We start from the raw sequence: 576,716 nt of genomic DNA, 5'->3' as shown, positions 1-576,716 counted from the left end.
GAGAATCACTTGATCCCAGGAGGTGGAGGTTGCAGTGGGCCAAGATCACGCCATTGCACTCCAGCCTGGGCAACAGACAGAGACTGTCTCCAGAAAAAAAAAAAAAAAGCTATTACTTTGCCATTTCATACAGTCTGGTAGAGTGTACACATGCTGCAGGGTGTTGATAAGACAACACAAATAAAATTATATGCTGATATGGCTCTTGTTAAATCCTTGCCAAAGAAAGAAACCTTTCAGGAAAGTCCAGGAAAAATCAACTTTAATGAAAAACCTGCAGCCACTGAAAGAAATCAGGATAAAACACATTAAATTAGTGCCTTGAATGAAGTAGATACTAAACAAACGTTGTTCAGCTGAATTGGGATAACTTTAAAGAATGTTTATTACTCCCCCCCGCCCCCGCCTTCTCCACCCAGGTGAACCTTAAAATGTCATTCATTCACTAGACAAGCATTAGCTGAGTTCTGCCACTAGACGTCACCCGGGGCACGGTGACAGACACCATGATGAAGCAAGGGCCAATCTGACAATTGAGAACATTACAATGTATTGAAGAAATCTGTATACTTTTAAAAGACAAACACATGGGTGTTGGTTTTCTGTTGCTGTGCAACAAGTTACCACAAACTTATTATCTCACAGTTCTGTAGGCCAGAAGTCCAGGCACAGAACAAGGTCGTCTGTTCACCTCTTATCTGGGGCTCAGAGTCCTTGCCTAAGCTCACTGGTTATTGGCAGAATTTATTTTCTTGTAAGACTGGGGTCCAGCTCTCAGCTCCCAGAGAGCTACCCACATCCATTGCCATGTGGCCTCTACCTTCAAATAAGCAATTCCATGCCAAATTCTTCTTTTGTTTCAAATCTCTGACTTTGTTTTTTGGAGCGAGCCAGAGAAAACTCTCTGCTTTTAGAGGGCTCATCAGATTAGGTCAAGTCCACCAGGATACTCTCCCTTTTACCATCGCATAGAATACAATCATAATATCATCATACTCACAGGTGCTTCCCACACTCAGGAAGAGCAGACTGCATACTGGGGTGGGTCATTGGGGGTCATCTGAGAATTCTGCCTGCCACAGCATGTAAACATTTATGGGAAAATAGTGTCTTCTCAACCATTGTTGTCAGCGGCCCCTAAGGGGCCATTGAGACATGAGGAAAACAAGGATACCTGACATCCTATAGTGGTCAAGGAAGAACCATCCTGGACAAATTATAGGGTCACAGGATGCTGAGAAACAGCAATTAAATGAAACAGAAAGAATCTTAATATTTAATAGAATGCCCAGAGCCCTTCTTTGAGTAACAAAAGATCCACTAAAGACTGGTGTAGCTCCTCTTTTATACTGGGAGATCCTTCCCCTACCCACAACCAGACCCAAGATAGAAATTAAATGGATAGGAACCAAATGCGAAGCCACATGATACAGGAAGCCCAGTAACTCCCTGAAACTGGACTAGATTCCTTGCTAAAGGAGGAACTGTTTCTTTTCTTAATGTAATTTCAGATTTAATTATTCACCAACCTCATCTCCAACTAGCATCTGTCCTTGGAAGATGCCTAAATTGAACAGGTCAACCAATGCAGGGATCAGACAGATTACTGTTCCCATTGGTGGCTCTACTAAGGGAAAACTTGACCTTGGGTTTTTCCTCTCGGATTTAGCACACTGTCATAAGGACTGGGGGATGGGGAGGCTGTCTTGAGGATGAGTTTTTCCTATGGAGGAAGAGAGATTTTGGTAAAGAGGGAGCAGAGAGCAGCAGCACAAGGTCCTTCCCACCTGGAGGCTTTTGAGCAATTGAGCAGGGTCTGGAAGGATGGGATGTTCCAGATAACACAGGGAGAAGACTAGCAATGAAGGGAAGGGGAGTAGCTTGAAAGGGCAGCAACAGTGGAGCAGGTGACTTCCTTAAAATGTGAAAGCTGGCCAGATGCAGTGGCTCACACCTGTAATCTCAGCACTTTGGGAGGCTGAGGCAGGAGGATCACTTGAGCCCAGAAGTTTGAGACCAGCCTGGGCAACACAAGGAGACCCTGTCTCTACAGAAAGTAAAAATAAATTACCCAGGCATGGTGGCACAGGCCTGTGGTCCTAGCTACTCCGGAGGCTGAGGTGGGAGAATCACTTGAGCCTGGGAGGTCAAAGCTACAGTGACCTGTGATCATGCCACTGCCCTCCAGCCTGGGTGACAAAGACAGACCTTGCCTCGAAAAAAATATTAAAAAATATAAAAGTTGGAAGCTGGAACTTGTGTGTAAGATGAGGACTCAGTGGAGAAGGAAAGAATGAAAACACCAGACTAAAGATACAGAGAAAAGGGACTCTGCAAGGTCCAAAAGAGGCGTGGTGGGAGGTGACAGAAGATACAGAGGAAAATATTAACTATGTAAAGAAGACGGACACTTCTACTCCTCAGATATGAGGAGGGGAGAGGAAATGGGTAAAAACAGAGATTTTCAGGTGGGTAGAAAGAAGGCCATCAGGTTAGGTGGCCTCACTCTTGGTAACTGGAAGACAAGGTCCGCTGACAGTGAAGGTTTGAAGATGTAAAGTAGATCTTACTCATTTAGAAAATACCCAATAGTTTTTCTTTTTTTTTTTTTTTTTTTTTTGAGACTGAGTCTTTCTCTGTCACCCAGGCTAGACTGCAATGGTGCGGTCTCAGCTCACTGCAATCTCCGCCTCCCGACTTCAAGCAATTCTCCTGCCACAGCCTCCCAAGTAGCTGGGACTACAGGCACCTACCACCATGCCCGGCTAATTTTTTTGTATTTTTAGTAGAGACGAGGTTTCACTATGTTGGCCAGGCTGGTCTCGAACTGCTGACCTCATGATCCGCCCACCTCGGCCTTCCAACGTGCTGGGATTACAGGCGTGAGCCACCGTGCCCGGCCCCAATATTTTTTCTAAATAAAGTTATTCCTGCTGTGGTGGTGGGCTGAGGTGGGGAAAATCTTTGGGAAATAAGATTAGAAATTAAAAGGAGCAAAAGCATCCATAACTAAGGAAAAGAACTAATGTTTGCTGAGTCATTAGCATTAAAACCATGGCATTCCTCCAAAAGGAACCAGAAATGGAACAGAAACGTTTCTTAAGGGCGCAGGTAAGAGAGGCACGAGGTAGCCAATGGTTCCAAGGTCCAGGATACTCACTCCTCTACCCCCAAGAACTTTCTGGGAGGAAACTGTGTCTTCTCAGTCGAAGTGGTGAGGGTAGCCCCCACCAGAACTTGACGGAAAGCTGGTTGTGTTTACCCAATTTTTCTTCCTGTGTGTCTGTAACCAGCCAGGTGTTTCTAGGAAGAGATCACAGTCTTTGGCCCATATTACCAGTACACTAGCTCAGCAAATTGCAGGGAGGGGCTGGTTGTCTTGCATTCACCTTTTGAAGGAAATGTTACAAGTTTTAGAGAAAAAACAGCCATTTAGTCTCTGGTAAATGCAAACATTTCCTAACATACCAAGGCTATCTGAAGAAAGTACAGAGCCTGGGGAAATTCTGCCTAATGAAATCAGTTTTTCCCAAGTGAGTAGCTATAGCAAAAGGAGGGCAAATATTTAGCCCCATTCTGGTCAATTATGATGTCCAGTGTCTTTTTTTTCTTTTCTTTTTTTTTTTTTCTTTCAGAGACAGGGTCTCGCCCTGTCGCCCAGGCTGGAGTGCAGTGGCATGATCATAATTCACTGCAACCTCAAACTCCTGGACTCAAGCAATCCTCCCGCCTCAACCTCCCAAGTAGCTAGGACTACAGGTGCCCACCACCATGTCTGGCTAATTATTAAATTTTTTACAGAGACAGGGTCTCACTATGTTGCCTAAGCTAGTCTCAAACTCCTGGCCTCAAGCAATCCTCTCACCTTGGCCTCACATAATGTTGGGGTTACAGGTGTGAGCCACTGTGCCCTGGCTAATTTCTGTTTTTGTAAAGAGAACATACAATCCTATCATCCCTAACACAACCCTTGGCCTTGAATCTTTAGTTCTGTCTGACAAACTAGGTCTTACTGCAGCTTTGAAATGGAGCTTTGGTTCTTATGCTTTTTTAACAGATCAAAGACACTTTCATTTAAATAATTTGGGTCAGCTGTGTATCATTCGGTGGGAATTGATGGGTAAAGATGGCATTTTTGCAAATGAATGGATAAACTTTTGATGCACTAAATTTATTTATTTTTTATTTTTCCACAGGTTATTGGGGGTACAGGTGGTATTTGGTTACTTAAGTTCTTTTTTTCTTTTTTCTTTTTTTTTTTTTTTTGAGACAGAGTCTCGCTCTGTTGCCCAGGCTGGAGTGCAGTGGCACGCTCTTGGCTCACTGCAATCTCTGCCTTCCGGGTTCAAATGATCCACCTGCCTCAGCCTCCCAAATAGCTGGAACCACAGGCAAGCACCACCCAGCCAATTATTGTATTTTTAGTAGAGACAGGGTTTTGCCATGTTGGCCAGGCTGATCTCGAACTCCTGACTTCAAGTGATCCACCCGCCTTGGCCTCCCAAAGTTCTGGGATTACAGGCATGAGCCACCGCGCACGGCCTGGATACACGAGTAAGTTCTTTAGTGGTGATTTGTGAGATTTTGGTGCACCCATCACCCAAGCAGTATACACTGCACCATATTGGTAGTCTTTTATCCCTCGCCCCCCTCCCATGCTTCCCAAGTCCCCAAAGTCCACTGTATCCTTCTTATGCCTTTGCGTCCTCATAGCTTAGCTCCCACATATCAGTGAGAACATAAGATGTTTGGTTTTCCATTCCTGAGTTACTTCACTTAGAATAATAGTCTCCAATCTCATCCAGATCACTGCAAATGCCATTAATTCATTCCTTTTTATGTTGATGCACTAAATTTAAAAAATGAGCTACATATGTGCAATGGTGTTATATATAACCAATAATGTTTGATATATTGTATGTATTATATAACCAATATTCTATATAACCAGTAATATTTGATATATTGTATGTATTTCAAATGAAAGTTGGTTATATCTGTCAAACCATGTAAAAAGGGTGATGTGCAACTTGAAGCAAGTGCCAAGATTTAGCAGACTACAACAAGATCAAACAGCAATTTAGAAAGAGAGAGATAGGAAGAAATATATTTTTGATGGATTCCATTTCTAAAGCCATCTAAGCAAAATCCAGGTCAACTTTTCACAAAACCGCACAGAAGGTAAGTCACATTGAGAGGCTGGCTGGCAGGCCTCTAACATACAGACATATATTATGGTTCAGGAATATTAAAGAAATGTACTACTCAGCAAGAATACCCATAACTCTCCTATAGATTAGAACATCAAACATATTTAAGGCCATTTGGACAGCTCAGAGCAAAATAAAAGAGAAATCCTGGTACCATCGGGCTTAGAGCTATCTTCCTTCTTCCAAACAAAAAGCATGGAAAAAGGAAAACTATTTCTCCTTTGTACTTTAGCCCTGGAGAAGACACTGATGTGGTTTGCTTCCCCCTTCCCTCCCCACATTGGGTTAGGTGGTTATGAAAAGCAGAGCTCACCTGGAAAGGTTGGCACTGCTTTGGCTCAGAGCCTGAGTGGAGGGCATGAGATGAGAGTGCCCACCAGAGCAGGAACAGGTGACCAGCCATTCCATTTGCTCAGGACTGGGGGGTTTCCTGGGACATGGAACTTAGTACTAGAACAAAGAGATGAGTTTAACTTCTTTGAGCCTTGGGTTTCTCATATGTTAAATGGGATAATAGTGGTGCCTACATTTTAAATGATACAATACATATAAAGCACTAAGTAGGAGCTTATTAATTGCTTATTAATTCTATGGCTTAGGCTGGAGGGCAGTGGCGTGACATCTCAGCTCACTACAACCTCCGCCTCTCAGGTTCAAGCAATACTCGTGCCGCAGCCTCCCAAGTAGCTGGGATTACAGTCGTGCGCCACCACACCCGACTAATTTCTATATTTTTAGTAGAGACAGGGTTTCACCATGTTGGCCAGGCTGGTCTCAAACTCCTGACCTCAAGTGATCCACCTGCCTCAGCCTCCCAAAGTGCTGGAATTGCAAGCGTGAGCCACCGCGCCTGGCCACTAGGAGCTTAAAAAGCATTAGCTACTATATTGCTATTAATCTTTAATTTTTGCCCACATTCCAAATTATTTCTTAAGATAAATACCCAGAAGTTCAATTTTGAGTCTAATGGCATGCACATTTTTGAGACTTCTAATTACCAAACTACCCCATATACACAAAAGTATACATTGAGAGTATTATACAGTGTCTACTCTAAAAGATGCCTCTATCCATTTTCTCAAACCCTTAGTCATGTTGCATTTTTGCATCTGAAATTATTGTATTTTTGATACACAGAGCAGAATAAGCTGTAAATTTGAAAATTAAGCATATTTCTCCAAGCAGTGTTTGTAAAATGTAATCAAATTTGTAATTTATTTATGATTTATATACTAACTGAAAAAAAATGAGGTAGTGCAGAATAAAAGCATGACAGACAGTTAAATGTATAAGAAAAAAAGATCTTAATATTTGAGAAGAGAGTGTTAGCTATACTGGGAAGATATAAGGTGGTCATTAATTTCAGCTCTGAGTTTCCTAGCAACAAAAGTAAAAATAGAAGCATATTTCCCATTCTAAAACAAAAGGGAAGCACATAAGTCTATCTAGAAATAAATACCTTCCTGTTGCTAAATTCTAAGAAGAATTGCCATGCATTTCCTTACATAAGAGGCACCAAGTAACATAACAAAGAGTATGCTTTGGGCCAAACTTGCTGAAGATATAAAACTTTTCATATGACCATTTATCTTAAAGGCCCTTGAGAAAAGGCAAAGACATTAGATCTAGTATTTCAATGAAGACAAATCTTTTGATTCTAACATAAACCAGATACATTGTTTTTAGGTGATTCCAATTTTGATGTTTCCAAAACATGAGCTAAATCATGGCAGTCACTAGTGCTATTTACCAAATATTTCTAGTTTCTCCATTTCCAGAAACATGTCAAGATTTGTGCTTCTCTGCCCTTTTAGGTGAAACCATGTGGCATTCTGTGGCCAACAGAAGGCGATCATCAGTAATACGTGGAGCTACCAGGTGGAAGCTTCAAAGCCAGTGTACATTTTGCCATAACATTTATCAAAGATGCTTAACAAGTTTCTTAGCTATGACACCTAAAACATAAGCAACCAAATTAAAAATACATTGGACTTCATAAAAATTAAAAACTTCTGTGCATCAAAGGACACTATCAACAAAGTGAAAAGACAGCCTACAGAAAGAATTTTCAAATCATGTCTGATAAGGATCTACCATCCAGAACATATATATATATTTTTTTAAATCTCACAAGTTAACCCAATTAAAAAATAAACAAGAGGATCTGAATGGTGATTTATCCCAAGAAAATATATAAATGGCCAATAAGCACATGAAAAGTTGTTTAACATCATTAGTCATTAGGGAAATGCAAATCAAAACCACACTTACTAAGATGGCTATAATCAAAAAGGACAACAACAGCTATCGGAGAGGATGTAGGGAAATTAGAGACTTTATGCATTGCTGATGTAAAATGGTGCAGCCACGTAGAAAACAGTTTGGCAGTTCCTCAAAAGTAGAATTATCTTATGACTCAGCAATTTCACCCCAGGTATATACCCAAGAGAATTAAGAACATAAGTTTGCATAAAATGTACACATGAATTTTCATAGCAGCATTATTCACAATAGCCAAAAGGTGGAAACAACCCAAATGTCCATCAATTGATAAATGAGGATAAACAAAATGTGGTGCATCAATAAGATGAAATATTATTTAGCAATAAAAAGGGAATGAAGTCCTCATCCATGCTATAACATAGATGAGCCTTAGGCTGGGTGCAGTGGCTCATGCCTGTGATCCCAGCACTCTGGGAGGCCAAGGCAGGTGGATCACCTGAGCTCAGTTCGAGACCACCGTGGCCAACATGGTGAAACTTCGACTTTACTGAAAATACGAAAATTAAGCTGGGCATGGTGGCGCATGCCTGTAATCCCAGCTACTGGGGAGGCTGAGGCAGAAGAATCGCTTGAACCTGGGAGGCAAATGTTGCTGTGAGCTGAGATCGCTCCACTGTACTCCAGCTTGGGTGACAGACCAAGACTCTGTCTCAAAAAACAAAACAACACATAGATGAGCCTTGAAACCATTATTCTAGGTGGAAGAAGCCAGACATAAGAGGCCATGTGTTGTATGGTTTCATTTATGTGAAATATCCAGAATAGGTAAATCCACAGAGACAGAAAGCAAATTAGTGGTTGCTAGGGGTTAGGGAATAGGGAAAATGTAACTGCTAGTAGCCACAGGGCTTCTTTTCAGGATGACAAAAATGTTCTCAAATTAGACAGTGGTGAGAGATTAGATTGTATAACCTATGTGAATATACTAAGCAACACCAAATTATACCCTTTATAGTGGCATATTGTGACTATATGTGGATTATATTTGAATGCAATATTTTTTAAAAGAATGTTCAAGTCAAAATGAAGCCTCAGTCAGCCTGGGTCACTGAGTGACCTCAATTAGCAAAATTCCCTCAACTGCTATTGAGTTAAGTAACTGAAATTTGTTTGTATATTGCTATATAAGTTATCCTATCCTTACTGATATCAGAAGAGATTCCTTTAAAAAGAAACAAAAACAAATTTATATAGACCCCAAAGTTAATTTAAATTATTTTCATTATATATTACTTAAATATATGCACATAGAAATTTCAGTGTAAGGTCTTTAGGCTTAGATATACAAGTAATAATAAAGTCAAAATAACCTTACAAATTAAACATATTCAAAACTGCAAAATCAATGAAATCAAGCTACAAACATTAAATTGGTATGGGAAATGATGCTATTTGCTGAAACCAAATCACACTTGCAAAAACATTGATAGCTATGGCACAGGTCATTCATGTTTGACGTGCATATAGTGTCAAACTAGGTGATGCCCCAATTTTCCATCACTTTTGTAGGTTCAAACACCTGCAACAATATTATTCACCCAGTCTTCACTTAGCACAAATGAGGCTCATTAACCTATGGCAAAGTAATTCTACTCTATACCAGCACAAAAAGAAGTACACACACAAACTATGGAAAAGGAAAAATAAGGCAGTAGTTGTTCATTAACTGGTCGTTTTAGGTTACCTAGAATATATTTATATTCACTTTTGGGGATTTTTGCCAAAAATAAAACATTTCATTTTCAGCCAGGTGTGCTGGCACATGCCTGCAGTCCCAGCTACTTGGGAGGCTGAGGTAGGAGGATCACCTGAACCCCGAAATTCAAGTCCAACCTGGGAACTATACCCAGACACTATCTTTAAAAAACAAAAAAAAATTTAACATTTCATTTTTTATTCTGTTAGCAAAATTTCATTTCCCCAAAAAATGCATTTGCTGACCTTCTGGTTTGAGAAACACTGCCATAGCCTGGACCACTGGGTTTTTAATTTGCACATGCATCAGAATCAACTGGGAGGGTTTGTTAAGACACAGAGTGCTGGGCCCAACTTACAGGATTTCTGATTCAGTAGGTCTGGGTTAAGTCCCAAGAATGTGCATTTCTAACAATTCTTAAACTGATGCTCTGGGGACCTCTCCTTGAGAACAACTGCCCTCTCTCTTTCAAATATCAAGTGACTCTCTGATACCCATCAATTCAAGACAGAGCTCAAGGAAGGAGCCAGGCAGCAATTAACTCAAGTATATGCTCTCCTCTGAAGCCTGAAGACCAGAGTTCTGTAGGGTTGATTGCAGAGAGAATCATCAGCTTTTGTTACAAAACTACTTGGCTGAAAAGTTAGCCTTCTGTAATGAAAACTGTGATGATTAATGGTGTCAACTTGCCTGGCCTCAGGGTGCCCATACATTTGGTCAAGTCTTATTCTGGTTCTGTCTGTGAAGGTGTTTCCAGAAGAGATTAACGTTGAAATGGGTAGACTGAGTAAAGTGGGTTGCCCTTCCCAACATGGGTGGGCCTCATCCTATCACTTGAAACAGAGCAAACAGGCTGACCAAACAGAGAATAAAAAGGAACTCCTCCTTCCTAAATGCCTTGAGCTGGGACATCAGTTCTTTCCTGCCTTCAGACTCAAACTAAACATCAGCTCTTTCTGGGTCTCAAGCCTGCCGGCATTCTGTCTGGAACTACACCATCAGTTCACCTGGGTCTCCAGCTTGCCAAATGCACATGTTATGACTTGTCAGCCTCGATAATCACATGAGCCAATTCCTTTAAATACACACACACACGCACACATATGCACACACACATGCACCCGTGCACACATACACACACAATTGGTTCTGTCTCTCTGGAGGACCCTAATACAAAAACTAATGAGCCTTTCTGGGAATCTCATACAGACTGAGCCCAGGGGTAAAGCGGGGAAATTCTCATTAATAAACCTTCGTGATCCCTCACCTCCAGTCAAAGGTTTCTATAGCAACCTGAGTTCCAAAGCAAGGTTCAGGCCACATTTTCACAAACTGCAACTAGATGAGTGGAAATAAGTAACCCTTTGTGATCAACTGAGAAAATGAGGAATAATAAAAGACTAGCACCAATGCCTGAGCTGAATTAATTCCTCAAGATTTAGGACCCTGGAACACCGGGCACAGACACATACACCCACCTTAGCACAGAGATTACCTAATTTCTTGAGGTCAAAGCAACGTTTTCACACCACTGTTTTTATTACCACTGTTTTATACATAAAGATATTTCTTGTCTTCCTTTTTCTGAATTCCCTCAAACTCACTGTGAGAGGCCACAGAGTATTGTGTTGAGAGTATGAGCTCTGCAGTCTTATGTTTTGATGCTGATTTCATCATTTGCTAGTTGTGATGACCTTGGACAAGTTACTTAACCTACATAATCCTCTGTTTCCTCATAAATTCACTGAAAATAATCATTCTAACCTGTATCAGTCAGGATCTAACCAATAAAACAGTAACTATTTTAAGTATTTACAATAGAAAGAGCTTAATGCCGGGAATTATTTCTACAGATGAAGAGGGAACTGAGCTCAGGAAAAAGCTGCTACCAACCATGGGGTGGAAGACAAAAAGAGGAGCTGGAATTGTGGAAGTCCAGGGCAGCCTGAGGAGGCTGAGTCTCTGAGGTCTCGTCCAGTACCTGCTGGAGCGGCCACCTGGGGAGGGGAAGTGGGATTCCCTGGCCCCTCCTTTCCCCCAACCTTTCAATCCCACCACTGGACATGCCATGCAGAGGCAGCCTGGGAAATGCGCCCTGCGGGTTGACTCTCTGTGGCACAGAGCAGGGGCTGCACCTGAGGGCCAGCAGGCCCAGAGCCAGTAAGGATTGTTAGGAGTTGGTTCACTGCCGGTGGCAGAGTCTTTTAAGTTGTGTATTTTAAGTTGGGGCTCTCTTGCCTTTTCCTCACCCTCTTCAACACATTTTCCACTCCTCAGGCTTTCTCTGTCCTCCTACTCTCTCATCACCCAGTGCTTTCCTCCCACTTCCAAGCCCACACTCAATAGCAGACAGCAAGTTGGCTGGCCTCCCGATGAGACTACAGACTCAGAGAAGCCCGAGGGATGGTGTTTCATATTTTAGCTGCCAGATCCAATGATGTTCTCTTCTCAAAACCTGAATGCCCTGCCTCCACACACCAGGTTGCACAGGCATGGCCACGTGTCGAATGTGGCGCCAGCACGAGCAGGGCAGCAGGACGGGCTGGCCCTTTATACCGCAGTTCTCCCTCTGCCCAGACCCATCACCAGTGAGCCATGTGAGAACCGTGCAGTTTGCCACAAAGACACCTCCTTCAAACACTCCGGGCTGGGTCTACCTATCTGTGGAAGGAGCAGATTGAAAGAGATGGCCTCTAGTCTTCTTCCAGTCCCATCATGCTATGATACTACAGTGTGCATTGTGGAAGGCCAAATTCTGGGCATATTCTCTGCCTGCCTTTGTTACAATTTAGCCAGAGATACAAATCTCCAAATTCCTGAGACCTGGTGCAGAGTAGTATTCTGTTAACTGAAGAGGCATTTTAGGTACAAAAAACCCCAAGGCTTATCCTAGGAACAGCACAGAGTAAATACATTCTCAAATCTAACCCTCCTTATAAATAAGTTATTTGTAGATTCAAATAATTCACAATTATGAAGGGAAAATTAGAAGAAGAAAACGTTTCTATTGCACAAGGCTTATATGAAATTATTGTGCCGATTTATATCTTTACCATTCTCAAAGCCCCCAATATATATTTTTACATATTTATAAATATACCCCAAAATATATATTTTTACATATTTATAAATATATATTTATAGATTTTATAAAAATATAGAAATACATATAAAATATATTTTTCCTTATATCTCTTTCCCAGGGTATGTAAAAGAATCTTTTCTCTGACATTGTTCGTAGCAATTGGAATTCAAATGTAAACTGAGTCTATCAGCTTGACCAACACATGCCAGTCTTCTTAAGTCCAACTAGCAAGCAGTCGGCCAAAAACTCCACTTTTTACTTTATAGCAGATTTCATACAAGTCAGGGCAGGATTTCAGATGTTTTAACTAGCCCTGCCCTGCCAATGTTTTTCAAATGTTTCCCAAGTCAGTAACAGCAGCCTCACCTGAGAACTTGTTAGAAAAGCAAATTACCAGGCCCTACCTCAGCCCTACTGAAACAAACAGTGGCAGGAGGGTCTCAGTAACCTGTGGGTTAGCAAGCCCTCCAGGTGTTTCTGATGCACACCAAAGTTTGAGAGCTACTGATCTGTGAAGTAGACACTAACATTCTCCTTCCATTTGTGTTTTAATAAGACCCCCAAGTGATTCTGGCGTATGTAAGGTTTGAGAACCACTGTGCTAAAAAAGAAAAAACCGAGACTGATCCATGTGAAACATATTATTGGTCTTTTCTGTAATGACCTAAATTTTAATTTTAATCCCGGACCTCCCCACAGTCTGAAAGCTACAGTCCTTCTAATGCCAATGATTTCATTACTCATTAAATCGGGCAGGCTTTTCTTATTAAGGGAAGGTAATTTAAATCAAGAATACAATGGAAATTAGAACACTGCGGCTATTGTCCTGTTAAAAAGAACAAATTCCCCTCTACCAAACTGTCCATTTTATGTTTGGCGGGAAAGGAAGGGGGTATGCCTCTTCCGAGCATGCCACACTTCTGCTGGTAAATGCTCCTTTCCTATAATTGACTGAATGCACACAAGTGCCCTTCCGCACCCACCAAGAAATAGCAGGTCCTGACATGGGAATGGAACCATATTTCCTTGCTCTTTTATCAACATCGTAAAAGCTCTTCATCCTTTCCAAGTAGAGGGAGTTTTGGCAAAGAGGGGAGTTTTTTCTCCAGGGTGACAAAAAGCACTTTCTCTCTACTCTTTTGTTGTGCCGTTGGATTCGAAACCCTTTTGCCCCGAGAACAATACACTGCAGAGTTACTTTATGTTGCCGCTTTCTGCTGTGCTTTCTCCGACCCTTGGAATAATAGGCCGCCATTTTAAAGGCAGAAAACATGTAGCTGCAGTGAATCTAAGTTGAATGCAAGTCAGGCCCGTAAGTACTGCTACTCCAACTCTTAGCTGGACTGCTCTAAGAGGTTTGATTTAAAGAAAGCAATGTGGCACTCCAGTTAGAAGGCCCAGCAAGCAGGAAATGGACTCCCACATCAATAGAATGCTAACCACCCCGGTGGGCACACAACCCAGAAGGTAATTTGGGAAATGTAAGAAGTCAGAGAAGATGAATAAATAAGAGAGGAAGCAACCAATTTCCTTTTTCTTTTTTACGAAGACTGTGATTGTAGGCTGTAATCTTCCTCTCATCACTAATGAAATGAGGGGAAAGGAAAGTTTAGAATATATGGTGGTGTTAAATAATCCATAACTAAATGCACGGGCAACATCAAGAGCATATATTCTGTGATGGAAATAAAATGAGGGCCTAGAAATTTGCTGTAGTATTCTCTCTAAACTGAACTTGCTAAGGAAAACTCCATTAAAAACAAAACAAAACAAAACAAAACTCTTCTAGCACTAAACCAGAAATACACTGTATGTTTCTAAACATTGATCTCAGTGATACAAAACCAACTATAACTCTCTGTAGCCTCAAGTGAAATGAAAAGTTGCTGCTTTGCTTGATAATCAGATCATTCTAGACAGCCAGTCTGGGCAAATCATGTCCTAAAGCTAATGTTCCCCCTTGTAATTATCTGGTGTCTGTCTACAACCACCGAATTAACCAAATAATTTCTGAGTTGCCAACCTAATGTGCAGACAAGCTGCAGAGCAGCTACTGGGGGCTTCTCCTCCTTTTACTCCTCCTTTCCCCATACCTTGCTATTTACTCCTTTGTCCTTTTCCCTTCAAAAATTACTCGGGCTAGTAAGAGGAGATAGGCCATCTGGGCCTATGATTTATAAAAACGATTTACCTACAATGATCCAAAGCTGGCTTTTGTTTTAATGGGTGTTCACTTTTAATGGTTTCAAGCATTCATCAAAAATGTTCCTCTTTGAAAAAGTGAAGAGGACACAAAGTGGCTGAGATGCAGACCTAGTGCTTCCCAGTTTTCAAAGTGCCTTATTTATTTCATCCCACAGCCCTGGGGAGATAGAGATTATTTTACATGTATGAAAACTGTATCTTCAAGTGACTTTCCCAAATTCAAGGGGCTGAAAAGTCAGATTCCCTAGAACTCAAGTCCCCTGCTCCTACATGCTCTGAGATTGAACTAGAATGTATTTACAGGAGGGAAGCTTTCAAGGAGGTGCAGTTCTGACTCCCTTAACATGAAGGTGGAATACAGAAGAAGCCCTGCGGCAGGATGGAGATGGACAGATGTGTCAGGACTTGGCATCTGAATTTGTGAGGTTTCTGTCTCTAAACGAGAGCTTCCTAACCATGGCACTGACCCCCGCCCCTTCCTTCACAGTGCAGGGAGAATGAGAGAATGAGGGTTTCTAGCGCTCCAGGTATGACTACAAAGGATGGCAATTGCAGAACGTCTCAGAGGCCCAAGACAATATTTTTTCTAGCCTAGTAACTGTTTTGGACATGAGATTTGTTATATTTCATAAGACCCACACATCTTTTAATTTACTATGTTGCAGAATTGAGAAAATTCCGATACCTCCTAATATAGTTTGGATATCTGTCCTCTACAAATCTCATGTTGAAATGTGATCCGTCATGTTGGAGGTGGGCCTAGTGGGAAGTGTTTGGGTCATGAGGTTGGACCTGTGATGAATGTGTTAGTGCTGTCCTTGTGGTAATGAGTGAGTTCTTGCTCTATTAGGTCACGTGAGAGCTGGTTGTTTAGAAAAGCATGCCACCTCTCTTGCTCCCTCTCTCATCACGTGACAGCCTGCTCCTCCTTCACCTTCTGCCATGATTGTAAGTTTCCTGGGGCCTCACCAGAAGCAGATGCTCATGCCATGCTTGTTGTACAGCCTGCAGAACCTTGCGCCAAATAAACCTCTTTTGTTTATAGATTACCCAGTCTCAGGCATTCCTTTATAGCAATGCAAAACAAACTAATACACCTCCTTAAAAATCCCTGGAGATGGGGAGTCCAGGAAGTTCAGGAGAGAGCTCAGCATCTAGGTGTCACTGGATGCCTATCTTGGTAAGTTATCAGAGAGGGATTCAGAGACAGATCCCAGGGTTGCAAGTTCACAGCCTTAAAAATCAGCTTAACCACAATTAATTAGACCCAAGGGATCATCATCCAAACTTCTTATATCCAAATTCTGTCAACATTGATTTTTAACTAAGATCTAATTTATTGGCTTAAATTGGGTAAAAATTTTCCTATGATTAGACACTTGTATTTTCAAACCAGGACATCCTTCCTCTATATGGAGGGTTTTGTTTGTTTGTTTGTTTGTTTTTTAGTGAGAGTGGCATTATTGAGAAAAAGTAGACATTTGAGAATAAGTATTATATGTGAAATGAAGGGTGAGATGACTTTAATGCATAAAGCAAATAAAAAGGAAGTAGTTCTAAAATGTTGTGTTGATAGTTGACAATTCAAGGAGAGAAACTTCTTGAACCTTGCACAGAACAAGGTTTCAGAGGGATAAGTACTTTTATCTGGAGCAAAATAAATGGAGTATTTTAGGGCAGCTGAAAATCAGCCACATAAAACATCCCTTAAAGATACAGCAATAAGGAAGCCAGTCCAGAGACATTTCCTTATCACACAGTTAAGAGGTGAGAAATGGAACTTGGGTTTATAACTAGTACCACTTTGTATCATTTAGAATGCATGTAGTTGCAAGAAACAGAAAAATAAACCCAAACTGGCTGGAAACAATAAAACTGATCCACTGGCTCCTGTAACTGGAAGTCAGGGTCAGATTTTATTTAGTGACTTGAGTATATAATCAAGGATCCAGTTTCTGTCCTTCACTCTGCTCTGGGATGGCGGAGGAGCTCAGATGAAGCTGTTAACCGGAGCATAAACACATGTCCTCTCCATATGTCTTGGGCTTCTCCCAGGGTGGCTGGGTTCCAAGAGGGAGCATCCCCAGATTGAGCATTCAGAGGGACCTAGGAGGGAGCAGCAAGGGTTCTTATGACCTAGTCTTAGAAGTCCTAGAATATAGGCCAGGTGTGGTGGCTCATGCCTGTAATCCCAGCACTTTGGGAGGCTGAGGTAGGCGGATCACTTGAAGCCAGGAGTTTGAGACCAGCCTGGCCAACATGGCAAAATGCCGTCTCTACTAAAAATGCAAAAATTAGCCCGGCATGGTGGCACAAGCCTGTAATCCCAGCTACTTGGGAGGCTGAGCAATGAAAATTGCTTGAGCCCACGAGGCAGAAGTTGCAGTGAGCCAAGATTGCACCACTGCACTCCAGCCTGGGTGACAGAGCAAAACTCCCATCTCAAAAAAAAAAAAAAAGAAGTTCTAGAATGTCATTTCTGCAACAGTAAAGAAAGTCACAAAGGCCAACCCAGATGAGAAGGGAAATAGACTCCACCTCTTGAGGAAAAAGACAACCAGGGTATCTAGGGAAGGAAGGAACTTCAGAGACTATCTACCTCAACATGAAATGTCTGAGCACCGTGGAGGCAATCCCCTATTCAGAAACCTCTCATTAGCTTTCCCTACCTGTGTGCTAAAGACCAAACTCTTGGCCTTTGAGACCGTCTACCTGGTCCAATTTACTATTCCAGCCTCATCCTCCACTGTTCTTTGCCATTCATTACTGCCTAAGTCAACCCTTTGCTTTCCCACCTCTGTGCTTTCACTTAAAACATCCCCATTTCTTCAAAGGCCTTCCTTGTTCACTTCCTCTGGACCAGAGACGCCCTATTAAAGCCCAGCTCAAATCCCTCCTGCCCAGACCTGACTACCCCAGGCTCAGATGATTTCAAACCTCCCTGAGCTCTTTCCACGCCACTGATGAGGTGGCCTTTCCCATACAGCAGTTCATCTCAATGTGTAATATACCATCCAACAGCATGGCGCAGACAGAGAATGGCCAGGAAGCACACGGGCTTCTGCTCATTGTTCTCCTGGGTTTTTCACAACATTTCATTTTAGAGTGTAAAAACAAATTTAAAACTTTGAAGCAAGAGCTAATAAAAATTCATCAGAAAGATAAGGGCTGGAATAATCTCAAAGTTTCATAAAGAAAAATAGTTTACTCAGGCAGTACAGAAAAATCCTCTCGTTTGGCTCTGGCTCTATCCACTGCTCAGCAGTGCTTGCCTCCCTCTAGCCTACGATTTTCATATCCTGTGCTTTCTCTGGGACTGTTTAGCAAGAGTGAGGAATGGAATTCAGCGGGTCAGGAACCTTTGAAAGCTGCACCAAGCATGTCCTGCAACCTGTACAAAATATTTGACAATTGTGTCATCAAGGCAAAAGCCATCCTTTGCTCTGACCCTAGGCTCATCATCTTTTATAAGCACGGAAAGAGGGTTTAGATATGAATCAAACTGAGGCCACTTCCTTCTTTAGGCTGTTTCACAATTTACAGCCTTGAAAACTGCTATTCCAGAGGAGAAAATCTGCTTCTGCCCTGATTGTGTTTTTCACAACATACGTGCCATAAATAGATTCTTCTGCTACCTCAGCCTTTGCTGAACGTTGGCTCCCTTAAGTCAAAAACAAAAACAAAAATAGCCACAGGGGAGCAGTGTCCCCAAAGAGGTCCTTCAAGCCTTCTTCCAGCTCTCAGAGGGGAGTATGCATTCCTATCTAATAATAAGCTATTTTATTTGTCAAGGTCTAAAGAAAAAGAAGCCCACAGCCTCCTCAGGACTAACAACTCTGACTGATAATGCAGCCCTCCTTTTAACCAAAATCCCTCCTGGTGGATCTAGAATTCATCTGTCAGCCCCTTCATGAGCTCCACTGAAGGACAGCACTGGGATCACCTGCATTGCTTCTCCCATGTACCTGGTGAAGAAAACAGATGGCAGAGGAGCCCATCCTCACTGCTGTGACGTGGAGTGGGGAATAACTAACTGGAGATGCCATTGACAGTGTCAGTGAGGGAGGTGGGTATTGCCCCTGGAAAGAAAATTACATAAAGACGTATAGCTATATCTTAAGGAGGCCATTGCTACAGTGCATATACTGTGAAAGATATATACTTCTCCCTCCTATACTAATTTGTCCTCATACAAGATGTCACCTGTGACACTAACCTACCAAGATAAACCCCCAGGAAATTCCCAATTAGGGAACAGGAGAGGGATAGGAGTGGAGAAGGATATCTGGCTCTAAGTCAAGAGTCCCCACCTGTCTTCAGCAATCGGAGTCCTTCCTGCTAGTGTGGAACTGGAGAGCTACGGAACTTTCCAGGGTAGAAATACATTGCTGTAAAAATGGATCAAAGCTCACTTTCAGGGCACAAGGCCACACACCCGTCAGCCATTAACCTACCAAGATAGGAAGCTCAGCAAGGGGGCTGTAATGATGACCCATTAATGATGTAATGATGACCCGTGTAAGCAGCTGCCAGCTGAGTACACGGCTGTTATATGTTTGTCTCAACTTTCACCCCTTGAGTTATGATGAAATGGATGGAACTCACAGAATTCCCCCACCAACAAGTCCCTCTCAGAGAACTCTATTTGTAAAAATACTCTGTTTACCAAAAAAGGTGTATTAATGGCGACTAGCAGAGCCCCAAGTCACTATAGCTCCTGACAACTGCAGGCTTTCTAATAACCCCATTTAACCCAGGCCTCATTGAAAACATGACTTCTGAGCCAAAGCTTGAAAGAGGTTGGGGAATGAGGCAGGGTGCAGTGGCTCACGCCTGTAATCCCAGCACTTTGGGAGGCCAAGGTGAGTGGATCACTTGAGGCTAGGAGTTCGAGACCAGCCTGGCCAATAGTTTCTACTAAAAATACACAAATTAGCCAGGTGTGGTGGTGCACACTGTAATCCCAGCTACTCGGGAGGCTGAGGCAGGAGAATTGCTTGAACCTGGGAGGCAAAGGTTGCAGTGAGCCGAGATCATGCCACTGCATTCCATCCTGGGTGACAGAGCAAGACTCCGTCTCAAAAATAAATAAGAAGAAGAAGAAGCTGGGGAATGAGCTACAGAAATATTTGAGTGAGGAGCTTTCCAGACAGAGGGGCTAGGCAAGCTAAGAGGTCACCAGTGGACTTCCCTCTCCCACATTCTGGAACCTCACTTTCCCCCATGCCCACAAGCAAGATCTTAGTCAGGCAGTGTCAGAAGCCAGGATGAAGCAGAGTCAGGGAGGCCAGAGCAAGCCAACATTTGTGAAGGAGGCCCAGGTTACCCTGTTATGCCTTAGGAATGATGGACAGGAAGAGACTCAGTAGTCCCAGAGTCTTTCTCCATCAGTGAGCCCACCTACTCCTCCACCCCAGACTCCCCCTTTGAGGAAGGACCCTACTCCCCCAAGGAAGCGGGGTCCCCCTCAAAGACCCCACTTCCTGCTGGATATTTCAAGATGGATATTGCTACAGTCTGAATGTTTATATCCCCCCAAAAAAGTCATATGTTAAAATTCTAACCCCTAATGTGATATTATTAAAAGATGGGGTCTTTGGGAAGTGAATGGGATTCATGTCATTATAAAAGGGACCCCAGGCCAGGTGTGGTGGCACATGCCTGTTATCCCAGCACTTTGGGAGGCCGAGGCCGGTGGAGCACCTGAGGTCAGGAGTTCTCAACCAGCCTAACTAACATGGTGAAACCCCGTCTCTACTAAATACAAAAAAAATTAGCCAGGCATGGGTGGCGTATGCCTTTAATCCGAGCTACTTGGGAGGCTGAGATAGAAGAATCACCTGTATCTGGGAGGTGGAGGTTGCAGTGAGCCGAGATTGCACCACTGCACTCCAGCCTGGGCAGGAGAAGCAAAACTCCATCTCAAAAAAAAAAAAAAAGGGGGGGGGGACCCCAGAGAACTAACTCACTCTCTCGCCATGTACAGACACAGCTAGAAGGTGCCATCTGTGAACTAGAATGTACGCCCTCAGCAGACCCCAAATCTGCCTTGATTTTGAACTTCCCAGCCTTCAGAACTATGAGAAATCGATTTCTGTTAGTGACAAGGCATTCTGCTTATGGCCTTTTGTTAGAGCAGCCCAAACAGACTAAGACAGATGCCCCATTACTTGTTGTTGTTGGCTTTTTTGTTTGTTTGTTTTGTTTTTTTGACATAGTCTCCCTCTGTCACCTAGGCTGGAGTGCAGTGGAGTGATCTAGGCTCACTCCAACCTCCACCTCCTGGGTTCAAGCGATTCTCCTGCCTCAGCCTCCCAAGTAGCTGGGATTACAGGCACATGCCACCATGCCCCGGCTAATTTTTGTATTTTTAGTAGGGACGGGGTTTCACCATGTTGGCCAGGCTGGTCTCAAACTCCTGACCTCAGGTCATCCTCTTGCCTCGGCCTCCCAAAGTGTTGAGATTACAGGTGTGAGCCAATGTGCCTGGCCACTCATTGCATTTTGAAGTCCACATGTTACAAACTGACCTCAGCATCTTTCCATGAAGCCCCTTCCTTCTCCTCTTAATTCAGAAATCTATTCTGTTACCCAAGCCAGAAACCTGGGGGTCATACTTGACTCTTCTTTCCCTCATGGCCTATATTGGACAGACAGGGTACACTGTCCTATCAATTCTACCTGCATAATATCTCCAGAATCCCTCCACTTCTCTGTTTCCCCTGCTATTGTCTTAATTCAGACATTGATCACATCCTAACCAAATCTAGCTTGTCCAAAATGATCTTTCTAAAACCAAATCTGACCGTGTCCCTCCCTTGCCTACAATTCTGCAGTGGCTTTCCATAATACCAGTTCCTGGCTCCTTAGAAAGACAAACAAGGCCCCCCAGGACATGGCCTGCCCCCCTCTCAGCCTCAGGTCTGACCACCCTCTCGTTCCACCCTGCGCCAGCCATCTGCCTGGGCTGCTTGTGGTCCCACCCCCTTGCTGGCATCTCCTGTCTTTGCATATGCAGCTCGCTTTATCTGAGATGCCTTTCCCGTCCTTCTTTGTCTGACTTGTTCTCATTTGTGCTCCAAGACCCTGCTGAGACATCACATCCCTGGGAGACCCTGCTGGCCTCCCCAGGATCTGTTAGTGCCAGCCCTTGCTGTGTCCCATCACACACTGCAATCAATTTTCCTCATGCTACAGTGCACTCATGTCTCTGAATTATAATGGTTTCTTTCTCCCTCACTAATTGGAACTTATTTAAGGCAATAGCTGTTTATCTCTCCTTGTCAAACAAATAGGAACCATCCCAAAGCCTCATAAAAAAAGAACGGTGTCCCAGGACTCCCCAGTTCAAGCCCTGCCCAAGCACAGCACAAGCTCCAGGTGACAGATGAGGGCAGATCACATGAGCTGGAGGGACAACTCTGTGGAGTCTCCTAAACCAGGGCACAGGCCATGAATATCAAGCCACTTCAAGCCATGGTTTCTCTAGGGTGAGCATCACTCAGGAAGGACATGAGATAATTTGAAGAACTTCTTTTGACTGTGCACCTACCGAGACTGCAAAACTGCCAAGTAAGCAGTTTCCCCTTCATGTCCTTGGGTTTCCATGTCTTCATAGTTCCCCTTCAGGGGCATCCCCTTCATTCATTCATTCACTTTGCTGCTCAGTACTGACTGAGTGCTTACTAGGTGGCAGGCACCATTCCTGGAGCTTGGACTGCATCAGCGACTGCAAGAGACAAGGGCTCATGTCCTTGGGGAGCTTGCTGTGTGTGAGAAAGAGCAGGCAGCAAACAATGAGCACAGAAATTCAGCAATTATATCGTGGTTTGGGGGGCACAAGTGCTGTGGAAGGCAGAGCAGGGTGAGGGAGACTGGGAGTGCTTGAGGGAAAGTGGCTGCAATTTAAAATAGGCCTCATTGAAAGCCTGACCGATGAGCAAAAGCTTGAAGGAAGTGAGGGAGTTAGCTACAGGGATATCGGAGCAAAGAGATTTCCCGGCAAAGCGAATGACCAGTGCAAAAACCCTGAACAGAAGGATGATATATCAGAAGAGTGACGCAATCCGATGTGTGTTTTTAAAAGCTCACTCTGAATTCTGTTAAGAATGCAGTCGGAGGCCAGATGCAGGGAGGCCAGTAAGCTAGGCTGGAGGCAATAAAGGCTGGGGCCAGGGTGGCTGCAGTGGAGAAGTGACCAGTGGTCAGACTATACATAAACTTGGAAGGAAGGGCCAACAGGCTTTCTGGATGGGTTAGATGTGGGATACAAGGAAGGAAAGGGGTTTCCAAATGCAACCAAAAAGACAATTTCTAGCAACTGACATGGGGAAGACTGTGGGTGGAATAAGATTTTATACCGACATGTGAAGTTTAAGGCCAGCATCCAGATAGAAATGTTGGATAAGGGGCCGGGCGAGCGCAGTGGCTCACGCCTGTAATCCCAACACTTTGGGAGGACGAGGTGGACGGATCACTTGAGGTTAGGAGTTTGAGACCAGCCTGGCCAACATAGTGAAACCCCAACTCTACTAAAAATACAAAAAAATTAGCCAGGCATGGTGGTGCCATCTGTAATCCCAGCTACACGGGAGGCTGAGGCAGGAGAATTGCTTGAATCCGGGAGGCAGACCCAGATTGCAGTGAGCCAAGATTGTGCTACTGTACTCCAGCTTGGGCGACAGAGTGAGACTCTGTCTCAAAAAAAAAAAAAGAAAAGAAAAGAAATGTTATAGGGCAGTTGGGTAGAGGAGCCTGGAGTTGGTGAGAGAGGCCTGTGTTAGAAATATGAATTTGAAAGTCATCAGGAGATAGTAGTTAATGCCAAGAGACTTTAAATACAATGAAGGAGGGAGTATTCTCTTGCTTTTAAAACAGCTCTCTTCACTCAAAACAAATAAATACAGGAAATAATCTGATATCATTACATGTAATTGGAAATAATCACAAAAATGTATTATATCTCTCCAGGTAATGGTATTTTTCCAATGCTGATAGCTATTATTATTCTATCATTATGAAACACTTGAGCATAACTCTGTGCTGAGTATACCAGGTCCAGCTATGCTGCCACAAAAACATTATTTCATTCTATTTTTTTGGCTGAATAGTATTCCATTATGTATATATACCACATTTTCTTTATATCAAATCATCTGTTGATGGACACTGAAGTTGATTTTTTTTTTTTTTTTTTTTGAGATGGAGTCTCGCTCTGTTGCCCATACTGGAGTGCAGCGGCGCAATCTCGGCTCACTGCAAGCTCTGCCTCCCAGGTTCACACCATTCTCCTGCCTCAGCCTTCTGAGTAGCTGGGACTACAGGTGCCCGCCACCATGCCCAGCTAATTTTTTGTATTTTTAGTAGAGATGGGGTTTCACCGTGTTAGCCAGGATGGTCTCAATCTCCTGACCTTGTGATCTGCCCACCTCGGCCTCCCAAAGTGCTGGGTTTACAGGCGTGAGCCACTGCACCCGGCTGATTTTTTTTTTTTTTTTTAAAGAAAAGGTCTCACTCTGTTGCCCAGGCTGGAATGCAGTGCCCTGAATATAGCTCACTATAACCTTGAACTCCCAAGCTCAAGCAATCCTTCTGCTTCAGCTTCCCATGCAGCTAGGACTACAGGTATGAGCCACCACACCCAGCTAATCTTTTATTTTTTGTAGAGATGAAGTCTTGTTCAGTTGCCCAGACTGGTCTTGAACTCCTGGCTTCAAGGGATCCTTCCACTTTGGTCTCCCAAAGTGCTGAGATTACAGGCATGAGCCACTACGCGCAGCCTGATTCCATAGTTTTGCTATTGTGAATAGTGCTGCAATGAACACACAAGTGCATGTATCTTTTTTACATAATGGTTTATTTTCCTTTGGTAGATACTCAGCAGCAGGATTGCTGGATCCAATGGTAGATCTATTTTCAGTTCTTTGAGAAATCTCCATACTGTTTTCCATAAAGGTTGGACTCATTTATATTCCTACCAACAGAGTATAAGCATTCCCTTTTGTTCACATCCTCCCCAACATCTGTTGCTTTTTGACTTTTTAGTAATAAACATAATGACTGGTGTGAGATGATATCTCATTGTCATTTTAATTTGCATTTCTCTAATGATTAGTAATGTTGAGATTTTTTCATATATCAAAAGAAAAAACTTTCAGACAACATTTTCCCCTTGCAACAAGGCAAATATACTTCCATATGCTAATAGATTTTAATCAAGATTTCTTTGGGGACTCTTTTATTATAGGAATAGATGTAAGCATTCATTGTAAGGAATAAAAATGTAATCTTAATCTAATTAATAAATATTCTAGTTGGCCCTTCCAGCACAGCTATTGGTTGATTTTCTGTCTTCAAAATAAAGAATATCTTCCACACTGATGCCCACATAGATGGGAACCTGATGAGGATAGGAGCACCCACACTGTTCCTCACTTTTTCTAGTACTGATGATGGATTTGTCGTAAGCCATTGCACTCTACTGCTGCTGTTCTTGGGATCAGATGGGCTTTGAGGTTCAATTTTGTGACCTTGAAACAGAAGCTTTTCCTGTGTGTACTAACCAGATGATGTGGGAATTAAATCCATAAGTTTCAATTCATGTGTACTAGAAAATCAATCCTATATTTAAGAGCATACTGTGGATTACACCAGCCTAGATAGTACAAGTATTCTTTAATTAATTAACCCACAACTGTTCATTACTGAGCAGCTACCATGTTCCAGGCACTGCACTAGGTTCTTCACTTCATAGTGATGTCTACAATATCAAACCTATGAGACCAATTAAAATGTACATTGATTTTTATGTACATGTCAGATATTTTGAAGAATCCCTTTAAAATTCAGTTTAGGTTTTTATCCTCCTAAAGATCATCTCTGACCCTCCCAGGCTGGGGGAGGCACCCTTCTTCTGAATTGTCCTAATACCATGTACATATTTCTATCCTTGAGTTGACCCCACTATTTTGTAGTTCTCTTTGTGTGTCTGTTCCTAAACTCAAACATGAAATCCACAAAGGCAAGAGACTCTGCTGACAAATCTTCCCAGCTGTACTTGGCACAGTGCTGCTGTCTGGTAAGTAATCAGTGTATTTTGGTTGAAGATATGAAAAAAATAGCAAACGAATAAATGAATGGAAAGAAATCACACCCATAAACTGGGACCTGAGTCAAAGCTCAAGGTTAAGGACTTTTCAGACTGGCAATGATTCTCACATGGGACCAGACAGTACCGCACCTACAACCTGCAATGCTCATTCCTTCCTTCCCCCATTTATTTAACAGCTAACTGTGTACCTACTATGTATTGAGAACTACGCAGAGTATGCACTGATAAACAGGAGATGGAATACTCGCCTTTGGAGAACTTATGTTTTCACAGTGCTCTTCAAATAACACCAACCTATGCCTGGTCTTCGGGAAATGCCATGTTTCACTGATCTAATTCCATCATGTTCCAGGAAATACTTCTAGCAGAAAATAATATTTTATGTAGAAGCAATATAATGTTATAATTCTGAAAGCACATCATAAAAGAATTAGCTGTACTGTGTTTTTCCATTGTTTAATTTACTAGATGCTCTTATTTATTGTCAGATAAATAGCAATAGGTACCAAAGAATTAACATAAATTTATGGACAGCAAGCTTTCACTTAAGAGAACTGAATCCACTTTCTGTAACCTAAGAATTGACCATCTGAATCCATTTTCTGTAACCTAAGAATTGATCATCACAGTTTGATTTCAGTGGAAAAAATAGCCGATTACTTTTGAGGAGTTAAGAGGTTAAGGTACATGCTCATGTCAAAGAGTGGCACCTACTGGCAGAATCTCATACTGCAGCATAGTTCTATTAGGCATTAACTATTAATAATACAGCAACGGAATCACTACAGAAACAATAGGATTAGTTTGGGAGATTTCTGTTCCCCAACAACCACACCATCTTCCTATTTGGGTAGAATCCCTCACTGTAAGATACCCCAACTTCTACTACAGAATTTAACATGGAGAGAACTGCATCTCTCTAACCTTGGGACTCAGCAAGTTGGGATTACCATTGATTTTGAATCTTAAGTAAGGGACCCCATGAAGAAGGGATGGGTAAATTAGGGTTGCAGCAATGGCAGAATCCAGCAGTGGTATGTGGGTCTAGCAGCAGCAACAGAATGCCCTCATCAGATTATTTCTGCTGCCTGGCCTCTCTTAGTACTTTCCTATTTTCAGCATCTGCTTTTCCAAACTTCCTGCCAATTCTGTGAACTAACATCCATCCAATAATTTCCTTTTCCACTTAAGGAAACCAGAGTAAGTTTCTGTTGCTTACAACCAAGAATCCTGGCTGATACACTACCTAACATTTATTGTCTTCTATCTGTCTGGGATTGTTCTTCACCCCACATACACATTATCTCATTTAGTCCTTCCCCAACAAAACCCTATGAGGTAAGATCAGAGCCCAAAATAGAGGCAAAAAGACTAAATAATTTTCCCAACTCATACAAGTAGTTTGGCAGAGCCAGGATATAAAATCAGCCAGTTCGATGCTATAACTAATTCTCTTAAGTATTTCGCTATCTCACAAAAGAAAAAATACTAGGGCTTTTGGAATTATGAAATTGAAAGACAGCTGGGCGTGGTGGCTCACGCTTGTAATCCCAGCCGTCTGGGAGGCTGAGGCGGGCGGATCATGAGGTCAGGAGATCAAGACCACAGTGAAACCCCATCTCTACTAAAAATACAAAAAAATTAGCCGGGCGTGGTGGCAGGTGCCTGTAGTCCTAGCTAATCGGAGAGGCTGAGGCAGGAGAATGGTGTGAACCCAGGAGGCGGAGGTTGCAGTAAGCCGAGATTGCGCCACTGCACTCCAGCCTGGGCGACAGAGCAAGACTCTGTCTCAAAAAAAGGAAATTGAAAGACAAGACTTGAGACATACTCCTAAGGCCTCTGGGCAGATGGAGCTGTGAATTGCAGAAAGAAATCCTGCAATGCTATAAGGAAAATAAAATATTAAAGTGAGATCAGAGACAATTTTGCCATAAGGGTAATGTAGCTTAAGTGCCCTTCATTTGCAAGGGGCCCCTTCCAAAGCCCTAAATTTAATTTTGTATTTATAAATTTGTATTATTTTTCTTAAGGAAATCCTCCAAAATGAGATAGGCTTCACATTCCAGAAAACCTGGATCCATCCCCTGGATGATACCATAAATTTATGAACTAGAGACTTATTTTCTAGCTCCAGGTTTGGATACCAAGAAGGGATTCTTTATAGAGAGACAGAGGCCTACAGAATACAAATAGAAGCACAGACAACCTTGGAGACCACACCTACTCTCCCGTGCCCTGGGGAGAAAAAAGGAGAGTAAGGAATTGTTTCTTACTACCCAGTCAGGGCTCAGTGCACATTTGTGGTATTTCAGGAACCCACAGGTCTCCAGAAAGCTGGCTGCCTTATCTTTCAACAAGAAGAAAGACAGGACATCTGTGCACCCACAGGCACAACAGCAGCAGCAAGGACTGGGGGTGAGTCCTCCTGTTTCAGGCCCAGACAGCCATCAGGCCCTTCTTACAGAACCAGCTAAATGTGGCCCTGACTCTGAGGAGGAGAGGACAGATACCACACCTTCTTGGGGAGACTAGAAGGATCCTGCCTTTATTTAATATGTTGATATTCTGTTCATCATCAATATTTTTTTTTTACCAATTTTGATTGCCCTACAATAGTATTTATCTCATTTATTGAGTTTTTTTGGTATCCCCCTTAAATTTTGTGCCTAAAGTGAGTGTTTCACTTGCCTTACCCTCGTCCTGGCCCTGACTAGGCAGATAATCACCAGGCACGTGAGGAGGGGCGTTTCCCCAGAAAAAATTACAATAACTCATCCAGTCATTTGCTTATATTTTCACCATAGAACTGTAGGCCAGATGCATCAGCCATCTTCATATCTAAGTCTTAGGAGCCTTAATTACTCTAAGGGATACTCAGAAAACCCAAATTGCGTTACTAAGTAGTATTTGTCTGGAAGGTTCTTGGCCTTAGGGCAGGATTGTCTTACTGAGGCAAACAAGGTTTTAGGCCAGTGGTTATTCCTCCCCAGGCTGCACTTAGGAAACTTTTGAAAAAGTTGCCAAGGTTCTACCTCTAGAGATTCTGACTTAATTACTCTGAAGTGACACCTAGGCCGGCTTTTTTAAGAGTTTTATTAAGATATAATTTGCATACCATAAAATTCACCCTTGTAAGTGTAATGATTTTTTATTAAGATATATAGTTGTATAATCAGCAGCACAATCTAGAATATGTAGAACCTTCCCTTCTCCCCAACAAGTCTCCTAGTGCCAATGTGTAGTTAGCCCCCATCCTCACCCCAGCCCCAGGCAGCACTGGTCTGCTCCTAGTCTTTAAAGATTGCAAGCACCAGTATTTTTCAGAAAGTTTTCCAAGTGATTCTAGTGCGCAGACATGGCTAAGAACTACCATTCTAGGCCTGGTCCCATGGCTCACACCTGTAATCCTAGCACTTTGGGAGGCCGAGGTGGGCAGATCACTTGAGGTCAGGAGTTCAAGACCAGCCTGACCAACATGGTGAAACCCCATCTCTATTAAAGATACAAAAGTGGCCGGGCATGGTGGTGGGTGCCTGTAATCCCAGCTACGTGGGAGGCTGAGGCAGGAGAATCACTTGAATCTAGGAGACAGAGGTTGCAGTAAGCTGAAATCACGCCACTGCACTCCAGCCTGGGCAACAAGAGCGAAACGCCATCTCAAAATAAAAATAAAAATAAAAACAAAAACAAGAACTACCATTTTAGACACCATAGAGCTAAACTCTCTCCTTAGTCCTGCCTCACAAAATCTGGATATTTTCTGTTAGAAGTTTTTCTTCTGGAAAAATATATCTTTAATTTCATATAAAAAAGTATTGCAGGAAATAGAATAAGTTTTATGACAAATAGCCTGTAGTCAACTTTGCCAAAATATCATTAAGTGAAAGATGTCTGTACACATATCCACACGCCTATAAGTATGATATGCCTCATTTCTACACAGGCTCAGGATACAGAGTTCTTCTGTTTTACGGTAAAATTAAAAGCTCAGGGTGCTATCATCAAAGTCATAGTCATTTCCTTAAAAATTAACAAAGAAACATTTACCTCAGACTGGAAAATTACAAGGATTACAAAACTATCGTCTTTAGATGTTCAAAAGTTCCTCAGGGGAAAGTTCCAGAGAAGTACAACGTATCTTTATGATTACGTTGCACAAACATGGAGATGATAATGCAGTAGTGCTGGAAAAGCCTAGAACAAACAATCACTGACAAGTTATCAGGTGGAGTTGAGGTCCTTCTGCCATTTTAGGCATGCAGGGCAAGCAAGCACTTGCACAGAGGTGAGCCCGAGGAACAGGAATGAACTTGAAATAATTCACAAAAAATGCCAGCCCCAGAGGTCTAGAAACACGTGTGAGCAAACCACAGCCAGAGGCTGCGGGGTGAGTCAGGGCTTTCTCAACACAAGCAATGCTTCTGCCTTCACGGGCCGAAACAGAGAACCGCAGACACCAACAGCCATCAACGCAGCCAGTGCGTGGGAAATGTTTCGGGGTGCAGTTACAAGACTCCACCCAGACCGCTCCCTAAAATTGCAAAGCTTTAAAACAGTGGCCCTCAGCCAAGAAGGGGCCGTCTTAGGTTAGGCCACTGAAGTTCTCCAGCAACGAGGTAGTCGGCAGTCAAGAGAGAAGCTTCCGAGGGAAAGTAGCCCTTAACTATGGATAAGGAACGTTTGCATTTTAGTGAAGTGGATGGCCCAAAGCCATGCTTTCTCTGCCTTCAGGTTTGAAATTCTCAACATTTACAAAGATATTGGGGGCAAAAGTTATCTCCTCCTCTGATTATCAATGAGTAGTTTCTCTGAATTCATAGTCCACAGGAAAATCTCAAATGACTTTGACAAAATCACCTGAGAAGGGTGAATAAAGAAGGGTGACTGAAGACACGCCACAGCCCACACTCCCCCACACCAAGTCACTAGAAATGACAGAAAATAATTTTAAATAAGTGAATTGGAAACAGTGAAGGTAAATAAAGAAAGGCAGCATCTAGCCAGAAATAATGAGCCATTCCTGAAAGACAGAAGACAGATCAAATCAGAGTAATGAATACAAATCACATCCAGGAGAGGCAGTTGCATGGAGTGGGGATGACTCCTTAAATCAGATGAAGAGGATATTGGGAGCTTGTGCAGACCAGGGTGGTTCTGGGCCACGATCAGAGCTGGTGGGACATCACAGTAGGACCGTCAGGCAGGTGCTCTCATTCACACGCACACAAACACACATGCACACAAACACAAACACATGCACACACACACACATGCACATGCATGCCAAACAGTAGGCACAGCAAGCCCCAGAGGCGTCCATACCCAGTGTTTGCACAGAGAAAGAGAGCAATGTTTCTGGTGGTTGGCCTCACCCAGAAGGAGGGGAAGCATCTTGTCCAGAAGACTCCACTGACTCACCTGCCCGGCCCCATGTCCTGCCCTACTGCCAGACGCAGTGCATTCTCAGACACACCTTCTGGGCCTCTCAAATCAGAAAGGAATACACAATCATAAACCAGGAAAGATTTGAAGAAAACCCTTACTGTGACAGAGAGGATGAATTACAACTAAGAAAAGAACTAACCTTCAAAAATGAAAGTCATCAAAACCCAGCAGGTGGGCTGACCAGCAGATAGACACAGCATAAGATAGACTTAGCAAAGAGGTAGAGTAGAGAAACTCCTCCAGAAAAAATAACAGGATAAAGAGATTAAACGTATGACAAAAACATGGAGGGTACATCCAGAAGAAAGAGAATCTAAGAGAGGAACTCACTAAAGAAATGATAGAAGAAAATTTCCTATAGCTGAGGAAATGCACGTGTCCTTGAATGAAAGGACCAACCTGGACATATTATGGTAAAAGTTCATAATGCCTAAAAACAAAGTACCTAAAATTAACAAGAATCAAATTACTATCTGACTTCCTGTCAACAAACAAATTTCAAGAAGCAATGGAGGCAGTAACATCAGCAGAAATGACAGAGCAAGGACCTCTGGAAATCTTCCCCTCTATATAAATACCATAAGAACACCAAAAATTGTCAAAACCAACTTTTTCAGAACCTGGTAATTAACCAAAGGCTTGCAATAATCTGGGGAGTATTTATTTAAGAAAATGATTAAGGCCAGGCGTGGTGGCTCACACCTGTAATCCCAGCACTTTGGGAAGCTGAGGCGGGTGGATCATGAGGTCAGGAGTTCAAGACCAGCCTGGCCAATATGGTGAAACCCCATCTCTACTAAAAATACAAAAATTAGCCGGGTGTGGTGGCATGCACCTGTAGTCCCAGCTACTTGGGAGGCTGAGGGAGAAGAATTGTATGAACCCAGGAGGCAGAGGTTGCAGTGAGCCGAGATCGCACCACTGTATTCCAGCCTGAGCGACAGAGTGAGACTCCATCTCATAAAAAAAAAAAGGAAAAGAAAAGAAAGAAAATGGTTAAACCTCAGTAACAACAGCAAGCTTTGTGGCATTTTGACTTGCCTTAGTCTCATTCCTCTATCCCCATACTCGTGGTTGCTCTGAAAACCAATAGCCACACAATTATTGTGAAAAACAGTAGCCTAGCAGCCTCTAAAGGGCACAGAAAAAGGTTGGAGCTTCTCCAAATCTTAATTCACATAAACTGTCATTATTTTACCTCCCTGGAAGTTATCTGGAAAAACCCACTCACAGTTTTTATCTTTGACCAGTCTCAGATCTCAGTGCAAATAGCCTTTTCCCTGGGACATTTGTCAAAAGTAGTAGCAATTGTTTAAGATCACAGCTGTCTGAGGCAGTGATAACAGTTGGGGCAAACAAACAAATAATACATGAGCCAAAAAAATTAAAAGGAAAAGCTGGCAAATGAGACACCCATTGGTGGTTTGAAAAGCTCCAAATATTCTCGGGAAACTAGAAGATTACATGAATGCATAGGGATGTGCGCATACCCAGTACCATGTAAATGCCCAGGAAAGACCCCAAAAGACCTTAAGTTCTTACCTCTGTCTGACCTTGGAAGGAAGTTGATACATTAGATTTACTATTAATAGAAAAAGACATTACATCAACTATTTTAAATGTATGCAAGGAACTACAGGAAACCATGTCTAAAGAAAAATATAAGAATGATCAATAAAGAGCTAGAAATCAGGCAGGAAAATTGCTTGAACCTGAAAGGTGGAGGTTGCAGTGTGTGGCTATTAGTTTTCAGAGCAACCATGAGTATGGGGATAGAGGAATGAGACTAAGGCAAGTTAAAATGCCACAAAGCTTGCTGTTGTTACTGAGGTTTAACCATTTTCTTTCTTTTCTTTTCTTTTCCATTTTTTTTTGAGATGGAGTCTCACTCTGTCACTCAGGCTGGAGTGAACTCGGCCAAGATTGCACCACTGCACTCCAGCCTGGGTGACAGAGTGACACTCCATCCAAAAAATAAAAATAAAAAAAGAGAGAGAGCGAGCTAGAAATAGTAAAAACAAACAAACAAAAAAACTAGAAATTCTAGAGTTAAAAAGTACAATAACTGAAATAAAAAATTCATTAGAGGGACTTAACATCAGATTTGGTCAGGCAGAAGAAAGAATAGTAAACTTGAAGATAAGTCAATTAAGATTATACAATTTGAGGAACAGAAAGAACAACAAAAATGAACAGAACTTCAGGGACATGTGGAGCACCATCAAGTATACCAATATGCACCCACTGGAAGTCTCAGAAGAGGGAAGAAAGAGATGGAAAGAATATTTGATAAAATAATAGCTAAAATGTCTAAATTTTATGAAAAACATTAACCTACGCATTCAAGAAGCTTCACAAAATTCAAGTAGAATAAATTCAAAGAGACCTGCACCTAGACACATTATCACCAAATTTTCAAAAGACAAAGAGAATTCTGAAAGGAGGAAAAGCCACACATCATCTACAATGGATCTGCAATAAGATTAACAGCTGATTTCTCATCAGAAATCATGGAGGCCAGAAGGCAGTGGGATGACATATTTAAAGTGACAAAAGAGTTAGGCAGCCAAGATGGCCGAATAGGAATAGCTCCGGTCTACAGCTCCCAGTGTGAGCGACACAGAAGATGGGTGATTTCTGCATTTCCATCTGAGGTACCGGGTTCATCTCACTAGGGAGTGCCAGACAGTGGGCGCAGGACAGTGGGTGCAGCGCACTGTGTGCAAGCCAAAGCAGGGCGAGGCATTGCCTCACTCGGGAAGCACAAGGGGTCAGGGAGTTCCCTTTCCTAGTCAAAGAAAGCAGTGACACATGGCACCTGGAAAGTCGGGTCATTCCCACCCTAATACTGCGCTTTTCCGACGGGCTTAAAAAACGGCGCACCAGGAGATTATATCCTGCACATGGCTCGGAGGGTCCTACGCCCACGGAGTCTCGCTATTGCTAGCACAGCAGACTGAGATCAAACTGCAAGGCGGCAGCGAGGCTGGGGGAGGAGCGCCCGCCATTGCCCAGGCTTGCTTAGGTAAACAAAGCAGCTGGGAAGCTCAAACTGGGTGGAGCCCACCACAGCTCAAGGAGGCCTGCCTGCCTCTGTAGGCTCCACCTCTGGGGGCAGGGCACAGACAAACAAAAAGACAGCAGTAACCCTGCAGACTTAAATGTCCCTGTCTGACAGCTTTGAAGAGAGCAGTGGTTCTCCCAGCATGTAGCTGGAGATCTGAGAACGGGCAGACTGCCTCCTCAAGTGGGTCCCTGACCCCTAACCCCCAAGCAGCCTAACTGGGAGGCACCCCCCAGTAGGGGCAGACTGACACCTCACACGGCCGGGTACTCCTCTGAGACAAAACTTCCAGAGGAATGATCAGACAGCAGCATTCACGGTTCACGAAAATCCACTGTTCTGCAGCCACCGCTGCTGATATCCAGGCAAACAGGGTCTGGAGTGGACCTCTAGCAAACTCCAACAGACCTGCAGCTGAGGGTCGTGTCTGTTAGAAGGAAAACTAACAAACAGAAAGGACATCCACACCAAAAACCCATCTTTACATCACCATCATGAAAGACCAAAAGTAGATAAAACCACAAAGATGAGGAAAAAACAGAGCGGAAAGACTGGAAACTCTAAAAAGCAGAGCGCCTCTCCTCCTCCAAAGGAACACAGTTCCTCACCAGCAACGGAACAAAGCTGGACGGAAAATGACTTTGATGAGTTGAGAGAAGAAGGCTTCAGACGATCAAACTACTCCGAGCTACAGGAGGAAATTCAAACCAAAGGCAAAGCAGTTAAAAACTTTGAAAAAAATTTAGACGAATGTATAACTAGAATAACCAATACAGAGAAGTGCTTAAAGGAGCTGATGGAGCTGAAAGCCAAGGCTCGAGAACTACGTGAAGAATGCAGAAGCCTCAGGAGCCAATGCGATCAACTGGAAGAAAGGGTATCAGTGATGGAAGATGAAATGAATGAAATGAAGCAAGAAGGGAAGTTTAGAGAAAAAAGAATAAAAAGAAATGAACAAAGCCTCCAAGAAATATGGGACTATGTGAAAAGACCAAATCTACGTCTGATTGGTGTACCTGAAAGTGACGGGGAGAATGGAACCAAGTTGGAAAACACTCTGCAGGATATTATCCAGGAGAACTTCCCCAGTCTAGCAAGGCAGGCCAACATTCACATTCAGGAAATACAGAGAACGCCACAAAGATACTCCTCAAGAAGAGCAACTCCAAGACACATAATTGTCAGATTCACCAAAGTTGAAATGAAGGAAAAAATGTTAAGGGCAGCCAGAGAGAAAGGTCGGGTTACCCATAAAGGGAAGCCCATCAGACTAACAGCTGATCTCTCGGCAGAAACTCTACAAGCCAGAAGAAAGTGGGGGCCAATATTCAACATTCTTAAAGAAAAGAATTTTCAACCCAGAATTTCATATCCAGCCAAACTAAGCTTCATAAGTAAAGGAGAAATAAAATCCTTCACAGACAAGCAAATGCTGAGAGATTTTGTCACCACCAGGCCTGCCCTACAAAAGCTCCTGAAGGAAACACTAAACATGGAAAGGAACAGCCAGTATCAGCCACAGCAAAAACATGCCAAATTGTAAAGACCATCAAGGCTAGGAAGAAACTGCATCAACTAACGAGCAAAATAACCAGCTAACATCATAATAACAGGATCAAATTCACACATAACAATATGAACCTTAAATGTAAATGGACTAAATGCTCCAATTAAAAGACACAGACTGGCAAATTGGATAAAGAGTCAAGACCCATCAGTGTGCTGCATCAGGAAACCGATCTCAGATGCAGAGACACATATAGGCTCAAAATAAAGGGATGGAGGAAGATCTACCAAGCAAATGGAAAACAAAAAAAGGCAGGGGTTGCAATCCTAGTCTCAGATAAAACAGACTTTAAACCAACAAAGATCAAAAGAGACAAAGAAGGCCATTACATAATGGTAAAGGGATCAATTCAACAAGAAGAGCTAACTATCCTAAATATATATGCACCCAATACAGGAGCACCCAGATTCATAAAGCAAGTCCTGAGTGACCTGCAAAGAGACTTAGACTCCCACACAATAATAACGGGAGACTTTAACACCCCACTGTCAACATTAGACAGATCAACAAGACAGAAGGTTAACAAGGATACCCAGGAATTGAACTCAGCTCTGCACCAAGCGGACCTAATAGACATCTGCAGAACTCTCCACCCCAAATCAACAGAATATACATTTTTTTCAGCACCACACCACACCTATTCCAAAATTGACCACATAGTTGGAAGTAAAGCTCTCCTCAGCAAAGGTAAAACAACAGAAATTATAACAAACTGTCTCTCAGACCACAGTGCAATCAAACTAGAACTCAGGATTAAGAATCTCACTCAAAACCGCTCAACTACATGGAAACTGAACAACCTGCTCCTGAATGACTACTGGGTACATAACGAAATGAAGGCAGAAATAAAGATGTTCTTTGAAACCAACGAGAACAAAGACACAACATACCAGAATCTCTGGGACACATTCAAAGCAGTGTGTAGAGGGAAATTTATAGCACTAAATGCCCACAAGAGAAAGCAGGAAAGATCTAAAATTGACACCCTAACATCACAATTAAAAGAACTAGAAAAGCAAGAGCAAACACATTCAAAAGCTAGCAGAAGGCAAGAAATAACTAAAATCAGAGCAGAACTGAAGGAAAGAGAGACACAAAAAACCCTTCAAAAGCTTAATGAATTCAGGAGCTGGTTTTTTGAAAGGATCAACAAAATTGATAGACCGCTAGCAAGACTAATAAAGAAGAAAAGAGAGAAGAATCAAATAGACACAATAAAAAATGATAAAGGGGATATCACCACCGATCCCACAGAAATACAAACTACCATCAGAGAATACTGCAAACACCTCCATGCAAATAAACTAGAAAATCTAGAAGAAATGGATAAATTCCTCGACACATACACCCTCCCAAGACTAAACCAGGAAGAAGTTGAATCTCTGAATAGACCAATAACAGGAGCTGAAATTGTGGCAATAATCAATAGCTTACCAACCAAAAAGAGTCCAGGACCAGATGGATTCACAGCCGAATTCTACCAGAGGTACAAGGAGGAGCTGGTACCATTCCTTCTGAAACTATTCCAATCAATAGAAAAAGAGGGAATCCTCCCTAACTCATTTTATGAGGCCAGCATCATCCTGATACCAAAGCCTGGCAGAGACACAACAAAAAAAGAGAATTTTAGACCAATATCCTTGATGAACATTGATGCAAAAATCCTCAATAAAATACTGGCAAACCGAATCCAGCAGCACATCAAAAAGCTTATCCACCATGATCAAGTGGGCTTCATCCCCGGGATGCAAGGCTGGTTCAATATACGCAAATCAATAAATGTAATCCAGCATATAAACAGAAGCAAAGACAAAAACCACATGATTATCTCAATAGATGCAGAAAAGGCCTTTGACAAAATTCAGCAACCCTTCATGCTAAAAACTCTCAATAAATTAGGTATTGATGGGACGTATCTCAAAATAATAAGAGCCATCTATGACAAACCCACAGCCAATATCATACTGAATGGGCAAAAACTGGAAGCATTCCCTTTGAAACTGGCACAAGACAGGGATGCCCTCTCTCACCACTCCTATTCAACATAGTGTTGGAAGTTCTGGCCAGGGCAATTAGGCAGGAGAAGGAAATAAAGGGTATTCAATTAGGAAAAGAGGAAGCCAAATTGTCCCTGTTTGCAGACGACATGATTGTATATCTAGAAAACCCCATTGTCTCAGCCCAAAATCTCCTTAAGCTGATAAGCAACTTCAGCAAAGTCTCAGGATACAAAATCAATGTGCAAAAATCACAAGCATTCTTATACACCAATAACAGACAAACAGAGAGCCAAATCATGAGTGAAATCACATTCACAATTGCTTCAAAGAGAATAAAATACCTAGGAATCCAACTTACAAGGGATGTGAAGGACCTCTTCAAGGAGAACTACAAACCACTGCTCCATGAAATAAAAGAGGATACAAACAAATGGAAGAACATTCCATGCTCATGGGTAGGAAGAATCAATATCATGAAAATGGCCATACTTCCCAAGGTAATTTATAGATTCAATGCCATCCCCATCCAGCTACCAATGACTTTCTTCACAGAATTGGAAAAAACTACTTTAAAGTTCATATGGAACCAAAAAAGAGCCCGCATCACCAAGTCAATCCTAAGCCAAAAGAACAAAGCTGGAGGCATCATGCTACCTGACTTCAAACTATACTACAAAGCTACAGTAACCAAAACAGCATGGTACTGGTACCAAAACAGAGATATAGGTCAATGGAACAGAACAGAGCCCTCAGAAATAACGCCACATATCTACAACTATCTGATCTTTGACAAACCTGAGAAAAACGAGAAATGGGGAAAGGATTCCCTATTTAATAAATGGTGCTGGGAAAACTGGCTAGCCATATGTAGAAAGCTGAAACTGGATCCCTTCCTTACACCTTATACAAAAATTAATTCAAGATGGATTAAAGACTTACATGTTAAACCTAAAACCATAAAAACCCTAGAAGAAAATCTAGGCATTACCATTCAGGACATAGGCATGGGCAAGGTCTTCATGTCTAAAACACCAAAAGCAATGGCAACAAAAGCCAAAATTGACAAATGAGATCTAATTAAACTAAAGAGCTTTTGCACAGCAAAAGAAACTACCATCAGAGTGAACAGGCAACCTACAAAATGGGAGAAAATTTTCACAACCTACTCATCTGACAAAGGGCTAATATCCAGAATCTGCAATGAACTCAAACAAATTTACAAGAAAAAAACAAATAACCCCATCAAAAAGTGGGCGAAGGACATGAACAGACACTTCTCAAAAGAAGATATTTATGCAGCCAAAAAACACATGAAAAAATGCTCACCATCACTGGCCATCAGAGAAATGCAAATCAGAACCACCATGAGATACCATCTCACGCCAGTTAGAATGGCAATCATTAAAAAGTCAGGAAACAACAGGTGCTGGAGAGGATGTGGAGAAATAGGAACACTTTTACACTGTTGGTGGGACTGTAAACTAGTTCAACCATTGTGGAAGTCAGTGTGGCGATTCCTCAGGGATCTAGAACTAGAATTACCATTTGACCCAGCCATCCCATTACTGGGTATATACCCAAAGGACTATAAATCATGCTGCTATAAAGACACATGCACACGTATGTTTATTGTGGCACTATTCACAATAGCAAAGACTTGGGACCAACCCAAATGTCCAACAATGATAGACTGGATTAAGAAAATGTGGCACATATACACCATGGAATACTATGCAGCCATAAAAAACGATGAGTTCATGTCCTTTGTAGGGACATGGATGAAATTGGAAATCATCATTCTCAGTAAACTATCGCAAGGATAAAAAACCAAACACCACATGTTCTCACTCATAGGTGGGAATTGAACAATGAGAACACATGGACACAGGAAGGGGAACATCACACTCTGGGGACTGTTGTGGGGTGGGGGGAGGGGGGAGGGATAGCATTAGGAGATATACCTAATGCTAAATGACGAGTTAATGGGTGCAGCACACCAGCATGGCACATGTATACATATGTAACTAACCTGCACATTGTGCACATGTACCCTAAAACTTAAAGTATCATAATAATAAAATAAAATAAAAATAAAATAAAGTGACAGTAGAAAAAGACCATCAACCAAGAATTTTATATCTACAAAATTATCCTTCAAAAATGAAGGAGGAAGAAAAGTCCTAAAATTCATATGAAATATCAACGGATCCTAAATAGCCAAAACAATCTTGAAAAAGAAGAACAAAGTTAAAGGACCCATACTTCCTGATTTCAAAACACACTAGAAAGCAACAGTAATGAAAACAGTATGGTTTTGACATAAGGACAGACATAAAGATCAATGAAAAATAATTGATATCCCAGAAATAATCCCTTTAATAAATAATCAAATAATTTTTTGACAAGGGTGCCAAGACTATTTAATGGGGAAACAACAGTCTTTTCAACAAATGGTGCTGGGAAAACTAAATATCCACATACAAAAGAATGAAGTTGGATCCTTACCTTATACCATATACAAAAATTAACCAAAAATGGATCAAACACCAAAACATAAGAATTTAAACTATAAAACTCTAGAAGAAAATAGGGGAAACATTTTCATGACATTAGATTTGGCAGTGACTTCTTGGATATGACATGAAAAGCACAGACAACACAAGAAAAAAAAAACAGATATATTGGACTTCATCAAAATTAAATATTTTGTTTGTAATAAACAAAAGGACACTATCAACAGAGTGAAAATGTAACCTGCAATATGGAGAAAATATTTGCAAATCATATACCTGACAAGGAGATAATATCCAGAATATATAAGGAATTACAATTTAACAACAACAGCAACAACGACAACAACAAACTCAATTCAAAAATGGGCAAATAAGCAAAAAGAATAAAGCCAGAGGTATCAAATTACACAACTTCAAACTACACTACAAGGCTACAATAACCAAAACAACATGGTACTGGCACAAAAACAGACACATAGACCAATGGAACAGGACAGACAACCCAGAAATAAAGCCACACACCTGTAACCATCTGATCTTAACGAAGTCAACAAAAATAAGCAATACAGAAATAACTTCATATTCAATAAATGGTGCTGGGCTAACTGGCTGGCCATATACAAAAGAATGAAACTGGACTCCTACCTTTTGCCATATACAAAAATCAACTCAAGATGGATTAAAGACTTAACCGTAACACCTAAAAATATAAAAATCTTAGAAGAAAACCTAGGAAGTTCCATTCTGGACATAGGCCTTGGTGAAGATTTTATGATGAAGTTTTGAAAAGCAATTGCAACAAAACCAAGAACAGACAAGTGGGACCTAATTAAACTCAAGAGCTTCTTCATGGCAAAAACAAAACAAAACAAAAAAAAAACTATCAACAGAGTAAACAGACAACCTAGAGAATGAGAGAAAATATTCACAAACTATGCATCAGAACAAAGGTCTAATATCCAGAATCTATAAAAAACTTAATTCAAAAAGCAAAAAACAAATAAACTCATTAAAAAGTGGGCGAAGGACATGAACAGACACTTCTCAAAAGAAGACATACAAGCGGCCAACAAACATGAAAAAATGCTCCACATCATTAATCATTAGAGAGATGCAAATCAAAACCACAATGAGATACCATCTCACACTAATCGGAATGACTATTACTAAAAAGTCAAAAAATAACAGATGTTGGTGAGGTTGCAGAGAAAGGGGAATGCTTGTGCACTGTTGGTGGGAATGTAAATTAGTACAACCTCTATGGAAAGCAGTTTGGAGATTTCTCAAAGAACTGAAAACAGAACTACCATTTGACCCAGCAGTCCCATTACTGGGTGTATACCCAAAAGAAAATAAATCATTCAACCAAAAGACACATGCACTTGTGTGTTCGTCACCGCCCTACTCATAATAGCAAAGACATGGAATCAATCTAGATGCCCATTAGTAGTAGATTGGACAAAGGAAACATGGCACATATACACCATAGAATATTATGCAGCCATAAAAAAGAATGAAATCATGTCCTTTGCAGCAACATGGAATCAGATGGAGGCCATTATCCTAAGTGAATTAAGACAGGAACAGAAAACCAAATACTGCATGTTCTCACTTACAAGTGGGAACTAAATATTGAGTACACATATGGAAACAATGGACACTGGCAACTACTACAGAGGGAGGGAGGGGAGAGAGACTTGGAAAAACTACCTATTGGGTACTATGCTCACTATCTGGGTAGCACGATCATTTCTACCCCAAACCTCAGCATTATACAACATATCCATGTAACAAACCTGCATGTGTACCTCTGAACCCAAAATAAAATTGAATTTTTTTAAAAAAGAAGTAATTAGATGAATTAAAGTCTTTTCACTCCAGTCACAAGACTTCCTCTTAAGTACTTCCATGACTTTGTAAAATATTCTTTGCTTTAATTTTCACATTAACCCAATAGTTATTTAAGTTGATCTTAAATAAAACTTGCATGTGGCTAGATATTACTTGTTGATTTCATTTCACTGACATTTCTACTGTCATTTCACAGAGTTTAGAAAATATGGTCTGTTAGATTTCTACTTTCATGAAGTTACTGACATTTTTAGGCCTAAAATTTTTCTTTTAAATGCTTTTGTCTGGAATTTAAAAATAACATGTACACTATGTTTACCTGTCGTAAATTCTGTTCGTTTACCTGATTCTCATCAAACTTTCTAATAAAGGTATTTAACACTCTCTATATTCATTATTTGTTGTATACCAGAAGTTTGATGTTATAATAGTTTAATGCTATCTAATATGCTTTTTAATATGTCCATTTCTCATTTATATGAATGTTTGTGTTATACATTTTAATCTCTTAAATATTAAATTTATACATGCAAATGTCTTGGTGAAAAAATGGGCAAAAAACTTAGGCCAGGCTCAGTGGCTCCCACCTATAATCCCAGCATTTTGGGAGGCCAAGGCAAGGGAATCACTCGAGCCCGGGAGTTCAAGACCAGCCTGGACAATACAGCAAGACCCAGTCTCTACACAAAATAAAAAATTTAGCCAGGTGTGGTGGTGCATGCCTGTGTCCCAACTACTTGGGAGGCTGAGAAGGGAAGATCACTTGGGCCCAGGAGGTCAAGGCTGCAGTGAACCATGATGGCACTCCTGTACTTTAGCCTGGGTGACAGAGCAAGACCATGTCTCAAAAAAAAAAAATTGAATAAACATTTCTTCAAAGAAGATATACAGATGTCAATAAGCACATGAAAAGATGCTCGATATCATTAATTATTAGGGAAACGCTAATCAAAACCACAATGAGATATCACTTCACACCTATTAGAAAGGCTACTACCAAAAAAATATAAAACACACACAAAATAACAAGTATTGGCAAGCATATGGAGCAATTGGAACCCTCATACAACGCTGGAGAGAATGGGAAATGGTGCAGCCACTGTGGAAAACAGTGTGGAGGTTCATGGATAAATTAAATATAGAATTACCATCTGTTCCAGCAACTCTACTTTTGGGTATACACTTTTTACTTAAGAGGAAGTGTTGTGACTTTTGGGTGAATGAATTGAAAGTAAGGGCCTGGATATTTGTACACTAATGTTCATAGCAGCATTATTCACAATAGCCAACAGGTGAAAACAATCTAAATATCCATTCATGGTACATACATACAATGGAATATCATTCATCCTAAAAAGGAGTGAAATTCTGACACATTCTACAACATGGATGAACCTTGAAGACATTATGCTAAGTGAAATAAGCCAGTTACAAAAGCACAAACATTGTGTGATTCCACTTATGTGAAGTAGTCAAATTCACAGAGACAAAAAGTAGAATGGTGCTTGCCAGGGGCTGGGGAAAGAAGGAAATGGGGAGTTATTGTTTAATTGGTATAGTGTTTCAGTTTGAGAAGATGGAAAAAGTTATGGGGATAGATGATGGTAATGATTGTTGAATAATATGAATATACTTAATGCCACTGAACAGTACACTTAAAAATGGCTAAAATAGCAAGTTTTATGTTATGTATATTTTATCGCAATATAAAAAGACTGCTATTCTCTCTTACCTAGTAATCCAATTTTGAGACTGAATCTTAAGGAAAGAGAAAAAGCAAAGATTTAGTTGCAAGCATGAAAACTATCTAAATGTCTAGCAAAAGGGGAAAGTTTAAAGTAAGCCATACAACTTCTCATGGATTGAACACTCTGCAACATCTAAAGTGTTAATAAAGTATCTTATTGAGGTGGAAAACACTCTTGACCAGGCACAGTGGCTCACACCTACCACTTTGGGAGGCCGAGGCTAGTGGATTGCTTGAGACCAGGAGTTGAAGACCAGCCTGGGCAACAAGATGAGACCCCCGTCTCCACAAAAAATACAAAAATTAGCCAGGTGTGATGGCACACACCTGTAGTCCCAGCTACTTGGGGAGGCTGAGGTGAGAGGATCGTATGAGCCCAGGAGGTCAAGGCTGCAGTGATGCAATCAAGGCTGCAGTGAGCCATGATTGCATCACTGCACTCCAGCCTAGGCAACAGAGTGAGAGCCCGGTCTCAAAAAGAAAAAAAGAAAATGCTCTCAAATGTCAAGCTGAGTACAGAAGAAAGCAAGATACAAACCAGTGTGAAAATAATAATTAAGTAATAATATTCAAAAATAAATACCCCAAAATATTTTTAAAGTGTTTTAAAATTATGACTGGTTTTATTTTCATTAAACTTATTTGTTTTTCCTAATTTTCTTTAATGAGCATGTACTTTTTTCTAGAGGGGAAAAAAAGTTTAGTTACGTATAAGGTCTTAAAAGAATAAATAAAGGGAAAAGGCCCTAAACCACATGATGGGTTTCATAAAGAAAGTGAAGATGCGAAGGTCAATTAGAACTTCCCTAAGGGGAGAGCTATCATAAACAGAAATTGGTCTCCAAATAGAAGTCACAGAAATTTTGCGAGAGGTCTGTGGAAATAAGAGAAATCAAGATCCTTTCCACTTGTAAGAATAGAAAACAGATTTTCCTGTCGCTTTCTAGACTTACCATTCTAACTATTATCAGAGCCAGAGTTGGGTTGGTGGGGGAGGTCTCAAAAATCCACATAAAGGGGTTGGAGTGTTTTCAGAAGACAATCAAAAGCCAAAGACTGTTTCTGTGGCATGTTTCAGGCATCATACAGAGAGCAGAAGGAGGCAGTGTCCCAGAGAACCCCAGGAGTAAATGTCTGCTTTAACAAAGGCCTCAAGGGCTTCCATTTGCATCTGTATCAAGAAAGAAAACAAACAGAACCTTTTTTATGGTGCACATTCCAGTACACAGCCCACGCCCACGTGCATTGCTCCGCCTGCCCCTCAGCCTCCCTGAGATCTCTGTGCTCAGCCTAGGGAGATAAAGTAGTGCCATTGTAGTCATAATTGCAGCTTCTTCCTTATGCTGGAGAGACACTCAGGAGGGCTTCCAGGACCCAAAAGTATATCACAGTAAGATGGGGATTGGCCCAACCCCTCACAGGGCAAGATGCTATTTCCTGAGGTCTTTTTACATTTTTTTTTTCCTCTGACTTTAGAATTTATAAACCATTTTAGACTTACATACAACCTGTTGCTGCAGTTACATCCCCTAAGATCTGATGGTTTTAAGATCTACTAGGGGATTGGGGGAAGGGTGTTTTGTTATGTTTTGTTTTGTTTTGTTTTGTTTTGTTTTGTTTTAGAGAAGGGGTCTCACTATTTTGGACTCAAATTCCTGGGCTCAAGTAATCCTCCAGCCTCAGCTTCCCCAGTAGCTGGGACTACAGGCACAAGCTGCCATGTCTGGCTCTATTTGAAAAGACAATTTTTTTTTAATGTGAAAGCATCCCCAGAAGTCAAACAGCAACACAGGAAATAAATGAATGACTTTTTTAAAAAGTTAGCAATTTAATTGTGAAACTAAGTCCAAGTCTCCACAGCAGATATTGAACCAGACAGGTTCACTGTTTCAACAAACATATTGAGTACCTGCTATGGGCCAAGAATACAGCACCTGCTGAGCCTCGCTTGGGGGAGGTAGGATGGTCCAGTATGGAAGAGACAAAGCTTATCTATCCCAGCACCTCCAAGAGCATCCAGGGCTCCAGTGAGGGAACAATGGTTAGTGACGCATGCAGCAAAAATGAAGGACCCCCTTTTCACTTAGATGACCAGAGATACCATCATGGGGGTATCAGAGCTGTGTTTAGAAGGACAAGAATTTTGGCCAGGCGTTGTGGCTCACACCTATAATCCCAGCACTTTGGGAGGGCAAGGCAGGCGAATCACCTGACATCAGGAGTTCAAGACCAGCCTGGCCAACATGGTGAAACCCCATCTCTACAAAAATAACCAAAAAAAAAATTAGCCAGGCGTGATGGTGGGTGCCTGTAATCCCAGCTACTGGGGAGACTGAGGCAGCAGAATCGCTTGAACCCAGGATGCGGAGGTTGTAGTGAGCTGAGATCGTGCCACTGCACTCCAGCCTGGGCGACAGAGTAAGACTCTGGCTCAAAAAAAAAAAAAAAAAAAAAAGAAGGACAAGAATTTCAATAAGCAAAGCCATGAGGAGAAAGCAACGCAGAGAGAGGAATCTGAGGAAAACCAAGAGAAATGAGACAGTTTCTGGTGTTTTTACCTAGGTCATCTCAACTCTAGATGACATCCGGCCACTAGACTCCAGGAGCTGGGGCATCTTTCCTTTGGCCTGAAAGCTGAAGGGAGTGAAGCAAGGACAGGCATGGGAGGGACTATTCGGAGGCAGAGGTCAGAGAGAAGGAAGAATTGTGGATGCCTTCTTGACACATTGGCCTTAGGGCTGCCCTGTCAGCCCATCCCAGTCACTGTCTCTCTAACCTGCTGGCTTTTTCAGACAGTCTTGGGGATTATTAGGTGACAAGAAGCAGGTACTTGGGGGAATTACATCGGATATGAGCATTTTCAAACTAAATGTCAGTTAGTTCCCCTGTCATCACCATAGTCCAGAAATCTGTGCTGATATTTGCAAACAGATAAAGGACACCAGGGGCCAGGCACAGTGGCCCACACCTGTAATCCCAGCACTTTGGGAGGCCAAGGCATGAGGATAACTTGAGGCCAAGAGTTCAAGACCAGCCTGGCCAACATGGTGAAACTATTTCTCTAAATAATCCATCCTACTCCCTTCCCTGCTTCACTCCCTTCAGCTTTCAGGCCAAAGGAAAGATGCCCCAGCTCCTGGAGTCTCCTGGCTGGATGTCAGCTAGAGTTGAGATGACCTAGGTAAAAAGACCAGAAAGCTGTCTCATTTCTCTTGGTTTTCCTCAGATTCCTCTCTCTGCATTGCTCTCTCCTTACGGTTTTGCTTATTGAAATAAAGACTTGAAATAAGACTGTCTGGAAAGGCAGCCTCTACAAAAATTACAAAAAGCTGGGCACGGTGGCACATGCCTGTAACCCCAGCTACTCAGGAGGCTGAGGCACAAGAATCACTTGAACCCAGGAGGCAGAAGTTGCACATTCAGCAGAGATCATACCACTGCACCACTGCACCACTGCACTCCAGCCTGGGCGAAACAGTGAGACTCTGTCTCAGATAAATAAATTAATAAAATAAAATAAAATAAAAAGTAACACCAGGGAGCCAACTCGCAGAGCTGAAGAACAGAAGCTGCCGCTGTCATCTTGTAAAATTAGCATAGGTACCCTCGTGTGTGGCCACAAGCTAGAGAGGAGGTCATTACACCTTGCAATTTTCTCAGACACTTGCCAAACCACCCAACAATGAGCCACCTTCCTGGTTAACCACAGGGAGGGCTGAGGGTGGGGCAGTCACAGGATCAGACTCTGGCTCTAACTCAGCCTTGGGGAAATGTTGCTCCTTCTGGGAAATCCCTCATGGCTGCATCTGCTGCATCTACCATCAATGGGCAATGCCTGGCCCAACTCAGAGCCACAGGTCCTCTGGTCATGCCAGGTTTGCTGCAGAGAGGAGAGAAGAAAAAGGAGGAATGCATTGTAAAGTGCCTTAAAGTTCTCTGATGAGGAGTGATTTACATAAATCTGGTCACATCCACACTATAGAACATTGTGTGCTAAAAAAAATGAAGGCACTCTACTGTGCTGACAAGGGAGGTCACCTCCATAATATGGTACTAGGTGAAAAAGGCAAAGTGCACAGCAGACATAAGAGAATGAGCCCATAGGTTTATGTAAAGTATACATATATTCTTGCAAATACATAGGACGTTTCTGGAATGCTATATTAAATAGAAGTAACTGTCTTATTCCTGGGGATGGGGGGGATAGAGGGAGTTTCATTTTCACTTTTTGCCCTTTTGTACTACTTGCATAATTTTTAAAAATAGTTAAGACCTTTTCTAAATTATATGATGAATGAGGCCAAGAAAAACTATTATAAATATGTCTCTATGCTAACAGAAGCTAAAAATAAAAATCATCTTCTTACTTCTATCTCTCTAGCCTAATACACATTTCTATATTAATACCACATCTTGGCAGGCATATTAGGTGCTGCTTCTACACAATAGGGATTAAGCTTTATGGTGAAAAAAAAATTAAAGGTGAGCAGATGTACAAGTTTGATTTATGGAGGCAGACAAAAACGTGTATAAACATTGAATAAATAGAGAGCTGATACACTATATTCCACCCAAAAGCCTTTATAGTGGACCTTTATTGGTCTGGCCTGGTCAGCATCCCTTCCCTCTTTGTCTAGAAACAACAGAAGTACCCTCATCTGACTCCATAGGATCCTGGAGGGGTTGTCTATCATGGTACCCCAAATCTGCCTCTGTCAAAGAGATGGGCCCACACACTGGCTGGCCCACTAGAGCACCCCGTTCTCCAAGCCACGGTTATTCATTGAGGAATAGGCAAGTGTCCTAAGCTGGACCAATCCAAATCTTCCCTAAGATCTGACACATGGGCACTAAAAGGGAAATGTTGCCTCTCTTCCTCTAGGATGTTGAGCTATACAGATCATGAAGGCTTGAATAAAGCCAGGCAGAGGTAAACAGAGTTGAAAAATGGAGGGCGAGGGATAGAGCTGATAACATCACCTGAATTCCTGACTCAGCCATGTTTGAAGCCATAATCACCCACTTGGATTTCTCATTTGTATGAGTCAATAAATTCCCCTTTGTGGCTTAAACTGGATTTTGCTGGTTTTCTTTCCCTTGCAACCTAAAGGGTCCTAGCTAATTAGTATCACCATTTTCTCACTGGAGGCTTAAAAACCCATTCCATGATTGTGAATATCAGCCTCATTTAAGATCCAAAATTAAAGTTTATATTTTAATATTCCAAATATTAGTTTAAAGTAGGATATCCTATTTGTTCTTCAGGAAAAGGAGGCACAAGGAATTTGTTATATGGAATTTCCCCCAAGGTCATACAATTCATCCGAAGCCAAGTCCAGAATAAAAATAATTTCCTAAACCTTTTCTTCTAAAAAAGAAATGCTTTATTCTATGTCAAAGTAAAGTCAAGAGTTATCTGCAAAATCTGCTAGGGGAAGTAAAAGGGAGATGAACTTGTGCTGATGATGTCAGTCCAAGAGAGAACAACAATCAAAACAAATCAACTTCAAATTCCTCAAATTTCCAACCAGCTGAGCTTTATCAAACTAACCTTGCTGAGTTCTTGTCCAAAAAAAACACGAAAATTAGCCACCATGGTGGCTTGCGCCTGTAGCCCCAGCTACTTGGGAGGCTGAGGGGAGAGGATCATTAGAGCCCAGGAGGTCGAGGCTGCAGTGAGCCATGACTATGCCACTACACTCCAACCTGGGTGACAGAATGAGACCCTATAGAAAAAAAAAGATTCTTGCAACTGTGTGTCTATTCTATATAACGTCTAGAATCCAAGTGTTTTTAACTATACTTATCTTCTAGACAATTAGATAAATGACTCTAAAGCTCTCATAATGTTTGTCTGAAGCATTATTTTATACTGTAAGTGAAAGGCCTCATAAAGGGAATTCACAGTCTTACAACTCAATAGCAGAAAAACAAATAACCTAATTTAAAAATGGGCAAAGGACCTGAACAGACATTTCTCCAAAGAAGACATAAAAATGGCCAACAGATATATGGGAAGGTGATCAACATCACCAGTCATCAGGGAAATGCAAGTTAAAACCACTATGAGATATTGTCTCACTTCTGTTAGAATGGCTATTATCAAAAAGTCAAGGCCAAGTGAGGTGGCTAATGCCTATAATCCCAGCACTTTGGGAGGCTGAGACACGGTGGATCACTTGAGGCCAGGAGTTCAAGGCCAGCCTGTCCTATATGGCAAAATCTCGTCTCTACCAAAAATATAAAAATTAGCCAGCTGTGGTAGCCCATGCCTGTAATCCCAGCTACTCAGGAGGCTGAAGCAGGAGAATTGCTTGAACCTGTGAGGCGGAGGTTGGAGTGAGCCGAGATTGTGCCACTGCACTCCAGCCTGGGTGACAGAGTAAGGCCCTGTCTCAAAAAAAAAAAAAGGGCAAGAGATAAAAAATTCTGGCAAGGGTGTGGAGAAAAGGGAACCTTAGTACACTGATGGTGGAGATATAGATTGGTACAGTCATTATGGAAAACAGTATGGAGATTCCTAAAAAAAATTAGAAATAGAACTATCATATGACCCTGTAATCCCTCTTTTGGATATATACCCAAAGGAGATGAAATCACCACCACATAAATATATTTGCACTCCTACATTCATTGCAGCATCATTCACAATAGCCAAAATATGGAAACAACCTTAGCATCCACTGACTGATGAATGGATAAAGAAAATGTGGTATGTATACATAATGGAATATTATTCAGCCTTAAAAAAGGAGATCCTGCCATTTGTCACAATATGGATGGACCTGGAGGACCTTATGCTAAGTAAAATAAGCCAGACACAGAAAGAAAAATATTGCATGCTCTCACTTATATGTAGAATCTAGGAAAAAAAAAAAAAGGTCAACTATACAGAGATAGAGAATAAAACAGTGGCTACCATGCATGTTGGGTGGGATGGGGTGAAATGGGGTAGGTCAAAGGATAAAAAGTAGCAGATATGCTCACAGCCTGTAATCTCAGCATTTTGGGAGGCCAAGGTGGGAGGACCACTTAAGCCCAGTAGTTCAAGACATAGCGAGACCCAATCTCTACAAAAAATATAAAAATTAGCCATGTGTGGCAGCACACACCTGTAGTCTCAGCTACTCAGGAGGCTAAGGTGGGAGGATTGCTTGAGCACAGAAGTCAAGGCTACAGTGAGCCATATTAACACTACTGCACTGCACCCTGAGCTACAGAGCAAGGCCCTCTCTCAAAAAAAAAAAAAAGTAGCAGATTTAGTGAATGAACAAGTCTAGAAATCTAAAATACAACATGAGGATTATAGGTATTAAAATTGTATTGTATTAGAAATTTTTGTCAAATAAGTAAATTTTAGCTATTGTCACCAAAAAAGTAACTATGTGAAGTAATAGATACATTAATCTGCTTCACTATAGTAACTGTTTTACTATCTACAGGTATCCCATAACATCATGTGGTAAACCTCAAATACACACAATACTGTTTATTGAAAAAATAAAAATAAAATTTTAAAGAGTTAAAAAGAAAAACATCGAGTTAACAAAAAGTTCTGTTTTCTCAATGACAAATAGAATAAAAGTCTGATGAGTATCTAAGGCAAAAACTCAGTGTAAAATTAAACTCCTTGTAGCAGAATGGTAGACAAGAAACGAAATTCTTAAAGGAATTTTTTCAGTGCAAATGGTAGAACTAGAAAGGGAAGAACTCTGTATGTGGAGTTGAGATTTCCTCTGCAGCTGGGTATGTGGCACAGCCAGCTTTCTAAGAAGTGTGTCCCTATTCAGAAATTCTACAATCACAGCTAGTAATGGCCAATTCACCTTAAAAGTTGGCAGTAAAGAAAAAATGTGCAATTAGATAATGGGTAACAAAAAAAAATCCAATATGGGCCAAGTGTGGCGGCTCACACCTGTAATCCCAGCACTTTGGGAGGCAGAGGCAGGAGGATTGCTGGAGCCCAGGAGTTTGAGACCAGCTTGGGCAACATGGTGAGACCCCGTCTCTACAAAAAATTTTAAAAATTAGCCAGGCATGGTGGCACACGCCTGTGGTCCCAGCTACTCAAGAGGCTGAAGCAGGAGGATTGTTTGAGCCCAGAAGTTCGAGGCTACAGTGAGTTGTGTTCAGGCCACTGCACTCGAGTCTGGGCATCAGAGCAAGACTGTCTCAAACAAACAAAAAAATAAAATGTAAATCTTGTGCCACCTCATGTAGCTGAGCCATGATCCTGGGTGGGGCTCCTAACATCTCTGAGCCTCAGCTTCCTCACTTGTAAATGAAGGGATTGGTAGATGGTCTCTGAGGTCCTTTATAAATGCACAAGCAATACAGCTTGTAGTTTCTCACCCTGAGCCTAAGAGATTTACACTTTTTTTTTTTTTTTTTTTGAGACAGAGTCTCGCTCTGTCACCCAGGCGGGAGTGCAGTGGTGCGATCTCGGCTCACTGCAACCTCCACCACCAGGTTCAAGTGATTCTCCTGCCTCAGCCTCCTGAGTAGCTGGGATTACAGGCACCTGTCACCACGCCCGGCTAATTTTTGTATTTTTAGTACAGACAGGGTTTCACCATGTTGGCCAAGCTGGTCTCAAACTCCTGACCTCAGGTGATCCACCTGCCTCGGCCTCCCAAAGTGTGGGGATTACAGGCGTCAGCCATCATGCCCGGCCGAGATTTACACATTTTAAAAGGTAGGGCAAAGAAGCCGGGCATAATGGCTCATGCCTGTAATCCCAACACTTTGGGAAGCTGAGACGGGTAGATCACTTGAGGTCAGGAATTCAAGACCAGCCTGGCGACCATGGCAAAACCCCGTCTCTAATAAAAATACAAAAATTAGCTAGTCGCAGTGGCACACACCTGTAGCCCCAGCAACTCAGGAGGCTGAGGCAGGAGAATCGCTTGAACCTGGGAGGCAGAGGTTGCAGTGAGCCGAGATCACGTCACTGCACTCCAGCCCAGGCGACAGAGCGAGACTCCGTCTCAAAAAAAAAAAAAAAGAAAAAAAAAAATCAGGTAGGGTAGAGGCCAGCATTAGAAGATGAAAACTGTAAGGAACTAAGGAACTAGAATTTTGACTTGCTTCTTTTACGTGCAAAAAGTATGAATTCTTTCAGAAATGGGGTCCTGGCATATTATAACCAGAGATTAACTGGTCATGTGCAAGAAGGATAAAAATCATTTGCAATCCAATAATCCAATAGAAATAGGAAAACGATGTGAACCATCTGCTCATAGAATTCAAGTAGCTCTTTTTTCATGTGGAAAAGAATAAATTGTACTCACAATTTAAAAGATGAAAACTAGAATGAAATTCTACTTTTAAAGCCTATTTGCTCACCTTGGCAAATATTTTAAAAGTGCGATAAACCTAGTGTGAACAACGAGGGAAATGGGGAGCAGTCACTGATGAGCGTATCAATAGGTACCACCTTTGGTGGTCAATTGGCAAAATCTATAAAATTTTAAATGCAAATATTTTTCAAGGAGACAATTCCACTTCTAGGAATGTATTCTATAGACATGGTTGCACACGTACTCAAAGATATACACACAGATGTTCACTGCAGAATTGTTTGTCATAGCAAAAGACTGGAAACAACCGCCATATCCTTCCATCGTGGCCGATAGAATAATTACGGGGTGCTGGTATAACATACAGAACACCAGGCAGCCATCTAAAAGAATGCCGTACACCCACACATGCTGATGTGAGGTCATCTCCAAGATACATGATAAAGGGGGAGCTGAGGCGGCAGGGCAGATGACCCAGTTTGGGGATGGGGACGCATTTGAAAGGAGATAGCCATATACTTGTGTTCTGGAAGGAATCAAAAGAAAATATTAGCAGTGGCTGCCTGCTCTGAAAGGGGAAGAGGCTTCTGTACTGTTTGAATTTTCTACCATGTGCACTTACTATTTTTTCCATTTTTAGTTAACTAAAAAAAAAAAAGAAAGAAATAGCCATTTAAAGCAAGGTAGAGGGGAGGGAGATTCATGGTACTCTGAGCTCTGCTGTCACAAGGAAAGAGAGTCCACATCCCACCCAAGCACTGAGCAACAATGGAAAGTCAAACGCTGGAGGAGGAAGCAAGGCCAAAAAAATATTTTTTTAATAAAATAAAAAAATTTATGTAGATATAAAGAAAATGATAGCAACGCAACGATAAAGGCATTGGAGTAGCACTTTCCACCAGCATATTGCTAGTCAGAATGAGTGCAGCCCGGCGCGAGGACCACCCGTTTCCGTGACCACGACTGGACCCCTCCCCAGCCCACTATCCTTGGGGTCCGCTCGTTCGTGCCGTCCGAGCCGTCTGTGGGGGCGACCCAGGCCCGGGCGCCTAACTCCCGGCAGCGGGGCGGCAGTTCGCGCTTCCCCAAGGGTGGTGCAGGTCAGCCCCGCAGGCGGGCAAGATCCTAGCCCCGGGACGTGCTGTCGTGTGTGCAAACTTCGCTGCGGTCTGAAAGAGCTGTCGGTCGGTCGGGGCCCCGGAGGCCCCCGGCACGGCTGCAGTTGCGCCCGGGGCTGAACGCGGCGTTGGCTGCAGCGCGCTCCCAAGCCGCCCCGCCCCGGCCCACATTCCTAAGGCCACAGTGCGACCCAGCGGGCCGCGGGGAAACTGCGCCGGACCACGGCCCGCCACCGCCCGAGCCCTCACCTGCAGCCTTCCAGGAAATGTGGCCGCGGGAGCAGCTTCCCTCCTCCTTCCTAAATGGAGAGGGCTGATCTGTTTGCCAAGACAATGTCTAAACCTGACCCTTCCCTCACGCTGTAGAAGAAAATCGAAGTGCTGGAAAGTTCCGGTGGAGGGACTTGGAGGGATAAAATTCAGAATTCCAGACATCTTGTAATTTATGAAGTCAAGGAAGGTCCGTTTCTACCTGAAGAATGACTCTAATGATTTAATAAAATCTATAGACACTAGGCTTATAAGCAGGCTCGACCAAAATGCCACCTGCTTTGTGACGTTGGCCTCTGGCTAAGTGGAAATGTCCCCTGGCTCGCTGGCTTTCGCGGCCATTGTAACAGTCTCTCAGCTCTTACCACGTTCCCTGTGAATTGAATCTGCATGTCATTCCCTTTAGCAGAACCTACAAGCTCCATGAAGCAGAGATCCTATCTTCCTCATCTGTCTTAGGAATAGGCACCAAGACAGAAAGAAACCCTGCAGCAGTTAAGAACAGGAAAGAAAAAAGCAGCAAAGTCACAACAGCAACACTCACTCGCCAATTTTATTTGTCACTTAACAAGTTTATTGGGCTGGGCGCGGTGACTCACATCTAAAATCCCAGCACTTTGGGAGGCTGAGGCCGGTGGATCACCTGAAATCAGGCGTTCGAGAGCAGCCTGGCCAACATAGTGAAACCCTGTCTCTACTAAAAATACAAAAATTAGCCGGGTGTGGTGGTGCGCGCCTGTAATTCCAGCTACTCGCGAGGCTGAGGCACAGGAATCATTTGAACCCGGGAGGCGGAGGTTGCAGTGAGTCAAGATGGCACCACTGCACTCCAGCCTGGGTGACAAAGTAAGAATCTGTCTTAAAAAAAAAAAAAAGTTTATTGAACACCAAATAACCATATATTATGGTGAACCTTGATCCAGTAGACCAGCATTTTTCAATGGATGCCCTCTGCACTTCAGTTTCAGGCCATATTAATACCATATAACTTGAACATCAGGGCACCCTGAACATATGGTGAGCCCACGTGTTGCAAGAGAAAAGTTCCTCAAAAAAAAAAGTTGCGGTTTTAGGAATTCTTTTAGCCAACTTGAAAACATAAATGTTTAGGATATATATGAGTTAAATGTCAGTGTATAGGATTGGATTTATTCATTTGGTTACACATAAAAGCTTAAATCACACATGTGAAATAACACATTGATTTTGAAATAATGCTTTTTTTCTACTCTGACATGTTATGAAGCAATTTTATTTAAACTCTTACCTGAGTTTTTCAATATCTTAGTCAGAAGAAGAGACGTATCTTAGGGCATCTAACACAGTCATTTTTATTTACAAACAATATTTTTTGAACCCATGTGTGAGCTACCACCGGACATTTAATACTAAGCCATAATTTGATAAATTCAGAGTTTTAAAAAATGTATCCTATAGGTATAGATTTGTGATCTCTTCAACATATTCACTAACTGTATTGCTTTTTTGTCATTGCTGATTTACACCAGCACCCAGTCAATAGTCACATGGGGAGGTCAGGCCCTGCATCAATCAGTAAGGGTCTAGCTACAGAGAATAAGGGTCTAGCTCCTGGCTAGTTTGAGCAAGAGATTTGTAACAGGGTGTCATATAACTTCCAGAATCACCGAACTGGAGGTAGTAGGGGAGAGTTTGGCAAGAAACAGACTCTAGACTGAGCTTCTAGTAATAATTCCAAAGTCACATCAGATAATTGGCCAGAGAACAAAAAGCCCCAAGCCAAATCTGGCTCTGCTGCTATGGCGGCCCCGTGTGAAATGATGCCACCTCTGCTACAATCAAGAAGCTGCCGGCCAAGCTTGCTGCTGCTGCATATCATATCTGCTACCAATCACAAACAAAAATGAATGCCACCTTCCAAAGCCAAGATTTATATAAGCAAGTGCATCTGAATGTCAGAACCTAAAGTACATCCAAAATTCTTACTGCAAGAAGGTCTAGAAAAGATTGTTTTTAGCTTTCCGGATTCTTCAGTATAAGAAGACAGATTCTTTTTTATGTATATAAAAAAGTAGACACTGGATCTCACTATGTTGTCCAGGATGGTCTCAAACTCCTGGCCTCAAGCAATCCTCCCACCTTGGCCTCACAAAGTGCTGGGATAACAGGCATGAGCCACAGCACCTGGCCTAAGACAATAGAAGAAAGTTAGAATACATGGTGAGTAAGGTAGTCCACAGCAACTGCCTCATACTCCCAATAATAGTTACTAATTTTGTGCTAAATGTATTTTTCCCCCTCTTTTTTTTTAACCAATTCCATCAGATAACCTTTATCATCAACTAAAACTAGTATTGATTGGTTTCAGTATTGTGCTTTTTCCATACAATACCTTAGTCATTTAAAAGTAAGTAATCCAGAAAATGCTCTGAAATATGAGACCTCGGAAGCCCTTGAATATTAGGATACTCCATCTTTTCTGAGAGATAATTTGGAAGAAAAAAACCCTTGCCTCATATTTGAGCATACACAGTAGTTTTTCCTTGAAAAGTTGTTGTTGTTTTTTTTTAATATCTTTATGGGCAAGGGTATCCATTGTATAGGGCTGCCTAACAAATTGCCTTAAAATGGATGGTTTAAAACAACAGAAATGTATTCCCTCAAAGTTCTGGAGGCCAGAAGTCTGAAATCAAGGTATCAGTAGGGCTCATTTCCTTCTAGGGGCCTGGCCTTCCAGCTTCTGGTGGCTAATATTTTATGGCTTCCTTGGCTTGTGGCCACACCATTCCAACCTCAGCCTCTGCCTTACTGTCTCTCTCTTCTGTGTCTGTCTTCTCCTCTTCTGTCTCAAATCTACCCCTGCCTTTCTCTTATATGAACACTTATCACTGGACTTAAAGCCCACTTGAATAATACAGGATGATCTCAAGATCCTTAACTTAATTACATATGCAAAGAATCTTTTACCAAATAAGGTAACAGCCACAGGTTCCAGGGATTTGACATGGGTGTTCTGAGGGGACCACCATTCAACCCACTACAGCAAGGAAGTTTAGGAAATGCTGGACTAAACAAATTAAATTGGTTTCTTTTCTACAGGATTTTGCAAAGCCTGTAACGTCCTAAATGTGCATTGTGAATCTCCAAGAGTGAGATACACTATACAGTGATTTTCAAAATTATTCAACCATGAAATCCTATTTGCAGAAGCAATATTCCACAGAACACACTCTGGCACAAACTTATAATTTACCTGCTGGGCAAGTCCTCAGAAAGAATGTCAATAAGTATCAGAGAAGCCAAAAATAAGTGACTAAACAGTTGAAGGTTCTCAAGGATTTGGCAAGAGTAACTATTCTAAGCCACAACCATGCAACACTGCTAAAGATAATCACAGCCATAAAGTCATAACATGAAGTAAAATATTTATGTCCAGTTACTACACTGCTTCCTGTATTTGTCCATTTTCAAGCTGCTGATAAAGACATACCCGAGACTGGGAAGAAAAGGAGGTTTAATAGGACTTACAGTTCCACATGACTGAGGAGGCCTCAGAATCATGGTGGGAGGTGAAACGCACTTCTTGCATGGCAGCGGCAAGACAAAAATGAGGAAGAAGCAAAAGCAGAAATCCCTGATATACCCAGCAGATTTCATGAGACTTATTCACTATCATGAGAATAGCATGGGGAAGACTGGCCCCCATGATTCAATTACCTCCCCCTGGGTCCCTCCCACAACATATGGGAATTCTGGGAGATACAATTCAAGTTGAGATTTGGGTGGGGACACAGCCAAACCATATCATTCCACCCCTGGCCCCTCTAAATCTCATATCCTCACATTTTAAAACCAATCATGTCTTCCCAACAGTCTCCCAAAGTCTTAATTCATTTCAGCATTAACCCAAAAGTCCACAGTCCAAAGTCTCATCTGAGACAAGGCAAGTCCCTTGCGCCTATGAGCCTGTAAAATCAAAAGCAAGCTAGTTACTTCCTAGATACAATGGGGGTACAGGTATTGGGTAAATACAGCCATTCCAAAATAGAAATTGGCCAAAACAAAGGTGTTACAGGGCCTATGCAAGTCTGAAATCCAGTGGGGTAGTCAAATTTTAAAGCTCCAAAATGATCTCCTTTGACTCCAGGTCTCACATCCAGGTCACGCTGATGCAAGAGGTGGGTTCCCATGGTCTTGGGCACCTCTGTCCCTGTGGCATTGCAGGATACAGCCTCTCTCCCAACTGCTTTCACGGGCTAGCATTGAGTGTCTGCAGCTTTTTCAGGTGCACGGTGCAAGCTGTCTGTGGATCTACCATTCTGGGTTCTGGAGGATGGTGGACCTCTTCAGCTCCAATAGGCAGTGCCCCAGTAGGGACTCTGTGTGGAGGTTCCAACCCCACATTTCCCTTCCACACTGCCCTAGCAGAGGTTCTCCATGAGGGCCTCACCCCTGCAGCAAACTTTTGCCTGGACAGCCAGGCATTTCCATACATCTTCTGAAATCTAGGTGGAGGTTCCCAAACCTCAATTCTTGACTTCTGTGTACCCACAGACTCAACACCACATGGAAGCTGCCAAGGCTTGGGGCTTCCACCCTCTGAAGCCACAGCATGAGCTCTACATTGGCCCCTTTCAGCCATGGCTGGAGCAGCTGGGACACAGGGCACCAAGTCTATAGGCTGCACACAGCACAGGGACCCTGGGCCCGGCCTATGAAACCATTTTTTTTTTACCTCCTGGGCCTCCAGACCTGTGATGGGAGGGACTGCCGTGAAGGTCTCAGCCTGGAGACATTTTCCCCGTGGTCTTGGGGATTAACATCAGGCTCCCTGCTACTTGTGCAAATTTCTGCCACAGGCTTGAATTTCTCCCCAGAAAATGGGTTTTTCTTTTCTATCACATAGTCAGGCTGCAAATTTTCCAAACTTTTATGCTCTGCTTCCCTTATAAAACTGAATGTCTTTAACAGTACCCAACTCACCTCTTGAATGCTTTGCTGCTTAGAAATGGCTTCTGCCAGATACCCTAAATCATCTTTCTCAAGTTCAAAGTTCCACAAATCTCTAGGGCGGGGCAAATGCTGCCAGTCTCTTTGCTAAAACATAACAAGAGTCACCTTTACTCCAGCTCCCAACAAGTTCCTCATCTCCATCTGAGAACACCTCATCCTGGACCTTATTGTCCATATCGCTATCAGCATTTTGGGCAAAGACATTCATTCAGCAAGTCTCTAGGAAGTTCCAAACTTTCCAACATTTTCCTGTCTTTTTCTGAGTCCTCAAAACTGTTCCAACCTTTGCCTGTTACCCAGTTCCAAAGTCACTTCCACATTTTCAGGTATCTTTTCAGCAACACCCCACTCTACCGGTACTAATTTACTGTATTATTCCACTTTCACATTACTGATAAAGACATATCTGGGACTGGGAAGAAAAAGAGGTTGAATTGGACTTACAGTTCCACATGACTGGGGAAGCCTCAGAATCATGGCGGGAGGCGAAAGGCACTTCTTTTTTTTTTTTTTTTTTTTTTTTTCATTTAATTAGTTTTAAAATTTATTCTCTACTCACAAAGAAGCATAAATAAAGATTTCACTCTTATATAAAGACCTGACAATACATACAATGGTCCTCTGCTGATTTGGAAGCAAGGACAGTTTTCTATGAGTCTGTTCTTTATAACGTATAACTGTTGTGGGAAAAAAGAAAATCCACTTCTTATTGTAATTATTTTTCTTGTTTGAGGTTTCTTTTCCACGATGACCCAACCACAAGTTTGGGAACATTGCTTCTGAGGCCCATTCTCTGATGAGAAAGTTCAGTCCCAACTGGGGAAAGTAACTGAGTCCCAGCCTTTTCAGCCTAACATTATACCTAATATCTAGAGTAAGAAATCAGGCTGAGCATGGTGGTACACGCCTGCAATCCCAGCTACTCGGGAGGCTGAGGCAGGAGAATCACTTGAACCCGGGTGGGAGAGACTGCAGTGAGCAGAGATCATGCCAGTCACTCTAGCCTGGGCAACAGAGCGAGACTCTGCCCCAAAAAATAAATAAATAAAATAAAAAAATAAAAATCAAACATCCAAGTATCCACCTTGGGTTGCAGGAAGAGTTAATCTTAATGCGTTTACAAAAATGTAACTATATAATGTTAAAAACCATAAAGTCAGATGGCACTGCTTGAGGCATTTTTGCTTCTTTTTCTTAAGGAAAAGGAGTTATATGGAAAATTCTCTCATCCTCCCCTCTCTGCCCCTGACTCCTCTATGTCCAAAGTTTTTTTTTTTTTTTTTTTTTTTTTCTGAGACGGAGTCTCACTCTGTCACCCAGCCTGGAGTGCAGTGGTGCAATCTCAGTTCACTGCAACCTCCGCCCCCCGGGTTCAAGAAACTCTCCTGCCTCAGCCTCCCGAGCAGCCGGGGCCACAGGCATGCACCACCACGCCCGGCTAATTTTCTATTTTTAGTAGAGATGGGGTTTCTCCATGTCGGTCAGGCTGGTCTCAAACTCCCAACCTCAGGTGACTCACCTCCCTCAGCCTCCCAAAGTGTTGGGACTACAGGCGTGAGCCACCGCACCCGGCCTAGGTTTTTGTTTAAAATTGGGCCTTTGTTCCTATTCAGTAAATCTGTGTCACAGGATGAGCCAGGATTTAAATATACAAATATAAATGTTTAGTATCTTTCACGTCAAATTAGAAACATATATTTGGAATTTACTGCTGCAGTCTCAACTGTGCTTATCGTGGTAGTGGCTGAAACTGGAAGACATTTTTTTTAAACCCTGAAGTCATCCATACTTGCTACTTCTTTAGTCTTCTTGCTTGGAATGAAAAGTATTCACAAATACCACCACCTAAGCACCTGTTTCAAATGAAACTCAGCCTTCAGCTTGCAAAATGATGTCTTTATAATTAAGTAAACAACAGAAGACCCATGCAAGTTGCTTCTTTCTTCCTGGAGATGTTAGGAGGATAACTGGAATCCTAGGAGCTCCTCTGTGTTGAATTTGAGAGGCAGAACAAAAAGGAAAGTGGCCTTTCCATTCCAAATCATGGAGGTAACGTGTAGAGAAGTGATAGCCACATTTCAAGAATAGGGAAGGTAACTGGGTAAAAGAAGCAGGACTACCCACTCTAGGAGACAGCATAGAGACACTTGCCAAGTCCTGAGTTCAGAATTTTGCTTTTGAGATGAATATAAAAGCACCTAAAGGTCAAGGAAAATTTTCTTCCTGTGATAAGGAACACAAAGCCTGTTTGGTGGTCTCTTCATACGGACACACATGACACTTTGCTTTAGCGTAGATGAGTACTGCCCACTGTAAGGTAGGGACGAAGACTGTTCGGTTAGTTCCTTTCCTCTGGCCGATCCCTGTTTTTTCTTCTCCTCGCACAGTCCAACAGATGCACTCGGCCTCCCGGGGGCTGCCCACCCCCAGCCCAGAGGCCAGTTTACAGCAGCACACCTTACTCCGCCATCTTCGCAGCTTCTCAAGAAAGGCACTTCTTACATGGTGGTGGCAAGAGAAGCAAAAGCAGAAACCCCTGATATGCCCATCAGATCTCATAAGACTTATTCACTGTCATGAGAATAGCATGGGAAAGATCGGGCTTCATGATTAAATTACCTTCCCTTGGGTCCCTCCCACAACACATGGGAATTCTGGGAGATACAATTCAAGTTGAGATTGGGGTGGGGACACAACCAAACCATATTACCTCCCATCAGGTTCTATTCTGGTTCAGGATAATGTACAAACTCCCAATCCTTTACAATCTTTTACCTCAATCTTCTCACCCATTCCTATCCTACGTTTATCCTTGCTCCAGCCAAACTCACATACACATTGAATTTCCTACTGCCATTCCATGAAAAATGCCTTCTCCCTACAGCTCCCCTATTAATAGCTGAGGTTCATTTCAGTGGATACCTCCTAAATAAAACCTGCTTTGTCACCCCAGCCAGAAAGGCCCTTTCCCTTTGCATTCGGCAGAGGACGCTTGTGAAGTATCTTATTTTAGAGTTCTTTGCATATAGATACTATTTTTATTACTGGCCAGCAAGCACCAGCAAATAAGGATCATGACTTAGATCTCTTTATATCCTCCAAGTGATCTAGGACACTGATTTTCATAGAATAAATGCTCAAAAGAAATGTGTTAATTGACTAAACAAGAAAATTAATCTTGGACACCAAGCGCAGTGGCTTACGGCTATAATCCCAGCACTTTGGGAGGCTGAGGCGGGCAGATCACCTGAGGCCAGGAGTTCCAGACCAGCCTGGCCAACGTGGCAAAACCCTGTCTCTACTAAAAAATTAATACAAAAATTAGCCTGGCATAGTGATACGCACCTGTAATCCCAGCTACCCGGGAGGTTGAGGCAGGAGAATCACTTGAACCCAGGGGGCGGAGGCTGCAGTGAGCCAAGATCACACCATTGCACTCCAGCCTGGGCAACAAGAGCAAAACTCCGTCTCAAAAAAGAAAAGAAAATCTTGGGAACTATGTATGCAGATGTAAAAGTGCCATCTAAGGCTCCTCCCCTTCCCATTTCCCAAATGAGAGTAGACTGGGCTATTCAAGGTTGGAGATGTATCCAATTAGCAGTGACGAATGGCAAACTCAGAACGGTGACAGCATTGAGGACCTTGGGTAGCCAGAGTCAGAGTCATGTGTTCTCTATCTTAATGATTTAAAACAACATCCCCAAAAGAATTGAAAACAGGTTGAATCAGCCTTCTATATGCATATATACAGAACCCTTGGATACAGAGGGCCAACCACACTATGCCATTTTATTTAAAAGACTTGAACATATGTAGATTTGGTATCTGCAGGGAGTATGGAATCTGGTATCTGTGGGGGTTCTAGAACCAATCTCCCACAGATACTAAGTGCTCAAATACACATATACATGTACATGCATGTTAATAGCAGCACTATTCACCCATAGCCAAAAAATGAAAACAACCCAAATGTCCATCAACAGATGAATGGATAAACAAATTGTGACATATACATAAAATAGAGTATTACGTAGCCATAAAAAGGAGTGAAGTACCAATCATGCTACAAAGTGGATGAACTTCAAAAATACTACACTAAATGAAAGAAGCCAGACACAAAAAGTCACATATTTTATGATTTCATTTATATGAAATATCTAGAATAAGTAAATCTAGAACACAGATTGATGGTTGCTGCTGATGGCAGTGGCGGGCCATCTGGAGTGGCCCCTGCCATCACGCTGGCTGTGGCAGAGGGGTCGGGCTTAGGTGGTAGCAGCGGGAGCAGCAGTGGCAGTGGTGGGACCCCCTGTGCCCCGCATCCCCTGTGTCCCACATCCCCAAAGCAGCCAACTACACCACCTCCACTCTCACATGGCCAGGCCAGACGTGTTCCCAGGCCCAGACCCTCCACTGCTCCAGAACCTGGCCCTGCATCACTGCTGCAGGGAGGGTGTGGGGAGGAGGCAGACAGTACCCAGAGCCTGCCCCTGGGGCCCCCCAGGAGACCGCCACCCTGGGAGCCACTGCGATGGGGCCAGGCTGAGTTGCCTACCAGCAGGGGAGCAGCACAGTCTGGCACAGAGAGGCGGGCAGAGAGGGGCCCCAAGGCAGACCTGGACCCAGGGCGGTGCTGCACCCCATGGAGCAGGCAGGAGCAGGCAGGAGTCTCACACTCCTAGGCATGGCTGTGGCCACCCAGGTTGTGACTGTGGACCCAGGCATCTGTGCACTCTCAGGGGGGCCCAGGAAGGCCTCCCTTTCCCCCACAGGCTCAGAGGTGTCTACTCCCACTGCCTGGCCTCTCTCCACTGTGGGCACTGACCCTGATCACAGAGTGGAGTACAGGCCAAGCTAGGCACTATTACAGCCTGGCCAGGTGTGCATACGCTCAGGGCAGTGCTGACACGCCAGCCCCCTGCCACCTCAGCCCCCTCCGGACTTTGGGCACTGACAAGCACAGGAGGGAGGCCAAAGGGGAGCTGAGGACAGCCCAGCACCGGACTGCAGGTGCTCCTTGACATGAACAGCCTGTGCTCCATGAATAGCGGCAGGAGGCAGGCAGGCTCCTGGGAGGAAAGGGGCTGGTCCCCAGTAAAGCCCCACCTTCAGATCAGGGAGGACCTGAAGCCTGGGGGCTGTCAGCCAGCCCCATGGACCAGAGGGGGATCTCGTGGTGTTTTTCCCTGGGCCTGCCCATGGCTGCTCATGGACCAATCAGCATGCATTTCCTCCCCTCTGAGGCCCATAAAAACCCCCAGACTCAGAGCGACTCAAGCAGAAGATGGAGACAGGAGGGAGAGAGGATGGAGAGATGACAGGGAGACAACAGAAAGCAATGGAACAACCAGCTGCGGAGAGAAACTATCCTTTCTGCTGAGACTGAAGAGAGGACAGGACACCCTGGCTACGGAGAGGAGCTGCCCAGGAGAGGAGCTGCCCACTGCGAGTCTCCTCTGAGCTGTTCTATTCTCAATAAAGCTCCTCTTTGCCTTGCTCACCCTCCACTTGTCTGCATACCTCATTCTTACTGGACACAGGACAAAAACCCAGGATCCGCTGAATGGCGAGGCTAAAAGAGCTGTAATACAAACAGGGCTAAAACACACCCATTGCTCACCACGTTGTGGGGAGCAAGGAGGAAAGAAGAGAGAAGGAGAGAAGCACTGCAGCCCTCAGTGGGGTGGGACAGACCTGGGAGCTCCCCAAGCCAGGGCTGTGACTCCCCTTTTGGGGCCCTGCAGTTCCTGGAGTCTCCAAGCTTCAAGGCACCACTGTGTTCCTCAGTGCCAGCTATGAAAGCTGCTTGTGGTGCCCTTAGTCCAGCTGCAGCCTCACAGTGAGCTGGCACCTGTGCCGGCACCTGGAGCTGCCTGTCCCACTGCAGCAGCCAGCCTGCCTGACTGTGCATAGTGGCCAAACCCCATGCTTGCTCACTCACACCTTTCGCTGCTCCACTCCAGTCTCTTTGGAGGCATGGGATCCAGGCCAGTAATGCAAGCTGAGCACAGCCTGCTGAACGCAGCCTTCCAGGACAAGTGAGCTTATTAGGCCCAAGCAAAACTCAGGCAAAGGTGCCACTGGCCACAGAGGTTTCCAGCCAGAAAAGCAACACCCCCCCACGCCACACACACCAAGGATCCCACAACACTGGGAGGAGGGGGACATGGGAAGCAACTGCTTAATGAGTATGAGGTTTCCTTTTGGAGTGATGAAAATATTTTGGAATTAGATAGAGTTGGTGGTTGCACATTTTGCTAAATGTCACTGAATTGTTCAATTTAAAGTTGTTAATTTTGTTGTGTGAAGTTCACTTCAGTCTTTAAAAAACAGTACAGCAATATGAGGAAACCTGGTATTAAAGTATAAGTGATATCCAGAAAACTTGTTACAGAATAATTTTAAAAATATATCACTCATTGTATAGCCATATCAATCCTGAGAAAGAAGAACAAAGCTGAAGGCATCATGCTTCCTGATTTCAAAATACGTTATGAAGCTACAGTAATCAAAACAGTATGGTACTGGCATGAAGACAGACATATACTCAATGGCACAAAAAAGAGAGCCCAGAAATAAATCCACATATATCAGTCAGTTGATCTTCAATAAGGGTGCCAAGAATACACAATGGGGAAAGGATAATCTCTTCAATAAATGGTGTGGGGAAAATTGGATATCCACAGACAAAAAAATGAAATTGGATCCTTATATCATACACAAAAATCAACTCAAAATGACTTAAAGACTTAAATTTAAGACCTGAAACTATAAAACTCCCAGAAGAAAACATGGGGAAAAACTTCATGACATTGGTGTTAGCAAAGATTTTATTTATATATATTCATATAATATATTCATAAAATCATAAAATATTTATATTCATATTTATATTAGGAATATAAAATATTTTATGAATATACCCCAAAAGCACAGGTAACAAAACCAAAAATAAACAAGTGGGATTACACTGCCTAAAAAGCTTCTGCACTGCAAAGAAAAAAAATCATTGGAATGAAAAGACAACCTATGCAATGGTAAATAACATTTGCAAGCAATATTACTGATAAGGGGTTAATCTTCAAAATATATAAGGAACCCCTACAACTCAATAACACAAAAAGTAATTATGCAATTTAAAAATAGGCTAAGAACTTGAATAGACAGTTCTCCAAAGAAGATATACAAATGACCAACAGGCATATGAAAAAATGCTCATTGTCACTGAGGGCTGGGGTGCATGAGTAAGACCATGAGTAGAGTAATGGGGGCCAGATTTGAGCTGGGGTGAGGCCAGTGTCTAGGTCACAAAATAATCAAGGAAATGCCAATCAAAACCACAATGAGGTATCACATCACACCTATCAGAATGGCCATTATTAAAAAAAAAAAAAAGACAACTGTTGGCAAGGGTGTGGAGAAATTGGAATCCTTGAACACTGTTCATGAAAATGAAAAATGATGTAGCCACTGCTGAGGTGGTAGGATCCCTTGAGCCCAGGAGTTCGAGGCTAGCCTGGGCAATATAGCAAGAACTCATCTCTAAATAAATAAATAAAATGGTGCAGCCACTATGGAAAACAGTATGGAGGTTTCTCAAAAATCTAGAAATAGAATTACCAGATGATCCAGCAATCCATTTCTGGGTATATATCTGAAAAAAATGAGATCAGAATCTCAAAGACATATTAGCACTCTTATGTTCATTACAGCACTAGTCACAACAGCCAACAACCAAACCACCTTAATGTTCATCAACAGATGAGTGGATAAAGAAAATGTGGTATATATGAGCAATGTGATACTATTCAGCTTCAAAAAAGAGAAGAATCCCGCAATGTGTGACAACCGGATGAACTTTGTCATTATGCTAAGTGAAATAAGCCAGACACAGAAAGAAAAATATTGCAGGATCCCACTTAGATGAGATAATCTAAAATAGTCAAATTTGTTAGATAAAAGACTAGAATGGTAGTTACCAGGGGCTGTAGGGAAGGGAAAATGGGGATGTATTAATCAATAGGCAAAAAGTTCAGTTAAGTAAGATGAATAAGCTCTGGAGATCTGCTATACTACATTGTACCTATAACCAACAATAATGCGTTACACATTTCTTAAACATGTGTTAAGAGGATAGATCTCACGTTAAAAGTTCTTACCAAAATAAAATTATATATATATGTTATTATAACTATTATTTTATCTATGGTAATATGTCATAAAAGCTAAGAACTGTATCTGAGACTAGTCTGCAGCTATTATTTTAAGCATTATCTATCAAAAACTTTCACCTAAAAAAACTTTTACAAAAGCAACAACAAAACTAAATGCACTCTTGTAAACTGACCTCAATGTGCCAGTGTGGGCCTCCACTTCAGGCTTCAAAAGCAAAGTATACTAGGATGTCAGCTCCATGAGAACACAGCCCTTGTCTGTCTTGTTCCCCATATATCTTCAGTGCCCCCAAACAGTGCCTGGTGCACAGTAATAATTGTTTATTGAGTTTCCCTGAGAGATCTGGATGCTGTAACCCAGGAAACAAGCAGTTACCCCAGTCAGAGTGAGGCTCTTGGGTTCAGGCACATGGGCTGGGATGAAAGAGACAGGGGAGGCAGTGGCCTACACTAGCTAAGACTTTCACACTAGCACATCCAAGAGGCACCACTCCATCAGCTTCAGGGCTTGGCAGATGAGAGGTCCCAAAGGAAGACACACAGTTGAGCCTTCCCCATGTCTGTCTGTCCTGGGCATACCCCTTTCCTGACCACAGGGAGCTACACACCTGCCCATCCTCTTGCCATACTGTTATTTATGGGCTATTTATCCATCTCTGGCTACAAGCTCTGCTTCCCCCATAATCACCAAATTTGGCAACTGGCCTTTGGACTGGTGCCTCAAGCCACTCCCACCTCCGGTTTCAGGAGAACCCCTTTGACTTAATGACCTAGACAGTGGCCTCACCCAGCTCAAATCTGTCCCCATTACTCCATTCCTGTCTTACTCACAGACCCTCAGCCCTCAGATACCCCTCGCCTGGAGTAATCACACCAAAAGGTATGCACATCACTCAGTCCCCATCCATTTGTGCCACAGAGCAAAACAAAATAATATTCAGCCTTATTATCAAAGAGGTACAAGTCAAAAATGTAGTATTAGGTAAAGAGCCAGAATGGAGCGTGAGGTCATACAGTTTGAATCTAGCTGAATGGGTGACAGATAATGATCTTTCTGTTCTTCAGACAGGCATCCTGCTCCCCGTTTTCTTCTTCTAAATTCCCCTCTATTCCCTCTCTCAGTCATCCCTAAATCTCTTATCTCCTGCTGTCCTTTCAATATGTCTCCCAGTGTCTTCCATACCTCTTCTATTTCTCTTTTATCCTTATCTAACCAGTATAGAAAACTGATTACAATAAGTAGTGTAAATATTTCTTATGTATGACACTTTTTTTCATCCAATTTGGAATTATAAGGAGAGCATTTGTCAGGATTTAAAGGACAGACTTTCTACAAAATTCATGTTTCCATACTCCAGTTAAACTCTTCTCGAATGTCTAACTCCTGAATTATGGTGTCTATTATGGGTTGGATTTTATCCCCTAAAGAAATATGTTGAAATCCTGACCCCAGTACCTGTGAAAGTGACATTATTGGAAATACGGTCTGTGCAGGTGTAATCATGCTTTACAATGAGTTCATAATGGAATAGGCTGAGTCCTTAATATAATATGACTGGTATCCTCATAAGAGAGGAGAAGCACAGGGACACAGACACACAGGAAGAAGACAGCCATGTGACAATGGCAGCAGAGATTAGAGTGATGCATTTCCAAGTCAGAGAATGCCAAGCATTGCCAGCAAACACCAGAAACTAGAAGGGGCTAGGAAGGATTCTCCACTGCAGGTTTTAGAGGGTGCTAACACCTTGATTTTGGACTCTAGCCTCCAGAACTGTGAGATAATAAAATTCTGTTATTTTAAGCCACCCAATTTGTGGCTTTTTGTTACAGCAGCCCTAAGAAAGTGTCCCTCAGACACTTCTTTTATTTTTTATTTTTTATTTTTTTTGAGATGAAGTCTTGCTCTTGCCACCCAGGCTGGAGGGCAATGGCACAATCTCGGCTCACTGCAACCTCCGCCTCCCAGGTTCAAGCAATTCTCCTGCCTCAGCCTCCTGAGTAGCTGGGATTACAGGCATCTGCCACCATGCCCGGCTAATTTTTGTATTTTTAGTAGAAATGGGGTTTTGTATTTTTAGTAGAAATGGGGTTCCGCCATGTTGGCCGGGCTGGTCTCCAGCTCCTGATTTTGTGATCTGCCCACCTCAGCCCCCCAGAGTGCTAGGATTACAGGTGTAAGCCACCATGCCCGGCCCCTCAGACACTTCTTTAAAAAAAAAATTCTTGGGGCTTCTTTGAGAATTCTTATTATTGACCTTGGTTATTCATTCCTGATTTATCTAATTCTGAGATCAGAGAAGTTGATTATTTATATATCTCAGAAAAAACATGTAACTACAATTTATCGTTAAGTTGATTTTATTTTAACGTGAATGTCCCCCAGTAGCAATGCACTAGCACCTGAGCCATGGTTTATAAATGTCAGTCCCCCTAAGAATCCTTTGATGAAATCCTCATTCCAGGTCTGGAATGGAGAAAAAGTGAGCCTGGGACATTTTGTTGGACCAGAAAGCAATGAAGTGCTCAAAGACCAACCAAGACATGTCAAAAAATTACAGGAACCAGCTTGAAAGAGCTCCTGCTACCCTAACTTGGAAGAACTGGAGCAGCAAATAGAATAAAAGAACAATGATAGTAATGGATGATAACACAATGAATTGCCTAAAAAAATCCACAGTCCATGGTGATACTCAAAAGAAAGAGGGAAAAAGAGAGATCTGATAGAAATGTCAACTAATAAATGTGAAAGGAATGATAATATTAGAAAATGATCATTTTGAGATCACATTTCACATCACATCAAAGCTGTGGAATTTCCTCTCTTCTAGGGGGAGCCTTGTGAAGATAAATTTGGTTTAAGCTGGTGGAAGCCATGGATGTGGAACCCACAGAGATGGAGGGCCGACTGTATAAACAATTATTTTACCGAGTTTCCTATGAAGATGAACAAGGGAACTGACTTGTCAAAGCGCACACCAATGAGTAGAGGCAGAACTGGAATCAGAATCCGAGACCTCTCTTGCACCACCCAGCACATGAGGGCTCTCTCCATGGGCATAATCCTCCCTACCTCCTACTTACCTGCCCTGTGCTGTGGGTAATAGATGAATCGCAGTGGTCCCTAACTTTTTTGGCACCAGGGACCAGTTTCATGGAAGACTATTTTTTCACGGATCAAGGGAGAACAGAGAGGGGCGGGGATGGTTTCAGGATGATTTCAGCACACTACATTTATCATTAGATTCTCCTAAGGACTGTGCAACCTGAGCATGATGATTGGGTATTCACGTGCATGTGTGAGATCTGCCACCCTTGAACCTTGTTATGACGTTAGCACATTACCCATCTGACACGAAAAAAAGAAGAAGAAAGAAAAAAAAAGAGGAGTGCGCAACCTAGATCCCTCGCATGCGCAGTTCACAATAAGGTTTGCGCTGTATGAGAATCTAATGCCACTGCTGATCTAACAGGAGGCGGAGCTCAGGCGGTAATGCTTGCTTGCCCGCCACTCAACTCCTGCTGTGCAGCCCGGTTCCTAACAGGCCACAGACCAGTACCGTGGGGACCCCAGGTCTAGTGGACTCCAAGAAAGACATTGGAAGAAGGAAATGGAGAAATGAGCAGACTTCAGAATAGTATCAACAAGCCATGCAGTTAGATAATGTGAAAGTCTACTGGTGAGTCTAAGGGATCTCCCTAGATGTATTTAAGAGTAACCGAATCATTATAAGGAAAGCTGTAAACTGGCAAATTGGACTGAGAAAAATCTGCCAAAATGCAGAAAGAGGATAGTATAAATCCAAGTGCAAACAGAAGGGCACAGATCATTCTGGAATGTAGGTTCCTGGTTGCAAGTATTCCATCAAGCTTTGTTTCCTGATTTGGAGTTTGGAAACATAGTCCCTCTAAGCTTAGATGGAGTTGAATGCAGCATGAGGACTGGACAGTGAGTTTCCAAAAGGGAGAGAGCACAAAAAAAAGAGGCACAAACAAGTTGATCCCGTGACGGAGCCAAATACCAGATTTTGCCTTGACCTCCAGGAAACTTGTGAAACCACTACCTTCTCTTTCCTCTAATTCCATTCATTTCACAACATCCTCTGGGCTTTTGTGTGAAACACTGTGCTTGGTGTTACAGGGATGGAGGGTAACACGGTGTTGGGGGTGGTAACGAGGTGTTGGGGTGATATACAGAATAAATAAACTGAAGGAGGTTCTGCCCTCAAATTTTAGTCTTATAGTAAGAAGCGATTCACACACTGGGCTGTGATTTCATGCCCACTGCTCAGTCTCCTGATTGCTCATCCTGCTTCTCAGCTTAGTCCTGGACAGATGGAGTGTATAATATGGGGTAGTCTGTGTCCATAGTCACTCAAAGATAACTCCTGACTGTGGATTCAAAAATATGCATTATAAACTTTTTTTAATGACCATTTTGGAACCTATGATATTATCAATTCAGGCAGTGGATGCTAAAACTGTAGAGGACCCATATATTCACATGGACTCAAAGTATCACTGCACAAAGGACTTGATAATTGTAAAGGGAGGAGTGGCGAGATATGGCAAACACCTCAACTGAGTGATCACACTCAGTAACATGCTACGTGCCTTCTGGTGTAACAGAAAAAGAGACACAATTTCATAAGTACTGTTTGCGCCAAAAAAGTTTCCCCAAAGGTAATCATGAGAAACCAATCAGACAAATACAGAATATGGTACATTCCACAAGACAACTAGCTTGATCTCTTCAAACAAGTCAATGTCATAAAAGAAAAAAAAAGGTAGGACAACTATTCTATATTAAATGAGACCAAAGACATAACAACCAAATATAATGCATGAATTTGATCGGATCTCAGATTGAGGGAAAAAAAGTTATAAAAAAGGCATTTGAAAGGAAATTTAATACACATTATACATCAGAATCATTGCTAATTTTCTTAGGTGTGATCATGCTGTCGTGGTTAGGGGAACGACATTACTCTCAAGAGATGCACGCTAAATTGAAACGTCACAATGTTTGCAATTTTCAAATGTCAACAATTGGTAAATCTAGATGAAGGATGTACAGGTGCTAATTGTATTATCCTTTCAATTTCCCTGCAGGTTTGAAATTTTTCAGGTAAAACAGAGAGTGGAGACTTGAATGTGGCCTCAACGTTGCTTTTTTTTTTTCCTTCATGATGCTGGGTGTTAAAGCATTATCCTTGTCTTCTTAGACTCTCTTTTCTTTCAAATAAAAAAAACCCACACACCTGGTCTAAGCCAAAGTATTGTTTCCACTGCCTGCAAGTATGCAGGGTTTTCCTTGTAGCAGCTGTCTCACTGGGAGCATTTTCTGTTTCAGCAACTCACATGTTTGACATTATCTCATGGATATATGAAGCTTTAGGAATATGTCACTGTCTCTTTGAAACTTAAAGATGAATCATTCTCTCAATCTCTAGGGGAAAAGATAATGCCATGGATTCCCTCATTGCTGTATAAGAAGGGGCCATGCCCAGCAGATTCCAGTAATGGCCTCTGAAGTTTACAACAGATGCCAAAGTGTGTTGGGAATACCACTGGGCTAAAAATTGGGAATCTCCTGGGGAAAGTTATTTCACCTTTCAAGGCTTCATTTACTTCATCTGTGAAAGAGAATGATTGCAATGAATGCTTTTAAAGTTCCCTTCAAGCACTAATAGTTTATCACTGGAGTTTCTGCTTTCCCAGACATAGCATCATGGCCCAAAAGAGAAAGCAAAGGGTCAGTTCTTCTCCTTGAGCACAGTCTTCAAATTCCTGGATGCTCCAGCGGGGAAGCAGCACCCTCAGCGCTTCCTCTTGTGGCAAAATAAAAACATTTTTAAGCCTAATCCACCACTGCACCTGGCCTACACTTACCTTTTTTCTAGAAACAAATGTGTCAGTTGGCAATTAGTGAAGCCTCAGAAGCAAAATTAATTCCACATGTCCTTAGCACACTATATAAAGAGAGGATCAAAGGACGACAGTCGGTGCAGAATGTGGTTAGCTGCTTCCTGTATTCTCTCCAGCTGAGCATTGTCTGTTGGCTGCAGGACCCCTTGGAAAACTCTGATAGGGCAAAAGGAAAGGAGTTGATGGAAGATTTGGGCAGACATTGCAGAGGAAATGGGCAAACTTTCATTCAGGGTGTGGCCAGAATGGAAAAAGATGAAAAGTTTAAGATGCTGGTAAAAAATGGAGAAGAAAAAACAGGCTAGAAAATAACATTCTGGAGGTAGATTTGTTTCCACATTAAGTTCAACACCCTTACGCTATAATGGTATTTTTCTATCTCTAGAAAAGTCATTTCTATGACTTTTATAACAAATAATGATGCAAAAATATTTAAACTACATTCTTCCCTGGCTAACCATTCAAGCCAAGCAGAGGTCCACAAATTGTGATAGTCTCCAGCATCAAGAAGAACTAACTGCATTCTTTTTTTATTTATTTTACTTTAAGTTCTGGGATACATGTGCAGAACATACAGATTTGTTACATAGGTATAGATGTGCCATGGTGGTTTGCTGTACCCATCAACCCATCATCTAGGTTTTAAGCCCTACATGCATTAGGTATTTGTCCTAATGCTCTCCCTCCCCTTGCCCCCCACCCCCGTACAGGCCCTAGTGTGTGATGTTCCCCTCCCTGTGCCCATGTGTTCTCATTGAAGAACTAACTGCATTCTTTGTGTATGTGTGTGTGTGTGACGGAGTCTCACTTTGTCACCCAGGCTGGAGTGCAGTGGTGCGATCTCGGCTCACTGCAACCTCCACCTCCCAGGTTCAGGTGATTCTCCTACCTCAGCCTCCTGAGTAGCTCGACTACAGGCGTGCGCCACCACGCCCAGCTAATTTTTTGCATTTTTAGTAGAGACAGGGTTTCACCCTGTTAGTCAGGATGGTCTCAATCTCCTGACCTCATGATCCGCCCGCCTTGGCCTCCCAAAGTGCTGGGATTACAGGCGTGAACCACCGTGCCCGGCCGAACTAACTGCATTCTCATGATTTGCTAGTCAAGTTCAGATTTGGCCAGCATGATGACATCCAGAGGTAGGCCTGGTCTACTTCTGAGGACACAGGCCAAATCAAGCCCTCCTGTCTTTCCCATGACTTACACAAGAACACATTTAAACAAAGGAAAAAGAAGAAACATTTCCACTTAAAGAACCCATTAGAATCAATATTGTGAAAATGACCATACTGCCAAAAGCAATCTATAAACTCAATGCAATTCCCATCAAAATATCACCATCATTCTTCACAGAACTAGAAAAAACAATCCTAAAATTCATATGGAACCAAAAAAGAGCTCACTTAGCCAAAGCAAGACTAAGCAAAAAGAACAAATCTGTAGGCATCACATTACCTGACTTCAAACTATATTATAAGGCCATAGTCACCAAAACAGCATGGTACTAGCATAAAAATAGGCACACAGACCAATGAAACAGAATAGAGAACCCAGAAATAAAGCCAAATACTTACAGCCAACTGATCTTTGACAAAGCAAACAAAAACACAAAGTGGGGAAAGGAAACCCTATTCAACAAATGATGCTGGGATAATTGGCTAGCCACATGTAGAAAAATGAAACTGGATCCTCATCTCTCACCTTATACAAAAACCAACTCAAGATGGATCAAGGACTTAAATCTAAGACCTGAAACCATAAAAACTCTAGAAGATTACATTGGAAAACCCCTTCTAGACATTGGCTTAGGGAAAGACTTCATGACCAAGAACCCAAAAGCAAATGCAACAAAAACAAAGATAAATAGATAGGACTTAATTAAACTAAAAAGCTTCTGCACAGCAAAAGAAACAATCATCAGAGTAAACAGACAACCCACAGAGTGGGAGAAAACCTTTGCAATCTAAACATCTGACAAAGGACTAATATCCAGAATCTACAAGGAACTCAAACAAACCAGCCAGAGAAAAACAATCCCGTCAAAAAGTGGGCTAAGGACATGAATAGACAATTCTCAAAAGAAGATATAGAAATGGCCAACAAGCATATGAAAAAATGTTCAACATCACTAATGATCAGGGAAATGCAAATCAAAACCACAATGCGATACCATGTTACTCCCACAAGAACAGTCATAATAAAAAAATCAAAAAATAATAGACTTTGGCGTGGATGTGATGAAAAGAGAACACTTCCACACTGCTGGTAGGAATGTAAACTAGTACAACCACTATGGAAAACAGTGTGGAGATTCCTTAAAGAACTAAAAGTAGAACTACCATTTGATCCAGCAACCCCACTACTGGGTATCTACCCAGAGGAAAAAAAGTCATTATTACAAAAAAGACACTTGCACATGCATGTTTATAGCAACACAATTCGCAATTGCAAAAATACGGAACCAGCCCAAATGCCCATCACAACAAATGGATAAAGAAATTGTGGTGTGTATATATATATACCATGGAATACTACTCAGCCATAAAAAGGAACAAAATAATGGCATTCGCAGAAACCTGGATGGAATTGGAGAGCATTATTCTAAGTGAAGTAACTCAGGAATGGAAAACCAAACATTGTGTGTTCTCACTTATAAGTGGGAGCTAAGCAACGAGGACACAAAGGCATAAGAATGATACAATGGACTTTGGGGACTCAAGGGAAAGGGTGTGGGGGTGAGGGATACAAGACTACATGCTGGATACAGTATACACTACACTGCTCAGGTGACAGGTGCACCAAAATCTCAGAAATCACCACTAAATAACTTACTCATGGAACCAGATACTACCTGTTCCTTGAAAACCTGCTGAAAGAAAAATAAATACATGAATAATAAAGAAAAGAACCCAGTACTCAGGGAGTTCTGACCTTCGTAAGTGAGAGCTGAGGTGATTTACAGTGCCCCTGTTAGGATATTTTCTTACCAGTTAAATTAGATTGATCATGCACAACTCACCCTGCAAATTTACTATTGGCAGTGTATTTGTGGTTTAAAAAAAAAACTTTGGGCACTTTAGATAGCTAAATAATAGGGGGCGATCAGAGAGATCTATCACAGGAGAAGTCAAAGGGAAAGGCTATTTCCCTTGGATACTTACTGTTAGCTGTATTTATTTAAATAACTTGTTTATGCTTTGATTGCCCACCTCTTCCATTAAAATGTAAATTCCATAAAGATGGGAACAGTATCTGTGTTTTTCACCATTGAATCCCCACCCCCTAGCACATAGCACAAATGGAATAAGTAGTTAATGAAGGAGGACATGAAATTTTTAGACATACACAATCAGAAAAAATAAAAGTATGGTATGGTTCTTCATTCTTATGTTTTTATTCACATCTTTCTTTATAATGCTGAGCAACTTTTTTTAGTTTTCTTTACATAGAGCCTACAGCACATTTCTTATTAAAATTATTCCTATTTTATCAGTTTAAAGAATGTAATCTCTCCATCCCTCTCTTTCTCCTCTCTCTTTCTCATTATATTTTAAAGTTTATCAATGCTGGCATATGGAAAATATTTTTATTTGAATATATCCTGCTTGCAGCCAACACACTCAACTCTCATTAAATGCAATAGTTGGGGCCAGGCACTGTGGCTCACACCTGTAATCCCAGAAATTTGAGAGGCAGAGGAGGAAGGATCGCTTGAGCCTGGGAGGCTGAAGTAAGCTATGGTCATGCCACTGCACTCCAGCCTGGGCAACAGAGTAGGATCCTGTTTCTTTTTAAAAAATCCAATAGTTGGGCCGGGTACGGTGGCTCATGCCTGTAATCCCAGCACTTTGGGAGGCCAAGGCGGGTGGATCACGAGGTCAGGAGATCAAGACTATCCTGGCTAACACGGTGAAACCCCGTCTCTACCAAAAATACAAAAAAAAAAAAAAATTAGCCGAGCATGGTGGCGGGAGCCTGTAGTCCCAGCTACTCGGGAGGCTGAGGCAGGAAAATGGCGTGAAACTGGGAGGCGGAGCTTGCAGTGAGCCGAGATCGCGCCACTGCACTCCAGCCTGGGCGACAGAGTGAGACTCCCCCTTAAAAAAAAAAAAATCCAATAGTTGGAGTTTCATTTTGCTTGATTTTTTTTTTTTTTTTTTTTTTTTTGAGAGGGAGTCTTGCTCTGTCGCCCAGGCTGGAGTGCAGAGGTGCGATCTCGGCTCACTGCAACCTCCGCTTCTTGGGTTCAAGCGATTCTCCTGCCTCAGCCTCCTGAGTAGCTGGGACTACAGGCTTCCGCTACCACGCCCAGCTAATTTTTTGTGTTTTTAGTAGAGACGGGGTTTCACCATATTGGCCAGGCTGGTCTCGAACTCCTGATCTTGTGATCTGCCCGCCTCGGCTTCCCAAAGTGCTGGGATTACCGGCGTGAGCCACTGCGCCCAGCCTTGAATTTCTTTTAGTAGGCTAGATATAAAATCGTATCATCTGCAAAAATAAAATTTTGTCTTTTCCTTTCCAAAGTTCTAAATCTCATTTCTGTTTCATCTTTAATTGCTGTCACTAGCTGCAAACTGGGAAAAACATCAAACGATAATGGTGATGGTGGGTGTTCCATAATCTATTCATGATTCTAAGAAACAGACCTCTGGTGTTTCTCATTCTGATTTTCACAACTAGAGCCCAGAAAGATTCTCATCTGCTCATTTCCTTTCACTTTACCTTATTACAGACCACTTAAAATAATCCTAATGTAATAATGTAAGTTTTAACAACACCAAGATGGTTAGTCCTCAAAGAAGTTTCCTTTTCGTCCCTAAACCACAATGCAAGAGCATTCCTTTGCCTCTATTAAATGCACACAAACACACACACACACAGCCGATGCAGCCTGTCCAACCCCTGCTTTCTTCTGATTCATGGGCTCTGGGGGGCATGAAGCAATGCTGATGCCTCAAGGGCCCCGGCACATCCGCAGTCCTCTGGCTAGGGCAGTGCCCGCAGCTCTGAGAACATCAAGAGCACCCGGGCATAAACATGTGCATTCCCATGGCAGCGCTGGCAGTCCTGGCAGTACTACACGAATAAATAGACAGCAACTGTGGGCTTGTCCTAATCAGCATAAGAAGTGAACAGGATATTGAAATGAAATGAAAATAATTACTTCTTCTCCTGCCCCTGAGACCAGGTCTGCTGAATTCTGGCTCTTTCGTTTTGTCCACCCACCCATCCATGCTAGAGGAAATTAATTTGTCTGTTCCCGCTATTTGATTCAAAGCAGGCTGAGACTGCCTTTCTAGAGTCTCAGACCTCCGCCTGCTACACACTTCTCCTTCTTTACAGAGCCAAGCTCTCCACTAGCTGCCTGCAGGTTATGCAAACCATGATCACAAACACTGGGAACCACTCACCAGGCACAATGGTACCAGGACCTGAGTGTGTGAACCTGATGCACCACCTGGGCAGAGGCCCTCCCTAGACAGCCATGTCCTCCCCAGCCCACTGTCCAAGCTTTGGAGCTGTCGGAGCTGTCAGAGCTGCCTGGAGGAAGATTGGTATTGAAGGAAATAAAAATATTGGACCCCAAAACAGACTTCTTTGGCATACTTTGAGATGGCTGTTCAGAGGGCCTGCAAACATAAGTAGCCCTGCAAAGCTGTCTTTTGCAGGTGGGGGGAGATTTGCATCTGCAGAGAATCTGCATTGATGCAGCCAGGCTTTCTCCTAAGGCCTTCCTTTGTCCAGATCTAGGAGAGATTAACTGAGAGTCTGACACATTTAAAGATCTGAAAGAACATTCACCCATCTCTCCACTCTGAGGGCTGCTACCTGTGAGGTTTCACCTGCATAACACAACCATCTTTGCTAGCCAGGGCTTCTCTTCTCCCCCTCCCATAACCTGTTTTGCCAGGATACAAGCCCCCATTCTTTCTATACCTTCAAGAGGGTATATAAACTTCTGAACCCCATTGGGATTTGGGGTAATCACTCTGTGGTTCTTCCCCATGTGCATGTTAATAAATTTGTATGTCATTTCTCTTATTAATCTCCTTCTGTGAGTCGATTTTTCAGCAAAACTTCAGAGGGTAAAGGGGAAGTTTTCCCTTGGCCTCTACAGCATCATCTTCACTGTCCTGGGGATCTAAGACTACTCTCAAGATTTTTCTTGGGTTTTCCCAACTATGGGGATAAGAGAGCCTTTAGGGATAGGAGACCTGGGAGGCAGATGACAACAGCAGTGATTCTTACCTGTCAGCCAGCCTCTGGCACTGGCTCTACAGCCACCACCAATCCCAACCCATGATGGAATAGCTCAGAGCCCTCCCTCCCGCTTCTTAGCCCTCTCCATGACTACAGAGACCCTGGTCTGGCTGGCAAGAGCGGGGAGTGGAGGGGAAGGACAGGAGTCTGCACATGTGTCCATATTGGTGTTCAAGGTTTGGGGGCAAAACAGAAGCTGCCTTTGCTTCCACCAGGTTCCCTCCCTGCTCTTCTAACCCCTCAATGAAAATCTGGGCCAAGCTGTACTCCAGCACCAACCCCAACCTCATCCATCCTAATACTTTTTCCCAAATCTGTTTAATTCCCTGGTTAACTTCATTCTGGCCCCCAGCCCTGCCTGAACAGTGCCTGCCCCTAATGCCCAGCTCAGCAATGCATGCCCTGGCCTTATGCTAATCATTACTAATTGCAGCTAACACTTATAAATGTCCTTATTCACTTATTTATTTAATCTTTACAGCAATCCTCTGAGGTAGATACTATTATTATTCCCATTTTACAGATGAGAAAACTGAGTCTCCAGGAGATTAAGTGACTTGCCCAAGGTCACATAGCTTGCAAACAACAGAATAGATTTGAGCCCAGGGTCTGCACTCCTAACCTCTAGCCTGTACCAACACTAAAAGTTTTAGTCCCTGCCCTCAAGCCAGTGTCAATCCAACCCCCAGACCCTGCAGCTCTGATGGGAGCCTGAGCTCCTTAAATCCAGCTGAGCCCCACCACTCTGCCACCCAAAGTCAGAAGGTAGCATCTGCCCACCTTGCCCCATCAGGGCTCTCCCAACATACTTTTTACCCTCCACCAACAACAGAACCTGAGTCGACGAGAGGTCAACACTATGCAGGATGAGGTGGTCAGCTCATGGAAGCCCGAGGGAGCCCAGGCAGAAAGCATCCCAGCCACGGACAAAAATGAGCTCCAGACACCCAGGCCTGGGCCATGGCACCCAGGCGCACCTTCCAGGGCTATGGAGGAGGCTGCCCCATCAAAAGCATTTCCATGTCTGGAAACACCTGTGAAATCTAAGGCGTGGGCAGTGGAAGAGGGCAGCTGTGAGCAGCAGGCACAGAAGACCTGAAGGTGAGACTCCATGGGAAAGAGGCCTGGCAGAGGCTTTCCCTCCCTCTGCAGGAAGCAGCACTATACCATTCATTCTCCTTCTGGCGGAACTCCTGACATTGACTTCTGTGAGCTCTGTGCCAGCAATTTCAGGCTACTGTTTCTCAGTTTTCTGGGCCAAATTATCTCTCCCACTTCATGTGGCTTTCCCAGGAAACAGGCCTAATTTTATTTTCAAATGGACTCAATATCCCTCAAGTCTATCCTGTCTCCCTCCCAGCCTCCACCCCCATGCTTGCAGATCCCCCTCGAAGCACTTCCAAAGGCATTCATCAATGAAAATTATTATCAGTAATCAAATGTACAATTTGTTAAGAACTTACAGGAACCAAGCTAACTCATTTTGTTCTTACATTCATAAATTCATTGAGTTATTTGAGGTAGGTAGTGTGCCCCCTTTATAGATGAGCAAGTGAAATTCTAAACTCAATTGCCTTGGGCAGGTGATTGGCATAAATGTTTTCAGAGGATCAGCATAAGACAATAGTTGACCTCTTTTATTGAGATCAAGGTAACTTAACTTTTGGAAAGGCTGGGCAGGCAAAAAAAACTTACCCTCTGGCTTCTCCAGCCTTTGAGCCACCAATTTAAGATCACTAAATTTAGAAACTCCCCTCAGCCTGGCTATGGGGTCCATTCTCTTAACTCCTAGGCTATCCCACTTCACTATCAGTCCCTTTGTTCCTAGTCAGCCCACCAGATGTAAATTGAGTTGTGTGGGAAAGAAGTAAAGAGCCAATACTGAAGAACTCTCAGTATAACTCAAAGGAGAATTCCCACCAAATAACTCAGAAGACAGAACCTTGTAATTTTAAAGTTATAGGGTTGGTGGAGGATGGGGGGCTGGGAGGTAGGGGAAAGAACACTACCTAATTCTTTAAATCCCAAGGAGAAGCAAAGCTTGCTTTAAAAATTAAAAAAAAAAAAAAAAAAAAAGCCAAGGAGGCCATCAGAATCATTCATGTCTATTTGATTATCTCATTAAGACAATGCTTTCCAACCAGTCAGTGGACAAGTAGGTAGAAGAAAAAATACCAAGAACAAACATGAAATATGCTCTAGGGAAATGAGTTCTAACCTGGGGCCATGGAATCTTCAGTGGGTTTCACAGGGTCCATGCGTATCTTGGAAACATTCTAATTTTATGTGCACGTGCATTTTTCTGGAAAGACTTTTCCATAGCTGTCATCAAAAGGCCCACCACCTGAGAAAAGAAAAAATAAAACACTAAAACCACTAAATAAATAAATAAATAAATATCTCCTAACAAATATTATTAGGAGAAATAAATATCTCCTAAATCCACAGGATTTTCTTAAACCCAGCTGCTCCTCCTTCCTGAAAATAGTGGCCTGTCCCCCACTGGCTCATGGAGGAGCTGAGGGAGTGAGCAATACCAGGCTTGGCAGATCACCTGGAAGTTCCTACCCTACCTGTGTCCACCGGGTGATGCTGGGCCTCTCTGAAGTTATGAAGGCCAAGTCGGATCCTGCAGCACCCTAGTTAAGCCAAACGGAATATTCAAAAGAGATGAAAGGAATAGCACATGAAATTTCAGCATTTTGATCCTCAAGAGAACCCAGCTGAAGTAGCCTGAGAAATTGCTCAGGGAAGGCTGGAATCGCTCAGGGAAGCAGATGGAGTTTCTGAAGGTTAGGGAGGAAGAGCATATTACGTGGACTGGGCTTGCAGGTGTAACAAGCACAGATCAGAGGCGCAACTGATTAAGGCTACAGAGATGCTGGAAAGGAACAGAGGGACTGGTCCAAAGCCAGGGAGGAAATGAAAGGCAAGACAAAGCCCTATCATGGACCAGCATTGAGAGATGAGGCTTTGGCATTTGTATAGAAGATGCCAGAGGGTTGGGCAGATGCCAGTGGAGAAAGAGACCACATGACTAGACTCTTTAAGAGAAGACTGAGAAGTGGGGCTTACATGAATAGAAAATGGAAGAAAGATGTGATTACTGAGAAGAGAAATTGGCTAGCATATGAAGTGTCAGGTATTAATACTGAAGGCACACAGTAGATAAATGAACCAGTCAGCAAAAGGCATATAAGACCAGATGCAGGTTTGCAGAAATGAAGTGACCTGGGTCACAGGAAGCAGAGGTATCCTCCCCACCACATGCCAACATACTGCCTGAGCAGAGGTCTGCTCTCAACTCTAGTAATTATTAATGTAGAATTATTACAAGTACATGTGATGATCCCAACATCCACCTCTGCCCATACCTCATCTGAGCAGCCCTTTTTCAACTGAGTAGCCAAGAACTGAAAAAATATATAAATTACAGCACAGGGAAGTCAGAAAATGACCAATAGCTTCCAGTCAGTTCTGGAACAAGTTTTGTATCTTGAATTGGGACTGCATTATTTTTCTTGATTTGTTGTAGGAAATTGTAAAATTTTCAACATCCTAATGACCATCAGTAAATGACTGATTTAAAAGAGTTTGGTTGGCTGGGTGTAGTGGCTCATGTCTGTAATCCCAGCACTCTGGGAGGCCAAGGCAGGTGGATCACAAGATCAGGAGATTGAGACCATCCTGGCTAACACCGTGAAACCCCTTCTCTACTAAAAATACAAAAAAAAATTAGTCGGGTGTGGTGGCAGGCGCCTGTAATCCCAGCTACTTGGGAGGCTGAGGCAGGAGAATGGCATGAACCCAGGAGGCAGAGCTTGCATTAAGCTGAGTTCAAGCCACTGCACTCCAGCCTGGGCAACAGAGCGAGACTTCGTCTCAAAAAACAAAAAAAAACAAAAAAAAAACCACACGCACAAAGAGTTTTGTTTAGCTATATTCTGGAATACTATGCAACTACTTAAAAGAATGAATGGCATCCATATGTGCTCACATGGGAAAATGTCCAGGATTTCTTGCTAGGTGAAGGAAAGCAAGTTGGAGATTCTATGTATAATATAATCCCACTTGTTAAAAAAAAAAAAAAAAAGCTTACCGGCCTGGGCAACATGGCAAAACCCCATCTCCACCAAAAATACAAAAAATTAGCCAGGTGTGGTGGTGCATGTCTGTAATCCCAGCTACTAGGGAGGCTAAGGCGGGAGAATCACTGGAACCCAGCAGATGGAGGCTGGAGTGAGCCAAGATCACACTACTGCATTCCAGCCTGAGTGACAGTGGGACCCTGTCTCAACTTAAAAAAAAAAAAAAAAAAAAAAGATTGGGCTGGGCGCAGTGACTCACGCCTGTAATCCCAGTACTTTGGGAGGCCGAGGTGGGTGAACTCCTGAGGTCAGTTCAAGACCAGCCTGGCCAACATGGTGAAACCCCATCTCTACTAAAAATACAAAAATTAGCCAGGCATGGTGGCATGTGCCTGTAATCCCAGCTACTCAGGAGGCTGAGGCAGGGGAATTGCTTGAACCCAGGAGGTGGAGGTTGCAGTGAGCCGAGATCGCACCATTGCAATCCAGCCTGGGTGACAGAGCGAGACGACGTATCCAAAAGAAAAAAGATTATACAAATAAATATGTACTATATAATTGTACATGTGCTTGATATTTATTCATTCATTCATTCAAGATGTATTTATAGAGTATCTTTTGTATATCAGACACTGGCACAAAAATCTCTGCCTATATTTGGTTTGGGAAGACAGAAAATAAATAAGAGAAATAAGCAAAAGGTATATTTACTATGTACAAACTGCTAACAATGAAAATAAATCAGGGAAGGGGATAGGAAATGTGTGGTACATAGCCAACATCCTGTCTGGGAGACCTCTCTGAGGTATATTTGAGTAAAGAACTGAGAAGTGAAGGAGTGGGGAGGCCGCTCTCTGGAGGAAGAGCATGGCAATACTGCAAGCAAAGGTTCTGAGGCAGCAGCGCACCGGGAGGGTTCTGGATCATGCAGAGGGGTGTGCAAAACTGCACATTTGAAGCTGCTCTACTGATTTAGGTAAGAGACTTTGCCCTAGTTAAAAAAAAAAAACAAAAAACAAAAAAAAACAGGCACACAGCCCATCCTCCTCCCTCTGCTCTCAACAATTGCTGCAGGTAGAAAGGCTTTGGAAATGGAAAGCAGAGAGTGCAGCTGGTTTTGAATTTGAGGAATTCTGTAAGGGAAGCCAGGATAGGGGTGTGTCACAGAAGAGCACCTCTACAGCCTTCACACTTTTATACAACAGGGATCCAGAAGCCTAATTAAAGTTGTCAGGGGCCAGGCGCGGTGGCTTACGCCTGTAATCCCAGCACTTTAGGAGGCTGAGGCAGGCAGATCACTTGAAGTCAGGAGCTCAAGACCAGGCTGGCCAACATGGTGAAACCCTATCTCTACTAAAAATACAAAAGTTGGCTGGGGCATGGTGGTGGGCACATGTAATCTCAGCTACTCGGGAGGCTGAGGCAAGAGAATCGCTTGAACCCAGGAGATTGCAGTGAGCCAAGATTGTGCCACTGTACTCCAGCTTGGGCGACAAGAATGAAACTCCGTCTCAAAAAAAAAAAAAAAAAAGGAGCAACTCCTCATCCAGTCAAGTTTGATCATGAAATTGCAGGAATTGAGTCACATCTACAGGCTCTACTTCTAATTCTAGTTCTCTTGCTATTTCCACCACAGCTGCAGTGAAGCCTTGAACGTCTCAAAAGTCATCAATAAGCACTGGAATCAACTTCTCCCAAACCCCTGTTAATGTTGATGTTTTGACCTCCTCCTATGAATCACAAATGTTCTTAATGGCATCTAGAATGGTAAATCCTTTCCAGAAAGTTTTCAATTTACTTTGCCCAGATACATCAAAGGAATCACTATCTATGGCAGCTATAGTCTTATGATAGGTATTTCTTTTGTTGTAAATTTTTGTTTTTAGGGACTGGGTCTTGCTATGTTACCCAGGCTGGTCTTACACTCCTGGCCTCAAGCAATCCTCCCACTTCAGCCTCCTGAGTCTCTGGGATTATAGGCACAAGCCACCAAGCCTGGCTGCAAATATATTTTTTAAATAAGGGTTGCCAAGGGTGGTGCCTTATACCTGTAATCCCAGCACTTCGGGAGGCTAAGGCAGGGAGATTGTTTAAGGCCAGGAGTTCTAGACCAGACCAGCCAACACAGTGAAATTTGTCTCTACAAAAAATAGAAAAACTTACTCAAGAGTGGTGGTACATGCCTGTAGTCCCAGCTACTCAGGAGGCTGAGGCAGGGGGATCACTTGAGCCCAGAGTTTGAGGCCATAGTAAGCCATAATTGTGCCACTGCTCTCCAGCCTGGGCAGCAGAGACCTCAACTCAAAAAAAAAAAAAAAAAAAAAATTAGCTAGGTGTGGTAGAATATGCCTATAGTCTCAGCTACTTGGGAGGCTGGAGCAGGAGGATCACTGGATCCCAGAGTTCAAGGCTGCAGTAAGCTGTGATTGCCAGTGCACTCCAGCCTGGGTGACAGAATGAGACTACCTCTCTAAACAAATGAATAAATAGATAATAAGACTTGAAAGTCAAAATTACTCCTTGATCCATGGGCTGCAGAATGGATGTTGTGTTAGCAGGCAAGAAAACATTAATTTCCTTGTACCTCTCCATCAGAGAGCTGTTTGGTGACCAGGTACATTGTCAATGAGCAATAGTATTTTGAAAGGAATCTTTTTTTCTAAACAGTAGGTCTCAACATTGAGCTTAAAGTATTCAGTAAACCATATTCTAGACAGATGTGCTGTCATCCAGGCTTTGTTGTTCCATTTATAGAGCATGGGTAGAGCAGATTTACCATAATTCTTAAGGGCCCTAGGATTTTCAGAATGGTCAATGAACATTAGCTTCAACTTAGAGTCACCAGCTGCATTAGCCCCTAACAAGAGAGCCTGTCCTTTGAAGCTTTGGAGCCAGGCATTCTCTTCTCTTCTTTAGCTGTGAAAGTCCTAGATGGCATCTTCTTCCAAGGCTGTTTCATCTACATGGAAAAGCTTTTGTTTCATGCAGTCACCTTCATCGATGGTCTTAGCTAGATCTTCTGAATAACTTGCTGTAGCTTCTACATCAGCACTTGCCACTTCACCTTGCACTTTTATGTTATGGAGACAGCTTCTTTCCTTAAAGCTCATGAACCAACCTCTGCTGGCTTCCAACATTTCTTCTGCAGCTTCCTCATCTCTCTCAGCCTTCATAGACTTGAAGAGAGTTCAGAGTCTGAACTCTCTGGATTAGGCTTTGGCTTAAGGGAAGGTTGTGGCTGGTTTGATCTTCTACCCAGATCATTCAAACCTCCTCCATGTCAACAAAAAGTGAAATGTGTTCACTAGAGTAGCACGTTTAATTTCCTTCAAGAACTTTTCCTTTGCATTCACAACTTGGCTAAGAGTTTTGTGCAAGAGGCCTAGCTTTTAGCCTGTCTTGACTTTCAACGTGCTTTCCTCACTAAGCTTAAACATTTCTAGCTTTTGATTTAAGATGAGAGATATGATCAAGCGTGGTGGCTCATAGCGGTAATCCCAACACTTTGGGACACTGAAGTAGGAGAATCACTTGAGCCCAGGAGTTCCAGACCAGCCTGGGAAACGTGGCCAAACCCCATCTCTACAAAAAAAAATTTTTTTAATTAGCTAGGCATGGTGGTGCATGCCTGTAGTTCCAGCTACTTGGAAGGCTGAGGTAGGAGGATTGTTTGAGCCAGGGAGGTCGAGGCTGCAGTGAGGTGTGATCATGCCACTGCACTCCAGCCTGGGCAACGGAGCAAAACTCTGTCTCAAATAAGTAAAATGAGAGATGTGACTCTTCCTTCACTGGAACACTTAGAGGCCATTGTAGGGGCATTAATTGGCCTAACTTTTTTTAACTTCCATTTTTAACTTCCATTTTAGATTTGGGGGTACATGTGAAGGTTTGCTACACAGTTAAACATGTGTCGTGGGGGTTTGTTGTACATATTATTACATCATCCAGGTATTAAGCCCAGTACCAAAGAGTTCTCTTCTCTTCTCCCTCCTCCCACCCTCCCCCATCAGGTAGACTCCAGTGTCTATTTTTTTCTTTTCTTGTGTTCATATATTCTTATCCTTTAGCTCCCACTTATAGGTGAGAACATGTAGTATTTGCTTTTCTGTCCTTAGTTGGTTTGCTAAGGATAATGGCCTCCAGCTCCATCCATGTTCCTTCAAAGGACATGATCTCATTTTTTATGGCTGCATAGTATTTCATGGTATATGTGTACCACATTTTCTTTAGTCTACCATTGATGGGCATTTAGGTTGACTCCATGTCTTTGCTATTGTGAATAGTGCTGCAGTGAGCATTCATGTGCATGTGTCTTTATGGTAGAATGATTTATATTCTCCTGGGTATATACCTAATAATGACATTGCTGGGTCGAATGGTAGTTCTGCTTTTAGCTCTTTGAGGAATCACCATACTGCTTTCCACAATGGTTGAACCGATTTACACTCCCACCAATGTGTATAAGTGTTCCCATTTCTCCGCGATCTTGTCAGCATCTGTTATTTTTTGAATTGTTAATCATAGAATTGACCTAATTTTAATATTCTTGTGTTTCAGGGAATACAGGCCTGAGGAGAGGAATAGTGATGGGGAATGGTCAGTGGAGCAGTCTGAATACACACATTTACCAATTAAGTTCAATGTTTATATGGGCATGGTTCTTGGTGCCCCAACCAATTACAATAGTCACATCAAAGATCATTGATAATAGATCATCATAACAGACACAATAATAATGAAAAAGTTTGGAATGTTATAAGAATTATCAAAATGTGACACGAAGACATGAAGTGAGCACGTGCTGTTGGAGAAATGGTACCAACAGACTTGCTTGATGCCAGGTTGCCACAAATCTTCAATTTCTAAAAACCACAATATTTGCAAAGCACAATAAAGTGAAGCACAATAAAACAAGGTGTGCCTGTATTTGTTGGCTGTAGATAGCCCTTAAAAGAGCACCCATAAAATGCAAATTATAAGTTTGCATTAGGGCTGGGGTTTGCAAACTTGTTCTGTAAAGGGCCAGATAATATATATTAGCAAGCCATACTACTCAACTCTGCCATGGCAGCCCAAAAGCAGATGCTGCATAAATGGATGAATGTGTCTGTGTTCCAATAAAACTTTACTAATAGACACTGAAGTTTTATTTTTATATAATTTTTATGTGTCACAAAATATTATTCTTCTTTTGGTTTTTTTTTCAACCATTTGAAAATGTAAACATTATTCTTAGTGCCCAGGCCATAGCTTGCTGACCACAGCCTTAGGGAATGGAGTTTAGAAGGTTATAAAGATCTTAGGAGAGGCCGGGAGCTGTGACTCATGCCTATAATCCCAGCGCGTTGGGAGGCCAAGGCAGGTGGATCACTTGAAGCCAGGAGTTCGAGACTAGCCTAGCCAACATGGTGAAACCCCATCTCTATAAATACAAAAATTAGCCAAGTGTGGTGGCCCATGTCGGTAATCCCAGCTACTCAGAAGGCTGAGGCAGAAGAATTGCTTGAGCCCGGGATGTGGAGGTTGCAGTGAGCCAAGATTGTGCGACTGCACTCCAGCCTGGCCAACGGAGTGAGATTCCATCTCAAAAAAACAAAAACAAACTTAGGAGAAAAAAAAAATGTCAGGCTTCTTGTTCTTAGGCTACCTGTTGATGTGGGTGGGACGTCTTGCAAAACTCCTTGAGGAGGTGTGTCTACATCTCATCATCCTGGTCCTGGTCAGCCAAAGCATATTCAACCCTTTTTTCTCTCTGACTCATCAAAAAGAGTCCTAACTCCCTTTCGTGGGGTTACCATGGACTCCTACTGTGTCATGGGGTTTGTTGTACATATTATTACATCATCCAGGTATTAAGCCCAGTACCAAATAGTTATCTTTTCTTCTCTTCTCCCTCCTCCCACCCTTCATTAGATGTTAGGCTAATGTTACATCCCTGAGCTAGAGGAAATATCAGAATGGGCTTATTAATGAGCAGTAAGAAGATGTCTTAGATCTGGGATCAGGAAAAAGCCTTAAAATCACCTGACCCATTTTCTATACTTTACAGCTAAAGAAATAGAAGGACAGAGAGAGTAAATGACTTGCCCAAGGCCACTCAGTTTGTTAGAAGCCGACCTGGGACTAGAGTCCACATTTCAGACTTCTAGTTGGGGGCTGCTTCCACTCTATTACCTACATTTGTACTCGTAGGAGAAAGTTAAGGAGCCGGGGATGGGGAGCTATTATAAACTAAAGACTTTTTTTAAAAACATAGAATATGATTAAAATGCCATTTTTGGCTGGATGCAGTGGCTCATGCCTATAATTGCAACACTTGGGAACCTGAGGCAGGAGAATTGCTTGAGCTCAGGAGTTTGAGACCAGCCTGGGCAACACAGTGAAGCTCTGTCTCTACAAAATAAAATTTTTTTTAAATGCCATTTTTGCATCCACAGAATGTTTTTGTATTGCCAGTCCCAAACTTGGAGTAAAAAGAAAAGAATATTGGGATGCAGAGAGAGAGGATGAGCTGAGAAGTATTTGCAAGGGACCCTCAAATATACCTGTTCACTAAGCGTTATTTACATACTACTACTACTACTAATATCTTCCACAGAGAAATGTTCTACAGCAGTAGTTCTCAAACTGTGGCCCAGGAACCCACAGGGGTGCTAAGACCCTTTCAGAGGCATAATGAGGTCAAAACTATTCTCATACTACTACTATGATGTTTGCTTTTTTCACTCCCAATCTGTCAAAAACATAGCAGAGTTTTCCAGAGATGACACGGTGTGCGCTATGATAACAGAGTATATGTAGAAGTAGATCTAAGAATCCAGCTGTCTTCTATCCAGCAAAACACTGAAGAGATTTGCAAAGATGTAAAACAATGTCACGCTTCTCACTAATTTTTTTTTTGTAAAATATTCGTTTTCTAACACATGTTATTTATATTAATATCTAATGGATTAATTGTTCTAATTTTTAAATGAATTAACAAATATTTTTCAGTTTTAATTTCTAATACAGTAAATATCACTAAATAAACAAATGGCTTTTATGTTTTGTGGCTCCTCACTAATTTTAAGAGTGTAAAGGGGTCCTGACCAAAAAGTTTGAAAACCCACTAATCTACCATTTTTCAGCTGTTTTGCTCACATGAAATACAAATTAAATTGAAACTGTTACTGAATTTATAGTAGTTTGTTGTCATTCTGTATTTTCTTAATCAAAGTATACCAAAAGAAATCACATAGCTTAAATTGACCTTTATCACCAATGGAAATAAAATTCACATCGCCACAAGGATAAAACAAAATAAAATATCTAAAATAGAAAAACTCTACTGGACAAATGGCAAGAAAAGAAAGGAGGCTAGTAAAATACAGAAGAGACTTAAAAGATGAATAAGCCAAATGCAATGCAACTACTCCATTGAGACCCTGATTCTAACAAACCAACCATGACAAAGCTCTTATGAGACAACTGGGGAAACGTGGATACCGAGAAGATATTTCATCATATTAAAGAGTTATTGTTGGCCAGGTGCAGTGGCTCATGCCTATAATCCCAGCACTTTAGGAGACTGAGGCGGGAAGATCTCTTGAGCCCAGGAGTTCAAGACCAGCATAATATAGCAAGACTTCATCTCTATTTTTAATAAAATAATAATAAATTTGTAATGAGTTGCCTACTGTTAAGTTTATTTAGGTGTGATAATGGTATGATGACTGCGTTTTTAAAAAGAACACTTGCTGAAGTATTATGGATGAAATCATTTAACATTTGGTTTTTCCTGCAAAACAATCAGGTGGAAAGGAGAGTGAGAGAGGTGTAAACAAGATTGGCCATGAAGTGGCTGGGTGCTGTGGCTCATGCCTGTAATCCTACCACTTTGGGAGGCTGAGGGGAGAGGACTGCTTGAACCCAGGAGTTTGAGACCAGCCTGGGCAACACAGTGAGACCCCGTCTCTACAAAAAATTCAAAAATTAGTTGAGCGTGGTGGCACGCACCTGTAGTCCCAGCTACTTGAGAGGCTGAGGTGAAAGGATCACTTGAGCCTGGGAGGGCAAGGCTGTAGTGAGCCATGATAGCACCACTGCACTCTAGCCTGAATGATAAGAAACAGACCCTGTCTTAGAAAAAAAAAAAAAAAAAAGATTGCCCATGGATGGATAGCTGTCAGATCTCAGAAATGGCTCCATTGGGATTCATTATACCATTCTTTTGTATATATTTAAATAAGTCCATCATTTAAAAAAATTTAATAGGTCATCATGCTAAAAAAAAAAAAAAAAAAAGGAGGAAACCACCTGCCTAACTTATTGTTGATTTAGCCATTTACAAATCAATATGCCATATAATTTGGGGGCAGGAAATTTAAATGAGGCACTCATTTAAACTGTAAATGTAACTAAAGCATCACACTGGAAGAGAAGAACACACACTGAGCAAGAATTATACCCCAGAAGATTACAGCTCCATAAAAGGCAGGAACAAAAAAAGTCATCCTCCAAGGGGCCTCTTTGGGTGGAACACCAGGTCTGTGAAAAGAGCCTGGAGACCTTGCCCTACCTGCCCCAAGACACCCACCTGGATATCTACTGGTATCTTACCAAGTACACTAGTACTTACTTACCAAGCGTGCTGTACTTCCCCTGGGGAGCCACCAGGTTATCATAGTTAACCAGAATTGTGTGGAGCAGGAACAATAAAGAAGATGGACCACTTTACTTGAGCCCAACATCCATCTCTTAGGGCACAGTTCTCAATGATTAAAACTAACAGCTGCAAACCGAAGAATGACTTATTTTACCTTTACTTTTCTATAGTGACCACGTTTTTTTAATCTGTTGAGCAAATACACATTACAATCATTTTGGAAAAGTTTAGAATTAGTTACCAAAATGTAAGATACACAAACTCTATAATCCAGCAATTCCATTCCTAGGTAGACACTGAACAGAAATGCATATGGATGTGCATCAGGAGACATGCACAAGAATGTTCTTCGCAGCACTGAAAATGATCCAATGTCCATCAATAATAGAACGGATAAATAAATTGTGATATATTACAATCATATATTGTGAACACGAGCAAACTACAACTACTCATCAACATGGATGAATTTTATAAACACCAACTTGAGGCCGGACATGGTGGCTCATGCCTGTAGTCCCAGCACTTTGGGAGGCCGAGGCAGGTGGATCACCTGAGGTCAGGAGTTCAAGACCAGCCTGGCCAATATAGTGAAACTCTACCTCTACTAAAAATACAAAAATTAGCCAGGCATGGTGGTGTGTGCCTGCAGTCCCAGCTACTCAGGAGGCTAAGGCAGGAAAATCACTTGAAACTGGGAGACAGAGGTTGCAGTGAGCCGAGATCGCGCCACTGCACTCCAGCCTGGGGGACAGAGGGAGACTCCATCTCAAAAAAAAGAAACAGAAGAGCAAGGAAATGGTTACCATAAAAATCAGGATAATAGTTACCTGGGACGAGGGGGAGGTTGAGAAGGAGGTGATCAGGATGAGACACACGGAAAAAGATTCTGGGAAAGACAGCAATATTCTGTTTCTTAACCTGTGCAGTGTTTTCATGGTTTTTTGTAATTATATTTCTTCTATAATTATTCGTCATGCTTTAAATGTGTGTTTCATGCGCATTTGTCTGTGTGCTATCTTTTACGATTAATAAAGGTTTAAAATAAACAAATCAGCTTCAGCTTTATGTGACTATAGAAGTCCTGAAATTGCTGGACTTATGATAAGTGTATTAATACAGCTTGATTTTTGCATGAATGTATTAGTAGAAAGTTTGATTTTTGCATGAATGTATTAGTAGAAAGTCATCTATTCCTGATTTGACAAATTCTCATATGTTATTTTAAGGTTCTTCTGCCAGTTGATTTAAATACAGATTAGCTGTTGAACAAATATGTTTACTATTCCAAAATGGTGACATTTGGGTTCCAAAGTTTCACAAGACCATTCTGAGAATGACTTGAGGAGCACTGTATCATAACGAAGGTTTGATTTAGGTTGTCCCCATTTTGCTAAGCCTTATTATACCAAGTAAGCTCATTTCCAGGCCATGAAAAGCAATTCAAAAGAATTTCATATCCTCAGGATACTAGAAACCAGTACTCTGAAGATCATACTCTAAAAGTTGGCTCAGGCAAATTTCAATATGCAAATTTGTGCTTTTAAATTACACTTCATTAAAATACACTTACCAGTTTAAGTGGAGGCTGATTTTGTAACTGCATTTGGAATTTAGATTCTTACTACTTTCAAACAAATGCTATGTAAACATGAAAATTAAGTAATCAAATGATTCTTTGCCCTCCTTCTACGACACTTTTCACTTGAAAATACAAATCCTGAAAACATCCCACTAAGGAAATGAAGTCCCTCGGCTTTGGAAATATACTTTAACCAAGTGGAGAGCAGACTGCCCTGACCTCATGAAGATCACAGGCACAGGGAAACTTCACAAAGGCCCTGGGCAACTCAGCCCAGAAACTCTGCCCAGGCCCAAACAAGCCCTTTGCATTCTCCTGCTTTTACCAACCAACCCCAGGAGCCTGGCCTGTATTCTCAAGGTTGGCCTCCACTCCTCCTAGCCCTTAAGGTCCTCCCCGCAAGTCTGGCTGTAACAGGGCCTATGGTGTCCCCCAACACTCCTTTCATTACTGCTCTAGTTTGAGAAAAGGGCAGAGTGTGATAAAAGTGCAGAATGCAAGGACCAATAGCACTCACCCAACATGTGCAACAGCCCAAACTCCTCACAAGCCCGAGCCAGTAGAGTCATTAGACCCTCATTTTACAGAGAAGAGAATCAAAGCCCAGAGAACTTGTAAAATCTGCCTGAGGTGACACAGCTGACAGAGTGGAGCCCAGTCAAGCCATTGCTGGTGCCAGTGATTTCCCTGCCTCACTGCAGACTTGGCGTCTTAGACTCAGCTCCATTCAGTGGTTCAGAATTAGGGCTTTAGAGGTAGATAATCCTAGTTAGAGTCTCAGACCAATTACCTCCAAGCTATGTGACCTCAAGTAGATTATTTAACCTCTCTGGCTTCAGTTATCCAAGTCAAAGCTCAATGAATAGTAGCCATTATTATCACTTCTTTCTCAGATGCTAATCTGTAGTGTAAGCCTCTGTTCTCAAACTTTCCTTTGCATAAGGACCACCTAGGGGAACTTTTTAAATGCAGATTACTCCTGCTCTGCTCTTGGGACCTCTGAGCCTGGTCCAGGAGGAACTATTTGAATGTTTGTTTTGTTTTGTTTTGTTTTGTTTTGTTTGAGAGAGTCTCACTCTGTCACGTAGGCTGGAGTGTGATCTCAGCTCACTGCAGCCTCAGCCTCCTGGACTCAAGGGTTCTTCCCACCTCTCAGCCTCCCGAGTAGCTGGGACTACAGGCGCCTGCCACCACACCCAGCTAATTTCTGTATTTTTTGTAGAGACAGGCTTTTGCCATATTACCCAGGCTGGTCATAAATGCCCCTGCTCAAGCCATCTGCCTGCCTTGTCCTCCCAAAGTGTTGAGATTACAGGCATGTGCCACCGTGCCCAGCCTTAAATATTTTAATAAAATTCCTGGATGTTCTTATGCAGAGAGCCAAGCATTGACAAATGGCAAGCAAGTGCTTCTATCCTGTGCTTTTACTCCTTTGAAATGAAAGTGTCCACTAGACCATAAACACATTTGTTTCCCTTAGGAAAACTCTAGCTCTAAGAATTTGAAGTATTTCTTCTAAAACAGATTCCACTCCACATTTGTCTTCTACTGGTGGCTTTCAAATTTTTTTTACCATAACCACAATAAGAAATACACTTTACACAGTGACAAAGAATATGCATGTTTATATATACATACATAAATAAATTTTCCATAAAATAACATCTTCACTTTTCACACTTCTATTTTTCATCCATTTTCTCTTGTAATGCTGACCACAACCCTTTAATTTTATTTCACAACCCAGTAGTGAGTTGCAATCAAGAAAGACTAACAGTAAGATGACCCAGATGTTGGAATTAGCAGACAAGGATTTTAAAGAAATTATTATAACTAATATTAAAAGATATAAAGGAAAATATGCATGTAATAAGCAGATTAAAAATTTAAGGTTGGGAGTGGTGGCTGACACGTGTAATCCCAGCACTTTAGGAGGCCAAAGAAGGAGGATCACCTGAGGCCAGGAGTTCAAGATCAGCCTGGCAACATAGTGAGACCCTGTATCTACAAAAAAAATTTTAATTAGCCAGGCATGGTGGCATAAGCCTGTAGTCTCAGCTACTTGGAAGGCTGAGGCAGGAGAATTGCTTGAGCCGAGGAATCTGAGGCTACGGTGAGCTGTGAATATAGCACTGCATTCCAGCTTGGGTGACAGAGCAAGATACCCTCTCTAAAAAAAAAAAAAAAAAGAAAAGAAGAAGAAGAAAAGAAAGAAAGAAAGGAAGAAAAGCTAAGCAAAGAAATGGAAGGAATCACATGGAAATCCTAGAACTTAAAATTACAGGCCAAGCATGGTGCCTCATGCCTATAATTCCAGCACTTTGAGAGGCCAAGGTAGGAGGATTGCTGGAGGCCAGGCGTTCAAAGCCAGCTTGGTCAACATAGTGAGACCTCATCTCTACAAAAATTAGCTGGGCATGGTAGCACATGCCGGTAGTTCCAGCTACTAGGGAGGCTGAGGTGGGTGGATCAGTTGAGCCCCAGAGATCGAGGCTGCAATCAGCTGTGATCACGCCATTGCCTTCCAGCATGGGTGACAGAGTGAGATCCCGTCAAAAAAAAAAAGGGGGGCCAGGCACAGTGGCTCATACCTGTAATCCCAGCACTTTGGGAGGCTGAGGCAAGTGGGTCACCTGAGGTCAGGGGTTCAAGATCAGCCTGACCAACATGGAGAAACTCCATCTCTACTAAAAATACAAATATTAGCAGGGCATGGTGGTGCATGCCTATAATCCCAGCTACTCAGGAGGCTGAGGCAGGAGAACTGCTTGAACTCAGGAGGCAGAGGCTGTGGTGAGCTGAGATCATGCCATTGCACTCCAGCCTGAGCAACAAGAGTGAAACTCCATCTCAAAAAAAAGAAAAAAGAAAAGAAAATATAAATAAAAAGTACACATACGAAATAAAAACCCCACTGAATGGGCAGACTGAGATGGCAGAAGAAAGAGTCAGTAAACTAGAAATTACCTAGTTTGAAAAACAGGGAGACAAAAAGATTGAAAACAAAAGGCTCAGAGACCTATAGGACAATATCAAGCAATCTACCCTACATATAATTGGAACCCCAGAATGACCAAAAAGAGAAAAGAGAGCTAAAAAAAAAACTGTCCAGGAATGATGGCCAAAAACTTCCCTAATCTAGTGAACAACATAAATTTACAGTTTCAAGAAGCTCAGCAAATTCAAGCAGGAGAAATAAAAACCACATCTAGGTATATCACTGCTGAAAACCAAAGATAAAGAGAAGAATCTTTAAAGCAACCAAGGAAAAATGACTCATTACTACAGGAGAACAATGATAGTTTTAATAGACAACTTCTCATCTAAAACAATGGAAGCCAGAGACAGTGGTGTAATATTTAAATCTTTTTTTAAAAAAAACTGTCAACCCAAAATTCTATATTGAGTAAAAATATATTTTAAGAATGAAAGCAAAATAAAGCCATTTTCAGATAAATGACAACTAAAAGAATGCATCACAGCAGACCTATGCTACAATAAATGCTAAAGGAAAAAGCTTAGGCTGGAAGAAAATGAAACCAGATGGAAACTCAGCTCTTCAGGGAGAAATAAAGACTACCAGATGGCCAGGTATGGTTGCTAACACCTGTAATCCCAGCACTTTGGGAAGCCAGGGCAGGAGGATCGCTTGAGCCTAGGAGTTCAAGACCAGACTGGGCAACAAAGCAACAACATATCCTACAAAAAATTTTTTTAATTAGCTGGACATGGTGGTGCATGCCTGTGGTACCCACCACTTGGGAGGCTGAGTTTGGAGGATCACTTGTGCCCAGGAGTTCAAGGCTGCAGTGAGCTATGATCACACCACCACACTTCATTCAACCTGGATGACAGAATGAGAGTCCATCTCAAAAAAAAAAAAAAAAAAAAGACCACCAGAAATAATAAATATGTAGGCAAATATAAAAGATTATCTTTTCTTTTCTTTCTCTTTATTTAAATACATATGACTATTTAAGGCAAAATTGTAACGAAGTATTGTGGTAGCTACAGCATTCTCATACATAATACATGTGACAACTATAGCATAAAGCAGGAGTCAACAAACTTTTTCTGTAAATAGTAAGACAGGAAATATTTTAGGCTCTGTAAACCATGTGGTCTCTGTTACAACTATTCAACTATACCATCACATGGCATGAAAGTAGCCATAAACAATACATAAGTGAATGTGTGTAGTTATGTTGCAATAAAATAAAAGCAGATACAGCCAAGATTTGACTCACCAGTAAGAGTTTGCCAACCCCTGGCATAAAGGATTGGGGGTAAATAAAACTGTATGGTTGCAAAATTTTTATATGTAATATGAACTGGTATCATAATTCCAGGTAGACTATAAAAAGTTAAGGACATATATTATAATCCCTAGAGCAACTATTCAAAATAAAAATGCAAAGAATAGGGCCGGGCACAGTGGCTCAAGCCTGTAATCCCAGCACTTTGGGAGGCCGAGGCAGGTGGATCACAAGGTCAGGAGATCGAGACCATCCTGGCTAACACAGTGAAACCCCGTCTCTACTAAAAATACAAAAAAATTAGCCAGGAGTGGTGGCGGGTGCCTGTAGTCCCAGCTACTCGGGAGGCTGAGGCAGAAGAATGGCGTGAATCCAGGAGGCAGAGCTTGCAGTAAGCCGAGATTGCGCCACTGCACTCCAGCCTGGGCGACAGAGCGAGAGTCCGTCTCCAAAAAAAAAAAGGTGCAAAGAATAACAGAAAAGCCAATATCGAAAAATAAAATGGGACCAGGCACAGTGGCTCACAGCTGCAATTCTAACACACTGAAAAGCCAAGGTGAGAGGATTTCTTGGGTCCAGGAGTTCATACCAGCTAGGGCAACATAGCAAGACCTCCATCTCTACAAAAAAAAAAAAAAAAAAAAAAAAAAAAAAAAAAACCAGCCAGGCATGGTGGCATGCACCTATAGTCCTAGCTACTCAGAAGGCTGAGACAAGAGGATTCCTTGAGCCCAGGAGTTTGAAGATGCAGTGAGCTATTATCACACCAAGGTACTCCAGCCTGAGTGATAGAGTGAGACAATGTCTCCAAAAATAAGTAAATAAATTTTAAAAATGTAATTTTAAGAAAATACCCAACTGACTCTAGAGAAAACAGCAAAGGAAAAACAGAGGAACAAAAACAAACCAATGAAACAAACAGAAAACAAATAGACATAAGTCCAAATCTATTGATATTTATATTAAATCTAAATGGACAAAATTTGGCAGAGGTTATCAAACTAAATGAAAAAAACAAGACCCAACTATATGCTTTCTACAAGAGACATACTTGTGCCAGTTACCAATTTATTGCCTCTCAGCCCCAAATTCACCTTTCATTGCAGGTCCTGTAAAAATGGAGCTAGGTTCTTTAGATATTTTCCCTTTGCCATCTAGCAAAATACCAAGTTTTGTCAGTAGAGGGCACTAGAGAAACACTGCAGGAAGAAAGGATTTTCTTTCCTGGTTTTGTAGTGCTCTCTCAGCAGATAACCTGAGGCACTTTCAGCTTCTATAGTGCCCAGCTCCTGAAGTTCACAGTAGTCAGAAGTAAACAGAAGGCAGCAACTTCTGCATACCCTCTCAGGCAGTTTCATAGCAGAAAAAACCTCTAGCAAAACTCACTCCGCATTAACGACTTTCATTGGTACCCTAGAAAATAAGTGTCTGGATGGGCCGGGCGCGGTGGCTCACACCTGTAATCCCCAGCACTTTGGGAGGCCGAGGCGGGCGGATTAGACCATCCTGGCTAACATGGTGAAACCCCGTCTCTACTAAAAATACAAAAAATTAGCCGGCCGTGGTGGCGGGCGCCTGTAGTCCCAGCTACTCAGGAAGCTGAGACAGGAGAATGGCGTGAACCTGGGAGGCAGAGCTTGGAGTGAGCCGAGATCGAGCCACGGCACTCCAGCCTGGGCGACAGAGCGAGAGTCCGTCTGAAAAAAAAAAAAAAAAAAGGAAAAGAAAGTAAGTATCTGGCAAGTTTTGGAGGGTGGATTTCCAGCAAGTTCTGGGGTTTTTCTTATTGTTCATTTATTTATTTATTTATTCTTTAGAAACAGAGTCTCGCTCTGTCGCCCGGGATGGAGTGCAGTGGCGTGATCTTGGCTCACTGCAACATCTGCCTCCCAGGTTCAAACGATTCTGCTGCCTTAACCTCCCAAGTAGCTGGATTACAGGTGCCCACCATCATGCCCAGCTGACTTTTCTATGTTTAGTAGAGATGGGTTTTCACCATGTTGGCCAGGCTGGTCTCGAACTCCTGCTCAGGTGATCCACCCACCTTGGCTTCCCAAAGTGTTGGGATTACAGGCATGAGCTACCATGCCTGGCCACATTAAGTTCTGTTAATGTGGCATCACATTGGCTTCTCTGCCATTCAATGAGCCACCCTCTTCAACAAGGTCTAGCTCTCAGCTTGGCAAGAAGGGCATGCGAGGTAGTAGTAGAGAGGAAGGGCATTCTTCTCTGGGCAACCTATCTCAGCCTTAAGGACAGTGGCTGCTCCTTATATCTGCTATTTCTATATTCTTTAGAGTTTTCTTTACTACTAGCCAATCTCTCATTATTTCAATCGCGTTTTATTTAATAATTCTTTATATTAAGCATTCCCACTTCAAATTGCTGTATCATTTTTGTCTGTTGATTAGACCCTCACTAATTTGACCTTTCAATATAAAGACAGATAGATCAAAAGAAAAAGATGTAAAAAGATATACCCTGCAAACAATAAGCATGAAAAAGCTGGACTGGCTATCTTATGATCATATAGTCTTCAAGACAGAGTATGCCAGAGATACAGTGGGACATTACACAGTGATTAAAGATTTAATTCATCAGGAAGACGTGTATGTACTTAAAAACAGAACTCCAAGATACATAAAGAAAAACCGATAGAATTAAATGAAAAAACTAACAAATCTATAAACATCATTGAAGATTTTAATATCTTTTTCTCAGTAATTGATAGAACAATCCAAAAAAATAGCAAAGACATAGAAATTTTCTTTTCTTTTCTTTTTTTTTTTTTTGAGATGGAGTTTCACTCTTATTGCCCAGGCTGGAATGCAATGGTGCCATCTCAGCTCACTGCAACCTTCGCCTCCTGGGTTCAAGCAATTCTCCTGCCTCAGCTTCCCAAGTAGCTGGGATTACAGGCACCTGCTACCACGCGCAGCTAATTTTTATATTTTTAGTAGAGACAGAGTTTCATTATGTTGTCCAGGCTGGTCTCGAACTCCCGACCTCAGGTGATCCACCTGCCTCGGCCTCCCAAAGTGCTGGGATTACAGGTGTGAGCCACCGTACCTGGCCAATAACATACTTCTAAATAACAATAGGTCAAAGAATAAATCACAAGGAAAATTTTAAACATTTCAAAGTGAACGATAATTAAAATACAACATATCGAATATATGGAATACAGATAAGCAGTGATTAGGCCAGAGGTTCCCCAAATTTCTTGGTTCACAATGCCTTCCTTCATTGTCTCAGTAAGTTTTTACAGTTCCCCTGGCCCAAAAAAAGACCACATAAGAGTTACATTTATTAAGTACAGTCATATGTTGCTTAATGAAGAGAATACATTCTGAGAAAGGCATCATTAGGCGATTTCATCATTGTGCAAACATGATAGAGTGTACTTACACAAACCTAGGTGGTATAGTCTGCTACACACCTAGGCTATATAATAGGGCCTATTGCTTCTGGGCTACAAACCTGTATAGCATGTTACTGTACTGAATACTATAGGCAATGAGAACACAATGGTATGTATTTGCGTATCCAAATATATCTAAATATAGAGGCCGGGTGCGGTGGCTCATGCCTGTAATCCCAGCACTTTGGGAGGCCAAGTCAGGCAGATCACCTGAGGTCAGGAGTTTGAGACCAGCCTGGCCAACATGGTGAAACCCCGTCTCTACTAAAAATACAAAAATTAGCTGACCATGGTGGCAGGCGCCTGTAATCCCAGCTACTCAGGAGGCTAAGGCAGGAGAATCACTTGAACCCAGGAGGCAGAGGTTGCAGTGAGCCAAGATCGCACCAGCGCACTCCAGCCTGGGGGACAAGAGTGAGACTTCATCTCAAAAACAAACAAAAAAACAAAACAACAACAACAACAACAAAACCATAGAAAAGATACAGTAAAAAATAGACAAACGGGATCTAATTAAACTAAAGAGCTTCTGCACAGCAAAAGAAACTACCATCAGAGTGAACAGGCAACCTGCAGAATGGGAGAAAATTTTTGCAATCTACCCATCTGACAAAGGGCTAATATCCAGAATCTACAAAGAACTTAAACAAATTTACAAGAAAAAAACAACCCCATCAAAAAGTGGGCAAAGGATATGAACAGACAATTCTCAAAAGTAGACATCTATGCAGCCAACAGACACATGAAAAAATGCTCATCATCCCTGATCATCAGAGAAATGCAAATCAAAACCACAATGAGATAGCATCTCATGCCAGTTAGAATGGCAATCATTAAAAAGTCAAGAAACAACAGATGCTGGAGAGGATGTGAAGAAATAGGAATGCTTTTACACTGTTGGTGGGAGTGTAAATTAGTTCAACCATTGTGGAAGACAGTGTGGCGATTCCTCAAGGATCTAGAACTAGATTACCCAGCAATCCCATTACTGGGTATATACCCGCAGGATTATAAATCATGCTACTATAAAGACATATGAACACGTATGTTTATTGTGGCACTATTCACAATAGCAGACTTGGAACCAACCCAAATGTCCATCAGTGATAGACTGGATTAAGCAAATGTGGCACATATACACCACGGAATACTATGCAGTCATAAAAAAGATGAGTTCATGTCCTTTGCAAGGACATGGATGAAGCTGGAAACCATCATCCTCAGCAAATTATCACAAGGACAGAAAACCAAACACCACATGTTCTCACTCATAGGTGGGAATTGAACAATGAGATCACTTGGACACAAGGTGGGGAACATCACACACCGGGGCCTGCTGGGGAGGGGGGCCGGGGGAGGGATAGCATTAGGAGAAATACCTAAGATAAGTGATGAGTTAATGGGTGCAGCAAACCAACATGGCACATATATACCTATGTATCAAACCTGCACATTGTGCCCATGTACCCTAGAACTTAAAGTATAATGAAAAAAAGAAAAGACATGGTAAAAATATGGCATATAAAATTTAAAATGGTATACCTGTATAGACCACTTACCATGAATGAAGCTTGCAGGACTTGAAAGTTGCTCAGGGTGTCAGTCAGTGAATGTGAAGGCCTAGGACATTACTGTACACTATGGTAGACACTTCGGCTACACTAAATATATTTAAAATTTTTTCTTCAATAATAAATTAACCTTCGCTTACTGTTGCGTTTTTCTTTCTTTTTTTTTTTTTTTTTTTTTTGAGACAGAGTCTCACTCTGTCACCCAGGCTGGAGTGCAGTGGTACAATCTCAGCTTACTGCAACCTCCACCTCCCAGGTTCAAGCAATTCTAATTCCTCAGCCCCCTGAGTAGGTGAGACTACAGGCACCTGCCACCATATCCTGCTAATTTTTGTATTTTTAGTAGAGATAGGGTTTTGCCATGTTGGCCAGACTGGTCTCGAGCTCCTGGCCTCAAGTGATCTACCCGCCTTGGCCTCCCAAAGTGCTGGGATTACAGGCATGAGCCACTGCACCCACCCTACTACTACTTTTTTACTTTATAAACTTTTAAAGTTTTCTTTAACTTTTTGACTCTTTTGTGATAATACTTATCTTAAAACATACATTGTATAGCTGTACAAAAATATTTTCTTTATATCCTTATTCTATAAGGTGTTTTTTTTTTTTTTTTTTTTGAGATGGAGTCTCGCTCTCAACCCAGGCTGGAGTGGAGTACAATGGCATGATCTCGGCTCACTGTAGCCTTTCGCTCCTGGGTTCAAGCGATTTCCAGTGCTAATTCTTGTATTTCTAGTAGAGACAGGGTTTCACCATGTTGGCAAGGCTGGTCTTGAACTCCTGACTTCAAGTCATCTGCCCACCTCGGCCACCCAAATTGCTGGGATTACAGGCATGAGCCATGGCACCCGGCCTGCTTTTTTCTATTTTTAAAATTTTTTACTATTTTTTTTACTTTTAAAACTTTTGTTACAAACTAAGATAAAAACACACATATCAGTCTAGCCCTATAGAGGGTCAGGATCATTAATATCACTGTCTTCCACCTCTACATCTTGTCCCACTGGAAGGTCTTCAGGATCAATTACATGCACTGATCTGTCATTTCCTATGATAACAATGCCTTCTTCTGAAATGCTTCCTGAAGGACCTGCCTGAGGCTCTTAATGGGGTGGTGTCACTCTTTTTAGAAATATGTTCAAGGTGGTTTGCTTGATTTCTTTCTTTTTTTATTTTTTAATTGTAGATTTGCTTGTAACCAGGTAATGCGCCATGGACATTCCTCTCTCTTAATGAAAACCTTTCCCTGTTAGGGTCTATGTTTTCAAACTTTTTTTTTTTTTTTTTTTTGAGATGGAGTCTCACTCTTGTCCCCCAGGCTGGAGTGCAGTGGTGTGATCTGGGCTCACTGCAACCTCCTCCTCCTGGGCTCAAGGGATTCTCCTGCCTCAGCCTCCTGAGTAGCTGAGATTACAGGCACCTGCCACCACTTCCAACTAATTTTTGTATTTTTAGTAGAGATGGGGTTTCACCATGTTGGCCAGGCTGGTCTCAAACTCCTGACCTCAAGTGATCCACCCGCCTCAGCCTCCCAAAGTGCTGGGATTATAGGCGTGAACCACCGCACCCAGCCTGTTTTCAAACTTTTTAAGGAGCTTTTTGAGGTCTGCAAAAGCTTCTGATAAACCCTTCACTGTGAATTTTCTTGGTGGTTCTTGTTTTATATCTCTTACAGTTTCCTTTTCTCTTGCCTCTTCTTCAGCTACACATTCTTATTCCATTTCAAACAACTCTTCATTAGTCAATTCCTCAGGAACCACCTCTAGGAGCTCCTCAATGTTGTCATCCTCATTCACGCCCAGGTTAAAGTTGTTTGCCATCTTAACCACAGCTTTGCTGATTTTGCAGCCTCCCCATCCTTGGCAAATACTTTAAAGTCATGGACAAACCTCTTGAGTCTCTTCTTCCAGATGCCATCCATACACTCCTTGGTGACATCACCCCAAGCCCAAGCAAGATTCTTCTTAATGCAGTCATAGATGTTGTAATCCTCCCAGATTTGCATCAGTGTTTTCTCAGTGTCTTCTTCAGTTGCAGAAATAGCCTGAAAGAAGGTCCTCCTCAGGTAGTGAGTTTTAAAGGCTGCTGTAACTGGCCAGGCACAGTGGCTCACCACTGTAATCCCAGCACTTTGGGAGGCCAAGGTGGGCAGATCACGAGGTCAGGAGTACAAGACCAGCCTGGCCAATATGGTGAAACCCTGTCTCTACTAAAAATACAAAAATTAGCTGGGCGTGGTGGCACACACCTGTAATCCCAGCTACTCAACAGGCTGAGGCAGGAGAATCGCTTGAACCGAGGGGGCGGAGGTTGCAGTGAGTCAAGATTGCGCCACTGCACTCCAGCCTGGGCGACAGAGTGAGACTCCGTCTCAAAAAAAAAAAAAAAAACAAAAAAAACACCTGCTGTAACTCCTTGATCCATTGGATCAAAGAGGTGGTATTTGGAGGGAGAAACACCTTGATGTTGGGATGAAGAGCGCCAATAAAAGGAGAATGTGCAGGAGCATTAACAGCAATAAGCGATAGCTCACACCTGTAATCCTAGCACTTTGGGAGGCTGAGACAGGCAGATCACTTGAGCCCAGGAGTTCAAGACCAGCCCAGCCAACATGGTGAGACTCTGTCTCTACCAAAAAAAAAAAAAAAAAAAAAAAACCACACACACACAAAAATTAGTCGGGTGTGGTGGCTTGCACCTGTTATTCCAGCTACCCAGGAGGCTGGGGTGGGAAAACTGCTTGAGCCCAGGAGGTGGAGGTTGCAGTGAGCCAAGATCACACTGCTGCACTCCAGCATGGGTGACGGAACAAGACCTTGTCTCAAAAAAATAAAAATAAAAAACCATAAGCAGAATCTTGGAAAGTTCATTATCCTCCAAACAGTACTTCTCCATTCTGCTGGCATAGTAATTCCAGAGAGAATCCTGGAAGAGGATTCATGACTATTAAGTAATGCAGTACACTGGCCTGTGTGAGCTTATTTATATTCTTGAAGGTCCTGGGGCTCTCACTGTGCCAGATCATAAAGGGTTTCAATTTGTAGCCTGCAACATTGTCTCCATGCAAGACTGTTATCCTGAGCTCAAAAGCCTTGAAACCTGGCATTACCTTGACCTTCTTCCTTGTGGATGAAAGTCCTTTTAGGCATCCATTTCCAAAAGAGTTCTATCTATAATGAAAGTTTGCCCTGGCAAGTATTTTCCTCCACAGTCAACTTTTCTAAAGTCTCCAAAAATTCTTCAGCTGCCTTCACATCAGCACTCACAGACTCGCCACTCACTTTCACATTATGTAATGGATAACAATTCTGGAATTGTTTAAACCACCCAGAGCAAACAGTAAATTCAACATCGTAGTCAGGTCCAGCCTTTTCTTTTATCATTGCAAACAAACTTTTTGCTTTGGCTGTGTTGGTCATGGTGCTGAGAGGGATGTGCTTCTGTTTGGGGCTTCAATCCAGGTCATTAGAAGTATCTCCATATCTGATAGAGACCCTTCTCAAATTTGTGTTAATCCCATTGCCTTTAAGGAAGCAAATACTTTAACAGCTTCCATCACTTAGTTATTCTTCAAAATCATAGCTATGGTGGAATGGGACATGCCTGCCTGATAAACAAACATTATCACTGACTTTTTACTTTTGTAGTTCTTAATCACTTTTAATATTTTTTTTTTGAGATGGAGTTTTGCTCTGTCACCCAGGCTGGAGTGCAGTGGTGCGATCTCAGCTCACTGCAAGCTTCGCCTCCCGGCTCCCGGGTTCATGCCATTCTCTTGCCTCCGCCTCCCAAGTAGCTGGGACTACAGGCGCCCACCACCACGCCCGGCTAATTTCGTTTTTGTATTTTTAGTAGAAACAGGGTTTCACTGTGTTAGCCAGGATGGTCTCGATCTCCTGACCTTGTGATCTGCCCACCTCGGCCTCCCAAAGTTTTGGGATTACAGGTGTGAGCCACTGCGCCCGGCCCAATCACTTTTAATCTTTTTTTCTGGGTCAATCACTCAATGTGGCTCTTACTAACAACATTAGCCATAATTTTTGAATGCTAAGGGCTGTAATGAACACAACGCAAGATTAATTGTGTATGTTGCCCATTGTTGACCAAAACATTATGTGGCACACGACTGTAGTTATATCCAAACAACTTAATAAGTATTTAAATCCTAGCAACTTACTAGCCATTTGAAAAAAGAATACACAGAGTTGAAAGAATAGATGATATTCATATTTCATCACAGTTAAATAACAGAATTGCATCATTATGGGATTTGTGTACCTGTTGAGCCCTGTACTACTTCTCAAACCTTGGAACCAGATTGGATACCACCACTCTTATTCCCTGTGCCACATTGATTTTCACATGCTTCTTGCCTTTAACATAGTTGTGCTTAATACAATGACATACCAAAAAGATATGTCATCAAAAAGACTGTTTTGCAATCTCCTGTTGAAACTATGAATTACCTCAAGCTACATAGTTTTAGTTTGTATGGTATCATTGTGTTTTCCTTGAATTTTGAAAACTTCCCATGCTACCCATGTGAGTTTGCTGCAGTGCCCCAGATACTTTGGCACAGATTGAGAGGGAAATGTATAGAATTGAATGTATATATTGGAAGAACAGTGTGAGAAGATAATTATAGTCAAATGTAGCAAGTAGGTACAGGCTACCAGGATTTGGAGAAGCATTTAGAAAGTGTCTAAATTGCTTTGAGTAGACTGTAAGTAGAATTCTGGACATTGAAGACACTACCAATGAAAATTCAAATTCAAAAGAAAGTAAGGAAGCTGCTACTGAAAACTTGAGGAAAGATAGTGGCAGAAAGCCAAAGAGAAAGTGTCTGTATCCTGATGACATCATCTCAGTCACTGGACCCAGGTTTGTTTGAATCCAGATGAACCCGTAGACAATAAATTCTATATTCTGCTTAAACAGATTTAAATTGTGTTTTTAATACTAATAACTAATCATTAATGAAATCTAAAATAAATAACCTGCTACTTGGGAGGCTGAGGCAGGAGGATTACTTGAGCCCTAGAGGTGGAGGTTGCAGTGAGCCAAGATTGTGCCACTGCACTCCAGCCTGGGTGGCAGAGTAAGACCCCATCTCAAAAATAAATAAATAAATAAATAAATAAATAAATAAATAAATAAATAAATAACCTATTGTGTTTTTTGGGATTTTTTTGGTTTTTTTTTTTTTTTTTTTTTTTAATTGAGACGGAGTCTCACTCTGTCGCCCAGGCTGGAGTGCAGTGGCACGATCCCAGCTCACTACAACCTCTGCTTCCTGGGTTCAAGCGATTCTCCTGCCTCAGCCTCCTGAGTAGCTGGGATTACAGGCGCACACCACCACACCTGGCTAATTTTTGTATTTTTAGTAGAGACGGGATTTCACCATGTTGGTCAGGCTGGTCTCAAACTCCTGACCTTGTGATCCGCCCAACTCGGCCTCCCAAAGTGCTGGGACTACAGGCGTGAGCCACTGCACCCAGCAAAAATAACCTATTGTTGAGAATGGGAAACAAGTTCTTTATTGAGCATTTGCTACTGCCTTTAATAATAATAAACTGCTGTAAATTATACAAAGACAGAATCCACCGAATGCATCAATGTTCAAAGAGAATATGAGACTACCTCCTATATATAAAGGAGCTATATATAATAAAGATAATTATGGTCAAATGTGGCAAGTAGGTATGGACTATATAAAGGATAAGGAGGTGTATATATATATATATATATACACACACACATATATATGAAGGTAGTCTCATATATCACACACACACATATATATATACTAGAGATAGAATAGTCTCATATCACACACACACATATATATACTAGAGATAGAATAGTCTCATATATCACACACACACACACACACACACACACACACACACATATATATATATATATATATATACTAGAGATAGAATCTTGCTATGTTGCCCAGGCTGGAATGCAGTGGCACAAAGCACAATCATAGCTACTATAGCCTCGAACTCCTGGACTCAAAGGATCCTCCTGCCTCAGTCTCCCAAGTAACTGAAACTATCTTCTGCTTTAACCAACTAGAAGATCGTTTTGAGTTCACTCTGCCTATTGTATCTTATGCTATGCAAAGTTCTCCTCTGAGCGATTTGCCACATCTTTATCTTTTACTGCACACCATAACATCCTGTGGAATTTACTGGCTCAAATTTTATTATTAACACAAATATGAATGCTAAAATCATATGACAGAACTGTTATAGTCATCCAAATGATCCAGGGCATACTTATATTAATTTTTTGTTTTTGAAGCAAAAACCTGGAATATAATTATTGCAAAAACAGTGTGGCCCCAGGTATCTCCAGGCCCCAATTTGAGAAACACTGCTGTAAGTGATAGAAAGCCATTTAACCATTTAAACTGTGGTGACATCCTTTTCATGTCAGGCAGAGCAATGCTGAACACACTCCAATCTTTCCTGAATTAGTCAAGACTCATTATTCTAAATATTAACAATTTTCAGGCTCTATCAGAACCTCATCAAGGTGTGTCAGGATAGTCTCCCTATGCTAATTAGCCCCAAATTGCTGCATTAGCGGGCCATATATCAGCATTTGGTAGTTTCTTTAATCTTTATTTCTAACCATCAATTTCCTTTTATCTTGCTTTCTTTTTATCTTGAGAAACAATATCTTAAACTTCTATAATATATATTTCCTAATAATTTGTGAGAATTAAAACTTAGTGATTTATTACATTAGTATCTGTCATTTAATTGCTCAATAAATATTAGATAATCACTTACATATAAGCCAAATTTATCTCCAGATGGATCTGTCTTCTAAGAGCTAAATGATACTTGATACTTCTGCCTGGAAATCTCATAGGCATTGTAGTGGATTGATTGTAAAAATGTCCCAATTCTTTATCTCTCCCTATAACCATGCCCTTTGCCATGTGACTTTGCTGCTCTTTCCACCAAGAGGTGGCATCTGCTTAGGGTGACTGACCATCCCAGTTTGCCCAGGACTGAGGGGTTTCCTGGCACATAGGACTAGAGTGCTGAAACCAGCAAAATTGTGAGCAAACCAGGATGAGTTGATCACCCCAAGTCCAATTCCCCTTTTGAATCTGGGCTGACCTCATGGCTAGCTTTGGTCAGTAGAATACAGTGGAAGTGACAATGTACAAGTTCCAAGCGTGGATCTCAAAAGGCATCTTACGATTCTTCTCTTGCTCAGGTCCCCGCCACTGCAGGCCACCTGCAGATTAGCCTGCTAGTTGATGAGATGGCCCAGTGACCCTTGTCACCTCAGCTGACAGCCAACCAACTGCCAGCCATGAGAGTGAGGCCATTCCAAACAAGCCAGCGTCCAATTCAGTCAGCCCTCCACAGACACATGAGCGAGCTTAGACATACAAACAATAAGAAATGCTTATTGTTTCAAGCTACTGAGTTTTGGGGTAACTTGTGACACAGAAGTAGCTAACTGATAGAGATACCTCAAACTCAGCATTAAAGCTAAACCTATATCCCAGAGAAATGAAGACTTGTGTTGACACAAAACATATACACAAGTGTTTATAGCAGCTTTATTCAGAACAATCAAAATCTGGAAAAATCTAGATGTCTTTCAATGGGCAAATGGTTAAACAAACTGTGGGATATAATATCATGGAATACTACTCAACAATAAAAAAGAATAAATTATTGTTACATACAACAATCTGGACAAATCTCCAGAAAATCACGTTCTCTGAGAAAAAAAAAGCCAATCTCAAAAGCTTTCATACTATATGATTCCATTGATGTAACATTATTGAAATGATAAATTATAGGAATAGAGAATAGATTAGTCAATATCCTTGTTATAGGCCAAGCACGGTGGCACATTTCTGCAGTCCCAGCTACTGGGGAGGCTGAGTCAAGGGGATCACTTGAGCCCGGGAATTGTGGCCCAACCTGGGCAAGATAGCAAGACTCTATCTCCTTTAAAAAAAAAAACAAAAAGTTGTTGATTTGCTCTATAACTTCACACTATCACTGGGGGAACTGTGGAAAGGGTACAAAGGATCACTCTTTATCATCTCTTACAACTGCATGTGAATCTATGATTATCTCAAAATTAAAAGTTTAATTTTAATTTTTTTTTTTGAGACGGAGTCTCGCTCTGTTGCCCAGGCTAGAGGGCAGTGGCACGATCTCAGCTTACCACAACCTCTGCCTCCCAGGTTCAAGCTATTCTCCTGCCTCAGCCTCCCAAGTAGCTGGGACTACAGGCGTGCCCCACCATGCCCAGCTAATTTTTCTATTTTTAGTAGAGACAGGGTTTTACTATGTTGGCTTGTCTCGAACTCCTGACCTCATGATCCACCCGGCTCCACCTCCCAAAGTGCTGGGATTGCAGGTGTGAGCCACCGCGACTGGCCAAATTTTTCTAAACTTTTGAATTTTCCATTGTTCTTGGGCCAAAAATCTATTAGGTCCTACACGATATATTTCCTGCCTACCTTGCCAGCCCCACCGTACATACTCTCCTCATCCACTGTGGTCTGGCCCAGCTCACCTTCTTCCAGGTTTTCAAATGTCCCTTTCAGACTCAGAACTTTGCACATACTATTTCTTCTTTCTATAATGCCTTTCTCTCAACTATTTACCTAGCTAACTCTCATTTACCCTTTAAGTCTTTTATATGTCATTTTTTCACTTCAGTCACTCACTATGTGATGGGGTTATTTCATACAATAAATACATGGTTCATACCAACAGAGTTTACAGTATTCGGCCATCTGGGTCCAGGTTACTTTTGATGTTTATTTCCCTTTTGTTATCCCAAGACTTAAGTAAAACCTTGTTTAAACATCTCAGGATTCCAGCAGCTATTCTTTGGATTATGACAGAGTATCAAAAGTATAATAGAGATAAGAGTGAAATCCTTTACTGAGTTCAACCAGGGAAGGTAATTGCATAGTAAGAAATGCCCAGCCTGGCACGGTGGCTCACGCCTGTATTCCCAGCACTTTGGGAGGCTGAAGTGGGAGGATCACCTGAGGTCAGGAGTTCTAGACCAGCCTGGCCAACACGGAGAAACCCTGTCTCTACTAAAAATACAAAAACTAGCCAGGCATGGTGGTGCTCTCCTGTAATCCCAGCTACTCAGGGGGCTGAGGCAGGAGAATTGCTTGAAACTGGGAGGCAGAGGTTGCAGTCAGTCATCCAAAATCACACCACCGCACTCTAGCCTGGGCAACAGAGCAAGACCCCATCTCAAAAAAACAAAAAAAAAAGAAAGAAAAGAAAAAAGAAATGTCCAAGGCCAGGTGCGGTGGCTCACGCCTGTAATCCGAGCACTTTGGGAAGCCAAGGTGGGCAGATCACTTGAGATCAGGAGTTCAAGGCCAGCCTGGCCAACATGGCGAAACCCCATCTGTACTAAAAATAAAAAATTTAGCCAGGTGTGGTGGTGCAGGACTATAGTCCCAGCTACTCTACTGGGGAGGCTGAGGTAGGAGAATCACTTGAACCTGGGAGATGGAGTTTGCAATGAGCTGAGATCACGCCACTGCACTCCAGCCTGGGCGACAGAGCAAGACTCTGTCTCAAAAAAAGAAAAAAAAAGGAAAAAAGAAAAAAAGAAATGCCCAAGATGAAACTACAAGGATACAACAGTCAGAGCTGTAAAGTCTAGCTGCCCCTTCCCCCACAGGCTGTCACACACACAGCACTTTTCGTATACTAATATGTGCAATTTGTTAGCTTTACTATGAATTGGGTCGATGTAGATGAAGACCCTAAATGACCACTGGGTGTCATCACTGTCTTACACAAGACTTGGTGTGGCTCCTTAGTATTCAATCTTTTCTGGAATGTGGTGATAAATTGTGCTCAGTTCTAAATGAAACCAAAGCATATCATCAATTCAGAACTTAGCTATGTAGTAACACCAGCAAGGAGTACACAACTGAGGACTGGGAAATAGGCAAAAACAATGTCTTGAAATGGCCCAAAATGACATCCCAAAGTTCATTCACTTAAGTTTGCGTACTTTCCTCAAATGAAAGCCATTTGGGCCCTTTTAGTGGGAAGTTTCCTTTTTTTTTTAATTTTCTTTTTCCTATTTGAAGTTATTTCATTATTAGCACCTCTTCTCTTTGTGCTGCCTTTGCCTTGTTCATTCCATTATCCTAGGCACTGTCGTCCAAAAAAGACTAAAGTAGTAAGTTGGCTTATCACCCCATGACAACTCCTAAGCATAATAAGCATGTGCCCAAGGCAAGAGTGACACTGACATGGAGGGGAGGGTCCCATGTGGCACAGTGACAAAATTTCTGCAATCCATCACCTTTAAAAGGAAACGCATATGATTTGGGCTTAGAAGTGAAAGAACCCCACTAATGATCATTAAAGACTTATGTTCCTAAGGATAACAACCAGCTATGCTAACCTCTTTCTATTCATGGACTGAATGCACCTAGGAATCAAATGGTTTCAGGTCTGTGCTTGGCTTCCCATTCATCTGGTTTTCACAGATAAAGGATGTTCTGGACTTTTTCCTGTAATTTTTTCCTAACAAAGTCATTGCATCCTAACTTCAAGGTCATGGTATTAGCTATAGTAGATAAGCTGCCATATATATATGTTTGTGTATAGATATATATATGTGTGTGTACATATATATATGTGTGTATATATATGTGTGTGTGTATATATATAATCCCAAAAGTCAGTATCTTAAAATGTAAGTTTATTTCTTGGTCAGATAACCTTCCAAACAAGTGATGAAGATTCCCCTAGGCGGTGAGTCCCCTAGGGCCTCTAGGAGACTCTAGGGCCATGTCATCTTCATAGTTGAAGCTGGTTCCAGACAGCGGAAGGAAAAAGAGAGCAGAGAGGAGTCTCAACTCTGCCTAAAAGGTCCTGTCCTGGGAGAGGCACACATGGCTTCCACTTATGTTCCATTCTCTTGGATTGAATGACATGGTTACACATAAGTGCAAAGGGGGCTAGGGAGTAGTTTAGCTGCATTCCCCAAAAATCAGATTTGAGAGACAACACTTGGTCCATTCCACAACTATCCTTCAGTAGTCTAAGTGAAGTTTTGTTCAATTAAACATTAAACAGAGGCACAGAAAAGTTAAATAACTTTCCCTAATTTACACAGTTAGCAAGTAGCCAAGTTAGGATTTAAGCCCAGAGCCCATACTTTTAACCACTGTATATATTAACTCTAAAAGTATTAACATCTAAAAGTATTGGCATCTATAGGCCGGGCGCGGTGGCTCACGCCTGTAATCCCAGCACTTTGGGAGGCCGAGGCGGGCAGATCACGAGGTCAGGAGATTGAGACCATCCTGGCTAACATGGTAAAACCCTGTCTCTACTAAAAATACAAAAAATTAGCCGGGTGTGATGGCGGGCACGTGTAGTCCCAGCTACTTGGGAGGCTGAGGCAGGAGAATGGCATGAACCCAGGAGGCGGAGGTTGCAGTGAACCGAGATCGCGCCACTGCACTCCAGCCTGGGTGACAGAGCGAGACTCCGTCTCAAAAAAAAAAAAAAGTATTGGCATCTATAATCATGACCTGAAGGCCCAGAAGCCATAAAAAAAAAAGAGTCACATATTTGACCATACAAAACTTAAAATCTCTGAACTAGAAAAGAGAATAAACAAAAGTAAAAGAGAAGCAATTAACTTGGAATTAATATTGACTATAAACACAATAATGAGTTAATCTCCAAAATATGTAATAATTTCCTGTAAATCAATTTTTTAAAAACAGAAAAATGGGCAGAGAACAAAAATAGGCAATTCACAGAAGAAAATAAAATGCCTATATAAAAACACAAGCCAAGCATGCGATGGCACATGCCTGTAGTCCCAACTACTCTGGAGGCTGAGGCAGGAGGATCACTTGAGCCCAGGAGTTCAAGATCAGCCTGGACAAAATATAGCAGAGCATCCCTCTCTAAAATAAAATAAAATAAAAAAGACACACACTCTACTAATGTAAAGCCTTTGCAAGTTAAAATATGGCACTATTTTAAGCCTATCATATTCAAAAAACACTGAAGATTCCTAATATTCTTGGTGAGAGTGCTCAGAAATGAGTATAGAGCTTAAATTGCTTGTTTTTTAAGGGGAGCTTAGTGGTAGCTATTAAAATGTTGACATACAATTCAGTTACTAGGATTCTAGTTTACAAATATAATTGAACATGTGGGCAAAGCTCTCCAGAAGACATTCACTCATGTGTTGTTTGTAAATATCGGAAATCATCTAGATGACAAGGCAAAGAAGATAGTCAAATAAATGATGATACCTTCCTCACACATTCACCTTAAGAAGAAAATGATTGCTCTGTAACGACTGACATAGAAAGAAAAGATTTCTTTTTTTTTTTTTTTTGAGACGGAGTCTCGCTGTCGCCCAGGCTGGAGTGCAGTGGCGCAATCTCGGCTCACTGCAGGCTCCGCCCCCTGGGGTTCACGCCATTCTCCTGCCTCAGCCTCCCGAGTAGCTGGGACTACAGGCGCCCGCCACCTCGCCCGGCTAATTTTTTGTATTTTTAGTAGAGACGGGGTTTCACCGTGTTAGCCAGGATGGTCTCGATCTCCTGACCTCGTGATCCGCCCGCCTCGGCCTCCCAAAGTGCTGGGATTACAGGCGTGAGCCACCGCGCCCGGCCAAGATTTCTAAAAAATAAAAATGCTAGCCAGTCGCAGTGGCTCACACCTATAATCCCAGCACTTTGGGAGGCCGAGGCGGGCGGATCACTTGAGGTCAGGAGTTGGAGACCAGCCTGGCCAACGTGGTGAAACCCTATCTCTACTAAAACTACAAAAATTAGCTGGGCATGGTGGCACGCGCCTGCAATTCCAGCTACTCGGGAGGCTGAGGCAGGGGAATCACTTGAACCTGGAAGGCAGAGGTCGCAGTGAGCCAAGATGCACCACTGCACTCCAGCCTGGGCAACAAGAGGGAAACTCCGTCTCAAAAGAAAATAAATAAATAAATAAATAAATAAATAAATAAAAGAAATAGAAATACAAATAAAAATGCTTACGTGTTTACACATTTGAAACATGCACAGGGTTTTATGCATTTGAAAACGCGTGCACAAGTACATGCAAACAATCTGACATGACTGCCTAGGGTCAGTTCCCTGTGAATAACCTGCAAGGTTCTTCCCTCTGCTCCCCTCTCCATTTTCAAAGAAGCGAGCAGAAGCAGCCCAGGTGTAGCACACAGGGAAACTACAGAGAGGCTTGTCAAGGCGGGACTTTGCCCCGCTTACTGAATGGGGCAGTCCTTGCCGCACGGGTTAGGAGCAGTATTTGGCCTTTCCAAACTTCAGTGCTGCAGGCGGGCCCTGCACTTCCCCATCCACAGTGCCTGACGGCTTCACAATGCCCCTGGACCACCCACTGCCGCCTCGGAGGCCCACGCCCAAATCCCCTGGCCTGGCCTGGTCCACTGGATCCCGGAAACAGCGTCTGCCTTCACCTTGGCTGCCGCCAGGACAAGGCCTGCTTAGACACGAGTGAGAAAAGTGGGCCTACACCCTCTCCGCCTGGGCCTCCCTCCGCGGTTTAAAACCCATTCCGCTGAGGCCCGAGAACGCCGAGTGTCGCGGTAAACCTGGCGGCGATGAACCTATAATGGTGTATTTCCAGGCAATAATCCCACAAGGAAGAGCTCAGTATCACCTGCATTCCACAGATGCAAACGACGAAGCACAGAAATATTCAGTCCTTTCCCCAAGGCCACAAAGTCTGGCTCCCGAGCACACGTGTCAGCACATCCTCTTCACATCCAAAGGAGGTGGCACAACCCTTTTGTTCTAAAATGAGAGAGTGGAAAGAAAGACTCTGTGAAAGAGAAGGGAATTTTGTGTCCAAGGGTAGTTTCTAAGTTCCAGAGTTTTCCTTCCTAGTTCTCCCGTTTGTTGGTTGTGGTGATGGTGGTGGCGGTGGTGTGTGTGTGTGTGTGTCTGTGTGTGTGTGTGTGTGTGTGTGTGTTTTGCTTTAACCGCTGAATAGACACTAAAGTGAAAAGGGTCTAAGGCCTGTGAGGCTCTGAAAGTTCCAGAAGCATGCTGCACTGACAACCCAACGATGAGAACACCTAGGGCCGGCACGTCGTGGGCTCACCTCTGCAGCTCTTAGGGGAGGAGTTGTGGTTTCAACCTGACAACTGGAGCCAATCAACACCGGACACGCGGAAGACCCGAGGTCCAAGACCCCCCGGCGACGTTCCCCTCCCTGCTACACTTACCCCCTCGCTTCCAGTCCCCCGCCCCGCCGCCCCCCAAGCACAGCCCCCTCCCGGTCCCCCCGGAACGCCGGGCACAAATGGTCCTCAGTTCAGGGGCGGGAAACCTCGGAAATTTTTTTTTTTTTACTTTTTTTAAAAATTTTAAGTTCCGGGGTACATGTGCAGGATGCGCAAGTTTGTTACATAGGTAAAGGTGTGCCAAGGTGGTTTGCTGCACCTATCAACCTATCACCTAGGTGTTAAGCCCAGCATACATTAGCTGTTTTTCCCTACCCTGCTCCCCACCCCCGCCCCCTGACAGGCCCCAGTGTGTGCCGTTCCCCTCCTTGTGTCCATGTGTTCTCTGAGATTGTTTTCTTTCGTAAGAACAAACCTTGTTGCAGTCTTCTCATATCTCAATGTGAGTGCTGCTGAAAGTGCAGAGTGAACATCTCAGCGGTCTGAGCTTTTGTTCCTGGAGGGGGCAGGGGCGGTGGGGAAAGGAAGAGGGAGTAATTTACTCCATCAGCATTTGCAGCTCTCAGGACCTGGACACTAAAATGTGGCAGCTTTTCACCATCTAAGGGGAATGGGTTTCTCTCGCCCTTGGAAGCTCACCCACCTGTGGCCTGCCTATGGGGCCTGTGCGCTGGGATCCACAGTTAGGCCACCGGATCAGTGTGCCTCAGAGCCTGGGCGACCCCTCGCCCCATACAGGGCGCCCTCCTGGGTCAAGGGCCCCAGCTCTCACTCTCTTTGCTTTAACCATTGAACAGACAATAAAGTGAAATGGACCTGACTAGAGTCTGTTAGATCTGGAAGGCAAAAGGCGAAATTGGGTCTGATAGCACCAGAAGCCCAGCGCCGCGGAAAGGCCACGGCTGGAAGCGTCGAGTAACCGATGATTTCGGTTCAAGCCCCTGGGGTTTACTTACACCCCAGCAGGGAGCAAAGATAACTTGGGGCGGAATCCCAGCGGGAACAAAACATCAGGTCCTCAAGCTTGGCTTCACGTGCCAAGCCAGGGGGCACCCGCATCCCGCCCTCTCCGCAGAGGCTCGAGTCTGTTCAGGAATCTTCCCGGGGCTACCCTCTGCGCAGCCGGGCGGGCCTCCTCCTCTCCCAGGGGAACCCCCCTTCCAGGACTCTCTTTGGGGAGAGAGGGGCGCGGTCGCCCTCAGGACGGCCAATGCCCCTTCCAATCTGTTCCGCGGAGCTGGCAGCACCAGGCCCGGGAGAAGTAAGTGTGGTGCCGCCTTCTCTCGCGTCCCCTGGCCGGAAACAGCCCAGAGCGACAGCGGCCTTGCCTCCATGGCCCAGATCTGAGTTCGAGGTCGGACTCTGCTGCGCGTCGGTAACCATGTGATTGGCTCTAGGCCTTGGTTTCCTCAATGTGGGTGATATTGTACCCACCCTACAGGGCGATTCCCAGGAGTCAGTGAGATGTCTGAGGTAAAGGGCTTGGCAGAACGCTGGGCGCTCAGTAAATACACGCGGGCAATCGTTCTCTGCACTAGACTGCACGCTGCTGGAGGACAGTGCCTGGAGGCAGGTGGAAGAGGAATGGCTGACTGAGACTCTCAAGCTCGGGAGCCAGGAGGGAGTGTGGAGCCAAAGATGCGGGCCGGGAGCGGTGGCTCACGCCTGTAATCCCAGCCCCAGCACTTTTGGAGGCCGAGGTTGCAGGATCGCTTGAGCCCAGGAGTTTGGGACCAGCTTGAGCAACATAGTGAGACCCCATCTCTACAAAATAAAAAAATTATCTGGGCATGGTGGCATATGCTTGTGGTCCCAGCTACTCCGGAGGCTGAGGAAGGAGGATCCCTTGAGCCCAGGAATTCGAGGCTGCAGTGAGTTGTGATCGAGCCAGTGCACTCCAACCTGAGTGAGAGAGTGAAGCTCTGACTCTTAAAAAAATAATAATAGGCCTGGCGCGGTGGCTCAGGCCTGTAATCTCAGCACTTTGGGAGGCCAAGGCGGGAGGATCATCTGAGGTCAGGAGTTCGAGACCAGCCTGACCAATATGAAGAAACCTCATCTCTACTAAAAATACCAAAAAAAAAAAAAAAAAAAAAAAAAAAAAATAGCAGGGCGTGGTGGCACATGCCCGTAATTCCAGCTACTCGGGAGACTGAGGCAGGAGAATCGCCTCAGTTGCGAGGCTGCGGTGAGCTGAGATCGCGCCATTGCACTCCAGCCTGAGCAACAAGAGCAAAACACCGTCTCAAAATAATAATAATAATAATAATAATTTTTAAAATGGTAGAAACCCGAGACAACCTCTGAGCTGGGAAGCCGTGGCAGCAGAGACCAGAGGACCCACCCATTCCCTGCACAGGCCGAGTTTTAGCTCCCCAAGAGTGATCCCATTGTGTCCTCTCGCCAGGTCCATGCAGGAAAAGAAAAAATGTGAAATCCCAGGACGCAGATCCCGAGTCAGGGGTCGCGTCTGCCTGCCGGCCCAAGGGGCTGCGGAGAGCTGATGGCTCCCGGAGTCCCTCGAGGCTGCCTTAGGGGTCGCAGGGAAAATCAGGTTGAGGAGACCAGCAATGCGAAAGGACCCAGCCAGAGTTGTCCCAAGAAGCTGCAATTAGCCAATGAAGTAAGAACAAAAGCACTGCGGGTTTGGTCGCAAAGGCTGAGCTGGGAGGTTCTCATAACCAAATCCCCGCCCTCTTCCAACGTCTTTGAGTTTTAGGACAAACCCCAAAGGGATTCGAAAGCGCAGGTTCCTAGAGCTACTACTTCGGGGACGAAAACACAAAGGTACCGAAACTGGCATTGCCTCTTGGACCAGCGGCCCGGAAACTCCCGTCTCCGGGACCCTCGACGAGACTGTGAGGAGTAGGAGCAGCAGCGCATGCAGCCCTCCCATCCCCCGAGTGAGGAAGGAGAGTGAAAATGGGCCTGGCCCCGCCACGCACTGAGGGCACCCGGGCGCCCACCCTAGCTCCCTGCCGACAGGAGGCATCCTCTCCCCAGTAATACCCAACTGGGCTGGCTTTCTGTGCAGCGGAGGACGCCCAATAGCCCGGCAGAGCAAAGCGCCCGGCTAGGCGAAGGCTGGAATCCTGCCCCAGGCTAGCGGTGGGGCAAGGGTCTGAGAGCAAAGCGCAGACTTGTCCTCTCCAGCTCGCCGTCTTCTGGAGACCTGGAGCTGTTCAACTAAGGCTTACCATAAATACCCTTGTGATTTGTGCTATGGCAACAGAGAAAGGCGGCTGCCTGGCAAGGGGGGAGAGGCACCCAACTCAAAAGAAGTCGTTTCCGTTCTCGAGCCTCAGTGTCCATCTATACAATGAGAATGATGATTCCATCCCTGCCTGGCGCAGGGGTTGGCGTTAGGCTCCTACGAGGGGAGAGGTCGCAGCGCGGCGTCAGCCTGGGACAAGCGATCCAAAGCAGAAGAAAGTCTCAGCGATGGGATTCGAACACGCAAGCACAGAGCAGAAACTTCAGGCTCCCCTTATTTACCCCCACCGTTCTCTATGTTCCTGCGGAGCAAAAGAATGCCGAAGTCAGAGAAATCCGAAAACAGAGAAGGGGAAAGAAAGTGCCCTGGGGCAGAAGAGGTAGCTGGCCGCCCTCAAGCACCAGTGTTCTCCCAAACTCGTTTTAAGCCTCCCCTTCACTCCTCTCAGATCACTAAGGAGACGGGCGTCACTCTGACTGTAGACAAAACTGTCAATTCCCTATGCCACTGCTTCCCTGACTTCAGACCAAAGTAAGCAAATCGTTTGGACATTGTGGTGCAGTAATCAGATAATTTGGCTAAACCCAGACTTGTGTTCAAATTATCAGAACTGATACCTCAAGTCTCTACTTGATTCTCCAAATGCAGTTGTGCGTTCTGTCTCCCTTTCCCCCTCCCTCACACTCTCCCCGCTTGCTCATTGCCTCTGGTCTCTTCTTTGCCCCCTCTTTCCCCCATGTACACAATCCTTTGTTTTACAGATAAAGTGGGGCTCCAGTCATTTCCTTCCAGAAAGAAACCATTTTCCAGATCCCAGCTGATCTAGACTTTGGGCTGCTAATTAATGGAAGTTACTGAATAAATAAAATACAACAAATTTGCCATCATGAAAAAGCCTGGAGAACATATTTAGGGTGGGAACAAAGAACAGAGAGAAGAAGACATGGTGGTTGGATTTTTTTTTTTTTTTTTTTTTTTTGAGTCAGAGTCTCGCTCTGTCACCCAGGCTGCAGTGCAATGGCATGATCTTGTCATGATCTTGGCTCACTGCAACCTCTGCCTCGCCAGCTCAAGTGAATCTCCTGCCTCGGCCTCCCAAGTAGCTTGGATTACGGGCTCCCACCAGCAAACCTGGCTAATTTTTGTATTTTTAATAGAGATGGGGTTTCATTATGTTGGCCAGGCTGGTCTCGAACTCCTGACCTCAGGTGATTTGCCCGCCTTGGCCTCCCAAAGTGCTGGGATTACAGGTGTGAGCCACCGTGCCCAGCAGGCGGTTGGATTTTTAAAATTGTCTTTTTCAGGGAATTTTTTTTCTACATTAGATCAAAGCAGCTACCACTGTGGTGACAGAAAGAGTTGGAATTTGAAGTCAAAACACCAAAAGGCGGGCAGATCACGAGGTCAGGAATTCGAGACCAGCCTGACCAACATGGTGAAACCCCATCTCTACTAAAAATACGAAAATTAGCCGGGAGTGGTGGCGCGCGCCTGTAATCCCAGCTACTTACGAGGCTGAGGCAGGAGAATCGCTTGAACCCAGGAGGTGGAGGTTGCAGTGAGCCAAGATGGCGCCACTGCACTCCAGCCTGGGTGACAGAGTGAGACTCCGTCTCAAAAAAACAAAAACAAACAAAAAAACACCAAAAGGCAATCATGTTTCAATATCAAGAGGTTGGTTTTGCAGCTGAGGCCCACAAAGTAGGCAGAGAACCGCATAAAGCAATGCAGGTGGGTGGAGGTGAGCTCCACCTCCAACGTTTCTCATAAGCTGGCGCTTTCCATCTAGGGGCCTTCCTTAACCAAAAAAAAGCTGGGAACTAAATCCAGGTAGACTTAAAGGCGCATTACCTATCTCATTATTTCTCTGTGTGAATGCTGGAGTTTTAATTACACACTTGCTTTTTATGGGGAAGAAGACCAAAGATCATATTTTTGAAGGTATCAACTTGTTTTCTATCAGACAGTTGTTTTAACAAGTTCTTTCAGCGACATGTTATGTCTTTAGGAAAGGGTGCTTCAGATGGTGCGCACTAGCACAATTTTGTGGCTTTTAATTACTATTTTGTTCTTTTGGGGGGTTTCAGAGGCTGGCGCCTGGGCGTGATTAGACCGTCTACCCCGCCCCCCGCAACCTCGCACACTGCCCACCAGGTGGCGCCACAAAGCAAGCGCTGCCGCAGGAACTTCGGACTTGGGAGTCCAGCAAGTCGTGCAGTCCATCACCGTCGGGCCAAGGTTTCCAACTACAAGGTTATAGAGACAGAGGAAGTCACCATTTCCGATTTTTTAAAAAACAGAGGGAAAAGAAAAAAATTGCAATGATAGGGTAGAACAGGGTCCTAAAATGCAAAACTGTAAAACAGGATTAAATTCAACAAACCAGATAAAACTTTTTATATTTGTTGTAAATTTACAGAGAAGTGATAAATCTAGTATCTACTTGATAAATCTATAATCTCACCTATTATCCTATTTCCTTTTTCGCAAGAGCATCGAATTTTCAAGGACAACTGGTGAACCTTTCCACCCGAAGGAGGAAGTCCTCGGGATGGCTTTCAGGGTGTCATTTACTTATCAAACGTATATAATTACTCAGAGTCTCGCGTGTCGGGAAAGTACCAGGGAAAGTGGTTTCAAATATACTATTAGCAATAATACCTTTAAGTTTATGTAGCTTCTCTTTGAAGCAACAAGGAAAACCCGTTTCAATATTATATGATTAATTGTCCTAATATCCCTGCGGATTGGTTAAGAAGCGAGCATTACACGTGGTTTGTGGATAATTAAATCAATTGATTATGTCAAGTGCCGAGTGGCTAACAAGAATAAATGCCAGACACTTCGAGGAAAAGTGAAGATAGAGCTGGCTGGACTCTGGGCACCGATGTACTTTAATGTGTTTGAAAACTGACCTCGGACATGAAAGTACGAATCACTGGAACTGGCACTTGCTCACAGAATGGGAGAGGGGACCCCACTTCTTCCTCTGAGGCAAAACGCCAGTCTGTCTCCACGCCTTCTGTCTTCCTGCTGCGGGCCACCCTGACTCCTCGCTACCTCGACCCCTCGCCTCGCTGCTCACATTCGGCGGCAGTCTGTTTGCACCTGGGGCCGCTGCAGCCGCAGCCGCAGCCACAGCGCCCACCATGTGACGCCCGCCCCTTGGCCGGGCGTTCCCGGAGCTCCGCGGCCGTTTGCTTCTGATTGGCTGTTGCTAGGTGACGTCGCCAGCGCTCACGTGACGAGTGTTAAATGCCCACACTTCAGGAGCCCGCCTGGCAGACAATCGTAAAGCCGCTCGGGGCCGCTCACCTGCTCCCGCCTCCCAGAGCCCCGACCCGGCCCAGCCACCCCTGCCCCCTCCACTGCCCGCCCCCCGCCAGAGCCCGCGCTCGCGCTGGGCAAGGAGCCGAGCGGGCCCAGAGGCCGAAAGAGGATGCGACCAGAGGCAGCTGTCCCGAGCAGCGCACGGTGATCGCCTCCCCCGGAGGAGGAGGCGCCTAGACGGTTGCCTCCTTTCTTGTTTCCCCACCACCACCCCCGTAATTACATTGGCTGCTGGAGGGGACCGGGAGAGACAGAGGAGGCGCCTGGCTTCCCCCGCACGCCCGCCACCTCTGCTCTTTCCCGTCTCGGGCCAGGATGACTGGAGTCTTTGACAGTCTAGTGGCTGATATGCACTCGACCCAGATCGCCGCCTCCAGCACGTACCACCAGCACCAGCAGCCCCCGAGCGGCGGCGGCGCCGGCCCGGGTGGCAACAGCAGCAGCAGCAGCAGCCTCCACAAGCCCCAGGAGTCGCCCACCCTTCCGGTGTCCACCGCCACCGACAGCAGCTACTACACCAACCAGCAGCACCCGGCGGGCGGCGGCGGCGGCGGGGGCTCGCCCTACGCGCACATGGGTTCCTACCAGTACCAAGCCAGCGGCCTCAACAACGTCCCTTACTCCGCCAAGAGCAGCTATGACCTGGGCTACACCGCCGCCTACACCTCCTACGCTCCCTATGGAACCAGTTCGTCCCCAGCCAACAACGAGCCTGGTATGCATAACGCTGAAGTCAAGAGTGCCGAGTCGGTCTAGTTAATGGGATGGATGGGTAAACGTGTTTGGGGCGGGGGGCCTTCGAAAGCTCTGGATTTTCACGCTGCCTGCTCACCGCCCGCTTGTGCCCTTTACCCTCCCCAGCCTCCAATCTGCCGCAGGTCGCCGGTTACGTCCCTCTCTCCTTTGGTAGGACCTGGTGGCCTCAAGAGCCAAGTGGGCGTGCTCTGCCTGCCTCATAAGGGCATCTCCTTGCCACCAGCTTCTTTCTCTTGGGTGTGCACTTGTCTCCCCCTTCCCTGGAGGGTACAGCTCCCGGGGTCGGTGGCGGCTCCGATCGCACGCTGCGAAGTTGCGCCTGCCCGTGGCGCCACAGTTCAGTGCACCCACCTCTTTGCTCAAGCCAAGTCCCCCCCGCCGGGCCCTCTAGGAGGGCGGGAACTCCAGGACCCCTGGGTTGCGCTGTTCTTACGATTCTTTATCGTTGCAGAGAAGGAGGACCTTGAGCCTGAAATTCGGATAGTGAACGGGAAGCCAAAGAAAGTCCGGAAACCCCGCACCATCTACTCCAGTTTCCAGCTGGCGGCTCTTCAGCGGCGTTTCCAAAAGACTCAATACTTGGCCTTGCCGGAGCGAGCCGAGCTGGCGGCCTCTCTGGGCCTCACCCAGACTCAGGTGGGGCTCGCGCCCTGCAGGGGCGAGGAGAGCGCGGGCCTGAGATGGCTGGGAAGCAGGCGGGTTTAGGACAATGCTTTTTAAAGTTCATTTTAAGTACTTTTAAGGATTTCCAGGCCTGCGCCTCGAGCGGCCCTAAGTAAGCTTCTAGGCCCAAAGCTGGAAACCCCCAAGGGGCCGCCGTGGGAGGGAAGGAAAGGGACCGGGTGGACAGAAATCCCGTACCTCTCGCTACTGATTAAGCGGGTGAAATAACTGGCCCTCCTCACCCTCCCGCTGTCACCATCATCACAGTGCACGTACACCAGCAGTCCTGGCCTTTTGGCAATTACCTCCCCAGGGAGCAGGAACCGGCAGAGCCTCGAAGGCCGCCGCCCGTGATCCTCTTATCTCCCCAGGGCGCTCGCTGCCCACCGCTAGCCAGCGGTTTTTCTCTGCCTTCTTTTTTCTCCTCTTCGAACCCCTACTGCCCCAAGACTAGGTTCCTCCACTAATGCTCAGGTCTTTTTCCTCAAAGGTCAAAATCTGGTTCCAGAACCGCCGGTCCAAGTTCAAGAAGATGTGGAAAAGTGGTGAGATCCCCTCGGAGCAGCACCCTGGGGCCAGCGCTTCTCCACCTTGTGCTTCGCCGCCAGTCTCAGCGCCGGCCTCCTGGGACTTTGGTGTGCCGCAGCGGATGGCGGGCGGCGGTGGTCCGGGCAGTGGCGGCAGCGGCGCCGGCAGCTCGGGCTCCAGCCCGAGCAGCGCGGCCTCGGCTTTTCTGGGCAACTACCCCTGGTACCACCAGACCTCGGGATCCGCCTCACACCTGCAGGCCACGGCGCCGCTGCTGCACCCCACTCAGACCCCGCAGCCGCATCACCACCACCACCATCACGGCGGCGGGGGCGCCCCGGTGAGCGCGGGGACGATTTTCTAACCCCAGGGAGAACTCGCCAGAGACTGAGAGCAGAGACCACTTATCCTCATTGCTTACCCCGAGCCGGGGTTCCCTCCTCCCGGCCCGCTGCCGCCACCCACCTCTCCTGCAGGCTGCGACCTGCAGTGGCCCGTCTCAGGCCCTGCTCACTCCCGGGGCCACCAAACGGGCCCCTCTCTCGGGGGAACCGGACAGCAGCTTGGCAAAGGCCTCCCTAAAAGGCCGCATTTCTGACCTGAGCCCCGGGTCTCGGCTGTTTCGAGCCCCGCCTCGGACTTGCCTTCCCTCCCCTCCGGGTGAGCCTGTCTGGCGCCTTCCTCGCCCCGGGCTGAGAGCTGGGTCCCGGGAGATGGAAGCCTCCCAGGCGCGCGAGGCTTCCCGGGCGCTCTGAGGCTTCTTTCTCCTCGCCCGCTCCCCTGGGCTCAGCTCGGACGCTGCAGTTATTGACCTCCCGGTCCCGCCTGCCCGCCCTCCCCCACGTGGCCCCTTGACCCGGGCGGCCCCGCCGCTTCTTTCCTTCCTGCAGTTCCCAGCCCTCGGAGCCCCCATCCCTTATCTTACCCCCACCGCGCTCCCCCAGGAGCGCTCCCTCAGCTCTCTCCTCATCCATCACCAGTGGAGTTTTTTTATTTGTTATTTTTTTAAAAGTTTAGGTGCCTTTGCGGATGACCTCATTTTGACGTTGAAAAAATGATTTTTTAATATGTGAACACTGCAAAAATGTGTTTAAATTATCTTTTTTAAAACCTATTCAGGATTATTAGCCTGGACTTGGACACAGAGTTTGTAAATAAAGGTGTCTGTGCAGATTTTCCCACTGATTTATTTGTATAAAAATACTCATCTTTTCAGACTTTTTTGTAAACCCCCAGTTGTGAAAACTGCAGTTTAGCAGTGACCTCAGCAACCCCTCCTTTTTATTTTTTCCTTTAAAAACATTTCAGTTAAATTAAGCTACTGATTTGGATTTGTTTTATCGTATCCTAAAGTCTTTGTTGTTGAAATGAAAGGTATTTTGGGGTTATTTATTATGAAAACAACATGCTCTTAATGTTGATTTTACAATATGAAGAGATTATTTAAATAAATTATTGTTTTCATTGGATGTGTGCGCTTTTTTCTTGGTGCCAGGGTCCGGTCAGTCACGTGCTCAGAGCTCAAGCCGCTGCCCAGGCCGGGAAGCCAGCCGGCCGAGAGCTACGTTTACATCTTTCCGAGGCTGCGACACCGCGAGGTGCGGCAAGGAGAGGACAGGCGCGCTGGGCGTGGGGCCGCACCGGGGGTTTCACGCCCCGCCCCCTCCCGAGTCCCCGCGAGGGATTCTCCGGCCGGCGGCGGGGTGACTCACTCAGCGCGGAGCGGCTCCAGCCTCCGCCTGCCCTGCCCCTCCGGCGCCGGCGCCACCGCCCCCGCGCCCGCCTAGATGGCCAGGCTCGGCACCCCAGCCGCCGCGGGGGACCTCCTGTCAGGGACCTGAGCTCTGCAGCAGCCTGAGGGTCGGAACCCTACTTTGAACCTTCCCCTCCGTTTGTCCCACCGCCCTTCGGGACTGAACTGAGAGCTCTGTGAGTCACCCTCGGGAGGCATGGCTGGCTGCTCTGGAATGCAAGCCGACCCCAACGACACGGGGCCGTGCTCGAGCGCGCGCAAACACACAATCACACACTGAGCACACTGTCACAGGCCCATCTATACTAGCACACACTCACCCATACTGATACACACTCTCACAGTCACACTCATGCTCAAATATTCTCAGGCGCACACACAATGACACACACTCGAACACCGTCACATCACACACTCATACTCCATCACACTCTTACAACACTGACACACGAAGTCATGCACACTCGCATTCATACCCTTACACACTGATAGACAAACTCACATATGCACACTCATGTATACTTACTCACAGACTTATATACACTGGTATGAGAGTGGCATCTTTCCACTTCATACTCTTGGTGGGGGGGATGTCCACACACCACTGGGCTCTGCTTTCTACCTTGGGCCCCACACAACCAGCTTACAACTTTGGAGGTGACCCTGCTTTCTGGCATTCCCTACAAAGGCCAGGGGTTGGTGGTTAATGAAGGTCCCTGAAAGTGCTAGGGCCTTTCCCTGAAAGTGCTAGGGCCCGCAGTTGGAAGCTTCCTGGCTTCAATCACTGACTGTGTGACCTTGGGGAACCCATTTAACCACCCTGTGTTACAGTTTGCAGATCTGTAAGATAGGAGAAATATTAACAGCTATAGCTTGCAGTTGTGAGCATTTAATGAGGCAACAGTGTAACAGTGCCTGGCACATGGTAACAACTCACTAAATTATATCTATTTAATATTTAGTATTACTGTTTTTTCACTACCCCCAGAGAGGGGTATGAAACCCACAGTTACCCAGAGGCTTTCCAACTTCACTTTGTGTGGAAGAGCAACATCCTGGGGCTGGGAAAGCCCCTTCCTACCTGGGGTTTGAACCTCAGCCATGCCCTCTGAAGGGATTCTCCCCTACTGCAGAGGGGCTGGGTGCCAGCCACAGAGCCCCGCCTGCCAGGTCCAGGCTTCGTCTCCTCTAGGATGAGGCCATCTGTGCTGTGTGTCTTCAACTTATCTGCCAAAACCAGACACGGGGCGGAGGTGACTTTCTGGGCTCAGTGGCATCATCCTGAGGAGAATCATGACTTTTCTGAGCAGATTGCTTTGGGGCCTTCTCTGAGTCTGGTTTACAACCATGCGGTCCAGAGAGTTGCGGCTTTGGAAAAAGCAGGGGGGCTACACGATCCAGTGTCCCATTGCATTTTTGCATTGTTTTCCCAGGCTAGGGAGGCCTGGGTTGAAGCCCATTGACCTATGATCCTGGGTTTCCCTAAGCAACCGCTGCCTGGCAGACCCCCATCCCTGTCCACCACCCGCACCCCAGCTCCAAATTCTGTGGGTTTTGTTTCTTTTTTTTTTGTTTTTTTTTTCTTTTTAGTGCCACTAACTGGTGCCAGCCTTCCTCCTGAGGGTGACTGTGCCCTCCCCTCCTTTGCACGCACTCCCCTCCCTCCTCCCGAAACCAGCGGGGAGAGACGGGCAGTAAATTGGCTGGTGTCGAGGATCTGCAGCAGACAAGATGATTAAGAGGCCTACGCTGGAGAGCCCGGGGCAGGGAATGTCAGCCCAAGTTGGAATCACGCAACAGGCCTTGGCATGAGCCAAGCCTGGGAGTCGGGAGGGCGGGAGCTCCCAGCTCCGGGGTGGGCTGAGGCCCCACAGACTCGCCGGAGTCACCTTACCCGGCACCCAGTGACGACAGGGTCGGGCCGGGCCACGGTGTGCCTTTCCCCAGGGAGCCTGCGAAGCCGAGAGCAGGAGGGTGAAGGGGCCAGAGGAAGGGGGTGTTTCCGCAGACCACGAGAAGGGCAAAGAGAAGGGGTTGCAAGGACGCGCCCAGGTCCCAGAAATGAGGGGGCGGAAAGGGGGAGGGGTAGGCAAGGGAGGAAACAAAGCCTGGCTCCTGGAGGCGGGGGCCGGCTCCAGCCCCGCCGGGGGCGACGCGCTGGCAAGCCTTTCTCACAGTCTCCCGGCCCGCCCGGAGACGCGGAGTCCTGTGATCAGCCCGCCGCCGCGCAGACACGCTCCCCCCGTGCTCTACTGAGCTCCCCAAAGCGCGAATGAAAAATGGAAATGGGAAGCAGCGATCTCGGCTCTCTACGCTGGGAAACTAGCAGTGCTCAGAACACACATAAATCTCCATTGTAATCTCCTTCCAATTGCTCGCGTGAAATATCAGGCCAGAGACAGGATATGACAAGCGCTGGGAAGCAGGGGGAGGGAAGCTGAAGAGTGAGGGGTGCACGGCCCTCTCCGCTCCACCCTCTGGCAGGGCTCTCCCAACTCAGGCAGAACGCGGGCACTGAGCTCCAGGGCCAACTGCCTGCCGCCCAGGTACTCCCGCGCCCCCCGCCCCTTCAATCCCCTTCTCCCCCCAACCCCGGTGCACGCTCTGCCCACAGCCACCTCGCCCCAGCACGGCGCTCCGCTGGGCGCAGACCCCCCTCCGGCTGCGCGGAATTCCCGCCGCCGGCCCCGAGACTCCGGGATGGGAAGGGCAGAAAAGAGAGAGAATGGATCCCAGGCCTCACCAGCCCTGCTGCAATGTGGGACCGTTTAGGAGGCTTCCCCTAGGCCTTCTTTCAGGATCACTTGTGAAAATTGTGAATATCCGCCCTGTGTAACGATCCCAGACTGATGGAGCGAATTTGGGAGAAATACCGGTTTGGTGGAGGCGGAGAGAGCGGGGGAAGACTGGAACTTTGTTTACAAACAGTTCAGTGGTAGAAGACGAGGGGCAGAAGAGGCGGGTGCAAAGAGAAGCTCTGAAGTGGTCCCCTCCGCCCAAGAGAACAATGTCCGGGAGCAAGAAGCCCCGTCCCCTCTCAAAAAGTCGTTCTTACGGGCAGTAAAACTCGAGTGCAACTCCCCCACTCCTGGCGTCCCCCGAACTCGCTCAAAAGTCAAAAGCCCGCTCCTTTCCCTCCATGGAACAGCGACCACCAGTGGCTTTAACCTGTTTAGGGTCGGAGACTCCTTTGAGAATTAAGCTACAGATCCTCTCCTCCTCCAAAAATACAGATAGGTCCTTTCCCTTCGAATTCAACTTTGGGGTCCAGGAATCCTAGAAGCTGTAGGATGGGGCGCTATCCTGGGGGCCGCGTTACTTCCAGCCTTGGCGCTAGGGCACTAGGTCCTGCGGGGACTGGCGGCCTCTAGCAGGATCCTAACACCCAAAGCAGCCCCAGGGAAGCCTCCCCCGGCCGACCTTTCCCTTCCCTCCCCACCCAGGATCTGCCAGGCACGCCGCCGCCAGCCCACACCACCCCCGCCCCCACACACACCAGTGAAGGCGGATGCTGAGGCCCCACATCCCTTCGATCTCCCTTCCCCCCCCGCGGGAGTTCCCCTCGCGGGGACGGGTTTGGCAGTGATTGCCGCATTACAAGATGTTACATTCCGCCCTGCGGCCTGATGCTGGGCGGGGCGGGGAGACTGTGTTTCAGGAAAAGAAAGTGCAGGCAGGTCTTGGAGGAGCAGCTCGGCGCCTCCACGCCAAGAACGCAGACAGCCTCCAGACAGACCTTTCTTCCCTCGGCCTCTCCGGCTCCCCCACTAGTCCTCCCGGGCCAGAGCGCACAAGCTGCAGTGTCCCGGCAGTTTGCGGGCTGCGTGGCAGCGCTCCGAAAGAGGCCCTTTTGGGGAGGGTCCCCAGTCGAGTCGGGTCCCGGGCTAGGAGATGGGGGCCGAGGGTCGGGTGCCGAGTGGGAGAAGGTGCAGAACCGGCCCACGAGGCGGGTCGGGGGTGCTGGGCAGAGGATTACAACTTCGGGGCAGGAGAAGCGAGGGCGAAAGGACTGGACTTGGAGCACGCTCGGGTGACCCCGGGGGACAGACTGGGGCCCGCACGGAGCAAACGTGGCAGGCTGCCCACGCTGCCGCTTCTCCGTCCCGATTGTGGTCCAGGAGTCTCGGACACCCGGGAGGTGAAATCATCGCACCCGGAACAATGGGGACTTCTGGCCGGAGAACCGGACTGAGGCACTGCAGCTCCGAGCGGTGGCCGCGCTCCAGTCGGCTTCTCCCGCCGGGCGCCACCGCGCTCCCCGCTCGGGGGGCAGCCCCCGCCCCGCCCCCTCCCTCCGCGGGTCTGGCCTCGGCTTCTTAAAGTCGCAGGGTGTCTCGGTTCCCGAGAGAAGCGCCGCCCAAGTGGGAAGTGAATGTTTGGGAGGTGGGGGGACGCTATCTCCAGGCGGTAGAGACAAAAGAAGAGCCTAGGCGGTCGCGGGGCGGGACAGTCCGACCCTCCGCTCCTACCTTCCACGTCCCACCTTCCCAAAACTGCCCTGGGCATCTCCCGAGATGCTCCCCGCCTGGCACCGACAGCACAGTCAGCCAGCTCCCCCATCATCCCGCCCCCCCGCCCCCTGGGCCCGGTCTGCCCATCCCGGGGCCCGGCCCGGCTGCACTGTGGAGGGGTTTGCCAGAATCCGGGAATGGGGCCGAAGGAAGGAGGAGGGGGGAACAGGAAAGAAAAAGAAAGGAGGAGGTGGCAGGAGGGGGTATCCGGTTCAGTCACTTTCTCAGTTGCTGCTTTTAGGGTGGGGAGCCCCTCGGGGCCTCCCGGGCATTCAACTGGGGAGAGCAGGTACGCGGGGAAAAGGATTCTCTCCTCGGCACGTTCACGGGAGGACAGTGAAAATTTGCCTTGGGTGGCCAATTTCCTCATTCGCCCCTATTAAAAGAAAAAGCCCAAGAAATTCAATTAAAGCCACCCTGGCCAATGCTCTATTTGAGGCATGAATGTCTCCCCTAAAGCTGCAGCAATCATGTGGCATTAGACACTTCCGGAATCCTATAGCCAACCTGAAAAATCCCAGACCCCCTTTTTCCCTAATTTTTGCTCTGATCTGTAATTTTATCCACATTTGCACTAGTTTGAGCATTCTGGCTCTCCCATCTGAAAGCCTGCAATTACTATATAATTCTTCGCAATTTCAGATGTCCTAATATGGACTGTAATTTTTGCGCAAGACAATTTCCTGCTATTTCAAGCATCAACATTGTCAAAGTTGTATGTACATAATAAATGGGAATATCAATGCATAGTTTTTAGCATAACATCTTGACTCCTCGATAATTATATCCGTTCGGAGCCTACGCAGAATTAGCCTGAATTGCATGGTAACTGCTGCTGCTTTAAAATTTTTAAAAATTACTCATAATTTTCCCAAAGATTACCAAGATCTCGAGTGCACAATGTCATCAGCGTAATGAAGAGTAAACATTTATGCTAATAATCTGCAATTTTTTTCATCAGCTATAAAGACAGAGGCTATATAGCCGAAAATTTCAGTCCTATTCTGCAAGCGCAGCGCTGCAAAAAGCCTGCGGCGCTCTGAGGCGCCTGGTCCTGGGGACCTCTTTCCACTCTTTACTCTCAAGATAGGAGGATGGGTCTGGGGGATTGTTTTTGGTTTTCTGGTTTTGTTTTACTCTGGTTTGGTCGGTTTTGTATTTTTCTATTTTTCCTTTTTTTCCCTTTTTTCTTTTTTGATTTTTCTTTCCCGTTATTCTCCCAGCCAAAAGCTACCTTCGACCCTTTTGATTTGATGTAGCAAAGAGTGTGTGTCCAGATTATCTGAAATTGACACTGAAGAAGGTAAGGGTGGAAACCGGTTTCATTTTTCAGAGGGTTGGAAGGCTGCGCTGCGCCCGCCGCCGTGGCTCCCGCTCCGGGAGTAGGAGGGTGGGGGAGTGATTATGTATGCACCAGCTAATTCTTCCATCAAAACTTCTTGTCAGCGATGTCAGGATTATTTTTTTCCTTTTTATAAAAACACTTGATGTTTCAGGAAGTGTTAATCCTCGAAGATTGGGGGATGAGGGAGGGGGTAGGAAAGCGGTGGGTGGGGGTGACATGTTTCTTGAGCCTGGGGAAGGCACTTTTTACAGCCGTTTGTCTGTCTACGCTGGAGCTAGGGGTTTGTTGTGGAGCTGGGGACCGGAGGAGGATTTCTTTGAGGCATGGGAGGGAAGGACCCTCGCCTTCTGTACTGCATTTGATGGAGGTTCCTATGGCCATGCGGGATGAAGAGCAGAAAAGTTTGCGTTAGCCTATAATTTCAAGGGTGTTTAATCCAGGCGGTGGGATGACAAAAACCAGGTAATTCTGAAATCAGTTTATAAAAGATACAGAAAGGAAGAGATGGATACCAGGATAAAGATTTAAAGCCAGGAAGCCTGGGTTGCTTCTTTGCTCCCAATTTTTCTTGATCTAGTATCTCGGGTTCCACATCCAGCGCACAGACCTACCTTTCCTGGGGTGACAGAAATTGACAATTTCTTCAAGGTGAAAGATTCAGTTAGTTTCTACATCAGATGACTCTCTATGAATAAATTCACACTTCTGTGCATATAGGTGGGGGGAATCTTAAAACTTCTTGTGGCTCTAAAAACTCGTACAGAATCAAGAAGGCTGAAGAGCTATTATATCTAACCCAGCCCAGGTGCAGATTTCCAGAAGAAAGAAATAAAAATAAAACATAATGATCAGAGAGGAAAAGCTGTGAACTATAAACGTTTCCAGTTTTATATTTTTAAATAGTGCCTCGATTTAAGATATGAGTTCTCCCACAATTAGATTACCACTCACAAGGCTACCCAGCCCCTCCAGGCTCCTGAAAGCCAAGACCAGTGAGGAGGGGGCTGGGGACTGTTGCTTCTCTCCCTACCCCTACCCCTTTTTAGAGCTAGTGTGGGTGAGAGAAGATATTAAAGGGATATCTGTTGTTTGGCAATTTTGCTAAGTCTGTCTTCATTACTTTGCTGCTGTGCATTTGCTAATTTGGAGGCCTGGCCATTGACAAGCTTGCTCCATACACCTGCAAGCAATTTGCCGGCTCCGGTACCAGAGAATTGCAGAGATGGCAGCTCGCACCTATTTGATTTTTTTTTTTCCTTTTCTCAATGCACAGCAAATTTGGCTTTCAGTGCGTTATCTCTTTTGTTAATGCAAAAAGATTCCCTGGGCGAAAAAATTGCTCATAATTACCAGAGAGATGGGGAAACTGCATTAGAATAAATAAACCTGAAATTACTGTAATTATGTTGTGTTTGATGGGCCCGGCTTGTAATCAAGAAGAGAATACAGTGAAATGATGCTGACCCTCTTGGGTTTGCAGCTGTACGCGCACTTTGGGGTCTTTTTTTGCAGAAAAGAGTCATTTTGATAATCATTAAGCTGTGTGTAACCTATTTCAGAAGTGTTTTAAAATGAGTTTCACATTTTTTGAACAAGGGAAAAAAATCCCAAAATTGCATTTTGCCATTACAGACTCATACATAAGGAAAGGTTGTGTTTTCTAAGTGACAATTGTTAAGACATAATATTCGAAATCAGTATTTAATCATTATAATGAGGTATTGTTTAAATATAACCACCTTTAGATTATTCATAGTTTAATTAATATACTCATTATGAAAATCTTTGAATCAGATATTTGATGAACTACTTGTCAGTAACAAGGCAGCATTAATTAGGCCTATATTGAGATTAACATTTTTAAAAAGTACAACCGCTTATAATTATAATAAAGCCTAACTAAAGACCGTTTTCGTTGAGCTAAAACTAATAATTTCTCTATTTGAACTGTTAGCAAGAGATTATTAAATTAGTATAAGCTAATATCTCAAAGTATTACAATCCGCTTGACCAAACAGATTTTGCCTGTAGCTTGAGGCATTGGGCCCTAGCTGCCGTCTGGGGGACCTGAGTCAGATGCCGGACAGAAATCTTCGCACTAGCAAAGTCACATCTCCTAGGGGAAATTGAACCTAGGAAGACCCCCTACCCCGCGCGGGAGCTGGGAAATTCATTCTTTCCTCAGCTTTGAGGCCCATCTGACTGCCCACATCCTGGTTTCTGAGGTCTGATCTCTCCCATCAGCGCTGGTTCTTCTAGGTGCTGCGGAGAAGTCCCAATCTCAGGCCTGGAAGGGGCTTGGAGGTCCCCGGCATCATTCCCCCACCCCCGACTACTTTCCCTGCTTCCATCACACCGCCTCCCCCCACCCCCAGCAGCCCCACCACTTCCTCCTCCCCTTCCCAAAGGGCGTCGGAAGAGCCTGGCGCATCTGATCTTTCACCAGCACCAATTGAAAAATGGGTGCTTGTCACAACACAGATCACTGCCTTCCGGGCTCTGCTCCCCACCGCGCGCCTGAAAAGACCCCCCAAAGGTGGAGGGCCAGCTCCCGCGGGCAGCAGCGCTGGAAGGCGAGTGCGGGAGAAGTAGGAACAGCGCTTGGCAGCCTGTCTGGGCCCGCAGCTCTCCGGGACTGCCTCGGCTCGGCTGCGAGATCTGGGGTGGGGGTTGGGGCTGGGCTGGGACGCAGGGCCACGAGAAGGGAACCAATCTGGTTCTAGTCCCTTGAAGCCCGTGTTCCTCTGGAGGAAACTAATCTGAGCAAGCGCTTCACTAGAGGTGCTCCCATAAGGGCCTGGCCTTGGGACTTTCGGACTGGGATGAGGTGGGAGTGGTGTGCTTGACTTTGGTCAGATTTTGGGGTTCCAAAGTGTCAGCCACCCTTTCCTTAGCACCTCCATTTCTGTGAGGTGCAGAGAAAGGCCCCGGATCATTAGGCAGGAACCTGCCTTTCTCACTGTGGAGCTCCCAGGGTGGCTGCCTGGGACTGTGCCCTGTCCCCTGGAGCGCACTGATTGATAGAGGGGCAGTCTGACAGACGTGTCTTTCCGGGCCCCTGCTTGGCGTCTGGCTGCGTCTTTTCCGCGACGGAATCCAGCGCCTCCGGGCATGCAAAAGCAGGGAGGCCTGATCCGGAGGAAGGCTAGAGGCAAAGCAGTGTCTCTGCTTTCAGGCCTCTCAGCCTCCCAACCTCCCGGCCTCTCAAGAGCTGGCTGGGTGTGGGAAAAACTGAAATCGTCCTGGCCGGCTGACTTTGAACTCTGACTTCATCTCCTCTCAGCCGGTCTTCAACATCCTTTTGGTTCCTGAGCGTCAGCCCTGCCCTGATGCACCTGTTCCTGAGCCCCCTTCCTGGGGAACCCTCGCCAGGCATTCTCTCCTTACCCTTCCAATTCAGGTAGGAATCAGACACCTTGGGGGTCAATGGAGCAAGGCAGGAAGAAAAAGCCCAATGGGGCACCTCACAGGCCTCTGACGATACCCTGGTGTTTCTGGGGTACAGGGTCTCCATTCTATCACCGATAAGTTGATAAGTCGCTGACCCTGTATGAACTGTCTCCAGAGGCGGGAACCTGGCCTGGCCCCCTGGCACAGCCTCACACAGCACAAGAGAGCAGTTCTTTCAAGAAATCATAATTTTACTGTCTCAAAGAAACTTTATAACTTATTTACAAAGTTTTTTTCCCAAGATACAAAGCAATAAGTTAACATTCTCAATATAAAACTAAACTTTGACATAGAGAACACAAAACACAGTTGATTTCAATTGATCACATTTTCCAAATTTCACAAGAAAAATGTCAAGATTCTCATTTCACAAAGCATGGGGTTTTACAGCCACACACAACAGAACGCAAAAAGGCTAAGCTTGTGCAACATGTTTACAGAACAACAATAATAACAATAATAATAATAACAATAATATGTACAGTCATTAGATCCTGCACTGGAGATTGTGCGTTCAGGGTGGTGACTGGCATTATTCTGTGGTCGAGCCTCTAGGGATTGTTGTAAAGCTGATTTTGTCTTATTTTAAAGCCCACTGGAATTAGAGTGCTTGTTCTCGCCTGTTTTCTCTCTACTCCCCATTTGCCCTCGCTCCCTCTTTCTACCCAAGGAGGAAATCAGCATTTTCCTTCTTGTCCAGGCGAAGCAACAGAGTTCCTCCCGAAATGAGAAAATCATGTTGGCTTCATTTATCGTTCTTTTCTTTTAAAAATTATTTATTAAATAATGTCGGACATGTAAAAAATGCAAATCATTCGGCTCCAAACTCTCCATACCAGAGAAGTACAAAAGTTACTGTATAAATTAAAAATCACCACGTCCTCCTTATTCGTTTCTCCCCGTGCGCTTAAAGTAAACAGTGCGTTTGAACAGTGCGTTCCTTGCGCCCAGCAGAACCCTGAATTGGCAAACAGCCTCAGGCGAAGTCCATTTCTCAATAAATAAAACCCCCTCCCTCCAATGCCCCCAGATTCCCACACCAGCTACACAGATGGTCAGGCAGAGTGTCCCAGGATCCGGAGATGGTCAGCCCGGCAGGACCCGGGCCGCTCAGACCTTGTGGCTTTTTGCTGAGGCCGCAGAATGAGGACAGCGGACGGATGAGGACCTGGACTTTACCAGCGCACAGACAGAGCAAAAGGAGACAGGAGACTGACAGGACAGAAAAGAGCTTTTGCTTTTTCTACATTTTGTTTTTGTTTTGTTTTTTCCTGATAGTCCCACAAAGCTGAAGGTCGGCGGGTCGGGTGGAGCGGGTTTATCTTGCTGCTTGGGCTGTCTCAGGTGGCAGTGGCTTCCCTCCGAGGCCACTCTCTGCTGCCACTGCTCGGCCCAGGCCAGGGTTCAGGCTAGAGCGCGGATGCCGGGAAGTTGCTGGGCCGGACCTCGCGGGGCTCCGAGGAGATGGAGGGCGTCCCGCCTCCACTGTTCCTTCTTCCCTCTGGGTCCTTCTTTTCCGGACGGGATGGATGGACCTGGAGGCGGGAGGGACCTGGGCCGGGGAGACAAGAAGGAGACGGGCGGGCAACCTCACATAAGTTGGGGTTGCTGCATAGCTTCTTGGTGCGCTGAAGGGTACCACGATGTGTAGCTGGGGATATAGGAGCCCGCGTTTCCTCCTGAGCCCTTCCCGGATGAAGAGTTAGGGTTCCAGCCGGGCGGCACGGGTGGGGAGCCAGCAGACAGGGCCCGACCGTTGGCCAACGCACTACCCTCCAGAGCCGCCCCACCCTGCTTCATCAGCTTCTTGAACTTGGATCGCTTGTTTTGGAACCAGATCTTGACCTGCAAGAGCGGACAACAACGTGACTCAGGCTGGGACCACTGAGCCTACCTAGGTCACAGGGAGGAAAAAAGGGACCGCAGAACAGCAGAGATAGGACCTCCCAACCCTGCGCCAGCTGGCAGCTCCCTGCCAGAGAAGCAGAGACATCCCTCCTTCCTCCCTTCCCCCATAAGAGCCAAAGGCTCGAAGGCCGAACCTCCCGCCGCCGTCAGCCCACGGGGGCAGCTCTCAGAGAGCCAGGGAGGAGTTGTGATGAGGGGAGAACCGGGATCCAGGCCTTAGCCTGCCAGGGGCTCAGTCCGACCGTGGCTACCGCCTGCGGAAGATACAGCGCCTGCATAACACCGAGCCAGCAATTCCAATATCAACATCAATAAAAAGAATCGAAAACCTAGGAAGGAGTGGAGGAAATTTATTTGCAACGCGACCCAACTTTTCTATGCGCCATCTTTTCTGCCCTTGAGTTGGGACGGACTAAGGAGGCCTCAAGGTTTTGCTGAACTTCTCTTTGGATTCAAAACCATTCTTGCACTAGTGTCTGTTTGCTTTCTCCAGCTCTGCTCCAAATCCCGGACCGGACGTCGGAAACCCGCGCCCGCCGCCGTCAGGAACGCTCACGGGCTCCCCGGAGTCTTACAGAAAGCCGGGAAGGAAGGTCCCGTTTCTTCTCTAAGGTCTGGGACTTGAGAGGTGAGAGGGCGGAGGAAAGGATCTCCCCCCACCCCCAACCGGTAAGAAGGAGGAGGAGGAGGGAGGCTGAGGCGCGGACCCAGGCCCCGAGTGATTAGTCACACAATTTAAAGGCAAAGGAGGGATTAAGCCCGGAGTCTATTGTTCCAGTTGTTTAGGCACGTGTGACCTCTGAGTTCCCAAACAAATCGTCTGGGGAAATCCTTCCTGCGCCCTAATCAGATTGTCCAGGGACAGAGGGCCGGACGGCAGGCAGCTCGGGATACCGAGAGCAGTGACAGAGCTAGGGCAGAGGGAATGAGGGAGGAAGGAGACACGCTGAGAGCCAGGGGTGGACACAAACACATACACACAGTGACACCCCGACCCTGAGTCCCAGCGAGCAACAAATGAAGACCCGGGCGCAGGCCGGCCGCGGAAAGCCTGCGTGGCAGAACGGAGCGGCAGCGGCGAGGTACCTGAGTCTGTGTGAGTCCCAAAGAGGCCGCGAGCTCCGCCCTCTCCGGCAGAGCTAGGTACTGAGTTTGCTGGAACCTCCGGTTCAAAGCCTGCAACTGCAAACTGGAATAAATCGTCCTGGGTTTACGGATCTTTTTTCCCTTGCCATTGAAGCGCACTTCACCGCCTTCCACCACCGTGCTCTTCTCCGAGTCCGCCCCTGGAGGGACAGCAGAAGTAGGGCCCGTTGTTAATACGAGGGGCCGCCTTTAGTGCGAACAGCCGAGAGCGAGTGGCTACCGAAGGGTGGCGGAGGCAGCACCAGGGAGAGAACGTTCAAGAAACTCTGAAAGCCAGGGAAGGGTCCCCCAAAATCCGAGGGCCTGTCCCGGGACGCTGCAGGAGGGATAGAGCCGTTCCCAGGAGCTCAGCTCCTGCCTTTGCAGGGAAAGTTTGCTATTTTTGCAGGCGGTAGTTGAGGTTTAATTACCCTTAATTGCATACATTGTTTATAGCGCTACGCAATAAATAATTACCGAGACTAATACGTGCACATGTGGGTTTCTGTTTTCCAGCGGGGCATTGTGTGCTCTGCACACCGAGCCGCCCAGAGGCCCAGCCAGTGCCAGGAGACGCTCTGGGATTTATCCTTGGCTGGATAGTTGCAAATTGAGGGAATTTTTAAAAAAATTTATTTGCTGTGACAAGGATCTATAGATTGATATTCGAAACCTCCACTGCTCCCGCGCCCTCCCCACCCCCACCCCACCTCGCTCTCCTCTCTTCTCTTTCTCTCTCTCTCCCTCTCCTCTTCTCCCCCGCTCCTTCTTTCCCTCTCTCCCTTGTACCTCCTCCTCTCCCTCTCCCTGGCAAGCGCACGTACCTGGGTCCTCCAGGCGGCTCTGGGCGAGGCTGGCGCTGCCCGGGTAGGACTGCACCGAACTGATGTAGGGGCTGGATGCGTGGCTGCTGACCGAGTTGACGTAGGGGTAGCCCAGCGGTCGGGAGAAGGACGAGGCTGAGCTGTAGGCGCCGTCGGGCTGCGAATGGCCCGCCGAGTGTAAACAGTGCATGGAGTAGTGCCCGTGGGACATGGGAGAAGGAGACATTTGCTGGTTGGGCGGCCCAAACTCCATAAACACCGCCTTGCCCGACACGGGGCTGTTGAGACTTTCTGGCATGGTGGTCATGGTCATCTCTTCTCGCGGGGTCTGGGTGTGGGACTTTCTCTCCTCTGCTTCCCTTTTGGGGGTCTCTATGTTTCTCAGGACAGGAAGGAACCCAATTTAAGCGGAACAGGGGTTTTCACTTTCCATTCATAAGAAAATGGAGTTTGTCTCTTTGAAAAGTCTAAGCATGATGCTGCTGAGCTCCCCAAACTCGGTTCAAAGCTTTGACTCAGCGAAGGTCATAAATATTCATGAGCTGGCGGAGCTGATTGGTCCGCTGTCTTGCATAATCACTGGGGATTGGTCCGAGGCGCTCGGGCTCCGCTGGACTAGAGCGGGCGAGGCGGCCCGGCCTCGGGTAAGACGCATCCACACTTCCCGGCCGGGGCTCCTCTGCAACAGAGCGCGCCGGGCAGGAAGCACAATGGGCTGCGGCGTCTGCGCCGGGGCCCCTGCGGCCCGCGGCTCATCGGCCTCCCGCCTCCCTCGCGCGCTTTCCTCCCCAGGAACCAACCAGCGGCTCCGCGCCGCCGCCCCCCTACCACTGTCCCCACCCTTCAGCGGTCCCTAACACCGGACACCCGGGACCGCTTCTCGTCGCTGCCACTCAGTTCGGCGCAGAGCTAGGGCGGCTCAGGAGGAGACTGACCTCTGCCTCTGGAGCGCGGAGTCGCGCACTGGGGGCGCCCGAGGCGGCCAACAGACAGAGGTTCTCCTAAGAGCCTTGTGCCTAGCGCAGCGCCTATCCGGCCGCGCCTCCCCGGTACGCTCTGCCGCATCCCTGGAGTCGGGGCTTAGGGGCCCTCCCTGCGAACTCACTCACTCGGCCGCTGCGCCAACGCCGCTGTCGCTCCCTGGGGCCCGCTCGCATTGCTCCAGGCCCAGCTGGCCACTCCAGCTCGAGGCTGCACGGGTCTGATTAAAGCAGTGCGCGTGGAGAGCCAGGAACCCGCGCTTCTCCTCCCAGGAAAGGCGGCTGCACCGCCCCCTCCCCCAACACACACATCCTCTTTCCCTCCCAGCCTTCCTCCTCCTCCCCCTCCCTTCTCCACTCCCCATGCGCGGAGAGCCCCGGGCTCACTCGCCCCGAGAGCGCGGCTCAGCGTGGAGCCCAGGGGGCCTAGGGGCTCAGATCTGCTGGAGCCACCGACGCCAGGTGGTCATTTTCCGGCCTCCTGAGGTCTAGCGCGACTTCCAGAGTTTAGGAGTCCCTGGGGGACACCGAAACCCGCAGCAAACCCAGGCCTGTGGTAGGCTCCCTTATCTATGTGTAGACGTCTCTCGTTGCCACCCAGGATCTTCCTCACCTCCAGTGGCCAAAGCGCGCGCCACCAGGCCTAGGGGGCAGGGCTAGTGGAGGCAAGATCTGCCGCTGCTCCTTCTGTCTTCTGGGGTGCTAGGTACAAAAAAGTGCACAAGAGCCCCCACCCCATCGCCACTACTACCAATACAGCCAGTCCCTCGCGGTGTGGCGTACACCACCCTGGCTGTAAGTGGATGTTGGTTCCCCATCCCGCCAGCCCCACGGTGAATCCCAAATTACTTTGTTAGGTAATTAGAAAGTGTTGATAATTATTTCTTTCATAATTTAGCGGTGTGACGGGAACGGGGAAATGATCTTGTGAAAGTTCACACGTGCAGATGTATTAGTTACTGATTCATTTGATTAAATGGTAGTCTCAAGTGCTCAGATCCGCAGCTGAAGGCGCCCCATTAGCATAACACTGATGTTTAATTTTCATACGCATAATTAGCCATATATTTAACACTAATAGCAACATGCAGCCTTTCAGCGTTAAACAGCCCGGGATTTGATCTGGCCTGAGCTGAACCTTCATCGCTGCACCTTCCCCTGTCTGGAGTGTGCAATGATCACAGGACAAACCTCTGTAATCAAGCACATTTTGGCAGAGGGAACACCAATAAAAATGAACATTCAAAACAAATTACATCGGTGCTGTCGTTACAGATATTAGTAGAGGGGGTTTCTCTTTTTTTTTAACTTCTGTACCAGCTGCTGCTGCCCGCAGAATTCCTCTCCTTTGGTTTAAGGGCACAATGCTGGGGGCAGAAATATTTCAGGCAGAGTGGTTGGAGCAAAAAGAAAAGCAAAAGCAAAAAAAACCCAATACGCCAAACCAATAACGGGTTTGCCAACGTTTAAAAGATTTTTTTTTTCTTAATCACCGAACCACACGGTGAGGCTTTGTAGCAACAGCCAGCTAATGATTCCGCCACCAGGCAACTCCGGGAGCCGCTCGGCTCGTCCTGATTTCTGTGTCGCACTTGTGGTTTTAATTGCTCCTTCCTAGTGCCTGTTTTAGGGTATGGAGTGCCACGCCGTGTGCCCAGCACAGTCGCTCGGATACTGCCGGGCCCCAGGTCTCTCGCGCGTGCCCTGAGGGCCTTGCCCAAGTAAGTGATCGCCGCGGCGGGCGCGGGGTCGGGGTTGGGACCGGGGAAAGCGGAATTGGTAATTCCCGGAGCTCAGGGCAAGGCGTGAGGAAACCCGACGGCCGGGCCGCCTAGGGACAGTGTATTCCAGAGACTTGCAAGGTGGGGGAAGGGGAGAGACGGCCGCACATCGCGACAGTCTCTTGGGTGCTCTGTGTCCACAGCTGGAAAAGGATCAAAGACTTTTGCGGTAGCACAGGGGACCTGGTTGCCTTCTTGGAACAAAAGTCCGGCATGAGCCCCTCGGGATACTGTTTCAGAGCCTTGCTTAATTTAGAAGCGGGTTGTGTGTGAGCAAGAGATGGCTACACTCCGGAATTATTTCTTAGCTCAGAAAGGTCTAGGGAGGAGCACTGAGCGCGGGCCCTCTGATGCCGAGCCGCTGGCGGTAGCTGGTTTCTCAATGTGGGATCTTAGCTGCACTCAGTGAACTTGGAGTGGATCCCTCCCACCCCCTACTGCTAAGGTGACACCTGTTCTGAATGCCGGTTTGCTTAAATTGTTGCCTGCCCTCACTCTGAGAGAAAACAAAACTCTCCCATTTGTCCTGAGGGTCCGGGATTCCTCATGGAGCCTACTGGAGTCACCTCAGGACCAGGAGGTCCTGGTGGTGTTAGCCGCAGCCACTCTTGGCTGGAATCCCAGTGGCTCTGGGTGAGGTTTTCGGCCAGTTCAGCTGGAAGAGGGACAGGAAGGCGTGGACGAGGTATTTTTAAATCTACTTCCTAATCTCAACTTCAAAGCATGTTAAAGGGAGTTCTTTAGGGAGCTGCTGAGTGTTGGTACACACATACACACATATATATATACACCCACACACTTTAGGTTAGTCCCTTTAATAAATGGAATTATAAACTTGTCCCATAAATACCTCCACCTCAAAATAATTGCTGCACAAGCAGCGTGTTACCTCAGTGGTTAGTAAAGTCCTGTGGTCCTAATAAAACTATCCTTGGGGAACCTCGGAGTAAACTGATTTGCAGATAAGATACAATGCTAATGGTTGCAATCTGATTGCCTTAGGAGAAAACTGAAGTCATTCTCCAGCAAACATCTCCCAAGGCCAGCTGAACCCTCTTGATCTTTAGGGAATTCAGATCTTTGGGGGGGTGGGGGGCAGTAGCATCAGGCTGTGGGCCTCTGCTTGGCCAACTTCCGACCACACAAAAAGTTTTTCTATGGACCTTGTAAATCATCAACCCCTCCTTGGTCTTTTCCAGTTCTCAGACTCACTAGAATCAGAAACACCTCTATCCAAAAATCTACAACCCTGGACACAAAGAAGCCGAGCTGGAGGGGTTGGGGGACGACGAGAGAACCCTGTGTTAGGTAAAAGCTGGAACTCATCTCTTTTCCGAGCCACCTGGTCCTCAGTTTCCCGTATTATGAATGTTACAAAGATGAGCTGGCTCTTAGTCCTGGCCGAGGACACCACCTGTCCTGGCAACTACAGGTGCCATTTCCTTGCCGCTTCCGAAAGCCCAAGTTATCTTTAAGGGATGTCAGCTTTGCAAAACCCGCTTCAGTAGAAACAAGAGTTAGCACAACCATTAACTGCTTGAACACCCTCGTTGGACTTGTTCCTAAAATCATAACCGAAGGCAGACGGCTTCCTTCGTGGACTGCCAGAGGCCCGGCCTCTCCCTGCCCTTGAGCTCAGGTGAGGAACAGGTACCGGAGAGCAAGCGCAAGGGAAAGGAGGGTGCTCCGGGCAGGAATGGCCCTTGGCAGACAGAGCGTGGGCCCTTGGATTCCTGTTCCTGAAGCGGGATGGAACTGCCGGCCGAACTGGAGCTCAACTCGCAAGCTTCAGTCCCGGCCAAGTAGGCCCTTGCTCTCAAATGCGCCCGTATCTCCTCTCTCTGGGACCCTCTCGGTTTCCAGAACAGCTGACGTTTGCGGCTCCTGCAGCGTGCAAGCGCGGGTCCCGATGCGAGAAGGGCCAGTCTGGGGAGGGGTCATTTTAGAGACTAGACCGCCCACTAATCAGCCACTGTTCACACCTGGGCGAGTGGGGCCCAAGCTCGAATTCCTAGTGCAGCAAACGGTCTAGCGTGCGTGCGTGCGTGTGGGGTGGGTGGGGGGAGGGCCTCAAACTTCACCTCTGGACTGGCCTTGGAGGGCTGGATGTGGGCGGGGGAGGAAGAGCCGCAGGGGTCCAGGAAAGTCGCGTTTCTGGATTGACAGAAACCTGAAGAATGGCCAGGCCCAGAGTCCACTGCCAAGGACATGTTTGTAATCAATGCCTCTGTTCGCGGGCTAATCTTTCATCGCAAAGCCGCGATGGAGGGGAAAGATACGGAAGGGCTGGGGTTGGGGGCTGGCTTCTGCGAGCATCCTTGGGGCCGGCCAATATGGAATACACAAAAGGGAGAAACGGATTCTTAAAAATCCCAGTCAACAGGTTCGGATTTTTCGGCAGACGTGCAAAGTTCAGATACAAAGATCACTGTAACTGTCAGAGAGGTAAGGACCTCTGATACAATGGATTTAAGAGGTTTTTTACTCCAACAGTCAGGGCAAGGGAAAGAGAAAACCGTGCTTCTCTTGGAATCTCTTCCAACAAGGGGGTTTCCTCCAGTCCCCTCCAGATGCGTTGACCGCGCTGGGAAACCGAGTCCAGGGCCAGGATTTGTTTTTCCAAAGCCGCGCGACCCCAGCAGGGCTTCAGATCCGAGTTCCCAGTTGCTCTTCAGTCTCCCCCGCGTTCTTCCAAACGCTATCAGGAGCCACGCAGGTTACCGCACCACCGGTCATTTCCCTGTTTCTTCTAAAAGTTCTCCAGCCAAATTTCAGCAATTTATTTAAAAAGGCACCAGGTCACCGCGACCTTCGGGCGGCTCCTCAGGCCTCATGGGGTAGTTTGGTCAGGATCTGCGCGCCCCTCGACGTGATCAGAACCGTGTGCTCGAACTGCGCCGACCTGTAACACAGCACCCAGCCGTCAGAACGCGCACGCAAGCTCCGGCCGGGCCACAAGCGCGCCGTCGGACCAATCTTCCTTTCCCATACAATTTAAAAGCAACAGAGCAGAAAGCAAACACCTTTGATTGTCTAGGGAGACCACAGTCCATGCATCCTCCAGGACTTTAAATTCAGGGGATCCCTCCGTGATGATTGGCTCTGTAAGAGGAAAAATATTTACTGCAGTGACCTCATCAGATTCTTGTTAAACATTGTTTCCGGCTGATTATTAAAAAAGAGAAGTTTCTCCTCCCTCCCCTCAAGTGCTTCCCCCACAGGCTCATGTTGTCATCTTGCAAGGGTTGATAATTGATGTTGCTTACATAGTATACTACAAACTAAACAGTTGGAAGAGGAAACACTGCGCCATTCAAAATGTATGAAGTTGCCTAGTTCGTAATTTTTTAGAGAAAGAAGGGCATTTTAATCAAGCTTTAATTAGGACCCCGTGGATAATAACCACCCAAACACCAGTCCCTCTTATAAATACCAATTTTTAAAAAAATATTTAAATTTTAAAAACATGCTCGAGATGTTCATTCATCAGCAAATAACAATTTTCTTATTTCACTCTAATTGCTTCTCCATTAAGTCCCACAGTCAGAAACAGGATGTCTTTACGGCCCTAGGTGACTGGAATTTGGTGGTGATACCAATCACAGGATCAGCCAGGAACGGGCCACCAGAGAGCACATGCCACTTGCTGACAGGGAGCAAGGGACATAATCGTGTCTAGTTACTGGGTGTTAATGAAAAAACAAAACAAAACAAAAAACCCAACACCACATTATGCTGGTAACAGAATTAGAGGTTGGATGGCTGCCTTCTCCTAAATGTGTCGGTAAGTATCTGATTTAGGAAGATGGGGCTTGAGGATATTATTTAATCAGATTTCCAGTGCATCCGAATTATTTCATTACACTGATTGGCTTTATTGGTCCTTCACCGGACTGCCGGGCCTAGGCCAGTGGCAAAAGCTTCCACCAGGAGCTACGCACTCACTCGGAAGAGGAGCTCAATTTACCTATAGTGAATGCCATGCCCTCCTCCATGGGTAGATCACTGTCGTTTGCTGCAAAACAAAAAACATGGGGGGTGAGAATAGGAAATGGGGAGGACAGAAAAAAAAAACAGATTACAGGGGTCAGGCCCCTTTAAAAAACTTGGTCGTTTTATTTCTCTTCTTTTAGAGAAGGAAGGGTGGAGATTTCTGGAGTCCTGGATAGTGACCAGGAGTTAAACACGGGGCTACTGGGCCTGAGTCTTTGCATTATCTGTGCTCTGGGTCAAGACTCCCCCAGAAGAGTTTTCCAAGGCCTGGCAGGGGCAGCCTGGTTGTTTCAGACACGTCAGGCTTCCTCGCCCCCTCTCCCTGTCCCCCAGGCTACTAGGTCTCCCAGCCTACTACTGGGTCCTGGGCCTTGCCCACACCCCTCACTCAAAGAAGTCCTGGGGAAGGATGCAAAGGAGGGAAGCCTCCTTTGGTGCAGGTTGTGGGGAGCAGGGGCCTGACTTCAAATAGCTTCACTCCAGACATTGGCACCAGGTAGGGCACAAGGCTGACAAGCCGTTTCTGCACTCTCACCTGAACCTCTTGAGCTGCCTAGGTGGGGGCTCTTTGGTCCAAAGAGGGTTTGGACCTGCTGGGTGTCCAGCGATCCTCGAGGGCATGGGTCCGAAAGAGTAGTCCTTCTATGGACCAATCAAGTCCATAGGGGCACAGGTCAAGGCCCCAGGACCAACTTTCCTTTGATCCCCGTCCAGGTGTGGACCTGCCTTGAGGGTGCTCCACTGAGCTGCCTCCTACCTCAATCCAAATCCTCCCACCCCTCTGGGCCCACCCCTGTCTTCTCACTATAGGGTGCACACCCAGGCAGTGAAAAACAAGAGATTCTGGGGAAGGAAGACAAGGGTGGGCATAATCTAGAAATCACGAAGGAGTACATGCTGCTAAATACATCAGCTGTCAACGCTGTGTAGGATGTAATGAAGTTTAACCACAACAGTCAGCAGCTAGAAAAGGGGGTAGAAAAAGAAAAACAGAAACAGTCATATGTGCATGCTGCTGGGACACTGATGCAGTGGCGTTTTGTTTTCAGTAACTTTTTCTACACAAATATCCCTTGTGCCTTCCAGCCATGCACCCTTCAGGAGAAGACAGAGAGCAAAATAAACCTTATTTTGGGATTGAAACAGCTGGGCTCTAATCCAGTAACACAGTAATGTCCCGGTTAAAATTAAGCAGACCCCCCTCCCCTGCCCCCTGCACATAAACACACACACAAACACAAGGTTGATAATGCAGATTCAAAGTCAGAGGAAGAGCTTCAGGGTCAAAGCTGCCACATCTTGATCTCTGATCAAGAAACAGCCTCCAAATGAACTTTCTTACCATGATGCCAAATTTCTGGATGTCCATGAAAGTAAGATCCTATTCCATGTCCCACAAAATGTGGACAGACTTGAAAACCATTCTGATGAGTTATGTGGCTTTAAAAGTGACCAAAAAATATTTAATTAAATTAGATAAGTTTTTCAGGCATACTAAGATAAAACAAAGTCACTTTAAAATATTCTCTGAAAAAGAAAAAGTCAGTAATATTTAGAGTCAGATAATAACATTCATGTGTTTTCATTATGCTGTAATAATTTTAATTTTTGCTGTTGCCTGCAACCACTGTCTTTGGATATATGAAGAGAGAAGGTACATATCTATCCAACACAGTCGTTTGAGTCATTTACCTTTGTACAGCATTCAAACAAAGCCACTTTTAGACAACAAGTGAGTGTGTATACACACATAGTGATTGCCATACATAACCGGGATATATGTGCATATAATGCAGGTCATAAAAACCTGCCTGGCTTTTTTGAGGTTTCACAAAAAGACTATAAATTACTCCTGATTGGGGAACCAAATATAAAACAAATTACAATATAGAAATATGACTTTCTACTTCTATGGTTCCCTTTTTCTGCTCTATTTCAAAGTGTTACACATTTTACCAACAGGCACACTCACACGAAAAGCTCAATCTACTTTGTCAATATTCTTGAAATACTCCAAAACCGTGAGATCATTTGAGAGTTCCATTCAAGACCTGCACCATTAACAAAATTCATAAAGAATGCTTTTTAATCACTAGGATGCTTAAGATAAGCTAGTATTGTGATTCCCAATTCTTAGTGCTTCATTAGTTACTTCATTACATGTATGTGGAGAAGTACATTGCATGCACTACATTAGTTACATGCAAATGTTTTACATTCCATCTGAAACCAAGCACACAGACTCCAATTCTAAAATCTTCATCTACAAGATTGAAAAGTAGTCCTTGAAATCAGCTAACATGTTTATTTTGGGGAGCATCAGACAAACAAGAACATATATACTATTAAGAATTTATATTTTCATGTGGACAAAGGGCAAAATGCCCCTAACCCTAACACTAGATTGGGATTTACAGGACTACTATTTCAATTATTAACAGAACTAAGTTTCTAGATCTCAAACTAGAGTCTCTAACAGACTCTAAGTTTAGTTTAACATGAACCCACAGGCTTTCAGCCAGCATCTTTATGGCCATTCATGTTTATACATTTTTCTAAATAATTTTAACCATCCCCAGACTTGTAAGACAGCTTCACTTAGACCTGGATGTCACTATAACCAGCAGATGGGCAGCCTCTTATTCAGATTTAATTTTGATGTAACTGTTAGTGCAGAAATAGGTAAGCTATACATATGTTGAGGACAGGAACGGTAAGTCAAGGTTTTTATCTCTTACGTTGTACTTTATGGTTATTTCTGTGGATCTTTGGTGGGCAAGTATTTCTATTTGGTGTTTCCCAAGGTGTTTTTATTTGTGCCACACAGTTTCTGAATAAACACTGAGGATGAAGAGTGAATACAGGGTGGAAGAAAGATAATTAAATAGGACATAATAATCTAGATTTTTTTTTTTTTACAGGAACAGTTTCTCCCTAAACCTATAAATTATGTTAGTTCAATCCCAACAAACCTCAATGATTCTAAGAACACTCAATATAAACTATTCTATTTTCTCTTCTAAAAAAAAAAATCTAGGTTCTTTTTTTTTTGTTTTTAGAGGATCCGGCTGATTGGCAGGCATCACGGCTACATCTTAAATGTGTGTTACAATGGCAATCTTCATTTTAATTTCCGATGAGAGGAGAGGAAGAAAGCCCACTCTGAAAAAACACTTAGGGTCCCTCCCCCCATCATACCTCTCGTTCCTCTGCATAAAAGAAGCTGTGCAATTACTAGGTGGCTAAAGATATCTAAGAGCATTCTCCTACAACAATTTACTCCGTGGGTCCTGCTGGAACTTCTGGCTCCAGGAGTATCATAGAATCTGTGTGTCATGGATGCAAAGGTTAGAGGATTTCACAGCCAGGTGGAAAGAGGAAAAGAACAGGCCAAATTTCCCCCAGTTCCCTGCTTGAGCACATCTTAATGCCTGACTCTCAGGAGCTGAGTATACACTCCTGTTTGCTTTGCAGAGTATTTTCCTTCTGGATTGGTAGGTGGTTTTTAGCACTTACTGGAACTAAGTCAGATAGGATCTCATTAATATTCCTAATTACTGTTTAAAAGCATTCCCTTTCTATTATTTTGGAATAAATGGGGAGCACAAGATTATTTACCTGATTGTAGGGTTTAAGTCCAAATTCACAGAGACAATCCAAGTGACCAGTAGTAGCAAATTTCACTCCTCTAATTTGAAAGAAAGTACTGGTAACCCTAACTGTGGCATGGGGAGTTGGAGTATGTCTGCAGCTCTTGACTGGCATGCTGGGGAAAATGGAAACAGCAGGGCAGGCAGAAGCACCGAAGTGCTCCCAAACACCAGTCACCACAGGCCATAACCCTTTTCTGTGCACAAGAGTTTTCTTGCCCTGGACATTTCACGGATAAAATCTGTCTTCGCTCTGCTGAAACCTACTGAAAAGAATTCTCCTGGTAGTAGATCTTCTGATTTTCTCTAACTAAAAATCCTTTAAGACAGTGTGACATCTGCCCATGAACCCAAGCACACTTGTGATTTGAGGCCTTTTATATGGAATATTTGGAGAGGGAGAGGAGGATACATAAAGGTTGTTTATGAACTTACTTTCCTATTATACTGTCTGATTACAATTCATGTTGTAGTTACAGTTTATACATGAAAAAGATACCTCTTTTAAGGAATTTCATCTTGTGACCATTTTCTTCAGTTTAATTCCTTTTCATGAGGCAGTTATACTCAATTTAAATGTCACCTAGGTAAATTAAATTTCTTAATACTTTTCAACTAGTTTTTTGACTAAAAATACATTCCCCAAGAGGGCAGAGGAGTACTATGTTTACGTACATGCTGTTATAAAGAAATAAAAATGCACATGAAAATAGATTTATTGCCAATTTTACATTAATCCTATAAACAGCACTAATCTCCAAATAGTCACATCTCTAATAAATGATCTCAAATGGCATGTTATTTCATAAGTTATGAAATTTTTCTTTACTCTTTCTAGATATTTATTTTAGGCAGTAGTTATGAATGAAGAAATGCACAAATCCAGGGATTCCTTCTAATGAAAAGGAATGTTTAAGTACAATTAGTAATATTTTTGAAAGCCAACAACTGTTTTCCAAAAAAGTAGTAGATTTTTTTTGTTTCAAACCAGATCACAAATTACTGTATTTTTCTTACAATAGTGCTGAACTTTTATTTGAGGTTTTCTGTTTCTGAAAAGCAGACATGATGGATTGAAATAAAAGATAATTTATTGCAATGCTTACTTTCATGTGCAGAGAGAAGCAGTATAATTGTAATTTACAGTAGCTGTCAAGAAAAATCCATCACAGATGACATTAAAATGACTTATTTTGCCTGAGCCACTTATTGTTTAAATGTGCGTAATCTAATAGAAAGAGATTATTTTTTAAAAATCTGCTTTATATTGTTCCAAATTAATATCAAAACATATAGTTATGAATTAAACATTAAAAACCATTTATTGATACTTTCATCATGACATTTACAAGTTTAAATTATTTTTGATTGAACTGTCACATATTCATGATGCATGAATCTACACATTCACAATATACTCATATGTACAGATTGTATAATCTAGAGATAATTATAAAAATACAGATTTAGAAATATTTTAAAGCAAATGGAGATACAGTGAGTCTAGTAACACTATGACCTAAAGATTACTAGACATTCCTCACAAAAGCAAAAGGGCCCAGAGAGAACTCTTTCCATTAAAACATTTTAGCTGATACTTCCTCAAAGACATTATCTTCTTTAGGTTTCAGAGGAGAATTCCAAAATTTCCTGTAGAGATCTCAAGGTTTTTGATAACATGATACTAATACAAGTTGCTTGTTCTTTTCCTAGTGTATCAGTAGAGAGAGGCTACGCAAAAGATGGTGAATATCTTAAAATAAACAAGACCGAGTTGAAAGATGTTTGTAAACCTTTGGTCTGTAATGATTTCAAGTACTTTTGGCTTAAAGGTAAATATGGTTTGTTTACTTATTCCCCTAAGATTTTGCCAGAATAAGAAAAGGCAAGATAATAGGTGTCCAGAAACACTGCTTTAACACATCAGAACAAATATTTGTTAGAATCGGGGCCAGTTTCCTTTCTAGCGGCAGACATAAACCATCTAAATAATGAAATGTATTAGGGTACAAGTAAAAAGTTCATTGTCTGTTATTTTCCACATAGTTTTTTTAAGTGCAGTTGTTGGGACTGACTGATCTGGTTTTCAAAAAAGCTTGTACATGCAAATTCATACTCTGTGAAAACTGACCTTTGTATCCAGATAGCTAAAATCCAATGTCACTTTCAATTCTACTCTTCTTCTTCTTCTTCTTTTTTTTTTAATGTAGCTAGAATTAATGTAGTGAATATGTAATGAAATGCATTATCCTGCATGGAGATTTATCAAATTTTCCAACTGAATGCTATGCTTTGCTAGTACTAGCTGGAGTTCACCTGCATGTTGGTGTGGCGTGTGGCTCTTTTTTGTAAAGAGTTAAGTCGTACACAAAAAAAGGGAACAAAGGTCAGCACCCAGCCGCCACTTGAATGTGAGATTTTTCTTTTTATTCCCCTTGATGTATACTAGGCTCTGTGTTATTAGTCTTAATGATGGAAAATTGTAGTGTTGATACAAATCTTTTTTTCAAAGTAGTAGGCGGGAGCTCCATTTGTTAGTAAGTTTTTTTTGTGACTAAAAGCCATGGACAGTACATTTATGTAGCAGTAAAAGGCCTAGATGCTCTTTCCATAGCAGAGCTAATTATTCCTACTGTGACCTTACTGATCTAGCCTGTTCCTAGCACATCTCATCTGCACGCCTGTTCCTCTGTGTAGATGGTGTCAGAGAATATGAAAAACCCTATAATGAAACCATTTTCATGATGGAGAAAGGCTACTGGAGTTGCACTTGCTACAAAGAGGCTCAATTATATGAGTAATTGTGATAATTTTCTACATTCATAGCCTTCAATGGGGGAAAAAGAATGAGAGCCACAAAGGAAAATTACTTTAACAAGAAAGTACAGAGAGTAAAAATGGAAGAAGAGACAAAAAGGGGAAAAAATAACCAGAAAAAAAGTTTAAAAAATAGATCTGGAGGGAGGAATAGCGAGACAGGGAGAACAACAGAAATGCTCAAAAGCCCATGTGCAGCTGTGTTGCACAATTAAATTGAATTTTTTTTTCTGCAGTTGATGAATGTGACTACTGCAAATGTGCCTCTGTAGTTAGCTATCATTTGTTGTTCCGTGACAGGAAAAGGATAATTACCTCTCAGAGAGAATCAAAGGCTGACATGCCCTTTAGACACAGCCATGAATGCAGAGCTCGATAGAATGCTTGAATAAGAATCTAGTGTTCTCTGCCCCCTTCTACTGAAGAATAAATTTTGTTAAAATGCAAGAGCACCACCAGTAAATTTGTTGAACCCTAGGTGTTCAAAAATATGAGGTGCATCTATCGACTCATCCCATTTGCAAAAATAAAACTGCATTTTGAATTCATTTCTATTATATTCATGGACAGTAAGATAGTGAGATATGCATTAAATTTCTTTTCCCAGTAGGGGTCTGATTCAACATTTCCTATGAAAGAACAGAGAGACACTATCCTTTTTTCCCAGGCTAGTTAGCCTATAATTTAAAACTGTCAAAAACACAATTTTGTTCAAAGTCTTCAATAAAAGCTTCTCAGATATAACCCAAAGAGATTTTACTAAAGTTTGATTCAGACACTGTTACAATATTTTTAAAGCCATAAATACATTTAACTGATATTTTACTGGCTTTTTTCTTAAAGTATTTGAAGGCTTACGAAGAAAAAAAGGCAGCATCTTTTCAAGGTGACTAAGCCTTCCATCCTTTAGACAAATGGGAAGTATTCAATGGTTCATATTAATGAGAACAGTACTTTAAAGGGCACTGATGTGATCATCTTTAACAGAATGCATTACTTTAAAATGAAAACATATATTCGGCATGTCTACTTCAAAACAGTTATGGGGGAAAAAAGACCTAAAAGTAGGTAACAGATTATAAAGAAAAGTCTTAAATTCAGAAAACACACATACACATACATTCAAAAAGTAAGGATAGAATACTCTGTGAAAAATAAACAACGGTTTACAGGAAAAATGAACCAGACAAAAAAAGAACAGAAGATCACCGTTTCAGGCTATTTGTTAATCTACCAATTTGAAAGGTAAGGCTTGCTTGAACTAACACTTTATTATCTTCATATCACAGAAATACATTTCACTTCATTCCTTTATAAAATTTAGTTTTTCTCCTGTCTTATTAAAAACCCCAGGGTTGAGATGCTCATCCCCTTCTTAGGTACTCCCTTCCATATTTGGTGTGATTTTGAATAAAGGGAAACTATAGACCAGTATGTCAAGCTAAAACAAAAGCAGCCATGTAAATATTGCTTGCTCCTTCTATAAGTTTCTTTGCTGACCCTGGTATAATTCATTTTTATAAAATCTTTTTTTTTTTTCAACTCAGGGAACAATATTGCAGCCTGGCAGTTCACATACTGATATCAGACTGAAATGATGGTTCTGAATCATAAAACATGTCATCAACTTTATACCAAGCCACCAATAACCTTTGTACCATTTGCCAACCCTCCCTTTACTTGTCAATGTAAGGCTTACCTGATTGTGTTTCCAATTACAGAGAAGGGAGCCCCTGCTCTGCAAGCTGCAATTGCTTCATCTCTACACCTCCTGGCAACCTCCACTAACTTTTTACCACATTCGTCCACATTGCCCACCAAAAATGTTTCAGAGGTGTCTCCATGGTAGCCATTGTAATAGACCTAAACATAAGCAGAAATTTAAAAATATGTCCTTGTTTAAAAATCTACTTTCCTAAAGTATACATTGTATTCATTTATGTATTTAGTAGACTCATGTTTTACCCTTCCAGAATTATTCATTTGCCTATCAAAAAAAGAAGAAATAGATATATTGAAACCTTGCAGAAATTTAAAAGATGAAGCCATGCAATGATATTGCAAAATTTAAAAACAACTATGTTAACTAGTATGGTTATTTCAGCATTATGATGAACAATACTACTGTAATATTTTGATTCCTCACTTTATTTCTGAGAAGACAAAATTATATAAGCAAAAATTAGTAGCCAAAGACCTTGATCTACAATTACCACAACAGGTTTAGAGAACCAAAAAGTATTTAACATAGTGAAAAGTTTCTTCAATGTCATGAAGACTTACTTGATTTTGTATTTACCAGTTCTACATTTGAAGTGATATATAATGACAAGAAGAAGTAAGATAGACATGTCTGTATTCTAACAAACAAATAGGAGAATTCAGTTCTAAGAATTGAAGTGGTTCCATATAGGAATGAAATGTGTTACAGAAAAATCCTATGTCTAGAAGTGAAATCTTAATCAAATGTTCCAGACAGCCGAACGTTAACAGAAAGCACTATATATGGATATCTAAAGAATTAGAATATAATAAAACAAGCTTAAAAGCACAATTACAGAAAGTATAATTTTATCAGTCTTCAGTGATTCAGAAGCCAAGTAGGATCTTGAAAGATACCAGATTCATTATAAATCATTGATAACCAAGCACTATAGTAAATATAAAAGGCAGAGGCAACTGTTTGGATACTGATCCTTTGATGTAGCATGGAATTTGCTACTTTGCATAAATTTGTCCTATCTAATTATTTTTCACATTTCTCTTGCTCATAAGGTAGAATGTAGAAACTGTTATAAAAAAGATGTTTATATGAGCTTTCAGTCTGTTGTGATACTGAATTAATGTCTTAAATCTGTATACTACTCTGCATTTCTTAAAAAATGCTCTCATATTCTGTGAAGGAAGCAAGAAAGGTCTTTATTAGATCTTCAGTTTATAATTCAGGAAACTGAGGCACAGATAAGTAACTTGTTTAAGGTTGGTGGCAGAATATAGAGGTAGATTCAGGTTAATATGATGGATTATTGGCTTCTAATCGAGTGTTTTCTCTACTATATCAAATTATCTTAATTACCTTGCAACAGAATAGTGTTTTATACATTTACTCCCACTTACAGTCCTTTGCAATCCAGGAAAGTATGAGTTTTTATTTTATACACTTGGCAGTATTTCACTTTGCTTCATAGGTTTTACAATTTTGAAATAGTTTGAATGTTAATAATGAAACTATTAAAAGTCTTCAGGAAACTTAGAAAAGGAATAGAGTATTCTCTTTGGACACATTGGAAACAGTAGGGAAGACTATGCTGATTTCGTTCAAAAATTCAAATTTTTATATTCTTATATTTCATTCAAAATACAAGAATACTATTTCAAAATACAAAATACGATTTCATTCAAAATACAAGAATATAAAATTTGCTAATATAGGCGTAGTCAAGAAAATGTATAAATGAATGTTTATATAACTGCTTTTTAAGTAAAAATGTACTATTTTAAAAAATCTTTATTCATCTTTTCATATTACTTTTTCCTAGCTTTGAAAATGATTACTTGAGGCTGGGTGCAGTAGCTCACGCCTGCAATCCTTTGGGAGGCTGGGATGAGAGGATTGCGTGAGACCAGGAGTTTAAGACCAGCTTGGGAAACATAGTGAAACCCCATCTCTACAAAATTAAAAAATTAACCAGGTGTGGTGGCACACGCCTGTAGTTCTAGCTACTTGGGAGGCTACGGTAGAAGGATCACTTGAGCCCAGGAGTTCAAGCTTACAGTAAGCCATGATGGCACCACTGCACTGCATCCTGAGTGACAGAGCAAGACCCTATATCTGAAAAAGTAAAAAAAGAAAAGGAAACAAAGAAAAAGAAAAAGAAAGGAAGGGAGGAAGGGAGGGAGGAAGGGAGGAACGAAGGAAGGAAGGAAGGAAGGAAGGAATATCAAAATGACTATTTGAGACTGGTGCAGTGGCTCACACCCATAATTCCAGCACTTTGGGAGGCGGAGGTGGGCGGATCACTTGAGGTCAGGAGTTCAAGACCAGTCTGGCCAACATGGTAAACCCAGCCTCTACTTAAAATACAAAAATTAGCTGGGTGTGGTGGCGTGTGCCTGTAGTCTCAGTTACTGGGGAGGCTGAGGCAGGAGAATCACTTGAACCCTTAAGGCGGAGTTTGCAGTGAGCTGAGATCCTGCCATTGTGCTCCAGCCTGGGCAACAGAGGGAAACTCCGTCTGAAAAAAAAAAAGACTACTTAAAAGATTCACTATATACAGAAATACAATACTTTTGAAAGTCTGTGGCAGTCATCTACAATTTCTATTTATACCCATAAACTAGTACTTGTACTTCATTTATTTATTTATTTATTTTTTGAGACAGAGTCTCGCTCTGTCACCCAGGCTGGAGTGCAGGGGCGCGATCTCAGCTCACTGCAACCTCTGCCTCTCAGGTTCAAGCAATTCTCCCTGCCTCAGCCTCCTAAGTAGCTGGGATTAGAGGCTCCTGCCCCCACACAGGGCTAATTTTTATATTTTTAGTATTTTTAGTAGAGATGGGATTTCACCATGTTGGCCAGGCTGGTCTTGAACTCCTGACCTCAGGTGATCCGCCTGCCTTGGCCTCCCAAAGTGCTGGGATTTCAGGCATGAGCCACTGCGCCTGGCCCTTGTACTTCATTTAACAAATATTTATTGAGCAACTACTATGGACATCGCATTGTCTTTAAGAAAAACATTTTTCAGTTTTAAAGGGGGGAAGGAAATCTAATTTCTTGTGATGTATACTAGACGTCAATAATTCTAAGATGCAATGAGTATTTTCTGATAGAAACATAGGATCTGATAATGGAGTCCTTCACTTAATAAAATATTTTATAAGAAATATAATTTGTTAAGATATGGACCTATATGTTTCCTAGATTCCTTCACATTTCTAGACACTTGGAAATATTTCACTTTGCTTTATAAGTTTTGCAATTGTGAAGTAATTTGAATGTTAAATACAAAACTGTTTATTAAGTATTCAGGAAACTTAGAAAAGGAATAGAGTATTTTCTTTGGACACACTGGAAACAGTAGGGAAGAGTAGTTGATTTCATTCAAAACATTAAAATGGTAACATTTCATGATAGGGTGACTAGATGAGAAAATAGATGTAAAACCGTAAAATCAGGTACAATCCAAAATAAAAGTGTCTCATGAAAAGAACTCTGTTTTAGGTATACTTCATAAAATACCTCCTTCCACATGATTCTGAGTTGGAAAGATACCAACAGGATGTATGTGGTGCAAGTGTTCAAGCATTTTAAGTAGGATAAAATGATACAGGAAATAGCATCAGCAATGAAAGAATCGTTGGCTATCTCCTCATATGATTGATATGAAGAAAAAAGGTTTAGTTAACTTAAACTAAAAGTCAGACTGAATTCCACCATTGGATTCCTATTTTTATCTCATTCCCACTCCTACTTCAGTTTCATGGTCTAGATACTATTCTTAAAAACACTTCCTTATTAATAGAAATTGTATTCCCTGAATATTGTCATTTCAACTAGTTCTCCTAAGATGTTTAAATTTTGTTTATTTATTTAAAATGTATTTGTTAATCATTAGATGTACAGAATTTATTTATAATCTAGGTAATCCAAAGGTATCATTACAAAATTCTTTAATAAACAGAAATGTAAAAGCACATATAATCCAAGTCTGAGAATGGTAAAAGGCTAAGAAAATGAGAAAAAGCTACATCTTGTACAATTTGAAGTCCCTATGATAAATTACTTAGGCTTGTTACTTAAAAGAAAGGCTATTAACCATTTGGTGAAAACTTAAGTTCAGACAAAAAAACCACTCTGCTTACTTTGAGCACAAGGCTCTCTATACCAGAAATGGAACTCAACGTTACCTTCAGGGATTTTAATAAATCTAGGGAACACTGCTAGCAAAAGAGTTGCTGTCCAAATAGACTGACATACACAGGCCAATGTAGCCCCTAATGACAGAGTAAGATAATGACAGGCCCCACTCAAAATCAGCAGGAAGAGGAAGATCAATCTTGGCAGAGTGAAGGAAAAATGCTGGCTTTCTTCGTGTTAGCTCATCTCATACATATCTAGCTTCAGCAGCTGCCCAGTGCTGTGGTGCTCTGCGTTAACTACACAGTGGATCAATAACAATTACACCTTCTCAAAAACATGACACATAGCAGGATTGGGTTGACATTTCACTTAGGCCAACATTGATCTCAGTGCATCTGATTGCAGCCCTAAATTCAAGTCAGGCCTGGGTTTACTTGGAATAAACACAGAGTTAAAGACAAAAAAGGAAACCAGCTGCTTGCGTCTGGGTCTAGAAGTAAACAGCACTTCCACTGGTGCAGTTCACATTTTCAATCCACTCTTCCTGTTGCTACCAGCAATTCTGAAGTTGATCAAAGACAATTTTTTATATGATTTACTCACTGTGACATCAATGTTGATAATATCTCCATCCTGAAGAGGTCGACTAAAACGTAAACAGAAAAAAAAATGGTGATAGACAGATCTCAATAAAAGGAAAATAAAAATAAATACTTAATGACTACTGTCACAAACCCAATGGGATGCAGTGATAATTTGGAGTGAAGGAGGACTACACAGGATAACTAAATCTAATCTTTATTTCAAAAGATGCACTTAATTTATTACCTTAATTTTGCCAAGAACCAAAACAAGAGTTGATAAGAAAAATTTGCCACATTTGAATTTTACCACTTATATGATTAAAATCTAAGAAGTAAAAGACATACGTAATGCACAACCCCCATTTAGATTATGCACTGCTTTAACAAACATTAAATGGTGGTGGTGTATCCATTTAGAAGTAAAATACTTCAAAATTTCTGTTTTATCATAATCAATTTCAGAAGTTTACCGGTGGGTTTCAATTGAATGATAGTGTCTTTCAACATATGTTACAGATCTTAGCTTCATGTTTTAGTTTCCAAAGGAACAATATGTTATTAAGAACTGAATACCTGTCAGGAATACCATGACAGAGCACGTTGTTTACAGAGGTACAAACAGATTTTGGAAAACCTCCATAGCCTAGAGGTGAGGGATAGGCATTATGACTGATGATTTCCCGATGAACAAGAGCATCTATCTCTTCAGTTGTCATGTCAACCTAAAATGTTAAATAAAGAAATTGTGCAGCAACAATTGAAGACATTTCTTGTATTTATCAACTATGCTATAGCAACAGTACTTCCATGTGAGACTGTATAAATTTACTATGATAAAGTTATGGTACAACATTTGAATTAATTATGATTAGTGTTAGAATCCTCAACTGTGCCTTGTGGACAATCATTTGGGCATATGATGGTGTTATGGACCATTAGGAAATAGAAATGTTAAACCCTACGATCCTCTAAATCATTTGTGAGTCATTAAATGACATAACTCCCTTTTGGCCTGAGGATTTCAAAATTATGTTCTTCGGCAATTCCTTACTCTTTCTCAATGATTGGTGCCCTGGGCTACCCAGCGCATGTGAATAAATGCTCAAAAGGTTCATCAGTTGAACCTTGAAAAGCTTGAAAAGTAGGTCAACTCGCATCTTTTTATCTCAGTAAAACATTACAGGGGTTTTGCAGCAATGGCACAGAGATTATGGTTGATATTTAAAAGAGTGAGTCTAATATAGTTTGTAGAGATTTGATTTTAAGTAATCTTCATTTCTTTCATGTCTAAATAAATGTAATTTTTAAAATATTTTTTCCTTACTAAAGGTATTCCAAACTAAATTGCTCCCAAACTAAAAGAAAACTGAAATTGAGTTTTATAAGTATATGAAGACTATTTCCATAAACTCCATAAACATAAATAAAATTCTAAAACAAAAATAAAATCTTTTATTAAAAATTAACCATTTCTTCAATAATTTTCTTCATTTTGTATATATACATTATGTTTAGCCGTGTTGTAAGTTTATTACACAGAAGATACTGTGAGTGATTTTATCTTTGAGTCTCACTTCCTAAATTCTGCCCACCTTTTGGCAGAAAATAGGCTCATATTTTTCTTTTATAATCCTTATACAGAAGGGTGCTTCAGATTATTATGAAAGAACTAAATGAAAGAACTAAATCTTTTTTTTTTTTTTTTTGAGATGGAGTCTCACTCTGTTGCCCAGACTGGAGTACAGTAGCATGATCTTGGCTCACTGCAACCTCCACCTCCTGGGTTCAAGTGATTCTCCTGCCTCAGCCTCCCAAGTAGCTGGGACTACAGGTGCCCGCCACCATGCCTGGCTAATTTTTATATTTTTAGTAGAGGTGGGGTTTCACCATGTTGGCCAGGCTGGTCTCGAACTCCTGACCTCAAATGATCCACAGCCATGAGTCACTGCGCCTGGCCTAAAAGAACTAAATCTTGTAGTAGGAAGTTGTATGTAATTACACTGCTATATTACCTACAGCTTTGTGTATGTGATCTGATCTTTCTTTGCAGGGCAAATGCAAGAAAATAGGAGACAAAGGACAAGGTAGAGCAAATCTTCAAGCACACAGAAATAATGTGGGGAGTAAAAGCTGAAACTACAGGCAGGAGTAGGGGGGCAAAAATCAAAGCTGTCTGCCATTGATCAACTTGGATAGGTTGACTGAGACCAAAGTATCTCTAGAATTCTGCTAGTTAAAATTGAATTTGGATTTTAAATTACTTCTTGAATAAACACATAAAATAATAAAATTCCTTTTCCCCATCCCAAGGCTTTACTTAATTTTTAAAAACAAATTAATTTAAAACAAATAAATTTTTAAAACAAATTAGATGTCAACCTAAAAGAAGAGTTAAGGAGAAGGAAAAAAAGAGGAGTGTTTGTTGCCCCTTATGTAAGTCGTTCTGAGGCTTGGTGAGACGCCACCTTTAAACTCTTCCCAGCCAAGAGGAGGACGTGGCGGGCCAGCTGACAAGCCTGATGAAGCCCTTGAATCTGATCTTCATTCTTAACTTCTATGCTGTCTCCCCAGTCTGGTACAATGCCTGTCGTCACATAGTCTGGCTTCTTTATGTGCTTGAGGAAAAAGGATTGAAAACGAAGATCAGAACCCAGCGCACGACAATGGGATCATTTTTTCAGACACAGCCTCCTGCTTCATGGAGCTCTGCCCTTCCTGCCGGAGCACCGACCTCCGAAGCCAGCACAACAGACCCTCCAGGCTGCCCCCAGTTCCTTCCCCTGCCCTTTTGAACTTAACATTGCCTGTTAGTGCTGCCTCTGGATGGTCTGTTAACCTTACCATGCTTTGAGTCAAACTGGACTGAAGTAGACTTCTGGTCAAAACAAACAGTAGTTTTCTCTTTTTCCTCCTCCCAACCCAGTTAGAAGCATATTCACCATTGATGAAAAATAGCACCAAGCTTCCAATTCACCAAATGGTTAATTAAGAGCACTTTCATCTTCTTAACACAAAAATATAATTTATGCAAAAGATAGCTCCCAACACCCTCTCAAAATGAACATATGTAAAAAGGCTGACTATCAAGTTCCCTAAAGCCTATTACATATACACTTTTCTTACATTTTGCAACCGTACTTACACTGAGACACTAGAATAAAATGAAACAAGTTTTATTCTTCAAATACATAAAAATTACCTAGAACATTTCCATTATTTGTCAAGAGTAAACAAAAAGCCACCCCAAAACTCAAGACGTGCAACCCTGATCACTTTTGCAGACCATTCTCCACCATGGGCAGTATTCAGGAAATAAATACCATCTTACACACAAAGCTTCTTTCAGTCCCAAGGTTTTGCACAGCTCTTTACAAACTATTTATAGTTTATAATGCATTACAAACTATAAGCATTATTGGACAGTCCACAGTTAGGCTCCACAGCAGTTTGGGACAGGAAGCTGAGGGAGATAACACTCTTCAATTGAAACATTGCAGCAGCTCTGGAAGGGCTGAGGTTAGGGCTCTCTTCTTTGTGAAGCCTGTCCTGCAGGAGTTACGGGTCTTCACTTGCTCCCCTGTTCAGATGGGTTTTCTGATACAGGTAACACTACTGCCTGGTTTGCCACAGCTGAGCTCCAGAGGAACATCTACTCTCCCACAGCTACACCACAAATGCCCACAAATGCTCACCAGGTCTCCCCCAAAGAGCCTGTGTTCTTGTCTCCACTCTGCTCTGTGATCTGGCAAGGTTATAACTTGCAGGCAGAAGGGCTGTTGGGCTGTCATGCTGAAATTGACTGAAATGGCTAAAGCAATACAATTCACCTCACCAGAGATTTCTTTTTCTTTTCTTCTAAGGAAAAAAGTGTCAGTTTTGTAACTAATACCAAATTCTCACTCTCACTGTGATGGCCAGGCCAGGGGATACATCCTGGTGGCCCTTCTGTGTCACTGGCCTTTGCCATAAAAGTGGGCCACTCACCTTCAGAAGTATAACATACTAAATATGGGCTCGCTGTAAACAAAGTTCATAAAAGGGAGAAAGCAGATGATTTTTGTGACCAATCTATATTTCTTTAGCTACTCTCCTTCTTCCTAAAGGGCTCACTCGCACACTCCCTTTATATTGCATTTTGAAAAATGGATAGATTGCCTTTCCACAGAATTGCAATCTCTGAAAAAAAAAAGCCAAGACTGCTCTGAGACATATTTTATTTAATTTAGTCTAAAAGACAATTCAAAGACACCAGCATCAATAACAAGGAAAATGTAAGAACAGGCTTAAAAAAATCTAGTATGTTAGTTTTAAGTAATCTCTTTTGAATCATCACAATTTTATAGTCAATTTTTTTTCTCTAAAACAGTTAGAAAACTACATACGTATAGTTTTATCTTCATGTTAGAAATTTAATATAGAAAATTTCATGTTAAAAATTTTAATTCTAAATACTCTAAGCAATTGAAAGCTTAGAGCTTTGTTTTAAAAAATTAATGCTATAGAATTGCAGGATATTAAAACTTCTCAAATCACAGTTTTAGATCACAAACCTAGTTTGAAAATTAAAACCCAAATGGCTCAGAAATCAAAGGTGCAAAAATATTTGATCACTTCTGCAGTCAACTTTTATCTTGGCTGGAAAAAGCAGGAGATAATAGGCAATACAGTACCTTAGGAACCGGATGAGCTGAAGAAACTGCAGCCGGCAAAACTATACTGTGTGAAATATCTCTTTGTCTCCGAAAAAAGAAATTTCTTCTTTGTTGACTGCTTGACTGCTTGTGTAAGTAGATATGATTGAGTGGTGAAGAGAAAATTCTATGAGAACCTGTGAGCAGAAACAGACATATTTTAAGTAAAAAAACAACCTAACACAGTCCTCCACTTTAAGATGTTGTGGTGTTGTCTATTAAATCATTATTCTAATACCTTATTGACTGAAAAAGGAAAAGCCCCAAATAGAAATGAAAACAGTGGTATTCTGAATTCTAGTACAATAGTAACACAGCGTATTTATTAGCTAATACTATGTTTACATAAATGCGTGACAATGGAAAACTCTACTCTAACGGGAAACAAACATATAGAAACATCTGCTAAGCACCAGGTCTGTAAAAAGAACAATTTCTGCTGTAATACCTTATGTGGCAATGTCCAAGACGACCCTAGATTCAGGGCACTGTTTTGATGGCTTTATACTCTGTAAAGCCGTTTCCTTTCAAGAATCACGGACAAATTGCCAGCTGCACTTTTTGCCCTCCATAGGATTACTACTCTGTGTTAAGTTCACGTGCAGTGAGGCATTATACTGAAATTCATTGTGATGAATGTTCAAGTCAGATAAAGACTAAATAGCAAAAATGTAAGTATAACACTGAAAGAAAATGAATATAGGGTTTGAAGTACTCACAACAGGAATTTAGAAATGTCTATCAAAATTTTAAATGCACATATCCTTTGACTCAGCAGTTCATCTCCTAGGACTTTATCCTGCAGACACTATGCACTGATGGATGAATGAAGATGTACCCTCATGGCAGCATTATTTGTGGTAGAAGAAAGTGGGAAACAACTCAAATGTTTCCAAATAGGAAATACCAGTAGGGGACTGATTAAATATATTATGGTATACTTACAGAAAATTCTGGAGCTATTAAAAAGAATAGGCTAAATCATCATCTCTATGTGTTGATATGGAAAGAGGTCACAATACACTGTTAGGAAAAAAGTGAATGCTTAACAAATACATATAAAAAGCCCATTAATGTAAAAGGAGCTTATACATTTATATAAGCTTGCACGTGCTCATAAAATTTCTGGAAATTGATATTTGTAAACAGTGGCTCTTTCTGTGGCTTGTGGTTGGGGCTAGAGGTAGAGAGGAAGACTTTTTTTTTTTTTTTTTTTTTGAGACAGGGTCTTGCTCTGTCGCCCAGGCTAAGGCAACAGTGGTGCGATCATGGTTCACTGCAGCCTTGGATTCCCAGGCTCAAGGAATCCTCCCACTTCAGCCTCTTGAGTAGCTGGAACCACAGGCACATGCTACCATGCCTGGCTAATTTTTGTATTTTTTGTAGAGATGGGGTCCTGCTATGTGGCCCAGGCTGGTTTTAAACTCCTGGGCTCAAGCGATCCTCCCACCTCGGCCTCCCAAAGTGTTGAGGTTACAGGCGTGAGCTACTGCATCCAGCCAGGAAGACATTTTGATTCATTTTATTACTTTCATATTTAGAACAATCTTTTTTTTGTTTTTTGTTTTTTGGTTTCTTTTTTTTGAGACGGAGTCTCACTCAGTCGCCCAGGCTGGAGTACAGTGGCGCGATCTTGGCTCACTGCAACCTCCGCCTCCCAGGTCCAAGCAATTCTCCTGCCTCAGCCTCCAGAGTAGCTGGGACTGCAGGCGCGCACCACCAGGCCCGGCTAATTTTTTTGTATTTTTAGTAGAGACGGGGTTTCACCATGTTGGCCATGCTGGTCTCAATCTCCTGACCTCGTAATCTGCCCGCCTTGGTCTCCCAAAGTGCTGGGATTACGGGCGTAGCCACCGCGCCTGGCCAGAACAATAGTTTTAGAAGTCCCCAACAGGTCACAACTACATGGCAGGGGTCAGAAAACTACAGCTCAAGGGCCAAATCTGGACTGCTGACTGTTTTTATACAGCACAAAACCTAAAAATGGTTTTTACATTTATAAATGGTTGAAAAAAACTTTTTAACCCAATATTTTGTAATACATGAAATTCAAATCTTGGTGCCCATAAATAAAAGGTTCATTGGACCATAGCTACCCTCATTTGCTTACAAATGTCTATGGAGGATTTTGAGCTACAGTGGTAGCTGAGTAGTTGTGAACACATGTTCCACAGAGCCTAAAAAATGTACTCTTTGGCCCTCTACAGGAGACATTTGCTGAATCCTGGTCTAGAGCAGTAGTCCTTAAAATGAGGTTCACAGACCAGCAGTATAATGTCACATAGAAAAAAGATGCAAGGCTGAGTGCGGTGGGTCACGCCTGTAATCCCACACCTTGTCTCTACTAAAAATACAAAAATTAGCCGGGCATGGTGGCGCGCGCCTGTAATCCCAGCTACTCGGGAGGCTAAGGCAGGAGAACTACTCGAACCCGGAAGGCAGAGGGTGCAGTGAGCCAAGATCGCGCCACTGCACTCCAGCCTGGGTGACAGAGCAAGACTCTGTCTCAGAAAAAAAAAAAAAGAAAGAAAGAAAGAAAAAGAAAAAAGATGCAAATTCTTGGGCCCCGTATCGACCTACAAACATAGAAACTGGTGATGGAGGCGGGCAATCTGTGCCTTAACCAGCCCTCAGGTAATCCTGACGCACACGAAGCTTGAGAACTGGCCTAGAGTAACATTTCAGCTGTGAAACATAATGAAAACGTGAATTGCAGGTAAGTACTGGCTTCAAAACTCTGGATCTCTAATTGACTTGGGGAAAGGCACTGATGCAAACAAACCGCAATGATCAGTGATTCAGGGTGATAGGTTTCACTCAATTATGTCCCTCCTTAAAGTGGACTGCAATATTGTTGAATCTAACTTATAGAGGTGTTTTTGGTACTATTTTAAACAATTTCAAGCACTAGACAAAATGTCAGTAATATCATTTCTTTAAAAAGAAGTTACAAAACTCAGGTACAGTGGCACATACATGTAGTCCCAGCTACTTTGGAGGGCAGCTGATGTGGGATTGCTTAAACCCAGGAGTCTGAGACCAGCTTGGGCAACAAAGCAAGACTCCTGTCTCTCTAAAAAAAAAAAAGTTGCTTGATAGAGGCAGGTATGTATTGTGTAAAGCTTTTAAAGTATAATATTTCCCTAATGACAATATCACCAACCCTAGTATTGTCAACTGATATATGAGGGACAGGGTAGTGTCCTAGGAAAAGCAGACAGTTGGAAGGCAGAAGCCTGGACTTTTGTTTCAGCTCTACCACTTATTAGCTGTGTGGCCCTGCACAAGTTTCTTCATTTCAGTCTCAGGTGAGAATTGAAATAAGAAATGTGAAAGTGTCTTGCATTTAGAAGATACCCAATAAATAATAGTTCTTTCAAGAATACATAAAAACCTGTAATCCCAGCGCTTTGGGAGGTCGAGGTGGGAGGATCGTGAGATCCCATCTCTACAAAAAATAAAAGAATTAGCCAGATGTGGTGGCTTGGGCCATCAGCTACTGTAGTCCAGCTACTCAGGAGTTCAGCTACTCAGGAGTCAGTCCAGCTACTCAGGAGTCCAGCTACTCAGGAGGCTGAGGCAGGAGAATCACTTGAGCCCTGGAGCTATGATCACTGAGTTATGCACTGAGCTATGATCACACCACTGCACTCCAGCCTGGGCAACAGAGTAAGATCCTGTCTCAAAAAAAAAAAAAAAGTCTGCACAAAAAATAAAATGGGAAAGAAAACATGACCTCCAGTATAGCTTCTAATACTGAACACTTATTATGCCTCAATTACTGTACTAGGCACTTTACATATGTTAGCTCATTAATCTTCACAGAAACTGTATGAATTGTGAACTGTTATTACTCCATGTCACAGTTGAAGATACTGAGGCACACAAAGGAACATGCAGTAAGTGCCAAAGCTGAGAGGGAAAGCAGGCTAAGTTGCCTCTACAAAATGTATTACTTCTCTCACAGGCATGAGAAAAAACAGGAGCTAAAACACAGGGAAATACCCAGAAAATTGAAAAGGCATCACAAAACTATTGTTACTACTACTATTATTTTTCCAAAAGTGGTGATGGGTTGGCCTAATCCACCCACTACCTTAAGCCAAGCTGCCTTCGCTGACCAAACACACGCTTTGGGGAGGTGGCTGCCAGAACTATTAGTTGGACAGTCTGTGGATATGAAATGGAAAATTTGGAAAGACACAGGTGGACTCAATCTATGATTCCACCTCCCTAATTGCATTGCTAGGCAGGACCACATACAAGACACAAACTCACAAGTGTTTCTCTTCTGAGGAAAGTATTATAATTACTATTAATAATGATAATGCTAATATAAATAGTAATAATAACAGTGGTTAAAATTTAATGGACACTTAGATTAAGCTCAGTGCTAGGTGCTCTACATACATTACCTCTTACCAGCTCTGTCATTAGGCAGGTAGCTGTTAACATCACTGCTTTATAGATGAGGAACTAAGGCTCACAAGTCTGGTAATCAATGACCAGGCCCCAAGCTTAATCCTGTAAATCCAAATCCAGGGCTGTGTCTGCCATTCCAGTTGCCTCTCAGCAGTGTGCAGGGGCTCTATGAGTTCTATTCGCTAGTGTGTTTTGTTACATAATGTATTCTTTCAGGGACTAGATTTCAAGGTCAGTTTTTTTTATCATGAAAAATGTAAATATCATGTAACTAGTTAGCATTTAGAATGAAGACACTTTTCATGAAAATTCTTAGAAATGATCCAGTTGGGAGGCACTATGGTAGTGACAACAGCATGAGCTTGGAGGTCAAACAGGTGTGAGTTACCAAAACTTCTGAGACTCATTTTCTTCACTATTAAATGGGAGTAGTAGTGCTCTCCCTACCACGAGCTGATGTGAGCATTTGCTGAGATAACATAAATAGGTAAACCATCTTTTAAAAAATAGGTGCTCCATAAATGCTCCTTTCTTTTCCTTTTCCTTCTCCATTCTTCAACATGTTTACCTGTGGGGTCTCTAAATGCCTTCATTCATTCAACAACTACTTAATGAACTCATTGCATGTGCCATGCTCTGGATTAGAGAATTCAGTGGTGAATGAGGTGACAAGGTCCCGACTCCCAGGGAGCTTACATCCTTGTAGTGGGAGGCAGACATAGGCAAATCAACAAATGCATTTGATTACATCAGACAGTGCTATGCATGATGAAAAAATAACCAAAGTGGCACAGCATTGGACAGAAAGTTCTACCCCTGGTCCTGCTAAGAGCTATGTGATCTTGAGCAATAACAATAACAGTGGATGCTGACTGACCAAGAGCTTACTGGTGCCAAGCTCGGTGCTGAGTACTTCAAAGACATTACCCTGTGAGATGCAGAAGCTCAGTAAAATGAGAGTTGGGCTTCACAATCTTTGAGGTCCCTTCAGCTCTGAAATGTGTGCCTTCATTCAGCACCATCTGATTGTCATGCTACATCCCAGGAAATGGGAAGATGTAGCCTCTGATCAATTTTAGGACTCATGAAGATTTTTTTCAATGTGGTTGATTACACAAAAGATCATCTTTATCAGTGTTATCAAGTTCAAGTACACAGTCATTATAGGGGGAATCTTTTCTATGTACTTAAACTTGAAGCATGAAGTCATCAGGCCTCCACTAGATATCTGGATGAGGCTTTTGAGACATTCACTTTTAGGATGAACAGTGTTGCCAAGGTACCTGTCCTGCCAAATGACAGCCTCACTGCCGAAAAGATGCAGACACACCCACACATGACTGGATGGTAAAATTCGAAACGTCAGGAACACAGCCTGAACATATCCAATCTGTTGACAATTATGGTTCTACACTGTATTCAGCAATTTCACTTTCATAAGACACTTTTGTATTTGAAACGAATTCTTTTCTTTCAATCTGATGAAAGACACCCTTACAAATGTTGTCACAAGGCAACAGGATAATAAGGTGCCATACTGTGTTTATTCCACTAACTACTCATTACAAATGATTCCATCTTTTTATTAGAAATAAAATCTGGTGTTTTCACAGGGGAAATGAAGAAATGGGCATAAGTCATGGTACCTTTAGAAGATAATGGTCCTCCAACTAGCCTGGCAAAGAAAGAGGGGCGGGCCCTCAACTTTGTTTATCACAATACAAATAAGTAGTAAATTTTCTAAATGCAGAGTGAGCAAAATTAAAATCCCCAGTCTCTATTATATTCAGGGTCACAGAAAGGATACCCGAACTACAGTAACTAATGTAGATCAATGTAGAAATGGTCTCTTGAATTTCCTATATAATTCATTTCTTGACAAAAGCACTGCTGATACCTTATAACTACATCTAATTTCCAAATTGCTACCACCAATGTTACAACAAATTTGATGCATGATGACCATCTTCAGAGACAGAAATAGTCCCTCCGTCTCCCACACACTATCATTCATTCAGGATTCACTGCACACGGTGTTTTGGTAAAGCTATTTGGGGAAACAAGACTCAGGTGTGTACTAATTACTACAAGGGGCAAGTGGACTAATCTGATGTTTTTAGAGACACCAGTGGGAAATCACCAGAAACCTCAGGGGAGTAGGAGAGCCCAGAACAGTGAGGAGTTGCTTTATACTAATTTGATCTTGCAAGAGATGATCGTAGTATTGCTACTGTTGATGACCTAACAGCAACTCTATATAGGGTTTTCTTAGGGAGTAAATCTACATGTTATTTTTTATGAATACTAGAATAGTTACTGTTATCAAAGGTAATAATAAGAATTATTTTTAGTGTTACAAAAATTCTATCAGCACCTAGTCTGAGTTGAACGCTGAAAATTATAGGCAACTTCTTCCTGCACTCCATGGAAGAGCACACTGTGCAGTCTGAACATCTCTTGAAATTGCTCTATGTCCTCTGGATCCTGCAGCACATTTTTTCATATTTAAAATTTGTATTTGGAATGTAAATCTAGGTTATGGTTTTAAATATTTTCATATTCAGTAATAACATCCATTTCTAAAAGCTGCATTTTATTTTCCTTTATAGGTTAAATCTGAAGGTAGGATTATAGAATTCAAGTATGATGGAGGGAGGAATGCATTTTATTTATTTATTTATTTATTTATTTTGAGACAGAGTCTTCTTGCTCTGTCACCAGGCTAGAGTGCAGTAGCACGATCTCGGCTCACTGCAACCTCTGCCTCCCGGGTTCAAGTCATTTTCCTGCCTCAGCCTCCCGAGTAGCTGGGATTACAGGCACCCACCACCACGTCCAGCTAATTTTTGTATTTTTAATAGAGACGGGTTTCACCATGTTGGCCAGGATGGTCTCGATCTCCTGACCTCGTGATCCGCCCACCTCGGCCTCCCAAAGTGCTGGGATTACAGGCATGAGCCACCGTGCCTGGCCAGGAGGAATGCATTTTAAATAACGAATGTTGCTGCACACAACATGCCCTATATTTATTGGCCTCTTACTCAGGGTCCATTTTAATTGTTATCTGCTCATGCATCCTATACCACATAATGAAATGCTTCCATTTCACCCACTGAGCCCTGGGTTTTCATGTGCACCTTTACTAATGACCCTTAATTAAGCTGATTTTATCCCTGAAAATGTGAGTTTTCTTTTGGTCAATAAGTATTTTTAAGGGAGAGGTCTGAATGAACTTTCAAAGAGACATTTAAAATGCTTATTATTTTAAGCAGTTGTAAAACTGAACAAAGTACATTTGTACTCAAGTTTGGACTACCAACACATATATTTTTCATTGTATGTTTCCAGGGAAGCACTTTCACCCTGCAGTGTGCCATCAATCCTCAGTTACGTTACACTGCAGAGGTATCAAATATCTGGGTAGAAAACAACACAATAATGTAGCTTGGCACTACTTTACATTAGCTAACAATGTCAACCAGAGATAATATGTGATTTAAAAGACACCCTGTAAAATGTCTTACTGAATATATTTTTTCATAATGATCAGTAAATGCCAAAGTCTAGTAACAAAACTATTATTTATAGCATGTTAACATCTAATTGATTTTACAAATGGAGGCAATTATTTTGGATGAAGAGAGGAATGCCTGCCAGATTTAAATGATTTATGATTACCAAGAGAGAAAAACAACAATGTTTTGCTAATTCATTTTCAAATATGGTTCTTACATTCATTGATGATTTTAATTTTAAACCAAATGATTTGCTTAATAATATATTAACTTTAACAAGAAAAAAAACCCAACTTACTTTGTGACAGCAATCTGATACATTTTTAACTGTTTAAAAATGTTGCCTCCTACAGTAAGCTCAGAAGGGACTATAGCATAGGAATATATTTTCGGGGTGCTGATTTAGACCCACAGAAAGATCACACTTCATGAACTCCAACCAATTACTCAGAGTAGGAGCACAGGCTCTTACAGCGCTGTGTGCTTCAAGTCCATGAGAACACTGCAAATGCATCCATGCCTTATATTTCTTGACCTAAAACACTGATTGCTTGACATGTTTCATAACTTGTACAAATGTTGCTAAAGAAAAATTAAATAGTCTGCATCACTTGATATAACTCTTTTATTGATTTTTATAATCTAGTACTAAGGTGTACGTTTCAAAATAAATGAGAAAGATTGAAGGTTCCTTCCCATCTCAAGGCAACTATAAAGCAGAAGAGAAGCTCACATTTCATGAGAAATAACCTATGCATTTGCTGAGGGAAAAAAAACCACATGCACTACTAGGGAATGCCCCAGGCTGAAGCAGATACTGATTGGGCAAAGCTAAAGGACAAGAGCCCTTGAAACTAAACAAAAGCAAATTCATCTGTTGACAGATGTTGATTACATCAAAGCAACAAGGAACTCCCCCAATTCCCAATTTTTAAAACAATTAATACAGCTCTATAATCTACACAATAAGGACAAAGTTAAGTTTTTTAACCGATCATAATAAACATTAGTGAACTTGTTTTAAAAGAGTTTCAGTTCAGTTACAGACTATTCTAGTGTGTTTTTAGCTATGGGCTTCTCCAAACAGTGGTTTATTCATTCCCATGGACATGCCTGGGAAGCCAAGCTGGCCATACCATCAGCCCCTTCCTTCCAGGGGTTAACTGCTCTGGCTGCCAAATAAAATACAGAGCGAGCCATGTAATTATGGAGACAGTCAAAGGGCAGGCTCTATTTTGAAATCTATTTGCACAGACAAGGTCTTCCAATTGAACTTACAGGAAACAAGCTGGTAAAGAGCCTCCTTTTCCCCAGATGCTTTCCACACTTTTTCTCCAATGCAGGAAATCGTGGATATGGACACCATACACCACTGCTTCCTGGATTTCAAGCTAAGATGCCATTACAGAGAGAAAAGTGGATCTGTTTCACCAACCTTTAAAAAACATTTTTTTGGCCTAATTAACAGCATTTGGCAACAGCCTCTGGATGATAAAGCCACAGTGTTTATTAAACAACATTTCTAAAGAGGATGCAGGCCCAGTTGGTATGCAGGTGTTGGAAAACAGCTCATTTTCTTTAATGCTGAAAATAAAGCACATAGTTGAATCTAAAATATGTGGGCATAATACTTGTCTGAAATAAATATTCTACTTCACATCCAACCGTGTTGTCCTTGAAGTTATTTTTACTTAAGACCACTAAAACAGTAACAAAGATCCCACAGAAATAAAAAGGAAATGTGTGCAATATTTTAAATGACAAAAAAGTCATAACTCACTTTTATGCTGAAACATAAAAGTTTATCCTAGTTGTTTACTGCTCTAAGTTTGCAATTTTTATGAGGATGCATCATTCTCATATTAAGGTAGGACTGGGTCACTACTACTAATAAAATTCACCTCAAATGAAGTTGAGATGGATACTGGTCTGTAGATGTCAGAATTCATCTACAGCCTGGGAGTCTTGGTTCTAGAAAAGATGAACTGGAAAGTCAGTCACAGAGCGCTTCTGGGGAGAGGAAGGGCAGCAGCCTGAGGGTACCCTCTTCCAATAATAACAACATTTAAGAGTGGTGCCCAGGTCACTGCAAAACGTGACCTTCCCCAAGGCCTAATCAGGAAGTTGGCGCTATACTATATACCTCCTCCTTTAAATAAAATTATCAATAGCAACTGATAGAGTATAACATCAATGACAAGTTCAGAAATGTTTTACGAAAACACTTCATTTTGCTTCTTTACAAAAGCTAAATCTGTTAATATGTGATTATTCACTAATGTACACCACCAGCACACAGGCATCTGTATTTAAAACAAGAAGCATTCCCCTCTTTTTGGGAAACTAAAACACCTCAACCTACTCTAGAAACACAGATCTATAAACATTCCTACTTAATAATATAGGCTCCTGCTTGTGAGTCTAGGAAAAAAAATTCCTTTAGGCTAGCCGAATTATAGCTGGGGGAAGGGTGCCAAAGATTATAGTCAGAACTCAAGTATAAAACTAAAAGCTGATCATTTGGTGGATAAGTAGAAGTTACATAGAAATGTTTAATTTGTACAATAGGGCTATTGCATGGAATTTCTCCATTTGAGACAAAAAAAGTTTACTTCAAAATTTAAATTCATCTTTATAAAGTATTGAGTCACAATGAAATGGTATATACTTGGCAAATCCCATTGTCTCTCAGCTAAAGTTTAGAGAAAAGCAGCTTTTTAGCACTTCAACAATACATATACTCAGGCAACTTCTTGGACAAAGAAATATTGTATCCTTACAGAGGAAATAAAGAAGCTGTTTATTAGGGCCGTGGTTAAAATGTAATAATTCATTCTAGTTGAGCCCTGTGAAAAATGTCATCAAAATATCATTTTCTTTGTCAGATTTTCTGGATGCCTTAATATCATTTAAACACAGAATAAAAGACAAGCTCTCATCAGAGTAGAAGCACAACACTAAAATGAACCAAAACCAAATGCTCTGTCAAAGTTATAGGAAAGAATTTCACACAGTCCTGCTACCCAGGGAATGCACACTTCTAGGTTAGCACAGAACATCTGGCAAATTTCAACCTTCCAAAGTCTCTCAAAAGAAACATTCCTGTTACCTCACACACTTTGGTTAAAGAAGAGGAAAATAGAATGATTTTATATTAAAGCACACAAATCAGAACCAGAAAGAGCAATTTCATAGGAATCACACATGGAACTGAATTTTAGAGAAAGTCTATATAAAAACATCATGAGTTTTTTAAAAAAAAACTGATATAGTAACAAAATCCTTCTTTAATTCTTAAAAAAACCTCCAGACTATTCATAAATACTACTGTCATATACTACTTAAAATATTAGTTATTTTGTATTAAAATGCCCAATAACAGAAGATATGAGGGCTTATAATCTATGATCAAAAGCACAGCTTTAATATATTTTTAAATTACATTAAAGCATTTGAAAAGAGCATGATTTTAGTCTTCATATTACAATAGTGTCAACTGAATTCTAGATACAGCATGCCCTAGGTATATTGCTGGATGTCTTTCTTTCCTTTTTTCTTTTCAATGGGCCATTGAAAGTTATTGCCACACAAGCAAACCATTGGGATGAAATAGCTCAGAGCTTTGACCAAAATTGTAGTATCAATATCAAAAACAAATAAGACAAAAAACAAAAAACCCTACATCTTAAACTTCCTGAGAAGATTTTCACTGTACATCTCTAAGTGAAAGGCATGGGATAGAAAGAAAACATTTGAATATCAATCTTATCGTGGTATTTTGACAACTGTAGGAGTTTTGTCTCTGCCCTGTAACCAGTCAATAGGAGTGGTAAATCGGTAGGTAGATAGGTCAATAATTACTACCTAAAATGAGAAAGCTAATGCTTCAGGAAAACAATATATTTCCAAGCTTCTGCAGTTGAGAGTACACAGATTCAAGACAACAGAAGCCAAGATCACTCATCAAGGAGTTATTTTCAACCAGAAAAATAAAGAGAAAGTATACAGTAACCTCTTTAGTAAAAGCAAAAGCTCCAAATTTTCTGAAGGCAGCTTTTTGGACTGGTATAGTTATGTTGCCCAAATAATTTTACACTCAATTCTACTAGGTATACCTGGTTGACCATATGAATACTCACTCGACAGTTTTTGGTATTAATTCAAAAAGTACAAAGTGTTAAAATGGCACAGGCTTAAAAGGGGAGCTCCATAGATGCCTGCTTACAATTTGGCCCATATATATGTGTATGTGTGTGTATATGTATATAAGTAAACATAAATATAAATATGTATATAAGTAAATATATGTATATAAGTAAACATAAATATAAATAAACATTTATTTAAATATATATACTTATATATTTAAGGATATGAATGTTCAACTATCTGTTACTTTTTGTACTAAAGATTAAAAATTAAGCCAGGCTGACGCCTATAAACCCAGCACTTTGGGAGACTAAGGCCTGTGAATCGCTTGAGTCCAGGAATTTGAGACCAGCCTGGGAAACATGGTGAAACCTTGTTTCTACAAAAAATACAAACATTAGCCAGGCATGGTGGCACACAACTGTAGTCCCAGCTACTTGGGAGGTTGGGGTGGGAAGACCGTTTGAGCCCAGGAGGCAGAGGTTGCAGTGAGCCAAGATTGCGCTGCTGCACTTCAGCCTAGGCAACAGAGCGAAACCCTGCCTTAAAAAAGTTAAAATAAAATAAAAATTTAAAAACGTTAAAAATTAAAACCACCCCAACCACCAAAAAAACATGTACTCTTTATCTGTATATAGCAGGCTGCTTGCTTCTCATATCTGAAAACACATTACTTGAAAACCTTAGCCAACACCAAGATTATTCACACAGTAAAATGACAAATTCATCATCTCATATTTAAAGTTTTTAATATTGCCACAATACCAAAATATTTGATGTGTAAAACATTTGAAACATATTTATTGTCTGAGGGGATGGGACACTTTTTGAAGTATGCTTCTACTGGAGTGTTACAAAGAAACCTCAACTCTTCAATGCCTAATAAGGTATAGTCAATTTGGGGGTAAAAAAGAAGGAAACAGTGTGAAATTTAAAATTTTATATTTTGCTTGTGAATGCACCATGAGAATTTCCTCCAAAAGATATGCCTTCCTATTTATATTCACTTGAGCTCTTGTTTAAATTGGTTTTCCTTCTCTGAGTACTATTGGTTTACTTAAACAAGTTAGTTAAATTCTTTAAGCCTTAGTTTCTTCATTTGTTAATGTGGATAATAATACCTTCCTCACAGGGTTGCTATGATAATTGTATGACATGATATATCGAAAGTGGCATAAGGTAAGCACTCAATAAATGGTAATTACTATCATTGGTTACCTGACTGTGGGAGGAGGTCACTCTAAAATGGACTAATCAGTAGGTAGAAACCAGCCTGAATTTTAAAATGTGCCTTGGATAATCCACAAAGCAAGTAATTCACAAAGTAATCATGAGATCCTAGGTTGGGTCCCAGAGCTGCTACTTAAAAGTGACACCATCCAAAGCACTGGGCCTCTCCTCACTCCATCACAGGGCCAACCTGAACCCCAAATGAGACTGCAGATGTAGAAACACTTTACAAACTGGACAGCATTTCATGATTGTAGTGTATGAGAGAAGGCTCACACTCAGTAGGATGAATTACGGACAGCCTAATTTTGATGTTTTCCTGAGAGTTCCTGCTGGGCCCTTGCTAGTATGCTGATGGTTAATGGTGAGGTCTAAGGAAAATTCCTTCCTACATCCATAAAAGGCCCTGGCTTTTTTCAAGAATCATATCTTTCTAAACATATAAGAATACTTCTTAAATTTGTGCAAAGGGTGGGATGGGAGAAATTATGTTATAGGAAGATTCTACTTTGCATTGAAGACATTCCCTGTAAAGTGTACTATCACAAACAATTTTAAGAGTTAGATCAGAATGCTGCTATTTTGGCTGAGCGCAGTGGCTCACGCCTATAATCTGAGCACTTTGGGAGGCCGAGGTGTGCGGATCCTTTGAGCTCAGGAGTTCAAGGCCAGCCTGGGGCAACATGGTGAAACCGCATCTCTATGAAAAATACAAAAATTAGCCAGGCGTGGTGGCATGCTCCTGTAGTCCCAGCTACTCAGAAGACTGAGGTGGGAGGATGACTTGAGCCCAGGAGGCTGAGGCTGTAGTGAGTGGAGATTGCACCACTGCATTCCAGCCTGGGCAACAAAGTGAGACCCTGTCTCAAAAAAAAAAAAGAATTCAGCCTTTTTTATTCTGTTACTAAATACCATTCAGTCAATGCTGTGCTTAGCCATAAACTTTAACGTTGCCCTTGGTAACCTCAGTTTGTAAGAATTTAAACCTATTTGTCTTGGTGCACAATCTGTTTAGCAGAAATATTTCAGAGCTCAACAAACCTTATTGTTTAAATGTATCAAGAAGTCTTCTTTGCATAAAAATTCCTGTTTATTAAACAGTGATACAGGAAGAACTTATTTACATTTCAAGCACTACCAACATACATCACTTATGACAAAAAAGGCAAGCACTCCATAAGAAATGCTCAATCACTGTCAATCACAAACACTAAAATATACATAAACCAAAGCACGCCGTGTGAACTGTATTAAATTCAGCTAAACACAGAATTACCAACAGAACAAACAAAAAAACAAATAATTACCAGTGACTCACAGACCTATTTACACAATACACAAAATAACTTGGAAAGGTGTAACCATGGAAACCTGATAGCCTAAATTCAGTACCTTTAAATTTTGCATTTATTTAATCACTGTGCAAATGATGTCCTTACAAAATTTAAATATTTTTAAAGCTGTCAAAGCTTATCTTTGTTATTAGATCATTGATTGAAATAGTTTCAGCTATAAATTAGTTATCTTTAAAATTATGCGGAGACCGTTTAATGAAACTATGATAAAAATGTCAAACAAATTTTTCTAATTTTGTCAGAAAACTATTATTTCACAACCACTGATTAACTGAAAAACTCAACTATTTACAGTAAGTCCCATAATAGTCAAGTAATATTAACAGACACTTTCACATAAAGACTTTTCTTAAATTAATACTGTTGCATGCAACCACCTCCACTTCCTCTAATTAACTACTAAAGCAGAAATGCTACTAGTTGTTTTGGTTTAAAAGTTGTTTTTACTGACAATTACCATTTGAAGAGTTTAATATTTAATGCTATAGTTAGTCCTAATATCTTATATTTTATTTCATAATCTAAATGACTAAAACATTATTTTGTAGTTCACTGCCTCCCACACTTAAGCTGTAATGTTCAGTGTGTATTTCATTATGTAGATGAGCAATGGATGTTGTCTGACATGATTTAAATGGGTCAACAGTATTTTCCTAGTCACATTAATCATCCAGACAGCTAAAATGAAAAAAAAAGTCCTTGAAAACTAAAACTAGAGAATCTATTCACACAAATGACACTTTCCATCAGTGGATTATCTAGGATGTGGTTAAGGAGAAGGAAGAGTTACAGACTTTGAACATATGTTTCATCATTTATTCAGAAACCACTTCAAGACCCTAGCTCTATTTTCAGAATCGAAGTAAACACTCACAGAAAGAGATTTCTGAGATACCAAAGTGTAATTAAAAAAAATAAAAAGCATTACATGGCAATCTTTGAAACTTTTTTGATTCCAGAAAAAAAAAATAAAATTTGGGAAGCCCAGCTCTAAATGAGGCTGAGCCCCAAGAGTAGGGTCAGGCTTATCGTATGTATAAAAATACACAGCAGCATAGGTGCACCAAAATCTCACAAATCACCACTAAAGAATTCCGTCATATATATATATATATATATATATATATATATATATATATATATACACACACACACACACACACACATATATACATATACATACACATATATACATATATACACACATATATACATATATACACATATATATACACACACACACACACACACACACACACACACATATATATGAATGATCCTTTTTTTTTTTTTTTTTTTCCTGAGACGGAGTTTCACTCTTGTTGCCCAGGCTGGAGTGCAATGGCACAATCTCGGCTCACCGCAACCTCCACCTCCCAGGCTCAAGTGATTCTCCTGCCTCAGCCTACCGAGTAGCTGGGATTAGAGGCGTGCGCCACCACGCCCGGCTAATTTTATATTTTTTAGTAGAGACGGGGTTTCTCCATGTTGGTCAGGCTGGTCTTGAACTCCCAACCTCAAGTGATCTGCCCGCCTCGGCCTCTCAAAGTGCTGGGATTACAGGGGTGAGCCACCGCGCCCGGCTTATATAGGATCCTTTTTAGTGGTTTTGGAGCATTCCCTTATACGAAGGGATCACATAGTACCTTATTTAAACAATGATGAGCATTTTGGTAGGTCCTTTTTGTTTTGGTTTGATTTTTTTGCTTTATATAATGTGTTTTTTACAAGTACAGTTGCACAAGTGATGACTTCTTTTTAGTTTAAATGTGTAAAAGTAGTATTTGTGGGTTAAGAAATATGCAAACTTTAACATATTTGCAAAACTGTTCACAAACACTGCAACTTGTCTTCCTAATGATGCCTATTTCCTATACCTTTACCAACAGTTTAATGTTAAAATCTGTTAGTCTGATAAATGAAAAACTGTATCTCACTTTTACTTATTTTTCTTCAGATACTCCTGAGGTTAAAGATATTTTCCTTTGTTTATTTCTGTATCCTCTTTTGTGAAGTCTCCTATTAGGTCTCTTGGGTTGTTTTTCACCTGATTTATTTATTTATTTATTTTTTTTGAGATAAAGTCTCGTTCTGTCACCCAGGCTGGAGTGCAGTGGCATGACCTCCATCATCCAGGTTCAAGAATTCTCCTGCCTCAGCTTCCCAAGTAACTGGGATTACAGGCATGTGCCACCACGACCAGCTAATTTTGTATTTTAAGTAGAAATGGGGTTTCGCCATGTTGACCAGGCTGGTCTCGAACTCCTGACTTCAAGTGATCCACCCTCCTCGGCTTCCCAAATTGCTGGGATTATAGGCGTGAGCCACCACGCCCAGCCTCTTCACCTGACTTATTTTATTTTTATTTTTTAGACAGAGTCTCGCTCTATCACCAAGCTGGAGTGCAGTGGCACGATCTCGGCTCACTGCCACCTCTGCCTCCCAGGTTCAAGCGATTCTCCTGCCTCAGCCTCCTAAGTAGCTGGGATTACAGGTGCATGCCACCACGCCCAGCTAGGTTTTTTGTTTGTTTTGGGTTTTTTTTTTTTTTTTTTTTTTGTATTTTTAAGAGAGACAGGGTTTCACCATGTTTGCCAGGATGGTCTTGATCTCATGACCTCGTGATCCACCTGCCTCGGCCTCCCAAAGTGCTGAGATTACAGGTGTGAGCCACCGTGCCCAGCCCACCTGACTTATTTTTAAGAGTATTCTGTGAATTACAAATATTAAATGTGTGTACTACACTGTTTCAACTATCTTTTCAGCTTGCTTTTTGTATTTCCACCATATTTAAAGTGTTTTTGGCCACAAAATTGGGTTTACATTGAATTTATGGATTAATCTAAGGACAATATGACTATAATTTTTTGGGGGGACAGGGTCTTGCTCTGTCACCCAGACGAAGTGCAGTGGTGCAATCATAGCCCACTGCAGTTTTAACTTCCTGGGCTCAAGCAATCCTCCTGCCTCAGCCTCCCAAGTAGCTGGGACTACAGGCACATGCCACCATGCCCAATATTTTTTTTTATTTTGCAGAGACAGGGTCTCACTATGTTGCCCAGGCTAGTCTCAAACTCCTGGATTCAAGTGATCCTCCTGCCTTGGTCTCCCACAGTGCTGGAATTACAGGCGTGAGCCACCATGTCCAGTTGACTCTAAAATATTTAACGTCTTCTTTAAGATAAGAAATGCCTTCACATTTCCTACAGTGTTCTTAAATGTCCATCACTGGAGATCTAATGTTTTCTCCATACAGGCCTTGTACATTTCTTGTTATTTGTCTATCCTTGGTTTTTTTTAACTCCTTGGTTGCTACAATAAATGAAATTTTTATAATGGAATATAATGCTATTAAATATAAATAAAATAATTTTTGTAAAACATTAAACGTACTTTTCTTTAAAAAACTTAAGTTTTAAAAATTGAAGTATAATAGTCTAATGTCATATTTTTATGTTCTTTCATGTATCAAAAATCAAACATACATGCAGACTCACACACTTTCTCCATTGGAGGTTAGTGAGTCGTGACCAAGTGGGGTTGACTTTGCTTTCCATCACTGCCAACTCACCCCTCTCTTACCTTTCCTCTCCCCAAATATTATCCTCCTTCCTTCCAAATATGGAGTGCCTGACTGGATAAACTAACAGGTGTTGGAAGTGCAAACCAAGTGAAGTTCCAATAAAAGAATACTATTTTTTTTGTAAGGATCTGATATTTAAAATATTTCTCATAGCTGGGTGCCTATAATCCCAGCTACTTGGGAGGCTGAGATGGGAAGATTGCTTGAGCTCAGGAGTTTGAGACCAGCCTGGGGAACAAAGTGAGATCCTGTATCCCAAAAAATATATATATATATATATATATGTATGTAAATATATGTACACACACACGTATATATATACACATATATGTGTACACGTGTACACATATACACATATATGTGTACACATACACATATATGTGTACACACGCACACATATGTATGCACATGTACGCATATATATACACAGGTACGCATACGTGTATACACATGTACGCATATATGTATACATATGTACACATACACATATATGTACATATTTACACACATACACATATATGTACATATATACACACACACGTATATGTGTACATATACACACACACGTATATGTGTACATATACACACACACACGTATATGTGTACATATACACACACACGTATATGTGTACATATACACACACACACGTATATGTGTACACATATACACACACACACGTATATGTGTACACATATACACATACACACGTATATGTGTACACATATACACATACACACATATGTATATGTGTACACATACACACATATATGTATATATGTGCACATGTACACATACACACATATATGTATATATGTGCACATGTACACATACACACATATATGTATATATGTACACATGTACACATACATATGTATATATGTATATATGTACACATGTACACACACATATGTATATATGTATATATGTACGCATGTACACATACATATGTATATATGTACACATGTACACATACATATGTATATATGTATATATGTATATATGTACACATGTACACATACATATGTATATATGTATATATGTACACATGTACACATACATATGTATATATGTATATATGTACACATGTACACATACATATGTATATATGTATATATGTATATGTGTACACATGTACACATACATATGTATATGTGTACACATGTACACATACATATGTATATGTGTACACATGTACACATACATATGTATATGTGTACACATGTACACATACATATGTATATATACATATATTTTTTAAAATGAAAAAATATATATTTCTGGCCAGGCACAGTGGCTTATGCCTGTAATCCCAGCACTTTGGAAGGCCGAGGCAGGTAGATCACTTGTGGGCAGGAGTTCAAGACAAGCCTGGCTAACATGGTGAAACCCCATCTCTACTAAAAATACAAAAATTAGCTGGGCATAGTGGTGGGCACCTGTAATCCCAGCTACTGGGGAGGCTGAGGCAGGAGAATTGCTTGAATGTGGGAGGCGGAGGTTGCAGTGAGTTGACATGGCATCACTGCACTCCAGCCTGGGAAACAGAGTAAGACTCCATCTTAAAAAAAAAAAAAACTATATATATATTAGGTCATTTCTTTTGGGGGATGAAATATATATATATATATATATATATATATATATATATATATAAAATAATTAGAGTAAGGAAATTAAAACGTTTTTATATTCTTATTCTGTATTTACTTATTTAAAGCTTAGTTTTGTTTGGTTTTGAATTATGTATCTGGCTTGAGTTGGGGGCAACCAGTCTTCAGTGTTAGGGGTCCTGTCTCTAACAAAACAATATAGATCTACATGATCTTTTTTAGTTGTTTCATGAATTCCTTTACGGACAGGTCACACAACACCTTATTTAACCAATGATGAGCATTTAAGTGGATTCTTTTTTTTTTTTTTTGATACAGAGTCTTGCGCTGTCACCCAGGCTGGAGTGCAGTGGCACGATATCGGCTCACTGAAACCTCCGCCTCCTGGATTCAAGCGATTCTTATGCCTCAGCCTCCCACGTAGCTGGGACTATAGGTGCACACCACCACGCCCAGCTAATTTTTGTATTTTTAGTAGAGACAGGGATTCACCATATTGGCCAGGCTGGTCTTGAACTCCTGACCTCATGGTCCACCCACCTCGTCCTCCCCAAGTGCTGCGATTACAGGAATGAGCCACCGCATCCAGCCTTAAGTGGGTTTTTTGTTTGTTTGTTTTTGCTTTATATAATATGCTTTTGGGGGGCCTCAGACTCCTTCAGTTCTTGTATACTGTGGCTATCAGGTACAAGAGGGCCTGAATGGGCCAGGTGTGGTGGCTCACGCCTGTAATCCCAGCACTTTGGGAGGCCGAGGCGGGCGGATCACAAGGTCAAGAGATTGAGACCATCCTGGCCATCATGGTGAAACTAAAAATACACAAGTTAGCCGGGCGTCTCTACTAAAAATACACAAGTTAGCCGGGCGTGGTGGTGTGCGCCTGTAATCCCAGCTACTCAGGAGGCTGAGGCAGGAAAATTGCTTGAACCCGGGAGGCAGAGGCTGCAGTGAGCCGAGGTTGTGCCACTGCACTCTAACCTGGGAGAGAGAGCGAGACTCCATCTCAAAAAAAAAAAAAAAAAAGAGGGCCTGAATGTATCAAAGCAAATAGCACAATCGATTACGATATTTCCCCTAGTCTTGTAACAGTAAAAGAGATCAAAAACTTTGAACAAAAATAAACTTAAAACAAATCTGCCACTCCGCTGAACAAGGACTCTGTATATCTCTAGTTCCTAAAACGCTGTGTATTTAGTTTGATCTCCCCCTGGGAGTAGCAGTATGTCTTAAAATTTTCGAAGAGAGTGTGGGGAATCCTCTCACTATTGCTCCCTTGGGGCAAATGCTCTCCTGATGTAGTTTCCTCCACATGTTTCAGAATACTACTTCCGACTCCACCTACTAGTCTGGAAGAAAATCACTATGCCATATAGTTGACAGAAAAAAACGGACTTTTTAATATTTTTAAATATAGGTAAAAGTAGAGAAAGGGGTAAAATGAAATCCTTAAAGTTAAGCTATAATCCTGGTTTAACTGAAATCCTTAAAACTTTTCTCACTAATAAAAAGTTTTCGGCCGGGCGCAGTGGCTCACGCCTGTAATCCCAGCACTTTGGGAGGCTGAGGTGGGTGGATCACGAGGTCAGGAGTTCGAGACCAGCCTGGCCAACATGGTGAAACCCCGTCTCTACTGAAAATACAAAAATTAGCCGGGCGTGATGGCGAGCGCCTGTAATCCCAGCTACTCAGGAGGCTGAGGCAGAAGAATCGCTTGAACCCGGCAGGCAGTTGCACTCCAGCCTGGGCGACAGGGCGAGACTCTGTCTCAAAACAAAATAAAACAAAAAAAAGTTTTGGCTGGGTGCAGTGGCTCACGCCTGTAATCCCAGCACTCTGAGAGGCCAAGGTGGGCAGATCACGAGGTCAGGAGTTCGAGACCAGCCTGGCCAACATGGCGAAATCCCGCCTCTACTAAAAATATAAAAATTAGCTGGGACTAATTACTGGTGGTGGGTGCCTGTAATCCCAGCTACTCAGGAGGCTGAGGCAGGAGAATTGCTTTAGAACCCGGGAGGCGGAGGTTGCAGTGAGCTGAGATGGAGCCCCTGCACTCCAGCCTGGGCGATAGAGCGAGAGTTCATCTCAAAAAAAAACAAAAAAAAGTTTTAAAGGTATTTGCTCCATCACCCCCACCCCACAAAAAACTCACCATCAACAATAATACCAAAACTCATCTTTCCTGACGACTTCTAAGAAGTGAAGTGTAGGAAATGAAAGGGTTATTTTAATTCTGGGACTGTTCTTTTGTGAAAATACAAAGAAAGCCGTTATGAACAGCCCCAGGGACTAGTGCTTCTTGATGTTGGAAACTGTACAATTGTACACACATTTTTAATTTGGAGTTCACAGCCACAGTGTTTCCTGGGAGTAACCCTGAGGCCTGGAGTTGTAGCTGCTCATTACCCTATACAAGTCAAACTCCTGAAGTGCACTAGAGCACAAGAGTATGGGTCTGGACACTTAATTATTTCTGAGCACAGTATGACATAAGGTGCTAGCTGGGATCTAAAAGTTTTTGAGACTTGGCCATTGTGATGATGTACAGAGAGGCAGGAGGTCTTCTCAGGAGTTAAACATGAAGAGGGTTGGAGAAACAATGCAGAGCAAAGAAAGTCCCATTCCCACTTTTGTGTTATGAAACCTTAGGTGGCAAGTAGATTTTTGCAGAATGGTATGGGAACCCTCCTTAGGTAGGCATCTCAGGGATAATATATAAAATAGGAAGGCTATAAATCCTGTAAAGGAGGTAGTAGTGGACTAAAATGGACAGAATTTATACTTATAACTAATGTTTCATCACTACCAAATCCACCCTGCTCCCAACTCCATTGGCGTGACTAGATGATGCTGACTTTAATGAGTAATCTGAAACACTGGCAATATTTGGCTTTGGTGATGGCTAACTTCAGACCTCATAAATATTATGTAACCCTAGTCTTTTTGCCTCTGGCCAACCAGACTGACTGCATAAATGGCAAACTGACATTGAGAATTTATGAGCTCTGCTGCATTAGTAATGCACATTTCCTTTTGAATTATTCTAGCCTGTAGCCTGAAGCAGATTATAATTATCATTCCTTTTGCCGCACAAGTCTGAAGATCTACAAGTGGTTCAGGTAGCTACATGAATATATTTCAATGTTTTAGGAGGGTGGGTAAATAAAAACCCATATGTAACAAATGAAAAACAGATGCATTTATATAATGCTACAATTTAAAAAATATCCTAGCTAATTAAAATTTGGTCTCGGTCACAGTAAATCCATAGAAAATGTTTCTCTATCTTACTGAGATGTTTTTCTCTTTACCGTCAAAAAATTGGTGATGGTATTGTTCAGTTTACTTGGAGCAGAGTGTTCAGGTAGTCAATGATCTAAGCTATGGATAGTTAGCTCTACACTAAGATAAATACGTGGTCTTAGCTGTTTGGAATGCATTTTCCGACATAAACAATGTGGCTAAGTTCTCAGCTAGCCCAGTAGCTCATAAGACAAATAAAATGCTACACAATTGCAATGAAAACAAAAAACTAGGAAACAATACAGCTGTAAGCATATATTTTGGCCACATTATAGGTTTTTTGAGCTGGCCTGGGAATGTTGCTGCCATTTACAACATGGTTTCTAAAGGATAACATATTCCACATTTTTGGACAATTAAGGAAATTGAAACGTCCACTTTACTGCTTCCTACCACATATTCTCGGCCATTTCCACTCAAACCCTAAGTGGCAGAAGATGAAGGCTGAGTACCCCCAGGAAAATCTAGAGAGGAGAAGAGAGGGCCAAGTCCTGTCCCTTCCTGTAATAGCTGTACCAGCCCCAGAGCCAGGATTCTCATGCTGCTTCAGCTTCTTTCAACTTCTACAACAAGTGAAAGGAAGTAAGTCTCTGTCTTGAAGTTCAAGCAACCCTGCTTTCCTAACTGTTAGCACCAGAAACAACATGTCAAGCTCAAATACAGCCACCCGGAGACAAAACATGGTGGCTCTGGAGGACTAATGTCACTAACCAGAACTCACCAACGGGGTAGGAGGTCTAGATATTAAGTGTTCAGAACCCAGATGGAACCAGTGAAGCTCAACTGTTGAGCTTCAGCTCTGGCTCTATGATTTACTAGCTTACAATCTTCAGCAAGTTACTTAACCATTTAATGCCTCAGTTTCTTCATCTGTTAAAAAATGGGGAAATAAAAAACTGTTGTAAAGATTAAATGAGTTTACATGTCTTAAGAGTTCATTAGCACAGCGCCTGGCATGTAGCAATTGATAAATTGAGCTATCACTCATAGGTTTAATATCACAAGTGAAAAAGGTACAAAAATGCTCTCTCCTTTTTTAAAGCTTTACTATTTTTTTTTCTGGTCTCTAGCGTAGCAGTTGTTAGGTAGGAAGACGTAATTTAGCAAGTAGATATCGATGACCAGAAAGAGTCTCTGTACCTCTGAAATATTCACACACACACACACACACACACCCCAAGTAAAACCTAGACTTTTTTTTTTTCTTGAGATGGAGTTTCCCTCTTGTTGCCCAGGCTGGAGTGCAACGGCACGATTTTGGCTTACAGCAACCTCCGCCTCCCGGGTTCAAGCGATTCTCCTGTCTCAGCCTCCCAAGCAGCTGGGATTATAGGTATGCACCACCATGCCCAGCTAATGTTTTTGTATTTTTAGTAGAGACAGGGTTTCTCCATGTTGGTCAGGCTGGTCTTGAACTCCCGACCTCAAGTGATCCGCCCACCTTGGCCTACCAAAGTGCTGGAATTACAGGCGTGAGCCACCGCCCGCAGCCATAAAACCTAGACTTTAACATTACAAGTACATGTAAGTAATAGACAACAGTAAACTTATCTATGTTGTTTTACTAATAATATTTTAAAATAAAGCATTTAAAAGTCTGACAATGCCAAGTACAGGTTGAAGATGTGGGAAAACAAGATCTCTCGAATACTGCTGGAGAGTCAACTGGTACAACCACCTTGGAAAACTGCCTGTCAATTATGAAGTCACTAATTCAATCCTAGGTATACACATAAAAGAAATGCATACAGAAGTGCATCCAAAAGACATACTCAGACTGTTTGTAATAGAAAAAGGTGGAAACGGGCCGGGTGCGGTGGCTCACGCCTGTAATCTCGGTACTTTGGGAGGCCGAGACAGGCGGATCACGAGGTCAGGAGATCGAGACCATCCTGGCTAACACTGTGAAACCCCGTCTCTACTAAAAATACAAAAAATTAGCCGGGCGTGGTGGCAGGCGCCTGTAGTCCCTGCTACTTGGGAGGTTGAGGCAGGAGAATGGCGTGAACCCGGAAGGCGGAGCTTGCATTGAGCCAAGATCACGCCACTGCACTTCAGCCTGGGCGACAAAAAAAAAAAGAAAAAGGTGGAAACAACCCAGATGTCCATCAACTACAGAATAAATTACAGTAAATTCTTTTTTTTTTTTTCTTGAGACAGAGTCTCGCTCTGTCGCCCAGGCTGGAGTGCAATGGCGCGATCTCGGCTCTCTGCAAGCTCCGCCTCCCGGGTTCACGCCATTCTCCTGCCTCAGCCTCCCAAGTAGCTGGGACTACAGGCACCCGCCACCACGCCCAGCTAACTTTTTGTATTTTTAGTAGAGACGGGGTTTCACCGTGTTAGCCAGGATGGTCTTGATCTCCTGACCTAGTGATCCGCCCACCTTGGCCTCCCAAAGTGCTGGCATTACAGGCATGAACCATCATGCCCAGCCATAAATTCTTAAAACAGAAGACTATACAGCAAAAAAAATGAATTCACTACAGATACAATATAAATGGATCCTTAAAATATAAAAATCAGTCCCAGTGTGGTCTCTCACACCTGTAATCTTAGCACTTTGGGAGACAGAGGTGGGAGGACTGCTTGAGCCCAAGCATTCGAGATCAGCCTGGGCAACATAGGAAGACTCTGTCTCTAAAAAAAATTAAAAATTAGCCAGGCATGATGGCATGCATCTGTGGTCCCAGCTACTTGGGAGGTGGAGGTGGGAGGATCACTTGAGCCTGGTAGGTTGAGGATGCAGTGAGCTGTGATCATGCCACTGCATTCCAGCCTGGGTGACAAAGAAGACCCTGTCTCAAAACAAACAAACAAACAAAATCACACTGTTTAGGAATCTATACACAAGTGGTAAAACTATAAAGGTAAGCAAGAAAGTGAATACTACTAAAGTCAGGATAGTGGCTACCCAGGGGATGAAAGAGATTTGGACTGGGAAGAAGCATGCAGAGGTTTTCTGAGGTGCTGGTGATATTCTGATTTTTCTTAAAACACAGTACAGTAGGCCGGGGGTGGTGGCTCACACCTGTAATCCCAGCACTTTGGGAGGCGGAGGCGGTAGGATCACGAGGTCAGGAGATGGAGACCATCCTGGCTAATACGGTGAAACCCCATCTCTACTAAAAATACAAAAAGTTAGCCGGGCGTGGTGGCCGGCGCCTGCAGTCCCAGCTACTCGGGAGGCTGAGGCAGGAGAATGGCGTGAACCCGGGAGGCGGAGCTTGCAGTGAGCTGAGATCGGGCCACTGCACTCCAGCCTGGGTGACAGGGCGAGACTCCGTCTCAAAACAAACAAACAAACAAACAAACAAAAAAAAAACACAGTACAGTAGTTACATAGGTATTTGCTTCATAATCATTCATTAAATTGTATATTTCTTTTACACGTTTCTCTCTACATATTTCACAATAAAATGCTGGGAGTTAGGAAGGAAGAAATGAGGCCAGAATTAGAAAATAAAACAACAAAAAAAAAAAAAAGAAAAAAATTCTAACAATCAGGGTTTCTCTATATTTTGAAGGAATAAATTTAAAATCTTTATTGATGTGTTAAATTCAAGCAATTTCTTCCAATCAAGAAAAATAAGAAATCAGAAATAATTCACAATTCTTACTATACAGGGAAAACATTAATAGCACAGTTGTCTACACGACATTTAATTTACTAGGCCATGAGAAATTTATATTTGCAAATTTTTTAAAATGAAGTCTTATAATTACTCTATTACTACAAACTAATTGATAAAACCCTTGTTGGATACATAATTATATTCTTATTCCAGAGCTTTTTAGTTGATATAATCTATGTAGACAGCCATACTGCTTGTTGAAGCAGAAAAAGCTACTAAATTTTCTAAGCAGAAAACCTGGATCCTTTCAGGAACTTCATAATAATAAAACAGTTGATATATTTGTGGCAATTTACAAAGTAACATCATACATATTATTAAGTTTGGCACAACAACCCGGACCAGGTGGTAAACTGGGAAAATAACCTTGTACCTATTTTATAGGCAACGCCCTAACCAGAAATAACACACACACACACACACACACACACAAAAACTGAGACTTATGGAGGCTAATGAATTTGTCCACGATCACAAATTTACAAGTGGCAAATCTGGGATTTACCTAAGCCTATTTTAAAAACTTTTTATTATAGAAAATTTCAAAAACACACAAAAGTAGATTAGTGTAACAAATCCCCATGTATCTATCATTCAGCTTCAACAATGGCCAATAGATGGCCAATCTTGTTTCATCCATAACCATCATCCCTTCCCACTGGATAATTTTGAAGCCTATTCAGATATCATATAATTTCAACTGTAAATATTTCCATGTGTACATCCAAAAGATGAGGACTTTTGTTTTTTTTTTTTTTTTTGAGATGAAGTCTTGCTCTGTTGCCCAGACTGGAGTACAATGGCATGATCTCCACTCGCCGCAACCTCCGCCTCCTGGGTTCAAGTGATTTTCCTACCTCAGCCTCCCGAGTAGCCGGGATTACAGGCACGCACCACCACTGCCAGCTAATGTTTTGTATTTTTAGTTGAGACAGGGTTTCACCATGTTGGCCAGGCTGGTCCCAAATCCCTGACCTCGTGATCCCCCCCGCCTCGGCCTCCCAAAGTGCTGGAGGCCGTGAGCCACCATACCCGGCCTGTGATGAGAACTCTTTTTAATGGTTTAATAATATAATATTATACCTTTAGAAATTAACAATAGTTCCTTAGTACCATCAAATATTTTATCAGCCTTTAGATATTCTCCTTTTGTCATATATTCTTTTTTAAATTAAACAAATGGGCTGGGCCCGGTGGCTCACACCTGTAATCCCTGCACTTTGGGAGGCCGAGACAGGCACATCACTTGAGGTCAGGAATTCGAAACCAGCCTGGCCAACGTAGTGAAACCTTGCCTCTCTAAAAATACAAAAAAATTAGCCCGGGCATGGTGGCAGGCACCTGTAATCCCAGTTACTTGGGAAGCTGAGGCAGGAGAATTGCTTGAACTCGGGAGGCGGAGGTTGCAGTGAGCCAAGATCGCACCACTGCACTCTGGCCTGGGTGACAGAGTGAGATTCCGTCTCAAAAAAAAAAAAAATTAAACAAATGTATTATTAAAATAGGAGCCAAATAAGGTCTATTGTACTTGATTGCTATGTCTCTTATGCCAGTTTTAATGAATTCCTCCCTTTTTTCTTTCTCGTAAATTATTTGTTAAGAAAATGAATTTGTCCCTAGCACTTCTCACATTCTGTAACTTACCAGTTGTATCTTGGTGGTGTCAATTAATATGTTTCTCTGTCCTTTGTATTTCCTGTAGACATATTAAATCTAGGGATTTGTTCTGATTCAAGTTTGATTTTTTTATTTTTATTTATTTATTTATTTATTTATTTAGAGATGGAGTCTTGCTCTGTCGCCCAGGCTGGAGTGCAGTGGTGTGATCTCAGCTCGCTGCAAGCTCCACCTCCCGGGTTCACGCCATTCTCCTGCCTCAGCCTCCCGAGTAGCTGGGACTACAGACGCCCGCCACCAGGCTCAGCTAATTTTTATTTTTAGTAGAGATGGGGTTTCACCGTGTTATCCAGGATGGTCTCCATCGCCTGACCTCGTGATCCACCTGCCTCGGCCTCCCAACGTGTTGGGATTACAGGCGTGAGCCACCACGCCCGGCCTCAAGTTCAATTTTTTTGGCAAGAATATTTAATGGACAGTGGTGTGCTCTGATAGCTGTGGCTCTTTTTGTGATGTTAGCAACCATTGATGACCAGTAGATAGATTCATTATTTCACGAGGGGTTTGCCAAATGGTGATATTCTCTCAGACCTTCTTAATTTGTTGGCAGAAATACTTCTAAAAAGAGAAACTTTCTTTCATCAAATATTTGGTCATCCTGAGGTTCAGTTCCATACAGGATATATCAAGTTAAGGGCTTGATTCTTTCCTTCTACTTAACCAGTTTTCAAGAGTGAGTTAAAAAATATAGGGCTTTCAACAACAAATTCAGTGTTCCTAATCAGAGATTACATAAAGTATCTATCTAGAAGATGATCTATTTCTATCTAAATGATTTCTACAGGGAAGGTTGAGTCAAGTGAAACATAATTTCACTTTGAAATAAGAATACTAATCAGAATCCAGTAAAACAGAAACATTTTACTGATTTTATCATAAAGTAAAACTATTAATCTCTCAGACTTAATAAATCACGTATCTTTTCTATTCTTTTCTTCTCACACTTTTATTTCGGGAGTGGGATGAGGCTGGGAGATTAGAGGTAACAAGATAAGACTGCAATTTAAAGGGGGAAAAACTCAACTCCAAATGGGTTTTTCTTTAAGAAGGAAACCCAAAACCAAAAGAAAACAGGTAAAATTAGCTATTGAAATTATGGCTATGTGAATCAACCCTTGCTCCCTACATCTGGCAGCATTTAGCTCCCCGAGGGCATGCTTGGTGCCCCAGGGCACCGTTACACATGTTTGACCAGCCGGGCAACAAGAAAGGACGCAGAAACTATGAATAGAGGCAGCAGGTAACCATCAGGCCGACCAAATGGCTGAGGCACTTTGACAAAACACACAATGAAGCAACTGGTTATTCCCATGGCTGAAAAGTCAACGACGTAGGGCTTTATTTTGGGATTCGAATTCCACAACACTCCTCTTTAAGTCACTGGGTTACTTCCTTGTTTAAATCAGGTCCTCAAATCCTCCCTTTTCTTTCAGACACTCAGTGAAAAGCATCAGAGATGAGCTGTATAAAGCTACTTTGTATTCTTGCCAAAAACCCATCTGAGAATTCAACTAGACTGTTTTCTGGACTCTACTCCAAGTCTGTGCAGGAAGTGAAGGTGCCAAATTATTCTGGAAACACTTTGGTATTGTGCTCAAAAAGAGAGAGAAAGCATATGTGAATGACTTCCTCCATCTTATTATATAATATCCATTTTACAACTGAGATAAGTCTAGTGCTATAGTTTTAAATATGGCTCCCCTCTAACTAAACATTTTATTATTATAAAGGACAGGCTTTGCCCACCTTTCCTACAACCTAAAGCCCTCTTTTGGAGCCCCTGGTAGGGGAGTGTCTCCCTTCTCTCCCACCAAGATCCCTACCCTCTGCTCTTCCTCTGGGGTCTTCACCAAGACTACTGAAAACATACCCAACTCATTCCTTCTAAAGCAATCTTGGCAAAACCCAGAGTGATAACTCCTATTAAACTAAGCCTTTATGAGGATACTCCATTAACCCAAAGAAAATTCTAATACGTAGTTGGACATTTTATGTTCCAAGAAGGCTGTAGGGGACATATTTTAGGGCCAGTGGACCTTTCCAATTATTTCAAATTATATCATTTGTTAATAATAACCTGTTTTATAAAAATATGACACTCTGGGGGAAAATACTATAAATGTCTTTAGTCTCCCAATAAAATATTTCTGAATTATGAATTTTTAAAAATGATGAGTACTTGAGAAAATTTTCCTAAATTATCATTTCCTAAATTATCATTATCATACCTAAAGTCTTTACTTCTGAAAAGTAATTTCTTAAAACTACACAGCAGGATGACATTTTTAATGTATGAGACATACATACATGTGAGTGAGCTTAACTGTAGAATTAAGACATTCTTTAACAACTGGTTCACATACAACTAAATATTTAGAGAAGCTAAATATATTTCCAATTTTAAGTACAGAAGAAAGTTAAATGAAAGACTTTCTTAAGAAACAGTATATTTCCTGCGAATTGATGTCGCTCCATGGTCTCCAATTTAAGACAAAAGCAGAAACGTAATTGCTGGCTGCATTCCTATTGCTCATGACTTTATTACAAAACCAGAAGCAAATCAAGGATTTGAATTTAGAAAGATGCTTTCCAGTGGTAAAGGCTGAAGATAGGGTTCATGGGGTAAGAATGCAGAGATTTTGTTTAGAATATCCCTCTATAACATGGTAGCAATGTTGTGTCACACACCCTTGGACCTCGACCCTTACTTCATGCCTACTTTAGTTCATTTCCACCTCTGCAATACATTTTTTTAAAAATGTAGGCTTACGCCAGGTGTGGTGGCTCACGCCTGTAATCCCAGTATTTTGGGAGGCCGAGGTGGGCAGATCACCTGAGATCGGGAGTTCGAGACCAGCCTGACCAACATAAAGAAACCCCGTCTCTAATAAAAATAAAAAAAAATTAGCCAGGCATGGTGGCACATGCCTGTAATCCCAGCTACTCAGGAGTCTGAGGCAGGAGAATTGCTTGAACCCAGGAGGTGGAGGTTGTGGTGAGCCGAGATCACACCATTGCACTCTAGCCTGGGCAACAAGAGTGAAACTCTGCCTCAAAAAAAATAAATAAATAAATAAATAAAATAAAATAAAATGTAGGCTTAAAGGCCGGGTGCAGCGGCTCATGTCTGTAATCCCAGCACCTTGGGAGGCCCAGGCGGGTGGATCACTTGAAGTCAGGAGTTTGAGACCAGCCTGGCCAACATAGTGAAACCCCATCTCTACTAAAAATACAAAAATTAGCTGGATGTGGTGGCGCATGCCTGTAAATCCCAGCTACTAGGGAAGCTGAGGCATTAGAATTGCTTGAACCTGGGAGATGGAGGTTGCAGTGAGCTGAGATGGTGCCACTGCACTCTAGCCTGGGCAACAGAGTGAGACTTTGTCTCAAAAAATAAATAAGTAAGTAAGTAGAAATAAAAATAAAATGTAGACTTAAAAATGAGCCTACATTAGGGATCATGAGTTTGAGGCGGTTATTTTTGTGGGCTATAGTTTTTTCATTCACCTGCTTTTCTGGAAAATATTTGCTCACCACAGATGCTCATGTTATGGTAACTCTAAGACCAGAAAACAATCCCTATCTCTGTTTCGCTGTAATATTGACAGTTTCTCTTAGTCAGGCTTTTGTCTATATACTATTTTGTAAATGGGCAAGAACTAAAATGTGCTGGGGATTTTAGGTATATCTTTTCACAAAAGTATATTTTAAAAGCAAATAAATAAGTACTTCTTCTTTGAGACAAGGTTTGGCTCTATCCCTTATGCTGGAGTGCAGTGGTGTGATCTCAGCTTACTGCAAACTCAGCCTCCTGGGTTCAAGCAATTCTCCCACCTCAGCCTTCAAAGTAGCTGGGACCACAGGCGTGCACTACCACAGGCACATGCCACTAGGCCTGGCTAATTTTTCTATTTTTAGTAGAGACAGGTTTTCACCTAGTTGCTCAGGCTGGTCTCAAACTCCAGAGATAAGCAATCCTCCTGCCTCAGCCTCCCAAAGCGCTGGGATTACAGGCGTAAACCACCATGCCCAGCTAATAAGTACATTTATAACTACTGGCAATAGTAAGCAGTACTTTGAAAGGTGACACATTCTCTCTAGAGTCTCAGTATCTTTGGGTTTGTTATGGTTTGACCATGCATGTCTACTGAATTCTTATTCTTCTATTTTCCTACTTTGTTCAGTCTCTGCTATATTTTAGAAGACTAAAAATGGTGTGTAAAGATGCTTTAACAATAAATACATAATTAAAGTAACATACTAATCATGGCAAGTTTATGAGAAAATCAAGAATCAAGTTAGAATACATTTTTAATGTCCTTAAATTATTACAGGGAATTCATAGGTATAACAGACATTAAAAACAAGCACTCTCCTTCCTTTTTTATTCCTAAGAAACTAATTTTCCATCACAGCTTCACATTTTTGCATGTCTAAATTTGTTATATAGTTCGTGGCAAACCTTATTTTTCTTTATAAGTCTTCCTTTCAGAGATGACCAAGATATTATTGGTAAATGAAAAACAAGTTGCATATTATATACACAGCATGTTACCACTAAGAAAACACACACACACACACACACACACACACACACACACACACACACACACACACAGACACACATACAGAAGTCTGCTCATGTGTAGGAAAAAAAGTCTAGGTGAGAATAATTACTAAGTTTTCCTGCTTCAAACTCTTCAATGTTTATCCACTGCTTTTTGAACATAGTTTCAACTTCCCATTATGGCCTTGAGGGCCTGCAATGGTCTGACCCCACCTCCCTCTGGCCTCCTGGCACTCCACCCTCCTGTCACTCACTGCCGCCAGCCACAGGGGCCCCCTTTCTGCTCCTCAGAGACACTAAGCCCTTTCTGGGCTCTGCATTTGCTCTTTCACCAAGTTCTCACATCACTGGCCCATTCATGGCCTTTGAGCCTCAGCTCAAATGTCACTTCATCAGCAGGCCTTCTGGGACCTCTCTCTCTAAAGTGGTCCCCCCTAGTTACTGGCACCCTCTTAGCTTTGTTTATTTCCCTAAACGCACGTTTCTCATTTTGAAGTTATCATGTTTGTTTGTCTAATTGCGTCTATTGTTTCCCCATCAGAATGGCAACTCCGTGAGGTCTGAAACCCCAGCCCCCACTAGTACCAGGGGACCTAGCACATTTAATCCCTCACCAAATCAAGAGACTTGCAGCTGAGGGATCTGGCCCTCCCTTTCTTTAGGTCTCTTCAGTCTGGTGAAATCCTTGTCACTTTGCACCTGAATTTTCTTCTTTCAGAGTTTAACTTTTATAGTTTAGACTTTACTTTCTTACCAAAAGAACTTGTCACATGAGCAGACACAACAGAAGGTAGAGAGTAAATTCCACTGCTACCTGGAAAGTGAGGGATAAGAAAACTTCATGCAAACTTTAGCACAAACGACAACTGAAGACAAATTAAAAATGAAGAAAAAGATTTTCAGAAATTATAATGTTAAGTCAGAAGGGAATATGACATACACACGTGTACACGTACAAAATCATAAATACACATACACACTCATATCCTTACACACACAAATACAGTCATGCATCACTTAACAACAGGGATACATTCTGAGAAATGCATCATTAGGTGATCTGTGATTGTGAGAACATCCTAAAGGGTACTTACACAAACCTAGATGGTATAACCTACTACATCCCTATGCTATATGGGATAGCCTATTGCTCCTAGCCTACAAACCTGTATAGCATGTCAGTGTACTGAATATGGTCAGCAACTGGAACACAATGGTAAGTATTTGTGTATCTAAACATGGAAAAGGTACTGTAAAAACAGCATTATATTCTTATGGGACCTGCCATCATATATGCAGTCCATTGTTGACCAAAATGTCATTGCAGGGCATGTAACTGTGGGTATGTGATTTACCTATAAGCACAAGATGACACCTGATGCCTAACTCTAGACACAGAGGCATATGGTTTTGTGTGTTAGGTTGGGAGTTTTCTAGTATTTATCATCTACCCTAGTGTCTGGCATACAGCCGACAATCAGTGGGTTTGCTGAATAAAGGAATGATTCCATTCATTCTCAGTTCCTGGAGTAATCTTGGCATATCCAACCTCATTCTTCCAGGCCCTCTTCTTCTAGACCCCTTTATGTTGCCCTGAAGGAGGGTACTGGGGTATGGGGAATTGACTTAGTTAATGCTCTAAGTCATAATTGTCTGCTCCTGACCCAGAAACCTTATGTTTGCTGTCAGGACAAAATAAGTAAATATAGATAATAAAAATTTATCCCCTTCCCTCTGGATAGGATGTTGGTACAGAATTGGTGACTGTGTCTTATTTGTACTTGCACCTCGTCAACTTACCTGCAACTGTGATTTCACTCTAGAGCCCTCAACTTTCTGTTCTGTCATCCATTCATCTTAACATGTCTCAGAAATAGAAACAAATTTGGGGGACACTAGGACAAATTTTAAAGATTACTATATTGTGTAAATTAAACTAAGATATGAGAGCAAGAAAGCCTTTCTGGTTTCTACAGCAAACAGAATGTCTAGGTAGGCGCTATGGGCTCACTGTGAAATCTGTGAAAGCTCTAGAAGTCTAACTTAGAAAAGAAAAAACTCCATGATGAAGGGGAGAGATTCATGAGCTACTCACTAAGTTAAAATATGGGGCTCTCCCTAAGGAAATAAAGGATCTCAGCCATGACCATCAATGGTGCTAACATGACAAAAAGTGAGACAACCAAACGTGTGCCTCCTGAAAGATGTACAAGACGCTATCTGTGATGTATTCCTGCCAGAAAACTGAACTTGAATCTGATCATACTTCAGGAGGGAAGTGATGGAACCACCAATTTGCAGGAAACAGGAGGGGAAAAAAAGGTAAATGACATCATGGGGACCCAAAAAGCGAAATCTAGACTGAGAAAATCTATAGAACAAATGACCTGGTTTCATCAACAAATAAACCACAAGGGGAAAAACAGAGAGAGAAGGAACCTATAGAATAAACGATTAGAGACATATCAGCCAAATGCAACATGGGAATATGTTTGGTTCCTAATTCTAACAAAACAACTGAAACAAACAAACAAAAAGATAATCAAGGAAATCTAGACACTGACATATTTGATACTAAGAAATTACTCTCAAATTTGGTAAGGTTTAACCATCATATATCTTTAAAAGAGTACTTATATTTTAATATTTTAGAGATGCCTACTAAAATATTTACTAGATGTAATGATATATCTAACAATTGCTTCTACATATCACCTTGGAGGAGGGATGCAGGAAAGGGTGAATGTCAAAGTGAATCAAGATTATTGAAGTTGTGAAGACAGGCACGCTGAGTCCAGGAGTTTGAGGATGCACTGAGCTGACTGTGTCACTGCACTCCAGCCTGGGCAACGAAGCGACCCAGACTCTTAAAAAAAAATCTGATGGATGTTGGGTGATGCTTCTATCTCTTACATGGAGACTCATACCATTATTCTCTCTAATGCATATTTAAAATTTTCCATAACATGGTGCATACCTGTAATCCCAGCACTTTGGAAGCCCTGGGAGGCTGAGGTGGGCAGAACGCTTGAACCTAGGAGTTCAAAACCAGCCTGGGAAACATGGCGATACCCCATCTCTACAAAAAAATACAAAAATTATCCAGGTATGGTGGCACTTGCCTGTAGTCCCAGCTACTCGGGAGGCTGAGGTGGGTGGATTGATTGAGCCCTGGAGGTTAAGGCTGCAGTGAGCCTTGATCGTGCCACTGCACTAAAGCCTGGGCCACAGAGTGAGATCTTGTCTCAAAATAATAATAATAATAATTTTTTTCCATAACAAAAAGCTAAAAAAATTCTCAGTTAATATAATACCCATCAAAACACATCTACACCATATATCCTGTGGTCCAATAATTGCATCAGTATCACACTAGGTGCTTATTAAAATGTAGATTTCTGGGCTCTGCCCTAGAACAATTGATTGAGAAAACCCAGTTTGAAACCCAGGAATCTCTATTTTAATAAACTAAATTATGTTTACACACACCAAGGTTTCTTAACCAATGATTCCTACATACACAAAAGTTTGAGAACCATGGGCTAGCCATTTTGTGTCAGGCTTTATTCTCACTTTCCAAATGAGAAAATCAAAGTTTGGAGATAAATTAACTGGCCAGAGTTCACTATGAGACCCTGAAGGAATTGAGATCACTGAGCCTCTCAAATCTTGATTTTCTAGTTTACTGCTCAAGCATCAACTGAGCAATATGGCCTAATTAAAAAATATATTATCATTAGCTTTTAAAAGTTTGGCTCAAATTCTACCAGAACCAACTTATCCTTTTGACCCTTCAAGATTAAAACACACACACACACACACACACACACACACACACACACACAATCTATATGTCTTTAAAAAGGAGGCTTTATCAGGATGTAAGAAATAGCTTGGCATTCTGATAAAGTGGAGGTGTTCATGGCCAAATCCTGGGGATTTGGCTGAAAACCAAAAGCCCATTTTCATTCCATAGGGTCTTAGTATAAGGTATATAGCGGGGGGTTACCTGCTTGCCATTGGTGAAGATTACATGTAGGAAGTCATGTCTTTTTTCATGGTTAGGGTTCTGGAGGCCAATTTTTATCTGCCTGGAGAGGTCATTGGTTGGGCTTTGTGGTTTGGGTTTCTCAGAATTATTCTTGTTTGTAAAGACCCCCTGGGCCTCCATGCTTGGTAATGGTCTTTCAGCAGGTAACTAGAGAAAGTATGAGGTGGGTACATTTTTCTGTTTATCTAAATGGCTACTTTCACACCCTTCCCCTTTTTGGTATTAATCCAAGTGGTCTGATTTTGAATTAAGGAGGGGATTTAAAATGGAGGTACACAGATCCTTAAATGAGCAAAAACCAGTACCTTCATTTTTTCCCAACATTTTATGGAACACAACATTTTATGTCAAACACACAAAAAAGCTGAAAGAATTTTACAATGAGGCCAGGCACAGTGGCTCATGCCTGTAATCCCAGCACTTTGGGAGGCCAAGGTGAGCGGATCACGAGGTCAGGAGATCGAGACTATCCTGGCTAACACAGTGAAACCCCATCTCTACTAAAAATACAAAATCAAAAATTAGCCGGGCATGGTGGCGGGCGCCTGTAGTCCCAGCTACTTGGGAGGCTGAGGTGGGGGAATGGCGTGAACCCAGGAGGCAGAGCTTGCAGTGAGCTGAGATCACACCACTGCACTCCAGCCTGGGTGACAGAGCAAGACTCTGTCTCAAAAAAAAAAAAAAAGAATTTTACAGTGAACACTCACACTACCTAGATTTGACAATTAACATTTTACTATACTTACTCTTTACCACATTTCTAAACGTTTCACTATCCATTCACCCATCTTTTTTGGGGGGTGCATTTCAAAGTAAGTTTTAAAGATCAAGATCAGTATTCACTCTCCTATAATACTTCAACATGCTAGATTTTAATATATGTTTATAAGTTCCTTTGTTGGTGTCTTGAGGTAAAATTTACATACCATGATATGCACGAATCTTAAGGTACCATTCGATGAGTCCTGACGAATGCATGTACTGGTGTAACCAACATCTATCAAGATACAAACTATTATCAACCTTCCAGGAGGTTCTCTCCTCCCTTCCAAGCAAATCTTTGCCCTCACCCAGTACTTATAAAAATATGTGGCCTGATGCTTCCACATCATCTGGTGAGGTCAGGGATTGAAATCACTGTAACAATCCTCAAGTGGGGTAACTTAGGCCAGGAAGAAATTATTTTTTTTAGATCACATTAACATGATATGAAAACGAAAGTTCAGTCACTGAACAGTTTAAATGCTTTTCCCACTTGACTGTGTCCCAATTTTTCATTTTAAAATTTCCAAATGAAACTGAAATCAAATTTGTGACTTTAGACTGTTTCCAAGCAAACAAACAATTTTTTTTTGAGATGGAGTTTTGCTTTTGTTGCCCAGGCAGGAGTACAGTGGCATGATCTCGGCTCACTGCAACCTCCGCCTCCTGGGTTCAAGCGATTCTCCTGCCTCAGCCTCCTGAGTAGCTGGAATTACAGGCATGTGCCACCACGCCCAGCTAATTTTTTGTATTTTTAGTAGAGACGAGGTTTCTCCATGTTGGTCAGGCTGATCTCGAACTCCCGACCTCAGGTGATCAGCCCGCCTCGGCCTCCCAAAGTGCTGGGATTACAGATGTTAAGCCACCACACCCGGCTGCAAACAAACAATTGTTTATAATTTTTTGTCAAGACAAACCTATAGGAATAGCTAGTATGGAGAAAAAGAACCATAAATACATTTAAAAAGAGACAAAAACAATTCATATAGAAAATGCAATTAAGTTTAATTGCATTGACTGCTAATACTCACCTTACCATCTTAAAAACAAGTATTTGAAATAAATTCTAATAAAAGGAAAAGCCACGAGTATGTTACATAGCTAAACAGCACATATTTGCTTAATATTTACATTTTTATTATGATTCCAAATCTAATACAACCCAGATTGCAAAAATTAACAATTCCACTTTTTTTACTTATGCAAGCAAAGGCAGTAAGATTACTAAAAATATTCTTAGGATATCTGAAAACTATCAATAAACAGCATCTTTTTTCTTATTTGTTTAATAACTGCTGTCATTCTTTTTGTACGCAGCAATCACAAGATGTCAAACAAATTCTGCCTTGTCTGTGAGTACTGATAGATGTCTCTGCTTGTTTTTATTAAAAACAAAAAAATTTCCCTCCATTAGTTACCAACACTGGAGAAGTCAGGGCACTGCTGGGATGTTCACCAGCCTCTGGGCAAGCAGAGATGCAGCTCAAGAAAACCACAGAGCAAATGTGAATGCCGGAAGACATTTTTCTTTAACTCCCTTGGGGATCCGGCGACTCAACGTCTTAGATTCCCTTAAAGGGAAAAGCAGGAGTCTGCATGGGGGCAGGGTGGGATCATGTTTATCAGTCACAACAGTTCATCTGGGCCTGGATCCAGGTAGTCTGCATGTCTAAATTTGATGAAATATAGGCGCCACCAGGTAACAGTAGTGGTCAGGGAGCTTGCCAGAAACCTGTAACTCAAAACTAAAAAATGAAATTAAAAGACTACTTTAGCTAGGCAATTTCTTTCTTCAGGATGCAAACTGCAAACTACAAAGTTGAAAGAACAGACAATTCTTTGTTTTAAAGTTTCTTCTTCCTAATGTTAACACAACATCTGGGCCAGAAAAATATACACAAACATTTTCATACTTGCAGTTCAATACTGAACCAGCAGAACTTGCTCTCCTCTTCCTCCTTTCCCCTCTCCTCATTCTGCATGGGAGTTTGGCCTATGGCAGGGAGCCAAGGCCAGGGAGGTCTTGGGTGTATCCGGAGGGCAGGTACTCGGGGCAGTGGTGGCTAAGCAGACGCCTGACCCTGTCCTGTCAATAAACCTTAACCCCGACCTGCCAAGCCCCTGAGCCGCTCTTCTCTGTCTAGCCTTTTCTCTAATTGCTCTAAAAATGACTCTTCATTTAAAAGTACCTTTGTGTAAACACCCCACAGGAACTGACAGTCTTCAGAATCACCACACAGTTCTAGTTTTTCAGAAATGCAAGAAAAGTCTTTTACTGTTTGGTGGGACTTTGAAAATCAGTTTCAACTGCTGTGCAAAACAAAGCTCATCACTCGTTTAGCTTACTCTGCAGGTGACATTAATTTTGACTTTTAAGACTCTTTACAATGAAACATTAGACCATTTGATTAAGTAAGTTATTTGAGAGTAAAGATGGAGAAGTGATTTTCCCTGCAGAAACAGACTGCTTCTCTTACTTAGTTCTAAGCACCCCAGAGAGGTTAAGCTCAAATCTCCAGCTTCCTCATTCCATACCAGGAGTCCTGTGCTTCCTCATATAATTCTATCCCCATATATCCTAAAAGGACCAATATCTTTTTACCTAAACGTGAAAATGCAAACAAAAAATTAAAACGAAGAAGTGAGGAGATAATAGAAGAGGTTTTAGAGTATAGGATTTTTTTTAATAATAAAATTAACTCTGCCTTGTAGACAAGTACAAAACAATTTTTTTCTGGTTTGTGGCTTTTTTTAATAGTAGTAAAAAAAATTATATAAACACAATTTACTTTTGACTCCTTGGAAGCAATTCCCTGAGCCACTAAATTATTTCATTCCTATTGACATAATGGGAAAGCCATTTACTGTCAACTTTATAACAGGAAACCAGACCTGAATTTTGCAAATCCCAAGTTCTCTTCTGATTAGATGTAGGTTAAATCCTGCCTTTTAAAGTATGGCTTATTTAAATAGCTCAAATTTTTAAAAATTACTCTCTCTAGTAATTTATTACTAAACACTGACAAATAAAAGAAAGCTCCCCTAAATGTTCTATTTTCTCCACAATACTTATCACCTTCTAAAATACTTTGCTTTACTTATTTTATTTGCTTATTGCCTACCAATGCAAACTCCTATAGGGTAGGGGGTTTTGTCTGTGTTGATGTACTCCCAATGACTAGAACAGTGTCTGGCATATAGTAAGCCCTCAATAGTTTTAGAACTAGTGAATAAAAATTGGACACATTGTGCAAACACTGTTAAATGAAATAAGGGTATTTATCTTATTTCTACTTATCTACCTTACTCTACATTTCAGTATAAGCTCTTATTGTGGGCACGAAAGAAGACGGCCCCTGCTTTTTTTGTTGTTGTTTTTAATCAACTACCCGAAAGCTTTACCTGCCCTCCCCAATACCAGTTAAATTGCAGGGAGGAAAAGCCTTGATATTTCAGAGTTGAAGTAGATTTTAAAAACCACTTAAAACTGAGGTTAGGCCGGGCGCGGTGGCTCACGCCTGTAATCCCAGCACTTTGGGAGGCTGAGGCGGGTGGATCATGAGGTCAGTAAATCAAGACCATCCTGGCCAACATGGTGACACCCCATCTCTACTAAAAACATAAAAATTAGCCGGGCATGATGGCGTGCGCCTGTAGTCCCAGCTACCTGGGAGGCTGAGGCAGGCAAATTGCTTGAACCCGGGAGGTTGCGACAAGCCAAGATTGCGCCACTGCACTCCAGCCTGGAGACAGAGCAAGACTCTTGTCTAAAAAAAAGAAACAAACATACCTGAGATTGGAGCCCTAGAATGCCAGGAGGAATTTGTTGAACATGCAGATTCCCATGTCTCACCTATACCTACTGACTCAAATCCATATGTTCAAGTAACTTATAGTCTAGAAGAGAAAAAATCATGAACTAATTAAGTGATGGTTACAATATAGCACTAGAGGTATGATCAGGAAGCCACTGGAACCAAGAGGTGGCTCGTCTAAATCAAATGGTACTTGAGATGAATTTTAAAGAATGAGCAGAAATGTATTGCTAGATGAAGATTAGTGGCATGCACAATTCACAGAGAGTAGGTTTTATAAAGTTTATAGGTGCTAAGGCTTGACGGAAGAGGCCGCTGCACCTGGCCTCTTGGAGATTATATACATATATATAGTCTCTAGGCCCTTTCCTCCTTGGAAATATATAATATGTATATATTTTATATATATACAATAGACAGAGGGGTCTCTCTATGTTGCCCAGGCTGGTTTTGAACTCCTGAGTTCAAACAATCCTCCCGCCTCCACCTCCCAAAGTACTGGAATTACAGGCATGAGCCACCATGCCCAGCCCCATGAAAGTTTTTAAAAATAGTATTCTATTCTTGTTTTGCGGTTGGAAAATTTTTCTTGAGTATATTATTAATAGTTTTCTAGAAAATTTCTTCTCTGTGTAGTCTCTGAATTCTTTTTCTTTCTTTCTAACCTAGGCTGGAGTACAATGCAGTGGCAGCTCAAGTGATCCTCCTATCTCACACTCTTTCATAGATAGGACTACAGACATCCATCACCACACCCAGCTAATTTTTAAATATTCTGTAGAGATGGGTTCTCACTGTGTTGCCCAAGCTGGTCTTGAACTCCTCGTCTCAAGTGATCCTCCCACCTCAGCCTCCCAGAGTGCTGGGATTACAGGTATGAGCCACTGCGCCTGGCTTCTTTCTTTTGTTTGTTTGGTATTTGTCTTTTATATTAGAGGCGTTCTCAGATATCTGGAAATCCATGGTTGTCTGCTTCTATGTAAGAGTGGGGGATTTAAAACCCTCAGTGGACTCATGAAAGACAAGGAAAGACTGAGGAACTGTCAGAAGATTATAGAAGACTAAGAAGACTTTACAACTAAATTACATTGTGGAATACCGAATTGGATCCTGGAAAACAAAAAGAATTTTAGTGGAGAAATTGGTGAAATTTACCTACATTCTGGAAGATAAATAGGAGGGCAGAAAGGTAATAGCCCGCAGCAGGTGGCGGTGGGGTGAGGGGGGGATGGGGGGTGTCCTAGCATCCAAGTATGCAGTTGTTCACTTAATCTCCCTCATCACTCATCATAGTACCCCACCCTTAACCGGGATACTATGTTGCTAGCCTTCTCCAGTCAGAGACCTCTCTGTTTTATTCTCTCTTGAGAGTGTTTTACTCTCTCCTAAGAATAATTCTGCCAGAATGGTAGAGGGGTAGTCATTACATTTTGTAGAGTATGAGATCTGGAGGTTAGCAGTTCTTCGTTTTAGTTCCACTTCACTCTTGTATCAAGAGATACCTGGTGCCACCAGTTGATTCCTGGGAATTCTTGCTTTCTCTACCACCTGAACAGGATTATGTTTTCTTGGTTCTGCTGCCATTTACTTCCTATTATCTGCTTTTCAGCTTCTGGTCTTTTTTTGCTTGTTTCCTGTTGTCTCCTCTCCTGTTCTCTAATCTTATAGGGTCATGCCCTAATCTACAAGAGAGGCAGCAAGGGTAGATGTGTATTTGAACTTTGGACTTCTGAAATGAATTTTGTTGCATCTTGGCCAGAAATATTGCCCTTATACGTGTCATATTTTGTTTCATTTTACTTCAGTTTTGCAATTTCCTTTTTTTTTTTTTTTTTTTTTGAGACAGAGTCTCACTCTGTCACCCAGGCTGGAGTGCAGTGGTGCGATCTCAGCTCACTACAACCTCCTGCTCCCAGGTTCAAGCGATTCTCCTGCCTCAGCCTCCCAAGTAGCTGGGATTACAGGTGCCTGCCACCACACTCGGCTAATTTTTGTATTTTTAGTAGAGACGGGGTTTCACCATGTTGGTCAGGTTGGTCTCAAACTCCTGATATCGTGATTCACCCGCCTCAGCCTCCCAAAGTGTTGGGATTACAGGTGTAAGCCACCGCGCCCAGCCCAGTTTTAAAATTTCTTTTGTGGGACTAACCCTTATCTAATTTTCAATCCTTTTCCTTTACCTAGTGACAATTACCCAATTTCTCAAACAGTTCACTGGGTCTTATCACCTCTGATATGATGACAGCTTGAAGGGCCTCAAGTTTTTCTGCAAGTCCATTTTTTTTTCTCTATTAAATTCTGGGCAAGACAACACTGTTAATCTTTGAAGACTATCCATGAATCACATTTTTGTCCATATTCCTAATTTTTCCTTTAACTTTTTTTTGCCCTCATACTTCATGTCTGGTAATTTTGTTAGTCAGAAATCTACCACTTACCACTCATGGGATGAAAAAAGCACAGTCCTTACCCTGAGGGAACTTACAGTTTAATACAGGTGAACGTGAGCCACCTTTTATATATATGTATGTATGAAAGGTTTTAGATATATACACATATATACATATATACACATATATACATATATATACACATATATATACATATATACCTATATATACACATATATATACACATATATATGTCTGTCTTGTTCCATGAAAGGTTTTATATATGTGTATATATATAAAATGTGTGTGTGTGTGTGTGTGTGTGTGTGTGTGTGTGTGTAAAACCTTTCATGGAACAAGACAGACTCTTGGAGATTTAAAATATGGCAACAGAAATGAAAACCTCAATTGAAGGGATAGAGAAGAAACTTGAGGAACTCCTCCAGAAAAGAAAGGAAACAGACCAAGTCCAGAGGGGATCTGGGAATTAAAGAACCACACAAATGAACGTGATTTTAAAATGTGATATACGTTACAAAGAAGCATAGACCACAATGACAGAATATATCTGAGGCCCCTCCTTTGGGTAGAGAGGTCAGGAAATCCCTCTCTTAAAGTGACAATGAGATGAAGACCTCAAGAACAAGCAGGAATTAGCCAGATGAAGAGCTGGGGGAAGATGGTTCAAGCACGAGGAATAGCATATGCAAAGATCCCAAGGAGGAAAGGGCCTAGAGAATTACAGCACCTGAGGGGCAGGCCAGTGGACAGGAGTGGAAGGACTGGAGACCAGAGTGAAGGGATGAGGCCAGAGAGCCTTGGAGGTCAGGAACTTACAGTGACTACAATGAGAAGCCAAGAAAAGATTTTAAGGGGGAGTGAAATGATCCAATGTACTTTTAAAATTTATTTTATTTTCATATTTTTCTTTCTTTCTTTCTTTTTTGGGGGGGTGGGGGCAAGGTCTGGCTCTATCGCCCAGGCTGCAGTACAGTGGCGCCATCCTGGCTCACTGCAACCTCCACCTCCCCAGCTCAAGCAATCCTCCCACCTCAGCCTCCCAAGTAGCTGGGATTACAGGTGCACACCACCACGTCCAGCTAATTTTTGTATTTTTTTTTGTAGAGACAGGGTTTTTCCATGTTGCCCAGGCTGGTCTCGAACTTCTGGGCTGAAGCCATCCACCTGCCTTGGCCTTCCAAAGTGGTGGGATTACAAGCATTAGTCACCACGCCTGGACTATTTATATATATATATATATATATATATATATATTTTTTTTTTTTTTTTTTTTTTTTTTGAGACAGGGTCTCACTCTGTCACCCAGGCTGGAGTGCAGTGGCATGATCTCAGCTCACTGCAACCTTGGACTCCTGGGTTCAAGCAATTCTCCTGCCTCAGCCTCTTAAGTAGCTGGGATTACAGGCACATGTGACCGCGCCCAGCTAATTTTTTTTTTCTTTTTTTGTTTTTTTTTTTTTGATAGAGACGGAGTTTCACTATATTAGCCAGGCCGATCTCGAACTCCTGACCTCAAGTGATCTGCCCGCCTCAGCCTCCCAAAGTGTTAAGATTACAGGCATGAGCCACCATGCCCGGCTCTCTATTTTTATAGTTTTAAGACACAAGAGTCCCACTCTGTTGCCCAGGCTGGAGTGCAGTGGCACAATCATAGCTCACTGCAGCCTTAAACTCCTGGGCTAAAGCAATCCTCTACCTCAGCCTCCCGAGTAGCTACATGCACATGCCACCATACCCAGCTAATTTTTAAATGTTTTATAAAGATGGGGGTCTCACTATGTTGCCCAGGCTAGTCTGGAACTCCTGGCCTTAAGCGATCCTCCCATCTTGGCTTTCCAAAGTGCTGGGATTACAAGTGTGAGCCACCATGTCTGGCCACAATGTACTTTTTCAAAGGTCACTTGACTGCAGTGTGGAGAATAAACTGGAGGAAGTATAATAGTTTAATAGGCAGTATTTTAATGACCATACAACAGCCCATCTCAACTTATGAATAAATCATAATTTACTGAATCATTTCTCTATTTTATTGGACATTTAGACTATTTCCAGTTCTTTGCTAATATTAATATAAGCGACACTGTAATAAACATTCTTGAACCTAAATCTTTGGCAGCATCTCTAATTATTTTCTTTCTTTTTTTTGAGACAGAGTCTCACTGTTGCCCAGGCTCGAGTGCAGTGGTGCAATCCCAGCTCACTGCAACCTCCACCTCCTGGGTTCAAGTGATTCTCCTGCTTCAGCCTCCCAAGTAGCTGGGATTACAGGTGGGCGCCACCATGCCTGGCTAATTTTTGTACTTTTAGCAGAGACGAGGTTTCGCCATTTTTGGCCAGGCTGGTCTCAAATTCCTGACCTCTGGGATTACAGGCGTGAGCCACCACGCCCGACTTAATTATTTTCTAAATATAGATTTCTAGAAGTGGAATTAAGTAAATAAGTTAAAGGGTATGAAATTTTGTGGCTATTTTATAAAAATTGTTTTTAAAAGATAAAGATTTTGATCATTAAATATAAAAAATCTACTTTGCAAAATGGATATCTTTTCACCTATCCAGTCAAATTATATCAGCGGAAATGTGCTTTAAAAAGATGAAAAACTAGGCCAGCGCAGTGGCTGACGCCTGTAATCCCAGCACTTAGGGAGGCTGAGGTGGGCGGATTACAAGGTCAGGAGTTCGAGACCATCCTGGCTAACATGGTGAAACCCCATCTCTACTAAAACTAAAAAAAAATAGCCGGGTGTGCTGGCGGGCGCCTGTAGTCCCAGCTACTCGGGAGGCTGAGGCAGGAGAATTTCTTGAACCCGGGAGATGGAGGTTGCAGTGAGCCGAGATTGCACCACTGCACTCCAGCCTGGGCAACAGGGCCAGACTCTGATTCAAAAAAAGAAAAAAAGATGAAAAACTATCTGGATGTAAAAATTACCACATTGTAAAAAATAAGTGGCAAGATAGTCATCAAAACCAATACTGTCCAACTTCTTGGTCAGAACAGGCCACATTTTAAACAACCAACATGTCAGAAGCAGGCTATGCCTCTGAATCAAATGACTACACCTTTGGGACAACCTAAAATAATCCCAATGTAATGTAATATGCTAAGTATATATCTCTTTGTGTTTTTATAATAATAAATTTCTGACCAGGCACGGTGGCTCATGCCTGTAATCCCAGCACTTTGGGAGGCTGAAGCAGGCAAATCACCTGAGGTCAAGAGTGCAAGACCAGCCTGGCCAACATAGTGAAACCCTGTCTCTATTAAAAATACAAAAATTAGCCAGGCATGGTGGCAGGTGCCTGTAATCCCAGCTACTTGGGAAGGCTGAGGCAGGAGAATCGCTTGCACCCAGGAGGTGGAGGTTGCAGTGATCCTGCTACTGCACTCCAGCCTGGGTGACAGAGTGAGATTCCCTCTCAAAAAAAAAAGTAGTCCAGATGCAGTGGCTCACGCCTGTAATCCCAGCACTTTCAGAGGCCGAGGCAGGCAGATCACTTGAGGTCAGGAGTTCGAGATCAGCCTGGCCAATATGGTGAAACCCCGTCTCTACTAAAAAATACAAAAAATTAGCTGGGCATGGTGGTGCGCACCTGCAGTCCCAGCTACTCGGGAAGCTGAGCCAGGAGAATCGCTTGAACCCAGGAGGCGGAGGTTGCCCTGAGCCAAGATCACGCCACTGCACTCCAGCCTGGGTGACAGAGCAAGACTCTGTCTCAAAAAAAAAAAAAAAGAAAAAAAAAGTATAATGTTTCTTTGTTATAAATATATTTACAAATTGGAAAAAATGCTTCATCAGACTGTGTCTCCCAATGCTGTGCATGGTCACGTTCTGCCAAGCAAAGCTGTCATTTTGCTCTCTCTATTCTCTCACATGTGGCCTCTTTCACACGCAAATTTCCCTCCTTTGTTCCTCATTTCAGTGACCAGCATCTGCATACCCAAGCCCCTTTATGTCCTTGCCTACTTCTTCTCCCTGCCATCCTGTCTTTGTATACAGGCCTCACCACCCTAATATTGACATATTTATTTTCTCTCCCATGGATGTGATCCCCCTCTCTCCCACACTACTTCGCTCTCACTTTCATCTTCCCTCAGACTCCTGAGACCTGTCACCTTTCCTCTCCCTTCTCTAATAACTCCTGCCCCCGGTCCTAGTTCAGGGAAGAACTGTTAAGTCAAGAAATCTGCCAAGGTGGCTGAGGGGACAACTGGGGCAGATGCGTAGATGCTGGGCATGAGGACACCAGGTGGCCAGGCTGGGTTTCCCAGGCCTCTGAGGCAGGAGGGGGTGGACCTGAACTAAAAGATGGGGCCAACGAAGCCGGGGACAGAAGCCAAGTCCTGCTGCTCGACAGCCGGAGCGCACACACAAGCCACCCGGAAATGCTCTGTGGCCTGGATGGGCTCTGAGAGTTGCCAGTTGGACATACTGACCTAGACAAGCAATTAGCTGTGTTCAAGGTCTGCTGCACAGATCATATACTCTTGTAAACTAGGCTAAATCCCCTGTTAAGAGTTACTGATTTTTCTTCCCCTAAATTCTCCAGATTTACAGTCACAATAAGAATTGGAAAACAAATCAGACAAGGGAACTGAACATTTGACACATACCGAACATGAGACTTAATGTTCTTTTATGTACTTTTGGAAACAAACCAGGTATTCAGTGAACACTGGGAGATCTAGTAGGTATGTTTAATGAGAATTTGTACCGGGAAGGAATTTGAGATCAAGGTCAGGAATGATTAATATGCATGCAGGAAGTCATCAACATTTAAGCATAAGCAGTATGAATCTCATTAAATCTTCAATAGCTTCCTATTGCCTGAAGGAACTGGTGGCATTCTAATGATTAAAGCAGTAACATTAAGGTAGAAAACAACATTAGAAAATTAATCTGACCCTCATGAAACAAGCTACCCCAAAATACTAAGCCACAAAAACTGGCTTTGCGAGACTGTCTTCCGCAGCTGTGATTTTTCTTTAAAGTGCAGCATCTCCTTCCGTTAAGTTAGAAGGCTTTGGTAAAAGTGACCAGTGACAGAGGTGTTCAAGGGCTCTCTTTTTAAAATCTAGGTAATTGATACTCTCCCCCACGCTTCACCCCATGGTGAAGCCATCACGTTGCTATCTAGCTGTTTGTCCCGTCTCCCACTCACTAGCCCCAGAACAGCCTTCTCCTGCTGTGTCCCTCACTCGCTTTTCTGATTGCAGTGCCCCTGCGCTCGGGCGATGTCCTGAACAGCTGCTATGCACAGAGCATAAAGTAGGGGAGAGAGGACAGAAGACCACAGAGAGGAGTTGTCCTTTGAAATATCAATTCTTAAAGAGGTTGGTATTCAGGAGCATCAGCTAGTTTGAGGAGAATAAGGCCAGGGAGCTCTTTTCTCTCCTGACCTATTTCTATTTGATCTTAATCATAATCTTACTGACAGAGACAGGGTGTGTGGGACCCCACGTCCAGAATGATCACAATGCTGACTCAAAGGAAAAACAAGGTTGTGATAATATAGACTCTAAATGTGAAAGATAAAAGGGATGGCAAGAGTTAACTTTCATAAAGGAATATTTCAGTACTTAATAAACGTTGTCTTGTGGATGTGGTAATTTTACCACATCCTTACCAGTTTCTTTGCTTCCCTCTGCATCTAAACATAGCCTATTTCAAAACCAAAACAAAATATATGTCCGCAGAAAAACACATACACAAATATTCATAGTAGCATTATTCATAAGAACTAAAAAGTAGAAATGACCCAAATGTCCACAAACTGGTGAATGGATAAACAAAATGTGATATATCCATACAGTGGCATATTATACAGCAATAAACTGACACATGCCACAATAGGGATGAACCATGAAAACATCATGCTAAATGAAAGAAGCCAGTCACAAAAGACTGCATGTTGTATGATTCCATTATATGAAATGTCCAGGAGAGGCAAATCTATAGAAACAGAAAGATTAGGCCGGGCGCGGTGGCTCACGCCTGTAATCCCAGCACTTTGGGAGGCCAAGGCAGGAGGATCACGAGGTCAGGAGATCGAGACCAGCCTGGCTAACACAGTGAAACCCTGTCTCTACTAAAAATACAAAAAATTAGCTGGGCGTGGTGGCGGGCGCCTGTAGTCCCAGCTACTCTGGAGGCTGAGGCAGGAGAATGGCATGAACCTGGGATGCGGAGCTTGCAGTGAGCCGAGATCGCGCCACTGCACTCCAGCCTGGGCGACAGAGTGAGACTCCATCGCCAAAAAAAAAAAAAAAAGAAACAGAAAGATTAGTGGTTGCTTAAGGATGAGGGGATGGGCAGATTGGGGAGTGACTGCTAATGGGTAAGAGGTTTCTCTTTGGGGTGATAAAAATGTAAAACTGATTGTGGTGATGCTTGCACAACTCTTTGAATATACTAAAAAATCACTGAATTATACACCTTAAATAGGTGAACTGTATGGACTGTGAATTATATCTCAAAAAAGCTGTTAAGATTGAACAGACAGGCTGGGCGCGGTGGCTCACGCCTGTAATCCCAGCACTATGGGAGACTGAGGCAGGCAGATCACTTGAGGTCAGGAGTTTAAGAGACCAGCCTGGCCAACATGGTGAAACCCCACCTCTACTAAAAATACAAGTTAGCCAGGTGTGGTGGCATGTACCTGTAATCCCAGCCACTCGTGAGGCTGAGGCAGGACAATCGCTTGAACCTGGGAGGCGGAGGTTGCAGTGAGTGGAGATCGAGATCATGCCACTGCACTCCAGCCTGGGTGAAAGATCAGAGACTTCATCTCAAAAAAAAAAAAAAAAACATTGGGCAGGTGAATCACTTGAGGCCAGGAGTTCAAGACCAGCCTGGCCAACATGGCGAAACCCTGTCTCTTACTAAAAATACAAAAACTAGCCAGGCGAGGTGGCACACGCCTACAATCTCAGCCACTCGGGGGGCTGAGGCAGGAGAATCACTTGAACCCGGAGGCACAGGTTGTAGTGAGCTGAGATTGCACCACTGTCCTCTAGCTTGCGTGACAGAGTGAGATTCTGTTAAAAAAAAAAAAAAAAAAAAGAGGAAAGAAGGAAAGAAGGAAAAAAGTTGTTAAAAAAAAAAAAAAAGGGCTGGGTGCAGTGGCTCACATCTATAATCCTAGTACTCTGGGAGGCCAAGGTGGGCTGACCAATCACTTGAGCTCAAGAGTTCAAAGCCAGCCTGGGCAACATGGTGAAACCCCATCTCTACAAAAAATGCAAAAAATTAGCCAGGTGTGGTGGTGTGCACCTGTAGTCCCAGCTACTTGGGGGGCTGAGGTGGAAGGATCGCTTGGGCCTGGGAGGTCAAGGCTGCAGTGAGTTGAGATTGCGCCACTGCACTCCAGCCTGGGTGACAAAGTGAGACCCTGTCTCAAAAAAAAAAAAAAAAGAAGGGACAAAAAACCCCTCCACAATTCTCTACAACCACCACCAACTGTCACTTTTCACAAGCTCCTTCTACTGCTAAATTTTGCTCCAAGCCGCCATCATCACTAGTGGCCAAATTCACTGATACTTAGTCATCCTGCAATTTCATCTTAGAGACTCTTTTCCCTACTAAGTTCTCTGTTCCTGCCAACTCCTCCTTTTCTGCTTTGATGCCCCTTCCCTTCCTCGGGTCTCCTTTCCAGCAAACCACCAGGTCATGATGATTTCTCCTCTGTACCATTTCCTTGGCATCCATCTCTCCCTTTCCATCCCGCAGTCATTACCCTAGTTCAGGTCCTTCTGTTTCTGCCATTATCTTCTAACTGACTGCAATGGCTTTCCCTCTCCAATACATTCAGAACACACAAGCAGCAGATTAAAATGGAGACACCATCTCACTTTCTTGTTAATCCTCTCTTACCCTACAGTCTTCCACTCTAACATTAAGGTATAGTAAGAGTTTCTTAAATTCCATATATTAGAAATGCTACTTCTGTCAATAGCTCTTCTATCTTGAATCTTGCAATCCTGCCTCACAATTTCAATGCTCCATGACGTTTCATATACTTTCAGAAAATTAAAGAAGTAGATACACAATTAAAAATAAACCCATATAAAAAAAATTAACCCATATAATGACCCGAAACAAAAATTCATTGGTCACTTTTGGAGGATAAACCTGTTACGGTAGTCTCCTCTTAGATAAGAGTTTCAGTTATCCAAGGTCAATCAAGGTCTAAAAATATTAAATAGAAAATTCCAGGCCGGGCGCGGTGGCTCACGCCTGTAATCCCAGCACTTTGGGAGGCCGAAGTGGGCGGACCACGAGGTCAGGAAATCGAGACCATCCTGGCTAACACGGTGAAACCCCGTCGCTACTAAAAAATACAAAAAAAATTAGCCTGGCGCGGTGGTGGGCGCCCCTAGTCCCAGCTACTCGGGAGGCTGAGGCAGGAGAATGGCGGGAACCCGGGAGGTGGAGTTTGCAGTGAGCAGAGATCGCGCCACTGCACTCCAGCCTGAGAGACACGGCGAGACTCTGTCTCAAAAAAAAAAAAAGAAAGAAAATTCCAGAAATAAACAATTCACAAACACACCGTTCTGCACAGCGTGATGAAATCTCACACTGGCCCACTCCATTCTGCTCAGGACATGAATCCTCCCTTTTGTCAGCAGGTCCACACCCTGCACACTAGCAACCCATTAGTCATCCACATTCTCTGCTTCTGACATCATGTCATGGCTTAGTGATCCAGGATCACCTGAAGCAGATGATTCTCCTTCAGACATGTAGTCTAAAACTACATCACAATGCTTTCTCATTCACCTCACTTCATCACGTAAGCATTTTATCATCTCACATCATCATAAAAAAAAAGGGGTGAGCACAGTGAAAAAGATATTTTGAGAGAAAGGCCACATTCACCTAACTTTTATTACAGTATATTGTTAAAATTGTTCTATTTTTAGTGATTGTTGTTAATTTCATACTCTGCCTAATTTATAAATTAAACCTTACCACAGAAATGTGTGTATAGGAAAAAGCATAGTACAGCACCGTGCAGGGTTCAGTACCATCTGTGGCTTCAGACATCCACTGAGGGTCTGGGAACATACCCCCATTGGATAAGCGGGGGACTATGGTATTTTAAAAACTGATAAATAAGGAGAACAAACCATTTAACTTTCCTTGCTGGGACAGGGCCTGTCAGGGTAATGAAATACTTGATGAGAAAGTTTCTCTTTGTAGATGTTTTCTAGCTGATAAATAAAGAAGGAGTAATTAAAATATTGTCATTTGTAAACTCCTAATGAGCCAGGTCATGATTGCCAATGGCCACTAATGTCTCCAATGTCTCCAGGCCACAATGTCTCCAGCAACACCACTATGAAGTACTTGTACCAAAAAATGTCTAACTTAAATCAGGCCTTGGATCTAACTACCATTTTATAGAGGAACATCTTCAACAAGCCCTGTGGAATATAATACCATCAGCAAAATCCACAAAATGCAAAGCTCCACAGAACCAATAGGCTAACCAGTTGCTTCAACAAATAATTTTCAAAAAAAAAAAAAAAGGGAAAGTAAACTTATAGATTAAAAAAAATAATAATATCCGGCTAGGCGCGGTGGCTCATGCCTGTAATCCCAGCACTTTGGGAGGCTGAGGTGGATCACTTGAGATCAGGAGTTGGAGACCAGCCTGGCCAACATGGTGAAACCCCGTCTCTACTAAAAATACAAAAATTAGCCGGGTGTCGTGGCATGCGCCTGTAATCTCAGCTACACAGGAGGCTGAGGCAGGAGAACTGCTTGAACCCAGGAGAAGAAGGTTGCAGTGAGCTGAGAATGCGCCACTGCACTCCATCCTGGGCAACAGAGACTCTGTCTCAAAAAAAACAAAATTAATATCCTTTTCCATCCATTCCAGCATAACTGGTACTAGAATTCCCACCTGTCTTAACCAATTAGACAAAATATGTGAAGCAACTATATCTTGGCACTGGATATTAGGCAATGCAGGACCATGAACCTTAAAAGAAAACAATACAACACATGAGCCCACACTGGCCTCAGCCACCCCCTAGAACTAACAGCAAAACACAAATAGATCCATCCTAACAGAGAATAAAAACCAAGCCTGAAAGAATCAAACAGATTTAACATATTGCCTGGCAGTTGTTTAAAACATATGTTAAAGAAAAACAACATAATCTCCACCAAGATATTATCTGTCATGCCACTTATAAAATTAAATATTACATGATTAGCCAGACATGGTGGTGTGCGCCTATAGTCCCAGCTACTTGGAAGGCTGAGGCAGGAGGATTGCTTGAGCCCAGGAGTTTGAGGTTGCAGTGAGCTATGATTGTACCACTGCACTCCAGCCTGGGTGACAGAACAAGGCCCTTCTCTTAAAAAAAAAAAAAAAAAAAAATTACATGACATGGGAAGCAGCAGGAAAACGTAATGTACAATAAAAAAAAAAACAGCAGTCAACAAAACAGAAACAGACTCTGAGGAGACCCAATAATAAAATTAACAGATTTTTAAAAAGCTGTTATAAATATGTATGTTCAAGTACTTAAAGGAAAAGATGAACATAATGAGTGAACAGGTGGGAAATCTCAACAAGAAATGGAAATTATAATGCAAATTCTAGAACTGATATGTACAACGTAAGAAGAAAAAAATGGCTCCCTATCTTTTAGAGATACACGGTAAAAAATCTACAGATGAAATAATATATCTGGAATGTGCTTCAAAATAATCCACCTGTGGGGAGGCAAAGTAACTGGGAGTATAGATGTAACAATAGTGGCCATAGGTTGATGACTATTGTAACTAGATGATGGCTACGTGGGAGTTCATTGTACTATTCTCTCTACTTTTGCATTATGTTTAACTGTCTCCATGTTCAAAAGCTAAAAAAGAAAATTCAGTCTCCGTAAAAACAAGCTGTTTCAGCTTAAAACTAGATGTTGTTCAAATGAAGTTCTGCATACACATAGTACTTCTCCCATCTTTGCCAAGTTCCCTAAGATATATAGCATCCACACTGATTTTTATGGATTTCTAATGCTTGAGGAAAGCGGGTATTTCATAGAAACTATAAATATTGGCCAGGCGCAGTGGCTCACACCTGTAATCCCAGCACTTTGGGAGGCCAAGGCAGGCAGATCACGAGGTCAGGAGATCGAGACCAGCCTGGCTAACACGGTGAAACCCCATCTCTACTAAAAATACAAAAAATTAGCTGGGCGTGGTGGCAGGTGCCTGTAGTCCCAGCTACTTGGGAGGCTGAGGCAGGAGAATGGCATGAACCTGGGAGGCGGAGCTTGCAGTGAGCCGAGATCCCGCCACTGCACTCCAGCCTGGGTGACAGAGCGAGACTTCGTCTCAAAAAAAAAAAAAAACAAAAACTATAAATATCTGCTTGTATGTCATACTCTGTGTGTATACATGTTATATACACTTAGACACATGTATACACATATACAGAAATATTGATATTTTATTTACAAAATGTGAGTAGCTTATATTGTTTTATAACTTGCTTTTCCATAATAATGTATTTTGTGGACATCATTCCATACCAACAAATGCAGGTCAATATATTTTTTTTTAATGACTGCAAAGCATTCATCACTGAGGGTCTATATGCCCTGTAGTATACATTGAAATTTCATAATTTCAATGGGAGACAGAACTATTTGTAGTACAGAAAGCTGTTTCACATCAACCAATGAGTAGATAAATAAAATGTGTTATACATGGTAGCTTATGCCTGTAATCCCAGCACTTTGGGAGGCCGAGGTGGGTGGATCATTTGGGTCAGGAGTTTGAGATCAGCCTGGCCAACATGGTGAAATCCCGCCTCTACAAAAAAATACAAAAATTAGCCGGGCATGGTGGCGGGTGCCTGTAGTCCCAGCTATTCAGGAGGCTAAGGCAAGAGAATTGCTTGAACCCGGGAGGCGGAGGTTGCAGTGAGCCGAGACTGCACCACTGCACTCCAGCCTGGGTGACAGAGAGACTCTCAAAAAAAAAAAAAAAGATATATATATATATATATATATATAAAATACAGACACCATGGAATACTACTCAGACATAAAAAGGAACAAAATAATGTCTTTTGTAGCAACTTGGATGGAACTGGAGGCCATTATTCTAAGTGAAGTAACTCAGGAAAAGAAAACCAAATACTGTATGTTCTCACTTATAAGTGGGAGCTAAGCTATGAGGATGCAAAAACATACAGAGCAATATAATGAACTCTAGGGATGCAGGGGTGAAGGATAAAAGAAAACATACTGGGTACAATGTACACTGCTTGGGTGATGGGTGCACTAAAATCTCAGAATTCACTTCTAAAGTATTCATCCATGTAACGAAAAACTACCTGTACCCCAAAAACTATTGAAATAAAACATAAAATAAATAAATAAGAAAGAAAGAAAACTGTTTCACAGCCTGGGCAGCATGATGATAACCTGTCTTTATGAAAAAAACAAAAAATTAGCTGGGTGTGGTGGTGTGCGCCTAGCCACTCAGGAGGTTGAGGTGGGAGGACTGGTCGAGCCCAGGAAGTTGAGGCTGTAGTGACCTGTGATTGTGCCACTGCACTCCAGCCTTCGTGACAGAGACCCTGAAAAAAGAAAAAAAAAAGGAAGGAAGAAAGGAAGCAAGCTAGCTGTTTCAAATAGAGGAAAACACATACAAGTATGTATGGATTTAGGAGCACTTTAGAGCCAAGGTTTCATAAGTATTTCTTAATCTGTGTAGTAACATGCCATATTATAATAGAATTGGAATGTATTTGTTAAAAGATGTCATACGGCAAAACTCCATTTCCATTCTCTGGATGTCAACAGGAATGTAGTCTAAGTAATAGGAAGCTAAACTTAGGAATGTTAGCATTTTCCAAATCACCCATGAATTGCATCCCAAAAGTTTAATTATAAGTTGGTTTGGCGGCTGGGCGTGGTGGCTCATGCTTATAATCCCAGCACTTTGGGAGGCCGAGGCAGGTGCGTCACCAGAGGTCAGGAGTTCGAGACCAGCCTGGCCAACATGGCGAAACCCCCGTCTCTACTAAAAATACAAAAATTAGCCGGGCATGGCGGCGGATGCTTGTAATTCCCACTACTCAAGAGGCTGAGGCAGGAGAATCACTTGAATTTGGGTGGCAGAGGTTGCAGTGGGCCAAGATCACACCACTGCATTCCAGCCTGGGCAACAGAGCAAGACTCCGTCTCGATTTAAAAAAAAAAAGAAAAGTTGGTTTGGCAAAACTGAGCAGACATTTTCCTGCAGAAGCTATACAAGATAGCAAGGATCTCAGGGCAGTTGGCAAAAGTTTAAAGTACTTAACTCATGATGTATAACAGCCCCTCCCCTGCCTGGCTATTACATTTTTGAAAAACCACTAAGGTAACAAAATTCTCAGTGGAGGAGTCTAGGGCCTTACAGTCACAAGTGAACAAAAGTACTTCTAAGTTTTTTTTATATTTGTTAAAAATAAGTAAATGGCCAGGTGCGGTGGTTCATGCCTGTAATCCCAGCACTGTGGGAGGCTGAGGCAGGCGGATCACTTGAAGTCAGAAGTTCAAGAGAGACCAGCCTGGCCAACATGGCAAAACCCCGTGTCTACTTAAAAATACAAAAATTAGCCAGGCGTGGTGGTGGGCACCTGTGGTCCCAGCTACTCGGGAGGCTGAGGCAGGAGAATCACTTCAACCCGGGAGGCAGAGGTTGCAGTGAGCCAAGATCGCACCACTGCACTTCACCCTGTGCTACAGGGCGAGACTCTGTCTCAAAAAAAAAAGAAAGAAAATATGCCCTCTTACTTGCTGTATTAGTCTGTTCTCACACTGCTATGAAGAAATTCCTGAGACTGGGTAATTTATAAAGAAAAGGGGTTTAATTGACTCACAGTTCTGCATGGCTCGGGAGGCCTCAGGAAATGTATAATCATGGCAGAAGGCACCTCTTCACAGGGTGGCAGGAGAGAGAATGAGTGCAAGCAGGAGAAAATGCCAGACGCTTATAAAACTATCAGATCTCCTGAGACTCACTCATTATCACAAGAACAGAATGGGGGAAACTATCCCCATGATCCAATTACCTCTACCTGGTCCTGCCCTTGACACATGGGGATTATTACAATTCAAGCTGAGATTTCCTTGTTCCTCTTCATATTCACTGGGATCTTGCTTCGTGGCCCGAGCTAGACCTGGGATTCCAGTGAAGCGAGGGCTGGGAGTGAGACTGAGATAGGAGAGAGTTCCTGGGGCCCCAGGGTAGGGATTCTGTACTCTGAGGAAGGGATTTCCTGCCAGCACTAATACTTGGGAGTATTTTAGTCCCTTAAAGGCCCTTGTTACCTTCTCTCTTGGTTCCAAGAGGCTGATCTGTCTTTTCCTCTTTCCAATGTCACTACTCATAGTTTCTACCCAACCCTCCTTAGACCATGATGGAAGAGAACAAATCTTAACAGCCTCTCAATTCTGTATACTTTTAATGAGCTTAACTTTGAGCCAGGTACTGTGCTTATAAAGACAGAAAGATACATAAGACAAAGCTTCTGTTCAACAAGAATTAATAATCTAGTAAGGAGCAGAAATGGTGAGAGGAGCTAGGTAACTACTGTATATAGGGTATACTGTGACCAAAGCCACAATGAGTTGAGGCGTCACAAGAGAAACCTCATGCCTTTTTTAAAAGGTTAAAAAAAAGTCTTCCTCTATTTCAAGAAGAAATGATGCTCATAAATGCTGATAATAAATCCTGGTACATGAAGACTTGTAATGGATTGCTTTACATAAATCTAGATGGGTGAAAGGGAGGAAGAGGGTGGAGAGAGGAGTCTTCGTGAATTTACCCTTCATTTTCAATTCTTGGGGGTGGGGAGCAGGAAAACCTCTCTGCAATTTAAAACTAGCTATGGGTAGTCCAAAAAGGGGCCCTTTCTCCATCATTAAAATAGCTTCCTGATGACACATTTTTCTTCTCTCCTCTAATCAGAGGATCCACTTCTTGGTTGTTGCAACACTTTGGGATACAGTGGGATGGATTATAGGAACCAATAACTTGGCCTGACTTCCATATAATATATTTTCTCAAGACTGTCTAAACCACCATTTGTCAAAATAATAAGTGATCAAAAAGAAAGAAAAGATTAATGCTATTTCTGTTATCTGCAAAGAGATGTTATATATACAGTTGGTGCAAAGTAATCACAGTTTTTGTCATTGATTCTAAAACTGCAATTACTTTTGTACCAACCTAATACATATATACACACATATAAAAATACGTTTATACATGCATAGGTGTATATATATATACATACATACACCTATGTATGTTTTCAGGTTGTTTTTTTTTTGGCTCCTCCTCTACATTGACTATCTCCTCAGATCCTTCTCACCATTACCTGAAGCATACAAAAATGAAGTCTAAAAGCCATGATTTCTTGTGAAAAGAGGAAACAGAAAAGTAATTAGTAAAGAAAGTTTGGACTGGAACCCAGATCTTTTTTTTTTTTTTTTCAGCTCACTACAACCTCCGCCTCCTGGGTTCAGGCGATCCCTCCCACCTCCACCTCCCAAGTAGCTGGGATTACCAGCATGTGCCACCACACCTGGCTAATTTTTGTATTTTTAGTAGAGACAGGTTTCACCATGTTGGCCAGGCTGGTCTTGAACTCCTGGCCTCAAGTGATCTGCCCGCCTTGGCCTCCCAAAGTGCTGGGTAATATTACAGGCATTAGCCACCTTGCCAGGCCTGGCACCCAGATCTTGAGAGATGTAAATTGGCTGTCTTTTCACAAGGCTACACTCTCATGCTGATGTCCATTCCTTCATGCAACCAGTCCAAAATGCTCGCTACATCACCTTCCCCATACACATCTCTCCCCTCAAATCTTCCTGTGGCCCCTTTCTCATCTCCACTAACACTGAAATACTGAAGTCTATTCGATTACCAACCTTCTTCCTCTCTAAAAATATCTTCCTCTTCACTTCTTATTTTTTATTATTTTTATTTATTTTTTTTTTCTGAGACGGAGTCTCGCTCTGTCGCCCAGGCTAGAGTGTAGTGGTATGATCTCAGCTCACTGCAACCTCCACCTCCTGGGTTAAAGCAATTTTCCTACCTCAGTCTCCCGAGTAGCTGGGATTACAGGCATGCGCCACCACGCCCAGCTAATTGTGTATATTAGTAGAGACGGGGTTTCACCATGTTGGCCAGGCTGGTCTTGAACTTCTGACCTCAAGTGAGCCACCTGCCTCGGCCTCCCAAAGTGCTGGGTTTACAGGTGTGAGCCACCGTGCCCAGGCTCTCTTCACTTTTTGTACACACTCATCCTGCACTGTCTCTGCTGAACTTTACACACTGACTTCTATGGAGTGACCACGTCATGCAGTACCGAGAAATGAGTCTTAAAAAAAAAAATTAGAGTCATGTTCAAATGAGCAATCTGCCTCTTACCATTTATGCGACCTTAGTAATGTTACTTAACCTCTCTAGCCTTACTTTTCCCTTCTGCAAAGAGAAAATAATTCCTAACTCACTGGGTTTTTGTTTTTGTTTTTGAGACAGGGTCTGGCTCTATTGCCAAGTCTGGAGTTCAGTGGTACGATCACGGCTCACTGCAGCCTCTTGACCTCCCAGGCTCAAGCGATCCTACCACCTCAACCCCCAGAATAGCTGAGACTACAGGCATGTGTCACCACGCCCGACTAATTTTTAAAATTTTTTGTAGAGACGGGGTCTCATTCATTGAGTTTTAAAAGGAAGCAAGCATATGTAAGGCGCTTAACACAGTATCGTGTACTTAAAAGGCACTTAATAAACAGTAGCTGTTACTATGAAAATAATATTTACCTCACAAAACTGTTCCTACATGCCTGACGCTTAAGTAGCTCCTCAAAATATGATAGTTTTCCTCTTCCCCCGTCCTTGGAAAAACTTTCTAGTTCTTTCCAACAAAGATTCAGCACCTAGTTCAAATCCAACAAAGATTTCCCCAATTCTGCTGCAAAGGCATTTGTATATTTACTAAAATCTCAACACTCACGCAGGATAAAACCTACTTAGAACTACCCAGACATCCTTTCTTATCTTCTTAACTTTAAGTCACTGGAAGAAAACCATCACATTTTGCAAGTCCCCAAAAAGCATGCCTGCATAAAAGCTCTAGGGAAGGGAACCGGGTGTCCAGATGCATTTCAGAATTACCATAGGTTTCCTTGCTCGGCATACAGAATAAATGTTGGTTACACTAATGATACAACCGAAGTTGGGGAAAAAAACTTCAGACAATGGCCCGCAAATCTCAAGGAGTAATTGCGAAAAGATGCCACGTGGTGACGTGTTCTAGGCGGGTGATCAGTGAACAAATTTGTATGTGTGATCCTGTGGTGTGTGAATGTGTCATCGTGTGTGCCTGCGTGTGTTCGTAAACACTGAAAGTACAGTCGTGTGCGCCGAGAAGTCTGAGCGCGGGTGCGCATCCCTTTGGACCCGGGTGCGTACCTAGTGAGCAACCGTGCGAACCCTCACGGGGCTCTCCTCCACGCGCTTACCTCTGCGGACGAGCAGGTGGACGCCACTGGGCGCCGCCATGTTGGCGTCGGTCACGTGGCCGCGAGCACTCGCTCGCCGCCCCGCCCGCTGGAGCCGGCCAGTCGCAGCCCTGCCGAAGCCCTGAGGCGTCGAGGCCGCCCGAGGGGAGCGCGCGTGCGCGCGCGGGGCTGACTGCGGGAGCCCTGGCTGGGAAGCGGCTAGGGCACCCGGGCAAGCAGCAGAACCCGCGGCCGGCTGAGTCCTCTCCAGCCGCGAGAGGCGGGCTCCAGCCGCGGCTCGCGCGCTCGCTCTGAGCCCCCGCGCCCAGGTGGGATGGAAGAAGCCTGTCAGGTAAGCGTGGCATCCAATATTTATAGCATCAACATTTTGGTGCATGGAAACGTGAAGTTGGGCGGAAAAAATAAAGCACAATCTAGTGTTCAACATAGCACTTTGTATCGTCTGCCACTCTGTTGCAAATTATTCCCCTGGATTCAGTTGAAAGGTAAAATTTGGTTCAAAGTCACCAGCTCCCCTTTTGCTGTCCCAGAATCTACATTACTCAGCAGAGACTCCAGACAACACAGGATCTGTGTGTCGCTGCAAAATCTATTCTAGGTACCCCAGTGGGTATGTTCAGGAGACTTCTCTTTCTCCAAGGACGCCTTCTGCTTGGCAGTATTAACTGGAGTCTTAATCCTAAATTTGGAGTTTAAGTATAAAAGGATGACGCCTGCCAATTGCATTGCCAAGAGAAGAAGCCTACAGAAGGCCAATTGTGAATCAGATGAGGGAGCTGATGTATGCCTACTGATGACGGTGCCCATTTTTACCAAATTCACTGTCTCTCTTACCTGTGTTCTGGGGTAGATGCCATCCTGTCATGGACCAGGTGTTATTCATCTTAGTAGCCTCCGTGCCCGGCACAGAACCCGATACCCGAGGAATGTCAGGTGAAGCAATTGAACACTGCATGAAACCAGTCAAACTGAGAATGTAACCGTTTCCAGACTTTAAATGCAGTGAAGATTGATTAGGATTCTCAGTGAATGTGTGTGATGTCTTCTAATTAATTTTTAAGCACTACACACTCAGTGAATAATCTAGACAATTCAGAACAATTCAGAAATAAGGAACAAGTGCAAGCCCCTTCCTCGCCCTCTGTACATACCATAGTCCCACTCCCCAGTTAACCACCGTGTGCTCAATTGAGATCTTTGCCTTTTACACACAGGCAAATGTAAGTATTTTAAATAGAATCATATGACTTGCTTTTTCCATTCCAGTCATCATAGGCATCAAATCTTAGAACACTTAGTTCAGACTTATTCTTTTTAATGACTATATAATCTTGATATTTTTACTTTTAAAGAGAGTGAATGTTGGCATTTCATTAGAGGACACATGCTATAATTCTGGAAAACCTGGTTTTGGATGCTTTTGGGTCACCTTGAAAGATAAAGAGAAGTAATGCTTTCCATCAGGGTAAATAAGATGCACAAGAATGAGAATAAAATGTACTCCTACCTTTTGCAAACTCATTTCAATTCCAGGGAGAGCATTTTTGAATGTGGCAAATCTGTCCTCTGTGTAACTGAGGCCAGCAATCTGAGTGCAGCAAAGGAGCCTGAGAGTTAGCTGGCCACAGAGTCTTAAGCAGTGTACAGAAAAAAGAAATCTAGACATCCCTATTCCTTAAGGCATCAAGCCTAGTTTCAAACCCATCTGAAATAGAACACATGTTCATGTGACTTAACTCAGCCAACCCTTGGAAAATAAATGAATGCTTTATTCCCCTACAACTAAAAGGAAAAGGAAACACTATGAGGACCCAGGTGGCACCAGCAGTAGTGGAATCCAGTGAGGAAATCCTCAATAAGTTCGGCATGGAATGTAGATATCTGGGATGAGCTAGAAATGAAGCAAATATGAACTTGCACAGGTGATAGCTCATCCACTGACCCTGGATCTGGCTTCTCTCATACACATCCTTCTCACCGCAGAAGGGTTAAAAGCTGCCAGCACATGTCCGCCAAAACCATCAACTTATGGGATATAAGCTGGGTGTGGTGGCTCATGCCTGTAATCCCAGCACTTTGGGAGGCGAACGCAGGCAGATCACTTGAGGTCAGGAATTCGAGACCAGCTTGGGCAACATGGTGAAACCTGTCTCTACTAAAAATACAAAAATTAGCCAGGCATGGTGGTGCATGCCTGCAATCCCAGCTACTCAGAGGCTAAGGCGGGAGAATCACTTGAACCTGGGAGGCAGAGTTTACAGTGAGCCGAGATCCTGCCACTGCACTCCAGCCTGTGCCACAGAGGAAGATTCTCTCAAAAAAAAAAAAAAAAGGGATATATACATAGTGACCAACAAGATAAAGGGCTAGATCACTGATATCTAGGATCCCTTGCAATTTTAACATTCTGTGATCTTGAGCATTAGAGTGCTTTTATTTAGATGAGTAACCGCTACTGAGTCACTTCTCTACTCCATTTCTGTCCGTGCTCCTATCTGTGAAATGAAGGTTAATTATATTATGGCACTTCACTGATTTGAATTCTTACCATTAGTCAGATTTTGTACTTAGGATTCTTGAATAAAAAATTGAATAATTCGGCCGGGTGCAGTGGCTCACACCTGTAATTCCAACACTTTGGGAAGCCAAGGCAGGAGGATTGCTTGAGCCCAGGAGTTGGAGACCCAGCTGGGCAACATAGTGAGACCCCGTGTCTACAAAAAATTTACAAACTAGCTAGATGTGGTGGCACATGCATATAGTCCCAGCTACTTGGGAGGCTGAGGCAGGAGGAGCGCTTGAGCCCCGGAGTTTGAGGCTGCAGTGAGCTGTGATTGTGCCACTGCACTGTAGCCTGGGCAACAGAGCAAGACTCTGTCTCAAAAAAAAAAAGTTGAATAACTTTTGAAAACCAGGGTTCAAGAAATAAAGGATAACTTAATACCTTCAGTTTATGTCCAAAAATTCATTCTTGAATGTTAAAATATTTTGATTGTGATTATTATTTTATAGGTCTTTACCTTGATTTTCAAAAGATCATGTCTTATTCACATCTTTTAAAATCTTTTTATTTATAAAAGATATAAATCAAATAAATTCCAATATGCATATTTTTGAAAAACCCATTTTTCCTTCCTCCTTCTTGAACTTAATATTATAGACTTATACCATGAGTGTGTCTAAATTTGTAGTTTGTAATAAAAGTTAAATTATGCAGGTTCTGTAATGTATGTATTGAATTTTTAATTGAATATTTGCATTTTTAAATGCTCTAAGGGATTATGTGACATGAAGTAAATAATTTTTTAAAAATGTTTGTCTTATAGTAAATAACATCATCTTGTAATTTGTCTCACAAGTTTAGATTTATATATATATATATTAGGATTACTATAAGATATTTGAAAACACAGGCTGGGTGTGGTGGCTTATGCCTGTAATCCCAGCATTTTGAGAGGCCGAGGCGGGCAGATCACCTGAGGTCAGGAGTTCAAGATCAGCCTGGCCAACATGGCGAAACCCCATCTCTACTAAAAGATGCAAAAATTAGCCGGGTATGGGGCGGGCACTTGTAATCCTAGCTATTCGGGAGACTGAGGCAAGGAGAATAGCTTAAACCCTGGAGGCGGAGGTTGCAGTGGGCCAGGATGGTGTCACTGCAGTCCATCCTGAGCGACAGAGGGAGACTCTGTCAAAAGAAAGAAAGAAAGAGAGAGAGAGGGAGGGAGGGAGGAAGGAAGGAAGGAAGCAAGGAAGGAAGGAAGGAAAGAAGGAAAGAAGGAAAGAAGGAAGGAAGGGAAGGAAAGAAGGAAGGAAAGAAAGAAGGAAGGAAGGAAAGAAAAGAAAGAGCACAAACCATGAAATAGGGGCCAAGGTGCTTACATATCTCTAATAAAAAGCTGTTTTATGTGAATACGTTGTAAGATTAACTGATATAATGTGGCTGCTGGGGGAAACTGGTACCCCGGGACCACACAGCTTCAGCGCAGTTGTCATCTAGACCCAGGGGCCTCATTCTCCCTTCCTGACCCTGCCTCTTTGTTTTGCCATCTGAATCCGTAAAGTTAGCCTTTTGATTTGATTTCACGATCATTTCTTAGCAACTCTGTGGTTGGAGAAGAATCTCCGATCTTGGCCTCTAGTTTCTCTAATTTTAATATGTTGGTATGCTACTTGTTTACATATTTTAAGTCAAATGAACATTCTTTTCAGGAACTAGGAGTTCTGCATAAACATAAGCCGCATGTACAACAAAGATCTGTCTTAGTAGCTGATTGGGCCCCTCTAAAGTTAGCGTCTATGTTTGAATGATTATAGGTTCAGGCAGACAGTTTCTAGGGCACTCTCAACTAACTTGCTGGCAGAATGTCATGTTTCCTATACCAATCATTTGAGACAATCATGAATATGTTACTGAGTAATCTAAAGGTACTGTTAGAGAAAATGTGTAAATATTCCATGTTTTGCGAGGAAAAGTAATGCCATATGTGAGACAGTTGTGGAAAATCAAGTGGATTTATCTTTGCTGTTTGTGCCCTGTTCCTTGATCTTTAGCAGTGCCAAGAGGGAGCCAGGACAAGAGAAGGAGGATGTTAGTTGCATGTGATCCTCCTGCCACTCTCATTTTTTATTAGTCTAATGACATTTTCCCAGTCATATAATTCCTATGCAAATGATACTTTAAGCCCCACCCCTTCCTAATGGGATTGCCCTACCTGAGCCTCTTCCATACTGAAATTCTGAGGATTTCAGGGATCTAGAGCCATTTATAGGCATAATCCAAATGGGCTCAGCAAATAGCATGCTGCAACCTCCTGAGCAGTCTGTCAAGGGAAGGGGAGTAGAATGGGACCAGACAGGGCTAACTTAACTGTAGGGTAAGACCAAAACATTGCCCCAAGGAAGTTGTTGATATCAGGCCCAGTCTGGCTAGCATTCGTTTCAAGTTTGTCCAACGCTTTGGCTTAAAAGATGTTATAGGAGATGTAAAAACAGCAGTAACACTCCAACATAGTAACATATCCATTGTTGGAGCAGTAGCCCATCTAGAATCGTGGCAGGAGCTGAGGGAGCGAGGGAAGGGAAGGGACGGCTATAGGGAAGAGCATGGAGATGGTCCCAGACCCTTTTCACTGGTGCATTAAAGCTTTCTGATAATACTGCCTGCTTCGGTCAGAGTTGGCTTGGGAACTGTGCAGGCTTGAGGGACAAGGCTTCCCTGACCTGATGTCTTGGGACTGACTCTGAGTGTTGGGTTAAAGCAGAAGTGTGCAATTGCCTCATGGAATCTAAATGAAAGTGTGAACCATAAGAGGCTGCCATCCATTCCCAAACTGCCAATGCCTGGAAAGGTAGTTCCTGCTTATACACTTCCAGAGAATGAAGATTCCATTCAGAATAGGGGGAAAAGGCAACAAATTCCCAAGCGAATCTAGCAATCAACCAATCAATAAATATGTAAGTGCTACTCTAAGCTCCAAGGAGATATGATACTGTCTTTATTCTCAAGAAACAAATTGGAAACGAACTGTGCAGGCTTGAGGGACAAGGCTTCCCTGGCCTTGAATTAGTCTCAGCTTTCCAATTTGTTCTTAAGAAACAAATTGGAAGAGACTAACATGCTCACAAGATTGTCCATAAAACAAGACCAAATTGTACCCTCTTGACTATAAGCCCCATGGAGCAATGCCAGGGGTCACAGATTGTAGCCATCCCTGGCTGCCAGGAACTGAGGAAAATGGTGAACTCTAATTATCTAAGTTCCCAGGAAATTATACCTATTTAATCTCCTTCCTTCAAATATGTGCTCTTTGAAAAACATTCCAAAAAAAAAAAAAAGAGAGAAATGTGTAATATAGAAAATAGAAGTCCCTCACATTCAGGTAATTACTGTTAACAAATTGATGTATATTCATTCATCTGGACTTTTTTTCTATGCCTATACTCATTTGCTGGCCTTTTTTTTTATTTTTTGAGACAGGGTCTTATCTGTCACCCACACTGGAGTGTGGTGGCACAATCATGGCTTACTGCAGTCTCAACCTCCTGGGGTCAAGTGATCCTCCTGCCTCAGCCTTCTGAGTAGCTGGAACTACAGGCACACACCACTACACATGGCTAATTTTTCTATATTTTGTAGAGACTGGGTCTCACTATGTTGCCTAGGCTAGTCTCAAACTCCTGGGCTCAAGTGATCCTGCCACCTTAGCCTTCCAAAGTGCTGGGATTATAGGCATGAGCCACTGTGCCCGGCACTATTTGCTGGACTTTCAAAGGGAAGATACCCATTTTTATCACGACCAGTCACACAGGTATATAGAATAAAAGACAGCAGACTAGGCAAGTCACATGCAAAAGCATGGGAACACACAATATTATTCATGTCTTTATTGCAGTCTACTGTGCATTCTCTCTCTTCCTTTTGCCTTCACTCTGCATCTGTTTCTCTTCTTTCTTTTATTTTTCTCTCTCTTGTAAAATTACTTATTTTCTTGTGGCTTTTTTCCCTTTCCCTCATGAAGTGATGATATTGGTTATCTTCCCATATTTTTCCATCTTTGTTTACTCTTTTGCTATATTTATGGTTCTATGTTTGCTGTTACGTTCTTAGTGGTTTTGGTTTAAAATATTTGGTCCTGTAGGACTGTGTGAGGCCAGTGCCTGTGGAAAGCAGTTTGATCATTAATATCAGAGGTTGAAAATGTTTGTAATTTTGCCACTTCCTGCATATAAGTATGAAATAGTGTTCCTTAGTCAGTTAGCAGTTACACAAAAGAGACTGCAATAAGAATCTCTGAAGTGGAGATCATGAAATAAGAAGAGATTTAATAATAGAAAGAGAAAACTAGCTGTATGTCCCTTTCTCCCCTCCCACTCTCCACCTCCACTCCCCAAAATGGCTGAGAAACTAAGCAGTAGTGCATTTTTTAACTTCTTCTGCTTGCCTCTCACTGAACACATTCTATACTCAAGACTGAAACCGTTGAAACAAACAAGAGGGCAGATGCTGCCACGACCTCTCTTCCCATTGAACTGAGCTCCTCTGTGCTCACCCCATCCACTTTAACCCAGAGAATAACCTGTGTGGAGTGCATTCTCCTCATCTGAAGCACACACAAACATCACTGCATTTTCTTTTGCTTGATAAAGGATAAAGGAAGAAAGCAGCAGCTGCTCTAGGACCAGACAGCAAACAAGCCTCTCTGTGGTAGCACCACGGCCTTCACAAAAGGGGATTCAGAGAGCCGGGCAAACACACACATCCAGCCCAAGACTTCCGCACAGATTCACCTGCCAAAATTATTAATTAAACATGTAACGAGCTGTCCAGGTGAACTGAGAGTCTAAAGCACATTTTCCAACTAGTCTTTTATTAAGATGGAGGAGCGAGAATATGGTTGAAGAACTAGAAATGGCTTCAAGATCACCTAATACAACTCTAACCCTACCCCTTCTAATTTTAACATAAAGACAGTGAGACCCAGGGAGGTTATAGAAGATTTATTCCATTTCAAGCCTGTATATATTTTAACACTGGAGGTTTTTAAAAACATTTTTTTTACATTAGTACAGCACTCCTTGCAGCTTCTTACACACAAGAGCTCAGCAGATATTCATAAATGATGATATTATACTTTTATTGCATTATATTTCTCCACTGGGTTAATGGGATGCCCAAAAAATTATGAAGTATGTTTTTCAGAGCTTTGGTTGTACATCCAGTGTCTACTGACTCATAAAACCAGTGTATCAAAGATGGAGACAATTTGCTTTGATAACAAATTTTTTCCAGATTCGTCTTTTACCAGGTAAGTACATGGTAAATTATGATTCCTTTGATAATCAGTTTCCTAAGAAAAGAATTGAGTATTGCTTTTTTTTTTTTTTTCCAAAGAAAGCTCTTCAGTATCTTTTGGTGAATTCTGCCTGGTCGAAGTCAGGCAGAGCACGATTTCATTTGTTAAGGGTGCCACTTGGTTGCTTTAGGTAAACTTTTATTTAAAAAATTTCCTGGATTTACAGTTTTATTTTATTTGACAGTAATATGGAGCTTCAGTGGCAGAACAATATACCTGTAGTAATATTAAACAGATTTTTATATCAAAGACATATATAGTGAAAAAATAACCATACAATTATAAAAAGGTTTACAATGAAAAGCAATAGGTCGGGTGCAGTGGCTTATGCCTGTAATCCCAGCACTTTGGGAGGCTGAGGCGGGCGGATCACCTGAGGTCAGGAGTTCAAGACCAGCCTGGCCAACATGGCAAAATCCTATCTCCACTGAAAATACAAAAATTAGCCAGGCATGGTGGCGTGCGCTTGTAGTCCCAGCTACTCAGGAGGCTGAGACAGGAGAACCGCTTGTACCCGAGGAGGCGGAGGTTGTAGTGAGCTGAGATTGCGCCACTGTACTCCAGCCTGGGTGACAGAGCAAGACTCCATGTCAAAAACAAACAAACAAACAAAACAATTCAGCATCAGAGCTTTGAAGATATTGTTCCATTATCTTTCAACATGCAGTATGGCTGATAAACTCTAATGCTGAATCCCCCTTCCTCTCCCAGGTTGTCTGTGTTTTCCCCTGTGAAAGCATTCAGGATCTTAATTTTATGCTGTGGATTCTGAACTTAATAATTTGGCCTGTGAGTCGATCTTTTTAGGTAAGTAACTTAATAATTTGGCCTGTGAGTCGATCTTTTTAGGTAAGTGGTAGCGGTACAGTGGTTGAGAATCTAAGTGAGTCATATTGCATGGGCCAAATTTCCAGCTCTGCCACTTACTAGCTGTGTGACCTTGGTGAAGATAACCTTCCTAGGCCTCACTTGAGGATACCAAGTACCTCAGAGGGTTGTTAATGAGAATTGAGATAACTCATGCAAGTGCTTAGCCAACAATAGAAAGTGCTCAGTAAATGTTAGTAACGCTGCTCAAACTTCAGGGAGCTCTTATAGTCTGAAGATTCATTTCTTCAACTTTGAGGCATTATCCTCTTCCTTTGGTTATGTTCTGTTTGCTCTTCCTCTCCGAAACGAAAATTATTGGTTATTGAATTTCCCACACTGATCCTCTGTTTTATCTTTTTTTCTCATATCTTCGGTCTCTCTTTTTGATGTTCTGGGAAATTCCCTCAACTTTATAGCTCAGTCTTTCTGCCGCTTGAGTTAGAGCAATCATTTTTAATTTCTCAGAGCTCTTTCCTACTCGCTGATTTTTTCCTTTTTCATACTGTTCTTTCATATATGATATGTCTTTTCTTACCCAGTTTTTATTTTAAACACTTAAAAAGATAGAGCAGGTCGGGCAGAATGGCTGACACCTGTAATTCCAGTACTTTGGGAGGCCGAGGCAGGCTGATCGCTTGAACCCAGGAGTTCGAGACTAGCCTAGGCAACATGGCGAAACTCCATTTATACCTCTGCCACCCCCCAAAAAATATGTATATATAAAATTAGCTGGGCATTGTAGTGTGCACCTATGGTCCCAGGTATTTGGGAGGCTGAGGTGGGAGGATTGTTTGAGCCCAGGAGGTGGAGGTTGCAGTGAGCCAAGATTGCACCTCTGCAATCCAGCCTGGGTGACAGACCAGGACCTTGCCAGTCAATCAATCAATCAGTCATACAGGCTGAAAGAACCATACTGAGAACACCTGTATTTAATTCCACCTATATTCAACACTTTTACAAACTTTGTCACATTTGCTTTATACACACACACACACACACACACACACACACATACATGCCCCAATACACAAACATATTTTTCTGGACCATTTGAATGTAAGCTACAAATGTCATGACTCTTTGCTCCTAAATGCTAAGGCATGTGACTCTCAGGAATAAAGACATTGTCCTACATAATAACAGTACCATTATCACGACTATGAAAATTAACAAAATTCCTTACCAATTGTGTCCATATTCAAATTTTCCTTCGTTGGCCAGGCACTGTGGCTCACGCCTGTAATCCCAGCACTTTGGGAGGCCAAGGCAGGTGGATCACGAAGTCAGGAGATCGAGACCATCCTGGCTAACATGGTGAAACCCCGTCTCTACTAAAAATACAAAAAATTAGCCGGGCATGGTGGCGGGCACCTGTAGTCCCAGCTACTCGGGAGGCTGAGGCAGGAGAATGGCGTGAACCCAGGAGGCGGAGCTTGCAGTGAGCCGAGATCGTGCAACTGTACTCCAGCCTGGGCGACAGAGCAAGACTCCGTCTCAAAAAAAAAAAAAAAAATTTCCTTCTGTCTCAAATATGTGCAAAATCTACCAAAATGTACAATGTCCATACCTTTTCACTCAGCGATTCAATCACTACTTATCCTACATACACACTCCCAAATATACAAAATGGTGTATACAAAAGGCTATTTGCTGCAGCATTGCTTGTAGTAGAAGATAGGAAGCAACCTAAATGTCCTTTAATACAGTATTGGGTCAAACATTGACATCGAGCTATGGAATATTATACAGTTGTTTAGAATTAAGGTGTTTAGAACTGAAGTAACATGTACTGGTAGAGATATGCATTAACTGGAAAAGATACTCAGAGTACTGCATGTAGTATATCAATATTTGTGTTTGTAATAGAAATGGACATTTGTAGACTGATAAATCTGGGGGATAAAAGAGAAACTGGTAAAAGTAATTGTAAAGAAGTGAATTGGGTGGCGGTGTGGGAGGGCAGTTTATTTCTCATCAAATACTTTCATAGATTTTAAATTTTTAATTTTTACTTAGAAAGCCCATGACTGCATTGATTTTTTTTTTACTAAGTATATGTTACATAATTTTAAAAAAATAGTGCTTAAAGTAGATGGATATTCAATCCCATAGAACAATGATTCTCAATGAAGGATGATTTTGCTCCCCACAGGACATATCTAGAGACATATTTGGTTGTCACAACTAGTGGTGGGGGTGGCACTACTGGCATCTTAGTGGGTAGAAGCCAGGGATGCTGTTAAACATCCCACAATATATAGGTCGGCCCCACACAAGAAAAAATTATCTGGCCCAAAATGTCAGTAGGACTGAAGCTGAGACACCCGGAAATACAGTGATTCTTAAGGATGCAAAGGTTTGAGAAGAGCTAAGCAAGACTAAAGGAATAAACAGAAAGGTGCATATGCCTAACCATTCAAATCATTGTGCATTTAAGATAAGGCCAGGCACAGTGGCTCACGCCTGTAATCCCATTTTGGGAGGCTGAGGTGGGTGGATCGCTTGAGCTCAGGAGTTTGAGACCAGCCTGGGCAACATGGTGAAACCCTGTCTCTACCAACAACAACAAAAATATATAAAAATTAGCCAGGTCTGGTGGCACTTGCCTGTGGTCCCAGCTACTTGGAGGGGCTGAGGATGCAATGAGCCGAGATCATGCCACTGCACTCCAGCCTGGATGACAGAGTGAGACCCTGTCTCTAACAACAAAAAAAAAGGTAATTCAAATTTCTAGCCATGAAAGAGATGGTTGGATAAGTCCAATATGCTCCTGTTTGCATAGAGTTTATTCAAATTGGGACATTATAAAGTTCCCACAACCTTAGTTTATGGTGATAATTTTAACTGTTGTAAAGGTAGTAGAGTCACTGTAAGAGTGAGGTTAGACTAATGTCCATGACTTCTAGGACTTTCATCTATTGGTATACTTGTATATGTATGCATAGCACATATACAATAGGCATTGCAGCATTGTTTGTAAAGGAAAATATTGGAAACAACATAAATATGTTACTGGTAGAGTAATGTATGATATATCCACACAATGGAATACCATGCTGCCATTAAACAAGATAGCTCAAATAATCCCCAAAAGTAAAAAAGCAGTTAGAAAACGTGGTAGGTCATCACATATACATATGGTATATAAAAAATATATATACATACATGCTCCCTTTTGCATGTATCTCTGAAAGATACACAAGATATTGATAACTGGTTGTTTCTGGAGGAATGCAGTGAGGAAATTTTCACTGCATGCCCTGTTGCTTTTTATTTCCGTGTGCATACTTCCTATTGAAATATCACATATACGTAAACACAGCTCTGCCCAACTCAGTGAGTAAACTAAATGCACTGTATAATTCCACCACACCTCATAAAACAAGAATGAAATATTTATAATAGAAATGTAAAGGCATATGGGAACACAGAAAAGTTGAAGATTAAATGTTGAGAGGAAGAGTAACTTCAGGCCATATTTCAAGAGGCATTGATAATTTCAGTCATTGCTATCAAACAGACTCTTAAGGTTTTTTGTGTTTTTTTTACTTTTTTCTTATTTTTAGAGATGGGGGTCTCTCTACGTTGCTTAGGCTAGTCTTGAACTCCTGGGCTCAAGCTATCCTCCTGCCTCAGCCTCCTAAGTAGCTGGGACTACAGGCATGTGACACCAAGTCCAGCTTTTTTTTTTTCTTTTTTTTTTTTTTAGAGGACAGGGTCTGGCTTTGTCACCCAGGCTGGAGTACGGTGGTGTGAACATAGCTAACTGCAACCTTGAACTCCTAAACTCAAGCGATCCTCCCGCCTCAGCCTCCCAAGTAGCCTGGCTTGCACCACCACAGGTGTGCACTACCAAGCCTAATTTTTCTTTTCGTTTTGTTTTGAGATGGAGTCTCACACTGTTCCCTGGGCTGGAGTGCACTGGTGCAATCTCGGCTCACTGCAACCTCTGCCTCCCAGGTTCAAGCGATTCTCCTCCCTCAGCTTCCCAAGTAGTTGGGATTATAGGCGCCTGCCACCATGCCCAGCTAATTATTTTTATTTTTAGTAGAGACGGGGTTTCGCTATGTTGGCCACCAAGCCTAATTTTTAAATTTTTTTGTAGACGGGGGCTTGCCATGTTGCCCAGGCTGGTCTTGAACTACTGGCCTCAAGCAGTCCCCCACCTTGGCCTCCTAAAGTGTTGGGATTACAGGCATTAGCCACCGTGCATGGCCGAGAATACTTTTCTTAATACTTGCTCCTCTAAAAGTCCCTCTTAGAACAGCCTAGTGGGCTGGCATGCTTACTTGGCTGGCCTACTTGATGGAAGATGAGATGGAGTAGAAGTCAGGAGCCTAGTGTATATTCCTGGCTTTGCCAGTTACTTGTAGTGTGGCCTCTGGATTTACTGTCCATTTATAAATTGACAGTGTAGACTGCAAAACATACATTTTTTAAAAAAACAGGTAATTCATATCAAGGAAAAGATTTTACACACGCACACACAATTCAACCTTCCCAGTAAAATAAATGTAAATAAGATATTTTATCTATGGAAACAACATCCCACGTCATTGAAATTCTGTTAAAATTGGTATATACATTCACATCGGGTAGTATTTTAACGATTCTGCAAAATATGGCATGTTTATGTAATAGAGCCATAGACATATTCTTATCCTTTAACTCAGTTAACTACATTTCCCAGGAAATGATTTCACAGATACAAATATATACATGCACAAAGATATACTACTATGTTCCAAGTATATACACAGAGATATACAAATGCAAAAATAATTTTATTTGGAAGTATTGAGTACTTTATTAAATCAGTATTTAATAGTTAAACTGGCTTTTAAATTCTAAGAAAAAGAACTTAAGAATTTAAGGAATTAAATCAGTTGACCTCTCAGGTGTATGATTCTAATCTTGTTATCAAATATGGCCTTAGTAGCTTTGCTGCCAGCTCTTCTCTAGTAGGTAAAGATGGCAGTTAATCAGAAGGTCTGATAGATTTTCAGCCTAGACAAGGCTCTGGTACAACAAACTGGGGCCCCAGCAATTTGGAGACAATCAGGGACACAGTCCTTTTTCCCTCCCTTCTCACACAAACTATGTCACGTATAAACTATGAATATCCTTGTGTGACTTAGAAAAGTGTTTTATTTTAGACATATACCACATCTACACCCACATCTGAGTATAAAAGTATAAGGGTAAGGAGAAAGGATATGAAAACGACAAACACAGAACCTAGAACAGGGAGGGAGTGAGCCTAGAGATCATTCTAGTACAACCTCAGTTTCACAGATGAAAAACCTGATGCTCAGAAGGAAATATATGTAGAGAAAACGCAATTTATAGAGGACAGGGAAAAAGTAAGAGGCCGGGCACAGTGGCTCAACGCCTGTAATCCCAGCACTTTGGGAGGCCGAGGGCAGATCATTTGAGGTCAGAAGTTCAAGACCAGCCTGGCCAACATGGTGAAACTCTGTCTCTACTAAAAATACAAAAATTAGCTGGGCATGGTGGCTCAGGGCTGTAATCCCAGCTACTTGGGAGGCTGAGGCAGGAGAATTACTTGAACTCGGGAGGCAGAGGTTGCAGTGAGCTGCATTCCAACCTAGGCAGCAGAGACTTCGTCTCAAAACAAACAAACAATAGGAAAATCAGCATCACATTTTCTTTCTGGTTTTTATACAAAAAAAAAATCTTGAAAGATAATTGGTTTAGATGGTATTGATGCTTTCTTCAGAGCTCATCTTTAAGTATCAGCTGTGAACTGTCAATAAAAAAATTAAAAATTAGCCAATTTAGATGAAAGACAAATTGCTTTCATATCATTTCAGAAAGGATTTTAACTGAACTAGTTCATTTTATCTGTAGCAAATTATGTACACAGATATAATCTCTCAGAAGTCAACAAGTTTTATCTATATACAGGCTTCTGAGATGAGATGGTTTGAAACTTTTATAGCTCCCTCATTTTAAGGGAACAGTAGTGCTGTTGGTATGCTGCTGGCCACAGCTATTTTGTGTCCAGAGGCTACCAGTTACTTCTCTGACAGATTTTACGGATGGAAATTGATCAAAGGACGAGATAATGCCTGTCCAACTTGGGATTCTGCCCCAAGCATCCATCAAATCAGATTTTTAAAAGTAAATTTCAACTTACATCCTGTTTTTGTTATATAATACCTTGTTTACTAGCATACATTATAAACATCTCAAACTTTTACTTTGAATGATTCTGTTTCCAGCAATCTATTTATACTCTACTTCATTAAAAACAAGACTATATTAAGCAGTTTGTCATTATTTTTTCTTGCTGTATTTCAATACCTTGGTAACCTTACAGCAAATCCGAACAGATGGGCGTCTCACTTTACACAAGATATATTTTAATAATGGTGTGTAAATTGTATTTTATACACTGATTTCTATCTTCTATTTTTATTTATAGAATGTTTATGCTAACTTCTAAGTTATCTTCAAATAATATTTGATGCCAAAATTTTGGCTTTTAGGCTGTATCTAGTTTGATTTCCCTCGTACCTGCCTTCCCAAACAGTTAATAGAGTTAATAGGATTTTATTTAAAACAAAATAAAACCTATACTAAGAACATTTCCTATTATGAAAAATCAGTAAGAACTTAAACTACAAGGAAAAAACCAAACAACCCCATTAAAAAGAGACGTGAACAGACACTTTTCAAAGAAGACATACGTGTAGCCAATAAGCATATGAGTAAAAGCCCAATACCACTGATCATTAGAGAAATGTAAATCAAAACCACAATGAGGTACCATCTTACACCAGTCAGAATGGCTGTTATTAAAGTCAAAAAATAACAGATGCCGGCAAGGTAGTGGAGAAAAGGGAACACTTATAAACCGTTGGTGGAAGTATAAATTAGTCCAACCACTGTGGAAAGCAGTGTGGCAATTCCTCAAAGAGCTAAAAACAGAACTACCATTTGACCCAGCAATTCCATTACTAGGTATATACTCAGAGGAATATCAATCATTCTACCATAAAGACACACGCATGCAAACATTCACTGCAGCACTATTCACAATAGCAAAGACATGGAATCAACCTAAATGTCCATCAGTGACAGACTGGATAAAGAAAATGTGGTATATACACACCACAGAATACTATGCAGTCATAAAAAAGAACAAGATCATGTATTTTGCCAGGACATGGATGGAGCTGGAAGCCATTGTCCTTAGCAAACTAACACAGGCACAGAAAACCAAATACTGTATGTTCTTACTTAACAAGTGGGAGTAAATGATGAGAACACATGGACACAAAGAAGGGAACAACAGATACTGGGGCCTACTTGAAGGTGGAGGTTGGGAGAATAGCAGAAAAATTAACTATTGGATACTAGGCCTAGTATCTGGGTGTTGAAATAATCTGTACAAGAAACCCCCAAGACACTAGTTTACCTATGTAACAAACCTCCACATGTACCCCTGAATCTAAAAGTTAAAAAAGAAAGAAAAATCATATTGAAAAAATAAAATTACCAGGATAACCTTAAAGAAATGTTTTAAAGGTGTCAGATGTAAAATCTTAGAAGCAAAGTGTGGAAGGAATGATAAGTATTTAAGAATGAGGTTTATTGTAAGTATTTAAGAATCATATCATCACACATTAACATATCACAACTAAGCATTTATTATACTGTTTAAGAAGGGAAGCAATTGCAGTAGTATTTCAGAAGCTTTATCTTTCTTTAAATGCAATATATGCTCATAAACTCTAAACAGTATTTTAAAATATACAATCTCTCCAAAAGAAAATATTCAACTAAAGATAGATAACTTTTAGTATAAGCAAAATGTCACAAGATTTTAAAATTAAAGTCATCAGATTTTTCACAGCACATTGTACAGAAAATTTGCAAGCTTCCTGTACAGAGCAGTATAATCTTTACTCTTGAGCAAGTCGTTCAATAACACGCCGGTAATCTTCCACTAGTTCCTGAAAACTCTCTTCCAGCTGTTCATGTTGCATGCTTATTTCTATTTGGTTCATCTGGTTTGTCAGTTCTTCTGGTCTGAGACATTTTCTCATCTTAGCAAGATCTCTCTGCTTTTTCTAAGTGACAAACAATTATTTGTTAGACGAAGAAAGTAAATATATTTCCTTATAGTCTTACAATTTTAAGTCTCCAATGTTAAAAATAAGAATAGTATGAATACGCCCAAACTTGTCCCACAATGTTTTTTTTTTGTTTTGTTTTGTTTTTTAAGGAAGCTTAAACATAATGTTAACCATGAATTGCAAACCCTCTAAAAAGAGTTAACAAGAAGACCTGGTATTTGTGTCCAATGATGGTAAATACAGACATGTGACTAGCAGCCCCCTCCAAAACTTTAAAGAACTCTGGGCAGTATAGACACTCAAATATTTGCTTAATAGATAGAAGACATTAGCTGAAGAAAGACAACTGAGATTAAGTGCTATTATTCTTCATTTTACTATTCAGTCATTAATTAATTACATTTTAAATTCCACCCAGTGAAGTACTTACGGGCCACATGCTAATTTTAACATAAACTGTTAGAAATGTTTCAGAAAGACAAATGGAAAACTGCTATACTTTAAAAATATATTAAATAGCATTTGAGTCTTTATTAAGTTCCAGACATACATTATCATACTAAACCCTCCTGGTTTGACTTAGGATACCGCTATGCTAAGGAGTTTGCAACAGGTAGCTGATAACAACTTTTATGCAGGACACTGTGTCAGAGATGTTTAGGATGGGACTGGAGGACTGGGCAGCTACTGCAGTAGTTCAAGCCAGAGTTGATGAAAGCCTAGATCAAGTCAGCAGCAGCAGAGATGGAGAGGACAGGGCAGATTTAGGGGAGAAAATACTGGGTGATATGAGGAAGGAAGAATGAAGAATAACTCCAGGATTCCTGGTTGGGTGGCATTATTGCAAATATGAAGCTTTCATGTTTCGGATATACTGTTCTAGAACTCCTGGGCCCAAGTGATCCACCCACCTTGGCCTCCCAAACTGCTGGGATTACAGCCATGAGCCACCACACCCGGCCCAGTTCTGGCCTTTTAGACTGGTGAACTGGCTGGACAGGTAAAGGTACTTAATAATAATATAAAAAAGAATTATCATTCTTTAAGAGTAGAAAATACTTGCACTTATGAACTACAGAGGTTCCCATTATTTGGCATTAGCTGTGTGACTACTATTTGTACTCAGAATTTCCATCTTTCATTTGTTATATTTTATATAAAAGTCACATTAATATCTAAAATATATAATTCAATAAATTATTTTACTTTAGTAAAATCTTAATAACTCTTAAATGTTGCCATCTATACTGCTCTCTGTGCCCAAATTTCATCATTAAGACATTTTCTAGCTAACAAATATTACTTAAAGGTCAAAACCTTTGGAAAATACCATTTTTACCCATTTTCTGATGTTTCTGAATTGATAACATCAAATAATAAAATGCTACTTTGGATAACTTTTGAGGAGACCATTATAATTTATTACAAACCTGCTATATGCAGATGATGGTCTGTAAAATAGAAAAACTATTAAACTGCAATGAAATGACACTATGAGGAACTATTCATACATCTGTGTATGAATTCAAGATAAAATGATTTAGTCATAGGCAAATAATAATTTTATATTCAGAATGTGAACAGAATTACAATGACAAATTAGGAAATACAGTTGCACTGCAAAGTAAAAAGATGCTATGAAGGAAAAGTTGGGATTCAGCAAGTAGTGTCAGCCAATGAACCATCAGCATTCAAGACTGGCTCTATAAAGCAGAATCCATGGCAAATAAAACTTAAATTTTCTTTAAATTTACAAAGGAAAACCAAAACTATGTGTACCTGATACAGTTAGTTAATTTACTTTCTCAAATTGTAATGTAGAATCAACTTGGTCACTTATGTTCCCAGCTATTGTGATGTATAACCCTATAGGTATAGTATATATAAATGCAGCAACAACATTTTATCATTGAGCAACTGTACTCAATAATTATATGTTGAATAAATTAAATATTCTGCCAATCATCCCACTACTCAGCTGCAACTAGATGACAAATTTTCTTCTTTTTTGAGATGGAATTTTGCTCGTCACCCAGGCTGGAGTACAATGGCGCAATCTTGGCTCACTGCAACCTCTGCCTCCCAGGTTCAAGCAATTCTCCTGCCTCAGCCTCCGGAGAAGCTGGGATTACAGGCACCTCCCACCATGCCTGGCTAATTTGTGTATTTTTAGTAGACACAGGGTTTCACCATGTTGGCCAGGCTGGTCTCGAACTCCTGACCTCAGATGATCTGCCCGCCTCAGCCTCCCAAATTGCTGGGATTATAGACGTGAACCACCGCACCTGGCCTTTTTTTTTTTTTAAATTTTTTTTTTTTTTTTGAGATGGAGTCTTGCTCCATTGCCCAGCCTGGATTGCAGTGGTATGATCTCAGCTCACTGCAACCTCTGCCTCCCGAGTTCAAGTGATGCCCTTGCCTCAGCCTCCCAAGTAGCTGGGATTACAGGTACCCACCACCACACCCAACTAATTTTTGTATTTTTAGTAGAGGCGAGGTTTTGCCATGTTGGCCAGGCTGGTCTTGAACTCCTGAGCTCTGGTGACCTGCCCACCTCGGCCTCCCAAAGTGCTGGGATTACAGGCATGAGCCACCACGCCTTGCCTAGATAGCAAATTTTCATTCACATAAGGTGGCATAAACAATATCCATCCTGACAATGTCCAAATGATAAGGCCAATTTGATCTAGGAGGGAAAATATGGAAGATGACGACGAAGTGGGAAAAAAGGGCAAGAAGAATGTTTAAAAATATAATAGTACTAACATGGTTTCGGCTATGGTAAAGTACAAAGATTATATTAATAAATAGCAATAAAGGCTATTTTTAGGAAGAAGAAAGCAAAAGCAAAGAGAATATATATGTATAACTTTGCTTTTATCTGGGAAGAGAGAAAAAAGAGAATATATATATATAACAACTGAGAAGACAAGAAACTTGGGAAAAACAACATAATTTGTTAGGGAAGAGACTAGGCATTCAGATTTTTTAAAGATGCATACAAATGAAAGAAAAGCTAACCATGGTAGACTATCCTTGGGATAAGTTTGTTTGTTTGTTCTGAGACACAATTTCATTCTGTCACCCAGGCTGAAGTGCAGTGGCACAATCTCAGCTCACTGCAACCTCCACCTCTTGGGTTCAAGTGATTCTCGTGCCTCAGCCTCTCAAACAGCTGGGATTACAGGCACGTGTTATCATGCCCAGCTAATTTTTGTATTTTTAGTAGAGATGGGGTTTCGCCATGTTGGCCAGGGTGGTCTTGAACTCCTGACCTCAAGTGATCCACCTACCTCGGCCTCCCACAGTGCTGGGATTACAGGCGTGAGCCACTGCACCCGGGTTTTTTTTCTTTTCTTTTCTTTTCTTTTCAGATGGAGTTTTGCTCTTGTCACCCAGGCTGGAGTGCAATGGTGCAATCTTGGCTCACAGCAACCTCCACCTCCTGGATTCAAGCGATTCTCCTGCTTCAGCCTCCCAAGTCACTGTATTACAGGCGCCCACCACCAAGCCTAGCTAATGTTTGTATTTTTAGTAGAGACAGGGTTTCACCACGTTGGCCAGGCTGGTCTTGAACTTCTGACCTGAGGTGATCCACCCGCCTTGGCCTCCCTGAGTGCTGGGATTACAGGTGTGGGCCACCACGCCCGGCCATGAGTGAGAATTTTTATAAATTACTGGAAGAATATTTCTACTTTTGTAAAAGTTAATTTTACAAAATGACTTGGACTCTCTCATATACTGATATTTGGTAGCTTTTCTTCTGTTTTAAACAGTGAAAAGAATACAGTGTTTAAGATTCTTGAAAGTCCTACCTTATATGGGCTAATTAGTCTTCTTTTAATATCCAGTCTGTAGCTTCTGTATTGTTCGGCATCACTCATGTCAGTTACCAGTAGTCGAAGAATTTCATAAACCCTTCTAGCGTGTTGCTAGAATGAAACAAAAGAAAATGCGAACATTTTCAAAGTAAAAATAATGACACTTTCCCAAAAGAACACAGGATATATTTAATATCTGCCATGAGCAAGGAATTGTGCTAGAAACCAGAGGAAAGGCAATAAAAGTAGTTGCCCTCAAGCAGTCTAGTGGGTAACACAAATGATTATGGTATGGATAATTTAATGTGGCACGATCATAGTTCACTGCAGCCTCAACCTCCTAGACTCAAGCCATCCTCCCACCTCAGCCTCCTGAGCAGCTGGGACCATAGGCATATGCACCACACTCGGCTATTTTTTTTTTTTTTTTTTTTTGTAGAAATGGGATCTCACTTTGTTGCCCAGGCTGATCTTCAACTCCCAGCTTCAAGCAATCCTCCTGCCTCAACCTCCCAAAGTATTAGAGTTACTGGCGTAAGCCACTGCCCCAGCCTTCATGACAGATTTTAAATAGGAATGTAAGCAATATGCACAAATTTTGAGTTTTAAATAAGTCACTCTTTCAGCTACAAAGAAATGGTAGCAAAAAGAAGTGCATAGAGACCAATCAAGAAGCTGAGTTATTACATCACATAAAAAACGATGAGGGCATGAACTGGAACAGCACAAGAAGACCAAGGGGTCAAGGACTCTAGAAACATATGAGAGGAAAAACTGAGAGAAGGATGTGAAAATGTGAGTTTTCACAGCCTAGGAGAGATTTGGGAGGCAGCAGAAAATAGAAAATCTGAAGAAAATTCTAGTCTAAGGGCAAGGATTTAAGCAATGTCAGTATATAGGTAAGAGTTAAAACCATAAGGCTGGTTAAGGTCACCTGAGGAAAGCATATACAGTGATAAAAGGAGAAAGGTCAGAAACCTGCTAGTACAGTGACAGTTAAAAAGCAGACAGGGCTGGACATGGTGGCTCATGCCTGTAGTTCCAGCACTTTGGGAGGCCAAGGTGGGCAGATCGCTTGAGCCTAGCAGTTTGAGAACAGCCTGTAGGAACCCTGTCTCTACAAAAATTAGCCAGGTGTGGTGGCGTACCCCTGCAGTCCCAGCTACTTGGGAGGCTGAGGTGGGAGAGTCATTTGAGCCCAGGAGGTTGAGGCTGCAGTGAGCCGTAGCCGTGATTACACCACTGTACTCCACCTCAGGTGACAGAGCAAGAGACCCTGTCTCAAAAAAAAAAAAAAAGGAAAAGGAAAAAAAAAGACAAATGGTATCAAGGAAATATCAGAAGAATCAGGAAGTTTTTGGTAGCACTGAAGCCAAAGGAGAACCACAGTTTTTCTGTTGATGTTGTTTCACTTATGTATTTATTTGGGCAGGGAGTTGGGGTATGGATAGGTTGGGAAGGTAATATTTTCTGACTTCCTGGAAGGGAACCTGAGTTGAACCTGAAAAAATGAGTACTATCTGGCCAGGCAATTAGGAAAAGGGAGTATTTCAGGTAAAGAGAACAGAATATGTAAAGGAATACAGAAGGAAGAAGGATGTGGCAGAGTTGGGAAATGGCTAGAAGATGAGTAAAGCCAGAGCATGTGGCAAAGTAGCCAGAGCATGTGGCAAAGTACTAACAGGCTGAAGCTAGCAAGGTAGGCAGGGTCCAGATTATCATGGGCTCTTTGTGCTCTAGGTAGGGAGTTTGAATTCTTTTTTTAAGAAAGCACCATTAAAAAAAAAAAAAAAAAAAAAATATATATATATATATATATATATATATATATATTCATATGCCTGTTCTTTTAAAAGCTGAGCTATTAAACAAATTTCTTTTCTTTTTTTTTTTTTTAAGATGAAGTCTCTCTCTGTTGCCCAGGCTGGAGTGTAGTGGCATGATCTCGGCTCACTGCAACCTCCGCCTCCCAGGTTTAAGCGATTCTTCTGCCTCAGCCTCCTGAGTAGCTGGGATTACAGGCACGCGCCACCACGCCCAGCTAATTTTCGTATTTGTAGTAGAGACATGGTTTCACCATATTGGACAGGCTGGTCTCGAACTCCTGACCTCGTGATCCACCCAAAGTGCTGGGATTACAGGCGTGAGCCACCTCGCCCGGCCTACACAAATTTCTTTTTTTTTTGAGATGGAGTCTCGCTCGGTCGCCCAGGCTGGAGTGCAGTGGCACCATCTCAGCTCACTGCAACCTCCGCCTCCCCAGGTTCAAGCAATTCTCCTGCCTCAGCCTACCGAGTAGCTGGGACTACAGGCGCATGCCACCATGACCAGCTTTTTTGTATTTTTAGTAGAGGTGGGGTTTCACCATGTTAGCCAGGATGGTGTCAATGTCCTGACCTCATGATCTGTCCGCCTCGGCCTCCCAAAGTGCTGGGATTACAGGCGTGAGCCACCACTCCCAGCCCATCTCACATACTTTCATAATCCAAATCCTACTCATTCTTCAAGGTTTATATCAAATGCCATCCTTTCTATGAAATAACCACTGATTTCCTTGCTTACATAAATGTAATAAACTTTCTTCTCTGAACTTCCATATTTATTTTTTCTGTACCTATCTTAAGACATTTACCACTTTAAAATTTAAATAAATATATAAAAGTATATAAAATGAAATACGTGTTTTACTTCAACCATTCTTCCCACCAATAATGTCTCCAGGGGTACAACTACTTTAAAGAGTAAAAATAAGATCCTATTATCCATCTTTCCTCTGCTTGTTATGCTTAATATAGCAATAACACCTATTATCTTCCCATTTTATTAATGAGGAAACTGAGGCACGAGGTAAATTAAATTGCCATAAATCACAGAGCAAGTGTTGGAGCTAGATTTGAACTCAGGCAATTTGGCTTCAAAGCTGTACTGTTAACCATTGCTAGTTCCCACACATGTATTCTTAATGTCTTTATAATATTTTAGTTAAGGTATACACTTCAAAAATTTGTTTGTAATTTAAATCTGTTTTCCTCCTACAGAATAAAAATACCTTATTTATTTTGAACTTCTGTTGTGCCTCTATCACCATATCTTCATTGAATCCTTGCATTAATTTTTCCCGGGAAAAACAGGGCAAATCTTGACAAAGCTTCACAAGCACAAAGTCTCGTAATTTCACATAGCTTTTGGATGGATCTTCCGCTAAATAAATAAAGCAGAATAATATTAACATTTCCCTGATACTCAATATAATTTCTTCATCTTTTGCAATCTCAACATATATGCTAGGCTGCTCAGGAGGCTGAGGCCTGAGAATCGCTTGAGCCTGGGAGGTGGAGGTTCTACCACTGCACTCCAGCCTGGGTGACAGAGCGAGACTCTGTCTAAAAGAAGAAAAGAAAAAAGACATCAAATCAATATAACCTAAGAGTCACTCTTAACTAGATAAGGAAGGGCAAATTAAACCCAAAGTAATAAGAAGCAATAATAATAATAGAGTAGAAATCAATGAAAAAGAAAACAAAAATAGACAAGTTCACATAAACACAAAGTTGGTTCTTTGAAATGATCGATGAATTGACAAACTTTTAGTTAGAATGACTGAAAAAAAAGAGAGAAAACAACATTTACCAAAATCAGGCATGAAAGAAGGGATATTCCTACCAACTTTACAAAAATCACAAGAATTAAAAGGGAATATGCCATGAACTTTATGCCAACAAATGAGACAATTTAGATGAAACAGACAGCTTTTAGAAAGAAATTACCAAAATGACTCAAAAAGTAAATGACTATGTGAACTGACTATAACAGAGACATTTAATTACCAACTAAAAATCTTCCCACAAAGACAAGTCTACAACCAGATGGCTTTACTGGTAAATTCCATGAAACAACCTGAAGAAGACATAACGATGATCCTTCACAAACTATTCTAGAAAATAGAGGAAACAGGCCAGGCACAGTGGCTCACACCTGTAATCCCAGCACTTTGGAAGGCTGAGGCGGGCGGATCACCTGAGGTCAGGAGTTTGAGACCAGCCTGGCCAACATGGTGAAACTCCATCTCTACTAAAAATATAAAAATTAGCCATGAGTGGTGGCGCAGGCCTGTAGTCCCAGCTACTTGGGAGGCTGAGGCAGAAGAATCGCTTGAACCTGGGAGGCAGAGGTTGCAGTGAGCCAAGGTGGTACCACTGCACTCCTGCCTGGGCAACAGAGTGAGACTCCATCTCCATTAAAAAAAAAAAAAAAAGAAAGAAAATAGAGGAAACACTTTCCAACTCATTCTATGAGGCCAGAGTTATGCTGACACTAAGGATCTAAGACAAAAACTACAAATCAATATCCCTCATGAATGTAGATACAAATGTCCTCAACAAATATTAGCAAACCAAATCTGGCAATATATAAAATGAATTACATACCAGAACTAAATGGGATTTATATCAGAAATGCAAAGTTGGTTTAACATCCAAAAAAAATCAATTAATGTAATATACCATGTTAACAAAATAAATGAGAAAAATTCAATACATGCAGAACAAAGCGTTTGACAAAATCCAACATCAATTCATGATAAAAACGCTCAATAATCAACTATCTAGAAATAGAAGGGAACTGCCTCAATTTCATAATTAACACATATGAAAGCTATAGCTAACATCATCCACAATGGTGAAAGACCAAATGCTTTCCCTCTAAAACTGGGAGCAAGGCATAGATGTCTGCTTTCACCATTGCCAGTCACCATTATATTGGAGTTCTCAGCTAAGCAATCGGGTAAGAAAAAGAAAGAAAATGCATCTGACTGCAAAGGAAGAGGTAAAAATGTCTTTATTTACAGACAATGTGATCCTGTATGTGGAAAATTCTAACCAAAAAACTACTGCAACTAATAAACAAGTTCAGTAAGAGTGCAGGATAGAAGATCAATATATAAAACCCAACTGTATTTCTACATACTAAAACAATCAATGATCCAAAAACAAAATTAAGAAATTAAGAAAATAATCCCATTTCCAACAGCATCAAAAATATTTACAAATGAAGTTAACAAAAGTAGTGCAAAACTTGTATACTGAAAACAACATTGTTGAGAAAAGTTTTAAAAGATCTAACTAAATGGAGATATTTCTTTTTTTTTTTTTCTTTTTCTTTTTTTCTTTTTTTTTTTTTTTTTTTGAGACAGGGTCTCACTCACCCAGGCTGCAGTGCAGTGTACGATCTTGGCTCACGGCAGCCTCAACCTCCTGGGCTCCAGTGATCCTCCCACCTCAGCCTCCTGAGTAGCTGGGCCCACGGGTGCTTGCCACCATGCCTGGCTAAATTTTGTATTTTTGTAGAGATGGGATTTCATCACATTGCCTAGGCTGCTCTCGAACTCCTGGGCTCAAGCGATCCACCTGCTGTGGCCTCCCAATGTGCTGGGATTACAGGTGCAAGCCACCAAGCCTGGCCCAAGACATTTCATATTAATGGATTAGAGCAGTGATCCCCAACCTTTTTGGTACCAGAAGTGCCAAAAATATCTAGCACCAGGGATTTTGTGGGAGGCAATATTTCCCTGGGGATGAGGGGAACAGACAAGGGATGGTTTCCAGATGAAACTGTTCTACCTCAGATCAGTCATCAGGCGTTAGTTAGATTCGACCTACATCCTTCACATGTGCAGTTCACAATAGGGTTTGTGCTCCTATGAGAATCTAATGCCACCACTGATCCGACAGGAGGTAGAGCTCAGGCAGTAATGCTTGTTCACCCATCATTTACCTCCTGCTGTGTGACCCAGTCCTAATAGGCTCTGGACCAGTACCAGTCCGTAGCCCGGGATTTTGAGACTCCTGGATTAGAGGATTCTGAATTGTTAAGATGGGAATTTTCTTCAAATTAATGACAGATTCAATGTAATCCCTCAATCCCTATCAAGACCCAAGAGACTTTTTTTTTTTTTTTTTGCAGAAATTGGTGAGCTTATGCTAAAATTTTTATGGAAATACAAGGGACATTATAAACAAAATAATTTTGAAAAAGAACAAAATTGGAGGACTTTCACTTCTGATTTCAAGACTCATATGTGGTTGAGGTGCTGCTTTGCCAGAGCCTCTGTGCCTAAAGGAAGGAGAAAGGGAGGCCACAAAGGCTAAGCAAGGCAGTACAATATTCCCCAAGCAGATCAACGCACAGCTCCAAGTTGAAAAGCAGAAGGCCAGAGAAGACACAAGAAGAGAGTGGAGAATGGAGGCTGCAAGTGACCCCAAAAAAGAAGAAATCTCTAGCATCAGGCAAGAGATTGCCTGAGAATGAAGATGACTGACTGCCAACAAAAGTACAAAGGCACAGAACAGCTCATTGACATGAAGAACCCCAATTGGATGCCATAGATAACCAGAAAGGTCACACAACTGAATCTGGGCAGGCCAAAGGAGATTTCAAGAAAAGAAGACATTGAGAAGAGAAAGCAAAAGAGCATTACATGAAATTGCATTTAGCTGGGGAGACAGAGCAGGTGATTATCTGGAAATAGCAGGAGAAAGCCAAGAGGAAGAAAGAGAGGAAAGCAAAAGATGATTCATGTTTGTCAGGAAAGTGAATGCAGTCACTCTCCCTGAAGAAGTAAGCATGGACTATATAGGAGCAGATACCAGGAACTGGGCCATGCTGCCAAAACCTCTGCTGTGCCTTGCCCACTCTGTGCTGTCGCCACTGCAGCAGCCCTTTACAGCTAGGAGACCCCACAGCTTGCTGCCTGTGGGGGTTGGGGCAGGGCACCTGCTATAACTTTGTGTGTGCCAGGCCAGGTGCAGCTGCTCACACCTGTGATCCCTTGCTTTGGGAGGCCAAGGCAGGAGGACAGCTGGAGCCCTGGAGTTCAAGACCAGCCTGGGCAACATAGTGAGACCCCATCTCTACAGAAAATACTTTAAAAATTAGCCAAGTATGGTGGCATGTGCCTGTAGTTCCAGCTACTTGGGAGTCTGAGGCAGGAGTTTTGCTTAACCCCAGGAGTTCAAGGCGCAATAAGCTATCACTCCACTGCACTCCAGCCTGGGTGACAGAGCAACACCCTGTCTCAAACACTACCCCTACCTCACCAAAAAACAAAAAAAAAAACAACAAAAACAAACAAACAAAAAAAAAAAACAAAAGAAAAACCCTGGAAAGATGCAGATAGCATTTCATATGTAACCGTTTAAATGTTTTCTTAAAAACTATCTTTAAGAGTTCAGGATTCTGGTCGGGGGCCTGGGAGGAGTGCCTTAGAAAGTAGGGTTTTGTCAGGTACATTACACAGTAGGGGGTGGTTGTGCCAGGGGTTGAGCACTGATGAGTTTGCAACATGCAGCCCCTATGTGTGTTGCTTGGGTGCTCACTCAGAAAGGGGCTGCCCTTTGGGACCCTGTACTCCTGTGTCCTTGAGGGTCATGGCCCAAGCCCAGCCAGTCCACTCTGAAGCCTCCATCTCTACCCTTCTTTGTCCCATTCCCACCTGCCTGGCCAGGGCTAGGACCCATTTTTAACCCTACACCATCGAGCATTTCAAGAAACTTCTGTTTACCTTGCAGCACACAGGCAAAATATGTTCCACAAATTCAACTCGTATATTTGACAGGCTAAACTTGACATTATCGTTTTAAAAATAAATAAATAAATAAAAAATATAAAGCTATATCAACCTAATCATGACGGCTTGGTAGTGGCATAAGGGTAGAAGTATAGATCATTAGAGAGCCCGGTAATAAACCTTCACATTTATGGTCAACTGATTTTCAAGAAAAGTACCAAGGCAATTCAATGAGGAAAGACACTCCGTTCAACAAATGGTGCCAGGACAGCTGGATATCCACATCTAAGAAGATGAACGAGATACTTACCTCACATCATACACAACAATTTATTCAAAATGGACCAAGGACCTCAATGGACGTCGGGTGTAGGGAAGGAAACTGACTACAAATGGACACGAAGGATCTTTTCAGTGATGGAAATGTTCTAAAACAGGCAGGTTTACTAAAAACCACTGAACTGTCCACTTAAAATGGGTGAATTTTATGGTCTGGAAATTATACCTCAATAAAGTTGTTTTAATTAAAAACTCTACTAGAGACAAACGCTTAAGCAAGTATCTCTTGTAAAACATTTTTTTGTTTGTTTGTTTGTGAGACGGAGTCTCGCTCTGTCACCCGGGCTGGAGTACAGTGGCGCGATCTTGGCTCACTCAAGCTCCACCTCTGGGTTTACGCCATTCTCCTGCCTCAGCGTCCCAAGTAGCTGGGACTACAGGGCGCCCACCATCACGCCTGGCTAATTTTTTTATTTTTAGTAGAGACAGGGTTTCACCATGTTAGCCAAGACGGTCTCGATCTTCTGACCTTGTGATCTGCCCGCCTCGGCCTCCCAAAGTGCTGGGATTACAGGCGTGAGCCATGGCACCCGGCCACATTTTTTCAAGTACTAATAGATGAGGTACAAGCTTATCCAATGTCAGTTTTTCCAAGTCTATTTCTTTCTAAATTGGTTGAGAAAAACAACTGCATTGCAGCCAGGGGTGGTGGCTCACGCCTGTAATCCCAGCACTTGGGGAGGCCGAGGCCGGAGGGTCACAAGGTTAGGAGTTCGAGACCAGCCTGGCCAATACGGTGAAACCCCGTCTCTACTAAAAATACAAAAATTAGCCGGGCATGGTGGCACGCACCTGTAGTCCCAGCTACTTGGGAGGCTGAGGCAGGAGAATTGCTTGAACCCGGGAGGTGGAGGTTGCAGTGAACCAAGATCGCACCACTGCACTCCAGCCTGGGGGACAGAGGGAGACTCCGTCTCAAAAAAAAAAAAAAAAAAAAAAAAAAAAAAAAAAAAAAAAAGAAACTGCATTGCTAATACTGATTTAAACTAACATTTAGTGTATGTGTGTATGGCTGTGTGTGTGTATGTGTGTGTGAATCTGTGTGTTTTTTTGAGACAGAGTCTCACTCTGTCACCAGGGTGGGGTGCAGTGGCAGGATCTCGGCTCACAGGTTCAAGTGATTCTCCTGCCTCAGCCTCCCGAGTAGCTGGGACTACAAGTGCATGCCACCACGCCTGGCTAATTTTTTGTATTTTTAGTAGAGACAGGGTTTCACCATGCTAGCCAGGATGGTCTCGATCTCTTGACCTCGTGATCCACCTGCCTCGACCTCCCAAAGTGTGTGTGTATTTTTTAAGACAGGGTCTCGCTCTGTCCCCCTAGCTGGAGTGCAATAGCGCAATCACAGCTCACTGCAGCCTTGACCTCCTGGGCTCTAACGATCCTCTCATCTCAGTCCCCCAAGTAGCTGGCTGGGACCATAGGTGTGTGACACCATATCCAGCTAATTAAAAAAAATTTTTTTATAGAGACGGGAATCTCCCTATGTTGCCCAGGCTGGTCTTGAACCCCTGAGCTCAAGCAACCCTCCAGCTCAGCCTCCCAAACTTCTGGGATTACAGGCATGAGCCACTGTAACCAGCTGAGTGAAATTTTAAGTAACTTCTATACCCTCAGAAAAGTTTAGGAAATAGGTATCATAGGAAAATGAGTTACAGTTGAGAAAAACTACTCAGGCCACATTTTTACCTGAAATTTTCACATAAGTCAAAAAACATGCAAAAAAATTTCCAGTTTTAAATAAGCCATTATGACTGATAATACTTTGTTTGCAGCTTAATATAAGGAACCAAGTCACCACTCAATCTTTAAGCCCTTTGAAAGTGTCAGTCTGAAATGAACTTAAAACGACACCCAATAATGTATGACATCCTTCAATTCCTTTGTTTCTATGCTACAAAGATAAGCAACATATTTAAAGATAAAATTTTCTTGAATTTAAATCTACAATGATATGCAGGATCAAAAACTGAGTTTTTTCTAAATGTAATACATCATCTAGCAATCGTTTTTTTAAAGCTTCTCATATTAACATACATATTAGTGATAAAAAATCATATTCTAAAGAAGGGAAATGAGATAACAGCACAATCACCTAAGTTATAAACAATTCACATAATATTCTAAAAAGCTATATGGCACATCCCAGAACAATAAAGTACATTTAAAGGACAAATATAATTAGCTCTTAATGTACTACTGATAGATAATAATACTGATATGTATTCCAGCCCAGAATCGATTTCTATTGCCAAATGCAACTCCTTTCAGAAGTCCAGAGGAAACAAGATCATTGATTCTATTTATAAAGTTATACAACTGAGATGTATTCAAATGCTGTACATCTTAAGAGAATAGTATCTTCAAAAGGCAGATGGTATACAAGGAATTGTCTGCCAGTATTTTACCTTAAAATTGAGTGCAAAAAAATGAAAATGGGTGGCAATTATACCACAAACACCCATCCATTGGAAGTAAGATATAACTTAGGCCATCTACAGGAAGTTTCAATTATTATTAGATCTGGCTATCTGTCAAGTAAGCAAAAGGCCATCTCAATATAAAGAATATTCTGGATTGCAAATGGAGATCCAGAGCCTGCAAAAGAACCACAAAGCTAAAAAAGCACACACAATAATGGAGAAACAGGCAACTAAATGACAGAAGAGTAGAAAAATCTGCAGTTTTGTTTTTTAAGGACTGGGTATGGAAATCTAGGAGAAATAAATATCTTAATGAGAACAGCTGATAAGGCATTTTTAGTATTTTTAAATGCTGAGAAATGTTAATGCTGAAAATAAAGGCCAATACCCAGTTGTCAAATTCAGAAGTCCTTTAGCATGTTTAGTCTTTTCTTTTTAGAGACTTCAGTTTCTAATGAATAACACCAATGAATAAAGGCTACCATTATTGATGACTCTTCACTGAGATTTAAGAAATAAAATTCTTTATCTGCTAATTGGTGCTAAGTATCAAGGACTTTATTGGTTGGAGTAGACAGAAGAAAGTGGTTAAGAGGCTTCAGAGAAACAACCCCTGCTGGCACATTACCCACTAGAGTAGACAAAGACTACTTATGTGAACTCCACATTAAAATCACCAAAAATGTCCCTTCATGTAGCAGCAAGTCTAAGCTCTATAAGTTAATAGAAGCTAAACAATTTTCTGCTCAACTAAAAGAAGTGACATAGTCTGTATTATGTTTCTACAATTTTATAAGTCACTAAGCTAGTGAAGTTGTCGCTTAAACAATTTATAACTTTTGTTATAAACGAAGTTTAGTAACTACTACTTTATCTCCTGAGTTTCCAACCCATTTAACAGTAGCAGGAAAGTCAGATGAAAAGATAATTCACCTCTATAAATGTGAAACTCCCTTTTAAAGACAACGTGCTTTCCCTCCAGTTTATTATTCTACAGATCAATTCACTGTTCTGAAGCAACTTCAATTTTATTTACCTTGGATTACTAGTCTATATAAAGAAGGATGAAACAATCTGCTTACTAGCCTATTTATGTGGTTGCCAGTCTTACAACCATTTTTTTTTTGGTGGGGGTGGGTGGGTGGGAGGTGGTGTCTTTAAACAAAATTCCCAAATAGCATTTTTTAACATGTTAATGTTTTAGTGCATGTTAAATAGTATAGTTTGTAACAAAGATGTATCCAAATTCAAACTTGTAAGATTAATAAATTTTAATACCAATTTGCATGTAACTATCTGGTAAAGTATTTTTCAATAAAAGAAAAAGGTAACTTTCAGTTTCATCAGCAATTTTATGAACAACAAATTTGAAAGTTAGAAAATAACATAAATATTCCTTGGGCCACTTTGTTTTTTGGTGGATCACACTTTAACATATTATCTGAAACTCCATCTAATAATGCCTTCTCCTTTTGAAGAGTCAAGTCGAGTAAGTCGAGTAAGTCGTCTTTCCTTCTCCTAAGCATTCTATTCATACTACTACTTCTATGGCTAATCCATACTGAAAGACATTTCCAAAACAAATAGGCCTACATTTCACCTTATCTACTACTGTTGTGAAGGCATGCATTTTAGGAATACAAAACACACACTTTAGGAAATGTGTATTCTATTCAAGAAGTATTTACCTTGACTTTTTTTCTCAGTAAAGTTTATAATATTCTGCCCCTACATGTAAATTAAAGTGCAGGCTGCCTCTAAATAATGCAACTGTTTGCCAAATAAAGTGAACAAATAAGTTATACCATACTTTCAACGTATTTACGCCTGACCAAGACTTCCCCATATATATTCAGCTCATTATCTTCAATTTGTTCCATTATGCACTTCACAGTTAGGGATGTAATCCAATCCCCACAAAGGCTTATGCTCTAAAACATAAACTTAAGCCATCTTTAGATGGCTTAAACACCCTAGGAAAATGTTGCTGTTTAAAATAGTTATTTCTGACAAAAATAAAATCAATCAGTAAGAAGACATTTTTAGAAAGGCTCTTTCAGTAACAAATCAAATTTTACATACCTGTAATATCAAGAACTGTAGGAAATTCAGTGTAGTATCTATGAACTGTTTCAAGAAGTTGAGCACCATGGCCTTGACCTTGAAATGGAGTCAAAATCAGCATCTGACTACAGTAAAGAAATTATTTTAAAATTAAAATATCATAACATGACCAGTTTAAAACCTGCAGATCACTATAGTATTACAAACACTTTAAAGTTTGTGTGATCTTTTTTTCAATCCACCTTTGAGATACCCAAAAATTATCAAGATACTCAAAATTAGTTTAATCTTCTACACTGTTTCAAAGGGAACAATGAAATAAATCAGTACATAGCCCATGAATAATAGTGATTTTTTTTTTAAACAAATCAACACTATTATAACAAGTATTGGAAACTTCAGCAGTTCCTTCTTCTGAAATAAAAGACAAGGCACGTGTTATACTGCCAATTACCTTACACGTGGCCGGGTTTTGTCTGGGTACACATAGTAATTATAGACTGTCATGTAGCCTACGGTCGCAAAGAGCGTAGCTCCATCCTTATTATACTTCTCAAATCTGCAGATAAAACAGAAAGCCAAGCAGGTCAATTACAGTCGCGCTCCCATGCAGTGTCCATTTTCTTTTCCATTCTCTGACTGAATTTTCAGTGTCAGCAAGCTACTCTGTGAGGGCCCAATGGGTACACCTGCTATGTTCTGAATGTACAATTCACTTAATTGGTGTGCAGCAACTTGGATAAATCAGACCTCTTTACATCACTTCAGTGCACTTGCCTATTATAAAGATGAATAGGTGGCAAGTAAAAGAAAACACAGGCAAAGCTCATTTTACTGTTTAAGCCTACATTCAGGGCCCTAACGGACAACAGCATTTAATTCAGCTCTATTCTCAAGGTCTCCCAAAGCATAATGAAGGAAAACTCAAGCCTCATAAACAATAGTTTTTCTTTCCTGGGAAAAATATCATTATACTGTCCCAATAATTGGGCTGCCACAATTAAAATGCTGGCTTTGTGGAGGTAATAAGGTCTACTGTTGCTTTAGAACTGTACTTACACTAGAAAGTAGTGCCATCTTTCATCATCCACGTCAATAAAGCTAGCAGTTTCAATAAACCACATCAAAAAGGTCTGAAGCCTTTCATGATATTCTCGAAAGCCTCTACATGTCATGTCAGCCTAGGGAAAAAGCCAGGAAAAGTCAGGTGAAACTCATCACAAAGGTAAGTGAAAGTCCGCAGAACACAAAATTATCCTGTGGGAAAATGTTTAGAAGTCTCAGATTAAGATGTGAACATAGATACAGACATACACACAAAATAGATCTTGGTTTATAATGCTGATTAAAACTTGTTTACTGCAGTTAGAATAAATCACTGACAACAAAACTACATACAGGTTTCAGGCAAATAGAACTTTACTCAATAAATATTTAGATTTATCTTTACCTTATATATCTGAAAGGTAAAGTTTTCTCCTCCTGTTGGACTGAGAACTGAGTAGGTATGAAGTAAGGTTCCGAATGGCTTGAAATCAACTTCCTTTTCCAGTAAAGAAAGGAAATCATTCGTGTTTGTGCAAAATCCAGGTGGAATGATTTGTCTAATTTTGCCCTCAACATCATCTGCCTAAAGAATAAAGGATATAAAAAATTAATAACAAATTCGACTTTAAGTTGAATATGGTTTATTTCTTTAAAACTGACAAAACCAACACAAATTACAAAACTTTGGTTGAAAACTAAAGAAGTAAACACACAGCGAATTGGAAAAGGATGAGCTTCCTGTGCACAAACTGCATCACACAAAACTGAGATGAGCATAATATAAAAGTAAATAAGAGAAGGCAGGTGACCTGATACCAAGTACAATAATAAGGGCAATGCTATGGACATTTCCATTATGCAGAAACAGCTGACTATACCCCTTCATGACAGTCTGAACTGGCCAAGGCAAAAGGTTGCTTATTATTTTATATGTGTCAAAGAAATCATATTATCCAAGACATGAAAAGATCACCAGCAGTGGTGAGATGAGACTAGAGTCTGACCAAATGAATAGCAATCTCACAACTAGATGGGTCACAATTCCCTCATATGCCAAACTCAAACTAAGATGATAACTTAAAAATATACATATTTAGGAAATAACATAAATTATATGAATGGATATATCATTCTTTTATCCTTAGAATGTGACACAATTCTTACAGACCTGGATTTGTGACAGTAAAAAAGAGACAAGACTGGACAACAAAACTAAACTCGGAGATTAAAATTACCCTTGTTAAACAACCTCTATCAATGTTATCAGCTGAGCAGACTTCATAATCCTTTTCAAAATCCCAAAAGACCACTTGATTGAATACATTTACTACTTCTCTTTAACCATGAATATTTGATGAAGTCTTACAATAAAGTATTGCTGCTTCTCACCAGGCAATAAAACTTAATGAATTGGTCTCAACTTAACAAAACCTTATCCCTCAATACAGTCCCTAAAAGCCTGACATTACATTCAACAAAATGAGCTTGTATTCTATTCAAACTTTTTCCTGAACAATGAGGCCAGGTTTTTACTTAATGGAGTTTGCCGTGAGTTCAGCTGTAATGTTTGTATTGTATCTATTTCCACAAGGACTGACACAAGAACACTTTGTGTTAACTTACTAAGCAGCTCTTTCATACCGTTTACATGCATGATGGGTATTAGTTCTAAACCAAGACCCTTGCTACTTAGCATTCAAAACAGGGAAATTAAGATGCTTAGGACAAAATACACTACAAAAGGCTAATACAACATGCTACTAATTCCTATCCTTTCAACCATCTTTTAACTAAGTAGAAGCAATGCACCTGCAGATGAATAGCACTTTATTATGATTCAGTTACATTTCAGGATAGAGAACCAGTGATGACGTTTATCACAAACAAGTTTTATTTTCAATGCTCTGGTACCACCAACATTTATATATAATTTGTTTATAGGTATAAAAAAGACCTATTATTGAAAATATAGCTCTTCAGCATTTTGCCCAACAGTTTATTTCTAATATGTACATCAGTCCTTGCAACTCATTCACACTCTAGATCAAATAAACTGCATTTCATAGGACAGTTTTTGCTTATTTTTAAAGTACTATTTGATAAATATTTTTCCTTGAAATTGCTAACATGAAGAGGCCATCGTAAGCATATTTTATAGTATCAGTACAATTTCAACAGCTATCAAGGAAACTGTCATAATGAGGGATAGCTGTAATAGATGTGTTGTGTAGCAATTAAAATCCAAAGTAGTGATGAGTAAAACAGTATAGTATGTTAGTTAAGGTTTTTAAAAAGCCAAGAAAAACTACTTTTAAAAAGGGATTTATAATCTATCAGTTTAAAAATCACTTTAAGACTTTCATAGCATGTATAATTTTAACTTTTAAAAACTTTCCTTATGTCCTGTCTTCTCAAGAAGGCATTGCAAATCACTTTACATATCTTGTATCAAATCTACTTCAAAGACTTCTCAGAAACTCTAAGTTTCAAGTAGCACTTTTGGTGGCGGGCAGAGCAACCAGAAGGTTTGAGCCCAACAAAGTTGAAAAAGGGCTTTCAGCCTTCAAAGGATGTCTATTTCCTGTAATAAATATCTTCAAATAAAATAGTTTGCTTTGTGTAAGTTTACACATTAAGAATTTTTACGGGGCAAAGGGCAATTTTAAAGCAAGGAATCTTTATATAATTATATAAATATATATTTATAAATAGTTATGTATATAAATATGTATCTGATATACTTACATAAAATATACAACTTAAAACCAAATAGTTCTTCAACCTAGAATTTACAACTTCGCTTCACTAAAGGGAAAATGTCTGCATTTCTCTATTAAATGGATTCTGCTTTAAGAAAAAAAAAAATCCTGACTACCATGTCTTAGAGATCTGTACTCTTTTCTCAAATATATAATTTAGTTTAATTTAAAATATTCGTCTTTCAGATTGGATTACTGATCAGATAATAAAATCAGCACAAGAGCAAGACCTCATTTAATCATTGTTAATTGAATAGAGTTAAAAATGAACAGAAACTTTTTAATTCCAATGTTTGTGGCTAAAAGTTTAGAATCTATTTCTGAAGATCACTGAAAAATTCCCTGTATTCCAGAGCATTATTCTAAACTTCAACTAAAATTATACAGAAATATAGAAAGGGTAAGAAATTCAGCTGACTAGACACACCAGGGAACTAGAATTTCAAAAAAATTTTTAAAAAGACACCAGGCTGGGCATGGTGGCTCACACCTATAATCCCAGCACTTTGGGAGGCCAAAATACGCACATCACCTGAAGTCAGGAGTTTGAGACCAGCCTGGCCAACATGGTGAAACCCTGTCTCTAATAAAAATACAAAAGTAGCTGGGCGTGGTGGTGTGCACCTGTAATCCCAGCTACTTGGGAGGCTGAGGCAGGAGAATCACTTGAACTTGGGAGGCGGAGGTTGCAGTGAGCCAAGACTGCGCCACTGCACTCCAGCCTGGGTGACAGGGTGAGACTCCGTCTCAAAAAAAGAAACCAGAATACAACCTGATATATTTAATTAACAAAGACATCTCTTACAAATGGTTTCCTAACGCTTGGTAATTTATTTTTAAAAAGGAAAGTGCAAAAGTATTCTAGTTAGATATTCTGGTAGGTGGGTCATTATGAAATATTTTTAGATTGTATACTATTTAACTATGGTCATTTCAAGTTCCAGTGTTCTGTACTTTATTACACATGAACATGTTCATATGGAGCAATTTTTGCATTTCCTCATTATTGAATAAAGCGATATGCCTGATAATTAGTAATCTATTTTTTTAATGTTTATATTTGTATTTATACACATTTGAAAACCCAATAACCTCTCTAACATCTTATCTTAAGCAGCACCATTTGTCTAAATTTGTCTAGTTATTTTTGAGATTGAAATTAAAGGCACGTTAAGTAGGTGGTAACATGTTGTTCTTTACTTGGCTAAAGTGGTACATAGACTTAACTATAATTCTAAGACTACCTAAAATATGCTAAAAAAAAAAAAAACAAGCAAAAGAAATTCTGTATCTACTTAATGTTCTCAATCTCATGTTCTCTGATAATATTTAAGCTTTAACTACAGAATGTATTGTTGAGAAATTAAAAGTGTGAACTTTTTCACTAATGGAAAAACAAAGGTCATATTATGTTTATTTACACTGCATTAGTATTTTGCTACTTGAACTAAACAAGATAAACTTGTCAATATATACTTTTAAAGCTCTTTATGATATTTCATAAAAAGTATTACTTATCAAGAACACCATCACAATTTGAAATTTTACTAGTCTACCAAAGATTTTTTCGAAATTTCTGGAAGTATGTAGGATTTTCCTAGAAAGAGGCTAAACACTCCATAAAATTTTTAAAATCTGCTCTCATATCCTCTCAAATTCAATCCAATTAGTGGGACACTAGGATAAAATAACTGAAATTCACAGTTAATACAAACTTTATCCATCTATTTCAACTTCCTGTACCAAACTTTTCCCAGAAATGCTAGCAATTAGCAAGACAACAATCTTAGTTACCCACTACTTCACTAAAAGGCAATGAAATTACCCCCAAGAAAAGGCAGGAGGTTTTTGTTTTTAAGACAAGAGTCTTGCTCTGTCACCTAGGCTGGAATGTAGTAGTGTAACCATAGCTTACTGCAGCCTTGACCTCCTGGGCTCAAGAGATCCTTCTGTCTCAGCCTTCCAAGTAGCTGGGACTACAGGAGCATGCCATCATGCCTAGCTTTTGTTTTCGTTTTTTGAGACAGAGTCTTGCTCTGTCACCCAAGCTGGAGTACAGTGGCGCGAACTCGGCTTCCTGCAACCTCCACTTCCCGAGTTCAAGTGATTCTCCTGCCTCACCCTCCTGAGTAGCTAGGACCACAAGCACGCACCACAACACCTGGCTAATTTTTGCACTTTTGGTAGAGATGAGGTTTCACCATGTTGGCCAGGCTAGTCTCAAACTCCTGACCTCAAGTGACCTGTCCACCTCGGCCTCCCAAAGCGCTGGGATTACAGGTTTGAGCCACCACGTTCAGCATTTTTTTTTTTTAATAGGCAGGGTCTTATTATGTTACCAAGGCTGGTCTCAAATTCCTGGCCTCAAATGATCCTCCTGAGTCAGCCTACAGAGTAGCTGGCATTACAAGCACAGAGCAGGAGGTGTTAATAAAAGCAAAGGTCAAGGACAACCAGATGAAAAAATCATCAGTGTCTGAATAATCAAGTTTATTGTATTGTAAAATTCAGAATTATGTTTCCTTTAAAGATGGTGGCTAGTAGAGATTTTATAGGCATCTTAATTGTGACTGAAGAATTTTAGGTGCAACTAGAGCATTCAGCTTGGAAAAGTAAAAGAATGGATGATTAAAAATTAATGTAATGACATAATCCTAATAAGAAATAACTTCTAAGCAGATGTTATGGCTGCTGACCATCTATGCAGTATGATCTGCAAAGCCCTAATATATTAGACTCAAACCTAACATCCAAAATAAAATTTTTTTATTGTTTCCACTTAAACCTATTTCTTCTATAGTTTTCCCAGTTAACAGTACCATAATTGAACTTGGGCAATGGGGTTCTCGTTTTTTTTCTTCATCTGTCACATCTAATTCAACAGCAGACCTCCAAAATGTTCCTTACTCTGACAACTAAGTCCAGTGTCACCTCTAACACTGCAATGTTCCGGTCTCTTCTTTCACTTTTGCCCTATACAGTGTGTTCTCTGCACAGCAGCCAGAATCATATTTTAAAAATATAAATCACATTGTTTATGACCTCCACCTACTTAAGAATGCCTCTAAAGAATGCCAACTACTCTTATTTCTTGCAAACACCTATCACAGAACACAAGATCCTATATGATGATCTAGCTTTGCATCCCCTTCAACCATCTCCTACCCCTCTCTCCATCACCACAATGATTTAACCCTGGTAATCTTTCTGGACTACAAAAATGCCAAAAATGCTGTATTTTTAGAGCCTTTGTATCTTAGTAAGCTTTACCCTCAGATTATAACATGGCTGGTTCCTCCTTTATCATTCAGAAATGAGCAAAATGTATCTTCATAATACTGCCTGAATTTAATTTGTGTATTTACTATTTTGTTTACTGACTGTTCCTCTTGGCTAGAATGTAAGCTCCATGACTTTGTCTGCCACTGTATCGCTGGCATCAACAACACAGAAGGCACTATGGAATGAACACTCACTGCAAACTGAGATAGAAGAAGCAAGCCCATGACCCACATATCCCCTACCCAATCGTTTTTAATAAGGGGAAAAAAGTCTTTGTTTGAATACGCAATATAAATGATCTTTGACCACAAAGCAAATAAGTAACTCTACAAAGAGACATTATAAAAGATTGATTCCTTATTCCTAACACAGTATTTCTAAATGGAAAAACCTAATTTTCAAGAATGGAACAATTAGATGTCAATGCAAATACACAGCTATTTTCACTGCATGAAATATTTAAAAGATTTATCTATAACTAAATCAATAGTTCCTTTGGAAGAAATCAATTCAGTGCTATCAGCTGCAACTGTAAAAAACAAAAACCCTCCAACAGTGGGTTTACACACAAGGAAAAACATCACCTGCATTTTTAATAAGAATATCTAGCTGGGCTTGGGTCTGGAGAATTTAGCAATCTACATATTTGATTATGAAAAAACTCTATTTTAATAAATGTGTTAAATGCTAGTTTATCTAAGATTACATCTTTTCAAACATCAAACCACTACAGTATTACTCAGAATCACTTTTGTATCTGCACAATTTCAAAAGTTATCCTGGGAAACAAACTATATAAAATAAAACAAATATTAAATGTAGTTACATATTATTTATCTGGCAAGCTCAGTCATCTCAAACATGGCTGGGAAGTGGGGAAAAACACACAAAAAAACCAAATAGAACTCAAAATATTTCTAATACTAAAGTTGAATAATGAATATGAAACTACTTCAGATCTTTTTCATGCTATGCACAATTCATATTATATGAAACTATTTCAGATCTTTTTCATGCTACGCACAATTAGTTTTATAGATGGGGCATAGGGTTGGCAAAAGAGGTAAAGTCAGAAGTTAATGTCAGTTTAAAGTCCTGAAAAAGTTGGTGGCATTGTTAATGTTTTAGGAACTGCTACTTCTGCAAAAGAAAGTTATGACATACAGTATGAAGTAATCAGATTCCATCAAGCTTACCAATATGGTATTTTTAACCATAAGGGGTTTGCTAGTGTGAAGCTCCTTACAATGATAGCAGTAAACTGGGAGCACATGGCATAAAACACAGGAGAAGGCTGGGTACGGTGGCTTGTGCCTGTAATCCCAGCATTTTGGAAGGCCAAGGTGGGAAGATTGCTTGAGGCCAGGAGTTTGAGGCCAGTCTGGGCACTATAGCAAGACCCCGTCTCTACAAAAAATTAAAAATTAAAAAAATATTTTTTTTAATGAGGGGGAAAAACACATGGTCAAAAGGGGAAAGATACCTATGTAACAAACGTGCAAGTTCTGCACATGTATCCCAGAACTTAAAATTAAAAAAAAAAATAACGGGAGAGAGAGAGAAAAAGCAGTAAGCCCAAGAGCCTGGATCCTCTTAGAACAGGTCATAAATATTCCTAACATCTTTTAATCAGGATATTATTATATATTATGCATAATAACACTAAATAATCATCTCCTAGTACAATACTGATTATTTACTAGTTGTATGACTTTGGGCAAAACCTTTAAATATAACAAATCCCTCAAAATTTAAATAATAAAAAAGGGCCAAGTAAGTCAGTTCCAGTAATGAGAGGAGGTTTTAACCAAAAATATAGATGGGGCATAGGGGTGGCAAAAGAGGTAAAGTCAACAGTTAAAATCAGTTTAAAGCCCTGAAAAAGTTGGTTTAATTGTTAATTCTTTAGGAACTGCTACTTCTGCAGAGGAAAGTTATGACATACAGTATGAAGTAATATATTTCATTTTCCATACTTGTGTCTAGCACAGTATTACCAACAGTATATCAGATATAATTTACTAAAACTTGCTGGATTAATAAGTGCAAAGAAAAGAGATTTTGCTATAAGAATTAACTTTCAATTTTATAAATATGATTTAGTGACAAAATGGGATTTAATCTTTAAAAAAATCAATGGTGAAGTTTCAATGCCCTTAAATGAGGAATGCTCGGAAACAGAACAAGCCTAAAATATAATTTTCTTAAGGCCCTCAAAGATTCATGTCCATCCCACATGCAAAATACATTCATTCTATCCAAACATTCCTAAAAGTCTCAACCATTACCATATCAACTCAAGCCCAAAATCTCATCTAGATATAGTCAGTTCAAAAGTCACACCTCTCATCATAGGTAAGACTGTGGGTATGATACATCCTAGGGCAAAATTCCTCTCCATCTATGAACCTGTGAAATTAGAAAACACAGTATCACTTCCAAAAGACAATGGTAGGACAGGCATAGGACAACAGTTATAGAATCTCTCATTCCAGAAAAGGAAATGGAAGGAAGAAAGGAGCCACTGCCACCAAGCAATTTCAAAATTCAGCATGGCAAACTCCATTAGGTTTCAAGGCCTAAGAATAACTGTGGCCTGCAGCTCCACCCTCTGGACCCAAAGCTTTGCCCTCAGAGTCATTCTTCCACTTTCTTTAAAGGTAGCACATGTTGGCAGCTGAGCAGTTTTATTAGCCTGTTTCCTGCCTGTGAAATTTGGAGAGTTCATACAGCCTTCCTTCATTTTGTCCTGTCAATCCAAGCTGCACTATAAAGTTTTAATTCTCAAAACCCTTGAGTCGCCTGTGTACGTCATGAGGGTTCATACCATTAGACAAGAGGGTCCTCCACAAATGTTCCCCAGATCTACATTCCTAGCTTTTTGCTGAGACAACTGAGGAGATCCATGAGTCACGTGCCTAATCCCTTCAGCACTAGCAAAAGGTTATCCTGTCACACTCACGGCTTTCTCTCCAGAACACACTTTCCACCTTCCTGACAATGAATATCCTAACTAGTGTCTTCTACAATCTGGATAGGTTAAGAATTTCCCAAATCATCAAGTCCTGTATCCTTTTTGTTTAACAGTTCTTCCCTCAATTTATCTCTTTCATCACTTTACTATAAGCAGCCAGAAATCAGGCCACACCTCCAATACTTTCCATGAAAACCTCCTCAGCTAAACATCCAAGTTCATTGCTTACAGTAAGTTCTCCTTTCCACAGAACTGCAGGACATAACTCAGCTAGGCTTTCTGCCACTATAGAACAAGGATATCCTTTTCTCCAGTTGCCAAATACATGTTCCTCATTTTATTCTAAGCCCTCACCAACCAGAGGCAGTTCTTTTGTTTGTTTGTTTGTTTTTTGGAGACAAGGTCTGGCTCTGTCACTCAGGCTGGAGTGCAGTGGCACCATCTTGGCTCACTGCAACCTTCACCTCCCGTGCTTAAGCCAGTCTCCCACCTCAGGCTCCAGAGTAGCTGGAACTACAGGCACACACCACCACACCCAGCGTGTGTGTGTCAGCGTGTGTGTGTGTGCATGCGTGCGTGTGTGCGTGTAGAGATGGGTTTTCGCCATACTGCCCAGGCTGGCTTGAACTCCTGAGCCCAAGTGATCTACCTACCTTGGCCTCCCAAAGTGCTAGGATTACAAATGTGAGCCACTAAGCCTGGCCTTTTTTTTTTTTTTTTTTTTTTTAAAGACAGGGTCTCACTGTCACCCAGGCTGGAGTGCAGTGGCATGATCATACTTACCTTACTGTAGCCTCAACCTGCTGGCCTCAAATGATCCTCCTGCCTCATTCTCCTCAGTAGCAGAGGCACTTTTTTTTTGAGACAGAGTCTCGCTCTGTTGCCCAGGCTGGAGTGCAGTGGCGCGATATCGGCTCACCGCAACCTCCGCCTACCGGGTTCCGGTGATTCTCCTGCCTCAGCCTCCCGAGTAGCTGGGATTACAGGCATGCGCCACCATGCCGGGCTAATTTTTGTATTTTTAGTAGAGACGGGGTTTCACTATGTTGGCCAGGCTGGACTCAAACTCCTGACCTCGTGATCCACCTGCCCTGGCCTCCCAAAGTGCTGTGGGATTATAGGCATGAGCCAACGCATCCAGCTCATGTTCGTGTTTCTACCAAAACTAAGTTTATGACTATATATATATTCTCTAAGATGATACAGGTGTTCTCTCCTACACTCCTAGCTTCATTCTGAGCCCTAACCAACAGTCCATTATTTCCTTTATTTATTTATTTATTTATTTTTGAGATGGAGTTTTGCTTTTGTTGCCCCGGCTGGAGTGCAATGAATGGCGCGATCTTGGCTCACTGCAACCTCTGCCTCCCAGGTTCAAGTGATTCTCCTGCCTCAGCCCCCCAAGTTGCTGGGATTACATGTGCCTGCCACCACGCCCGGCTAATTTTTGTATTTTTAGTAGAGATGGGTTTCACCATGTTGGCCAGGCTAGTCTCAAACTCCTGACCTCAGGTGATCCTCCCGCCTTGGCCTTCTAAATTGCTGGGATTACAGGCATGAGCCACTGCGCCCAGCCCATATTTCCTTTAACATCCATATTTCTACCAACAGTCCATTCAAGGTAATCTATGCTTTTTCTATCATGCACCTTCAAAACTCTTCCAGCCTCTACCTATTTCCAAAGACACTTCTACATTTTTAGTTATTGGTTATAGCAGCATCCCACTTCCTGGTATGAAAACCTGTATTCGTTTCCTGTGGCTGCTATAATAAATTACCACAAACTTGGTGGCTTAAAACAATATTTATTCTCTTACGGTCTGGAGGTGTTCTGAAATCAGTATCACTGGGCTGTAACCAAGGTAATACACTCCCTCTGGAAGCTCTAGGAGGGAATCTGTTCCTTTCTTCTTCCAGCTTCTAGTGAGTAAGCATTCTTTGGCTTCTGGCCATATCACATCTGCCTCTGTGGTCACACTGCCTTCTCCTTTTCTGTCATCAAGTTTCCTTCTGTCTCCCTCTCATTAGGATACATGTCATTACATTTAGGTCCACCCAAATATTCCAGGATAATATCAAGATATTTAATTACATCAGCGAAGTGCTTTTTGCAATATGAGGCACCATTCACAGGTTCCAGATATTAGGACATGGATATCTTTTGGGGGGAACCATTATTCAGTCTACCACAGATGCATACTCATCTCTCTCTCTTTTTTTGAGATGGAGTCTTGCTTTGTCACCCAGGCTGGAGTGCAATGGCGCAATCTTGGCTCACTGCAACCTCCACCTCCTGGGTTCAAGCAATTCTCCTGCCTTAGCCTCCCGAGTAGCTGGGATTACAGGCATGCACCACTGCGCCCAGCTAATTTTTGTATTTTTAGTAGAGACGGGGTTTTGCCATGTTGGCCAGGCTGGTCTCAAACTCCTGACCTCAGGTGATCCGCCCACCTCAGCCTCCCAAAGTGATAGGATTACAGGCATGAGCCACTGTGCCCGGCCTCATCTCTCTCTTTACCTTTATCCCCTTTTGATACACTCACTTTAAATAGTTTTATAATGTGATCAGCTTGATCATCCATGTATTCCATCCATAAAGGAATATATTAGCAAAATTTGTGGGATTAGAAATGCAGCAAGAGAAACTTCAATAGATTCCACACTAGGTAAAAGTGGAAAATTTAGCTATTTCCCTCCATCTTCTTTGACTTATAGGAAATAACCACAATAAAAAACAAAAGTTGGCAAAAAAATAAAACTCTGATCACAAAGGCAAAGATTTTTATGAAGAAGGTCCATGCAGGAAACAGAACAGGATCATGATCACAGGATTAACTGTAATGACAGGGAGGCAAATGCCTCCATAACTAAAGACTGAGTATATGATTTTATTTAATTAATTAATTTTTTTTTGAGACAGTTTCACTCTGTCACCCAGGCTGCAGTGCAGTGGCACGATCTCAACTCACTGCAACCTCTGCCTCCCAGGTTCAAGCAATTCTCCTGCCTCAGCCTCCCAAGTAGCTGGGATTACAGGTGTGTACCACCACGCCCAGCTAATTTTTGTATTTTTAGTAGAGACGGGGTTTCACCATGTTGGCCAGACTGGTCTTGAACTCCTGGCCTCAGGTGATCCGCCCACCTTGGCCTCCCAAAGTGCTGGGATTATAGGCGTTAGCCACCACACCCAGCCTGAGAATGTGATTTTAAAACTACCATGTAACAGATTCTCTCTTCCCTCAAACCTTAATTTTTTTTTTTTTTTTTTTTTTTTTTTTTAAGAGACAGGGTCTTGTTCTGTTGCCCGGGCTGGAGTGCAGTGGTGCCATCATGGCTCACTGGCAGCCTCAAGCTCCTGGGCTCAAGTAATCCTCCCACCTCAGCCTCCCAAGTAGCTGAGGGTCTCACTATGTTGTCCAGGCTGGTTTCCAACTCCTGGGCTTGAGATCCTCCCACTTCAGCCTCCAAAAGCACTGGCATTATAGGCACAAGCCACTGCACCCAGCCCAAACCTTTAATTTTTAGAAACTATTTGTTTATTGTTTGTTTGTTTTGTTTTTGAGACAGGGTCTAGCTCTGTCATCCAGGCTGTAGTACAGTGGCATGATCTCAGCTGACTGTAGCCTCTGCCTCCTGGGCTCAAGCCATCCTCTGACCTCAGCCTCCTGAGTAGCTGGAATTACAGACACATGCCACCACGCCCCACTAATTTTTGTGGTTTTTTTGAGAAATGGGCTCTCACTATGTTGGCCAGGCTGGTCTCGAACTCCTAAGATCAAAAGATCTGCCCCCCTTGGTCCCCCAAACTGCTGGGGTTACAGGTGTGAGCCACCGCACCTGGCCTAAAACCTATTTTAAAATAAATTAAATTGGAAAACAGTTTAAAAAGTATTTCTGTTCTTACCTCTACACAGTCAAAGTTCTCATCAACTTTAGATGCATATTCAACACGGAACATTGTTGACAGGCTACCAGCAATATAGTATAACAGGATCTTTAGACCCTTGTAACCAAAAGCAGTTTCACTGAAATGGAAAAAATAGCAATAATGGAATGAATTTTTGCAGTCATTAAAAAGTATTAACCCTACATATAAACAAGTTTAACTTCATGGGTAGTTTCAAGATTTTAAACTATACTTAAAAAAAAAATCTACAATAAAATGTGCTTCAGTTTTCATCTATAAAATAGAATAACTCAGGAATGTTGCCTAAGTCAGGAATGTTGTTTGGGTTAAATAAGTTAATACATGTAAACTACTTATAAAACTGGCACATTGTATAAGTACTCACTAAATGTCAGACATTTAATACTATTGCTACTGTTGCTGCTGCTGCTACCATTACCAGTATTAGAAGGCATTTCAAATGAGAGAAGTAGTGTTAAATTAGGACCTGGCTAGGCAAGCAGCTACCAAGCCTTGGACCAGTCCCTCCAACTTACTGCTTACTGAATCACCAAAATCCAGAGCTGCAGCAATAGCACCTGCCTTACTACATGTAAACTGCTCTATGAACTCAAAAGGCAGATATGGAACTGCTGCTAATTCTTCCACCCCTGCTCCCTGCTATCACATTTATGCCTTAATATTCCTTTTTCCAGCTTAAAAGAGTCTTCTAAAAAGTGAACTCTAAATTATCCAAAATAGGTAAATCTATAGAGACAGAAAGTAAATTAGTGACTGCCTAAGACTAGGGGTCAGGGTAAAGTGACTATTAATGCATTTTAGGGTTTTTGATGGAAGTAATGACAATGTTCCAAAATTGACTGTGTTTGCACAACTCTGAATACATTAAAAACCACTGAATTGTACACTTTAAATAAATGAATTGCACAGTATATATCTCAATAAAGCTGTATTCTGATTTTTTTAGAAAGTGAATTGTGAAAGAAAAGTGTTTGAAAGAAGCAGTGTCATTTCCAAATTTCTGTCTAGGCTACGAAAATACGGAGCACTGTCCATTCCAGCAACTCTGAAAGTTATGTGAAGAAGAAAGGAGTGGCAATGATACTAGGATCAAGACCAATTATCATGCTTGGGTCATACAGTTCAGGGATATCACTATTATGTTACTGTCCCCTACCCATCTTAGAAGAGTGGTATACAAGCACCCCACTTTCAGTGATATTACGCAAAACAGTGTGCAAAATGCCATTAAGAAGCACTAACTGGTCTGGGCACGGTGGCTCACACCAGTAATCCCAGCACTTTGGGATGCTGAGGCGGGGGGGGATCACTGGAAGTCAGGAGTTCAAGACCTGCCTGCCAACATGGTGAAACCACGTTTCTACTAAAACTACAAAAAAAAAAAAAAAAAAATAGGCAGGTGTGGTGGTGGGTGCCTGTAATCCCAGCTACTCAAGAGGCTGAGGCAGGAGAATAGATTGAACCCAGGAGGTGGAGACTGCAGTGAGCTGAGATTGCGCCACTGCACTTCAGCCTGGGCAACAGAGCAAGACTCCGTCTCAAAAAATTAAAAAGAAGCACTATCTGTAAAACTAGATCTTATCTACTAAGATATTACACAGATTTTTTAAAGTAGTAAAAAGTAGAGAATAAAACAATGTCTCTTTAGAGATAGAACTCCAAAGAGAAAATATTCTTATTTTTATAATAAAGTAAAACCTATTTAAAATATGAAAGGCTGAAATTTTGGCATTAATCTATGTATAATAAGATACAATTATTAATATGTGAAAGCACATAAAATGCCTAATCTGATACATCAATAATGAAAAATTCACAGGAAATTCGTTGCAGGAAGAGACATTTGTTGACTTAAAAACACAATAAGGGCCTGGTGCAGTGGCTCACGCCTGTAATCCCAGCACTTCGGGAGGCCGAGGTGGGTGGATCATCTGAGGTTAGGAGTTCGACACCAGCCTGGCCAACACGGCAAAACCCCATCTCTACCAAAAATAACAAAAATTAGCTGGGCATGGTGGCAGGCGCCTGTAACCCCAGCGACTCGGGAGGCTGAGGCAGGAGCATCACTTGAACCCAGGAGGCGCAGCTTGCAGTGAGCCGAGATCGCACCATTCATTGCACTCCAGCCTGGGCAACAAGAGCGAAACTACGTCTCAAAACAAAACACACATTAAGGCTGGGCACAGTGGCTAACGCCTGTAATGCCAGCACTTTGGGAGGCTGAGGCAGGTGGATCACCTGAGGTCAGGAGTTCAAGACCAGCCTGGCCAACAGGGTGAAACCCCGTCTCTACTAAAAATACAAAAATTAGCTGGGTGGGATAGCACGTGTCTATAGTCCCACCTACTCGAGAAGCTGAGGCAGGAGAATCGCTTGAACCTGAGAGGCGGAGGTTGCAGTGAGCCAAGATTGCACCACTGCATTCCAGCCTGGGCAACAGAGTGAGACTCCATCTCAAAAAACAAGCAAACAACAAAAAAAGCCACACATTAAATATGGCTGGGTACAGTGGCTCACGCCTGTAATTCTAGGACTTTGGGAGGCTGAGGCAGGCAGACTGTCTAAGCTCCAGAGTTCGGGACCAGCCTGGCCAATATGCCAAAACCCCGCCTCTACTAAAATTACAAAAAAAAAAAATTAGCTGGGTGTGGTGGCACACACCTGTAGTCCCAGCTACTCGGGAGGCTGAGGCATGAGAATCGCTTGAACTGGGAGGCGGCAGAGGATGCAATGAGCCAAGAAGATCATGCCACTGCATTCCAGCCTGGGCAACAGAGCAAGACTCCGTCTCAAAAAACAAACAAACAAAAAAACCCAAAACCCCCACACATTAAAGAAATATGTCAATGATGTTAAAATAATGCATGGGGGGAAAAAAGACATGAAGGGAAATATTTAAATGTCCACTATGTCTAAATACCCTTTCCTACTACAACAAACCAGGGGTTCCATGGGAGACTGACTGACTCCAGAACTAACAGGGAAAGTACCAGATGAATCTGGAAACATCTTGTTGTGTGAGAAAGTAAAGTATCACCAAAATTATAAGGACATATCAGAAAGACTCAAAAGTGTCTGAAAGGGTGGCCACTTGCCAAATCTGGGATAATTTGAGCATCAAAATTAGTAGCAGTAACAGATTGTACATAGCCCACTGAATTGTAAAAGACTCCTTAGCCAGGTGCGGTGGTTCACGCCTGTAATCCCAGCACTTGGAGGATCACTTGAGCCCAGGAGTTCAAGACCAGCCTGGTCAACATAGGAAGACCCCCATCTCTTAAAAAAAAATTTTTTTTTTTTTTTTGAGACAGAGTCTCACTCTGTTGCCCAGGCTGGAGTGCAGTGGCGCAATCTCAGCTCACTGCAACCTCTGCCTCCCAGGTTCAGGCAATTCTCCTGCCTCAGCTTCCCAAGTAGCTGGGACTACAGGATACGCCAGCAAGCCTGGCTAATTTTGTATTTTAGTAGAGACGTGGTTTCACCATGTTGCCCAGGCTGGTCGCAAACTCCTGGCTCAGGCAAACCTCCCGCCTCGGCCTCCCAAAGTTTTGGGATTACAGGTCTAAACCACTGCACCCGGCCAAAAAATTTTTAAAAATTAGCTGGGTATGGTGGTACACGCCTATAGTCCCAGCTCCTCAGGAGGCTGAGGTGGGAAGATCTGCTTGAGCCTGGGAATTCAAGGCTGCAGTGAGCTGTGATCGCACCACTGCACTTCAGCCTGGGTGACAGAGCAAGACCCTGTCTCAAAAAACAAAAACAAAAAAAAGCATCCCTGAGTTTGATATAAATAAAGAAATAAATAAGAAGAAGAAGAAGAGCTCTTTCTTATAGTAGCATGCCCAACTAATAAATGAAAAAGGTACAAAAGAGTTACAAAATTACCATTTTACAATCATCATAGTAAAATACTGATTCAAGCAAGAATCATTAATGGATGCTTCTGGGTGAAAGCTTGAGGAAAACAGGATATTTTCGGTCTCACAGTATCTCCCTACAAACTACTTATAAATTACAAAGGAAAAAACACTAACTTTATAGTGGAAAAACCTAGCAGCCACCTCTAAACCAAGTGACCCAAGTTAACTTAACCAACAAGGGACAAACTGACATCACGGACTTCCTGATGTGATACACTGAGGACACAATACCATTTCTGTAATGGCACAGCAAAAATATGCATTATCTGAGTTTAATCACAAATAAACCAATCAAATTAATCCAATATAACAGTTCTACAAAATTAGCCTATACCCTACAAAAATGTCTGTTAGGAAAAAACAAATGCTGAGGATCTGTTTCAGATTAAAGAAGAATGAAGAGATATGGCAACGAAATACAATATGATTCTGTATTGGATCCAGGATTGGAGAAAATTGCTATAAAGGAATTACTAGAAATCAACTGACAAAATCTGAAACATGAGCTGTATATCAGAAGATAGTACTGTATCAGGCCGGGCATGGTAGCTCACGCCTGCAATCCCAGCACTTCAGGAGGCCAAGGTGGGTGATCACTTGAGGTCAGGAGATTGAGACCAACCTGACCAAGATGGTGAAACCCCGTCTCTACTAAAAATACAAAAATTAGCTGGGTGTGGTGGCGGGCGCCTGTAATCTCAGCTAGTTGGGAGGCTGAGGCAGAAGAATCATCTGAACCCAGGAAGTGGAGGTTGCAGTGAGTTGAGATAGCACCACTGCATTCCAGCCTGGGCAACAACGCGAGACTCTGTATCAATGTTAAATTTCCTGAATTTTTACAACTCTTCCATGGTTATTAATCTTATTTTTAGGAAATACATAGTGAAAAGAAATGAGGTGTAAAGGATCAGGATAGATCTGCAACCTACTCTCAAATGGTTCAACAACAAGGAGAGAATGATTAAAGCAAATGTAGCTAAATGGCAACTGGTGAATCCAGGTAAAAAAATATACAGAGATCACTGTACTATTCTTGCAACTTTCTGCAAATGTGCAATGTTTTCAAAATCAAAAGTTTTTTTTAAAAAAGTAACTATTTCAATGATGTAATCAAAGTATAGGAAATTAAAGAACAGTGCTAAATATACTGGGACATATCTTTATTTTGTTTTTGTTTTTTTGAGACAGTCTCGCTCTGTCGCACAGGCTGGAGTGCAGTGGCATGATCTCGGCTCACTGCAACCTCTGCCTCCCAGGTTGAAGTGATTCTCCTGCCTCAGCCTCCCGAGTAGCCAGGACTACAGGCGTGTGCCACTACACCTGGCTAATTTTAGTATTTTTAATAGAGACGGGGTTTCACCATATTAGCCAGGCCGGTCTGGAACTCCTGACCTCAGGCAATCTGCCCGCCTCAGCCTCCCAAAGTGTTGGGATTACAGGCATGAGCCACTGCGCCTGGCCTGGGACATATATTTAAAGTTCCTTCTAAAAAATAAACTTCAGGGCAGGTACAGTGGTTCATGCCTGTAGTCCCAGCTCTTTGGGAGGCGCAGGTGGGAGGATCACTTGAGGCCAGGAGTTCAAGGCCAGCCTGGGCAACATAGGGAGACCCAATCTCTACAAAAAATTTTTTAAAAAAAGCCAGGCATGATGGTGTGTGCCTGTAGTCCCAGCTACTCGGAGGCTCAGGTGGGAGGACTGCTTATGCCCAGGAGGTTCAGGCTGCAGTGAGCTTTGATCACACTACTGCACTCCAGCCTGGGTGACACAGCGAGACCCTATCTCAAAAATAAATAAATAAATAATAAATAAATAAACTTCTCTCAACTGCTTATTTGATCATAGAATAACAACTTAAGCTTTCTATTACAGCTTTAGGGGAATACATGCTACTAGAAGTAATTTAGCAAAATGGTAGCAGAAAAAAGTAGTAGTTATGATTATGGGCTCTGGAGTCAGATTGCCTAAAATCTATACTCCAGCCATTTGTATGTTCATGAACAATTATCCAATTCTATCAATGCACAAAGCAGCAAATAATAATACCATCATTAATACTGCTGTGAGAATTAAATAATGCATTTACAGCACTAAATGGTAGGTATTAAAATAACTGGTGTCTCAATGTAAAAAAACACCATTATAACATATATTTTAAGATAAACCACATTAAAAATAAGAAGAAAATAAAATTTGATTTCTAAATCTAAAAGAAAAAGAATGAAAATTTTTTTTTCCATACTAATTTGACAAATATTTTACTAAGTTACTTACTCATCCCCAAAGAGTTGATGGGTATACTCAGGAAAGAAAGTTCTAATGTCATTTTCAAGATCTTCAGGAAAACGAACTGTTTCAAGGGACAAAAAAATAGAGATATTAAAGATAACTAAAGATATTGAAGGTGACAGGTATTCCTATTTCATGAGTTTCAGTATAACTAGGATACAGCCAACATTTTTCTTACTAAAAGTGTCATTTCACCATTATATGATTTATTTACACTGTATTCTCAAGAGACTAGTGAACAAAGAAAATTAAAATATTACTTTGAGTGCTTCAGCGTCAAAACCCTACTTATTCTAAGAATCAGAAGGCTAAGTATGACAGAGGCACCTCATTTAGTTTTTATTTTTCCATGTTTATGCACAATGCAATGAGTAAAGGAAAAACAAAAAGACACTTTGAGGTAAGAAGTTACAGCAAATGAAAACAGAATGCTGTAAGAAACATTCTGATAATAACAATAACCTGAGTTTGATGAAGTCATTCTTTTTGACTGCTAGATGACATTTATGTTGTTCTCATGTTTGTTTTTTGCTATTAAAAATAACACTGCAATGACATCCTTATATACATCCTGCTGTACTTTTATAAGTATACACAGGGGAAATTCCTGGCAGCAGAAAACTAGGGGGAGAGTACTGAAATATTTGTATAAATATTGCTAAAGTGGCCAGGTGCAGTGGCTCATGCCTGTAATCCCAGCACTTTGGGAGGCCAAGGCAGGTGGATCATCTGAGGTCAGGAGTTCACGCCCAGCCTGGCTGACATGGTGAAACCATCTCTACTAAAAATTCAAAAATTAGGCTGGGCACAGTGGCTCATGCCTGTAATCCCAACACTCTGGGAGGCTGAGGTGGGCAGATTACCTGAGGTCAGGAGTTCAAGACCAGCCTGGCCAACATGGTGAAACCCCATCTCTACTAAAAATACAAAAATTAGCCGGGCATGGTGGCACACAACCTGTAATCCCAGCTACTTGGGAGGCTGAGGCAGGAGAACTACTTGAGCCCAGGAGGCGGAGGTTGCAGTGAGCCGAGATCGTGCCACTGCACTGCAGCCTGGCCAAGAGAGCGAGACTCTCTCTCAAAAAAATAAATAAATAAATAAATAATTGGCTAGCCATGGTGGCGCATGCCTGTAGTCCCAGCTACTTAGAGGGCTGAGGCAGGAGAATCGCTTAAATCCAGGAGGTAGAGGTTGCAGTGAGCCAAGATCATGCCACTGCACTCCAGCCTGGGCGACAAAGACTGTCTCAAAAAAAAAAAAAAAAAAATTATAGATAGCTAGCTAGCTAGCTAAAGTGCCCTATAAAAATATTGTAACAGTTTATACACCCACAAGCAGTTTATATACCCATAGCTTGTAGACTCCTTTGCTCCCTACATCCTTGAGAACACTCTGCTGTACTCAAGGATACTCTGTACCCTCGACTTCAATTTCTATCAATCTAAGATGGAATGGGTATCCTTTTATTATTTTTATTTGTATTTGTTGTGAGTACTGAAATACTAGATAGTTCCCTGATAAAATTTATCTTAGGAAGAAAATTTTATTCATTAAAAAATTCTTAAGCAATTGAAGAATGTAAAGAAAAATTGGAGGGCTGGGCGCGGTGGCTCACACCTGTAATCCCAGCACTTTGGGAGGCTGAGGCAGGCAGATCACTTGAAGTCAGGAGTTCAAGACCAGCCTAACCAATATGGTGAAATGCCATCTCTACTAAAATACAAAAATTAGCCAGGCATGGTGGTAGGTCCCTATAATCCCAACTACTCTGGAGGCTGAGGCATGAGAATCGCTTGAACCTGGGAGGAGGAGGTTGCATTGAGCTGAGATTGTGCCACTGCGCTCCAGCCTGGGTGATCGAGCGAGACTCCGTCTCAGGGGGAAAAAAGAAGATAAACTGTAGATGAAAAATTTCTAACACTGTCCTCACAGACCAGGTCACTCCCTGCATGCCAAAGTATCACCAGCATATTACTAATTTACAGAAGAAAAGGTATATTTTCACTGTAGAGATCTGGTAGTCACCTCCTTTCCAAATGATCTAACTTAGCATCATTCATTGTGGGACAGAACAACATTATGTGCCTCCTGATTCAATGCAATATGAAGTACAGTCATCCCTCAGTATACTCAAGAGACTGGCTCTAGGACCCCTGACTGTACCAAAATCCATCATACTCAAGTCCTGTAGTTCTGTCTGGTGTCCCACTGTACTTTCTATCTGCATTTGGTAGGAAAAAAAGTCCATGTGTAAGTGGACCCACACAGTTCAAGTCGTGTTGTTCAAGGACCAACTGTATGCTGCATCACCCATGAAGTTTTCTCACCAAAAATTTTTATCTTAAATCTAATCAAGCTTTTTACCTTCCAATTCACAGGAAATACAGAGGATAGAGGAGGAAGTTAAACTAATATCAAAAGGAAATACACAAATCCAGAATGTACATTTATCTGTGCAATGACTTTACTCTCCCAAATAAATCAATGTCATGTAGGGGAAAAGTTGCATGTGGACGGAAAGGGACTGCTCTGTATTAAAAGAGATTATTTAAGAAACATTACAACTAAATGCAGTGCACAATCCCTTACTGGATCCTTGTTTAAGTATTTTTTTTTTTTTTTGAGACAGGGTTTCATTGTCACCCAGGCTGGAATACAGTGGCACAATCACAGCTCACAGCAACCTTGAAATCCTGGGCTCAAAAGATCTTCCCGCCTCAGCCTTTAAAGTAGCTGAGACTACAAGCGCAAATCACCATGAACAACTAATTTTTTAAATTTTTTGTACAGATGGGGGTCTTTGTTGCCCAGGCTCGTATCCAATTTCTGGGCTCAAGCCATCCTCCACTTCAGCCTCCCAAAGTGCTGGAATTACAGGCATGAGCCACCATGCCTGGACTAATTTTTTTTAAAGCTATTAAAGTGTTTTGATGGCAACTAGGGAAACCAGAAATTACGCAGTATTGAAAAAATTACCATTAATTTTCTTAAGTGTGATAACACTATTATGGATACATATATATATATATATATATATATGAATGTCCATATATTAGGAGATATACTATAGGGAAGTGTCATGATGTTTAGATACCTACTGTCAAATAATTCAGCAAAAATACACACATACTAAAGCAAATATGGCAAAATGTTAACTGTTGAATCTAGGTGTTAAATATACATGAGTATTGTTTTATTCTCTCAATTGTTCTGTGTTTAAAATGTTTCATAACAAAAATTTAAAGAAAAAAAAGAGGCTTAGGCAAATGCAGCCAAATGTTAAGACTTGAAAAAGCAGAGTGATGGGATCAGAGATATTGCTTAGTTTCCTTTTTTTTTTTTTTTTTTTTTTTTTGAGACAGAGTCTCTCTCTGTCGCCCAGGCTGGAGTGCAATTGCATGATCTCGGCTCACTGCAACCTCTGCCTCCCGGGTTCAAGTGATTCTCCTGCCTCAGCCTCCCAAGTAGCTGGGATTACAGGCACCCGCCACCCAAAAATTAGCGCCCAGCTAATTTTTGTATTTTTAGTAGAGACGGGGTTTCACCATGTTGGCCAGGCTGGTTTCAAACTCCTGACCTCAGGTGATCTGCCCGCCTCAGCCTCCCAAAGTGTTGGGATTACAGGCAAAGCCACCGTGCCCAGCCAGCACTGTATTTTTTGTATGCCTGTAATAGTTAAAAAAAAAAAAAAACTCAAATATGTCCAGACTCACTAACCTAAAAATTCACAACTACTACATCTCTAATGTTTGAAAATGTTTGGAAAATCTAGAAATTGTGAAAAATTAATTTTCAAACTAATATGTATATTATATGACATTTTGGTAGTGATGGGTAAAAAGACATAGAGAAAAGAACAAGTAATGAGTAAGAAAAGTTGTCTTAAGCCTAGTTATGATAATAATTTCTAAAATTCAGATTGGCCTTCTTCTGATGCCCCTGTCATCCAAATTAGTGAGGTTTTAATATTTTCCCATAAAATTTGGTCCACAGAAAATAGGAACTAAAAGTTGGTATTTGGCGGATCTAAGGTTCAACCAGTGTGACATATATATGTCACATATATATATGTTACTTGAGAACATGTACAAAATGTGAACTTTCTCCAGGATATCAGAAACATTAAATATTTTCAAGTCTTTATAAGGCAGGTATGGCAGTACAGCAAACAAGCAACCCAAATGTCACAGGTGAATGATTAAATAAATTACAGTAAATACATGAAATGGCTTACATAATTATTAAACATGTTATCATGACAAACATAGGAAAATGTTCACAATGCAGAGTTAAGTGAACAGAACATGATACGGTAACCTCGATTTTATAAAAGGGAAACAATAGAAATGAATACATAATAAAAAAATACTAGAAGAAAACACTCCAAATTATAATACAGAGGTAGGTATTTTGAGTGATGAATTATGGATAATTTTTATTTCATATACTTTTATCTACTTTCCAAATTTTCTGCAAAATATGTATTACCACAATACTCAGAAAAAATATACAGTATAAAAAACTGAAACAATTCAAAATAAGCACTAAAAACCTATGTTGCAGCTGGGCACAGTGGCTCATGCCTGTAATCCCAGCACTTTGGGAGGCCAAGGCAGGTGGATCACCTGAGGTCAGGAGTTCAAGACCAGCCTGGCCAACATGGTGAAGCCCCGTCTCTATTAAAATTACAAAACTTAGCTGGGTGTGGTGGTGTGCACCTGTAATCCCAGCTACTCAGAAGGCTGAACTAGGAGAATTGCTTGAACCCAGGAGGCAGAGGTTGCAGTAAGCCGAGATCGAGCCACTGCACTCCAGCCTGGGTGACAGAACAAGACTCCATCTCAAAAAACAAAAACAAAAAAAATCTATGTCACTCACACTTTTGTAGAAAAATGGAAGCTCAGGGCCTGGAATACTAAATGGCACCTTATTGCTCTATAGGAGGGGCCCCCAAACACCATGTATCGGTTTGTGGCCTGTTAGGAACCAGGCTGCACAGCAGGAGATGAGTAATGGGTAAGCTGGAAAAGCTTCATCTGTATTTACAGTTGTCCCCCACTGCTTGCACTACTGCCTGAGCGCCGCCTTCTGTCAGATCAGTGGTGGCATTAGACTCTCATAGGAGCAAAAACCCTACTGAGAACTGCTCATGCAAGGGATCTAGGTTGACGGCTCCTTATGAGAATCTAATGCCTGATGATCTGAGGTGGAGCTGAGGCAGTGATACTAGCACTGGGGAGCGGATGCAAATACAGATTAACGTTAGCAGAGAGGTTTGACTGCAAAGAGACCATAATAAATCAATTGCTTGCAGACTCATATCAAAACCCTATCAGCCCAGCCTGGCCAACAAGGAGAAACCCCGTCACTACTAAAAATACAAAACTTAGCCAGCTGTGGTGGCACACACCTAAAATCACAGCTACTCCAGAGGCTGAGGCAGGAGAATCACTTGAACCCAGGAGGTGGAGGTTGCAGTGAGCCGAGATCCCGCCACTGCACTCCAGCCTGGACAACAGAGCGAGACTCTGTCTCAAAAAAAACAAAACAACAACAAAAAAAACACCAACCCTATCAGTGAGTAGTGAGTGGCAAGTGACAACTAAGCTGCATCTGGTGGCAGGCTTTATAATGGCAAGTGAGTTCATGTAGTTCCATTGTACAGCTACATCTAGTGGCAGGCTTTAAGTCAGAATCCAACATTTATTTTAGTCCCCATGTTGCCAACCCATTATTTTATTTGCGACTTCCATCTGTGCCTCTTTCTCACACTGTACACTTGTCTCAGTCACAGTTTTGGTAAGTCTTTTTGCTAACCCTAGTCAAAATGAGTGAAAAACAAATATCACTGAAGAGCTTCTTTGAAAAAGGGGAAAGACCCAATGATGAGACAGCAGAAGACTCTAAGACTGCCAACAAAAAGAAAGCTGCATTTAAAATACCAAGAGTCCTACTTAAATTATGGGTTCACTGCAACAGGTGATTCACATTCTCCAAGCCCTCTGTGTATAGTACATGGTGACCAGCTATCCAACAAAGCCACAAAACCTTCAAAACTGCTTAGTTACATCGAGACCAAGCACCCTGCATTAAAAGACAAGCCTTTGGAGTTTTCAAAAGAAAAAAACATGAACATGAAGAACAGAAGCAATTTATTGAAGGCCACCACTTCATCAAATGCGTCTGCACTGAGAGCTCCATTCTTAATGGCTAACCAAATTGCTAAAACTAAGAAGCCCTTTACTACTGGTGAAGAGTTAATCCTGCCTGCTGCTAAGGACATTTGTCGTGAACTTTTAGGAGAGGCTCGAATTCAAAAGGTGGCGCGTGTTCCTCCTTAGGCTCATACCATAACTAGAAGAACTAATGAAATAGCAGGGGATATTGAGGCACAATTGTTAGAGAGGGTTGAGTCACCATGGTGCACAATCCAGGTTGACGAGTCTACCAATGTTGACAACAAGGCAACAACGCTTGTTTTTGTGCAATATATTTTTCAGGAGGATGTGCATGAGAATACGTTATGTGTACTTTTCTTGCCAACCAATACCACACTGCAGAACTATTCAAGTCTTTGAATGATTACATATCAGGGAAACTGAATTGGTCATTTTGTGTTGGTATATGCATGGACGAAGTGGCTGCCATGACTGGACAGCTTTCTGGTTTCATTATTCAGGTCAAAGAGGTCACCTTGGCCAGACGCAGTGGTTCATGCCTGTGATCCCAGCACTTTTGGAGGCTGAGGTGGGAGGATCGCTGAGTCCAGGAGTTTGAGACTAGCCTGAGCAATACAGTGATACCCTTTCTCTACACATAATAAAAAATTAGCTGGGTGTGGTGGCATGTGCCTGTAGTCCCAGGCAGAACTGCTTGAGCTCAGGAAGTTGAGGCTACAATGAGCCATGACTGCGCCACAGCAGTCAGCTTGTGCAATAAAGTGAGACCCTGTCTTAAAAAAAAAAAAAAGAAAAAAAGGAGTTGTTTCCAAATGTGAGTCTACGCACTATTTCATCCATTGAGTAATGCTGGCTAGCTAAAAAATGTCACCTGAACTTGACATTTTGCAGGACGTAATTAAAATTATCAACCACATTAAAGTATATGCCCTTACCTCACACCTGTTCACATTGCTCTGTGAGGAAATGGACACAGATCACACATATCTTCTCTTATACACAGAAGTGAGATAGCTTTCTAAAAGTAGATCACTGGCTAAAGTTTTTGAGTTACAACAGCCGCTCCAGAGATTTCTTTTAGAAAAACAGTCACCACGGGCAGCACATTTCAGTGACACAGAATGGGTCACAAAACTTGCTTATTTTTGTGACATATTCAACCTGTTTAACAAACTTGATCTATCACTTCAAGGGAGAACAACAATTGTGTTCAAGTTGGCAGATAAAGTGGCTGCATTCAAAGCCAAAGCAGAAGTATTAGGGTGACGAGCGAACACTGGGTTTGTTGACATGTTTCAAACATTAGCAGAGATTTTGAAAGGCCCTGGCTCACAGGGTCCTCTTACTTCCAGCTGGTGCACGATCACCTATCTCAGCTTTCAAAAGAGTTTGAGCATTAATTCCCAACCACAAAAGAACCCTGAACTGGGAAGGAATGGATCCGTGACCCATTTTTGAATAAGTCAGGTGAATCGACTTTATCCGTGCTGGAATAGGGTCAACTGCTTAAGACAGCAAATGAAGGTGGCCTTAAAAGTGTGTTTGAAGCCGGGCCTGGTGGCTCACATCTATAATCCCAGCACTTTGGGAGGCCAAGGCAGGCGAATTGCTTGAGTCCAGGGGTTCAAGACCAGCCTGAGCAACATGGCGAAACCCCGTCTCTACTAAAATTACAAAAATTAGTGGGGTTTGGTGGTATACACCCATAGTCCCAGCTACTTGGGAGGCTGAGGCACGAGAATCACTTGAATCCAGGAAGTGGAGGTTGCAGTGAGCTGAGACTGCACCACTGCACTGTAGTGTGGACAATAGAGCAAGACCCTGTCTCAAAAAAAAAAAATATGTTTCAGACAACTTCAAATCTCCTTATGTTCTGGATTAAAATCAAGGCAGAACATCCTGAGATTGCCAGAAAAGTACTGAAAAGCCTGCTTCCATTCTCAACATCTTATCCTTGTGAGGCAGGGTTTTCTGCAATGACAGCAACCAAAACGAGATTACAGAGTAGACTGGACATAAGCAATACACTTCAGGTGTCACTGTATCCATCACCCCCAGATGGAACTGTCTAGTTGCAGGAAAACAAGCTCAGGGTTTCCACTGATTCCACAGTGAGGTGTATAATAATTTCATTATAATTACAATGTAAATAGAAAAAGTGTACAATGAATGTAATGCGCTTGAATCATCCCAAAACCATTCCCCGCAAACCTCCCTCCCTGGTCTGAAGAAAAATTGTCTTCCACTAAACTGGTCCCTGGTGCCAAAAAAGTTGGGGACTGCTGCTATATAGAACATAGGGCCTGCAATGATTCTTCCTTTTGAATATATTTACTGTTGCTTCTTTCTTTCTTTTGTAGAGACAGAGTCTTGCTATGTTGCCCAGACTGGTTTTGAACTCCTCTAGCCTTAAGCAATCCTCCTACCTTGGCCTCCCAAAGTGCTGGGATTATAAGTGTGAGCCACCATGCCTGCCCTGCCCTATTGTTTCTACTCTTACAGTTCATTTAAAGAGAGAGAGAGAGAGAGAGAGAGAGAGAGAGAGAGAGAGAGAGAGAGAGAATCAGTAGACAGACAGATAGATAGATGGGGTCTTGCTCTGTTGCCCAGGCTGCAGTGCAGTGTACAATCCCAGCTAACTGCAGCCTTGATCTCCTGTGCTCAAGCCTCCCAAGTAGCTGAGACTATAAGTGTGTACCACACACTTGGCTAATTGTTTGATTTTTTTTAAGAGACAAGGTCTCGCTATGTTGCTTAGGCTGGCCTCAAACTCCTGGCTTCAAGTGATCCTCCTCCCTCAGCCACCCTTTTTCCTACAGCTCCATTACTATAATTAACCATCATGCTACTTCTATTTCAGAGTTACTGATGACTTTATTGTACAATTAGTGCTGTTCTGCTTTTCTTCACTCTCCTTGAACTCCATAACAGTAGATGTTATTAAACTCTTTTTCTACCCGAAATATTATTCTTCCTTTCTCACTTATATACTATACCTCCTTGTTTTTCTGACTTAACCTGGTTTCTTTTGCTGCCACTCCCTTAGATATAGGCATTTTCCAAGACTTGGTCCTTGGTCTGCCCTTCTTTCACAGTGTGTTCCTTTCAGAGCTCATCTTTTTTCCTGGCTTCAACTATCACCAGCAACAGTACCACCAGAGCCAGCTCTCCCCTCCAATCTTTGTGTCCCTGTCAGTGGCACCACCTTTTTATAGGCACAAACCACCATGTATGGCAATAAGTTCATATACTTCCTAGTTCTTAGAATCACTTCAGTAGTTTTGGAGAGGCAAGATGCATGAAAGAAGATATAGTCTACATGTCTTATTAACCAAAAGTAAAATTAAGAAATCACCAAGGCACATTATTTTAATCAATTTTTAAAGCTTGTTTAATAAATACATAAGAGTTCAAGACCAGCTTGGGCAACACGGCAAAACCCCATCTCTACAAAAAATACAAAAATTCACTGGGCGTGGTGGCACACATCTGTAGTCCCAGCTACTCAGGAGGCTGAGGTGGAAGGATCACTTGAGCCTGGGAGGCAGAGGTTGCAATGAGCCGAGATCACACCACTGCACTCCAGCCTGGGCAACAGAGCCAGACCCTATCTCAAATAAATAAATAAATACTTAAGTATTTAACACATTTAATATATATGATCTATCAACAGGTGCTCATAATGCAGACATAAATGGATTCTGGCCCCCACGGGGTATAGTATCTAATTGTATTCTGGACTACATCTAAGTTTATTCATAATCCTGTGTTCTTTAAATAACTGAAATCTTAGCATATTGCCCGATACATCTTTTCCTACCCATGCTAAATTGAAAAACAAGCTTAATTATATAATTTTAAAACACAAGAGTGGCCCCAGTGTGCTGGCAACATTCCCATCAGCACAAACAATCTGCAAAATGAGGTATCTCAACATTAAATATTCCCTAGAGATGCCATAATTAATCCCATCACACTCTTTATTCCCATTAACAGCAGTCCAATTCTTAAAAATTCCCTTATCACTGGGATTCTCATCCCTGTATTATACAGTAGTATAAAAATACTCATCTAATTTCCCACCCCTTCCCAACTCATTGTGACCACTGTGAAACTTAGAGGTCAGTTACCACCAAAATTCTCCATATCCCCAACCTCTTTATCAAATGCTCTCCTATCTTGCGCTAACAGTTCTTTGGCACACATGGCTCTCCCCTAAGGATGCTCCTGTCTTACAGACCTCTCAGGTAGTGGTTGTTTTCTCTGTCTTCATACTGCTAGAACAAGGTATCCTCCTTGCTCCTCATTGCTGGTTTCAGACTAATGTCTCTCTCCCCACACACTAAGAATAAACCACTTTAAAGTTCATGCTCCACCTCTCTCCCTCATTCTTTGAATAATTTAGCTCCAGGCTCACTGTTGCACTTTCCAACACTACATCTGACTTAAATCTTGGTAACTTCAAAATTAATGAAAATGAATCTTCCAATCCAGCCTTGCAGTTCCTTGATTCCTCCCCAAGAATTTTGTCTTTACTGTACCTTAGCCACTTATTCCCATGATGTGCCCTAGCCTTTATTTATCATTATTGACAATTATACCTCCTTAATCTCTATTTCAAACATTGTACCATCTTACCATCACCACTTATCTTCCTACCTCACTCCCTATACCCCCAATTCTTTTTTGTTTTGTTTTTTGTTTTTTGAGACAGGGTCTGGCTCTGTCACCCAGGCTGGAGTGTTGTGGCACAACCAATCACAGCTCACTGCAACCTCAACCTCCCAGGCTCAGGTGATCCTCCTGCCTCAGCCTCCTGAGTAGCTGGGACCACAAGCACGCACCTCCACACCCAGCTAATATTTTATTTTTTGTAGAAATGGGGTCTCCCTATGTTGCCCAAGCTGGTCTCAAACTCCTGGGCTAAAGTGATCATCCTGCCTGGGCCTCCCAAAGTGCTGGGATTACAAGCATGAACCACCACACCCAACCATACCCCAATTCTAACAATTCTTCAGCCCCCACCAAGACTTAAAATGAATTTTGTCTTTTTTTTTTTTTTTTTTTTTTTGAGATGGAGTTTTGCTCTTGTTGCCCAGGCTGGAGTGCAATGGCACAATCTCAGCTCACAGCAACCTTGGCCTCCAAGGTTCAAACGATTCTCTTGCCTCAGTCTCCCAAGTAGCTGAGATTATAGGCATGTGCCACCATGCCCAGCTAATTTTTGTATTTTTAGTAGAGACGGGGTTTCACCATGTTGGCCAGGCTGGTCTCGAACTCCTGACCTCGGGTGATCCACCCGCCTCTGCCTCCCAAAGTGCTGGGATTACAGGCATGAGCCACCGTGCTTGGCCACAATGAATTGATTTGAACATAATTTCACTGTCCCTCTTCTACTTCATATCCTCGTTTTCCTCCCTTTCCAGTGCAGAATTCCATGGTCCATCAATGTTATTACTCCATCCTAAACATCCTCAACCCCTTGGCCTTAATTTTTTTCATAGCAGCCTCGTAAAAAGAAAACCACTCTAGGCCAGGCGCGGTGGCTCACGCCTGTAATCCCAGCACTTTGGGAGGCCGAGGCAGATGGATCACTTGAGGTCAGGAGTTTGAGACCAGCCTGGCCAACATGGCGAAACCCCGCCTCTACTAAAAATACAAAAATTAACTGGGCGTGGTGGTGGGCGCCTGTAATCCCAACTACTTGGGAGGCTGAGGCAGGAGAAGCACTTGAACTCCAGAGGCGGAGGTTGCAGTGAGCTGAGATCGCGCCATTGCACTCCAGCCCGGATGACAAGACCAAAATTCTGTCTCAAAAAAAAAAAAAAAAAACCCACTCTAGTTAAATTTAACTATATGTCTATTCTTTGTGGCACACTTTCATCTGGACGTGGCTGACCTCACTTTACATTCATGAGAACTAACTTGAAGTGGGCCCTTAGTGCTACCTGACAATGGTAACAGTTCTCAAGTCTACTCACTCCTCCCACTCACCTAGATGACTATTTCCTCAAATCTCCAACGCCTTCTTCTATAAGCACGTTCTCCACAGATGACCTTGCTTACTATCTCACTTAGGAAACAGAAGCATTCAGAAAAGAAACTGCACAAAATGCTTCCTCTACACCTTCTAACTTACTGCAGCAATTCCTGTATACCCTCCTTCATCTTGTTATGGTAGAAATTCTCCATGCTCCTATCTAAGGCTAATCCTTCCACTGATTAATAAAATACTTACCCCTCTTACATTGTCAAGGATATTACTCAACAAATACTCCCCTTCTCTGATACTTCCAGAAATACTCCTGTATTATTTCCCCCTTCTCTGATAGATCATTGGCATCAGCATATAAACATGCTGTTATTTCTTACAGGTTTAAAACATTCTCATTTCTATATTAATAGCTAACAAAGTAGACTTAAATATGAGGCAAGATGGGTTAAAGAGGGGACAGAGATAAAGATGGAACATTTTATAATGAGTAAGGTCAATTCACCAAGAAGACATAGGAAGTCTAAATCTGTATGTACCTAATATCAGAGCTGCAAATACATCAAGCAAAAATTAATGACTGAAGACATAGACAATCCACAATTCCAGCTGGAGATTTTGACAGTTCTCTCAATTGTCCTAATCGCTAGAAAGTCAGTAAAAATATAAAAGACTTTAATACTATTAAGTCAATTTACACTTATAGAACACTACATAAAACTGCAGACTATAAATTATTTTTCAGTGCACCTAGGACACTGACCAAACAGATCCTACATGATAAGCTATAAAACAAGGCTCAATGAATTTAAAAGGACTGAAATAAGACTATATTGTCTGACCTTGACAGAACTAATTCAGAAATCAGTGACAATAAGACAGCTAGAAAAGTCCCAAATATTTGGAAATTAAGTAACCCTCTTCTATATAACTCATGGGTCAAAAAAGAAGTCGCAAGGGAAATTTAAAAATATTTTGAATTGAGCAATAAAAATAGAACATAACAGAATTGGTAGGATGCAACTATATCAATATTTAGAGGTAAATTTTTTTTTCTTTTTTTTTTTGAGACAGAGTCTTGCTCCGTCACCCAGGCTGGAGTGCAGTGATGCGATCTTGGCTCACTGCAACTAGAGGTAAATTTATAACATTAATGCTAGTATTAGAAAAGGAAAGTTTAAAGTTAATTATATACACATCTACTTTAAAAAGAAAGATCTTAAAAAAAGCAAATTAGACCAGGTAAGGTGGCTCATGCCTGCAATCCTAACACTTTGGGAGGCCAAGGCAGGAGGATCACTTGAGCCCAGGAGTTCGAGACCACCCTGAGCAACACAGTGAGACTCCATCTCTACAAAAAAAATACAAAAGTTAGCTAAGTGTGGTGGTGTACACCTGTAGTCCCAGCTACTCAGGAGGCTGAGGTGAGAGGGTCACTTGAGCCAAGAGGTTGAGGCTACAGTGAGCCATGATCACACCACTGCACTCCAGCCTCGGCAACAGAGCAAGACCTTGTCTCAAAAGAAGGAATAAAAAAATTAACCCAAAGTAAGATGAAAGAATTTATAAAGATTAAGAAAACAGATAAATAACAGACAAAGGCAATGCTGAAAAGATCAGTAAGATTGGTAAACTTGTAAGGAGACATTAAAAGACAAAGAGAAAAAGAATTACCAATACCCCCAAGAAGGGATTATAGATTCTAGAGTCACTTATTTTATTTTTTGAGACAGCGTCTGGCTCTGTCACCCAGACTGGAGTGCAGTGAGATGATCGCAGCTCACTGTAACCTCCACCTCTCCGGCTCAAGTGATCCTCCCACCTCAGCCTCCCAAGTAGCTAGGACTATGGGTGCATGCCACCATGCTTGGCTAATTTTTAAATTTTATTTTATTGTTGAGATCTCATTATATTGCCCAGGCTGGCCTTGAACTCTTGGGCTCAAGCGATCCTTCTGCCTTGGCCTCCCAAAGATCTGGGATTACATGTCTGAGCCACTGCACCTCGCTCTACAGTCATTTAAATGGTAACAGGGGAATACTGTAAGCAACTTTCTGCCAAGAAAGTTAGATAAAATAGAGAAATACTTTAAAAGACAAAAATCACCAAAACTGACACAAGAAGAAACAGAAGATCAGAACAGTATTAAATCTATTTATTAGATGTATAGTTAAAAACCTTCCAACAAAGAAAACTCAAGGCACATAAAACTTCACTGGTGAATGCTACTGAACATTTAAAGGAATAATGCAGTCTTATACAAATTCTTCCAGAAGATAGAGAAGAAACAGTTCCCAACTCATTTTATGAGGCCAGGAAACCTTGATACCAAAATCAAGCAAAGACGTATGAAAAAAGAAACCATTACCTGTCATGAACAAAGAGTCTTAACAAAACATTGCCAAGTCAAATCTAGCAAAGCAGAAAAAGGATAATATACTGGCATGCAAGGCTAATTTAACACTTAAAACCTCATCAATGTAATTCACCACATTATCAGAATTAAAGGAGAAAAATCTTATGATTATCTTGATAAAGAAAAAGCATTAGAAGGTAACACTTTCATAATAAAAACTCTCACCAAACTAGGAATAGAAGGAAACTTCCTCAACCTGATAAAGGGCACATATGAAAAACCTACAGCTAACATCATAGTGAATGGTGAAAGGCTCAAAATTTTCCTTCTTCAATTGGGAATAAGGCAAGGATGTCTACTCTATCACTTCCATTTGACATTGTAATAGAGGTTCTGGCCAGTGCAGTAAGGCAAGAAAATGAAACACAAGTGGCTCTCCACATATGCAGGTTCCACATCCACTGATTCAACCAATTACGGATCAACATGAGATTGGCTGAATCCTCAAACACAGAATCTGCAGATACAAAGAGCTGACTGTACTATATGGCTGTTTTTCCCCCCCGAGACACAGTCTTGCTTTGTCGCCCAGGCTGGAGTGCAGTGGCACAATCTCGGCTCACTGCAACCTCCACCTCCTGGGCTCAAGCAATTCTCCTGCCTCAGCCTCCCAAGTAGCTGGGATTACAGGTGTGTGCCATCACGCCCAGCTAATTTTTGTATTTTTAGTAGAGACGGAATTTCACCATGTTGACCAGGCTTGTCTTCTCGAACTCTTGCCTCAGCCTCCCAAAGTGCTGGTATTACAGGCGTGAGCCACCATGCCCGGCTATATGGCTATCTATCTATCAAGACAGGGTCTCACTCTGTCACTCACACTGGAGTGCAGTGGCACAATCACAGCTCACTGCAGCCTAGAACTCTTGGGCTCAGGCAGATCCTCCCACCTCAGCCTCCTGAGTAGCAACTACAGATGCACACCATCATGCCTGGCTAATTCTTGTATTTTTTGTAGAGATGGGGTTCTGCCATGTTGCTCAGGCTGGTCTCAAACTCCTGGGCTCAAGCAATCTGCCTGCCTCAACCTCCCAAAGTGCTAGATTACAGATGTGAGCCACCATGCCCAGCCACACTATGGCATTTTGTATAATGGACCGGATCATCGGCAGATTTTGGTATTCACGGGGGATCGTGGAACCAAATCCCTGAAGATACCAATGGACAACTGTATAAGGCAAAGAAAAACTGTGACTTTCTTCATTAACAGGTAATGTTTGTGTGCAGGAAATCTGAAATAATCTACATCTAAAAAAAAAAATCCTATAGCTGGGTGTGGTGGCTTATGTCTGCAACCCTAGCACTTTGGGAAGCTGAGGCAAGAGGATTGCTTGAGCCCAGGAGTTCAAGACCAGCATGGGCAATATAGTGAGGCCCTGTCCCTAGAAAAAAAAAAAAATTTTGCCAAGCATGGTGGCACGCACCTATAGTCCCAGCTATTCAGGAGGCTGAGGTGGGAGGTTCGCTTGAGCCTGGGAAGTCAAGGCTATAGTGAGCCACAATCACGCCACTCTACTCCAGCCTTGGCAATGGAGTGAGCCACTCTCTCAGAAAAAGCCCAGAATACAAAAAACTACAATAATAAGTGAATTTAGCAAGGTTGCAGAATACAAAACAATTACACAAACTGTGCCATTGTGTGTCCATGCATATGCACATGCACACACATAAAACAAGCAATTGGAAGAGAAAATGTTTAAAGTATATCATTTTTAGGTCAGGCACAGTGGCTCACATCTGTAATAGCACTTTGGGAGGCCTAGGTGGGCAGATCACTCGAACCCAGAAGTTCAAGACCAGTCTGGGTAACAAGGCGAAACCCTGTCTCTACAAAAAATACAAAAATTAGCCAGGCATGGTGGTGTATGCGGAGTCCCAGCTACTCGGGAAGCTGTGGTAAGAGGATCACTTGAGCTCGGAGGCAGAGGTTGCAGTGAGTGGAGATCACGCTACTGCACTCCATCCTCGGTGACAAAGTGAGAACATGTCACACATACAAAAATAAATAAATAAAAAAGTATACCATTTTTAAGAGCATCAAAAATCAAAAGATGTAGATTTACTCAGATAAATTTAACAAAATACATGCAAGACTGAAAACCTGAAACATTTCTAGAATACAGAAATACATCATGTTCATATACTGGAAGGCTCAATGTTATTAAGATAGCAATTCTCCCCACATTCAATTTTAGATTCAATGTAATCTTAAGATTAGTCAGAACTTTTTAAATAGAAATTAACCACCTGATTCCAAAATGTATACAGAAATAAGGTCAAGAATAATCGAAACAATCTTTAAAAAATAAAGATGTGGGACTCACACTACCAGGAATCAATAGAAAGTTACACTAATCCAGACAGTACGATATTGACAGAAAAACAGACAATGAATGAGAAAAGTCCAGATGTAGATCCACACGTGTAAGTTCAATATTTTTTTGTTAAAAACGCACCAAGGCATTCACACAAATTATACTGAAACAAGTGGATATCCACATGGAACAACAAACCTTAATCCCTTTCCTCATATTGGACATGAAAAATAACATGAGATGGATCATGGACATAATTTTAATAAGCTAAAACTAAAAACCTTCCAGAAGAAAACATTAGGAGAGCTTCATGATCTCCTTGGGGTAGACAAAGATATTAGGCATGAACCAGAAAACACTAATAGAAATTTTTAAAATTAATAAACTGGACATGATTAAAACTAAAAACTTCCAGTTATACAAAAAAAGTTGAGAATATGAACAGGCAAACCACAAACTGAGAGAAAAATGTGCACAAAACATGTAATCTGCATAAAGGACTCATCCAGAATATGTAGGTAAATAACACCTACAACTAATAACAAAAAGACAAATAACCTAATTTTAAAATGGGCAAAAGATGTGAATACATGAGTCCAAAAGGAGATAGTCGATAACCACATTAAAAAAACAATCCTTAATAGCATTAGTTATGAGGGAAAAGACAATTAAAACCTATTTAATCTTTACAACCACTATGAAGTACTATTAACAAAGAAATACTACTATAAACCCAGTAGAATGCCTAAAACTTTAAAAACTGACAACATAAAATGTTGGTGAGGATATGGAATAACGAAAATTCTAATACACTGTTGATGTGAGTATAAAAGTACTTTGGAAGTCAGTCTGGCCAAGTATCCCATAAAGTTAAACATACAAATACCCTATTGACCCAGCAAATCCACAGCTAGGAATTTATCCAAAATAAAATCATATGTCCACAAAAAAACTCATACAATAACAGCCAAAAACTAGAAACAACTCAAATATCTATTAACTGGCGAATAATGATGTATCCAACAACAGAACAGTATTCAGCAATAAAAAGGAATGAACTGCCGGGCACGGTGGCTCACGCCTGTAATCCCAGCACTTTGGGAGGCCAAGGCAGGCGATCATGAAGCCAGGAGTTCGAGACCAGCCTGGCCAACATAGTGAAACTCCGTCTCTCCTAAAAATACAAAAGAATTAGCCAGGCGTGGTGGCAGGCGCCTGTAATCCCAGCTACTCCAGAGGCTGAGGCAGGAGAATCGCTTGAACCCAGAAGGTGGAGATCGCATTGAGCCGCAATCATGCCACTGCACTCCAGCCCAAGCAACAGCGTGAGACTCTGTCTCAAACAACAACAACAAAAAAAATGGGGAATGAACTACTGGTACAGACAACATATGATGTACCTCATAAAAATTATGCTTAATGAAACAAGCCAGTCACAAAGCCAGTATATATGGTATAATTCCATTTATATAAAGTGCTAGAACACAGAAAGCTAATTTTGGTCAAAGAAATGAGACTGTAGTCACCTTGCAGGTGGCAGGGACTGAACAGTAAGTAATAAAGTTCTATCTACTAAGCCTGCTCTCATTAATGCTAGAGCAATACTAACAGCAATGTGTTCACCTAGCACCTAGATCTTGGCTTTAGCACCCGAATCTTGGCTTTAAAATATCATTTCCTGTGGCTGGGGGTGGTGGCTCATGCCTGTAATCCCAGCACTTTGGGAGGCCAAGGTGGGCAGATCACCTGAGGTCAGGAGTTCGAGACCAGTCTGGCCAACATGATGAAACCGTCTCTACTAAAAATACAAAAATCAGCTGGGTGTGGTGACGGGTGCCTGTAATCCCAGCTACTTGGGAGGCTGAGGCACCAGAATCACTTAAACCCAGGAGGCAGAGGTTTCAGTGAGCCAAGACCGCGTCATTGCACTCCAGCCTGGGTGACAAGAGTGAGACTCCATCTCAAAATAAAAAACCATTTCCTGGCTGGGTGCAGTAGCTCATGCCTGTAATTCCAGCACTTTGGGAGACCGAGGCAGGTGGATCACTTGGTCAGTTTGAGACAGACTGACCAACATGGCGAAACCCTATCTCTACTAAAAACACAAAAAAATTACCCAGGGCTGGTGGCACATGCCTGTAATCCCAGCTACTACGGAGGCTGAGGCACAAGAATTACTTGAATCTGGGAGGCAGAGGTTGCAGTGAACCAAGATCGCACCACTGCACTCTACCTGGGCGACTGAGTGAGACTCTGTCTCTAAAATAAAATAAAATAACATTTCCTACTAAAAGAAACCAGGGATCCTTGGAGAAATGGCTGATTCCAAGGCTGGGGCAGAGACAACAGATGACAGGATGTTCCAAGGTAATCAAACTATCAAAGAATGAAGTAATTGAAAAATGAGGGGACATGTAAAAAAAATACGCAGATCTCAGCAACCACATCCAGTCACTCCACTCAGCCCTTACCAAGTATTTTCTGCATGTCAAGGAGTTTAAACACTTTACTGATATTTAACTCCATATTTAATCTTTGTAACCACTGTGAAGTACTATTAACAATGAGGAAACTCAGGCATGGAAAGTAATGCAACCAGGAATCATGAGCATATATTATTTTTCACTTGTTCTAAGTGTAAAATTTTAGCAAATTCAGAGCTGTGCCACAATCTAACTTTCAAACATTTCCATAATTCCCAAAAGAAATGTCAGGCCCATTTGTAGTTACTCTGCGCTCCACTGTGCAACCACTACTTTCTGTCTCTATGGATGTGTCTTTTCTGAACATTTCATACAAATGGAATTACACAATATATGGTGTTTTTGTTTAGTTTCTTTCACTTAGCACAATCTTTTTAAGGTTTACTGCAATAGGTATCAGAATTTCATTCCTTCTTATTGTCAAATAGTATTCCGTGGTATAGCTATACTATACTTTATTCATTTACCAGCTGATATATATCTGGGTTTCTTACATTTTTTTGGCTACTGTGAATAACGCAGCTATGAACATTCATGTACAAGTTTTTGCGTGAACATACATTTTCATTTCTCTTGAGTAGACAGATACCTGGCAGTATAACTCCTGGGTCATATAATTCATTTATGTTTAACTTCTTAAGAAACTGTCAAACCAGGAGGGGCGCTGTGGCTCACAGTTATAATCCCAACACTTTGGGAGGCCAAGCCAGGGGACTGCTTGAAGACAAGAGTTCAAGATGAGCCTGGACACATAGACACGTAGGGTCCATCTCTATGAAAAAATTTTTATAAGCCAGGCGTGGTGGCTCATGCCTGTAATCCCAGCACTTTGGGAGGCCAAGGTGGGCAGATCACCAGAGGTTGGGAGTTCAAGACCAGCCTGACCAACATGGAGAAACCGTCTCTACTAAAAATACAAAAAATTAGCCGGGCGTGGTGGCGCATGCCTGTAATCCCAGCTACACGGGAGGCTGAGGCAGGAGAATCACTAGAACCCAGGAGGTGGAGGTTGCAGTGAGCCAGGATCACGCCATTGCACTCCAGCCTGGGCAACAAGAGTGAAACTCCGTCTCAAAAAAAAAATTTTTTATAAAAATTAGCCAGGCTTGGGTGGTGCACACCTGTGGTCTCCTAGCTACCTGGCAGGCTGAGGCAGAAGGACTGCCTGAGCCCAGGGGTTGGAGGCAGCAGTGAGCTATGACCATGCCGTGGCACTACAGCCTGGGTGATAGAGTGAGACCTTCCTTGTCTCTTTAAAAAAGAAAGAAAGAAAAAAAAGGGGTGAGGGGAGGAAATGAAAGAAGAGAAGGAAGGAAAGAAAATAAAAAAGACAGAAAAGAAAATTGCCAAACTGTTTTCCAAAATAGTTATATCACTTTACATTCCCACCAGCAATATACAAGTGTTTTTTTCCACATCCTCACCAATATTTGCTATTGTTTATTATTCTTACAGGCAAAAAAGTAAAAAATATTTTTAAGAGGCTAAAACTATATATACTTATTACTTTTTGCCCCACCGTCTTTCCTTTTTATATAAAATTCTGTCACCTTTCAAACATCTACACCTTCCATGACATAAATCAAAACTGAATAAAATCTGAATATGTTCAATAAATGCAGAAAACCATACATTTGCATAAATAACTGCTCTTACATAAAATTTTACTTCAAATTTAAAATGAAAGATTATATATACACACACAGTATGTACATAACATCACTTAGAAATGGCATACATACCTAATTTTAGTTCAATTGCTGTGTTGGTGTTACATTTGTACTCTGCCAGTTTCTTCTCCACTGCACTCTTATATTCTACCAAAAATTTCTCCATAGCACCAAATCCTAAGAGAAAAGGTTTTTAAAAGGTTTAGTTTGGAAGTGACTTAAATTGTCAAACCTGCAATAGGGTTATTATAAGTGGAATAGGGGTATGATTTAAAACATGCTGATAGATCATAAAAGCACAAGTCATTCTCCACATACTCTTAAATAAATGTATTAAGAATGCCAGCTGGGCACGGTGGCTCACGCCTGTAATCCCAGCACTCTGGGAGGCTGAGGTGGGTGGATCACAAGGTCAGGAGTTCGAGGTCAGCCTCGCCAAGATGGTGAAACCCGTCTCTACTAAAAATACAAAAATTAGCCGGGCACGGTGACGGGCGCCTGTAATCCCAGCTACTTGGGAGGCTGAGGCAGGAGAATCTCTTGAACCCAGGAGGCAGAGGGTGCAGTGAGCCGAGATCATGCCACTGCCCTCTAGCCTGGGCGACAGAGCAAGACTCCATCTCAAAAAAAAAAAAAAAAAAAAAGAATGCCTCATTACAAAACAGAAAAAGAAATCACTTTTGAGATACAGGCTTATAAACTAGGAATACTTAATATAAATGAATAAACCTGAAAATTAACATGATAGATTACTAACATTTCTGAACATGTACTAATACAAATTACCTGCTAGGATTTATACCTAAGTCGTCTTTTTCATTATAAGATGTAAAAAGCAAAATGAGAATGTCCTCTGATAATTATGACAGAATTTCATTTTAAGTATTGGAAAAAGTCTACCAGAGTGCTTCAGATAAGGAAATGATAATGCATGGAATGTCTCAAGAAGAATACACAAATATCTGGTAACCATAGTTACCATGGGTAAAGAAAGAAGGAAGAGGAACAGGGGCACAAAGAAAACATCTTTCCACTGTATTAAATATTTAAAAATCATGTATGCCTAAAGTCATAAACTGTGAGCTACTGGCACAATAGTTTTACTACATAGTGGCTACTCAATAATATACATAATAAATAACATTGGAAGATATCACTATCAAGAGAAACTTTCAAGATAACAAATCTCCTGACAAAATGGGCATATGATTAGTAAAAATGGGCTGGGCGCGGTGGCTCACGCCTGTAATTTCAGCACTTTGGGAGGCCGAGGCAGGGGGATCGCGAGGTCGAGACGGATATCATCCTGGCCAACATGGTGAAACCCCATCTCCACTAAAAATACAAAAATTAGCTGGACGTGGTGGCGCGTGACTGTAGTCCTAGCTACTCCGGAGGCTGAGGCAGAATTGCTTGAATCCAGAAGGCAAAGGTTGCCGAGATCGCGCCACTGCACTCCAGCCTGGTGACAGAGCGAGACTCAGTCTCCAAAAAAAAAAAAAATCAGTAAAAATTCAGACAGAAAAAAGCCATAAGCAAAAAATAAAAAGGGGTACAATGATGTGCTATAAACTTCAAAAAGGGGTTAAAACACACACACAGAAAATGGGAAAGACTTGAAGCAGTACAGATTAATAGTCTGGAGTGAGAATTCCTGGATTCTGACTATTTCACACACTTACTGAGCTAGTAAGCTCAGGGAACTAGAGCACATTACTTAACCCCTCTGACCCTAATCTACAGAACCGAGATTACAGAATTTACTTCGAGGAATGTAAGCAACAAAATTTAACCTGTGAAATCATATATTAGCTCAATCTGCACAATTCTATAAGTAGGTATTACATCAACCCCATTTTACATTCAAAAGTTCAGGCTTAGAAAGAGGTTTAGTTGAAGGGCATCCAACTACTAAATGATGGGCCCAAAATTCGAATTTAGATGTAATTCTTAGAGTACGTCCTCCCTCTTCTGTGGTACTTCAAGATCCTACAATCTCCATCTGGTAGAAAAGTCCTTCTTTAAACATCTGTAGAGCTCACACAACAGCTTGTCTATCCCACATATTCATAAAAATGGAATGGTTAATGTAGAGAGACTATGAGGAATGCCCTGTAAAGAGATGATAAAAGCAACAAAGGCCAGCGAAGTGGCTCAATCCTGTCATTCCAACACTTTGGGAAGCTGAGGCGAGAGGATGGCTTGAGGCCAAGAGTTCCAGACCGGCCTGAGGCAATACAGCCAGACTCTGTCTCTAAAAGGTTAAAAAAAATTGTTTTTTTTTAGCCGAATGTTGTGGCGCATGCCTGTAGTCCTAGCTACTCGGGAGGCTGAGGCAAGAGGATCGCTTGAGCCTACGAGGAGTTGGAAGCTGCCCGGAACTATGATCGCTGCACTCCAGCCTGGGCGACAGAGAGACCCTGTCTCAGGAAAAAGAAACTGTCCATAACTTCAAAAGATAAGTAATCGAAAAAAATAATCACACCAAAACAGCCTTAATACACGTACAAAGTAATAGCAATTATACATTATTAAATGTTGTAACTTGAAGGGTCTCTAGAATGTACACAAGAGAATTGTATTATAGTAGTCCAACCCTAAAAGAGAAGGGAGCAGTTCAGGAACAAAGTCTTTCTCAAAGGGCATCTAAATACGATCCTCGGAATACTAAAGTGTGACAGATTAACGAGACGACTACGAAGTCAGTCGAGATCCAAGTGGGAGCGCCAGAGCAGGGCAAGGCAGCAATGCGCTAGCTCAGAAGTTGACTGTAGTGGAAGGTAGACGGAGACCTGGAAGAGGAGGAGGATCTGAGCATTAAAATCAGCTGGCGGGAACAGGACCAGATGTACAAGAGCTGAAGCAAGCAGCAGTGGACAAAAGGAATGGGAAGAGAAACAGGCCCCAAGGCATGTGGCATTTTACGAGCCCAAATCATGACGCTTTTCCCTGGCGTCTTCGGCCCTCGGTAGGGGCCGGATTGCTGGCAGAAGGCGCAGAACCCCAAGCAGTTGGGGGCGGGGGCGCGGACCGCCGCCAACAAGGAGCTGCTGGGCTGAGAGTTCCGCGCTTCCGGTCCCAAGCAGGCCTTCTGGAACCCAGGCTACAGCCCGAAAGTTCTAGGCGGGCATTGTCACCACCGTCTCGGCGTTCTATCCCCGATCTGGCCGCCTCCTCCCCTTGGTAAACTTTTCCCGGTAACTTACCCGCCATTTCCGAGCTACGATCACCCGCGGCTGAGGAAGGACGAATCAACCCGCGCGCTCCCGGGCCGGAAGTGACCGCACAGTCTGACATATTTTCCCCGCCCACTCCCAGCGTGACGTTAGCCAATTAAAGGAGGCGTGTCCAGGAGCCCGGCGGCGGAAGCGCCTCAAGAGGCGGGGCTAACGCCGAGAAGTCTGCGCGGGCCGTTGCCTAGCCACTGCGAATGCCGTCAGCCGCTTTGCAGGCCTGAAGTGGAGAAGGAGGCCGCAAACGGACTTTCGCGGTTGAGATGCTCTCTGGCCCTAGGAAAGTTTCTCTGGGGTTGATTTGATCAATACAGACACTTTACGCCTGTTTTCCATACCCGTCCCTGAGATGTTTTGGAGACTGGCTGAAAATCTTTCCTCTTGGCCTGGACAGTGCATCCAAACACCTGAGCCCTGTGGGCAATTTTACCATTTTACCTAGGTAAAATGTAGAGGTTGAGTTTCAGTTGCGGGAGAAGCTTTCACTTGTTTTCCTCATTTGTTTCTCATTTTGCTGTAAACTTTAACACCTTTTTTCCTTTCTCCCCTGTTTTTAACGTATACAGTATGATATTTAGGTACTCTGCTTTCACTCTGCAGGTTACTAAGAACCGTTTAGCGCGCAAAAATCGTTACCTAGGCCGGGCGCGGTGGCTCACGCCTATAATCCCAGCACTTTGGGAGGCCGAGGCGGGTAGATTGCCTGAGCTCAGGAGTTCGAGACCAGTGTAGCCAACATAGTGAAACCCCGTCTCTACTAAAAATACAAAAATTAGCCAGGCATGGTGGCAGGCGCCTGTAATCCCAGCTACTCGGGAGGCTGAGGCAGGAGAATCGCTTGAACCCTGGAGGCGAAAGTTGCAGTGAGCCGAGATTGCGCCACTACACTCCAGCCTGGGCAACAGAGTGAGACTCCGTCTCAAAAAAAAAAAAAAATTGTTACCTAATAAATACCTCAAGTAGCCTGATGTAGTCTTGCATGCCACATGTCCTAGTGGTTTGAATTACATCACAAGGTGCTACCTGATTTTAGCCATAGGCCTTGTTAGTATTTAGTAGCTGTAGGAACTGCTTTCCCCAGAGGATAAACCACTATTTAGGTATCCACAAATATTCCCACAATGTTGGCTATACACCAGAATTCCTTATCTCAACAAATATTTGTTAACAGGTTTTACAGTGATGCACGCTAAAGCTAAAATGGACCCTTGGGATGATGGTCTAGAACTAACACGCCCTCTCATTTTAGAGATGAGGAAACCAAAGCCCAGAAAAGATAAACTGCCCAAGTTCATTCTCAGTATGCAACCTATGCAGAGTGCAGTTCATCAGATACTCAGCCCAGTATTTATTTGCTCAACTATATAGAGATGGCTTTCCTGAAGATAAAGATCAGAAAAGGTACTGAGAATGCCCAGATCCTTTTTCTTTCTTTTTTTTTTTTTTTTTTTTAGACGGAGTTTCACTCTTGTTGCCCAGGCTGGAGTGCAATGGCACAATCTCAGCTCACCACAGCCTCCGCCTCCCGGGTTCAAGCGATTCTTCTGCCTCAGCCTCCTGAGTCGCTGGGATTACAGGCATGCGCCACCACACCCAGCAATTTTGTATTTTTGTAGAGACGGGGTTTCTCCATGTTGGTTAGGCTGATCTCGAACTCCCAACCTCAGATGATCTGCCCATCTCGGCCTCCAAAAGTGCTGGGATTACAGTCGTGATCCCAAGAAAAGGTTTCAAGATCCTTTTTCTTGAAACCTAATGATACACAAGAAATTACAGTCATAGGCCGGGCGTGGTGGCTCACGCCTGTAATCCCAGCACTTTGTGATGCCGAGGCGGGCGGATCACGAGATCAGGAGATCCAGACCATCCTGACTAACATGGTGAAACCCTGTCTCTACTAAAAATACAAAAAAAGTAGCCGGGCGTGGTAGCGGGTGCCTGCAGTCCCAGCTACTCAGGAGGCTGAGGCAGGAGAATGGCGTGAACCTGGAAGGCGGAGCTTGCAGTGAGCCGAGATCCCGCCACTGCACTCCAGCCTGGGCAAGAGCGAGACCCCGTCTCAAAAAAAAAAAAAGAAATTACAGTCATAATGTTAAGACAGAAAACTGAAATCAATGAGACTAATGACATTATGGATCAAAAAAGGAAAACAATCTTTTTCTTTAATAATCATTTTTGGCTAGGCACGGTGGCTCACACCTGTAATCCCAGCACTTGGGAGGCCAAGGCAGGCAGATCACCTGAGGTCAGGAGTTTGAGACCAGCCTGGCCAACATGGTAAAACCCTGTCTCTACTAAAAAGTACAATAAATTAACCAGGCGTGGTGACATGAGCCTGTAATCTCAACTACTTGGGAGGCTGAGGCAGTAGAATCGCTTGAACCCAGGAGGCGGAGGTTGCAGTGAGCTGAGATAGTGCCACTGCACTCCAGCCTGCTCAAGAGAGCGAGACTCCATCTCAAAAAAAAAAAAAAACTTTTCTTTTCAAAATGGCAAGACTTATCATTTCTTTCCAAAATCACCTTATCTATGGATCAATTGCTGACCAGCAATTATGATCTTTATAAGTAAGAAATCAAGAAGAATTACGTTTTAACTGTGGTATATCACAGATTATTAGTCCTGTGATATTATGGTTAGTTGTAGGAAAAAAATATGATGAAACTTACTGATATATTGTATGACTAGCATTTAATGTGATTTGCTTGCAGAATTGAGGTTTTATATTGTCCTCGTCTTAGATGTTCACTTTTTTTTTTTTTTTTTTTTTTGAGACAGGGTCTCACTCTCACCCAGGCTGGATTGCAATGATGCAATCATAGCTCACTACAGCCTCCAGCCTCCAACTGCTGGGCTCAAAAGATCCTCCTGCCTCTCAGCCTCCCAAATAGCCAGGACTACAAATGTGTGCCATTGTGCACAGCTAATTTTTTTGTTTTTTGTAGAAATGGAGTCTCAGTATGTTGCCCAGGCTGGTCCCAAACTCCTGGCCTCAAGCAATCCTCTCAGCTTGGCCTCCCGGAATGCTAGGATAATAGGTGTGAGCCACCATGTCCATCCTCACATTTTTTTTTTTTAATGTTACAGAATAGATGTTTTGGTACAGTTTACCTAAAAGATAAAAGAATGACTTATTTTGGAAAGGTAATGTGAAAATTACCCAAAAGGAAAAAAATTCTCTTTTTTTTTGTAGGGATTTCTTTCCTTTTTTAACTTATATTTTACTTTGTTCTAAAGAGAATTTAAGAAAGCAACTATTACAATCATGGAATAAAATTTCTATGAAAGGAATATGCTATCCTCATATATATATGGAAGAGACAACATATCTTGTGGGAAGTTTACTGCCCTACTAGTCCCAGTTCTACTACTTCATGCTTGTTCAACCTTGTTGCATCTATTAAGTGGAGATAATAGTACTGCCCAGTCACCACACTGGGTTGCTGTAAAAACTAAACGGAATAATATTTGTGAACGACCTTTGTAAACTCTAAAACTCTATGCAGGTATGAAGTGGTATTACTATGATAACATTTATTCTAGTAAGGGAGATTTGGAAAAGGCATTTTCTTCAGAGAAAAGGGCCATATTACACTATTAGGTATGAACTGGCAACCATGTGTTGGTACAGGCTCAAGTTCATATGGACTGATAAACTTCACTATCTTGCTTTGAAACCTCCAGAATGGATTAAAATTTGGCACAAAAAAATATGGTCATCGGGCCGGGCGCAGTGGCTCATGCCTGTAATCCCAGCACTTTGGGAGGCCGAGGCAGGCAGATCACGAGGTTAGGAGATCGACAGCATCCTGGCTAACACGGTGAAACCCCGTCTCTACTAAAAACACAAAAAATTAGCCAGGCGTGGTGGCGGGCGCCTGTAGTCCCAGCTACTTGGGAGGCTGAGGCAGGAGAATGGCATGCACCCAGGAGGCGGAGCTTGCAGTGAGCCGAGATCATGCCACTGTACTCCAGCCTGGGAGACAGACTCCGTCTCAAAATATATATATATATATATGGTCATCAGAAAATTGATGCAGGAAATCAATTTTAAGAAAAATGCATGTATGTAATGTGTCTTCATTTCAAAATGCATACCTTTACACAGACAAATAACAGTAGTTAGTTAGCTCATTTTTTTAGCTCGTAGTGCTAATGAGCATAAAGTTATGAGTCTCAGTTCCCAGAGCAATTATCCAGAAACCATTATCCAGCTAGATGACTTCCAAATGGGATACAAGAAAGAAAATAGGCTGGGCGCGGTGGCTCACGTCTGTGATCCCAGCACTTTGGGAGGCCGAGGCAGGCAAATCACATGAAGTCAGGAGTTCGAGACCAGCCTGGCCAACATGGTGAAACTCCATCTCTACTGAAAATACAAAAATTAACCGGGTGTGGTGGCATACACCCGTAATTCCAGCTACTCAGGAGGCTGAGGCAGGAGAATTGCTTGAGCCCGGGAGACGGAGGTTGCAGTGAGCCGAGATCCCGCCATTGCACTCCAGCCTGGGCGACAGAGCGAGTCTGTCTCAAGAAAAAAAAAAAAAGGAAAGAAAGAAAATAAAAATGGACCGGCTCATGTTGAAAACTACTGTAAGAGGACCCCTATCCTAAATACACAAAAATTACCAACAGTCTTTATTTTCCAACTCTAATGTACTACCCATACGTGTATAAATTAGTAACTTTTGAGGGGCAATTTAGAAATTTTAACACATTTTTACAAATGTAACAAAATTTTCAATTTGTGTATCCTTTGAGGCAACAACAGTTCCACTTTTAAGCATTTGTACTGCAAAACTATTTCACAGAAATGCAAAGATACACTAAAACAAAGATGTTCAATGCTGTATTATTTTCACTGGCAAGTTGAAAATAGCCTAAACTACTAGCACAAGGGGCTGGCTAATATGTTCTATCTCCTATACAATAGGCTAAAAAATAAATTACAAAAAATATAATGTTATTTCATTTATATAAAAATATATTTTGATATAAACAGAAAACATCTGAAAGCATACCTCACAAACTTAACTATAGTTGCCTTTAGGGGGAATTTAGAGATGGGGATTAATGAGGTTTTTTGTTTTTGTTTTTGTTTTGGAGACAGAGTCTGCCCAGGCTGGAGTGTAGTGGCATGATCTCGGCTCACTGCAATCTCCACCTCCTAGGTTCAAGCAATTCTCCTGCCTTAGCCTCCCGAGTAGCTGGGGCTACAGTGAGCATCCGCCACCACACCCAGCTAATTTTTGTAATTTTAGGGTTTCACCATGTTGGCCAGGCTGTTCTGGAACTCCTGACCTCAAGTGATCTGCCTCCTTGGCCTCCCAAAGTGCTGGGATTATAGGCGTGAGCCACCGCGCCCAGCCTAATGAGTTTTTTTATTCTTTAATACCATTTGTCTCTTTCAATGATGATGTATTGGTTTCTTTCACAGTTAGAAACTTATCCATCTGGCTGCGCGTGGTGGCTCACACCTATAATCCCAGCACTTTGGGAGGCCAAGGTGGGCAGATCGCCTGAGGTCCGGAGTTGGAGACCAGCTTGACCAACATGGAGAAATCCCGTCTCAAAGAAAAATACAGAATTAGCCGGGTGTGGTGGTGCATGCCTGTAATCCCAGCTACTCGGGAGGCTGAGGCAGGAGAATCACTTGAACCCGGGAGGCAGAGGTTGCGGTGAGCCAAGATCACGCCATTGCACTCCAGCCTGGGTAACTAGAGCAAAATTCCGTCTCAAAAAAAAAAAAAAAAGAGAAACTTATCCATCTTTTTGGAGGTTTTTAGACATGGTTGCTAACTCCCTATCCTCTTCTCTACATTCGACGTATTATGGTACACAGACTCTAAGGGAAGCAATTTAATCAAAACTAGGAACAATTAGTTGAAAACTAATATTTTCCATTTTGCATTTTGTCATTATTTACAAGCAAAGATTGGCCAAAATAACAAGCACTATAATTATTTATACCTGTTTTCAAAATGACTGTCCAGTGATGCCTGCTTTACTTTTGGAAACTAATTTATTAGAATGGCATTAATTATGTATTTGTCTACTTTTGGTAGGTAATACAATAATAACTGTGATATTATACATTCTATCATTAAAATGCTATTTTAAGTATTATTATTATTATTTTTTTTTTTTTTGAGACGGAGTCTCACTCTGTCGCCTCTGTCCCAAAGTGCTGGGATTACAGGTGTGAGCCACCGCACCAGGCCATTGTCTTTCTTTTAATGTAAAAAAACACATAACATATAACTTACCATGTTAACTATTTTTAAGTTTATAGTTCAGTAATATTAAGAATATATTCACCTTGTTGTGAAATCTGTCATTTTAATAGGTTGGTTTTCAGTCAACTCCTTTGTAACCTATTTACCTATATCACTATGTACAGCAGGAGTTTTAACTTCCCATGATGTGGACACACAAAGTAACAAGGTTTATACCAACTGTATAATGGTGCTAGTTCAGTGTTTAGTTCATAAACCTTAAAAGAATAAAAATAAAGTTTAGTTTTATGGTAGTGTTTTCTCTAATTCTTTTTACAAATTGGAGTTTTGAGGGACTATATGAAGTCAACAAGCTAAATCAACCACTGTGCAAGTTAGTGAAAATTAAAGAGATTTTTTTCAAAAATTTTCTAGGGGGATCCAGACTTTAAGGTTAACTTCATTAATCGCATAAACACAGGGCCAGTCCCTTTGCCAGTCAGTTGAATGAATTAAGAGGAAGAAAGTCATACTGACTGGCATCACATGACACAAAGAGAACCTGCTTTATCAGGTAAGAAGGGTGAGTCGGTAGGGGTAGGATGCATTTAAAGAATAAAAGATTTGCTTTTTAAAATCTTTTCAAAATTAAATTTTGTTTTATATGAGGAAGTCAGTGTTAGTATAGATAGGATTTTATTTTTTAATATAGTTTAAGAGAAACTAAGGCAGTTGAATAATACAGAATCAGGAATTTTAGAGCCAAGTGGCTTTAGAAATCAGATAATCTCGTCATTATGATACATTTTTATTTGGCACACATATGTGTAACAACTTTTGGTCATATCTCCTTAAAAATGTATGCTTTTTACTACTGTTAATTCACATATTAAATATTACTATTAATGTTTTATTTTTTAGACAAAAAAGATCATAAATACTCACTTTTAATACTATTTTTTTTTTTTTTTTGAGATGGAGTCTCACTCTGTTGCCCAGGCTGGAGTGTAGAGGCATGATCTTAGCACACTGCAACCTCTGCCTCCCAGGTCCAAGGGATGGGCCCACCTCAGCCTCCCGCCTCCTGAGTAGCTGGGATTATAGGCGCATACTACCACGCCCGGCTTTTTTTCGGGTGTGTGAGACAGAGTCTGGATCTATTGCCCAGGCTGGAGTGCACTGGCACGATCTTGGCTCACTGCAACCTCCACCTCCTGGGCTCAAGCAATCCTCCTGCCTCCCGAGTAGCTGGGACTATAGGCACGTACCTATAGGCCCGGCACCATGCCCAGATAATTTTTTGTACTTTTAGTAGAGATGGGGTTTCACTATGTTGGCCAGGCTGGTCTTGAACTCCTGATCTCAAGTGATCAGCCCAGCTCAGCCTCCCAAAATGCTAGGATTACAAGCATGAACCACCGTGCCTGGCCCCAGCTAATTTTTTTATTTTTAGTAGAGATGGGATTTCACCATGTTGGCCAGGCTGGTCTCAGACTTCTGACCGCAAGTGATTTGCCTGCCTCGGCCTCCCAAAGTGCTGGGATTACAGGCATAAGCCACTGTGCTCAGCTGCATTTTTAATACTTTCTGTCCCAGTAGATCACTTGTGCACCCGTGAAGGTCCCTGCCTTAATTTCACACTCTCGATTATCAGTAAGAAACTGATAAGCTGATATTATGGCCCAAGTCTCTCAAATGGTTCTGTTTTTCTACTTTTTTTCTTCCCCTTTCATGTTGTAGAAAGGGCCAATTTGCTGCCTTTACTTTGCAGAGAAAGTCACTGTGTCTGACATATGGTTGATACCTATTAAATGTTTGTTAAATGACTGCGTAGTAATACCAAGAACATATTTTTCCTCCCAAATAACTAAGCTTTCACTGTTGTTTAAGTATTTCACAGCTCTTGAGATTGAAAACTGCTAAGTTTCTTTGCTTTAAAAAACATCCTTAAGCATGTGATTAGAATCAGGGACTAAAAAGTGTCTCATCCACGTTTAACCCATTACTACCAACACATGTGTAACACAGGCCTTGCCCTCTGAATGTCACCAGGGAATAGCTGTGGCGGAAGGTGAGTAAGCAACACAATTTCCAAGAGGTGATCTTTTGCCACAGTAAATTGTATCCCTGGTACAATAGCTCTAAAGAGACAATTTTCTGGGACATGGGAGTATTCTTGGAGACAAGCCCACCAGTAGCTCTGGATTTCCCTAGACAATTTTAACTCAGATTAGGTTCCAGCTTTCTTACCAAGCTCTAAGAAAGCCTGGCTATTCCCCATCAGGAGCTTACCCTCCTTCTCTCTACCCTTCAATCAATTAAGCACCTGAACATTCAAACACTAAATGTAAACTGTCATCTTCCCAGATCCAGAGACCTGTTCGGAATACATTTATGGAATCAAGGAGAGGTACTGGGCAATTGATACAGTGAATATAATATCCTTCCTCCTCTTCTCCTCGGGTTTCCCACAACAAACAGGAACACGCTGCTGTACCATGCAGCAGTCCCACATTTCACCCTGAGTAAGACTTTTTTTTTTTTTTTTTTTGAGACAGAGTCTTGCCCTCTCACTTCTCTCCAGCAGGCTTCATTGAGGCTTGCTGTTTTGAGGGCCTGCTATGTTCATTCACCAAGGTAGGCCTGCTTATCACAGAAGGACTGCCTCAACTTTCTGATCTGTCCTTCTGGGGATAATGGTGAATCATTACCTTCTCTACTTTTAAGCTTATTTGCTCCTTATTGATAACTTCTCTGTTAGGTTCAGGGTCAGGTTCCAGCCCATGCTGAGGTCCGGAGGGAGCAGGTGGATTGAAACCACCTTTGCAAAATTATGACTGGGACAGTGAAAGAGGTTTAACTTAACTGACTCCATTTTGCTTTTAACCTCCAAGCTGTCCTTGTTCATTCCTGGGCGTAGGCTGAACTAACTTTGGGAGAAACTTTATAGTTTAATCAAAGACAGTAACAGCCCTTTCCCAAAGCAGACCTCCTCCTTGCCTGGGGACTAGATTGCCTTAGTAGGACTAACATTAGCCACAAGATTAGAAATTATGGTTTAGGAGTCATGCAGCTGGAGGCTACAAGATTCTGACCCTCCGTAAACTGCTTTTAAGATCAGTGCTTGAGATATTTTGCAAACCCTGCACTTGATGGATCAGCTGGCCCCACCCAGATCAATAAACTGGCCCATCTGATTTTGTGGCCCCCACCCAGGAACTGACTGAGCGCAACAAGACAGCTCTGACTCCCTATGATTTCATCTCTGATCAATTAGCACTCCTGGCTCACTGGCTTCCCCCCACCCACCAAGGTATCCTTAAAAACTCTGCTCCCGGAATGCTCAGGGAGACTCATTTGAGTAATAATAAAACTCCTGGCCGGGCGCGGTGGCTCACGCCTGTAATCCCAGTACTTTGGGAGGACGAGGCGGGCGGATCACGAGGTGAGGAGATCGAGACCATCCTGGTTAACACGGTGAAACCCCATCTCTACTAAAAACACAAAAAATTAGCTGGGCATGGTGGCGGGTGCCTGTAGTCCCAGCTACTCAGGAGGCTGAGGCAGGAGAATGGTGTGAACCGGAGAGGTGGAGCTTGCAGTGAGCCGAGATTGCGCCACTGCACTCCAGCCTAGGCGACAGAGCGAGACTCCATCTCAAAATAATAACAATAATAATAGTAATAATAATAAAACTCCAGTCTTCCACACAACCGGCCCTGCGTGAATTACTCTTTCTCAATTGCAATTCCCCTGTCTTGATGAATTGGCTCTGTCTAGGCAGCGGGCAAGGTGAACCCCTTGGTCGGTTACAGGATGAGTGGCAAATAGGTGGAAGAACACTCGGGGGGCTGTAGGCAGGTGAAATACGGCTTTATTCAGCAGCTCTCTTACACTGTCTGCTCTGTCCGGGCTGCTTGAGCCTGTGGCTCCCATGCACAGTGGCGCCAGCCGCCTCTCCCTTGCTTTCAGGGTCAGCAGCTTAACTTTTTCTCTCTCTGAGGACAAGCAAGTCTAGCTGTGTCCTGGATCCCTCCTGTCCATCTGTAAGATGGACAGCTTTGGCTCGCTCTCTTTCTCTGGGTGCGAGCATGCCTGTACGGTGTCAGTAGGGCATTTATACCTTTTACAGACAATGTGGTGTAGAACCAAGTGATGGCCTTCCTATGTTATGGCTACATGGCTGTGATAACAGGTGGAGTTATACGCCTGCGCTCTAAACTCTCTGAGTCACTCTGGATAGTTACCTTGGCCCCTCCTTGACCAAAGCACAGCCATTTCCTTATACTCTACAAGGCTGGATCTATGTTATCTTCATCCCTGAGTTCTCACTTGAAGTGAGAGCAATTCTTTTAACTAACATTTACTAAAGACTTTTATTCAGATTAATTGTTGTATTGAATACATTATTTAAGTTTGCCCATATCTTCTCTTCTTAGGCCCCCTCTCAGGTTTCTTTATCCCCTTCCTTCCCTGCCTGATCCTTAAGGACAATCCCTATATAAATGGAATGATCTATTTACCCCGAGATACTGGGTTATATTCTCATTAACTGAATCTTATCTAAAAATATGAATGTGACTTTTTAAAAAACATGTAATATTCTGAATACTTGGAGAAATGAAAATTTTCATTTAAAAAAGTAATAAAATTTCAAAAGGTTTCTAAAATCTTTTAAAATATTAACAGATAATTATAACTTTTTTTTTTTTTTGAGACTGAGTCTCACTCTATTGCCCAGGCTGGAGTGTGATGGCGTGATCTTGGCTCACTGCAACCTCTGCCTCCCAGGTTCAAGTGATTCTTGTGCCTCAGCCTCCTGAGTAGCTGGGATTACAGGTGCCCGCCAACATACCCAGCTAATTTTTGTGTTTTTAGTAGAGACGGGGTTTCACCGTGTTGGCCAGGCTGGTCTCGAACTCCTGACCTCAAGTGATCTGCCCGCCTCAGCCTCCCAAAGTGCTGGGATTACAAGGGTGAGCCACTGCGCCCAGCCTATAACATTTTGTTTTATGCCAGCTTTGTTAAGGAAGGATCGCAAGAAAGACCAGAAATAATTTTTTTTTTCTTTTTTTTTTTGAGACAGAGTCTTGCTCTGTCGCCCAGGCTGGAGTGCAGTGATGCCATCTCAGCTCACTGCAACCTCCACCTCCCGGGTTCAAGCAATTCTCCTTCCTCAGCCTTCCGAGTAGCGAGGATTACAGGCGCCTGCCACCACGCCCAGCTAATTTTTGTATTTTTAGTAGAGATGGGGTTTCACCATCTTGGCCAGGCTGGTCTCGAACTCCTGACCTCGTGATCCACCTGCCTCAACCTCCCAAAGTGCTGGGATTACAGGTGTGAGCCACTGTGCCCAGCCAAGAAATTTTCTTTTTCAAAAATGTGTGGCTGCAAACCTACATTGTCCTTGGATGTGTAGAAGTCCTGCTGAGCTAAATTGTATGTTTCTTTCATTTGGTAAAGATGTTTGCTATTTTTTCCTTTGCATGTGGACTTTGAAGTTATTTTATTCTCATATTTTGAAGTTCGTATTGTACTTTTGAGTAAATATAGGACTGCAGCAGGGAGATGACAAATGTCCAATTCATTCAAATAGTATCAGTATGACTTAATTTCCTTAGGTTTTGCTTTGCTTTTTGTTAAATGAAATAGATTATATGTTTAAATACCAAATGACAATTTTATTTACTACTATAAGGTTTAATTATATATGAGTACATATCTAACCACAAATGAAAATTGTGTTGTATATTTAGTATATTACAACACATCCATTTACTAAAGGTAGAAAGATAATTATCTAAATCATGTGACAGATAAGAACAATAGCTGTGATTTGAAAGGGTCATTCTTTGATAAACCTCATTATTTTTATGCTGTTTAGTTCATATGTATTTTTCACTGGGGTCATACAAGGTTGAGATTTTTAAAAAAAAATGATAACCATGAACATTTAATCTTTTTTTGTGCCAGTCTTGAGGTTAAGGCACTCCTACATATGAGATCAGTGTACCACAAGTAGTTCCAGGAGATTCTTACCTTGCTCCAGTGCCCTAAAATGTTTCAGTGTGGGAGGAAGACTTCATAAATTAGAGTCCTCATACAAATATTACCAATGATGTTATAGAAATTGGAGTGAGATAGAATGGGTTAGGATAGATGATTTCACATCAGGTGGGCCAAAGGAATCTTCACTGGAAGGCTCAAAGACATGTTCTCTGAAATATCTGCAATATTAACAATTATATGTATGGACTCCCTGCAAACTGGAATGATTGCAGATAACGGGAAAAGTCAAGCAAAATACTCAATTTTTAATGGAAAAGGGAGGAACTGAGGGATCATGCTCTGTTTAGTCTGCTTCTTTGCAAGACTATAGTGTTAAATCTTTGAAAAACAATAACCAGCCCCCACAAGAAAACCCCTGCAATTTATAGATCCACAGAAGGTAGCCAAGTATCCATCATCTAACATAGGTTTGTGAAAAGCAATCATGCTAAATAAACCTATTTTACATCTTAAACAAATAAATAACACAAAGAAGTATTATAGTACGTTTGATTAGATATGTGGTCATTGCTGACCCTATGCAAAATTGTGATTTAGGGAAAATTCAAGTATCTGCTCCAGACTTTAATATATTCAGATTATTTATACAATTGTGCTTATCACATACATACAATTTCAAGTTCTGATTCATTCACTTAACTTATGTAATAAACTATTTTCTACTCATACTTTTATGCGACCAGATTACTAAGGAATCTGAACTTGGTGGAGATTCAAAAATAAAATGTTTTCTTTTTCTCAAGTCACTGTTTCCTCAGTACTGTGTTGAATATCCTTTCCCCCCAGGCAGATTCCATAGTTTTCTGGTCTTCTTCTCTTTTTTTTTTTTTTTTTTTGAGATGGAGTCTCACTCTGTCACCCAGGCTGAAATGCAGTGGCACGATCTCAGCTCACTGTAACCTCCACCTCCCACGTTCAAGTGATTCTCCTGCCTCGGCCTTTGGAATAGCTGGGACTACAGGCACGCACCACTACACCTGGCTGACTTTTGTATTTTTAGTAGAGGTGGGGGGTTTCACCATGTTGGCCAGGCTGGTCTCGAACTCCTGACCTCAGATTATCCACCGGCCTCGGCCTCCCAAAGTGCTGGGATTACAGGTATGAGCCACCGTGCCCGACCAGCTTTCTGGTCTTTTAAGTTATTCGAAGTCTAGCATGGACTACTTTAAAACTTCAGAATTTTAAACTTGGACTAGTTTTAAAACTTCCCCATTGCTGGCCAGATTTGTAGCCATAGGGACCTGAGATGTGTAATAGATCCTGGTCAATTTTTTATGCATTCTCCCTCTCTAAGCTCCTTAAGATTGGGTTGGGGGCAGGTGGGGGGTGGTATCTGGTTCTAGGATATTTCTTCGTTTTTTTTTTTTTTCAAGGCTAACTCCTCCAGGTTAGGGGTTAGAAGTAGGAATAGAGAAGAAATGAATCTTGCTACTTAACTATATTCACTTTTGGTCATCTCTACTTCTCCAGCTGACATTGATCATCGATGTTCTTACTGCCTCTTAGATAGCATGCATTCTTAATTACTTCAATGAGCCTACAGGGGCCTCCGCATTATACCAATTTCCTGACAAGGAAACTCTGGCTCCTTGCTGCTGTGGTCTCCTGTCAGTAGGCCTTGTTTTTGGGTGGAATACTGTAAAGGCAATTCAAGCCCCAGTATCTTACAGGTTTCACTTGCCTGTAAGAAATTCACATACCATCTCTTGTGTGGCAATCAGTGTTGCTAACACAGTGACCACACATAGTCCCACACCTATCATATCATCAGAGGATGATGAAATTTGAAATGTTAGCCAATGCCAATGCTCTTCGTATGAGGTACAGGTGGAATAAGGATCAAGAATAATGTAAAATGAAGCTGCTATTGAACTCTACTTCTGTGGGTGATTATGAGGCCTAAGTTGATAATCATAACTTCCTTTTTCCACCCCTCATTCTGTGTCCCCTCATTTCTGTAAGCACCTTGACTATGTTTTATTCTTTAGTACAGTGTCCCAAACCCTAATTTCCAAATGGTCTGAGTGCACTATGGTCTTACTTCTGTTGGATTGGCTGTCTCTACTGAGTTGCCTCAGTTGGGATTCAGACGTAGTCATCCTTGCCTCATTGTATAGTAACAACCCAGTTTCTCCTTGATATTGGGGATTAATCACCACTTGGCTGTGGTGACCCTTTTCTACCTCTAGTTTTGCAGCTGAAGAAGCCCAAAATCTCCAGGAGGCAGTTTCAGTTTCCAATTCATCTGACCCATGATGGTGTTTCTTGGTGGAAGCATTTCTTCCTTGGACACTAGGGCCTCAAAATCTGTGAGCCCAAGGTTGTGGGGAAAAGAGGCAAAAATTTCTCCAGTGGAGGCCAGGCGTGGTGGCTCATGCCTGTAATCCCAGCACTTTCAGAGGCCGAGGCTGGTGGATCATGAGGTCAGGAGTTGAAGACCAGTCTGACCAATATGGTGAAATGCCGTTTCTACTAAAAATACAAAAATTAGCTGGGCATGGTGGCGTGCACTTGTACTCCCATCTACTCGGGAGGCTGAGGAAGGAAAATCTCTTGAACCCGGGAGGCGGAGGTTGCAGTGAGCCAAGATCACACCACTACATTCCAGCCTGGGAGACAGAGCAAGATTCCGTCTCAAAAAAAAATTTCTCCAGTGGATTATTTCGTGAGATAATGAGAGGGGCTGTTTTCACCTCCTCCTGTTTTTTTTTTTTGTTATTGTGTTTTTTTGTTTTTTTTTTCTCTTTTTATCTCCAATGTTCTGATATTTCAAAATGTGCCTTGGTATGGAGCCTTTCTTATTCATTGTTTTGGGTACACAGAGAACACTTTGAATACTCATCTTTTGGATATGAAAAGTTCTCTTGCGTTGTTTATTTGATAATTTCTTTTCTATCATGCTAAATTTCTATTTCCCCCAGACTTCTTAGAATTCAATTATTGGGCCCCCTGGATTAGTTCTTTGTATTTAAATCCTTTCCCTCTCTTTCTTGGTGTATTGCTCTACTTTCTGAGAGATTTTTCACAATGTTTTCATTATTATTCTTTTTATAACTTTATTACCATTTATTAGTTTTATAACCTTGGGAAAGCTGCTTAATCTCCCAGTCTCAGTTTCCTGACCTTTGAAATGGAGATAATGACATGAAATTACCCTACTTCAGAGTTGTTTGAGGATAGATTCATAGAAAGTGATTATAATAGTGCCTGAAACAAAGTAAGTACTCAGTAAATATTAGCTTATATTGGTTATTCATCAGTATCTTGTTAATTTGGTTAGCTTAAGTGATATTTGGGCCATTTACAAGATGATTTATGACATACAGAACTGATGACCATATCCTGGACATTGGTGACTTTACCACTTCAAGCCTTTTTTGGAAGAAGACCTAACAGCTGGCTTTCAGAATCGTGCCTCTCTATCTCACCATCCCCTTCAAATACAACAAGTTTTATTCCTTCTCCAGTTTTGCCTGTCTCTGTATATGTTTTTACATGTCCATGTTTTCATCTTAATATCTTGTAATAAATCTTTATTTATTTATTTATTTATTTATTTATTTTGAGGTGGAGTTTTGCTCTTGTTGCCCAGGTTGGAGTGCAATGGCATGATCTCAGCTCACTGCAACCTCCGCCTCCTGGGTTCAAGCGATTCTCCTGCCTCAGTCTCCCAAGTAGCTGGGATTACAGGCATGTGCCACCACACCCAGCTAATTATTTTTGCTATTTTTAGTAGAGACAGGTTTTCGCCATGTTGGCCAGGCTGGTCTTGAACTCCTGACCTCAGGTGATTCACCCACCTTGGCCTCCAAAAGTGCTGGGATTACAGGAGTGAGCCACCGCGCTCTGCCAAGAAATCTTTATTCTTAAAAAGGGAAGTGATGGGGGGAATATGATTCATGAAGATGATCTATCCCAGAATTTTGTGTTTATTTTGTTCTCAAACATTTTTATTAACCACTGCTTTGTACCTTACCCTGCACTAATTGCTAGGGATACACAGATTTTTGTTTTATCTTTTTCTTCAATTCCTACATTGAGCATCTACCATGCTCTAGAATCTACGTGAGTTCACATTGTATTGCAATATTTTTAAACTGTAAGTTTGGCCCACTAAAGGGTCATGCATGATATCAATTTAGTGTGTTGAAACCAAAATTAGAATAAAGAAATAGAATATAGTGTGGAATAGTAAATAACCAGAGTGTGTTGCATGTAGTAAGGTTCAGTACTGCTCTGTGAAATTTTTATTTTGGTATGTACTGGAGTTGTAAAAAAAAAATGTGTTTTTTTAATATATAGGTGTGGGTTAGTAAAGTAGTTTGAAAGCCACCAGTGGAAATGATAATAAGCAAAGAGGTAATTATAACAGTGTAATTAGGCCAGGTGCGGTGGCTCACGCCTGTAATCCCAGCACTTTGGGAGGCTGAGGCGGGTGGATCACCTGAGGTCAGGAGTGTGAGACCAGCCTGACCAACATGGAGAAACCCTCTCTCTGCTAAAAATACAAAATTACCTGGGTGTGGTGGCGCATGCCTGTAATCTCAGCTACTTGGGAGGCTGAGGCAGGAGAATCACTTGAACCTGGGAGGCAGAGGTTGCGGTGAGCCAAGATGGTGCCATTGCACTCCAGCCTAGGTGACAAAAGCGAAACTCCATCTCAAACAACAACAACAACAACAACAACAAAAGTGTGATAAATACTATGCATAGGATAGAGTTAGTGCTCAAAGGGAGGCTACCCTAAATGGGAAAACGGGGCTAGGGATTGTTTTCTGGAGGAGGAGCTTCTTCTTTTTTTTGAGACGGAGTCTTGCTCTTTCGCCCAGGCTAATTTTTGTATATTTTTTAAGAGACGGGGTTTCACCGTGTTGGCCAGGATGGTCTCAATCTCCTGACCTCATGATCCACCTGCCTCGGCCTCCCAAAGTGCTGGGATTACGGGAGTGAGCCACTGTGCCCGGTCAAGTTTGGATTTTATATTGAAGTCAGTAGAGAGCCAGTGAAGGATGGGCAAGTAACAAAATTCAATTTCTGTTTTAGATCAAACACTTGGTAGCACTGTGGAGAATGGATTTGAGGGTAGTGACAGGAGGCAGAAAGTAGAGAAGTGGAAACTGAGAGAGGAATTAGAAGGCACAATAAAGGCTATTATAATCAAAAGAAGAGCTTTTTTGGTTTGTTTATTTTTTTGAGACAGAGTCTTGCTCTGTCACCCAGGTTGGAGTACAGTGGCATGATCTCGGCTCACTGAAACCTCCGCCTCCCGGGTTCAAGTGATTCTCCTGCCTCAGCCTCCCAAGTAGCTGGGATTACAGGCGCCTGCCACCATACCCAGCTAATTTTTTGTATTTTTAGTAGAGACGGGCTTTCACCATGTTGCCCAGGCTGGTTTCGAATCCTGAGCTCAGGCAATCCACCCGCCTTGGCCTCCCAAAGTGCTGGGATTACATGTGTGAGCCACCATGCCCGGCCAAGAGAAGAGATTTAAAAAGCACTGAAGGGAATGGAAAATGCAGGACTGGGTGGCTATTTGAATGTGAGGAACAAGGGAGAGTCTGATACCTAGCTTTCTGACTCAAGCAACAAGGGCAATAGTAATGGCCTTCACTTAGGAAAGATAAGGGGACTAATTGGCTATCGGTAGAGAAACTGGCTAGGAATGATCAATAAACCATTTAATTAATACCCACATGACTAACAGCAGGCACTGAGATAAGTGTTAGGACTGAGGGTATGGATAAAGAAAGAAGGATACAATAATAAGACCTATTCTGGAAGGAATGCAGAAAAATGCTGAATTAAAGCAGAGGTGAGTTATTGTTTCCATGAAACCTTTTGTTTACCGTCCAGCTTAAACCGATTTTTTGTCTAAACCTCTCTTGCATAAATTTACCACACAATTAAGAATCCTCATATGTGCATTGTTACTTAATCGTTTTAGATGATTATGTTCCCTTCATATTTCCTGCTTACAGATATCAATAATAAGAAGGCACATATAGTATCTTGGAGATAGAGTAGAACTTCATAGCCATATAGAATTCCATATGATGAAGCATCCCACTCTCCCTGCAATGTTCTCTAGCATGTTTAAGTAAAGAAGGATTTGTCTCATCTACTGGGCAGTTGCTTCTCTGTGATCCATGCTCCTCATTACCATTCTGTTAAGTCTTGGCTTACACTCACTTAGCTGCTGTTATCCATGTAGAACCCTGAGCCTACTGTCTTTGATGAGATGATGTTGCTGCTATTGCCACATGGATCTCAGTGAGGGGGTTAGCACTTCACCGAGGAAGGTTATACTTCCTATTACTGTGATTTTTCTTCCATGCCATCAACACAACACTTGTTCGCAGATAGTGTTTTATGGAAGGGTTGGGGATGATTAGAGGAATTATAACTGTTGACTCCCTATTTTATTTCCTATCCTCACCCCAAACCATCCAGGCAAGTCCATCCACTCAGGGTGACAGAAGAGCAGAGTCAGGAGAGTGAGCAACAGCAACTGTTTCTTCTTCTTTTCAAGCAGTGATAGCGAGGCATAGTACAGGCAAGACTTCGTAGATCAGTTACTCCATGATTTATTGTCTATACTGGCTTGACTAGAGTCAAGAATTCCACAATTCTACCCACTTTCTCTCCTCAACTTGTCTCTTTTCACAAGATCTGTCTCTCCTTAAGGTCTAGCTATTTCATACTGTTTCTCCAAAACTTTCTAACTTAAACTTTCCAATTATCCTTCTGATTCGTACAATTTGATACTGATCAATATTACATTACTTCTCTAATGTAATTATTCAGGAGAAGTTTCTTCCTGGGCATATCCCAATTCCTAGCTTACTTGTCTGGTTGTCTGTAGACTTCTCTTCCTAAGTGAGTACAAACCTGTCCTCCCCTTTTTGGAAACCTCCTACTCAAAAGAGTTGGTGTTATCCTATGATTAATTCTCCTTCCCCCAACAGGGCAATCCAAGGACACAATGACCAATTGCAGGATCTTCCTCACCTACGTCTGAGTTTCTCAGTCTAGAATTACATCCTGGGTGCACTTCAGCAGAGGAGTTCCAAGTTAGGCTTTAGATTCCAAGTCTGGTTCTTTCCAAGGTAACTGTCAGTATGTTATGCAAATATACTTTCACATTCTTTTTCTAGTTTTCCTGTGGGTAACTATTAGACCGAACACACACATATACCCAAACATGCATGACCCCAAGGACATATAATTAGTGTCTGAATTTATGTTGAGGAAAACATTTTCTTTCTTGATGTAATATATATATAAACTATATGTATATATATAAACTGTATATATAAACTATATATATAAATAAACTACATATATAAACTATATATAAATTATATATATATAAACTATATATAAATTATATATATATAAACTATATATATATAAACTATATATATAAACTATATATATATATATATTTTGAGACAGAGTCTCATTCTGTCACGCAGGCTGGAGTGCAGTAGTGCAATCTCGGCTCACTGCAACCTTTGCCTTCTGGGTTCAAGCAGTTCTCCTTTCTCAGCCTCCCGAGTAGCTGGGATTATAGGTGGGCACCACCATGCCTGGCTAATTTTTGTATTTTTAGTAGAGATGGGGTTTCACCATGTTGGCCAGGCTGGTCTCGAACTCCTGGATTCAAGTGATCTGCCCACCTTGGCCTCCCAAAGTGCTGGGATTACAGGCATGAGCCACCACACCCAGCCTTCTCAATGCAATATAATTTTCACAGATTCCCCTCCCCATAAAAGAGGTATATTATTTGTCAAGCAGTTTCAGTTCTTTCTCCTCCTCTCCAACAATGCAGAGGCCTATTAGTGGTTAGGAAATAAGTCCCAGTACAATTTCTGACCAAACAACAGAATTACATACATGGATAGCCATTTTTAGAAACACAAAGACCAACACAAATTTTCCCTGACCTTTTATTATGAAAATTTTAGAATATTTAGAAAAGTTGCAACAATAATTTTTTTCAGTGAACTCCTGTATACACTCCCACAGTTAGAAATTACATACCTATTCATCCATTTCTCTATCCATCTGTAAATCTTTCTTATTTCTTTAATGCATTTCAAAGTAAATTTAAAATACTAGTATTCTCTCCCCTAAATATATCATTGGCTAGAGTTCAATATTTGCTCAGGTTGTTCTTCCTTTTGAAGGAAATTTACACACATTTGTAATTAAGTGTACAAAACTTATGTTTACATTCACTAAGTTCTGAAAAATGCATACACCTGTTATCTAAGCCCCTAGGCAAGGCATATACTACTATTATCACTTCACATAGTTCCCTTACTCCTCTTTCTGGTCAAGTCCTCTCTGGCAATCATGGCTCAAATTTTTTTTCACCAGTGATTTATTTTGCTGGTTCTAGAACTTTGTATAAACGGAATCATATGATATATGCTCTTTTGTACTATATGATTTATGCAAGGCTTCTTTCACTTAGCATCATGCTTTTGACACTTGTCCACGTTGTGTGTATCATTAGTTTACTCTATTTTATTTCTCAATAGTATTCCATTCTCCAAATATACCATAGTTTATCTATTCTTCTATTGATGGACACCTGGGTTATTTCCAGTTTTGGGCTTATTTCCAGTTTTGGGCTATTATGAATAAAGTGGCTGTGAACATTCTTGTACAGCTCTTTTAATAGACATATATTTTCATTTCTCTTGGTTAAATATTGGGAGATAGAATTGCTTGGTCATAGGTAGGTGTATGTTTAGTTTTACAAGAACCTGCTAGACTTTTTCTCAAAGTAATTATACCAGTTTACACGCCTACTGTAGTGAATAAGAACTCTGGTTGCTCCATATCCTTGCCAGCATCTGGTGTTTTCAGTCCTTAATTTTAGCTATTCTAGTAGATGTGTAGTGGTACCTTCTCACTGTGATTTAATTTGCATTTCCCTGATGACTAATGATGTTGTACACTTTTTCATGTGTTATTGACCATTTGTATACCTTATTTTGTGAAGTTCTGTTCCAGTCTTTTGCCAATTTTTAGGACTAGGTTGTTTATCATTGATGTCATTGAGATTTAGGATATATCCTGGATATTAGTCCTTTGTTGTGTATATGTTTTGCTAATATTCTCTCCCAGTTAATACCTTGCCTATTCATTTTCTTAATGCTATATTTTGAGGAAAAGACATTTTTATCTTTAGTGAAATCTAATTTATCAATTTCTTTTTCTTTTTTTTTTTTTATTGATCATTCTTGGGTGTTTCTCGCAGAGGGGGATTTGGCAGGGTCATAGGACAATAGTGGAGGGAAGGTCAGCAGATAAACAAGTGAACAAAGGTCTCTGGTTTTCCTGGGCAGAGGACCCTGCGGCCTTCCGCAGTGTTTGTGTCCCTGGGTACTTGAGATGAGGGAGTGGTGATGACTCTTAACGAGCCTGCTGCCTTCAAGCATCTGTTTAACAAAGCACATCTTGCACCGCCCTTAATCCATTTAACCCTGAGTGGACACAGCACATGTTTCAGAGAGCACAGGGTTGGGGGTAAGGTCACAGATCAACAGGATCCCAAGGCAGAAGAATTTTTCTTAGTACAGAACAAAATGAAAAGTCTCCCATGTCTACCTCTTTCTACACAGACACGGCAACCATCCAATTTCTCAATCTTTTCCCCACCTTTCCCCCCTTTCTATTCCACAAAACCGCCATTGTCATCATGGCCCGTTCTCAATGAGCTGTTGGGTACACCTCCCAGACGGGGTGGTGGCCGGGCAGAGGGGCTCCTCACTTCCCAGTAGGGGCGGCCGGGCAGAGGCGCCCCTCACCTCCCGGACGGGGCGGCTGGCCGGGCAGGGGGCTGACCCCCCCCACCTCCCTCCCGGACGGGGCGGCTGGCCGGGCAGAGGGGCTCCTCACTTCCCAGTAGGGGCGGCCGGGAAGAGGCGCCCCTCACCTCCCGGACGGGGCGGCTGGCCGGGCGGGGGGCTGACCCCCCACCTCCCTCCCGGACGGGTCGGCTGGCCGGGCGGGGCGCTGACCCCCCCCACCTCCCTCCCGGACGGGGCGGCTGGCCGGGCAGGGGGCTGACCCCCCACCTCCCTCCCGGACGGGGTGGCGGCCGGGCGGAGACGCTCCTCACTTCCCAGACGGGGCGGCTACCGGGTGGAGGGGCTCCTCACTTCTCAGACAGGGCGGTTGCCAGGCAGAGGGTCTCCTCACTTCTCAGACGGGGCAGCCGGGCAGAGACGCTCCTCACCTCCCAGACGGGGTCGCGGCCGGGCAGAGGCGCTCCTCACATCCCAGACGGGGTGGCGGGGCAGAGGCGCTCCCCACATCTCAGACGACGGGCAGCCGGGCAGAGACGCTCTCCACCTCCCAGATGGGACGGCGGCCGGGAAGAGGCGTTCCCCACCTCCCGGACGGGATGGCGGCCGGGCAGAGACGCCCCTCACCCTCCAGACTGGGCAGCTAGGCAGAGGGGCTCCCCACATCCCAGACGATGGGCAGCCAGGCAGAGACGCTCTCCACCTCCCAGACGGGGTGGCGGCCGGGCAGAGGCTGCAATCTCGGCACTCTGGGAGGCCAAGGCAGGCGGCTGGGAGGTGGAGGTTGTAGCCAGCCAAGATCACGCCACTGCACTCCAGCCTGGGCACCATTGAGCACTGAGTGAACGAGACTCCGTCTGCAATCCCGGCACCTGGGGAGGCCGAGGCTGGCGGATCACTCGCGGCTAGGAACTGGAGACCAGCCCGGCCAACACAGCGAAACCCCGTCTCCACCAAAAAAATACGAAAACCAGTCAGGCGTGGCGGCGCGCACCTGCAATCGCAGGCACTCGGCAGGCTGAGGCAGGAGAATCAGGCAGGGAGGTTGCAGTGAGCCGAGATGGCAGCAGTACAGTCCAGCTTTGGCTCGGCATCAGAGGGAGACCGTGGAAAGAGAGGGAGAGGGAGACTGTGGGGAGAGGAAGAGGGAGAGGCAGAGGGAGAGGCAGAGGCAGAGGCAGAGGCAGAGGCAGAGGCAGAGGAATTTATCAATTTCTTAATGTATTGTTATTGCTTTTTAGGTTTTGATTAAGAAAACTTTACCTACCTCCAAGTTACAAAGATAGATCTATCTATCTATTCTATATATATACATATATGTGTATATATATATGTTTTATATATATGTTATATATATATGTTTTATATATATATATGTTATATATATATATATATATATATATATATATATATATATATATATTAGAGACACAGGGTCTTACTGTGTTGCCAAGGCTGGGGTGCAGTGGCTGTTCACAGCCATGATCATCACTACAGCCTTGAACTCCTGGCCTCAAGTGATCCTCCTGCCTCAGCCTCTTGAGTAGCTAGGACTCCAAGCACATGTCATGGCACCTAGCCACAAAGATACTCTTTTATGTTTTCTACTAAAACCTTTGTTTATAAAGCTGTTGGGGGCAGCTTTATAACTTCAGCTTTTGCATTTAGGTCTATGATTCATCTCAAATCAAATTTAGTATATGGTGTGAGGTAGGGATTTAGGTTCATTAATTTTCCCACACTGATATCTAGTTATTCTAGCATCAATTGTTGAAAAGTTTCCTTGCCCCCACTGAATTGCTTTGGCAACTTTGTTAGAAATCAAATGACTTTGGCCAGGCAAGATAACTCACACCTGTAATCCCAGCACTTTGGGAGGCCAAGGCAGGAGGACTGCTTGAACCCAGGAGTTCAAGAACAGCCTGGTAACATAGAGAGACCCTTTCTCTACAAAAATTAAAAATTTAGCTGGGTATGGTGGTGCATGCCTATAATCCTAGCTACTCAGGAGGCTTCAGTCTGAGGACTGCTTGAACCCAGGAGGTCGGGGCTGCAGTGAGCCATGATCATGCCACTGCACTCCAGCCTGGGTGACAGAGTGAAATCCTGTCTTGAAGAAAAAAAAAAGGGAAAAGAAAGAAAAGAAAAAAACAAAGAAAGAGAGAGAAAGAAGAAGAAAGAAAAAAACAGAAAGAAAGAAAGAAAAAAGGAAGAAAGAAAGAAAAAAGAAAGAAAGAAAGAAAGAGGGAAAGAGCCAATGACTTTATAATTTTGGATCTATTTCTGGGCTCTCTATTCTGTTCCATTGATCTGTTTATCAATTCATATGCCAGCCAGCAGCACTATGCTGTAGCAATTTCTTAAGCTTTATAGTAAGTCTTGGAGCCAGGTAGTCTAAGTCCTCCAACTTTGTTCCTTCTCAAATTTGCTTTGGCTATTTTGGGACCTTTGCTTTTCTCCCACACAATTTTTAAAGTGACACTTTCTTCTTTACTTTGGATCAGGTCCAAAGTATTCTTCCTCATTGACCTCTAAGTAGAAGAGAAACAAAAAGCATCCAAATAAATCGACAGGGGTAGGGTAGGGGTGGGTAGCTGAGGGACCTGGCAGGATGTTTATTCTCCCAGTTATATATTTCTGACTGGAGTGAGAATATGTGGCAAGCCACACAGTCTTTACCCCATCATTACCTAAAGCTGCCTTGGGCACTGGCACAGGACAACAGGTTTCAATATCATTCTTTTCACATTATTCATTAAAAAATGAATAGTAAGCTGGGCGCTGTGGCTCATGCCTGTAATCCCAGCACTTTGGGAGGCCAAGGCAGGCAGATCACCTGAGGTCAGGAGTTTGAGACCAGCCTGACCAACATGGAGAAACCCCATCTCTACTAAAAATACAAAATTAGCCGGGCATTGTGGCAGCATATGCCTGTAATCCCAGCTACTTGGGAGGCTGAGGCAGGAGAATTGCTTGAACCCAGGAGGTGGAGGTTGCGGTGAACCAAGATCATGCCGTTGCACTCCAGCCTAGGCAACAAGAGTGAAACTACGTCTCAAAAAAAAAAAAAAGAAAAAAAAAAGAATGGTAGCACTTGCCTCGGTAAAATATTCTCTATACTTTGGGAACGATGCTATTTCTCTTATGTTTCCTGTAGCTGCAACCCAAGTTTTTTTGGTTTTTTTTGTTTTTTTTGTTTTTTTTTTTTGAGACAGAGTCTTGCTCTGTCGCTCAGGCTGGAGTGCAGTGGTGTGGTCTTGGCTCACTGCAACCTCTGCCTTTTGGGTTCAAGGGATTCTTCTTCTTTTTTTTTTGAGACGGAGTTTTGCCCTTATTGCTCAGGCTGGAGTGCAATGGCATGATCTCGGCTCACCACAACCACCACCTCCCAGGTTCAAGCAATTCTCCTGCCTCAGCCTCCCGAGTAGCTGGGATTACAGGCATGAGCCTGTAATTTTTTTTTTTTTTTTTTTTAGTAGAGATGGAGTCTCTTCCTTGTTAGTCAGGCTGGTCTTGAACTCCCGACCTCAGGTGATCCACCCACCTCTGCCTCCCAAAGTGCTGGAATTACAGGCATAAGCCACTGTGCCCGGGCTTTTTTTTTTTTTTTTTTCCCAGAGACAGAGTCTCGCTCTGTTGCCCAGGCTGGAGTGCAGTGGCACAATCTCAGCTCACTTCAACCTCCACCTCCCGGGTTCTAGCAATTCTCCTGTCTCAGCCTCCCGAGTGGCTGGGACTACAGGTGCACACCACCACACCTGGCTAACTTTTTTGTATTTTAGTAGAGACAGGGTTCACTGTGTTGCCCAGGCTGGTCTTGAACTCCTGAGCTCAGGCAATCCACCCGCCTTGGCCTCCCAAAGCACTAGGATTACACGTGTGAGCCACCGTGCCTGGCCTCAAGAGATTCTTCTGTCTCAGCCTCCTGAGTAGCTGGGACTACAGGTGCACGCCACCACACCCAGCTAATTTTTGTATTTTTGTAGAGAGGGGGTTTCACCATATTGGACAGGCTGGTCTTGAACTCCTGACCTTGTGATCCACCCGCCTTGGCCTCCCAAAGTGCTGGGATTACAGGTGTGAGCCACTGCACCCGGCTGCAACACATGTTTTACACAAACGCAAGGCACTCAATAAATGTTTATTAACTAAAATTTGGCTCCTTTTAAATCATGAAATTAGAGTGTTTGAAGAAGCATTAAAGCTCATCTAGTTCAATCCTCCATCTGATTATATAGTGTCCTACTAAATACCAGGTTATACATAATTAGTATAGTGATAGAGTACTCACAGCCATATATGTCTAGAGCAGCTCATTCCATGAATTCCTTCCAAAATTCACTGAAAAGAAAACTGTTTGTTATTGCTTCACCAAGGGAATAAAGAAGGCTGTGGTCCAAAAATAAGATCACCATCATCTCCACTGCATAATTTATAGGATTTAGAGTCAGGCTGTGAGGAAGACAGTTCAGGAAAAGACATAACTGCAGGAGTACAACTATTTCTTCTGATTTTTGATACCCCTCTCTTCCATTTCCACCAAAACGAGAATTTATTTCAATGACAGCAAATGTTCATATAGGGAGAATAGTTGTACAGTATAGAGAAGCCCTAAAGTGTGTCATTTATCTAGTGTCTAATTATAAGTGGCTTGGGCGAAACCCCATAGCTACTAAAAATACAAAATTAGCCAGGCATGGTGGCGTGCACCTGTAATCCCAGCTACTTGGGAGGCTGAGGCAGGAGAATTGCTTGAACCCAGGAGGCAGAGGTTGCAGTGAGCCAAGATGGCGCCACTGCACTCCAGCCTGGGCGATAGAGCGAGACTCCGTCTCAAAAAATTAAAAATGAAAACATACACAGGGTCGGGCGCGGTGGCTCACGCCTGTAATCCCAGCACTTTGGGAAGCCGAGGTGGGCGGATCACCAGAGGTCAGAAGTTTGAGACAAACCTGGCCAACATAGTGAAACCCTGTCTCTACTAAAAATACAAAAAATTAACTGGGCATTGCGGCGGGTGCCTGTAATCCCAGCTACTCGGGAGGCCAAGGCAAGAGAATCTCTTGAACCTGGGAGGTGGACGTTGCAGTGAGTCAAGATGGTGCCACTGCACTCCAGCCTGGGCGACAGAGCGAGACTCAGTCTCAACACACACACACACAGACACACATACACACAATACACATGTGATTGGGGTTGTGGAGAAGCATTGACCATCTGTAAGCCCCTAGAGGGTGGGGGCTATAGGTTATTTGCGTTTTTTACAAGCAGGACCATGTCAGGCATATAATGGATGCCCATACATGTTTGAATCAATATGTAGCCTAATACAGTGATATTGGCAAGACGGGTTTAGAAACATTGTTTTGGTTCAAGATAGAGTTACTGCTTCTTCTACTTCTTAGGTAGGGCTAGAAATCGAATGGAGAATTACTTTCTGTTCATGTATGGGCAAGCGATTCATTGCCAGCCCTGTCAAAGACACATAGAGTTTTTTTTCTCATTGCACACAGGATTTGGGTGATTAGGAAAGTGGAGCGAGTCTACTAATAAACCGTTGTAATAGCACGCAAAGCAAAAATAAATTCAGCGTATTCGTCCCATGCCAATTTAGGAGCATATTTCTCAAATTATGTTTACGTAGGTTTTCCCTAGAGTGAGTGGTTCCCAATCTTGTTTTGTCGGTATTTGCCATCAGTTGTCATTAATTCATTGTTATTAATGGGAAGTGCTCTTTGATCCGTCGGAACCTTGCTCAGTATAGGCCCCAAATGTTCCTTTAAGCCTCGGGGAAAACGACTTTGGCTGGTCGGTGCCCAAAGCCACACCCACTAAGAGGCCTTAGGAAACCTGGGGCTTTCCTGGCGGCGACCTAGCTGTGGCAACCACGCGGCGCGTCGGGATCCCATGGGTCGCGCTTGTTTTCCCCGTGGGAGGCGCGTCCCCCTCCTCCGCCCGGCCGGCCGGCCCTGGACCAGCTGCCTTTCTGGCCGGGACGCCGGGCCCCTTTCCGCACGCGGCGCGCCCCGAGTTCATTTGCATAGGGACGCGCGCGGCGCCGGCGAGAGGGAGGGCGGGCGCGGCCGGGAAGACGGCGCGCGCGCGCCCTGACAGCTCGGCCCTGCTCGCTCACTCGCTCGTCCCCGGCTTCCGAGCACAGCATGGCGGTCAAGGTGACTCCAACTCTCTGCTGCTGCTTTTATTGCATAAGAGACATTCCGAGCGCCCTGCCTGCAGCCCCCCACTGCTTCCCATTTTATTCATTGTCTAGGTCTTAGATAGCTTGTCCTGGGGCTCCGGCTTGCTGCGGGGAGAGCTGTGCGGGGCTTGGACCGGAGGAGGGGATGCCCGGCTGGGGGAGGGGAAGGAGGAGGGATTGTGAGTTGAAGGGGCTTGTACGGTAACACGGGTCAGTGAAGGAAGAGTAATGTCCTGTCCTAGGTGCATGGGATTGTGAGTCCGGAGTTGGAGGGCATCAGAAAGGGTGTGGGAGGAAGTGGCAAGTAAAGCTGGGGATACCTAGGGTATCAGTGAATTGCGGTGGGGGAGGGAGTAAGTATTGAGTAATTTGGGGCCTCAATAAGGCCGAGGGCAGTGGTTGGCTTTTGCGTTGCAGATTGCAGGGTATGGAAAGTATTTGTATTTGTGGCAGCTCTCATATTTTAGGTTGGATGGGGAGAGGGACGCGGAGATAATTACATGTTGGGTTTGCTTTTTATGGAGAAAGGCTGCTAGGCCAAGTGATTAATTTGGGTGATTTAACTTTCCTGTTGATCTACTCTTGTTAGCTTCTTGATTTGAAGGTGGGTGGTTACTACTGTGTTGCTAGTAGATGTGGAATAAAGTAAAAGATCCTCATTGCCTTCCCTTTCCAGTCCAGAGGAAGCACTGTCCGATAGCTTTGCTGTATCTTAGGCTATTCGCACCTGTTTTTCTGCCCTCTAGTCACAGTTATCCAGTTTGACAGTTCTTATCAGCAATTAGGGCTTTTAGTTTGTTTTAAACTAAATGATAAAAGATAGGAGCATTGATTGTTAGCCATGTGACCTCTAATCTGAAGAGATTGTGTGGTCTCTAGTGAAGCATTAACTGGCTTTTTTTTCTTTTTTGCTTACAGGTGCAGACAACTAAGCGAGGGGATCCTCATGAGTTAAGAAACATATTTCTACAGGTAAATTGGCTTGCATAGTGTGCCTTTCATTGCAAAAACAAAAAACGTACATGTCCTTAGTCCTATTCATGCCTTAACTTTGAGGAATGTTCAGTTTTCATGTATTCTTTCAAACATGACCGGACAATATAGCTTATACTTCTCTTAATAAGGTTTGATTTAAGGCCTTCTTTTAATTAAGGGTCGATAAAAGGTTTTCCTCAAGTTACTGCTTTTTTTTTTACATGACTTAAGATATATATTTTGAAAAAAAATTTCCAGCTTAAGCACAGAGACCAAGATAAAATTTCAAAATGTATTGGCATTCTTGTATAGTTAATAGGTATGATGACTAAAATTCTCTTCCTTGAAAGTTGCATGTTTACAAAGTTTTCCTACTTATGAGCTATCCTCCATGTAATTTGTTACAGAGATAAGAATATTATAGCTATTCTTAATTTGTGTGTCTTACTTACATTGTATCCTTAAGCCTTGGGGATTTTACCCCAAAATGTTACCTCTTAAGATTCTTGCAATGGTCTACCTTAACTTCTAAGCTTTTAGAATCAGTGACTTGGCTGTAGACTTAAAAAGAAAAGAAAAAAGAAAAAAAAAAGGTTGGCTTAGTTTTTTGTTTTGCTTTCTTTTCTTAAATTTCAAAAGTTTCCTATGCAGGAAATTGTACTTAAGAAGTAGATGTAGGCCGGGCGCGGTGGCTCACGCCTGTAATTCCAGTATTTTGGGAGGCCGAGGCGGGTGGACCATGAGGTCAGGAGATCGAGACCATCCTGGCTAACACGGTGAAACCCCGTCTCTACTAAAAATACAAAAAATTAGCCGGGCGTGGTGGTGGGCGCCTGTAGTCCCAGCTACTCGGGAGGCTGAGGCAGGAGAATGGCGTTAACCCGGGAAGCGGAGCTTGCAGTGAGTCGAGATCGTGCCACTGCACTCCAGCCTGGGGACAGAGAGACACTGTCTCAAAAAAAAAAAAAAGTAGATGTAAAGGGAGGCAAGCTAAGGTGTTTCACCAAATATTGCATTTCTCTCTGAAATCTTTTGAGAACTTTCTATTCTGGACCTGGGTTCTTATGAAGACACTTTGACCTTGGGCAGGTCCCTGCTGTGTATTATTTTCCTCTGTGAAATGAGAGGTGATCTCCAAGGTTCCTTCCCATTCCAAAAGTCTATGAGTCTATTTTAGGAACAGATTCTAACATATGCTGATGAGCCTGGAATAGATGACATTTTTATTTGAGATATGTGGTTTGCTTAAGCTATTGTTGGGTAAGACGCTGCGTAGTTGAGCATACATATGTGTAGTTTATGAAAAATAATTTGTGAAAATGGGAATCTTAAAGGTCATAATATCTGATAAGGGAAGTATTTTTTTCCAGAACAGAAGTAATTATAATAACAGAAATGGTCCATTTATGACTTGAAACCTTTATTCCTTGCAGGCATTCTTGAAAATAGCCAAAAATATATCGGTATTCACCATACCATGTGATTATAGTCAATTGTTTTGTGAAGAGTTCATGTGATATAGTTAATTTTATGTTCTAGACTAAGTAGATGCGGAAGAAATGAGTTGAAATGCTGCATGATGTAGTGAAAAGAATACTGCCTAGGTATCTGAGTACTGCCTAGGAATACGGAGTTAATTCCCAGCCCTGCATTTATCTGGTTCTTGTACCCTTAGGCTAATCATCTGGCCTTCCTGAGTTTCAGCTTCTCATGTGGGACTCAGTGGGACATAAAGGAATGGGAATTGAGGTCTTTCTAGCTTTAAAAATTCTATGGGAAAAAAATATACTGTGATTCTGTATGGATTTGTTTTTTGTTTTTGAGTGGGGGTAGAGGTGGGTTGGAGGTATGAGGAGAATGGCGAGGACTGTCCCTAGCTCTTTGACAACTTTTTTTTTTTTTTGAGATGGAGTCTCGCTCTGTCGCCCAGGCTGGAATGCACTGGCGTGATCTTGGCTCACTGCAACTTCTGCCTCCGGGGTTCAAGCAATTCTCTTGCCTCCGAGTAGCTGGGATTACAGGCATGTGCCACCACACCCGGCTAATTTTTTGTATTTTTAGTAGAGACAGGGTTTCACCATGTTAGCCAGGATGGTCTTGATCTCCTGACCTCGTGATCTGTGTGCCTCAGCCTCCCAAAGTGCTGGGATTACAGGCGTGAGCCACCATGCCTGGCCGATTCTTTGACAACTTTTAAATCTTAGCTTTTCATTTACTGTTTTGCATATCGTCATTATCTTTTTACACATTATTTTGATGATGCCTTTATTTTTATGTTGAAAATTTGTGGAATTCATAACTGCTTATTTAGCACTAAGTATGAAACATTGACACAAGCATTATTGATAGATAAGAGAGTGATAGAATGTAAATACTCACCTTCAGAAAGGCCTAACGCAGCAAGAAAGATAACAATATAGGCTGAGTGCAGTAGCTCACACCTGTAATCTCAGCACTTTGGGAGGCTGAGGCTAGAGGATCACTTGAGCCCAGGAGTTCAAGACCAACCTGAGCAATATAGTGAGACCTCGTCTCTGCAAAAAATTTTAAAAATTAGCCACACCTGGTGGCATCCATCTGTGGTCCCAGCTACTCAGGTGGCTGAGGTAGGAGGATTGCTTGATCCTAGGAGGCAGAGGTTGCAGTAAGCCAAGATCATACCACTGCACTCCAGCCTGGCAACAGAGCAAGACCTTGTTACACACACACACACACACACACACAGACACACACGATACAGTATTGCTAGTTGGATCAATTTGAGGATAGTTACCAAGTAAAAGATTTTTATTCCTGGCTTGAATACTTCAAACTATAGTTATTTGAAGCTTTGCAGTACTGTTTAGAAACAGTTTTATGAAACAGTTTTATAGATGCATATAGTTGATTAATATTTTAGCTATAATAGAAGACAAAAATACATGCTAACCGTGTATTTCTTTAGCACTTAACATATTTACCCAACAAATATTTACAAAGGATTATTTGCTGTGTACCATGCACTTTTATTCAATACAATACTGTTCAGTAGCAGACACCAAGTCGAATATCAAGAGAGACAACAGAGCCAAGACCTAAATGCTGATGGACATGTGATTGGACTAGCTGCTCTCTCAGGCCCATGCCATCTCTCATGGTTTGTGGTTGAGGGAATCAAGAATAGTGAAGGCAAATGCATAGCCTGTGGTAGAGCAATCAGATTGGCTTCTTACATCATAGTGGCTGTGTAATAATATTGACAATGGCTAACATTTATTGATCATTTAGAGTGTGCTTGAGATTGGCCTAGTGCTTTAAGGATATTAATGTTAGTTTTCATAACAACTTTATGAAGCAGGTTTAATATCCTTGTTACATAGATGAGGTTAAATTAATGTCAGACTATGTGGTAGAGCCAGATTCAAATCAAATTCCAGAGCCCATACCCTTAACCCTTACATAATACTACTGGTAGGATATTGAAATGGGGTGACTTTTGAAAGACAGAGGTATATCAGGGGATAATGGCAGAGTGTTAAGAAGTTAAAAAAAAATCTGGTTACTTAGGTGATGAAATTTAAAAAGTTTCTTTACACTGTAACTGTCTAGAATAGTTAGCCAAGGAATTTGGATTTGAAACAGTAGGGAGCCACTGTGGGTTTCTGAGTAGGCAAATTGAAGTGGTGAATTCTGGCAGCTTTTTGTGTATGTTGGATAAAGTATGAAGAGATTGGAAGTAGCTTAGGTGATAAGCTGAGAGGCTACTGAAGTAATACTTTTGAGAATTAATGACCTAGAGTGGTTGATGGCTGGGGAAATGAAAAGCAAGGACAATACCAGCGATGTAAGGGAAGAATCTATCGAATTTGGTATTAAATATGGAAGTAAGGGAAGAAGTAGAAGTGAACCTGTCAGTTTTAGGATAGGTGTTAATTGATAAGGCATCTATTTAGATAATATTTTTTGGGGGGATGGGGTTAGTTTGGTTGCTAAACAAATGTATCTCACTAAGTTAAAGTTGGATTTGGACAGATACAAATTTGTGCAGGTGGTAGATGAATTCCTTGTATATAAAGCAAGGCAGAGGATCAGGGGCTGATTTATAAGTGATATCTCCAATTGAAGTAGGAAGGAGGAGGAGGGGAAATAGGGAGAATGGTCCCATGAAAGTTTAAAGTAGGAGTTTCACAAGAAGGATATAATTAAAGGTTAAAATGTAGATTATTCTGTTATTAGTATGATTTAGTTTGGGGAGGATTTTGGGGTCACTTGAGTTTAGAATTATCTGAGCTACTTAAAGACTATAAAGAGATATAATTTTAAATTTTAGAGTACAGTTGAAAACTCTTTGTAAAATGTAGATCTGTGGCATTAACTGTTTAAGTTCACAAATAGTCAATAAAAATTCCTACTTTCAAATAAGAATATTTTGTTAAACTTTTGAGCCATGGGTCAAAAGTCATTTGTAAAACAATAAAATGGCCGGGTGTGGTGGCTCACACCTGTAATCCCAGCAATTTGGGAGGCTGAGGCGGGTGGATCACTTGAGGTCAGGAGTTTGAGACCAGCCTGGGCAACATGGTGAAACCCTGTCTCTATAAAAAATATAAAAAATTAGCCAGATGTGGTAGCGCACGCCTGTAATCTCAGCTACTAGGGAAGCTGAGGCAGGAGAATCGCTTGAACCCGGGAAGCGGGGGTTGCAGTGAGCCGAGATTGTGCCACTGCACTTCAGCCTGGGCGACAGAGCGAGACTCACTGTCTCAAAAAAAATAATAATTAAAAAAATATATATATATTTTTATTTGAAAGTACTGGTATATCAGCTGGGTGCGGCAGCTCATACCTGTAATCCCAGTGCTTTGCGAGGCTGAGGTGGGAGGATCACTTGAGGCCAGGAGTTCAAGACCAGCCTGGGCAACAAAGCGAGATTCCATGGCTACAAATATATGTATATAGATTTAGCTGGGTGCGGTGGTACATGCCTGTGGTCCTAGCTGCTCTGGAAGCTGAGATGGGAGGATCACTTGAGCCCAGAAGTTCGAGGTTACAATGAGTTATCATTATACCACTGCACTCCAGCATGGGTGACAGAACAAGACTTTGTCTCCAAAAAAAAAAAAAAAAAGGAAAAAAGAAAAGAAAGTGGCAACTGACTTATTTATGTATCTATGTTTAGTGAAATTGTATGAGAATTGGTGTGGGAGTTCATAAGAAGGGCTTTATAAGAGTAAAGCATTATTATTTTGAATATAGGGAAATAGGTTCATTTTTCCTGTGGTGTTCATTGCTTCTCAAGTTTTGATGAGCTATGTTTCTATTAGTTAAAAAACATCAACAACAACAGTATGCACTAAGATTCTGCCTTTTTCTGCCCACCTCCACTCTGCCAAGTTCATGAAATTGGAGTACAACAAATGAATTCTTATGTGTTAGGCTGTGCTGTAATTTTACAACTGGTTTAAGCTAAGATTTTACCATTACCACCCTTACAACTGTCATTTCTTGATTTATCCCTTTTTTCTTTTAACCTCTCTCACCCACACACTGTCATTGATTCAATTTAGCTACATCAGCAGTGTACAGTAGCAAAAGGAGACAATAGAAGCAGTGAAGAAGAAGGTGAGGTGGGACAGCAGGAACATAAGTCTGACAAATTTCTAAATGAAGAGTTAATTTTGTCTGTCCCTTGTGGCAAAGTAGATTTATCAAAAACATTTAAATGAATTATTTTTTAATCTCTCTCTCTTTTTAGTTAATAGGCTTCTTTTGTTTGCTGGTGTGTTGTATAGTAAAGGCAATATATGTTAAGACTGCAACTATATTTGCCAGATCAAAAATTTACTGAAATGTAGACCTCAAATATTATTTTAATTTTGTTCTTTTTTCATTATCACCAATGTAACAATGAAGATCGTATCCCATACAAAATTATGAAAATGTGCTTTTTTCCTGTCTTATTTTAGGTTAGAGAATAAAGAGGAGAAGATACTGTTAATGTAAAGCAAAGGGCGATTCCTCCTTAGGGTTTTTACAATAACATTTATTTTTAATAGAAAGATATGTTCTTTTATTCAAATAGTTTATGTATTTTATTTACTTATTTTTGACAGTAGCCTGGAGCTGAGAAGGGAATAAAGCAGGGCTTTTAGCAGGAGACCCTTACTCTTTGTTGAAATATACATTAGGGCTGTGTTTCCAAAAGTGTGGAAGGTATACCACAATATTAGAGTAACAATAAGATTATCAAGTATTAAAGGGTGATACAGTATTTGTGGAAACAAAGACTCTGAAAAGCAAGCTGGCAATGGTTTAAAATAAAAAGAAAATATCATTTGAACAAACAATGGTATTTTCTTTTGGATTATTTATCCCAGAGAAATAAAAATATTTGTAAAAATATAAGAATATAGGGCAAGATGTGGTGGCTCATGCCTGTAATCCCAGCACTTTGGGAGGCCAAGGTGGGCGGATCACAAGGTCAGGAGATTGAGACCATCCTGGCTAACATGGTGAAACCCTGTCTCTACAAAAAATACAAAAAAATTAGCCGGGCATGGTGGCGGGTGCCTGTAGTCCCAGCTACTCGGGAGGCTGAGGCAGGAGAATGGCGTGAACCTGGGAGGCTGAGGTTGCAGTGAGCCGAGATCGCGCCACTGCACTCCAGCCTGGGCGACAGAGCGAAACTCTGTCTCAAAACAAAAAAAAAAGAATATATATGTACAAGGTTAACTGCAGCACTGAATTTTTCCTCAAAAAAGAAAAAAAAAAAAAACAGCCTAGGCAACGTGGCAAAACCCCATCTCTACAAAAAATACAAAAACCTAGCTGGGTGTGGTGGTGGCATGAGCCTATAGTCCCAGTTACTTGGGAGGCTGAGGTGGGAGGATCACCTAAGCCTAGGAGGTTGAGGCTGCAGTGAGCCATGTGCACCACTGCACTCCAGCCTGAGTGACAGAGTGAGACTCTGTCTCAAAAAAAAAAAAAAAAAAGCTATTATATTAAAGAGGAGTGGTAGAAGACTTATGGAATAACTATACTATGAAAGTTATGCAGATACTAAAAAGAATGAGTTAGGCCTAGACCACCAATTTAGAGAAATTTTGCAATGTACTATTAAGTGAGAAAGATGCAAATAAGTATATATAGCATGATTCTGATTTGTAAAACAAAGTCATTTCATGTATGTTTACATATAATATGTTTGTGTATGATTTAATGAGCACTGAGAAAGTTATGAAAGGATAAATACTAGGTTGTTAACTTGAGGGAAGAATAAAGAGGAAAATAAAAATAGTCTCAATGTATATGTATTAAGCTTTGAGCAAGTGAGTAATTTAAAAAGTAAGAATTTAGCAATTCAGAGCCTGAAGCTACAAGAGGATTTCCCAGCATAATTTGGATTGAATAAACCCAGTATGAGACACACAGAAAAGGATCTATAGTTTTATTAACCATGCTATTATAATTGAGGGTTTTCACCAGTTCCTCAGAAATATGGAAATTGAAGATGATAACCTATTTATTTATTTATTTATTTATTTATTTATTGAGACAGAGTTTTACTGTGTTACCCAGACTGGAGTGCAGTGGCATGATCTTGGCTCACTGCAACCTCCGCCTCCCGGGTTCAAGCAATTCTCATGCCTCAGCTTCCTGAGTAGCTGGGATTACAGACACATGCCTAGCTAATTTTTGTGTTTTTAGTAGAGACAGGGTTTCACCATCTTGGTCAGGCTGGTCTCGAACTCCTGACCTCAGGTGATCCACCTGCCTCAGCCTCCCAAAGTGTTGGGATTACAGGCATGAGCCACCATGCCCAGCCTTTTCTAAATACTTTAGAAAGTATTTAACATAAACTATATAGAGTTCTCATTAAAAAAAAAAAGAACAGTATTAGGCATTAAAGGCAGACTAGCAGGATAGTGAGACTTTGTCCTTGAATCAAGCAGAAGGATTGAAAAATAATAAAAAGATAAGAAAATTAGTGTTATTAAATGCCATGTGATGTTCTACTACCAATCAATACACTTTTTTTTTTTTTTTGAGACGGAGTCTCTGGGCTCACTGCAAGCTCCGCCTCCCAGGTTCACGCCATTCTCCTGCCTCAGCCTCCCGAGTAGCTGGGACTACAGGCGCCCGCCACCACGCCCAGCTAATTTTTTGTATTTTTAGTAGAGACAGGGTTTCACCGTGTTAGCCAGGATGGTCTCAGTCTCCTGACTTTGTGATCCACCCTCCTCGGCCTCCCAAAGTGCTGGGATTATAGGCGTGAGCCACCGCACCTGGCCGATCAATACACTTTTAATTGCCTACTATGTACCAGGCTAAGCACTGTACTAGGTTCTACCTTTATAGAGATAAGATAGAGCTGTTTAGTGAGGGTAGGGACAATACAAAGGACCTCAGTGAAGGTAGAACCTCACATTCTTTTTTTTTTTTGGTGGGGGACAGAGTTTTGCTCTTGTTGCCCAGGCTGGAGTGCAATGGCGCAGTCTCAGCTCACTGCAACCACTGCATCCCAGGTTCAAGCAATTCTCCTGCCTCAGCCTCCTGAGTAGCTGGGATTACAGATGTGCACCACCACACCTGGCTAAATTTTTTTTGTATTTTTAGTAGAGATGGGGGTATCATCATGTTGGCCAGGCTGGTCTCGAACTCCTGACCTCAGGTGATGTACCTGCCTCGGCCTCCCAAAGTGCTGGGATTACAGATGAGAGCCACCATCCGTGCCCAGCCTAGAACCTAACATTCTAGGGGCGAGGTGGACAATTAAAAAAGCCCACAGAGCAGACCACGAGGTCAGGAGTTCGAGACCAGCCTGGACAACAAGGTGAAACCCCGTCTCTACTAAAAATACAAAAATTAGCCAGGCGTGGTGGCGGGCGCCTGTAATCCCAGCTACTTGGGAGGCTGAGGTGGGAGAATTGCTTGAACCCAGGAGGCAGAGGTTGCAGTGAGCCGAGATCGTGTCATTGCACTCCAGCCTGGGCGACAGAGGAAGACTCAGTCTCGGGGGGAAAAAAAAAAAAGCCCACAGATTGGCTGGGCACACTGGCTCATTCCTGTAATCCCACCTCTTTGGGAGGCTGAAGCAGGAGGATCACTTGAGGCCACTAGTTTGAGACCAGCCTGGCCAAAAAAGTGAGATTCTGTCTCTACAAAAAAAAAAAAAAAGATAAAAAAGAAAAGAAATTAGCCAGGCATGGTGGCCTGTGCTTGTAGTCCTAGCTACTAGGAAGGCTGAGGAAGGAAGATCATGTGAGCCCAGGAGTCTGAGGTTACAGTGAGCTAGGGTCATGCTACTGCACTCCAGCCTGGGTGATAGAGTAAGACCCTGTCTCTTAAAACAAAACAAAAAACAAAACAAACAAAAAAAAGCTTACTACAGATTGTGACACGTCCAAGGAAGTAAACAGAATAATGAGAAGGGCCATCATTTTTTAAATCATTTTTCAAGAGAGTGGTCAGTGAAGGGCCCTTAGGAGGCAATATTAAGAGCTGAGAACTAAAAGGGAATGAGGGTGAAGTGGTGGAGGGAATTCCAAAGGGCTCACACGTACAAAGCTTAGATATAGAAAAGGGTTTGATGTGTTCAACAAACAGAAAGGCCAGTGTGCCTGAAGCATTGGTAATTAAGTATGGGGGTAAATGGCCTCCCAAAGTACTGGGATTACAGGCGTGAGCCACTACGCCTGGCCGATTCTTTCAATTTAATGTCCTCCTGTCTATAGAGTTCCTAGAACATCTTGAGCTGGATGAAACTCCTTTTCATCCAGAGGGCAGCAGAGTGTACCTGGAGCCTACATGGGATTTGTAGTCTAACCTGGGTTTGAATCCTCATTTGAAACCTTTTGAGCTCAGGTGTTTACTTTTGGAGCCTGTTTTCTCATCTGTCTAAGAAGGGATAATGACACCTAGCACATAGGGATGTTCTAAAGATTAAATAAAATAACATGTAAACTATGCAGAACCAAATAAAGCTTAGTTCCTTGTCTCTTTCCTTCTCTTCTAAGTTGAGATTAGGATGTTTTGTTTGTTTCTTGAATAAGATCTGAGTCCCTTGTCTTCTCCAGATGACTATGCTGGACCTAGTCAAGAGACTAAGATGTTAATATGTATTTATGATTATGTACATATAATCAGTTAATTACTTACATTCTTGAGACATCCATCTGAAGTTATTGACAAATACCGATTTCTCTCAAGTCTATGAGGTTCTAAGATGTTGTATAGTCACAGTCTAAGGCTGGGAGACCCGAGAGACCATGGAAGATGTTTGCAGAGTTTTCTTCTGAAACTTCATTCGCTCAGTCTGGACGTGTAAAAGAATAACGGTCCAGCCATAGGCTCTGAAATCCCAAGACACAGACTTGAAAAAATACATATTTTTTTTTTGTGCGTAACTTTCTTTTTTAAAATCACCACCTCCCTGTTCTGTGCAGATTTCTCTTACTTAGTACTGTGGAAATTTCTGAAAGCATCTTCCACTGAAACCATTGCTATGGCCAGCGTTGGGTTTCTAGAACTGGAAGAAACACACATTTTGAAAATATTAGTCAGTACTATTTCAGTCTTCAGTGACAGGAATTTTGGTTAAACATGCGTAGGCTTAGAATGTACTGGCTCTAGCCATGAGTGGATCAGGAGCTTAACTGCTGTCACCAGGGATCATGCACCTTTCATCTCTTAGTTTTGGTTTCTGTTGTGCTAGCTTCATTCTCAAACAGGCTTTGCCATGTGGAGCATCCCCAGATTAAAATCCTACCCATTCAGCAGAGAAAAGGTACTGTTTCTCCAATTTCTAGGTTAAGTCTAGGAATTATTGTCCTCCCTAATACCCCAAGAAAACCCATGTACTAGAAGGAGGCAGTGTTCTCATTGGCCAGATCTGGTTCACATGCTCACCTCTGGAACTGTTCAGTTGAGTCAGCCCCATTTGAATGACCTGTGTAAATTGAGGGTGAGGGAGGTGTGTATGTTCAAGAAAAATTAGCATGCAGTTACCAGAAGGGGGGAAGGAAAGCTAGGCACATTAAAACCAAGAACTGTTTATGTATAGCATATAAGGGATTGGAAAACCTGGAAGCCTAGGGGTGACTCAGGGAGGCTGGGAGACAGAGATGGCAAGAGATTCTGTGCCTCCAAGTCAACACTGCTGTATTTGGTAGCTTTCTAGAACATTCCAGTGCAGCTGTCATACTATCTGCAAAAATACCTTAAGTGAAATGACAAAAAATAACCAAAATTAGGACCCCTGAAGAAGAAATGTATCCTCACCTCATTTTTTCTTCAGAAAAATTTTTTCTCTCAGTCTTCTTTCTAGTCTTTTTCTTATGGTGGTCTTCCTCTCCCCATCTTCTTTTCTGTCCTTACCCTACCCCTCCCATCCCATGGCTCATTATTTTCAGCAGATCTGTTCAACACAGATTGCTATTGATTGTCCTACAAAGAGCCAGGTACTGTGCAAGGTGCTAGAGGTATGAGGATGAATAAGGTATCCCTGTTTTTAAAGGACTCATAGCCTAGAGCTGCTTAAATTACACATCCCTACATTAATACTTTTTTAAAAAAATAGAACATTCTGTATAAAGCTGAAGGCTTGAAGTCCTTCCTGAGCTCTACCCCAAAAGCCAATACTTCTGAAGGCTTGAAGTCCTTCCTGAGCTCTACCCCAAAAGCCAATAATTCCCTGCCACCTAAGAGGTAACCACTGTTCTTGGTCGTGTTTCTTTCTGATCTTTCCCCATACATTTACACAGAAAATATGGGGTTTTGGCCGGGCGCGATGGCCTGTAATCCTAGCACTTTGGGAGGCCGAGGCGGCTGGATCACCTGAGGTTAGGAGTTCAAGACCAGCCTGGCCCACATGGTGAAACCCCATCTCTACTAAAATACAAAAATTAGCCAGGCATGATGGCGGATGCCTGTAATCTCAACTGCTCGGGAGGCTGAGATGGGAGAATCGCTTGAACCTGGGAGATGGTGGTTGCAGTGAGCTGAGATCACACCACTCCACTCCAGCCTGGGTGGCTGAGTGAGACTCCGTCTCAACAACAACAACAACAACAACAAAAAAAGAAAATATGGGGTTTTGTGGTTTTAAAAAACATAAATAATAATAGCTAATGCTTACTGTGTCACTGTTATGTATCAGGCACTATTTTAAGTATTTTATATAAATCATCATATTTAATCCTCAGAACAACTCTATAAGGTAGGAACGATTAGTATTCCCATTTTACAGATGAGGAAACTAAGCCCCAGAAAGGTTAAGTAGCTTGTTCAAGGATATACAGTAAACGGAGGAGCTTTGCTTTATATATTTTAATACAATTCGCCTTTTTTACTTAATATTATTTGGAGATACAGGTATGTTAGTGTGTAAAGAATTGTTTCATTATTTTTCTGTAGCCCTTTAAATAACTTTGTTATGAAAAATTTCAAACATATACAAATCTAGAGAAAATAGAATAATGATGGATACCATGGATGACTAGAGGGAGAAAGGAAGGAGGGGAACAGGGTGGAAAAACTATTGGGAACTATGCAAACTCTCTGGCTGATGGGATCATTTGTACCCCAAACCTCAGCATCACACAGTATTCCCTTGTAACAAACCCACACATGTACCCTCTTAATCTAAAATATGAATTGAGGCTCATGCCTGTAATCCCAGCACTTTCGAAGGCTGAGGTGGGTGGCTCACTTGAGGTCAGGAGTTCGAGGCCAGCCTGGCCAACATGGTAAAACCCCGCCTCTACTAAAAATACAAAAATTAGCGTGGTGGTGCATGCCTGTAATCCCAGCTACTAGGGAGACTGAGGCAGGAGAATCACTTGAACCTGGGAGGTGGAGGTTGCAGTGAGCCAAGGTCACGCCACTGCACTCCAGCCTGGGTGACAGAGGGAGACTCCATCTCAAAAAAATAAAATATGATTTGAAATTATTTTTTAAAAAGTTTGTTGTAATTCTAACTGAATTAATAAACTTTAAAATTCATACAAAAAAAGAGAAAATGGTATAATGAATCACCATATATCTGTCATTCCAGTGTCACCAATTATCATGGCTAACCTTGCTTCATCTGTATTACAGCCACAGTGGCTTATTTTGAAGCAGTTCTCAGACATCATCTTGCAGTATCCATAAATAGTTCAGTATGTAGCTCCTAAAGATAAACACTCTGAAAAACTAACCAAATCATAACACCATTATCACACCTAAAAAAAGTCTTATCATCAATTTCTTTTGAGTGTCGAAGTTCTCTGATTGTTTCATATATTTTTAAGTAGCTTTGTTAAAAAGCAGGATCCAAGCTAGATTCATACATTGCATTTGGTTGATCTGTTTCTTAGATCTTTTAATACTTTCTGCACCCTGCTATGTTAAAGGTCCTTATTTCTCTTTGGTAAAAATCTTGGTATTTAATCAAGGCTTATCAACATTAAGGCATTCCATCCCCCTAGGAGCAGCACCTTGATTGTCAAAGCGACATGATTTGCCCAAGCTTATACATATATATGCTTCTTGTATGTTCCCATGGTTACTTAGACTAAGAGACTAAAGTATTTATTTAAGGAATGATGCAAATTAATTATTCAACTTAATCTGCCTTGGGAAGCATTCTAGTTCCAGTTATTGGGTTCTTTGGGTCATTATTTTATTTCCAAGGTTTTTGGTTATTTTGAGTGGAAAATTGTTTTGGTAGATCTTCTTTATTATGGTAGCTTCAATTGATTTCATTGATTAATAAGGGTCTTTACCTCCCTGCTGTGTTAGAAATTGCATCATTCAGTAGCTGACAGTAGGGCTTACTATAGTGGACAGTGAAAATATATTAAAACAACAACAAAAATAAGCACATAGTATTCATGGAAGCAATCTGAGTTAGGAAGACAGAGCACTGAATAATATTTTTTTAGCAAAATCAGTAAAAGGTTTTGTTTCTAGTATATCCAAAATATGCAACTGAAAGTGCTAATCAAAATTAGATTTATACAACTGCTTTTCCCTAATGCTCATGTAGTTGATTTGAGTAACATTGGAAAAATTTTACATTACTAATTAAAATCCTTGTTTTTAAAAATTAATATGGCTTAATAAAGTTGTTAAAAAATCAAACTGGCCATATGTATTTAAAATAATTTTTTTCTTATAAAGTATTATTTATGATAGAATGCTCTTTTATTCTAATTGAACTAACATAATAAGGCAAATTACACATTGTACTGTTTAACAGGGTTTGTGTGTCAGATCTGCTGTGGTCTTTGCTCCTTATGTAGAGTGCTTGTGTAGTGAAAGGGCATGCATTCCTGACTAAATTTGGCTTCTGTTGGAAGTAAGAGCCATAATAGTGAAGGACAGTAAGAGAACTAGCTTCATATACTCAGTACTTGCCTTGGTACATATTGTCCTCTTTTATTGTTCAAATAATTCATTTTTCTATGTGGGAAATGCTCTATGAGATATCTGTAGTTACTAAACTTCATGATATTGTCATTTGAATTACTGAAATTGAAAGGATGTTAAGATCTGAAAATGTCAGTTCATCTCAGTTGGAACAAAGTAATGGAGGAACAGTTTGTTTTGACTCATATTACAGCCACATGTTGGTTAGACAGAGATAAAGCTGCCTAGACCAGTCAGGACCGATCTCGTGGTAAGCCCAGGAATACTGGAAGCCAACCCAGGGAAACTCTGGCTTGGAGAGAGATGAAAGGTTAGAACAATAATTTCTTCATGTTTGGGCAAAAGCAGAAGAATTCACTAAGCAAGGAGGGAAATAGAGATCCTATGCTTTTCTGTTTCTAAGCATTTTACAGTAACTATTTCAAGTTATATTTTACAATTTTGAAGTACTTTGGTGTTCAAGGTGTCATTTTTGCCTCACAATAGGACAGCAATTTTTCTGCAAACCCTTGTTAAAGAAGAGACTCCAAGAATCTGCATGTTTTGCCCAAAAATTCTTGAGTTAATGGCACAGGAGTTTAGAACCCAAGTTTTCTGACCCAGTTTTAGTGTCCGTCGTGCCATCATCTCTGAGCTACTTGACAGCAGGCACTATGTCTTGTTGATCTCTGCATCCCCAGTACCAGGCACCAGGCATAGTGCCTGGTACACAGTTTCAAAATGAATGCAAAATAACCTGAAAGATTTGATCTCAGCAGATTTTTGGCTTAAAAAGCAGTGTTTCTAGATATATTGCCTTAGTTTTGATGTGCATACTTCAAAAATCCTTAATCTTGATACACCATATAATTTTTTAAAAGTAACCAGTTTTCTAGTCACAACACATCAGAATTTTTCTTTATAGTCTCTGGAATATCTTTTAGAGATATAAAACATCAAAGGATCTGTTTATGAACTTAAACTATTTAAACAAGTAATTTGTATCATTTAGAGTGTTTGGGCTTTATGCTCATTCAAATCATTGAATTTTAAGTTAACCTTTTTTTCTTAGTGGAAATTTAGGGTTGTGTGTCAGTCTTTGTAATGTGTAGTTAATATAATAATATAGGTTGCATACATCCTTTTTTTTTTTTTTTTTCCTGGGATGGAGTCTTCTTCTGGTCGCCCAGGCTGGAGTGCAGTGAGTGGCACGATCTCGGCTTACTGCAACCTCCGCCTCCTGGGTTCAAGTGATTCTCCTGCCTCCGCCTCTCGAGTAGCTGGGATTGAAGGCACCCACCATCAGGCCTGGCTAATTTTTGTATTTTTAGTAGAGATGGGGTTTCGCTATGTTGGCCAGGCTGGTCTCAAACTCCTGAGCTCGTGATCCACCCGCCTCGGCCTCCCAAAGTGCTGGGATTACAGGTGTGAGCCACCGTGCCCAGCCGGTTGCATACATCCTAAAGGTCACTTAAGGTTAAATTTGGTAAATTGCAAAGGAGTTATTGCTATCCAGTTTATTCCAGTCAGTTGAAGCCTTGGTATGTTGATCTGTTGGCTTGGTAGGCAAAACATTTTTAAATGGCATGATCTTCTCATTTGGAGCTAGAGATAGTTCAGTGTAATTATGATACACATCTGTATGTGAAACCCTGCCATCTTTTATAGACAATAATTTTGATTAAATGTATGAGGATTCTAATCTCATGAGATCTATTTTATTTCTTAAGCTTTAGAATGTTAAGGCTTTCCTGAGCACATGCTAACTATACTCAATGTAAATTTAAATATTTCTGGAAATGTCAAAGCTGTATGTTCTTTTACATTTCAAATACTTGAGTTGGGCTTGGAAAAAGTTTAATCAAGAAAATGGACCAGCTATTTCAGATACATTTCAGATACTGTCAGCTACTTTATGTCAATGTCTTCCATGTGTCCTTGACTTCTTGCCCCAGAGGGATATACAACTGCTTAAGAGATATCTTTGAAATGGCAAATGATAAACTCTAAAGTTACTTGGAGTATAGACATACTTGGGTAATTTCATCTAAAGTCATTTTAGTTCATCCTTTGAAAACACAGGAACAAAATGAAAATTATATTATGAAACTATTAAATTGCTTGCTATACTAAGTGTGTATGTGTGTGTGGGGGGGCAACCTAGTGGGACCCCCATCTTTACAAAAAAATAAAAACTGAAAAACTTAGCTGAGCATGGTGGCACGTACCTGTGGTCCCAGCTACTCAGGAGGCTGAGGTGGGAGGATCACTTGAGTCCCCCCCCCCCCAAAAAAAAAAAACCCAAACCCCTGATTTAAATATATCACCAATTTTTGAGGTACCAGCTTTTCTTTGTTAGCATAATACCTAAAATATTTTAGCATTTTTGACTGACTGTGGGTAGATAGATTCTAGTTTCAGATCTAAACTCCCTCTTTGGTTGTGTTGTTCAGGCAACAGGCTTACAGACATTGCCAAGTAATTGTCTCTAATTTAATGAGTTAATTAGTTAACTGTCTCCTGTAGAAGTCAAGTACTGACTTCTTATGGATGGGAGAAAACTTATGCTTTTTTCCTCTAAGCTATACACTCTATCTTTCAGTTAAAATTAAGTTAAAATAGAGTAGGAGAGCTGGAGAAAACACTGGCAAAATACCTCAGGGTAAGTGGTTCTTTGGCATCATTTATAACCCCAGATACTGGCAAAGCCTGTTTCAGTACATGTCAACTAAAGCATTTGTTTTCTTTGTTAGCCGCTGTGTCCTTTGTGGTTTGTGCTAAGGCTGCTCTATTTCCTGATAGTTTTAAAGTCAAGAATGTTGACATCTTGGCGATTCCATATATACAGTATACTTTAAAAATTTTTAAATGTTAGATTCAAAAGGCCCATGTGCAGGTTTCTTTTTTTTTTTTTTTTTTTTGAGACAGAGTCTTGCGCTCGCCCAGGCTGTGGTGCAGTGGCGCAATCTTGGCTCACTGCAAGCTCCGCCGCCCGGGTTAACACCATTCTCTTGCCTCAGCCTCCCGAGTAGCGGGGACTACAGGCGCCCGCCACCACACCCAGCTAATTTTTTGTATTTTTAGTAGAGACGGGGTTTCACCATGTTAGCCAGGATGGTCTCGATCTCCTGACCTCGTGATCCACCCGTCTCCGCCTCCCAAAGTGCTGAGATTACAGGTGTGAGCCACCGCGCCCGGCCCCCATGTGCAGGTTTCTTACAAAGGTATGTTGTGTGATGCTGAGGTTTGGACTTCTGTTGATCCTGTCATCCAGATAGTGAACATGGTACCAAACAGGAATTTTTTCACCCCTTGCCCTTTCTCTCTCTCCCCGCTCTAATAGTCCCCAGTATCTATTGTTCCTGTCTTTATGTCCATGTGTACCTGTAACAGGTAGAGGGTCTTGACTGCAAGTTGTACAGGTTCTTGGCATTTTGAACAGAGTTGGACAAAACGCCCAGCAAAGCAAGGAAAGAATGAAGCAATGAAAGAACGAAAGCAGGAATTTATTGAAAATGAAAGTACACTCCACAGTGTGGGAGCCAATGAGCAGCGGATTAAGGGCCTGGATACAGAAACTTCTCGCGTCCAAATACTTCCTAGAGGTTCCCCATTGGCCACTTGGTGCTTACCTCATGTAAATGAAGTGGTGGCCCGCAATTGGTCTGATTGGTTGCGGAAAGCAACCTATCAGAGGCTGAAGTGAAGTTATAAAGGTCACACTCCCGTACAAACATCTGATTGGTTGCGGAAAGCAACCAATCAGAGGCTAAGGGAAAGTTACAACGTTGTATTTCTATGCAAAGGAAGAGTCTGCCTGCAGTCGGTCTGATTGCGAACAGCCAATTTCCCATCTGCCGTGGAGAAAAGGGGGTTTGCGAAGGGAGTAGCCTCAGGTCCTTTTGTTACTTAGGTGTGGAAAGTTAGGGTTTTCCTTTCAATTTAGTTCTAGGAAGTTGGTGTGAAATGGCCTCCAGACCCTGTTCTCCTGCCTCATACCCAATATTTAATTCCCACTTTTAAAAGAGAACATGTGATATTTGATTTTCTGTTTCTGCATTAATTCTGCTTAGGATAATGGCCTCCAGCTGCATCCACATTGTTGCAAAGGACATGATTCCAGTCTTTTTTATGGCTGCATAGTATTCTATGAAGTAGATGCCATACAGAACGCTTGTATTGTGTGTTTGTGTTTTTTATTTAGTGGTTGTAGTCCTGGAGGTCAAATTCAGATATTAGAGAATAGACACCTCTGTGGCAAAAAGAACAATTGTTGCCAAATTTTCTTAATACAAAATCTCTGAAATGTTTTCATGTGCTCCCCCCTCTTTTATCATCTGTTAATGAAACAAAGAAGCAACACAAGCAGTTGTGAAGAGCGAGAACAAAGATCACCATAATCCCATTTCTAGTATTTTCTTTTTTCTTTTTTTAAATTTGAGATGGAGTTCTGCTCTTGTCACCCAGGCTGGAGTGCATTGGTGCAATCTCGGCTCACTGCAACCTCTGCCTCCCGGGTTCAAGAGGTTCTCTTGTCTCAGCATCCCGAGTAGCTGGGATTACAGGCACCTGCCACCACGCCCAACTAATTATTATTATTTTTTTGAGACAGAATTTTACTCTTGTTTCCCAGGCTGGAGTGTAATGGTGCGATCTCGGCTCACCGCAACCTCCGCCTCCCGGGTTCAAGCGACTCTCCTGCCTCAGCCTTCCGAGTAGCTGGGATTATAGGCATGCGCCACCACACCCGTCTAATTTTGTATTTTTAGTAGAGATGGGGTTTCTCCATGTTGGTCAGGCTGGTCTCGAACTCCCGGACCTCAGGTGATCCCCCTACCTCAGCCTCCCAAAGTGCTGGGATTACAGGCTTGAGCCACCGCGCCTGGCCAGGATTCGAGCATTTTTATGATTATATATAATGTATACTTGTGTGTATGTACCTATATATTGCTAAATTTCTTTTCAAAAGGACTGAATTCGACAAAAGCAAGATGTATAGGACGGTATAAATAGTATGCTATCATTTATATAAAAAGAAATGGTAAGAATTTCATATATACACACATATATTTGGATGTATATATATTAACATTATATATATAATTTACTTGTTTATGGATAAAACATCTCTAGAAGGATACATAAGAAATCGATTGCCTCTGGGGTGGGTAATTGAGTGATTGGGAACAGAAGTAGGAGGAAGACTTTCCACTGTATATTCTTTGGTACCTTCTGAATTTTGAATGGTATGAATGTAATACTATTAAAATAATAAAAAACCATTAGCAATAGGTAAAAGTACCCACTGTCTTCTTTTTCATGCCCACTGTGTTGGTTCAGGCCTCAAGCTGTTTCACCTGTATCTTTTATTTATTTATTTTTTTGAGATGGAGTCTTGCTCTGTCGCACAGGCTGGAGTGCAGTGGTGCTATCTTGGGTCACTGCAACCTCCGCCTCCCAGGTTCAAGCAATTCTCTTGCCTCAGCCTCACCAGTAGTTGGGTCTACAGGTGCGTGCCACCACACCTAGCTAATTTTTTGTATTTTTAGTAGAGATGGGGTTTCACCGTGTTAGCCAGGATGGCCTCGATCTCCTGACCTCGTGATCTGCCTGCCTCAGCCTCCCAAAGTGCTGGGATTACAGGTGTGAGCCACTGCATCCGGCCCTCCCCTGTATCTTTGTAATAGCCACTTACCAGTCTCCCTGTTCGAAGTTAGTTCTTCTCTCCTTCACTCACCTTTTATGTTGCCATCAAGGATAGCACAGATCAGGTATGTCTCTCCTTTCTTCTTAAACTTTTAGTAGTATCCCACAGCTCGCAGAATAAAGTTCAGACTCTTCTGTTTAGCATTCAAAGTCTTCTACCATTTGGTTTCAAACTGCCTTTTCTACTACATGTATTAGTATACGCTCTCTTTATTACCATTTCTCTCTCCAACTAAGCCTTCTCCCAGAAAAGAAAAAAAAAGGGGGGGTATTTTTTGTTTCAACTTTGTTCACATTAGATTTTTGTGTTTTTGTTTTGTTTTGTTTTTGTTTTTAGCTTGAAATACCCATTCTCTCCACTTGCAATTGAAATTGGATTTAACTTTTAAGGTCCATTCCAAGTGTTGCCTTTCTCCCTCCATTCCCTGGCCCCATCCCACCAGTCCTAAGAATGAATCACTCCTTTTTGGTTCCCATAGTATATTTCTCATACCATTGTTTGCAACCCATATTCTAGTTACTGGTGGATGGAACTGGTAACAGGAACTAGTAATTGACTAGTAACTAACTTGTCAGTCTCCTTACATTCTGTTTTTAGACTTCCTTGTATCCATCCTTCTTTCCAGTTGCAGCGGTCTTCCTCATATTGTGCCTTTCCTCACTCCTGCCTATTCTTAACTCTAGTGGTTTTGTGATCTTGGTGGAACATGTCCAATTATCTCGTACATATTAAGAATAAGGAAGAAAAGCAATTGACAGGAATTGATGGAATCTACTTACTATTAGTGTAAATACCTTACAGTTTGCTTTTTCTTTATCCTATGTTTATATACTTATTGTTTTGAAACTTATTGTTTTCTTTATCCTGTGTTTATATATTTATTGTTTTGAAATTTCAAAGATTATTTTGTCTTCATTGTGTAAGTGTGTGAAATATCTAGAGGCCTGGGAGGACAATAAACTTGTCTAGGGACTCACAAAGGGTTAGTGGTAGAGCCAAGGTTTAAACCCAAAACCCCTTCAAGAATGGCTTTTATAGTCATGTATAGAGAACATGACTTTATTTTGGGGTGATATTTCTTGAATGCTTTTGGTAGCACCAATTAGTTAAAAAAAAAGTCCATATTGGGCTACGTCTTTTTATTTTTGTTCTATAGCACAAGTCATCAAGCAACCCCTGGGCTACTTTTTTTTTTTTTTTTTTTTTGAGACAGGGTCTTGCTCTGTCTCCCAAGCTGGAGTGCAGTGGTGCAATCTTGGCTCATTGCAACCTCCGCCTCCCAGGTTCAAGTGATTCTCCCACCTCTCAAATGCTTTGAATGCTAAACAGAAGAGTCTGAACTTTATTCTGCAAGCCATGGAACAATACTAAAAGTTTTAGAAGAAAGGAGAGACATAATCTGATCTGTGCTATTCCTGATGGCAACATGGAAGGTGAGTGGAGGAGAGAGGAACTAACTTGGGACAGGGAAACTAGGAAGTCGCTATTACAAAGATACAGGTGAGGGCCCGGCACGGTGGCTCACACCTGTAATCCCGGCACTTTGGGAGGCCGAGGCAGGTGGATCACGAGGTCAGGAGATCAAGACCATCCTGGCCTAACACGGTGAAACCCGTCTCTACTAAAAATACAAATTCAAGTGATTCTCCCATTCCTCTCAGTCTCCCAGGTAGATGTGACTAAAGGCGCATGCCACCATGCTTGGATAATTTTTGTATTTTTAGTAGAGATGGCATTTCACCATGTTGTTCAGGCTGGCCTCGAACTCTTGACTTCAAGTGATCTGGCCGCCTTGGCATCCCAAAGTGTTGGGATTACAGGCGTGAGCCACTGCGCCCGGCCACTGGGTTACTTCTTATGCAGGCTGATATAGCACTTGTGGTGGTAGTCTCTGTGGCTTTTTTTGTTTGTTTTTTGTTCTTTTGGACAGGGTCTTGCTCTGTCACTCAGACTGGAGTGTGGTGGCACAATCATGGCTCACTGTAGTCTCGACCTCCCAAGTTCCAGTGATCCTCCCTCCTCAGCATCCTGCATAGCTGGGAGTACAGGTGTGCACCACCATGCCCAGCTACTTTTCTAATTTTTTGTAGAGACCTGGTCTCTCCATGTTGCCCAGGCTGGAACTCCTGAGCTCAAGGGATCCTCCTGCCTTGGCCTCCCAAAGTACTGGGATTACAGGTGTGAGCCACTGTGCCTGGCCTAACTCTTTTCTTATTGAAAGAACAGGTGGCTTTGTTTAGTCAGATCCACAAATGGAGATGTTTGCAACACTTGACTAGAAAGCAAACCAACAATCATTTGCCCTGATTCTTCTTCCCTGTCTTGTTTCCTAGAAGCAACCACTTGTAACTCTTTTAGCTATTTCATTTGGTATTTCCCTTCACATTTCTATATTGATATTTCTAGACATTTTTGACTTTCTGTAATAGTAGCTGAGGTCTTAGCTTCCTTGTACTACTTCCTCTCACATTCCTGTCAGTATATTTATAATTTTATTTTTTTTTGAAACAGGGTCTTGCTCTGTTGCCCAGGCTGGAGTACAGTGGCATGATCACTGCTCACTGCAACCTCCACCTCCTAGGCTCAAGCAATCCTCCCAGCTCAGCCTCCTGAGTAGTTAGGACTATAGGCACGTGACATCATGCCCAGCTAATTTGTGTATTTTTGTAGAGATGGGGTTTTGCCATGTTGCCCAGGCTGGTCTTGAACTCCTGGGCTCAAGCAGTTGCCCGCCTTGGCCTCCCCAAGTGCTGGAATTACAGGTGTGAGCCACTGCACCTGTCCTATTTATAATTTTTATTAAATTAATATTTGATGTCTATATTATTATGACTATAAATACTGTTTATTTTGAGCCAAGTCATGGATTATGATATTTTCTATTTTTGTACAATTAAAGTAATTTCTCATAGTTAAAAATTACCAAACTTTTGATTTGCCTAGTTATTTGTGTACCTATTACCAATTCATTCATTTGCCAAATATTTACTGAGTGCCTACTATAAGCCAGGCATCATTCTTGGTGTTTGGGATATATTAGTAAACAAATTAGACAAAGATTCTTTCCCTTGTGACACATTCTAATTGGGAGATAGACAATAAACATAAGAAGTAGAATATAAAGTATGTTAGAAAGAGGTGCTGAGGGAAAAAAAAGCAGGACTGTTGAGGAGCATGATGCCCTTAATTCATGATTCTTTATATGTGACCTGGTTTTTCTCTCTGAAAACTTGTAGAATTTTCACTTCATTTGGATGTTCTGCAATTTAACGATGATGGGCCAGGCCCTAGTGTAGATGTTCGCTTTAATTTTTCATGCTTGACATTTTGTGAGCCCTTGTATTCTTCAGTTCTGATCTTACTGCTTTGTTGGTTGACTGAAGTAACAATCAATCTGATGCAACTCAAGGAGAAGGGCTTTGGTTGTTCATGTTTGGTCATCCCATAGTATATAAAGCCCTTAAATTAATGAGTTTCTTTGATACAGGTATTATTATTATTTTATTTAAAAAAATTATTGATGTAAAAAATTACTGATGTCAAAGAATATTTTAATTTATTTCCTATTTCTGGCTACTGGAACTTGGAATGATGAGAGGTCTTGTTTGTTATTCTTTTCTCATTCATTTCACTTCTAAGGTTTGGCAGATTACGTGTCTCCCTGGTGCTCTTGTAGACAGGAAGCCTCTGGGAGTCACTTTCAGGTCCTGGCTGCCCTTTCACTTTTCTTAGTCTTTTCATATCTTTTATCTTACCAATATATGTATTTTTAATTGAGATAAAATTCACATAATGTAAAATTCACCATTTTAACGTATACAATTCAGTGTTTTTTAAAAAAGTATATTTACCATGTTGTATGATGTTACCACTATCTAATTCCAGAACATTTTCATCATCCCCAAAGAGAAATCTGATAACCAGTAAGCAGTTAACTCCCATTCCCCCTCTCCTTTCAGCTCCTGGCAACCAATATTCTGCTTTCTGATTCTATGGTCTTGCCTATTGTGGACATGCCACTTAATAGTATCACATAATATATGGCCTTTAGTGTCTGTCTTCTTTCACTTATCATAATGTTTTCAAGGTTCCTACATGTTGTGCATGTATTAGTACTATAAAATGTTTTTAAATCAGGCTCTGAATATTTGATTTTTCGGTATCCAGAGAAAAATTCTGCATTTATTATCTTTATTTTGATTTTAATACTGGCCTTTAATTTACCTTTTCACAAACCATTTATTGGATATAAAATGATATTGGATAATTTTTCAGTATGCATTATTTATTTATTTTTTTAGTATGCCAGTACTGAGGTTGATGGAGAGCGTTATATGACCCCAGAAGACTTTGTTCAGCGCTATCTTGGACTGTATAATGATCCAAATAGTAACCCAAAGATCGTGCAGCTCTTGGCAGGAGTAGCTGATCAAACCAAGGATGGGTAAGTATCTTCATGCATTTTCTGAAAACTAATGTTCTGGAATATATTGTTAAAAATTTAAAAAACCAGCTGGGCACAGTGGCTCATGCCTGTAATCCCAGCGCTTTGGAAGGCTGAGGCGGGCGGATCACCTGAGGTCGGGAGTTTGAGACCAGCCTGACCAACATGGAGAAACCCTGTCTCTACTAAAAATACAAAATTAGCTGGGCATGGTGGCCCATGCCTGTAATCCCCAGCTACTCGGGAGGCTGAGGGAGGAGAATCGCTTGAATCCGGGAGGTGGAGGTTGTGGTGCGCCGAGATCGAGCTGCTGCACTTCAGCCTGGGCAACCAGAGCGAAACTCTGTCTCAAAAAAAAAAAAAAAAAAATTAAAAAACCCACAAACTTACCTACGGGTATCTAGAATTTTAATATTAGTAAACATGTAATTAGTAATTACCAAGTTGCTCATTAGTAATTAGAAAATATGTTTTTAAAATAAATATATTATTATTATATTTTGGGGATACATAAATCATTATGAAAAATGTATTCAGGCTGGGCGCGGTGGCTCACGCCTGTGATCCCAGCACTTTGGGAGGCCAAGTGGGTGGATCACGAGGTCAGGAGATTGAGACCATCCCGGCTAACATGGTGAAACCCCATCTCTACTAAAAAAAATACAAAAATTAGCCAGACACGGTGACGGGCGCCTGTAGTCCCAGCTACTTGGGAGCCTGAGATAGGAGAATGTCATGAACCCAGGAGGCAGAGCTTGCAGTGCGCCGAGATTGCGCCACTGCACTCTAGCCTGGGCAACAGAGCGAGGCTCCATCTCAGAAAAATGTATTTAAAAAAAATTTTGTTGTTTTTAAATCAAGGTGTAGCACTGCTGCATCAATATTAATCCAATGTTAAAAAACAGAGGAGCTGCAAAGAGCTAAGGCAATAAATACTGGCATCCTATATTTAAAGCATCTTGTAGGGTAGCTCTGTGACTTACGGGTTAGTGTAATGGTCTTAAAAAAGAGATTAGGCGCTCTCCCTCTCCCTCTCCCTCTCCCCACGGTCTCCCTCTCCCTCTCTTTCCATGGTCTCCCTCTGATGCCGAGCCGAAGCTGGACTGTACTGCTGCCATCTCGGCTCACTGCAACCTCCCTGCCTGATTCTCCTGCCTCAGCCTGCGATTGCAGGCGCACGCCGCCACACCTGACTGGTTTTCGTATTTTTTTGGTGGAGACGGGGTTTCGCTGTGTTGGCCGGGCTGGTCTCCAGCTCCTAACCGCGAGTGATCCGCCAGCCTTGGCCTCCCGAGGTGCTGGGATTGCAGACCGAGTCTGGTTCACTCAGTGCTCAATGGTGCCCAGGCTGGAGTGCAGTGGTGTGATCTCGGCTCGCTACAACCTCCACCTCCCAGCCGCCTGCCTTGGCCTCCCAAAGTGCCGAGATTGCAGCCTCTGCCCGGCCGCCACCCCGTCTGGGAAGTGAGGAGCGTCTCTGCCTGGCCGCCCATCGTCTGGGACGTGAGGAGCCCCTCTGCCTGGCTGCCCAGTCTGGAAAGTGAGGAGCGTCTCTGCCCGGCCGCCATCCCATCTAGGAAGTGAGGAGCGTCTCTGCCCGGCCGCCCATCGTCTGAGATGTGGGGAGCGCCTCTGCCCCACCGCCCCGTCTGGGATGTGAGGAGCGCCTCTGCCCAGCCGCGACCCCGTCTGGGAGGTGAGGAGCGTCTCTGCCTGGCCGCCCCATCAGAGAAGTGAGGAGACCCTCCGCCTGGCAACTGCCCCGTCTGAGAAGTGAGGAGCCCCTCCGCCCGGCAGCCGCCCCGTCTGGGAAGTGAGGAGCGTCTCCGCCCGGCAGCCACCCCGTCCGGGAGGGAGGTGGGGGTCAGCCCCCGCCAGGCCAGCCGCCCCGTCCGGGAGGGAGGTGGGGGGGGTCAGCCCCCCACCCGGCCAGCCGCCCCATCCGGGAGGTGAGGGGCGCCTCTGCCCGGCTGCCCCTACTGGGAAGTGAGGAGCCCCTCTGCACAGCCAGCCGCCCCGTTCGGGAGGGAGGTGGGGGGGTCAGCCCCCCGCCCGGCCAGCCGCCCCGTCCGGGAGGGAGGTGGGGGGGTCAGCCCCCCGCCCGGCCAGCCGCCCGGTTCGGGAGGTGAGGGGCGCCTCTGCCCGGCCGCCCCTACTGGGAAGTGAGGAGCCCCTCTGCCCGGCCAGCCACCCCGTCCGGGAGGGAGGTGGGGGGTCAGCCCCCTGCCCGGCCAGCCGCCCCGTCCGGGAGGTGAGGGGCGCCTCTGCCCGGCCGCCCCTACTGGGAAGTGAGGAGCCCCTCTGCCCGGCCACCACCCCGTCTGGGAGGTGTACCCAACAGCTCATTGAGAACGGGCCATGATGACAATGGCGGTTTTGTGGAATAGAAAGGGGGGAAAGGTGGGGAAAAGATTGAGAAATCGGATGGTTGCCGTGTCTGTGTAGAAAGAGGTAGACATGGGAGACTTTTCATTTTGTTCTGTACTAAGAAAAATTCTTATCCTGTTGATCTGTGACCTTACCCCCAACCCTGTGCTCTCTGAAACATGTGCTGTGTCCACTCAGGGTTAAATGGATTAAGGGCGGTGCAAGATGTGCTTTGTTAAACAGATGCTTGAAGGCAGCATGCTCGTTAAGAGTCATCACCACTCCCTAATCTCAAGTACCCAGGGACACAAACACTGCGGAAGGCCGCAGGGTCCTCTGCCTAGGAAAACCAGAGACCTTTGTTCACTTGTTTATCTGCTGACCTTCCCTCCACTATTGTCCTATGACCCTGCCAAATCCCCCTCTGCGAGAAACACCCAAGAATGATCAATTAAAAAAAATTTTTTTTTTGGAAAAATAATTGAAGCTTTATGTTGAAAAATATGAGGATGCCAGGCAAGTATTCCACTTTATAGGTCAAATTCTGAGCCAATAATTTTTAAACCACACTAACTGGAGATCCATGTTTTGTTTTGTTTTGGTCTACATTAAAAAAATATTTTATATATATGTATATAATATATATATTTTTTGAGATGGAGCCTTGCTCTGTTGGCCAGGCTGGAGTACAGTGGCATGATCTCAGCTCACTGCAACCTCCACCTCCTGGGTTCAAGTGATTCTCCTGCCTCAGTCTCCCAAGTAGCTGGGATTACAGATATGTGCCACCACACCTGGCTGATTTTTGTATTTTTAGGAGAGACAGGGTTTCACCATGTTGGCCAGGCTGATCTCGAACTCCTGACCTCAAGTGATCTGCCTGCCTCGGCCTCCCAAACTGCTGGGATTAGAGGTGTGAGCTACCATGCCCAGCCTTTAAAAATTGGTATATACTAGTTGTATAATTAAACTATATATTTTATTCAAAGTTTATAAAAATGGTGTTATTTACTGCGATTATCAAGGATACAGGCATTTCTTTTTTTCGAAAAAATATTTCACGGGAAAAGCCTCATTTTATGTTGAATAATCTGAGCAGAACGAGTTCCAAATAACCAAGTATATTTCTTCCATTCATTCAATAGGTATTGAGTGCCTGCTATGCCTCAGGTACTGTTCTTGGTGCTGGAATTATTAATATATCAGTGAAAAAGCCACAAAAAGATAATAAAAAAGTGAATTATGGTATGTTAGAAAGCTGTAAGTACTATGATGAAAAATAAATTAGGGGAGAGTTTAGGGAGTGATATTTATTAATTTATTTCTCTATTTATTTGGCAAACATTAATTGAACAGCCATTGTTTGTCAGGCACTGTTGGGCCTTACAAATACAAACATAAATTAAATGAGGCTTTTGGCCTTCAAAAGAAGGTAATAGCTTAGTGAGAAAGAAAATGACTAAACAAAGGAAAAAAGTAACACTTCTGAAATGAGGTGCTGTCATAGCTATATGAGAGGAATAGAGGGAACCCAAGAAAGCATGGTTAACTGTTTTGGGTGGTCAGGACAGCATCACAGAAGAGGTAATGCTTGAGTGAAATCTGGCAGGATGAGTACAAGCTTGTTAGTAGTTGGATAAGTAGGGACGAGAATTCCAGGAAAGGGAACAGGAACGGCATGAAACATTAAGGGGCGTGTGTGTGCGTGCGCATGTGCTCACATTAGTGAATGGCAATGGAGGAGGGTTGTGTTGCAAGTACTTTGATGTGGCTGTGGCATTGCTTTGTTGCTGGGGGAGATGTAGTTGGAGTGGCTGAAGGCTTTTGACTCTGTCTTGCAGGTATTTTTAGCCTGGTAGTGTATGGGTGTGTGAAAAGACAGAAATAACAAGGGGCATCTTGCTAGAGTGTCAGTTTACTCAACTCAGGGGAGAAAAGCAATCATTATTTGTATTAAAATCATATATGGCTGTATTATGGAGTGAATGTAATAGTTGCATGAATTAGATAAAGACAATTTTGGCTTGTTATGGCAGTTTCAGTCTACATCTCCAAGCCTCCAGGGCCTAGGCTCTTTCTCCTACCTGTTGAGGTGCTTGTGTGACAAACTTTGAGAAACTAGGCAGTAAGTAGTCTAAAAATTATTTCCATTACCACAGATGTAAACAGATTTTAGAAATGGTGGGTTGGAATGGGACAAGACTCGCATGCAATAGAATCAATTTAGGTAGCTATTGTAATAAAGTAGAAAGATTGGTGTCTAAGTTCTTTGAGTCCAGGATTAGTACTGTATTCAGTTTTATTGTCCCATAGAACCTTGCACAGTGTGTGAAATTTACTATGTGTTCAACAAATATTTGTTTTGGAAAGATTTTATATCATTTATAAATGGCAGGTATTGGGAAACTTGTATACCTTTTAGGTCTACTCTCTCAAAATATATCAACTGATAAATCACTGTGGATCATTCACTCATAGGATCTTTCAATAATGATTAGACAATAAAGCAAATGAAAATTAATTATACCTATCATAAGTCCTTCATCAGAATTATTAAAGGTAACATATATATTTAGCTCTTTTAGAAATTATCAGAGTATTTATTGTTAGTAATTTGGTCTAAGACCTGATTTCAGAATATCCATATATTTTCAAATGTTTCCTTTTATGACCATCTGCTCTATTCTATCTCAGTAGTGTATCTTCTTTGAAGCTTCATGTGGTTCTCCTAGGCTGAGTTGCATTGTTAAAGTAGGACATTTTCTTTTCTTTTTTTTTTTTTTTGTCGGAGACGGAGTCTCACTCTGACACCCAGGCTGGAGTGCAGTGGTGTGATCTCAGCTCACTGCAACCACTGCCTTCCGGGTTCAAGTGATTCTCCTGCCTCAGCCTCCCAAGTAGCTAGGATTATAGGTGCATGCCACCATGCTTGGCTAATTTTTGTGTTTTTAGTAGAGATGAGGTTTCACCATTTGGCCAGGCTTGTTGTCTCGAACTCCTGACCTTGTGATCTGCCCGCCTCGGTCTCCCAAAGAGCTGGGATTGCAGGCATAAGCCACCGCACCTGGCCCATTTTTCTTCTTATAATCATCTTTTTAAAAAGATATTCTCTACTGGGCACAGTGGCTCACACCTGTAATCTCAGCACTTTGGGAGGCTGAGGCGGGAGGATCGCTTGAGGCCAGGAGTTTGAGACCAGCTTGGACAACATGGTGAAACCCCATCTCTACACAATTAAAGAAAAAAATTAGCCAGTTGTGATGGTGTGTGCCTATAGCCTTAGCTACTTGGGAGAGTGAGGCAGGAGGATTGTTTGAGCCCAAGTGTTTGTGGCTGCAGTGAGCTATAACTGAGCCACTGCACTCCAGCCTGAGGGGCAAAATGTGAGATTCTGTCTTAACGAAAAAGAAAAAAGATATTCTCTTTTCTCCCTCTTTCTATTTTCTACCCCTTAACCCAGGGCAGTGATGAAATATTAGAATAGCTTACTTGGTACGTTGTTTCCTGCTCCAAAATGTGTTCCTTGGTTCTATCATAGTTTTCTGATGATGAGTCCTATAGATATGTTATGTGAAATAGCAACATATAATATTGCTTATAACCACTCAAGACCAAGTCTGAATGAGTGGAGCTAGTATAGACAAGTTCAAGTGATTTGGTTAAGTGTGTGAGAAAAATTGGTCTAGGAGTGGTTGAAACACGCTCTTTTGTGCTCTGCAATCCTTCCCCCATGTTTTCCGGGATGTTAACTGTTCCTCTCTCTTGTTCCCCATCTCCTTTCCCCCAGTAGATAGTAAAATAAGTAGGAGTGTTTGGATATGGGTGCTTGCTGTAGAAAGCCATGTAACATACAAAACAGCATTATATATTATAAATAGCACAATCAGTTGTCTAAAAGTAAAAGCCATTAGCCAAGTATTATTTGTGGGATTGTGGCTTAAACTTTGAAGTTCTGGTGTATAATGAAAAGCAAAATGATTTTATGCATTTAATGCAGATCTCAGAGACTATAATTGTGTGATCTAATCTAAAATATTTAGACTGTTGCTTACTTGAAATTGTAACTTCTAGAACCATAGTTTCTATATTTAGTCCTAGTCAGAATTTTATCTGGAGGTTCTGTTCTCCTGTGATGTAGAAAACTGGTGTTCTTTTCTTCTACTTTTTCCCCAAGTGTTTTCCTTTATGTTACACAGGCATATAGAGGAACCTTTTATGCAGAAATCTTGATTGTTTTACAAATTATAAAATTAACATTAATATTTTGTCATTTTATTAGTTCCTATTTACTAAATTAAAAAGGGGCTTCGTAGAAAATTTTTAAAAAACACACCAAATTCAGAAAATATATTTTTCAAAGTTATAAAATGAATACATGTTCTTTCTAAAAAGTCAGACAATGGGGTAATACGGTAAAGAGTGAAAGTACCTCCTTATCCCCATTACAAGGAAAACTAATAGAGTGTGAACTAATCAGTAGTTTCTTCACTCAACAGTTAGTAGCTTGTGGTTTGCATATATTCTATTAAAGTCTTGATTGGGCCCTTCTAGCAATAAAGGAATCCATGGCAGGATAAAAGGAAAAGGAGCCTTAAAAATATTCTGGAGCCAGGCATGGTGGTTCACACCTATGATCCCAGCACTTTGGGAGGCCAAGGCAGGAGGATCTCCTGAGGCTAGGAGTTCAAAACCAACCGGGGTAACATAGCAAAACCCCGTCTATACAAAAACATTTAAAAATTAACCGAGCATCCTGGTGCTTGTCTGTAGTCCCAGCTACTCAGGAGGCTGAGACAGGAGGATCACTTGAACCCAGGAGTTCTAGGTTACAGTGAGCTCTGATTGCACCATTGCTCTCCAGCTGGGAGACAGATTGAGACCTTGTTTCTTAAAATAAATAAATAAATAAAATTCTGGAACATGCTTGCTTTATGTTAGCATTGCAGACTATTTCTTGCTTTCAGAAAAATATTGTTGCATTATAATGCAGTAAGTATATAATGACTGTGGGCTTAAAATAGAGGAGAGTATCAGAGAGACTGTCAAGTGGCCTATTTTTCTCTCATTCCTCCCAACATTTTATTATGAAAATTTTCAAACATTCAAGAAAGTTGAAAGAATTTTATAGTGAACACCCATATATCTACCACCTAGACTACCACAGAGATTATATTATTATTATTATTTTATTATTTATTTTTATTTTTATTATTATTATTTTTGAGACAGGGTCCCACTCTGTTGCCCAGGCTGGAATGCAGTGGTGTGATCATGGCTTACTGCAGCCTCGACTTCCTGAGCTCAAATGATCCTCCCTACGTCAGCCTCCCAAATAGTTGGGACCACAGGCGCCTGCCTCATGCACAGCTAATTTTTATTTATTTTGGTATTTTTTGTAGAGATAGGGTCTTTCTATGTTGCTTAGGCTGGTCTTGAACTTTTGGGCTTAAGCAATCCTCCCCCTTTGGCCTTCCCAAGTGCTGGGATTACAGGCGTGAGCCACTGTACCTGGCCAGATTCTACTATTAACATCTGACTATTCTTGCTTTTTCATATATCCATCCATCCCTCTATCCTTCCATCAATCCATCTTTTTTTTAATACATTTCAGAGTAAAGTGCAGCCATTGATATAGTTCTTAAATATTTTAGCATGCACATTATTTACTAGTGTTTTTTGTTTTGAGGGTTTTTTGTTGTTGTTGTTTGTTGTGAGACAGAGTGTGTCTCTGTTACTCAGGCTGGAGTGCAGTGGCCCGATCTCGGCTCACTGCAACCTCTACCTCGCGGGTTCAAGCAATTCTCATACTTCAGCCACCCAAATAGCTGGGATTACAGGCATGTGCCACTATGCCAGGCTAATTTTTTTTGTATTTTTAGTAGAGATGGGGTTTCACCATGTTGGCCAGGCTGGTCTCAAACTCCTGACCTCAAGTGATCCACTGACCTCAAGTGATCCACCCGCCTCAGCCTCCCGAAGTGCTGGGATTACAGGTGTGAGTGACCATGCCCAGCCTTTGAGTGTTTTTCTTTAAATGTAGGACTCGCACATAGTAAGAAAACGTAAATCTCAAAAGTGTATTTGCTGAGCTTTGACAAATGTATGCACCTAGGTAACCTCAAGTGACTTTTTTTATCGTGTTAAAATATACATAATATAACATTTACCATTTTAATCATTTTTAAGTGGACAGTTCAGTGGCTTTAAGTGCATTCACATTGTTAGGCAACCATTATCATATCCAAGGCCAGGCGCAGTGGCTCATGGCTGTAATCCGAGCACTTTGGGAGGCCTAGGTGGGCGGATCACCTGAGGTTAGGAGTTCAAAATCAGCCATGGCTAACATGGTGGAACCCCGTTTTTACTAAAAATACAAAAATTAGCCTGGTGTGGTGGCACGCACCTGTAATCCCAGCTACTCAGGAGGCTGAAGCAGGAGAATTGCTTGAATCCAGGAGGTGGAGGCGGAGGTTGCAGTGGGCCGAGATCATGCCATTGCACTCCAGCTGGGGCAACAAGAGCAAAACTCCGTCTCAAAAAAAAAAAATTGTTGTATCCATTTGCAGAACGTTTTTATCATTCCATACTGAAACCCCATACCAATTACATAATGACTCCCCATTCTCTTTCCTTCCACTCCAACCAGCCCCTGATAACCAGTACTCCACTTATTGCTACTATTTTAGCTATCTCACATAGGTGGAACAATATAATATTTGTCCTTTTGTGTCTGCCTTATTTCATTTAGCATAATGTTTTCAAGGCACATCTATATTACAGCATATGTCAGAATTTCATTCCTTTTTAAGGCTGAATAATGTACTCAGTTGATTTATTTTTTAGAGATAGAGTCTCACTCTGTCACCCAGGCTGAAATGCAGTGGCACAATCACAGCTCATTGCAGCCTCGAACTTGTGGGCTCAAGCGATCCTCTTGCCCTGGCCTCCTGAGTAGCTAGGACTACAGGCATGTGTCACCATAACAGGCTGATTTTTGACTAATTTTTAAGTTGTTGGTGCTTTTGTGTATTTTCATGATACATCTGAATATATATCTCGTGATATATCTGAATATATCTGAAGGTAACTGAGTATTGAGGGATGGCTGAGTATTACCCCAATAGCTTCTTATAATAGTGGTCTACTTACTAATGCCAGATACTCTTTCTGGTTTTCAACTATAGCTTTAAAATTGGGAAAGGGTTAGGAGATATACAGTAATGGAAGAACACCAAATTGAAGGCAGGAGTTAGGAGTCTTTAAGTAGACTCACTGATTTGCTGAATGTCTTTGAGGAAGATCACTTAACGTTTGCCTTTCTAAGGGTCCTTCTGGCTCCAAAGTTGCATGAATATATGATTTGTCTTTTTGAATATGCTGACAGACAAAATGTAGATATTTAGTAAATTCCATAGACTTTCTATTTTAAACAAAGGGCTACTTAATTGGAAACCTATGTGACAAGAGTCTCAAATCCACAAGGACAGTGTGGTCTGTAGATAGATAACTGATGAGCCCTGTTTGGTTGCTTTTCTGAAGGAGAAAGACTGCTTGTCTTCAAGGGGCTGGTGCTACTTGGGACCGGAAACCTAGTGTTGTTCACACTTGCAGTTTATCAAAATAAACCAGAAAAACTGAGTATTTATGGGAAATCTTGTCATTTCTTAATGTCAACTAATGCAACTAAAAAACAGTACTTTGCATGCCAAAGAAAACACATCTTTGGACCAAATTCAGTCTGCCAGCTGATAGTTTGTGACCTTTGCTAGTTAAGGAAGAAGTTTTTGGCCTCTTCTCATAAATATAGAAGGTTTTACTACTGAGCATGAAATTTGTTTTAAAGCTACGTATTCTGTATTTCAGGGTAGGTGTATTTTTTATGTCTTGATGCTGTTTTGTAGAAACCAATATGTTATGCCTTTTTAAAGAAAACCCATAATCAGCCTATTTTTATTTTTAAAATTATTGGTCAGTCTGTTTTTTTCTTCCTCAAACAGAAATTGCATGAAAAATACACTATAGAAAATCCTTGTATCAATTAACACATTTTGAAATATATAGAGTAATTAACATTGGACAATCAAGGAAAGATTAGTTTCCTAGGAAAATACTTCATTGAAGACCAGTCTGCAGATCTGTATGCATATGAGACACATTTTTATAATGCTGTTACTTGGACACTCATTACTAATGAGCAGCAAGATGGTATGGAATCTTTGTAGCAAGCTTGCTATGAAAGATCTAGTATATGCTGGCTTTGTAAGGTCACTGAAGGCAATTTCTGTGTAGTTTTGACCACTGGTTAATTTTATAACCTTGAGTATAATAGGACTCATTAAGTTCTAGAAACCCAACATATGAGTTTCCCCCACTTTTTGTTAAGTTTTGTTTTGTTTTGTTTTGAAATGGGTCTCACTTGGGTCTCACTCTGTTACCCAGGCTGGAGTGCAGTGGCTATTCACAGGCACCAGCATTGCATACTACAGCCTTGAACTCCTGGGCTCAAGTGATCCTCATGCCTCATCCTTTTGAGTAGCTGGGACTACAGGTTCATGACATTGCACCTGGCTCCCACCTTTTTTGTTTTGATTTTTCCTTTTAACATTTTTATTTAAAAAAAATTTTTTTTTAAACAGGGTCTGGCTCTGTTACCCAGGCTGGAGTACAGTGGCACAATCTTGGCTCACTGCAACCTCTGCCTCCTGGGCTTAAACTGTCCTCCCACTTCAGCCTCCCAAGTAGTTGGTACTACAGGTACACACCACCACACCTGGCTAATTTTTGTATTTTTTGTAGAGATGGGGTTTCACCATATTGCCTAAGCTGCTCTTGAACTCCTGAGCTCAAGTGATCTGCCTGCCTCAGCCTCCCAAAGTGCTGGCATTACAGGCGTGAGCTACTGTGCCCTGCCTCTAAAAGTTTTATTTTAATTTAATTATTTATTGAGACAGAGTCTGGTCTGTCGCCCAGGCTGGAGTGCGGTAGCATGATCATGGCTTATTACAGCCTCTACTTCCTGGGCTCAAGCAATCCTCCCACCTCAGCCTCCTGAGTTGTTGGGATTACAGGTGTGTGCCACCATGCCCAGCTAATTTTTTATTTTTACTTTTTGTAGAGGTGGAGTCTCCCTATGTTGCCCAGGTTGGTCTTAAACTCCTGGACTCAAGCAATCCTCCTGCCTCAGCCTCCCAAAGTGCTGGGATTACAGATGTGAGCCACTGTGCCTGGCCAAAATTTTTATTAGTGATGTTTCAAACATGTATAACACAGAGAATAATGTAAATTCTATGAATTCATCACCTACTTTTAATCATTACCAAAATAATTATTTCGTTTATACCTCCATCTCTTCTCCATCCTCTGGATTATTTTGAAGCAAACTCTAGATGATGTATTTCATTTGTAAGTGTCTCACTGTGTATCTCTAAAAGATAATGCTTAACAACAACCAAAAAAACCTCCTAGAAACATTGATTTCTTAATATCATCAAGCATTTGTATTATATTGGTATTTCCATTTCCCGGATTATCTTGTAAATTAAAAAACTTTTTTTTTTTACTTTGTTTAAATTGGAATCCAAATAAGGATGTATATTGTGATTCATTGTTATATCTCTTAGGTCTTTTAAGATTGAGATTCCCTGTGCTTGCCTCAGCAGCACATATAATAAAATTGGAATGATACAGAGATTAGCATGGCCCCTTAAAAAAAAGAAGAATCCTCTTCATAGCTTCATTAAAAATTATTTTTCTGCAGCTATGGAATGTTTCTTCTGTCATTTCCTACAGTCTGCATTTATGTGGTGGTAGTGAACATGTTCCTTTGTTTGTTGTGTTTTCTGTAAATTAGTGAATAGTTCTAGAGCAGTGGTTCTCAATAGGGGTGATTTTGCTCACCAGGGTATATTTGGCAATGTCTGGAGACATTTTTGCTGGTCACAACTTGGGGATGCTATTGGCATCTAGTGGGTAGAGGCCAGGGATGCTGCTAAACATGCTACAAAGCACAGGAAACCCCCACAACAAAGAATTATCCAACTTAAAATGTCACCAGTACTGAGGTTGAGAAACTGATCCAGAGACTTGATCAGATTCAGGTTTAATTATATTTTGCCTGGTTCTCTCTCTTCATGATGTTAGGAGCTATTGATTATTGCCCAGTTTCATTGATTTTCTAGGGGCTTACAAAAGGGTGATATTCTAATTCTCCTTTCCTTCCTTATCTGAAGTACCTCTATAAAAACAAACTACCCTTTATCAATTATTTGGTTACCCTGAGCTACAGTTTATATAGTAAAGGCAGATTAAATGCCTGATGCTTTCCCTTTCTTCACCAGCCAATGACGTTTTATATTTTATTCCAGGTTGATCTCCTATCAAGAGTTTTTGGCATTTGAATCTGTTTTATGTGCTCCAGATTCCATGTTCATAGTGGCTTTCCAGTTGTTTGACAAGAGTGGAAATGGAGAGGTGACATTTGGTAAGGGAAAAAGAAGATTATAAGTGATAAGTTAATGATGCTGGTCCAGTCTTCAATTGCTGAATCTAGTAACTAATATAGATTACTGCTTATTTGGGATCTGACCCATAATTGAATTTCCTAAAAGGATTTATGCAGATAATGATGGCTTTATTTTTTCAAAGCATTAAACTGTTGCCAAAGATGAAGAAGTGTAGTAATGCTGTTGCTTTAGCTCATTGAGTCACTGACACTTTACATTCCTAAAATAAATGGTGTAAGATTTTCTTGTTCTGGGCCAGCCTGGGCAAAATTCCTTACAAGGTCGATTTTGAACAACATGAAACAATTTTCTCATTCTTTAAGTGATTTTTAGATAGGGAGTTCAGAGCTTCTCTTGTAGCATCCTTGGAAAATTGCTACTATGTCATTGTAACACCAAGAATGGAACCGAAGGAGGATATCAAGGCAAAATTAGTGTTCTCTGAACCTGAATTTTAGATTTCAGTTTTAGGAAAGAGGCTAGAATATTAAAATTGCCATCTGACATGAATGTAGAAATTTATTTAAATCCTCTAGTAGACACAAAATCTAACACACTGTTGATGTTTCACAGGTGTATACACTAGGATTTTTATTTGTAACCATATATTAAAGATACTTTTTTACAGAAATTAGTATATGTTTAGTAAAAGTATTGGCTAATTTTTCTTGCAACAATTTTTTCAATAAAAGCCATGTAGTAGTTCAAGGACCTTGAGCACTGCCCCCACCTTTTTAAAGATTGCCACTGTTTTTGTTGTGGCAAAAAACACAAGATAAAATTACTACTATCTTAATGATTTTAAATGTACAGTTTAGTAGTATTAAGTATATCCACAACGTTGTGAAAGACATCTCCAGAAATTTCTCATCTTGCAAAATTAAACTTAAGCCCCCTTTTATAGTGTGAATTGGCATGGATATTTGTAGAAACACCCTTGAAAATCAGGCTTTCCCTGAGCTATGGCATTAAACACTTATTCACTATTGTGTTTGAGTTATAAAATAGATGTCCTTTAGTTAAACTTGAAGGAAAAATTATCACTGCAATGGTCAAAGTGGTGAGAAAGTACAGGTCAGTCAATCAGAAGGATCAGTAGTGCCTTGGCTGTAATTTTGGTGGACACATTTTCTAGCGTGACATTGATTGTTTTCTTCTTCCTTCTGCCCATTGACTCAACTATCTTCTGTATGAGAAGACTTTCCAAAAAAATGCTATGCAGAGTTTTTTGTTTTGTTTTTTTTTGAGACGGAGTCTTGCTCTGTCGCCCAGACTGGATTGTAATGGCGTGATCTTGGCTCACGGCAACCCCTGCCTCCCGGGTTCAAGTGATTCTCCTGCCTCAGCCTCCCGAATAGCTGGGATTACAGGCATGCGCCACCATGCCCAGCTAATTTTTGTATTCTTAGTGGAGATGGGGTTTTACCATGTTGGCCAGGCTGGTCTCGAACAGTTGACCTCATGATCCGTCTGTCTCGGCCTCCCAAAGTGCTGGGATTACAGGCCTGAGCCACCGCGCCTGGCCTGCTATGCAGAGTTATTTAGATTTTTGCATATAAATCTTGGCATCCTCCTCCTTTGGAGCAAGCTTCGACCATCTTGCCTCCTGAAGAATGTTGACTTTCCTCAGAAACACCTAGATTCTGTAGTTTAAGGCACAAACCCTCCATCATCTCATTCAGCATTAACCATGCACTACTAGTAATGCTGCATTTTCTATTTTCAGTAGGTATCACACATGCTCACATATCTCACAAATGTGATGCAGAAATGCTTGGAAAATAACTGGATTCAGATGTCTGAGTTAGTGACAGTGCCCTGTGCTTATATCCTGTGTGCATTAAGAATTAGATCTCACAATCAAATTCTAATTTTTGTCCCTCTACCTTGATATCATGGTTCTTTGTGTCTCCTCCATTTAATTACTTTTCCCAGTTTCGATTATTATAAAATTAGTAACTCAAGCCACTTCATCCAACAGACTGTCAAGACCAACTTAACAATAAGACACATGCCATTGTTGATAAATAGATTAAAATGAGTGTAGGAAGTAGCTAAGTTTATATATGCCTTATTTAATGTAAATGAAAGCTTGTAGTCATTAGATCTCAACTTTAGTTTTTTTTTTTTGGAGGTGGAGCCTCACTCTGTCACCCAGGCTGGAGTGCAGTGGCGTGATCTTGGCTCACTGCAACCTCTGCCTCCTGGGTTCAAGCGATTCTTCTGCTTCAGCTTCCCGAGTACCTGGGATTACAGGCACCTGTCACCACGCCTCGCTAATTTTTGTATTTTTAGTAGAGACGGGGCTTCGCCCATGTTGGTCAGGCTGGCCAGTCTCAAACTCCTGACCTCAGGTAATCTGCCCACCTCGGCCTCCCAAAGTGCTGAGATTACAGGCGTGAGCCACTGCACCCAGCCAACTTTAGCTTTTTATAGGTCTTCTGTTTTTCTTTCAAACTATGATTTATGAATTAGAATTTTTAGAAATATAGTTAGGATTAAACACAAACCAGTTTTAGTTTTTACGGTACCAGGTATAAACTGAAGAACATATGAGCCCTCAAGAATCTTGCTTTCATTCTTTTCCTCCATAATCTAGAGACAGGAATATTATTATGGAATAAGAAAAAGATGAAGCCAGGTGCAGTGGCGCATACCTGTAGTCTCAACTCCCAAAGGAGTGATTTCAGCTCCTCGGGAGGCTGAAATGGGAGGATCTCTTGAGCCCAGAGTTTGAGGCCAGCTTGCACAACATAGTGATACCCAGTCTCTAAAAAATTTAAAACATTTTTTAAAAGCTGTACCCTGTTTCTGTTCTGGATTCCCTGGCTAGCTGGTTGGCTCTTTTGATGGTGCTCACCTATTTCCTAAGGACTTTGACCATTTCACCTTCTGTCCCTGCCTTCCTAGTTTTAAGGATCCACTTTGAGACAAATTTTCTTAAGTAGAATGAGAGAAATGATAAAAGAAAGTTTCCTTTCATATTTTTAAGAGGGAAAATATTGAAACTGTTGTAGCAAATGCCATTTAACAAGATTTCTAGGCACTGCTTATTTCAAGCCATATTCAAGACTACAGAATTTATGCATAAGGAAGTAATTAACTTCGAGTTTATTTTTATAGGATTTTGGATCTGGGGTAAAGGTCAGTTTTCATGTTTGTAACCACTTAATAAAATGAATTGTGCTTATGTATTTATAGGCACATGTTTAGGTAAAAGGAAATTTTAGATCCATTCTAAATAGAGTTAAATCCTTTTCACCAAATGGCCTTCTGTTTTCTAGTTTGGAGCTATTTATAGTTTTCTCTTGTGCACATGAGAGAAAGTTGGAAGACAATATTAGCTGCAATGTGTAAGGAAGTGGAGAAAACCTGTTATGCTATCAGCATCTCTTGTAGACTATGATGATAATGTTATCTGTGTACTTGTATATATTCTCATTTATGCTTTTTTTAGATATGATTTTATACACATCAAATTATATACTTAAACTGTGTGCATCTTTGCAAGTATTTATATAAGTAGTAATATTGAACATTTACTTGAGTGTTTATATAAGGTTTTTTGTTGTTAAAGATACCTCTGCTCTGGGGAGAGGACTTAGATTGAGGCCTTGGAAATCCATTTCAGAACGTGAAAACTCAGGAAAGGGTTCTGGAGTTTTTTTAAGAGTGAATAAAATATTAGTTAATTGTTTCCTCTTTGATGTTTCTTTAATAAAACTTCTAATGCATGCCGTGGATAATTACTTAATGGTTTGTATATCTGTTACTGTCAGGTGGCATGAGCCTTGTAGAGGCTATTGCATGACTGGTGTGTGCTAGCTACAGTGTAAGTTTGCCTTGGTCTCACCATTGTCCACAAGTGTACTGGAGATCCTGTTCAGTACTATTAGATTCAGGTAACCTAGATAAGCAGTTATACTACATTGTGTTGTCAGTAGCTGCCATGCATTTAAAATCCAAATTGAAAAAAAGGCCGGGAGCAGTGACTCATGTCTGTAATCCCAGCAGTTTGGGAGGCTGAGGTGGGCAGACTGCTTGAGCCCAGGAGTTCAAGACCAGCACGGGTGACATGGTGAAACCCCATCTCTACTAAAAACACAAAAATTAGCCGGGTGTGGTGGCACATGCCTGTAGTCCCAGCTACTCGGGAGGCTGAGGTAGGAGGATTACTTGAGCCTGGGAGGTGGAGGTTGCAATGAGTTGAGATTGTGCCATTACACTCTAGCCTGGGTAACCGGAGTGAAACCCTGTCTCAAATGAAAAAAAGGCCTATTGCCTTACTAAAGATTTAATCCTTTTTTTTTTTTTTTTTTAAGGGGCCAGGCGCAGTGGCTCACGCCTGTAATCCCAGCACTTTGGGAGGCCAAGGCAGGAGGATCACAAGGTCAGGAGTTTGAGACCAGCCTGGCCAACAGGGTGAAACCCTGTCTCTACTAAAAATACAAAAATTAGCCGGGCGTGGTGGGCACCTGTAATCCCAGTTACTTGGGAGGCTGAGGCAGGAGAATAGTTTGAAACCAGAAGGTGGAGGTTGCAGTGAGCTGAGATTGCGCCACTGCACTCCAGCCTGGGTGAAAGAGTGCAACTCCGTCTCCAAAAAAAAAAACAAACAAGAAAAAACCACAACAAACTGTTGTCTGTTAACTAACAAAATGAGTATGAAACATGTTATATGTTCTGAGTTCTCTATTAACATCAACATTGTGTTCCAAATTTGGTGTTTGCCTAGGAATGGACACTCTTCAAAGTAAACTTTTCCAAGGACACATCCTCACCCTCTGACTGAAGAAACCTCAAAAAGCAGAGATTCCTTTAAATGTAGTACTATGTTTGACCATTAATACATATAGCAAATAAAAATGTGTTCCATTTGTGCCTCTGAAATAGGCTGTTTTTCCCTGAAGGAGAGAATAAATTGGGATGGGTTAGGCACAACCACTGTTATTATTTTAAAGAGCCAGGAGATGGAAGTGTAGTTATGAAAAATGTACCCTTTCTCACTGGAAACAAAGCTATAGACATGCAATAATATGAAGTTCTATGGTGGCCAGGTGCAGTGGCTCACGCCTGTAATCCCAGCACTTTGGGAGGCCGAGGCGGGAGGATCACCTGAGGTCAGGAGTTCAAGACCAGCCTGGCTGGGCCGGGTGCAGTGGCTCATGCCTGTAATCCCAGCACTTTGGGAGGCCGAGGCGGGTGGATCACAAGATCAGGAGTTTGAGACCAGCCTGGCCAATATGGACCAGCCTGGCCAATATGGTGAAACCCCATCTCTACTAAAAATACAAACAAATTAGCCGGGCATGGTGGTGCATGCCTGTAATCCCAGCTACTTGGGAGGCTGAGGCAGAAGAATTGCTTGAACCCAGGAGGTGGAGGTTGCAGTGAGCCAAGATCAGGCCACTGCACTGCAGCCTGGGCGACAGAGCAAGACTCCATCTCAAAAAAAAAAAAAAAAAAAAAAAAAACAAAGACCAGCCTGGCCAACATGGTGAAACCCTGTCTCTAGCAAAAATACAAAAATTAGCCGGGCGTGGTGGCATGTGCCTGTAATCTCAGCTACTTGGGAGGCTGAGGCAGGAGAATTGCTTGAATCTGGGAGGCAGAGGCTATAGTGAGCCAAGATCATGCCACTGCATTCCAGCCTGGGTGACACAGTAAGACTCCATACCCCCACCCCCAAAAAAAGGGAATTCTATGGCGGCCAGGCATGGTGGCTCTTGCCTATAATCCCAGTACTTTGGGAGGCCGAGGCAGGAGGATCACTTGAGGCCAAGAGTTCAAGACCAGCCTGGGCAACATGGTGAAACCCTGTCTTTACTAAAAATACAAAAAAATTAGCCAGTTATGGTGGTATGCACCTGTAATCCCAGCTACTTGGGAGGCTGAGGTGGGATAATCTCTTGAACCTGGGAGGCAGAGGTTGCAGTGAGCCAAGATCACGCCACTGGGCCGGGCACGGTGGCTCACGCCTGTAATCTCAGCACTTTGGGAGGCCGAGGCGGGTGGATCACGAGGTCAGGAGATCGAGACCATCCTGGCTAATACGGTGAAACCCTGTCTCTACTAAAAATACAAAAAAATTAGCTGGGCATGGTGGCGGATGCCTGTAGTCCCAGCTACTTGGGAGGCTCACGAATGGCGTGAACCCGGGAGGCTGAGGTCAGTGAGCTGAGATTGTGCCACTGCACCACTCCAGCCTGGGCAACAGAGCAAAACTCCGTCTCAAAAAAAAAAAAAAAAAAAAGATCACACCACTGACTTCAGCCTGCGTGACAGACAAAGACTTTCATAAAAAGAAATGAAAATTCTATGATAATAAATATATAGCTTAATTTGGTAAGAAGTAGAGCTTCACCTGAGTATTCAAATTAAATCAGGAAGATTTTTTGATTTTTTTTTTTCTTGGTGTTGCTTTCGGATATTGCAGAGAAGTTTTTTGTTTTTTGCTTTTTTTTTTAGTACTCAAGGCTATTAGAGTAGCTTAAGAGTTCAAGGTGAAAGAAAAGGTGGAGTGTTATTAGTTTTTATGCTGTTTGATGATAGACTGTTGAAGTGTCTAGCTTCAATAATAATAGTATGTATGTATGTATGTATGTATTTATTTATTAATTTTGAGACACGGTCTTGCTGTGTCGCCCAGGGTGGAGTGCAGTGGTGTGATCTCGGCTCACTGCAACCTCCACCTCCTGGGTTCTAGTGATCCTTCTGCCTCAGCTTCCCTAGTAGCTGGACTACAGGCATGTGCCACCACGCCCAACTAATTTTTTCTATTTTTAGTAGAGACAGGGTTTTACCATGTTGGCCAGGCTGGTCTCAAACTTCTAACCTCAGGTGATCCACCTGCCTTGGCCTCCCAAAGTGCTGGGATTATAGGCGTGAGCCACCACGCCCAACCGATAGTCTTTAAATATGAACTCATCTTTCCTGAGAAATGGACCTTTACATATATTTGACAGCAGGACTACTCTATTGACTGTGCAGTAGTCCCTTCTAGAGGTAGGTAAAGGGCTAATAGAAATACTTTCTCTCAGAGAAACAGGAGGTCATTCAGGAAACTAATGACCATCTGAGAGGAGAACCCAGAAGTCTGGGACTGAGTCTACATGCCATGTTGGTTGGGACTTCCTCTACAAGTTCCTGTTGTTGGTCTTTTTGTTGTTGTTGTTTGTTTTCCTTTGTTTTCTTTTTTGGCTTCCCAGTTGTTCCTCCTCTTTCCTCCCAATTTTTCCTTCACTGAAAAACTCTTCACTTCTACAAGTCTCACCATTGTTTTTGTTCAGCTATGTACAAGGATATTCACCATTCATGGTGGGAGTCCTAAAAACCTCTCTGACTTCACTTTAAGAACTGTGCAGGTGAAATTCAGCTACTGAGGAACTTTTCCCCCTGACAATAAGAATGTTTGGTCTCAAGCCTATAAGTTGGTTGTAGTGGCTCCTGCTGGGCTGGAATCCTTGGAATAAGGATGTCGTTGGGCTGATGGTAGGTGGGCTGTGTCACAGGGCTGATGGCTTGTATACCTACAGGAGGAGTTCTCTGGCCACACCGTTGGTACAGCAGCTCCTTCCAGGCTCATTCATGGAACAGGCATGGTGGCAGTCTTGGAGAAGAGTGCCAGCCCCGGTCAGAGGTAATTTTGTACTGCAGAAAGGTGAACAAGACCAGTAGGAAGTGCCCATAAGAACCAGGGGAGGGATGAGGGTGGATGAGATGGGGAGACACAGTATGGGTTTCTGGGGAAATTAAAACCTCTGTTAAGACATATTTACATAATATATATGATTTAATGTGTATTTCATCTAGTCCAATCATCATAAGTGACTGATACAGCTAAACTGACTAATGTTACACATCTGTGAACATTTTTACTTAATCACAGTTGTCACCGTTACCTGCTCTCCTGACAAATCATTGTGCTCCTCTCCTTTGAGCAAAGAGAACATAATGACAGGCTACTTTTGTATTTAGCCCCAGTTCCCTTTTCAATGGAAGTATAAACCATCCCTTTCATAAGCCCATGCTCTGCAGGAAGTGAAAAAGTTGTCTTTTGTTTTCTATATGTCAGAAAACTAATGGATTCCTGGTTCTCTTAGCTATGCCAACCTAGTATAAAATACTATATCGTGATTTTGCTGCCAATAAGATGTGACTGTCATTTCCCTTTCTTCCAGGCCAGAACTATGCTACAGAAATAGCATTCTTAAACATGGCAAAAAAAAGATCCTTGTTTGCCACTGGAAAGATGGGATTCTCTCTGGGGGTGGGTGGAACTTGCTATACAGTTTCAGTTAGATGTATTTGGTATATTTGAGACTATTGGTGTTCCCTTTCATGTCACGCAGGACCTGATAAAGCTGGGTAACATAAAAACACCAGCTGTTTGAGTTATTACCTCATACAAGCATAAGCTCTCCAGTTCTGGAGCTTTTATATAATTTTATTTATCACATTCTGATAAAAGTAAAGTGGCAATTTATGAATTGGACTTGAAAACAATAGTTCTACTAATTATTTCTGTGTATCTGAATCAGTCTCAGGCACTTGGTAGTAGAAACAATGATAACAGAAGAGAAGTAGAATACATCTCCAGAAGTGCCAAAGTAGGTTTGTAATCTTATTAGTTCTAGTAATTATAGTAGTCCATGATGTGTCTTAAAAAAACCCTAAAAGTGTCAGAGTAAATAAACCACAGCATATAATAATGATCATAACAAAACCATATATAAAGCTGTCAAGTGACCACTTTGGGAGAAGTAGAAAATGTCCAAATACTCATGGAAAATGACACTTCTGTATTTGGGGAGATCACTATGACTAATTTAGACCATCATTTTAATTGTTTCAGAGACATTCTAAGATCTTATTTAGAGATGGCTAAGAAGTTTATGAAATAGGATATCTAAAGTTTTTATTACAGAGATATTTTCCAGATGTAAATTATACATTATAAATTTAGTTCATAAATATCCTTTTTGTGATAATAGAAACTTTTTTTTCGAGACAGAGCCTTGCTCTGTCACCCAGGCTGGAGTGCAGTGGCGCAATCTTGGCTCACTGCAACCTCCGCCTCCCGAGTTCAAGCAATTCTCCTGCCTCAGCCTCCTGAGTAGATGGGATTACAGGCATGTGCCACCATGCCTGGCTTATTTTTGTATTTTTAGTAGAGACGGAGTTTCACTATGGGGACCAGGTTGGTCTCTGACTCCTGACCTCGTGATCTGCCTGCCTTGGCCTCCCAAAGTGCTAGGATTACAGGTGTGAGCCACTGTGCCCAGCCAAAAAAATTTTTATAGATAATTGAATTTTCTTAGCTTGAACGCTTTTGCATTTTGGACTTTATTTTACATAGTTTCATATTTGAGATTCTGATATTTTCTTATTATATAAAAGGGATTCAATTTCATTCTACCATTATATAAGAATTATCTAGGTAGTAATATATACATTTATTATCAAATAATTATATTTTAACTCTTGAAATAACCTTTAAAAGGTTACCATGAAATAACTATTCCCTTTAATAATTGTAATGTTACTTAATTAAATATAGTAATTTGTTCTAATTTGCTTTCCATTTTTAATTTTTTTTAACTTGAAGATGAAACACTTCTTTTTGTTAGACCTTAAAAGTAAGAAATTAATTAATTTGGGACTAGAAACAGCTAATTAATTAAGTTAGATCCTAAAAATCTTTAATAATCTGCTACAATATTTGTAGCCCTAAATATTTTCTGCTATCTTTATTATTTTAATTGTTTTGTAAACTTTAACATATTTTACAACTTCGAAGTTTCACATAGATTTAAGGATCATCTTTTGTGTTGGTTAGAAACCAGGATCCCACAAATTGCTATTGGGTTAATTCTTTGCTTTTTAAATTTGTATTTATGTAAGGTGAAAACGCTTGACCTATTGAAAACTTTGAAGTATTTGTCCCTACTTAGGGAAGAAATGAATCCTGCATTCCATTTCAAAGAAAAGATGAGAATCCCATCTCCCCAGTGACATCCAATGCCTTCTTCCAACTTTGCTGATTGCTGCAATCTATTCAGAGCTATTATATTGACTCTAGACTGGTAGAACGTCCAGTTCAGAATTCTTACATTCCCCTATCCCAGTAGTAATGCTTTTATTAAGAAAAAGTGTATGTATATAAAACTAAAGGGAATCCATTAAACCATTTACAATATGAGATCAGTATCTTATTTAAAGAATTTGCAGAAATTAGAGAAAACAGCATAGTTGGAGATTATAAAACTTTAAATGTGTATTTACTAATTCTCTAGTATAACTGATAGCTATCGATGGCAAAACTCTTTCACTAATAAAATTGGCTGAAATTTGAAAATAATTTTGTTCTTAAGACATCAGTTAAACAGGCTTCCTGCTTTCTTAACTTTGTTCATGATTTTTTTTTTTTGGCATGAGCTTCTAAATTAGTTTATCCAGTCTATGCTTGTTAAAGTACCAGTCATTTGTGAATTGACTTTTATAGTAAGTATAGAACTCTGTAAGAATGTAAATAACGTTGTTAGTGCATGAAGACAAGCTGCCAGAGGGTTTTGGTTGTATGTTACACAGTGTGACTAGTTCCTATCTAAAAATTAGTGTACTGTATTTAGCTCTTTATTTAAAAGTGAAACACTAATTTAACTTATCTTAAAATATTTTAATAGTTCAGACTAATAATCATGGATTTTATGGGGATTTTGAAGCTTTGTGTCAAGACCATATTTTTAACAATATCAGAAGCTTTTAATAAGGTGCTTGCTGCTGAGCTAATGATATGCTTTTGATAGTTTTTCTTATACCTATCTTCAATAGACATATTCAGGCTAGTGTGAATGTAATAATCAAGCCTCAATCAAACCATACTTAGTATGACAAATATTGCATTATACTGTAATTTAGGTATTCATGCTTCTGATAAAGGGTTTAATTCGACTCCTTGAGAAACTGGGAAAACACTATTGATTTTATACGGGATGTAAAATAGCAGCCATTTATGATGTAAGATAGAAATCACTTTCTAATTAAAATTAAATAAAGAGAAATTAAGAATCTCATGGCCTTATATGCAATGGTACATATTCTTAAGTGTAAAATTATATTTTTTGTATCAGTTGTGTTCCTGCGCATGGTTTCTGGGCACACAAAAAAATTGCAGTTATTTTAATAGAAGCAGATGATATTGACTTTTAAAACTTCTCTTAATTTTTTTCTGTAGGAACATTGCAGTGGTTTAAACTACTTATTCCAGATATAATTGATTTATTTTTGTTTTCCCTTTTAAGAAAATGTCAAAGAAATTTTTGGACAGACTATTATTCATCATCATATCCCTTTTAACTGGGATTGTGAATTTATCCGACTGCATTTTGGGCATAACCGGAAGAAGCATCTTAACTACACAGAATTCACGCAGTTTCTCCAGGTGAGCTTAGTTTTCATAACAGGTATCAATATATACTATTCTTCTGTGTCCTTCGCTTTGTATTTATTAAGTTTATTACAAAAATAGAAGTTCTCCATGGTATTTCACTCCTATTTTTTAAATTTCCCCCTCGCCAGAGACAACTTCTTTAAACTCTTAATAGCTGTTTCTTTCAGTGTTTACTTCCATTTATTTAAATAGTAAAGCACTTCTACTTTTTTTCTACTTTTAAATACTTTTTAATTGTATCCTAACTATAGAAGATTAGAAGCTAGTTCTTTCACGACTGGGCGCAGTGGCTCACGCCTGTAATCCCAGCACTTTGGGAGGCCGAGGCGGGCAGATCACGAGGTCAGGAGATCCAGACCATCCTGGCTAACATGGTGAAACCCCATCTCTACTAAAATTAGCCGGGTGTGGTGGCGGGCGCCTGTAGTCCTAGCTACTTGGGAGGCTGAGGCAGGAGAATGGTGTGAACCTGGGAGGCGGAGCTTGCAGTGAGCTGGGATCACACCACTGCACTCCAGCCTTGGCGACAGAGTGAGACTCCATCTCAAAAAAAAAAAAAAAAAAGCTAGTTCTTTCACCTCTCTCCTCTCCCTCTTTATCACAGACTTGGACTTCTGTCCCCTTTCCCCCAATATAATTATGTCATGATTCTGCTTAGATCAGTAATCCTATGAGTTATTATAATTTTGTAAATACTATTGGTGGCTGAAGTTATTATATATTTTTTTGAGACAGAGTCTGGCTCTGTTGCTCAGGCTGGAGTGCAGTGGTGTGATCCTGGCTCACTGTAACCTCCACCTCTTGGTTCAAGCAATTCTCATGTCTCAGCCACTCAACTAGCTGGGATTACAGGAGTGTGCCACCACACCTGGCTAATTTTTGTATTCTTAGTAGAGGTGGGGTTTTGCCATGTTGGCCAGGCTGGTCTGAACTCCTGGCCTCAAGTGATCTGCCTGCCTTGACCACCCAAAGTGCTGGGATTACAGGAGTGAACCACTGCACCTGGCCTAAAGTTATTGTTCTTAGAGTTTCTAGTTTTCATTTGTTTAGTTTTCTGTGTACTAATACTAAGTCATTCTCAAACCTTGGCCCAATTATTAAGATCTCTTTTTAATGCGTTTAAAACACATTAGGTATTCTATTAATTTCATCTTCTTGGAGCTCTCCAGGAGCTTTCTTTTTTAAAAAAATTTGAGGTAAAATTTACATAAAATTAATCATTTAAAAGTGCACAATTTAGGCCAGGTGTGGTAGCTCACGCCTGTAATCCCAGCACTTTGGGAGGCTGAGGTGGGCAGATCACTTGAGATCAGGACTTTAAGACCAGCCTGGCCAACATGGCGAAACCTTGTCTCCACTAAAAATACAAAAATTAGCCAGGCGAGGTGGTGAGTGCCATAATCCCAGCTACTGGAGAGGCTGAGGCAGGAGAATCACTTGAACCCAGGAGGTGGAGGTTGCAGTGAGCTGAGATTGCATCGCTGCACTCCAGCCTGGGTGACAGAGCGAGACTCCATCTAAAAAATTAAAAATAAATAAAAGTGCACAATTGAGTGGCATTTAGTACGTTCACAGTGTCTTATATCTAGTTCCAAAACATTTTTATCATCCCAAAAAGAAACCGTGTTCCATTAAGCAGTCACTTTCTATTTCTGCTTTCCCCTGAGCTCTGGCAACTTCCAGCCTACTTTCTGTCTCTATGGATTTACCTATTATGGATATTTAATATAAATGGAATTGTACAATATGAACTTTTCTTTTTTTTGAGACAGAATTTCGCTCTTGTTATCCAGGCTGGTGTGCAATGGCGTGATCTCAGCTCACTGCAACCTCCACCTCCTGGATTCAAGCGATTCTCCTGCCTCAGCCTCCTGAGTAGCTGGGATTACAGGTGTGCGCCACTATGCCTGGCTAATTTTTTGTATTTTTAGTAGAGACAGGGTTTCACCATGTTGGCCAGGCTAGTCTCGAACTCCTGACCTCAGGTGATCCACCCACCTCAGCATCCCAAAGTGCTGGCATTATAGGTGTGAGCCACCACGCCTGGCCAAACAATATGAACTTTTGCATCTGTTTTTTTTTTTTTCCACTTAGCATAATGTTTTTAAGAATTATCCATGTCATAGCATGTATCAGTGCTTTATTCCTTTTTTGTGGCTGAATACTATTCCATTGTATAATATAGTATAAATATGTTATATTTTGTCTATCCATTCATCAGCTGATGGACCTTTGAGTTGTTCCCACCTTATGGTTATTGTGAATAGTGCTGCTATGAACATATGTATACAAATATTTGTTTGAATACCTGTTTTCAGTTCTTTTGGCTATATACATAGGAGTGTAATTTCTGGGTCATATGGTAATTCTGTTTAACTTTTTGAGAAACCACCTGACTGTTTTCCACAGCAGCTGCACCATTTTCCTGTTGTTTCCTCACCTGCTTCAGGGCCAGAAGCCAGACTGTGTAAGCTCACTGCATAGGAGTCATTCTGTGATCACCCTTCACTTTTACCTTGGAGAATCCATTTGCTGTTCTGTTACGTTGAACCTCCTGTTTGCTGCATTTTATCTCTTCTTTTATTGCGGTTTACCTATTTTTGGTAGAATACTTCCTGCAATGGCTTCTTGAGGAAAGTGGAATAAAATTTTTTTGAGACTTTTCATATGTAAAAACCTCTTGTTCCGGCTGAGGGCAGTGGCTCACACCTGTAATCCTAGCACTTTGGGAGGCCAAGGTGGGGAGATCACTTGAGTCCAGGAGTTCGAGACCAGCCTGGGCAACATGGCAAAATGCCATCTTTACAAAAAATACAAAAACTAGCCAGGTGTGGTGGCACACGACTATAGTCCCAGCTACTCAGGAGGTGAGGTGGGAGAATCACTTGAGCCCAGGGAGGTAGAAGCTGCAGTAAACCATGATCCCACCACTGCACTCCAGCGTGGGTGACCGAGTGAGCCCTGTCTCAAAAAACAAACAGTCTGGGTGTTTTGGCTCACGCCTGTAATCCCAGCACTTTGGGGGGCCAAGGCGGGCTGATCACTTGAGGTCAGGAGTTCAAGATCAGCCTGGCCAACATGGTGAAACCCTGTCTCTACTAAAAGTGCAAAAATTAGCCAGGTGTGGTGGCAGGCACCTGTAATCCCAGCTACTTGGGAGGCTGAGGCAGGAGAATCTCTTGAGCCTGGGAGGCAGAAGTTGCAGTAAGCCAAGGACAGGCCACTGCACTCCAGCCTGGGCGACAGAGCGAGACTCCATCTCAAAACAAACTAACAAACAAACAAACAAATCCCTCTTGTTCCACCATTATGCTAAGATAGTTTGGCTGGTTATTGAATTCTAGTAGGAGTTTATTTTCCTTATAATTTTGAAAGCATTGCTCTTTTGTTTTCTAGTTTCCAGTGTTGCCACAGTGCCATTCTCATTCTTAATTTAATCTTGAAACTTTTTCCACTCTGACTCGGGAGTGTTTTAATATTTTTTCTTTTCTTTGGTGTTTATGAAATTTCACGATGGTATTCCTTGGTGTGAGTTTATTTTTATTCATTGGTCTGGGCTCTTCATTCATTGGGCTTTTCTAATCTGGAAACTTACGTCCTTCAATTCTTGAAAATTTTATTACTTTTCTTATTCTATTTTCTTAGTTTCTAGGACTATTAAATGTTACATTTATGACCTTTTAGTCTTCTTTTCTCTCCTATTTTCCTTCTGAGCCTTCTATTTTCTATTTCTGCTGTATTTCTAATTTTCAGGAACTCTTTTTGGTTTTCTGAATATTCCTTTTAAAAAATAGCATACTGTTCTTGTTTCATGGATGCACTCTTTTCTTTCACTTCTTCAAAGATATTGAAGACAGGTTTCTTTGTTGTTTTTTTAAAGTTTTCTTCTTGCATAGTGTCTGCTTTCTCCACATTTATTTATTTATTTTTACTCTTTGTTTGGGTCTCTGTTTTTCTTTTTCTCTTTTTTTTTTGAGTCAGGGTCTTACCTTGTCCCCCAGGCTGGAGTGCAGTGACAGGATCATGGCTCACTGTAGCCTTGACTTCCCCAGGTTCCAGGGATCCTTTCACCTCGGCCTCCTGAATAGCTGGTACTACAGGCGTGTGCCACCATGCCTGCCTAATTTTTTGTATTTTTTGTAGAGATGGGGTTTTGCCATGTTGCCTAGGCTAGGTCTTTTATTTCGGATTAGGGAATCAGGGAAAAATTGTCTAGTCTCCAATCTGGAATATTAGATCTGGCTTTTGATGTTTTGGTTGCTGAGTAATAAGTAGTTGGAGGTCTCAGTGTTCAATTTTGCAGAAGGACTTTCAGTTTACTACCTTTTTTCACTGTAGTATTCTCCCTCTCAACTGTGTGTGGTCTATGCTGGTTCAGAGATCCTCTGTTAAACTCCTCAGACAGTAGACCTCTAGTCTTCTGCCAAGGTTGGGAAAGGGTGGAGGCCTTATTTGGAGTAAGGCAGGGGTAACTAACTGCTTCTTAAACAGATATCCAGCTAAGCCCCTTGTTTTCAGCTCCACCTTCACCATCACTTCCAGAGGTACCAATGCAGCTAATAATTGAATCTTTTGGGGGTCCTGTCATGTACATTGGCTTCCTTTTTGGCTTTTTCTGCTTAGTTTTTTTGAGTCCATTAAGTCAGTTGTCATTTGCTTTTCTGCTTTCTGATCTTAAAAATATAGTTGCCATCTTCTCCTTTTCTGTTGTCTTTGTCCTTGCGTTTCTGTTTTGTTTTGTTTTGTTCTTTTATTGTTATTTTAGTGGAGAGTGGCATTTTGGAAGACGGTGGAGTTAAATGTACAAGTTCACTCTCATCCAGTCACACTGTTTCTGAAGCTCTGCTAATTTTCATCTCATAATTAGATGAAATGCATTTTCAAGGGCATAGGATCTTTCCCTTCAGCATAACTGCCTTTCTTTATCTTTCCTTTAGTTCTCCTATCCACCTACCTACCTACCTACCTTTTTAACCCAAGATTTATTTATTTTACCTTTTATAAGCCCACAGTATTGTTTTTCTTCATTAGGATGAGCACAGATTTGAAACTATGGGCTTTAGGTGTGGGTATTTGGAGGTGCCAGTGTTTGTTCTAACTCTTTTCCCTGTTAGTGCTTATCTAACTCACCTTATAAAATTCTCAAACTTGAAAAGTTGAAAATATATGCATTTGAGAGCTGACTTTTTTAAAAAAGGAAATGTCTGCCTGATTAGTGTTTAAGATTCTTCCAAAGATTACTTTCTCTCTTTCTCTCACTGTTTTCCTTGCATTTACAGAGTCTATTTTACAATATCTATTGTACCCTGATGTTTTAATTATACTGTATAAACTGAGAGCCGCATATATGTAACTTCTTTTTTTCTGTGTTTAACTTCTCATTTTTAAGTCATTAATTTTATTTTTTAAAATCTTTTTTATTTTGGAAGACTTCAAATATACTCAAAAGTAGAGAGAATAGTGTAATGAACCTCCTGGACCTATAACCAGCTTCAATAATTACCACTTCTTGGCCAATCTTTTTTATCTATACCCTCCACCCTGCCTCCTGCAGGATCATTTGGAAGCCAGATGCACATACTCTATGATTTTTTCATCTGTGATCCTTCAAATACGTATCTTTAAAAGACAAATAAGAGTCCTTTAACTGTTGACCTTATAGAAAACAGACAATCTATTCTACTAACACTACTCCTTCAGTGAGCATTCTGCTTCATCTTGAAGGTAAAGGTCCACATCTTCTTTAGTACTGAGTGTTATTAATAAGGCTAAATTGTACCCATGGCTACCATTTGATATTTCTGGGTGATTAAGACATATAGGGAAGACAAAGACATAAGAAAGAGATAGAAAAGAGGTAGAAGGAAAGAAAAAGATATAAGACAGGGAGTGAACCTGTGTCTACTTTTGATGCTATTTAGGAATATCTTTGCCATGGGGACCAATTTCAAATCCATGTAATGATGTAGATGGATTGAAAATTCCCACTTCATTTGAAGGGTGAAGTGGTTGGAGCTGAGGTCATGGGAAAATGGAGTGAGTTATCACAAGTCCATAGGAAAATATAATTAAATAAAAATGATGAGACTTCTATAAAAACTACTTTTAATGTCATGAAAAGTTAAAGCAACATTAATTTGTAGTCTTTGATAAGTAAATGTGAATGAAAATTATGTAATCTTTAAATAATATGTATATACTTAGATATGACTATTATTTACAGAGTTGCAAAGAGTGTGACGGTGGCATCCAATAGCAGCACCATTGTTATGTTTGCTAACAGGTTTTTTGCATTTAGTCATGGATCCCCACAACAGAAATGCTCTGATTTTGACTTTTGTATAGTACACAGGGGATTGCTGGAACATTTTGTTGTTTTTGTGGATATCACTTATTACAAAGTTTGGTTGCCCAATAGTTCAAAAGTTCAGAGATATTCTGGACTGTCTTACAGTTTATGAGTAACGGTGCCCAGAGCCAGTGATAGCTGAACACTACTTTTGCAGTTTGTTATTCCTGACTTTCATTTTAGAATGACTGAATATTGCACTTACCAGTTGGTAGAGTTTCTCACTGAGTTTATTTGAAAAATTTGTTTGAAAAAATGGTCTCTAATTCATTTATAGAATGACAGAGAGAGAGACTTTGATTGCAACATTTAAAATTGAAAAACTGAAAATGAATCTAAACTCTTAATTCATGAAGTACTCTTTGATGACAGGTAAGCCTTCAAGCAGGAGAGATAAATTACTGTATATTTTAAAGGCTGAAATGAAGCACCAAAAACATTATTCTCTGTTTTCAGTAATGAAAACTTGTCAAGTAAAATCTAAGGGTTATTTTTTCCTACCTTTCCTTTATTGATGTGCTCTCATTCATTCTTTTTCCTGAGGAGTAATATGTAGTACATTTTTAAGAAAGCTCATGCTTTTTGAAAGAAATTAAAAGTTTTGTTGCAAATTCAGATCTGTGCATTGTTTGTTTTGTAGTAAGTACATGTGTGGGAAGGATATCTGTCCTTCCTTCCTTTCCAAACCATGTACTTGGAATGTGTTTAACCAGCTTAATGCCCTATTTCTAATTTCCTCACAGGAGCTGCAATTGGAACATGCAAGACAAGCCTTTGCACTCAAAGACAAAAGCAAAAGTGGCATGATTTCTGGTCTGGATTTCAGTGACATCATGGTTACCATTAGATCTCACATGCTTACTCCTTTTGTGGAGGAGAACTTAGTTTCAGTAAGTAAAAAGCAAGTTCTTTAACTTTCTATTTCCTCAAACCTTTTGATCCATTGAGTCCTGGATTGCCTCCAGGGACTCATATGACTCTCAACTATTCAAATTTCATGCTTGGTTGGTAGAAAGTAAACAGGTTTGTGTGTGTGTGTGTGTGTGTGTGCATGTGTGTGTGTGTACGTGAATGTATGTATGTGTGTGTGTAATGGAGGTAGAGGTGATGGTGAGTTATCTTTTCCCGGATCATAGTTTTATTCAGAGCCACCATCTTGCTGTCATCTATTTCCAAATTGTTTATTTCCATTTACAGAGTCCAGTTCAAGGGAAACAAGAGTTTATAGACAAGGGTGAGCAATTACTTTTTCCAGTGGGCAGTAACTCTCCCAGACACTACTGCCTTCATCTTGGCCTCTTTCCACACCACCGGGCTCCCAAGGTCTTGCTATAAAGATGGCTCCTTCCTTTGTTGCCTTCAGGGTGCTGTCTGCCGGAGGGATCATCACTGGCTTCTGCAGTGTTTTAATAACCATGCCCATGGCAGAAGGTATGGAGGAAATATGTGGCCATCAGCCTCTGTGGCTCACTCCTCTCTCTGCCCCTTCACCTGTACATTCAGTCTGTATGCACCAGACATAGTTTTTTGTTCTGTCAAACTGCTAATCTCTATAAAGTAATCATCTGGACCAATAGCAAACTCATGTCATCCACTTCCTCACATAGAGTGGTGAAACTTTCCTCACTTACCCGTTTTCTTGTCTATGCGTTGTACTTATGTATAAGTTTTTGATTACTGCTTGTTTTGAATGGAGGGAAGCCAATGAGTGCCTTTGTTGTTTCAGCTGAAGATCATTATCCCTGATTTAGACTGGGGTAGAAAGATCAACTTCTGTTCTTTTTCTTCAGTGAATCTGAACATGGACCATGTCACTTTCTCCTACACGTTTCACCTCCTTGACACCATCCCCCACTCCCCTGCCCTCACCTCATACCCCAACCAAAAAAATGAAAGAAGGAAGGAAAGAAAGGGATAAAGGGAGAGAGAAAGAGAGAAAGGGAGGGAAGGAGAGAGAAGGGAAGAGAACCCTAGAGGGAGGGGCTCAGTACCTTAGTGGGAAGGGACTCATTTAATCTTTTCCAACTAGGTTAGATAGACCTACTATAATAGCCTCAATTTTTTGAGGCTCAATTTTTTATAGTTTACCAAAAGTCAATTCTAATCCTCAGAGGAGTATATGAAAATTTGAGTCCAGCTTTTTGGGTTGCTGGTATCCAAATTCAGGCTAACACAAATATAAACTGTATTTAGGTTAAGGCATGTGTGTGAGGGGTGGTGGGGTGGGATATATTTGCTCATCATTACCTACACTATTTGTAATAGACCTTTATGATTAAAATTGTTACATTGATATTTACATAAGCATTTCTTTGCATTTTTAAAGGAGAATGTTTTCAATCATATGGGTTCCTCTGACTTCTGGCTTGGAAATGAGGCTTTTGCAAACTATGCAAAATATTCTCTTTTGAGTTTATGTCCAAGTGGTGAGCAGAGAACAAATTACGTCTTCATCCTGCAGAGGTAATGAAGGCCACGTTGCCCGCCATCTCAGGCATGAGGGAGCCTCTTTTGCACTATTCCATTGAAGACATAACTCAATAGTGAATAAATTCTCTCCAGATTTTCTACATTTTTTGGAGTTTTTGATAATTGTACCCTTCATGATCCGAATTTAGAGTTTAGCACAGACTGTTAAGTATTTTAATTATAACAGTGGCCTTAAAAATTAGGAAAAGTTGATGTAATAAAATTGTCTTAAAATTTAAAGTCATCAGTTGGTTTTTGTGTATGTGTGTGAAGGAAAAAAACAAGGTTAAAAAGTGTTCCATAGATTGTACAGTGATTTTGTTTATCCAGGACTAGCAAGAGTTTCACAGTTGAGGGTCTTGAAGATCCTGTTTAAATAACTATTGTTTTGATCTGTGATAATTATATTTGTTGTTTTTGACCTTATAGGTAGATGAACCATGAAGTCCAACTTCCAGATGTTACTTTCTTCCTTAAAACCTAAATTACATAGACTTCCCTGAGGGCATGCAGTGCACTGTTTCAGTGTGATACTTTCCTTGTATTTATGTACTGGTTGTTAACATCATTTTAACAGTGAAGACTCCTTTGGATCCTCTTTGAGAAAAGTACAGTGTCCATAAACGTGTTTTTGTTTTTGTTTGTTTTTTAAACTTTTTGTGTTGTCATTTTCTAGGCAGCTGGAGGAAGTATCTCACACCAGGTTAGCTTCTCCTACTTCAATGCATTTAACTCGTTACTGAATAACATGGAGCTTGTTCGTAAGATATATAGCACTCTAGCTGGCACAAGGAAAGATGTTGAAGTCACAAAGGGTAAGATTTTAAAATATACATAAATAAGAATCTCAGCATTTTCACTTTTCTTCACTGAGGCATGATGTTGATCTAAGCTTACCACTCTAAAGCCAGATCTAGAAAGTATGTTACCATGTGTATGTATGCTTTACTTGGGCTCCAAAAATCCAGGTGGATTTAATGTGATACTGAGGTCAGGAATGGAAAAGTGGCTTTGACAGTTTTGAAAAGAACCTTGACCCAATCTGTCAAACAGGTCAGTGGCAGTGTGGCAGCAGCTTGTTTGTACTAGGAAGGAGTTGCCACAGAAAGATGAGCAAGCCTACTCCTTTTGGTGAGTGGTATTAGGATGTTTTGAATGACTGGAGAACACCCACTTTTTTTGTATTATAACTCTGGAGAACAAAGTGAATAAGCAAGATAAGAGGAGATTCTAAAGAGATTGTTTTATTCTTGAAGTTAATTCATCTGTTTTGCTGTTTTATCATCTTAACATTTTATCTTTTACCAGCCTTCAGAAATGCATATTCTTGTATAGTTGAACTTAAATATTTAAATTCAATTTTAGATTTTAAAAATGATACTAAAATGCCTATAGCTTTCAGGTTATATTATAGTTGGTGAAGGTAGAACTTTGTTATATATTAAGAATCATTCAAGATTTTAACTTTTTTTTTCTCTGTTCCAGAGGAATTTGCCCAGAGTGCCATACGCTATGGACAAGTCACACCACTAGAAATTGATATTCTATATCAGCTTGCAGACTTATATAATGCTTCAGGGTAAGTATTTCAATAATTCTTCATGATATTTATTATAGAGTAGTTCTAAAATGTGAAGCAGTGGTGTCCTTTTAGTTCATTCTAACATGAGTTTTTTCCATGTATTTGAATAGTTTATATTCAGAATATAAATTCCAAGAAAGACAAGCAGATGTAACAAAGGAGAGGAAAGAAACACAGGAAGACAGACAGAGGGAGAAGAAGATGGAGGGAGGGGAAAGGAGAGAACAAGGGAGAGAAGAAAGAAAGGGAAGGAAAGGGGAGGGAAGAGAAGGCGGGAGTGAGGTGAGATAGGAATAAGGGGTTGAGATGCATGAGAGAGTGAAATGGGAGAAGAAAGCAATCTGACAGAGAAGAGAAGGGTTGTGATAGGGTTCATAAAGTGGGAAAGAGGCTGGGCCCAGTGGCTCACGCCTGTAATCCCAGCACTTTGGGAGGCCAAGGTGGGTAGATCATCTGAGGTCAAAAGTTTGAGACCAGCCTGGCCTGTGACCAGTCGGAGACTGAAGTGAAGGCTCCCTGTGTCCAGACCCTGTGTTTCTTTCTTCTCCTCTGTTACATCTGCTTGTCTTTTTCTCTTGGAATTTATATTCTAAACTATTCAAATAGACTGTTCTTCTGCCTCATTTCCCCCTGAGAGACGTGATCTTCATAAATCTTTATGGGAGGCAGAGGGACCAATAGTCTTTCTTCTGTAACTACTTCATGCTGATTGGGGCACAGTCCCTACCTATTGGGGACCATGGAACTCTAGCACTGCTCTGTCTAGTGGAGATAGGGTGACTTCTTGATGGCCAGGGCAGGCATCATCATCTGGAACTGGAAGCCCTGCTGCATGATCATTTGAAGCTTAATCGTCTCTAGGTGAGAAGAAATAATCTGGTAAAAAGATGAACAAACATGGTCCAAAAAGTCAATGCAAGTATAATTATTAACAATGGGCTGGCCAAGGGAAGGAGCCATGAAGCCCAGCTTGGTGCCCTTGACCAGGAGCCCTATGATGTGGACAGCTGTTGTTATATTTTAGAAGTCCTGTCAGCTAATTTTCGAGTGGCATCCCTACTAATCCTGATTGGTTGATATAAAAACAACATTCTTATAGGAAAAGACATAAGCCATCTTTTTGAGCAGTTAGGAGATCCAGTCTCCTTCTATTTTGTACAGTGACTGCTGCCAAGGAGTCTGTTTGATTTTGTAAGGTGACAATACTTTGGGCAGTGTCTTCCAAGCTGTCTGGAAGATCCTTGGATGAGCATTGGTAATAGGATAGGGAAGTTGGAAGCCTGCTAACTCCTATTGCTATTCCTGCAGTTATTCCTAGCCCTACCAAAAGGGGTATGAGTTGGATGGCTCATTTGTGCTTGGTAGTTGCAGTTAGAGGTATAATGAGAGACTGGTTATTGGGAGCTATGTTGATTTTAAGGGGGTAAATATACAAGTGTACAGCTTCCAATCCAGTTGGCTGATAAACATAAGTACAACTAGTTCCACACAGGAGAAAGGATCTTTGTTTTTTAAGACAAAAATTGTTGTCTATGGTGAACATATGGGTTAGTTTGTTGTTTTCATTTTCCCAAGTGATTAAGGTCCCTGCTAAGGTGGCCCTGGTTAAAGGCTGGAAAGGACCTTGGGAAGTATCCTGAGTTGCCCCAGCAGCATTTTTCCAGTGGAGGTAGTTGCACTTAGTGTCCACCAGCAACCACCTAGAGGTATTTTCATACTGGGGAACCAAAAGACAACTAGATGTCTCAGGATTAGTATGGTTTTTCCCAAGGGAAAATATGAACACAGCTACTGGGCCTATCTTGGCAGTACTTAGACTGTGTATCCTTTAAAGTGCCTTGAACTAGGAATGGTTTCCTTGAAACCATACAGGTTTACCAAATGATGCAGTCTGGGCAACTGCATAGCTTACATGATCATGTGAAGGGTTAATCTCTAGGGTGTAGCTCTTAAGCCAATTAATTAGAGCTCCTTTATATAACATCACACACACAACACTTGTAGACAGGGGAAGATCTAGCTGTTGTTACGTTTTTCTTTCCCTTTAATTTTTTTTTTTTTGAGACAGAGTCTTGCTCTGTTGCCCAGGCTGGAGTACAGTGGCATGATCTCAGCCCACTGCAACCTCCGCCTCCTGGGTTCAAGCGATTCTTGTGCCTCAGCCTCCCGAGTAGCTGGGACTACAGGTGCGTACCACTATGCCTGCCTAATTTTTGTATTTTTAGTAGCGACAGCCATGTTGGCCAGGCTGGTCTCAAACTTTTGACCTCAGATGATCTACCCACCTTGGCCTCCCAAAGTGCTGGGATTACAGGCGTGAGCCACTGGGCCCAGCCTCTTTCCCACTTTATGAACCCTATCACAACTTCCACAGACCATCTATGACGTGCTTAGATTTTCTGACTTGTCCTGTATTTCCCTGTTTCCTAAGTAATTAAGCATTCTACTTTAGGACAAGAATTTGCCATACAAGATTCTTTCTCATATAAAATTTCTTTTCTTCATAACCTTCCTTATCATAAATACATCTTCATAGCTATAACTTTCTTTATATCTCTCTTTCCTACTAAAGTAATTTCTGATGCCTCCAAAAGTCAAAAAGGTCAGGTAATGTGATGCAAAACTGAGCAGAGCCTTAGATTTTGAGAGGGACCTGTCTGCCTACAGTTCTTGGGGTTCCATGAGGAAAACAGGGGTTTCTCCTAAAATGGGGTCTGTGGCACCTTCTGTTTTTCCCAAGGAGTCCCAGGCTCCCTTAGGTCCTTTCATGGGCATCAAGAGTGGCAAGAAGATAGACCAGGGAAATAGTCCAGTCAACTGAGAAGAAAAACAAAACTGTTGTAAAGATGGATAAACTGAGGCACAACGCAGTTTAAAAATTCACGTTCACATAGAGCTAGGCTACGCAGCTCGCTGCTCAGTCACTGATGCACTTGTGTGGTAGCTCATGGTGTACTTCACCAACAGGTTTCCTGCCCCCTCAGAGCTTACAACCTGGGTTTCATTTCCTGCTCTACAGCTATATAATTTAACAGTTTTCCTCTCAATGTGTTGGATTCTAACCCTATATATCTCACATTTTATTAATATTACTGAATCTTAAAGGGAGCCATGATGTCTTTAATCCTCAGAAATATTAAACAACCTGGCTGGGTGTGGTGGCTCACACCTGTAATCCCAGCACTTTAGGAGGCCAAGGTGGGCGGATCATGAGGTCAGGAGTTCGAGGCCAGTGTGGCCAACATAGTGAAACCCCGTCTCTACTAAAAATACAAAAAATTAGCCAGGTGTGGTGGTGTGCATCTGTAATCCCAGTTACTCTGGAGGCTGAGGCAGGAGAATAGCTTGAACCCGGGAGGTGGAGGTTGCAGTGAGCTGAGATTGTGCCATTGCATTCCAGCCTGGGCAACATTATGAGATTCCATTTCAAGAAAAAAAAAATATAAAGCAACCTGTAAACAAAGGAGTACATGAGGTTAAACAGTATTCAAATTTCTTTATGCTTTAAAACATTGAGAGAGTATATTGAGAAACACACCTAAGAAACTGCAGTCAATCTACTGTGAACAAAAATTTAGAGAATATCTCTTCAAAATAAGCTATCTAGTGGTATTTATACATATTCTTACATATATCAGCAGTGTTTTACATGCTTGTAACGTTAAACATAATTGAAAAGTGTCAAGATTATAGGGCTTATACATTTCTGTGGGCTTGAAAATGATGCAATATAGATTATTTGTTTCTATAAAGTAGTCAGTAAAATGTACAAACTTCTAAACGGAGTAATAACTAACAAGAGAGTTCATACTGAAGGTAGTAATACTAGGAACAAAAGAGGGCTCAACACTGCCTTCAGGAGAGAAAGGGTCCAGATTGGTATATTTTCTAAAGGCTTCCTCCAGCCTGCCATAAAACACGGCTAGATTTTCCTCCTTGCCCTGTGCAACCTCCCTTACTTTATCATAATTTACTGCCTTAGTTATTCCCTTTTTCATTCCTCCAAGGAGAGCCTTAAGAAATTTGGCCCAGTTGTTCATTCCCATGGGGGTGTTATAGTCCCAGTTAGGATCAGTAGCGGAGACTGTGTCTGGGCCTGGGCAATTACCCTGAGGGTTTTGGGCAAATAAATTGTCTGCTTCTCGGCAAGTGGCCTCAAAGATTCATTCCTTTTCCAACAGGGTGCAACAAGTTGCTGGAATGAATTGAACGTCTCTCTATGAGAGATGAAAGGCTAAGGTCAAAGCTTGGAACCTATCTGCAAATTTTCTGGGGTTCTCTGAATAGCTTCCTAGCTTTTTCTTTACATTGTTGTATGTTATTTATGGAGAAGGGGACCTACACTCAGACCAGCCCCTCGGCTCCTGCTGCTTCCCTAAGGGATAGCAGGGCTATAGAGGTAGTTGAATAGAGTGTTCCCCTCTGAATGTGAGGGGACTTAGCAGGGCCCTTGGTTTTAGCTCTTGGGTTTGAGCCTCAGAAACACTTGGCAAGGGGTTATATGGGGGTGGTTGCCATTGCCCCTGAGAGACAGGTGGCCCTTGCAAAAAGGAGGTCATCCACAATATCCGGTTCTGCCTTAGAACCTGCCCTTTTGGGGGCAGGTTCTGGGAGTTTTGCAGATGGTTGGGTTTTGATATAGGGCCATGAAGGCCTGCACATATGGGATTTCTGACCATTTACACTGCCTTTTGCAAAATAGGTCTAATTGCAGGATGGTGTTGTAATTAAGACTTCCATTGACTCCCCATTATTCCTGGCTGTCTAGCTAATTTTGGGGCCATACAATATTATGGTTAAAAAAAATCAGATGTTTTCTCCTTAGATTGTCAGGGTCAAATTGATTCCAGTGGTTGAGAATGCAGCCAAGTGGGGAATCAGGTGGAATGGATGGAGAGTTGCCCATAGAGGTCTGGAAGAAAGAAGAGAACCTAGCTTATTTGGTGACTCAAATTTTACCTGGGGCATCCCCCTGGAAAAACTCTGGGCCTTGATTGGGGTCCTCAGGGGTGTCCCCCTTTAGGGCCCCATCTTAGTCTGTCAGATGTCTCTGACCTTAGATGGGTGATGGTACCACTTTGGGAAGGTTCTCTCCACCACTGATGACCCACTGTGAGCTTTCCTTTTGTCCCTGGATGAAGGCCTTGTCTTCTAGCATCCATATAATTTGATAAGGCCATGGTTTCCTGTTCCACTGGAGTGATAGCCATGAACTTTAATAATAGGAACTAGAGGTTGGATGGATTTCTTTTGTCATGTGGATTACAGGTAATCTCAAGGGGGGAAAGGTAGATTTTGGGCATGAAAAATGAAATAATAGTGTTGGCTATTCCACTCAGGCCCTCGACAAGAGAGGGAATGTTTAAAAATCCACCACCATGACAGTGGACCCTGTGTAAGGGCAGGCCATTCTATAAAAATAATCTGGTGATGACAAAAGAAACAAGATGTAGAATGTATTCTAAAGATTGTGGGCCCCAAAAGTCCTCAGCAAGTTGAATAGATTGAGTAGGATAAGGGAAGTCAAAACATCTAAGAGATATCCTTTGCCATTACAAGCTAACTCTTTAGGAGAATTTGACATAAGAAAAGAGGGCTTAAGTTGACTGAAACATCTGTGAGTTTGTTCTGGAAGAGCTGCCACTGCCAATTTCGTCACATGTAGGGATTAGGGACTTTAACTAGGAAAGATAGAAAAGAGTACTTCCCCATTCTGGGCAGGGCAGCTATCCCCATTCACTTCTTGGCCTTCAGGTAACACCAGAGAGTGGCTCTGGCTAGTTGCCCTCAATTACCAAGGATCTACTAGGAAACAGCCTCTGAAAGACTGAAAAAAAGAAAAGGACTCAGGTCCCTCACCCAAACCAGGCAATGGTGGTCAGGTGCTTCCACATGGATACCTTTCAGTCTCCCGGGAGAGTGGACCTGGCCAGAGACCTGCAGTTGCCTTCATGCTTAGATGCTGTCTGTGGAGGGTCCCGTGTTGGAAAAGGGAAAGAGAGCAGAAAGGGTTCCCCTCTGTGGAGTGTAGGGAGCTCTGCATGGAGATAGCTCTAGCCTGTGCCCGCAAATGAAGGCTCAATAGAGAGGAAAAGAAAAAGAGCAAAAGCAAAGCAAAGAAAAATAAATCCCCAAATTTGGGCTTACCTCCTGGCTGACTTGCCAAGATATGTTACCAGTGGAGGGTCTTGACTACAAGTTGTCCAGTTTCTTGGCATATTGAACAAAGAATTGGACAAAACGCACAAACAAAGCAATAGAAGACAAAAGCATAGATGTATTGAAGCAAAAGTATACTCCACAGATCAGGAGCAGGCTTGAGCAAGCAGCTCAAGAGCCCTAGTTGCAAATCTTCCGGGGTTTAAGTACCCATTAGAGGTTTCCTATCGGTTACACCCTATATAAATGAAGACTTGGCCCACAACCAATCGGAGGCTGAAGTGAAGGCTCAGCCCGTGATCAATTGGAGGCTGAAGTGAAGGCTCAGCCTACAACCAATCAGAGGCTGAAGTTACATCCTACGCAAATGAAGACTTGGCCCATGACCAATCAGAGGCTGAAGTGAAGGCTGCCTGTCTCCAGACCCTATTCTCCTGCCTAAAAATGGGTCAAAACTCAAAGGGTTGGAAAGAACATATCGTTGGAAAAAAAAAAAAAGTCTCCCTCATACCCTTGTTCCTTTCCTTCGAGGCAACCAGTATTTATCAGATTTATGTGTATCCTTCCCAGATACTTTGCGCCTGTCCTTTAGATAGGTATCCTTGGGGACACATTTAGTGGGTAGGGACAGTCAATCTCTATACTTTTGCTTCTGGCAATAATTATTTGATTTTAATATCTATCACTGGAGTCTTACCAAATTCATGCACTCCACATTATTTCTCTGGAGTCTTTTGCTTTTTGTTGATGAAAACAGAGTTAAAAGGTTTTTATTTCACTAAAATGATCTGTGTAAATAGGGAAGTAATGATTTTAAACTATAGTTCACTGTTTTTTGTTTTTTTTTTTGAGAAAAGATGATTTTGGCGTGAGGAGTTTGTCAGTGTCTAACAATTCTTTCCTATATTTTTCCTGAAGGCGCTTGACTTTGGCAGATATTGAGAGAATAGCCCCATTGGCTGAGGGGGCCTTACCTTACAACCTGGCAGAACTTCAGAGACAGGTATGAGTAATCTCATAAATATGATCACCTTAAAAAAATGCTGAACTAGTAGACTAAATAGGAGCTGACAGCTTCTGAATGCTGTAAAAATTAAAAATTACTTTCCAGAGAAAGACTTTACTTAGCTTAAAGATTACCTTTATAGAACTACTGTTACCCCCACTTTTATAGAATATATATATATTTTTTGAGATGGAGTCTGGCTGTGTTGCCCAGGCTGGAGTGCAATGGCGTGATCTCGGCTTACTGCAACCTCTGCCTTCTGGGTTCAAGAGATTCTCCTGCCTCAGCCTCCCCGAGTAATTGGGATTACAGGCGTGCACCACCACAACTGGCTAATTTTTGTATTTTTAGTAGAGACAAGGTTTTGCCATGTTGGGCAGGCTGGTCTTGAACTCGTGACCTCAGGTGATCCACCTGCCTCGGCCTCCCAAAGTGCTGGGATTACAGGCATGAGCCACCACACCCAGCCTATAGAATATTTTTATGAGATAACTAGATTTATATTTGTGTTTTGTTTTTTGTTTTGTTCAGATAAGGAAAATAAGAGTTCAAACATACATGGGTTTGACCCCGTTCCCCTTAGAATTAGCATTCTTTTCATTTGCCTCGTCACATTTAAAGATTAGTGTTAGGTTTACTTTGTATCATTAAACTGATATTTATAGGGTTTCTAAAATTAAAAAACTTCCCTCAAATTAAATAAATCATTCACTGGGATTGTGCCTTACAGATTACAGCCAGGAAAAAAAAAGTAATTAGTGAAACCAGAAAGAAAACCCTGACTGTTAATTACATTTTTGATAAATATTACTTTTGGTTTTTATAAATGTTAAGAATGATTAAAACAGTAGCTTCTGAGTCCTATAAAATTAATACAATCCCATTTCTGATTTTACAAATACTATCTTGGTAAGAAAAAGAAAATCCATGAAATTACCTTGAAGAGTGGAATGGAACAGTTTTTAATAAATCTCGTTTTAAGTTGAAACTTCCACTTCTATAGCACTTAGGAAGTTTCAGTGGTAGCAGATGATCACATTGCTTTTGTGTGTGGGTAAGGGTTAGGAGGGCCAGTCATTGTCCTCCTGGTACTTTCCTGCTCTAATAGACATGGAACCTGTGTTCCTCATAATTCTCTAGGAGAGTGTGATGCCATACTAGGCAAGGCGACGTGGGGAGGGCATGGATAAAGAAGACAGGATACAGAGAGAGAGAGAGAGAGAGACAGTTACTAAATGTGCATGCTATAGAAAGAGGCTATGTCTGCTCTTTCTTCATTGCTGCCACATTGGTGAGTAGCCAGGGTTGGCTTGCTGTTATTGTTCACCTTCACCAAATGTGTTAATGAAACATCAAGATATGTTTAAGTGTAGTTCGCTTTGGGAAGACTTGGTTAGGAAACCTTTCTTCTACTTGAGCTCCATGGAATGATGATTCTGCCTGTGAAACTAATTAGAATTTACAGTTCTACTTTACATAAGGAACAAGAACATTTTGTAGTCAGGTTGAAGTAAATTGAAAATGGAAAAGAAACCATTATATCTGCATTTTGTATTAATACTTTAACTGTTTGCTTGATGTGTAATAAAGCTTCCTACAGATTAAAATATGTTGTAACTCATTGCAATTTAGCTTCTTTTGTATCAGAAAAACTCTTTTATCTGCTGCCATCAAAGTTTATTTCCAGGCTGGGTACAGTGGCTTATGCCTGTAATGCCAGCAATTTGGGAGCCTGAGGCAGGCAGATTGCTTGAGCCCAGAAGTTCCAGACCAGCCTGGGCAACATGGCAAAACCCCATCTCTACAAAAAAAAAATGCAAAAAATTAGCCAGGCGTGATGGCGTGTGCCTGTAGTCCTAGCTACTTGGGAGGCTGAGGAGGGAGAATCACCTGAGCCCAGGAAGTTGAGGTTGCAGTGAGCGTGACTGTGCTACTACACTCCAGCTTGGGCAACAGAGTGAGACTCTGTCTTAAAAAAAAAAAGAAAAAAGTTTATTTCCATTAGGAGGTCTCAGATCCTTTAAAAATAGATGGATTTATTTCAATTCAGTGATTTTAAAAAAATAAAATTTTATAAAATTATGTTTAATAAAAGGAAAGAATGTGAAAAATTTTTAATAAAATTAAGAGACATTGAAATATTTAAAGAGCTCTTACTGAATTTAATTTTATTTTTTGTAGCCTATACATCTGTGAAAATTTGCTCTTGAATTTTGAAAAATTGCATTTCAAAAGAAGATATTTTGCAGTGTTGCATGTGTCTATTGATATAGCTCTCCCTGGAGGTTTCCTTAATATTTGTAATTGGGGAATATTTCATTTAGCTTATTAAAAACATTGAATTTAAAAGTCTCAACTCATTTCTCCTCCTCAGTTTTTCTGCTGCTTACTTTTCTATTCACCCACCTCTCTTGCCCCTAGCAATTTTCCTAGAGGCCATATCTGAAGCTTGTTTTGCAATCTTTGGCACCCTGAGTCTGCATCCTTCACATTTCTTCATCCTTAGGAAAGTGATGTAATTTTGCTACTGCTGTGAATTCTTTTTAAGACAGATTCAAGATGATTTGCCTGTCTTCAGTGGCAGCGCTGATGCTTTTATGCTGGGATGGGTGGCCTCAAGGGTCTTTTCAGATATTTAGGAAATGGGCAGTGATAAAAACCACCATTTTCTTCTTCCCTGGGTCTCTGATTGGTATCCAGAGTGATGGGGAGTGCTTTCTCTGCCTTTCCTTAACCAGTGAGATAGTACAGGGATCTAGAATTTCTGGAGAGCTGGTAGAAGTCTTAGGTATTCTTACATTGTCCCCAAAGGAAGAACCTCAGAGTCTCAGGACAATTTTTTTTTTTTTTTGTGGAGACAGGGTCTCACTCTGTCAGCCAGGCACAATCACTGTTCACTGCAGTCCTGACCTCCCCGGCTCAGGTGATCCTTCCACCTCAGCCTCCTGAATAGCTGGGACTGTAGGCATACACCACCATGCTCAGCTAATTTGTTTTCAGTAGAGACAGGGTTAAGCCATGTTTCCCAGGCTGGTCTCAAACTCCTAAGCTTACATTAATCCACTGATCTTGGCCTCCCAAAGTGCTGGGATTACAGTGTGTGTGAGCCACTGCACTCAGCTAAAATGTTTGATGTTTCCTCTCACATAGAAGATAGTCTTTCTACTGAGGATTAGGTACAGAGAAATAAAAATTAAGGTCTTAAGTGTATATTTTCCTGTACATTATTATAGGAACAAAATCTGAGAAAATAGAACTCAACAGAAATAATAAATAATTATTAGAATTTTATAGAAACAGATTTGTGAAGGTTAAGGATTCAGATTAATGTCCACTAATGGCCATTGTGAAATCTGATCTTTACTGTCCTTGAGATTTGATACAAGTTTATTTGGGACTCAGTTTTCCCTTTAATAAAGTGAGTATCTTCATGTATTTCTGAGAAGCCTTCAAGCTCCTGCATTCTGTAGAATGGTATGTATCAATGGATTTTATTTTCAGAATTCTAAATTTATCCTCCTTTTTCCTTTGTAACATTTAAAATTTTATAAGGAATACAGGCTGGACTCAAGTAGAATAATATGAAAATATGCTTAAGTTCTTATAGCAACCAAAGTAATGGAATAAACTTTCTTCAATTTTCAGCCTTGAAAAAACATTCCTCAGTTAACATATTTCAGGTTTATGAGGCATTGTAAGGCAGCCATATAGACTACAATCCTAGTGACTCAGTTTTTAACATTCTTTAGTTCACAGAATTTCAGTAATGCTAACCTTAACTATTCCCATGTTACTTCCAGAAGATATCTTGATTTGATTCTCTTGTAATTTTTCCTATATTGCCAAATTAGAAGTACATAATTACTTACATTTATTATGCAGAGTATTCCCTTATATGAATCTATTAGAAACCTAAATATAAAATAGGAAGAAGGATATATGTCTTGTTATCTCACCTTATGAAAGTTGTTATGAAAACACTTGTTTATGATGGAGAATCTGTGAGTCCAGAACTAGAAGTTATGAGGGAGAGAGTAGTTAAGAGCCTGGCCACTGATTATGTAACATCCTCTCATTCTGTTTCCTCATTTATTAAATAGGGACAGTATGCCAGGCACAGTGGCTTGTGCCTGTAATTCCAGCACTTTGAGAGGCCAAGGCGGGCAGGTTGTTTTGAGCCCAGGAGTTTGAGACCAGCCTGGGCAATATGATGAAACCCTGTCTCTAAAAAAACATACAAAAAATTAGCCAGGCATGGTAGTATGCACCTGTAGTCTCAGCTATTTGGGAGACAGAGGTGGGAGGATTGCTTGAGCCCAGGAATTTGAGGCTGCAGTCAGCTGTGATCACACTACTGCACTCCAGCCTGAGTGACAGAGTGAGACCCTGTCTCAAATAAATAAATAAATAGGGATAGCAGTATGCATCTTTATAGGATTGTTATGGGAATTACATGAGTAATAATACACTTACATTAAGCCTGACACCTGCTAAGCATGCAATAAATGTTAACTGCTATTATTGTGCTTATTACTGTTATCAAATATGAGAAGCCCATATAAGCAAACTCCAAGATGGGCTGAAACATATATGTGACACAACTGCTTAATCTACCCTCATCTACTTCCATTAGGTAGAAGGGGATGGGAAGTGAGGAAAAAGTATTAATATATCTTTGTATTTTTTAAGTGCCTGAAATGTTTTATATTTTAATTTTTTGATGCTGGCTGAAATTTTACCAGGCCTGTTTTTAAAAATTTTTAATTAATGATGGATATTCAACAAGGAAAAAAAATCACTACCCCATACCATACACAAAAGTCTTTTCCTGTTCCTAAATGTGAAAGATTAAAGAGGATAACACAAGATATTCTATTTATGATCTGGAGATAGGCAGAGATTTTGTGAATAGTACAGAACACCAGTCATAAAGAAAAAGATTAATAAGTTAAACTTCATTAGATTTAAGAACTTTTATCAAAATATACCACTAAGAGTGTGAAAAGACAAGTTACACAATAGGCAGAGATATTTGCAATAATTTAAATAATAGAGGATCTGTATCCAGAATATATAGTATAATAAACTTGTGCAAATTTATAAGCAAAAGGCAGGCAATGCAATAGAAAAATTGGCTAAATACCTGAACAGAAACCTCACAAAAGAGGATATCCAAATGGTAAGGAAAAATAATAGAAAAGTTTAATATCATTAGTACAAGAAAACACACATTAAAACTGCAATGGGATGCTATTTTATACTATCCAGATTGATCAAAATTATACTCTGACAATGGCAAGTGTTGTTCAAGAGGTGAAGGAATGGAAATTGCTAGCATCACAACTTTGGCAACTATTTGTCAGTACCACTGCAGTTGAAGAAACACATACCCCGTGACCTGTTGGTTCCTCTCCTGGGTGTAGTCCCTAACAAAAATGTTTACACATGTGTGTTAAGAGATATGTACAAGAAAGTTTAGGCCGGGTGTGGTGGCTCACACCTGTAATCCCAGCACTTTGGGAAGCTGAGGTGGGTGGATCACTTGAGGTCAGGAGTCTAACATGATGAATCCCCATCTCTACAAAAAATACAAAAAATTTAGCCAGGCATAGTGGTGCACACCTATAGTCCCAGCTGCTCGGGAGGCTGAGGCACGAGAATTGCTTGAACCCAGGAGGTAGAGGTTGCAGTGAGCCAGGAATGCGCCACTGCACTTTAGCCTGGGCAACAGAGGGAGACGCTGTCTCAAAAAAAAAAAAAAAAAAAAAAAAAAAAAAGAATGTTTATAGCTGCGTTATTTGCAGTTGCAAAAATATTGGAATCTAAATACTCACCAACAGTAGAACGGATAAATATGTTGTGCTATTAAGATGACCTACAGTGAGAGAAATGGAAATTTTGATTTGAGGGAAGTGAGATAAAAGAGGAGGTGGGTTGCAGAAAGAAGAGGATGTATATTTTTGAAGCATGTAACAGTTTGGATATTAAAACCAGGTTATAGACCAATTTTGGTCCTATGTGAAAATGGGAAAACAAACCTTCTCTTTTTCTTTTTTTTTTTTTTTTTGAGACGGAGTCTCGCTCTGTCGCCCAGGCTGGAGTGCAGTGGCGGGATCTCGGCTCACTGCAAGCTCCGCCTCCCGGGTTCACGCCATTCTCCTGCCTCAGCCTCCCAAGCAGCTGGGACTACAGGCGCCCGCCACTGCGCCCGGCTAATTTTTTGTATTTTTAGTAGAGACGGGGTTTCACCGTTTTAGCCGGCATGGTCTCGATCTCCTGACCTCGTGATCCGCCCGCCTCGGCCTCCCAAAGTGTTGGGATTACAGGCGTGAGCCACCGCGCCCGGCCTCTTTTTCTTTACTGTATATTACATAATTACTTTTTTCAACTGTATGGGATAAATGATCTGTGATAGACCTGCTTGGGTATATATGTACTTTCTTTAAAAAAGTTTTGTTTCTATGGGAAATTATATTAAAGCTATAGGCCACTCACTAAAAAAACTATGGAATATAAGCTGGATTGTGTTCTGTCAAAACATCATTAGAATTATTAAGAATTATTATTTTAACTTTTAAGTTTGGGGGTACATGTGAAGGTTTGTTACATAGGTAAACGTGTCATGGGGTTTTTTTGTACATAGTATTCCATCACCCAGGTATTAAGCCCAGTACCCGATAGTTATCTTTTCTGCTCCTCTCCTTTCTCCTCCAGTCCTCCCTCAAGTAGACCCCAGTGTCCGTTGTTTCCTTCTTTGTGTTCATAATAAGCTCTTATCACTTAGCTCCCACTTATAAGTGAGAACATACGGTATTTGGCTTTCTGTTCCTGTGTTAGTTTGCTAAGGATGGTGGCCTCCAGCTCCATCCATGTCCCTGCAAAAGACAGGATCTCATTCTTTTTTATGGCTGCATATTAGAATTACTTTTATCTTTATTTTGTGTATAGCGTTCCTTAGACATAGGACTTTGTTTTCTTTGTGTAATTTGCATTTCTGTGGACCTTCTTTGAATTTTGGATTCATGAGCACATATAGGAAGACATTACTGTCCATTTAGGAATTCCTTTTTTTGGAACATTTTACCTCTTTCACCTGTGATATTTTACCACAAATGGAAGTCTGTTCTCAAAAAGAAAGTTAGGTTTATTTATTAGTCTATTATTAGCTATTATTTATTAGTCATTTAACTCATTTAAATTTAACTCATTTAAATTATTAGATTTGAAGACTTAACTATAGTCTTTAACACAACTTAACTCCCTTTTTGCTGAGAGAAAAATATGTATTGTTTAGCATTCAGGGGAAAATTATATATATATTAATATATATAATATATAATAAGTATTATATATTATATATTATTATGTATATAACATAATTATATACTTATATAATTATATAATATATATTATATATAATATATTATATATAATATAAATACATATATAATAATATATATAATTATATATTATGTATTATATATAATTATAATTCTATATTATGTATTATATATTATGTAAATATATAATGTATACATTATATATATTAGTATATATTATATACATATATAATATGTATTATATATTATATATTAATATATAATACGTATTATACATATATAATACGTATTATATATCATATATTTTATATTTATATATAATATGTATTATATATTATATATATATTTTATGTATATATATATTTTTCCTTCATCTCCTTCTCCTATACTGTCATGGCTTTAGGTTTTAATCTTACTTTTTAAGGCCAAGAATATTGAATTCAAATCCCAGACTATTGAAGTCATAGATGTAGTTTGCAGACAGAAAAATTTTGTTTTGTTTTCTCTAGCCTTATTTTGCCATTCCAGTCATACATTTTTGTTTTTATAGAATCTAGCCTTTTTTCCCCCTTCCAATGCTTGATATAAAAACTTTAGCTATTTCTCCCTTTTATTCTACCCATTAATAGTGTGTCATTTGAAAGAGGTAGTTCTCCCTATTGAGTTGGCAGTGTGGTTTGGGCAGGTTTGACTTGTTAACTGACATAATCTTGCCTTATCTAATGCATCATCACTGCTCACTGCAGCCTCAACCTCCCAGGCTCAAGTGATCCTTCCACTTCAGCCTCTCAAGTAGCTGGGACCACAGGCATGTACTACCATGCCTGGCTAACTTTTGTATTTGTTGTAGAGATGGAGTTTTACCATGTTGCCCAGGCTGGTCTTGAACTCTTGGGCTCAAGTGATCTTGCCTGCCTCAGCCTCCCAAAGTGCTGGGATTACTGCTATGAGCCACATCACTAGACCTAATTCTCACTTACAAAATGAGATACGTATAACAAAAAAATGAAGAGAACATCTCTTTAAATGAGGTCTCAACTTATTTCCTATCATACACATATGCTTAGGGAGTAGGTTAAAAATCATTTAAGATTCTCAACTCTTGTTTTGAAAAACACTTAATTAACCTTGTTAAATATCAAACTTTACGACCATAATCATAACCTTAAGGGAAAGAGCGTCTTTTCCTTTGGCCCATTTGCTCACGGCAGGCAATCTTCTTAGTGCTGAGTGTTTTCCTTCAGCCTAAATGCTAAAAATTCAGGACACAGTCATTAATAGGGATGACAGCGGTAGCATTTCATTTATGAATATTCATGAAGTGAAATCCATAGCATTAATTACATTAATTTACATACCTGAATACAAGTGAGCCATAAGTGATAACTAAGCCTTAAAAAAATGTTGCTAACCATATATTGTATGTTTTCTTTTAAATGTTATTTAATAAGGGTGAAGGTGACATTTCTGTCAAAAGGCATTTGGGTATTTATAGTTAGAAATGTTTTTAGCAAAGAATTAAAGCACAGTATAATCCTTCAGTTTTCATAGGATTTTGTAGGGCTTATAAACATTCTTTAAAGGAAGAAAGTATACAGAAAAATATATGCAGTTGAATACAGGAGAAACCTTTTATATGAATAAGGGTATTAGTGGTTACTTGATGCTTATTTAGGATCATAGGCTTTTTATTCTGTGAGTTTTAATTCAACATATTCTTTTGAAAGGATACATGATTGAAAATAATTCATAATCTATGAGAATGAAATTTATTTTCATCCAGTTTTGTGATTGAGAAACTCTAAGTGGGGGAAATAACATTCTACATACATTTTTTTTTTTTTTTTTTTTTTTGAGGCAGAGTCTTGCTCTGTCACTCAGGCTGGAGTGCAGTGATGTGATCTCAGCTCACAGCAACCTCCACCTCCAGGTCCAAGTGATGCTCCCACTTCAGCCTCCCAAGTAGCTGGGATTATAGGCACCTGCCACTATACCTGACTAATTTTTGTATTTTTAGTAGAGAGAGGGTTTCACCATGTTGGCCAAGCTGGTCTTGAACTCCTGAACTCAAGTGATCCGCCCACCTTGGCCTCCCAAAATGCTCAGATTACAGGTATGAGCCACTGTGCTGGCCCAGTGCATTTTTAAAGAAGTTAAAAACGTATGCCAATGTGTTTAGTAGGTAGCATAATAGCTATATTGATTTTAAAATGTGAGCTAAAATGCCTGTCTTTGTTTGGACTCCTATTACAAATTACCATAGGTGGTTTAGATAGCAAACATTTATTTCTCATAGTTCTAGAGGCTAGAAAGTACAAGATCAAGGTGCTGGCCGATTCAGTTACTGGTGAGGGCCCTATTCCTAGTCTGTAGACAGCAGGCTGCTTGTTATATCCTTGTTATAAGAGGGAGAGATAGAGGGAGGTCGTCTTTCTTGTGTCTTTTCTTATAATGGCACTAATCCTATCATGAGGGCTCCATTTTCATGACCTAATTACCACCCAAAGTTGCCACCTTCACATCACATACAATCACATTGGGCAGTAGGGTCTCAACACATGAATTTTGGGGAGTCACAAGCAGTGAATCTGTAGCAATGCCATAACTTGAATTCCTTCAAAGTATATGAGATTAAATATCATCATTGCCTTGAAAGGACAGATTGTGTATATGTTTTCAACTGTTGTCTTTGAAACAAAGTATCAGAATTAACTGGTTAATCAACATTTTAGAAACTCATTGAAGCATATTCAGTTAATTATACTGAAGCATATTCAATATAGTGGGCCCTCCATCTGCTTGAGTTTCATGTCCTTGGATTCAGCCAACTGTGGATGGAAAATATTTGGGAAAAAACAAACAATAAAAAATAACACTACAACAATAAAAAAATACAAAATTTAAAAATACAGTATAACAACTATTTACATCTTATTTACCTTATATTAGGTATTAGAAGTAATGTAGAGATGATTTAAAGAATACAAGAGGATGTGCATAGGTTATGTGAAAATACTACACTATTTTAGATAAGGGACATGAGCATCCATGGATTTTGGTATTTGAAAGTAGTATCAGGAATATTTTTGTGCCAGGTGAGGTGGCTTATGCCTGTAATCCCAGCACTTTGGGAGGTTGAGGTGGGAGAATAGCTTGAGCTCAAGAGTTTGAGACCAGCCTGGGCAACATAAACAGACCCCATCTCTACAAAAAATTTAAAAATTAGCTGGGCATGGTGGCATGCACCTGTAGTCCTAGCTACTTCGGAGGCTGAGTCGTTGGGATGGCCTGAACCTGGGAATTTGAGGCTGCGGTGAGCCATGTTTGTGCCACTGCATTCCAGCCTAGGCATCAGAGTGAAACCCTGTCTCCAAAAAAAAAAAAAAAAAAAAGGAATATTTTTGCATTAATTAATAAGTGAAATATAAAATTACTTAGAAATATTTATCTCATTCTATAATTTCTATTTTTGTATATACTTTAAAATACATCTTATGTGTAATTTTATAATGTATATTAAGTTTATGTATATATAATTAAGACGTTGGCAAATATGTGAACTTTTTATTTAGTTTATTCTGTCATTTCATACTGTTTACATAGTATAGAAGGTCTTTTCATAGTGAAAATATTAAAGAACAAGACTGACACACTAGTATAGACAAGTTATCTTAGATCCTTTCTTTATGCTGTGGGATACCTGTGAAATAACATCTGGTGGAATTTTTCTCTTTTTTATTATTATAGATTTTTATGTTAGAACTGTGGCAGTAGTCATTAGAGATGGTAGATTATGATCAATATTCTCTGATTTAAGAATCAAGTTAATTTTTATACACTTTAGAAAGCTTTTTAAATTTTAAGTTAGTTAAAGAAGGAAAAAAATTTTATAACTGAAATGCTTGTTTACCTGAAAGATTCACTTCTGTAAACTGATAGTGTATTCCCCCAACAGTAGCAGATAAATGAGGCATTAATAGGCTTGTAAAAATTGGGGTAAGTGGGAAGCTACTGTGTATTTGGCCTAACATGGTTTTTAAATGCTGACAATAGAGTTATCTATTTTTAAATACATTGCTTTCATTTTTGGCTGCATGAATATCCTATTTTCTTCTTTTAGAAAAGATATTACTGCATTAACAATATCACTTTTAGGTTTTGTTTTTTCTTGTCTTAAAATAGTCAAATTGTAGCTTTTTCACTTGCTGTGTGCGCTTTCAAGATTTTTTTTTACCCGTTTTCTTCTCTGCAGCAGTCTCCTGGGTTAGGCAGGCCTATCTGGCTCCAGATTGCCGAGTCTGCTTACAGATTCACTCTGGGCTCAGTTGCTGGAGGTGAGTGACATGTCTGTGTGCTGTTTGAGGCTTGTGTTAATGTAATATTATCTCACCAGACTGAGGCAGATCAGCAAAGGTGCAGTTCATTGTTCCCATGGGTCACGACTTCAGGGCTTTCTGAAGTGTTCTTTATTTTTACCTATGATCAGGAGACTTGTCGTAGCAATGGCTATGACCATCTGGCTCCAGTCTGTCTTCAGGACAGAACCTCTGTAATGATGTGAAAGTCTGGGATGCAGTGCTGCACTCACCTTAATTATACTGGCTAAGGCCAGTATGAAAAAATGGAAAATGAGACTGTGTTTATGGGACAGGTTAAGAAATTGAGATTCGCTATTATCCTTAGCAAACTAACGCAGGAACAGAAAACCAAATACCACATGTTCTCATTTATAAGTGGGAACTAAATAGGAGCTTATTATGAACACAAAGAAGGAAACAACAGACACTGGGGTCTACTTGTGGGGGAGGGTGGCAGGAAGGAGGGGAGCAGAAAAAATGACTGTTGGATGCTGGGATTAATACCTGGGCGATGAAATATGTACAACAAACGCCCGTGACACGTGTTTACCTATGTGACAAACCTTCATATATACCCCACACCTAAAATAAAACTAAAAAAAAAAAGAAAGAAATTGAGATTTGGGATATGAATCCCAGAACCTCGTGAAATAAAAGAGCCTCTCAAAGTGACCCAGTTTTGCTTTTCTGCTTGTATGTTTTCCTTTCCCTTATCGCTTGCTTAACAATATCTGGACTTGATGTTTATTTGCAAAAATGAACCTCCCTTCCCTCCCTGTTCACAGCCAAAATTTGAGAGACTGTTTTTGCTTAAATACTCTACTTAGAAAATGTGTACAATCTGAAGTTGCTTTGTTGAGAAGAAGCTAGCAGGTGTGATTAAAATGCTTACGATTTTTTAAGATAAGCCTGAACTCAAAAGACTTTTTTTTTTCTTTTCACTCTCAGTTTTAGAAGTTGCAAACCAGGTTTTGGCTTTCAGCAGTCAAAATGTGTAATACTCTCGTTCATGTAAATAAATTTTCATTCCCTGAGAAATTCTAAAGCATAGCCATATTTTCTTTTAAACCAAATTCTATACATAGGGATAGGATAATGTTGAAGTGTGTTTCTAATATTATGGTTGTAACTATGATTAATTTACCAAGATGCTTTATTAAACTAAATTTTAAAATCGTAGCCACCTAGTGTACGGATATAGTCATTTTAAGAAGTAACTGGCATAATATTTAAGCATTTAATGGAAAATATAAATAAATGTTATACATAATAGTTTAATGTTGTTACTATAGAAAACTGAGTGTTGATTATCTAATTTGGGAAGTGACTCGATAATCCACTCTGTAGTTTATGAACCTACGATATCAAAGAGCATTCTTGACAGTTGTTTTCTGAAGCAGCTGTATTTATGGATTTCAGTGCTTGCTATAGCCTGCTATCCCTAAGGTGTTTGTGAGGGAAAGAAAAATAATAAACTCTCTTTTGTGAGAATACATGTTGTGTTTTATTTTCTCATCCTTTAAGATAAGATTTGTCATCCTTATGGACTCTCCATTTAATTGTGTTCTTTTTTAAGCCTAAAAATTGTTCTGTTTGTAGCTGTGGGAGCCACTGCAGTGTATCCTATAGATCTGGTGAAGACCCGAATGCAAAACCAGCGTGGCTCTGGCTCTGTTGTTGGGGAGCTAATGTACAAAAACAGCTTTGACTGTTTTAAGAAAGTCTTGCGTTATGAGGGCTTCTTTGGACTCTACAGGGGTGAGTAAGCAAATCCCAGCTGCTGAAGTTAGTGATTTGATCTCACCAGCAGCAGATTTTAACTCACTAATTATGGAAGCCAATATGTAGTATGCCTAGCCAGACTAGGTCTGTTTCTCTCTTTTTATTTTCTCTTTGCTCATTTCCCTTTTTGCATTCTTTCTGGTGATTAGCAATATTAATCTGCAAATAAGGTCTTCATTTCTTCTTCTTGTGGTTTATATTTCTTGGTGTCCAAATTATGTGTTTGTCCCAACATGGGTCTATGTCACCATGCTCCTACAAACCAAGGCACATATCTGCAGGTGGAATACAAGGATGATAGTTAAGAAATATAGAGCTGCTTTTCTCAAAGAATTAAAGAGGAGAAATACATCTCTTTCCTGTGAAAAAGAATCCAGGTTACCACTCAAAGATGAGTTTACCCTCCATATATTTATTTCAACTGAAATAAATATCAAATGTTTTTGTCTCTTTCAGGGACCATTTATAAATTTTTTCCAATGAGCCATCTGAAGGTTTAAAAAAAAAAAAAAAAAGGAAAACCCTTTGGTTCCAAGTCTAATTCTTGCTTCTTTCCCCCACTTAGCTCAGAGGTGTACAGTCAAAACAGAGAGATTTTCTTTCGCAGGGAATGTTAGCAGCCACTCTAGACTGAGCACAGTGCAGTTGGCATCAGAGGCAGCACTGCGCCCCATGCAGAATTTTCCCCACCCCCCGTTGTCTTTGTAGGAACTTGTCTCTTTGGAGAGAGAATGACTTTCATGTATGTGTTTTCACATTAGAATATAGGGTTTCCTTTGGGAGGGAGATTAATTTTTTAATCTCTTTGGGCGCCACTTGGGATTCTATGAAAATACTCTCTACATGCTCAAGTCCATGCCATTTATGTAATTTACTGTACTTGTTTGTTTGCACATACAAGCTCATTAATCCCTAGCCTATTCTGAGCTCTGTTGAACTATTTGGCTTAGAAATCTTCCTAAGAAAGACTGGGCCCGAACAGAGCTTTATGCTCATGGACAGGAGGAAAAAAACACCGCTGGTTAGCATTATATACAGGTATTCAAGCAAAAAATATAACTCCGATAAACTCATAATTGAAGTAGAGGGTCACAAGGATGTTCATTTTTAGCATTATATATAGAATAATAGGAGAGAGTTATTCCGAAATCAAACTAGGCTCAAGTACCCTGCTCTTGAGAATGAATGTGATGAGTTTTCCTCAAATATTCAGAACTGTAGTCTCTTTGAATTCCACCTGTACAGCATGTACCCTGTGGAAAGGCGTACAATATCCAGAATGCAGACCTTTCCATGTGAATGCTTGTTTTAACTGATTAAACCCTGCATATCCAGATTTTATTTAATGGGGAATCAAGGTTGAGTGGCATTAAGGTTGTTTTTTTCCTTGATATCTCCAATATTTCTTTGTTGAATAATGACCTTTCTCCTCTTTGGTATACTTTTAAATTGCAAAGAAAATGTCCCCTATTAAAAGGAACCTAGATATTTACTGCATAGTTTAGCCTTCTCAATGGATAGATGCTTACAGAAGATTTCATTTGAGAGAGATGTCATGTTTATTAAATGGATGCAATATAGCAAGTAGGGGAGGGGATTGTTGGTTTTATTCAGGATGTAAGCTCATAAAAGCAGTTCTTTAAATGAGAGACTTTTGTATTAGGGAGAAGATTGTAGGAGTCCTGTATGTGAGCACTATGATTATTGAGATTGTCATATATTGCTTGCAACTGGTCCATTATTCTGTCAGATGATTGACAAAATTGTTGACAGATTAGCTAAATTTCTTCGCAGGCAACAATGATAAAATGACACAAATCAGTACTTTATTAAATTCCATGAGCCTTATTGAGGCGAGTTGTAAAACAAATATGCATGCTGACATGGTTGTATGGGAGTTAGATTAAAAGTAATAGAGCCTGATAATCACGAGGGTTAGAAAGTTAATACTGCCATCTGCTGATTTGTTCTTTTAAATCAGTCTGCTACGCATGAAAGGTGTGTGAGGCTTTGTGTGTATCATTGATAATTCAGCCTGACTGACAGTAGCCTATATGTATGATTACTTGTGGCTCTCAACTTATGGAACTCAGCAGTATCCTCAAAGCAGGCTTAAGATCAGCAGTCAGCAAGCAGGCAAACACATATATAACTCCCCTTTGGCTGGATGATTTAAAGGATATAAAATGTTTATTGTTAGCATCTTTAAAAAATGTATGCAAAAAAGTATGCTAACAATTTGGATAAGCTGTGTGCTTTAGAAAGCTGAGCCCAACAGATGTTGAATTGTTTATTTTTTTCTTTTCCAGTTTACAACCAGCCTGGGGAATTTAACTTTCTAAGGATTATGATTTCCTTTGTTTTGAGGGGATTCTTTTAAAATGTCTTAAGCTTGACATATATTAGTCAATAAGAATACAACAGGCATATGTTTTTGCTTATAGGAGATACTCGTTAAACAATACTTAAAACTGCATTTTTCTTTGCAGTTTTGGCTTCCTTTTAAATAAATGAATATTGAATGCTGTGTTTCTCTGAAGAGAAGATTATGGGAGTTAGTATTCTATAATAACGAAGCCACTGTATGCCATTATGTAGGTAGCAAAATCTGGGTATGCTTAACAGCATGCTTTTCAGAGCTTTTCCAAGTGTACAGTATCTGTGTATGTTTATATGTTGTTGGTTGTAATAAGGGAGGGAATTTGGTTACATTGTTATTGGCAGTGTTCCCAGAATAGAGAAGACGCATGGCTCCGTTTCTTCTTCATGGACTTTTTGGGAAGTGTTGGATAACTAGGCTTTAAAGTAAGCATGCTTAAGAAGAGGATTTATAGCCTCAAGAAAACGTGACATTATACTGCATTTGTAAATAATTATTACATATGTATACAGAGTTTTAAGGATAATCTTTTTCCCATTTTAATGAAAACTCTGCAATGTTTGATGGGTAAATAATATGGGGGAAACTCTTTGTTGCTGGGCTTGTGTATTCATGTCTGGTACAGCTATATTGCTGATGATTCTGTCCCTTTACCTAGGTCTGATACCACAACTTATAGGGGTTGCTCCAGAAAAGGCCATTAAACTGACTGTAAGTTTATCTCTAACTGAATTTATGTCATTTGTTTAGATTACCATTAAGCCAAAAAGCTAAAATCAAGGCTAGGCGTGGTAGCTCATGCCTATAATCTCAGCATTTTGGGTGGTGGGAGGATCACTTGAGACCAGTTCTAAACCAGCATAAGCATAGTAAGAACTCAGCTCTACCAAAACAACAACAACAACAACAAAATTAAAAATTAGCCAAGTGTGGTGATTTATGCCAGGAGGCTGATGTGGGAGGATTGCTTGAGTCCAGGAATTTGAGGCTGTAGTGAGCTATGATCATGCCACTGCACTCCAGCCTGAGCAACAGAGTGAGACCCTGTCTCAAAAACAAAACTAAAATTGATGCTGCTGACACTGGCACACTGTCGCAGAATTTGTACAACTTTAATTTTACATGTAAGCATTTGATAATTTTAAATTTTATCATAAGACAAATATTTTGCTGACTTGGAAAAGCAACAGTATGCCAGAAGAGAAATGGTTGGGAATTTTGGTTAACTGATGTTGTCTTTCTAATTAGGTTAATGATTTTGTTCGGGACAAATTTACCAGAAGAGATGGCTCTGTTCCACTTCCAGCAGAAGTTCTTGCTGGAGGCTGTGTAAGTATTACTGTTAGGCGCTTCTTGTGACAAATACATTCCGTTGACCTTTTTGCACAGATATAATAGATATCTTAGTGGCATTTCTCTTGAACTCAAGGGATTCTAAGCAGGTTTTCTCAATAATCATATGGAATAAGTTTTAAATTTTATTGTAAAAGCTAACGGGTTTTGAGTGTAGAAAAGAGGTAGCATTTTCCGCCAGTTAGAATGGTGATCATTAAAAAGTCAGGAAACAACAGATGCTGGAGAGGATGTGGAGAAATAGGAACCATTTTACACTGTTGGTGGGAGTGTGAATTAGTTCAACCATTGTGGAAGACAGTGTGGCAATTCCTCAAGGATCTAGAACTAGAAATACCATTTGACCCAGCAATCCCATTACTGAGTATATACCCAAAGGATTATAAATCATTCTACTATAAAGACACATGCACACATATGTTTATTGTGGCACTATTCACAATAGCAAAGACTTGGAACCAACCCAAATGCCCATCAGTGACAGACTGGATTAAGAAAATTTGGCACATATACACCATGGAATAATATGCAGCCATAAAAAAGGATGAGTTCCTGTCCTTTGCAGGGACATGGATGAAGCTGCAAACCATCATTCTCAGCAAACTGTCACAAGGACAGAAAACCAAACACCACATGTTCTCACTCATAGGTGGGAATTGAACAATGAGAACACCTGGACACAGGGCAGGGAGCATCACACACTGGGGCCTGTCATGGGGTTGGGGGTTGGGGGTTGGGGGAGAGATAGCAGTAGGAGAAATACCTAATGTAAATGATGAGTTGATGGGTGCAGCAAACCAACATGGCACATGTATACCTATGTATCAAACCTGCACATTGTGCACATGTACCCTAAAACTTAAAGTATAATAACAAAAAAAGAGGTGGCATTTTCATCAGCTCTATCTCTTTGATGCTCCTAAAGCATTACCTTCCAGACTTTTTTAAAAGTTCTAATTCCTATGCCTTTTAAGAAATAGAGTACAGAAAATATAGTAGTGGATAGAGTTACCATTCATATATGTTAACTGGAACTTTAAAACAAGTGTGAGATGGCTGATTAATTGGGCCCTTATATCTTAGGTATAGGACTGAGTAAGCCATTGTTTAATAATAATTTTTCTTCTTTAGAGGCCAGAGGGTATGGCAAACAATAATAACGGTAACTACATTTCAGCTATTGACAGAAATTCTGAACCAAGAGACTCAGATATTTACTTAGCGCACAAAGGTTTCTGTCTTTAAAGTGTAAGCATGACATGATTATTGGCAAACAATAATAACGGTAACTACATTTCAGCTATTGACAGAAATTCTGAACCAAGAGACTCAGATATTTACTTAGCGCACAAAGGTTTCTGTCTTTAAAGTGTAAGCATGACCAATTCTTAAATCTATTTGCAGCTCAACTAATTTCATTTGTGGTATTTGTTTCATATTTGATAACACATGGTTCGTTTCAGACTTGTTTAGTCCATTTTGTTCTTGGAAACATTAATAACTTCCAGTTGAATTGGCTGACAGTCTTGGCTAAAACTTCCTCAGTTGCTTGTGAAACCTGAAGTGATGAGGTCAGTGACCTTGGCAACATTTAATTCAGAGACACTGCCTCGGGGGTCAGAGAGAGAGAGAGGTTGCTCCAGATTCTCTTTGATATGTGTCAGTGTGGCACATACCTGAGTCCTCTGCAGAGTTGCTTTGGAAGAGGTGGACTGCTGTGTGGGTGTGTGTGTGCCTGTATGCATGCCCCAGCACATTCTCAGGAAGGAAATCTCTTTGGCTACATTTCTTTTTTAATGAAGAGTTAACAGTGGACATAGAATAAAACTTTTGCTTAGGTGGATCACCAAAAATGAAGTTTCTCTTCTTCCTTTATTCCAATTAGATTCTGTAATTGGTTCTTATCTAGAGAGCGAACCTTTGCCAATCATAAATATTCTTTTTCTTGGTCATTTTAAGTTTCTGTTTGGTTAAGAAGCTTTCTAACTCATTTTTATCACAGCACATGCATACCTTTGCCAGAAATATAAGTCATGCTCTTTCTGTTCCATGTAGCTAATTATTTGTTTCCGTTTGCAATATCCAGGTTTTTGGTCATGAAGCTGACCTGTTTCCATGTCTGACATGTGACCTAAGTGGTTAAACCAAAATAAGATGTTTAGTTCCTTTGTTCTTCCTAGCTACCGACCCTGTTTATAGGTTTGAACTTTAGGAATTTCTATTGAAGTCTGGGTTGCCTTGAGGGTTGTGCTGACACTCTAAATCTCTTCCTTAATCATGACTCATTTCTGGAGGCTTTGATGGATTGTCTAGTGGGAAATTGACAGCATGAAAAATAGTCAGGTTGGACTCTAGGCAGAATGATAAGGTTGTCTGCAGTTCTTCACCACAAACGTTTTCTGCTTCCCCCTTGCTCTAAATCTCTTCTTTCAGGGAAGAAGAAAAAAGTGCAATTATTGAGTTTCTACTGACAAATTCAGTTATGCTATGCTATAAATGATTGTTAAAACATAATTCACTGTTTCTCCCCAAAGTCTATAAATTTCAACAGAGAATAAAGTCTTAAAAAGAATGAGTCTCTCTTTATAGAATATCAGGCTGTATGGGACATAGGATACTCCATTTCCTAAATGATACCTGGCAAACAGCCACCAGATTAACACTGTGAAGAGTGGCTGTCTGTGAGCCTGACCCTGAGTCTTCATCATCCTGAGTAGTGGTGGTGATACGATGTACGGTGTCCTTATGGCTTTTGGCTGAGTGCTGTCAGTGCCACTAGTGAGAAGAATGCTGCTGTTCTTCCAAAAATTACCCAATTTTAAAGATGCACCTAATACATTAACCTATTGCAGGTTAATTAGGAAGAAATGGCTCAAATTGAGTTCTAGGCTTTTTTTCCCAGAGGAAGGATTAGCTAGGACCTAGGCCTTGAGTTCCCTATAGATGAGAGGGAAATTTTATTGCCATGGAAATGACAATATTCCCTTTTAGGAAAAATGGTGTGTGTTGACTAGATCATGAAGTGACCTAGAAGTGAAAATCTCTAGTCCTTGGGCATTATATATTTTGTTGTTGTTGTATGTTTTGTTTTATTATCTGGTTTGTTTTTGTTTTCGTTTTTGTTTTGAGATGGAGTTTTGCTCTTGTTATCCAGGCTGGAATGCAATGGCACGATCTCGGCCCACCGCAGCCTCCACCTCCCAGGTTAATGCGATTCTCCTGCCTCAGCCTCCCTAGTAGCTGAGATTACAGGCATGTGCCACTGCACCCGGCTAATTTTGTATTTTTAGTAGAGCTGGGGTTTCTCCATGTTAGGCTGGTCTCAAACTCCCGACCTCAGGTGATCCACCGGCCTCGGCCTCCCAAAGTGCTGGGATTACGGGCGTGAGCCACCACACCCGGTCTTTATGATCTGTTTTTAAAGGCATGTGATTTTTGTTTTTTTGTTTGTTTGTTTTTCTTCTTTTTTGAGACAGGATCTCAGTCTGTTGCCCAGGCTGGAGTGGCGTGGTGCGATCTCAGCTCACTGCAGCCTTGACAACTCCTGGGCTCAAGGGCTCCTCCCATCTCTCAGCCTCCCCAGTAGCTGGGACTACAGGTGCATGCCACCATCCTCTGCTAATTTTTGTATTTTTTGTAGAGATGGGGTTTCATCATGTTGCCCAGGCTGGTCTCGAATTCCTGGGCTCAAGCAACCCACCTGCCTTGGCCTCCTAGTTTTGGGATTACAGGTGTGAGTCACCAGGCTGGCCAAGGCCTGTGATTTTTGATACATGCAAAAGAATACAAACAATATAATTACAGAATAATAAAATGAGCATCCATGCTTCTAGCACCCAACTTAACTAAAACGTTACTACTATTGTTGATGATGATTATTGCTTTTGATGTAGCTTGAATCAGCTAATGAGGAATAGATACCTTTCTTACTGGGCTGAACATTTTATAGGGATTATCTCATTATTGTTCCCAACTAGAGTTGAAAAAACTAAAACCTTAGTGAAATCCAAATTTTGACTTAGTAAATATCAAAATTGTGGTTCAAACCACTTCTATCTCCAAATCCATATTCTTTCACACTTGATATAGGTTTTCATTTGTTCTTTCATATATTCACTTACTCATTGAATACCTGATATCTTTCATGCAAATTTTAAAAATACCACCTTTAGGCCGGGGGCGGTGGCTCACGCCTGTAATCCCAGTACTTTGGGAGGCCGAAGCAAGTGGATCACCTGAGGTCAGGAGTTCGAGACCAGCCTGGCCAACATAGTGAAACCCCGTCTCTACTGAAAATACAAAAAAATTAGCCAGGTGAAGTGGCGCGTTCCTACAGTCCCAGCTACTTGGGAGGCTGAGGTAGGAGAATCGCTTGAACCCAGGAGGTGGAGGTTGCAGTGAGCTGTGATCGTGCCACTGCACTCCAGCTTGGGCAACAGAGTGAGACTCTGTCTCAAAAAAAAAAAACAAAAAACAAAACAAAACAAAAAAACAGAAAAAATAACAGCTTTATTGAGATATACTTAACGTACCATACAACTCCCCCATTTAATGTGTATAATTCAGTGTTTTGTTGTGAAACCATCACCACAATCAATTTTAGAACATTTTTATCAACACAGAAAGAAATGCAGTACCTTTTAGCTATCACTTCTCAATCTTCCCATCCCATCCGTAAGATCTAGGCAACTGTATTGCCCAGGCAGGAGTGCAGTGGTGCGATCAAGGCTCACAGCAACCTTGAACTGCCGGCTCAGGCAATCCTCCCACCTCAGCTTCATGAGTAGCTAGGACTGCAGGTGTGTGCCACCACCCTCAGCTAATTTTTAAGTTTTTCATAGAGACAGGGTCTTACTTGGCCAGGCTGGCCTTGAGCTCCTGGCCTCAAGCAATCCTTCTGCCTCCTCCTCCCAAAGTACTAGAGTTACAGATACGAGCCACTGCACTTGGCCTCTAGGCAACTATTAATATACTTTCTGTTTTTACAAATTCACCAATTCTGAATATTTTATATAAATGGAGGCTGGGCGTGGTGGCTCATGCTTATAATTCCAGCACTTTGGGAGGCTGAGGTGTGTGGATCACTTGAGGTCAGGAGTTTGAGACCAGCCTGGCCAACATGGTGTGAAACCCCATCTTTATAAAAAATGCAAAAATTAGCCAGGCGTGGTGGCAGGTGCTTTTAATCCTGGCTACTTGGGAGGCTGAGGCAGGAGAATCACTTGAGCCTGGGAGGCGGAGGTTGCAATGAGCAGAGATTGTGCCCACTGCACTCCAGCCTGGGCAACAGAGAGAGACTCTGTCTCAAAATAAATAAATAAATAAATAAGGAATCATGATATGTGGCCTTTTGTAAGCATGACATTGTGCCTAACTTTTTTCACTTAGCGTGTTTTCAAGGTTCATCTGTGTTGTAGCATGTATCAGTACTTAATTCATTTTTATTGCTGAATATATGGATATACTACAGTTTGTTCATTCATTAGTTGATAAACATTTGAGTTGTTTCTACCTTTTGACTTATGAATAATGCTGCTATGAATATTGGTATATAAGGTTTTGCATGGACATGTTTTCATTTCTCTTGGGTATATACGTATGAGTGGAATTGGTGTGTCATATGACAACTGTAATTAGCATTTTCAGGACTGCCAGACTGTTTTTCAAAGTGGCTACATCCTTTTGCATCCCTACTAGTAGTGTGAAGCTTCTGATTTCTCTACATCTTTGCTAGTATGTGTGTGCGCGCGTGTGTGTGTGTGTGTGTGTGTATTTTTTTAAATAATGGTAGCGTCTCACTATGTTGCCCAAGCTGAGAGTGCAGTGACTGTTCACAGGTGTGAACATCACATGCTACAGCCTCGAACTCCTGGCCTCAAGTGATCTTCCTGCCCCATCCTCCTGAGTAGCTGGGACTACAGGCATGTGCCATCATGCACAGCTACTTTCCACATCTTTGATAACACTTCTTATTGTCTTTTTACTATAGCCATCTTACTGAGTGAAAAGTGATACCTTATTGTGGCCTAATGACTGACAATGTTGAGCATCTTTTTGTGTGCATATTGACCACTTGTATATCTTCTTTGAAAAAATGTCTATTCAGAATTTTTGCCTATTTTTAAATTGGATTGTTTTTTGGTTACAGAGTTCTTTGTATATTCTAGATATGAGTCCCTTTTCAGATATTTTTTATTTTCTTGATGATGTCTTTTGAAGAATTGGGCTTTAATGAAGTTCGTTTAATCTATTTTTTCTTTTGTTGTTTGTGCTTTTGGTGTTATATCTAAGAAGTCATTAATCCAAGATCATGAAAGATGTATGCCTTTTTTTTCTGGTATATAGAAATTGACTTTATATGTATGCCTCCTTTTTTCTTTTCAGAGTTTTATAGTTTTAGCTTTTACATCTAGGTCTTTTCCGATTTTTAAGCCTAAGTTTTTTAGGTTTTTTTTTTTTGCCTTGAACAGAGAGAGATATTACTAAATGTCAGTTTTGTTTTAGTTTTGATTGCTAATGTTTTGGTGTATTTCCTTCTAATGTTTTCATATACATGTGTACATGCTCTTATGCATAGACATATGTGTGCACATGTGTACACACACACACACACACACTTTTTAAAACCAGATGGAAGTTTTGTTGACTCTGACTTCCTGATTGGAAATGCAAGCAACTCTCACTTACTACAGGAAAGAGGGAGTCACAGTGGAATGTCTTATTTTAGAAGTAGTATATAACCTTTGGGAATAGTAGTATAAACAGATTGTGCATTTTCAGATTTTTATTTTTATTTTTATTTTTTCGAGACAGAGTCTCGCACTGTCGCCCAGGCTGGAGTGCAGTAGCGTGATCTTGGCTCACTGCAAGCTCCGCTTCCCGGGTTCACGCCATTCTCCTGCCTCAGCCTCCCGAGTAGTTGGGACTACAGGCACCCGCCACCAGGCCTGGCTAATTTTTTGTATTTTTAGTAGAGACGGGGTTTCACCGTGTTAGCCAGGATGGTCTCGATCTTCTGACCTCGTGATCCACCCACTTCAGCCTCCCAAAGTGCTGGGATTACAGGTGTGAGCCACAGTGCCTGGCCCATTTTCAGATTTTTAAATCTCATTGTGAACATTAACCAAACTTGTGTTTTGTATCTATATCAAAATCTTCTCAAACAAACTTACTCATTCAGAATTTATGATAACTTGGATGTGCTATCCCAACATGTTTTTTGTTTATTTGTTTGTAGTATCTATAAATTGAACTCTAGGTTAAATTGCCTGACCTTGGCTAGGTGTGGTGGCTCATGACTGTAACCTCCACACTTTGGAAGGCTGAGGTGGGAAGATGGCTTGAGCCTAGGAGTTCAAGGCCAGCTTGTGCAACATAGTGGGACCCCCCATCTCTACAAATAATAATAATTTTTTAAAATTGCTTGACCCTTTTTTAGGTGGAGATGGGGTAAGATTGTATGTGTGTGTATACAGTTGCTCAGTAAATATCTCTTATGAATGTTGAGTGTTGTATGAGTATTAAATATGTAACAGTAGGTTTTAAATAATTTTTCCTGTTATTCTCATAGGTAAACCATTCTTATCAGACCATATGTTTATTTTTCTATTAGAAAATTTCTGTCTTTCTGTACACACACACACACACACACACACACACACACACACACACACAGATCCAGATATTCCTCGACTTCCAATGAGGTTACATTGTAATAAACCTATCATGAGTTGGAAATTTTTAGGTCAACAGTGCACTTAATACACCTAACCTTCTGAATGTCATAGCTTAGCCTATCCTACCTAAAACATGCTCAGAACACTTATGTTAGCCTATAATTGGGCAAAATCATAAAACACAAAGCCTGTTTTATAATACAGTATTGGATATCTCATGTAATTTATTGAATACTGTACTGAAAGTGAAAAACAGGCTGTATGAGTACTTGAAGTATTGTTTCTACTGAATGCATATTGCTTTTGCACCATTGTAAAGTCAAAAAACCATAAGTTGTATCATTGTTAAGTTGGGGACCACCTGTATATATGTGTTTATATATAATATTTATATGTACAAATGTATGTTTATTCGAAGACACAAATATAATTGAATGTTTGATTATGATATCTATTGTGGGCAAAAATAGTACCTTAATGTCAACCTAGAATTTTCAAAGTACATTATTATGCATTATTGTCACCCTCTATAAAATAGGTAGATGAGAAACAGAAGTCCAAAAAGGCTAACTCTCTTACCCCAATTTACACAGCTAATATATGCTGGAGGTTTCATGTGAACCCAAGTATTCTGATTTTTTTAGACCAAGTCCTTTTATTCTATGATGTCCTTTTGGGGGAATCAAATCATTGATTGTGTCAAAATAAATCTAGATGACACTATTCAACTTTATAGTGACTTTCTTGCCTCTTTCCTTCCTTCCTTTAATAAGTGTATGAATATGACATATTTACATATTTGGTTTTTTAGGTATAATTAACATTTTTAAAAGGAACAGATTTTAGATATTCAGCTCAATGAGTTTTGACAGTTGTATACACCCATGTAATCACCACCTAAGATAATGAACATTTCACCCCAGAAAAGTCGTTCATGCGTCTTTCCATTCAGTCCCTTCTCCCTTACCCCATGCAACCACACTTCTGATTTCTGTCTGAAGTTTTGTTGTTCTTGGATTTCATGTAAATGGAGTGCACGAGATGCATTCTTTCATGGCTGGCTTCTTTTGTTTAACATGTTTTCAGAGAGTCATCCTTGTGTGGGTATCAGGTTTGTGTTTGTTTTAAATTTTGCTGAGTAGTATTTCATCGTACGAATTTACCACAATTTGTTTATCCATTTTTCTCTTGATGGATGTTTGGGTTTTTGTCTGTTACAAATAAGGTTGCTGTAAACATTCTTGTACAAATCTTTTTGTCAACCAATATTTTCATTTTTCTTGGGTATCTAAGAATAGAATAGAGTCGATGTATATTCAATTTAAAATAAACTGCCAGTTAGTTCTTAGAAGTGGATGGATCATTTTATAGTCTCCTAAGCAGTGTACAAGTATTCCAGTTGTTCCACATCTTCACTAATGTTTGATATCTGTAGTGTTTTTGATAGTAATCATTGTAGGTATGTGAAATAGTATCTTATTGTGGTTTAAATTTGCATTCTTCTGATTCCTAAAGATGTTGATTATCTTTTCATGTGTTTATTGGCTATTCGTATATGTGTGTGTGTGTGTGTGTGTGTGTGAAGTATCTGTTCAAGTCTTTTGCGTACATTTTATTAGGTTTCATATTTTTTACTAATTGTAAAAGTTGTTTATACATCATGGATACAGCCCTTTGTCAAACAGATGTGTTGTGGATATTTTTTTGCCAGTTTGTGACTTGTTTATTACTTTTATTAATGATGTTTATAGTAGTTTTTAAAGAAAAAGTAATTATGTAGTTTTTTGGATAGATCCAGAAACTTAAGGGAGAATAAATTTAAATATCTTTTCAAATTAACAAAGCAGAATATTAAAAAATCTAAATGGACTAACCTTTAGGTACTTTCTAATGGTCTCTTTGGTAAGTACCTGTTCTTTTTTAATTGTTAAACTCGAATCAGAGATTAGTGATAAACTTACCTAGCTGACTGCATTACCTCTTTCAGAGAGTATATACTCCTGAGTGGATGGAAGTCATGAAACTCAAAACTTATTACTCAGCAAAGTGCTAATGTTGCAGGTGAATTTTCACAACCCTATGCGAACACACTTTCTGGAGAACACGTTCTTTCCCTTTGTGTCTTGCTTTCAGTCTGCATAGTGCTCTCAAATGAGTTAGTAGTGCACAAGACCTCGGTGAGGCAGAGAGCATGGTTGTGGGAATGGAATGGTTATGCCGAATGCAAAATCTATGACGATCTAGGTCAGTAGTCTTCCAAACCTAGAATCTTTCAACTCTCCCATGCTTTTTCTCAGCTTAAGCATGTGTCTACACACACCACATACACACACCCTCCCTTCATATCGGTAAAGCAAAAAGCCCACATGTTAGGCGGAGCATTTACTAATCCTGGGGGCCAAGATCTGTAACTAGCCAGCTCCTTATGATGAAGAATTCTATGTCTTCCTCAGCAAGCCAAGCTTGTATATCTCTAAAGAGTAGTTTGGAAACAGCTCTTCCACCTCTCATCCCCAGGAATTAGTGTAGTCCAACTTTATGCCTACATACTTATGTGAACACATATAGATATGCATACAAGTTGAAAATCCTTATATATTTATGTCAAAAGTGGCTTATGATAGGTACACAGGGATTTTCATTCTTGCTGTCTTAGTTCATTTTGGCTGCTATTAAAAAATACCTTCGATGGAGTAATTTATAAACAACAGAAATTTATTGCTCACAATTCTGGAGGCTGGAAGTTCAAGATCAAGGTACCAGCAGATTCAGTGTCTGGTGAGGGAGGGCTTGCTCTCTGCTTCCAAGATGGCACCTTGCTGCTGTGTGCTTGCATGTACCTTGCTGCTGTGTGCTTGCATGTACCTTGCTGCTGTGTGCTTGCATGGTAGGAGAGACAAGGCAGCTCCCTTCAACCTCATTTATAAGGGCACTAATCCCATTCACTAGGGCAGAACCATCATGACTTAATCACCTCCCAAAAGGCCCTACTTCTTAATACTATAATGTTGGATATTAGTTCCAACATATGCATTGTGGGGAAACACCAATATTCGGATCATAGCACTTCCCTTACCCTAGTTAGGAGTATATGTAGTGTTAATTTGTAACACCCTCGCATATATCATCACTCAGCAATGAGCACATTGCATTTATTTCTTTTAAACTATCACTATCCTATTTTAGAAAGAACCATAGCATTTCCTATTGCTTTACAAAAATATGAACGGTTGGTGGTGTGCAAGGCTGAGTCACTGTCTGTTCCTGTTCCTCTTGAGTCAGTCCTAGTGACAGCTAGTTCTGTGACTTTTACTGTTTATCTGGTTATTTTATACGCACATACTGTGTTCATCTGGAGTTGATGTGACCTTAAATAAATTGAAGTTAGATTTTCATCAGTCTCGATAAGGGAAGACTTTATAATGAGTTGCTTAGATTGGATATTTTGTGGTTGGAGGGAAATCATTTCAATCTATAGGAGACAACAGATCAAAGAAGGAAATAAACAAAGGACTTGGCACAAGCAGGGCCCAGCCTCCAACCTCTTTGTGAACCTTGCCCCAGGGGTAGGATTGAGAGGGCAGAAGGTTGAATAGGCCTAATCCTGTATACAGCCCCTCGGCCTTTGGCACTGTGGAGGCATGGTGACATCTCAAAATTACATCCTTTTCCCCGCTAACTTTTGCTGTCAGCTTTAGTTGATTTTCTCATTAAAAAATTCATATGATATAAGATTAAATGGAAGTTTTTTATTCTTTCCATTTCTGTTATATATGGGTAACCCTCATTCAAAATGAGATTTGTTCTCTTTTATGTATCTTTTAAACTCAGTTCTAGAACAAAGAAATGACAACAGAATACTGAAAAATAGAAAGCATCTAAGTCTGTTTTAGTATTAATGTTTGTATCTCTTTTAAAAAATAGGCGGGAAATTTAAGCAATTAGAGAATTAGAAGCTAATTTTGGTGATTTCATGAGTGAAAAAAATTCAGCAAAGGTATGATATAGAGTGGTATGTTATCTAATGTAAGCATTAGTAACAGAAGCAGCAAGATGCCAAATTTAGCAATGTCCATTTACATTTATATAGCTGTGTATCATTGTGATTTAATTTAAAATTTTATATATCTTAGTGTCGATTATTTCAGGTCACTAGCTATATTTGATTAGGTTTTTTGATGTTCATATATAATAAGCTTTTTAAAAAACCTTGGGTCCACAGTAACTAACGCCAACCAGTTTAAAAAATATATTTGCCAAATTACCAAATTTACCATGAAGAAGAATATGCGAGAGAAGACTTAGTCTATAAAGAAGCCATTGTTTCTAAGACCAGGTCTGTTTCTTGTTGTTGTTGCGTAGTTAATACATTCATATGTTTTGAAATTTAAAAGGTACAATAGAGTATGCTATGAAAATTATTTCTCCCAGCTATTCAGTTTCTCTTTCCAGGAGGCAATCAATGTTTTAATCTTTAAGCCACTTGGGTTTTGAGAAACTTAGGTAAATTTTGACATATTTATGATCAAATGTGTGCCTAATATTTTATGTTCTGTTTTTGTCATTTGGCGTGATTTTATTATCAAATCATATTGCCCAATTAATAGCATAGAATTGTATCTACTTAGCTGTTTTATTGGGAATTTGAATTTCTTCCTGTTCAATTTTGCTGCTATTAAAAATAGCAAACATTAGCATATTTGTAGAAATACAGGTACTATTTTTTATTGAAAAGTTACTGTATTTATGAAATTCTCTATATTAAAGATTATATTTACTGCAAGCAGTGCTTTTCCCCTTTGGAAAGCTGTTATTAATGATATCATTTATAATCAATAGAGTCTTAGAAGAAATATGGTATTTCTCTGTATTTGTTTCGCAGAGAGGAAACACCCAGTTCAAGAGTTTGATAACATCATAGTCCCTCATTCTGAGTTGCTTGATTTATTACCAGTATAATTGAACTAATCTCAGATTTTACTCCCCCTTCCCTATCCCCAGTTTAATATGTAGGATAGAGAGAGTGGTCAACCTCAGAATCCGAAAAAGAACAGTGCATATTTGCCATGTGTGTTTCCCTTTAAGCATTATAAACATCCAGAGTTTTAGACAAATTATTACGTTGGTACAAAAGTAACTGCGGTTTTTGCAGTCTTTATCTTTGCTAAAATTATTCAGCGTTTCTGGAAAGTATTTGCCTTATGTTCCTAGGCCTATCATGAGGTTTTAAAAATGTATACTAATTACTAAAAAAAAAAAAATTTTAAGAGATAGGGGTCTTGCTCCATTGCCCAGGCTGGCCTTGAACTCCTGGGCTCAAGTAATCCTCCTGCCTCAGTCTTGTGAGCAGCTGGGACTACAGGCATGTGTCATTGCACTTGGCTTGTATGTTAATTTTTAAAACATATACAAATCATTAATTGTCAGAAGTTTTCCTCCTTCAAACATAGGCATGAAACAAACTTACAGATGTGTGCCTTGCTATAGTGTCATTGATTATTTGCACTCTTACTTGCTAGATTATATGTGTTTATAAATGCACATCAATTGAGTTTTGTGGTTATGTCCTGTGCGTTGTTGGGATTTGGTATGTGTGCTAGGTAACTAATCTTCAAAGCATACAACAATTAAGGTGTATGTATTTTTAAAATGTAGTCCCAGCTGGGTGCAGTGGCTCACGCCTGTAATCTTAGCATTTTGGAAGGCCAAGGCGAGTGGATCGCTTGAGCCTAGCAGTTCGAGATCAGCCTGGGCAACATGGTAAGACCCCCATCTCTACAAAAAATACAAAAATTAGCTGGGCGTGGTGGTGCACGCTTGTAGTCCCAGCTACTCGGGAAGCTGAGGTGGGAGGATCACCTGAACCTGGGGAGGTTGAGGTTGCAGTGAGCTGTTCCTGCCACTGCACTCCAGCCTGGGTGACAGAGTGAGGCCCTGTCTCAAACAAACAAACACAAACAAAATGTAGTCAGTTATTTCTTTTTATTGTACCATTTTTGTAAAGTTTCAGTAGAAAGCCTATTACTTGTATACTTCAAAAAATTTGAAGCATTGTTAAAGGAGTATAAATCTCAATCAATTATTTCTAAAAGAGAGAAGGAAGAGGAGGAGGCAGCTGTGGGGTGGGGGTGGGGGACACGGATTGGAGTACTCCTGCCCAGCAGGATGTTATAATTTACTAATGATTACAAACATGAAAGACCTTAGTATTTATTTAAACATAATGTCCACATTTAACACTTGGCACCCAGGGACTGACACTGTCTGGTAGTGGCAAATTTGGGGGAATTAGAATAAAAATTTGTGGTTCTATTCATTTTTAAATCTGCTTTAGTTAAAACATAAAGCAGATATGCAACCATTATTTAAGATAGTCTTTGCAACCATTATTTAAACAAGAGATTTCAGGGAAGTAGTAAACTTTTTCAATTGATTTGGTCTTTAATACTAGCTACAGGAGCAATTACTTGGATTATCATTTTAACATAATTTTTCATGCAGCAATCCTTTTGAAAGTATTGTTTGCTTAGATTGAAACATTAAAGTGCTTCCTTCTGCCTGCAGTACAACAGATTCAAAGAGAGAGAAAGGCAGGCAAATCAACATGTAAAATTGGGTCAGTACATCGTTGGGGGACCTGTGTGCCAGTGGTCTGGATTGTGTCGAGTTGAGGAGTTAGAGGAAACCATGAGAGAGAGATAGCAAATTGCTGCACCTCCCTGCTCGAAGGACAAAGAGGGGATTAAGGCCCTGGGGAATCCAGGACAATAAGCTGTCCATGAAGAGGGAAGGAATTTAGTATCAGTGCTGGCAATTTTGAATATTGAAAGGAGTTAAGGAGTCAGGATTGGAATAGGGGTAGTTGGGGGATTTATAGTCCCAAGGCAATTAGGAAAATGGGCTGAGCCATGTTCCTGCCCCTTGGAAGCGGGTCTGGGAGGGCTTTGGGTTTTAGATAAGTGAGCAGGAATGTGGGCAAAGGTTGAGCACTGAAGTGCCATTGAAAGCTGCATGTGAATTTTTAGGTGTTCTATACCTGTGGAATTACAGTGCCCCAGATTTCATATTTCACATGTGATTATATACAATGATTATAATGATATGAATATCATTATGAATATTATATGAGTATGGTTATGATTACATAATATAAACAGCTACAGTTGAAGATGTACAAATGGGATTTTTCATTTCATGAAAGGAGATATATATTTTATTTATTTTTATATATCCATAGTCACACACATTTTTTTCTTTCTTACAGAAACCAAAAAAAAGAAGTTGGTAGAAGTTTTGTTAAACGTTTTTTTTTTTTCTCTACTAGTTAACAGATTTCAGATGCAAATATACTCTCATTATCCAAATTCAAATCTCTGTCACTCACCACAGGAATATAGAATGTGGCTTTGATCTTGAGGGTGTTGTACTCATGGTAACTAGATGTTCCATTTCTCAGCTTTGCCTTGAAGAGTTTTTCTGGTTTTGTCTTGAAATGATACTGAAATTTATCTTTCTAAATTCTTCCCTTTTGTGTGGGTGTAGCCATGTACCTGTATCAGAGTTTTGCTTAGGATAATACATTTTAGAATTGGAACTGGAGGAGACTTTTCCCCTTCTGACTTAAGGCACCAAAGTAGTTTTAATTGCTCTACAATCCAAGGAAGCAGAAGCAAGTGGGTCTGCTGCCAAGAACGCTTACCACAAAGAGGAAAAAAATAATTGTAGCTCTGAATTTTAGCTCTGGCTTGTAAAATATGACAGTCTTTTACTATCTCTTTTTCTTTCATTGAGTACCTTGCTGCCACATCTGGCTCCGCTTTTTTTTCCAAATGGGTTTATTTTGTTATTTTGAATATGGCTGGGGTGATCCTGGAAAGACTGGTCTGAGAAACAATCTTGACATTTCAGCTAGAAACAAACCCAGAGGTAGATTGATCTGAGACAGAGTTTGGGACCATCCCTCTGAACCTCTCCAGGGTTGGCCTAAGTGTCAAACTGTCATTCCCCCCTGAGGAAGGAAGTTTCACCTCCTTCTTTTCAAGATAGCAAGATGTGGAGGCTTTGCTGGATTTTCCTTTTTTACGCTGCCAGTCGGGCTCTGATGTGGAATCTGCCTGTCTCTTCTCCCTTGCCTACAGGCTGGAGGCTCTCAGGTCATTTTTACCAACCCATTGGAGATAGTGAAGATTCGTCTGCAAGTAGCTGGAGAGATCACCACGGGACCCAGAGTCAGCGCCCTGAATGTGCTCCGGGACTTGGGAATTTTTGGTCTGTATAAGGTGGGTAGGTTTAGGTTATAATGTACTCAATAAAATATGAAAGAATGTGGAAACCAGACTTCTTCCCTCCAAGTTGAAAAGCAATCTTGTCCAGCAGGGTAGTCTGTGGAGCAGAAAATCAAACAAAAAGAAAAGAATCAGGACACTTGTATGAGAGGCAGTGGGATACACATGCAGCCTCTCCTGTTGTCATCAGGCTTTTATGAAACTGCCAGCAAGGAGGCCAGCACCGCAGACCTGCTGGCCTCAGGCTCACAGCCTTTCATTTGCTGGGGGGCTTGGGAAAACTTTCCCTGGTGCTCTCTTTGGGTTGGTTTAGGGCTTCAAAATAGTCTTATGTTTATTTTCGGTCTGATTATCTCTATTGTTATCTTCCCAGTGGGAGCTTTTGTCTTAATAATTTGACCACAGTAAAACAGTAGTAGAGTTTGGTAGGATTCAGGTCTTTAAGAAGTTAAGTGGTAGGATTTGTCAATAATGAATTCCATTAAAAAAAAAAAAAACAAACCAACAACAGAGTGTACTGTACTTTAACAAAATGCCAGTCAAAAGATTCCTTCCCTGCGGGTATACTTACTCCCATCATTACAGATCAGATGTAATGGAGCAGAAGCTATTATTTTTCTTAAACAAGGAAGAATATTTCTTTCCATTCCTTTGCCTGGTATAAGGGGAATACGTAAATTTAGCCACCATAGCCAAGTGTGTTTCCACAGCATCTGATATAGATCCATCACTGCAGAAATGTGTAAATTTGTTTCGGTAACTGCAAATTAGAAATTAGAAATTCTCTAGATTGGAATCACACAGCTACAGGGTTCTCTGGAGACCAGCAAACAATGATGCCTGTCTCAAGAGAGTTTCGTACACATTTTTGCTTCCTCCTCCCCACTCCCAATTTCCATCCTTTTTGAATTCCCTTTGAGAGATGAATTTATTAATATTGCTTCTCTCTGTATTATCCTTTAGCGAGTCCTTGGATTTTTTTTTTTTCAATGTTTGAGTTTGTCTTTTTTTAAAAAAGCCAGGGCTGGGAGCACTGGCTCACACTTGTACTCTCAGCACTTTGGGAGGCCAAGGCAGGGGGATTGCTTGAGCCCAGGAGTTCAAGACCAGCCAGGGCAAAATAGCAAGACCTTGTGTCTACCTTAAAAAAAAAAAAGAAAGAAAAAATTAGCCGGCACAGTGGTGCACACCTATCATCCCAGCTACTCAGGAGGCTGAGGTGGGAGGATCACTTGAGCTCAGACGGTCAAGGCTACAGCAAGCTGTGATCCTGCCACTATGCTCCAGCCTGGGCAACATAGTGAGACCCTGTCTCAGAAAAAAAAAAAAATTAAAAAGAATAAAACAGAGTCATTAAAAAAACAAGCGCCAAGGTGGAGTGTTTGCCTAGCTAGGTAGTGGAATGGTGTGGGCTTCTGACAAAGCTGAGGGAGGTGTTCTTTGAGACCTCAGTCATTGGGACAAGCTGCCCCTGGGTAATGATTTTCTACTCCTGTGGAAACCTGCCGCTAAAATATTTTGTCTGCTATTTAGGACATGGGGAATGAGGAGAGAAGATTTGGGTTTCTTTTCCCCCTGCTCTAGAGTAGTTACTTTTCCTTCACCACTGCCTATAGCTTTTTACCTGGCACTGCGGGGACTCTCAGCTGATGTAAAAACTTAAGAGGGTAGATCTTGTGTGTTTTTACCATAGTAAGAGATTAATTAATTTTAAAAACTCTGAATCTATATAAGAAATGCCAGAAAGTTCTTAGTTTTCAGAATACTATCATTACCCAGTTATTAACTCTAGGACTGCAGGATTCACCATGCTTTCACAAGCTTTGAGATATGCAGATTTCCCTATTCCCCACTTATCTCCCGCCTCCCCCATTTCCCTTGCACATCAGTTCTAATGCTGTTTAAGGGACACCTCAGGCTTGTCACTGAGGGACACCTCAAGCTTGTCACTGACAAATGTCACATGGATCCCATTTGGGCATTCACACTCAGTTTCACACTGTTTTGCACTATTTCCTCACTGTGTGACAGGGTGCCAAAGCGTGTTTCCTCCGAGACATTCCCTTCTCTGCAATCTATTTTCCTGTTTATGCTCATTGCAAACTACTTCTGGCTGATGAAAATGGACACGTGGGAGGTTTAAATCTTCTTGCAGCTGGAGCCATGGCAGGTAACTACAAATTTTTTTTTAACTGAAAGAATTCTCCCATTATTTAAAAAGTACAGAATCTCTATGTACTTTCCCCCTTTATTTCTGGAAGTATTATTGTTTGTACCTGACTTAGTTTAAATATCACTTTTTCTCCTTTGTGGGATGTGCTGTAATTCTGATGAGAGTTAATTACATTTGCATAATGTGGATAAACAGCTTAATGCAGCTTAGCAACTCAGAGCCAAATTAGATCTGCCCATCTAAATTGGGCTTTCATCATTAACATGTTTCTTAGTTTCCTGTGCCCCTGAAACCTTGAGTACAGCCAAGCTAAGCATTAAGGTGGGAAAGTTTTTCCTCAAATCAGTTGCTTAGCTGTATCTCATGCTCATGCACAGATCTAGCATGCTCTTACTTTCTCTCTTCTGTATATTGGAATCTACATGATTTGGCCGAAAATTGAGCTTTTGTCGTGAAGCTGTCCCTCTTCTTCCTACCATTGCCCTCATTAGACCAAAGTAAGCAGTACCCCTCAGCAAACCACCTTGAACTCAATTTTTGTATTTTTTCTAATCGTTAACACTTTGTCATTAGCCAGGTGTAGTGGTGCGTGCCTGTAGTCCCAGCCAGCTACCCGGGAGGCTGAGGTGGGAGGATCACCTGAGCCTGGGAGGTCAAGGCTGCGGTGAGCCGAGATGACACCACTGTACTCCAGCCTGGGTGACAGAGTGAGAGCTTGTCTCAAAAAAAAAAAAATTTGTCTTTTATTAATAGTTATTTGCATAATTGTTATCCTCTGTACTAGGCTAATAGCTTCTTGAGGGCAAGAGTTTCATTCTCTTCATCCTTGCCTTTCCTACGTGGCCAGTGTAATAGTAATAGGTGCTCAATAAATGTCAATAACATGAATGAAAACCTTCATGTCGTCTAAGATACCAAATTAGGCACAGAAGAGATTTCATTTGAAAGAGGAGCCTTGTAAGAGCAGGGAGGTACTAAGATGCTTCCTTCTGACCTCATAGGTACAGCCTGACTCTTGAGTTAGGAAGGAGCTGACTTGGAATAGAAGGAGAGAACCAGGTGTCCTTGGCTGCACCAACACTCTGAAAAGACAAAGGAAGGAAGGGGTGCATGTTTGCTCTCTATACAACCAGTAATGAACCATTACAGAGCTCAGTGTGGCTCTGACCAGCCAGGCTTATGTTCACTGTGTTGCTCTTCCTTGCTGGGCTCATTCTCCTCTGGAGGCTCTGGCTAAACATCAGGGCAACCTGAGCAGCTCCCGGAGTGTGCTGTGCTTGTTGTGTGGTAGGAGCCCTTGGGCCTGAGAGTGTTGCGATGGACCACGTTGTTCTTGCTCGTGAAGACAGGGATGACTTTGATCATTAAGAAACGGCCCCAGGGAACTTACCGCCCTTATTTGGGGCCCAGCAAGTCCTTTCTCCTCTAGCAATGGTAATTTTAGTCAGTTTTGTGTTTAAAAGCCAGTAAAGTTACCTGCTCAGTCTTGGCAGTGAGCTGTTTGTAGCAGCCCCTTTCTGGTACTTACCAGTCTCCCACTTTTTTTTTTTTGGTGAGACAGAATCTTGCTCTGTCACCCAGGCTGGAGTGCAGTGGTACAATCTCTGCTCACTGCAACCTCTGCCTCCCGGGTTCAAGCGATTCTCCTGTGTCAGCCTCCCAAGTAGTTGGGACTACAGGCGTGTACCACCATGCCTGGCCAATTTTTGTATTTTTAGTAAAGACAGGGTTTCACCATGTTGGCCAGCACAGCTGGTCAGAGCCACACTGAGCTCTGTAATGGTTCATTACTGGTTGTATAGAGAGCAAACATGCACCCCTTCCTTCCTTTGTCTTTTCGGAGTGTTGGTGCAGCCAAGGACACCTGGTTCTCTCCTCCTTTTCCAAATCAGCTCCTTCCTAACTCAAGAGTCAGGCTGAGGCCGAGCTTGGTGGCTCATTCCTGTAATCCCAGCACTTTGGGAGGCCAAGGCGGGCAGATCACGAGGTCAGGAGATCGAGACCATCCTGGCTAACACGGTGAAACCCCGTCTCTACTAAAAATACAAAAAATTAGCCGGGCGTGGTGGCGGGCTTCTGTAGTCCCAGCTACTGGGGAGGCTGAGGCAGGAGAATGGCATGAACCTGGGAGGCGGAGCTTGCAGTGAGCCGAGATTGTGCCACTGCACTCCAGCCTGGGCGACAGAGTGAGACTGTCTCAAAAAAAAAAGAGAGTCAGGCTGTAAATGTGAGGTCTCAAACTCCTGACCTCAGGTGATCCTCCCATCTTGGCCTTCCAAAGTGCTGGGATTACAAGCGTGAACCACCACACTTGGCCCAGTCTCCTACTTTTAAATGGGGGCAGCATTTGCCTTCCAGGCTTTTCCTTGTGCTTTCCAATCAACAATGAAAAACAGCCAGAGAAGAAGAGTCTAATTGTGGACAGGTGTTTGCAAGTGGTTGAACCAAGTAAATATTTCCATGGAACTGTCAGCACCGACTTCTTCCCCATAGACATTTGATGTCAGTTTTCAGAATGAGATTATTTTTTCTAATTTTTACCAGTCAAGCTTTGCTAGCAGGAACTGAGAACATTCAGAAGTCTGCCTCCAAAGGCAGGAAGTTTACCTAGTTTCATCTGAATAGGGTGCAAGGCCATGCCAAGGGGAAGTATTTGCATTATTCCCTAGCAGAACCTCGTACAAGGCTGCCAACTCCATCCGCCTAGTGAGGATACAGTGATATTCAGGCCAAATTGAATTTCTTCCCCCGGGGAAGATTATTTTGCTCCTTTGCTCTCTGTTTTGTTTTATAAGTAAAAGGTGTGGTTGTGAAATCCATCTTTTGTGTCCTGCTGCTGATCAATCTCAACATGACCCCAGGGAGCTCGGGCACAGGGGCCTTTCCCTGACCAGCTCCCCTGTTGTTTCTTAACTGGCTGCCTGGCCACCTCTTGCTCCAGTTGTAATGACTTTTGTCATGTAAGCATGTCTGAAAGGAGTCACAGTCAACTCTCAAGGTAGCCCTTCAAACAAGCGAGTGATTATAAGTATTGATATTCACTTCCCACACTACGACAAGAATCAGCAAAAACAGTAGTTTGGTGTCAGATACATTTAGTGACTCACTAAGATGACATTATCATTTTTTTATACATAAAAATACTTGTATCTTATTTAAGAAAAAAAGGAGGTAAAATAATTGAAACTGAAAGGGAACGCTTGGGAATTGTCTTATTAATATTGCTACTTTTTTTTTCTCTCTCACAGTTATTTGGGATCATGCAATGTAGAGTGATTTTTTTTTTAATTCAGGAAAAAATAATAATAATTTTCCCCTGATCACACTGCAACAGCTAATAGGCTTCTATGCCCTTTTCCCATTAATGGCCAGACATCTATGTAAAGAGTTTTGAGTTCCGCTCAAGTGGTTGAAGTTGCAGGCTCTATAGTAGATGTTAGCAGTATTCCTATCTTTTATAAGGTACTCTAGATAAATTAAATGTGGTTTTCTCCTGAAAGGTGTCCCAGCTGCATCTCTGGTGACCCCTGCTGATGTCATCAAGACAAGACTGCAGGTGGCTGCCCGCGCTGGCCAGACGACATACAGTGGTGTCATCGACTGTTTCAGGAAGATTCTCCGGGAAGAAGGGCCCTCAGCATTTTGGAAAGGGACTGCAGGTAGGCAGGGGCTGGAGCCATACAGAATGGCTGGCTGGCTCTAGCGTCCTCCCCTGTGACTCAGTGGCTATCTTTACCACATTTGTCCTGGTTTCAAGTCTCCCCTGCCCCTGCTTCTCTTTTTCAGCTCGAGTGTTTCGATCCTCTCCCCAGTTTGGTGTTACCTTGGTCACTTATGAACTTCTCCAGCGGTGGTTTTACATTGATTTTGGAGGCCTGTAAGTCAGCTGCTCAACTCCTTTACAAAGAAATCACTAAGTCCAAAACAAATGTTTGTTCTGTCTACAAAAGCATTGTTGCAACTCTTAGAAAACTGATAAGACAGAACCTTTAAGACCAATGCATTTAAAACAGTGAGCTTAAGAAGCATTTGTGTTAAGCAAGTAAAACTTGACAGAGTGACATCGTACATAATATTAAGCAGCTATTTGGGGGATTTTAGGGAAGCAGCAAATTTTTTTAAAAAAGACAGGATATCCTCTGTTGCCCAGGCTGGAGTGCAGTGGCATGTTCTTGGCTCACCGTAGCCTCAACCTCCCGGGCTCAAGCGATCCTCCCACCTCAGCCTCCTGAGTAGCTGGGACCACAGAGGCATGCCACCACACCCAGCTAATTTTTGTACTTTTTTATAGAGATGGGATCTCACTGTGTTGCCCAGGCTGGTCTCGAACTCCACCAGCCTTGGCCTCCCAAAGTGCTGGGATTACAGACATGAGCTACCGTGCCTAGCCAGGAGGCAGCAGATTAAAATGCTGTGTAAATAATTGTCTTTTTTCACATAAGCAAATACTGAACTTCATGGCGTTCTCATTATGTGGATTTTATTATATGGCCCTTTCACAGAAGTAATGTAAATGTATACCAGTAACACTTTTGTGCATTTTCTTTCAAAGTCCCAAGCCCTTTTGCATCTCTGATATTTCATTATTCACCACAATTTATTATTAGTTAGGTGCAGATGTTCTTGAAGCTAATTTACTGGAAAAACCAATAGGTTTGAAGAGAGATTTTGCCCATGGATATAATCACTAGTGAGCTGTAGGCCAGAAATTGGGCTTCTAAAAGCTTACCACTTGAAGCTTGCACTGAGAAGAAGAATTACAAGTTGAATTTTCTGGGTGGGGAAGTTGTACCCAAAGCAAGCAATTATTAGCTTTTCAGCAGAAGACCAAGTACCATTCCTGAGTCCTCACATCAGAAACCTGTGAACTCCTCTGTGCCCAAAGGCCATATAGGGAATCAGCTGCTGAACCAAGTGGAGGGACCTATGCAAAAAAAGTGAGAACAGCAGTCTTACAGTTGCATTGTAGAAATGTGAGGCTTCAGGCTTTTCCATGCTTCTTTCATCTTCTGTAAAAGAACTAAAGCTATTTCTCTCTCTCTCTTTTTTTTTTTTTTTTTTTTTTAGACGGAGTCTTGCTCTGTCGCCCAGGCTGGAGTGCAGTGGTACGATCTCGGCTCACTGCAACCTCCACCTCCCAGGTTCAAGTGATTCTCCTGCCTCAGCCTCCTGAGAAGCTGGGACTAAGGGCGCCCACCACCGCGCCTGGCTAATTTTTTTTTTTTTTAATATTTTTAGTAGAGACGGGGTCTCACCGTGTTAGCCAGGATAGCCTTGATCTCCTGACCTCATGATCCGCCTGCCTCGGCCTCCCAAAGTTCTGGGATTACAGGCGTGAGCCACCATGCCCGGCCTATCTCTCTTTAAATAATTTAATTGATAATCTTTATGAGTCTACTACATAAAAAGTTAACTTCTAAAGTTATGTCAAAAGAAAAATATATACTTTAAAAATTACTTTCATATGTGCTAAGTGCAGAAAATTTGGAAAACCATAAAGCATAAAAGAAAAAAACCAGCCTGGGTGTGGTGGCTCACACCTCCCAGTGCTCTGGGAGGCCAAGGCAGAAGGATTCCTTAGACCAGAAGTTCGAAACCAGCTTTGGCAACATAGCAAGACCCCATCTTTACAAGAAGAAAAAAGAAAAAAATCATCCATAATCTTACTACCCAGAGAGTCTTCATATTTGAGTGTCTTTTCTTCTGACTTTTTTCCTATGGATTTGTTTATATATGTATGCAAGCATTGGAAATAAGGCCATTTCTCTTGTAAATCAAATATGTAGATAAGTTGCTGTCAAAGCAGCTATAAATCATGACTGTGGTTTCTAGTCATGCAGCACAGATGCCATGGAAATGGTTGAGAGAAACATTCTTCTTTGTGGCACATGGGTCAGACCGAAAATGTCCAGCTGTAAGCTGCGCTCATCCACCTTGAGCATGCTAACCATTGGCTTTTTTTCTGTCAACAGCAAACCCGCTGGTTCAGAACCAACACCTAAGTCACGCATTGCAGACCTTCCTCCTGCCAACCCTGATCACATCGGTGGATACAGACTCGCCACAGCCACGTTTGCAGGCATCGAAAACAAATTTGGCCTTTATCTCCCGAAATTTAAGTCTCCTAGTGTTGCTGTGGTTCAGCCAAAGGCAGCAGTGGCAGCCACTCAGTGATGAGACAACTGTTGAGTGTGGCAAAATGGCGCCTTGAAGAAAGAGGCCTAGGAGAGCAGCCCTGTAATGTATCCAGTCAGCTGCATGGTACTGACTGAGCTGAGGAGTCAAACTCTTCTTTCTGTATGACATATACATATACTTGTTTATAAAATAATCATTTGCCCAGGGAAAAAACCACAACGCTGTTTCAAGCTTTAGTCTTATGTGTTGAAATGTTTTTGTAAGCCTTGGCATGAATTAGTGTTCTAGACTCTGCTTTGCACAGCTTGCACTTACAGTGATTGTACATATTGTACATCTTTGTACAGAGACATCTTGGCACCTCATCCCAACAAATCACATTTGTAGAAATGTAATGCGGTTCTGAGTGGCTTGAAATGTACAGAATGTTTTGAAAGTGTTTTATTAAGAATCACACAAAAATAAATGTATTAAAATTAAATTCATTCTCTTATTGGTGACTTATGGAAATAAAGCATCAATATTGGATGTATTTAATTCCTAGTTTGTTTTCCATTCTGGAATAAAAAGGTATTTGCTGATAAAAGGCATAACGAGACATAGTGCTGCTACCACTGAATAAGTGATACTTTGGAAAGATGCATGCCAGTGGATGCCAGAGGACCAGGCTAATGACTTGTGTGTGCTGATGTGTTTCCATTTGTATTTAATGTGTGTAGACCCTCCTCTGTTCATCAATCAAAAAGCATTTCCTAGGCAGCTCCTCGCCTGTCAGTGTGCATATGGAAACAGGGACATCTCCATCATTACTGGCTTAGTTTTGCTTTCCTTTGACACAGTAAGGCAAAGGCCAAGCTTTCAAAAGAGTAAAGGATACTTTCACAATTTCCCTTCATATGGATATGATTCCAGTCAAAAATAAAATGCACACCAAAATGTATACATGTAGTTGGATTTTTCTTTGTAAATATACTGATAATACTTTTTGTTCTGATTGACTACTGATTGCAAATAACTCATGATCGGGTTCGCCCTTTCTTCCACCTTTATAGAAAACAGAAAAATTAGTTTTAGAAAGGGCTAGCGCAGAGTGAAGGGAGGGAAGAAGAAAGAGAAGAAAAGCTCTATATGGTGATTTAGTGGGGTCTAGGTTCTTACTTTGGAATCCAAATGCAAACTGTTCTAAAAGTCACTCATCAAGGGCGTGATTACTAATTTGGATCTAAACATAGATCTTGACAGCCACATCTACACTTTGATATGGATGTGATTTGATGTGCAGTATCAGAATTTATTTACCTTACCAAAGTGCTCTGGGAAGACATTATTGCTACTGCCAGTAAGCTGGGATATGAGAATGTATGCAAATATTTTCAAGAGGCGAGCCTGGAGACAGACCAAGTTACTTAGTATCCTGCACAGTGCTCCTCGATTGATGGCTGACAGCCCTGTGACTGCAACTGTAGGCTCCCTGGAGGCCCTCCAGGAACAAAAGAATTAGCTTTGAAAGCAAGTTATTTTCAAATGTATTAGATTGGTCTCATGGGAGTGGAACAAATAATAATACAGTTGTTTTGCTACTACCACTTGTTAGAAATATATAAGTAGTCCATGGATATGTGATTACAAAAGAATCCTATGTATGTATCTAGAGTGAGATGGGAAAGTGTCCCGCTTACCCTCCTTCTACCTCCACCACTTCCTGGCCCAGAGGTAATCACTGCTAACAGGTTACAGCATGAATATGTAGTCTGTTTTTCATAACTCTATAGAAATATATGTACATATTTATATTTTAGAAACAGGATTATGTTATGTGTGTGTTATTCTGTGTCTTGCTTTTGTTCACTTAATGTGTTTTGGATATCTTTCCATGTCAGTTTATAAAGTTTTATTTTTAATGGCTGCATAGTATTTCATTGTATGGGTTATAATACTTTTCATAAATCTTCCCTTATTGATATTTATTCATTTTTTTCACTACTGCAAACAATGCTGTAGTGAATGGCAGACATCTTTGTACACATATCTTTAGTGCATGTGAATTTCATTAGGATAGATATTTGGAATTGCAATTGAAAACTTTTAAGACAAGCTTTATGTTTTTATACATATTGCCACATTGTTCTTCAAAAAGAGTTATTAATTTACTTTCCTTTGACAGCATATGAGAATGCCTATTTCTTTGCAACCTCAGCAAAGAGGGATATTATCAGTCTTTTACATTTTCAGCAAATCATGATAGCTGATCATGGTTATTTTATTTTTCTAATTACTAGTGAGATTGAATGTCTTTTCATATTTACTGGTCATTTGTATATTTTCTTATTGTGGAATATGGACAAAGTACATGAAACATATGTATGCATGTCCACAACAGATATGTACACACATACATATATATTTTTTAACATATCATAATGTGCATACCATATGACCACCGGGTCAAGAAATAGAACATCTCCAGTACCTCAAAAGCTCCATATATGTCCCTCCCTAACACAACCCTCTGTCCACTTTAACATCATCCCTACTCTTTGCTTTGCTTTTCTTCATAGTTTTACCACCCATGTATATGTCTCTAAAGACCATATTTAGTTTCTATTTTTGGAATTTATATGAATCAAATTATACTGTACACTTTTGAGACTGGTTTCTTTTGCTAAGCATTATGAGATTCATCCTTATCATTGTATGTAGCCATAGTGTGTTTATTCCATTGTATGAATGTATTACATTACATATACTTTTTTCATTTTACTCTTGATGGACAATTTGGATTTTTTCCACTTTGGGGATATTTCAAACAGTGCTTCTATGGATATTTTGAACATGTCTTCTGGAGTTTGCATCTTTAAAAGGACATATACATAAGAGTGGAACCTAGATCATGCCAACTGTTTCCCGAAGATTCTCATACTGATTTACATTCTTCCCAGGGTGTATTGGCTTTTCCCCAGCCCCCCAGTCTGGTAGATGTATAATGGTATCATATTGTAGTTTAAATGACCATTTTCCTTATATGGAAAAAAAATATGAAAGGTGTTCATGAGGCTGATCACATTTCATATATTTTTTGACCATTTGGATTTCATCTTTGGTGAATGAAGTGTGTTAAAGTTCTCCCATTTTTCTCATGAATTTGCAGGTGGTTCTTTATATATTCTGGCTACTACTCCTTTATGAGTTGTGTTGCAGAATCTTTTCCCACTTTGTGGTTTGTCTTTTCACAATGTTTATAAATATAGTAACATTTTAATTTTAATATCTTCAAATAATAGTTTTCCTTTATGGTTAGCTCGGTTTTTTTTATGGTTATGTTAAAAATATAGTTAATATTCTCTTGTTACATGCTTTGTAGTTTTGCCTCTCACATTTTGGTTTCATCCCACTTGGAACAATCTTCAACATATAGTATGAGGTAATTTTTTTGCTGCTATAGGGCTAGTCTGTTGTGCCAGCACTGTTTATTGAAAAAAAACAAAAACAAAAAACCTTCCTTTTCCTATTGCTTTGAAGTGCCTTTTCTGTTGTATATTGTCAATATATGCAAAGATCTTTTATGGGCTCTTTATTATATTGGTTTTTTTCCTGTGCTAATGTACACTCTCTTCATTACTTCATGATCTTCAAAAAAATTTTTGATATATAATATCAAAGTCCTTTCACATCCTTGTTATTCATCAACAGCTTGTGGCTCTTCTTGGTTCTCTGCTCTTCTTTATATATTTTAGAAATAGCTTATCACGTTTCACTAAAAAAAGCCGAACACATTGAAAATTTGATTGGAGTTGCGATGAATCTATAAGCTATTTTGGGAGAATTTATATCATAGTGGGCCTTTCAATCCATGAACATGATATATTGCTAAGTCCTTTTAATGTCTTAATAAAATTTTATTAATCACCAAGAAGGTCTTGTAAATCTTTTGTTACATATATTCCTAGGTACATCATATATTTGGATGCCATTATAAATATCTTTTTTGGAAATGTCATTTCTGGTATGTGGGAATATAATTCAGTTTTTTCATAACATTGGAAGCCAGTTGTCTTACAGAATGTCTCACATTATTTATCTGATTGCTTCCTCCTGGTATCGTCTGACGTGTTCCAGTACAATAAAGTGGAAGTTAGTCTAGCAGTACAGTTTTCTTTCTGACAGCTTTACTGAAGTATTTACAGAGCTACATAACCATCACCACAATAAAATTTTAGTGTATTGATATCATGCTCCAAAATGTAAAATGTATCACTTTATACTCCCACCAGTAATGGATGAGTGTTACAGTTTCTTCACATCCTTACCAATACTTAATTATTGACTATCTTATTATAGCTATTCAGTGGGTGTGAAGTGATACCACATTGTGGTTTTAATTGCATTTCCCTAATAACTAATGTCGAGCATTTTTTCATGTGCTTATAGACATCTATGTTTCTTCAAATCTTTTATCTATTTTTTAATTGGAGTTTGTCTTTTTATTATTGAGTTGAAGTAGTTATTTATATGTTCTGGATGTGAGTCCTATATCAGATTTGCAAATATTTTCTCCCAGTCTGTTTTCTTATTGGTGTCTTTTGAAGCACAAAAGCTTAACATTTTTATTAAGTTCAATTTCCTGTTTTTGGTGTCATCTAAAAACTGGTTAAACTAAGGTCATGAAGATTTTCTGTTTTCCTTGAAAAGTTTAGTATTTTAGTTATTACATTTAGGTCTATGATTATTTTGAGTTAATTTTTGTATATGGTATGAAGTAAGGATTTAAATTCATATTCTGTATGTGAATATCCGATTGTCTAATTACTATTTTTATTTTATTTTTACTTTTTGTGGAGATGAGGTCTTACTATGTTGCCCAGGCTGGTCTCAAATTCCTGGCCTCAAGCAATCCTCCTGCCTTGGCCTCCCAAGGTGCTGGGATTACAGGTGTGAGCCACTATGTCCAACCTCAGCACCATTCTTGAAAGGCAATCCTTTCCTCAGTGAATTGCCTTGGTGTTCTTTAATCAACAATAAATTGACAATACCTGTAAGAGTTTATTTGTAGACCCTCATTTCTGTTCCATTAATCTATATCACTATACTTATGCCAGTATCACAATCTTGATTATTGTAGCTTCACATTAAGTTTTGAAATAGGGAAGTGTAAATCCTCTAACTTTGTTCTTTTTCAAAACTGTTGTGCTTATGTTGGATCTTTTGTATTTCCATATAAACTTTAGGATTAGCTTGTCAATTTCTTCAAAAAAACCAGCTGTTCTTTTTTTGATAGGGATTTTGCTGAATTTATAGATCAATTTGGGAAGAACTGCCATCTTAACAATCCTTAGTTTTCCAATCCACACACTGGGGATCTCTAATTAGATCTTTAAAATTTCAGCCATGTTTATATTTTTCAGTGTACAGGTCTAATACCTCTGTTAAATTTATTCCTAAATATTTTATTTATTTTTTTGAGACAGTCTTGCTGTGTCACCCAGGCTGGAGTGCAGTGGTGTGATCTCGGCTCACTGCAACCTCCGCCTCCCAGGTTCAAGCAATTCTCCTGCCTCAGCCTCCTGAGTAGCTGGGATTACAGACACACACCACCACGCCCGGCTAATTTTTGTATCTTTAGTAGAGACAGGGTTTCACCATGTTGGCCAGGCTGGTCTCGAACTCCTGACCTTGTGATCTGCCTGCCTCGGCCTCCCAAAGTGCTGGGATTACAGACGTGAGCCACCGTGCCCGGCCCTTAAATATTTATGATGTTTTTATTAATGTAATTTTCTTCATTTTCAGATTATTCATTGTTATACAGAGAAACAGCTGATTTTTGTATGTTGATTTTGTATCTTACAACCTTGCTGAACTCACTGGTTTTGATAATTGGGTTTTATTTTCTATGTCTCTTCTTTTTTTTTCTTGTTCCTTTCTTTCTCCTTTACTGCTTTCTTTTGTGTTAAAAATACATATTTTATAGTGTTCTATTATAAGTTTTTTGTTTTAACTATTTTTTGGAGTTATTTTCTTAGTGATTTATCTAGGGGTTAAAATATATGTCTTAATTTATCACAATGTACTGATTCATATTAATTCTGGAAAATATATTCCAGTAAGTTCCAGTAAAATATAAAAACATAGCTCTAATATAGTTCCATTTCTTTCCCTCCTTTTGCTATTGTCATATATATTACATTTGTATATATTGTAACCACACAGTAAAGTTTTATAGTTACTGTTCCTTGCAGTTGTATTTTAAATCAAGATAAAAAATATATGTGTAGTCTTATATTTACCTATATATTGCCTTTATAGGTGTTTTTCATTCATGTGAATTCGAGTTACCATCTGCTATGGTTTGAATGTATCCAACAAGCTTCATGTGTTGAAAATTTAATCCCAAATGCAACCATGTTAAAAAGTGGGACCTCTAAGAGGTGATTAGGTCATGAGGGCTCTGCCCTCATGAGTGGATTAACATATTTGTCTCAGTAGTTGGTTGGTTATCACAAGAGTGGGTTTGTTATAAAAGTCGGTTTGGCCCTTCTTGCTCTCACCCGTCTTGCCCTCCACCAAGGGATGATGGAGCACAAAGGTCCTTGCCAGATGCCAGCACCATGCTCTTGGACTTCCCTGCCTCCAGAACTGTGAGCCAAATATCTGTTAATTATAAACTACCCAATCTGTGGTATTCTGTTATGGCAGCATAAAATGGTCTAAAACACTACTGCTATTTCTTTTTAGATAATAGGACTTCCTTTAATAATTTCTTGCAAGGTAGGTTGTCTAGCAACAAATACCGTCAGTCATTTGTTTAATAATGTCATTATTTTAGCTTCATTTTTGAAGAATAATTTTGCTGGACATAGAATTCTTGACTGACAGGTTGTTTTTTTTTTTTCCTTTCAGCTTTGAATATGTCATCTTCCTGCCTTACGGCATCCATGGTTTCTGATGAGAAATCAACTGTTGATCATATTGTTGTTCCCTTATATATGGTAAGTCATCTTTCTTTTGCTGCTTTCAAAAATTCCTCTTTTTGAATATTATGTGCCTAAATGTTGATCTCTTTTTATTCCGTTTGCTCACTGTCTTTTTTTGTTTGTTTGTTTGTTTGTTTCCTGAGACAGAGTCTTGCTCTGTCACCCAGGCTGGAGTGCAGTGGCATGATCTTGGCTCACTGCAACCTCCACTTCTTGGGTTCAAGTGATTCTCCCACCTCAATCTCCCAAGTAGCTGGGACTATGGGCGTGTGCCACCATGCCTGGCTAATTTTTGTATTTTTAGTAGAGACAGGGTTTTGCCATGTTAGCCAGGCTGGTCTTGAACTCCTGACCTCAGGTGATCCACCTACCTTGGCCTCTCAAAGTGCTGGGATTACAGATGTGAGCCACCGTGCTTGGCCACTCCCTGTTGTCTTCTGCAGTATAGAGTTCTGAAATTCCAATTATACATACATTGGTATGCTTGATGGTGCTACACAGGTCTCTGAGGCTTTCTTCATTTTGCTTCTTTTTTTCTTTTAGTTCTTCAGATTTTCAGGTTTTAAGAATTCCTTCTGGTCGGGCATGGTGGCTCACGCCTGTAATCCCAGCACTTTGGGAAGCCGAGATCACACCATTGCACTCCAACCTGGGCAACAAGAGCAAAACTCCATCTCAAAAAAAAAAAAAAATCTTCTTGGTTCAGTTTTGTTAAATTTTAAGTTTTCTAGGAATTTTTCAGTTTCATTAATTTTTTTTTTTTTTTTTTTTTTTTGAGACGGAGTCTCGCTCTGTCGCCCAGGCTCAATCTCTGCTCACTACAAGCTCCGCCTCCTGGGTTCATGCCATTCTCCTGCCTCAGCCTCCCGAGTAGCTAGGACTACAGGCACCTGCCACCACGCCCGGCTAATTTTTTGTATTTTTAGTAGAGATGAGGTTTCACCATGTTAGCCAGGATGGTCTTGATCTCCTGACCTCGTGATCCTCCCGCCTCGGCCTCCCAAAGTGCTGGGATTACAGGCGTGAGCTACTGTGCCCAGCCAGTTTTATTTAAATTTTAAAAGTATTTTATTTTTAATGTCTGTAGCATTTTAAATTATATGTAATAAATGAAATAAATGAAATACATTTAATTAAATAATAAATAAATAAATAGAGACAAAGAGAAAGGGTCACTCTGCCAGCCATGCTGAAGTGCAGAGGCACCATTATAGCTCACTGCAGCCTTGACCACCTGGGCTCAAGTGATCCTCCCACCTTGGGCTCCCAAGTGTCTGGAGCTACAGGTGCCTGCCACCAAGCCTGGCTAATATTTTACTTTTTATTTTTTGTAGAGACAGGGTCTCACTATGTTGCCCAAGTTGGTCTTGAACTCAGGCTCAAGTGATCCTTGCCCCTCAGCTTCCTAATGTGCTAGGTTTATGGGCATGAGTCACCACATCTGGCCCTATAGCATTTAATATTTCTTCTTATTCATTTCTGATATTGTTTGTGACTTCTTTCTGTATTTTAATGATTCAGTCCAGAGATTGGTCAATTTTATTAGTTTTTACAGAGAACTGACTTCTGGCTGTGTTGATCCTTTTTTTTTTTTTTTTTTTTTTTGACAGAGTCTCGCTCTGACACCCAGGTTGGAGTGCAGTGGCATGACTTTGGCTCATTGCAACCTCTGCCTCTTGGGTTCAAGTGATTCTCCTGCCTTGGCCTCCCAAGTGGCTGAGATTACAGGTGCATGCCACCATGCTTGGCTAATTTTTATATTTTTAGTAGAGACAGGGTTTCACCATGTTGGCCAGGCTGGTCTCAAACTCCTGGCCTCAAGTGATCCGCCTGCCTCAGCCTCCCAAATTGCTGGGATTACAGGTGTGAGCCATCAGGCCCAGCTATTTCGTTAATTTTTGCTCTTATCTGTTTTTCTTCTATTTTCTTAGGCTATTTTGCCATTCTTTCTTTTCTTTTTTTTTTTGAAACAGAGTCTCATCTGTCATCCAGGCTGGAGTGCAGTGATGCAATCTCGGCTCACTGCAACCTCCGCCTCCTGGGATCAAGTGATTCTCCTGTCTCAGCCTTCTGAGCAGCTGGGATTACAGGCACCCCCACTATGCCTTGCTAATTTTTGTTTTTTGGTAGAGACGGGATTTCACCATGTTGGCCAGGCTGGTCTTGAACTCCTGACTCCAAGTAACCCACCCACCTCAGCCTCCCAAAGTGCTAGGATTACAGGTGTGAGCCACCATGCCCTGCCTACCATTCTCTTTCTAACTTCTTGAGATGTCTCTCTCTCTCTCTCCCTCACCCTCACTCACTCTCTCACTCTCTCTCAGATAGGGTTTTCACTCTGTTGCCCAGGCTGGAGTGCAGTGACATAATCACAGCTCACTGCAGCCTTGACTTCCCAGGCTTAAGTAATCCCCCACCTCAGCCTCCCAAGTAGCTGGGACCACAGGTGTATGACACCAAAGCCAGCTAATTTGTAATTTTTTTTTTTTTTTTTTTTGGTAGAGATAGGATTTCCCTATGTTACCCAGGCTGGTTTCAAACTCCTGGGCTGAAGGAATCCTTCCATCTCAGCCTCTTAAAGTGTTGGGATTACAGGTGTGAGCCATTATGCCCAGCCCCTCATTATTATTATTTAAAGAAAGCTAGGACATTTTCACTATTTTTTTAAGAACTCTTTTCTAATCATCATATGCTAGAAACTGAGAAGGAACTCTTCATTGATTATTATTTCTTCTTGGACTCATGAGTTATTTAGAAGAATGTTTCTTAATTTCAAAATTTGGGAAAATATATATTAGTTTTTTTTGTTTTTGTTTTTGTTTTTATTGATCATTCTTGGGTGTTTCTCCCAGAGGGGGATTTGGCAGGGTCATAGGACAATAGTGGAGGGAAGGTCAGCAGATAAACAAGTGAACAAAGGTCTCTGGTTTTCCTAGGCAGAGGACCCTGCGGCCTTCCGCAGTGTTTGTGTCATTGGGTACTTGAGATTAGGGAGTGGTGATGACTCTTAACGAGTATGCTGCCTTCAAGCATCTGTTTAACAAAGCACATCTTGCACCACCCTTAATCCATTTAACCGAGTGGACACAGCACATGTTTCAGAGAGCACCGGGTTGGGGGTAAGGTCACAGATCAACAGCATCCCAAGGCAGAAGAATTTTTCTTAGTACAGAACAAAATGGAGTCTCCTATGTCTACTTCTTTCTACACAGACACAGCAACAATCTGATTTCTCTATCTTTTCCCCACATTTCCCCCTTTTGTATTCGACAAAACTGCCATCGTCATCATGGCCCGTTCTCAATGAGCTGTTGGGTACACCTCCCAGACGGGGTGGCGGCTGGGCAGAGGGGCTCCTCACTTCCCAGAAAGGGCGGCCGGGCAGAGGCGCCCCCCACCTCCCGGACGGGGCGGCGGCCGGGCAGAGGCTGGCCCCCACCTCCCTCCCGGACGGGGCAGCTGGCCGGGCGGGGGCTGCCCCCCACCTCCCTCCTGGACGGGGCGGCTGCCGGGCGGAGGGGGTCCTCACTTCTCAGACGGGGCGGCTGCCGGGCAGAGGGGCTCCTCACTTCTCAGACGGGGCGGCTGGGCAGAGACGCTCCTCACCTCCCAGATGGGGTCGCGGCCGGGCAGAGGTGCTCCTCACATCCCAGACGGGGCGGTGGGGCAGAGGCGCTCCCCACATCTCAGACGATGGGCATCCGGGCAGAGACGCTCCTCACTTCCTAGACGGGATGGCGGCCGGGAAGAGGCGCTTCTCACTTCCCAGACTGGGCAGCTGGGCAGAGGGGCTTCTCACATCCCAGATGATGGGCGGCCAGGCAGAGACGCTCCTCACTTCCCAGACGGGGTGGCAGCCGGGCAGAGGCTGCAATCTCGGCACTTTGGGAGGCCAAGGCAGGCGGCTGGGAGGTGGAGGTTGTAGCTAGCCGAGATCACGTCATTGCAGTCCAGCCTGGGCAACATTGAGCACTGAGTGAACGAGACTCCGTCTGCAATCCCGGCACCTCGGGAGGCCGAGGCTGGCGGATCACTCGCGGTTAGGAGCTGGAGACCAGCCCGGCCAACACAGCGAAACCCCGTCTCCACCAAAAAAACACGAAAAGCAGTCAGGCATGGCGGCGCGCGCCTGCAATCGCAGGCACTCAGCAGGCTGAGGCAGGAGAATCAGGCAGGGAGGTTGCAGTGAGCCAAGATGGCAGCAGTACAGTCCAGCTTCGGCTCGGCATCAGAGGGAGACCGTGGAAAGAGAGGGAGAGGGAGACCGTGGGGAGACGGAGAGGGAGAGGGAGATATTAGTTTTTATTATTGATTCCTAACATAATTGCATTGTGGTCTAAGGACACACTATCTATGATTACAATCCTTTTGAAATCCTCTTGGCTCCATAGATCGTCATTTTAAAATAAATATTGCATGAACACTTACAAGAATATGTATTCTGCTATTGATGGGTACTCTGTGTGAGGGCATGTGTGTACTCACTACTTTCACACATGGCATTATTTGGTCAAGTACAGCAATTTATTTAAAATGTCTATATCCTACTTTTTGTTTGCTTGTTCTGTCAATTGGTAAAAAAACAAAAAGCATGTTAAACTTTCCTATTATAATTTTGTATTTTCTATTTCTCCTTGTAGTTCTGTCAATGTTTGCTTTTTACATTTTAAGGTTATGTCATTAGGTACATCAAGACAAATTAAGAGCTTCCAGATGAATTGATTCTTTTGTCATTGTCTCTTTTTTTAATCTCTAGTAATGCTTTTTGTCTGAAAATTTATTTTTTGATATTACTGTAACTATATTTTTCTTTTTTAATATTTACAAGGAAAATTTTCTCTGTCCTTTTATTTTCACATTTTCTCTAATTTGAGGTATGTCACTTATAAGCAGCATATATTTGCATTTTTAAAAAAGTGTAGTCTGACTTCACTCTTTCAGTGGAAGCATTTTAGTTCATTTAATGTAATTACAGATATACCTTATTTGTATTTAAGTATAACATTTCATTTTGTGATTCCTTTGACCCATCTCTACTTATTTTTAATATATTCTTGGGTGTTTTAGAGCAATTATTTTTATTTTTCTATTCTTTTCCCACTGTTTGGAGTTTATGTACTTTGTTTATTGTTTTAGTAAATCTATAATATGCATACTTAATTTTCTAAAATTGAAGTTGGATTGATTCACTCTGCTCTTTTTTATATAAGGATGTTAGTACACTTGAAGACTTGGTATTATCCTACAGTGCAAAAGCTGCTTAAATGCTCACCTTACTGCTCTAGGTTCTGGCTTTTCCTTAGATTGCTGACTTATATTCTCAGCTTTTCAGTGCTTTGAAAATTTTAAACAATCTAGCATTTTTAGTTTTTAGTGCTGATACAAATAACATAGCCTGCCATCTTCCTAGGAATGAAGTTCCCTATTTGTGTGCTTTCTGTGAACTGCCTACTTTTAAATTTTAAATAGGGTTTACAATTTTTTTCTTTATTGACTTATAGACATTCTTTGTTATCTGGATATCAACTCTGCAATATTTCTACCAACCCTTTTCTGCGCATATAATTTTTTTTAAAAAAAATTGAACACAGGATGAGGCGGCAAATCTTTTTTTAAAAAATTAATAAACTTTATCTTTTAGAGCAGTTTTAGGTTCATAGCAAAATTGAGTGGAAAACAGAGTTCTTATATACCACTTTCCTTTCCCCACACTTGGACACCCTTCCCCGAATCAATATCCCACACCACAGTGGTGTATGTTTGATGAACCTACATTGACTCATCATTGTCACCCAAAGTCCATAGTTTACATTAGGGTTCACTTTTGGCGGTGTACATTCTATAGGGTTTTTTCTTTTTCTTTTTCTTTTTTTTTCTGCTGTGATCACTTGGTTCTAATTGATAGGTTTTGACGAAGATATAAAGACGTGTGTTTATCATTGTAAAAAATAATTTAATTGCCCTAAAAATACTCTGCTCTGCCTATTCATCGCTCCCTTCCCCCAATTCCTGACATCCCTCCCTTCCCCCAATTCCTGACAACCACTAATCTTTTTACTATCCCCATAGTTTTGCCTTTTCCAGAGTGTCATATACTTTGAGTTACGCAGTATGTATCCTTTTCAGATTGGCTTCTTTCACTTGTTTTTTTGTTTTGTTTTGTTTTGGTAGAGATGAGATCTCACTATATTGCTTCGGCTGATCTTGAACTCCTAGGCTGAAGTGATCCTCCTGCCTCAGCAGGAATATCAATTTAAGTTTTTTGTATGCCTTTTTGTGGCTTCATAGCTCATTTCTTTTTCATGGTGAATAATATTCCAAAGCCTGGATGTACCACAATTTATTTAGACACTCATCTACTAAAGGACATCTTGGTTGCTTCCAAGTTTTGGCAATTATGAATAAAGGTGCTATGGACTTCTCTATGCAGGTATTTGTGTAGACATGTTTTCAGCTCATTTGGGTAAATACCAAGAATTGCAATTGCTGGACTGTATGGATAGAGTATGTTTAGTTTTGTAAGAAACTGCCAAACTGTCTTCCAAAGTGGCTGTACCATTTTGCATTCCCATCAGCAATGAATTAAGAGTTCTTGTTGCTCCATATACTTGTCAGCATTTGTTGTTGTCAGTATTTTGGATTTTGGCCATTCTAATTGGTGTGTAGTAGTATCTCATTGTTGTTTTAATCTGCAGCTTCCTAATGACCTATGATGTGGAGGAGTATCTTTTCATATGCTTACTTGCCATCTGTATGTGTTCTTTGGTGAAGTGTCCCATTCAGGTCTTTTGCTCATTTTTACATTAGGTTGTCTGTTTTTTTTTTTTTTTTATTGTTGAGTTTTTAAAGTTCCTTGTATTTTTTTGGATAACAGCCTTTTATCAGATGTCTTTTGCAAATATTTTCTCCCAGTCTATGGCTTATCTTTTCATTAACTTCACATTGTTTTCCCAGAGGCAGAAGTTTTAAATTTTAATGAAATTGGCTTATCAATTATTTCTTTCATGGATCATATATTTAGTGTTGTATCTAAAATATTATTGTCATACTCCAGGTTATCTCCTTATCAAAGGTTTTTCGCCTTTGTTATCTTCTAGGAGTTTTATAGTTTGTTTGTTTGTTTGTTTTTTTGAGACGGAATCTCGTTCTGTCGCCCAGGCTGGAGTGCAGTGGCGTGATCTTGGCTCACTGCAACCTCCACCTCCTGGGTTCAAGCCATTCTCCTGCCTCAGCCTCCTGAGTAGCTGGGACTACAGGTACACGCCACCATGCCCAGCTAATTTTTGTATTTTTAGTAGAGGTGGGGTTTCACCATGTTGACCAGGATGATCTCGATCTCCTGACCTCGTGATCCACCCACCTCTGTCTCCCAAAGTGCTGGCATCATAGACGTGAGCCACCGTGCTAGGCCAGTTTTGTGTTTCACATTTTGTGGGCATAGAGCTGTTCATAGTATTTCTTTGTTACCATTTTCATGCCCGTGGGATCTATAGTGATGGCCCTTTTTCATTTCTGGTATCAGTAATTTGTATCTTCTTTTTTTCTTGGCCCTGGCTAGAGGCTTATCAATTTTATTGATCTTTTCAAAGAACTAGCTTTTGGTTTTGTTGGTTTTCTCTATTGATTTTCTGTTTTCAATGTCACTGATTTCTGTTCCATTTCTTTTTTCTGCTGCTTATGTTGGATTTATTTATAAGGTGAGAGCTTAGATTACTGATTTTAGATTTTTCTTCTTTTCTTATATATACATTCAATGTAATAAATTTCTCTGCAAGCACTGCTTTCACTGCATCCCATAAATTTTTAATGAGTTGTATTTTCATTTTCATATATATACGTTTTGTTTTTTTGAGACAGAGTCTTGCTCTATCACCCAGGCTGGAGTGCAGTGGCGTAATCTCAGCTCACTGCAACCTCTGCCCCCTGGGCTCAAGCGATTCTCTTGCCTCAGCCCCCTGAGTAGCTGGGATTATAGGCCTGCACCACCAAGCCCATCTCATTTTTTAATTTTTAGTGGAGATGGGGTTTCACCATGTTGGCCAGGCTGGTCTCAAACTCCTGATCTCAAGTGATCTGCCTGCCTCAGCCTCCCAAAGTGTTGGGATTACAGGCATGAGCCACTGCGCCTGCCCTCATTTTCATATATTTCAAAATATTTTAAATTTTCTGTTGAGATTTCTTCTTTGACTCATGTGTTATTTAGAAGTGTGTTGTTCAATCTCCAAGTATTTTAAGGTTTCGAGCTATCTTTATTATTGATTTCTAGTTTAATTCCTTTGAGGCCTGAGAATAGATATTATATGTTTATTCTTTTAAATGTTTTAAAGTGTGTTTTTATGGCCCAGAATGTGGTCTTTGTGAATGTTTCATGTAAGCTTGATAAGAATGTGCATTCTGCTGTTGTTTTAAGTAGTAGTAAATAGACATCCATTACATCCAGTTGATTGATGGTGTTACTGAGTTCAACTATGTCCTTACTGATTGATCTTCTGCCTGCTGGATCTGTCCTTTTCTGATAGAGGGGTGTTGAAGCCTCTAACCATACTAGTGAACTCCTTGTAGTTCAATCAGTTTTTGCCTCACATATTTTGATGCTGTCTTGTTGGGAGCATATGTAAGAATTGTTCTGTCTTCCTGGAGTATTGACCCCTTTATCATTATATAATGCCCCTTTTTATCCCTGATAACTTTCCTTGCTCTGGAGTATTCTCTATTTGAAATCAGTATATCTACTCCTGATTTCCAGGATCCCTCACAGATACCAAAATTCAAGGATGCTCAATTCCCCAAATAAAATGTTTTAGTATTTCCATATAACCTACGCTCATACTCCCATGTACTTTAAATCATCTCTAGATTACTTGTACCTAATACAATGTAAATGCACATAAATAGCTATATTGGGTTTTTATTTGCATTATTTTTATTGGGTATTGTTATTTTTAATAGTTTTTTCCCAATATTTTCAAGTTGGTTAGTTGAATCCGTGGATATAGAACCTGCAAATATGGAGGGAAGGCCAGTTGCAGTATGAAGTAGCATTTGGGAGAGCAAGTTCGCCTTCTGTGTTCATTTTCAAAATTATATTGCTTATTTTTCTATCATTTCTCTTCCATGAGTTATACAATCAACATTTTTTCAAGTTCTAGTTAAAAATTCTGTTGGAATTTTCCTTGGAAATTTATAATTTGCTTTAGGATGTATACTGATATTTGGTAATATGGGATCTTTCCATCTCAGGTCTGTCCATTTTTCAGATTTTTTAATATCCTTCAGCAAAATTTTATATTCTTAAGTATTAGGTTTTACAAACTCCTTTTATTGGTAGTATGCTTAGGTTTAAATATTTTCATTCCTATTATGAACAGAGTTATTGCCCATTACATTTTCTAACTAATGTAACAGGCAATTTGGATATGCTAATCTTATACTCAGTCATCTTAATGAACTCTTGCAATATTTTTCAGTTGGCTGATTATCTTGTCCTCTCATGGTTAAAAATTTTATCTGCAAAGGTGGTTTTGTGTCTTTTCAATATTTACATTTTATTTTCTTATCTTAATGCAGATGCTTGGACATCTACCACCATGTTAAACAGGAGGAGTGTGATAGCAAGCATCCTCGCATTTCTCTAGCATTAGTGAGAATGATTCTAACATCTCACCCTTAAGTGTGATGCTTGCTGTAGGTTTCTGATAGATACGATTTTTTTTTTTTTTTTTTTTTTTGAGACAGAGTTTCGCTCTTGTTGCCTAGGCTGGAGTGCAATGACACGATCTTGGCTCGCCGCAACCTCTGCCTCCCAGGTTCAAGCGATTCTCCTGCCTCAGCCTCCTGAGTAGCTGGGATTACAGGCATGCACCACCACGCCCGGGTAATTTTGTACTTTTAGTAGAGATGGAGTTTCTCCATGTTGGTCAGGCTGGTCTTGAACTCCCGAGCTCAGGTGATCTGCCTATTTCAGCCTCCAAAGGTGCTGGGATTACAGGCATAAGCCACTGCACCGGGCTGATAGATACACTTTATTGACTTAAGAGTTTTCACTATTCCTAATTTATTCTGGTGTTTCTTTTTTCTTTTAAAATCAAGAATAGGTATTAAATTTTATCATATACTTTTTTGCCTCCACTGAGATTTTTCTAATTTTTACATATGATTAGCAATATTAGTACATTTTCTCATAGTGAAACATTTAAAAATTTCTAGGATTAAGCCTACTTGGCTGTGATATCTTAATCCACACGTGTTCAATTTTTGCATTTTTGTTCATTCCTGAGATTGGCTTATTCTTTTGTTTTGACTTTGTACTGTCCATGTCTGGTTTGGTGTCCACTGCATTTTCCATCGTTTTCTAGTTTCTAGAATAGCTGTTACTAAAGCTCTAGAAATTGTGCCTTTAAAGCTTATGTCTTTCAGCCAGGCGTGGTCGCTCGTGCCTGTATTCTCAGCACTTTGGGAGGCCAAGGCAGGCAGATCACTTGAGCCCACCAGTTCGAGACCAGCCTGGGCAACATGGCGAAATCCTGTCTCTACAAAAAAGCACAAGCATTAGCCAGGAGAGGTGGCATGTACCTGTGGTCCCAGCTACTGAGGCTGAGATGGGAGAATCAGTTGAGCCCTAGAGATAGAGGTTGCAGTGAGTTGAAATCGTGACACTGTATTCCAGCCTGGGTGACAGAATGAGACCCTGTCTCAAAAAAAAAAGCTTACGTATTTCAAGGGAGTAATCTTTGGTAACCTTTTCAACTTCTTTTTGGTTTACTGGTCTATTTAAGTTTTTACTTCTTAGATCAACTTCACCAATTTATATTTTCCTTAGTTTTTCTTCTATATTGTCAAGGTTTTCAAATTTATTAACAAAGGTATATGCTGTATTGACTTAACTTTTGGAAAAATTCAAATGTATACAAAGTAAACAGAATACTGTAATATTTACAATTTTTACTCATCACGCAGCTTCAAAAATGATCAACTCATAGCTAATCCTGTTTCAATTATACTTCATCCATGTCTCTTCCACCCTTACTGAATTATTCTGAAACAAACCCCAGATATCAGATCACCCAGAAATATTTCCTTATATACCTCTAAGTGTTAAGGACTTTTGAAAAAAATACATAACACCACCATTTCCCCAACTCTGTCAGTCTCTTTCCTTCTCTCTCTCTCGCGCATGCATGCACACACACACACACACACACAGACATACACATATACATGCACAGTTTGAATCAGTATCCAAGTAAAGTCCATACATGGAATATAGTTGATCTCTCTCTTAAATCTAACACTACCATTTCCCCAACTGTGTCTGTCAGTCTCTCTTTCCTTCTCTCTCTCTCACACACACACTCACACAGTTTGAATCAGTATCCAAGTGAAGTCCATACATGGAATATGATTGATTTCACTCCTAAATCTCTTTTTAGTCTTTGGTTTCCCTCTCCTCCTCTTTTTTACTTGCACATAAGACTTCAGCCTGTTTGTCCTGTAGTTTCCTACATTCTCAATTTTGGTGATTGCATCCTTGTGGTGGTGTTTAGCTGTTTCTATTTCCCTGAATTTTCTATAAATTGGTAGTTATGTTCTAGAGGCTTGACAGCATTTATGATCAATTTTTTTTTTTTTTTTTGGTAAGAATACTTTGTGGAGGCCGGGTGCGGTGGCTCATGCCTGTAATCCCAGCAGTTTGGGAGGCCGAGGCGGGTGGGTCACGAGATCAGGAGATTGAGACCATCCTGGCTAACACGGTGAAACCCTGTCTCTACTAAAAAATACAAAAAATTAGCTGGGTGTGGTGGCGGGCGCCTGTAGTCCTAATACAAAATTAGCCTACCACCATGCCAGGCTAATACAAAAATTAGCCTGGCATGGTGGTAGGTGCCTGTAATCCCAGCTACTGGGGAGGCTGAGGCAGGAGAATGGTGTGAACCTGGGAGGCGGAGCTTGCAGTGAGCCGAGATTGCGCCACTGCACTCCAGCCTGGGCGACAGAGCGAGACTCTGTCTCAAAAAAAAAAAAAGAATACTTTGTGGGTGTGTTACGTGTACATCCAAAAGAAGGCACAGAATAATGTCTCTTTTGGTAACTAGCAGCCTTTGATAATTACCTTCAACCATTATTTCATCAGGAGTTGCAAAATGGTGGTATTCTATTATATCTTACATATTAGCTGAGATACTTTTATAAAGAGAAACGTAACAATTATTTGGTTACACAGAGGGGAAAAACAGGATAAATGCTTGATTTTTTTGTTTTCAAAATATTTCCCCAGCATCTTCCAGAGATGAACAATGAGAATTTCTTTGAGAAGTGTCAAAGAATTAAACATATTTGATATGTTTTAAACCTTTGGATTTTTTTTTTTTTTTTTTTTTTTTTTTGAGATAGAGTCTTGCTCTCTCACCCAGGCTGGAGTGCAGTGGCATGAGCTCAGCTCGCTGCAGCCTCGACCTCCCAGGTTCAAGCGATTCTCGTGCCTCAGTCTCCCAAGTAGCTGGGATTACAGGCACCTACCACCATGCCAGGCTAATTTTTGTATTTTTAGTAGAGACAGGGTTTCACCATGTTGGCCAGGCTGGTCTCCAATTCCCAACCTCAGGTGATCTGCCCGCCTCAGCCTCCCAAAGTGCTGAGATTACAGGTGTGAGCCACCATGGCCGCCTGGTCTTTTTTTTTTTTAATACTCAAGTTGTCTCATCTTCGGCCAGTGGGAGCCTCTTGCAATTAACTTCTAAGTCCTACCGATATTACCTCAGGATTTTTTTTTTTTTTTTTAAGAGATGGGGTCTTGGTATGTTGCTTAGGCTGGTTTCAAACTCCTTGGCTCAAGTGATCCTCCTACCGCGGCCTCATGAGTAGCTAGGACTACGGATACATGCTACTGCACCTGCTGGTTTTTTGTGTTTTTTGTTTTTGTTTTTTTGATTTTTTGTATAGACAGGGGTCTTGCTTTTAGGTTGCAGTTTCCACAGTTACTTTTGCACCAACCTAATATATTGCTCAGGTTGGTTTCAAACTCCTGAGCTCAAGCAGTCCTCCTGCCTTGGCCTCCCAAAGCACAGGGATTAGACATGAGCCACTGTGTTTGGCCCTCAGGAATCTTTGATAGCTTCCTAGCTTTCCAGTATGACAAGATGCTCCAAACTCTTCCTTTTATTTCTTGCCAAGACCAGATATTAGTAATTTCTCCACGGAGCCCTAATTCTGTATTAATTACTAAATTATTTAATTTTTAAATTTCCTTTTGCCCTGAGTTATTTAGAAGGGGATTTGAAAACTTTCTTTTCGGCAAGCCTTGCATTTAAAAATGTACATTTTAGTGCACTATGGTAAAAATACACCTACAATCACTCCTGTTGAGATATTCTGACACTTTTGGTCAATGATTCTTATTTAAAAGGGAAAGATCGTTTTATAGTCCTAAACTTGTGCCTTTTCAAACCAAAGAAAGCTATTCTAGTCTATATTTTTCTCCCTATGTCCCATCTTTTATCTCCTATTTAGATACTGGAATTTTGGGACATATCCCTGTATCATTGAGCTTTCCTTGATACTTTCTCTGTTAGTACTTTTTGGTTGAATGAGAGACACCTTGTGATTATTCTGACAGCTTTACTCTTCAGCTGTATCCCTCTATTTAGCTTTTAAAACAACTTTAACAACCATAATTGCAATATCTAAGATTGGATTGGTTCTTTTATAATAACCTATACTTATTTTATGGCTATGATACCATACTCTATACTCTTGGGATGTTAAATACACTTATTTGATGTCTTCTTTAATATGCTGTTATTTTGACTTTTTAAAACGGTTTGTTCAGGGCCTTTCGTGTTACTGACTTTCTTCAAATATTTTAGTGATTCACAGTTATAATTTTAAGTTATTTAGTTGCTCATTTTTGTATTTGAGAGCCTCTTTTTATGGATGCCGTATCTGTTATCATAGCCTGTGATGAGAGTAGTGGGCTGTGCTATGTTGAGGATATGCCAGTATTTTGGCTCTGGGTACAGTAGTCCTCCTTATCTGCAGGGAGTATATTCCAAGACCCCCAGTGGATACCTGAAACCATGAATAGTACCAAACCCAGTGGCTGTCAGTTGGAACACGTTTCCATTCACGTCTGCCATCCACAAGTTTAATGCTCTTTACACCTTAACTAAGTGCCTACCTGCACTCTGGGGTAACTTCCGAAGTTTAAGGTGCACAGCAAAACTAACACGAATTTATCTTTCCTTCTTCACAATTTCACGGATGGAAGATTTGTTCATACCTTAGATCTAAGCCATATTTTAGATCTTAGCAACCTCAGCATACAATTAAAATAATTATTGTCAAGAACTTTTACATTTTCACTTAAAGGAAGCAATTTACAGTTTTTTGGCACATCGGAATTGCCAGAATCACTACTGGCATTTTGAGGTCATTATTAAGTTAAATAGGAGTTGCTTGAATGCAAACACTGAGATACTGTGACAGTTGATCTGATTAACGAGGACAGCTACTGATTGACTAACAGGCAGGCAGCGTAGACAGTGTGGATACACTGGACAAAGGGATGATTCACATCCTGGGAAGGACAGAGCAGATGGTACAAGATTTCATCCCAGTACTCAGAATCTACCTGCAATGTAAAACTCATGAATTATTTCTGGAACTTTCCATGTAATATATTAAGACTGTGTTGACCATGGGTAACAAACTGTGGAAAGCAAAACCATGGATAAGGGGGAACTAGGGTATGGGCTTCTGTTCTCCTCTTGCGGGTCAGCAAGTGTCTGGGGGCACTGCCCTGCTTTCCCAGCTTCGGTGGCATCACTCAGTTGTTATAGGCTGGCCAGAGACACTGCTTTTGTCCACCACTCAGCTTGTGGTTGGGGAAGGGAACTTGCGTAGCTATTCTGAATCAATCAGCTCCCTAATGAGTCACCCTGTCCAGTACCCCAGGGAACCCTCCTGCTTTTTGCATCTGTTGACTCTGGGTTCCAACCCATGCCTCCTTTTATAGTAGTCTTGCCTGTTTTGAATTATGATTCCCTATCATTTTGTTTGCCTATAACTGATCCTACCTGCTTTTGATGTTTCTGGCATTCTTCCAAATTTCTATTCCATTGCTAGCCCTCTCATCTTTCAGTGCTATAGCAGATTTCTTATTTTTCTTCTGTTTTATTAATTACAGCACTTTATGGAATTTAGAGTTGAGAGGGAGAGCAGATACTTCTGTTTGCCATCTTGATCCAATCTCACTAACAAACAGCACTTAAAGCAAACAGAACAAAAACTCTTTGTCTTTCTCTTGTTGAGACTCCTGGGATGATCCTATAGTTACAAAATGTGCTGTGCAACTAGTAACTCACAGAACATATTTACAAGGTTTTATTAAAATATCAGCCCTTTTCCCTTCTTCCTAACACACAACATTTTGTGATGAATCTGTTAATACTAAACACCAGTTCCTAGCAGTGAATACTCTAGGAGTCATGAAATAGTATTCAGTGATAATTATATTTGCATTGAAAAAATAACATATTAGGGACAACAGAATTATCTTTTAAAAAGTGACCCAGTTGACTTTAGGAGAAAAGACAGGCCCAGCACTGCCCTCGGGTGCCTCATTTTAGAGGCCCTCCTGTAGTTGTGTTCTTTCCCAGGGGGCAAAAAGTCTGCTGGGCCAGTGGGTTATGCCTACCTGGAACTCACTTCATTCTCTTCTCGACCACGTTCAAGGTACCTGAAACCCTGATTTTCCTGCCTAAACTGCTCAGCTTCCAGGGCTTTCACAAGGCCTATCTATCTTTTGCCCAAACCTACCCTGGTTGAAAAGGTGTCCAAGGGGCAGCTATTTGCAAGGCTGTGGAAAAACTTACTTACTTAGGCATGTAGGCTGAAGAATACACAAGTGTTCCTGTGAAGCCCTTCAGAATACTGAAGGAGCGGGTGGAAGAGAAGGAAGGCAATGTGCTGCAGGCTGGTTCTCCCCTGGCTGCCATCTTTGGGCATGGAATTCTGAGAAGTGTGAAAATTCAAGGTGGACTTGCATGTTGTGCATAAAATTTAGTAGCTTTTAAGCTTGATTTATAACACCGAAATATCTTGACCTATCTATTGCTTCAGGGCCTGCAAATTTTAGGGGAGGTCCTAGGAAGGAGAAAGAGTGATTCCTAAGTGGGTCCAGGCAGCATACCTGCAAACGGTGATGTCATAAAGTAGTCCTGCTGAGTTTTAGGTAAGCCACTTATAGCTACTACCATTTTTTTCAGCCAGTGGAAACATATTCCATATCTAACCAGTTTCTTCCAGTAGTTTGAGCTAACGAGAAGAGGAGTAAAAAGTTCTAGAATCAATTGCTGGCAAGATGGCCGAATAGAAACAGCTCCGGTCTACAGCTCCCAGAGAGATGGATGCAGAAGGTGGGTGATTTCTGCATTTCCAACTGAGGTACCTGGTTCATCTCACTGGGACTGGTTGGACAGTGGGTGCAGCCCACAAGGGCGAGCCGAAGCAGGGTGGGGCGTTGCCTTACCCAGGAAGCACAAGGGGTCAGGGAACTCCCTCTCCTAGCCAAGGAAAGCCATTAGGGACTGTACTGTGAGGAACAGTGCACTCCGGCCCAGGTACTGCACTTTTCCCACGGTCTTCACAACCTGCAGACCAGGAGATTCCTTCCGGTGCCTACACCACCAGGGCCCTGGGTTTCAAGCACAAAACTGGGCGGCTGTTTGGGCAGACACCAAGCTAGCTGCAAGAGTTTTTTTTCATACCCCAGTGGTTCCTGGAATGCCAGTAAGACAGAACCATTCACTCCCCTGGAAAGGGGGCTGAAGCCAGGGAGCCAAGTGGTCTGGCTCGGTGGATCCCATCCCCACAGTGCCCAGCAACCTAAGATTCACCAGCTTGAAATTCTTGCTGCCAGCACAGCAGTCTGAACTCAGCCTGGGATGCTCGAGCTTGGTGGGGGAAGAGGTGTCTGCCATTCCTGAGGCTTGAGTAGGCAGTTTTACCCTCAAAGTGTAAACAAAGCCACCTGGAAGATCGAACTGGGCAGAGCATACTGCAGCTCAGCAAGGCCGCTGTGGCCAGACTGCCTCTCTATATTCCTCCTCTCTGGGCAGGGCATCTCTGAAAAAAAAAAAAAAAAAAAAAAAAAAAAGCATCCCCAGTCAGGGGCTTAGAGATAAAACCACCATCTCCCTGGGACAGATGTCACCTTCCCCCAGGTGAAGGGGCAGCTGTGAGCGCAGCTTCAGCAGACTTAAACGTCCCTGCCTGATGGCTCTGAAAAGAGCAGTGGATCTCACAGCACAGCATTCGAGCTCTGCTAAGGGTCAAACTGCCTCCTCAAGTGAGTTCCTGACCCCAGTGTCTCCTGATTGGTAGACACCTCCCAGTAGGAGCTGACAGACACCTCATATGGGAGAGCTCTGGCTGGCATCTGGTGAGTGCCCCTCTGGGACGAAGCTTCCAGAAGAAGGAACAGGCAGGAATCTTTGCTGTCCTGCAGCCTGGGTAATACCCAGGCAAACAGGGTCTGGAGTGGACCTCTAGGAAACTCTAGCAGACCTGCAGCAGAGAGGTCTGTTAGAAGGAAAACTAGCAAACAGAAAGAACTAGCATCAACATCAACAAAAAGGACGTCCACTCAGAGATCCCATCCGGAGGTCACCGACATCAAAGACCAAAGGTAGATAAATCCACAAAGATGGGGAGAAACCAGCGCAAAACAAGTGAAAATTCCAAAAAACAGAATGTCTCTTCTCCTCCAAAGGATCACAACTCCTCGCCAGCAAGGGAACAAAACTGGATGCAGAATGAGTTTGACAAATTGACAGAAGTAGGCTTCAGAAGGTGGGTAATAACAAACTCCTCCAAGCTGAAGAAGCATGTTCTAACCTAATGCAAGGAAGCTAAGAACCTTGAAAAAAGGTTAGACGAATTGCTAACTGGAATAACCAGTATAAAGAAGAACATAAATGATCTGATGGAGCTGAAAAACACAGCACAAGAACTTTGTGAAGCATACACAAGTATCAACAGCTGAATCGATCAAGTGGAATAAAGGATGTCAGCGACTGAAGATCAACTTACTTAATGAAATAAAGCGAGCAGACAAGATTAGTGAAAAAGGAATGAAAAGGAACGAACAAAGCCTCCAAGAAATATGGGACTATGTGAAAAGACAAAATCTACGTTTGATTGATGTACCTGAAAGTGATGAGGAGAACAGAACCAAGTTGGAAAACACTCTTCAGGATATTATCCAGGAGAACTTCCCAACCTGGCAAGACAGGCCAACATTCTAATTCAGGAAATAACAGAAAACACCACAAAGATACTCCTCGAGAAGAGCAACCCCAAGACACATAATTGTCAGATTCACCAAGGTTGAAATGAAGGAAAAAATGTTAAGGGCAGCCAGAGAGAAAGTTCGGGTTACCCACGAAGGGAAGCCCATCAGACTAACAGTGGATCTCTCTGCAGAAACCCTGCAAGCCAGAAGAGAGAGGGGGCCAATATTCAACATTCTTAAAGAAAAGAATTTCCAACCCAGAATTTCATATCCAGCCAAACTAAGCTTCATAAGAGAAGGAGAAATAAAATCCTTTTGCAGACAAGCAAATGCTGAGAGATTTTGTCACCACCAGGCCTGCCTTACAAGAGCTCCTGAAGGAAGCACTAAACATGGAAAGGAACAACCAGTACCAGCCACTGCAGAAACATGCCAAATTGTAAAGACCATCAACACTATGAAGAAACTGCATCAACTAATGGGCAAAATAACCAGCTAGCATCATAATGACAGGATCAAATTCACACACAACAATATTAACCTTAAGTGTAAATGGGCTAAATGCCCCAATTAAAAGACACAGACTGGCCATGCATGGTGGCTCACACCTATAATCCCAGCACTTTGAGAGGCCGAGGAGGGTGGATCACGAGGTCAGGAGTTTGAGACCAGCCTGACCAACATGGTGAAACTCCGTCTCTACTAAAAATACAGTAATTAGCCAGGCATGGTAGTGCAGGCCTGTAATCCCAGCTACTCAGGAGGCTGAGGCAGGAGAATCGCTTGAACCCGGGAGGCGGAGGTTGTGGTGAGCCAAGATCGTGCCACTAGACTCCATCCTGGGCAACAGAGCAAGACTCTGTCTCAAAAAAAAAAAAAAAAAAGACACAGACTGGCAAATTGGATAAAGAGTCAAGACCCATCAGTGTGCTGTATTCAGGAGACCCATCTCAAGTACAAAGACACAGGCTCAAAATAAAGGGATGGAGAAATATTTACCAAGCAAATGGAAAGCAAAAAAAAGCAGGAGTTGCAATCCTAGTCTCTGATAAAACAGACTTTAAACCAACAAAGATCAAAAGAGACAAAGATGGGTATTACATAATGGTAAAGGAATCAATGCAACAAGAAGAGCTAACTATCCTAAATATATATGCACCCAATACAGGAGCACCCAGATTCATAAAGGAAGTTCTTAGAGACTTACAAAGTGACTTAGACTCCCACATAATAATAGTGGGAGACTTTAACACCCCACTGTCAATATTAGATCAACGAGACAAAAAATTAACAAGGATATTCAGTACTTGAACTCAGCTCTGGACCAAACGGACCTAATAACATCTACTGAACTCTCCACCCCAAATTAACAGAATACACATTCTTCTCAGCACATCACACTTATTCTAAAACTGACCACATAATTGGAAGTAAAACACTCCTCAGCAAATGCACAAGAATGGAAATCATAACAAACAGTCTCTCAGACCACCATGCAATCAAATTAGAAATCAGGATTAAGAAACTCACTCAAAACTGCATAACTACATGGAAACTGAACAACCTGCTCCTGAATGACTACTGGGTAACGAAATGAAGGCAGAAATAAGGTCTTTGAAACCAATGAGAACAAAGACACAACGTACCAAAATCTCTGGGACACATTGAAAGCAGTGTGTAGAGGAAAATTTATAGCACTAAATGCCCACAAGAGAAAGCAGGAAAGATCTAAAATCGACACTCTAACATCACAATTAAAAGAACCAGAGAAACAAGAGCAAACAAATTCAAAAGCTAGCAGAAGACAAGAAATAACTAAGATCAGAGCAGAACTGAAGGAGATAGAGACACAAAAAGCCCTTCAAAAAAATCAAGGAATCCAGGAGCTATTTTTTTGGAAAAGATCAACAAAATACATAGACTGCTAGCTAGACTAATAAAGAAAAGAGAGACGAATCAAATAGACGCAATGAGAAATGACAAAGGGGATACTGCCACTGATCCCACAGAAATACAAACTACCATCAGAGAATACTATAAATACCTCTATGCAAATAAACTAGAAAATCTAGAAGAAATGGCTGAATTCCTGGACACATACACCCTCCCAAGTCTAAACCAGGAAGAAGGTGAATCCCTGAATAGACCAATAACAAGTTCTGAAATGAAGGCAGTAATAGTCTACCGACCAAAAAACGTCCAGGATCAGACAGATTCACAGCCGAATTCTACCAGAGGTACAAAGAGGAGCTGATACCATTCCTTCTGAAACTATTCCAAATAATAGAAAAAGAGGGAATCCTCCTTAACTCATTTTATGAGGCCAGCATCATCCTGATACCAAAACCTGGCAGACACACAACAACAAAAAAAGAAAATTTCAGGCCAATATCCCTGATGAACATCGATGTGAAAATCCTCAATAAAATACTGGCAAACTGAATCCAGCAGCACATCAAAAAGCTTATCCACCACAATCAAGTTGGCTTCATCCCTGGGATGCAAGGCTGGTTCAGCATAAGCAAATCAATAAACATAATCCATCACATAAACAGAACCAAAACAAAAACCACATGATTATCTCAATAGATGCAGAAAAGGCCTTTGACAAAATTCAATACCCTTCATGCTAAAAACTCTCAATAAACTAGGTATTGATGAAATGTATCTAAAAATAAGAGCTATTTATGACAAACCCACAGCCAATATCATACTGAATGGGCAAAAACTGGAAGCATTCCCTTTAAAAACCGGCACAAGACAAGGATGCCCTCTCTCGCCACTCCTATTCAACATAGTGTTGGAAGTTGTGGCCAGGGCAATCAGGCAAGAGAAAGAAATAAAGGGTATTCAGACAGGAAAAGAGGAAGAACTGTCTCTGTTTGCAGATGACATGATTGTATATTTAGAAAACCCCATCTCAGCCTAAAATCTCCTTAAGCTGATAAGCAACTCCAGCAAAGTCTCAGGATACAAAATCAATGTGCAAAAATCACAACCATTTGTATACACCAATAACAGAGAGCCAAATCATGAGTGAACTCCCATTCACAACTGCTACAAAGATAATTAAATACCTAGGAATACAACTTACAAGAGATGTGAATGACCTCTTCAAGGAGAACTACAAATCACTGCTCAAGGAAATAAGAAAAGACACAAACAAATGGAAAAACATTCCATGCTCATGGATAGGAAGAATCAGTATCATGAAAATGGCCATACTGCCCAAAGTAATTTATAGATTCAATGCTATCTCCATCAAGCTACCATTGACTTTCTTCACAGAATTAGAAAAAACGACTTTAAATTTTATATGGAACCAAAAAAGAGCCTGCATAGCCAAGACAATCCTAAGCAAAAAGAACAAAGTTGGCGGCATCACACTATCTGACTTCAAACTATACTACAAGGCTGCAGTAACCACATGGCATGGTACTGGTACCAAAAAAGATATATATATATATATATCAATGAACAGATCAGAGCCTTCAGAAATAACACCACACATCTACAATCATCTGATCTTTGACAAACCTGACAGAAACAAGCAACAGGGAAAGGATTCCCTGTTTCATAAATGGTGCTGGGAAAACTGGCTAACCATATGCAGAAAACTGAAACTGGACCCCTTCCTTACACCTTATACAAAAATTAACTCAAGATGGATGAAAGACTTAAACATAAGACCTAAAACCATAAAAACCGTAGAAGAAAACCTAGGCAATACTATTCTAGACAGAGGCATGAGCAAAGACTTCATGACTGAAACACCAAAAGCAATGGCAACAAAAGCCAAAATTGACAAATGGGATCTAATTAAACTACAGAGCTTCTGCAAAGCAAAAGAAACTGTCATGCAAGTGAACAGGCAACCTACAGAATGGGAGAAAATTTTTGCAATCTATCCATCTGACAAGGGGCTAATATCCAGAATCTACGAAGAACTTAAACAAAAAAACAAACCTCATCAAAAAGTGGGCAAATGTTATGAACAGACACTTCTCAAAAGAAGACACTGATGCAGCCAGCAAACATGTGAAAAAAAGCTCATCACTGGTCATTAGAGAAATACAAATCAAAACCACAATGAGATACCATCTCACGCCAATTAGAATGGCGATCATTAAAAAGTCAGTAAACAACAGATGCTGGAGAGGATGTGAAGAAATAGGAATGCTTTTACACTGTTTGTTGGTGGGAGTGTAAATTAGTTCAACCATTGTGGAAGACAGTGTGGCGATTCCTCAAGAATCTAGAACTAAAAATACCATTTGACCCAGCAATCCCATTACTGAGTATATACCCAAAGGATTATAAATCATTCTACTATAAAGACACACGCATGTGTATGTTTATTGTGGCACTATTCACAATAGCAAAGACTTGGAACCAACCCAAATGCCCATCAGTGATAGACTGCATAAAGAAAATGTGGTACATATACACCATGGAATACTATGCAGCCATAAAAAAGGATGAGTTCAGCCAGGTGTGGTGGCTCACGCCTGTAATCCCAGCACTTTGGGAAGCTGAGGCAGGCAGATCACAAGGTCAGGAGATCGAGACCATCCTGGCTACCATGGTGAAACCCCGTCTCTACTAAAAAATACAAAAAAATTAGCTGGGCGTGGTGGCAGGTGCCTGTAGTCCCAGCTACTCAGGAGGCTGAGGCAGGAGAATGGTGTGAACCCAGAAGGCGGAGCTTGCAGTGAGCCAAGATTGTGCCACTGCACTCCAGCCTGGGCAACAGAGCAAGACTCCATCTCTAAATAAATAAATAAGTAAAAAGATGAGTTCATGTCCTTTGCAGGGACATGGGTGAAGTTGGAAACCATCATTCTCAGCAAACTAACACAAGAACAGAAAACCAAACACTGCATGTTCTCACTCCTAAGTGGGAACTGAACAGTGAGAACACATGGACACATCACACACTGGGGCCTGTCGGGGGTGGGGGGTTAGGGGAGGGATAGCATTAGGAGAAATACCTAGATGATGGGTTGATGGATACCACAAACCACCATGGCACGTGTATACCTATGTAACAAACCTGCATGTTCTGCACATGTACCCCAGAACTTAAAAGTTTTTTTTTTTTTAAGTTGTAGAATCACTTTCTAGAAGCCAGAAGAGTAATCCTAGTTCCTCTCTCTCACAAAGAGTTGCTCTGTGGTCTTTTAAATATGTAGTATTATATGTAGGCTTATTTGAGCTGAAAACTATCATAAAAGTAGTGCAGCAACTTGGTTAAGTACACAAGTCTAAAATCAAGACTTTCTGTGTTTAGTTCCTAAACTATGACTCACTTAATGTCCCTAGTCCCAGGGATATGCTGGACCTGGCTTGTACCAGCCCAATGACAGCCCATTATGTGTGTATCTTCCCAATTCCATTTTCATTGATACTACATTTGTTGTTTGCAATTGGCCATGGTGGGAACATTTACATCATGCAAATTGGCTACAAACCAGTTTCCTCTTTTGTAAATTAGCAATATTTCCCACATCTGTGTGTGTATATATATATCATTTAGTAAATGCTCAGTAAATAGTAGCAGTTATTACTACTACATGGTCAGAATGTACACAGGCCAGTTCTTTGTAAGGCAGAGGAAATGGTAACTTTAGAAACAGCTGTACATTTCCACTAAGTATAAAGTAATGGTGAAAGACCTTTGAGTAGGTTCTCATATCACTCCCATCTCTATTTTTTTTTTTTGAAACTTATACTGATTTAGCGCTCTCTTTCAGAAGCAGAATAAAAAAGCTAAGATAAAGATTATAAGTGAATCCTAACCGGTCAGGAAGGCTTTGTGTGGTAAAGCAGCTGTGTCAGCAGAGATATCTGAATTTCTAGGAGCCTGTTTTTAACCTCTAACAGCCAGGAGATAGAGCCTGAAAAGCTTACAGGAGCTACTGAAGATCAGATACTGAACCTGTTGAAGGTTATTTACTTATCACCTTCCATAATACCAATGCTTCATACCTGTATGGTGCTTCATAGATTAGCATGCATTTTCACATATATTCTGGGTTTAATTCTCAAACTTCTCTGAGAAGTGGTAGATGAAGGAATAGGCTTAGAGAGGTGAAAACATTTGCCCAAAGACATGGTTAACTGAGTATCAACACAAGTTGACTCTTAACATTCAAGGCTCTTAGAACTGGAAATATAAATTTCAGGACTACCATGTTTGAAAGGGCTAATCTACCAACTAAATATTAACATTTGGAGTCGATTATTTCCTCTCAGTTGATACAATTCCAATTAAAGCACATCTTCTTGACATTCATTTAGCATTTTGGGGCATGTGATCTACATGAATGTATTATTCCAGTTATTCCCTGGTAACACTGATACTGCAGCACTCATTTTACAGCAAAGAGGGGGAAGGTCTAGAGAGGTGAAGAATTTGTGTAAGATGAGGAGCAGGCAACTCAGGGGCAGTCTTTTTTGTATTACACTGTATTATTCCTTATTGGACTTTTAGCACAAAATAAAAATTTTTTCTTGATACAAATACTACTTAAGTTACTCCTGAGTTTGAGGAAGAGTAAGGCTCATCATTTCTTTTACCTCTAGAAAATGAAGTTTCCTTCAAATCCATCTTAAGAACCCTTAGTGTACTGACAAATCATGACTATATCAAACATTATTAGAAATGAGGCCCATTAATAAGGGCCTAGTCATTTTACCAAGTTTCTTCCTCAGTGGGTATTTATTAAATCAGGTTTTGACTTATTTCTGGAAATCATATTTTGGATATAGTAAGAGAGCAGGGCTCTGCCAAGCCAGATATGAAGCAGATAAGAGCTATTTCTGCAGGACTGATCTCAAGGTGTCCTGTAAGCCTGACAGCCAATACACAGTTCCTTAAGGAACAAAGGTCTTCCTTTTAGTGATCATCTTCTCACATGAGCACACATTATTTCCGAGAGGACTAACCCTAGGGAAGGGAGAAGTACTATGTAAAGAGCATAACAGCTGAATAGCTGTTGTTCCTAGATTTGTATAGAAGTGACTGATTCCGGTTCTGCCACTATGTAACTGTATAGTCTTGAACCAAGTTTGTTCTCTCATTGATTCAAAAAAGGAGTTCCACTTGCACTTTTCAAAGGCTCCAGATACCACAGTCGATGTTCTGTATATAACAGAAGAGGAACAGCTGAGTCTAGGATGGAAATTCAGAGTGGGTCATTTTTTTTTCTACTAAACATAATCTGTAACTTTATCATAGAATGTAATAAAACGTTCCTAGAAAAAGTATCACTGATGAAAAGCAATTGGTATTTTTCTCAGTTCACTGCTACTCCTGAACACTTGAGGATTCTGCTGAGGGTTTAAGTTATGTGATTTCCTAGAATTAAAAAATAATAATTTCTTGAACACCAACCCCCTTTATCCTGAGCTCATTACATTGCACAGAGGCGTACACAGATGGTCTCTCTCCCTTCTTGTATTCTTAACAAGAAAATGAAAAATAAAATCCCTTATTTGTATAGTACTTTGTAATATAATTTACAAAGGTCTTCACATATACATTTTCTCACATAATTGTCACAGAAAGCAAATATTTTCCTCATTTAAAAGATGATAATACTTAACCTTGTCCTAGGTTACACTACTAGAAATGGGGGAAATCAGGAATAGAACTTGGGTCTTTTGTACCCAGTGTTGTTTCCCTCATATACCAAGCCACTCTTAAATATAAGAAATTTTGTTTCAATGCATTTCCATTACCTTGTTCAGGAAAAAAAAAAATCTAGTAAAAAAATTCACAAAAGATAAAATTACTTGCTATCAAAGTCTTACCACTGGTATACCTGATTTCAGGAGTCACAGTGTCAGATCTCTGCATGTTCGGCCCAACGCAGGTGTGTTCTACATCCATACAATCACCGCCCCACAGCTTTCTGACCAAATCAAGTACATTATAAGAGAGGCAAGATAATACATTACCAGAGACCTGAATAAGCGACCTCACAAAGTGAAACAGACCTTTCAGAAAGCTTACCTGAGTGCAAGCTGTTCCATCCTCTGACTGGGAACTGGTAATGGAATATTAAGAAGCCAAAACTGGGATTCCTGCTATGAAACTAACAACACAAAATACCATAATTTTATAAAAGTTTGTAAAAGACTGCTGATTGGCTATGTGGAAACTATCAGTGGCTAAAAGCTACATACTGAAAACTTAAATTCCTGCTATCCATTTGAACTTTTAGAAGTTTGGGAATTGTGAACATGGCAGGCAGAAAGACAATCTAAATACCTAAAGTCCAACAAAAGGAATGAGAGAACTGGCCTATTGTGAAAAGCATTCCAGTGTGATGGATTCCAAGTTTTATAGTTGGTATTCTGGTTATCAGTGTAGGATTTTTCTCTAAGATGGACTCCATAACATGTTTCCTATTTATGAAAAAGGATTTACAAAATATAATACAATACAAGCAAATTACTACCATTTGGGGGCTGTAAAACTTTTGAAAAAACTGGTTAAAAGAAGGTTCCTAATTGTAATCTTCCCCTTCAAAAGAAATACTGAAAATGGCTGTTCTCTTAATACTGCCTTTGGGGCAATTTCTAATTCTCTGACAGCATTAGGAACCCCTAGATTTGTAAGCCAGATCTCTAAGTAAATAATTTCACAGCATCAATAATTTTTAATTAGTAAATGATAAGTTCCTAGTTGGGAGTGACTTTTCCTCAAACCTGTAAGGTCTCTAAGTTGCCTAGCACAGGGGGCCCCAACCCCTGGGCCGCAAACCAGAACCAGTAGTGGTCCATGGCAGGCTGTATAACAGAAGGTGAGCGGCAGGCAGGCGGGCGGGCAGGCGAATGAGCAATACCACCTGAGCTCCCCGTCCTGTCAGATCAGCAAGTGACGGTATTAGATTCTCAGAGGAGCGCAAACCCTAATAATGTGAACTGCACATGTGAGGGATCTAGGTTGTGTGTGCTCCTTCCTTATGAGAATCTAATAATGTCTGATGATGATCTGAGGTGGAACAGTTTGATCCTGAAACCATCTCCCCAACCTCCCTGGTCCGTGGAAAAATTGTCTGCCATGAAACAAACAGATGATGGCTGGTGCCAAAAAGGTTGGGGACTGCTGGGCTAGCAATCAGCAAGATGGTAGCCTAAGGAAAGCAAGATCTCCTTTCTTGTTGCTGTGTAGCTTGGATTAAAAACAAAACTCAATGGGAACCCCATTACTAAGTCATCAAGAAGTAAAGCTGTTGGCTTTTTAACCTTGGCTTATCCTGAAGACTAAGACATGACACCAGCATCCTAGATGATAAGCAGCATCTGGAGCTGCATTTGGAGCTCCATTCTCTTTAGCATACATTTAATTATACAGCTTTCTCATTTAGAAAACTATTAGAATGTCAATGTTGAAATACTGGGGTTGTGGAAAAGACATTTAAAAATACACCGCCCAGTGAGTGGCAGGTGACCACTGAAATTTATGGCAGCGCTTTAGGGAAAAACAAACAAACAAAAAAACCTACTGGCTTTCTGACTTAAAAGTAATGCACTACTCAATATAAAGCAAAGATAGTATGATATGCTTCACAGCAGATTTTCACTCATCCATTCAAGTCTTTCTGTATGGTTCAAGGGGTGGATATTAGTCTATCCACACTAGTACAGAACAGACTAAAACATTTTAACAACACTGAAAGACTAGGACCAATCATTCCTAAAACGACTTTCCTATAGTTCCTCCCACTAAATTTTAAGTCATCCATTCCTTTGAGATGCAGTATTTCAGCATTATTGTAACAACATTTTATACAAAGAGATTTTCTAAACTTTATAGGGAGCTGGATCTGTAAACAGGAAGAAAGCTTCTACCAATGCATATTTGGTTTAAATAATACCAAAAAATGATTATTTCAGAGATTTATTGCAAGTTAATTGTCTGTGAAGCTGGATATTCCTTAACATGAAGGTAATAAACTTTAACGTTCCACTCAAAAAGACAAAAACCAAACAACGAAAAATAAGAAATTAACCAGAAAGCTATAGCTTGTTTTCTTACTCAGAAAAAAAGTATAACTGATAAGGTACAATTTCTGTAACTGGATATTTTTCAAAATTATAAGGCTTTTAGTTCTAAAAGTATAAAGAACTGTGATGCACTTCTAGTCAACCTAATCTTGCTAGAAGCTTTATCAACACTGACAGTCTCAATACTTTCTCTTTTGCTATTATATAGTCAACTTTAAAGGTAATTCCTTAAAGTAAATTTGTGTGTTCCTAAAAATATGGACTAAAGTTGAATGGGCAAAGGTATACATCGCATTTTCTGGGGGAGTAGGGGAGAAGTCATTCCCAAAAAGTGAAATATTTAAACAATTTTATTCTTTCTTTCACAACTAAACACACCTTGAGGCTGAGGAACATGTGATTTGCCATATGATTTCCAACCTTTTCTTATCCATTATGTTTTAACACTTGTTTTCCCTACTTTTAGTCATTTTTACAAACTGAAGGTAAAGATACAGTAACTACATGAGTAGTGAGTACATGAATTTTTCTATATAAAGAAAGTGTGACTCTACTAAAATTGAAGTTTTGACTCACAGACACTGCTACAATGAGATAACTTGAGATATTGTCTTTGGTATATAATGGGCAATTATGGGGTATTAATTTATGAAACTGAATATAGAAAAGTAAAGAATTGCCTACTTTTCTATATTCCATTTCACATACTGATACCCCTTAATTGAGTAGAGCTGAAAGAAAATTCAGAAATCATTAAATCAAAACTTAATTCCTACATATAAAGAATGCGGCACAGACTTGGCTAAAATCACACTTCTCATAGATGCTTCAGCAAGAATCAGAGTTTGGGGCCAATAATTCCAGGTCAATTATTCCTTACACTATACACTACTCATTATTTGGAAATTTCTCTCCCAACAAATCTTTGTTACAATTATTAAAAGAAAAATGTTCACATTCTGTTTTCTAATCTCTCTTCCTAGTTCATGTTCTGTTGAATAAAAGACAGTTACACTTCAGAAGTACAAAAGGTTGGGATCAAATAAATAGACAATTTAAAGTAGATAAAATCAAGATCTGATCATAGTCCTTTCCTCTATTCCTGAAATTCACTGATTTCAATACTGATTCTTAGATATTTGTCACCTACCTTTCGGACTTGTAGACAATGCTGTGGCAACAGATCTCAAGATGTAGATTTTAATGCCAAAGTATGGGTCCATTTGAGCACTTTGCCTTTATGGCTACTGAAATCATGAAATCAATTTCTCTCAAAGATTTTACTCTCAGTGAGGTCACATACATAGTTCTTAATCAGTGAAAATTATAGGCAGCTTTCTATTTATCCTTTAAAGGAAATATGTCTTAGATGGAAAGAATATAAAGTAGTAAAGCAAAAGTTAACCTAGGGGAAATTTTTTCACCAACAGATTATCTAGACATCAATTCATAATGCACTGGGAGATCTATAGTATATACCACATGGTATATTTAGGGTACACAGCTCTATAGGATTTGAGATGGCTGCTCACAGCAGGAGCTTAAAGAAAGATATGGAAAAAATATATTTTATAAAAGATGGAAAAATTCAAGTTGTAAGGAGTAAAAATGAAAATTTGAAAAGTTAACGCATATTTGTTTTTATTTATAGGTAACTACCACATGAATTATAAAGACAACAAAGGATGTCAGAATGAACATGGATAGGTGTATGCATACTACGGCTAAGGAGAAACAATGTTCCTACATATTATGGGTAGTGAGAACATTATCTGTATAACAGGGAACTGTGATTATTTAAAAATATGCAGAACTTATTTCATCTGTGCTTTAGAAATAACTGTATACAGTGTTATAAGTTGAAAAGAACTCAAAATAACTAATACCAAATATACACCTATGTATTAGAATTCAAAAAAGCTGCTTTCTGTGAAGTCAATCAGCTATATTAAAAAATGACACAAATCCAAAACAAGATGCATGTTATATATAAAGGGACATTGTAAGTTTCCTTGCTGCATTAAACCCATGGTTTAATCCATGAAATTTCCTTTTAATTATCATTTAGACAGAAGCATGCAAATAGTCTCAGGATCTACTTAAGAACCTTTCCCAAATCCACTAGTTACACTCCCCTTTTCAGGAACTAAGCAGGTATTCGGGTAGCTGCTTCCTCCTCTGCATCAGCTCGGTTTGCATTAATTTCTGCAAGTGTTCGGCCAAACCGTGCCCATTCATCATTGCGGGGAACAGCAATCTGCTGTTAAAAGAAAGACAATGTTTTATATACAATGAAATAAAAGATCATTTTACCCACTATTATTCAGTTTGTTTTCAAATAATTTTTCTGTTAAAAAGTAATAATTGACCTGAATGGCCTTTCCATAATTACGGGGACTATAACAATGATTTACAACATTTCAAAACAAAAGACGGTGTTTGTGAAGTGTGTTGTGACAGCCTCAGAAATGACTTGGCTATTATCACCACCAATGCAAGAGAGAATAACAATGATGCTTTGTAAATATAACTCCTATGCACCATCTCATGGATTTTGCTGGAGAGGAATTCCTTAAAATTTTTTTTTTACTGTATTCTTGCAAAATTCCTAGTAAGAAACAGTGTTTGAAGCATGGTTCATAAGGGGGCTCGTTTCTTGTAAGTATTTTTCTTTGGAACATAAGGTAATCTTTCTTGATACCTTAACTCCTTCATCAAAAGCTGTGCTACTATTTACCACTTTAGTGCTGCACTGGTGGCAAAAGAGCCTTGTGATGCTTTACTTCAGAGGCAGCCCAATAACATATATATATATATATATATATATAATTTTTTTTTTTTTTTGAGACAGTCCCACTCTGTTGCCCAGGCTGGAGTGCAGTGGCACTATCTTGGCTCACTGTAACCTCTGCCTCCCAGGTTCAAGTGATTCTCCTGCCTCAGCCTCCCCAGTAGCTGGGATTACAGGTATGTGCCACCATGCCTGGCTAATTTTTGTATTTTCAGTAGAGATGGGGTTTTGCCATGTTGGCCAGGCTGGTCTCGAACTCCTGACCTCAGGTGATCCACCCGCCTCATCCTCCCAAAGTGCTGGGATTACAGGTGTGAGCCACTGCGCCCGGCCCCAATAACAAATATTTTTGATAACTGCCATTATAATATCATAGGAGTCTGACACTGTCATGTTAGGGCACAAACCACTCACTGTGGCAAATGGCTGTGCCTGTTTATAAATCTACACTATCCAGTAGGGTAGCTACTGGCCACATGTGACTGTGTATATTAAAATTAATTAAAATTAAAAATTCAGTTACGCAGTTGTAGTAGCAACACTTAGAGTGTTCAATAGCCATATGTGGCTAGAAGCTACCATATTAGTGCAGGTACAGAACATTTCCATTTGTGCAGATAGTTTAATTGGCTGCTGTAAATGATTAAATCTACCTCCCACCAGATCCAATTGCTAGAGGCCATGGGATATCCAGAGAGGAGAGAAATCATGAGGCATAGCAAAGGAAAGTGACTAAGGTCACTTTTTTAACCCCTAGCCAGGGTTAAAAAAGAGGAAATCCATCCTGGGCTTTGTGTTCAGCCAATCAGAGCAGCAAAGATGAGAGAGCTGCAGCTCATCCTATTGGATTCCATTACTGTGGCTTTGCATCAAGGCTTAAGAGTCAAGATGCACATTGCATAAAGTCACAGATGGTTCTCAAAAGATACTACTTTTGGTTTCTACTACCTGGCCCAAATTAATGAATACAGAAAAATAAATCTTATTTCAATATCAATAAAACCCCAAAGTCCACCTATAACTCCAAACTTCTCCCCAAAGAATTTCTAATTTCCAGCAATGCATGCTTCAAGAAACAAGGTATTTTCAATGTATTTATTGTATTACCCTCAAAATCTGTTGCATGGGAAACAGAACATTCGGTTTAGAAAGAAAATGTTTCAAGAGCTGCTTCTGTGGTAGAAAGTAAGTTTTATCTTTACAACCATATAGTTTAAACAACTCATAAACCTCAAAGCCTAGGGTTAGCCACAAAGATGCCTTTACTACAATGCAACTAAATCGATGTGTCAAAATTACAGGCAGGGAGTCCCATACCTCTCCCACATCGTATATAACAATCTGTCCTTCAGAATCACCCACAGCAATCTCTCTGCCAGAATGGGTCCATCTCACACGATTAAGAGCAGGATTACCCTCCACAGAAATGCTGGCAGTTGGTACCTAAAGTCATTTAAAATAAAGGACAGTGTTAAAAGTTTCATCAAGATTTCTATAAACATGTAAAACAGTAATTCTTCTCTCAAGCTGGCTACATTTTTAAAAACAAAGATGAAAACAGGTAAGAATTTCCCCAACTTTCTTCTTCTTCAGTGATATATTATGAATGACATTATAGTCGATCCTTGAAAATGGTTTGGGAAAATAAGTCTTTGTATAAAAAATTCTCAGAAGACTAGACACATTATTTTGAAAGGTCTTCTCTTGAATAAAGAATCCTTTTTTGTTGTTTTAATGTCTTTAAGAAGTCAAGCTGTTTGAAAACACATGGCCAAAACCCATTTAAAAAGAAAACACTTCAAAAGCCCTCATAAGCAGATTATGGTTCAGTTGTAAAGGACAAGAATCACTTGTGCAGCATGTATCTCTATCAGCTGAAACCTGTATTTGACTCAGTGTTCCTAGAAACGGTTCATACTGAAGGTGCAGTATGAGTCTGTCTAAAGCCTCTTGTTCCATGAGCTAGCTGGAGATAGCCAGGATGATGGCACCAACACAATGGCACCAGCTCCCTGGAATCTGACTGTGCCTCTTCTTTGCTAAGGAAGAAGAGTTTTATTTGCTACACATGGAGCAAACATTCAGTGTTTGGATTCAGACTAAAAGTATGATAAAATTTTTAAAAAATTTTGAAATTTGACAAAAAAATCCTTCTAATTTGTACTAGTCATCCCCAAATAATTTAACCCCATACACAGAATACCAAAATTGTTATAAAGAAATATTAAATTTCAATCCACATTTAATTGTAACTTCAAATCTCTAAGACTAAAATCCAAATTAAGAAAACAGAATTGGTACCATTCTAGCTAACTAGGAAGAGATGTGGGAGATCTGAGTTGACTCTCTCAACAATTGTTATTGACAGAAATGCTAATATTAATTATATTACTAATAGCAATATAGAATAGAATTCTAAGAACATTTTTAAGCTTCTCTAAGCTGGTAAAAATACATGTGACTAAAAATAAATAAGAGTTGCAATTAAATTTAATGGCTAATAAGTGATTTTAGTACAGCAATTAGGAAATCTGATAGTTTCTATATTCATTTTATAGTAACACTCTGTTTTCAATCCTTCATAGAAAAAACTCATCAAAAATCAAAATATATTTTTCCTTCCTTCAAACAAATCAGGCTAAGATTAATGTTTATGGATGATATACAATGCTATCAAGGCTAAGAGATAATTTAGAAATTCAGAATTAAGGTTAACATACTTCAACAGTCTGAAACTATCTGCTTTCTAGCTTATGAATGAAAAACATCCCAGTTATCTTATGAATGAGACTTTGCCAGGACATTAGAGACATGATAGTGCTTTTCAGAAGTAAAAGGAAATGCCCCAGTGCTCCTGGCAACATTATTTCTCCCTTTAGTTCTTCGCAGCATGCTGTTTATTATTTAGGGTACAAAGCTTATTTGAGTTCTTTGTGATGAATCTACAATCACAGAACCCTTTTACATTCTTTGGAAAAAAAGGAATTTCACAAATTATTCAATAAATATCCAATTTTCTATTTTTCAATGCAATTTTTGTTATTTTCCTGCTCACCTCTGTGTCATTATTGAGATTCCACAAATCCAATCTCCCCATGCCATCCACACAGGCAAACAGGGCTGGGTGGGTAGGTGACCACATAACATCATAAACATAGTCTGCATTATCTTCAAATGAATACAAAGGCTTGTTATTCTGAAAGAGAAAAGTTGATTCTTAGCACAGTCCATATATGACATACAAATCATTAAACTACTTATCACTGGGAAAAAAATGACATACATTCAACAGGTATGATAACATTTTATGATATTTAACTCAGCCTAGAAAAAGTTCCTACAATTTGTTTCACTACAGAATTACCTGGTATTGTAAACTAAGAATCAACTATTGATTGCATTTTCTTTTTAACTTGTAGATGCCATACTGTTTAAAAAAAGAAATAGAACATGCTTCAAGAACATCTGTCAATGAGAAGATTCTGGGAAGATAACAGCAATAGCAGTGTACTTTTTAAATCTCCTCTAGTTCTCCCCATAAACTCAGATAAAGCAATGAGGGCAGGAAGAGCAAAGATTCACAGACAGCATCTACAGCAGAATCAGGAGACAAACTTCCAAATAAAATCAGGTGGAAACAAACCTCTCACAACTACAAGACTTGCATGGTATCAGTATCTGTGTGGGAAGAAGATGAAGGAAGGCACGAGAACTTCTGACAGGTGGAGAACAGAACCTCACAGTCATAGCAGATGCTCACTGGACAGTGTGGTGGGCTAATCTGAGAACAGCAGCAAAAACTAGGGGGCAGTTTGGCACAATTCCATTTATAAATACATTTGACCCTTGAACCATATAGGTTTGAACTGCAGAGATCCACTTATACTCATATTTTCTTCTGCCTCTGCCACCCCTGGGACAGCACAACCAACCCTTCCTCTTTCTTTTCCTCCTCAGCCTACTCAACTGTGAAGATGATAAGGATGAAGACCTTTATGATGATCCACATCCACTTAATGCATAGTAAATATATTTTCTCTTCTTTATGATTTTCTTAACATCTTCATTTCTTTAGCTTGCCCTTAAGATGACAGTATATAATACATATAACATAAAAAATATGTGTTAATCAACAATTTATGTTGTCAGAAAGGTTTCTGGTCAGTAGTAGGCTATTAGTAGTTAAGTTTTTTGGAAGTCAGAAGTTATATGTGGATTTTGAACTGCTGGGATAGGCGTTGGCACCCCTAAGCCCTGCATTATTCAAGGGTCAACTGTAAATGCAAGCAGACTACAGTGCAGTATAAGTAAGTTCTCATGGTACAGTCTGGGTGCTATAAACTCTCAAAATTAACAAATCAAAGTTCCTTTCCAAGACAAAGTCTCACAGAAGAGAAACTGCTGGGAGTAGAATCCAAGTTGTAGAATGCCAGACAAAAGAGACAAAGCAGTAAGTTCAGACAGAAGTGGTGGAGAGAAGCAGAAAAGGCACATCTCAGAAAGCACAAGGTACATGTATTCTCACTTTGCAAAAGCCAGAGAAGAGACAGCTTTAACCTAGAAAATGAACTAGGAAAGTTATCCTTGCCCATTCCCTCCCTCCTAAAAATACACAAAAATTCATTTCACTAGTAGACAATAGCAAAGAAAAGGATCTCAGTCAGATTCCATAAAAGTTATTGTGGTGTCAAGAAAATTAGATAGGAAAGGAATAGTCTTTTCAAGAAATGGTGCTGGGAAAACTAGATATACATATGCAAAAGAATAAAGCTGGCCCAGGTGCCATGGCTCATGCCTGTAATCCCAGCACTTTGAGAAGCCAAGGTGGGTGGATCACATGAGCTCAGGAGTTTGAGACCAGCTTGGCAACATGGCAAAACCCCATCTCCACAAAAAATACAAAAATTAGCTGAGCATGGTGGCATGCACCTATAGTCTCAGCCACCCTGGGGGCTGAGATGGGTGGATGGTTTGAGCCCAGGATGTCGAGGCTGCAGTGAGCTGAAATCACACCACTGCACTCCAGCCTAGGCGATGGGAGTGAGACCTTGTCTCAAAAAATAAAAAAATAAAAAAAATAAAGTTGGATCCCTCCTTCCTTACATCATATAGAAAAATTAAATGTATCACAGATCTAAATGGAAAGTAAAACTATGAAACTTTTTTTTTTTTTTTTTCTGAGACCGCGTCTCGCTCTGTCGCCCAGGTTGGAGTGCAGTGGCATGATCTCAGCTCACTGGGTTCATGCGATTCTCCTGCCTCAGCCTCCCAAGTAGCTGGGATTACAGGCGTGCACCACCATGCTCAGCTAATTTTTGTATTTTTAGTAGAGAAGGGGTTTCACCATGTTGGCCAGGCTGATCTTGAACTCCTGACCTCAGGTGATCCACCCACCTCGGCCTCCCAAAGTGCTAGGATTACAAGCGTGAGCCACCGTGCCTGGCCAAAACTATGAAACTCTTAAAGGAAGCATACAAGTAAATCTTTGTGACCTTGAACTCAGCAATGATTTCTCAGTTGAGAAGCCAAAAGCACAATGATAAAAGAAAAAGTAGGTAAACTGAGCTACATCAAAATTAAATACTTTTGGGCTTCAAATGATATCAAGAAAGTGAAAAGAGAACCTACACAATGGGAGAAAATATTTGCAAACCATGTATCTGATACATCACTGTGTCCACAGTGCTTACAATAGCCTATAAGTACATGAAAAGATGTTCAACATCATTAGTCGTGAGAGGAATGCAAATCAAAACCACAATGAGGTATCACTTCATACCACTAGGATAGCTAGTATAAAAAAGTAACAAATGTTGGTGAAGATACAGGAAATCAGAACCTTCATACCTTGCTGGGGAATGTAAAATGGTGCTGCCACTTGAAAAACAGTTTGGCAGCTCCTCAAAATGCTAATTAGTTACCATGTGACCCAACAATCCCACTCCTAGGTATATACCCGAGAGAAATAAAAACTTGCACATTCACAGCAGCATGATTCATAATAGCCAAAAAGCAGAAGCAACTGAAGTGTTCATCTGATGAATGTATAAACAAAAAGTGGTATATCTATACAATGGGGTATCATTCAGCTATAAAAGGAACAATACATTGATACAAGAAGTATCAATATGAAGGATGACCCTTGAAAACATTATGCAAAGTGAGAGAAGCCAGTACACAATTGCAAGATTCCATGAAATGTCCATGAACTGTCCATAACAGGCAGACCCAAAGAGATAGAAAGTAGATTGATTAGTGGTTTCCAGGAGCTGTGGGGGTAGGGGAGAATGTGGAGTGACTGCTAATGGGCATAATTTTTCTTTCTAAAATTTGAAAATGTTCTAAAATTAGATACTGGCAATTAGGCGTGCCTCTGTGAATATACTAAGAACCACTGAATTGTATACTTTAAAAGGGTGAATTTCATGGTATAAGGGTTTTGCTCAATAAAACTGTTACTTAAAAAGAAACTTATTTTAAAAGAAGAGATAAGGTGATCTAAAAAAAAAAGTGATAAAGAAGATCAGCAAAAGTACATCTACAATGGCAGGTCCTGAAGAAGAAAACCAAAGCAGTAATACAGAACAAATACCAAAAACAACTCAAAAGAACTCTCCTAAAATGAAAGACAGCTTGAAACTACATATTGAAAGGATATCCTGTGTATCTAGGAACACTGACCCTCTAAAGAAAAGGGAAAAAATCATTTGATCACCCACATTTTTTAAAAAGACCAAATCGCAAGTAGGAAAAAGAAAATCAGATTGTGATCAGATTTTGTGACAGCAATGCTTTTTTCCAGAAGTCCACAGAGTAACTAAGGTATGCAAAGAAAGAAAACGTAAGTCATGGATTTTATAAACAATCAAACTAATCTTCATAATCATGTACTTTTGTGGAATATGGGAATAATGCACCTGTGGGCACCTTCTGCATCACGTACTATAGAATGAGCTTCAGATGACCAAAAAGACTGAAGAGACGTTAACGTAAGGTCTGGTGGATAACCAAATCATTTATGAGGGTAAACGTCTCATTACAGAAACATAAACTATCTGCAACCACACACATTAATATGAATGACACCACAGGAATGCAAAATCGAGACTGAGAAACCCTACAGGACCAACTTGACAGACACCAACCTGGTTTCTTCCTCAAGAATAAAACAGCAAGAAAAAAAAGAGGGATGCAAGCCCTACTTTAAAGAGGAACTTAAAAGGTATGTCAATTGTGGCTGGGCTTGGTGGCTCAAAATCCCAGGACTTTGGAAAGCCGAGGAGGGCTGAGGCAGGCGGATCACTTGAGGCCAGGAGTTTGAGACCAGCCTGGCCAACATGGTGAAACCCTGTCTCTACAAAAAATATAAAAATTAGCCAGGCATGGTGGCGGGCGCCTGTGATCCCAGCTACTCAGGAGGCTGAGGCATAAGAATCACTTGAACCCAGGAGACAGAGGTTGCAGTGAGCCAAGATCGTGCCACTGCACTCCAGCCTGGGCAACAGAGTGAGATTCGGTCTCAAAAAAAAAAAAAAAAAAAAAAAAAAAGAGATATGTCAATCGCAAATGGATGGCCCTCCTTTGGATCCTGCTTCAAATAAATAGTAAAAAGAAAAAAAAAATTGAACACTGATAGGCCATTTGACGAAAATAAGGAGCCAATGTTCATTTTGGGGCATTTAATAATGATATGGTAGTATTTTTTAAAGAGGTTTTATTTTTTAGAAATACATAATGAATATTTATAGTTGAAATGGTATGTATAGGCTTGATTTTAATATTGCAGAGGTTATGTATAGACAAGATTGGTCATGTGTTAACTATGGAAGCTGGGAACAATAATGGCTTCATTATATTATTCCCTCTGCTTTTGTATCTGAGATTTTCCATAATAAAATGTTTTAAAATTGTGAATTAAAAATTTTCAGATATGATAGTAAATGTCAACAGCATGATCATTTTAATAGCCAAAATGTTTGTTTTTAATTTAAAAACCAAAATTTTAATAAAACTTAAAACTAAGGTAAACACAAAAATTAAAAGCCTTTTTCTTTTACAATCACTATCTGTCACTCTCCCTGATAACACCACCAAATGAAGTCTCACTCTGAGAAGGTGGTTTTCTTTTTTTTTTTTTTTTCACTCTTGTTGCCCAGGCTAGAGTGCAATGGTGTGATCTTGGCTCACTGCAACCTCTGCCTCCCGAGGAGCTGGGATTACAGGCATGCACCACCACACATGGCTAATTTTGTATTTTTAGTAGAGATGGGGTTTCACCATGTTGGCCAGGCTGGCCTCGAACTCCTGACCTCCGGTGATCCACCTGCCTTGGCCTCCCAAAGTGCTGGGATTACAGGCGTGAGCCACCATGCCTGGCCGAGAAGGTGGTTTTCAACCTAGGATGTGCACAATCATCTGCAGAGCTTTTGAAAAATACAAATGCAGGGCTCAACTCCAGATGCACTTCATCGGTATCTCTGCTGTTGCTCCACTAGTGATTCTGATGCACACCAATGATTAAGAACCACTGTGCTAAGGCCTCTGACTCCTGAGGTGATAGTGTACTTCTTCAAAAACAGCTTATTTTTAGGCAATGTTATGTCTTCCATCAAAGACCAAGTAATTCCACTCTAGGTATATACCCAAAAGAAATGAGTGCTTATGGCCATCAAAAGACATCTACAATTATGCTCACAACACTATTTGTAATGGCCCTCAACTGGAATTAATGCAAATACCATCAGCAGTAGAATGGATAAATTATGGTATATTTACATAATGGAATAGTATACAGCAGAGAGAATGAATAATCTACAACTACACTAACAAATATGAATCAATCTCACAAACATAATGTTGAGCAAAAGAAGCCAGACACAAATGAGTATCTTTTTTTCTTTTTTTTTTCTTTTGAGCTGGAGTTTCGTTCTTGTCTCCCAGGCTGGAGTGCAATGGTGCGATCTCAGCTCACTGCAACCTCCACCTCTCGGGTTCTGGCAATTCTCCTGCCTCAGCCTCCCGAGTAGCTGGGATTACAGGTGTGTGCCACCATGCCCAGCTAATTTTTGTATTTTTAGTAGAGATGGGGTTTCACCACGTTGGCCAAGCTGGTCTCGAACTCCTGACCTCAGATGATCTGCCTGCCTCGGCCTCCCAAAGTGCTGGAATTACAGTCGTTAGCTACTGCGCCTGGCTGAGTATTTTCTACTCTATGATTCCATTTTTATATGATACAAAATATGAAAAAAGCTACATGCAAACTAGATTAAAACTTACTTGTATTTATAATATAAAAGATTGCTAAATGTATCAGGAAATGGTTACTAGGCTGAGCACCTGGGTGATGGAATAATCTGTACAACAAACCCCCGTGACATGATTTTACCTATATAACAAACCTGCAAACGTACCCCTGAACCTAAAAGTTAAAAAAAAAAAATCATCTACTCAGTGGACGAATATGCAGCCAGAGACAAAAACAGGATGCACTGTAACTGGGTAAAAGATTACAATAAAAAGAAAAACAAGGCTGGGTGTGGTGGCTCACACTATAACCCAACCACTTTGGGAGCCCGAGGCAGGCAGATCACTTGAGGCCAGGAGTTTGAGACCAGCCTGGCCAAGCATGGTGAAACCCTGTCTCTACTAAAAATGCAAAAATTAATTGGGCATGGTGGCACATGCCTATAATCCCAGCTGTTTGGGAGGCTGGGGCATGATAATCGCTTGAACCTGGGAGGTGGAGGTTGCAATGAACCGAGATCACCCCACTGCGCTCCAGCCTGGGCAACAGAGTATGGTCACGAGTCAAGCCATATTTTTCCTAAGCTCTTTAAGGTTGTACGCTGAGTTGAATAGTGTCTTCCCAAAATTCGTGTCTACCTGGTATCTGTAAATGTGACCTTATTTGGAAACAGGGCCTTTGCAGATGTAATCAAGTTAAGATGAGGTCATATTGAATTAGGGTAGGTCCTAAATCTAGCATGATTGGTATCCTTAAAAAAAGAGAAAAATTCGGACACAAACAGGTAGAATGCCATCTGATGACAGAGGCAGAGGCTGGAATGATGGTAGCTGCAAGTCAATGAAACAGCAAGGATTGCTGGCAACCATCAGAAGCCGGGAGAGAGACAAGAAACAGATTCTCCTTCAGAACCTCCAAAAGTAACTAGCCTGTCAACACCTTGATTTTGGACTTCTGGCCTCCAGAAATGTGAAAGAATAAATTTCTGTCATTTTAAGCCACCCAGTTTGTGGTAATTTGTTATGGCAGCTTTGGGAAAAGAATATAGATTATTTTTCAAAGCTGGGGTAAGCGGGGAGTTCTAGATTAATAACAAAGATAGTCCCTACATTAAACACGTGAAGATAATAGTGAGATGCTTCCTAGAGAACTGGGAAATAAATATGTCATCAATTTGGATCAGAAGAGAAATAAATGAATTCTCTTCCAAAGAAATGGATTCCAAGGTCAGAAATATCTTTCTATATAACTTGACTGAATATATTAACTTTTTGAGACCAAATGTGTCTATTAAAATAGAAATACAAAGAAACAGTCTTACAAGGAAAATGAAGACAGTACCCATTCAAGCATCGTCCAGGAGAAAGGGAGTCTCAACCAATGGATTTTGAGAATTACTACCCCATGGCAAGGCTAGAATGAATCAGGCTATCTTAGCTTGGTGCCATTAAACATTCAAATTATAAAACTTCTTTTGTTCCAACTCCTTACTCACCAAGCAATCTTCTGATTATAATTTGGCTTCCCATGTGGATTGTCTACAGGGAAACAATGAGCTGGTCAGGCTCACAGGAGTATCTGGGCCTTCTGGCAGTTATGTTTTTCATTGTAAATTAATAAATTGACATTCTCCAATGTACCAGTGTCTTAGGAGCCTGTTAGTTCCGGTTAGCACTCCCTGTCTAATCAACTCTAGTATACTGATTAAACTGAGTTTCTGAATATGCAAAGGAGAGGCTGGACATTGGCCAGTAGCAAGTTACTGAGGCAAATGCTGCTGCGCAGGCCTCGGTCCAGATGAATAGGCAGCCTTCCCTAAGAACACCCAACTTCAAAGCATTTTTTCATCTTAACTTGTCTAAATATGCATAGTTGTTATTCTAAGGACTAGTATGAACTTTTAACCCTGTTTTAATGCTGGTGCCCTCTGAGAGTTAACTAAGTAAGCTATTAATATAAGGAGGGGTTCTAAGACTTATCAGAAAGTGTGAATAATTTCAAGATGTGTATGGACTACAAAAGTGTGAAAACTCCCCCTTCCAAGAAATTACCACATTAACAATCTTAACTTCGTCATTTTATGGTAAATATGGTTCTGATAAGAATTTGTGCACACATCTCAAAATCCATCTTGTCCCAAGTAAATAATTCTTATGTTTTAACAGTAATCTGTAACAAGTATGGTTAAATGTGGTAGAACATTTAGTGAATCTACCAGGTCTACCCATAATCAAACTCTTCTAGAATCCTTGTTACCCTGCAGAAGCTTTCACTCCTTATTCTCCCAGCCATTTTTCAGACCTGCCAAAGTGCTTCGGTTGTGAATTTAAAATTTGGTATTTTGAGATGGCAACAGAGTCTTTTAAATATATTAGAAGCCCTGTCTTTACTGGTTTAAACTTCCATACACGGAAAATAATCTGTTTGTCTTCTATACAGGTTGAATATCCCTTATCAGAAATGCTTGGAACCAGAAGTGTTTCAGATTTCAAATATTTTTGGATTTTTGAATACCTGCATTATACTTATGGTTGAGCGTTCCTAATATGAAATGTGAAATGCTTCAATGAACATTTCCTTTGAGTGTCACATTAGTGGTCAAAAAGTTTTGAATTCTGGAGCATTTCAGACTTTGAATTTTCAGATTAGGGTGCTCAGCCTGTCTTAAAAATAGTTGAGTTCAATAAAGTAATGAAAACAAGTCAATGAACCAGAACTATGTGACTGAATTATAAATCTCTGGCTAGGCGAAGATTAGTGGCTAGCTGTAGAAGTAGATTGCTTTAAACTAAATTTGAGGCTGTGCCAAATTGAGATTCCCAGGGATTTTTATCATAGAAAGAGAGAAAAGGAAGAAATCTTGTTTTGCTATCAGGGCAGAGCCAGATCTTAAGGACACAAAAGTACAGCAATATCTCACGATTCAGTCTTCCAATTTATGAGGACTCAATTCCTGGAGTCAAAGAGCACTTAAAAAGTAGAGGAAGAGAAGCAAAACATTTAAAGTCTGTTAAATTCATGAGTGTGAAGACTCTGGTTTAAAAGTTTAAAATGAAATTGGAACAAGGTGTTTAAAGAGAGATTATTTAAAAACACTGCCTATTATTCTTTACCATTCATTATTAATTAACATTGCCCATCAGTCATTATTACAGCATAGAGGCTCTATCAGTTTTTCAGCAGGGCAGAAATAAATACCAGCAACACAATTAACCAGGAAGTGTAAATTGACACTGGAGCCACAGTATGGCCAAATATAAAAGTATTCACTTAACAGACTGTTTCTTCTCTACCCTTCACAGAGTAGAACTACTTGTGTGCAGAAAAGTTAGAATGAAGGGTAATTCTTCTGATAAAGTTTCAGAGGGTCCTTAGGCATTTATAAAAACACCATGTTCTATGGTGGCCCATCCTTTGTACAGTAACACTGGAGGGATGTTGGGGGCAGGGTGAGAGGCATGTATCCCAATTGAATGAATAAATGAGTCTTCTATATAAGGCCCAAGGAAGGAAGCAATGCCTAGCCTAATTGGCAAAGAAAGAGATATGCCCACTTGTCATTCTTATTCAGAAGGCACTTCTATGTTGAAACACATTAAAATACAAGAATAAAAATATCAACCGCCCCTCAACTAGCTGTGTAGTACCACAAAAGCAAGTATCAATCAGTCTGCTATCACAAGATAAGTTCTGTCCTTGATTAGTCAAGATGAACTCTTTATTTTCAAATCCTATTATTAACGTATATAAGGATGGAAGCCTCAAATTTAAAGCCAAAGGATGCTGGCAAACTGACACCCTGAGAGAGTAAAAAACAAACTAGAAATAGATAAAAGATTCTTTCACACACAGACTGGGAACAGAATAGGGAACCCAGAAATAAGACCGCACACCTACAATCATCATCTTTGACAAACCTGACAAAAAAACAAGCAATGGGGAATAGATTCCCTGTTTAACAATGGTGCTGGGAGAACTGGCTAGCCATATGTAGAAAACTGAAACTAGACCCCTTCCTTACATCTTATACAAAAATTAACTCAAGATGGATTAAAGACTTAAATGTAAAACCCCAAACTACAAAAAACTTAGAAGAAAACCTAGACAATACCATTCAGTACATAGCCATGGGCAAAAATTTCATGATGAAGAGGCCCAAAGCAATTGCAACAAAAGCAAAATTTGACGAATGGGATCCAATTAAAGAGCTTCTACACAGCAAAAAACAAAAACAAAAAAACCCCTAAAAAACAAAAAAAACTATTGAGTAAACAGACAACTTACAGAAAGGGAGAAAAATTCTACAATCTATGAATCTGACGAAGATCTAATATCCGGCATCTATAAGGAACTTAAATTTACAAGAAAACAACCCCATTAGAAAGAGGGCAAAGGACATGAACAAACATTTCTCAAAAGAAGACATATATCACTGATCATTAGAGAAATGCAAATCAAAACCACAATGAGATACCATCTCACACCAGTCAGAATGACTATTATTAAAAAGCAAAAAAAAAAAAAAAAAAAAAAAAAAAAAAGATGCTGGCAAGGTTGTGGAGAAAAAGGAACGTTTTTACACTGTTGGTGGGAGTATCAACCATTATGGAAGACAGTGTGGTGATTCCTCAAAGACCCAGAGACAGACATACCTTTTGACCAGGCAATCCCATTACTGGGTATATACCCAAAGGAGTATCAATCACTCTATTATAAAGACACTAGCAAAGACATGGAATCAGCCTAAATGCCAATTAATGGTAGATGGGATAAAGAAAATGTGGTACATATACACCACAGAATACTACGAAGCCATAAGAAGGAATGAGATCATGTCCTATGTGGGGACACTGATGAAGCTGGAGGCCATTATCCTTAGCAAACCAATGCAGGAACAGAAAACCAAATACCACATGTTCTCACTTATAAATGGGAGCTAAACAATGAACATACATGTAGACACATAGAGGAGAACAACTCATACTGGGGCCTATCGAAGGGTGAGCGTGGGAGGAGGGAGAGGCTCAGGAAAAATAACTAATGGATAGTAGGCTTAATACCTGGGTGATACAATAATCTGCATAACAAACCCACACATCCTTTACCTGTACCTTCGAATGTAAAATAAAAGTTTTAAAAAAAAGATTACTTTCAATTACCGAAAAGGAAGTTGGCCAACAATCTAACAAAAATGTGTCTCCTGTGACTATACATGGGATTACTAAGATGAAAGCACATCTAAAAATCTAGCAACTTACATGGCTGTATGAAGCCTTTGGAGAAATAGTTGGCTTCATCTCACCAATTCTGCATCTTGCTTTGGTTTTATAGGTTTATCTGAAATACTTGGAACCAGAAGCATTTGAGATTTTGGACTTTTTCAGATTTTAGAATACAGTAAGTCCTCACTTAACATCATTTATAGGTTCTTGGAAACTGTGACGTTAAGCAAAACAACATAAAACAAAACCAGTTTTACCACAGGCTAATTGATACAAACAAGAGTTAAATCCCTGTGGCATTTATCTGGTGATAAAAACATCATCAAATTTCTAAATAATGACCCTAAACACTTCAAATATTAAGCACTGAAATAAAATGTGAGCTATACATACAATTTAGAAAGATTATCATTACTTTTTCAGGTGGAGTTTTGCTCGTCACCCAGGCTGTAGTGCAATGGCACAATCTCGGCTTGCTGCAACCTCCTGCTGGGTTCAAGTGATTCTCCTGCCTCAGCCTCCCGAGTAGCTAGGAATACAGGTGCCCGCTACCATGCCCAGCTCATTTTTGTATTTTCAGTGAGACGGGGTTTCACCATGTTGGCTGGGCTGGTCTCAAACTCCTGACCTCAGGTGATCCACCCGCCTTGGACTCCCAAAGCGCTGAGATTACAGGCGTAAGCCACCCTGCCCGGTCACATTTGAGAAAGAATCATAAAAACAAGATAATTATTAACCCAATTTTTGGTGAAGAGGTGGTGGGTTAAATCAAGGAATAAATGTTTTGCAAAGTGAAAATTGTAAGGAGCACACCCTATCACCAGGCAGTTCTAAAACAATGACAAAGACGGAAGGCTCACTGAGCGGTTTCATACTGCATCCTTTAACTGTCTTGCCTTTGTATGATTACTATGTATCTTACAAATTTTTATTTTACGACAATTTGTATTCATTCATTCATTTTCCAACTTGCTTTTCCCAGTTCAAGGTCACAGCTGGTCAGAGCACAAGACAAGAACCCACCATGGACAGGATGCTATTCTATCGCAGGGCACACTCAGACACACCCACACTCATTCAGACTGGGACAATTTAGACATGCCAGTTGAGCAATCCTCCCACCTCAGCCTCCCAAGTAGCTAGGACCACAGGTGCGCACCACCATGCATGGCTAATTTTTAAATTTTTTGTAAACATGGGGTCTCCTTGTGTTACCCAAACTGGTCTTGAACTCCTGGGCTCAAGTAATCCTTCTGCCTCGGCCTCCTAAAGCACTGGGATTACAGGAGTGAGCCACTGAGCCCGGCCAATGTTTTTTCTTGTCAATTTTATGACAAAACACACTATTTGATGACCTGCTGTATTTGTGTTATACTTATGGTTATACATCTCTAATCCAAAAATCCATGCTCCAATGAATGTTTCCTTTGAGTGTCATGCCTGCGCTCAAAGAGTTTTGAATTCTGGAGCATTACAGATTAGGGATGCTCAGCCTGTGCTAGCTAGATTACGCATTTCTTTGCTTGTGAGCTTTGAGAATCTTCTTCTACCTTTTCCCACTGTATAAATTTCACTAGAAGAATAAAAATTCAAGAACAATCCAAGAAAGGAAAGAGATGACTTATTAAATGTATTCAGGCTCTGTCCGATCCCCATTAAGAGGTAAAAGAGAAACTAAACATTGGTAAGTGCCTATTATTTGCTGGACACTGTGTTAAGCATCTGTTTCCTTTATTAGAGTTCAGGTAAACACTATTTTTATATCTGCTAATGACAAACCTGAAAATGCTCAATTTTAAAAGGCAAGCTTTTAGAGGCAAAGTTTTCTAACCTGTTTCATTATCAGACAGAAAGGAGGCATCAAGAAAGGACAAGAATGAATAATGAGTTCATCCCAGACTTCTAAGGCCAACACTTGATAAATAACTAGGAGTTCACTAAAATAGTGAAGAACATCTCTTACATTAGGTTTTCTTACAGAAACTGAAGAACCAAAGATCTCTAAACTTTGTCTCATGATGAATTATTTAAAAAGTCAATATTTAGGATAAGGCAGATAGAAACAGAAAAAAAAACACCTTAGAATTTAATTTAAATAGAATCAGATGCTGGGTATGCATTTTCTCAGCAATAATGTTAATACCGCAGAAAAACTAGACAGCAAAGTTAAGGCACTTTAATTATAAAATGAGATTAAATGAAATTACAAGTCTATCACAGGAGGTAATGTTGCCTACTTGGATTTGTCTTGAGACTTTCAACAGGTCAAGACAATGTCACATTTATCTGGAATTGCTGGAGGATCAAGAATCATTTTATCACATGAATGGGTTTTTAAAATACTGAAGTTTATTAAAACCAAAATAAATGATTTAAACTGCTTATCATAGAATAACAAAAAATATATGCATCCATGCTTTTACACAATGCTTTCCTAAGGATTCCAGTTTACTACATATAGCCATATTATACAGGACTTATTGTAAATCAGTTTCTCTCTCTCTTTTCCCTATTTCCCATCAACTCTGTGAGCCACTGTAGTTATGAATAACCTGTTAAAAACTCTCCAAAGAGCAAATGCATAGCTTTTGTGCTGAGCTGAATGACAACTGTATGAGGTGCTATGCGAGATACTCAGGGCTTTTTTCCCAGTGCAGTTCAGGGTAAACAGTTACATGCTCGAAAAGACTGAAGTGGTGGGAAGACTGGTCCTTGATTCTGCGTAGGGTTACCATACTTGTTAGCATATTTTTATAAAAATTACAACATCTAGTAGTTCACTCATGCTCTGTGTAACTTCCTAGCAGGCTTCATCTATTAGCAAACAATTATGATTTAAAAGGTTTTCATCATTCCTATGTAGTATTAGATCACCACCTTGTGTCAGAAACCTGAGCAAATAGCAGACATCTATATTTTAGATACCTTAGTTGTCCAAAGCTTTACTGTCCAGTCAAACGATGAAGTGACAAAAAGATGTGAGAAGTCTACTGCTCCAACAGCTGCATGACAATGGATGCCAGTGATTGGTCCTTGATGCCCCTCAAACATCTCACTGATTCCAGCTTTGCTAATTTCATAAAAGTGAAAATGTTAGAGAAGTCTCCTATAAGTAGACCAATTACATACACATTTTATTATAGGTTTATATATCAGGCCTTGACTTCATTTTGACAGACTTAACTCTGTGCTCATAACTTATCAGAATTAACTTTGTTGAGTGTTATTCCATCCACATTTGGTAACTCTACTAAAGCAATAAGTACCTTTGGAACTGTAAACATCATGCTGTTGACAACAGACCTCAAAAGTCCAATATCTGAAGTGGTGTAATAGAAACAAAGATACCCTACATTTAAGAGAGACAATCTGGGCTACTTTTAAAACAAAAGCTTTGAAGTGAAGGTGATCTATATTTGAGATGAAATCTGGACACTCAATTTTTTTTTAAGGAAGCAATAAGGTACAGCTAGACAATTTCAAAACAGACAGAACGGAAGGAGAAATATTACTCAGTTTAAAATATGTATGTGACATTACTGTACAATTATCAGGAGAATGAACTAATGCTTAAAGTCCAAATAAATCAAAAGGGGAAACAGCTGAAAATCTCATTTATAAGTCTATAGGTCAATATTGGCATGTGCATATTGTATTTGTAACTACTGAATGTTCCTGCCTATCACTAACTTACGTGAGTACATGCACACACACAAAACCACAACCCACAAAATCTAAACACATCATGAATCCAAAATTATCTTTTATACAAAAAGGTATTAAGTTTTAATTTTATGTGCCTGAACACAAAAAATCTGTCACAAATAACAAGTAGATCTACGACAGATTTCTACTTAAATAAGACAATTTGTTTCAATGGGATTAAAGGAGGAATTTTAAATTATTGCAAATTCCAGTTTAGGTTTACCTGCCATGGCGGCATGCTGTGTACACAGAACCTTCTTCACTCCCAACAACAAAGTTGTTGACATCTCCAACAGGGAAGGACATAGATGTCACAGCTACTGCTTTTGACTGTTTATGAACCAACTCCATGCTATCCTACATAGAAAAACCTGAGAAAATTAGTTTGTAAACTTGCAATTTTAAATTTCTGTAGAAAAACTTCTAGTCTTTGATTGTAAACAATTCTTTTATTATTTACATAAATCTAAATTAAATGAAGCAGGTTTCAAAGTAAAATATATATATATGAAACAAACTTATATTAAACACGTTTCAGCTTATAAGCTGTTGTAACACTACTATAAAACAGTTTATGAGAAACATAAGTTGAGGTACACATACACTTAAAACATAACATTTGCCTCAAAATTTCAGTTTCCCAAGTTTAACCCACCTGTGGATGGGAAAGCATGTCCAGACTCCATGAACAAATTTTTCCATCAGTAGAGATGCTAATCAGATTGTGAGCATTTTGTGTTCCAACAACATTTACACAATATACAGGGTGCTAGAGATATTAAAAAAAGTTTTCAGGGATTATTGTACCAAAAAGCAAAACAAAATTTTTAGTCTAATTATAAGCATTCTGTTTATTATCGAGTCTCATAACTTGTGGGTATTCTTAATGTGAAGTTTGCTATTAACAAAATGTTGTCGCAGAAGAGAGATGAGTTTCTAATAAATCTCCAAAAAAAAAAATAGCCTTCATTCTTGGTTGCTAAATGGTGAGGAATTCATACACCAAAGGAAGCACATTCTGAGATGACTCTGATGGCCACTACTAAGTATTATAGCTAAGGATGAAGGAGCACAGAAGCCTAATGGAAATAACCTTATTTACTTACTGTGTGTGCAGCTGCTGACAGTGGAGTTCTTTGCACTGGAGTTCTTTTATTGCTACGGTTATCCCAAAGCACAATTTGGCCTGAATATGTACCACCAACAACAAGATTTGGATGAAATTTTGCAAATGTGGCAGACATCACAGCTGACTGCAAATAAGTAAGATTTTTATACTTGAGATTCAAATGGAAAATGCCTGACAAGTTCTAAAAATCAATCTATTATCCGAAACATTTCTTTCTTCATTGTATGGTATTAGAGGTTATAAAAACAACTAAGTAAATTAATTAAAAGTTTTCACTGTTTCAGAAATATAAAAATATATCTTTAAGATATTTTTTGCTTAAAAGTCCAATGCAATGGCTGTTTACTATTAAGTAGGTTTAACTAATTTATCAAAGAAAGCAAAAAGTTATTTCAGTTAACTACAGTATTAAAAAGATAACTAGCCCTGCATTAGACTCTGACAGTAATCTAACAGTAGAGTACACGCTAGTTTAATTCAAGTTAAGTGTTTACTCAAGATTAAGACACTATTAAAAGATTTTAAATTATGCAATCAGAAAAGGCTTGCAAATTCTAACCTTCTACTAAATCTGCTTTAAAAATCTGCATCTGTTTTCTACTTCAACCATATGTTTCTACTTAAAACCATCTAGTTCCAATTCCTCAGGCCATGTATAAGTAATTCAGTGGGCCAACCATCTAATTGTATATTCACAAATAAGTTCCTGGGAAACTCCCTGTAGGAAAGACATTTTATAAAAGATTCCTTTTATACAGTCAATCACCATAACAGAAAATCACAACTGCAAAGGACTTTAGGTGTGATTAAACATTATAAGAGATGTCAGAAAAGCTACAAAAGGCAGATCATGTTGAACTGAGAAGTCTTCAGTTTTCTGTTAACATCTGTTTGCAAATATGGAGTGGTTTAGTAAAATGCCAATCCAATGAAATCATTATGTTGACAAGAAAAGAAAAAAGGCACTTGTCTTAATTCATCAATGAATTCTTAAACTTGAGGCGAAGACTGTTAAAAGACCACCATACCTGGCAGTGAAACACATACTCTGGGGTAGTTTTTTTGTATTTCATATTCCATACAAGGGCCACACCATCAGGCTCATGAGGGGCATCTTCATTGTTGTTATAGGAAGCCACGAGTAACTCCGGATACTGCTCAGAAGAATCAAGAAGAAAAGAAATGCTATGCATAATAAGAACTGTTTTATAATCCTAGTTATTTGTCTTTATCAGATTATTATTCTGCAAATACAAATACCTAACATTTCATCAAGAGAGACATCTCTAGCATTATGCCTACTGGGACATTAGTACAATTTTAAATTAGAACAGTTAATTATTTTAAATGTTTTAATGTTAAAACATTTAATTAAAATATGTGTCCAAATTTTACACAAAGGATTTGGTGAGCAACTGAAATTAGTAAAACTGGCCTGTATCATAAAGTCCTGAATTTTAAATATAAATAATGCTTCTAATCTTTCTTCCAAAGTACATAAGATGAGTATGTTAACATTAGAACCATCATCCATTAATTTTAAATAACACATATTGATTTATTATACAAAATTCCCATAATTAAAATAAAATGACCTGCTAATTATAATTTTAAAAATGAGTTAAGAGCGGCCTATTTTGTTATATTTTACCTGAGATGACCAATCCAAACAACTAACCACCCGATGCTTTGACCAACGTTCGTCAAAAAATTGTCGATTTAATGACAGTTTAGCACCTGCTTGAATCTCTCTACAAAAAAAGACCAAACCCCCCAAAAAGATGGTGTTATAACTTTTATCACTCTTAATCTTAAAGTAATTTAACATTATTGAAGCTAAAAATCTTAGCAACTAAACATTACCCTTCTTTGTCTTCCAAATCTCTCCCACTATAGTCAAAGAAGATGTTAATCTGCTCAGAAAGAGCTCTTTCTACAATTCTTGTAGAATGGTCAAAGAAACTTAAAAATTCCTCAGAGTGCAAGATTTGTTGCTTTTCTTCTTCAGTCAGCTCATGAGGGGGAGCTGGAAAATAAATAATTTTTTGAAGTATGATTTATGTCAGGCAAATCACGTCAACTCACTATCACAGTATGGATCAATGTATGTTATTATTTTTCAATCAGATTCACTTATTTGATTTACAGCATTTCATCCTACTTTAATACATAATAAAAGGAATCTTAACAGAAATCAACAAAATGTTTTAAAGTTTAATTCCTTAAGATACCTTTACTATCATTTTCCTCATCTTTCTTTAAAGTTTTCTCTTCTTCAGGTTCAATAGGTGGTTTAGGAGCCACTACATCATCATCTTCCTCTTCATCTGAAAAAAAAAAAAAAAACAAACAAAAAAACAAAAAAACAGAATGATATAATAAATTATTTTAATGAAAATAGCTGGTAACTTTTGAGACAGTATTTCAGAAGGTATCACAACTCCCAAGATATAAGCAAAAGTAAACCACTGACCGGACAGAACAAGTACAAATAATAGGGATTTTTATCAACATAATCAAATAGTTAAGTGGAACCTCTTGGTTTTTATACATACCTATGTGGTACCTCAGCAACAGCCACCCTAAATTCTGTAGCTACATAAACTGAAATAAGATATATAAGCAACTAGGATGAATTCCTCATTAAGTCTCTAAAAGCTTGCAAGCATTTATCATTCTAGACAGAACAACATGCAACTCCTGCATAGTTTTATATAGCATGCTGACACATTAATGCTGTAGAATGAGGAAAATCAAATGTCTAAAATAGCCTACAGAGCTGGCTGCTTACTTGTGATCTGAAACCATCAGTGTCTAATGGGCCTTCATAAGGCATAAAGATGGCTTACATTAACTCTCAGGTTGCTATTTGAGAGGCAGATTTTGAAGATAATAGCTATAAGACCACATTTTCTATTCTGTCATTTTAAATGCAAGTCTCATTATCTATTGTTACATGATGTGGCAATAAGCACTTAAAATAATGTTTTCTTAATTTGAATAAAAGTATACATTGGGATAATATACAATGTTTACAAGACTTCTAAAAAATTACTAAATCTCTTACATCCCAAACCAGGAAGTAATTTAAAATCATTTATTTTAAAATGTTATAGAACACATAACCCTGCCCACCTTTTCTTTTGCTACACACTGAGATGGGTTTTTATGAAGAAAATGTTTATTTTTATTGCCTAAACACATGCGTTATTTGTCTATAAGGGAAAGGCAGCAGGCATCTGCACCAGAGTGCAGTTCAAGTAATGACAACCTATTCAATAAGGGGACTTTACTTGCTGTAGTCATTTCCCTGACTCATGTTCAAAATTATCTAAAACACACATACATACGACGTACACAAAAGAATGGTCAAGAATGGGAACCAGCTGCCAAGTCATGGTCCCAGCAGCCAGGCCAGCTGACTAGACAGCAACAACCAGATGGCACTGCTGGGATTGTGTCTTTCTGCTACAAGGTGGCAATGGGATGGCATAACATTCTTCCGCTTCACTGCTTCCAATCCTGTGTCTCTCCCCAATGGCAGGCCTGTGCAATTACCAGCACTCCAGGAGGCCTAAAGACAAGCCTTTACCCAGCAAACAAAATGCAGCTTGTAGGCCACACCAGCTGCCAAACCACACACATACTGTTAGGTTTAGAGAGCTATGAAAATCTTTCTAACTCTATAGTATAGGCAATAAAAATATAACTGTACCTGTGGAAAGAAAGCTTTAAATGACACTGTATAATGCACACAATGATACAACCTCCAACTTAATCAAAATGATAATGACGTATGCCAATCCTACATTACTTGAAATTGAGCGATTTTTGTGTTCTGACAAGTTTACAGAACTAGGATAAATGGCACGAGTGATTTCAATATATGCTCATACTTTTGAACCAAATGGTGAAGGTTAAAATTTTTCCTTTCAACGGCCTCAATCAGCCACAAAGGAAAACAGTAATCACTGTCTTTTCAGCCAGCCCAACCACATTTGTCAGCCCTTTCTCCGTCAACGCAGCCAGAGCAATCAACCTGCCAAACATTCAGAATGGAAAAACAATCTGAAAATACAGGGTATAATGCACCTGCCAGTGAAAATGGCCATTTCAAGAAAAGCTAGTGATCTCAGTGACCCTGCTGAGGAGGCGGTGGTGCAAAGGGGAAAGAACACGTAAAAGAATTCTTAGTGATCGCCACTCTCTTGCACATTGACACTTCCTTACAAAGCATGCCAATTATAGCTTTTGTGCTACTTAAAAAAATGAAAGCTTTTTGGGGCAAAATAATCACATAGAGAAACAGAAAGACACTACTCCTTTTTAGATGAATTCTCATATACAACGAATTATTAATCTGAAAATAGTATAATTGGTAGCAATTCTATACTATATTACTCAAGCATTAGAATGAAATTCTTCCATAAAGTCACCTGCAGGTGTAATGTAACAAAATAGTTTAATTACATTTAACTTACAAGCTGTCTTTTAGAATAATAGGACATCTATTTCAACTAAAAATTCACTGTAAGAATATACATATATTTTCCACTTTCTGCTAATGCTACCAGTTATCCTAATCAAGTGTTTACTAGTAGGTTTCACTGTATGTAAATCCTAAAATCAAAGATAGGAATTTTGAATCACCCAGGACAGGTCATTCTTGAGCACTATGAATTATAAATTACAGCCTCCTACCCACATCTTATTCTCCTCCTTCAACTTTGTTGTATTATACGGCCTCTAAGTACCATTTCCAATGACAGGTGTCAAATTCCTGTCATAATGCATATGGTCAGTACTTTAGTGCTAAGTGACCTCATAATTTACATATTTAACAGAAAAGATCTTGTTTATAGACACTCTTTTCCTTTTAAAATTTAAAATGTAGATGAAATATGTCAGACAGTGATCTATATCTGTGTACTATACAGCATTTGCCATGCCTATTTGTCCATATAAATTATTTCAGTTGTAGCTGAATCATGAGTATCAACTATTTAAATACATGCTCTCAGGGTTTTATTTTAGAATTAAAGTACATACCCTCCCTTTCTACATGGATTAAAACCAGACTTTAAAACTATCATTGGTACTTAAGCTTCATAAAAATGATTAAATAAATTTCAAGGAACATAAAAACAAATGATAATGCTGTTCTTAAAAACTGTAAAATGCAATCTTTTTGCTATAAGGTTGATCTTAAATAATTATCAAATTTACCAAATATTTGGCAAAAATGCCTAACATCAATAACATCAGATTAAAAAATGTTCTTCTGAAACAAATATGCTTTTCTTGTTATAAGCTAATATGATAGCTACCAAAGGACTATTAACGTGGCCAAAAATATAAAATTACAGTTCTGAAGATTTTCTAAGCTAGTCCTTATTACATGATAAGCTATATTTAAAACTGGAAAAGACTGTAACAGAGCAGGAAGACTGAAAAATGGGGCTGCCATGTCACATCAATTTATTGATGAATATTCATTACAATATGCTAAAGTGGTTAACTCCACGCTTTCTCTGACAAGGAATCTAAGGTTATAAACTGAGCAGTAAAGAGTGCATAAAAGTAGCAGTTACTTTTAAAATGACAAATCTCTTGTCAATGAATGCTAAAACTAGGTTTAATGAACCACTGAATTTTTACTTTGAGTTAACATCAAAATTGTGATGTATTTTGGTGAGACAGAAAGAAAAGCTGTTTTGTAAATTAAGCTGCACCTACAAGTAACACGAAAGAATGAAATTCCAGTTGTTGGAATAATCTCTTACAATGGAGTAAGTTAATCAAAGTTAAATCATCTGTGAAATGGGTGGCTTTTGTTAAACTGAAGGAAGGAGACTTCAGAGCAAGTTTTCTCATCTGTACCTCACAGTACATTTAAGATACATTTTACATTTAAGATACATTTAAGATAAGCTAAGAGTATGCCACAAAGCATACTCTGAATTATTTTAAAATATTACAAGACATTTAAAAGGTAATATACAGTATCTTAGAAAATCCTTACTGAACAAACATTGCTACTTATGAATCTATCACTTTTAATGATTAAATCTCAATATGAAGTGAAAAACAAATCCCATCATTAGTGCACTGTTGTTTAGGAAATATGTTTGTTGTCTATCAATTTACTATGTAGTTTTATTGTACTGGTGCATCCCATTTTAAGATAACTTAATATCCTATGAAAAATCCCTAACTTACAAGGTAGTCTGGTTATTCCTGGTATAAAGGAAGCTGACACTGAGTTCTAAAAGTCAGGACATTTGCTGCATATAAAAATATGATTTGACTTATAAAAATTCAACTTATGAATAACTTCACAAACAGCTATGAAAATATTAGAGGAAAATGCTTTAATCATTAGTTTAAAAATACAGATTACATAGGAATGATTTTCCTTTAATATTTTCAAAAAATCCCTTCTTTTCTGGGTCAGCTTCATTTTGAATCACTCTATTTCAATCCATTTGTCCATCACTTCATCTTCTTATACCTTACTCTTTAAAATCAGATGCATATTAAAGAGAATCTTCATTGGGACAAAGTTTCATGAATCTATCAATGGAATCCATTCCCTTTCTTTTTTTACACCATCTAGAATAAGATGCAAGGTCACTTGGGTTTCTTTGGCTCTTCAACAAGGGAAAAATACACAGCTGACTTTTTAATCATTAATGATTTCAATACAGATGTAATGCTAACTTGGGGGGAAAATAAGAAAAGACTAATAGTTTAATTATACCACTTCCTTTAACACAAAATTTGTCTCTCTGTAGTTCTTTTTTTTTTTTTTTTTTTTTTTTTTAAGAGATGGGGTCTTGCTATGTGCCTAGGCTGGCCTCAAACTCCTGGGCTCTAGTGATCCTCCTGTCTCAGCCTCCTGAGTACCTGGGACTACAGGTGCACACCACCTTGACCAGTCACAGTCCTTTTTATATAAAATTTGGGTTTTATTTTCGCAGTATTAGCACCCTTACATAGGTCTTGTTATCTGTGATTTCATCAAATATTATATTTTTCTGAGGCCAGGGTTTCAGATATGCTGATTAGTCTTTCAATCAAGATTAAGAACAAATGCTTCAATTTTCAATTTTGTTTATATTCTTATAGGTCCTCTGAGGGTTAAAACTAATTTATTAAATGTGTTATTCATTCCAAAATCTTTTAAAAATCCATTTTATTTAATTAATTTATTTGAGACATAGTCTCACTCTGTCGCCCTGGCTTGAGTGCAATGGCACAATCGTGGCTCAATGCAACCTCTGCCTCCTGGGTTCAAGCAATTCTGCCTCAGCCTCCCAAGTAGTTGGGATTACAAGTATGTGACAACACACCTGGCTAATTTTTGTATTTTCAGTACAGATGGGGTTTCACCATGTTGGCCAAGCTGGTCTCAAACTTCTGACCTCTGGTGATCTGCCCCACCTCGGCCTCCCAAAGTGCTAGGATTACAGAAAAATCCATTTTAGATAAGGTAGATGTATTAACCAGAAGGCATACAAATTTGGTCTTCTGGGAGTGAATTCCAAATGTTAAGATCATGCAATAAGTGATTACAAGATAATCACATATATTAATATTCTACACACAATAAAGCTAATCAACAGGTATTGAAGAAAACATATCTGGCTACTAAGCCAATACCAACAGTAATTATAAACTCCTTCACAGATAAGAAAGTGGAATGGAATAAGAAAAATGGTACTTCACTAGAAATCAAGTGCCAGTTTCTGGATGTATGCCCGATATTCTCTCAGACGGTGGACTTAGACTCACCAAGTAATCTCCTTGAACCTCAGTTTCCTCAGAGTAAACAAGCTGATTAGATTAGGTAACCTTCAGGATTTCTTTTTCCTTTAATAATCTTTCAAAAAATAGCCAAAAAAAAAAAAAAATCCATACAGAAGAAGTGAATAAGAAAAAATAATGCCATTTTTTCAAAAGAGTTAAAACTTTTAAAAAGGTAAAGAAAGTAACTTTTCCAGGAGTGTATCTGTGGGCACCACATTCTTGCCAAGAGAAGCTTTTCACCTGCTGAGAAGAAAATCGACTGAAGTCACGTGGTGCTAGTCAATTTCATTCACAGTAGGCGCTTTAAGACAGCAAAGCACCACAGTTCAGAAACAGTACTACCAACTTACAGAGTAAACTGGAAAGCAAGAAGGTGGCCAGAAGAGTGAAAAAGAAAAAACAAGGCAGAATAAAAACTGCTTTTTTAAAGGAATAGGCTTGGCCATTTTTATTTAAAAAAAGAATACAAAAGAAAGGTAAGAGTTAAGTCTACGACCAATTTTTACCTTCAATTTGGTAAGTCACGGATTTCTGTAGGCATGGATTTTACTGCCTACAGAAGTTTAATTTGCTGTCTGTTACACTCCAACTGTGATTTCACCAATTTTGTTTCATGGTGAGTTCTGGAATTCATTACATAATTCTTAAATGGGAACCAACCAGGCAAAGTTTGAGAACCACTGTATTAACGTGATGGGTAAGCACAAGAACAGTTAAGCGCACAGTGTTTCCATTATAAAACCTTAATTTCAAGGTTTTTCTCTTTCCTTCTTTCTAAAACTTATACACTTTGGGAAAAGAAACTTAATGTAAGAGCTCCAGACATGAAAATAACTGTAATGATATAGAAAACAAATTATCTCATTTTTTCCCCCAAAGGATACTGCCCAAATATCTCATTTTTATAAATATTTCCAAAGGGTTAAGGATAGCTCCATGGTATCAGGATGCTTTTTTTTCCCTTCTCCTTCACTTATATACCTCAACCTGTAACTAAAAGGACAACAAATCCAAAGAAAGGATAATCTAGTGCCTTTACATAGAGCAAATACTCAATAAGCTTGTAGAATCAGTGCTAGACAATATTAACTAAACTACTTACTATAGGTTACTCATAAAACAACTCATAAAAACATGAGTTGCTACTTCAGTGGCAAGAGAAAGCACATCGTAGAATCAGTCATATTTGGTTTACAATCATAGCTACTAGCTCTGTGATGCTCGATAAACTACCTCTTTCAGTTTCAGCTTCTTTGTGTGTAAACAAAACCAATACCTAACTTTCAGGGTTTTGGTGACAGCATTACAGATGATGTAAAGTGTCTCACACTATGCCTGATAAGTGGTAGGCACTTCTTGGTGTTATAATTTTTAGTCATCAATTTAAATAAGAAGTTTGGAGACGGCCGGGGCAGTGGCTCACACCTGTAATCCCAGCACTTTGGGAGGCACAGGCGGGCGGATAACGAGGTCAGGAGATCGAGACCATCCTGGCTAACATGGTGAAATCCCGTCTCTACTAAAAATACAAAAAATTAGCCGGGCGTGGTGGCGGGTGCCTGTAGTCCCAGCTACTCGGGAGGCTGAGGCAGGAGAATGGTGTGAACCCGGGAGATGGAGCTTGCAGTGAGCCAAGATCGTGCCACTGCACTCCAGCCTGGGCCACAGAGCGAGACTCTGTCTCAAAGAAAAAAAAAAGAAGTTTGGAGACATATTCATTGGAACCAAAATATTAACAATGGGTTGTACACAGCAGTATCAAAAACATTTCCTCTCTATATCCTTTCTGTACTTCTAAATTCTCTATGATATACCACTATAGTAATTAGAAAAAACTATTTTTAAAAAATGAAAATAGTTGAAAAAAATGAAAATCTTGGCTGGATGTGGTGGCTCATGCCTGTAATCCCAGCACTATGGGAGGCCAAGGCGGGCAGATCACTTAAGGCTAGGAGTTTGAGACCAGCGTGGCCAACATGGCGAGACCCCCAAGTCTACCAAAAATACAAAGATTAGCTGGCAGTGGTGGCGCACGCCTGTAGTCACTGCTACTCAGGAGGCTGAGGCAGGAGAATCACTTGAACCTGGGAGGTGGAGGTTGCAGTGAGCTACGATGGCACCACTGCACTCCAGCCTGGGCAACAAAGAGAGACTCTGTCAAAAAAAAAAAAAAAAAGAAAGTCTTCACTTAAACTGGATATAACTATAGATATAATAGGCATTACTCAAAATAGTTTCAGAATACTTTATATTTGAAAAAATCCAAGATGCATTGTACCAGTAAGTATGGTAGTGTAACTAAAAATACAATCTCCAAATTATCAGATGAAGAAAAAGGCCTAATTTATTTTTTTAAATGAGTCACTGTGCCTTCGTTTTGGTTATTCTGGTCACTTTCTGAGTTAACATATCTACTAACGTAGCTCCTAAAAGGCAGACATAATAATACTCACCAAATTAATATACTAGTTAACAAAATAATATTTTCTAGAAATTACAGAATCCTGCAGTATTAGTATTCTCATACTGAAAGCTCCATACTTTCTTTCTTTTTAAAAAAAGTTGCTTGTGTCTCAAGCAAGTTTACCATCAGTGTGTTTCTTCTGTTAGGATGAGGATCTTGCATCTACAAAAGATATCTTACCAACCAATGGAACAGCAGGAATGAAAAAAATGAACATACAGAACATCTACATGGTCAAGTAAAAAGTACTTGGACATGGCCGGGCACAGTAGCTCACACCTGTAATCCCAGCACTTTGGGAGGCCGAGGTGGGTGGATCACCTGAGGTCAAGAGTTCGAGACCAGCCTGGCCAACATGGTGAAACCCTATCTCTACTAAAAATACAAAAAATTAGCCGGGCGTGGTGGCAGGCGCCTGTAATCCCAGCTACTCAGGAAGCTGAGGTGGGAGAACTGAGCCAAGATGGCGCCACTGCACTCCAGCCTGGGTGTCAGAGCAAGACTCCATCTCAAAAAAAAAAAAAAAAAAAGAAAATACTTGAACAAAAATGTTATACCAATTTCCTCAAAATTTTGAAAGTGTAATTATATGTGTATCATAATGTTGCCTCCTTTTGAGAAGACTGAAAGGAAAAGTTTAATGTATTTATTTCATTTCCATCCTCAGAGGGCAGCAAAAGGAGAGTAGTTAAAAGTGTCTGTGATGATCTACTATTAAGTCAAAAGGTTGTAAATAGTTACAATCCTAATTTTCTTTTTTTTTTTTTAAACGGAGTCTTGCTCTGTCGCTCAGGCTGGAGTGCAGTGGCGCAATTTTGGCTCACTGTAACCTCTGCCTCCCGGGTTCAAGCAATTCTTCTGCCTCAGCCTCCAGAGTAGTTGGGATTACAGGCACCCACCACCACGCTCGGCTAATTTTTGTAGTTTTAGTAGAGACAAGGTTTCACCATGTTGGTCAGGCTGGTCTTGAACTCCTAATCTTAAGCAATCCACCTGCCTTGGTCTCCCAAAGTGCTAGTACGGGTGTGAGCCACCACGTCCGGCCACAATCCTAACTTTTTTTTAGGTTTAGGCAAATATGAAAATTTAAAGATTTTCTTTGGTAGTAGACAGGGATTTCAAGGATTTCTCCTCACTTTTGCTTACCTGTATTTCCTGGCTTTCTGCAATGAATATAACTTTTGTTTTTCCTTAATGGAGAAACATGGTAATTTAATTAAAAATTTAAAAATACATTAATTTAAACATCTGATAAAATTTCTATTCCAAAATTGTTAACAGCTCTAAAATCCATAACTCATTTGGTGGTAAACTCTGACATGGTAAAGTCAGAGGTAAAGCTATTTATAATCATTACTTATCTCACTTAGTATGTTCATATGTTTTGCTGCCAAAATATTAATGCCCAAAATACTACTAGAGTGTTAACATATAATACATATATTTTATTACTTTTACATAATCTGAAAAACTTGGAATTCTAATATATATATGGCCCCAAAAGCTTCAGAAAAGACACTGTGAAGTGTATTAGGGATCTCACATAAATCTTTTTTTTTTGTATGATATAAATTCATTAGCCTCACTGGGAAAATGAGATCGTAGTACTTTATGCTTGAATCGTTAGCTATTTGTAATGCTTTCTGGTTTAAGAACCAAAGGGTCTCCACATTCAATAGGTCTGTGCATACGTCCCCATACTATACACAAATTACAGGCTACTAACTAATCAACAAAATAGAGCCCCTATATCATAAAAGAGAAAATTTAAGAATTAAGTCTAGATTTGTTCATTAGTATGAATAACATCAGGGTACAGTATGCTTTTCAGAAATAATTTACATGACTTTGTTTACTATGGGACCCACTCTCTTTTGGGGAAGAATTATGCTCAATGACAGAAACAGAAAATTCTTAAGCTTTTTGGCTTCTAAAAGCAGTATACATTAATGACAAAATAAGGGCTGAAAGACTTAAATTTATGTCAACAAAATTAAGAAACCACACATACAGCTTACAACGTTAACTTCTAATAAGTTTTAAAACTCGAAAAAATGAAGACATAAATACAGAAACTGTAAAGCATTAGTTTTCTCATGTTTCCCTAAGAAAACATGCCAAAACACAAAAGCAAAAAAGAAACAAAACAAAAATCAAAGGAAGAAAAAAAGAATCTATGTATTTAACATAGGTGCTCAATGACAATTATACTAAGGATAGATATTCACCTTCTTTGGGTTGAGCCATAACTGGAGTCTGAGTTTCCTTTGTATACGTGACAATTTCTCGAGGAGGAAAGTCGACTTGCGTGATTTTAGCCATTCCAAGTTTAATAGGTCCTCGTCTAAATTAAGTAAATACAAACAACACAATTTTAACTACATCAAACCATGTTATTTTCAAAAATTAAGAATTAAACAGTCATTTGCACCCAACATTGTAATTTCAATCCATTTTATTCAAGAAATTTTAGATTAACAATAAATTGGCTTTATTTTAGCAAAAGAATGAGAAGGTAGCAAAAGCAAAAGATATTTCTGAATCATTCAGTGTTTTTATTTTCATTTTAAAAAGGCAAGTAATTTCATTTTTTTAGAACAAATGTGCGGGCAATAATGAAGTAAGAGAATAGGAACTTCAGAGTGGACCACTGAATAAGGTTGTCGTAAGAACTGGTTTCAGCTGGGATATGGTTCTTTCTGGACTTTTTTTTAAGAATCAGACTAGATATCACTCAGACCACATTTAGCTGATTGTGCCACTAGGAGAATTCAGCTTTACGACTGAAAAACAGGTTTCTGTTGAAAGCTTTTTTTCTACTTATATTTGGCAGAAATTGAGAATTACACTATCAATTTGGACTTTAAAATGAAATATTTAAAACTTTTAAATCTCTAATCTCTGCATGATCAATACTGTCCTTGATTCACATTATGGAGAAACTAAGGTCCAGATATTCTACACTTAGACTAAAGTGACAGATCTTTTGAATACCATAAATCTACTAAAGTCACTTCTGTTTAGAAATACAGGGTATACATTCTTTTTTGACAATGGAAGAGAGCTGTGGCTGAGGAAAATGAACCAAAAGAAAAATATATTTTATTAGCTATCTGGGAGATCTTTTATTGGTTTTATTAGATGTTTAAATCCTAAACCAAATAAAGTACGCTTCCAGACTCCCAAAAAAGTTCTCAGTGATGAAGCTGCCTTAAAAGGATATACAATAAAGACACTGCTGCAACTTTCAGAATATAAAGCAGGCTATCGCTGGTAATATAACTTTTTTCTTATATAAATATTCTTTTCAGTTCTATTTAGTAACTAAATCCAAGTCCTATACAATCTAATAAAGCATAACAAAGTACTATAAAGTATAATAAAATTAGTACATTTTAAAAATTAATGTTCCAAAATGTGGGCCATAACAATTTTTTAATGTCTTTTCTAGTTTAGAAATAAAAAAGAAAGGGAAAAAAAAAGTATAGTCAAAGAATTAAGTGGACAATTTAAGTAATCTGAAGTAATCTAGAAGTCTAAGAATAAAATTTGAAATAAGAAACTTTATATTCTGATTTTTAAGATGCAAATTATATAAAAAGTAAATCACTCACATAGCTGGAAAAAAATCGTCAAGCCAACAATATTAGGAATCAATTACCAACTTGAATGCATACAGAGTCTAACAGAAAAAACCATAATACTAAACAAACGAAATATTCCAAGATTTTATAGGAGGAGGTGGGTAGGGAAGTAATACCTCACTTATCCAAAAGCCACTTTTACTGAAAATAAGGAAGCAATGGGAGGCAGGAGGGGGAAGCCTCAGTGTGGCCACTACAGAGGGCTTCCAGTTCAAGTACAAGAAACTCATATATTTTTCTTACATGCCTCAAATCAAGGCTTATTTACCTTACTTTAGACACAATTCCAAAAGGTATATTCATATGTTTTTGAAGCTGTAAATTATCAGGGGAAAAGGGCTATCTGAGTCAGGCAAAATGGCAGCAGCAAACATTTATAATTTGCATTAGAATCTAGAATAAATAACTGAATGAATGAATGGATGGATAATCTTATCTCTATGTCAACAAAATTAAAAAACCATACATACAGCTTACAACACTAACTTCTAAAAGAACAAGTTTTAAAACTCTAAAAAAGAGACATACAGAAACTATAAAGCATTAGTTTTCTAACGTTTCACTAAGAAAATATGCCAAAAAAAAAAGCAAAAAACAAAACAAAAATAAAAGGAAGAAAGAAAAGAACCTATTTATTTAACCTAGGGGCTCAATGACAATTATATTAAGAATATTCATCCATACATTCTATGAATAATCTATTAATCCATTCATTCACTCATTTATTTATTCTAGATTCATGAATAGTTTTATTCTAGATTCATGAATAAATAGTAATGAATGAATGAACAGTGTAAGGACCAGCATCTCCATTATTCTCAAAATCTTAGAAATCATCAGTGAATTTTAATACAGAAAAATAAATTAATATTCATATCAAGTAACCCTGAAAAGGTTCAATTACATGTAGAATATTAGAAGAAGTCTGAGAAGTTTTTTAATACATCCTACAAAACTTGTATTAAAAACATAGAAATAATTTTAAACATTTGGACACTTAAATGGACTCAGGGTACATAGAACATCACACAGAATATTCTTTCACTAAAGATACTGGATAAATGAGGTGTCACAGTAAAATATAACTCTTGTCCTTACTACGTGATACAATATTATAAACTTAAGCAAAATAAAATTAGGACAGTTTCACAAAGAATCAAATTCATTATAAAACAGGGAAGGTAAAAAATCTATTCAATACCCCAAATCGGAATCTGAGTGAAGCTGAAGAACTGATGGATCTGTATCCCAATGCAGCGTCCTAAATGGTTGTAGGACAACCATGAAGCATTAGCAAAAAAGGCCATAAGTTAGTCAAGCAAATACATTCTATGAATAGCTAAAGCTAAAGTACTATTCACAATTAAAAAACACATGTTCTGGTTAGTATTAAAAAAAAAAAATCGAAAACAAAACAAGAAATCCACCAGGTCACTCAATCATCTAGTGCATGCAATAGGCTTCCTATGGTTAAAGATGCAAGCATACAACCCAGAATAGTTAAAAGACATTATTTGCAGATTATGGGAAACTAATATTGTATAATAATAGATCTGCTTTAGAACAACTAAAGTCAGACAACCCAAGTTAATTATTTATGGATAACAAGCTAGGCTATAAAATGGTTGAAATTTTAAGATTCCTAATGAAAACAAACACATTAAAACATCTTGGTTAACATATTCTAATCTTCCCCAAAGCATTACATGTGTGCAGGAAATTGTCATACTGGTAAAGGAAATGAGTCAACACATAAGCCTTTTGGTAATAAAACCAAAGACTATCCCACTGGGATACAAAATAGCTAAAGTTTCCAAAATGTGACCCTTCTGTAATTTATGGGTTAAGCACCGCCTTGGGCTTACGTATCATCTGCTTAAAGAAAACAACTAAAGATTTCTGTCTCTAGGAAAAAAATAGATTTTTCCCTGGAAAAATATTTTATGTTCAAATGTCAATCCTAAATATTGAGTTATAAGTTTTAGCATCGCCTGCTGGCTAAGTAACTTACAGAGGATCTTTTCCACTTAAGCCAAACTTAGTTACTAATAGAACAAAAGGTGCTTTATCATACTGGCATTTATATAGGTTAGCAATATATAAGATAATTATGTATGGTACTGTATAATGCTCATAGTCCCCACTAAATAAAGTTAAGCACAATACATTTAGTATTACCATTTTTGTCAAATATATTTTTCACTTATGTAAGACATTATAATTTATAACTAGTTTTAGTTGCTACAATGTTTTAATACAACAAATGGTTTCTCTACCTGCCTATATAATTTATCAAGAAAAATAGTAATGAATTAATCTAGAGAAATCCTTCATTTAAAAAATATAAAGAAAGATCTTGGAATTTAAACAAGGTTATGTGTATGCAATGTAAGAAGCAGCCACAGTGAAGATCTACTTTGTACTAAGCAATGAATAGCAACAAGCTTAGGCTTTGTTAAATCAAAAGTTCTATGAGATGGTCTCCAAGGAATGTTCTGTCATTTACATTATGTAAGAGCTCTGTTATCAATGACATAAAATTCCTTGTTGAGGATGTCATTTTAGTCTAAAATCAAGTAACACTGTACCTCAAAATACAGCCAGTACTGAAAATGCACTGGACATACCTGTACATTATTACATTTATTAGGGGCATCTTCAGGCACATAGAGTACAATTCCAAGTACAAAGCTTGAGAAGTAAACTGATCAAAAATGGAAAAATGGGCCAGGCACGGTGGCTCACACCGGTCATCCTGGCACTTTGGGAGGCCGAGGTGGGCAGATCACTTGAGGTCAGGAGTTCGAGACCAGCCTGGCCAACGCGATGAAACCCCATCTCTACTAAAAATCAAAAAGTAGCTGGAAACCATCATTCTCAGCAAACTATCACAAGGACAAAAAACCAAACACCGCATGTTCTCACTCACAGGTGGGAATTGAACAATGAGAACACTTGGACATAGGAAGGAGAACATCACATACCGGGGCCTGTCGTGGGGTGAGGGGAGGGGGGAGGGATAGCATTAGGAGACATACCTAATGTAAATGATGAGTTAATGAGTGCAGCACACCAACATGGCACAAGTATACATATGTAACAAACCTGCACATTGTGCACATGTACCCTAGAACTTAAAAGCATTAAAAAAAAAAAAAGTAGCTGGGTATGGTGACACACACCTGCAATCCCAGCTACTGGGGAGACTGAGGCAGGAGAGTTGCTTGAACCCAGGAGGCAGAGATTGAAGTGAGCCGAGATCACGCCATTGCACCCCAGCCCGGACAACAGAGCAAGACTCTGACTCAAAAAAGAAAAAAAAAAAAAAGGAAAAAAGGAACAAGAGGCCTGGATTACCCCACTGAATAATTGTTCCTAAATTTTTGAGATAACAAATGTAATGCAGCTTCCTAATCTGCAAAGTTAGAGAGAGATTATTTCTCACGACCTTTTATATTTATTCATAAATTACCACCAGTCCCAAAAGAAATTCTTGGCACTTAGAGTGATTCAAACATGTTTAGACAGCATATTTTATAATGTCTTATCTATTCCTACTCCCTGAGTGTATTAATCTTAGACCATCTTAGCCAACTGAAGTTGCACGTACAGGTGCATGCACACATCTCACATGTCTTCATGTATTTTCCTATTATATTTCTTCTAATTGTCTTTATTCTTACATTAACATCGTGTTTGCTCAATATGAGTTCATTAGGTTTCATTCTGAGACCTGGGCACTCTTTTTAAATGTCACATATTTAGAAATGCATTATTTCACTGCCAATATCACCATCACAATATTAATTACCTCTATGAAAGCTGGATATGATTTAGTAGAATTCATCATTTTCTATTACTCTGTGTGTGTGTGTGTGTGTGTGTGTGTGTGTGTGTGTGTGTGTATATATACATAAAAATGAATATACTCAGCCCTCTTGAAAATTAATGTTTCCAAGTGAGTCTGTGCTCTCAAAGGAGACAACGTACATATTAAGGTTAAAAAGATGTGGCTGGGTGCGGTGGCTCAAGCCTGCTACCCCAGCACTTTGGGAGGCTGAGGTGGGTGGATCACCTGAGGTCAGGAGTTCGAGACCAGCCTGGCCAACATGGTGAAACCCTGTCTTTACTAAAAATACAAAATTAGCTGGGCGCGGTTGTGCATGCTTGTAATCCCAGTTACTTGGGAGGCTGAGGCAGGAGAATCGCTTGAACGTGGGAGGTGGAGGTTGCAGTGAGCCAAGATCGTGCCACTGCACTCCAGCCTGGGCAACAAGAAGGAAATGCCATCTCAAAGAAAAAAAGAAAGATGTAAGGTCACCTCACTCAAAAAGAGGATTTTTCTCTCCGTTAAACTCACAAGAAACCAATTTTGTATTCATTATCTAACAAGAACAAATACTTTAAAAAATATTAACTATTTGTTTTTGTGTTTTACAATTTATCATTAAAAAAACTATGCTTCACACTAAACATAGCACACTACCCTTAGGGCTTTCCAATAAAGTCAACAGTATCTTTAAATTAATGATGTAATCACTACAATGTAAATTCTATGAAAGCAAGGACCATGAATGTTTTATCTTCTGTGGTAAACCATAGTATTTTAATAAAGTTGGTAACTTAATATTTGTTCTATACATGAATAAATATTTTTCTTACCATTATTACTCCCTGTATTAATTTACAATATTCTAAAAGGTCTCTAATAATCTCTGGGTTGTCCATAAAACTCATGGGGACATGTTTTAATTCACATTAATTTAAAAAACTTAAGTGTCAAAGTACTTTTGAAAGCAAACTTGCTGACACTGAATTAAAATAATCTACTATTCAAAATCAGGAACGATGAGTCATAATGTACACAGTATAGTATCTACATAAAAATAATGTATAATATCAAATAAAGACATTTAATAAATATAGTAATTTTTAATCTTGGGAAACATTTTTACTATGGTAATGTTGTAGAAGGGAAAAAAAAACGCTTTCACTTAAAAATGCCAGTTGATTATTAATTGTCTAAAGGAATAGTGGCTGGGTGCAGTGGCTCATGCCTATAATCCCAGCACGTTCGGAGGCCAAGGTGGGTGGATCACTTGAGTCTGGGAATTCGAGTCCAGCCTGGGCAATATGGCAAAACCCTGTCTCTATAAAAAATACAAAAATTAGCCAGGCATGATGGTGCGTGCCTGCAGTCCCAGCTACTCGGGAGGCTGATGTGGGAGGATCGTTTGAGCCCAGGAGGCAGAGGTTGCAGTGAGCCAAGATTGCGCCACTGCCCTCCAGTCTGGGTGACAGAGACCCTGTCTGCAAAAAAAATAAAAAATAAAGGAATAATGACATATTTGTATAAAAATATAGAAGCACAAAATATGAAAAAAAATTTTAACCCTATAAAAATGAATTTACACTAGACAAATTGTCTTTATTCTGTAATGCATACTATTTTATAAGGTAATAACATTATTTCTAAAAAGAAAATTTTGATTTTCCTTAAATGAAAGAGTTATGTCATTTTCCTCCAAAGATAGTATAGCTTAGATTTGTGATTTTGGTTCTATTTGGAAAGCACTTCTCAAATTCAAGCTGGCAAGCTTTATGTGCCTTTTAATTGTTAATGATAACCTGATTATTCAAGAGCTGATTGAAGTATTGAGTTTACAGATCATCCAGCCACCTTGCTTTTTTTTTCTTGCCCTGTCTTTTAGATATTTATTACTGGTTTGTAACTTCAACTAGAGGGACTCAGGCATAAAAAGCTTAAAACTTCTAACAGCTTATGTCTTATTAAAAGGTGTGTTAAGAGATTTTCTTGGTGAGGACATGCAACTTCCTGGCCCAAAATAAGCATTCTTAATCAGCTGTGGATTTTGACTACCTATGTTTAATTTCATTTCAGAAGTCAAAAAGTACATTTAATACTCACTATTTTGTGTGTGTGTGTGTGTGTGTGTGTGAGAGAGACAAAGAGGAATAAGTAGTAATACTTTTCCCAATATGATCTTTGAAAGAAAGCTGAAATCTTACTGAACTTTTGAAAAGCAAGTCCCAACATGTATGCAGGATCCTAAAACAAACACGAAATGTAATTTTACAAGGAAGATGCAAGTTCAGGAATGCTTGACAGTAAACATTCTCAATGTTGTCCTTAGCAGTTATTCCTTACTCTTGACATTTTATGCATTATTATTCTCTATCTTAATTAGCAGAACTAATGACTTAATAGAACAGAATTGAACTGTTTAACAGAATTGTTTACATTTTCAATTACTGAATGGGGAATCAAGCACAAGAGAGAGGTTTTACACTATTTACACCCAAAACATTCACGTAATAACCAACAAAAAGTTTAAACAGAAAAATCTAAAAGCATTAATATCTCTATTTTTAATATAAAATAATTAGCATAAAACCGGTTGACTATTTAGTACTAAGTTAATTAAATGTGACAGTTAAAATATTATTAAAAAAAAACAAAGAAACCTTTTTTTTCTCCCAGTGTCCAACAGAGAATTTCTATGCCATTTTAGATTTTAAAATGTTAGGACTAACTCGACACAACTATTTAGAGTCCCTTTAAAGTATCAACAGTATTTGGGCACTGAATGCATTCTATCATTAAAACATTAAAAGGAAAATTACTGTACCTAGATCCCACGGCGCCATCTCCAGAGTCTTGGCTTCCAGCTTCACTTGGAGTGCTCACAGATTTGGAGGATGGAGACATAGGAGGAGGGACTAAATAGTGAAATAGACAGGTATCCGCTGTTACTACACGGAGAGGTTGCTCAGCTTATGACGTTTCAAAAATAATTTAATGAAGTAATTAACAAAAAAGAAAAAAACAATGGCAAACCAAAAATCAAAAATATATGAATGAAAATGAACAGCAGAAAGAAAGGGGAAAAGACAAAAAGTTAACAATGCATGCTGAAGATTCATGCAATTTTTCTGGCAAAATGCATTTGAGCTTTATAATTTTTTTAAAAAGGCAAGATTATGGAAGGATGCATCTTCATCTCATCCATCACCAAATGTGGCCACTAATTTTCAAAGGAGAGCATTCCTTCTCCCCCTTGTAACTTTTCACTTTTAATATCACCAGATTATAAATATTATTTACAATTGCTGCCAAAATTCAACTCTGAAATATGTTTCATTAAGTTATTTAATCTCTAGTTTCTCAAGATTTATTTTAAAATATTAACTTTTGTCTAATAATTTTTTCTTTCAAAAAGTAATGTTTAAAATGATTTCACTGCCTCCCCCCCAAAAAAAGATATCAATTTAGAGAAATGACTGCAGCTAAAGGAATGGCTCCTTTAAAATGTTCATTAGTTTCCAGCAATTTGGGTGAAAAATGCAAACAGGCAATAAAACAGCATGCCTTCTAGACATTATGCATAACATAAAGTGATGCATGCAAATAAACAAGGCAAGACTTATGGGAACTTCCTTACCCCAGTATTCAGAAAAAACTGAAGTGTACAGACAAAGATACAGACACCCAAAATATTCTTAATCCCTTCTTATAGAAAAATACACATTTTTCATAGTATATAAAATAAACAGCAAGTGCTTTCCCCTAGATCCTCAACTTTTAACATTATATAACAACAGCTGAACGTGCACATTTCATGCTATGACATTTGTAAAACTTTTTGATTACCGTTGCAGGGAGTATAGGAGGATCATCACTGCCATCTTCTGGTTAAATTTTATCATAAATGTCCCCAATCCCAAGTATCTTTTCAAAATAATTTTTCAGTGTATGATATTAAGTGACTAATACAGTTTATGTTGAGCTGAAAGCCCTTCTTTTAACAGTCTACTGAAAAGAAGGCAAGTTCCTAGTTATATAGGAACTAAAGAAATAAGTATTTAATTAAAAGTCTGTGTTTTTTAGGATAGTCACATTCATTGAACCTTAAAATTATGTCTAAATGTTTATACACGCTGCAGTAAAAACAGTGGGCTTGGTAATCTATCAAAATGTATAATATATTATGATGGCTCACATCTTAAACATAAGTATAAAACTGATCATCCTTATTTTTTCAATGGTAAATTCTAATTGACACCAATAAGATTATAAGAAAAAAAAATCACAACTAGAATATTTCTTTCCTAAGATACAGTGGCTAACTGCTTAAATTTCAAAGGACTATAAAAACTTCATCAATGTTTCTAATATTGTGATTAAATGTGTCAGAAACAACTATAAGACCAGATAGCTTCCTATAGTTTACATGTAGGTGGCACTGTGCTAGGTGCTGTATGTATAATTCAAAGTACCTAAAAATGATTTTCATCTAAAGTAGAAGAATATTAATGTCCCTTAATTTATCTTAGGTTACATTTCTTCATTTTTTGTCCATCTTTCACTGTGAGGCTTCCCCTAGTCTAAGTCCCAACTGATATAGGACTAGAGTAATACTTAACAGTTGTTTGCCTACTGTGCTGTAAACACAAATAAATGTTTATTAAATTATAGTGAGGCACCACAATGTTTTCAAGATTTTTAAAGAAGAAATTTTGTATGCTTTAAATTACATACCTAATTTCATACTCAGAAAAACAATTTTTCCAAGTGTACATATCAGAGGTTGGAGGAAAATTAGTAAAATTCCCATCAATCTATTTGTGATGAACTACAGAATTCTTTTTCAGTTTAACATGCTTTTCCCCCTTTCTGATGATTTCAAGTATCAATGACTCCACTGAACAAGTTCAACAGTATTTTACTTGGTTAAAGACTACATTTTTAAAAAATGTTAATCAAAATTCTTTACAGAAACAGGCTAAATACTAATTACACAGATAAACAGATACATTAACAGCCAGTTCTGAAATAAAAGTTTCAGAAATAAAAAATAAAAGGGTGATGCTACCATATTATCACAGTTTCTTAGCCAAAGCCAAAATAAATCACAGTGACTTCACATTTGTAATTATATAAATATCTCCATCCCAGAACTATCTTCTTTCTCCCAAATATAGGTTCAAGCCAAATGATGGAAAAGACTCTATAAAGGACTCTTAGCTATTATCTGAGCCACAGCTACATTTTGCAATAATAAATAATGTATACCACAGAAGGGACAATCCTAGAAAAAAATTACTATCATTACAAAAGGAGGAATATTAATTTTTAAAAAGGGGAATGATAGTGTTATTTGGTAACTGCTACATTTTAATCCAATTAATCTAGAAAAATCAAAGAATACTAGAATTATGCAAGAAGGCAAATACCACTATATTCCCAGACTTCAATAAACCCCTGAGAACAAATGAATGCATGCATTCAGGAGGCCAAAACAAAACAGAAACACTAATCAACTCACAGGTTCTCAAATGTAAGAAAAGACTCACTTCTGGAATTCATTTTTAAAGACAGTTTGTAAGTCTAATCAGCCTTGAAAATAACATAAACCATTACTAATTAATTTTTGCCAAGTATCTGAGATATGATCTGCTTAGTAAGAACAGTGATTCAATCAGATTACCTTTACTCCACAGTTCTGCACATAAACAGCCTAAAACAGGTTTTAAATGGTATAAAGTAAAGGAATTAATATAAACATAGGTGAATATGTTAATGAATTTCAGCTTCTTAGAAGTTTAGAGCACAGATACCTATTCTCTTCTTTGACAACTGTCACAGAAGAAAAAAAAAAAGAAAAAAAAAAAAAGCTAAACCATGGCAGTCACTGATCATGTAGGTAATGTGAGAAAGACTGTACTTCTTTAACTATCCAGGACAAAAAGGCAATCAAGAAAGCCTTTCCTACCAGCTTAGACCTTGTCCTTCCAAGGATATAAAATTAACACTGCTGGCTTCTGGCCTGTGAAGAAACAACTAGAATATTTTTAGACCACAAAGGACCTGGGAATGCACCTAGATTTAGAATTAGCATTAAGTCTGGGTCAACCACTCAGAACTACACAGAAGTCTCAAGGGCAAAGGATGGCACATAGCTGAATTATTTTTCAAGTAGAAGAAAGCCTCTGGCAAGAAGGGGTTTTTATCAGGAAGAAAGACCTGGAAAAGGTAGAAAGCTAAGGAAGGTGAATGTAGGGAATGGGAGTGTTGGTAGAAGACTGTGAAATGGAAGGAGTGAGCTTTTGGGATGCGTGGAACCCAAAGTTGTGAAGTCTCTTCTAAGGTCATCAATGATACTCAGTACTCAAACACAGTCCACGTTACAATAATGCCCCCTTCTGGACACAAGTGTTCTTAGCCCGGAATATTAAAATTTAAATAACTACCTATTTTTCATACCTTACTTTTTTTTGACCTTCTGAAAGATGTTACTTTAAACCTTAACTCTCTGAAATATTAATTTCTTCCTTCCCCTTGCTCTTTCTCTTCATAATGAGGTTTAAATATCCTCTACTAATCTCTCGTAAGAGTTTCATTTCCTTTATTCTCCTTGTCAATGTGATTTAGAGCATTACATTAAAAAAAAGAAATTAATAAGTGAAAATAACATTTTAGCTCGGGTGTGATGTGTCATGCCTATAATCTCAGCACTTTGGGGGACTGAGGCAAAAGGATTCCTTGATCCTAGAAATTTGAGACAAGCCTGGCCAGCATAACAAGACTCTGTCTCTACAAAAAATCAGCTGGGCATGGTGGCGCATGGCTGTAGTCCCAGCTACTCAGGAGGCTGAGGCGGGAGGATTGTTTGAGCCCAGGAGGTCAAGGCTGCAGTGAGCCATGGTTGCACCACTGTATTCCAGCCTGGGTAACAGAGTGAGGCCCTGTCTCAAAAAATAATTAAATTAAACAATACGATTTAGTTGTTGTCCTAAAGCAGAATGGCTTTAATTCGCCCTTACCAGGCGGTAAGACATGACCTAGTAATAATGGAACAAAAATTTAGGTGTCTAGCCTGTGATGGCACCAGAGGTAAAAATGTAAGTAATATATTCTCCTTGCTCTCAAGAATCTCTAACAAAAAGTCATCAAGTTGCCAAATAATTAAGAATCTACCAGTAGGCAGGGACAGTGACTCATGCCTGTAATCCCAGCATCTTGGAAGGTCAAGGCAGGAGGATCGCTTAAAGCCAGGAGTTTGATACCAGCCTGCACACTCAGCCTGTAGAGATGGGTGAGTCCCCATTTCTACAAAAACAAAAAAATTAGATGGCTATGGTAGTGTGAACCTGTAGTCCAAGCTACTTGGGAGGCTGAGGTGAAAGTACTGCTTGAGCCTGGAGGTAGAAGCTGCAGTTTGTGCCACTGTACTCCAACCTGAACAACAGAGTGAGACTGTTTAAAAAAAAAAAAACTACCAGCAAAGAAAAGTTATGAGAGGTTTGATTAGCTGTATCTCTTTTTTCTTTAAACCAATTGTTTTTAGTAGGAAAAAAAAATCCACTTTAGGAAAACAATAGATTGATTTTTTAAAATAAACCCAGTGTTTTTATACTTCTATGCTTTAAAAATATTTAATAAGGAGTACATTCTATATTGAAAAGAAAAACAAGTATCCATCCTAAGTCATGATACAAAATAGATTTTTTACTGTGGTTTACTGTCAAAAAAGGTTTGAAAGCCATGGCCTTCATCCGTATCCTGTATTTTTCAGGCCAAATTACAAATAAATACTGGACTTGTAGGCATATGTTTTAAGGATTATGAAATGCACTTAGCCTAATTTTCTAACGGTAATGAGATCTTCAGAAAGCCTTTAACCCTTCACAGGTTCCATTATAATGGTAAATCTGCCAACAAGAAAGGGAAACATCATTTAGAAATAAGAACCTCAAAGAAAGGAAAAGATGTAGATCTAACTTGGAAACTTAAATTCTTAAATCTAAATACAGTGTTAACCTTTTCTGGGAAGGAACAGCCAACCCTTTGTTCATAGCTATTTGGAGAAACTGGTAATTCAACTGTTAATCAGCTCATGCTGCTTTGATAAACACAATCTCACATGCCTACACATTATTGAAAATTTCAAATAGATATCATAAGCTAAATAAATTAAAGCAATGACATTTGGCTTGTTTTTCAAAGCATATTTATTTACTGCTCCCTACAATGTTCTATCTTGACCAGAATTGAGTCTCCACTCTTAATTACTGACAGCTAAAAACTCTGAAGTCAAATAGTTCACAACAGATAAGCTAATATTTAATCAAGAGGAAGATACTATTCCGCCCCACTCAGAAAAACCTTTGTTGAAAATTATGCCAGATAGTATACTCTGTAAAAAATTTTTTATTAATAATCTATTTATAAAATGACTGGAGATAAAATATGCTACCTTCCCCACTGTCTTATAACTAATCCAAATACTCAACAAAGTTTAAATCATATATAAAATGTTCTTCAAAACCTTTCTATAGCCAATCATGTTCACTAGGGACATTTTTATTTTAAAAAGTAGCTACTTAACTAAATTATCTCTCCATGGCTTAATTTAGTAATAACATTAAACTAACAGTATGAAGTTTAATGGTATCTTTCTTCCTTCTCCCTTTCTCTCTTGTATCTACACTCATAAACAAACAAAAAAAAAGTTGGCATAAAGAAAAACAGCAAGGGGCTGGGCACAGTGGCTCACACCTATAATCCCAGCACTTTGGGAGGACCAGGTGGGTGGATCACTTGAGGTCAGGAGTTCGAGACTAGCCCGGCCAACATGGTGAAACCCCGTCTCTACCAAAAATACAAAAATTAGCTGGGCTTGTTGGCAGATGTCTGTAATCCCAGCTACTCAGGTGGCTGAGGCAGGGGAATTGCTTGAACCTGGGAGGTGGAGATCGTGCCACTGCACTCCAGCCCGGGAGAGAGAGCAAGACTCCGTCTCCAAAAAAAAGAAAAATAGCAGGGGAATGATCTCTTTTAAAGTTTATAGTCTAAACATGCCCATTCAAGATGAATATAAAAATACAATACTAATACTACAATATTTACCCCAGCAAAAAGCTTGTTTTTGAGTTCAAATCCATTAAGATAAAATCAGTTTGTTATTGGCTACAAATGGTTTATCAAGACATATTTTTTATTTTAACCAACTTTTCTCAGAGTCAACTCTCAAAAATCAGAGTCACCTAAGACAGGCTATAAAACTAGGATAATTGGCCAGGCACAGTGGCTCACACCTGTAATCCCAGCACTTTGGGAGGCTGAGTAGGGTGGATCACGAGGTCAGGAGATTGAGACCATCCTGGCTAACACGGTGAAACCCCATCTCCACTAAAAATACAAAAAATTAGCCGGGCGTGGTGGCGGGCGCCTGTAGTCCCAGCTACTTTGGATGCTGAGGCAGGAGAATGGCGGGAACCCAGGGGGTGAAGCTTGCAGTGAGCCAAGATCACGCCACTGTACTCCAGCCTGGGCGACACAGCAAGACTCTGTCTCAAAAAAACAAAAAACAAAAAACAAAAAAACTAGGGTAATTGAAAGCTGGTTATAGTTACGATTAAACAAGCCAGTCTTTAGTCTCTACAGTAGTTTGGTTTAGTGACCCATCTAAGACACTATCCTGCTTAAAACTCTATTAAAATGCCTTTCATCACTTATAAGGCTACGATTTTTTTAAATGTTGAAATCTCTCAGAAAATCCCTCAAAAATTTGTGACTTTGATTTATGGGTAAATTCTCTGTGAATGTGGGCTGGACTTAGTGTTTCTCTTCCAATGGACAGAATGTGGCAGAGGTGATGCTTTGTGACTTCCAAATCTAAGTCATAAAAAGGACAGTTTTCTTCTGACTCTCTTTTTCTCTTCGATTGCTCACTCTGGGAGAACCCAGCTAACATGCTACCAGGATACTCAAGTAGATCCGTGGAGTGGCCCACGAGGATGGGAACTCAGCTGTCCCACTAGCAACCAACACCAACTTGCCAGCCATGTGAACGAACCACCATGAAAGCAAGTCCTCGAGCCTCAGTCAAGACTTCAGATCACTAAAGCTCTAACTGAAATCTTGACTTTGACCCAATGAGAGAAGTTGAGCCAGAACCACCTAGCTAAGCTGCTACCAAATTCTTGACCAGCAGAAACTATAAGAGATAATAAATGTTTATTGTTTTGGGGAGAAAAAAACAGACATAAGAAGAAATAGAAAATCTGAAGAGACTATAACCATTAAAAAAACTTGAGCAGTTAGGGAGGCCAAGGCGGGAGGATCACTTGAGGCCAGGAGCTTGAAACCAGCCTGGGTAACATAGCGAGACCCCATCTATACAAAAAAAAATTTTTTAAACTAGCCAGGCATAGTGATACCTGCCTGTAGTCCCAGCTACTTAGGAGGCTGAGGCAGGAGGACTTGAGCCCAGGAGACTGAAGCTACAGTGAGCTGAGATCACACCACTGCACTCCAGTCTCGGCCACAGACTGAGACCCTGTCTCTAAACTGCACCCCCGCCCGCCGCCACACACACACACACACACACACACACACACACACACACACACTCCAAATGATGAATAACCCCTGCTCTCTACTCTCTGTAGAAAAAAGTCATAATCAAGGCAGTTTTAAAATGGAAATCTAATGAGCTTTTAAGAAACAGGCATCTTTTATAAATTATTCTACAAAATAGCAAAAGCAAAAACTGACCAATTTATTTTAAAACCATAACCATGATGACCAATGAACATGGATAGTATAAGAAAATCAAAGGCAAATTTCATTCATTAGTACATATACAAAAAACCCTCAATAAAATATTAGCTAATCTTTTCCTTTTCTTTTTTTTTGAGACGGAGTCTCACCCTGTTGCCCAGGCTGGAGTGCAATGGCGCGATCTCGGCTCACTGCAACCTCTGCCTCCCGAGTTCAAGCGATTCTCCTGCCTCACCCTCCAGAGTAGCTGGGATTACAGGTGCCTGCCACCATGCCCAGCTAATTTTTGTATTTTTAGTAGAGACGGGGTTTCACCATTTTGGCCAGGCTGGTCTCGAACTCCTGACCTTATGATCTGCCTGCCTCGGCCTCCCAAAGTGCTGGGATTACAGGCGTGAGCCATCATGCCCAGCCTAGCTAATCTATTTTTAAAATACATGCAGGCCAGGAGTGGTGGCTCACACCAGTAATCCTAACACTATGGGAGGCTGAGGTGGGTGGATTGCTTGAGCTCAGGAGTTCAAGACCAGCCTAGGCAACACGGCGAGACCCTGTTTCTTTTCTTTTCTTTTGAGACAGAGTCTCGCTCTGTCACTCAGGCTGGAGTGCAGTGGCGCCATCTCGGCTCACTGCAAGCTCCACCTCCCGGGTTGACTCCATTCTCCTGTCTCAGCCTCCCAAGTAGCTAGGACCACAGGCGCCCACCACCACACTCGGCTAATTTTTTGTATTTTTAGTAGAGATGGGGTTTCACCATGTTAGCCAGGATGGTCTCGATCTCCTGACCTCGTGATCCGCCCGCCTCAGCCTCCCAAAGTGCTGGGATTACAGGTGTGAGCCACCGTGCCTGGCCTGTGAGACCCTGTTTCTACTAAAAATTTAAAAATTAGCTGGGTGTGGTGGCAGCACATGCCTGTAGTCCCAGCTACCCGGGTGGTTGAAGTGGGAGAATTGCTTAAGCCTGGGAGGCGGAGGTTGCAGGGAGCCAAAATCGCACCACTGCATTCCAAAATGGGTGACAAAGTGAAACCCTGTCTCAAAAAATAAAAAAAAGAGATAAAATACATGCAAAAACTCATCTGCCATGCCTAGAGGTGACTATGAGTAATTAAAGCAAAAAAGTAAACATGTCTCCTGCTTTTCTAACATTTAGGGTAACCAAAACCCCTAGTTATTGAGAGAAAGCTCCCCTTTACAGAAGAGCTTTAGCCAATAAATGCAGAAAGAATGGCAGAATTACAAAAACAATGCTGCAACTCTTAATTAAATAACTTAGATGAGGATCATCGATGAGTATTAACACCATCAGATAAAAGGCTGATAAAGAAATTAATAGTCACATAGTGCCCAAGTATCACCCTCAGATATTACCTATTAGTCACAAGGGGCTAATTATGATGGAGAGATCAGGTTATCACAATTGTAACCCAATAATCAAGCTTAGCATTGCTCAATAGCCAGAGATGTGCTACTAATATGATACAATATGAAGGACACAACATCACTTATGAGATTTTCTTGCCAAAAAAGTTCAGCCTAAAGTGAATCAAGCTTCTTTTCTTTTCTTTTCTTTTCTTTTCTTTTCTTGAGATAGGGTCTTGCTGTGTCGCTCAGGCTAGAGTTCAGTAGTGCGATCATGGCCAGCACCTTGACCTTGCAAACTCAATTGATCCTCCCACCTCAACCTCCACAGTAGCTAGGACTACAGGTGCCTGCTATCATGCCTGGCTAATTTTGTTTTTCTTTTTTTTTTTTTGTAGAGACAGGGTCTTGCCATGTTGCCCACGCTAGTCTTGAACTCCTGGGCTCAAGTGATCCACCTACCTCAGCCTCCCAAATATCTTTCTTCGTTCTTCCTTTCTCTCTCATATCCCAAAGTAATGGGATGACAGGTGTGAACCACCACACACAGTTCGAATTAGATCAAAATTGAGCTTTTAAATCTAACTTCCAGTTTAAAGGAAATATAAGGGATAAAAGCTAAATGTGAGAATGCCATCAGACAAACCCAGGAGGGGAGACAGTCTACAAACCAATTGGCCCACCCTCTTCAACAAGTAGATATCATGAGGCAAAAAGTAGTATGTGTGTGGAGAATATTCAAGATTTTTAAAAATTAGGAAGGGTGTAGTGGCTCATGCCTGTAATCCCAGCACCTTGGGAGGCCAAGGCAGGAGGATCGCTTTGAGCCCAGGAGTTCAAAGCCAGCCCTGGCAACATAGTGAGACCCCATCTCTATAAAAAAAAACAAAAACAAAAACAAAACAAAAAAATTAGTTGGGCATGGTGGTGTGCACCTATGTTCCCAGCTACTTGGGAGGCTGAGGTGAGAGGATCGCTTGAGCCTGGGAGGTTGAGGCTATAACAAGCCATGGTTGCACCACTGCATTCCAGCCGAGGTGACAGAGCAAGACCTTGTCTCAAAAATAATAATAATAATAATAATTAAGAAAAATAAAAACATATAGCAATGCAATGTATGTATGGTACAGCAACACTTTGGAGGGAAACAAACTAAATTTCTTGAGGAAAGAAAAATGTTTGTGAACCTAGGACTATTTTGTAAAAGGAACAAAGGGGGTGATTTTCTGTATCAGAAATTAGAATATAATACAAAGGTGCAGTAATTAAAACTGGGTTGTGTAGAACCAAACAAATAGATTCATAGTGAAAATAGAGAGCCCAGAAATGCCCATAAATATATGGGAATTTACTGTATGACAAAGTTGGCATCGGACTTCAGTGGGGGAAAAGATAGACTAACAAATGGCACTGAGAAAATTAGCTACCTATATAGAGAAAAATTAGGTTGGATCCCTACCTCATACTATTTTTAAAAATATAACCCAAATATCTACATGTGAAGGGTAAAACTATAAAATTAATAGGAAAAACATAGAAGAATATATTTGCATCCACAATGTAGGAAACAATTTCTTTTTAAAAAAGACCAAAAGCACACAAAAAAGGGTTATACAGGTTGAGTATCCCTTACCCAAAATGTTTGGGACCAAAGGTGACAGATTATTTTGGATTTTTGACTATTTGCATTATACCTAGCAGTTCAGTATCCTAACTTAAAAATCTGAAATCTGAAATTCTCTAATCAGTATTTCTTTTGAGTGTCATGTTGGTGCTTAAAGTGTTTCAGATTTTGGGGCATTTTGAATGCTGAATTTTTGGATTAGGAATACTTAGCCTGTAATTGCTAGATTTGATCATATCAAAATGAAGGATTTGATCATATCAAAATAGAGGATTCTGTTCAATGAAGAATATTATAAGCAGTTAACAGATTAGAAGGGTTTTTAAAAAGACTAAAACAGACAAAAGTCCTCCCTAAAATATACAAAATACACAAAGAATGCCTATACATCAGAAGATAAAGAACCTCAATCATAGTAAATGGGGAGAAGGACATGAATATGCAGTTCACAGAAGGGAAAACTTGAATGGTTAAAAGATATATAAAGAGGTGGTCAACCTCACTGTAATCAGATAAATGTATATTAAAACATTTTGGTGTACCACTTTATACTCATCAAGTTAGCAAAAATTAGAAAGCTGGATAATATCCAGTCATCATGTGAATATGGTAAAGCAGTTACTTTTTCATGCACTGGTAGCGGGCGGGTAAACTTTGTAGCCATTCTGGAGAGTGACACGCAGAACCTAATTAAGCTAAGTCTTATATACAATAACATAGCAAGTAAATTCTTGGGGATACACCCCAGAGAAAGTATTCCACAGTCCTCAAGGGAAAAAACACATATTTTTTGCAGTGTTGCTTATGATAGTAAAGCAAAGAGACAAAAGGAAACTGAGTGCATAGCACTGGGGGAATGGATAAGTAAAATGTGGTACATAATAGGATATTATATATTAGAAATAAATGACTAAATACGTATATAGCAACATGGAATAAACAAAAGACATACAGCACTATGCCATTTATATATATAAAGTATATATACACAGAGATATGTGAAACCTTGAAAAACAGAGGATAATCTGAAGGATGTATGTTAAAAATTCAAAAGTGGGCCGGGCATGGTGGCTAACACCTGTAATCCAAGCACTTTGGGAGGCCGAAGAAGGCGGATCATGAGGTCAGGAGTTCGAGACCAGCCTGGCCAACGTGGTGAAAGCCCGTCTCTACTAAAGATACAAAAAATTAGTCAGGTGTGGTGGCACGTGCCTGTAATCCCAGCTACTTGGGAGGCTGAGGCAGGAGAATCGCTTAAACTCGGGAGGTGGAGGTTGCAGTGAGCTGAGATCACGTGATTGCACTACAGCCTGGGCGACAGGGCAAGACTCCGTCTCAAAAAAAAAACCAAAAACCAAACAAATAAACAAACAAAAACTGCAAAAGTGGTCACTTAATGCATTAGTGGGAATGAGAATGGAATTAGAGATGAGAAATGAGGGACACATACACAAACCCTAAAGAATGGTCTTTCAAGAATTAATGATGGAGATGGGCCATTGATACAGTTTGGACATCCCCTCCAAATCTCTTGTTGAGATGTAATCCCCAGTGTTGGAAGTGGGGCCTAGTGGGAGATGTTTGGGTCATGGAGGCGGATCCCTCACGGTTTTGTTTAAAACTGTGTGGCACCTCCCCCCACCTCTTGCTCTTGCTCACTGCATGAGACATGCTGACGCCCCTTTGCCTTCTGCCATGATTAGAAGCTTCCTGAGGCCTTGCCACAAGAAGCCAGCAACATACTTCCTGTAAAGCTTGCAGAGCCATGAGCCAATTAAACCTCTTTTCTTTTTTTTTGAGACGGAGTTTCACTCCTGTTGCCCACACTGGAGTGCAATAGCCAGATCTCAGCTCACCACAACCTCTGCCTCCCAGGTTCAAGCAATTCTCCTGCCTCAGCCTCCTGAGTAGCTGGGATTACAGGCATGCGCCACCACGCCCACCTAATTTTGTATTTTTAGTAGAGACGGGGTTTCTCCGTGTTGGTCAGGCTAGTCTTGAACTCCCGACCTCAGGTGATCCGCCCACCTCGGCCTCCCAAAGTGCTGGGATTACAGGCGTGAGCCACCCCACCCAGCCACCTCTTTTCAAGTTACCCAGCCTCAGTATTTCTTTATAGCAACACAAAGAACTAACCCAGCCATAAATTAAGAAATATGAACACTTTAGGGGTGGGTGGATCATGAGGTCAGGAGTTCGAGACCAGCCTGGCCAATATGGTGAAACCCTGTCTCTACTAAAAGTACAAAAATTAGCTGGCGTGGTGGCACAAGCCTGTAGTCCCAGCTACTCAGGAAGCTGAGGCAGAAGAATCGCTTGAACCCAGGAGGTGGAGGTTGCAGTGAGCCGAGATTGTGCCACTGCACTCCAGCCTGGGAGAGTGAGTGAGACTCAGCCTCAAAAAAAAAAAAAGAAGAAAGAAATATGAACAAGTGAGTTCAGTGAAACTAAAGTCTTAAGAAGAACATAAAAGAAAAAAAATCCTATAGGAGAAAAACAAAAGCCAAAGCACAGAAAAAAAAGGTAACTCAAACAAAGGCTAACAAGCAACTTGGTTTAGTTACAAGAAATTAAGTGTTCTGATTCATTTACTTTTAAAATTGCATGTTCAACATAAGCTTATTGAATAAATACATAAAATTAATATACTTCAGTCTTCAAATTCTACAAGAAAAGGAAAATGAGCTGAAAGAAATAACAATGAAGCTGACCATGAGAGTAGCCAGCCTTTTCATCTTGAAACCTTTTAGAAATATCAGCTCTAAGGACAGTTATGTTGCAGTTTCACAACAAGCATAGAGCATTTACAATCTCCAGTATTTGTCCCCTGGACTAGATAAAATTAGCCCACCAACTAGCCCTAAAATGTTAGGTCTCTAAAGGATAAAGGCCATGTTAAACTAAAATACTACATAATAGCACCCAGCACAGAACTATTTTAAGTAAGCATTTGTTCCTGATATGTAACTAGATTGTCCTGTGTACCTCTACTATTTCAGCTTTTTTGGTCTAGTACAGTTATCAAAATGAATAACCCAGAAAAATAATAAGATTAAGTCAAATCACTTCGAAAATAAGCCACAAAATTATCTCCCTTATTAGCATTAACAGCAGAAGGCTATAAGCTTATCCTTCCACTCCTGTACCTTTGAATACTAATATATTTTGCATTCTAACAATATAAGTCTGATTGTATCTCTCGCTAATCTCCAGAAAGGAATATAGAGTTCAGATCAGGAATCCTAGTTATCTTTGAGCTTAACACAGTATGGCACATAAAACTTGCTTAACCAATGTTTGTTGAAATAAATTACTGATTTAATAAGAGAAGTCAATTGGTAGTTCAGTATATGTTAATAATTACTCTTGCAGCTCTTTTGAACAAATAAAATAACCATGTACTAGCATATCTGAAAAAAAGACAATTCCAAATAAAAGATTAATAATTTTAGAGACACAAGGAAAATATGTAAAATATATCAAGTCAATCCACTCAGCTATGTCTGAGCTGAACAGAATCTATGCCTATCTCTTATAAATGGATATATTCTTAACCTTACCAATGGGGGATTCTGGAGTTAGCCCCATGCTTTGAAGCAATGCTTCAGCTTCTCTCCTTTTTTTTTCAAGATCTGATTCTTCTTGCACAGGAGCAACAGCTTCCTTCTTCTGGTCTGTCTAAAATGTTTAGGTTAAAAACTTATGTTTACATATAGTATGAAAAATTTGTTTGCAAAAATGTTTTAAATAATATGCTAACACTGTATACTTTTAAGGCATGAACTTAGTTTTGAGTACAGGTTAAGTTCTTTTTATAGTCATTAAATGAAAATCATTCTCAATAGAGTTCTAGTAAATAACCTTCAAATGATATGTACTAAACTGCTCTATCTTCATATGTAATCAAGGAGTTTCCACAAAAATTTTCCTAACAGACAAATTCAAGAAGTACAGTCAACTTCGAATTATCTACAGTATGAAATTGCTGTCTATGGTCAGGAATAATAGACAACTTCCCCCAAGTGGCACAAAAGGTTAGATACAATATCACATACAATGAAAAAATTAAAGTGTAATTATTTAAGAGGTAACAAATTTTAAGTGAATGACAATATGATTTGTTGAAAAAGAGTATCACAAACTTCTGTATAAAGTCTTCATTTTATTTGGGATTGTGTTTTGTAAAATTAAACTCACTTTTGCATAGCACAAAACATTTTGTTATGAAAATTTTTGTCAGCTTTTATCTCGGCTATTTATCGTTTTAGCACAATCTGCTGGTTAAACTAGATAAACCTCAATACTCTCAGATCATCCAAGACTTCTCAAGTAAAATGTAAGCTTTCCAAGGAAAAGTTTTTTTTATGTAAATCTCAAATCCCTATGCCACCTAGACAACTATTACTCAGACACTGTCTGGAGTGAATTTTGTTAGCCATAATATTCTATGCCATTTTGACTTAAAAGTCATCAGAAAAATTAATCAAAATAACAAAACAGGTTGTAATATCAAGCTGATGCTTCACTGTTGATAAAAATATATTAATAGACTCACAGTTTAATACCATTGTATTATCTCTTGTAACATTTTTATAAACTTTGTTTTTTCCCATTGGTCTGTGTGACTCAATAAGTTTTACAAGCTTTAAATTAGGTATAAATCATGCAATAGATATCCCTTAGAACCCATTTTTGCCAGTTATGGCCATCATTAGAAAACAAAAATGAAATTTGCTCTCAGCACGGAAATGTTTAGGGATATAAATATTATTTTGGAATAGCTCTGCCAACCTGAATCATGCTTCTACCAGTCAGCTTTTAATCTAATAGCTAATGTAAAGCTCCAATCCTCTTATAATGTCTCACAGAAAGGTTCAGAATAAACTAGCAAATTCTTCAATTACAGGCCTTTACAGCATCATAGTAATGCTGCACATAAATTGTACCTTCAACTTTTCTACTACTTATTTTTCTCTTAGTCCCCAAGAGATTTCTGGCAGTCTTGGCCATTATTTAGGCTACCACATATAAAAACTTGGTCCTAAAGACACACAAGAAAAACTACCTTACACTAGGTATTTAAAACATATCTGTAGTAAAAGTACACTGATATGTCTAAAGAGTTTCCATAGGGATAAAAGTATATTTCAATGCATGAACAAGTAAAATGTCTCCAGCTCAGGGCCAATGTACATTTGCTGTATATAATGTGATGCATATTTTTGATACAAAAAATCAAAAGAAGTACCTGGTCCACCTTTATGGTACCATCAAACCTACTACTCAGTAAAAATATTTCAATGACTAACTCATAAGAGATAAGAACAAATCCCTTAGTCAATTAAATCATCTATTACATATATTTTATTTGCCATTAATATTATCCATTCTGACAAATTAGCAATTCAGACTAGCAAAATATTCAGATAAATTCAAAGTCCAAACTAAGTTATGATATATATACACCATATTTATGAGTTATTATAATATAGACATCTTGACTGAGTGTGGTGGCTCGTGCCTGTAATCCCAACACTTCGGGAAGCCTAGGCAGGAGGACTGTTTGAGTTCAGGAGTTCGAGACCAGCCTGGGTAACATGGCAAAACCTCGTCTCTACAAAAAAATACAAAAATTAGCCTAGCATAGTGACATGTGCCTGTAGGCCCAGCTACTCCAGAGGCTGAAGTGGAAGGATCACCTGAGTCAGGGGAGGTTGAGGCTGCAGTGAGTTGTGCTCAAACCACTGCACTCCAGTCCGAGTGACACAGTGAGACCCAGTCTCAAAAAAAAAAAAAAAAACCCAAAACAAAAAAAAATACAGATGCGCCTTACTTTATAATAAATATATTCCTAGGAGACTAAATTGTAAATTGAACTTTAATAAATCAAATTTTAGAAATGCATCAATCTATACGAAATTGTTTTTAAAAATCATATTTTATCAGTTTTGTCATTTTCACATATCTTGCTTCTTTAAAGTAAGATTCACTTACAGTGTTATGTCTGCAGTCAGAACTGCTAGATTTTTAACTATCCTGAAATTATTAGGTTTGTGCAAAAGCAATCATAATTTTTGCCATTACTTTTAACCACGATTACTTTTGCACCAACCTATATGTAAATATATAAATATGTGAAATAAAACCCAATTACTTTATGTTGTTTATTTAAGCAAAAAAATCAAACATACTTCTTTTTTTTTCCTTTCTTCTTCTTTTCTCTTCTTTTCCTCTCTGATTTGGGCCAGTCGCTGCTTCTTACGTTCCAACTCAGCCTTTAATTCACTTTTGTCTGACATGTTTGTGACCTTAGAAACATATAATCATTATGTTAGTAAAAGCAGCACAGTTGAAAAAACTAGTGTTCCAAGAAGAGAACTGTCCCGAAAGGCCATATAGTTCAATGCTATCTCAAAAAAGCACAAAAACCTTACTTTTAAAATAATGGGGCTGGGCAGTAGCTTACTTTGGGAGGCTAAAGTGGGAGAACTGCTTCAGGCCATGAGTTTGAGACCAGCCTGGGCAACAAAGCAAGACCCCATCTCTACAAAAAAAAAAAAAAAAAAAAAAAAGGCAAGAAAAATAAAAAATTAGGCGGCATGGTGGCATGTGCCTGTAGTCCCAACTACTTGGAAGGATTGCTGGAGCCCAGGAAGTCAAGGCTGCAGTGAGCCGTGATCATGCCACTGCACTCCAGCTTGGGCAACAGAGCGTCTCTAAAAAATAAACTTTTAAAAGATAAAATAAAGGAAGCATATATATTATTACTAAGACTTAAAAAATGTATAAACAAATATATATAATAAATATTACCTAGAGCTGAGCATAGTAGCTAGCCCATAGTAAGCACTTTAATGTTCGCATACACAAACTGAACACAATGTCTCAAAGTTTTTGATGACAATATATTAGGTACCCAAGATAAAGGTCAAAACTGGCTCTTAAAACAGAGGACATGGTTTGGCATTTAGAAGCTCTTAAGCTATATGACACAGATCAAAACTATTACCAATTCTATTGCATTCATAGAAACTTGATAAAAAACAATAGGTCAAACTGAACTTTCCTGTAAGTTCTAAAAGTGCTGTAGTAATACTAAAGCAAAACGCAGGAGTTACCATCATTAGCTATCAAATCATATGACTGTATTTCTCCACAATAACACCTTACGTATACCTCTGATGGCACTTTTAGTACAATTATTTGTGGACATACCTGAAATGTTCCCTATTAGATTGTAATGTACTTGAAATCAGGGACTGTTTTTTAGTTATTTTTGTTGCCTTCACAACATCCAGCAGAATGACCTTAACATTACAATTGACACTGGCTAATGAATAATGGATACGGTAGACACAATTACAATCTGAGCTTCAAAAACCAATTGCATAAACACTACTTCAGCTTGAGTTTTAGGAAGAAATAATGAATTAGGATTTTTTTTTTTTAAGTAGCCTAGCAGCTGAGCATAAGGCAGGAGCCAGGAACTCCTTACCTTCTCCACATGATTGACTTATTGCCTAATGATCAATCTCTTTCAATGTCTCTGTACAAGTGAAGTATTAAATGCTTTAGATCAAGAAAACTAGGAGAATAACCTCTGGAAAACTGTATTTCCAGAGGTTAGGGGAAATCTCTTAAAAAGCACAATTGTTAAATCTGAACAAAGGTAAGTCAGTCAAGAGGAGAAATTCACCTACTAAGAAGTGGATAAAGGAAATTTCAGCTACTAAACTCCATTAAGACTGGCAAGCGAATTGATAATTTTCAAGCATACGAAAAGGATGAAAAGTTGACATAGCAGACCTGAAATATATACACAATATCTTCCAAGATTTGTTTGAACAAACTAAAAGCAAGAGACCGTGTTTCTTATTCCACTCTTTCTACACCTCTAAACAGCTCCATACAAACGGCTGGTGAAGAGAACTTCCATACGTAACTGTATGCTACGCTAGGCACATTATATTTTGTTCAACGTCAACTGTAAAACAGATATACCAACACTAATTGATATTAAAATAAGCGCATTTTTAAAGCCCAACAACAAAGTCTTGACCAGCTGAACTACAGCTGACCAATCCTCTCATCCTCACAGAAGCCAGAGCCTTCCTCCATGACCGACATGTTCACGTTCTTAAAACTCAAGAGAAGAGAGTCTCTAGAGTTTTGTGCTAGAACCTCCGTGTTCGGGGGCTTTCCATCACACATAAGGTGAGGGGAGACACTATCAAGGCAAGTAGAGATGGCCTTAATTTGTAAAATGGGGCAAGGCGAAAACGAATCACTTTCTCCCCTGGGGTCACGGCCAAGAGGGCGCGGTCCACGGCAGGGCGTCCGGAAGAAGCCAGTGGGCGCCGGACAAGCCTCAAGGCTCCCCAGGCCGCCTCTGGAGGGTCGAGAAGGGAAAGGAGTGGACTCCTCTCGCCGGGCCGCAATGAGTCACCGCACCCAGGTCTCCCCGCCTTTCCTCCCCAAAGCTGGGCCGGGCGGGGATGTCAGCAGGAACTGCCAAGCCGCCCTTCGAGTTGCGACGTGGAACACAGGCAGGGAGGCCTTGAGGGAAGAACAGTCAACCCACCTGTCAGGTGACTGGATGGGGAAGAGTCCTCCCGCCTGCAACTTCCCGGTAACGTCCCTCGCCTAAGCCCCCAACACCAACTGTAGCCACCACCAGCTCCGCGGCTTTCCAAAGCACACAAAGAGGGATGGGCGGCGGCTGCTACGGCGAGAGCTTAGGGACAAATAGCCTCACCAGAACGAGGTCGCTCCCAGAAATAAAAGGTGGGGCCCTGCTGCGAGGAATTGTAGCCCCTCCGTGACTTACCTGTCGTAAAGCAGAAGCCGGTAGATAAAACAAAGAACCCAGTCAACCCAGGGGCCTTAAGTATTTCCGCTTTGCCAAAAACTGGAAAACTACGCCTAATATTCTCAGGCCAGGAATCCAACTTCCGCCCTCGCCTTACAAACTGACACGATCGAGAAGAACTACAAACCCCGGCAACAAGGAAAACCTGCGTGCGACGAGCAGTGCGTTCTGGGAATTGTGGTCGCTGGGCGTCGCAAGGTGTGCTGGGACATGTAGTGTGTCCCCTCCTTTAGATTTCCCACTCCAAGGCCTTCTTCCGTCGAGAAGCTTCTGTATAAAGTATTCTCGTCTGTTGATCCGTGCCCACAGTGTAGTATGTGTTATAGTGTAAGATCTTTGACCCAATATTGGCGGAATTTTAAGGTCTATTTTCCAGTGGTGAACCTGTGAATCACGCTGCTGCACATTTGGTGAAGACGTGAAGTAGACTGTTTAGGATGTAAAACATTATATATATATATGTACATACATATGTAAGTTTTAGGGAAAGAATGTCTTATATAGGCTTCATGTGGCATCTTAGGCAAAATCTAAATAAAAATATGTCAACTGACATAGCAAATAATTCTTTAGTATTTTGTTGCAGTGTGGTAGCATTTTGGTTTTCTCTCAAACAATTTTAGGAAATAAAGCATTTTGTATTATTGGACTCTCAAACCAAGCTAGAATGTTTTCCACAGTTAGATTTTTAACATACAAAGAAAACAAAAGTTACTGGAACATGAATTTACCTGCAATGTATACATTGACACACCTTTTTAAAGTTTAAATAATTTAAAGCATTATTTGGCAGGAGTTAAAGCTAACACCAAGGTAATATCTTTTCTATGTTCTAGAAAACTGATTGTTCTAGAAGTTCTAGATATTGCCCAAGTCTAGAATGAACCTTTATGATTCAAATTCCAAGTCCTTGGGCTTGTGGTCTTTTTCTTATCTTTCTCTGCCTTATCTGTGGTCTTTTGTGTAGAAAAAAATATTCTAAAAATAAATTTGAGAAAGAAAATCCTTGGCTTTCCACAGCTTTTCCCAATAACCTAACATTCAAAGAGCTTTATAGCTATGTTATTTTTTTACTTCTTTCCTAATAGTTTTCATGTATTAATTTGAAAAAAAATTATTATTGATTGCCTACCATGTGCCAGCAATGGTGATGGGTGTTGTGGTAACAGCTAAAATGGACCAGGCGCAGTGGCTCACACCTGTAATCCCAGCACTTTGGGAGGCCGAGGCAGGCAGATCACCTGAGCTCAGGACTTAGAGACCAGCCTGGGCAACATGGTGAAACCCCGTCTCTACAAAAAATAGAAAAATTAGCAGGGTGTGTGGCATGCGCCTGTAGTCCTAGCTAGTCACGAGGCTGAGGCAGGAGGATGGCTTGCGCCCAGGAGGCGGAGGTTATAGTGAGCTGAGATTACACAATTGCATTCCAGCCTGGGAGACAGAGCAAGACCCTGCCTCAAAAAAAAAAAAAAGAAAAAGAAACAAAAAAAACAAAAAACATAAAAATGCACAAAAATGCACATCCTTCTTCTCAAGGGAGAAAGGACACTCGCTCAACTAAGAATGGATGGTTCCTGACTGATGGTTTAACTTATGATTTTTTTCTCATTACAATGGGCTTATTAGAGTAAAATGCATTTTCAACATATATTTTTGACTTAAAATGGGTTTATCAGGACATAACTCAAGGAGCATCTGTATAATGATGGAATTATATAAGGAAGTCATAGAAACACCTGGAAAAACTTTTCAGGAAACTTTTGGAAGGAGGTGATTCTAGAGCTAAGTCTTTGATTCTCAAAGGTTGAGTAGAAGAAGTTAGCCAAGCAGAGAAGATGCAGAAAGGTGCCTTGGGAAGAGAAAAGAATATGGACAAAGGACAGAGGTGTGAGAGCATAGAATGCTGGTGAATTTGGAAATAATTCACAATGGCCGTAGGCTAAGACAGGAACTGGGGAATGAAGCCATAAGCAGGGGCAAAGTCGCACATCCCAGTTTAGATTTAGTCCTACAGATGATGTGAATCCACTGGTAGATTTTAAGAGGGTGCAAGGTATGAGAAGGTTTGCATTTTAGATGACTGGCCTTTCAAAGTAGTCCGGAGAAAGACTAATGTGCTGGTTATTTTCTTTGCCCCCCAGATTCATTTCCTGCCCTTCTTTGCTAAGCTCTATGCCTCTGAGGGTTGACCTCAGTTTCTTTAAGGACTGCTTTGTGGTTGGACATAAAGAAGGCCAAGGCAAGGATATCAGAAGGTGGGTAGAAAGGGAAATTGGGGCATCTCTTCCTTGCTCCTTCCTTCTTTGAGTGTCAGATGTCCAGCAATAGCTTCATTCCTTCATGACTACAGTACCTGCCAGATGGCTCTTTCACCATGGCTCTAGTTTTCCCCGGGCTGTCTGGTGATTTTATGTTCTCCTTTTATCTCTTGAACACCTCCTCTGTAGCTAGTCTCTGAGTGCCTCATCATCTCGTTTGTTCCCTTAATACCCGCTCACCCCTCTGTAACTTGTCCTTTCATTAAAGTATTTTCATGTGAACTATCTTGTGAATTCTGTTTCTTGTTGAGACCCTTGTTGATACAGCTTGCCTAGAGGGATGAGAGGTGGAGAAAGAGGTAAGGTAGAGACTGGAAGCAGGGAATGCAACTGGAAGAATTTGGGTAGAGCCAGCAATTATAAATGCATGAACTGATGCATCATCAGTGAGAATTAAGAAAAGTAGATGGATTGGAGAAATGTTAACATTATGTGAGACTTCTACAGCAATAAAGCAGACTAGATACCTCTTCCCACTGAAAACCACTCAATATACTGGCTGGATAATGTAGCTTTTGAGTGGGTACAGTGGCTCATGCCTATAATCCCAGCACTTTGGGAGGCCAAGGTGGGAGGATCACTTGAGCCCAGGAGTTCGAGACCAGCCTGGGCAAGATGGCAAAACCCCATTTCTGTAAAAAATTTTAAAATTAGCTAAATATGATGGTACTCACCTGTAGGCCCAGCGACTTGGGAGGCTAAGGGCGGGAGGTTTGCTTGAATCCAGGAATTTGAGGCTGCAGTGAACTATAATCACACCATTGCACTCCAGCCTGGGTGACAGAGTGACATCCTATTGCTTAAATAAATAAATAAAATTTAAAAAAATGTTTTAAGATATGAAATACGTAACTAAAAAACCCCCCACTTTTTTGTTGTTTTATTTTTAACACTTTTTTGAAGAAATGCATTAGCAGCACTGATTAGAAAGACTGTACCCTGGACATTACATAGTTCAAACCACTATGTCTTCCTACTTTTTAAGTTGGAAGGGCTGGGGAGGAGTCCTAATAAGCATTAGTGCTGCAGGGTGTTTTCGAAGGGGAGAATTTGCATTTTAAAACTTCTTATAATGGTTTGTAGGAGAGGGTAGAAATATAATATATACAGATGAATTTGTTGAACAAACTCATATCTGGATTTACACTTGAATTCAATATGCCAATGTTTGCAAAATTTTAATACAATTAATATATTGACATAATGCAGGATTTCATTTATATAGAATGCAAAAGAAGGTAAAACTAATCTAATGAAATGTCAGAATAGTGGCTATTGAGGTATAGGGATATTGATGGCAAGGGATATGGGGAGGTTTCTGCGGTGCTGGGAATGTTTCATTTCTTCATCTGGTGGGGGTTACACACATTTACATATCTGTAAAACATTCATTGACCTCTACTCTTAACATGGGTCCTTTTTATTGTATGTATGTTATATTCAAAAAATAGTTAAGAAAAAAGTAGCTATTAAACCATGGGACTTAAACAAATGTATAAAACATCAAAAAGATGTAGCAGACACCAAATTGGAAGAGGAAGGAATTTGAAGGGGTTAAAAATGTATTCTGCTACCCAGCAGTTCAGGCATCTCAAAATATTCCAGGAACTCTAGTAAGTCCCAAGTAATCAGCTAGAACATTTATAGCCATTTGTTGACAACCTTGTTATATACATCCTCATCATACAAGTTTTTAATGAAATTATGTTGTGAAAAGAAAGCTGTGGCCCCATAGCAATGCATGAAGCTTTCTAGTAATTATATTTTTAATGCTCTTGCGTAAATGTCACTTGATTGGTTTATAACTTTGCTAAAATGACATGTATAAAATCTAATACATACATTTGTGTGACCTTCTTACCATGCAAAGAACATTTTCCAGGACCTTTTCATAAATATTGGATTGTTATTATTTTTTCCACATTTTAATCAGAGGTCCTCTAAGATTTCACTTTGGTTAAGTTCATGAGGTTTCTACCAGATTGCCTGTGGAATCTTGAGATTGTTCATTCTTCACATGTTAACAGCTCTTCCTGAGTCACTTGTGTTTTTAATTTTTTTCTAAATATTTCCACTTCACCTTCAGTAAATGTATTTGACTCTTAGAAACATTGGCATGAGAAAATATTTTCTTCCAACTTTGGAAACTCTCTTAACTTTCCCATTTGCTCTCATGTCTAAGAGAAGCTCTTTAGGAAACTATCTTCACTCAGGGGAGTGTTCATGAGCTGACCAGCAGGTCTCTGATAATTTAACAGCATTACTTTTCTATTATCCTTATTATTGTTCTAGTCTGTATTTTTCCCTTTGGAGTGTTTGCTGCATTGTTAACTTAATATAGGTTTTTTTTTTCATTATTTCCTCTACTTGTCTTGATGCACATATTTTCTCTGTTAGTGTCAAAATAAGGTGATGGTGAATTATGAGTCCCTTCTGAGCCTAGAATACTTTTGTAATCTGGTAACCTTTGGCATGAAGCACATATCCTAGTGAATGATGGAGCACTTAAGAGTGATTCGCCACTGAGCATTACAGAAAATAGGCTGAGGGGCTCAAAAATTCAAGGCAAGTTCCTTCTACTCAGCATGGTGTATATACTGCACTCTCACTTTCCTACCCCCTATTATGTGGTTAAGAGAGAGGAGATAATGATGGCTTCTTAAAGTTACTGATAATGCACTCAAAAAAACTCTGTTAGGTGTAATGGTTTTAAAAGGTAGAATGAAAACACAGCTAGGAGATCAACACAAAAGGAATCATTTTCTGTTAGAGACAGTGAGCCTGTGCCCTTGATAACACACACGCAGCTCCCATTAACTATAACAGGAATTATGAGTGCCCCGTTAAAGGAGCGTATACCCCCAAAATGTGGTAGGGGCATACACTTTCTTCACCAGAGTTTCTTGTATTGATTTAGTTTCTTATGGTAGAATAAAATATTGTATTATATTTTTAATTCCTCTTGACTATTCAATATATCATCTTTTGAATGTGGGAGTGTAAAATAAAAATTGCTAATTGGCAGGTAGAATATATTTAAACAACCACAAACCCTATGTAAAGCCCAAACCAGACCCAGATTGATTAATTTTCAGGCTAGAAGCATTGACCTGTAATACTCCTCATTGAATATTTATTCAACATTTGACCTTACTGACTTTAGACAAATTTAAGGGTGGTTAAGACTTTCCACATTAATGTTGAAATGAGCTTCTAATTCTGAAGAACTGTTGATTAACAACATGCACAGATTTACGTAATGAGAAAAGAACTGTGGTTTGCTCAGTGGTCTTTCCAGCTGTATGTAAGTATAGAAATATAGAAATCTTGATCACTGGCAGAATTTTAGGTTTTCATTTTGTTTTGTTTTGTTTTTGAGATGGAGTCTCGCTCTGTCACCCAGGCTGGAGTGCAGTGGCGCCATCTCAGCTCAATGCAAGCTCCGCCTCCCGGGTTTACGCCATTCTCCTGCCTCAGCCTCCCGAGTAGCTGGGACTACAGGCACCTGCCATCACGCCTGGCTAATTTTTTTTTGTATTTTTAGTAGAGATGGGGTTTCACCATGTTAGCCAGGATGGTCTCGATCTCCTGACCTCATGATCCGCCCACCTCGGACTCCCAAAGCGCTGGGATTACAGGCGTGAGCCACCGCACCTGGCCAGAATTTTAGTTTTTAAAATGTTGTTTGTGGATATGCCTGAATATGTGTGTGTGTGTGCGCACAGAAATATTTGTGCAAATGTAACACCATTTCCTGAGTTCCCAAGCCGTGCATCCAACTCTCCACTGGATATCTCCTGGAGATCCTGCAGGCACCTCACATTCTACATGTCTAAAACTGAACTGTCACCTTTCCTAGCAAGCCTGCTCCTCCTCCCCTGTTTCCAACCTCACTGATGAAACCATCATTCCTTCACTCAACCAAGCCACAATCTTCAAAATCATCCTATTTCAGATTTCATATCCCCCACATTTGTTGATTCCATCTCCTACATATTTTCTGGAGGCAACAGGAAGACATTTGTGGTGTGAGTGGGCAGGCTGTAGCAAGCATGAATCTAGCATCAGATCTAGGCAGATGGTCTTCCTGAGAGAAGTGTGAGCGCAGGAAGGGAGAATCCAGCCACAGGACTGGCAGTGCGGAAATTCAGGCAAGATAGTCCCAAGCTCAGATAACTAACAGATTAGTGGGAAAACGAAGCAGTAACGAGCGAATGCCAGGGGTGGAGACGTAAGATGGGGGATATATTCCTGGAACTGGGATGGCAAGCAGGACTTGGTGACATATGGCCTAAATGGTCACTTGCTACAAGATAAAAGGTCACAACTGGGCCAACAGTAAACACTTTTATTAACGCAGAGCCACAAAGCTCTGGATCCCATAGTCCTTACATTTCCCTGGCCTGGGAGCCAAATTAAGCCCAGAGTCTGGAGTAGGAATGCAGGAGCAGATGGGAGTTGGGTGGTCCCAGCTTCCAGCTTCTGGGACTTTGCAGCCAGAGAGGTCGTCACATAGCTATCTCTGGATGCTATCTGTAAGTGTGTCATTAACAGCTCCCTTATCATTTTAATTTATTGCTTAAGATGTTTTTCTCTGAATAATTTCACAGTTTCAAAAGAACAATGTTTGTGCCATGTATTAATATTTGGCTATTCTCGGGTATATACTAGATTACCAAGGTACCTGGATTAGGACAGTAAATTGCAAGAGGGCAAATGCGTCATCTTGCTTGGCCTACACTGTTTCCTCAGCCTTGAGAATAGTATCTAGCCCATGTGGGGTATACGAGAAACAGTCATTAATTTTGGTTGAATAACTAAGTAATTATAATCGTATTTGTTACTTTGGACCTTACAGATTTAGATTCTAACAGTTAAGACATCACAAACTGTAATCTTGCTTTTCTCATTGTAACAAAGTAAACAAGGAAAACTAGGAGTGATGTTCAATATATTGTTTTCAAGCAGCTCTGTAGCAAAACATTTGAATTAATAAAGATGCTACTTATAAATTATTTTTGAGGGGCCGAGTGTGGTGGCTCATGCCTGTAATCCTAGCACTTTGGGAGGCCGAGGCGAGAGGATCACTTGAGCTCACGAGTTCAATACCAGCCTGGGCAACATAGTGAGATCTCATCTCAAATAAATAAATAAATAAATAAATAAATGTTGACATTCCCAAAACTCATTGAAATCATAGAAAAATACTAGTACTCTCAGGTATGAGAGGGTGTGAGAGAACCACAAGTGATACTGCGGGAACGAGCTCAGAGCCCATAGCTGCAGGGGCGTCAACACCCACAAGGCCTGAAGAAAGGGAGAGAGAGTAACAGAAACCTGACTCAAGAACATTTTACAGGGTGAGGTATCTTGAGCCCAGGCAGCTCAAGGTGACCTCATAGGGAGGAAACCAAGGAAATAAGTGACCCTGATGTCACTCTGATCTCCTCCTGGGGCTTCCCGTTGGCCAAACCCTACTGGAAGCCAGTAGGCACAGGAGACCATTCACCCAGGTCAGCCTCCTGAGGCCGAAATCAGGGTGGAGAAGGGTGAAAGTGCATCTGGAGGGGCAAAGGGAAGGTATCAGATGACATGTTACAGGTGGTTTAATTCTGAGAAGTAAGCACTTTGTTCCCGGTAGGCAACCATACATTGTTAAGTTTTCAGTTTCAGCTGACTGGAGCTACTGGCTTCAGGTAAATAATAGCTCATCTCAAGGTAGCTACATGTCACAAAACACTCAATGGGGATTGGAACAATGCCTGTAAGGAGTGTGTGTGTGTGTGTGTGTGTGTGTGTGTGTGTGTGTGTGTGTGTTTTGTTTGTTACTATTCAAGGACAATATTTTCCAGGAATGAGACCAATGTACATTTTGCCACTCATAAGAAGTTGCATGGGAAACCCTGAGTTAATTGGCACCATGTTTCTAATTAATTCTAATAATAGTTAGAATCCTTTAATTGGGCCCCCTGAGCAATGATCCAGCACTGCCCTTTATTGTGAACTGATTAGACATAAGGAAGTAGAGGGAGATGAAGGACTTTAGAATTCTTTAAAGGCATTGTATTTGATGGGGTACATATGTAACACTGCATTTTCTCTAGCCAAATTTAGAACTATTTGAGAGAGAGAAAGAGACAGAGACAGAGAGACAGAGGCAGGGACAAGTAACTCAGGCAGTTCTCCTTGGAGGGCCTGCTTGTATGAAACCCATAGCAGAGAACAGACAGCAATGCATGGGCACTTTCTTTAGGTGCACAGATGCCAAAGGAAATAATAAAGTAGAGAGAAAGTAGGAAGCTGCATGTACTAAGGTTTTTTCTCCCAAATTCACTAATGAGATAATTCTCTCCTCCTCCTGCAGGGAGGAGTAAGGGAGGGGATGGAGAGAGGCCAAGGGTGGTACTCTGGAAAGATCCCACTACAAAAAAACCTAAGATAAGGAAAGAGGAAGTGCTTCTCCAATAGAAGACAATATCTTGGCTTACTGGATGCCATTAGAGAATATACAAGGAAAGGAAAAATAGTGACTTGGTTTGAGAAATGTTTGACTTTAGTTGCTAGTGGACATTAAGTTGCGGATATACAGTAGGAAGGTGCATATATGGATCTGGAGTTCAAGAGAGATGCTGGGCTGGAAATGTAGATTTGAGAGTCATATACATATGGATAAATAATAGTTGGAGATGGATATGAATAACAATGATTTGGGATTATGTACATAAAAAGAGGAGAAGATAACTCTTTGGAATCCTGGAGAACACCAGCATTCAAGGAATAGGTGAGAAGAAGTGAATATTAAAAAAGTAATGGAGAAAAGTAGGTAGAAGAAAAGCCAAGAGTGGCTGGGTGCAGTGGTTCATGCCTGTAATCCCAGCACTTTGGGAGGCTGAATTGGGCGGATCACTTGAGGTCAGGAGTTTGAGGCCAACCTGGCCAACATGGCAAAACCCTGTCTCTACTAAAAAGTACAATAAATTAGCTGGATGTGGTGGCGTGTGCCTGTAGTCCCAGCTACTCGGGAGACTGAGGCAGGAGAATCATTTGAACCCGGGAGGTGGAGGTTGCAGTGGGCCGAGATTGTACCACTGCACTCTAGCCTGGGCCACAGAGCGAAACCCTGTCTCCCAAACAAAACAAAACAAAAAAGCCAAGAGAAAGTGGTATTTTAAAAAATTTGATTCCTTTGGATTTATTTCTTTGTCCTGTTGACAGGTTATAGGGCATCCCAAGTATAATACTTATGATACTATAACAACAAATATTAACAGTCGAACTATTGTATTCAACTATAGTGTTGAGCACTAATGATCAATGACACAATTTGGGCATAAAGATCAAAATTTAATTATTTTATTTTAAATTTCTAGTGTATATGTGCAGGATGTGCAGGTTTGTTTCTTGTAGATTCTGGATATTAGAATCTACATGGATTGTTTTTCCATCTGTTTGTGTTCTCTCTGATTTCCTTGAGCAGTGGTTTGTAGTTCTCCTTGAAGAGGTCCTTCATTTCCCTTGTTAGCTGTATTCCTAGGTATTTTATTCTCTTTGTGGCAATTGTGAATGGGATTTCATTCATGATTTGGCTCTCTGCTTGTCTGTTGTTCGTGTATAGGAATGTTTGTGATATCTGTTCTCTCACGTTTACTGTAGCGCTATTCACAAAAGCTAAGATTTGGAATCAACCAACAGATGAATGGATAAAAATGTGGTACTTATACTCAATGAAATACAATTCAGCCATAAAAAAGAATGAGATCCTGTCATTTGCAACAACATGGATGGAACTGGAGGTCATTATGTTAAGTGAAATAACCCAGGCATAGAAAGACAAACATCGCATGTTCTCGCTTATTTGTGGGATCTAAAAATCAAAACAATTGAACTCATGGAGATAGAGAATAGAATTATTACCGGAGGCTAGGAAGGGTTGTGGGAGGGTAGGGGAGAGGTGGGAATGGTTAATGGGTATTAAAAAAATGGTTAAAAAGAATGAAAAGAACTAGCATTTGATAGCACAACGGGGTGACTGTAGTAAAAAATAATTTAATTGTACATTTAAAAATGACTAAAAGAGTATAAATTGGATTGTTTTATAACACAAAGGATAAATGGTTGAGGTTACCATTTACCCTGATGTAATAATTATACATTGCGTGACTGTATCAAAATATCTTGTGTACCCCATAAATAAATATACCTACTATGTACCTACAAAATTAAAAAGTAAAAGTAAAAAATTGAAAAAATATATTTTTGGTAGTTGTATAGAAGATGGATGAGTGGGGAATCTAGACCAGAGGTAGGGAGACCAATTAATAATTTAAGTGAGAAACAATGAGATAAAAGAAGACAATGAGAGAATTGGGAATAGATTTGAGGAATATTTACAAGGAGAAGCAGTAGGATTCCATGCCTAATTTAGGGTATGGGACACATAAGAGTTCTGAGCAGCATAAGAATTTGTTTCACCATTTATTTATTTATTTATTTATTTATTTATTTATTTATTTATTTATTTTGAGACAGAGTCTCGCTCTTGCCCAGGCTGGAGTGCAGTGACGCGATCTTGGCTCACTGCAAGCTCCGCCTCCCAGGTTCACGCCATTCTCCTGCCTCAGCCTCCCGAGTAGCTGGGACTACAGGCGCCCGCTACCATGCCCGGCTAATTTTTTTGTATTTTTAGTAGAGACGGGGTTTCACCATGTTAGCCAGGATGGTCTCGATCTCCTGACCTCGTGATCCACCCGCCTCGGTTCACCATTTATTAAATGGATTTAGAAACAAAGAAATTTTCTATGAATACAATTTGAAGATAGAAACAATTGAACATAGAAATTCATATACTAGTTTACTTTCGCTGACTAAAGCAGAGCCAGTAGGCTGAAATAGATAATACACGCAAATTAGGATAATCCAAGGAGGGTTAATTTGCCCTGGGGACTATAATTATCGACTATGATACGTGCTGTGAAGGAACAAACCAGGTGCAGATAATAACAGACTGAAGATCTTTTAAGATAAGGTGGTCAAGGGAAGGCCTCTTTGAGGTGTTAGTTCAACAAAGACCCGGATTGTAAAGAGGTCAGTCTTGAAAAGGCAAGCAAGGAAAGAATAGAGGAGTGGAATTTTTTGGCTGCCTAGCATCTGAATTCTTTTCTTGTGTGTGAGGACTTTCCACTATGTGAGTCTTGGTAGGAGGCGGGCTTCTCCAAAGCCCATTTACTGACTTTCCTAGCCTTCCTAGCAGTTAGGGTATGAGCACGTGAGCCAGGCTTGGATCAGAGTCACCTGCCCAAGTCAGTGAATCAAGAACTAGTGCTACTCAGAAGCAGAGCAGAGAAATTGTTTTAGTGGTAGTGACTGTGGTAGCAACATCCAGTTTTTGGAGCAGCGACTCCAGCTTCCTTTGTGTATGACAGCTTTACCTACAGAGGCAAAGGCAACGGGGCCCTCTTAGACTGGGTCCAGGTGTGATCTTGCCCGAAGCTCTGTTTGTCCAGGCTTGCTTTGTTTCTTCCTGTTCTCCAAACCTGGTATTCTGGCCCTCCTGGAAATTCTGTGAGCCACTCAATGCACTCCAATACATTTCTTTCAGGCTTAAATCAGCCCGAGTCAGTTTCTGGTGATTCCATCTAAGAATCCTGATGAATATGGGGGCTGGGAGAGGAATTGGAGTACATTGCAGTATTGGAGGACATTGGGATTACAGGAACGTGCAGAAGCCCTGAAGTGGGAGTGGAGGTGGAGAGAGAGCTTGGATTATTTCAGGAACTGAGAAAGAAATCAAAGTGGTTGGGGTTAGTGAAAAGGTGGCAAGTGGATAAGATGGGTGCAAGTGGACGAGCTAGGCAAGAGTCCAAGCTAGCAGGTACCCATAATAGAAGTAGGAAATGTGCTGGGCCTATTCTTTTCTCAGCCAGACTCAACTGTCTCATGTGTCCTGATCAGATGGGTCTCCATTGGTCAGCAGGACTCCAGGGCCATTCTGGTGTGGTGGTATCCACTCTGCTGTGCCAAGAAATTCCAAACCATGTCCCACACAGAAGGCTAAGCCTTGGGCTTTCCATTTCCAACCCAATGAGATCTCTCTCCTTTGAAGACCAAGATACTGTTTATGTATCCCTAAAGACATTTATAACATTCAGCTTTTGTTATATGTTTTTGAGAATTTGTCATATCCCTTACTAGACAGTTAACTCTCTGAGAACAGGGTGGGGAGGTGGAATGATTACATGCTTTGGCAAAAATACATCTGGAATTAAAAATTTTTTTGGTCCTTTCAATTACACGTTATATGATCGCAGACAAATTGTTTCACCTCTCTAACTTCAGTTTTCTTATCTGAAAAATAAGCATACTAGTATCTACTTGTCAGGAATATATCGAAGGTTATTTTTACTGCAAATCACCACACAATGCCCACAACATAGGAGGCACTCTAAATCACACAAAAGGCTCTCTGTAAATGTTAGTTCCTTTGTGTCTTTTGTAGTATTTCATTGAACAGAATAAAATCTGCTGGATTTAGGAAAACAAAATAAAATCCTTGCTTTTTGTGCTTACCTCATTGTGAAGTGCTAATTTAAAATAATGTAGATTACACTGCTTTCTCAGTTCAGAATTTGGTCAGGAAAATTTTCTTTTTCTTAAAAACTATTTTAAGGCATTATTCGCTGTGTGTGGTGGCTCAAGCCTGTAATCCCAGTGCTTTGGGAGGCCGAGGCAGGCAGATCACCAGAGTTCAGGAGTTCGAGACCAGCCTGGCCAACATGGTGAAACCCGTCTCTACTAAAAATACAAAAATTACCTGGGCGTGGTGGTGGGCACCTGTAGTCCCAGCTACTCAAGAGGCTGAGGCAGGAGAATCTCTTGAACCCAGGAGGAAGAGGTTGTGGTGAGCTGGGATCACATCACTGCATTCCAGCCTGGGCAATATAGTGAGACCCTGTCTCAAAAAAAAAAAAGTTATTGCCATTCACTCAGCTCACTTCAGAAAGTGTAGTGATTTTTAAAAATCAACAATTTATTTTCTTCAAACATCTCTGGAGATATGATCTAGGATATAAACAAAACATTGGGTCTAAAACCAGAAGGCAGATTTTATTATCTTGAGAATGCAGGAGGATATTGCTCAAGTCCTGATTATCTTAACCAAAACATTCCCTTATGCAATATTCCCTCTTTTCCATTTTAAGAACTTGAAATCATATACGCTGTATATGATTGTCATTAACTGATCAAATATGTAACTCAGCTGTTAACTTAAAAATTTTAAAACATTATAAGACAAAAATCTTAGAGTCTCTCAAGCCCCTTGCTTCCTGACTTGTTTAAGCAACTTATCTAATGGAATGAATAGAGGTCTTTCAGAACCCTTTTCTTTCCTCCTTGCCCTGATCCTTTAACATACATTTCCTGATCTCCATCTTTTAATTTCTTTCTTCTGTTTCCTAAGATTTTGGTGCAGTTTCTTTTTTCACATCTGGGGATAGGTAAAGAATAAAAGTTTTGCATTATAAATGCATGATGTTTCACTTCAAATCGCAAATGAGACAAGGCAGATTGGACAGAAGATTCATCTATCTTTTTATCTCTAGTTACTTTCTACAAACCACAGGAACTTATAACCATTGAGGGACCAGTCAAAGAAAAGCTTGATTACATAAGGTTGTTGTTTAATGACATTTTAAAAAACATATAGCCTTCTCTTTAAAAATTCCCATATTCTCAGGCTGGGCACAGTGGCTCATACTTATGATCCTAGCACTTTGGGAGGCAGAGGTGGGTGGATTGCTTGAGCTCAGGAGTTCCAGACCAGCCTGGGATGGTGAAATTCCATCTCTACCAAAATATATTAAAAAATTATCTGGGCATGGTGGTGCATGCCTGCAGTCCCACCTACTCAGGAGGCTGAGGTGGAGGATGGCTTGAGCCCAGGAAGTTGAGGTTACCATGAGCTGTGATCATGCCACTGCACTCCATCCTGGATGACAGAGACGCTGTCTCAAAAATAAATAAACAAGTAAATAAATAAATAAATATTCTCAACACTAGTGTCATTCCCAGCACTGAGAATACCCACATAGCCTTGGCGATTGGAGCCTCAGGTGAAAACATTATTACAACTTCCCACAGAGGGAAGGGAAGAAACTTTTGTTGTTTCTAAACACAAATGTGACAAATAATTAACCACTGAAAAATAAATAATCGGGCCCTTGTCATCAATTCTTGGCATGTTTGCCTTGGAATTCTAAATCACTAAAAATAACAGTTCAGATTCTCAGAGAAAAAACTTGCAAAGACTGCAGGCCAGACAAATGGAAACACTTATTGCCAAGAAAAGCACACATATAGCAAGATATATTTGTTGCATGTGAAAAGGATATGCAGGTGAGCATTGGTGTTCTTTTTGTATTGGCCCTGAGGTTTATTGTTTTAGGAGGATTTAACCAAGTTGACTTTGAAAGCATCTGTTTCTCGTAGGAAGGATTCATTTTGTCAAGTCGGGAGGAATCAAAGAAAAATCCTGCTCTTTTGTTGTAGCTTTTGTGCCCAAATAGATCACTGACTTCCAGATTTCCAAGACCAAACTCCAGTTGATGATAGGAAATAAAACTGTTTGTTAACTCAACAAACAGGTTAATTTAGGATGCTTGAACAATTATTCTGTTCTTGTTTAACTATAGGTTTTAGGTAGCATGTATCAGTGGCTTCAAAGCACAAGCCAGTATCAAGAGATTTGAACATATATTTTTTCACACACTTAAAACTCAACCAGGTTAATATGGCTTGTGCCAGATTCTCTCAAAACATAAACTTCTCCCTAGCGCTTCAGTAGGTTGGCTAATTCAGTGCAGGTGTGTGTGTCTATGCATCTCTGTGTGTTTGATGGTTAATAGAAATGGGTAGAGTTAAATCATTTGTGTTCAACTCAAAATTTGGAAGTCCATTGCTTAAGAAAAAATACATAGGCTGGTCGGGCATGGTGGCTCACTCCCAGCACTTTGGGAGGCTGAGGCAGGCGGATTGCTTCCGCCCAGAAGTTCAAGATCAGCCTGGGCAACACGGCTCTACAAAAAAATACAAAAATTAGCTGGGTAAGGAGGCGCACGCATGTAGTCCCAGCCACTCTGGAGGTCGAGGTGGGAGGATCAGCCTGGGAGATTAAGGCTGCAGTCTGTCTAAGAAAGGAAGGAAGGAAGGAAGGAAGGAAGGAAGGAAGGAAGGAAGGAAATACTTCAGTTGTACTCTTTAAAATGATTGAGATTTTAAATGGAATATTTGACAAACCAATAGAAACATAGAGCATCACAACCCAAATTCCATTTAAAATCATACCTGATGAGTACGTAAGCCTCTTATACAAAGGCAAATATCTTTCTCTATTTTCCATTTTTCCTATTCAATTACTGGAGCACTGAAATTGACCCAATGAAATGTCAAATCTAAGGCATCTTGTAGTGCCTGGTATGTTGTACATGTTCAATGAATGTTAGCTACTACCTTTTCCTTTCTCTGGATTTCTTCCTATTGCCTTTTCAATTTTTGATCCAAACAACACAGTTTAAGCATATAATAATTACATAATCTGATTCGATGAAACTGCTAATATTGTATATGTATTAATCTTATCTCCTTGTATTCGTTTCTTATTGTTGCTGTAACACATTGCCACACACGTGGTTGCTTTAAACAATACAAACATTATCTTACAATTTTGTAGTTCAGATGTCTAAAATGAGTCTCAGTAGGCCAAAACCAAGGTGTTGACAGGGCTGTGTTTCTTCCTGAGGCTGCCAGAGAAAGTCTGTTTTCTTACCTTTCCCAGATTTTACAGACTGTCCGTGTTCCTTCTATCTTCAAAGTCAGCAATGGCCAGCGTCTTTTTCACATTGCATCGCTCTGACGCTCTGACTTCCGCCTCCCACTCCCATATTTAGGGACCCTTGTGATTTCATTGACTGCACTAGTCATCATCATCAGCAGCAGCAGCAGCATCTTACATGCTGTAAGCTTCATATATGTCTCATATTTTTCTCTGTATTTCTCATAGCAACAAGAACAGTTCTAACTATGTGTTTTTGGTTGTTTCTTAAGCTAATGGAATAAGAGTTCTTAAAGGGCAGTCTGAAAAGCTCTGGTGATCTTTGACTTTCAGGTAGTATGCAAGTTGCATTAAAATTCCAAACAGAAAAATATGTAGCTTAAAAAACCCAAAAGAACATTTTTTAATATTATTACAAATTTGTAATATGTAAAAAAAGGAAATTTTAATGACATTGCTCAACAAAATAAGGGAGTACTCCAAGGAAGAAGACATGGGACCTGGAAAGAATTGTCTAGGCCAGGGCAGAAGGGAGTTCTTAGCATACAGCAGGTCTGGACACAAGCCAGATATGAGCCTGAGAATGCAGTGGAGACATGGCTAAAATGATTATAATGAAACTGCTAGACTACTTGGTATGTTCAAATGTACTGGAGGGATATTTATATGTCTTTCAGAGAGTTTAATGATGACTCATAGCAAATTAATCAAATAAAAATATGAGGAAATTATTATACCATAAAGAAAATGTATTTATAGTATACTATGTAGCTTAGCTCTGAATAATATTAACAAAATGATAATAATGTAAACATTGAATATTGGTTGAATGAAAATTATGCCAAAACTACATAAGAGGATGAAAAGAGAAAGAAGATGTACCAGGGGGTGAGGGATGTGGGGGCTGTATCTGGGTAAGAATCAAATTCTCATCTACCATAGTAGGAAGTCAGAAAAAAAAATCAAAATACTAGAAGAAACAGCTAAAAGTACAGATATTATTAGTGGGGAGGTTCAGGACAGGACCTTTCTATTGCTATTTGACTGTGTAAATGATATATGTGTGTTATTTTGGCAAAAATTACAATTAAGACAAAAATTTACCCGTATTTATTTTGAAAATAAAAAAGCAGGGATTATTTACAAAGGCAAAATCCCTGCAAGTGTTGTTTCTTTTCTTTCTTTCTTTTTTCTGCTTCTGGCAAGTAGTAGTTTCCAGAAACTTTTATTCTAACCCAAAGTGATTTTATTGTTGTTGTTCTTTGGTTCCAGAAGTTGAAAGACTTCAGTATGACTTAGCCAATTAATAAACACGACTAGCTGCAATGAGACAGGCCAGGTAAGGTCCTCGGACAGTGCCTGTACAAAATGATCAGGAAAAACTGTACTAGAAGTGGCCAGGTGTTTAGGAAGAATATTACCAGAGATAAAGATAATATTGAAAAGGAAACATTCTTGCTTATATTTCTGTCAAACTGAACTATTCCAAGTTTCCAAAATGTGTTGTATTTTCTTAGCTACCGATTCTTCATACGTACTTTATGAGGCAACTGTAATTAGTCCTGCCGCTCCTGGTATTACCTTTTTACCATACCTGTAGGAGGCTTTCCATACTTGATGGAGTTTTTAATAATTAACAGAATGACATATCTAGAGGAGATAATTTAGTTCAAATTAAGCTTGGGTAGAGCCTCTTACCTCTTTCCTGCTATCTTAGTTTTCCCTCTCCCTACCTTCCAGTCTAACTGTGATGAGCACATGGTCAGCCAATGACTTAAGGGACAGGGAGACAAGACACTTAAAATCAAAACTGTTTCAGGAATTCCAGCAAATATGGCTCTCAATTGTGTAGATTTCTTTTAACGTACCAAGGTTTGGGGCAAGATGATAAATTCACAGGTTATTTTTCTTCTATTTGTTTTCCCGGTTAAGAGGCCCCATTACTCATTACACATTTTCCCATGAAGTTGCACAGTTGGATTAGCTGATTCCAGAAAAAGGTGTCTGGATGCAGAAGGAGCTGCAGCAACCAGCCCCAAAAAGCCAGTCAAAGAATGGCTGGCTATTGATACAACCCGAGGCAAAGCAACTGTTTCTTCCCATGACTAAACAATGAGGATGACTCTGTTCTATTGCAGTGTATTCATTCAGACAATATTTATTGAGTATCCTAGTGCCTGGCACTGTTCTAGCTACTGGGGACACAGCTGCGAATACAGTGACACAATTCTGCCTAATTGTATCCTTTTCAGATTCAACCATGAAAATGAAGAAGAGTACAGTTGAATTTTTCACCCCCTAATCAAAGTCCAATCCAGATTTTGCCAATTCTTACTTGGCAGTATTTAACCAAAAGTTTCATAGGAATGAGGCTTTCTTATGAATTTGCAGTGTTCCCAGATTCTGATCCTTCAGGAAAAACAAACTTTATTTCTGCAGTACTTTGTCCTCTTCTGTGTGTTCCACTACCATGCCACCTCTCAGATAAAGAACTAAATTCCATGAAAAGCCACAACTACCTTGTAGTAGAAATCAGTCCCTAATGATATTACACTTGCACAAATTGAAATGGGGTTAAAAGCTCACATTGTGGAATCTTAGATTTCTTGCTAAGCTGGAAGCTTTTATGGGGCTCACTTTAAATTGAGAGGCAGAGTTTAGACCCTTTTGTTACTTAAGAGATTGAGCAAATTAGCAAGTCCAAGGCAAATCTTTTTAGATTACTGAACTATTACAAATGTCTCCTGGCCAAAGAATAACCTCTCTCCACAGAGAAATGTTCAGCAGGACCTTTTGCTTAAATTCGTAAAATCTGTTAAAGCAAATCTCTCACATTTCCATTAAGTCAGTAAATTACTTCTAGGGGAAAAAGATAAAATGCTGATGATAAAATGGCTGGACTATATTAATGATGGGAGGTGGGGCTGGAGAGGCGGAAGAATTGATGCCACATTTATGGTGCAGAGAATTTCAGCCTTTTTCACGTGTTGGGCTAAATGTAAATGATGTCACCTTCTCCTCCCTGAGTGAGAGGCAAAGTTATCAGGCCGCAGAGGCTTCACAGAACGCATTCTGTGGCTGACATTAAAATGACTACAAGGTTATTTCTTTCCATATCTATTCTCTTGGAATTTTTTCAAGATTTTATTGTAGATGGGAAAAATGCATAATGCTTACAGAAACAAAGCCCTAGCTACATTCTTGCTACTGGATTATTGTCATTCTATCTCGATGCTGATTGAAATCCAAGACTTTGTATCGAAGCCTTAATGAGATGCTGGCAAATATCTTTCTGCCCCACTGGAAATGTAATCTTTCTATTGAACATTTTGTACCAGTGAATTTCATCTGCAATAGCATTTTGCATTTGAATCAGAGAGGTCACTGCTTGAGAGCAGACCATGTGGTACTGGCTTAGTTCACTTTTGGGTGAAATTGATCCCTAAAGGTGTTGAAAGTATAGTAGTGAGTCATTATAGATAATTAGCTCATTGTTTCATTTAGATGATTAGAGACATAATACCAGTGTGCAATCTGTTATATTTCTAAATATCAGATTTTCCTATAAAAATGACCGGCCAAATCTTATGTTCACAATGCATCAAGTAGATTGAATTAGTATATTATCTTTTAATGTATCTTATTTATTTATGTTAGATTTACTTAGGGAGACTCATGCATGTCATAACAGTTGTCCCTAAAATGGTAAGATTTTTCTAGCTTTTTCTCAGTTTCGTGTGAATGAAGTAGTTTATGCTGTGAACATAAGCTAAAATATAAAGTAGAAATACTCTCTCCCTTGCCTAACCATCAACATTTTCTTGGCCTTTGGACAGTTAATCATCAAGGAAAAGTGCTAAATTGTACTCTTGCTTGCTAAGGTTGAGATAGCAGAAAAGGAAGCAACTACGGTCTTTTATACAGATAAGAAGCAATAACAAAACATTTTAAAATATTTGGCTTGGTAGTTAAACTATTTATTTCATGTCTATAAGCAATAAAGCATACATGGTAGGAAATGCATATATATATGTATGCATGTTTTAAAAGTAAATGTATGCCACCAAAATATAAAAACTGTTGCTTTTCATGCTGTGCTAATATCAAAAGACTGAGCATTTAACTGCTATAGGGACATGGCTTTTCAAGTAAATTTGCAAATCAAAAAGGCCTACCATTGCCTTCATTGAATTCACTTAAATAGTGGCAGCTTACTGTTCTATGCAATATGATCAAGTTAATCAAAAGATGAATAGAACCACAAAAGAGATTTGCCTATATTAAGAGACCAAAAGATTGGGCTGTAAAACCCAATTATTGGTATTCCAAGTGTGGAAGAAATTCAAGAAAGTGTGAAGCTAGTAAATAATGGAAGAATTTTAACTTTGAGAAAAAATAAAACCTATTACAATTTCAGAATAGTAAGTTCATTACCATCATAATGTAATAACCTTGTTATGATACTGTTAGGTATAGAGAAATAAACTGAACATTTTGGTAGAATTATTTAAAAGGCTAATATAATTTTCTGTAAGTAGAAACATTATTTATAAAAATATTTAAATGTACCTATTGAAATTTGCAATATATATTTAAAACAACATTGTACAAATACTTTGTTTTTTAAGTATTTATTTATTTTTTAAATTATATATATATTTTTTATTTCAGTAGCTTTGGGGGTACAAGTAATTTTTGGTTACATGAATGAATTGTATAATGGTGAAGGCTGAGATTTTAGTGTACCATCACCTGAGTAGTGTACATTGTATCTAATATGTAGTTTTTTTATCCCTCACCCACCTCCCATGCACCTCCCTTCTGAGTCTCCAGTGTCCATTATACCACTCTGTATGCCTTTTGTACAAATGCTTTTAACCAGCAAGTCCACGTTTCAGAAATTACACTAAGGAATTTAAGAGTTTAATAAGAAGGTTTAAAAGGAATTTAGCTACAATTATCATAGTACTTTTAATTATAACAACAAAAACTTAGAAAAGCCTCAGGATCTCACACTAATGATTTGGTTGTGCATATTACTTATAATATAGAACATACAGATTCTATATAATAGAGTACTATGTAGAGATTATAAATGATGTTGCAAAAATATAATTGCAGAAATGTATTTGTTGATATGGAAATCTACTTGCAATGTTATGCTATGTAAAAAAAAACAACCCCAGTTTACATAAGTGTTCATAGAAAATGATCCTACATACATGAATATACGTGTGTGTGTGTGTGTGTGTGTGTGTGTGTGTTCAGGAAAAGCAGTCACCAAAATACTGAGTGTTTATCTCTGAGGGGTGGATTATATGTGATTTTTATTTTCATTTTGCTTCTGTATTTTTGATTTGCATATTTTTTTAAAAATTACAAATACAACAGGAATAAATTGTTCCGTAGTGCCAGAAATGTTATACAGTATATTATTCTAAGTAGAATTAAATACAGTATATTATTCTTTTTTTTTTTTTTTTGAGATGGTGTCTCGCTTTGTCACCCAGGCTGTAGTGCAGTAGCCTGATCTTGGCTCACTGCAACCTCTGCCTCCCGCCAAGCAATTCTCCTGCCTCAGCCTCCTGAGTAGCTGGGACTACAGGCACTCACCACCACGCCCGGCTAATTTTTGTATTTTTAGTAAAGACAGGGTTTCACTGTATTGGCCAGGCTGGTCTTGAACTCCTGACCTCAGGTGATCCGCCTTCCTCGGCCTCCCAAAGTGCTGGAATTACAGGCATGAGCCACCGCGCCCAGTGTAATGGCTTATTTTACAGCAAGAAGTGATCAGTTGTCTTCCATGATCACTAAAGACAGGTTAAGAGCCGGAATTACAGCCTCAGAACGCTCCATTGCCATTTCAAAGAGCCAGACAATTGTGTATTGATTATCTGTCTTTCTCCTCGGTGTTAAAATCGTCTCTTTATCAAGCACTTGCTATGCATCAGGTTCTCTAAACACTTTACATGCTTTTTTCTCCATTACATGTTTATATCCACCCTGTATAGTAGCCATTATCTACCCTGATTTATGGACGAAAGGACTCATGTTTAAAGATTTCAATTCTTTCTCAAGTTTACATAGTACAAGTTAGATGGCAGAACCAGGTCTATTTCAAACCCTTGTTCTTAAATGCTACTTTTATATCATTTTGGATGCATTTGGCTGCAAGTAACAGAAAATCTCAACTCAAATTGTCTTAAAGAAAATGTCATAACTTGCAAAACCAGAGATGCGGAGGTCATGTGGCTCCAGGGCACCTTGTCAGGGCATCAATTTCTCTTGGCAGGGATTCTATTGGCTCTTCCTTCCTCTATGTCTTGGCTTCATTCTCAGGCTGATAGCAAGACACTCGTCAGTTCCAAGCATGATATCCAAACACAAGACCATCCAGAGAAAGAAAGGAACCAAACCTTTCTTGTCTTTCATTTAAGAATTAGGAGACAAAAAAAAATGAGGAGACTTCCTGGAAATCTCTCCTCCCCCACAGACTTTCTCCTGTGTCTGTTTTATCAGAATTCAGTCATGTACAGATTCTTAAAACACTTACTAACAAGAGGTAAGATTATTGTGATTGACTTAGATTTATTATCTCGGATGAAGTAGACTCTGATGACTAGGAACTTGGACCACTCTATTGCCTTCTAGAAAAGCAGTTATTATTAATTAATTGGAATGCTCAGAGCCAAGTTTCAGGCCTCCTACTAGCAATTTATGAACTTTGGATATTAACATTACCCTGTACTTTATCTTATTTTCTACTTCAGTTTTCTCACATCATGTTTATTTTTTAAAATATTGAAATGTGTGTCTAATTGTAAGTGACCTTGGATCCTTTATGGAATGAGGTGGAGTAAAAATAATGGTTAAGTAGCTATTTAAACATTTCAAATTTTAAAAAGTACTGATTTTATTTCCAACATGCTTTATTATCTGCGAACTACTTACAAAGAAAAGGGCTAGTACAAATTATGTGCATATTTATGACATTTTGGGGCTATTCTGTAAAGCTGGGTTATTTTTTAGGAGGAACTCCTTGACAATGATTATTGTTAAGCCTAGGATTCAAGTGATGAGGGACATTATTAGATTTCCTCTGGAGGTCTGCATATAAAAAATTAAGACCCTTAACTACCGACATGATCGAAGCAGTTTTGCTAGATGAAGAGGGCCCAATCAATCAATTATTTATTCAAAATCTTACTTCTTATTTTTCTACACACTGAGCAGGGCAGAAAAATATGAGATTCAGATCTTGCCCAAAAGGAGTTTACAACTGAAATGGAGAAACACCCCCAGCCCCATATATACAACAATCAGATAAAAGTCCCATACTCTACCTGATGAAGGCAGCTATGGGATGAACTCCCAGTTTTCCCATTTGTAGTACAGGGAATTTGGGCTGGCTGGATAATTCCTTGGTTCTGGCAGTGCTTTAACCTTCTGAAATCCTGTGGTGCGTACTTCTAACACTGAAAGTCTGTCATTATTTCTTCTCCACTTATCCATTTTAATAAGGTTAAAATACAGACCTTAAATAACACAGAAAATCCAGAACCTAGGCAAGTCCTGATAGATCAGACTACTCAAGTGATGTATTTTTTAGGTACCTTTATTGGGGGCAAACTGCACATCACTGCAGAAAAAAGCTTATGTTAGGTTGGGATTTATCAAAACAAAAGATAACTTCTAGGATAAATTGTGAGTTCCTCTCTTAAACCTTTAAGATCTACAACTAACAAATGAGGCTCAGGATGGTTAGTTTGAGGCACGAGAAGATCCTGATTTACAAAAGATTCAAATATGATCACTGTGCCATACTTGTGAAAGAAAGCACATGGCACACAGTAGGTGCTCAATAAATGTTTATTGAATGAAATAAAATGAATGAGTGAATGAATAAAGGAGTGAGTGAATGAATGAATTATTTTCATCTAAGTGTTTCGGGCTGGGTTCCCTGCAAAGCTGAGTCAGAAGGCACTGACCAGGAGGACCAGGGAGAGGAGGAAGGGGAGGATGAAGGCCAAGGAGAAGTTGAGCCTGGTGCAGTCCTAATGAAGGCCTCAGCTCACCATAGTGAGAGTTCTGGAACTGGAGTAGTTCTGAAGTATAGCTCCAAGCTGGTATAGCTCCAAGTTGGTATAGCTCCAAGCTGGCCTTTGTACCCATTTTGATCAGTGTTAGCTATGAGCTCCCCATAGAAGGAACCCTGCCATGGACAAAGCAGCTTCTTTCAGCTGAGGCAATCCCCAAAGAAGGCTAACAGCTAAGACTTCCTTCTGGCAGCTCTCCCAGGAGTCCAGGGAATAAGTCTGCAATGGATTGAATGGTGGCCCCCCAAAAGATATGTCCCCATTGTAACCCCCAAAACCTGTGAATGTGACCTCATTTGGAAAAAGGATCTTTGTAGATGTAAATAAGGACCCCGAGAAGAGATCATCCTGGATTACCTGGGGGTTCCCTAAATCCAATGACAAGTGTCCCTATAAGAGATAGAAGAGGAGACTACCCAGAGACACAGAGGAAAAGGCCATGTGAAGACAGAGGCAGAGACTGGAGTCATGCAGCCACAAGCCAAGAAATGCCTGGAGCCATGAGAAGCTAGAAGAAACATAGAGGATTCTCCTCTAAAGCCTTCAGAGAAAGCACGGCCCTGCCTACACATTGATTTCACACTTTTGGCCTTCATGGCTATGAAAAAATAAGCCCATGTTGTTTCAGGCCATTCAGTTTGTGGTAATTTTTGTGGCAGCCCTAGGAAACTAACACAAAGTCCTTCTTCCTGACGGGCATCTGGGTAACTTATCACAGTGTCCACGAAAGATTCAGTTTAATGGGATTTCTGGTTAAAGCTATGAAAACTCAGAAATCTTTCTTTTGGAATATTTCAATTCGATTAAGTTTTTTTGTGTGTGTGTGTGAGGGGTACTGCTCAAAAGAAGTGATAAAAAAATGGACACTAGTAATCTTAACAATCATTATTCGTACCCATAGAATTAATCCAGACTCCGAGGTTGGTATCTGTTCTCATTGTAAAATGACCTAATTAACTGACAGGACCCCCACAGAATTCCTGAAGAGGAAGGCTTAATTGGTATTCTTTGAGAAAGACCTACCCTACTTACTTTACATCTTACCTAAAAATGGTATTTTTGCTGTAGTATATCATATTTCCAAAAAGAACTATTTCTTGGTTTGAAGGTAGCAGCCATACATTTATAGATTTTTACCCAGAGTAATCCAAATTACACACATTATGTGACTGTAATTGCTTATAAACTATGTATGCTATAATTTAATTGTATTTTGAATAAGTGATTTGCATTTTGTAAGGAGCATTTGGTATTTAGCCACTAAGTCACTGGGAGAAAAGAAATCATAATGATATGGAAGGTTTTAAAATATTTACATTTCAACTAAGTAAAGATGGGAACATCCCAGGTTTTTCTTACAGAGAATTAAAGTAATCTTTACCATCCAGAAATAATGCCCCATCAAGAAAATTACATTTGTGCTATTTGAAAGGAGAGGGAGGATATCTATGAAACATAAAGGACAGAATTGAAGGTGGAAAATCAGCATAGCTTATTTGTGAAAAGGCTCTCGTTCCCGTGAAATTTTGATGTATTCTTTACATCCTCAAATTGTTTCCCTTCATTGTTGAGTGTCACAAGGCAGAGAAATCTGGAAGTACCACGCCGTGAATGGGACTGAATTCGTTTCAAAAATATTTCAAAATAGGTAATTACGAACAGATAATTGAAATTCTTATTTAGCAATCAGTATTATTTCAAATGACTGCAAGATTCTTTTTTTCACATCTAGGCAGTACTAACTGGTTACATCAAACACACACAAAAATGTTATATCTGGGAATGTTAAAAACATTGATTAAAATAAAAATCCTGATACCTGGGCTTCAGGCCAATTTTGTAATGCTTTTAAATCAAAGGTGGTCTTACTGATGGTATAGGAAAGGAAAAAGAAAGTGAATATAGCAGGAAGGAACAAAGAGAGAATGACAGGGAGAGGAAGAGATGGGAGAAAGGAAGACTGGGGAGAGGGGAGGAGTGGAATCGAATGAAAACCACAGACAGACAAACATTCAAGTAGCAGAGATTTTCAGTCTTAAACTCTTCTAGAGAATAAACAGATTAAGAGCATGACTTAACTCATTTTTGAAGCTAGTATAGCCTTAATACCAAAAGCAAGCAAGGGCAGTATAAGAAGGAAAATTTACAGGGCAGTTTTTCTCATGAATATAGGTGTACAAATCACAGAAAAAGTATAGGCAACCCAACCCGGGTGTAGTGGTGCAGCCTGTAGTGGGAGACCGAGGCGGAAGGATCTCTTGAGCCCAGGAGTTCGAGGCTGGAGTGAGCTATAATGATGCCACTGCACTACAGCCTGGGCAACAGAGTGAGACCCCATCCAAACAAACAAACAAACAAAAATTTGGCAGCCTGAATCCAGCAATGTATAAAAAAGATAATAAGCCATGATGAGGTTAGTTTTATTTCAGGAAGTCAGTTAGTTTAACATCAGAAAATCTTTTTATGGTTATTACATTAACAAAATAAAGGAGAAAATGCATGTGACTATTTTGATCAATGTAGAAAAAGGGTTTGGTATCCATCAAGGTTTCATGATTTCAAACAATCCTTAGCAAATCAGGAACAGATAGGAACTTTTTAACCTTATAAAAGATACCTACCAATCATATCAACATTAAATGTAAAATGCTAAAATAATTCTCTTTAAGACAAGCGTCACATGTTCTGACTTTTATGTAGAAGCTAAAATATTTGAACACATGGAGGCAGAGAGTGGATAAATAGATAACAGACTAGGAAGAGTGAGTGGGGTAGGTGAGGAGGATGAAGAGAAAGGGTACAAAAATACAGTAAAATAGAAGGCATAAATGCATGCAATGTTTGATAGCAGAGTAGGATGACTATACTTACAAAAAAGTATTGTACTCAGGTGATGGACATCCTAATATTCCGACTTGATCACTACGCATTATATACATATAAAAAATTTCTTATGTACCCCATAAATTGTCACAAATTTTAAAAATGACTTAAATAGATGGAGAAATACATTATGTTCATAGGTCAGACTATTCAAATTTATAAAATGTTTACAAAAATTGGATTAACAAAGTAAAGGAAAAATTATATCATATTGAAAGATGGGAAAAATATTCTATAAAATTCAGCACATTTGTTTATAATTTAAACAAATAAGCCTCTTAGCAAACTAAGACTAGGAGGAAACTTCCTTAATACATAGCAAACAATATATTCAATATTGGAATAATAGCATTTTCTGCAAACTAAGGACAAATAAATGGTGTCATTTCTGTTCAACATTTTACTGGAGGATCTAGGTTGTGCAATAAGATTAGGAAAAGTAGTAAGTTACAGTCAAATTATCAGAATTAATAAGAGTTTATCAAGGTTGTTTTATATAAGATGTATATAAATACTAAATTTTATTTCTAAATACCAGTAGCAAAGAGATTAAAAATATAATTTAGGGCCGGGCATGGTGGCTTATGCCTATAATCCCAGGACTTTGGGAGGCTGAGACAGGCGGATCACGAGGTTAGGATATAGAGACCAGCCTGGCCAACATGGTGAAACCCCGTCTCTGCTAAAATACAAAAATTAGCTGGGTGTGGTGGCATGCATCTGTAATCCCAGCTACTAGGGAGGCTGAGGCAGGAGAATCACTCCAACCCGGGAGGCAGAGGTTGCAGTGATCCAAGATCGCACCATTGCACTCCAGCCTGGACGACAAGGCAAAAAAAAAAAAAAAGTAACTTAAGAAGAACAAAAAACATATTGTACCTAAGAATTAACCTAACAATATGAATTTAAGATCATTATAGACAAAATTATAAAACTCAATAGAAAGATATTAAAGAAGACCTAAATAAAAGAAGTATGATATTCATAGGAAGAGAGAATCAGTATGATAAGAGTGTGAATATTCTCCAAATTGATCTAAAGAGTCCATGTAACTTCAATTAAAATCTCAACAGAGCTTGTCACAGAACTGGCAAGCTGACTCTAAAATTACATATACAACAGCAAAGGTCAAGAATAGCCAAGACACTCTTGAAGAATAGGAGACTTGCTCTACCCAGATATCAAAACTTAATAGAAAGCCACAGTAATTAAGCCATTATGATACTGACATAGAGGCAGACAGAATGGAGAGCCCAGAAACAGACTCACACATATGTGAAAACTTGCTCTGTCACACATCTGGTATTACAGATCATTTAGGAAAGAAGGGTCTAAACAAGAAATAGTACTGGAAAATTGGATATCCATATAGGAAAAAAAAAGTGGAATTGGACTCCTACCTCACACCATACCCCAAATTTCTTTTTTTTAAACTTTTATTTTAGGTTTGGGGGCACATGTGAAGGTTTGTTTTATGGGGAAACTCGTGTCATGGGGGTTTATTGTACAGATTATTCCATCACCCAGGAATTAAGCCCAGTAACCAATAGTTATTTTTTTCTGCTCCTCTCCCTTCTCCCACCCTCCACCCTCAAGTAGGCCCCCGTGTCTATTGTTGCCTTCTTTGTGCTCATGAGTTCTCATCATTTAGCTCCCACTTATAAATGGAAACATGCGGTATTTGGTTTTCTGTTCCTGCATTAGTTTGCTAAGGATAATGGCCTCCAGCTCCATCCATGTTCCTGCAAAAGACATGATCTCATTCTTTTTTACTATACACCAAATTTCAATTCCAGTTTAAATTAAAGATACAAACGTGAAAAGCTAAATTTTTAGAATAAGTTATGAGAAAATATTTTTATGACCTTAGGTTTCTTAAATAAGATACACAAAGTTCTAACTGAGGAAGTGTGATGAATTTTACTTCATTAAAATTAAGAACTCCTGATCATCAAAAGACTACCATCAAGAAAATGAAAAGACAAGTCATAATCTGGAAGAAGATATTTGCAACACACATAACCAACAAATCACTGGCATCTAGAATTTATGAAAATTTTACAAATCAATATAAAAAGAAAAAACGTGATAGAAAAATGAGCAGAAAGCATGAACAAACATTTCACAGACAAGAAACAGGAATGACCAATAAACATGAAAAGATGCTTAACCTTATTAGTAATCAGGGAAATACAAATTAAGATAATGAGGGGATACCATTTACATCCACCATATTGGCACATACTTAAAAGTTGGAAAATATCAAATACTAGCAAGACAGTGAAGCAACTGGAATTTTCATATACCACTGATGGGAATATAAATGGATATACCTACTTTGGAAAACAGTTTGCCATTATGTAATAAAGGTAAATACAGGCATACTCTGTGATTCTACTCCCTGTATGTATAACCAATAGAAATCCATTTATATGTTCACAAAAACATATATATTCATAACATATATAATGAATGTATTGAGTTTCCAACTCAAATGTCCCCCAACAAAAGGATGGATACGAAATGGTGTTTAAGCTGTAGATTCCCATGGAACAGTATAAACGAACTACAGCTACTAAGATAGAGATGATTTGTTTTTGAAATGGAGTCTTTCTTTCTTTAATTTTTAATTATTGTGGGCACATAGTAGGTGTATATATTTATAGGGTACATGAGATGTTTTGATACAGGCATGCAATGTGAAATAAGCACATTATGGAGAATGTGGTGTCCATCTCCTCAAGCATTAAGGACAAACAATCCAATTATACCCTTTACAGTTATTTTAAAATCTGCTATTAAGTTAATGTGTTATCAAATAGCAGGTCTTATTCTTTTTTATTTATTTATTTTTCCTTCCTCCCTCCCTCCCTCCCTTCCTTCCTTCCTTCCTCCTTTCCTTCCTTCCTTTCCTTCCTTCCTTCCCTCCCTCCTTCTTTCTCTCTCTCTCTCTCTCTCTCCCCTTCTCTCTCTCTCTTTCTCTCTTTCCTGTCTTGCTCTGTCACCCAGGTTGGAGTGCAGGGACACAATCTCAGCTCGCTGCAATCTCTACTTCCCGGGTTCAAGCAATTCTCCTGCCTCAGCCACCTGAGTAGCTGGGACTACAGGCATCCACCACCATGCCTGGCTAATTTTTATATTTTTAGTAGAGATGCGATTCCACCACGCTGGCCAGGCTGGTCTCAAACTCCTGACCTCAAGTGATCTGTCTGCCTCAGCCTCCCAAAGTGCTGGGATTACAGGCATGAGCCACTGTGCCCAGACTTATTAATTCTTTCTAATTATTTTTGTAGCCATTCTTCTACTATCTATGTCCATGAGTTCAATTGTTGTGATTTTTAGATCCCACAAGTAAGTAAGAACATGTGAAGTTTGTCTTTCTGTGCCTGGCTTATTCCACTCAACATAATGATCTCCAATTCCATCCATATTGTTGCAAATGACAGGATCTCATTGTTTTTTATGACTGACTACTACTCCCTTGTGTATATGTACCACATTTTCTTTATCCATTCATCTGTTGATGGACACTTAGGTTGATTCCAAATCTTAGCTATTGTAAACAGTGCTGCAACAAACATTGGAGTGCAGATGTCTGTGTGATATACTGATTTCCTTTCTTTTGGGTATATACCCAGCAATGGGACTGCTGGATCATATGGTAGTTCAATTTTTAGTTTTTTGAGGAACCCCCAAAGTGTTCTCCATAATAGTTGTACTAATTTACATTCCCAGCAACAGTGTACAAGAGTTTTCTTTTCTCCACATCCTTGACAGCATTGGTTATTGCCTGTCTTTTTGATATAAGCCATTTTGACTGGGGTTTGAAATAGAGGCTTGCTCTGTTGCCCAGGCTGCAGTGCAGTGGTGCAATCATGGCTTACTGCAGCTTTGACCTCCCAGGCTCAAGCAATCCTCCCACCTCAGCCTCCAGAGTAGCTAGAACTACAGGCATGAACCGCTATGCCTGGCTAATATTTAAAAATTATTTTTTTGTAGAGATAGGGTCTCATTATATTGCCCAGGATGTTCTCGAACTTTTGGCCTCAAGTGATCCTCATGCCTAGGCCTCCCAAAATGCTAGGATTATGTGCCTGGCCAAGAGCTGAATCTTATAAACATAATATTGAGAGGAAAAGCCAGTTGCCAAAGTATTCACAAAGTATATTATATAAAGTCTAAAACCAAAGTATATCATATAAAGTCTAAAAACATGCACAAATGAACCATTTATTGTTTAGGGTTATAATGATATATGGTAAAAACAACATAAAAACAAGAGAATCATAAGCAATTTCCGGATAATGGTTATCCGAGAGTAAGGTTGGGACTAGGGAGAGGCAAATAAGGGGCAAACATGGGTACATGGAGTCCATTTTATTTTTTAAATTTAATTCACTAATACATACATGTTATAGTATATGTAGTTTATAAAATATTTCAGATGGAGGAAACTAACACTATCTTAGCTATACTCTTAGAACTAAAATAATTCTGATTTTATAAATGGGGCAACTGAGGCTTTTGATTGTATTTATCAGATTAATCTAAATCTGGGAAGTATTGATGTTAAATCTTAATAACCTGAGAAAAAAGGAACAAAATGCCAGGAGAAAGAGGAAGTTAGAAAAGAGGAAGTAGAATGATGGTCAGAGAGACAGAGAAGAGAAAGAAGAGATGTCTGGACAGAGCTAATTTAGGAATACATTTTGGTGTTTTTAAAATCCGGTTACCACCTGCTTAACCTCTCTGCTAAAAAATAATGCACTTAGTAACATCACCAGTCTATATTCTCTAATGCAGAGAGTAAACACTTGCCTGGTATCTTGCCTCTAAATGTCTCTAGATTCAGAACACTGGTTACCTGGGAGAACCCATAGTCTTCCACCATCACACTGTAACACTGATTAGTTAACCATATTAGTTAGTTGAAGCCTTAGATCTGGAGATGATGAAAGTTAGAGCCAGCTAAACTGGAGGAGTGGTGTGGCAGGGAAAGAAGGAAGCCCAGGAGGTTGGACACAGTAATCCTAGGCTGGAGAAGATACAGGGAGGATGAGAAAACAGAAATTTGGGTGCCTAGAAATCTGGCCCTAGAAAAGGGAAGGAATAGTTTTGTCCAAGATCAGTCCTAGCCTGAAAAAAGAAGAAAAGGGAGAAGTAAAGAAAAGGGAGAACAGACCATCATCAAGTCAACTCCATTAACTTTGTGTGTGTTTCCATTCATGAAGTTTTGTTATAAACTAGTGATAGGAAACTTTAAAAATCTAATATTACCTAAGGTGGGATTACATGATTCCCTTATAGGAGGCTGATATGTGGTAGGATTTGGGGATTTTGGAGATGGTCCCAAATCTTAGCTAAAAGTATGTCCACAGTCCCCATTAGGTGTCTGAAATTCTGTTAGGGAAGGTCTTCATGACTTGTCTTCCCTCTGCCAAGGAAAATGGCAAATGTTTCTTTCTAGAAGTGCTTTTTCTTTGAAGGCAGAAAGTTCTATGGGCTGACCTGCTGAATGTAGCCTAGAAGCTGAGCCTGATATAAAATTTTAGGAGATAACTTAAAGTGCCATCAAGCTTAAGTGAAAAGGATGCAGGGCAACTTTTCAATCTGCAGACCCTGTTGTCAAGGAAAAGCCAGCACAAATGGAAACCCTCAGGTGGATACCAGCTGACTCCTTGCCACCGCACCCTACCGCTCTCTCTGATCTGTTCTGCCTCAGGTCTCTTGGCAGACAAAACCCATTAGATATTTAGTTTGTCAGTTTATGAGGCTTTGCCTCATCTGGCAAACCTTTTTTTTTTTTTTTTTTTTGAAATGGAGTTTCACTCTTGTTGCCCAGGTTGGAGTGCAATGGCGCGATCTCGGCTCACCACAACCTCTGCCTCCCAGTTTCAAGCGATTGTCCTGCCTCAGCCTCCTGAGTAGCTGGGATTACAGGCATGCGCCACCACGCCCAGCTAATTTTGTATTTTTAGTAGAGATGGGGTTTCTCCGCATTGGTCAGGCTGGTCTCAAACTCCTAACCTCAGATGATCCGCCCTCTTCAGCCTCCCAAAGTGCTGGGATTACAGGCATGAGCCACCGCACCCGGCCCAGCAAACCTCTTTCTAAGTGACATCTGTTGAAGGATTAACATGTTAAGAGAAAATATACTATTGACATTTTGGTGAGAATGAGTTGGTTATATTCTTTCCTTCTTGAAACCCAGAGATGAGCAGGGCAGAGAGGGAATAGAAATGTAGCTGGGGTCATGGAAAAGAAAGGAATCAATTTTGAAGTGCAGAGTAAGGTCCAGGAGGAGTGGTCTATGTGATGCCAGAATGCAAGCAAGGTCTTAGCATCAGGGAGGTAGGTAATGGCAAAGAAAGCCTGGGAGGAGACCACCCAAAGGACTTGTTGAGAGTACCCAAAGACAAAGCCATGTGCCATAGTGTGTTACTACATGAGTTCCCAGACATATGTGTCTGGCTCAGTGATCCGGAAGGTTTCTTCAATCTTGCTAAATAACTTTACCTATGTCAATATTGTATATAGTAAAGAATTATGGTGGGATGTGCACAAAGTATTAACAGTGCTATACATTGGTTGTGTCTGAGGAATTTTAAGGCTGTCTCCCTCTTCCTTTATTATTTATTTTTCAGGTTCTCATGGTTGAATTTCTACAATGAATTTCTACACTTCCTAAGTAGTCACTTCTTAGGAAGTTGCTTGACTCCTCCAAATTCCTTCTTTTCTAAGAATATTCCCAATGTGTAAAAGTAGGCCCCAAGGGACTTTGTCTGCAACATATGACCCTGTCTCCCTTCCACTGATGATGAACCCAAGATTGGGTTAAATTAATTAATTAATTAATTAACCCAAGCTGAGGCAATCAAATTCTCTCTCTCCTTGAGTATCAATTAGGATTCTCTGGGCCACAAGTAACAGAAAACCACAAGTCCACTGTTTTAAACACTAAGGGCAATTACTATCTCATGTAACAAGATACTCAGGGGCAGAGTAGTTACATAATGACACCAAGGAAGCAGGGATATTCTACGATGAGATAAAAAAACACAGCTTCCTTCCCACTTTCAGTGTGGACTTGATCATGTTAGCTTTGATCTTGGCTAGCAATCCTTGTTGCTGCAAAATGGCACTCTCTAGGCTCACTGCAACCTCCGCCTCCTGAGTTCAAGCGATTTTCCTGCCTCAGCCTCCTGAGTAGCTGTGATACAGGTGTGCACCACCACGCCTGGCTAATTTTGTATTTTTAGTACAGTCTGGGTTTTACTATGTTGGCCAAGCTAGTCTCGAACTCCTGACAGGTAATCTGCACACCTTGGCATCCCAACGTGCTGGGATTACAGCAAGCCTCACCACTGTGGGCCAAAGAGCTCTGGGGTTCTAAATAAACTTGAAAGGCAGTCTAGGCATGAGGACTGCAATTCCTGGGCAAGTCCTGGGTTCAGAGCCAGTGGACTTGGGATGCATGTGACCTGGTGAGACACCAGCTGGGGCAGCCAAGGGAATGCTTGTGCCACCCCTCCACCAACCCCAGATAGGAAAGCTCTCAGCTCCAGGAGACACTCTTTTGTTCTTCTTGAGGGGAGGAGGGGGAGAGTAAAGAGGACTTTGTCTTGCAACATGGATACCAGCTCAGCCACAGTAGGACAGGGCATCAGAAAGAGTCCTGAGGTCCCTATTCCAGGCCCTAGTTTCCAGACAACATTTCTACATACCATGGGCTAGTAGGGAACCTCCTGCCTTTAAGGGAAGGACCCCATCCTGGCAAGATTCATTACATGCTGACTAAAGAGCCTGAATAATCAGCAGTGGTAGTCAGGCAGTAGTCTCTGAGGACCTTGGGTGAGACTCAGGGCTGTGCTGGCTTCAGGTCTGACTCAGCACAGTCCCAGTGGTGGTGGCCCCAGGGGTGCTTATGTCATCCCTGCCCTGGCTCCAGACAGCTCAGGACACAGAGAGAGACTCTGTTTGGGGGAAAGTAAGAGAAGAGAACAAGAGTCTCTACATGGGATTTTAAAGAATTCTTCTGGATCTTATCCATGACCACCAAGGTAGTACCTCTATGGGTCTGCAAGAGCCACAATATTACTAGGCTTGGGGTGCTCCCTAATGGAGATATGGCTACAGTGACCAAAGAGTTAGATCACAATACACAGGACCCTTTGAATACTTGGAAAGTCTTCCCAAGAAGGACAGGTACAAACAAGCCCAGACAGCAAAGACTACAACAAATACCTAACTTTTTAATGCTCAGACACTGACAAACATATACAAGCATCAAGACCATACAGGAAAACATGACCTCACCAAGCAAACTAAATAAGGCACCAGTGACCAATCCCAGAGAAACAGAAATTTGTAACCTTTCAGACAGAGAATTCAAAATAGCTATTTTGAGGAAGCTCAACAAAATTCAAGATAACACAGAAGAAATTCAGAATCCTATCAGATAAATTTTACAAAGAGATCTAAATAATTTAAAAGAATTGGGCAGAAATTCTGGAGCTGAAAAATATGACTGACATTTTAAAGAATGCATCAGAATCTCTTAACAGCAGAACTGATCATGCAGAAGAAAGAATTAGTGAACTTGAAGACAGGCTGTTGGAAAATACAGAGTCAGAGGAGAAAAAGGAATAAAAAAAAGAATGAAGCACACCTACAAGATAGACAAAATAGCCTCAAAAGGGCAAACCTAAGAGTTATTTGGCCTTAAAGAGGAGGCAGTGAGAGAAAGAGAGAGAGAGAGAGAGAGAGAACAGGGTAGAAAGCTTATTCAAAGGGACCGTAACAGAGATCTTCCCAAACTTAGAGAAAGATATCAATATTCAAGTACAAGAAAGTTATAGAACATCAAGCAGATTTAACCCAAATAAGGCTACCTCAAGACATTTAATAATGAAACTCCCAAAGGTCAAGGATAAAGAAAGGATCCTGAAATTAGCAATAGAAAAGAAACAAACAAATAACATACAAAGGTGGCTGGGCATGGTGTCTCAGGCCTGTAATCCCAGCACTTTGGGAGGCTGTAGCAGGCAGATCATTCAAGGTCAGGAGTTTGAGATCAGCCTGGCCAACATGATGAAACCCTGTATCTACTAAAAATAACAAAAATTAGCTAGTCATGGTGGCACATGCCTGTAATTCCAGCTACTTGAGAGGTGGAGGCAGGAAAATCATTTGAACCCAGGAGGTGGAGGTTGCAATGAGTCGAGATTGCACTACTGCACTCCAGCCTGGGTGATAGAGCGAGACCCTGTCTCAAAAACAACAACAAAACAAAACAAAACCCATACAAAGAAGCTGTAATACATTTGGCAGCAGACTTCACATTGGAAACTTTACAGGCCAGGAGAGGGTGGCATGACATATTTAAAGTGCTGAATGAAAAAGTTTTGTCCTAGAATAGTATATCCAGCAAAAATATCCTTCAAAATCATGTTTGAAAGATATACTATTCTTTATATAATCAACAATAAAGACATTCTCAGAAAAACAAAAGCTGAGGGATTTCATCAACACCAGACCTATCCTACAAAAAATGCTAAAGGGAGTTCTTTAATCTGAAAGAAAAGGATGTTAATGAGCAATAAGAAATCATCTGAAGACACAAAACTCACTGATAATAGTAAGCACACAGAAAAACACAGACTATTATAACACTGTAATTGTCGGTGTAAACTACTCATATTTTGAATAGAAAGACTAAAAAATGGAACTATCAGATATAATAATTACAATAACTTTTCTAGACATAGAATAATAATATGTAAATAGAAACAACCAAAACTTAAAAAGCAGAGGGATGAAGTTAAAGTGTAGAGTTTTAATTAGTTGTCTCTTTACTTGTTTGTTAATTTGTTTATGCAATCAGTGTCATCAGTTTAAATAATAGGTTATAAGACATTATTTGCAAGCTTCATGGTACCCTCAAATAAAAAAAAATACAACAGACACACAAAAAAATAAAAACCAAGAAGTTAAAACATATAACCAGAGAAAATTACCTCCACTTAAAGGAAGATAGGAAAGAAGGAAGAGAAATCCACAAAACAACCAGAAAACAAATAACAAAATGGCAGGAGTAAGTTCTTACCTACCAATAACGTTGGATGTAAGTTTGTGACCAGCCTGGGCAACATAGTGAAACCCCAT

The 576,716-nt window shown here is 40.7% G+C and overlaps 6 protein-coding genes, 5 long non-coding RNA genes and 3 pseudogenes across 34 annotated transcripts, besides 31 other annotated features; 8 read left to right on the top strand and 6 right to left on the bottom strand.

The window, feature by feature from the left end:
- The first annotated feature begins 70,873 nt into the window (after positions 1–70,873).
- On the top strand, positions 70,874–70,984 carry LOC124906157 (uncharacterized; annotated as a pseudogene).
- A 2,537-nt stretch (positions 70,985–73,521) lies between these two features.
- LOC105373741 (uncharacterized) lies at positions 73,522–89,640 on the bottom strand. The gene is made up of 3 exons (XR_923580.2): positions 89,554–89,640; positions 82,037–82,162; positions 73,522–73,713 (listed from the first exon to the last, which is right to left on the bottom strand). It is a non-coding gene; the product is annotated as an uncharacterized LOC105373741 (long non-coding RNA).
- Positions 94,004–94,697: an enhancer, noted in NCBI's record as "NANOG-H3K27ac-H3K4me1 hESC enhancer chr2:172997044-172997737 (GRCh37/hg19 assembly coordinates)". NCBI's record gives its function as "activates a minimal SCP1, AML or CMV promoter by ChIP-STARR-seq in primed H9 embryonic stem cells {active_cell/tissue: H9 hESC(primed)}" and the evidence as "EXISTENCE:reporter gene assay evidence [ECO:0000049][PMID:30033119]".
- Positions 94,698–95,392: an enhancer, noted in NCBI's record as "OCT4-NANOG-H3K27ac-H3K4me1 hESC enhancer chr2:172996349-172997043 (GRCh37/hg19 assembly coordinates)". NCBI's record gives its function as "activates a minimal SCP1, AML or CMV promoter by ChIP-STARR-seq in primed H9 embryonic stem cells {active_cell/tissue: H9 hESC(primed)}" and the evidence as "EXISTENCE:reporter gene assay evidence [ECO:0000049][PMID:30033119]".
- Positions 100,040–100,216: a silencer, noted in NCBI's record as "fragment chr2:172991525-172991701 (GRCh37/hg19 assembly coordinates)". NCBI's record gives its function as "represses an EF-1alpha promoter that drives an FKBP-Casp9 reporter gene in an ReSE screen in K562 erythroleukemia cells {active_cell/tissue: K562}" and the evidence as "EXISTENCE:reporter gene assay evidence [ECO:0000049][PMID:32094911]".
- On the bottom strand, positions 117,031–124,007 carry DLX2-DT (DLX2 divergent transcript). The gene is made up of 5 exons (NR_126376.1): positions 123,745–124,007; positions 122,981–123,075; positions 120,813–121,130; positions 118,031–118,111; positions 117,031–117,223 (listed from the first exon to the last, which is right to left on the bottom strand). It is a non-coding gene; the product is annotated as a DLX2 divergent transcript (long non-coding RNA).
- Positions 124,112–124,311: a silencer, noted in NCBI's record as "silent region_12109". NCBI's record gives its function as "represses an Ori minimal core promoter by ATAC-STARR-seq in GM12878 lymphoblastoid cells {active_cell/tissue: GM12878}" and the evidence as "EXISTENCE:reporter gene assay evidence [ECO:0000049][PMID:35858748]".
- On the top strand, positions 124,113–127,575 carry DLX2 (distal-less homeobox 2). Its single transcript, NM_004405.4, has 3 exons — positions 124,113–124,874; positions 125,367–125,551; positions 126,069–127,575. The coding sequence occupies exons 1-3, from the start codon at positions 124,475–124,477 to the stop codon at positions 126,468–126,470; spliced, it is 987 nt and encodes a 328-aa protein (NP_004396.1). The 5' UTR covers positions 124,113–124,474; the 3' UTR covers positions 126,471–127,575.
- Positions 127,671–127,900: a silencer, noted in NCBI's record as "silent region_12108". NCBI's record gives its function as "represses an Ori minimal core promoter by ATAC-STARR-seq in GM12878 lymphoblastoid cells {active_cell/tissue: GM12878}" and the evidence as "EXISTENCE:reporter gene assay evidence [ECO:0000049][PMID:35858748]".
- Positions 134,689–135,862: an enhancer, noted in NCBI's record as "VISTA enhancer hs422". NCBI's record gives its function as "enhancer in: midbrain (mesencephalon)[7/7] | forebrain[6/7] | nose[6/7]" and the evidence as "EXISTENCE:transgenic organism evidence [ECO:0001131][PMID:17130149]".
- Positions 137,339–141,506, bottom strand: DLX1 (distal-less homeobox 1). Of its 2 annotated transcripts, NM_178120.5 has the most exons (3): positions 141,023–141,506; positions 140,160–140,359; positions 137,339–139,010 (listed from the first exon to the last, which is right to left on the bottom strand). In NM_178120.5, the coding sequence occupies exons 1-3, from the start codon at positions 141,333–141,335 to the stop codon at positions 138,756–138,758; spliced, it is 768 nt and encodes a 255-aa protein (NP_835221.2). In that variant the 5' UTR covers positions 141,336–141,506; the 3' UTR covers positions 137,339–138,755. The 2 variants fall into 2 exon arrangements, with proteins under 2 accessions (NP_835221.2, NP_001033582.1); NM_001038493.2 differs by lacking the exon at positions 140,160–140,359.
- Positions 138,184–138,795: an enhancer, noted in NCBI's record as "H3K4me1 hESC enhancer chr2:172952946-172953557 (GRCh37/hg19 assembly coordinates)". NCBI's record gives its function as "activates a minimal SCP1, AML or CMV promoter by ChIP-STARR-seq in naive H9 embryonic stem cells {active_cell/tissue: H9 hESC(naive)}" and the evidence as "EXISTENCE:reporter gene assay evidence [ECO:0000049][PMID:30033119]".
- Positions 139,409–140,020: an enhancer, noted in NCBI's record as "H3K4me1 hESC enhancer chr2:172951721-172952332 (GRCh37/hg19 assembly coordinates)". NCBI's record gives its function as "activates a minimal SCP1, AML or CMV promoter by ChIP-STARR-seq in primed H9 embryonic stem cells {active_cell/tissue: H9 hESC(primed)}" and the evidence as "EXISTENCE:reporter gene assay evidence [ECO:0000049][PMID:30033119]".
- Positions 140,635–141,246: an enhancer, noted in NCBI's record as "H3K4me1 hESC enhancer chr2:172950495-172951106 (GRCh37/hg19 assembly coordinates)". NCBI's record gives its function as "activates a minimal SCP1, AML or CMV promoter by ChIP-STARR-seq in primed H9 embryonic stem cells {active_cell/tissue: H9 hESC(primed)}" and the evidence as "EXISTENCE:reporter gene assay evidence [ECO:0000049][PMID:30033119]".
- Positions 141,247–141,860: an enhancer, noted in NCBI's record as "H3K27ac-H3K4me1 hESC enhancer chr2:172949881-172950494 (GRCh37/hg19 assembly coordinates)". NCBI's record gives its function as "activates a minimal SCP1, AML or CMV promoter by ChIP-STARR-seq in naive and primed H9 embryonic stem cells {active_cell/tissue: H9 hESC(naive and primed)}" and the evidence as "EXISTENCE:reporter gene assay evidence [ECO:0000049][PMID:30033119]".
- Positions 141,278–141,397: an enhancer, noted in NCBI's record as "active region_16762". NCBI's record gives its function as "activates an Ori minimal core promoter by ATAC-STARR-seq in GM12878 lymphoblastoid cells {active_cell/tissue: GM12878}" and the evidence as "EXISTENCE:reporter gene assay evidence [ECO:0000049][PMID:35858748]".
- Positions 141,678–141,787: a silencer, noted in NCBI's record as "silent region_12107". NCBI's record gives its function as "represses an Ori minimal core promoter by ATAC-STARR-seq in GM12878 lymphoblastoid cells {active_cell/tissue: GM12878}" and the evidence as "EXISTENCE:reporter gene assay evidence [ECO:0000049][PMID:35858748]".
- Positions 141,861–142,472: an enhancer, noted in NCBI's record as "H3K27ac-H3K4me1 hESC enhancer chr2:172949269-172949880 (GRCh37/hg19 assembly coordinates)". NCBI's record gives its function as "activates a minimal SCP1, AML or CMV promoter by ChIP-STARR-seq in naive H9 embryonic stem cells {active_cell/tissue: H9 hESC(naive)}" and the evidence as "EXISTENCE:reporter gene assay evidence [ECO:0000049][PMID:30033119]".
- Positions 142,473–143,086: an enhancer, noted in NCBI's record as "H3K27ac-H3K4me1 hESC enhancer chr2:172948655-172949268 (GRCh37/hg19 assembly coordinates)". NCBI's record gives its function as "activates a minimal SCP1, AML or CMV promoter by ChIP-STARR-seq in primed H9 embryonic stem cells {active_cell/tissue: H9 hESC(primed)}" and the evidence as "EXISTENCE:reporter gene assay evidence [ECO:0000049][PMID:30033119]".
- METAP1D (methionyl aminopeptidase type 1D, mitochondrial) lies at positions 144,583–227,060 on the bottom strand. 8 transcript variants are annotated; one of them, XM_047443870.1, is made up of 11 exons: positions 227,004–227,060; positions 174,594–174,706; positions 165,358–165,515; positions 163,153–163,302; positions 161,261–161,409; positions 160,707–160,749; positions 155,943–156,106; positions 149,119–149,216; positions 147,751–147,798; positions 146,807–146,885; positions 144,583–146,685 (listed from the first exon to the last, which is right to left on the bottom strand). In XM_047443870.1, exons 2-11 carry the CDS (start codon positions 174,679–174,681, stop codon positions 146,607–146,609), a joined length of 1,056 nt encoding a protein of 351 aa, XP_047299826.1. In that variant the 5' UTR covers positions 174,682–174,706; positions 227,004–227,060; the 3' UTR covers positions 144,583–146,606. The 8 variants fall into 8 exon arrangements, 6 of the variants coding, with proteins under 6 accessions (XP_047299826.1, NP_001309208.1, NP_001309207.1 ...); NM_001322279.2 differs by lacking the exon at positions 174,594–174,706 and having other exon boundaries at positions 226,954–227,060; NM_001322278.2 differs by lacking the exon at positions 174,594–174,706 and having other exon boundaries at positions 163,067–163,302.
- Positions 145,623–146,152: an enhancer, noted in NCBI's record as "H3K4me1 hESC enhancer chr2:172945589-172946118 (GRCh37/hg19 assembly coordinates)". NCBI's record gives its function as "activates a minimal SCP1, AML or CMV promoter by ChIP-STARR-seq in naive H9 embryonic stem cells {active_cell/tissue: H9 hESC(naive)}" and the evidence as "EXISTENCE:reporter gene assay evidence [ECO:0000049][PMID:30033119]".
- Positions 146,153–146,681: an enhancer, noted in NCBI's record as "H3K4me1 hESC enhancer chr2:172945060-172945588 (GRCh37/hg19 assembly coordinates)". NCBI's record gives its function as "activates a minimal SCP1, AML or CMV promoter by ChIP-STARR-seq in naive H9 embryonic stem cells {active_cell/tissue: H9 hESC(naive)}" and the evidence as "EXISTENCE:reporter gene assay evidence [ECO:0000049][PMID:30033119]".
- Positions 153,492–155,222: an enhancer, noted in NCBI's record as "VISTA enhancer hs553". NCBI's record gives its function as "enhancer in: forebrain[7/8] | cranial nerve[4/8]" and the evidence as "EXISTENCE:transgenic organism evidence [ECO:0001131][PMID:17130149]".
- Positions 213,420–213,499: an enhancer, noted in NCBI's record as "active region_16761". NCBI's record gives its function as "activates an Ori minimal core promoter by ATAC-STARR-seq in GM12878 lymphoblastoid cells {active_cell/tissue: GM12878}" and the evidence as "EXISTENCE:reporter gene assay evidence [ECO:0000049][PMID:35858748]".
- Positions 227,066–227,365: a silencer, noted in NCBI's record as "silent region_12106". NCBI's record gives its function as "represses an Ori minimal core promoter by ATAC-STARR-seq in GM12878 lymphoblastoid cells {active_cell/tissue: GM12878}" and the evidence as "EXISTENCE:reporter gene assay evidence [ECO:0000049][PMID:35858748]".
- LOC124905590 (uncharacterized) lies at positions 227,104–250,321 on the top strand. The gene is made up of 3 exons (XR_007087296.1): positions 227,104–227,334; positions 235,571–235,666; positions 249,555–250,321. It is a non-coding gene; the product is annotated as an uncharacterized LOC124905590 (long non-coding RNA).
- Positions 243,327–304,552, bottom strand: HAT1 (histone acetyltransferase 1). 3 transcript variants are annotated; one of them, XM_006712808.4, is made up of 12 exons: positions 304,506–304,552; positions 303,896–304,091; positions 301,372–301,476; positions 280,230–280,305; positions 274,012–274,132; positions 261,496–261,675; positions 261,105–261,226; positions 260,500–260,604; positions 260,064–260,170; positions 250,705–250,856; positions 247,650–247,766; positions 243,327–243,828 (listed from the first exon to the last, which is right to left on the bottom strand). In XM_006712808.4, exons 3-12 carry the CDS (start codon positions 301,463–301,465, stop codon positions 243,661–243,663), a joined length of 1,242 nt encoding a protein of 413 aa, XP_006712871.1. In that variant the 5' UTR covers positions 301,466–301,476; positions 303,896–304,091; positions 304,506–304,552; the 3' UTR covers positions 243,327–243,660. The 3 variants fall into 3 exon arrangements, 2 of the variants coding, with proteins under 2 accessions (XP_006712871.1, NP_003633.2); NM_003642.4 differs by lacking the exon at positions 303,896–304,091; NR_027862.2 differs by lacking the exons at positions 280,230–280,305; positions 303,896–304,091.
- LOC100420002 (PDGFA associated protein 1 pseudogene) lies at positions 253,763–254,271 on the top strand (annotated as a pseudogene).
- Positions 262,221–263,170: an enhancer, noted in NCBI's record as "VISTA enhancer hs646". NCBI's record gives its function as "enhancer in: midbrain (mesencephalon)[3/5] | forebrain[3/5]" and the evidence as "EXISTENCE:transgenic organism evidence [ECO:0001131][PMID:17130149]".
- Positions 291,961–292,198: a silencer, noted in NCBI's record as "fragment chr2:172791325-172791562 (GRCh37/hg19 assembly coordinates)". NCBI's record gives its function as "represses an EF-1alpha promoter that drives an FKBP-Casp9 reporter gene in an ReSE screen in K562 erythroleukemia cells {active_cell/tissue: K562}" and the evidence as "EXISTENCE:reporter gene assay evidence [ECO:0000049][PMID:32094911]".
- Positions 304,278–304,327: an enhancer, noted in NCBI's record as "active region_16760". NCBI's record gives its function as "activates an Ori minimal core promoter by ATAC-STARR-seq in GM12878 lymphoblastoid cells {active_cell/tissue: GM12878}" and the evidence as "EXISTENCE:reporter gene assay evidence [ECO:0000049][PMID:35858748]".
- Positions 304,468–305,116: an enhancer, noted in NCBI's record as "H3K27ac-H3K4me1 hESC enhancer chr2:172778407-172779055 (GRCh37/hg19 assembly coordinates)". NCBI's record gives its function as "activates a minimal SCP1, AML or CMV promoter by ChIP-STARR-seq in naive H9 embryonic stem cells {active_cell/tissue: H9 hESC(naive)}" and the evidence as "EXISTENCE:reporter gene assay evidence [ECO:0000049][PMID:30033119]".
- Positions 304,624–310,064, top strand: LOC105373740 (uncharacterized). The gene is made up of 3 exons (XR_923579.2): positions 304,624–304,974; positions 305,782–305,933; positions 309,970–310,064. It is a non-coding gene; the product is annotated as an uncharacterized LOC105373740 (long non-coding RNA).
- Positions 310,065–310,211: 147 nt separating this feature from the next.
- Positions 310,212–323,887, top strand: LOC105373739 (uncharacterized). The gene is made up of 3 exons (XR_923578.1): positions 310,212–310,245; positions 311,183–311,321; positions 323,782–323,887. It is a non-coding gene; the product is annotated as an uncharacterized LOC105373739 (long non-coding RNA).
- Positions 331,990–332,556: an enhancer, noted in NCBI's record as "H3K27ac hESC enhancer chr2:172750967-172751533 (GRCh37/hg19 assembly coordinates)". NCBI's record gives its function as "activates a minimal SCP1, AML or CMV promoter by ChIP-STARR-seq in naive H9 embryonic stem cells {active_cell/tissue: H9 hESC(naive)}" and the evidence as "EXISTENCE:reporter gene assay evidence [ECO:0000049][PMID:30033119]".
- Positions 332,527–332,846: a silencer, noted in NCBI's record as "silent region_12105". NCBI's record gives its function as "represses an Ori minimal core promoter by ATAC-STARR-seq in GM12878 lymphoblastoid cells {active_cell/tissue: GM12878}" and the evidence as "EXISTENCE:reporter gene assay evidence [ECO:0000049][PMID:35858748]".
- Positions 332,527–333,123: a biological region, named in NCBI's record as "H3K27ac hESC enhancer GRCh37_chr2:172750400-172750966".
- Positions 332,557–333,123: an enhancer, noted in NCBI's record as "H3K27ac hESC enhancer chr2:172750400-172750966 (GRCh37/hg19 assembly coordinates)". NCBI's record gives its function as "activates a minimal SCP1, AML or CMV promoter by ChIP-STARR-seq in naive H9 embryonic stem cells {active_cell/tissue: H9 hESC(naive)}" and the evidence as "EXISTENCE:reporter gene assay evidence [ECO:0000049][PMID:30033119]".
- Positions 332,769–443,608, top strand: SLC25A12 (solute carrier family 25 member 12). Of its 3 annotated transcripts, NM_003705.5 has the most exons (18): positions 332,769–332,810; positions 333,755–333,808; positions 358,190–358,332; positions 371,064–371,179; positions 382,505–382,644; positions 389,746–389,892; positions 392,148–392,286; positions 392,957–393,050; positions 400,131–400,215; positions 411,811–411,892; positions 413,516–413,674; positions 416,737–416,789; positions 417,327–417,407; positions 433,246–433,386; positions 435,424–435,562; positions 439,066–439,224; positions 439,352–439,442; positions 441,538–443,608. In NM_003705.5, exons 1-18 carry the CDS (start codon positions 332,799–332,801, stop codon positions 441,737–441,739), a joined length of 2,037 nt encoding a protein of 678 aa, NP_003696.2. In that variant the 5' UTR covers positions 332,769–332,798; the 3' UTR covers positions 441,740–443,608. The 3 variants fall into 3 exon arrangements, 2 of the variants coding, with proteins under 2 accessions (NP_003696.2, XP_047302098.1); NR_047549.2 differs by lacking the exon at positions 371,064–371,179; XM_047446142.1 differs by lacking the exons at positions 332,769–332,810; positions 333,755–333,808; positions 358,190–358,332 and adding an exon at positions 378,737–378,840 and having other exon boundaries at positions 371,100–371,179.
- Positions 370,343–370,447, top strand: RNU6-182P (RNA, U6 small nuclear 182, pseudogene; annotated as a pseudogene).
- Positions 428,324–428,854: an enhancer, noted in NCBI's record as "NANOG hESC enhancer chr2:172654669-172655199 (GRCh37/hg19 assembly coordinates)". NCBI's record gives its function as "activates a minimal SCP1, AML or CMV promoter by ChIP-STARR-seq in primed H9 embryonic stem cells {active_cell/tissue: H9 hESC(primed)}" and the evidence as "EXISTENCE:reporter gene assay evidence [ECO:0000049][PMID:30033119]".
- Positions 451,125–451,744: an enhancer, noted in NCBI's record as "NANOG-H3K27ac hESC enhancer chr2:172631779-172632398 (GRCh37/hg19 assembly coordinates)". NCBI's record gives its function as "activates a minimal SCP1, AML or CMV promoter by ChIP-STARR-seq in naive H9 embryonic stem cells {active_cell/tissue: H9 hESC(naive)}" and the evidence as "EXISTENCE:reporter gene assay evidence [ECO:0000049][PMID:30033119]".
- Positions 459,828–460,028: a silencer, noted in NCBI's record as "peak3925 fragment used in MPRA reporter construct". NCBI's record gives its function as "represses an SCP1 promoter by STARR-seq MPRAs in K562 erythroleukemia cells {active_cell/tissue: K562}" and the evidence as "EXISTENCE:reporter gene assay evidence [ECO:0000049][PMID:32103011]".
- DYNC1I2 (dynein cytoplasmic 1 intermediate chain 2) lies at positions 476,855–539,544 on the bottom strand. 12 transcript variants are annotated; one of them, NM_001378.3, is made up of 18 exons: positions 539,386–539,544; positions 536,750–536,866; positions 534,119–534,236; positions 520,449–520,466; positions 519,636–519,726; positions 514,187–514,246; positions 511,570–511,685; positions 501,300–501,395; positions 500,932–501,094; positions 500,720–500,819; positions 500,097–500,222; positions 499,046–499,192; positions 498,595–498,708; positions 498,163–498,296; positions 497,160–497,304; positions 482,824–482,964; positions 481,086–481,211; positions 476,855–479,237 (listed from the first exon to the last, which is right to left on the bottom strand). In NM_001378.3, exons 2-18 carry the CDS (start codon positions 536,855–536,857, stop codon positions 479,124–479,126), a joined length of 1,917 nt encoding a protein of 638 aa, NP_001369.1. In that variant the 5' UTR covers positions 536,858–536,866; positions 539,386–539,544; the 3' UTR covers positions 476,855–479,123. The 12 variants fall into 12 exon arrangements, with proteins under 12 accessions (NP_001369.1, NP_001258714.1, NP_001307811.1 ...); NM_001271785.2 differs by lacking the exon at positions 539,386–539,544 and adding an exon at positions 539,140–539,258; NM_001320882.2 differs by lacking the exon at positions 520,449–520,466.
- Positions 539,374–539,543: an enhancer, noted in NCBI's record as "active region_16759". NCBI's record gives its function as "activates an Ori minimal core promoter by ATAC-STARR-seq in GM12878 lymphoblastoid cells {active_cell/tissue: GM12878}" and the evidence as "EXISTENCE:reporter gene assay evidence [ECO:0000049][PMID:35858748]".

This window comes from Homo sapiens, chromosome 2 (genome assembly GCF_000001405.40).
Source record: "Homo sapiens chromosome 2, GRCh38.p14 Primary Assembly".
In the NCBI taxonomy this organism is placed as follows: Eukaryota; Metazoa; Chordata; class Mammalia; order Primates; family Hominidae; genus Homo; species Homo sapiens.
This window is presented reverse-complemented; position numbering and strand designations above follow the sequence as displayed.

What these genes read in the sequence shown, in the direction of transcription:
- DLX1 (NM_178120.5), bottom strand. Translation starts at nt 141,335, where the DNA reads ATGACCATGACCACCATGCCAGAAAGTCTCAACAGCCCCGTGTCGGGC. An exon ending in GAGCCGCCTGGAGGACCCAG is followed by an intron (nt 140,360 to 141,022) that starts GTACGTGCGCTT and finishes CTGTCCCTCCAG; the next exon opens with GGGCGGACTCGGAGAAGAGC. An exon ending in TGGGACTCACACAGACTCAG is followed by an intron (nt 139,011 to 140,159) that starts GTACCTCGCCGC and finishes CCGCTCTTGCAG; the next exon opens with GTCAAGATCTGGTTCCAAAA.
- METAP1D (XM_047443870.1), bottom strand. Translation starts at nt 174,681, where the DNA reads ATGGTGTCCATATCCACGATTTCCTGCATTGGAGAAAAAGTGTGGAAA. An exon ending in TGGCTGGGAAGAGTTTAAAG is followed by an intron (nt 161,410 to 163,152) that starts GTGGCGTCTCAC and finishes TTAACATTTTAG; the next exon opens with GTTGACATGACAACTGAAGA. An exon ending in TCCAGAAATTTGGCATCATG is followed by an intron (nt 147,799 to 149,118) that starts GTAAGAAAGTTC and finishes TTTGTTTTGCAG; the next exon opens with CAAACGACAGTGATCTACCC.
- DYNC1I2 (NM_001378.3), bottom strand. Translation starts at nt 536,857, where the DNA reads ATGTCAGACAAAAGTGAATTAAAGGCTGAGTTGGAACGTAAGAAGCAG. An exon ending in TGTCAGCAGCTGCACACACA is followed by an intron (nt 498,709 to 499,045) that starts GTAAGTAAATAA and finishes TAATATCTCTAG; the next exon opens with CACCCTGTATATTGTGTAAA. An exon ending in ATCTCAATAATGACACAGAG is followed by an intron (nt 481,212 to 482,823) that starts GTGAGCAGGAAA and finishes AAATGACTTTAG; the next exon opens with GTACCAACTGCCAGCATTTC.
- DLX2 (NM_004405.4), top strand. Translation starts at nt 124,475, where the DNA reads ATGACTGGAGTCTTTGACAGTCTAGTGGCTGATATGCACTCGACCCAG. An exon ending in CCCAGCCAACAACGAGCCTG is followed by an intron (nt 124,875 to 125,366) that starts GTATGCATAACG and finishes TTATCGTTGCAG; the next exon opens with AGAAGGAGGACCTTGAGCCT. An exon ending in TGGGCCTCACCCAGACTCAG is followed by an intron (nt 125,552 to 126,068) that starts GTGGGGCTCGCG and finishes TTTTCCTCAAAG; the next exon opens with GTCAAAATCTGGTTCCAGAA.
- HAT1 (NM_003642.4), bottom strand. An exon ending in CATCAACTCTTTGGGGATGA is followed by an intron (nt 274,133 to 280,229) that starts GTAAGTAACTTA and finishes TTTCCATTTCAG; the next exon opens with TGAAACTGCTTTTGGTTACA. An exon ending in AGAAGTTCAAAATAAATAAG is followed by an intron (nt 247,767 to 250,704) that starts GTATTTTTATTC and finishes GTTTCATTCTAG; the next exon opens with CAACACGCTAGAAGGGTTTA.
- SLC25A12 (NM_003705.5), top strand. An exon ending in TCTGGGCTCAGTTGCTGGAG is followed by an intron (nt 411,893 to 413,515) that starts GTGAGTGACATG and finishes TTCTGTTTGTAG; the next exon opens with CTGTGGGAGCCACTGCAGTG. An exon ending in GAATTTTTGGTCTGTATAAG is followed by an intron (nt 433,387 to 435,423) that starts GTGGGTAGGTTT and finishes ACTGTGTGACAG; the next exon opens with GGTGCCAAAGCGTGTTTCCT.